The 576716-nt window shown below is 38.6% G+C and overlaps 1 protein-coding gene, 1 long non-coding RNA gene and 2 pseudogenes across 7 annotated transcripts; 1 reads left to right on the top strand and 3 right to left on the bottom strand.

Moving 5' to 3' along the window:
* Positions 1-41921: 41921 nt before the first annotated feature.
* Positions 41922-42193, bottom strand: LOC107970477 (cytochrome b-c1 complex subunit 6, mitochondrial-like; annotated as a pseudogene).
* A 13593-nt stretch (positions 42194-55786) lies between these two features.
* Positions 55787-57351, top strand: LOC470845 (RNA-binding region-containing protein 3-like; annotated as a pseudogene).
* A 51646-nt stretch (positions 57352-108997) lies between these two features.
* LOC107970476 (uncharacterized) lies at positions 108998-182380 on the bottom strand. Its single transcript, XR_001713065.4, has 4 exons — positions 182072-182380; positions 169352-169593; positions 168277-168429; positions 108998-110896 (listed from the first exon to the last, which is right to left on the bottom strand). It is a non-coding gene; the product is annotated as an uncharacterized LOC107970476 (long non-coding RNA).
* Positions 182381-219243: 36863 nt separating this feature from the next.
* Positions 219244-447460, bottom strand: MITF (melanocyte inducing transcription factor). 6 transcript variants are annotated; one of them, XM_001138876.8, is made up of 10 exons: positions 447190-447460; positions 308155-308404; positions 249509-249736; positions 248377-248460; positions 246223-246318; positions 238363-238480; positions 235703-235759; positions 231050-231125; positions 228179-228326; positions 219244-222725 (listed from the first exon to the last, which is right to left on the bottom strand). In XM_001138876.8, the coding sequence occupies exons 1-10, from the start codon at positions 447291-447293 to the stop codon at positions 222327-222329; spliced, it is 1560 nt and encodes a 519-aa protein (XP_001138876.3). In that variant the 5' UTR covers positions 447294-447460; the 3' UTR covers positions 219244-222326. The 6 variants fall into 6 exon arrangements, with proteins under 6 accessions (XP_001138876.3, XP_009444115.3, XP_009444116.3 ...); XM_009445840.5 differs by having other exon boundaries at positions 235703-235777; positions 447190-447450; XM_009445841.5 differs by having other exon boundaries at positions 235703-235777; positions 308155-308401; positions 447190-447427.
* Between the last annotated feature and the right edge of the window lie 129256 nt (positions 447461-576716).

Raw genomic sequence — 576716 nt, 5'->3', positions numbered from 1 at the left:
TCTCAGAGCCTACAGTTTCAAACAAACGACTGGGCAGAAGCCAGAATCTATATGGGCTCACGAAGACTGTAAAACATTTGGTGCCGAGTGGAAAACGACGTCTGTGAGCTCTGCCAGACGTTTTCAGCTTTCTTGCACCTGTGCCAAGTGTTTTTCAGCTCCCCCACCCCTTTCTTTCGAAGGTGGGGGCGGGGGTTGGGGAGATAAGCAAGCTTTCTGAGGGCATATGCCATAGGAATTAAAAAAAACCTCCTTAGCACCATTAGACACCTGCTTCCTACCCAGGCCCCTTTCTGAAGGCAAAATGAGGACCTCCAGCCCATCTCGGGCCTGGAATTCAGAGCACTGGAGCATCCTGGACATTCATTTCATCCTGCCAGTGTCTCACAGGATTCTAAACCCTGTGATTCTGAAGACTACTCCCTCCCCAATGCTCCTTCCCTGCAGTCTTTCTGAAATCTCTTTCCTGAGCTTCCAGTTGACTCACCCCTGCCCATCACCGATACTAAATCGCCAATTATTTCAAGGAAATAATTTGCACGTTGACACAGTTTGTAACATGCAAAAATATGTGTGGAAGAAAGTATATGTTTCTTAAAGGAAGAACACCCAAAATGTTTTCGGATGAAAGTGTGAAAATGTCTAAACATAGATGATGTGATACAGATCATGAGAAAGTCAATTTGAAATTACCCTGGAATCTTGTGATCATGTTTTCAAAAGAAGAATTCAAGGAAGGAAGGTCCTTTTCCCACCCTGCATGGTAGGGTTTAATATAAACAGTGCCACAATGGTGTATTTATTCCCATGCATTATTCTACTCAGTTCAACAACCCTATGAGGTGGGGACTCTTCCCAATTTGCAGATAAGGAAACTGCGGGTTAAGAAGATTGAGTATACACAAGTCACACTTGCAGGAAGCAGGGCTTGGACTTTATCCCTGGTCTGCTTATCTCTGAGTTTCCACATATTATTAGGCCACATCCCTCTCCAAAAGAAGCCCCTTCAACTCCTGAGGTTGCTGATGCAAGAAAAACCACACTTAGAGATTCATTCCTTTAGCTTAAAACTTGAACCTCTGTTAAAATATAAATGTCCTCTCAAGACCACATACGCAGCTTCATTGGCCACTTTGCCTTTCAAGAGTGAGAAAATTGGATCCTTTTCTGTGGACATGTTTCACGCAATAAACTTGGCCATTGCAGAGAGGAAAGGAGCAATGCTGCTGGGAGGATGGTCCTGAAGAAGTCTCTTTAGAATGCAAACTGAAACTTATCACTTCCTTGCTTGATACTCTCAACGTTCACCCACAGTTCCCATGATAAATTCCAAGCTCCTCACCATGACTTGCCAGGCCGGGAAGATCTGACCCCGTGCAAGGCCTTGGCTAGCCCAGCTAGTCTCCCAACATAAGCAGTTCTTTCCTAACTCAGCCCATTTGTTGTTGCTGCATCTGGCTAACTTCAGGCCTAAAGCTTTGTTCTCTTTCCCCACCGAAACCTCAATTTAAATTAGGGGGCCTTTGTTTTTCTCTGACTCATAGAACTTTTCTTAGCCTTCGCAGCACTTAATTGAATCTGTAACTCCATGACCAGGGCAGGAACAGTCTGTCTGTTGTGCACCACTGTATATCCCATGGTTGGCCCAGATATAATATTTTTGGAAGACTAAATGGGTTCGGAGTAGCACGGTGTACTTCTGTAATCCCTAATTGTTCAGTGAGGTATAGCATATCTGAAGGCTCAAAGAACTTGAACATTTGCTTGATTGGGCAGTAATGCAATTCAAGGAGATTCTGGTTTATGTCGGTGTATAAAAGAGACCCAGGCTTGTAAAAGGGTTTCAGTTCTTAGATTTCTGTTTTCTAAGGCCTCAGTATTAAGCATACATACATATGTGTGTTTGTACCTATATAAATATATACTAGATATTATATATGCAACATACGTGTAATATATGGAGGTAGTATATACAATTACACATATACGAGTAACTGTCAATATGATTATAATTGTATTATTGTTGTTATTATTGGAGTAGCCTCTATTGGCCTGAAAACTTGCTGTGTGTTAGACATTGGCCAAAGCAATTTATATACATTATTTAGTTCAATCTTCACAAAACCCCATAAAAAGATATTACTATACTCATTTTATCTACGAAGAAATACTGCTTAGGACCATTAAGTTATCTATCTGAGGTTTCTCAGACCCAAGACTAAAACCTAAGTTGACTCAAAATCATTTTTTCTTTAAGGACAACTGAATTTCAGTTTATTATGCCATCACTCAAAACTGAAAACAAACTCTTTCCTTTCTACCCATTTTTTTCTTCACATACACACGCGCGCACACACACACACACACACACACATACGAAGCACAGGTAAAATAATAAAAATCTATCCCATGATGAGAGGAAAAGAATCCCAGGAGAATAAAGGTCACAGGACTGTTGACACTATCCACTGGGCATCTTTCCCCATACATCCACTCACTCGGGAAGCACAGCTTTCTTAGCAGTTGAACTTTTCCTTAATGTCCTTTGGACATAAGCCTGTGACTATAATCCAAGAATTCAAGCAGAAGTTCATTGACCCCATTCAGAGATAGAACAGAGGATATTCCAATGTCCAGAGGCAATTAAAAAAAACTCTTAAGTTCTCTTCCAACTCTAAGCCACAGTCAGCCACTCTCATGTACAAGTACAGACCTGCTTAGAAGCAAAGTGTTGGGCTGGTAGATAAAGATCCTAGTGTTAAGACCCACCTCTGCCATAAAGAAACTTACTGGCTTTCAGCAAATAAGGAGGCCTTAGTAAAATGAGATCTTGAACTCTATTAGGGGTGTACCCTGTGCAGTGCTTGGACTGGTCAACAGGACAAGGTGGGAGCCAAGAGCAGCTGAGGGAGCAGGGCGCTGGGCTTCTCTTCCCCCTCAGCCTCTGCAACTCTGCTCCTGTCTGTCTTAGGTCCTGCAGTCCCACGTAGGATTCTGTGTAAAGTCACCTAACACGCATTCAACAAACACCAAAAATGTCTGTATTAAACACCATGCTCCAAGAAATGTAGAAGTGCCTAAAACTTTCACTTCTCAAAAAGAAGGGGAACAAAGGTTTAAGAAGTGAGAAGGGGAAAAAGAGACAGCACCCACAGAAGAGAGCTCCAGGTGTCCAAAATAATTCTGAGAGCCCTTCCAGTTTGACATTCTAAGTCTCAGAGTCGCTTAACCTCTTAAGTCTTCATTTCCACATCTTTAAAATGGGACTAATTATCTTGCCTCCCTCATGAGATTACTGTGATGTCAGAGGCAAAAATATAAAATGAAACTGATCAGTTATAAAGTTCTTCTTCTTATTATTATTATTACTATTATTTTGAGACAGGGCCTTGCTTTGCCACCCAGGCTGGAGTGCAGTGGCATGATCATGGCTCACTGCAGCCTCGACCTCCTGGGCTCAAGTGATTCTCCTATGTTAGCCTCCCTAGTAGCTGGGGAATGCCACCCGCCCAGCTAATTTTTTTGTATTTTTGGTAAAGACGAGGTTTCACCATTTTGCCCAAGCTGGTCTCTAACTCCTGGCTTCAAGTGCTCCTTCCCCCTTGGCCTCCCAGAGTGTTGGGATTACAGGCATGAGCTACTGTGCCCAGCACAAAGTTCTTATTATTGCTCCATAAGCAGTTCAAAATCATTTTTCCTAGTGAGACATCTAATCATTTTTCATGGCCCAAACAAGAAAAGCTTCTAAATGCCTCCGCAGTGGTATTTGCAGGACTGGAAACTCCCAGCAAATGCCTCCTTCATAGTGCCATGCCCCAGTTTCAAAACATTAGTCCCTTCTCAATTTAACGCATTTTCTTAGGTTGCAGTGACTCTTCCACTAAAAGACAGAGGTGCATTAGTGGGAGATTTATGCTAATATCTCAGCACTGGAAATTATGAGGCTTGCTATATTCTTGTTCGGTCCGAGACAAGCAGCCAGTGTAGGTCCTTTAACAGGATTTCCAGGAAGGATACTGCAGTTTAAGAAATGCTGATTTGCTGGCATTTATATATTCCAGGAAGAGGGCTGTCTTAAGTGTATCAGAGCCTAGAGCAGAAAATTATTTTAATGCCCCCTCCTTCCTCCACACATCCCCAGCATAAGAGAAAAGCAGAAAATATCCATTGGCTACAGAAATGCTGGCATTAGAGAAGAGCCTGGAACTGTTTTGAAGAGCCCTCATAAGACAATAGGACAGCCCTCCTGGGGGAAGGGGGGTGATATACATCCCCAGCAACTGCTCCTAGGATGGCCCTGCCAGCATGTGTAACGGCCAACTGGTTCATCTTGCTAACTATAACGCTCGGCATATGGGCAGGGAGTGTTTATAGATATATACATACACCATACATTTTCCCAGCAAGTACATATAGAGAACATCCAACTGTATATTTTGCAGACATACAAACACGCACATATATTGTCCATATGTTCAAACAATTTTTAAACTATATCATGAACGAATAAGGATCTCCTTACACTAAAAGTTGCCGGCGGTACCATAAGTGGACACTTGAGAAGGCATATTTTAAAGATGGACAGAACTCAGTTTGAATTTCAGTTTTACCCTTTTCAGTGGTGCAACTTCTTCTATAAAATGGGAATAATAATGGAATCTTCCTCATGGGATAACTGTGAGGACCCCATAGGATTGTGCATGTAAAGCAATTAGCATATTGTCCAGTGCGAGGTAAATTCTCAATAAATTTTAGTATTATTAATACGAGGTGACATACCAGGTTGTGACCACCAAAAGTCTTTGGAAACAAGAGAGGTCAAAATGAATGGCAGCATATTATACATTGTCCATCTAGATACTTCGACAACTGAATGTCACTCCTCTGCTTCTCACGACACCCCAGACATATGTACTTAACCTGTCGTATCTCTCTCCTTTCATTTGACTATGACCTTGAAGTCAGAGAGAGCATATTTTTATCTGTGTTTTCTACCTTCTGGACAAGAGACCAGTTCACGGTAGGTGCTCAATAAATATTGATTGAACAGATTATTATGAATGGATGGCACACCCTGTGCAGATCTTTCAGCACACAGGGAAGTGTCAGATTTGGTCAGGTAGGGGTATGTACCAGTGTAAATTGTTCCAGTAAAAGCTGATCTCTTAAACAAAAATGTGCAGTTAAAGCAAAACAACCTAAAAAAGACACATACTTTCTTTCCATATTTTCTTTCACTGAGAACAAATAGATGTATATATATTCTCTAGTTGTTTGGATTAACATCAAAGGATAGGTGGATGTCTGATCTTCAACACCCTGCATCATCTTTCTTGTATATACCAATGCCTTAATGCATCATGTAAAGTTTTCGTCCTTAGCTCTTAAAGCAAACATCTCATAGACCTTTAATAAAATTCCTGTGTGAAGAATTCTAGATACCTGTGATACTCGCACCCTTCAGACTTTGATCTATTCTCCACCCGGTTGAAGAGAAATTTTAAATTTAAGCCTTTATCAAGTATTTCCATAATATGTAACTTAGTTTCAGAAAAAAAGATCATCTTTTTATACTCTTATTTAACCAGTTTATATAATATTTGATCATTTATGTATATAACAAGTACATTAGGCATTAACATATTTGAACACCTAGTCTTATCTTTTTAGTATACAAATTAAATGATAGGTGTATTAGAGTAGTTTTCTCATTGCAAGGGATCAGAGTTTGTTTTCTGGTAGAAAAAGAGAATTATTAGTTTGAAAAGTCGTTTAAGTAGGGGTCAGATATGAAAGCTTCTATTGAATTACCATTGTATTAATAACAACTCATAGGACATCATTTTGAGGGGCATTGGAAAAGAAAGAAAATTCCAAATTTCACATTACAAAAGAATATTTTGTCACCACGTCAGGTCAAGACATTGATGAAAAGTTGATGAAGCTAAACTCTCAAATGATGATGTCATCTGATAAACGGGGTCTATCTCACCCACAGAAGCTTCTTCTGCTTTCCTTAATGCCTCTAATTACTTGTGTATAACAGAGGCTTATGGGGTTTCCTTCAAGTACATTTCTTGGGTTTCGCCTGAGCAATCAGTTCTACCAAATGGCCTCTTACAGGTATAACCCTGTGAACTACAAATAAATTGAGTTCCCCTAGTCCTCAGCACTACCTCCATGATTTGCCTGGTCCTCAATTCCACCAAAAGAAATATATTAAAGCATGAAGAAGACAGTGAACAAATGGGATTTTTACATCCCACTTGTGAATATTTTGTGTCTTGGTGAATTTAGTGAACTCAAATTCTGACCTTAAGTCTGAATCCCTAAGGCATGGAGATATCATGGGTATGCTGAATCTGAGTCTTGGAGCAAAGGCAGAAATATCTCTAGATGAAGTGTGCTCTTGAATGGCAAACAATAAAAATGTAAGCCTAATTACTATGTGCAAAGGTGTTTCGGTGGCCCCATGTAAAGCCAACCATGAGTGGTCAGGACACCTCACCTTAAACTAGCTTTCTCCTACTGAAACCCAGGACCCAACTTTTTACCATCGTCAGAGAGAAATTTTATGCTAGGAGTGTCTTGTTATAATGCAGTAGTCCTGAGAATCTTACCACATTAAGTCATTCTAAGCCATTATCACCTTATCAGGAATTCATTATTTAGTCATTTGGCAGAGTTTCTGGAGGAGATTGTAGAGCAACTGGGGTAAGAGAAGGGATACATCCAAATTCTTGGTTGATATCTATGAAGTCTCAGAAACACTTTTTTTAAAAGCACAGAAGATTTGGGGTTCTGGATCAGCTCACATATGTCCACTTCTCAAAAGTGGACATGACAAGTTGTCTGTCTAGATCTATTCCTTCTGCTTCTCTCCTAATAGAGCCCTAATGTGAATCCTATACTTCCTGTCTCTCATACAGTTCAAGTGATTCATGAGACTCAGGCATTTCTCTGGTAGGGCTTGATGAGAATAAACTAGTCAGTGGAAGGCATTTCTTTGATAACTCTGATTGGTCTGAAAGATGCCTAAACTGACCCAATCAGACTGAAAGGAAGGACATATGTATTAGACTAGGGGGAGAGGTACTCTTTCTCTATTTCATTTGGCATGAGCAAGAAAGTAAGGTGTCTTGATTGCTATTGGCAGCCAACTTATGGCCATGATTAAATCAATGCCAGACCTATATTCATATCATTAGCAGAGGAGAGATGAAAAGAACCAAAGTCCCCAATAGAGTTAAACTACTGTGTCAATCAAAAAGCAAACTTGTTTATCTCCAGACTTTCTATTAATTGCGATAACAAATTTTCTTATTACTTAAGCCAATCGAATACCAGCTTTTGTGATATAAAAGAAAAACCACCTCGTTAAGTGTTCATATTGATTTTAAGATGTATTTCAATTTGAAAACATTAAAATGTATGTGGGAAGGTGGGGGGAAGTACTTATTAGAATTTGGGAAATAAACTGTACATGAAAATATGTTAGAATTGGCTTGGTTCATGATTTTGAAATTAGATTGTCCACTTAGGATTCATGATCTATAATTAGAAGTGGTTCCAGTTCAGTGGCTACTTCCTCATAGATGGCAGCCTAAAAAAATATCTTAGACCTTGTTGACCCTAATTGAATAGATAATTGAAGGGATAGAAAGTCAACCTTTTCTAGAATATTTTTTCATTTGTAGGCATATGAATACAATAAAACTAAATTCTGTAGAAAAATAGATATGCTATTGAGAAAAGTTGAAAATTCTTCTTAGACACCATGAAGTACCTCTCACTAGCATATTTTTTTCTTATAATTAATGGTAATTTACCTAAATCTAGGGTTACTAAATATCTGCAACCACTTCCAGGATTCTTTATCTCTACGTTATGCCTTGCTTAGCTCTGCTACTCTGCATGGTTTGATGATGCACATTCTATTTTGGCTGGACTCTGAGCCTGGATTTTAGATACAACTGCTTCATAAAGCAACCAACACTTCACTCCCTATTTAACCACTTACTCTCCCTTAAAGTGTACTTAAAAATATATCAACATGTGATTAGGTTTATCATTTAGATTTTTTTCCGAAAGATGAAATAATACAGTTTCCTAGTACAAACAGTTTTTGTTCTCACCGTGCTTCATACCATCTTAATAAACACTCAGATGTAGAGGTGTGGTTTAAACCTGAAAATGAATACAAATCAATGTAATTATCCAAAATATAAAATTCTAGTCAAAAAACAAAATCTGTTCATAACCTAAGAATTATATGAGAGATTAAGCTGGACAAGATGCCTCATAAAAAGAATGTCGAGATGTCCAAAGGGAGGATGTAATTTAGGAGTTAAGAACTTGAGCAACTTTCCTGGGGAAGTTTTTTGGTTTTGTTTGCTTGTTGCTAATCAGCCATTCAGATTCCTATCCATTCTACATTCCCCAGATGCAGAAATGTGGAACTTGGTAACATGTTCTGGTATATCTATATTATTTCCCCGCAACTTAAATGCATTAAGTTGTTTCTTATAATGAAAAGTAACAAAATATCACCTCAAGGAGAAAACTTTATGAGTATTAGTGTTGCTAATACTGTTTTATTCTCTTAAAGAAAAAAATTAAATAGAGATATGATTTTTACCTGGCAGATATGATTAACAAGACTGTAAAAACACAAAAAAGTACTTATTTTTGTCATTTTGGCTCGTGATCATTGTAAGCAACTAATGGTTCAGGGAAAAATGTTTTTAAAATTTTTGCAAAAATTATCTAGTTTGAGCATATATAAATTCTCCTACTTATGAGAAGCACATGCAAAAGTCGTGAGAGGGCAGATGAGGTAAAGATCAAGGATAATATAATGCCTAGACAGGGGATTTAAAACATATACCATATATTTGCTTTTTTAGTTGAAGTAGATTTTGGTTGTTACTGCTGTGAAAATTTTGAACAAATTTTATATCATTATTTGAAATATCCAAAGGCTATTTTTAATGGATTTTGAAAAGCCACAGCAAATAGTAGTCATTCAATAAATGTTTTTAAATTAAACTCAATTGATTAATGCAGCACATCCCACGGATCCTGTGACAAACAGAACAGAGACTGTTTTAAAGGTAAAATAGTCTGCTGAAAAATAAATGGTTTGAGGAAACAGTTACCTGTATTACAATCTATTAAACTCTCAATGCGTTAATATGATAGGGTAATAATATCTCTATCAGTATAAATCTAAACTGCTTATATTTATCCAAGAAGAAAAATGTAGTGGGCTTTTAGTGGTCAAGTATGCAAGCAATAATTTACATCTCCTCCCAATCCCTGAACAGCACTGGATCACCCTGTGTGGATGGTTTCAGCATCCTCAGTAGGAAAGAACTAACATGAGAACGCTATGAAGCAAACGATTAAGAGTAGAAAATTCTTCAACAATATAAGTTCTAATAAAGAAAAAATAACAGGTGTAAAGCTGACATTTGATATGAAGTGATCTTTATTAAACACGAACAGTTAAATAACTATTATGCAACATGTATCTCTCTAATATCATTCTCTTCTTTTTTAAAATTAAGAACTCAGATTTTGTTCAGCATAGGAAGTGTGCCCTGTTAAAATCCTGAATTTCCCAAGCTGTCTTTTGGTTGTGATTGACCATGAGAAATAGTTCTGTTCAATGAGCATCTAGAGAAAATATGGTTGTCGCTATAAGGGACAGATGCTGAAGTCATGTGCCTTTTGCCCTTAGCCCTTCCCCTTTTGTTGCATTTAAGCCCCTCTTTTGTAAGTGTTCTTACCTGCAGCTAAAAGCAACCCCTAACCCAAACACAGGTCTGACATCTTCCAAGCAATTTATTGTTACTAAGCAGAATAGCTCTTCAAATAATATGAAATAAAACCAACACTTATAAGAACACTAGTGTAATGAACTTTTTACCCCTTTAAATAACGCCAGAAAGCTGGCAGTAGCAGTTTCTTAATGGCATGGAATTTCCAAGGACTTAAAATTGAAGCTTTGTTTTCTCTTTCTCATGGATGCAGGTGGGACCATAAACTCTTTCTAGCATGATGCAGAGAGTACCCCATGGCCAACATGAGACTGTCACCTTAAAAAGAAAAAAAAAAAAAAAGACCACTAATGAAACAAAATAACAATTTGGGGGGAAAATCTGTTCCAACAACTAACTAGCCTTTAAAAATATTTTACCTGGCCTGTGGTTACCAATTGAATAAAGGCAAAAGATGTAAGAAATGAAACTTAATTGAATGAAGCTCAATAGAAAGTTCTCTGTAATAGGAAATGTAGTTCTAGTGGATCAGATCAACTATCTAGATTAAATCATTGTTGTTTAGCAGATTCTCCCCAGATAGCAACTCTCTTTCAGGTTACTTTCCAGAGACAAAATGACTGAATCACTGCTTGCTTTTCAAATCACTTATCAGCACCAGCCAAATCACTCCACTATAGCCTTAAAATATAGAAACCTGCAACTTGAGGCTTTTTCAGCTGAATTCTATACCTCTCCTAGTCTAATACGCCAGGTGTCTTCCTGAAATATGTGGCAGGGGTGGGAGATTCATTCATTTTTGAGTATCCAGTGATTCTTGTTTTGATTTTCTGGGATAATGAGTATGCACTTTGAAAAGAGTAGAGAAGGTTTAAAGGACACGAGAATAAATTCCAAAACACACGAAGTGAAATGGAAGAGTATAAACATCTTTTAGGTTTTCATTAATGAAGATAACTCATATTTGAGTAAAAACTGGGAGTCAAGCTCCCCCCTCAAAGACTGTGCCTTTTAAGTTACATCAATGTCCATTTTTTTGATGCATTTTCAAAATTATTTCAGCCAAAACTATACTCAGATTTTCTATTTTTTGCAGTGCTCATTTTGAAAATGTATTTTTATTTATAGCATTATACATAAAACCTATAAATTCTCTGAACAGTATGGGTTTGATATGTCTGAAGATTTTTTTAAACTTATATTCACAATATCTTCCAGGAGAAATATATGGCAATGAAGTTAAGCTTCAGCTAACCTTCTAGACATAACTCTTAGGTGCTCCCAGATTTACTAGTGATCAGTTCTCTATACTTATGAAAAACATAGGTTAGCCTGTCTCTGGCACTTTGATAGACAAATTCCACTTTTAAAATTTTGATGTTCATAAAGTGTCCTGAGAGAAGAGAGCTCTTAATTTGTGAGAAATAGAGTCTAGGGGAAAAAGTAAAATTAAAAAAAATGTTGTGTATGTGTTTTTTTAAGAGTGTTTTCTGGACAGCAGGAAAGCAGACAGTTATTTCTGGAAGTCTTTCATTGCATAAAAATATCACAGAGCCAAATTCTGCCCTCTGATGATTTTTCTTAAAGTTACTTGAGCCCATATGTTTCTAGAAGCTGAATTTGCTTCATTGCATTTCAAGGTCTAATCACGCAGTTATTACACAGGCAGAATCTCCATGAAATTGAATTTTGTTTGTTTAAGAACAGTGTATTTGAATATTTCCTACAACAAAATGTGGTCAAAGACTGTGGAGAATTTGGGTTAGTGGAAAATAAATTGCAGATCACCAAAACATCTCTGCACTCGCGAATTTTTCTTATTTGATTTTCCCTTCTATTTGGAAAATGCCAAGACTTCTGAGAATACAGAAAATAATATCTAGAGAATCTTTATTCATATCTAGCTCTTAAAAAATTAACAATGTCCTTCACAATTTCCTTTTTAAAATTTTTCACCTCTATTTAGCCAGTGAATAAAATACGAATTTCTATTCAAAGCATCATAAAATACAAAAAAAAAAAAAGGAAAATCTAGACTGCAAGTGATTCTGTTTAAAATTGTTATTCTTGAAAGTCTGGTTGCCAATTTAATACCATATGGCCATTAATTGTGCGGTATAAAGTAAAAATATTATGTGATTTTCTGTATAATTAATGAATTTTAAATTCAAGAATTTAAAAGGACAAAAAAATTATTCTGCCAGATTCCAGACATTCAGGAACCTCTATATTATATCACAAATCTTTTAAAATTTTTGAACATTTGTCACTTTTCCTGTAAAGCTATATTCATCTTCATGACAAAAGTACCTGTTTCATTTTTCAGATAATAAGTGAAAAAAAAACCTTTCCTACATCTGCACAAAATATGTCTATCCTCATTAGATCCATTTTCTCAATTAAATTCAAGTTTCTCTGTCCAAAAGGCATAAATCTGGGTATTGATTTAACTATAAAATCATAAAACTCCCGGTAGTCTTCTAAAACCATTTTACTTGGATGAGCATATGAGCTTTTAAAATATCAAGTTATTCCAGTATTTAATACACATAACTGCTTCCAGAGGGCTAAAGGCAATAAGGCACAGCTGCCCATTCCATTTGAAGAACTACAACTAGACTGCTAGCCAGTGTCCCCCTCCTTTCTGGGGTATTTTTTCTAAAGCGTTTGCTTCTATTTTATTCAGCATGAGTTTGATACCTTCTGAACATGAACCATATCACCAGCAGCCAAAATCAATAAGCTATCTAATCAAGGGCCTATAAACTAACAACAGACCCTCGGTGCTCTGTTCCTATAAAATGTAGTTCATTCTAAGTCCTTCCTTCCAAACCAGTCTAACTCTAAATTTATTATCCTCTTCTGACAAGGTTAGAGCATTGTCTACCTAGAGTTCTAGAAAGACTGTTTTGGGGAGCAAATCAATTACCTCTTGAGAAGGAAAAAAAAAAAAGAAAAAAGAAAAGACCTCTCTAAACTCTCCCTGAAATCTTTTTATTTAGCTTCAATTTTCTTTTGAAAGCAAGGAACCTTCGCCATGAAGATTTCATGCAGCAACTAGCTACTTCCTTTCAAATAAAAATCGTGTGTAAATATTTCATAGACATGTCTCTAGTGTGAATTGCACAATATGAAAAGGAGATGTTAAGGAAATATCACCCTAAATCATACCAAATAAGAAATACAAACATTTTCCTAGATCCATAAAGTTTTGAAGTGTAAGCCACAAATTCTCCTTGCATAAAACATCATATGCTTTTTTGATATCCTGAAAGCTGTGGCTGAATAGCCTTCACTCAATGACTTCATAGTGTATTTGATACTTATGTTTATTTTAAGCTTTTTCAAATGATATTTTCCATCTTAAAACTGAGAAGCATTTTTGCTTTGAAAGATTATTCATAGGTAGCAATATAAGCAAAACCAAAGTTTATCCAAAATATCTTTTTTTCTCCCAGATCTGTGACATTAAACACATGTGTGCAAAACCACTTTCCATGATAGAAACTTTCTTTTTATATTTTAGTTGTTTTGTGATTCTTTCTCCCCAGCTAGATACAGAACTCTTTCTGGACAGGGACCATGATGTCTTCCCCTTGTTTCTATTATGAGAGCAGCTTTAGCATAGTCAGTGCAATTCAACACACAGCTATTGAATTGGGTGGAAACTAACAAACACAGAAAACAGCAGGAGAATTTGAATGAAGTGTCAGCAAACATATTGGTGTGGGTTCCACATGTAACACATTGTTTCTTAGCAAAAAATAACCAATAACCCCCTTTAGAATAGTACAAGAAATTACAATGATTAGAAACATAATAAGCAAGGTATATGCTAATAAATTGATGGACAAGCAGAAAAGATGCTATCTATTGAGAACACTCCACGTACGCCTAATGTTGACAAGTGGGGCCATAAATAAGTATTGATATGGAAACATTAGTGCTGATGTTGGCTACCAATTCTATGTCTAACAGCATTCTTATCTGTGCTCATTGATCTCAATGGTTTGTGTTCTTTTAGGCTTTTCTGATAGTCCCATATTTCAAAGAGCTAATCTTTTCTGCTGCTTCGTTGACTGGCTTTGCATCCATTCTTAACATTAGTACCAATGCATACTTTCAATGAAAATTTCCCATGATCCAGTTTATAGGCACATGACTCTTCCTGGTGGCATAAGCTCCATGTGCTGATTTTCCTTAAAAGGCGCCACTACTGACCTGTGCTCTATAGGTTATGAGTTGTTTTGCCAATAGAGGTCATAGATGGCTTTCATCTGTCACCCCTTCCTCCCTTAATATCCTTGGAACCAACTACACAGTCATTCAAGACAACAGCTAGAAGAAGGCAGGTATCTGTGGCCAGGAAATATTGAAGTTCACTAGCCTGCGTGATGATTGAACCTGTGCCCTTGACTTGTGAACCCAGCTATCTAATGCTCCAAACAAGATACTCAAAGATGGAATAGGAAAACTGGAGGAGAACCACTCTTTGTCCTTAATTCAGAATATGCGAGTCTTTCATGGAGACGTCTTTGGCCATGGAAACAATGCTTTACTTTTCACTCCCTAAAAACTGCTTCTGTGAAGATGCTATTTTTCCCTGTGAGGTCAGCTCTCCAAGATTCAAAACCATCGCCTTTTCCATATTCACATGTAGTCCAAAATCAATACTTTAGCCACCCTCATTACAAGCTGTTCAAGCAATCCTTCAAATTCAGTGATAAGGACAGCATCGGCACCACCTGCGATGACCACAGGCTTCTTCTACTATGAAGTCTATCGCTGTAGTCATCTCCAGCGTGGCCCATTACCATGAAAGATTTAGCAGCTAGGGTGTCATAATGCAATTGGTGCTGACGTTCATCAGGGTCTGTGATGCCTGTTTGTTCCCCTAACGCTCTTTGTGCTAACAAGAAAGCTGATGCATCTAGTTGACCAGATTTCCAGGAGATAAAGATCTCCCAGTAGAAGAAAATCAGGAGTTCTTAGGAGGTAGCTGAAAGGAGTACTCTGGCCATATTTTTCTCAGCTCAGCCTCAGTCACCACGTTCCCTTCTAGTGATAAAAATCACTAGATCTGTATTGCTCAAAATACAATGTGTCCAAAGGCTGTGAAAATATATATTATGTTACATTTAGAGAAATGCTGCATCTGAAGCATGATCTTTATTTTCATGTACGTGTATTATTTCACAAGAAGATCATCTATTAGAAGATGTTAGAATTCTGCTCACTATTTAAATGCAAAAATCACTCACTATATATTCTGTACCCATTACTAGGTAGAAAATAACAAGCCATTTGTGTTTCTACCAATCTACTTATTTTTATTAGCCAACTATAGTTTAATATGCAAGGATATAGAACTTCACTCTCCAATATGATAGTCACTAGCCACATGTGACTATGAGAACTTAAAATATAACTAGCCCAAATTGAGATGTGCTTTAAGTGTACAGTACACATTGGATTTTAAAGACTAAGTTAAAAAAAAAGTTATACTGATTACATGTGGAAAGAATAATATTTTGGATATATGAGTTAAATAAAATGTAGTATTAAAATTAATTTTACACTTTTTAAAGCATTTTATTGTAACTACTATAAAATTTTAGATTGCTTGTGTAGCTTACATTTGAGGCTTACCTTATATTTCTATTGGACAGCACTGATATAGAAAATAAGGTGAACTAAAGAGAATAATGCCTATAAAATATAATAATGTCTAGCCCCACCTATCTCCAATATTCTCTTTCCTTGGAGGGCAAGGAAAGGAAAATCTGTTGACACTTATTGTACAAACCATGGACATCAATGATTCAAATTCACTAAATTTTTGTCCTGGGTGAGTATTCAATGTTAATATTCTAAAAGAAAATTGTCACAGGCAATTTTAAGTTGGAAGGTATGGACTCAGCATTGGTATTCAAAACCAAATAGGCCTGTGGGGTTATAAACAGGAATTTAAATTTAATTCTGCTCTTCTTTAAATCACCCTCTACCTCTACGGGAGCAGCCAGACACTCTTGGGCAGCCTGAAGGTCAGTGGCTTCTAGGAGGGCAATAATTATTAAAGAATGCCATGGAGGATACGGGTGCTGTAAATGGTTTATAAACTATTGTGCTATCTTGTTCTTTTTGGAAGAAGTCATACTATCTTCAAGAACACCTCTTCTAGAGATCTACATTTAACATAGGATATGAGAAAGCAAAATTGCCCAGGGGTAACTGCTATTCTTCTAGCTATTGGAAGCAATTCTTCAACCTAGAGAAGGCAAGCCACCATCATAGCAATACTTACCACAAAGCCTCATCCTTTTAGAATTCCACTACATACATTTTCACTGTAAAACTCTAATAATCAGGACATTTTTTCACATATGCTTTAAAATGGTTTCAGAGAGGTTAAGTGACCTGCCTAATATCATACTGCAGAGCTGGAATTCAACCCCAGGTTTGGCTGACTCTGAGGCCCATGATCTTAAACAACTGAACACAAAACAATGGCTCCATCAAAATTATTGCCCCCGAAATTTCTAGAAGCTTCATAAAGAAGCCATATTAGCTATAAGGAAAATTGGAGCTCCTTTAATTCAGTCTACATATCTTACAGATGAGGAAAGTGAGGCTCAGAGGAATTAAATGTCCTGTCTAAATTTCCCATAATTAATTAGTGCAAAATCTGGAACCATCACAACTCCCAGTCTTTCCAATTCATGGTACCTCCTGGATAAAATATCCAGAGAGCTGGATGGCACATTTTCCGATGGCAATAGCTTTGGGAATATGATGCATTGAATTTTGGAGACATATCCATGACACCACGTCCTATAAGAATGGTAAATTTGATGAGCAAGAACTTTAAAAGAATAGACAGAGAAGCATCTTCCATATCCTTTACTTAAGAGAAACTTCTGATCCTTGGTAGAAAAGCCATGACAGAGTGTTCAGGAATGAGCTTTTCGTAGCATTTCTGGACAACAACTTCCTCTATGTCTTAGGTCATTGGGAGTACTATGACAAAATACCATAAAATGGGTAGCTTGTAAACAACAGAAATTTGCTTCTTTTGGTTCTGGAGGCTGAAATGTCCAAGATCAAAGCATCAGCATATTCGGTTCTGGGGTGTGCTGCTCATCTGGTTCATAGATGTGCCTTCTCTCTGTGTCTTTGTATTGTGGAAGAACCAAGAAAACTCTCTGGGGCCTCTTCTATAAGGATACAAATTTCACTCATGGGGCTCTGCCCTCATGATCTAAGCACCTCCAAAAGGCCTCATCTCTAATACCAACAGATTAGGTTTTCAACATGAATCTGGGGAGGACACAGACATTCAGACCACAACACTATATTAGCCTGTGTTATCTGATAAGTCTGCATCAAGTCTTGTTCTTTCCATATCATCTAGAAAATGATTATATAATTGACACAAATTACATCCTAATTAAGAGATTTGTTTTTCTGGACACGTGGTGGATTGTTCATAGTAAATTCTCAAACCCTTACTCCACATGTCCAGAGAATTCATTTTCTTAGGGCTCTCCAGTTAACTTGACCATTTAGTAGAACATCTCTTGAAAACATATCTTATATATGTCTTGAAAATCTATCTATACATATCTTGAAACATATCTTGAAACTGCAGATACTAATGCACTGTTTCTTCAAAATATTATGCCGCCAAATTCAATAATGCAAAGAAGCAGTTTGTAAGTTTTCTTTTTTAAAGCCCCAAAGTCTTTTCCGGAGGAAATTTTATGTGAAACTCAAATAACAACAGCAAGAACAATAACATTAAAATGTACACGGAGTTTGCTTTGTGCCAAGCACTCTTCCAAGAACTTCATATGTGATAACTCACTTAATTCTTTGTGGTAGGTTCTATTATTATCCTCTGGATTTTATAGATGAGGAAGTATAGCCACAGAGAGGTTAAAAAACTTGTCCAAGCTCACAGAGTGAGTGAGCCCAGATGGTCTGGCTACGGAGCTCACGGACAGAACACTATGCATACTACCTTGATTTGGAAGCCTTATTTGTTGCACAGGTGGGAGGTCAGGAGCTACCTGGTAAAATTTTGCTGGTCTTCAAATGATCTAACCAGAAAAAGTGCAGGCACAAGGTTTACAGAATTCATGCAATAAGTACTATTCACCTCAATAAATCCCTTGAAGTTACAGAAAGAGAGAAAACAGATCTTTTTTTGAAATTTTATATTGTTCTCTGATAGGCCCTCTTTGGATGATAGCCATTATTAATTAAACAATGCCTGTCATTGTGCTAGGGGTTCTATACATATTATGTCATAGAGAGATAAGTATTATTACCATGAGTAGATGAGGAAACTGTGGTTCAGAAAAATTAGGCAATTGTCTCCAAATGACACAGCTAGTTAGAGGCAGAACTAAAATATGAGCTTTCATCTGCCTGCATCAGAATCTCAGATTCTTTCTACTTGTTTCCCCCTCAGATGACAAGCAGATGAATTGGTAATAATAAAAACTAGGCTTTTTATGAACCCAAATCCATCAGCACAATCACTGCAAGGCCAATGGACCAGTGTCTCCAATTAATCAACTCTTATGGATAAGTTAAAGGGATTACTTTGCCAGTTACCACAAGAAATTTGCCCTTAAAAATAGGGTTCATGGGTTTATGGGGCACATGGCTAAACTATACAAGGCAATTACCTTGGGAACTTTCATATCTGTGCTTTGAACCATTGAATCCATTCACAAGTAAACCTAGTGTTTGGTAGCTAGTGCAAATGCTTGAGGCAATTTTTTTTCTAACTTTCTCCAGAATAACTGTAACTTCAATTTGGGAACTTCAGTAAAATTAAGAGGCCGTTGTTTTACTAAGTCACTGCTCTTTCTTCTTTTTACTCATTTCCAATCCCTCCCCGCATCGTCAGCTCCAACACAGTGTTCATGCCACTGCCTGGCTAATATTCCTAAAATGTGCTTTTTGTTATGACTCTCTTTCTTTTGCCCAAGGTCTTTAAAATGTCTCCTCACTGCCTATGAGAGTAAGTTAAAACCCCAACCTGGCATTTTAAAATCCTACAAAGTAAGTATTTCATGTAATTTATATGACAATAATAACATGAATGAGGAGAGGGGGAAGGGAACTATACTGGAAGAAAATTTCTATATACTAATGAAAGTAAGCTAATATTAATCTAAACTAGATTGTTTAAAATTAAGATGCATACTGTAATACCCAGAGCAACCAAAGATAACTCTCTCTCTCTCTCTCTCTCTATATATATATATTCTATATAGATGGATAGATAATATATATATAGTTCTGATTTATATGTCAGAAAATAAAGAAATGTAAATGGTAGACTTAAAATATATATTTAACACAAAAGAGGGCAGTAGTGGTGGCACAAAGAACACAAAAAAGACATACGATATATAGAAAACAAATAGCAAAATAAAAATAAATCATACTATACCAATCATTGCGTTGAATGTGAATAGATTAAGCATCCAGTCAAAAGATAGAGGTTGTCAGACTAGATCATGAAAAAAAAGGATTCGATTATATACTTCCTATAAAAGATACCCTTTAGATTCAAAGATAAAATAAGATTAAAAGTAAAAAGATAGAAATAGGGACACCATGCAAACAGTAAACAAAAAACAAGTTGGGTAACTATACCAATGTTAGACAAAATAGACTTTAAGATTAAAAAATATTTCTAGAGACAAAGAGGAAGAACATTTTATAATGATAAACTAATCAATTCAACAGGAAAATATAGAACAGTTATAAACATATGTGCATCTAACAACAGAGCCTCAAAATACATTAAACAAACCCTGACAGAAATAAAAGGAGAAAGAGACAATTCAAAAATAATAGTTGGTCACTTCATATTACACTCTCAGAAACTGATAGAACAATTAGACATAAAATCAGCAAGGATATAGAAGACTTGGACACTATTACCAACCAACTTGATCTATCATACATCTAGAGAGCATTCCACCCAACAACAGCAGAATACATATTTACTTCAAGTGCACATGGAACATTCTCCAGGACAGATAAACTAGGCTATACTACAAATCATAACACATTTAAAATAATTGAAATCATATAAAGTATGTTCTTCAATCAAATGGAATTAAATTGGAAATCGGTAACAGAAAAAAAATTGTAAAGTCCACAAACATTTGGAAATTAAACAACATATTTCTTAATAACCCAAGGGTTAAAGAAGAAATCACAAGGGAAATAAGAAAGTATTTTGAGCAGAATGAAAATGAAAATACATATACCAAAATTTGTGGGTTTCACCTAAACCAACACTTGGAGAGAAATTTATAGTTTTAAATGCCTATATTTAAAAAGACGAAAGATCTCAAAGCAATTACTAATCTTACATCTTAAGATCCTTGAAAAAGAAGAAGAAATTAAGCCCAAGGCAGTCAAAAGAAAGGAAACAATAAAGATTAGAGTGGTAAACCATTGAATTAGAAAACAGAAAAATAAATAAATAAAATCAATGAAACCAAAACATTGTTTTTTGGAATCACTGACAAAATTGAAAAAGCAAAATTCAGTCAGGAAGAAAAGAAGGATGACACATATCACAAAAATTAAAGATGAAAGAGCAGAATTACCACTGAATCTTTAGAAATTAAAATAATTATAAAGTACTAAGAACAACATTATGTCAACAAATTGGATAACTTAGATGACATAAATTCTTAAAAAAATGAATTACTCAAACTGACTCAAGAAAAAATAGAAAATTTGAATAACAAATAAAGAAAATAATTTAATTGCCAGAAAGAAGAGCCTGGATCAAGATGGTTCACTGGTGAATTCTATAAACCACTTAAAGGAGCAATAATATCAATACTCTACAAATTCCCCTGAAAATAAAGGAGGAAGAAAAACTTCTGAAATCATTTTATGAGGGCATTCTATGAAGGCTGATAGTAAAGTCCAACAAATACATCATCAAAAAAGCAAAAACCACAGACCAATATCCCTCATGAATATAGATACAAAAATCCTCAACAAAATGTTAGCAAACCAAATTCAACATATAAAAAGAATTAACACAACCAAGTGGAATTTATGCTAGGAATGGTAAGATAGTTTAAGAGCTAAAACTCAATTAATATAAAACACCATATTAACAGAGAAAGAGCAAAAACCACATGATCATCTCAATAGATACTGAAAACGCATTCAAAAAATTCTAACATCCATACATGATAGAAGCTCTCAACAAGCTTGGAATAGGCAGGAATTTCCTTAATGTGATAAAGCGCATCTATGTAAAATCTGCAGTGAACATCATACTTCCTCATAAAAGACTGAAGGAAGTCCCCTAAGATTGGGAACAGGATAAGAATGCTCTCTCACCACCTCTTTTCAACAATGTATTGGAAGTTTAAGCCAGTGCAATTAGATAGGAAGAAGAAATGAAAGGCATACAAAAGAAAGACATCTAGGCTGGAAAAAAAGAGGTGAAATTGTCTTTATTTGAAGATAACATGATACCATGTGTAGAAATCCACAAACAAAGCCAAAGCTTAGAACTGAGAAGTACAGCAAGGTCACAGGATACAAGATCAACATACAAAACTAAATTGTATTTCTACATATGAATACAAAATCCAAAAATAAAATTGAGAATATGTTTCACAATAGCATCAAAAAGAATAAGATATTTAGGAATAAAATTTAAAATTATAGACTTCTATACTGAAAATTATAAAACTTTGCTGAGAAGATCTAAACTAATGGAGAGATATTCTATATCTATGGATTGGAAGAGTCAGAATTAAGACAGTAATTATGCTCCAATTTATCTATGGATTCAATGCAGTACTTTTCAAATTTTCATCAGGCTTTTCCTTGTTGCGGTTTCAGAAATTGACAAGCTGATCATTAAATCTATATGGAAAGGGAAAGACCCAGACTGATAAAGGAGTTTGAGAAAAGAACCAAGTTAGAGGACTTTCACTTACTCATATCAAAATTTACTACCAAGCTACAGTCATCAAGACAACATAATACTGGCATAAGGACAGACATATGGATCAAAGGAACAGAGTTGAGTCCAAAAATATATCCTTCTATGAATGGTCGATTGTCAATTGATATTCAACAAACCTACCTCAGAAATTCACTGGAGAAACAATTCGAGTTTTAACAAATTGTACTGGTACAATAAGCTATTGCCTGCAAAAAACTGCAAAGAAGGAAGGGAGGGAGGGAGGGAGGGAGGGAGGAAGGGAAGGAAGGAAATCCTTACCTCACAACACATGCAAGTATTATCTCAATATGATTATAGACTTAAATGTAGGAGCTAAAACAATATAACTTATAGAAGAAAACAGAAAATCTTCAAGACCTTGTATTAGGCAAGGTTTTTTTTTGATATAACATGAAAAGCATGATTCATAAAACAAAAAAAATTAATAAATTGGATCACATCAAAATTCAAAATGTTTGTACTTCAGTAGACATCATTAAGAAAACAAAAATAAAAGCAACAAATTGGGATAAAATATTTGCAAAATATGTATCTAACAAAGAATTTATATCCAGAAATTACAAAGAAATCTTACACCTCAATAAGACAATCTAATCAAAAAATAAGACATACAGATGGCTAAGACGCACTTGTAAAGCTCTTTAACATCGTTAGTTATTAGAAAAATGCAAATAGAAACCACAAGGAGACAGTTTCACACTCACTAGAATGGCTATAATTTAAAAAGTCAGGGCCAGGCACGGTGGCTCACACTGTAATTCCAGCACTTTGGGAGGCCGAGGCAGGAAGATCACAAGGTCAAGAGTTTGAGACCATCCTGGCCAACATGGTGAAACCCCGCCTCCACTAAAAATACAAAAATTATCTGGGTGTGGTGGTGCATGCCTGTAGTCCCAGCTACTTGGGAGGCTGAGGGAAGAGAATCGCTTGAACCCAAGAGGTGGAGGTTGCATGAGCCGAAAACTCACCACTACACTCCAGCCTGGGTGACAGAGCGAGACTCCATCTGAAAAAAAAAAAAATCAGACAATAATAAATACTAGCAAAGATTAGAGAAATTGGTACTCTCGTACACTGCTGATATCAATGTATGAATGGTACAATCATTTTGGAAAATAGTTTAGAAGTTTCTCAAAATGCTAAATATAGTTAGCACATAACTCCAGCAATCCTGCTCTTAGGAATATACTGAAGAGAGATGAAAACAGGTGTCCACACACAGGAAGGGGAACATCACACACTGGGGCCTGTTGTGGGGTGGGGGGATGGGGGAGGGATAGCATTAGGAGATATACCTAATGTTAAATGACGAGTTAATGGATGCATCACACCAACATGGCACATGTATACATATGTAACAAACCTGCACATTGTGCACATGTACCCTAAAAGTTAAAGTATAATAAAAAAAAATCACTAAGTAAAAGGAAAAGATAAAAACCTTACATGTATGAAAATATATTCTGGGTATCAAAAAAGGTTGTAGAAAGAAAATCATTTTAAGTAAACAATAATAATATATGATAAATTTTTGTCCTAATGTAAAATGACTGGTCAATTTTTTAAAAAGTATAGGAAAAAACCAGAAAATATAAACATGTCATGAAAAGTCTGAGTAAGTCACAAAAGGTTTGGAAAGGACAAATATATAGAGGAAATTTTTACAAGTTGCCTACAATTAAAAGGAAATTATTTTTGTCTTTCTAAATATTGAGCTTTGATATTAAAAATACACTAATACAAAAGTATAAATTTGGTCCCCTATATTAGAATAGCAAGGTTTTCCTAAAGTATTAATCTACTCAGTAAAATTTGCAAGAGGTTTTGATTTAATTCTAAAGTCTGTTTTTTTAAAAATAAACTTTTCAACCATCTCCTAAACTGTGGATTTACAGTTACAAGCAATGTTTTTCTTGATTCTATACTCTTGGCTTCTCTTGATGTGTCTAAATTTCTCTATGTAAGCAGGAAATTTCCCATGCTTTTACTAAAAGCCATGTATTTCCCTACTTAAGGTACTACTTTTCTTGTTTGCATTAAAAAAAAAAAGTGTCCACCCAAAGACTTGAACATGAATGTTCTTAGCAGTATTATCCATAATAGCTAAAACTTGGAAACATCCTAAATGTTCATCAACTGGTGAATGAATACTCAAAATGTGGTATAACCATACAACAGAATACTATTCAACAATAAAAAGGAATGAACTATAGACACATGTTAGAGCACTGATGAACCTCAAAAACATTATGCTCAGTGAAAGAAGTCTAACACAAAATACCATATATTGTATGATTCCATTTATATAAAATTCCCAGAAAAGGCAAATATATAAATACAGAAAATAGATTAGTGGTTGCTGGAGGTGGGAGCAGGGACAAGGGAGAGGGATTAACAGCAAATGCACATGAGGAATCATGCCAGGATGATAAAAATGTTCTAAAACTAGTTTGTAGTGATGGTTGCACAACTTGGTAAATTTACTTTAAAAATTTGGAATTGTATACGTCAAAAGGGTAAATTATCTGATATGCTAAATATGCTGAATGAAGTTATTATAAAAAACATCCAAAGCTCAACCTAACATTTAAACTGAAAGTTCTATAAAATACACACTGATTTTATCTTACCCAAGACACAAAAACTGTGAGGGTACAAGAGTGGGGGCTCTGGAGTCAGACAGATCTGACTTCAAATCCGACTCTTCCACTGATCGGTGATGTGACTGAAGCAAGTGATTTTGCCTCTCTGAGATTTATAATATTCATCTGTAAAATTGGGTCAATAAATGGCATTTCCTTGCAAGATCGTTATGAGAATTAAAGGAGGCAGGGTTCATAATGCATTCAGCAAATGCTAGGCGTAGAGTAAATCCTTACTCACTGGTAGCTAAAATCATTAGCTACATTTTCAAATTATGTCTAGGCTTTTGCAAAATAAATTCTGCTTCAGCCATTTTTGTTAAATGATTACCCCTAGACATTCTTAATCTGGCAATTGTATTGTCACTCTCTTCACCTAAAGGTCTCTACCTCTCCTGCCACCAAAACTACTTATTTTTCAAGCTCCTTCCAAGCATTTCATTCCACTAGGGACCTTTCTCTCCTAAACTCTTGCAAATTACTATATCCATATCACTCATGTGAATCATAAGCACACTCATACTATTGCCATTTACCTTCTCCTCAGCGTATATTTTGATTCATGTGCTACCAAACTCCCCCTTGCCTGAGGGCTCTAAGGTATGGAATCATGCTACGCTTGCCTAGTCAGCTCAGGTGTAACTTTTAAATCCTTCTTCACCATTGTTCCTCGTAGCCAGAGTGGCAGGTGATTTGACAATTACTCTCCCTGAATCTAGATAAAATCTTTATGGTTATATATTTGCATCAAGCAATGCTCAGAGATTGTGGAATAAATAAAAGTGTTTAGGAATAAGTAAAAGTCCTTTAAAATACATATTAAGGTATTTGTAAAATATATATTGTTAACATCCTTCTTTAGCTGCTGACAAAGAAGCCCATGACTATATCTTTTTACCCTGCTTTCGAAAGGGTTAAGAATCCAAGACTAGTAGATATTGACTCAGAAAAATAGGCAAGAAAATAAGTTTAGGTGTGTTAAATATCTAACTTGTAAAGAAATTCTGACCCCTCTGTTAAACTCTATTGAACTCTCTCAAAATACTGCAAACATTAAGTAGCAAATTAGTGAATGAAGCCATGGACTACAGTTGATACAATTAATCTTTCTTATTAGCAACAACTTAGAATTTCTGTTTCTTAAAGTAGAAGGATGCTTTGTAAGAATATTTCCCCTTCTTTCACTTTCCATAATTCTTCCAAAGGAAAAAAAAATCAGACATTTTCCAGAAGTTTAGACATCAAAATTTCAACCAAAAGACCTGTCTTTATCACAGGAAGTAACTGTTCTTGCTAAGGTTTTCATTCTTCAAACGATTTCTAAATTGCCCCCTTCTTTTTTTAAAATACATTTACAACAGATAACGACCTACATCCTTCCATTATTTGTCACTTTTGATAAGATCTTCACTTTTCTCATTTATTCTTTGGTCTTGTCTCTATCAATTATGAGTTATTGAAAATTTTGATAAAACTTCATGGTTATCCTAGTTGGAGACTTGGAGCAGCAGTTTCCTGACCTTGCCTGAACACTGACTGTGTGTGTGACTGACCCTGGATAAGAGAGACTTTCAAATATACACTGGGCTCAAAATACTCGACTGCACCGTCATGTTGAAAAAATAACTGAGACCACAAGTATGAAAATACTTCAGTGATTTGGGATCAAAATTCAAATTCATTATTATGTTCATTGTATTTCTTCTTCAGCTCTGAATGGGTGGGTGCACCAGAAACAAACCCTCATCTGACCCCTGAAGTTCAAAGATACCACCTGGTTAGTCGATTTCATCTTTTCTTTTATTCATTAAGTAGGGGAATGGACTTAGTAAATTAAACTTGGGTCTTTCTGTTTGGAAGGAGGCAGGGATTCAGGGCAGAGGGTTCGTTTTGAGTCTTGGCTCCAATACATAAAGCTTTGAGCAAATTGCTTGAACTCTGCAGTCAGTGTCCTCATCTGCAAAATGGGAGCAAGGATCAAAGGTTATGAAACCCTTGAGTGCTGCTTAGATGTAAATGCTTATTAAATATTTAGCAACTCTATTTCAAAAGGATGCATGTTCAATATTTGAGGAGCTCTAACACCTATTAGCCCTATTATTTGTTCCATTGTGTATTTCTCAATAAGCTCTCTCTTCTGCCCTCCACCCTTAGCAGAAACTGGATTTTCAAAACAAATCAGTTTTGCAAGAACAAATAAAGAGAGAGACTGATTTGCCAACATACCAAAACTAAAAGGAGATTGTTAAAAATGGCTTGTATGTTATTACAGCAGAATCTGAAAGAAAGGGGTAGAAAGAAAGCTTCATTACTGCCCAAGCCAATTTGACTTCTGCAAACCTAATTAAACATGCCTTGAGTATATAAAATATATCATCCTCAGATAACACCATACTGTTAAATTCTTCATCTTATTAAGAGCTTGCATTAATGCTTCTTCAACATAAATTTTATACCCAGACAGGTACTGTTTGAGAAGGCTCACAATAGGAATGACCTAAATTAGGGTGACAGTGGCAAAAGATGGATCACCAGTGACTGTCTCAACAAGAAGAGGAATGAGGATTCCATCTTCCATTATGGCCCAATTCTAATGTGATAACATTATCTCCTGAAAGAGCTTCCTTCCTCAGGCCTTAGGCTACCCTGGAACTTTGCATTGAGCTGAGGGATTTCATAATCCAGAGAAATAAACCCCAACCCCCAGAGTCATGATGTCAATACCCAAAGGCCCCTAGGGACCCTTGAAACCATACTTTACAAATGAGGAAAATGAGGCCCAAATAGGTGACATGACCGAGGTTACAGATATAGGTACCTATTATAGCATTTTGAGAGAAAAGAAAGCTAATATATGTAAGCCAATATAGGTGTATGATATCCACCAGAACTATTTGACCACTAAACATACAAATAAACAAATTTTTAAAAAAAACATGAAATGTTATCAAGTGATCTGATTGGTCCATACCTCTCATATTTTCCTTTGCTGTCCTAAAACATTATTCTGTTTCATGTCATGAACCCCTACCCTTTAGATATTGCCTCCCCAATGCATTTTTCTCTCCAGCCTATATTTAAGTTTTCCCTGGGGATGCCCCTCTCCATAGGATCAAAGGTAAAGCCAAAGTCAACAAAAGTAGCATGGCCTACCATAAGATTCCACCATAAGTGACTACTAAAATCTTTACCAGGTTAACTTTCTTAAAACAGGTTCAGCTTATATAACTACCCTAAACTTTCATGGTTTCCTCCATTGCTAACTAAATCAAAGTCAAACTTCTTTAAGGAGACTGATGTTCAAGGCCATTCGCTCAAGTACCCAGAGTCATCTTTTATTATTTTCCTATGCTCTAGCCCAGGTAATCTTAATTTGACTGTACAACTGGAATCACTGGAGAAGCTTTAACAGCTGATGAGTGCTCAGACCCAACCCCAGATCAATTCAAGTATAGTCTCTTGTTAGTGGGAGGGGTACATGAGAGGCAATGTAATACAGTGCTTAAGAGCACAGCCTCTGGGACCAGACAGCCTGGCCTTACGACTTGGCTATGCCACTTACTTGTTGTATGGTCATAGGCAAGTGACCTGTCCTCTGCCTCAGTTTACTCTCTATGAGATGAGGAAGATAATAGACCACTTTTGTAAGAATATTCTGAGAATTAAGTAAACTAACACATGCAAAGTACATAGAATTATGTCTAGCACATAGAAATCCCTATATAGTATTGCTATTATTATAATACTTGAAGATATGGGACAGTGATTTGTTTATGAGGATTAATACATTTTTCTGATTTAAATGTAATTAAATACTGCTTTAAATAGCCCCTAACACTATGCTGGAAAAAAAAAAGTCAGTTTCAAGGAGTATTTTGGTATTACAGAAGCTCCAGCATTTAATACTGAGAACAAACATCCTGAAAAAAAATAGCAGGATAAATGAAACTTCAAGACATTATGCTAAGTGAAATAAGTCAGACACGAAAGGACAAATATTGTCTAATTCCACTTATATGAGGTACCTAGAGTAGTCAAATTCAAAAAGTAGAATAAGTATTCAGGAATGGGGAGTTTTGGGGGAAAGGAGAGTTATTGTTCAATGAGTTCAGTGGGTACAGCGTTTCAGTTTGAGACGATGAAAAAGCTCTGGAGAGGAACGTTGGTGATGGCTGCACAACAGTGTGAATGCATTGAATGCCACAGAACTGTACGATTAAAACGGTATGCTTTATATTATGATATTTTACCATAGTAAAAAGAATGTTGAGAGTTTTTTTAAAATCTCAAAAATATAGAATATATTTAATATAGTTTAGGTGTAGTTAAATGTAGTTTTCCCTGATTACAAGATTACTTTCGGTTTATTAAAATCCCACTTGTATTCTTTCATCTCTTTCGTGTTCCCCAGGTGAAGGCCACATTTCAATAATTTTTTTTTAAATTTATGACCTCACTTTTAATAGGTACAATGGGAAATTGACCCAACCACAAAAACATTCCTCAGTGGTATCCGTTGCAGTGAACTGGAGCTATAGAGAATGCTCTGTGACTTGCAGGGTTCCCCCAAACAGAAAATCCTGAGCATTAATAGGGAAAATTTCACTGACATTGTAAAGTTTCTGTAGAGTTGACATTTGATTGATGCTGTGACAGCTTTTTCAAACCTTATATACTGTCAGTGCAACCATATTAGAGACCGCTCTTGACTTTGTAAAGTCATTTAAAAAACTTAGGCGGGGCTGGGGTGAGGATTAAAAAAACACTTCATTGACATCCCAAGGGCTCTTATATTGACAGAATAACGCCCCTCACCTTGGGATCATTTCCTTGGGAGAAAAAAAATATATGTGTATAACATATATACCTTCTAGGGACAATGTGTTGGCTCTGCAATTCCTTCAGATTCATTAAAGGGCCAATGGAATGACGACTGCATACATTTACGCATCGCGTGAGACACTTCTACTGAAATTCAATTGTGACTGTGAATGCTTCAGACCAGACACAATTTTAACATTTTCTGCTAGTGGAGTGGGAAGACCAAATAGCTATTTCAAATTCACATTTCCCTTTTCCAATTGATTGTGGCACTCCCCCTGGAACGCCCCCATATTACAACAGCTCTAACTTTCCAATTCATTTTCACTGGAAAAGTCTAAACATGAAGCAATACCTTCTACTCTACCAGTCACTGTGGTTCCCCTAAGGGAATTTTTGTGTTGAAGCAAGTCACAGAGTAGCAGACTGATAGCTTTTTGTCTTCCAAAGCTCATTGACTAAGAAAATAATACACATAAAGGCAGTCTATTCCAACAATATCTCAAGGGGAAAATAGTCTATTGCCACCCACTTTTAGTGATGGTGACAGAGAGGGTTAGATAATAAAGCACCTTGGGGTCTGCAGAAAATAACATGCCAATACTATATGTTTTGATGGAAAAAGTAAAAGAAAAATTATAAAAACCATACTTGTTTAGGACATATAGAAGAAGGTACCCACTGTCACTTTTGATTAGAAGAGTGCTTTAAAAAGATCCATTCGTAGTAGGCATTTCACTCAACTTGTACATTGGTTTACTAAATGAAAATTCAAAAATGCAAGGGGCATTGAAATGGCATTTTGTTATTCAGAAAATGCCACCTATTCATACTTTTAGGGACTGTCAATGCTCAAAGCCATATACTTGATATGGTGACTTGAAATCCTCCCAATTGTTTGATGATTTTTTTTCATGGTATTGCAAATCAAGTGTTCAATTTCAATAGAGTAATATTTTAAAATTTTAAGGATAAACATATTTCTGCAACAGGTGCCAGAACTGTATCTTATTTTATAAATATTTTTACTCTAACCTGCATAAAAGCAGCATAATTAGGAAAAAGGATCAAGGAACATGGAATTATATTTCTGTTTAGAATTTTATAAACACAGCTATGCTTTCCTTTTAGTGCTGTGATCTGCAGCTGTAAAACATCCTTAACACTATTTTTTAATAATATGATTTTACTTAAAATTGCTTCCTTCCTCTATATATGTGTTTCTATAAAAAACAAACTTATGTTTAAAAATTTTAGACTCATTTTAGAAAGATTGAGAAACAATTCACTTATGTACTCAAAGTCAAAAATTCTAGAGCTTCGTGTTTAAAATGACAATAAAAGCAGAAAGCAAATAAAACTGAATGATTATGCAAAAAAAAGAAAAACAACCCATTTACATGATGAGACGATGGCATTATAAGCAATTTTTTCTTACATTTATCTTATTTGAATATTGTATTTTGAAGTAAAGAAATACTAATATGTATCACTGTTTTATCATTTACCAAGTGTTTTAACATTTCTTTATTTTCCCAAGACACCATAAAGATGCGTAGTGCAAAGACTATTGGTTCTGTTTTGTGGTTGAGGATGATGTTCTTAGAGACTGAGGCAAAGAAAGGAGGAAAACATAGCCTTATAGCATCTCAACTTGAAGGATGACAAATACATGTAAATCAACAGAAATCCAGTTGGGATTTTAACTCATAATAATAGAGCTCTTTATGCTGGCAGTAGCAAAGAATCATTTCTAGCATCCAGCTTTGTTCAGCATTCCCAGAACCAGCCTCATGGAGCAGAACCCAAAAGTACTTCCACCAGCTGAACACCCCCACACCATCCTCAGAAGTCTGAGCTCCAGCACCAAGGAGTCTCTTCCCAGATTCCTGGTGTGATAACCCCAACTTCTTCCCTTTTTTCTTCGAGTCTTAGGCATGATAGCTGCTTCCTGTAGTCATTAGTTTTTCATTACCTCAGTTTTCTCCTTTTGCTTTTTGAGACTTTTCATACCTGTTTAACCAGTTCCCTCCATTAAATTCTCTCTGTTGAAATAAAGTGGGTCTGTTTTCCTGGCTGGATGCTAATAGAAACATGTAAACAATACATATTTTAAAACATTTATTTGTGTGTATATCTATATATCTACATATAGATATATATATTTCTGTTAATCTGATAACCCAGAATGTCACATTTTTTAGTATAGCCCCACTCAAAAAATTGAACATTTATTCACACGACTCTGTGTTCCTGGATATTTGTTATTTGTAGCCTTTAAGGGGATGGCAGCTAGCCAATTGTTTTCCCTCCATATTTCCCAGGGTCCATTGTTAAATGGGCACATGGCTTATCTTCATATGTACGTTTTACAAAATGAGGCATCCTCATCACTGAAGCTAAAACAATGGTATTACATGTAGTTTATTGTCACTCATGTAATCTCACAGTTACCTCTAATAATACTCTGCATGTGATTACATCCAGAGTACAAAGTAAATAGCTATATTTTTTTCTAGAACAATGGAATGAATCCTGCTAATCTATTTCAAATTTAAACATATGGCATTTGGGGCCAAATTCAGAAACAAAGCCAACTATGGTTCAACTCCTCCAAGCTTCAGCTTGGTCTTTATTTTGCAGTATTTTAACTAACATCATATTTCTAAAGATTTCAAGGGGTACGTGATACTTGGATAAGAACTAGCTCTAGCAAAATAATATTCTGATGAGTTAAGTGTAAATGAATCAGAAACATACGAACTGTATTTCCCTTGAAACACACAGGGATTTAAAAGTTAATGGAAAAAGTGCTGGCAACTCACATTTAGAGCTTTTATTGAAACCAGGATGTTTGAATAAACATTAGACATTCAACTAACTGAAACTGAAAAAGGGTTCACCAATCCTTAATTATAACAGTGCTTTAAATGATGAGGAAACATGTCACATTCAAGTTTCAGACAGAAAGCTTTACTTGGCAGACATACTTTTGGTTCGAAAAACCTCTACAGTCATATTATGGCAACCAACTGAGATATTAAAACAGACAGTGAAGTTTTAAACTCAGTCTGGCAAGCACCACGAGACAATAACTACCAATTGGAAATTTAAAAAAGAAAAAAAGGAGTGGTGAGAGGGTAATGATTAAGTTTTGAAAGAAAGAGCTGGACACGTAATTTAGAGAGTATGCCTTCTTAAATGGACTAATAATGAGCTAATCACATAAGAGCTGAAAAGTAGTGTATGTTTGGGTTTCTGCTTTCTGATCAGGGGTTGTAACTTGGGGCCACAAACCAAGATAACTTGTAAGTAGGAAATGGACAGATCTGTGATGGAATTTTGATTTCTCTGATGCCTAATGTTGAATTAAGCCAACAGTGGTACAAGTGGAACTTGTATGATAAGACAGCTTGGGACAACATAATGCAAATTCCCCATGGCCTAAAAATCACCTCTGGCAGCTTGTCCAGAGCCCCGCTTGAAATAAATCAGAAGCAAAGTTAACTGTAGGATAGTTGTCAAATCTTAGCATGCATCAGCCAAACCTTAGCTTGCATCAGAATCGTCTGGAAAGCTTATTAAAACATGGCTTTCTGCCTGCCCCACCTGCTACCCCCTGCCAAGTTTCTGCTTCAGTAGGTCTGGGGTGGGTCCTGATAATTTGCATCTTTAATGAGCTCCCAGCTGAAGCTGATGCTGCTGGTCTGGGCCATCAACTAAGAATCACAGGCTCAAACACATGATTAGGGACTGTTCTAAGCCACTACTAACTGTAGAAGCAGGTTTGCGTCTTTACATTAGCAAACTAGAAAAGGGCTTCAGGGTTACTAGCTCTGCTTTGTCCCCTAACAGACCAGAGAAGCTTAAGGAATTGTCTGGTATATAAAGAGACTAACAGCTTTACATCAAAATCAACATAAATGGTTTGTAAACTAAACACCTATTGGAAATAGCTATAAGAAAGATTTTAAAAATAAATAAACTGGGAGTCACTCTTTTCACCACATTTGACCTTCTGCTGAGAAACAATTTTCAGAACTTCTAACTAGCCTGATAGATCAAGCTCCAAAATAGGTGTCTTTAGAATAATTTTGATGGAACTTGTTCTTTGTGAGCGACGCAATGTGCTGCACAACTTAGCCAACCAGCATTATTCCTCGCCTTCCATAATAGATGCATTCACATCCCTCTGGCTCCTGGTATTTCACCAAATCTCAGATGGCATAATCTCAGAAATCCATTCCAAACCATCATGCTTTCTGCAGGAATCATGCTATCATTTGGATATTTGTTCCCCCAATCCTCAAGTTGAAATTTGATCCCCAGTGTTGGAGGTGGGGCTTAGTAGGAGGTGTTTGGGTCAGGGAAATGAATCCCTCATGAATGGCTTGGTGCTGCCCTCAAGGTAGTGAGTGAGTTCTTGCTCTAGTAGGTCCCATGAAAGCTGGTTGTTAAGAAGAGGTTAGTACCTATCCCTTCTCTGTCTCTTGATTCCTCTCTGGCCATGTGATCTGTGCACACACCAGCTCCCCTTCACCTTCTGCCATGAGTGGAAGCAGCCTGAGGCCTTCACAAGATGCTGGCACCATGCTTCTTGCACAGTCTGCAGAATGGTGAGCCAAATAAACCTCTTTTCTTTATAAATTACTCAGTCTCAGGTATTCCTTTATAGCAACACAAACAGACTAAGACAAATTACTTGTACAAGCTATTGCACAAGATTTTTAATTCTGTAATTGAATATCTGCAAGAATAAGAAACAAATTACCTTTCATGACAAAACGTACTTTCATTCTGAGGGTAATAATTCATGTATAGTTTCTTGTGTGAACTTGTTTTTATTCCTCTAAGGTAAATACCTACTAGGGAATAGCTAGGTTATATAAGTGTGTATTTAACTTTACTGGAAACCACTGAACTATTTTCCAGAATGGCTATGTAATTTGGCATTCCCATCAGTAATGTTTGAAAATTCCAGTTGCTCCACATTCTCACCAGTGCTTGGTATAATCAGGGTATTTAATTATAGCCTTTCCAAAAAATGTATATTGGCATCTGATCTTGGGTTTAATTTGCATTTCCTTAATGGATAATGATATTGAGCATCTTTTCATGTGCTCATCTGCCTTCTGTGTATCCTCATTGGTAAATTATCCAAATTCTGCCCATTTTCAAATTTCTCACTATTGAGTTTTGAGGGTTTTTTTATAAATTCAGGCTATAAGTCCTTTGTTGGAAATGTAATTTTTAAATATTTTTATCCCAGGCTGCAGCTTTTCATTTTCTTAACAATGTGTTTTGCAGAGCATAAGATTTTAATTTTGATGATGTCCAACATATAATTATTTTCTTTTAGGGATTGATTATATTTTGATGGCATGTCTAAGAATTCTTCACTTAACCACAGATCACAAAGTTTTCCTCCATGTTTTCGTCTAAAAGTTTTATAATTTTATGCTTAGATGAAAGATCCATTTTGAGTTAATGTTTATATAAGGTATGAGATTAGGTCAAGGTTTATTTTCTTGCATATGGATTTTCCATTGTTCCAAGACTATTTGTTGAAAAGACTATCCTTTCTCCAAAGAATTGCTTCATCTTTTTAAAAAACTCAGTTGGTATACTCATGTGGGTCTATTTCTGGACTATATTCCAGTCATCTACGTGTGATCCCTTGACAATAACACACAGTCTTGACTATTGCAGCTATACAGTAAGTCCAAAAATTGAGTAGATTGATTCTTCTGGATTTATTCTTTTTTCAAAATTGATTTTGACCATTGTAAATCTCTTGTCTTTTCATAAAAATTTTAGAACCAGATATTCTATTCTTACAAAAAAATTATTCTTGAATTTCAAATGAAATTTTATTAAATCTATAGATCAATTAGGAAATCATTGATATCTTCCCTATGTATAGATCTTCCAATTCATGAACACCAGATGTAGCTCCATTTATTTAGTTCATTTTGTATTTCTTTCATCAGTGTTTTATAATTTTCAGCAAGTAGCTTTTAAGGATGTTTTGTCAGATTTGTAACCAAGTATTCCATTTTGCAGCAGCTATCATAAATAGTAATTTTTTTAATTTTGGTTTCCTATTTTTCAATGATATTGTTTAGAAATACTACCAATTTTTGTGTTGATTATGGATCCTGTCTTTGATAGACTCACTCATTTCTGAGAATATCTTAAATATTCCTTGGGATTTTCTACATTAACAATTATATCATCTGTGAATAGGTGACGGTTTTATTTCTTCTTTTCCAATATGAGTGCCTGTTATTTCTTTTTCTAGCTTGGTTGTACTGGCTTTTCCTAGCTTGGTTTGCAGTGTGATGTTGAATAAGAGTAAGGAAAGTGTACATCTTTGCTTTGTCCCCTGTCTTAAAGGGAGAACATTTCTCTATAAGACAGCCTGTTAAGTAGGTTGTTAGCTGTAGGTTTTTTAAAAAATAGATTTTATCAGATTGAAGAAATTTTCTTACATTTCTAGTTTGCTGGGAGATTTTATTATTAATGGTTTTGAAATTTGTGGAATCATTTTTCTGCATCAATTGATATATTCATGTGGATTTTCTTATTTAGGCTATTAATCTAGTGGATTACATTGATTGACTTTTAACTATTGAACCAGCCTTGCAGTACCAGAATAAATCCCACTTGGTCATCGTGTATTAATTTTTATAAACTGCTGGATATGATTAGCTAATATTTTCTGAGGATTTGTGTATCTATGTTCATGACAGATATTTGCCTATAGTTTTCTATTTTTGTACTGTCTTTGGTTTTAATATTGGGGTATTCTGGTGTCATAAAACATGTTGGGAGGTATTTTCTCCTCTTCTCAAGATTGGGTATAATTAGGATTATTTCTCCTCTAAATGTTTAGTGGAATTATCCAGTGAAATTATTTGGGTCTGAAGAGTTCTTTTTCAGAAAGTTTTTAGCTATGAATTCAATATCTTTAATAGTAGAAGACTATTGAAATTACCCACTTTGTACTGGGTGAGCTTTGGCAGTTTATAGTTTTTGGGGAAAAGGTAAATTATTTTGCTGAATTGGTATGCTTTGAGTTGTTTGTAGTATTCCTTCATTATCCTTTTAATGTCTGTAGTGATGTTCTCTCTTTTACTCCTGGTGTTAAGAATTTGTGTCTTTTCTCTTTGTCAGTTTTCTTAGAGGATTGTCAATTTTATTGATATTTCAAAGAATCCACTTTCAGTTTCACTTGATATTTTTATTTTTTAATTTTATTTCTATTTTTTAAATTTCATTGATTTCTCCTATCTTTATTATTTCTTCATTCCTGCTTATTTTGGTTAACATTTCTCTTTTTTTCTAGTTTCTTAAGGTGGAAAGTAAGATTACTTCTTTGAGATCTTTCTTCTTTTCTAATATAAGCAGCTAATGCTATAAATTTTAATTTAAGTACTGTTTTAGCTACAACCCACAAATTTTGTTATGTTTTGTTTTTATTTTTGTTTAGTTCAAAATATATTCCAAATTCCCTGAGATTTCCTCTTCAGCCCATGGATTATTTAGAAGTGTGTTGCTTAATTTCCAAGCGTTTGGAGTTTTTTCTGTTATCTTTCTCTTATTGGTTTCTGGTTTTATACATTGTATTCAGAGAGCATTTTTAATGATTTCAACTATTTTAAATGTGCTAAGATTTGTTTTATGTCCCAGGATATGATCTGTCCTGAAGATGCTCTACATACTTTGAAAAGGCTATTATTCCGTTGGTTTTTGATGGAAGGTTTTAAAAACATCAATTTGATTCCAGTTGGTTGATAGTGTTGTTCAGTTCTGCAGCCTTACTGATTTGCTGTCTGCTAGGTTTTTCAATTACTTTAAGAGGAAGTTTAAAATCTCCAACTACAATTGTGGACTTGTCTGTTTCCTTTCATTTCTGTCAGTTTTTGCTTCAGGAATTTTGAAATTCTGTTGTTAGGTGAATTCAGCATGTGAGGGCATCTGGAGGATAATAAGCGCATTGGGTTTTCTGTGACCTGAGATTTTCTATGGCTGCAGCAGTCCTGGGTAAGAATGAAGAAGAAGGAAGCAAAGCAGGAGGTAAGGGGAGAAAGATGGGTAACAGATTCTAAACATACTTGTGTGGCCCTAAGAATTAGTTGGTGGGCAACGGGGAGCAAAAAGAGACATTTAAGCAGACAGTAACTGTATTAGTCTGTTTTCATACTGCTGATAAAGACATACCCGAGACTGGGCAATTTAAAAAGAAAGAGGTTAATTGGACTTACAATTCCACATAGCTGGGAGGCCTCACAATCATGGCAGAGGCAAGGAGGAGCAAGTCACATCTTACATGGATGGCAGCAGGCAAAGAGAGAGCTTGTGCATGGAAACTCCCATTTTAAAAACCATTTAGATCTTGTGAGACCCATTCATTATCACAGGAACAGCATGGGAAAGACCTGCACCCATGATTCAATCATCTCCCACTGGGTCCCTCCCACAACATATGGGAATTATGGGAGCTACAAGATGAGATTTGGGTGGGGACACAGAGCCAAACCATATCAGTAACATAATCAGATTTTTATTTCTTAAGTATATTTCGGAGGACATTGTAGATAAAGTTCAGGATTCCACAGGGGGAGATATGAACTTGAAATACATGCATACATAATTCTAATGAATGGACTTGGGAATCTGATGACAGCAGCATTGGAAGGGGTGAATTTTATAAATTTAGATCAGAAAAGCATTCAGAAAGAAATAGACCTTGTATATACACACCAGCACTGGGACCTACTATAGTTTTTCTCTGTATGGGTAAAGAGGGGAGAGAGAATTATTTTATATATAGCAGTTCAGCATACTCATTATAAAGTTAGCATTAAAAGTTTAATGGAAAGGCCAATTTGCCCATTTGCTGCCTGTCCCTGTGAATGGCCTTATTAATAAATAATGCATATTGTTTAATGAAAAAAGTCAAGGTAAAAATATAAAACATTTAAATGGGATGTCTTTACAAAAGGTCATTGCCCTTTCCAAATATTTTTTGATGAGTTCTTCTACCAAGGAAAGTTGTTTTTAAATGCATAGTTAGCATACAATGCATACTCCGGCAACTTAAGAATATCTAAGTGTACTTTGATAGGAATCCAAAGTTGTCTTCAAAAATGTTTACCAAAAGTCAAAATGATGGTCTGCCACTTATGTACTTATAAAGGTCTACAAATAATAATAAACAATAACTTCTCACAAAATAAGAAATTTATCATATGCTGTCCTGGCAGGACAGCAGAAAACAGTTGCTACATCAAAGGAATGTTGAGAGGAGTTGAAAAGAAATTATTTACAAAGATGTGGTCAGGGTTCAGGGAAATCAACAAAGAATGGTGAAACACACCAATGCTAGCAACTGCAGGGAGCTCACTCTTTGACTTGAAGGACTACAAGGAAGGAGTGATTTCCAAAGTAACTGTGAAAAACACCCTCTACTCTCACCCAGCAAACTGCTGGAGTGTTACTTCATTCTCCTTCCACCCTCTTACTCTCTGCTGGAAACCCCCATTGGCCAAACCCAATAGGATGCAATGGATTGACCCACAAAGGTGAACCTCCTGGAGCCAGGAACAGGGTAGAGAAGAATAGAGAGTAGATTGGCAGGGTGAGGGATGGCCAGACAACTGAAAGCATTGAGAATGGGTACACGAAAAACAAAATTCTTATTGGGCATTTCATAATTGAAATAATTCCACCTCCACTGGCCATTATACACACGCACACACACATTCACACATATACCCTGGTTCTTCTTATGGAGAAAATAGTTATAAGTCTCGTGTATTTTTTTTTTTTTTTTACTAAAATTCAAGCCTTTGATTCTCCTAGTGCCAGTTGAAAGACTGATGTTGTACGTTAGAATTCCAAGCCCAGATGTTTCATCACATGGATAAATTATGTTATTTTCTAACAAATATAGTTACAAGAACTATACTTGCATTTGACCATTATATTAACTGACTGGGCTTGGAGTTGGGAAAGCAGATGGTCAAGTAACAAGTCTAAAATTCTCATGCATCCCTGAAAGTAGTTAAATGTCTCAATGATTTAAAGTGCTTGAGGCTTTAAGTGGTTCATTCAGGAGGCAAACTGAGATCATTCTGTGTCCTTGTCTTTTTTTATCATCACTTGATCACAATCCCTCTAATGAGATGAAGGGCTTCTTCTATGTGAAATAGGGACTCAAGTATGCTTAAAGCAATTGAATTATGTTTCTTTTGTACAGGTGCTTCACCGATTTGCCACCTTTTATATCCCTCAGGATTTGGCTGGGGCAGGAGCTCACTGGTCTTATCCACTACTGAAACCTTAAGAATGAGCATAGTGCTTCCCACACAACAGATACCAAGAAGATATTTTTTTGACTGACAAAATTAATAAATTTTATTTGTTATTTTTTGTCAGATTTTTTTCCATAGGTTATTGGGGGACTGGTGGTGTTTGGTTACATGAGTAAGTTCTTTGGTGGTGATTTGTGAGATTTTCGTGCACCCATCACCCGAGCAGTATACACTGCACCCAATTTGTAGTCTTTTATCACTCACCCCTTTCCCACCCTTTCCCCCTAAGTCCCCAAAGTCCATTGTGTCATTCTTATGCCTTTGCATCCTCATAGCCTAGCTCCCACTTATGAGTGAGAACATATGATGTTTGGTTTTCCATTCCTGAGTTACTTCACTTAGAATGATAGTCTCCAATCTCATCCAGGTCATTGCAAATGCCATTCATTCATTCCTTTTTATGGCTGAGTAGTATTCCATCATATACATATATATATACCACAGTTTCTTTATCCACTCGTTGATTGATGGCCACTTGGGTTGGTTCCATGTTTTCGCAATTGTGAATTGTGCTGCTATAAATACGCATATGCAAGTATCTTTTTCGTATAACGACTTCTTTTCCTCTGGGTAGATACCCAGCAGTGGGATAGCTGAATCAAATGGTAGTTCTACTTTTAGTTTTTTAGGGAACCTCCACGCTGTTTTCCATAGTGGTTATACTGGTTTACATTCCCACCAGCAGTGTAGAAGTGTTCCCTATTCACTGCATTCACACCAACATCTATTATTTTTTCATTTTTTTATTAGGGCCATTCTTGCAGGAGTAAGGTGGTATCACTTTGTGGTTTTGATTTGCATTTCCCTGATCATTAGTGATGCTGAGAAATTTTTGTATGTTTACTTTTTTAATAGATTAACAAATGAACTAGACAGGCAACATAGCACTAGGAAGGACATCTTACTCTAATGCAGAACTTATCCTGTGTCCTGGCTCTATCCTTTGAGCTGTGTATTGTCTTCAGGGAGGTCACTTAACATCTCTGAGTTTCAGTGTCTTCAGCTATGAAATAAGAAGAAAAAAACAGAAAACAATCCTACACAAGGTTGCCAAAGGATCATGGGAAATAATATGTTTGAAACTGGGAAATGTAAGACATTTAAAAACAAACACTATTTTTACTACCGAAGTTGGTTACTGTGATGGTTAAGTTTGTGTGTCAACTTGACTGAACTAATAAGGGATGAATGGTGGCAGGTAAATATTATTTCTGGGGGTATTCATGAGAGTGTTTCCAGAAGAGATTAGCATTTGAATCAGTGGAATGAGTAAAGATCACTCTCATCAACATGGGTGGGTATCATCCAATCTGTTGAGGGCCCAAATAGAACACAAAGCTGGGGAAAAGGCAACTTTGCTGTCTTTCTTAGAGCTGGGACATCCATCTTCTTCTGCCCTTGGGCATTGGTACTCCTGGTTCTCAGACCCTCAGGCTCAAACTGGGACTTACACCATTGACTTCTTTGGGCCTGCAGCTTGCAGACGGCAGGTCATGGGACTTCTCAGCCTCATGATTGTGTGAGCCAATTTTCATAATAAATATTTATATGTACATATATCTTATTAGTTCTTTTTCTCTGGAGAATCCTAATACAGATTTTTGTGTCAAGAAGTGGGCATGTTGCTGTAACAAATGCCTAGAAATGTGGAAGCAGCTTTGGAATTGGGTAATGCGTAGAGGCTGGAAGAGTTTCAAGGTTCATGCTAGAAAAAAAATAAAAACAAAAACAAAAAAAAAACCCTACATTGCCATGAATGTCCCACGAAGGGCAATTCTGATGAAGTCCCAGAGAGAAAGGAGGAAAGTTTGCTGTAGAGGAAACCTCAATCTTCTTAGAGAATTCCAAAGTGGTCACGAACAGAACGTTGGTAGAAATATGGACAGTAAAGGCTATTCTGATGAAGACTCAGATGGAAATGAGGAAGAGGAACATGTTATTGGGCAATGGAAGAAAGGCAATTCTCATTATAAACTGGAAGAGAACTTGGTTGAATTGTGTTCATGTTCTAGTGTTTTGTGGAAGGTAGAATTTGCGAGCAAAGAAATTGGATATTTGGCTGAGGAAACTTTGTTTTTGTAGATCACAGAACTTCATTAAGATAGAATCACTGCTAATTACATAGAAGCTACTTGTCTAAGCCAAAATCCACGAGGTTAATATAAACTTACAGTTACACAAATTAGAAGCAAATGGCATATTCAAAACCATAAGGAAAGATCCTTATGCCAAGGTGATGAAGGCTGAAGTAAATATGTCTGCACATTTATTTCAAGCTGTTAAAGAGTTTGTGGGTCACTCAGTGGTCCCTTGCATGCAAAAAGTCCAAAGCTCCTCCATGGCATTCTCTTCTTTGTGACTGGAAGGATATACACTCATCACAGAGCTCTAGCCACTCCTGGCCTTTACACATTTCTCCAGCTGCTTGCATTGCTCTCTTTGTGTTGTTAGGGGATCCAGTAATTCCTCCTCTTGCTCTTCCTCCTCCATGAGATCTTCGGACCTGGTCAGCATCTTTCACTCATCTTCCAGCCCCATGTCTGGCTATGGTTCTGAATTCAGCACACTCAAGCAGCAACAGCGGCACCTAATCCACCTCAGAATCCAGAAGGACTTATCAGCTAAGGAAAGTTTTAAGCAGTGTTGAAAGTGCAGTTGGCTTCTCTTGACTGCTTCTTGCAAAGTGTGAGAAGAGAGAAATGACTTACAAAATAATTATTAATGAAAAGGGAAGCAGAACTTAAAGATTTAGACAATTCTCAGCCTATTCATGTTAGAAAAAAAATGAGAAAGCCTGTATGGAAGAGAACATGAAGGGTGTGACCAAATTTGATCAGGAAATTAGCATGGATCAGCTATCTCAATGGAGCCAGGTGCTATTCATCAGGACAATAGGGAGATTAGTCAGCCATCTAAATAGAAGTCCAGATAAGATGTATTGCACACTCTATTGTCCAATACAATGGAAGAATGACCCCAAAGACATTTTGGAGAACATCAAGGCTATACTTAAAATCACAGGCCAAGAATTCAAACACCCAGGGGGCCGAGCAATTTCAAATGAGGGGCCACTACTGTTCAGCACATCACGTCATGGGCTTCCTTACCCCAAACTCCATAACCGTACTCCTCAATCACTCCAGGTATGAGTCCCATGTGCTGCACCCAGCAAAGCTGTAGAGGCATGGCTGCCTCCACCTAGATTTTAAATTATGCCACAGGACCCAGACAGAGGGCTGCCTGTGGGGAAAAGCCATTGCAAGGAGCCCCAACAAGGACAATGGCCAGCAAAGCCATGGGGTAGGGCTACCCAGAGTCATGGGTATGGGGCTGCAACCACAGTGGGTCCTGAAGACAGGACCACTGTCCCAGTGGGTCTGGATAAGCCAAAGAAAATTATTCTCAAGACTTAAGGTTTGGTTGGGTGTGGTAGCTCATACCTATAATCCCAGCACCTTAGGAGGCCAAGGTGGGAGGATAACTTGAGGCCAGGAGTTCAAGACCAGCCTGGACAATATAGCAAGACCCCATCTCTACAAAAAGTTTAAAAGTTAGCTGGGTGTGGTGTCATGTGTCTGTAGTCCTAGCTACTCAGATTTTATTTTTCATACTAAGTCTCTAATATCCAGTATAGATTTGATACTTATAGCACATCTGGAATAGCACATTTCAAGTGTGGTTAGTGATTACTGTATTGAAGAGTGTAGTTCTGTAATGAAGATATATCAAAATGTATTAATTTACACAATTTCAAATAAGGCAGGAGGGTCACTTGAGCCTAGGAATTTGAGGTTACAGTGAGCTATGATTGCACCACTTCACTCCTGCCTGGGTGACAGTGTGAGACTCTGTCTCTAAAAAGCTTTTTTACTTAAAAAGACTCAAGGTTTAATGTTGTTTGCTCTCCCACCATTATATTTTGGAAGCACATTATATGTTTGATTTCACGGATTCACAGCCAAAGAGCAACATGATTCAGAATGAATCATACCTTGAGTCTCACTCATACCTAATTTAGATGATATTTATATAGGACTTTGGACTTTAAACATTTAAGTTGATGCTAGAATGAGATAAGACTTTGGGGGCTATTGATATAAACTGAATGTATCTTGTGTGTGAGAAAGACATGATTTGGGGAGAACAAAAGCAGAATGCAATGGACTAAATGTTTATGTCCCCCCATGATTTCATATATTAAAATTCTAGCCACCTAGGTGATAGTATTAAAATGTAGGGCCTTTGATAAGTGATTAGGACATAAGAGCAAAGCCCTCATGAATGGGATTACAAAAAAGCCTCTAGAGACATCTCTCACCCCTTCTGCCACGTGAGGTTACAGGGAAAAAACAGCCACCTAGGAAGTGGGTCTCTGAATCTGCCAGTCCCTTGATCTTGGACTTCCCAGCCTCCAGAACTATGAGAAACCAATTTCTGTTGTTTATACGTTATCCAGTTTTATGATATCTTTGTTATAGCAGCTGGCACAGACTAAGCCAGTTACCACACAAACAAACAAAAAATGGGGATTTTATTTAATACAGATTTTAAAGTGCCAATGAAAATGTTATTTCTTCTATAAAGAACACAAAAAACTTTTTGTGACAAACTACAATCAGCATGCTTTTACATTTGAATCTCATTCCCAAAACAAATTTCTTGTATCTATTAAAATTAATAGTGCACATCTTTTATTCAGCAATTCCTCTTCTGGGACTCTATATTTCTTAGAAATAAATATTTATAAGGATAGCAATGCTTATAACGACAATAGCAACTTGGAACAACATGAATGTATATTAGCAAGCTATATATTTAAAAACTGTGATATATCTGCAGTACAGAACTACACTGCCCAATACAGTAGTCACTAGTCACATGTGAAATGTGGCTATCCAAGATGTGCTAGAAGTGTAAAATCTATACTGGATATTAGAGACTTATGGTAAAAAATAAGTGTGCAAAAAATTTCAATAATGTTTTATATTAAGTACATGCTGAAATGATAATGTTCTAGTTAACTAAAACATAAAATGTTAAAATTAATTATTCTTATTTTAAAAACTGTGGCCATTAGAAAACTTACAATTACACTTCTGGTTTGCATTGTATTTCCATTGGACAGTGTAAGTGTAGACTGGGAACTGGCAAATGTTTTCTGTAAAGAGCCAGAAAGGAAATATTTTAGGTTTTGCAATATTCCTGTTGCAACTACTCGAGTGAGTTGAGACAATATGTAAAAAAAATGAGCATGATTGTGTCCCAATAAGACTTTTTGTATGGACACTGTGATTTCAATTTCATCTAATTTTCACATCAAGAAATACTATTCTTCTAATTTTCCCCCAATCATTCAAAAATGTAAACACCATTCTTAGCTCATAAACCATATAAAAATAGGCAATAGGACAAATTTGGCCCATAAGTCATAGTTTGCTAACCTCTTCTATAAACTCTCGAGGAGTTATTTTAAAATAAATTAGACCTATCTGTACTATACATACTTTCTCTAAACAATATATTGCAAAGTAGTATGTAGAGCATGATTTTACATTTGTAAAAAAGGCAAAATTATTATATTTATATGTTTACCTAATTCTATATGACCAAAGGACTATAGAAGGATACACACCAAACTGTTTAACTTGTTACCATTGGACGTAAGATGGGAGACAAAAAAGAAAAATCTGTAGCTTTTGGTTTTGTGTCTATGGGTTTCCTGGATCACAGCAATTCTTTATGACTCATAATATTGTGATAAAATGAAAGGTACATAAATTTCAAAAAAAGTTTTATCATATACACATAAAGACTCTTATTGAAATGTTGATATTATTGTTTATTTCCTTTGAATATGTTTTCTGTTGATCATAACTATAAAAACTAAGGAGAAAAACTTAGATCAAAACAAAACTTCAATGACATAAAATGTCTTAAGTTAAAGATACTGTTGCCCTTCAAATTCTACACTTTGCATTAGTAAGTATAGTTAAACCTTATCTGACCTCTTGATAAAATACAGTATTCTCCTAAGCTATTTTTATTTCAGAAAATACTTAATACATGTCTCTACTTTCAGTTTATACCAGCTATCTATTACTGCATGGCAAATTACTCCCCCAAAATTTAAAGGTCTGAAGCAAAAAGTAAACATTTACTATCTCACACAGTTTCTGTACGTCAAGCATTCAAGAACCGTTCAGCTGTTGGTTCTGGCTCACAGTCTCTCAAGAGGCACAGACAAGCTGTCAGCCAGGGCTGCAATCATTTGAAGGCTTGACTGGGGCCAGAGGATTCATTTCCAAGTAGTTCACTCAGATGGCTATTGGCAAAGGCCTCAGTTCCTTGACACATGGACCCCTCCATAGATCCACTCAATGTACTCATGTCATAGCAGCTGGCTTCCCCCAGGATGAGGGTACAAAAGAGAGGAAGGTAGAAGAAAGCTATAATGCCTTTCATAGTCTAGACTTGGGAGTCACACAACCACAATAACTTTTTGGTGAACAGCTCAGTTCTATTCAGCGTGGGAGGGGACTACACAACGGTGTGAATACCAGGAAGCAACAATCATTGGGCACCATCTTGGAAGCTGGCTACTACACACCTTCCCCAGACATATTCACCAAAATAGCTATGGGCATGGCCTTAAATCTAACAATTAACCATGTTTTACAAATAAAAATCTGATTAAAATATTCCAGTTTTGTGTGGAGATGTATTGCAGGGAAAAACCTTTACATTATATTGAAAGTATATTTAAACTACAACTTAACTATAACAACCGACAAATCAGTGCAAAAAAAAACACTTAGAGAACACAGGGTATTTTATAAAAGCAAATTATCTAGCTGCATAAGCCACATGCTCAAGTGATTAAACACAAGAAGCAAGGCATTAGATGGAGAAAAATGGTATAGTAAAAATGAACTGCTTCAGCTTATTAGTGTCTTGACAAAGTGTATACATAAAATAGAAAGTACAGAATTTCATTTGGTAAAATATCAGGTTATTACATAACATATAGATTATATTTTTGGAAAAGGAATTTTATGTATGGAAAAAAGACTAGAAGGACATGCACTGATATTAACCGTGGGTGTCTCTGGATATTAGATTGAACAGGATTGCTTTCCTTTGGCTTATGTGTTTTTATCTTTTATGTCCACAGAAAATATGCATCAATCACTTTAATGAGAAAAAGACTTATGCAAAAATGCCCATTGTCTGTTTTTTTCCGGCTTGCATTAAGGTATTTCTGCTCTCTAAGTTCCCTTTTGAAGAATTTTGGGATTCATAAGTCATTCTTACAAACCCAAAAAGGGTAAATTACCCATTCTAATGTTTATTCCTGAGGCTATAAGAAGCTAATTGTGAATAGGTGAAATAATAGATAAATTTCATTTACATTAACTTACTTTTATGCTCAGTAAGGTCAAAGGTACATATTTTGTTCCTTTCTGGTCCAAAAAATATAGATTGCTATTTTCAAAGTACATCAACAGTGGTAATAGCTATTCCCATTAGTCAGTCATATAATCTTATGAAATATTGACATGATAAAACAATGCAACTGAGAAAAAACCAATAAGACCATAGGTTTTATTGACAAATAAATGCACAGGTTTAAATTGTCTCTCACCACCTTTATACCTGATTGACATGTTATCAGAAAAATAAAGATTTAAGCTGGCCAAGATCAATGATTTCAAAATGATTCTTTAGTGCAGATAAAAATACAAATTCAATTCAATTCTAATTCATATTTGGGTTCATGCCACTTTGACAGTTACATTTTATGGCAAAATGTACTTTAATTTTATTCAAACCATTTTCCAGCTTTTCTTAGAGATTCACTTTTTAATTTATGATACTTCCTTGCCCAATTCAAGCTTCATTCACTTTTAGATACTTTGGAAAGATAAATAAGTGACACACACTGCCATTCATGAGTAATGTACCGCCTGTATCCTAAGAAAATAAAATAGGTGGCCAAAGAGATATATTTGTTTTAGAAATAAATATGTATCATATGTATAAGTAATAAAATAACAATGAATTAGAAATATGTCATAAAAATGCTTTTCTATTTTACTGAGATTAAATTATATACTGTAATATATACATTTAAAGAATGAAATACCTTAGTTGTGTCTTAAGCTAAATATAACTATGCTTGTATGTAAAGCATGCAAGTTAAGTCATATGTTTACACTTTATTTGTTTGCTACTTTCAGTATATATCCATTGGGAAATATTTTATTTGGCTGGCAAATATTGTATCATTGCAACTGTAGTCAACAAAAACACTTGAAATGCAGGGATACCTCCATGTAGTACTTAACACTTTTTCATAGGTCATACTGAGTACTTTTTATTAAAAAAAAAAAAGTTAAAAAAATCATTTATTGAATACTTTCTATGTATCAGGAACACTACTGGGCACAAACTTCTTCACATACATCATTTCATTTAATTTTTTTTTTTTTTTTTGAGATGGAATCTCGTCCTGTCACCCAGGCTGGAGTGCAGTGGCACAATCTTGGCTCACTGCAACCTCCGTCTCCCAGATTCAAAAAGTTCTCTTGCCTCAGCCTCCCAAGTAGCTGGGATTACAGGCACCTGCCACCATGCCCAGCAAATTTTTTTTTTTTTTTTTTTTTTTTTTTGTATTTTCAGTAGAGACGGGGTTTCACCATGTTGGCCAGACAGGTCTCGAACTCCTGGCCTCATGATCTGCCTGCCTTGGCCTCCCAAAGTGCTGGGATTACAGGCATAAGCCACCGCACCTGGCCCATTTTGTTTAATTTTACAACCACCTAGCAAGGTAGAAAATATTGTCTTCACTTTACAGATGAGGAAACTCACATCAGTCTGAACCCAAAGCCTGGATTCTTACCTGCTATACCTCAGAAAATTAATTAACATGTGGATCATATATTTATGACTGAGTAAGGAAAAAACAACTGTTTTTCCTCTCTTTACTCACACTCCTTCAGTACACATCAATTCTTTGACAGACACCAACTGCCCAAAGTTTAACTCAACTGTGCCCTACAACTTAGGTTAATTTTGAGACTATCTATGTGGAGACAGTGTCAGACCCCACAGGTTAAGAGCTCATTCCCACAAGACTACCCACACTTCAGATACCAGTCACAAGCCCCAGACTGTGACCTGTGCTTCTAACTCACCAGCTATAAATTGAAGGACTCCCATAACCTCCCTTTGGGCTCAATCATTTGTCAGAATAGCTCACTGAACTCCAGGAAACATGTTACTTACATTTATGATCTATTATAAAAGGATGCAACTCAGAAACAGCCAAACAGAAGAGATGCTTAGGGCAAGACATGGGGGACGGGGGCAGAGTGTCCATGCCTTCTCCAGCAGGTCATCCTGCATGTGTTCAGCAGCTCGGAAGCTCTCTGAACCCTGTCCTTTTGCGTTTTTATGAAGGCTTCCTTATGCGGGCCTGATTGATTAAATCATCAGCCATTGGTAATCAACTCAACCTTCAGTCACGAAGTGGGGCTGAAAGTTACAACTCTCTAATCACATGACTGGTTCCCCTAGAAACCAGCCCCCACCCTGCAGCTATCTAGGGGCCACCAGCCATTAGTCATCTCATCAGCATGTAAAAAGACATATCACTTCAGAGATTCCAGAGGTTGTAGAAGCTGCGTGCTAGAAAATGGGGGTTGGAAGGATATATTTCTTATAATATAATATTATAATCACAATATCACAGTGCCCTACATACTTGTTTCTCTCATTTATTCACAGGTGAGACCATTAACAGACACTATTCACCTGGTAGCAAACACTCATGTCTAAGTCAGCGATGGGAATGTACATTTGCCTTTATAAGATCTGCCTTACAAAGCTCATCTTTAAAGAAACTTCAAACATTGCACATTGATTGTCAACTGAAGAATGACAAGGTTCATAAATTGTTTTTTCTTTTTTCTTTTTTTTTTTTTTTAGGGTCTCATTGTGTTGCCCAGGCTGATCTCGAACTCCTGAGCTCAAGGGATCCACCTGCCTTGGCCTCCGAAAGTGCTGGGATTATAGGCATGAGCCACCGCACCCAACCCAAGGTTCCTAAATTTAGAAAGGAGAGTTTTATTTCTCATAAAGGTTGCAGCCTGCAAGATGGCCATTCTGACAGGCTGGAAAATGTAGCTTCCTGCCAGAAGCCAAAAACAGGCACCTTGAGGTTGGGAAGAATAAGACAAGGATATATGTTGATAGGGGTTACCAACTACACATATCCCACAGATTACAGGAGGAGCTGTGAACATTTGTGAAGTGGAGGCATGGGCATGTGTAGTAGGCTAACATGTACACAGCATGTATCTCATGTTCACTTTGGGGTGGAGACTTAACATTTAAATGTATTACAGTTAGGCCCTATACAGCCAAATGTGAAGCAGAGGACAAAAAGGCCCTCTGTGCATAGCCTTCAAAGACTGTCCAGAACCATCTCATGGTCAACGGTCTTTTATCAGGAAGAAATGCTGGTTGGCTGCTGTATTGAAGTCACAAAAAGGAGGGGCAGCATCAGGCAGTTGGTTGATATCAGTGGAGGACCCAGTCTTTCAAAAGGACTGGTTTTGTTTAACCCTTAGGGAAGAAAGCCTAATGGTGTTTAGTGAGGGAGGGGATATAATGAGGTGTGTCTGACTTCCTACCCTGCCATGGCTAAGAACTCAGTTTTTAAGGTTTCTCTAGGGTCCCCTTGGCCAAGAGGGGGTCCTTTCAGTCATTTGGGAAGCTTGGAATTTTATTTTTATTTCTCAATATCATCTCCTATTTATTCTCTAGATCTGATTATAGGTAGGCTACTTGTAAGCATGATCGAGAATTGCAAATCCTGACCATGCATAGTGTCTCACGCCTGTAATCCCAACACTTTGGGAGGCTGAGGTGGGTAGATCAATTGGGATCAGGAGTTCTAGACCAGCAATTTAGTGAGACCCTACCTCTACTTAAAAAATCAAAAAAACTAGCTGGGTGTGGTGGGGTATGCCTATAGTCCCAGTTCCTCAGGAGGCCGAGGTGAGAGAATCATTTGAGTTTAGGAGGTTGAGGCTGCAATGAGCCATGATCATGCCACTGGGCTCCAGCACCAAAGTGAAACCCTCTATTTTTTTTAATTGCAAATTCTATTGCCTTGCATTAACTAAACCCTGTTCTTCCTGTTCATCATTGGAGTAAGATAAATAAGAGAAGGAAATAATGGACACGAAGGCAACTTCCCAGTATTCACCCTGCCCCAGACAACTGGCTGAGCCAATCATGTTCATTTCATAGTCTAGTAAATAAGAATTTTCATCTTACAATGAGATAGCAGGGAAAACCTCATGGGGTTGGGGATTGCTTTTAAGCAAATTTCCTACTCCTAAGAGAGAACCACAGAAGTCTCTTTCTTCTAGACATAATTTTGACTGTATAGGAAACTTGCAACTTTCAAAAGCATCCTGCTTTTAGACTAAAATAATGCTATCCTGAGAATGCTCTATGAATTCAAAGAGTCTGAGTTCCTCAATGATATCGCTGAGCCACTCAGAATACCAGACTTAAAGCTCATCTGACTTCTGGGCTCTGTTAAGTGAGATGATATATCTTCTATTTTTAAAACTGGCTTAAGTTAAGTTTCTGTTACTTGCAGTCAAAATGTACCCTATTTTATACCAGTGGTAACCAAACAATGGTTATATACTTATTTGGGCATTCAATATTATTCTTAACTGACCAGAGTTTCATTTAATATAATTGAATAATAAACTATCCCAAAACCTAGTGGCATAAAACAACCAGTTATTGTACTCATAGATTCTGTAGGTCAGGAACTTGGACAGAGCACAGAGAGAATAGCATGTCTATGCTCCATGATACCTGAGGCCTGAGATGGAGGCCTAAAAATCTTTGAAGTCTTTAGAGTCCTTGAAGATTGAGGTCTTGATCATCTAAAAGTTCATTCACTAGCATGGTTTTGTTAGCTATTGGCTGAGAACCTAGTTGAAGGTGTTGGCTAGAACATGTTCACCTGGCTTCTCCATGTGGCCTGGGCTTCCTCAAAACATGATAACTGAGTTCGGTTCCACAGGTGTGCATCCCAAGAGGGAGTGAGGGCCAAGCAGAAGCCACATCACCTTTGATGTGCTAACTTCAGAAGTCACCCAGTGCCACCTCCATTGCATTCTATAGCTCAGGACAGTTACCAAGTTACATCCAGTTTCAAGCAGAGGGAACAAAGAAATGTCATTATCACGTTGTAAGAATAGCATACAGCATGGGATGTATATTTGTATGGCCAACTTTGGAAATGCCATCTGCCACAGTTTGCTTCTGGCCACAATAATTCACAACCCTAGCACATGCAAAATATACCATTCCTCTCTTGAAACCCTCAAGTCTTATTGCAGTATCAGCTCAAAGTCCATGATCTTGTCGCCACAATCACCTCAGGTCCATGTACAGACGTGGCTCCTCAGATGCAATTCTTTGACTTACAGCTGCTCAACTACATTCGTCTCCATCTTAAGACTGTTAATCAATGAGACAATTTATCTATTCCAGAAACATTCAACATTCAATGGTGGGACAGCTGTAGACTCCCTGCTAAGAACAGCCCTATTCATAAAGAGGGGGCATGGGAGACTGTCATCACTGTTTCACCACAGTTCTAAAATTCAAACACGTGTATATTGCCATTCCATTGATTAGAGGGGCTCTTACCACATACACACAAAGGGTTACTTCCTTGTGACATAATGGATGTGTTAATTTGCTCGAGTATAGTAACCATTTCACTATGTATAAAGTATATCAAAACATCATGTTGTACAGCTTAAATATATAATATTAAATAAATAATGTTTTAAAGTAAAATAAAATAAAGTCTAACCGTTTTCAAAGTGGCAGAACAAAGGCCCCATCTCTTGATGGAACAGTGTCCATATCATATTTTAAAAAGAGAATGTGGGATGGAATATATAGCTATAGCTATACATTCATTCATTATGGAAAATACAATCTGCTGCAACTAGCTCAGAGATATGTTTAATTAGGGTTAGTTTCATATCTATAGACCATAATCTATAAGCAGTCCCAGGATCATTGAATAAAATGCACTTGCTGGATAAAAGATCTAAGTCTGACTACCAGCTGGGTCATCAAGAATAAGATTCAATCCCTTTGTAGGCCTCATTACTCTTATTTATGAAAGATATATTTAAAATAGGCCATCCCTAACGTTGTTTCCATGTCAAACATATACTATCACACATTTATTTTAAAAGATACTCGAATGTTTTCCACCAATTGCTGTTTATCTGATGTTTACTTAATTTTGCTTAAACATCAGTATCCTCATCTGGGAAATGAGTGCAATCATAAAAATGTTTATCTTTTAAGGTTGTTATGGAAATGAAATGATATATGTCAAAAAGCTTAAAGTAAAACCTGGAACACAGTAAGTACTTAATAAATGTTTTCCGTTATTTAACAGAAAATTGCGTCACATTTGACAACCACACTAGTTTGACCACTTGGAAAGCTTATCAGTTACAAAAGAAGTTACTTTTATCAAAATGTTAAATCAGAAGATAGAGACACAGGCCAGATACATATAATCCCAGTATCCAATAAATGTGAAAGGAAATTGCTCTTTTCTGTTATTTTTAATAGAAAATATTTATTGGTGCCAGACCGGGTGTTAAAGATTTATATGCATTTGATGCTCACATAAACCTTATAAGGCAGTTTTTAAATTGAAAATTGCTATATTTACCTACTCCGTGAAATATTACTTTCTACACTGCTACAAATTCTCTACATTTTTCATACTTTTCACTTTCCTGCACTACCAGATATACCAGGCAAAAATGTTTAAGAGAGATACCGAGGGTTATTAATAGACATCATTAGTAATAAACCACAATGTTAATTTCATGCCCCAAATGCTTCTTATCTTGCTCCTAATTGAAAAGAATTCCTTGTTTGGGCCTCTCAGGTTCATGTCAGCCCCAAAACATAGCCAAGGATTGGTTCCCTTTATTAAAGAGTCAGACAATCGAAAGATGAGTAGGAAAGGGCAACCTTTCAAATAAGAATTTCTAAAATAAGAGGAAAAAATTTCTGAAAGAGGATAGATAGGGAAATCTCCCATAATCATATGATGTCTTTATTCCAATCATGAGAGTCCGTATTTCAATCATTGTCTTTTGAATTATCAGGCTACCTTTTAAAATATGAAATGGTTTAAAATATTAAACTGGATTCCTGACCTGGGACTTTTTGGAGCTAATATTTGTTGGGAATCTCCAAGCAGGGTCTGAAGTATATATTTAACCTCAAAACTCATTTTTATTTTTCTTGCTGGACTAGTATTTATTGGAACATTCAGGGACTGTCAAGGTGAACTTATCAGTAATATACACATTCTTGGCAGCTATTCAGATGGAGAAATGGTAGTTTTGGTTCGGGAGAGGAATAAGGGGAATTGAGGCACTTCTTGTGTAGACAGTCTTAGATGGAGTGACTTACTGCAGCACTCCAAATGTCAGGATCAGCCGGAAGGCAAGAATGCCTAGAAACTGGGAACAGGAAGAGGGATGCTCCCCCAGACACATTTAAATCACTTTACACTATTTCCTTTGATCCTACATACTTCTGCGGGCTATTCCATTCACTCAACATATAAACTGTAAAATGATGCCTGACCCAGGAACGTTATCCATTCTGGTCCTTACTAATCCTTGTACTCCAGAGTATGAACTATCATCTATAAAATGTGGGGCATGGTTGGGCACAGTGTCTCATGCAGTAATCCCAGCACTTTGGGAGGCCAAGGCAGGCGGACTACTTTAGGTCAGGAGTTAGCGACCAGCCTGGCCAACATGGTGAAACTTCATCTCTACTAAATATACAAAAATCAGCTAAGCATGCCAGCACGTACCTCTCTACTTGAGAGGCTGAGGCACAAGAATAGCTTTAAACTGGGAGGCAGAGGTTGAAGTGAGCCGAGATTGCACCACTGTGCTCCAGCCTGGGTGACAGAGCAAGACTTTGTCTCAAAAAAATAGAACAAAATGTGGGGCATGGACTAATTTAGTTATGGCAAATAGGAGTCATTCCACTTGCAGATGCTGATCAATCCTAGTAGCTTCCATTTATATTTGTTAATAAAAATAAATTTTTCGAAGACATGAGATCCTATATCTCATTGGTAGTAGGATAGGAAATGGAGCCATTATCAACTTCCCTGGTCTGCCTAGAGTTTAGGTGTGGAGAATGAAAACATGCGGCCCCTTGTCTGCCATCCAGCACCAGGGACTCATTAAGTTCTGATAATTTATGATCCTGACCCTGATAAACACCCATGGGCTGCTGTTTGCTGGGGATTGTACCACTGTCTTCCCTAGAAGGAAGAATGTAGTAAGAGGATCCTGAAAGTTGAAAATAATAATAGTGATGATAAAGTATGGATATAAACATTTTATTCTTTCCTTTAGAATAAAAATAAATGACATCTTATATCATTATTTGGGAAGCTTTGCTTTAGATACCAATTTCTCTGAAACATAGAAGCCCACACTCTTAAGTGGTAGAGCCTTTGTCATAATTTAAAACATTCATTCACATAAGTATAATATATGCTACCCATCTTGGACAGTTCAAAATGTTCCACTTAATTTTATTTGATTAAAAGCCTAATTTTGGCCAGGCACAGTGGCTAACTCCTATAATCCCGGTACTTTGGAAGGCCAAGACAGGCAGATCAGGTGAAGTCAGGAGTTCGACCAGCCTGGCCAACATGGTGAAACCCCGTCTCTACTAAAAATAGAAAAATTACCCAGCATAGTGGCACATGCTTGTAATCCCAGCTACTTGGGAGGCTGAGGTGGGAGGATCGCTTGAACCCAGGAGGCAGAGGTTGCAGTGTGTAGAGACTGTGCCACTGCACTCCAGCCTAGGCAACAGAGAAAGATTCCATCTCAAAAAAAACAAAAAACAAAAACAAAAACAAAACCTAACTTTTTAGCCTTGCCCAGCTTTTCACAATTAATCTTGATATATAAAACAGTGAGTCCCACATGTCTCTGGGCCAATTTTTGCTTGAAAATGCCAGCTCTCTATCAGCCATTTGCAATATCAAGGGGATGCACAAGCTCCTCCTCACTTTCCCTGCCTCGGCCGACCGAACCCTTCTGGTGAGGCACCTGCCAGCTGAGCTGACCGCTGAGGAGAAAGAGGACTTGCTGAAGTACTTCAAGGCACAGTTGGTGCATGACCTGTCAGATAAGGGGCAGCTGAAACATACAGCTTTTGCCACATTCCCTAAAAAGCAGCTATAAAGGCATTGACAAGACTCCATCAGCTGAAACTTTTAGGTCATACTTTAGTCTTTGAATTTGCAAAAGAGCAGGATCAAGTTCACCCCCCATGTCCCACTTCAGTCTCTGAAAAAAAAAAAAAAAAAAGGTCTGATGACCCTGTTGAAGACGATAAAGAAAAGAAAGAATTTGGTTATTTAACAGTAGAAAATGGAATTACACCAAACCATGGGCTCACTTTTCTTAATTCATGCCTCAAGTATATGTACCCACCACCTTCCAGCACAATCCTAGCAAACAGAGTAAATGCTTTGGCAAGCATGCCTAAGTTCTATGTACAGGTCCTTCATCTTATGAATAAAATGAATTTGCCCACAGCTTTTAGATCAATTACTGCACGGCCTCCCATCTCTGAAGACCATATGCCATTGCATCCACCTCTTCCACCCACATCTCCTCAGCCACCTGAGGAACCTCCTTGGCCAGAAGACGATGAGGAATTATCTAGTGAAGAATTAGAAGATGACAGCAGTGATGATGAGGACCAACAGAGAATGAACAAACTAATGGAACTAGCAAATCTTCAGCCCCAAAGACCCAAAGCAATAAGGCAGCGCCATGTGAGAAAAAAGAGAAAAATAAAGGATATGCTGAACATACTTTCGTGTCCTTCACAAAACAGTTTACATCTAGTGCTGTTACCTTCGGATGTATTTGACCAACCACAATCTGTAGGTAATAAAAGAATTGAATTCCATATATCTACCGACATGCCAGCTGCATTTAAGAAAGATTTAGAGAAGAAAGAAAATTGTGAGAAAAAAATAATGATCTACCTGTTACTGAAGCTGATGCATCCAGTATAGGATTTGGAAAAATCTTTCCCAAACCTAATTTGAACATCACAGAAGAGATTAAAAAAGACTCTGATGAAATGCCATCGGAATGTATTTCTAGAAGGGAATTGGAAAAGGACAGAATTTCTAGAGAAGAAATGGAAACACTTTCAGTTTTCAGAAGTTATGAACCTGGTGAACCAAACTGTAGAATTTATGTAAAGAATTTAGCTAAACATGTTCAAGAAAAGGACCTTAAATATATTTTTGGAAGATATGTTGACTTTTCATCAGAAACACAGTAGATCATGTTTGATATATGTTTGATGAAAGAAGGTCGTATGAAAGGACAAGCTTCCATTGGACTTCCTAATGAAAAAGCAGCAGCAAAAGCCTTAAAGGAAGCTAATGGATATGTGCTTTTTGGAAAACCCATGGTGGTTCAATTTGCTCGATCTGCTAGACAAAAACCAGATCCTAAGGAAGGAAAAAGAAAATGTTAAAAATTAATAAAGGTTTCTTTTGAATCCTGTGTCTTTCAAGGGCTTTCCAACTTGGACAGGAAGAAATTGACCACCTGGACTATGGAACTGTGCGTAACAGCTTTGAAAGTATATTTAAAAATTAAATACATATGCCTTTAAATCAGTGTATTGGAACTATATTATATGTATTTTAATGACCTTCCTCAAATATAATAAATTATTTTCTTTTTCTTTCTTTCTTTCTTTTTTTTTTTTTTTTTGAGATGGAGTCTCGCTCTGTTGCCCAGGCTGGAGTGCACTGGCACGATCTTGACTCACTGCAAGCTCCGCCTCCCGGGTTCACGCCATTCTCCTGCCTCAGCCTCCCAAGTAGCTGGGACTACAGGCGCCCGCCACCACACCCAGCTAATTTTTTTCTGTATTTTTAGTAGAGACGGGATTTCACTGTGTTAGCCAGAATGGTCTTGATCTCCTGACCTTGTGATCCGCCCGCCTCAGCCTCCCAAAGTGCTGGGATTACAGGCGTGAGCCACGGTACTCGGCCACAGGTACAGTATTTTAAGTCTAATAATAAAAGAATGCTTACATGTCAGGTAAAAATGTTATCAACTAACATTATAACACTTGGAAATTTTTTGTATATGCGATTCCCTAGTACCTAATTACTGGACGAGCTTTTTAAAAATACGCATTTCTCCCGCAAATGATAAAAAGCCTGTGATTAGTCACACCTGTAACTTGTAAGTTTATTCATTAGTTCATTCAGTAGTTATTTATAGAATACCTACTCTGAGCCAAGTACTCCCATAGAACATTGAAGAGAAACATAGTCATTAACTTCACTCATTCATCTAATAAGTTCTGTGAGGTAGGCTCTGTGCTGTGTGCTAGAGATATGGTAGGGGATAAGACAAAGTACAACCCAGGAGACAGACAATCAAATAATCACAGTGACCGATTCAAGAGGCGAGAGAATGTTCAGGAAACCAAGGCCAGGAGAGATTGTGACTTCCCCAGGGTACCCAGTTAGTCAGCGAGGAAGCTGGACCTAGAATCTGTCTTCCGGGCATCCTCCCAATCTGTTCAGAGGCAACAACATTGAAAACGGCTCTCACTCCCTGCATTCCTGCTATGCTACTTCCTGTGCTGGGTGCTCATTTATCCTCACACATGCTGACTCCATTTCATTCTGATACCTTAAAATGATTCTGGAAAGGGAATCCTCAGAGGCCTTCCAAAAGCCTGAAGGCTTTACCTTCCTGCACTCTCCCTGCCCCCAACACATCTGCACATCTCTGAGAGGGGATCTGCTCCTCCCTACAAACTTGAAGGCACCTTAAAGGCTTTCTACTCCCTGGCTCAGTTCCCTGCCCAGGTGACATGTGAGCAGTGACAAAGCCATGTAAACTATTCCCAGAACACTGGTTTCCAAGCATGGCTGAACGCCATAATCACCTGGTCAGGGGTTGGGGAGTGAGGGAGTGTGCTTTAAAACTAGCTTACCCGGCTGGGCATGGTGGCTCATGCCTGTAATCCCAGCACTTTGGGAAGCTGAGGCAAGTGGATCGCTTGAGCTCAGGAGTTCGAGACCAGCCTGGTCAACATGGCAAAACCTTGTCTTTACAAAAATACAAAAATTAGCTAGGCGTGGTGGCAGGCATCTGTAATCCTTGCTACTCTGGAGACTGAGGCACAAGAATCAATTGCCTGAGCTCGGGAGGCAGAGGTTGCAGTGAGCCAAGATCACACCACTGTACTCCAGCCTAGGCAACAGAGCGAGACTTCATCTCAAAAAACACAAAACAAAACAAACTAGCTTACCAGCAAGGCATGATCTAATATAGAGGTTACCAAAGTATGTCCCCAGTCCAGCAGCATCAGTAGAATCTTCGAACTTGGTAGAAATGCAGAGTCTTGGGCCCCTTCCCCAGCCCCACTGAATGAGAAGTCTGTGGGTAGCCCCATCATCTGTGCTCTAACAAGCCCTCTGAATGGTTCTGAGGCTGTAACTATTTAACTAGGAGTTATCAGGTAAGGGCTAGGGACTATTTTTAAGTATTTCAGGTAATTTAGAAGTCCAGAGAGTTGGGAACCACAAGGAGAGCATTCCTCACTGCAAAAAACACACTTTGGAATGCCCTAGGACGGTGAGGTGAATGCTATACAAAAGAAAATATTGGAGAAGACATTCGACAACAGTAAGGTTGGAAAAATTTGGCAGACAATTTAAAAATTGAAAAGCATTGCTATTAATTACAGTACATGCAAAAGTTATGCTATAGGATAAAAAACTTATTTTGCAAAACAATCCTATTTTGAGACCTAGAAAACTAATCTTTCAAAAGTTATCTATTCTAGAAACAATTTAAGGAATACATGCCTGAAATAGAGAAAAATCTTCTGTTTCACAGCTTTTCATCTTGAATAAAAAACATGGTTTTTTTCACTATTTGTTTTCTTATTGACAGTTAATGTTAGTTTAAATTATTACTGTTTTAAACGTTCATAATGTTATTTTACATTTGTTAATAAGCATATCTATATTCTTTATGTTCTTTAATAATTGAAAATTGGGCTGAGTGCAATGGCATAGGCCTATAATCCTAACAATTTGGGAGGGCGAGCAGGTGGATTGCTGGAGCCCAGGAGTTTGAGACCAGCCTGGGCAACATGGTAAAACCCCAAACCCCGTCTCCACACACACAAAGAAAATATATAATAATTAGCTGGGCTTAGTGGACACGCCTGTAGTCCCAGCTACTCAGGAGGCTGAGGTAGGAGGATTGCTTGAGCCCAGGAGGTAAAGGCTGCAGTGAGCCAGGCTCACACCACTACACTCCGGCCTGGGTGACAGAGAGAAATTTTGTCTTACAAAAAAGGAAAATTAATAGGAAAGAGATAAAATTATAAAGACCATCACATTCCTGATTATAGACTGCATAGTATTAGTGAAAATAAAATCCTCAATGACTAATACTTTTTACCTCTTATTATTAATTCCAAAGTAAATGTCCCACACAAACACTATAATAGGATAATTTTTGGCACCAAATCGATACTTGTTATTATATCCCAGGTCTGTCGAGACCCTGGTCAATGGTGGTGTCCCTCTGAGTCTCTTACGAGATTCATACCAAGTGCCTGGACTGTGCCAAGTAACACCCCGCTTCAAACACAACAACATTGTGCAGGTGGGATCCTTAGAATCCACACTTTCAAATGGGAGAATGCAAGCTTAAAGTAGTTAAGCTACGCAGCTGACTCGGCTGACTCCAGGCAGTCGGCCACCAGTCTTTGTCCCTGCCCTGTCACTGTCCTGTCTACTTCACGCCTAAGGCAGCACAAGCACCAGAAACACAGTGGACGCTCAGGAAATTCAGCACTATTTTGTTTGTTTGCTGTGTTTATTGGCTTTTGCTTGGGCCGGCTTAAGACTTTCAAAGCCCCAAGTTACTGAAAACCTTACATAATTCAAATTTTAAAACCATGCTCAACTATAAAGGAAGCTGAAGAAAGTCCAAGAAAGTCTTTATTTTTCTCATGATGACTCTTCTGATGCTTTGTTAAAAGATCAAATGTAAAAATTCTTTAAAGTAAATGTGTATTTTTTTTTTGCCTTGCTTGGTGCACTACAAACATACACATGATACAGTACAGTATGGGCCCATTTCAACTGATGGAGAGTTCTTTCTAGACATCCTCCTACTCAGGGCTTATGCTAGGTATGACTGAGAGGAGGAGATGAAAGGCTGCATTCTACAGCAGGGGTCCCCAACCCCCGGGCCATGGACCAGTACTGATCTGTGGCCTGTTACGAACAGGGCTGCACAGCAGGAGGTGAGCTGGCAAGTGGAGCTTCATCTGTGTTTACAGCTGCTCCCCATGGCTCACATCACCACCTGAGCTCCGCCTCCTGTCGGATCAGCAGTGGCGTTAGATTCTTATAGGAGCGCGAACCCTATTGTGAACTGCATATGCAAGGAATCTAGATTGCGTGCTCCTTGTGAGAATCTAATGCCTGATGATCTGTCACTGTCTCCCATGACCCCCAGATAGGGCTTACCATTTAGTTGCAGGAAAACAAGCTCAGAGTACCCTCTGATTCTACATAATGGTGAGTTGCATAATTATTTCATTATGTATTACGATGTAATAATAGAAATGAATTGCACAATAAATGTAATGCGCTTGAATCATCCCGAAACCATCCCCCCACACCTCCAGTCCGTGGAAAAATTGTCTTTCATAAAACTAGTCCCTGGTGCCAGAAAGGTTGGGGATCACTGCTCTATATGATCATTGCTTCAGTGCATCCCTGACTCAGCAGACACTTGAGAGAGCTTCAAGAGAAGACTAGGTGCTAGAGGATACTCTCCTGCGTTTTTAATATTTCACTGCCAATTCAGGTTTAGTCGCCTCAGTCAAAAACAATCTTGGAGTGTCACCTCCAAGGACATTTGCTTGAGCATGGAGGCATGGCTGACTTCAGTTCTCACATGAGTGCAAGAGCTCCTCCTGCTGGCAGAGGTGAGAGCAACACTCCAGAGTACATGCGTGAAGCAGGCAGCTTCTGTCATCATGGCGTGCCATCATGGTATGGCGAGAAGAAACCAAACTTTGACATGAATTGAATGTAAAAACCTGCATCCAATCAAATGCATGGGCTTGACTGTCCTGAAAAAAATCAAATTCTTCATCCTAGATTAGCTCTCGCTAATTTGGGGTTCTCTCAGAGCATTGGCTGACCGACTCGCCTTCTAAAATGCTAATCACCAAATGCCATACATCCCTGGGTTCCATTCTGAACTCCTCACCTTATTCCAAAGCCCCCATATGAAGTGTCTCTCGTGACAAGTGTGGGGAAAATGTGGTGAAGAGTTAAAAGTGAATCTCTTACCTCTTTGAACTGTTTTCTTCGTACTTCATGTACACAGATACACTTTTGATGTGTTAACTAGAAAATCTGACTAAAAAAGAACAAAGCAGCTGTCACTGGAAGGAAGACACTGACAAAAAAAACCACACAGCCCTTTATTGAAGAACTGTCAAGCCCATCCTACAGTTCTGGGGTTGTCTGTGGTATTTATCAAAGACCTAGATCTGATGCAGGAAATTAAAAATAATAATAATAATAAATCTATCCACTGGGCATTTATTAAAGGAATCTAAAATTATATTACATTTAAAATAACCAAAATGGATATTTTAACAATTCAAATACAAGGTTGTTTGTATTAGTTACATATATATGCATATTTGTATATTCGTGTGCATGCTTTCTTACCACAAAAATGCACATGTATATATAGAGAATAAAGATATATACATAGATAATGTGTTTACACACAAATTAAAAACATTTTTTCTCACTATGAGGAGTCTTTTAATGTATTTAAACATTTTTCTTGATATAACCTTTATTTTAATATTACATATAAAATTGAAGCTTTTAAATATTTCTGAAATTTGCTTAAATGGTCTGTCCAGGAAAGTGGATTCCTGCATTTCATGTTGCTCAATGGACTCACAATATTTTCCTGAATGTCATTCCCAGCTTTGAGGTAATGTACATGTTTTTCTTTCCTCTATGCCATTATATATTTATTATAAAATTTTCTGTTCTATGTGCTATTTCAGCCCAGTCCTAATTACTGTATTACATGGAATTCAATTACCGTTTTCTAAGTAAATATACTGTATGTAATAAGAGTAGCGGTCAGGGGGCAGTGGCTCACGCCTGTAATCCCAGCACTTTGGGAGACCAAGGCAGGTGGATCACCTGAGGTCAGGAGTTCGAGAGCAGCCTGGCTAGCATGGTGAAACCCTGTCTCTACTAAAAATACAAAAATTAGCCAGGTGTGGTGGCGGGCGCCTGTAATCCCAGCTACTCAGGAGGCTGAGGTAGGAGAATTGCTTGAACCCAAGAGGTGGACGTTGCAGTGAGCCGACATCACGCCATGGCACTCCAGCTTGGGCAACAAGAGCGAAACTCCGTCTCAAAAAAAATAATAATAAATAAATAAGAGTAGTTTTCTTACAAAACCCCAATGACATGAACACGAGGAGAAAAGAAATCTAGGAAAGAGTGCACAGAAAAGCAGAACAGATAAAGTTGCTAAGTGTAGCTGGAAATGGTCCATATATTCAAACAAATCTATCTCCTCATATTTTCTGGTCACATTGCCAGATTATAGGATAGGCTTCAGACTTGAGGCTTCACATCTTAGCTATATCACTTAAGAGTTGTATGTCTTTGGGCAGGTTACTTAACTTCTGAGCCTCAGTTTCTTCACCTGTAAAATAGGGGTAACAGCTACCTCACAAAGGTTGTTTAACTGAGACATATTTACCACAGCAGGGTCCCCACAACATTAGTTTGAAAGGAAGCAAGTAGATGTTGGATGCTAAAAAAGGGCTCGGGGTGCCATGGTTAAATCAGTTTGAGAGGTGGGACATTGAACAATGCAGAACAGATTTCTGTTTTACAGAACAGAATGCAGGGCTTCTCAGAGCCTTTCCCATGCTCCTTTTAATCAAAATATAATTCAGTATTCAGATTTCCACAGAATTATTTGACCTGAAATCCTTTTATGATGAGTGTTTCTGGGGATTAACGTTTCTCAGAACACATTTTGGGTGCAAAATAAAAGGTTGGGGGAAAAAAGATTCTAACAGACATCTCAGGTCAACATAAACTTTTTAATGGTACATTTGAACTTGCTGGCATAAAGACAATGTAACAACAATGGAGAAACTATCTGGTAATTCAGGTCACTACTGCCTCAGTTGCAAAGTGCTTCTCATGGTCTAAATTGGCAACCAAGTGTATTTATCCGTGCATATTAAGAAAAAGATTATCTGGCCAGGCACGGTGGCTCACACCTGTAATCCCAGCACTTTGGGAGGCTGAGGCAGCCGGATCACAAGGTCAGGAGATCAAGACCATCCTGGCTAACACGGTAAAAACCCCGTCTCTACTAAAAATAAAAAAAAAAAATTAGCCGGGCGTGGTGGTGGGGCACCTGTAATCCCAGCTACTTGCGAGGCTGAGGCAGGAGAGTGGTGTGAACCCGGGAGGTGGAGGTTGCAGTGAGCCGAGATGGCGCCACTGCACTCCAGCCTGGGCAACAGAGCGAGACTCCGTCTCAAAAATAAATAAATAAATAAAATAAAATTTAAAAAATTATCCAGAGGACAAATTTATTAGGTAAATAAATAGCTAGAAATATTTTTCATAGAAAGAATTTGTTAATGGTTTAAATTAGATTTCCTTATAAGTGCTTTAAATGTATTTATGTATCTAAACAATTATCAAGTTGCACTGTGGACCAAGCAGGTATCTAAATTGAGATCAGGACAAGCCCTGGGTAAGATATTGGTGGCCAATGATGTGGGTTTTATGGTCTTTCTCACCAGACCAACGCAAAGGAAGATTATCAGGGGGTTATACTGAGGCCCATGATCCCTTGTTTGTTTTCAACTCTTAAAAGACAAAATACTGCATGGAACAAGGGCTCTATAAATATCTCTGTATAATTTAACTTTTCAATCAATTGAAGGCAAGAAGAATTGATGATTCATTTCTCTCCTTTTTAAATTCTCTCTTTCTCTGAAAATTACAACATTTTCAAAGGATCTGATAAATAATATCAAGTTCATTGGCATTTCAAACAGACAAGACATTTATCTATTTTAAACTATGATGAATGTCATATTTCCATTCAAATTTGGGAAGATCACATTTTCAGCTACCAACCAACTATGGAAAAATCTTTCAGACAACAATAACCTCTTAATTGAAGATTTCTCTTAAAATTTTTAATAGAATAATGTGGGTGTTATCCTTCTGAAAAACAAAATTACTTTTAATGAAGCAGTTCAAAATCAGGGCAGAGAAAGAGCAAAGAGTTTCCTTGAGGTTCTGGTGACAGTTTACATAAAAAGATGTTTTATTTTCTCTTCCCAGGGTGTACACCATCATTTTATCTTATTATTCCTGACATTCAGTTCATCATATTAGCATCTTTGTGGGAAACAAGAAAGCAATTAAGGTTTTTGCTCTTTATTCTTTGGGAGACAGAGATTTTGCGTTTCTTCAAAACTCTTAATGATGAGGCAGACCTGGTCAAACACCAAATGCACGAGTTTTAAAATGCAATAAAGATAGAGCTTTAATAATTTTCAATTACAGTTATTCTGCAATAATGTTAGTGAATCTCATCTAAAAAGTAAATTATTCATTGAATAGGAAATAAGAAAGCTTGGGATTGTATGAATCTCCCATTTAAAGTTTCACTAAGATTCTCCTTGATAAGGTCCTTTTAAAAGATTACATATTTTATACTTTGTTTCTATCCCTTTTCTTCATTCATGATGCTGTTTCTACTTTTTAATATACTTTTCTAACAAAACACGGTAGTTATAGAGTGGCCATTCAGACGGGTCTATTCAGAATAAGTATTCATTCACTTGCAGCCAGAAATACTGATAATATGATTTTTTTTATTTAGTTTTAAGAATACATTTTCATTTTAAGCAAATGAAACTTAGAACCAAATAAAAAAAAAACTGTCACTGGCTTTCATTAGAAAATTGGTAGGAAAAAGTCTCTCGTGTTGCCTTTGCATTGCGGAATCTTGCCTTTCATGTAAATAAATAGATCATTTACTGGAAAGTACACAGAATACAGCAAAACTAAAGAATCCCAGAAAAATATTTTAAATCAAAATAAAATATGACAAAATGAAAAAGGGCAATGCAGACTATTTTCTTTAAAAAAAAAAAGAAAGAAAGCATCGCCCTTCTCCTAAAACTTGAAAACAAGTCATTAACTTAGTCATTTTCTATATCCCCTTTGCAATAATTTCCAATATTTGTGCTCAGATAAATGCTAGATTCTTTATATCTCCCTGCTCTCTTTTCTCTTGCCATGAATTTAGTTACTTTCGTTAAATCTTCCAACCTTAAAATTGAAGAGGGTTTCACAAATTTAACCTAGTGATTAGATTTGTGCAAAACTTTTGCAATGAAACTTTTGACTGGAAGACTTTACATGTAGAATTCTGGTACATAGTCCAAACTTACACAAGACTTACGGGATGTGTTCCTGAGTTCAATAACAGATAAATTGGAAGCTCTCATCCAATAAATATCACCAACTTAACTCACAAATCCAAACTGACATGGTTGAGATGTCAACACTGGGCAACTTAGCACCCTGAGGGGTCAAATTCAGTGATTTCTTTTGAATATTATTTTAGAGTCAATGTGTCTTTTTGTTTGTTTTTTCAAATGTTGTTTAAGAAAGCATTTGTTTATTCATTTCAATGAGAAACTAGGTTGGGACAAGAATAAGGGAATAAATTCCTATATCTGTAGACTCATAGAATAGAGGGGAGAAGAAAATTCTTACAAATGCCTTCATCTACTGATGTCCCTCATTCCACTTTACAAAGTACTTTGAGTTTATTACAATGACAAAGATTTTAATGACAAAACAAAAGAAAGAGAATCCACGTTGGCCCTTAATCAGTATCTCTGACTCTCTAAACAAGATGTGGATGCTTGTATCCTAATTAGCTTAATTTAAACTAGATATGTAAGTATGTCTAAGACATGAATATTGGGGAAATGATCTTTTCCATGAAAATACTCATGAAACATCTTTGAAGAGGTAACTTTTGTTTTAGAATCCTTTTTGAAAATCTCTTTACTGAGAAAATTAAAGTAGCCCTAATATAGTGAACACACATAGTCCTTAAGATCTAAGAGGCATGGGTTCAAATTCTGACTCAGCCAATTACTAGAAAGCTTTAACTTAACCTCTCTAGTCTTCTGCTTTTTTTCTTTCTTTTTTTTTTTTTTTTTTTTTTGGAAAATAGAGATAATAATAATAGCTACCTCATGGATTATTGAGATGGCCAAAGGAAATAAACATCAAAATTTTCAGACCAGGCACTTAATGAATATGTGCTGATGAATAGTGAATTATTCTAATGAATAATCTGAAGTAATAAGGCATATTCTGCAATCTTATCAAAGTTTACGTAAGTCAAGATAAATTGTGGTCTGATGTAAGATTTGGTCCCTTTCAAATCCAGCATCATATACTTGATTCTACAATTTCCCCAAGTGACTATAAAATGCTCAGCAAAAGAAAATGAAAATAAAGTACTTCCTGCCATGCTAAAAGAATGTCCCAAAGGAAGCTATATCTTAAATAAAGCTTGAATTTGTTTAGAAATCTCACTTAAATAATTGATATCTTCATATATAGTAATGCTTTGAATCCTATATTATAATTGAACCATCATGGGATATTTTTCTCACATAGATTCACTGTGTATCATCTCTACTTGGCCTTTGTTGAAGATGTTTTCTTTAAAATCTTTCCCCAATGTCTTCATTTCTCAAAAATTCCACTTTTCCATCATTTCATTTTTTGGTCAAGAGATCATGAGAATGGACTAAACAGAGGCACGAAGGTGCAGTAAAATATAAGCACTGTTGTGTAAAACTAAATGATTTCTACCCTACTTTAGCATAAATGAGTCTCCTGACAAATACTGTAAATAGAAAACTTACTAAAAATGCCTTTGAGTGGTGTGTTTTATTGCCTGTTTGCATAAACAACTTATGTGTGTCTACTTCACTTTCAATGTTGATTTATATTTTACTCTATCGACAAAGAGATTTCGTTGAGGAAGAAACTTATCAAATATTTTCTACCGGAAGTCAAAAGAAACATCTGGCAAGAGTACAAGATCTAGACCCTTGTACACACGGGGTAACCTACTCATTGCAATGCTCCACAAAACACAGAGTAAGATTTGGTTTTAAACATTCTCATTATAAACACACATAAGGAAACTGGCACACACCAGAGATTTAGGCTCATGTGAATCAGAGGCTACTCAAGGTCAAACTTCCTTCTGACCTGCTCCTCTGGAGGGCACAAAACTGAGATGAATGAATCGGCGCCTCCAATTTGACCCACTTGTCAATTCCGACCTCGTCAGGGAACCCTATTGCATTAGTCAGCTCAGGCTCCTATAACAAAATACCACAGATTGGATGGCTTAAACAACAGATATTGATATCTCACAGTTCTGGAGGCTGGAAGTCCAAGATCAAGGTGCCATTTGCTTTGGTTCCTAATGAGGGCCCTCTTCCTGCTTGCAGACAGCTGCCTTCTCACTGTGTACTCACATGGCTGAGAGAGAGACAGTCCTGGTCTCATCCTCTTCTTAAAATGACAGGAATCCCATCATGGGGGTCCCACCCCCAAGACCTCATCTAAACATAATTATTTCGCAAAGGTCCCACCTCCAAATGCCATCAACTGAGGGTTAGGGCTTCACTACATGAGTTTGGGGCGGCGGTCAAGGGGACATAAAAATACAGCCCATAATACTTGTTTCAACATGTCAGTGTACCAAATATGACTTCCAAAACTCATAGCAGGAGATAAACTTGTACACATCCCTTTACATTTATGAGTGTGCTGGACTAAGTCCCTTAAGGCAAGCTCTGCCTTCACTATTTAAATCAGTGGTCAAATAAAATATAAATAATAGTGTCTTTAGACAAATACGTAGTGAGATTTAATTATCTAAAATTTTTAAAGCCATCTAATTTTGCCTTTGTAAATAGACTGCTTGTATATAATTATTTGTAACATTGGTTTATGTGCAGTTACATGAATATGACCCAGCCCATTATTTACTCTGGCTTTTAAAAACTATGTGCATGATCAAAATATGAATGGCCTAATAACATGGAAAAATTGATTTGGGGAAAGTAAGAGAGAAAGAGATTTATATCATAGCATTACAACACAAATTAATGCTTTCATGTCTTTTAAATTTCTATTTTATCATTAATTATGGTGTGATAAAACTTCATAATTAAAATAACTATACCATATGCTGTTATATGTGTCCATTTTATTCTGAAAGGAGATATATATATGTCCTTTCATATGTTTTATTCTCAGCCATCTGTGAAAACTAATCCTGTGGCAAACATGGATCAGCAGTTCTTCAATTTGATGTTATAAAGCGTTAAAATACTTGGGATCCTAGATCCAGACATGTTCAACTGCTATTATATCTTGTTCATAGAAAGCACTCAATACTCCAAAATATGTTCCTGTGAGTTTTGGCATCTATTGTGAGAATGGAGTTTTAGTGACCTCATTCGAAGCACTCTGGGTTCTCAAGAGATAAAAAGAAAACCAAGTCTGCTATATCAGCAAGTGTCTTTGTATTTAAAATCCATCTTTTGAAAGAGTATGTAATTGGATTTTTGAAAACGAATTTAAATATCAGACTTCTAAGTGGCAAGTTTATTCATTCATATTTACTGTGATTATTTAAATATTTCAATTTATTTTGCATTTATTAATTGATTTTTACCATGCTTTCTCAACAATGTAAAGAAAAATTCTAGATGTACCCAAGAGCACTTGCATCCTATACATCCATGGCATTAGGGTGAACTATTGTTCTTCTATCCTATTTTCTACCCTCTGCCATATTAGTCTTTTCTCCCATATCAATATCCTTTCAGGTTAACTCATATAATTTCCAATTTCCTGACTCACAATTGCTTCTTCTGTCCCACTCTTTCTTTCCTTCCAAGGTTTCTATTTTTCTCTTTCCCTGAAGCCCCTCCTTTAGTGACTATTTTAGCAGGGTTTTATGAGAGAAGCATGCTCTCTGGCTTCACCCCTTACTGCTGCATAGTAGATTTGTAGGGTACATAATTGTACATTGATAGTTCTTTCTCCCAGCATTGTGCAGATATTCCATTGTCTTCTGACACCTGTTATTATTAATGAGAATTCTACTCTTGGAGGAATTACTGCTCCTTGATATGTAATCTGTCTTTTTTCTCTAGCTGTCTTTAACGTTTTCACTTTGGTGTTCTACAGTTTATTTGTGGTATTGCTAGTTGTTTATTTATTTTTGCTTACCCTGCTTCGGAGTCAATGTAATTCTTCAATCTGAAGATTCGTATCTTTCATTAATAGTTCACATTATCAACTATAATGTAGCTTTTCTCTCATTCATTCTATTCTTTCCTTCAGGAAAAATCTAGCAAATTATTTGGACCTTCTCATTCTACCTTTCAAGACTTTTAATGTCCCTTTCTTATTTTCCAATTCTCTATGACTCTGGGCAGCAATAGATATTATTTGTTTAGATCTGTCTTTCTTTCTCGTTCTCTGTCTCTCCCTTTCCCCTCTCTCCTCTATATAGCTAATCTGCTATTTGACCTATCCATTGAGGTTTATATTACATTTCTTTGTTTCTGGAACTCCTGATTTTGGAACCAAAATTGCCAGTTCTTTTATTTATACTCTCTTTCCTCATTTATGAAGCCTTCAGGAAATTTAAACCTACTTATGTAATATCCTCTTTATAAGCTCAAGTTCATTTCAGTATCAGTCCTCTTATTTGTAAACTTAGTTGATTCTCCCTAGTAGTGAATCACTTCCTCATGTGCTTTGTAATTTTTATATTGTGGACACATCATCATCTGAGGTTATTTTTTCATATGGGAGTCCTATGCATTATGAATTATGGAAACAATTCTGTTTTACAGTTTTTTATTTGGTCTGATAGGTGATCTGTCCTGTGTCTTAAGTTTCCACGTTAGTGTTAAGAATTCAGTCTTTTGTCTTTAAAAACTATGCATACGTCTGCTATCCTGATCATTATTCTGGATGATTCCTAGTATTTATAAATCACTTGAGTATTTATTTTTATTTCCTTTGAACCCAACAACGAATTGGTTTTAAAAAGTGTTTTATTTGTTTCTTTCTTATCTAGTCTATCATGTGTTCTTATGCAGGGTCAGAAAGCACCTTCACTAACTGTTGTATTGCAAGACCTAGACATCCCAACACCATGTCATTATGTAAAGGTTTAAAAACAATATAACACACTAGTCTTAGGGAAGAATCATCATTTACCAATGGATTTGGACATCATTTTTCAATGGACCAAGAGACATGCCTTTATTGATAACTTGACCTTCCCATCATTTGGCTAATAATTGACCTAATGAGGAACAGAGGCCCCCAGGCAAGCCAGGCGCATCGTGAGTAAATGGCTTTAGACAGAGGGTCTTAAATTTGATCAGAGAAACATTTCTCCCTGGTTACTAATTTCTTGTGTCCTGGGAGAAGTGTCTTGCCACACTTAAGATCATCCTAAGGACTGTCTTCTCAACTTTTCAAGTAGGTGGCATACGTTCAGGTGTCTACTCACTTCACAATAATTTACCCTTTCTCTGGAAACTGCTTTTTACCACCGCCCTCATCTCCACAACAATGGGTCACCCATAGCCATATTTTCACTAACCTGAGCTGGGCCAATCTCATTTTCCCTTCAGGGTATTTAGAATTGAGACAGATAGAATTCGAGTTGTGGCTGGACCCACAGTATCTAAACCTGAGAGGTATAAGGTGACTGGATTCCACACCATGGAGAGAGATAAGGATATACCAGCTCTGAAAGAGAAATAGGGATGAAAGAGAATTCTGACATTGGACCAGTTTCTGGTTCTAGTTTTCTCCTGAGGACCAGCTGCATTATTTCTACACTGATTTCCACACTACACCCCTACATCCTTATAATAATCACCCCTCTTCACTTGAGTTAGATCGAATTGGCTGCCATGTCTTGCAACCAGAAAAATCCTAAGACATTAACCCTGGGGATACAAATAGAGTCTGTGGCAGATAGCAGGGGAAATACTCTGAGCTCTAGGACAGCCAGCATTTGTCCAGCACTGACAATGTGCCAAATAATAGCTGGTGCTGAAAAATCAAATACGAAAAAGACAGCTCCAGCCCTGGAGTATCTTACAGAGTAAGAGTAGAGAGAAAGACACACGAACATATGATGCAATACAAAATAATTCACCACCTCAAAGAAAGTTTTCTATGTATCTCCACTTCCACACCACTAGCCAGACTAGGTTGGGTGCCTCTCCTACAGCACCCTGTGGTTATCACGATCACTAATGTATCAAACACTGTATAAGTTATCTATTCACTGGCCCACCTATTTTGTAAACTGTGAGCTCTTTGGAAACAGAAATGGTGCTTTTCACCATAGTATCCCAAATAAATTGCAAAGTTTCTATGAAATAGCAGTTGCACAATAAATATTTGCTAAACAAATGACTACCTGTAAAAACAAATGAAGGTACCTCTACACAAATAGGACAGAAGAAATAATAAGTAATTAATTTTATCTGGAAAGTCCTTAGAGGATCTTTTAAGGAGGCAGTATAATGTACAAGATAAGAGCACTGATTTTGGAGCCAGAGATGCCTGAAATCACAGAGTGGATCCCATGCGTATTAGCCACACAATCTTTTCTTCATCTGAAACGTGGAGATGCTCTTGATCAATATCTCACAGAGCTATTGTGAATATGATGTGCAGGAGAGTATCCCAAAGGACACACATACTCATACGAGGTAGAGTCTGGCTTTCAGGGAAAGAAAATAGGATGAAACTGCAGAACCTCAGAGGCCAAGCTCTTCTCCTGCATGTTCTCTCTACACCATTTTTAAGTTGGCTGGTGGGATTAAGAGTGCAGCTTTAAGCACCTCTGTATGTGCTATTTGCCAACTTTAGCATGCAGAACTCAAGGAATTGTAGCTGGGGGAATTGTAGCCGGGATGGAAGTGGGCTCCACACAATTGGGGGCTTAGGGGAAATGACTGAGAGAAGAGGAGAGCTCTGGGAATGGTAGGAGTCCAGTCTAGGAGAGTGACTAAAGGGTCAATCAATTACCGGGACAAGTTATTTTGGTGACACAGGTAGACTTGTGTTTATGTGAGTGGGCAGTAAAGGAACATCTGATTTCAATAGCAGATGTCTCAATAAGTGACTCTGACAAATCTCTGGTTGATAGAAGGGTGGTTCCAGAGGATTCAGTTTAGAGCTGCTACAGGGGTATGAGAATAAGATCATACCCTAAGAGAAAGGGAGGCTGCAAAACTCTTGTTCACGCATCATCAATGGGGCCAACATCACTCCAAGGGGACAAAAATTGTTCCTTAAGGGTTTAAAATCTTAGATACTATAATGATTTTTAGCCATCCAATTGGCCACAGAACATAAGCAGATACATCTGTGGTATATTATTCAGTTCAGGCTGCCATAACAAACATCCATAGCCAGGATGGTTTAAACAGCAAAAAATTGCTTTTCATTGGTCTGGAAACTGAAAAGTTCAAGATCAAAATGCCAGCAAGGTTGGTTTCATTCTGGAGCATCTTCTTCTCTTGGCTTGTAGGCAGCCATCGTCTCACTGTGTGCTCACAGGACTTCTTTGTGTGCATGCGGGGAGGGAGTGAGCAAGCTCTCCGGTGTCGCTTCTTACAAAAGCACTAATCTCATCATAAAAGCCCCACCCTCAAGACCTCATCTAACTCCAGTTATATCCCAAAGGCCCCATCTCCAACTATCATTACATTGGAGTTTCAGTATATGAATTTGGGTGGTGGAGGGGAACACAAACATTCAGCCTGTGCGATGTGGCTTTAAAATATAATAGGTGAGAAGTAGCAATTAGGGAAAAACAAGTCTAAATCAGCTCCTTAGGTGAGTTATGATAAAAAAAAAAAAAAAGGAACCGCAAGAGTTGAGAAACACTAACATGGATAAGCTATGCCGGGCTTGCTGACGGCTGACCTTATTTGTAGCACTTATATTGCCTGCGTAAACCTAGCCTTCTGCAATTCATCCCTTTCCCCATGTTCTTATACCTGCAATTCCAGGGGCGGCCAGCAGGGTGCCTTGTTGCTATTAGAGCCATGTGGTTTGAGCAGCTGGCCTTCACATTAACAGAGAGATGATTTTTAAATTTCATTACAGCTCTTAAAAAAAAATGAGAAAGAGCTTTTCAAGAAACCAGTCTAACACAATCAGCATTGGTTAAATATTCATGTTTAAAGAACAAGAGGAAAACACATCTAAATCCAAAATGGTACCTGTGACTGACTTTAGATTATTATTAATTACTGTGTAAATTAACTTGAAGATTAAATATAATTGTTTCTAATTATATTTTTAAAGTCTTTAAATTATATACCATAGAGTGAAACTGTGATTGAATGAAACTGATGATCCAGGAAGATGTACCAGGTGTATCCTTCCCATCTCACCTAACACATTGCAGGATGTCTTCAATTTAAGAAGCAAGAATCCAAATACATGGTAGGTAAAATTCTCCATGTATCTGGGTCCCTTCATTGCAATTTGTAAGACAGAATCACCTTTCAGAGGTTGGTACGTAGAATCCTCTTTCCCCCTCATTCTCTATATCCTATTAATTCATATGACAAATCTATTTTCCTTTTATGATCTCTTTTATAGACTACCAAAAGAAATTTGAGAAGGATTAAAATGTCAATTCACACACAAATAATTCAAATTAAAAAAAAAAAACTAAGGAAGAAATTCGGAAAGTAGAACTGAGAACAAGAGGGTTGGGTAAAGAACAGCTCCCTGCTCTCTACTAAATTAAGTCCAAACACCTTTCCCCAGCTCTTGAGGTCATTCCTGTTATAATCCCAACTTTCCTTTCTAGGGTTATTGGCAACCATTGCCCTGCATGAAATTTTCATTTCAGCCAAACCGAGACCACTCCCAATTTATGACACATAAGCTAGTTTTCCTACTTCGTATATTTTCTCAAACCTTCCCTCCCTTTTATATTTTCTTACCTTGTTCCATATCCTACAGCCTCATTTCTACATGCCCAATCCTGGTAACTAATTCAAGGCCTAATTCAAATGCTATCTTCTCTGTTAGGACTCTCTTTGGGCTCTGCCATCAAATGAGCTTTCCCTCCGTTTCTTTTGAATCCAAATAACATTTAATTTGGGTGTGTCTTTTATCACTTTAGTCTCCATTTTACCCGGTCCCCCTCTACGTAGTTTAAATTTCTTGATGGCATATTTATGCCTTATTCAACATTCTATTTCCACATAGCTCTCAAGACAATGCATTACATACACTGTGTGTCCAATACTTGCAGAAGCTGCTCTGTCCCCAGCTCCAGCAATGTGAGTTGTGGATGTCACTCAGATTGGAAGTAGTATTTGCAATTCAACGTGAGCTGTTCAGAAAATAGCTCTTATTAGGCAGGGGCTTTTATGAATCATTAACAGGCAGCAGCAGTACTGGGGATTAATTTTAATAATATTTCTGTTATAAAATTAAAGGCTATCTTAACCAACACATGTATATCCCAGACAAGTGCACCTGTTGATGATCGCAATGACCATAGCTGAATTTTAAGAGTCGCCCCTTAGTTTAAAAGCTTTGTAAAGCCTTGCCTCCCCATGTGTGGTCCAGAGACCGTCAGCATGGGTCCACCTGGGAGCTTGTTACAAATGCAAAATCTGGCTAGGCGCTGTGGCTCACACTTGTAATTCCAACACTTTGGGAGGCTGAGGTGGGAGGATAGGTTGAGGCCAGGAGTTCGAGACCAGCCTGGGTAATATACCAAGACTCTATCTCTAGAAAAAAAAAAATAGCCAGGCATGGTGGCATGTGCCTGTGGTCCCAGTTACTCAGGAGGCTGGGGTGGGAGGATTGCTTGAGCCCATGAGTTTGAAACTACAATGTGCTATGATCATGCCACTGCACTCCAGCCTGGGAAACAGAGCTAGACCCTGTCTCTTAAAAAAAAAAAAAAAAAAAAAAAAAGCAGATTCTCAGGCTGCCCTCCAGACCTATGGGATTAGGCCTGCATTTTAACAAATACACACAAAATTTAGAAGCTCTGGTTTAAATGTTTAAATGGAAATTTATTAAAATTTTAGTGTCCATTTATTTGGACATATATTTAGGTCCAAATATATTATGCCCATATATTTTATTCAGTGGATATATCAGAAGAGCGTGTTCAGTATATTTAGTAGAATTTAAAGTCAAGAAGTTAATTGCACATAATATGAAAACAAGAATTAAAAGGAATTAAAATACCATCTCAAATCACTGTTTCTTGCATTTTGCCCTCAGACTTCCAGAAAGCAGCCAAGAGAAAGTGTTAAGGAGTAGGGAGCACCAACTATATTGTTGTTCCTGAAATTTCTCTTTCCATGAAGGAAATGAAAAACACTAAATATCAACATGACAGAGTTGGAATGAAGAGGAGGTTTCCCAGGTGGGGCTCATGAAATCCAAATTGTTTGATTCGAGTCTTCAAGGAGAAACAGCTTCTCTCTCACCTCTAAGGAGAGACCCAAAAGACCCCTGAGAAGAGTAGAAATATAGTCTCCCTGCCACGCTGACACCCTTAATTATGGCTTTTGAGCTTTTGATGTTCTGACACATAAATAGCTAAAAATTTGCTTTTTCATTTTGTGCACTTGCAAGTTGGAAATGTCATCAAGTTTCATCAAGATTGAAATGGGGTCCAATTTGCTAAAAATGCCTCATGCATAAGGAAGTTTTGTGCTCTCTTCCACATGGGAGTCAGCCTGCACAATACATTATGCACCTCGTGCTGGAAAGATCTCGACATGCCACTCAAATACTGAAACGGAGGGAGCAGTCACGCTTCAGGGTCTTTGCACTTTCAGAGGGAGGGGCCCCTAGCCCTCAAATATTCAATTCCCAAATAAAACTGTTCTATGTACTCACTGTAAAAGTACTGATATATAAACTCCAGCTCCAGCTTCTCCCCGCTCATTATTTCTGAATCACAGACGGTTATTGTGTGGTGGTATGCCCCCAACACAAAGAAAGGCAGACTAATGGTGAAAAATAATTGCTATTTTACGTCTCTTTTGCTTTTAGCAAAGTATAAAACCAACAACTTTTTCTTCAACAATAGGAAAGCAAAGTGAATTAGTCAATGGAAAGATTACTTTCCTATAATTTCAGCCTATCTTTTAAAATTGGGGTTACGTTTCCCTTGATTCTGTCTGGAGACTATGAAAGGAGAAAAAAAAAATCTCTCCCTGAGTAAGGTTCTATATCTGATGGCAATCCTTGAGAAAGGGTGCTTGGGTTAGGCATATTTCTGTTTCCTTTCCCAATGTTGATTTTTTTTTACTGCTTTCCCCCCAAATTCACACATAATTACTACTTTAAATAGAATAGTTGAGGCTACTGAGAACCTACATTAGAAGGAGTCTTTCTGTTCAGAAGTTCACATTGAAGGGAACAGAATCCTAAAATTTGTCAGATTACTTCCCATGGGAGATCCATATGTGAAAAACGAAGGCCTGGAGGTAATTGAGCTTCTAAATTTCCAACATACCCACACATAGGGATACACACCCCAGGCCTTGACACCCAGTTTATATGGACTGCCACAAAAGCAAGTTTCTTTGGAATCTCTTGAGGTGTTCTAAAAACTTATAACAGTTTTGCATTTTCATTTGAAAGATGTTTTAAAATAGTTTTAAGCTCCTGGCACTCTGTAAAGATCCGACATGGTTTGGGGTACACCTTGACCCAGCTCCTTTTCCCTTGGGGGTGTTCGCATCCTCCTCTCCGTGTTCAGAATTAAGGGTTCCAGTGATCATAATAGTTTTAAACTTTACATATTACCTAGGGCTTTTACTTCTATCAGCATCATCAAATGGCAAACATTAATTGAATATCTACTGCTTGTCAGGCACCCTGAGAATCCCTTGCATGCATGATTTCACTCACTGGTTAAAATACTCCTAGAGGCAGGAACTGGTAGCTCCATGTTACAGATATGGAAATTGAGACTTGGAGAAGTTAAATAACTAGCGCACAGTATCGCAGTGTAGCAAAAAAAAAATGAGGTTTTGCTGATTGCTACACTAAACTGCCTATTCGTATTTGCTTTTAACAAATATAAAAGTCCTGTGAAGACTTTATTGGACTCTCACATTCAGAAGAGGAAACCAAGACTTCCAGCTTAACATCATAGAATTAATAAAAAGCAGAAAAATCAATCCAGGATCTTCTGACTCGAACACCATTGGGTTTTCCGTTCTACCACAGAAGCTTAGGTCATTTCCAATTCTACATTTCTAGAAATCTATGATAGGAAAAAAAAAAAAAAGCTTAAATGAATCAATAGAACATGCTGAAACTTGGAGACTTTATTTTCATGCAAATAGTCTCAGGATGAAGGGCAAGACATAAAGATTCAATGACCTTAATTGTAAAAGAATTAGAAATTCCATTAGTAACTATCACAATTTAATAACGCTCATTTTTTGCAAGAATGTGTGATAGTTACAGGAAATTATAGCAACCTCTTAATTTCTAAGATGATTGTTTCAAGTGCATTTTCCTAGTTAAAGATTAGATGCCTTTTTTAGCCTCCAATAACAAAAGAGTTGAGTAAGAATTTTCGCCAATAAGAAGTTTTCTACCTTCAGAGCTGTCTAAATTAGGAGTGGGCTATCTTGTGCAGTAGTAAGTTTCCTGCTCCCAGGAGAATTCAAGTCGAAACTAGATGACAACTTGTCAAGGATGTAACCAAAGAGATTCACAATCTTTTAGGGTGACAGACTTTTTGAGAATCTAATAAAAGCCATTGACATTTTCACCATAAAAATGTACAGATGTGCAAATTTTGCATACACTGGGATAAGAAGTTTGCTCTGCCATTTCTATACGGCAGGAAACCATTTGACTTGGGATTAACCTCATACATCTAGATGCAGGTAACTTATGTAAACTGGGAAACATTGCCATAGCCTTTGTTTCTTCTCTCTCCCTCAATCTGGTCTCCACATTCACATGGAAATACTGATTGCAATCTGGCATATTTTGTTTGGCCTACATGATGGTTTGCTTTGTTTTTTAATTTGTTAAATCAAGAGATTTCATATAAAAATCCAGATTTGGGGGTTTTGTTGAAAAACCTGAGATACTCAGGTAACCGTGGGCCTGCATTCCAGCACGGTACCAATTTGTTGAAGCTTAGTGGAAGCCACTCCTTTAGGTGGGGCATTCCAGTTTGCCAGAGTCCACATCACTCAAGTGCCAACCTTGGCCTGCTTTACTTATTTATATGACCTATTTCACTGTGCATTTGAGTTTGCAATCCCTGAAGTAGAAAAATGGTTTTTAGTAGAAAGTTTTCCAAATTGGCTATCAAAGGGGCTGGTCTGCTTCCCTTTAATCACACCATTTTCAACAGAGAGGCACTGTACATAAGAGAGGGAAAGGGGAATAAGGCTGGGCCAAAGCAAAGAGCAGAGCAGAGCAATCAAAGCCCAAGGAACAACCAAATACATCCATTAACTTTCGCTCTCTATGTCCATTCTCTCCTGATGACTACAGAGACCCAGTTTGCATGCATTTAGAGACCAGGGTCAAGATGCAATCCTTTGAACCAGGAGCTGACTCTCTAAGCTCATTGACTGTGAGCTTGAACTTGGAGCTGTTCGTACAAGATCAGTGATGAATTCTCCCTCCTTTACCCAGTTTACCTTACAGAATAGACATGATATCACCCCTGCCACCCAGCTCACTGGTGAAAGAGGAATGAAAAATCTGGGAAAGAAGTGGCCTGAACTGGAGACTAGAGATACTCCTCCAATGGTCTTTCCATTCAACTACGAAGTGGGATTCTCAGAAAGATCCCAGACGTCCCTAGAAAAATTACTACAGATGGTCTTCAAATTTGATAAGAATCATACTTCAGTATGTTATATGTTCACAGTTAAAACAGTTTTTTGATGCCAAATTGAAGTATTTTTACATCAGCTGATGAACAGATATTCCTCACAGTTTCATGATGGCTTTGTTATATTTCATCTGGGTAGCAGCTTATGGGAATTTGTTTGAAAGTTATATTATTATTGCTAAGAATAGAGAAGAGGAGAAAAAGATGAAATTGCTGATTTTAGTAAAAACAAAATGTGTAGAGCTTATCAACTTAATTCAGATAAGACTAAGATGGAATCTCTAAACATCCTGAAAATGGCAAGCATGTTTCCTCAGTTGAATGCTCACTGGACTTTAGCTATATGTTAACTATGAAGGAAAAGACCTAAGTCAAGAACACAAAGGAAATGTTGAAAATATATTAAAGACAGAAACTAGTGGATATAACTAGGGAACTGATCATTTGTTTCCAATATTGGAACACTACCAAACCTTCATAACTTGTATTACAAAACCTCATAACTTATAATCATTGTTCAACCTTCTACATTTTGTCTATGTTTTCAAAAAGCCATTATCTGTGAAGTCAGGAAATTATAATTTTAGTTTTGTTATTAATTGATTTTTCAGCTTTATTTAAGCCACTTAACCTTTTTGGTCTGTTTCCTTACGAGTCAAATGAGGAATTCTATAATTCCAGGGATACTGGAGGGACAAAATGCAACCACGGATATAAATATGCTTGCAAGAGGTAAAAGGCTCTCCAGATGTAAGGTATTTTAAATACATTAGCATGTAGTGTAAATAACGCTTATTGTCTCATGTAAAACCATAATTCACAAGAAGGAAGGTACTTTTTTCTCAAAAACACTAAAAAATTAAAAGACATATTTATTTTCTCACTCTTTAATCTATACAATTAATGCACTTGGGATGGCCTCATCCAGCGTCAAAATAAACCTATATGTAAACAACGAGGTAAATTATCAAATAATAATTATGCCTCTTATAATGCAATTCTTCTAAGTTTTTTTTCATAAAAAATGTCCCCAATATTTTCCCAGGCAAAGTAATCAATATAAAATTTAGAAAATAAGTAATTATAAGTACCTAAATATGTGTTTACTTCTTCCATCCTGTCATTTGTTATTATAATATGTATGGTTTTAAATATTGGACCCATCTTATTTATAACAACACTGGATAGCACTACTCATTTATCTATTGAAGAAAGGCAATTTGGAGGAGGGGGTAGCTACAGTGATAGCAATTTGTCATTAACAGCAGTTGTAATTATATAGCCTCATCTACACATTACTGCACCATCTTGTGCATTTTCCCTAAGACTAAATATCTTCTAAACCATAATAATCCACCAGATCAAAAATTCAGCTGCTTATGAAAGTGAGAAAATAGTGATTTACATGTTACACTTTAAAAGCTTCATCAAAGCTGTAATAATTTTGTTGGATAAACAATGTGATTCTCAAGATTAATAAGAATTTCTAAATATGAACAATATGTACCCTGAGGAGAATATTATCTAACAAGGAACTGATAAATTATGTTGGGCAAATAATCTGCATACTAAAATATGTGTAATGGAGACAGGAAATTAAATATTGAAATGTGTAAATAATACACAGTTTGGTATGTTGATTTTTTCCCCCCTTAGTTGGGCTAGATCCCAGCTTCAAAATAATAGATGTCCCAATGCATGTCCTTGTCACTCACACAAGAGAACAGAGTAAATTAACATATCGTTCAGATTCACGTTCACTTTAGGCAGGAAACTGGAAGTTCTTCGATGAGTTCCATTTGGAAAAGATTCTTGGGAAAGAATTAGGGAAAAATTTCTATGAGTTTTTTTCTAGACTTCAGAAAACTACATTTGGTGCTTTTTTTTTTTTTTCCCACTTTTTCAAGTGGATAACTGCCTTTGAAAACTGGATAAAAATGCTGCTGGTTTGAAAGACTATGATGGGCCGGGTATGGTGGCTCATGCCTGCAATCCCAGCACTTTGGGAGGCCAAGGTAAACAGATTGCTTGAGCTCAAGAGTTCGAGACCAGCCTGAGCAACACAGTGAAACCTCATCTCTACAAAAAAATACAAAAATTAGCCGGATGTTATGGCTCGTATCTGTAGTTCTAGTTACTCAGAGGGCTGAGGTGGCAGGATTGCTTGAGCCTGGGAGGTTGAGGCTGCAGTGAGCTGTGATGGTGCCACTGCACTCCAGCCTGAGTGATAGAGCAACACCCTGTCTCAAATTAAAAAAAAAAGAGTATGACAATATGCACCCCCAATGAAAATACTGCCAAAACTAAATTAATCAGAGTGTTGATATAGGACCTAGACTCTGTAGCTGAGCCTTGGCTGAACATTTCCTCGGAAGGCCATTTCACCAGCCGTTTCTGGTAGGCCATTCAGGAAGGCTTCACCAAAGCCATATGTGAAGTTGGCAAAACTCATGTGGCACTATGTTCTTCTTCAGGACAGTTACTTCTGAGAGGAGATAAGCTGACAGGTCTTCACAGGTCTGCACGGGGAACATGCAAGTACAGAGAGAGGGACGGTGTGGGGTAGCAAAAACTCCCCAGAATACTGGGTTATGAAAAAGTAATAAATGTTAACCAGGCAAAGAGCAGGTAACTGCAGAGGGGACCACGTGAGCAAGAACTTGGAAGAATGAGACGTATTTGCCAAAACTTAAGTAGGAGATGGAGAATGTTTAGAAACAAGACTGCAAGAGTAATCAAGGCCAAACTGAAGGCAACAAAGAACAAGCTTGAAGAAAATATTAATAATTTTGGCAAAACATATAATTGACAAACAATTGATATCCAGAATATATAAAGAATAATTATAAATCAATAAAAAGACCATCCAGTTGAAAAACTGATAAAAATTTTAGACAAATTTCCAGAACACAAACCCTAAATGACCATAGAAACATTTTAGAAGATATTTAGCTGTGGTAGGAATGGGGAAAATGGAAGTCAAAACACAATGAAGTGTCATTTAAAACCCATCAGATACACAAATCTGACAATACCGAGTGCAATCAAAATGTAGAACAAGCAGAACTTTTATACACTGTTAATGGGAGAGTAAATTGGTATAATCACTCAAGAGAACTATGTGGCAATGGTCAATAAAAGTTTAAAACGCCAATACCTTTGATCCAACAATTCACCTTTTTGTAATAGACCTTAGAAATAAATATAATATTTGTGTGTAAATATACATGTGCAAGAATCTTAATAGAAGTAGTGTCAATATTTGAAATATATATAAAAACTTAAATGTCTGACAAAAGGAAATAGCACAAAAGTGTGATCTATTCATACAGTGAAACATTAAATTGCATTAAAAATAAACTAGAGCCTCACATATCAAAGGTGAATCTCTTAAATTTAAAATTAAGTGACATAGAGAAAAAACTAGTTGCAGAAAGATATAAACCTTATCATGCCAGTCATATATATAAAGTCTGAAAACATGCGGTGTAATAATCTATATTGCTTCAAGACACACATAGATATAGTAAAATGTAAAGAAAAGCAAGGTAAATGAAAACAATAATCGCCACACTTTAAGAGAAGGGTTTTTTACTACAGGGGCACAAAACCCCTGGGAGTTTCTCCTTATTCTGATAATATTTTATTTCTTAAGCAGGGTGATAGGGACATAGGAATACATTGTACTATCCTTTGTACCTTTTTGTACACTTTATACTTCAAAGTAAAATTTTAGAAATGAAAAAGAGGCCGGGCGTGGTGGCTCACACCTGTAATCCCAGCACTTCGGGAGGCCGAGGCGGGTGGATCACAATCAGGAGTTTAAGACCAACCTGGCCAAGATGGTGAAACCCCGTTTCTAGTAAAAAATACATAAATTAGCCAGGCGTAGTGGCAGGCACCTATACTCCCAACTACTCGGGAGGCTGAAGCAGGAGAATTGCTTGAACCAGGGAGGTGGAAGTTGCAGTGAGCCGAGACTGTGCTACTGCACTCCAGCCTGGGAGAGAGAGCGAGACTCCGTCTCAAAAAAAAAAAAAGAAAAAAGAAAAAGAGAGCTCACTCAGGTGGCAGTAGGGAGAATGGAACAGGATGGGAGGGAAGGGAGAGAGGCAAGATGTGTGAGACCGCTTTCAATTTGCAGGGATTCCTGCCATTGATGAAATGACACACAAACCCTACATTTCCCAAGAAGGTTTGGACAAGATGCTGACTTTATCTGGACTCTAGTCTCAAAAAACCTGCACTCTAGAGGCAAAATTGCCCTGCAATAATTTCTCTATCCCCCAAAAATCCACAAGTGGGTAAATTTGGCAAAAGCAGCACAAACTTAAAGCTGGAGAACACAAATGACTTAATTCTAATTCAAAAGTAATATCAAGTTCCCCAAGGAGGGGAGAAAAAGCTAATTTAACCTTTCAACCCCTTGCTCCCTATTTATTATGTGGTGAGAATAATATGAAGAATGTTGTGAGGATTAATACATTCATTTCTCAAGCTTTGTAGATAAAAATGCGCTCCATAAGTGCTTTATTTTAAGAACTATGAAATGGTTTGTTTATTCCAGTATCCCATTCAGCCATTTCTCAAACCTTATCTCCCGGTTCTGGGTTTTGAGATGAATATAGGGTCTTTTAAATGATTGCGAGTAACCTTTGAGGATTATGCATTTTAAGCACTGGTTCACAATGAATATGTGACCAGATATATGTCACATAGGAGAAAGTCAAAAATATAATCCCTAAGAGGTTAATGATACAAATTGTATTTGGAGTTTCAATTTGCCGTAATAATTCTGAGCCCTTTCGAATAAGTGACTTCAGTCTTGGCACCCAATATCTGCCAATACAATTCATCCTGATTTGGGGCCTGTTAGGAATAAACTAGGGTTTGGGCTGAAGGCAACAAATCAAGTTATAAAATTTAATGGAAATATATAGACTAGATGCTTTATAAAGATAGCAAAAGAAGTTTATTCAAGTAGTTTTCCTAATAGCAGGTAATGGTTTATACCAGTTCATCCACAATTTTGTGCCTAGCCTCCTTTGGAGAAAGAACCAATACTTGGAATAAGACTGTCCTGCTTTCAAAGAATAGTAGGCCTCATGGCGAAGAAACAGAATCATGAGTGCCATCTAGGGCCCACATCTCTCCTGACCTTGGCTTTGTTTTTTCTCTGTTTGAACAACAATTCTGACTGTTTTGTGTAAACTCCAAATTCATTCATTCATCCCACAATCATCTACCAGAGGTATGGCTTTTCACAGTTCTCTTTTACCAGCTGTGTTAAAACAAGTGTTTGGGGTGGCACCCAATATTCATTCACATATGGGTCAGCATTTCCCAGATTGTGTTATGAGAGGTTTATATGTGATCTGCAAGGGGAGAAAAACAACTTTTATGATTCTTTAGCCATATGATCGTGTCTTCTTCCAGGAAGATCACAGGTCGTATTTGTATTTTCAATTCAGAAAATGTCACAAGCTAGTTTTACATGGTTCAATCCAGTGTTTCTCAAACTCACCAGGCCATAGACATCTCTCAACATCTCATAGTTCTTTACGGTTACACAGAACAGGGTTTGATCAACACTGTTCTAGACATACATTCTGTGACCTTGTTAACAGAATGAGGAGCTACATGGACAATAACAACATGTTGCTGTTAATTAACTAATTAATTCTGTAGGCAGCTTCTAAGATGACCCCCCAGTGGTCCTCATCTCTTGGTATTTATGGCCTTGTGTAGTCTCCTTCCTTTGAGTATAAATAGGACCTGTAACCTACTTGTGAACAAAAGGTCACAGAATGTCACTTTCAGGATTAGTCATAGATGTGACTTTTGTCTTGTTAGCAGACTCTCTCTCTTTGAGAGAAGGGCTCACTCTGTGGCCTAGGCTGGAGCGCAGTGGTGCAATCATAGCTCACTGCAGCTTCAACTTCCTGGGCTCAAGCAATCCTCTCTTCTCAGTCTCCTGAGTAGCTGGAACTATAGGTATGCGCCACCGCACCAAGCTAATTTTTGTAATTTTTGTAGAGACAAGGTCCCACTATGTTGCCCAGGCTGGTCTCAAACTCCTGGCCTCAAGCTATCCTTCCACCTTGGCCTCCCAAAGTGCTGGGATTACTGGCATGAGCCACTGCACCAGCCAAGACTGTCTAACTTGCTAGCTTAGATGAAGCAAGTGACCAAGTAGAAGAGGCCCACCTGGCAAGGAACTGGTGGCAGCCTCTGTCCAGCAGCCAGCAGGAAACTGAGGCTCTCAGTTCAATGACCCACAAGGAACTAAATCCTGCCAATAACCATGTGAGGTTAGAGGAAGAGCCTTCCCCAGTAAAACCTTCAAATGAGACCTTATCCTTGCCCAATACCTTGAATGTTGACTTGTGAGAGACCCTGAGGCAGAAAGCTCAGCTCAGTCATGCTGGACTCATGACCACAGAAACTGTGGAAAAATAAACATGTGTTAGATTCAGACTCTAAGTTTGTGGTAATGTGGCAATAATCTTATATGTGTCAGTGATATGCATTGAGATGCAACCATACGTCAAATTAGTTATTTTCTTGGACCCCACAGAACTTCTAGTGAAGTGGGGTAGATAAGCACTGACATATTATAGTTAACATGAATATTATAGTTAACACTTATATAGCATTTATTTGTGGCACATAAATAGCCTAAGTTCTTTCTATATATTTTCTTATTTAACCCTCAAAACAACTCCTAAGAACCATTACTGTCTATATTTTATAGGTGAGGAAACTGAGGCCAACAGAAATTGAGTGCTCAGGTTCCCCTTCCTGGCAATTGGCAGAGCTGGGTGTTGAGCCTACTTTTTAAACATAATGCTAAAATCATGCTAACAAATGTGAAACATATACCACGACGAGTCCTACAAAGAAAAGTATGTGATTCCACAATAGTCTCTCATAAAGGATTTGAGATGGAGCAGGGACCTCTCTTAGGAGCCTGTCAGGCACCTCCCTCTCCCATCAAGCATGGAAATAAAGGAAAATCTTGAGTTTATTTAAAGGAAATTCCAGGCACCTAGCTAGCCCTGAGAAGCAAATGAGCAACTTAATAAGCAAGAAGGTAATAGTAGCTTAAAAACACAGCCATGGAAGTTAGAGTCAAAAGATGGTTTGTTCCCTAAGGGAACTAAAGATAACCTCTTAACATATGTCCTCCTGTGGTTTTTCAGAAACCTGGACCTCCACCAAATGGATCTACTGGCACATAGACCTAAGATAAGGGAAAACTGAGGACTGAACCCTGACCTCCATTCTTTGCTCTAAATTTCTTCCTGAGGGGCCTGGAGGTGATGACGCTTACTAGCCAAAGCTAACATTGTTTTATGCTGACCCCAAAATTTTAGACAAAGTTTCACATCCTTAAGCAATTGCAAATTAGAAAATCTTTGAATCTACCTGTGACTCGGGTGGGATCCTGCTTTGAGATGCCCTGCCTTTTTAGGTGAAATCAATGTACAGCCTCTATGTATTGATTTATGACTTTGCCTGTAACCTCTCCCTCCCCACCTTTAAAAACCCTTACCTGTAACCTGTCAAGAAGTTCAAGAGTTCAGCATCAGCTGCCTGATTCTCCTTGGTTGGCACCCTGCAATAAATGCCTCACTCTTTCTCTCGCTGCCATCTCAATGTCAGTGTTTGGCTTTGCTGCACAGGATAGGTGGACCCACCTTCAGTTCGTAACATTTAGCCAACCAGGGAGTAAGGGCCACTTAAGCTGAAATATGAAATTTAAGTAAAACTTTATTAAAGAGAGACAGGCATTCCAGGCTGTGAGAATAGCAAACACAAAGGCCCTGTGGCAGGAAGGGACAATTTAAATCAGACAGGATGAAAAAAGGCCATTCAGGGTGGGACTGAGACATTGGGGAGAGGTGAGAGAGCTCAGAAGAGCCAGACAGTGCAGAGAATTTTAGAGCATATTAAGTAATTTTGTCTTTATCTTAAGAGCAATGGAGTGGAACGTCATCAAAGGTATTTAGTGGGGATGGGGAAGTGGGAGGCTCACGTAATCATATTTGCATTTTGAGAACATTACTCTGAACTGGAGTAGAATACACTGGAAGGAGTCAATAATAGATGTCTGAGGCTATTAGATGAGTTCAGAACAGATGTCATGAGGCTATTAGATGAGATCCTGGTGGTGGCCTATACAGTGGAGCCGATAGGGATGGAGAGCAGCGGGCATGATCAAGAGATATTTTGGAGATGAAAACAGTGATTGGGCAAGGGAAGGTGAGAGGAGAGATCAAGGAGGATTCAAAGGTTTCAGCCATGCACAATCTGAATTTTATATAATTTGCACCAATTTCAGGCTGATGGTTCCCGATTTCCAAAGTCAAAGGCAGAGGCTCAGGAATGTTGGCCCCCAGAGTCAGGTTTTTGGTTCCCCATATATCACAAAATAAAACATTGAAAATTTACTACAGAAGGTTAGGGGTTGCAAAACGTCCCTCAAAGGCACCTAAGGGCTTTGACTGAGGACTTCAATCACCCATTTAAGAATCAAAAAGCTTTGGTTTTAGAAAACAGATTTTTTTAAATGAATGGGCCAATATGGTTTTGCTCCAGGCGTCATTTCAAACACTTTCTTCAGAAGTATTTCTGAGTCTCAGTTTGCATCTCTAAACTAAAGAACCAAAGAGATCTGCCCACTCCACCGTGCCACATGGGATACATGGAATTTCACAATCTTGACTCCTTCTTTGCATAGCTATTCAGGGATCTCTGTGCACCATACCCAAACCCCACCCTTGTATCCAGCTAGAAGGACATTACTAAATGTCACCCAAAGAGGAGACCTGTGTGCACCATGTAAATAAGAAATTATCTTAAAGACAGTTTCTTTAATTCAGAAGATGGTTGTGGCAGAGGTCTGACACAGAGCAAGTCATTTAGTCATCTACAAACAACCAAGTTGCCTTTTCTTGAGGCAGAAAGATCTACAATCCAAGCCATTGACAATCTAAGATAGTATCATCCTCAAGAGTCTTAACAGCTGGTCCAGATCATTTCTGCAGCTCTTGTTTAGTTTTTGGTAGCCTCAATTTTCTTATCTACAAAATGGGCACAGTTGCCCATAAACCTGCTGTGGGAATTAAGTGAAGTTATCCATGAAAGATGTTTGACTCACTGCCTGACATAGAGTGTGCTCTCTGTCAGTGCGCATTATTCTGATTATGCCCTGTCCCATGCTATTCAGAGAAGAAGGCAAGAACATTGAAGGCAGAGAAAAGACAGCCCTTTAGCTATGGAAGCTCACACTGTTGTGGAAGAGACATGAAACAAGCAAGGGTTTGAAATATGAGGATCAGCAAAGATACCCAGCCGTGCCTCAGATCACTCCACTCTCTTTCTCATCCCATGGTTCTCACTGTTACCATCCCAGGAGAGCCCCCTGAGGATCTCTGGCACTGATTTGCAGAAGAAAATTTGAAGAATATTTATCTGGTGGAAAAAACAAACAAACAAACAAAAAAAACACTAGACAACACATCCGGAGACCCTCCCTCAGAACTTTATCAAGCGAATCACTAAACCTGTCTGTCTCAGGTACCTCTTCCACAAATAAAAGGAGTAATGGTCACATCTATACACAAAAGTACATTTGCATTTACGACAGGATAAGATGAGATACCAAGTGAACAGGTAATTAAAAAATTAAGCATCCAGTGTCTATTAAGCTCTGACTGTGTGCTGAGCAATGTAATGAGTGTTGAACAGAATACAGAACGAGTTTATGCAGGGCCCCAGCTTGGGAACAAAGAAGAAAGGTTCTTCTTTGGGTGGGAGGAAAGAATAGCAGTTTTAAATTAAACAGTACAAAGCAGGAAATAATAAAATGATAGATGATGTAGGAGAGATGATCATGTCATATGATTCTAGAATGATGAGAAAACAATGAGACGAAAGCTTTATAAAAAAAAAATAGCATGAGTTTGATCAAGAAAGATGATGAAATGGAATGTAGAAGTTATTCCAGGTGAAAAATGATGCAACTGATGACCCAAAGGTGGGAATGAGTAAGGCATGTTTGGAGGAAACAGAAGTGTCCATCATGTATATTCTCATATACCCATAAATACATATATATCTACTATGTGCCCACAAAACTTAAAAATAAAAAAAAAAAACTAAAACTATATACAGCTTCAGGAGCATAATCTTTGAAAACCTCATCTAATTCCACTCTCATTTCGTGACTTAATTTCAAAGCAAGTATCACTTTGCATACAGGCAAATTGAGACCAGAGAGGTTCATTTCCAAATCAAAGTTAACCAGCACAGTGGAAACCCAGGCCTAGAGCCTAGATCTTCGCTTCCTTATTCCTAGATGCCTCTTGGATATTAGTGGTTTCAGGTTCAATGAGGAGAAATTAAAAAATAAAACAAAACAAAAAAAAACCCTTAATTTCCTTTACTTCGTGTATGAACTGAAAGAAGGCAGACAGGGGTTCCAAAATGTAGGCACATGGAGTTCAACTGAGTATTTGAGATTATAATATTATTCCTTCTGAGAACCCTGCCTGTCCACTATCATTAGAGATCTTTGAGTGCATACCTCTTGACTTTTAGAAGAATACAGTTTAGAGAAATGAAGGCTCCTCCAGCATCTATTGTGTGCCTGTCCTATGAGTCTCTAGTTTCTGGAGACATCACCAAATATTTGCCTGTCACTCCCAGCTTATGATGTTGCCAGACTTGCTTATTAGGCTGTCCATATACGTCAGCATTCTTGGATATTGGAAGTGGTTACTTTCAAGATGCCTCATCAACAGATTTGGAAGGGAATTGCTCAAGGTGACTACAAGCAGGATTTTATAAAATCAGTGAACAACAGGAAGTCAGTCCCTACTGATAAAGTTTTACTTCGAATTATCAATGTGCCATAAAGTTGACAAAAATTATTTTGGCTACAGCAGTCAGATGTGCCCAGATAGTCCCCAGTCTTGGGACAGAGCCTGAAAACCACACAAATCCCACCAACCTGAAGCCCTTGTAAGCTTGTTTCAGTGGAAATCTCTATGGTTGAGCCAAGAGAGATCCGGGAAATACAAATGCATTAGTGTGAAAGGCGGCTGCGACCTATGCCTGAGGGCTTCACATACACAATCATTTAGGATCCTCATCTCCCAAGTGCCTTGAAATGGTTGGAAATTATGCAGACTGTGCCATGTTGCAGCCTAATCAAAAATAGACTTGTGCATTTTTCCCCCTTGGGTCACGTGTTAGGTCACCCAACACAAAGTACAATACGCTAAGCCATCCAAAGTGTCGATTCACCCCATTTGTATGTGGTCTATGATGGATGGATGAGCAGAGATTAAATAAGACCCCTTTCTCAGAGGCTAACATAAGTTACAGTCCCACTTACATGTCAAGCCTAAGTATAATATTAACATATACATTGATCCTGCATTTTTAGAAGGAGGAGGAAGAAAGGATTTCTAATAATATGCTACTGCATACAAAATTTATCTAAGTAAATAATTATTTTTAAGCCTAAGATTCAGGCAGCTTTAGTATTCCACATTATGCTAATGTTTGACAATTACTAAGTGTGGGTATCAGCCAATGGTTTTTTTTTTTTTTAAGTTTAATTTAAAGCAATTTGACATGGAAAGGTTATTACTTTAGTTGCCAATAAAAGCTGTACTTTTAACATAAGTGTACAGTAGGCCCTAGGGTATGTGACTATTATCTTTTCTGCAATTATGTGGTGTTCTACATAAATGTTTAAAAAAAACTTGGAAATATCAAAAGTACTAACTTAGATACAATATGAAAGTTGAATAAAGAGAGAACGAAAACCCGATTATTTTAGACACAACATGGGTTGAGGTTTCCTCCTAGAGGTTATACTGGGAACAACACCAGCTGGCTTTGAATAAATTAATTCAAACTATATCTTAAAAACACACACTTAGCAACCAGAATATCGATTTTATGAACATTCTGTCTTGAGATACAGTTGTTCAATTTCACAAGCTAAATGCCATTAACAGTAAGAGCAAGTCTCTGAACCAATTAACCTATTTTCTGGAGTTGCTGTGCTACCAAAATAAAAAGAACATTTCTCAGATGGTATTTGCCACCCTAAGATTTCATATGTCCCAGAGAAAAAATAATAATTTATTACCAGTAATTGGGTAATCTAAACTTTTTCTCTTTCCTTGATCTATTAGGAAGATTGGACTTTAACAAAACAAAATACTATTTTGTTCTTAAAAAGAAAGAAAGCAGCCCTATCCCAGCTAACCTCCCTTTACCTTTTTACATCTGTCTTTGAGGTGTTCATATTTAACGAATGGGGGAAAGTCAAGGAAAAAAGGGTAGGAAAGAATTTAATCAATAGCTACTGCCAATTTTTCATTATTATGGGATACTCCCTTCCTATAATAGGAAATCACTCAAGAAAAGTAAGGCCAGCAAAATGGGGACATTTACCCAGCCATCTGCTTAATAGGGGCATTTAATCCATCAAAGGAGAGAGATGCAGGGCTGGGAAAAGCAGACTCCCACACTCTACCTGTAAAGATTGACCCATGGGAGTCAAAGTTGCTCCTGGACAAATACTTTTTTTAAACTTTGCGAAAATTATCATCATTATTATTAACAAGAATAACTATATTTTTTGAAAACATCCAAAAATGGCCCCTACCGAAACACTTTGAAAGCATCACCTTATTCTTCCTCAAAATAACCCAAAGAGGTAGGTGCCGTTCTGACACGCATTTTCCCAATGGAGAAACACAAGCTATCACTTGTGATAGTGGTGATTGGTCCTGCTGGGAGTCCAACACTCATCACCCTCAGCCCCACCCCCACCCCCCGTCCATCTGCCTAAAAAATGCACGATGTATCACAGTGAAGCAGTTAGCAGAACAGGCTTTCTGAGTTTGAATCCTAAATTCATTACGTCCAAGCTGAATAACCTTGGCTAATTTACTTCTCTGTTTGACTCAGTTTTCCTGTGCATTAATTGGGGATAATAATTGCACTTACCTCATAAAACTACTGTGAAGATTGCATGTGTTGATGCATATTAAGCACAGAGAACCTGTACTCATAGTGTACATTCATTAATAAATGTTAATTAGTATATTATGATTGCTTTTCAGTATATATGTATTAGCTTACTTTAGTAAAACTCTTCTATTCTTGTCTGGGCATTTAGAGAGATCCTCAAATAAACCTATCTTCTTGGGAAAAGTCAGAATATAGCAAATTATAGCAAGCAATATAACAAGCAGTTTGTTTTTTCAAGCGTCCTCTTTTATTGCCCCATTTTAGTGCAGAGGAAACATATTTTTAAATTTAGCAACTTCTATTTTGACTCTCAGTGACCCTGAGCAGACCCTGGTCTGCTCATCATTTTGCTGAGGCATAAACCTGGAATGAAACAGAAATTTTCTGAGTGAAAATACACAATGTGCCTAGTCACTCGCCCAGTACCCATCTCACAGTTCATTGTTATCAACATAACTCTGATCTGAGATCTTGAGGGATAACATATTTTCTTATCATCTCTACCTTATTGTATAGAGAAAATCATAACCAATAGAGAGGCTTGCAAGTTTCTGAATGCAAGGAACTACTATAATACCTTTGACTTGTTTAATCTCTATCCCTTGAATTATCTCTTTTGATAATTCCCAACAAAACTATTATAGAAATATTATCACAGTTTCAAAAAAGAGGAAACTGAGGCTCAGTTACTGAACGACGATAGCTCATCCATATCAAATACACATCTCAGCTACTGTCTCACCTTCTCTACAAAAGATCCCAAATTTAACAGAGAAGGGCTTAGCCAATTTATACATGGGCTTTCTCTCATTCTTCTCTTATCCATATGCCTTGCCTTTTATCCCTAGTTACTTTCTCACTTCCGTTGAGATGCACCATGGTGCACGTTGGATGCACCATGGTGAACATCTGTTATTTCTGCCTTCCTCCTCTTCCTTGTAATAACATGGTTTTCCCTTGAAATTATCCCTTAATCCATTCTCTGTCCACATGACTTAGTTAGTACGACTAACCTAGTCCCTGCTCCATGGTTGGGCATAGGCACAGGTTTAATCAATCAGAACACATATATCCTAACCCAAGAGACCAACTCAGGGATTGGCATGCAACCTAAGCTTATTGTTGAATGTCTGTTGGAAGCATTAGAAAAGAAAAACTATCGTTATCCTAAGGTTGCATGAACTCTATACTGTAACCCTAGAGCATTTGGAGACCCTAAGTGAAGAAAACCTACCTGGGAATAAAGCCATCACAGAGGAAGGCAGAACCAAAGAATGGAAAGAAGGCAAATGCTTGTATCATTAGTTAGGCCCCTGGATTCAGCCACACCTTAAGCAATGCTCTCCCCTATACATTTTAGTTATGCCAGCCAATAAAGCATCATTTTAATTTACTAAAAAATGGCTAGGTTTCTGATATTTGCCCCTGTCTTTAATAACTCATCCATACATCCCTTAAACAAGCATAAATTAGTATGCTTATTTATTTATATTTATTTATAAATAAGCACACTGCCTTCTTTTAGAGCTGTGACTGCTTCAGTGTGTGTCTGCTATAGACAGTGAAGTTCTGGAGAACTGAAGTGCCCATGATTCTCTTCTGATCATTCTTGGCACATTTCTCCAAATGCAGTTTTGATGATAAATAACAAGGATAATGCCTTCCCCAGCCCACTCCATTTCTTAAATGGGAAAGCCTTCCTTCTCTTCTCTCATGTTTTCTACTGAGTCAGAAAATAACTCCAGTGTCATCTCTGCTAATGAGAACATGCGTGGCTATACCACTTGGATCTCAGAGGAAGGATATTCCTTCCTCCCTGTGGAAGGAATCCACAAAATTACTGAGTCAATAGATCTGTTTCATTTCAAAGGTTGAATCTATTTTTGGACGAATGTGCATACAGAGAAAAAGGTCTCAGGCTGAGACCCCTAAGTCGGCAAGAATATGTACCTAAAGTGCATGGCACTGGCTACTCCTCCAAAAATATACATTTGTATCTCTCAGGAAACTTTTTAAGTTAATTTTCCATCAAATTAAATAAGCTAATTTTTATTTGCAGATAGAATTCTGGAATGAGACTTGGTCAAAATAGAAGACAATTTATGGCCCAAAGCTACAAAGTCAGGGTCAAATAAGGAAAGTATCCTTTAACCATTGGCCACTATGAATATTTCAGAAAAACAACATGGCGGAGATCCAGGGCAAGAGAACTTCAATATAGTGAATCCTCAGTGTCCTCCTGGAGAAAGCAAAGGCCAGTTAAAGATTGCTTGAAGCTCAGAGATGGCATCTTTCAGGTTCAGAAAGGGGTTATATGGTGCTTCAACTTTTCAAACAGCTGCGGGCTGTATTTGGGGCTCAGCCAGGAGCTCTGCAACCTTGGGCAAGTAGCTTTACTTTCTCTATACCTCAGTTTTTCCCCTCAGCTAAATAAAACTAATAATGCCTCCTGGGATTGTCATGGGGATTAAATGAATAAGCCCATACATGTGTAAATTACTGAGGACACTACATTGCAAGGGAAAAATGCTCAATGCATGTTAACTCTGCTGTTGGAACTAATCATAATCAGTATGAGAACTCATTACATGCAAAGACTTCTCCAGCAAGGACATTTGAAAGAATTCAAGAACCCTGTAGCCCCAGATTTAGGGGGCTGAATTTACAGAATTTAAAGAAGCCAGTTCTAGAAGAGACAGAAAAATCTTACCAGGCCTGGGAGGACTTGTAACCAAAATCTGCTTCAAGTTGGAAGTCTGAGGCTCTTGTTTTAGCATCCAACCCAGACAGAACTCAGCATGGTGAAAGAAACCAGGGCAGGCTGCCCAATAAGCTTTACCAGACAACCCAGTGGATTTTATCCTAGCTCAACCATGCCAGAGTAAAATTATGGGCAGGAAAAGCTCAGATCTCTATCTTTGCATGTATTTTATTTTACTTTCATTACTACGTAATAGATCCTTTTGAAAATACCCAAATTCGTCTTGGTTAAAATGAGGGAAAATTATTTTCACACTTGAGGCAGAAGATAAAGAGATTGATACACCCACAGAGGATAACCATGAGTCCACAAAATAGAGCTATCAGGTATAACCCCCTGGTGATGTGAGAAGAGAGAAGGCAAGCCATGGCCCCTGAGCCAGGCTCAGGAGAGATTTTTGTCAGCATCAAAGATAAAACTTGCTTCCTTCACTGGTTTTCTTAGTAATAACAGACTGACCTTTTGTTGAAATGACTTGCCACATCCAATAAGAATTTTTTAAAAGGTGTTTGGAAATAATACAGCGACCGTGATAAATACTTACTTGAAAAGTGATGCTTTTAAGAAACCCATAGCCAACTATTAGATATTCTTAAACAGCCTAGACCTCTTAGTATTGTTTTATTCCTTAAAATTGAAACAGAAGCCCTAGAGCCATAGGCTATGATTAAGGCTTCATTTGTTGATCAGCTTATGACTTCTTTAAAAGAGTATCTCACTGCAAGAGAACTTGTTCTATTGCTCTGTGTCTCACACTAGTCCTTCCTGTATTTGGGAGGAACTAGATTGTGAAATTGATAGTAACTGCAATGTAGAGTTTGTAAGAAGCTGACACTATATAATTATTTGTGTTTAAACTGAATCTACTAACAATAACCATATTATACTTATTAAAATATTAACAAAATCCAGAAGAAACATAAAATGTATTCATAAAATTTGGGTAAGTTAGGAGTTTGGGAGGAAGAGTGACTTCCTTCAATATATCAAGAAGAGGTCCCCAAAAGTGAATTTAATGTGAACTTGGTAATGGAAGACTTACTCAAATTAAGAAACCTACCCAAATCAAAGTAGTCCCACTGAGCACCCCCAGGTGGAGGGAATTTAGCAAATGAAGGGTGTCTTAAAACTTACAAATGTTCGAGCCTTACTGGACTGGCTTCCCTACATTTGTCTCAATGTCCTGAGTGGCAATAAAATATCCCAGCTAGTAATCAAGTCATGAAGGTGATAATGAAAAAGGGGGAACCCAAAAAGAATTCTCGCATGTTTATTCAGTGAGTCAGCCCTTACCAACAAGAAGGATATTAAGCAGATAACTATTAACTGTTTCTTGCCGTCAAAATATTTTTTTCAGGATTGGGAAGGTTGGTAAAAACTTAGTCATTGACCCTATATATAGTTAAGGTCAAACCAGTATACAGTTGGAAAAGGTGCCCACTCTACGGTTTGATGTGAGAGGCTTCTGAAGCCATGCCACTTCCTAATATGACCTCTTGACCGCTTTATCCAGAAACCGTAACTAACCCTCTCCCCTCTGCCCTCACTGATTCCTCCCCAGAACTCACCCACACCCACCCAGTCTTGAGGTAAGACATCTTGTTTCCAAGCACATGCTATTCTAATGTACACTTTGTGTCCGGGAGGGATAAGCTTGCAGTCCATTACTTTGTCAATGTAATTAGTTGTTTTACCATACTATAGTCCCATTCCCATCTGTAAATTGGGGATACTAGTGGCACTTACCTCACAAAATTGCTTGCAAATTAAACAAAATAATTCATATAGTGTGCCTGGAACACAGTAGGTGCTGAATAGATATTGTCTCTTTTTGTAGTTGCTGCTGTTGTCTGCAAGTAATAAAATGTCAGTCTCATGGTTATGACTCTAGAATTTGAAAATATAGAATTAATGGGGAGGGAAAGCTGTCATGGAGGTAACGCAGGGAAGTGCCTGGCTGAGCAACTCAACACAAGGGTCGGAACCATGGGAAGTGTGGACAGGCACAAAGGCAAGGGGCCTGTACCCCTTTCCCATTACTCCACTTCTAAACAAATTGTCTTCTCCAACCCCAGTATATCCTCTGAGAAATGAGGAAGAAAAATCATCTCTTCAAATTTTATTAAATGGTTCACAGGCCACTTTTCTTTCCCTTCTAAGTAGAAGCAGGCTGCATGATTTAGACGCTCCTAATGAAAGATTTTCTTAGCTCTGTTAATTAGTGTCAATTGCTATGGTGGTTTCTGTTTCAAATCCATTCTTGTTCGCCACTTTACCCTTACATGATTCTAGAAAAGGCTGCAGCAGGCTAGAGGTAACCCCTAATAAACAGTCTCCAGGCAAAATGATTTGGATGAGTTCCTGAGGGCACTCCCACTGAGGTTTGTTTACGAATCTCATGCTGAAGAACAACAGACAAAAAAAGTGAGAAACAGGCGTGTGATGGGCATCCTGATGTGAAAGTGTCAAGGTGGAAGAGTGAGATGGGGAATCAAAATTCATTTAAAGTGTTTGTGCTGGTATATTTCATAGTAAATCTCAAGGTCTCTGGTTGGGATTCCAATTAGCATGAATGATGAAAATAGCTAATGCTAGGAATAATAGCTATGTAAGTGCTACTCATCTCCACTCATTCATTCATTCACTCATTCCACCCTTATTTACGGAGCTCCTACTTGGAATGCAGCTTACAGTTTCACTAGAAAGACAGACAACAAAATGAATCATGCAAAAATATATACACAGAGGGAGATACTGTGTGAAGGTTAAGTAAGGATGAGATGACAGATCATAATAAGAGGTCAGAATTCAATGCAGGGAAGGAAGTCAAGGAAGGAAGGCTATGTTCTAAAATGATATGCAGAACTGAGACCAGAGGATCTGCAGGAGTTCACCAAACAAAGCTTCAGGAAAGAAAGGAAGGCAGCAAAAAGAGCATGAATCCCTACTGCCTTGAAGAAGAACTCCCCCTTGATGCCCTCAACGCCCAGAGGCATTCAAAGAAATCCAGCAATTGTTGGAGAACAACTCATAATTTAAGGTCCTGATGCTGTCTTTGAACACAGGTCATGGCCAAGATTTGGTGACTTATACAGATGGGATGAGGTGGAACCACTTCCACCCTTCCCTGAGTTGCTAGAAGTCGGGGATAGAGGTGACATAGAAATCTGTGCATGAGAATGATTTTCCAGAGTTCCTGGCTTGAACAAGAAGAGAGATGACCCAAAGCAGTTGCTATAAAGACAGGGAGCTGACATGTAAACTTTAAATTTCAGAGTAATGATATCCCCCGTAAGTATTTACGTTATAGTCACATGCGGCCTCAGAATGAAAACCAAATGGCAAGCAATACAATCCTTTCAAGACGGCCAATTCTGGCAAATGATCACAATCCTGAGCTCTTAAATAAAAGTGAGTGCTTTTGCTTCTGATAACCAAGCCCTGTGCCCCTGAGGAGTCCTACGGATCAACAAAAGTCCTTGGGGTCTGAGGTTCACCAATAGCCAAGGAAATGACAACGAAGATTACTTCTGCTCCCTTTCCTGGGGGCCACTTTAAAAATCAAGAATTAGTAGCAAAACACAGAGACCTTACAGCCAGGCTGTCTGGATTTGAATCCTAGCTCCATCATTTACCAGCCAATGTGATCTTGGGCAAATTATTTAACCTCTTGCCTTAGTTTCTACATCTGAGAAATGGGGATAGCAACCCCATCTATCTCATAGGGCTGTTAGGAAGATTAAATGAGTTACTTTAAAACCAGTACAGGGTAGATGCTATAGCAGCATTTGCCATTGGGAGAGTAATTGTTAATCCTCCCTACATTTCATGGAGAGTCCTGTTTTACAGATAAGGCTCAGAGAAAACAAGAAGGCTACCCAAGAATGCACAGCTCAGTGAAGAGCAGAGCTGGGGTTCAAACATCTGTTCATACCACTCCGCATTTTTTCCACTGACTACATTGTGTTCCCTCTAAGTATTGGCAAGTAAGTGCATATGAAAGCAAGAAAAGGAGCAGAAACCAAGGTGGTTTGAGGGTTCATTTTCCTAAGGAAAAAAGGCTGGGAATTTACCAGCAATAATTTCTCTCTAAACCACCTTCCCCAACAACATGTAGCCTAACTCCTGTTTATCCTTCCATTCTCAGATTAAATGTCATTTCTGCAGAGACACTCCCACACACTGCCCCGAACCCCTGGCCTAGGTTAGCTCCTTCTGGGAGATGCTTTTAAAGACATTGGACTTTTATTAACTAATATTAATCACAATTATATCGACATTATTTGTTATATGGATTATTTGTTTAGACTCTCTCTCCCATTGTGTTACCAGACAGAAGCAGCACTGTTCTTATTTGAGCCAGAGTGGGTCTCCTAATACCCACCGCCCTTGTTCACTCCATGATCTCCAAACAAGCCCACTACATAAGTTCTAAGGGAGGCTCTTAGGCCAACACCAGGACAGAGTTGACTGATATCTTCAACATCAACTGATTTGTTCCTGTGTTGGAATAACAGTCAAAGCAGGGCCTCCCATTACCAAGTCATAGCACTACACCTGCACAACAGCTCTGATGTGAACCCATCCCTCTTTGTGTCAATCTATAAAGCATTTGAGTGTCACACTAATCATTTTGGCTACACTCCTTACCCTAAACTCATCTTTCTCCTCATGACTTGGGTATTTCTAGAGTCAATAATTTGTGGTGTCACACTTTTAATTTTGGGTGCCACATTCCTGCATTTTCTCCATGAGGATTAATTTCAGGAAAAGCACCTGTGAATATCTATTGATTGTTCATTGTACTTTGTAGAAAAGTGCAACAATATTTATCAAACTCAAGAGAAGCTCTTGGCCGGTGAAACATGTGCCAGAAGGTTCCTTTAAGTGACTTCATTCATTCACTCGCTCTGCAAATATATACTGAGCCCATAGTATGTCACTATACACCAGTTCTGAAAATGTCTACATAATTCATTTGTTCTGTCAGTCACTGCAACGTATATTCACTGAGTGCCTGCCATGCACAAGGTGGGCTACAAATAATGGGGAGTGAGTGAAGAGCCTGTCTTCATGGAGCTTACAGTCTTGTTAGGATGAAAGATTGTCAGTAAGCAAATTAATTAGGAAATTATAAGTGGTGATAAAAACTATGAAGAGGCAGGGCGCGGTGGCTCACGCCTGTAATCCCTCCACTTTGGGAGGCCTACGTGGGCAGATCACGAGGTCAGGAGATGGAGACCATCCTGGCTGACATGGTGAAACCCTGTCTCTACTAAAAATACAAAAAATTAGCCGGGCATGGTGGCGGGAGCCTGTAGTCCCAGCTACTTGGAAGGCTGAGGCAGGAGAATGGAGTGAAGCCTGGAGGCGGAGCTTGCAGTGAGCAGAGATCGCGCCACTGCACTCCAGCCTGGGCGACAGAGCGAGACTCCATCTCAAAAACAAAAACAAAAACAAAACAACAACAAAGAAAGCTAGGAAGAAATTAGAGTGCTGAGATAGATGGTGACAGTATCAACGAACAAAACTGGCTAAGATATATGGGGATACCTATCAATATAGCAATTAAAAGTCTGTCGTTCAAAGAAACAACTTTTGTAGGCATTACAAAATACCCACCTCCCTGGGCTGCAAATGGAGTGAACTATAGGCCCTGGGTTGTCCTTATACTTGAACACTTAGTAGAAAGCACAGGAACCACATCTTCAAAGGTTAGCAGCTGGATCTTTTTTCACACTTCTGAGGATCATTTTTGCAATATCGTTATATTGATTTTACCACATTTGTCAATCTATTCAAGTAAGTTATACAGATGATGATTTATAGGACATAAACACAATGGAAGGAAAATAATTATTTGGTAAAAAAAAAAAAAACAGTCAGGGATTGGAGAATTATGTAGAGTAAATTAATGTCATTTAGAATGCTGTAGCCAGTAAGAGTTTTATAGACAAAATAGGGTTTTTGAGGGAGGAGGGGGACAGGGGGACAATGGCATTTACATAAGCCAATAGAAACAGAGCATGCACTGAAGGTAGGCAGAAGAGTACATACAAAGGCAGAGGAGTGATCTGTCTCATCACCATTTCTATCTATACATGTATTTGTTCATTCCCCATTACTGTTTCAATCATTGCTGTTTCCCATACCTTAACTCATTTAGTCCTTAAAACAATCAATAGGTAACAATCCATTATACTGCCACTTGCCTTAGGTTGGGTTGCTGAGGAATAGAGGCTAAAGCAGAAATTCAAGTGCATGTGATTTATCTGGGCAAGGAGGGACCAGACTAGGGTAAGAAGAGGGAAACAGCTAAGCCATAAAATTTTAGGAGGCACCTGTTTTCTTCCTCCTAGAAGGGTTGTACAACTCGTTTGGCCTGACAGTGAGTGCCTCCTGATATTGTGTGCTCTAGGCACTTCGCTGTCCTCACCTCACCTAGTCTGGATCCTGGACTTAATTCTTTAGAACAAACCTGTAATGAAAAAAGTGAAGCCAGATAGAGAAGGTGAAAAAGCCAATAAAGAATCCCAGGCAAAGTCTAGCCATGGTCTAAACCATGGCAAGAGAGGCATTCTGGAGCATAAATTGCATGACAGAATAGTGCAAAGGAGCTGGGCTTTTGTGCCACCCATATCAGCAAGCCATTTGCTGCCCCTGAGGAGAGCACAGCTATAAGCTGTTAGCTGCAGCACTCACAGCAGCTGGGGGCTGGGTGCACTGACGGTTAAAGAGGCTCCAGATGTGGCACTAAGTGTGTGTGTCACATCATTTGGAAAAAGAAGAATCTAGTACAGATGCCTCTCGACTTACAGTGGGGTTACGTCTTGATAAACCCCCCATAAGTTGAAAGTACCGTAAGTCAAAAATGCATTTAATATGCCTAACCTACCAAACATCATAGCCTATCCTAATCCACCTTAAGTGTGCTCAGAACACTTACATTAGCACATATTTGGGCAAAATCATCTAACGCAAAGCCTATTTTATAGAAAAGTGCTGAATATCTCATTTAGTTTATTGACTACTGTACTGCAAGGAAAAAACAGAACAGTTGTATGGGTACTTGAAGCACAGCTTCTACTGAATGCATATCACTTTCACACCATCGTGAAGTCAAAAAAATCATAAGTCACACCATCATAAGTCGGGGTCCATCCATACTTATAGAGGCAGCAAGTGTTTAGTTCCTGGGTCTCTGGGGAAGCCTCGATTTGTAGCATTTCCCAATTTTCCTAAGGTAAATACTCCCACCATGGCTGATTTCAGGCTATCAAGATGATCAATGGACCTAGAGTTAAGAAGAGATACCCACAAGTTTTGGGTGATTCCAGCACACCACTCATGGAAGTTAAGCAACTTAGCCAGAGACTCATAGAGAAACCAGAATTTGATCTCAGCCAGTCTTACCCCACACATTTAGGCATATCCACAGTAGCATATAGAGCATGAATCTGCAAACGTTTTCTGTAAATGGCCAGAGAGTAAATATTTTCTGCTTTGCGGTCTCTGTTGCAACTACTCAATTCTGCTCTTCAGTGCAAAAGCAGCCATAGATAGTACATAAAAGAAGAGCACGGCTGTGTTCCAACTGAACTATATTTACAAAAACAGGCAGTGGGTCAGATTTAGTCCATGGATTGTATTTTGCCAACATCTGTTATAGATGTGATTTAATTATTTTTAAATAAATAACATCTGCTATTTGCTTACTGAGCTGAGCCAGCACTAAAGTGAGGCAAGAGAGTTGCCCAGGACATAAAATTTAAAGAGACACTTCCATGACCCTGAACGTGCCCAACAACTTAAGTTTTGTGCCATGGGTGCCTGTATTGCTTTACTCTGGGCCTGGCCCTGTTACGGAGTCATCTGAACCAGATTTGCAGGGATATTGATCAGGGTTCAGTTGCTTAAAAGTAAAGGACTTGGGCAGAAAGGGATTTAACACACAGAAATAAGAGCCTGCAAAACTGTAGGAAGGGCCAAAGAAGCAGGTAAATCGAGGTAACCACACCGAAAAATTGGCGGGCCAGGGGAGTCTCCACATCTGCTTGCTCAAGAATGTGGGGAATCTGAAGGCTGCCTACAGAACAGCTAATTTCAAAGACACAGTGATAAAAGCATGATCTGGAATCAGGGCCACCACATTGCCACTCCACACCCAGAGACTTAGTGAACCACACTTAGAATATTACCTTTCAAACAGCACCTGCATGCACCTATGTGAACCTAATTTTTTTTGCAGAACGCTAGCTGCAAGAGAGTCTGAGAATTACAGATTTTTGCTATCTAACTGGTGACATTGGAAGAAAAGCAAATTTGTGCTAAGCGACAATTTACCACATCTACCATAATGGGTATCCTAAGAGTAACTGTCCAATGGGCACGAGATTCTCCTGTGTCAAGTTCAATTCCAACCAGAAGTTCCTTCTAATAAAGGGAACACCACTCCTCCCCACCCCCATCTTCTAAATCTTCCCCCCACACACATGTGATGGGATAGGTGATAAGATGAGAAGTTTACCATTGAGGGCTAAAGGTTAAGTGTGTGAAATGCACGGAAGTATTGCAGCAGGGATAAATGGGGTCAAGGAATGCCAAGAGTGGTTGCAGCCAGTAGAAGAAGAAGGAATGAAATCAGGAGCCCTATAGGACAGTAGAAGACTGGCAGTTGCTAAGGAGTGAATGCAAAGGGAAAGCTGAGAATTTCTTCCGCGGGTCATTTGTCTCTAGGGAACCAATGCCTTGTGACCAGCGTATCTATTACTAATGGAGGACAAATGTGGCATCATTCCCTGAGGTCGGAGATGTGTGCAATTAACTAATACTAAGCATGTTACAAATACACAGTGCTCTACAGACTGTAATTCATAATCATTTCCATGGGAAAACAAAATTTACGAGTCAATAGAAATTGAGTTATTTCCTTTTGAAAATGTTTTATATTCTGATATAGGATCTATATAAACACATGTTACATATATGTAATTACGAACTATCATAATAAAACAGACACTCAAAAATCTATCACCAAACTTAGTAGCTATTAATATACAGCTGAAACTGCCTGTGTATGTTCCCCTGATACCTCTGACTCTTTCCTCCTCTTTATTCCCAAGGAAACATTATCCCAAGGTTTATGATTTTTATTTCCTTGCTTCAAAAAACATATAGTGTTATCACATATGTATGCAATCTAAAATAATTTCAAATTTGCACATCTCAATTTATTTTTATAATAGAAATTAATAGTCTTGTTAACAAATATCTTTCAAACCTATTTGTTGGAATTAGAAAATGAATATAAATCTTGGGCATTTCCAAGAAGAATAGAAAAAAGAAAAGGAGATATCGTCCATGAAAGCTTAATTCACCTTATAATTTGAGCAAGTTTTCATTTAAAAAAATAGTTTAATCATAAAATCCTTTTAGAAGTGCTAGCCTACTAAAACAGTGGCTAATTTTAACTGTTTTTCACAATGGCAAGCCAGTCACAGAGTTAATGAAATTAAGCTTCCTTCATTTCTCTCAAATTCCCCCCACAAAGAAGAGCTGTAATGTACAAAATGCAGCATAAATACATGGCTGATTTTCAGGACTCAAGCCACCACTGATTTGTCAGACTGCCTCTTAACAACATATTTGTATTTTGTAAAATGTATAATTTTTTTCAGCCCCTGAACAAATATATTTACATAACTGTGTCTAACGAGAAATTACATTTAACTTCTCAGAAATGACAATAACTAAAACCTGAACTGCCAATTCCACTTCATTAGTGTGGTAGAAACGCATTCCAAATGTTAATAAAAATTCCAACATGCTGATAAATTAGAGCTTCTAAGGAGCATGTGACACCTTGGTTAATATATTCAACCTCAATTATATTTCTCTTCAGCACCCTGTTATCTGGAACCTTTGCTGGCAATCAGAGGTGCTGTTTTTCAGCGGCCAATTTTCTAGATAATGTAGCTTATCAACACTGTGGGTAAACTTGCCAATGGAATCAGGCTGCACTGAACCACACACACGCTAATTGCATCCCTTTTTTATGCATATTTACAGACTGTCACTTCAAAGAAATCAGTGGCCCATTGAGGCACCCAGTTAGCTGGAAGAATTGCCTCTTGCAAATGAAAATTAGCAAACAAGCTAGTGATAAATATGAAATGAACAAAGTGTAAAAATACTGTTTTGTTCCAAAACTTCCTTGTCATCCCAATTTATACTCCCAAATAGAAGGAGTTTTGAACATAGGATTTACCTTTTGTTTCAAATAAAGACAGAAAGAATTCTTCCTTAAACCCACTAACTAGGTAAAAGCCTATTAGCTTTTCCTTCTTCTCCCACGCCACCCTCACCCTAAATTTCTATTCACATAAACAGGTTATTAAATCCCGTATTAGATTTGCTTTGGAGTTTGAATAGACAAATGACATGTTAACACTTCAGAAACAATTAACCCTGGGAACTTAATTAAGTTCTTCTGACTTAAAGGAAGCACATTTCAAAATAATGTTTCTAAACTCTCCGAATTTGCTCAAGAATAGCAGTGCTTTCCTTCTCTTAAGTATTCATAAGTTCTACTTAACAGCAGAAAGCTTTGCCTGGCTATATATGGGTAAAGGTTATGGTGTTATGAGCCTACTGTAATAGGACTACCTCAGAGTGAATATTAAAAAAAAAAAAAAAACAGGTACCGAAAAATAACAATTATAGAAAACATTTTCCAAAAGCCCAAAACTCTAGGCTTATATGAAAGAAAAGATGATTTTATAGCTACATCCAGGAGCTCGACATAATCCACTATACTGCGCTATGAGTTTGTCTGAAATCCTTTTCCTTGCTTTTCAGAATAACATTTGGAAATCTTTTATCACTACAACAATGTTTTAAAGCACTAGTAGGTTTTGAAAGGCATGTCATTTTAATATAAGCAGGTCATTTTAATATAATAGAAAATAAACCACAAACCAATTGAACTATAACTTCTTTTAAAGATCTTGTGCCAAGCTGAGCAATTTAGAGTGGCAAAACTCAACAAATAAGTGGCACTTAAAGTCTTAGCTTACAGCTAAGGTCCAGTGAAACTTTATTTGGTTTGGAGTATGAAGCATCAGTCCTGCTATGTGTCACAATTTTCAACAGACTCCTAAATTCCCCATCACTAACATTAGATATACAATGTCATTTGAGAGATTTTGTTTTATTTTGTTTTGTTTTAACAGAGCATGAGTAACAACATAAATATTGATATGAAGACTGGGAAAACATTGCTATTTTAAGAAACAGACTACACCTACATGCCGACTGCTCAGTTGTTATATGAGAAAAGCAGGATTCTTTAGTAAATTAGTGCTCATCTGTGTACACTAATTTAGATAATTGTTTTACATCACTTTCCAAATTGCAACGTAATTCCATGTTTATATGTCTGCTTCCTTGCCCAGACTGGAAACTCCTTGAAGACAGGAATCAAATTTTCTGGAAAGGTGAATAGGTCATAAATCTCAAGAACTCACTGAGGAGTTCCTGGTGTGGAGGGGTGAAAAGATGCTCAAACAGCCATCACGTACCAGGAGAGGAACAAAGAGCTACGGGGTACAAAGAAGGGACCAGTTTTATTGCACCCAGGGGTATTGGGAGATGAATCACACCATAGACGACACTGGAACCAGACCTTAAAAGATAAGTAAGATTTCATCCCGACAGGGAAAGGCATTTCAGGCTGATCAGACCACACAAGCAAAACAGAAGGCGTGAGAGTAAATGGACCATTCCTGGAAGAGAGGTGTTCAATGATGCTAAAGCCTAGGCTGGGATTGGAGGTGGGGGACATGCACACTATGTACAAACCAGAGAGGAGGCTATCTAAATTCTACATGTGATTATGTCACCTTTACCTTTTGTACATGGGGATGTAGTGTGAGCACTTCCAGAATCTAAAAGTGTTCACGAAGACTGATTTTTAAATGTCCTGATTAAGGACAAATTTATAACAATTTTAATTTTTGAATTAGTGCTATCAAATTATATAAATTTGTGCTTTAGCACTATCAAATTATATAAATACATATTCACACTTGCATAGGGTTTGTCTCTAATACAGTACAACTGATTTCACAAGACACACACAAAAATCTATCACATTACTCTATATGGGTGCATTAAGAAATATGTCTCAATCACTCTTGAATCAAAGTAAGTATTAATAAATTTCCCTATCTCCTAAAGGGGCTCATTGAAATTTGGCTCAAGCTTTAATCCTAAAACTGTTCACAGGAAAAGACAACACAATTGTAAATAATATGGCTCTAGTATCTTATCTAAAAATTTATTTATTGAAAATGGTTTTTATATTTAACATTCAAAAACAACAGCTTTTGTGAATAGGCAAAACAAAACATAAGAATTACGTAATTCCAAAGCTAGTCATTGTTTTTGGAGAAAATTCTTTCAATTGATTAATATCATCATTCACTATTTTTTAGCTGTTGTATAATACAGACATTGCTTCTACAAAATAAAAAGAAAAATAATAATAGTAATAGTAATAATAATAATATGGTAGTAGCTAATGATTTTAGCATGATCACTACCTGCTAGGAAGGAAGCCAGAGACTTTACTTACAAGGTCACATCTAAAATTCCTATAAATTCCTAAAAGTACATATTTCTAGCCCTATTTTTAATAAAAGAAGACACAGATAATATCTTTTGAGTAAGAATACAGGCTAGTTGATGGCAGAGCCGGGATTCCAATCTGGGTCACACCCTTCCAAGTCTATGGCTGTAACCACTTATAATATGCTGCTCTTTCTAAATAATGTTAGACTGTTTCTCTTTTAAAAAATGAGTTTGGCTGAATTCTGTTTGGAAAATAAAGATCAAGAAGGAAAGAGAGGAACAAAGAGAGAGGGAAAGGGGAAAGAGAGAAAGAAAGGGAAGAGGAAAAGAGACGGTGAAGAGGAAAAAGAGGGAAGAAAAAAAGAGGGGGAAAAATCAACTAAACCAATAACCTTAGTTTTCTGGGTGTTCCTGTAACACTCTCTACTTCTCATTCTACACACTTCATACTCTTTTCCCTGGTCTAGCTCTGCGATAGATTGTAAGCTCCATGGGGGCAGGAACTATGTCTGTCTTGATCACAGCTGTACTTCTCTAGGGCCAGTAGAGAACCAGCACATAGTGGGCATTCCATAAATAAAATACAACAATATATTTTCTTTTTCTCCACGGCTTGAATATTTCACTTTTCATGTTGTCCTGTTCTATACATGGGCTCAAAAGAAATGTGCCAACACCTAAGACTATAAGGATAGAATAATTTTTTTTATACTGTACCTGCACATCTGCAATCACAGATTATTTATGTCTATGTAGCACTGTCTTGCCGTTGCCATTAGTATGGGCCTCCTAAGTAAGGCCACTGGAGTCCCATGGTTCTGTCCTTATTTACCCATCTCTGACTGGATGCTAGGCAAATCTAAAACAAAGAGTAGGGTTCTTCTGCCTTCTAACTTTGTAAAATATAATTCTCTGTGAGACAATTTGAGGATAATGCTAGAACCAGAAATTTCACCAGCCTCAGCATTCCACAGAGGTCAAAGCTCACTTTAATCTTTTCTTTTAACCAAACATTTACAATGAGCCCAATTAAGAATGGCTTTCAATAGGACTATTGCCCTACTTCATACTGGTAATCAAGAAATGATAAGTTTCAATCTGTAAACATTTGCTCCATGTTCAAATTTGAAAAACTGCATATTTATTTCATAAATAAATTTACCTAAGTAGTTTAAATGTGTATCACGTATTTGGCCTTTCAATGCTAACTTTGTCATTTGTTTTGCTTGAGCTTCATCAAACACCTGTTTTGTACTGACACCCTTATAAAAAATTTTTTTCTGTTTTTTTTTTTTTTCCTTTGCTGTTCTATTTTCCCCCCTTTTCTCTTCTTTCCCAAGTCCTTTGCTTTGGGGGCTAAAACAGCAATTTTTATCTTTATTCTAAAATCCCCTCTTCTCTCCGTGGTCGGGAGGAGATTTTTTTTTCTTTGTGTTAAAATTATTCACAACTCACAGAATGAAGGGTGAGCACAAAATAAACTCCAGCTCACGGGGCGGGGGAAAAAAAGTGTTGTTTGAAGAGTAGGGCTTTGGAAAGTTCACTGAGCTCAGGACAAAATAAACAGAACTGGAACTAACTTGAGAGCAAGAATATTCTGAGCGAGAAGCCAAGCGGGTAGCCAGAGCAAAACAGAACGTCCTGAACGTCCATTCTGTTTTCATTTCAGGAATTAAGAATACCTTAGACTTCACTAATTGTTTTGATCTGAGTAGTCAATTTGAAGTTTCAGTAAACCCAGAAAAAACCTGGAACAACTTTGATGAGACGTAAAAATGCAAACAGTTTACTTAATATTTAAAAGAAAAAACGAGGAGCGGGTGGGAGGGAGGTAGGAAGAGAGAAAGGAGAAAGAAAGAGGAGAGAGTACCTTTGAAAGTTTTTAAAAATCAGTAAAATGTAATTTGTCCTGAATATTTTTGACACGAGTCACCCTTAATTGCCATTTCTGCAAGGTGTCTCAATTACGAGAGTACAACGTGGCGGTCTAAATGCCTACACATTTGTCTGAAGAAGGAAAAAAAAAGCCACAACATTGTCTATTCAGTGTCAAAAAGCCTTTTCTTTAACTACAGAGGGCTTGGACAGAACTCAGGAAATACTTCAGCTGGAAAAGAAATGTTAAAAGCTACCCTTCAAGCTATTGGAAAACCTATTATCAAATGTTAAAACCTTTAAAAAAAAAATCCATGAGTGTCCCCAGCATGATGACATATCTTTGTTTAGCAAAGGTTGATCATCATTGATAACCAAAGACAAAATAACAATGGATGCAATCTAACTGCTAATTAGGAATCGCGAGGCTTAAATTAAGAAACTCAGGGAGAACAGGTATCTGATTACGTATGTTCTCTCAATGCCGGCACCACATTTACTTACAGAAAATGCAGTAGATGTTTCTCTTTATCACATCTCTAAGTCATAATGTCAGCATTTTAGACTCTGCTAGCTGTCACTGTGTGTAAGAACCTAAAAAGAAAAAAAGAAAAAAAAAAAACCAGCATAACTTTCCTTCAGAAGAAAACACTGTGGAAAAATATACATAGTGTATATGCATATGCAGACAACCTTTCACTATTTCTTTCGGTTCATAGAACATAATGAGAATTAATTAGCACATTCCTAAATCATTAGCCCCAATTTCCTCTCTAATGTGTGCATCTACGCATAACTGAAGATTTTGTAAAGAAAGGAGACAGAAACCAGAAAGCTGGGGTCAGAGGCAGATGCACAGATGCACGTATAAATGGATGCACTGTGATTGTACCTCTTTGTGATGCATAATTACAAATGATTTTAATTCAACCCCTTCACTATGAGCTATCCCTTTTTTTCCCCTGTTCTAAATACGATACCTATAAGACCCCCAAATTCATTTCTTACAGATTTTAAAGATTTAAAAATTTCTCCAAAATGCCACATGTCAGTCAAAAAAGAAAATGATTGGCTTTTAAAATTATAATTTAAAGCACATTGACTAGAGGGTATGTTTTCATTAAAATTTAACCCCTTTTTAAGCTCAGACGTCTGGGGCTTTTAGGAACATACTGAAAATTTGGGTTTTTACCTCCATATCCTTCTTCCAAACAAGAGCTACAAAATAAAAAGCTCTGAATGGCAATAGACAGTTTCCCATGTTAATATAAGACGATGTCTTTCAATATACACCTCAATACAGTATTGCTCATACTCATTTGAGATACACAGAAATACATAGAAAAATCAAGAGCCTATCACTGCCATCTGTAAATGTTTAAAAATTAAATCTAACAAGTAAGCTTTAAGTAATAAATATATGGAAACCTTATTTTTCTTAATGGGATCAATTTATGTCCCCTAAGGGGATTTTTTTTTTTTTTTAGCAACCTTTTTCTACTATGAATAATCATTCTTACATCATGGTAATATTCCATTAAAACATAAATTATTTTAAAAGAGTAAGATATTTGGCAAAGCAGCCCCTAAACATAACAATACCATACAACAAAATGATAGATTGTTCAAAACAGTTTATTTTATTTTTTCTTTATGCCAGCTTAAAACAAATTACTTCTTGGTGGTTACACAAATCTATACAGGTGATAAAATGGAAAAGAACTATACAAAACAATAGAGTGCATCTAAAAACTAATGAAATCCCCATATGATCTGTGGTCTAATGAATAGTATTTTGTCAAAGTCTATTTCCCACTTTTGATATGTACTATGGTTATATAAAACGTTAACTTTGGAGGAAGCTGGGTGAAGGGCATACTATAACTCTCTTATTTTTACAACCTCTTATAAGCCTACAATTACTTCAAAATAAAATATTTTTTAAGAATTACTTCTGTATGATTTTTATAAGTCTGAATTCCCAGACATTGTGTTGGATTTTCGCACTCCAAGGAATGGAATAGATTCTCACTAAAATTCAGATCTATAACTTATAGAGAGATTTCTGAAAGGTTCAAAAATACATCCTTCAATTGACTCAGATCAGAAGGAAGTCTGATATAAGCATTATCTTCAAAGTCCTTATCAAGACCATATTTCTAATCTTCTTATAATTTATTTGCCCTAATCTCGGTACCTTCCCGCAGCTCCAGGCAGAAATGCCTCTACATCTCACAGCAGTAAAGTTTAGTTGTTAAGAGCCTATATTCAAATTGCTGCTCTGACATTACCTACATGACCTTGGTCAAGTTGCTCCCTCTCAGAGCTCAGTTTGCTCATCTGTGAAATGGGGATAATTATAGTATCCCCTGCATAGGGTTGTCATGAGGACTGAGTGAGGTCATGAGTGTAAAGCCCTAAACACAATGCCGGGCGTCTGGCAAGCACTATGTGAGTATCCAGAACCACACAGGGCTTCCGGTAAATGCTTGTCCCTCTTCTTGTTAACTGTGTGATCTAACCTCTCTACAAGCTTCAGTTCCCTTGCCTGTAAAAGAGAATCATTGATGCAGTGTCTCTACTACAGTAAGTGTCCAGCACTGGACTGTTTCATGAGTGTTGCTCTTTTCACATTACAAATATTTGCTACAGCTCTCTGTTTTGCTGCACTATGAGATCTTAAAAGGTAGAAGTCAGGTATTATTCCATCTTTCTGTCTCTTGGCCAGTGTAGGCACAAAGTAGATGCTCCATAAGCATTTGTGAAATTGTCATTTTTAAAAAGCTACTGATTGAAAAGTGAAATATTAAAATAAGCCATTTGAACCACATCACAAAGGATTATAGGAATGAAAATGACATTACACTTTGACGCTTTTGTTGCCCCAAATTTTTCTTTTTAGAGGATGGTACTTTTAGGTTTTCAGATACTGAATTTGTAAAACTAACCCTCCAAGGGAGTGAGCTCTGGGTTCCTAACCATAGTAGGCATCCCCCCAAAATCTTGAAAACCTAAGGACTAGAGCAACTAAGTGGGTGCAAGTTATGCCCATGAGACACCACAAATCAATGGGATGCCTCACCTGTCTTAATTAACATATTCCAATGTGCTTTGGGTTAAATAAATACTCTTGAACATTTAACAAATGCTCACAGTAATAACTTCGACTGCTACAGTTCTCTATCACACCATTTATTCCTGTGTTCTTTCTTCAGCATTATAAAGGGGCCTCTCCATAATCCTGAAGTCATTTAGAAGACTGGGATATTGTATTCAGGACATAGTTGGTTTTCTGTCAGAAGTACTTACTGACTGTGACTCGAGAAATCCTCATACAGATAAATCTAACACCACAATAATCCAATATTTTTTCTCCAAAACAAAGCCATTAGCATTTTATTAGAAGAAATATTTCATCTCTCTCTCTCTCTTTAAACATGCCACAGATGTAGCACTCTGTGTGGGTTGTTAGAAAGTCAAAGAATATAATTTCTTGATTAATTGCCATACACAGGATCCAAGTTATGTACAATTTTGGTAGTTAACCCCACCACCTCCCATAAGCGGTTACTGCTAAACCTTCCAAATAAGCACATTTATGATAAATCACTTGGAGCTGTTTAAGTGGATCAGGTCTTAAGCTATTCCTTGGGATAGATCATGTCATTTTCAATGTGCACGAACTACAGGAGAGAAATTCCACTGTAAACCTCTGCTGCGGTATCTTCGTTTCCCTTGCAGGCTTCAGGGAGTCTCAGTCAATATTTCTTATCTTATTTTTAAATATCTTGTGGTCTCAGAAATGGTTGGTGATTCAGAAATTACATCAGGAGTCTAAAGATAGACTACGGGCTTATGACTTCAATAAATGCAGCGGTTCTATAACAGGAAAAGAAAATGCCTGTTGGTTTTAAGACTATTGGGAATCAAAAGAGTTATTCTTAGTTTGGCCAGTTAGAGTCTATCTCTCCAAAAGCAAGTTACCTTCTCTTCTCAACCATCCATCTACTTAACTGGGTGCATGAATATAAATCACAAGGCCTCCTAGATATTTATATACTGCTGAATTCAGAGATATGGATACCTTTTTATAGACTCTACCTCCACCACTACAAATTGTTTTGTGAAAGAGTTTCCATGTTGGTTATTTTAAAAATGGAATAACTGATTTGATTTGGAAATGACAGTGGCAAAAGCAGGGGAAAAAATCAGGTCTCCCATGTACATGGTAGATGCTCCTTTATGTCACCCTACCTCAATGAGTTATTCACCCCACATTACTATAAGGCAACCTCTGGCATGAAAATTCTTTGCAGGTGACATTGGAGGAGTTATGCTCCTCCTTTTCCCGTACAGGCACAGCTGCAGCTCATCTTATTTCAAACAGGATTAGTCCACCAATGCATAAATGACAAGAAACTGGCTCCTCTTGCCTTCTTGACCAATTCAGACTCTCAGACATCTTCCTCATTTCCCTGAAAGTTTATCTTCTTTTACAATGGAAATGTGTTTCCCTAAAAGTGAATGTATTTGGGTTTTATCCAGACAACCCTCCTTTCTTTAGTTCCAAGTGGGGGCGAGGTGGAGGGGTATATAAGAATTCTGGTACAAATGACAGTCAATGAATCATGAATTTCTAGTAAGAAAAAAAACAGTACCTATTGTTACCCTTTTCTTGAATCTCCCACCCATCTAATTATGGGTTAATATATTTTCACTTAAAATTTTAAAATTAAATTTTTTGAATACACTTTTAGATTCATATTACTTAAATGTCCCATAGTAAACATGAACCACTTTTGCAGTTAAAAGTGTTCTTTTAAAATAAATCTGATAAAATTCTATCTATCTTTTTCTTCTTTTAAAATGGAAAATACCATAAGGAAATCTCTCCGATATCTGTGCCAAGTTTTGTTTGCCTTGGTTTTTTTGTTTGTTTGTTTGTTCAGTTCTGGTTTTGCTTTTTAAGTTTCCCTGACCCTTCTAGATGGTCTTATTATTAGATTAGAATTCTTTCAATAATTGACTACTAAAAAGTGTTTTCCTGAATATATAGACTGAGAATGAAGGGGAAAAACATGAAGAAAAATGTCCTCTAAGTTTTCCTACACATATCCTATAATTTTCCAGTTGGCTTAGCCACTGAACATATTTAAATAACCAACCAACATATTTATTTAACATTCGGCAGATGGACATGATAGGAACATCATGATTTTCAGATGTACTTTTATAACTGCAAGGTTTTCTTCGTGCCAGGATCACAACAGGTTCTTAAGGTAAAGCCGCCCCTACCTGCTGTTTCTTCAATGTTGGAGCAACTCTCAACCTAAACATGTCCACTCAGATTAATTTAAATCCCTGACATTAAAGTGGAAATCAAATCATTCTCTTCAATCTATTTTTTACCAGCAGCATAAAAGAGACTATTTTACATGTTAATAGTAATCTGATGTGGTTGTATAAATCTGATATAAATATGATACTCTGTTTGGAAATGATGCTAATTTAGTTTAAAATGGAGATTACATTTCAACTTGTAAAAGAGCAGGATGGAATATTAGCATTCATGGCTGTTATATAATTTCCCTTTACACTACACAAGTGTTACTCAAAATCTTTTCTGAGCCTCTTTGTCCAAAGATTTCCCATTCTTCCTATAAGAAAAAGGACTTCTCTATTTAACTATAAGTTAAACAGGTGGTACAGACCCTTGAAAAAAGATTAACAACAACATTATAAATGCATTTCTGAAGAAACATTTGAAGTTACAATGTAATAAACTGAACAGAATGTCATAAGAATGTCAAACTGGGCACTGTAAAAATAAATGTTATTCCCAAGGAAAATAAAAAGTCTGCATATTTATGTAACATTCAGCAGATGGACGTGATATTAATATAGGGTTTTCAGTTGTACTTTTATAGCTACTAGATTTTCTTGCCTAACTTGGCAACCCGAGGCACCATTTGAGTTTTGGATTTGGACAATACTGCAACAGATGTCCAGACCAATAAAATAAATTCCTTAAGGGCTATGCTTAATTTGTGTAATTGATCAATTTTGGTTACATAGGCCTCAGCTCACCAGCATGTAACTGCCTTCCACAAAAGCTTTGCAGTTGGGATTTCGTTCCATATGTTACAAGAGTTTATGGACTCTCTTTGATAATGCTGCAGATAGAAATGGGCCTGCGGTGACACCTGTTGGCAACCAGCGGTGAAAAATAACAAGGGATGGAGTGGGCAGTTCTGGGGCAGGGTTTCTGCACCTTGGCGCTATTAACATTTGGGGCCAATTCTGTATTGTGTGTGTTGTGGGGGTGGCTGTGCTGTGCATTGTAGGAGGTTTAGCAGGATCCCTGGCTTCTACCCACGAGATGCAAATAGCATCCTCCCCCAGATGTGACAACCAAAAATGTCTCTAGACGGTACCATATGTCCCACAGAGGACAACGCCCCCCAGGGAGAACTCTTGCAGTAGAGTGGATACTTCTGAAAGAGGCACACATTGGAATGGCTTCAGATTTCTCACATTTTTTTTTCTGAAAAAAACAAAACACAAAGCACTTTTCTTTCTTTCTTGCCTTGAAGTCTCTCAATCTAATAATAGTTTTATGGACAACTCATGAAAACTTTGGCCCAACAGACTGTATCTGTAATAGGTGTGCTAGAGCCCCACCCTCGTCACTGCACGCAGGCGGGTGGTAATTAAGACATGGATTTCGAAGCCAAACTCTAAATGTTCATCACTCACCTATTAAACTTGCCAGAGTTGCTATGTTAATTATCTCCCCGTATCCTTGATTTAGCATAATACGGCCTGCAGTCTGTGACAGAAATTAAAGGAAAGACCAGTGACCTCTTTTGTGATTGTGCTAATAACTACATGATAATAAATTAGTTTTCAATTTTCAGAAGACTTTACATAGCAAAAAAAAAAAAATGGAACAAGTGTATGATACACAAACTTGATAAAAGATGGCTGATCAGCACCAACTTTGAGTCTTCTTCTTTAAATTAGTTTCCAACCAATGTAAACAGCACATCTGAAATCAAACTGCAGTATTATTTTTCTGGCTCAGTAAATTACATTGCATTAAAGATAATAATAATGAGAAGATTATGTCAGTCTGCATTTTACGTTGGATATTTTAGCAAACAAATCCTATTTATATAACTTTTTCAGGGGTAGAGAAAACTTTGACATACACACTGTACACACGCCATGCATACACACACCACACACAAAAGATTTTTCCAGTAAGACATATTGACTTGAAGAATTCCTACTAATATCAGAATAAAAACATGTGAAGTAAAATGACTCATCCAATAGCAAAGACGCGCCATGACTTCTTGGCATGTTTTGTGCCTTCCTTACATCTGCTCCTGCCTCTAACAGCTTTCTTCCCTTGGCTGGCAAAACCCAAATAAGAATGTACAGGAAGCATGGCCCCACTCTGATGTACAATAATATTTAGCTAATTAGAAGAGTCCTCCAGCTCATTATGCTAGGCAGTAGGAAGGAAGAAACTACATGAAAGCATGACACTTGCTAAGCCCTAGGATGGTGTCAAAGCTGAACTGGCATAACTTTCTCCCATTTCTTTATAGACTTGGTCGGATTGCAATATCATTCCTTGAAAATCAGTTTTGACTTTGAGAGAGAAGGATCCCTTGAACACTGCACCATCTTCTGGCCAAACGCTTAACTACAAGTGCTTAATTAAAGTGTAAAGTCCCAGATTTCTGAGAATGACTGCCAAATTAGTACGTACTTGGTATATTTCATTATTCCTATTTTAAGACAGCACAATAGACAGAAACACAGGGCATTTTCCTTCTGATTAAATGACAAGGCACTGGAACTCTGTTTTAATACAGCTTTGTGCTTCATTCACAGTCTCAAATAATTTTTTATCCCACAGATATTTGTGGAAAGCCATGTATAGATCTGGCACTTAGAACTGGACCCACAGAAGGGTAAGACATGGTTCCAGCCCTCTGAGAGCTTACAACCTAGTCATATAATTATGAAATGTAAAGTGGATGTATTCTGAATAGCCCAGACAAGAAGTGCAATAGGAATTAGGAGGTGAGATCTGAGGACTGACCTTGTAGGAAAAGATTTATTGTAGACAGTGGGCCTTAAATTATGATGAAGAATGATGATGCTGATGCTAATGATACTTAAGATATGCCAGGCACTGTGCTAAGCCCTTTACAAATATTGCCTTAATTAAACAGCTGAATTTTGCTGATGGGTAACTCAGCAAGGGAGTGTAAAAGGTTAAGACTCAAGCTCCAGTTACCTGGACGCCATAACTCATGCTCTGAACCACTCTCCTGTACTGTCTCCTGTGATAAGGACTTGATTCACAGAAAGGGGTTTCTGGGGGAAGGAAACAAAGTCAGCAAAGATGGAGACAGGGATATGCAGTGGCAGCTCTAGAATTTCTCTGTAGGAGGGACTTCAGATGAAAATCTGTTTGCGGGGGAAGGGCTGCTCAAAGATGTAATTCTTTGCAGCTATGTTTGCAGAGGAGGCACACGGATCCTACCTAAAAGAAGAGAAGCTGATGGGGATCTCAAGAAGGGCTAGCCTCCCAGAACACCTAGGGCTGCTGCCACTGGGAATATGTGCTGCATCTTCAAGCAAGAGCAAGGAATCCAATGGGGTTGGAGAGCTAAGCGGTTCAGAAGGCATCACAGGAAATGGGATTTGAAAAGCAGGCTGGAAAAAGACCAAAATATTCACAAAGTTGCAGGTGGGTCTAAAGATATATTTGGTGTAGAATAATGAACCTATTCAAATATTATACAAAAGTTAATCTGTTCTCAATATGCAGGGTTGAGGGAACAGGTACGAAGCAGTGAGATAAAAGGCTCTAGCATTAATCAAGATATCTGTCAAGAGAAAGAAAAGAAAGGGACCAATGTGAGAAGCATTTCAGAGAAAGTCAATGCGGCGGGGGTGGGGGGGTAGCTGGTGACAGAAGGAAGAGGGTCCCTGCAGACAAAGCAGGAGACAAAGAACTTCCCAAGTGCTTCAGTTTTGTAATGAAGGGCAGAAGGGACACCAGGTGATGAAGTCAAATTTTCAAAAATAAAGGAAGATGTAAATTTTTGGAATACTGTATTTCTGAAGATATGGGCAACCCAAAATAGAATGTCCAATATGCAACTGATGCCAATACTAACAGCTCACTTTGGACTGAGCTCACGGCTGCAGGTACAGATGTGGAAGTCATTTACACCAAACTCAGAGATGAACACATGAGGACGATTGACTTTCAGAGGAGGCAAGAAATGGCAGAGCGAAACAGACAGCCAGGCCTGAACGTTTTGGGACATTCACCTTTGGAAAGGAGTGATGTGAGAAGCCAGAGAATGGGCAGAGAGGAGACATTAGAGGGAGGATAAAAGTCACAATGACGGAAGAGCAGTGCAATATCAAAGAGATTATGGTTATTGGTGACTGCTACAGAAAGATCATGAAGAGCATCTCAAAATGTTTGTGTCTGACAAATATGTACTGAGCATCCACTCTGTGCCTGCTACTGTTCTGGGGCCTGAGGATAGAACAGTGAGCAAACCAGAGTCTGTCCTCAATGAGCTTACATTTTAAGGAGGAGAGGATAGAAAATGAGCAAATTAATATGTTAAATCAAACCACAAGAAATTGCCAGTATTTGTCCGGTTTTGACCTACAAAATGTGCATTCTCATGTGGTTCTACTTAATATAATGTCAGGTGGTGGCAGATGTTGTGAAGAAAATAAAACAGGGCAAGGAGAAAGAGCATGCCATGGGGAGAGGGGCCTTCTTAGACAGTGGGGTCAGGAGAGGCCCCTTAACATGCCGATATTATTATTTGTATGGGCATGAATGAAGTGGGGAAACGGGCCATGCGGGTGTCTCAGCACCATGGGCAGAGGAAACAGTGGCACACAGACCGTGGGGTTGCAATGTGCTTAGAGAGAAGAAAAAAACAACGGACTTGGCTGCTGGATGATCACTGTGGAGGGTTTGCCTGTAAAATGGTGAAGACTACGGCCAGGGATCAAAAATACTACAGAGAACGAAGGGGAGTCTGGGGGTTCCAAAGACATAAGTGTAAGCAGCTGGTTTGTTTACACATAGAATCATTTGCTCATTCAACAAAATGAATGAGTCAAAGGAAAAAAGAACTTGGGAGATGGCAGAATCAAGTGAAGCTGTTGCAAGTGACAAGAGACCTGTGCATATCTACAGCAAAAGAAAACCCTGAGAGGGTAACCAGAGATGCTGAAGGCATAAGGCACACTTGAGGAGACACAAGGGGAATGAATGTAGCCGTGGGTAGATGCGGAGGGAGCTAGCATCTGATACAATCATAACCTAACCCAGGCGTTGCAAACTCAAATTTTAGGCAGGTAAAGTAAACTTGGGAGGTGGGCTGCCCTGGTGACATTTAACAGGGCATGGTGGGGATTGAGGCAAACTGGAGACATCATGCCTTGTGGAAAGTGGGTAGTCAAGCCTCAGCTCAGGCTTTGGCCATGCAGAAACGAGAACCCAGAATTGCCAGATGCTCTGATATTTCAAGACAAGCAGAAAAGATGGGTTTTTATATGCAGTCTCTCGATGCGTATGTTGTTACAAATCTTAAAGATTTTTTAAACATTATGCAGGCCAAACAAAACACATCTGTAGTCCAGATGGGGCCCACAGGTTGCCAATTTAGGACCTCTGGCTTAGAACAAAGATGTTAGCATGGTCCCTAGACTTGGTCATGGCTCTGAGCTCCTGACTCACAGTTGCATTCGCCTGCTAGGCAGTCCCAACTGGAGGTCCTGTCGGTATCTCAACCACAACACACGCAAACCCAAATACATTTTTCTCCCCCAAATCCCTCTTCCTGCCTTGTCTATTACTCATGAATGGCAGCACCACTGCCAAAGCTACCACCTTTGGAATGGCCTTCCCTCTCCTCCTGCAGTCAGGATATACATCCTTTTATGCATGGATGTCTGCATCTTGGCATACATCCTTTTTCCTCCATTTTCATTGGCATCATCTCCAGTTTAAGCTCTCACGACTTCCAATCTAAAATATCCAGATAATTTTCCACTCCCACTCACTCCCTCTTCCTCTCATCTTTTCTCCACTACTTAAGTACAGACTTCCACTGACCTACATCCATGACCCTCTACAGTATGGCCTGTCTAACCCATTATTCCCTTTCATATGTACATATTCTAAGCTTTGCTAATATGGACTGCTCAGATTCCCAAACTCAGTCCAAGTTTTTCTATGTCTAGATCAGGGTACTGAAGCACTATTGACATGTTGGGCCAGATCATTCTTTGCTGTGGGGACTGTCCTGTGCATTGTAGGATGTTTAACAGCATCCCTGGCCTCTGCCCACCAGATGCCAGTAGCATCTCCCCCCAAGTTGTGACAGCAAATAGGAGGTGATGGAAATAATAAGCCATCATAATATTTTCTCCAGGATAACCTTCAAATTAATTTGAAGCCTAAGTATCTATCAATAGATAGCAGAAAAGTTCGCTCAGAAATGGTGGAATGGCAGAGGAAAATAAAAATTGGTTCCTGACTAAAAGTTATTGTATATGAATTATAGTGCCTATGACCATAGTCAGTGCATCTTTTGACTTTTTCATATTTATTAGAGGAAATAGCACTTCCCCTGGGAGGTTTTGCCTCCCAGACTCTCCTGCTGGTCAAGTTCCCCTTCTCCAAGCTCTCACAGCACAGACTTTATAATAATTCCTTGTTTAACTGTTGGTTTCCCTCTAGGCTAAACACTCCATAAGGGAATGTATTTTGTCCTTGTCACAGCCATGTCCCTAGCAAATAGCACATTGCCTGGCATGAAGTGGGCACTCAATATTCCAGCAATAAGTAAGTCTTGCACTAACAGAGTGATTCTCCTGCATCTAATTCTCAACAAATCCCAATTTTCTTCTTCCTTTAAGACATAGCTCAAGATCAACAATCTCCCTGAAGAGTCCCTCACTAATATCAACTGACAAAGGTCTTTCTTTTTTCATACATTCTACAGCACTTCATAGATTTTTGTTATCCATGATTCCCGTATATCAGATCTTCATCACCAATAACACTCAAGATCTTCAAGACAGTCTGTCTTCTTCAACTTTTTATTATTACCCTTAACAGTGAACATTTAGTACATGATTCTAAATATTTGTAGGACAAATGAATAAATGCTGGTGTCATTCACTAAAACAGCTAGAAAGTCCCCCATAGCCAATTTAACTTGCCAACTTGGGGGGTTAATTTTATGTGTCAAGTTGACTGGGCTAAGGGATGCTCAGATAGCTGGTAAAATATTATTTCTGGTGTGTCTGTGAGTGTGTTTCCAGACGAGATTAGCATTTGAATCAGACTGTCCTCACCAATGTGGACAGACTCATCCAATCCACTGAGGGCCTGAATAGAACAAAAGGATAAATTTGCTCTCTCTTTTCAAGCCACTATATTTATCTTCTCCCACTCTCAAACACCAGTGCTCCTGATTTTCGGGTGTCTGAACTCAGATTGGGACTTACATGATTAGTTCCCCCTGGTTCTCTGTCTTTGGGGATTGGGCTAGAACTACACCATCAGCTTTCCTGGGCCTTCATCTTGCAGATGGCAGATCATGGGAATTCTCAACTCCCATAATTGTGTAAGCCAATCTCTCATATCAATCTCCTTCTATATATCTATATATCCCATTGGTTCTTTTTCTCTGAATAACCCTGGCTACTACAGGAACTAAATTTTGAATTTATGATCTCTATCTAAAATGCTTACCTAATGTTCTCGTCCTCTGATTTAAAATTAAATTTCTATTGATTTAGGTTGAATTATTATTTATTTTACAATAAACATGTCACTTTACAAATAATACATATAAAGCTCTTCTAGCCAGCACATACTTCTATCATCCTACAAGTCTGGGGTCTGGTAGAACGAGCTCCTTGTTAGAAAAAATAGAGACCAGATATAGCCCAGGCTCTGGAACTAACTTCTTATGAACTTAAACAGGTCAACTAGCCTCCCTGATTTCCTCAACCTATAAAACGGATATATTAATACCTTCCCGCTGACAAGAGTAGTGATAGTTCCTATAGGCTTAGGGCTTGGGATCCTACAAACTAGATACAAATCTGAATTCCACTTCATGGTAGCTATGTGCCCTTAGTCAATTATTTAATCTCTCTGACTTGATTTGTTAAACTGTAAAATTAGAATAGAACCTATCTATTTTGAGATTTATATGATGGTATATACAGTCACTGGTAAGTAGCAAGTGATCAATTGCAGGCCTCCTATTATAGAGGAACAAACAAGACAATGTAATTCTAAAAGAACTTTGGACAAGAATGGTTGCTGGGGCTGACCCATTTTATAACTGCAATTATGAGCAAGTTAAATGAGAATGGTATCAATTGCCCGATATCCATTTAAACAAAATTCTTACTTCTCCTCAGTACTGTGGCTACAAAGCCAGCACAGGGTTTTTATGGACTGAGACTAGAACTGGGTCCAGGACATACATTATACTTCAAAGTGTATAAACCTGAAATTTTCCCCATAGCTTCATGAAACAAACCCCTTTGAATTTTTAGGAGACCTTTTTGTTAGATCTGGTGATTCTGTCTGGAATACCCAAATCTGTTCTGAATCAGCTGGAACTTTTACCGCATCCAAACTAAGACAAACTTTTAACTGCAGGTTCAAAGTAAAGTCAAGCAGAAATGCAGCTTTATGCTAAGGAGGTCAGTGCCCATTCTAATTCATGATGGCAGGATCCTTTTGCATTCAGCAAACTGCATTGTGAGAACTGTTTACCTCTGTCTCTCTTGCAACCCCTGTGCAATGCAAGCCTCAACTGCCTACATTTATGTATGTGTATCTGGTTCTTCCTCATCAACTTTCTTGAGGCTGAATGAAGTTCAGTTAAATTCACAGTTTAGATGGCGTTCTTCTCAAAAGGAAAAAAATGAAGAGATATTTTGACTAATTCAGATCCCAAAACCTTTTTTGTTAATAGGTATATTTAATTCACTCAACAAATACTTGTTTTCAACTGAAATATCAAATAGATATCTCAAGTTTCCCTTTCTCTTTGGCTCTGAGGACCTGGATTTTGTTTGACCTGGAACAGGATTTTCCACTCAAATTTCCCATCAATAAAGCTGAGAAAATGACAGTGTTTGCCCACTGCATGGGGGAATTGTAAAAATTAATTGAAATCTTGGATGAAATGTGTTAGCAACACCAACATTCTGCATTACTTCCTGACCCGTATATGAATGAGTGTTAGTTTAAAAAGACAAATTCTCCAATTTATAGCATGATTGTAGAGTGGAATTTTACACACACACACACACACACACACACTCATCCATATACATATGTATATGCATATGTATAGCTTGGCATTTATACGAATGTGTGATTTCAGCAGCAAATCAGCCAAAGGAAAAATTAGCTACAGTTTTTTCCAAGGGAAATAATTTTCTGTTCATGTTCTGTTATTTTCAAAAGATTCTAATGCTGTTATTTCAAAACTAAATGTCCTCAAACAAGGCAAAGACAATTCTTCATTGAATTATGCTTGCAGATGCCAAATTTTCAGTGTTGTGTTAGTCCCATGAGAATAATCCAAAATTTAAAAAATGTATATAGAAACATTCTTTTAAAATGAATTAAAAATACTGTACCCTTTTAAGATCTGGTAACTTTCAAAAGAAGATAAACATTCAAAAGTAGAGAGGGAAGGGGGTAAGATAGAAAAGAAGGGCATATTTAAAGAATATCATTTTTAACCCCCTTTCCCCAATAACAAAATTATCCACGAAACTTATTTTGCATTCTGACTTGACTAAAATTGGGCAAGGTCATGTTGTGACAAAGTAATAGAAAGGAAGTGCTCTGAATGTAATTTAGTAGGAGTATTAAGAAACTATTTCTTTTTCTCTTTCACAGTCTCTTTGGCTAACTATCACATCCATACATTCCTGCCTGCCTTCTTTGGGACACAAATAGATTAGATACTTCCTACAGATAAATGTTTTCTCTGGTTGCAGCTATTTTCATAGCTGATTAGTTGACTAAATGCCGTCATATTTTTAAACTAGTTCATTTATATAGATTAGGCTTTTTTTCAATATAGCACTACTTAACTTTGGCATCAAAATATGGCCTCCTGTCATAGGAAAAATATATGCAACTGATAAGGACTGAACACTGCCTAATACAGTGGGAAGAGTATCTGGATTAGGGCTGTTTATCTTGTAGCATGAGTGAGAATCTTTTGTTAATTTAAATACCACTGTATTTTAACATGTAATAAGAAGTGTTAGATGTGAAATATAAACATTTTAATAGATACACTATGAGTTTTAATATTATTTAACTTTACTTTGTTAAATCACTTTCCACCTCGATAGTGTATTTCCAAGAAAAGCTTTACTGAAGAGAGGGAAAGAGAGAGAGAGAGAGAGAAAAACAATATGTAAAACATTAAATGGGTCATGAAAATTGGAAAAGGGGACAGGTTGTTTCTAAATAACTATGTACAAAAAGAAAACAAAACTAGAAAACCTGAAAGGTAGCCGAACGGTTGATGAACAGATACAGTTCTTAAGAAGCTCGTAAGTCTTTCCTTCTGTTGTTGAAATCCTCTTACTCATCCTCTTCATTTATTTATGAAAAGACTTTTTGTCTGTTTTGTTTACCAGCAGATCCTTGATATAGACACATAGTGACTGATACATAGTATGTGCCCAGTAAATCTTTGTTGAATAAAGGAGCAAAGGAAGGCCAGATGGACAATCACATGGTGATGGCTATCAAATTTGAGATTAGTAAAAATCAAAAGGAATTCCAAGAAGCCCTTCATCTCTAACTTTGAGGTATGACAAGAAGGAGAAGAATGGGAAAGAAAGACAGGTGTCAAGATTAATCTATAAATGGGGCTCTGGCTCAGTCTGCAGTGATCCTGGAAAGAACAGAAATTGCCCAAAGGATCATTGAAATATTGCTCTCTTCTTTCAGAGAGTGAGACATCACTTTTAGCAAGAAAGGAGTGGAGTTGAAGGAGTGGGAAGAAGTAAGGGGCTTCATAAATATCTCTGAGTAAATGAAAGGCTATTTATGAGGTAGGTATTGGCTAGGCACTAAGATCGCACACTACAGTTGTCCTCAAAGAGCTCAAAGTCCAAAGAGGAAGGAATAAATAGGATGGTTCAGATCCTGAAAGAAAAGGAAGGAGAAATAGGTAACAAGGTGACAATAATTGAAAGGGAAATTAATCTCTCCTTTTTCCAACATACAACAACACATTATTTAGAATTTATGCAAAATTCCACATGCCTTAGAAAAGACACAATGGGTCACATAAGATAAGTTCAACGGAAAGCCTCTGAAATACATGTCGATAAATTTGAGAACTTTTATATAAGGAGAGAATAATAAATTCTTCTGGAAGGATGAAAGCTCAGGGGAAATATCATTGGAGGTTTAAAAATGTACAAAGTAAATGGGATGAACATGCACTTGTTCAAAAAAGTTCACGAATTGTGAAATAAGGGACAGCTCTCATAGCCTTAGAGTGGTACATTTATGATAAACTTTTAAAAATACTACAACCAAATATAGTACAGATTAAAAATATAAGTAGATTGGGATGTGTATAGACAAATTCATGGATCAGAGACAACTCTAGTAGCTTGAAGTCAAATCTGGCCTGTGGCCATGGTTTTTTAAAATTCTTTATTATGGAAACTTCAAACATATACAAATTTAAATATGTATATATTCCTCCATCATCCAGCTTCGATAATTATCAACCTATTGGCCAGCCTTGTTTGTTTCATTTATATCCTCTTCTTCACCCCAACCCTTGGATCATTTTGAAGCAAATCTCAAATATTGCATCAGTCATCTGTTAAGATTGCAGTTAATATTTCTAAAATATAAGGACATTTAAAAAAACAACTACAGTTTCAAGATCAAGATCACACCAAAATTTAATAATAATTCCTTGACATCATCAAATAGCATTTCAAATTTCTGTAATTGATATGCATGGTGTTTTTAAAAATTAGAAATTTTATGCTACATTTGAAAATCAAGATATTTCAGCCAGAAGTCTAAATTTCTGACTTCTCCTGAAAAATTAAAAAGATCTGGCAAGTCTAGGTACACATTTCTAAATAGCAACATTGAGCAGCGATGAAGCAGCTACTTCCCTGTTGAGATTAGTCCCGAACTTTTTCTAGCTGACCACAGTCCTCATCACTCCATGTTGTCCTGCCCACTGCCCGCTCCACCAGTCAACATTGCCTGCCTGGCTCTTGGACAGAACAGAGTTTGCAATGCTGAATCTAAGCTAAGAGGAATTTTGGATGATAGAAACTCATCCTTTAACTTTGGGGGTTAATGTTATACATGGTGACCATGGTCAAGTTTAGCCTGCTAGACTTGAGTAAGTCACAGATAGAAAAGAATGTCACAACCCTAAAGACAAATGGTCAGATTTGAAGGTCAAACCAAGGACCGAACAAGAGAGGATGCAAAGTCAACAGACACAGGATCCAAGAGGACGAATGGAGGTGTTATGAGGTACAGATTTCTTTGATTAGTTCAGGAATTATTTGGAGAACCAAATTATGTGCTGGGCTCTCTTCCTTGCTGTGCATTCCAAGATCCAGAGATGGGTATTACTGCTTTTAAAGGAGTTATGCCAAGTTCAACACTACATAAAGCCTTCCCTCCCTCCCCATTCACTTGTCAGTTTTGAAGTGGGAGAATGCGAGTACAGCAGGTTAAATTAAAAGTGTAGTCACTGGGGCAAGATATTAATGCTCTTAAAATTAAAACTAAAATTAAAATCTAAAGCAAGATTTCTTACACTCACCTATATCTATATGTTGACTACTTTGCAGATATGCTGGAATGCTTCATACTCAATGTAAGAAAATTAAATGGTAAGTGTTTGCCAACCAGTTGTTATTCAAAAGAGCTTAATTTTAAGACTGCAGGAAGAGAAAGTGTACAATTTGCTTGTTATGCACACAGTAAATTTTAAAAAAAGGCAATGAGTGTGAAATATTAAATATTTACTTCTCAGAGTATTCTTGTGCATTCCAGTATTAATGGATAATAATAATTACTGTACCTTATCCAAGACATACATAGACTGAGAAATTAAATTCCCAACATGTGGGTATATCCACCTGTCGATGCACATGCATAATTCCCAGCAGTGTTAATAGTTCCACAGGAAATGCACCAGTGAAAAAAAGAAAGACCCCCAGATATGTAGTATAATGGGAAACCTGGAAGGGTCTGTTTCCCTGGGAATTAACTGAACTAATTCCATTAAAATTCCTCAAAATATGTATGCATCCAGGACAGAAAAACTGAGTGCATAAAATATTTCATAGACAATATCTTACAAAATTGGCACGTGTCAGTCTCCTTGTGTGTTGAAAACCTCAGAATGGCTTGGGACTCTATGTGGGAGCTCAGTCAAGGAAATGAGTCACCCATCTGAGACCTCACCACTAGTGGCTCTCATCTTTAACAGGGGAATGCCTTGCCTTTCTGATCTCTTTTCTATGTGTTAGTTCAAATGCCCCATTGACAAGTCTTCATGATCACAGTGATATGCACACAAGCCCCTAGGGCAAACACAGCTCAGAGCCATGCCTACATGTAATGCATGGAAAAGGCTACAGGCTCCCTATCAGTGAGCAGTGGTTAATGTAATTCAAGAGTCAAGAAGCTGCAGCTCTAGTGCAACTTCTGCTATTTAACCACTACAATGACTTTGATCTAGACTTCAGCATTTCTCCTTGTAAAGAAGAAAAGTAATAATCCCTATCCACCTATTTCCCAGGATATGAATGCTCCAAAAGGATGATAAGCATATGTGAAGGGAACTGCAAATTCCAAAGCACTATGCAACTGCAAGGACCATGAGTGACAGCACTGTATGCTCTGCTTTTCAGAGCACTGATAGGCTTATTACGCATTTTTTGTCTTTTGACTTTTTTCTTTAATATACAAGAAACACAAGTCAAGATGTATAAAGTAGAACAAGAGAAGCAGAAAGAAAAGGGGACATCATTCACGTTCTTGCCACCCTGAAATAATACCCATTAACGTTGGAATACATATATATCAATCTAAGCCAGTGCTTCTCAAATGAGGGCAATTTTGTCCCTACATTCTCCCAGCCTCTAACTCCTAGGTGACATTTGGCAATTTCTGGAGGCATTTTTGGTTGTTCACAGGTGCTACACATCCTACAATGCACAGAACACCCCCTCACAATGAAGAATTATTCAGCCCAACATGTCAATCATGCCAAGACTGAGAAACCTTGATTTAAACATACATGCAAATATGCATATGTTACATAACATTAATGCCAGAATTCCACTTACCACCACCAAATGTTAGGTGGAATGGCATTCCCCAAATCTCACATTTGACCAATTTTTGCTACTATTTTAGTAGCATACATGCAGTGTACAAATAAAATTTAATGCTGAAATTATAAAGTGCTTCTTCACATATATCTAGTGGACAATGTGTTACTCTCCCATTTTTTTTCTATGATTGCAGGAAGCTGCTGAGGTAACAGGGGAGAGAAGAGATGAGGTGGCTTTTGCTCAAGGAGATAGGGAGTGCTCCTCCGTCATTTACTCCTGCAAAATATATTTTTTGACACTGCAGTGGGTCACACTGATATTAGACTGGCCACATAGAGTATGTGAGAGACTGTGATTATTCTGGGGACATTGTCAAAGTGGGAATATTCTTGTGGGTAATACTTTATTTTTGCTTTTTTTGTGAATAAGTAGTTATAGAGTTAAGAAAATAAATAGGTTATATATTTTAAATTCTCTCTCTTTTTTATTATTTATTTATTTATTTTTGAGACAGGTTCTCGCTGTATTGCCCAGGCTGGCATGCAGTGGTGCAATCACAGCTCACTGCAGCCTCAAACTCTAGGGCTCAAATGATCCTCTCACCTCAGCCTCTTGAGTAGCTGGGACTATAGGCACATGCCACCATGCCTGGTTACTTTTTAATTTTTTTCTAAAGACACAGTCTCTCCACGTTGCCCAGCCTGGTCTTGAACTCCTGGGTTCAAGTGATTTTCCTGCCTTAGCCTTCCAAAGTGCTGGGATTAAATGCATGAGCCACTGCACCAGCCTGAATTCTCTTTAATAAAATTAAATATTACTTTTTACAAAGCTAAGAAATTAAATGTCAGAACTCCACCAACATAAATTTATTAAGTTAATAGAAATGGAAAGAGATCTAATGATAGACACTCTACAATTTTTTAACCTAAATAACATTGTACAAAAAGATGCTAGTTATATAAAATCATAACCAAAATCAGATCTACCACCTTATTTTCACATAGCAATAAATAGATCCCATCTTCGTGTGTCCATAAATATAACGCTAAACAACCCTTTTAACAGCACAGAAATATTTCATTGTATGGATGTTTATAATTTATTTATCAATCCCCTATTCTATTAGGTTGATGCAAAAAGTAATTGTGGTTTTTGCCATTAGAAGTAATGGCAAAAACCACACTTACTTTTTGTACCAACCTAATAAATATTTATATATGATTTTCAATCTTTCATTAAACAATGCTACTCTGAACATCTTCCCTGTTAAATCCTTATGTACATCTTGAAGTATGTTGTTTAATTGGTAGAAATAAAATTAGAAGTCAAAGTGTAGGATTCATATTATCAAGTTGTCCTCCAAAAGATTTTCTTGAAAAGCCAAATTCAAGTTCACCTTTATACTTCCCATTTTACCTTCTCTAACAATCTGCAGTATTCTTATTTTTTTTATTTTTATTTTTTTTTTTTGAGATGGAGTATCACTCTGTGGCCCAGGCTGGAGGGCAGTGGTGCAATCTCGGCTCACTCCAACCTCCATCTCCTGGGTTCAAGCAATCTCCTGCCTCTGCCTCCAAAGTAGCTGGGATTACAGGTGTGTGCCACCATGCCTGGCTAATTTTTGTATTTTTAGTAGAGATGGGGTTTTGTCATGTTGGCCAGGCTGGTCTTGAACTCCTGACCTCAAGTGATCTGCTGGCCTCAGCCTCCCAAAGTGTTGCGATTACAGGTGTGAGCCATTGCACCCAGCCAGTCTGCCTCTATTCTTGAAAACAGCACCCACTGCTGTGCCTGGTGAGCATGACTTCTTCCAGGCACATGGATTAGTCTATGCCTCCGCCTCTCCAAACTGCCAAAATTAAAGTGACTTCTGGGTTTCGAGTCAACCAACTGATCATTGATCACTGAATTATCATTCAGGTAAAAGTTGACCAAGAGAGATCCATAGCAAATCTGATTCAACCATGAGGGGAATCCTAATTAGCAGTGTCATTCCTTTAAACTAACCTTTAACTTCTTCTAATTGCCTATGTGTCAATTCAATTAACATATGTAATTAATTTTTAAAATGTTGGTCCCAAGCACCACATACAGGTCTCTTCTTTCTGATAGGTTCTCAGCAAACACTCACAAAGACATCATTTGAAATTTCAAGCCTGTCTTTTCTTGTCCCTATAGCCTTCGGTTTTCTTCTGAGAGCTGCTCTGCTGTACTGGAAGACATTGGAAGTGGCTGGCCAACCCAATGCCAAGGTCCTGGGTGGGGTTGTGAGATGGAGGAATTCATAAATAACTATATTGCGTTTTTTAGAAATTCATTGCAGCAGACTGTGTTTGTACCTGAGCAAATGTGCCATTTACACAGAACGCAAAATATTTTTAATCGAGTAGAAAGAATTTTCTAAATGTGACAAGGCCTCTGTGTTTCAGTAATATAGATCACAATGCCACAGTGGGGCAGTTCTTCTCTCTGGCCACTAGCATGCCACTTTCTGCTCTGAGAGGGAATTGGCTAGGTGGGGCCTTTAGCTTGTAATACCTCCTTCCAATTGTGAATTTATTCTTTCCCTCCTTCCTGGCAATTTTTTACTTTTCCAGCTTGGCACATAGAATCTTGCAAGTCTCCCTGGAAGGTGACTCATATTTAAATGTGAATGGGGCAGCTGGCTTCTGTTATCTTAAAGGGTTACATTATGTCATTGCACATTTTCAGCTGGGGTAAAAACAAACTGTGCTCTTTCCACACATCAATTCCAGTAATATATATTTCTATGAGATCACAGGGACTTATAAAGTGACTGAAATTTTTCCAGCTTTAAAAATTAAGACCAACATACTGTTTCTTAATAATTCAGCAACAGCAACAAAAAAATCCCTCATTTCCTGTCATGTTGTTTGAGAATTATTTCTAAAAGAATTATAATGATAATGATGATGATGATAATGATGATGATGGTGATCATGATGCTAGTGACAACAATAATGATGATAATAAACATTAATGTGCTTTGGCCATTTACCACACACCAGACACGGTACCAAGATCTCTACCTGTAGTCTTCACCTCAACCTAAAGAAAGAGATATTCTTAAGACTTAAAGGGTATAAGGTCAAAGGTTCATAAATGGCAATGGCAAGGTTTGAAAGCAGCCAGTTTTAACTCCAAAGCCTGTATCATTAATCATTGTGATATGCATTTATGTACATATCCACATATCTTGCCAGTAAGTAATTTTCTAAGATTTTAGTAAGCAAATGAATTGTTCCTCATGACATATTTCCTCTGGGTAGCCTTTCCTGGCCACCCAGGAAAAGGCTGGTGAGAATGCTAGGTGAGATGTACTGAAGTTTCCTAAGCATCATATGCACAGACTTCTATTAAGACAGGCAGCAAACTCCATGGTGACTACTTGTCCCGACAATGTACTAAGAGCTCCTTGAGGACACAAATTTAATCACCTCTAACAGTACCCACTACCTGGTAGGTATGCAGTAAATGTTTGATCAAAGAATAAATATATGAACAAATGAGTTATGTCTCTTTGATCCTTTATCTTAGAAAATACAGAGCAAAATGAAATTCTCAGTGCTATAGTCCTCTTCTATTTTCACACCATCCTACACCATGCAATTTGCCTCATTGGAAAATTATCCCAAATCCTGCCGCCTTCCAAAGAATGGTTGACACCTGAGTCAGACTGCCTGAGTAGGAATCCTGGCTCTGTCACTCTCCTGTTGTAGATGTAGGGTTTAACCGTCTTCTCTCAAATTTCTTAGCTGTGAAGTGAGTTCTATAAGAGCAACCAATTCACACTACAGGGCTGTGAACTGGATTAAATAATATAATGCAGACATAGTGATTAGAATAGTGTCTGACACATAAGAAGAAGTTAGTAAAGGTAAGTATTGTAATAACATTAATAGTTGTAGGTATAGTAGCAATAGTAGTAGTAATAGTATTTTCTTGAAAATTTAGCATGAGCAATCAGGGAGAGAAAGTTAGGATACAGTTTTACCTTCTTCAAGTTTATATTGCTATTTGGTGTTGTCCCTATAAAGGATGAAATTTCCTCATCAAAAATAGAGTCAAGTTTTCTTTAGGTGCCTAATAATGATCATTTTAAAAAGTTACTTAAAAATGATTCTTATGTGCCAAGGATTGTAATAAAAATTTATGTGTAATAAGTAATTTAATCTTTATAAAAACCTCTCAAGATAAGTCCTATTAACCTCAGCTACAGATGAGGAAATCAAGTTTCAGAGAGGTTAAGTCATCTGCCCAGAATCACATAACACAGCTGTTAAGTTATGGCACCAGGATATGAACCTTAATTTGTTTATTTACCTAATAGTTTGCCCTTTCCACTAGATTGAAAGCATCATGAGGCAAGAGAGCACATCTGTTCTGCTCATCATTGTATTCACAGCCAGTAGCACAGTGCATATTTAGTAATAGGGAATTGTGGAATGTGTAAAAAAAAATGAATGAATAAATCCAGAGTCTAAACTCTTAACCAAAATGTGTCTTTTAATTACCTGAGTGGTATATTTGCTATTCAAATCATTGCTATGATTTGAATATGTCCCTCAAAATCCATGTGTTGAAAACTTAATCCCCAATACAACAGTGTGGGGAGGTGGTGCCTAATGGAAAGAGTTTAGGTCATGAGGGCTCCACTCCCCATAAATAGATTAATGCCACTATAAAAAATGGTTTGCAAGAGCAGATCAACTCTCTTCTGCTCTTCATCCATGTGGGGACTCAACATTCACGCTCTCTTGCCCTTCCGCTTTCTGCCATGCAAAGACACAGTAAGAAGGTCTAAACAAGAAGCAGGCAGCTTGATCTTGGACTTCCAAGCTCCAGAACTGTTCTTTGTAAGCTAACCAGTCTCAGGTGTTTTTCTATAGTATCACAAATGGAAAAAGACACACACATCTGGCACAATTTGAAGATACTTGAGAAATTATATGGCTCATGCCTATAATCCCGGCACTTTGGGAGGCCAAGGTGGGCAGATCACGAGATTAGGAGTTCGAGACCAGCCAGACAACATGGTGAAACCCCGTCTCTACTAAAAATACAAAAATTAGCTGGGCATGGAGGTGTGTGCCTGTAGTCCCAGCTACTCGGGAGGCTGAGGCAGAAGAATCGCTTGAACCCAGGAGGCAGAGGTTGCAGTGAGCCGAGAACACACTGTTATACTCCAGCCTGGGAGCCTGGGTGATAGAGCGAGACTCTGTCTCAAAAAAAAAAGAAGAGAGAAAGAGAGAGAAATTATATAATAATAATAATACCTACTATTTACTGAGCATCTACTATATTTTTTTGTTCCTGTGCAATAGTTTTATCCTTAATTCATTCATTCGTTAGCCCAAAAAATACTTACTGAGTGCCTACTATGCACCATACTTTATCACTTTTGTAAGGGGTCCAAAAGAGGCATCAACTAAAAAATGACAGTAACTGCTATTACTGTTAACATTCTTTATCTTTCTGTGAGCAGTAAGCAGAACAATGGTACATCGAAATCCCTGGAACCTGTGAATATGTGACCTCATCTGCCAAAAGGGAATTCGCAGGTGTAACAAAGGTTAAGGATGTTGAGCTCATAGATTAACCTGGATTACCTGGGTGGGCCCAGCCTAGTCACATGAGTCCTTAACAAGGCCTTTCCCTGATGATGTCAGAGGGAGAGAAAGATGTGACTATGGAAGGGAGCCAGAGGGATGAACAGGGCTGACTTTGAGGATAAAGGAAGGGGCCACCAGACAAAGAATGTGGGCCACTTCTAGAAGCAGGAAAAAGCAAAGAAATAAATTATCCCCTGGACCTCCAGAAAGGAATTTAGCCCTGCCAACACCATGATTTTGCTCAGTGAGCCCCAGAACTGTACAATAATAAATATGTATTGTTGAAACTGCAGGGTTTACAGTAGTTTGTTGCAAAAGCAATAGAAAAGTAGTGCAATGTGAAACAACAAAAGAAACAGGATTCCCAGGCTTCCAAGTAATAAAAATACTGATTTTCAAAAGTATTTCAAGGTAAGTATTAATTTTTATGCCTAAAAATTGGAAAGTACAAGAATAAAATGAATAATGTAAAATAAATATTAATTTTGGATACATTTGGTACCAGCTGCAAAAATACCCATTACATGTACCACATTGCAAATCTTCCAAAATCAATATGCAGCATTCATGGATTAAAATGATTTCCCTCAAAAGTTGGGGTAGATGGTTGTTTCTTATAGCCAATCAGCAGGACTCCAAAGTGCTCACCGGCAAGATCTGCATCAATCACTTTTCCCTTTTTAACTAAATATTTTCATTGGTCACCTTCACTTATACATTTGTTCTTTCAAAAAAAATATGTTGCTCACTCAGATCATTTCATCCACTGGGATGATAAAGAAAAAAAGGCATGGAGTTGTGCCAAAGAAGAAAATAAATTAATTTTCATGCAGTGGAGGATACTGTTAAAATGAAACATCTTGCCCAAGAAATGGATGCTAATACAACACAACAGAATACTAACAGTGTCCTTTCATAATATTTTCCTAAAGATTACTTGCATTTTAAAAATTGCCTTTTATATGGCCCCCAAGTGATGCTTAAAAAGATAAATCACCTCTGAACAGAGTTATTTTCTCCTTGCGTTTCTCGTTAGCTGACATGTGCTTTTGTGAAGTTATCTGTAGTTAAGGAAACTTACCAAAAGAAGAGATCATTTACAGTTAAAAGGAATAATTTGTATGATTTAAAGAAGAGCTAATAAAGCTCCAGATTTTCCCAAGGTAACACATGTGCATTAAAAGCCCACATTTGTGCTCAACAATTGGGAAAAAATTACTTGGTTTAATATTTCACAAACAATATATTCATTTTATGTGCATTTAATATATGCAATTTAAAACCCGAGCTTCTAAATATTCACTAGTCGCTTCACTTTGGAGTGAGAAATGAATGCATCATGTTTTTGGACCTTGGGGTAAAGGAGTGGGGGCGGAAGAAGCAAATATATTTTTAAGAAAATATATATCAACTTTCCCTCCCCTTAAAGAAAAAGGGGGTTGGATGAAAAAATATATATATTAATGGTGGCAGGGCATTGGACTATTGGTGAGCAGGTGTGTGCTACTGAATGAGCCTCTAGTGAATTGGAAGCTTTTAAAAGAGATTGATTCTCTTGCTTAACTAATTATTTCAAACATGCTTTTAAAGGTATTAATTACTTATGGAAAAGATCCTCCATTTGCTTCTAAATTGTTTCTATGGGTGATTCTTTGCCTGCAAAAATGTCTGGGGTAAAAGTCAACATTCTGTCACCATACTTTTAAGTAAAATATTTAAAACATACTAAATAAATAATATTAAATAAAATACTTTAATTATATTATAATTAATAATATATATTAATTATAATATATATTATAATTAATAATATATATTAATTATAATATATATTATAATTGATAATACAATTAAAGTATTTTACTTTATGTAATACTTTAATATAATTAAAGTATTTTACTTTATGTAATATTTTAATATAATTAAAGTATTTTATTTAAAGTTTAATTAAAATTATATAAAACATTTAAAATATATAAAATATTTACAATTATTTCTTTTTTATGTGAAGTATAGATTTTATATGTAAACAGTTACATTTTATTTATGTAATATATATTGTAAGTATATCAATGCTACATTAAATATTGCTTAAAAGAACTTCCAGTTTTTGTTTTATTTGTGCATGTGTGTGTTACACAGTAATAGGAAAATTTCTACTCCTTAGTCTGTCTTGCACATTGTGTAAATTATAACCAGACACCAATCCGTATCTTCACTGCCTTTGATACCTGTTCTCAGTGCTACAAAGTTGATTTAATGATTTTTCAGTTTGATCTGTTGAAGGCATTTGAACTTACATCAAAAATGAATATCTGGTTGGCTTAAAATATGTTTAAGTACACAGCAGCTAACATTACCTAGGTACATACCACTATAATCATCGGAATGTTAAGCACATTGCATAGTGTCTTGGGACTTATTTCTCAAACTTTAGCAGCCTAAAACATCCAGATTCACCTGAAAAAAAAATCTGCATCCCCTTTACCCCCTAAGCGCAATATATTCTCACTGTGTACTAGGAAGAATTTCCAGTGACAAGAGGCCATTTTGCCAATTTGCTATCCAGAGCTCAGACTAATGAGTCACAGACAGCAGAACAAAAAACTTAATACACTTGGCATTAATTAGTGGGCTAAGGATTGGTCATTCTAAATGCTCATTGGTAATGCCATAAAGTAACAAAAAACACGTTTAAAAAAAAAGCCCACAGGCACCTTGGTGTTTCAATAACTACTTTATTTTAACCCAGCATCTGCCAAAATTCGTAGGAATATCTTCCCTATGCCAAGATTTATATATATTTTGCTGCATAAACATTTTGAAACAAAAAAAAGAATACCTAAAAAAGAGTAATTGGATCAATTTTGTTCACTTTAACATTTGTTAGATTTTTTTTAATAATACTACAGCTATTCACCATCACCAATCTAGAATTTTTAAAGCTTCATTGCTAATGTAAAATATATAGATAAGTGGAACACAGAAAGGAAAAAAATCTACATCAAAAATGCATCTTTAGTTGGCCCCAAACACATTTTAATACATTGAATGAGTATCTAATTGTTAAAACCAACACAAAAGACTGAAGTCTTTCTGCCAATGTTCCCAACAGAATAATGTAGTCTATCAGTTTATAAACACAAAGCAGAAATTAAAATTAAAAACTGCCCCAGGTCAGAAATGATATCACTTTATAATTAGAGAAAAAACTACTGGTACCCAGTGGAGATTAAGGAGATGGTTTCTGAAAATGTACATAAGAGCGACAAAAATAAACAACTACCACAGTCTGGTGGCACAATTCTGTTCCCTTGTGATAGAAACACAAAAAGGAGTCTCTAACAAGCTCCAAAAATATGTGTACGTGTATTTTAAGTAAAATTTAGCTTTCTGGCCAACTACATTTTTTTTCTGCTGGAAATAATGAACTAACGTAAAAATGATATAAGAATGTGTGTAAAAAGGACATTTAAGTGAAACAGGTTGAAGAACTCCATAAATTTACTGAAGATTAAATTAAAGACGGATGCGTGAGATGCAGTGATAAAACTATTTGGGGTGGTTCCTTCTCAAGGATGCTTTGGGTTTTATCAAAAGCCAGGCTTGCATAACCAATCAGTGGCAGGACCAGCCCTGGCTCTGAAATGGGAATCTCAAACAGCCCCTTGTAATACATATATGATCAAAATGCATTACTTTTGATATGCCTTGTTCTTGACCTAAATACAATAGAAATTCTTCCTTGGGGTGCATGATATACATGAAAAAGTACAACTTCTCTTTAAAACACCATTAGAATATTTTATTGTGTGTGGACATACACTCTTGTTACTCCTAAATGCTATTCTATTGAGTACAGTTTATATTCACTGGCAAAGCGAAATCTCTGGGGAAGCCAGAGAGGGAATGCAATTTCTAGTAATAACAGCTCACAACAGTGAATACTCTCCACTTATCCCCACAATTTCCAGCTATTTTGGACTCCTTTCTGAATTAACCTTTCATATCAAAAGGAGCAATTCTGCACACTAGAGACTCCGGCACAATTTCATGCATAATTTATTCACTCAGTTCAACATTAAACGCACAGTCCTTGACTTTGTCAAGGTGGATTCTGCTGGCAGACTTCACAAGCAGCAAAACAGGAGAAATGAGATCTACAACTCAACCTCTTCACCTATTCTGTCTGGTGAGAGATGGTTGATGGGGCGAGTGGAAAGAGAAAAATAAGGCAAGATTCTAGTATAGTGTGTTGTCATCTGTAGAATCTCTAGCAAGCATATAGTATTCTCACATCAGTAGTCTCTCAAAGGTTTTTTTAAAAAGTAAAAACAACAACAACAACAACAAAACATGCTTGAATTCTGTTTCACCAGCAAAAGTCTGGTGCAATTTGTTGCCTTCCTGACAATTCCACCATTCGTGGAAAAACAATACTTTTATCCTGGATTGCTTAGTAGGCACTGTTGGAAGAAATTGCTCAAAGCTGTTATTCAAACAGACCCACACATTAGCTTGAGGTCACATTAGAAGGGCTCATTTTGGAAATTTAAATAACACAGGCTTTCTAGTGAGATCCCAAATTCCAGAATTGTGCTCCCAGGTTGGCCTTCAAAAACATAGATACTCATTTTCTCTTCCTAAACTGCTCATTTGAACTCTCAAATGAGGGATATGTGCAACCATTTGTAAAAATGGAACCCTGATACACCATGACACTGATCGTCATCCTTTTCAGTGTCGAATGAAGTTCAGAGTAGACGGAGATCCATCTTCCCTCCTTCAAAAAAGCAACCTCATTCAAAGCCATTGATCATGCACCAGAGTCCAAATAATGTCTGGGTCAAAACCTGTAGATTGCTGTATTTCTCAGCCTCATGGATTGCAAACAATTTTTGTTCATCCTATAACTGCAAGATTTTTTTCCTGTTAATGATTGCTATATTAGCTTCCTATTATAAGTACAGGCATCCCTCTGTATCTATGGGGGATTGGTTCCAGGACCCCCACAGATATCAAAATCTGCATATAACTTCTGCACATCCTCTTTTATACTTTAAATCATCTCTAGATTACTAATAACACCTAATACAATGTAAATACTATGGAAATTGTTGTTATAGTGTATTTTTTAATTTGCATTTTTAATATGTTGTATTGTTATTTTTTATTGGTATTTTTTTCAAATTTTTTAAATCTGTGGTTGCTCAAATCCACAGATTCAAAGGGCTGACTGTACTTAATATATAATATATGTCACCAATGTCACTAAGGGCTTTACAAGCATTATTAAATTTACTTCATCTAATATCACCATGTTGTAGATGAAGAAACTGAGACCTGGAGATCCTAATTACTATGCAGAACACCTCTTACAGGCCTCAATTTCCCTTGAAAGGCAAATTGTGAAACTAAAGCAATAATTAAATTTTAACGTAGAAGCAGACACTATGTGATTTCCCTAAATACGTTAGACAAAGTGATTTGATTCCTATCACACTTGCCCTTTAAAAATATTACTTCCCAGCAACCACATCCCACTTTCCAAACCTGTGGATAATACGAGGCCTAGGAGCATACAATAAAATGTCTTTGGAAATTCCGCAAATGCGGGAACTTTTTACACAGGACACTTTGGCAAAGGTCTTTAAATCTAAACTTTACTAGCCAGCAGCCCCCAAAGCCTAGTTAGAAGAAGCCCCATGCAAATAAATTGGAGCCTTACCAAAACTGAGCCTTACTTTTATAATTTGCTTTCAAATTTACTGCAAGAACATGAAAATTAAATGCCCCTGGTAACGTCAAAGGAGCTCGCTGAGAGTTTAGCAGTCCTCCTCAGTTACCATTCAGCAGCCTTTTTATTGTCTTGAGACGATATCTGGATTTAGACCAAATCATTGAAATCTATGAAAACTCAGAGGTGCAGCAGGTTTTCCATTTATGACCTTTTCAGTCCCAGAGACTTTGATTTGCATCCTGATTATGGCATACAAAAATGAAGTTGAGAAGTCTCATTTTCCCCTGGATTCCATTTACTCACCTCCCTTAGCCACCATGATTGGCAGGTGGTGGGAAGAGCATGAGGCTCACTGGACACATTGGATTCAAGATGCAATGGCCAAGTGCCCCTCCCACCTGGCATCCTAGACATTCCCACTTCTCATCTCTCTTACTGCAGCATTCCAAAGGGTGGTGGAAGCCTGCAGCATTGACTCATGATTTTAGATTCCCGGAGCAGGATCCCACGCCTCCAGAGTGACAACCAAGTCACAAAGCTTCTAGAATTCTATTTATCAGAAGCTGAACAGTATCTCACTGTGCTGTTTTCTACAAAGGATAGAATGATGACCAGTCTTTACTTCCTGATACAAACTTAGAAAAACATTAGCTCCTTTGTTTCCCAGACTGGTGACCTTGGGCACATGTCTTAACCTTTGTGCACCGTAGTTGCCACATTAGAGAACAGGTTGAATATCTACTTCAGAAAATTGTTGTGGGAATTTAGCCTCATATGATTTTAAATTGCTTAACCCACTGTCTGGCACAGAAGAGTTTAGTATTCACAGGTGACATATATCTGCTTTCTGTGTATGATATCAATTTTAGTTTTAATCTTCACAACACATCTTTCAGGTGGTTATTATAATATTTATCATATAGATGTGGACTCAAAACTCAGAAGTTAAGTTACATGTGCAAATGTTGCTCAGCTGGTAAGTAGGGAGCTGGAATTTGAACAGGTGTCTCTGACTTTAAAGCCCAAAAAGTTGAAATCACCATATCATGTTGCCATACTAATAAATAAATGGTTACTAAAAGGAGCTTTGCAAGAACTGACAATATACTGAGGAGGAACTTGTGAAGGGCCATCAACTTCACTTGCAACTAAAATAAATTTAATTCCATGCTGTTTATTCCTCTAGCATTCTTCAAGCACTCCATAAAAGCATTGTCCAAATGTATCCTCCCTGAAGTAGAATGGCACTCCACCAAGATTCCTGTTCCTTGCTGGTGCACCCAGTTGCTGCAGGGACCACTGCTAAGAGCTTGTACCTGTGATCTTTGCAGAAGACTTGTCCTTGGCTGATGGGAACCACCTCCCCTGAGACAGAGACTTCCAATAGGCATATTAGGGTTCACTAGATAAACAAAAACCAATAGAAAGAGTGTGTGTGTGTGTGTGTGTGTGTGTGTGTGTGTGTGTGTGTGTGTGTGAAGAGATGTGTTTTAAGGAATTGGCAAGACTAAATCTTCAGTGTGGCCATCTGGCTGGAGACCCAGGAGAGCTCATGGTACAGACAAAGTTCAAAGGCAGTCTGTAGAAGAATTCCCTCTTGCTTGGAGAGGCCAGTATTTTTGTTCTAGTCAAGTCTTCAACTGACTGGGTGAGGCTCACTCCCAACATGGAGGGCAGTTTGCTTACTTAAAGTCTACCAATTTAAATTTCGGCTTCACCCAAAAACACCCACTAAGTTGGCACATAAAATTAGCTATTATAGTAGCTTCCTCCCAGTCCCTCCCCATTTGGATGGCTTTTGGACGATTTTAAATTGCTTAAACTACTTGATGGCCAATAACTAATGGAGACAAGATTCAAAGGGCTGGGGCAGGTCAAGTACTCAGTGGTGCAGTTTAGTCTCAAGATTTCTCCCATTTTTATTGATCAGACTGAGGCTAGGCTTCACTTTTTTTCCTTTCCTGTTCTGTTTCTTTCTCTCTCTGTCTGTTCACAGAGGTTTGTCATAATGAGCTGTTGCTCAAAAATCACATATAACATAACCACAGCCCTGTCTCAGGCTCTATTTCCAAGAAAACTGACCAGGATACTCCCTGTTAGCTCCGGACTGGCTCCTAAACCACTTCACACTGGTTCAGTTTTATTCAACTCCTCAGCCACAAACCTCTATTTGTGTTTGCCTCACCCAAGATGATCTCCTATTATGAATTATGCTATTCTGACTCCAGTTTCAACTCTGTTTGAAAAATTGTTTCTATTCATTCAGTCTCTTCTGATTCATAGAGGCTTCATCTGACTGTGGGGCTCCCAGAGTCCATCTAAAAACAAATACTTTAAGGAAATTTCACTTACTTCAAAATTTCCATCACAATTTTACAGCATTTACTGAAACTGTATTTACAATGAATAACAGTTACCTCAACCTTCATTCTGATGCTGTATTTGAGGTCCAGGATGCAAAATGCCTTTCTGTATAAATTATGTTAAGATACTAGTCTTAGTACATTTAGTGTTGCTATAACCAAATACCTGAGACTGGGTAGTTTATAAAGAAAAGATGTTTATGTGGCTCATGATTCTGGTGGCTGGAAAGTTCAAAATTGGGTAGCTGCATCTGGTGAGGGCTTCAGATTACTTCAACTCCTGGCAGAAAGTGGAAAGGGAGGGGGCATGTGCAAAGATATCACATGGTGAGAGAAAACAAGAGAGAGACAAAGGAAGCCAGATTATTTTAACAACTCATTCTTGTGGGAAATAATCTTTCCTGAGAGAATGAGAACTCACCAACAACAAAGGGCATTCTTCTATTCATGAAAGATGCACTCCTGTGATCCAAATGCCTGTCATTATACCCTATCACACAACACTGCCACATTGGGGATCAAATTTCAACATGAGTTGTGGTTGGGACAAACCATATCCAAACCATGGCAATACTCAAGAAGTTTCCTGACCCCTCTTGAATGGAGTTAACAAAAAACCATCACAAATAAGAAACTCACCACATGCCAAATGCCACTCCAGTGATTTAGACTTGCTAAGCCATATTCTCTGACTTGTTTTTCTCAAGTGTAATAATCCCCAGTATGGAAGTGCCAGGTTAATATAATCGAACACCTTAGTATGGCATTCAAATCTTTCCAGATGTTGAGCTCAACAACTTTATTAGCTTTATCTGACAATTCCTCTCTCCATGTAAGATTTAAAAATAGTTTTCATGTCACCTTAGGTCAATTGAGAGTGTCTACATGAAGCATTACATGGAGAAGCAATCTAAGGGTGTATTCCAGCTCAACTGGAAAGAGTGCTGTAATCAACTAGTAATGTCTGCCACAGGTGCAAGAATGATGAGTGAAATAGCATTGGAGTCTTCTTCCCAAGTGACAGAAACAGAACTCAAGTTAGCTTAAGAGATGGAAAAGAAAGGCTAAGGGATAATGGCTCACATAACTGGGAAGCCCAAGGTGAAGCCAACAGAGATAATATCACCAGATTTGTCTGTGTGTATTTCTCCTCCTTTTTCTCTCTCCATCTCTTGGCCCAGCCCTCAGTCTGTTGGGCTCATCCTCTTCTACTGTAGATAAGCACTGGAGATAAAAGTAGTCGGGGCGGAGGAGGAGATTGAGTTATGAACCAATCATCCTCAACTTATACCATCCCAGTTTAGGGCCCTGAGAGGGATTTCTTAACATCTTTCTGTATATTTCATTCTAGAGAAGGACCCTGCTTGACCCTTCTTTGATCATATGACTACCACTCAGGCTAATTGTTGAAGCCAGAGGGGAAGGACAGCGTGAATGGCAGTCCAGATAGAATTGGGTAAAGCCATAATCAAAAGGAAATGGTTTGCTGTTCCCTTAAGGAGGGGTGAAAAAAAAAAAACAAATCAATAGATGCTCACTACAGGTAGCATGAATATCATAGACTCCCATTCCTGTACCATACCTTATGTTCCAGGCATTGAAAATATTAAACATACCACATCCTCCTGTACTAATCTCAACCTCTATTAAATGTCCTCCTCTATTCCTCTCTACCTTTTGACATTCTATTAATCATCATCCTATGCTATTTACAATCCTATCCTCCAACACTAAATAAAGAAATCATATTTCCTTCTTTTACTCTTGCATAGTAATTAGTTGATTCCTCCATTCAGCACAAAGTAATTTGACTTTCCATTATGGTCATTGTATCATTTAAGAATATTCCTCACAGCAATTTTTTTAATATAGAGCAAGCAGAAAGAGCTTATGTTCCTGAAAAGTTAAAGAGTAATCCTGGTTCCTGGTGCTCAGAAAACATCATCAAAATGCAATTCACCCTATCTTTGCTCTTGATTTGACTCATCCTGGCTTTCTTCTATGGGTTGAATTCATTATGAGACAGGTTCTCCCACAGTGGCAGTCACATGGCTATAGCAGACCTATTTCCTCTCAGCTTTTTGTCCAGTAGAAGAATAAGAGCATATTTTCTGCAAAGCTAGAACAAAAGTCCTGGGTCCAACTTTCATTGGTCAGAATTGGGTTATATGCCCACTTTTTTAAACAATCACTGTGGCTGAGTTAGGAGGACATACTTATGATTGAGCTAATGAGAACAAAAGCCTTCATCTGAGAGTGATATCAATCCCTTCAAACCATGTGAGCAGACAGTGGGGGAGAGCTTGTTCACCAGGAGAAAATACAGGCTGTTGGACACATGAGATAGATGTTGGGTAGCCAAGAAATTATAAATGTCCACTGTAGTCAGCCCTCATCTCTAACCCAGGTGTTTCCATACTAGAATCTACAATACTCCAGGGACCTCAAAGAGACTTTGCCTTAGAATAGAGGCATATAAAGAAGCTGCAAGTGTGGGACTATTGGCCTCTCTCCCTTATTCCAAACCAAGTATCTCACCTTTTAGTGTTTTATATATTTGGCTTATTTACAAGCTTTTCTCTAAAAAAATCATCATTTAGCTTAAAAAAATTAAAACCATTTTATCTGACTGTAAGCCCATTGAAGACAATCATCTATACTTACCTTTGGACTTACATGTTATTTTAACTTTCTTCAGGTACTATTTTATATATATATTGTTTTCCCAATATCCTCCCACTTTCTAACTATAATTCTGTATTTTAATCTTTGTTATACTTTATTTATTTGGTCAGTTACATTACCTATGATATAGGATTTCTAAATAGATCATACTGAATTATTCTTTTTGAAAGATATAAACAAATCACAAGACACATTTGTACACAATGAGTGTGACTCAGAAACAATTAGTTTGAAAATGACTAGACCCTACTTTCCTTCCTTTCCCGCTATCATCAGTTGAAAGGTTATCACCAGCCTGCCTCCTAAATTTTTTGGAATGCAGAATCAGCAGAATAGATAAATGAGGAAATTCAAGAGAAACTGCGGAGGGTTTGGCTAAAAGGCTGTGATGGTCTAGTCAGTAGGGACTAACAGGTCACTTTTGGTACTCCCGGAGTTGCATAACATTTGCTGAATTGCTAAATAACATTGGCAGAATTCTAAAATGGCCACCCTGGATTCCTAGCTGCTGGTTATTCAATTAAACATCAATCTACATACTGACAAGAAGGGACTTTGCCGGTGTACTAAAGTTACTGATCAGTTGACCTGAAGGTAGGAAGATTATCTGGGTACACCTAATATAATCACATGAGCCTTATAAAAGTAGAGTGTTTTCTCTAGTCAACAGTAGAAGAAATAGATTTGCAGTGTGAAAAGCACTCAGTGTGCTGTTACTGACTTCAAGAAGGGGCTGGGGGACACATGAAACAGGATGTGGACAGCCCTAAGGAATAGGGCTGAGGCAGTCCTCCACCAACAGTCAGCAAGAAAACAGGGACCTTCAACCTACAACACCACAGCCTGGATTCTGCCAATAACCTGGATGGGCCCGAAGTGAATCCCCCCCTTCACATAACTTCCAGGTAAAATCCCAGGCAGGTAAACATCCTAATTTGGGCTTTATGAGATCCTAAACGGAGAATCCAGCCAAGCCCCCTCAGACTTCTGATCTATATATCTGTGAGGTCATTGATATTGTTTTAAGCCACTAAGTTTACAGTAATTTGTTACACAGCAGTAAAAAATTAATAGAACAATTCTAACCTAAGATTTCCTCTTAATAGTATAGGGTACAACACCATAGAACAAAAGGGTTTTGTTTGTTTCCTTTTTTTGAGATGGAGTCTTGCTCTGTCACCCAGGCTGCAGTGCAGTAGCACAATCTTGGCTCACTGCAACCTCCGCCTCCCAGATTCAAGCAATTCACCTGCCTCAGCCTCCCGAGTAGCTGGGATTACAGGTGCCCGCTACCATGCCCAGCTAATTTTTGTATTTTTAGTAGAGATGGGGTTTCACCATGTTGGCCAGGCTGGTCTCGAACTCCTGACCTCAAGTGATCAGCCCACCATGGCCTCCCAAAGTGCTGGGATTATAAGCGTGAGCCACCACGCCTGGCAGAACAAAAGTTTTGATGGCATTTCTCTGCACTCCAGGGGTGCCCTAAGTTCAAAGCACCCAAAGATCAAACTGCTGGAGGGTATATATACTGCATGGTTTCCAGGCTTAAACATTTTCTTTTTTGGCTCTTATCAATGGCAGTATCTATATACAAGTTCAAAAATCACAAAGAAATCAATTCAGCCAAACCCATTCTTCGATGAATATATTCATCAAATTATTTTACTAAATATAGCCTTTTAAAAATCTATAGACAGTCAAACTTCATACACATACATAGAGAATAGCAATATCGTGCAACTTTGTAATGTATATTCCAGGAAATGTGTTGGAAATATAGGTGATTATTTTATTTTGTTAATATAAACTTTTATTTGATGTCTTATGTGATGCTCAAACAGACGGCCCAGCTTTGGTTCCATCTCTCCTTCCCCTTCGCCATTTATTCTCAGGCAATTTCATCTAATTCCATGGTATCCAGTACAAAAGTTAATAACTTTCAAATTTCTATCTCTAGCTCCATTTTTTCTCCCTAAATATAGATCCATCTTATCACCTGTCCATTTAATCTTACTGGGATAGCTCATAGGAGTCTTCCAGAGGACATATCCCAAACTGACACTGTTCAGATTTTGCGTGCCCAATTCTCTCCTGTCCTTCCCCATCCTCTGACATCCTCCTTTTTCCATATTTTCTAGCTAAAGACATCGTCATTCATCCAATCTCCCAAGCTAAAAAGCTAGATGACAACTTGAACTTCACCCTTTCCTTCAGCCCCCATGTAGTCCCCAAATCCATTGAGTCTACTGTTTCCACCTCTCTCCAAGCAGTCTCCTCTTCCTCATTCATATCTGACCTGCCCTAGTTCATCCTCTCTCACCTGGCCTGTTACAATAGTCTCATAACTGCCTGACTTCTGGTCTCTGACCTCCATGCATGACATCCCTGCTAAGCATTTTATCTGGCTGGCTGTTACTTGCAAAATAGTCCCAAGTTCTAGCTATGTCTCATACGGTTTTTCAAGACTAATCCCAGCATATTTCGCCAGTCTCTCTCCCTTCTCAGGTCCCACTGGCCAGCATACTCTGATGCTTCATCACCTTTACTGCCACCAAGAAACACCCCATGGTTCTTGGTGATGTTATGGCAGCCCTTCTGCCCACATACACCATGAACAAATCCCTCCTCACATTATTCTTCCCCAGCTGAAATGCCACATTCTCTCTTAGTTTGGATTCTCATGAAAGCCCAGCCTGAATCAGGGGCTCAAGTGCAGGTGGTTTACTTGGGAAATGATTATAGGAAGTAGGAGAGGGAGGTAGGAAGACTGAGAAAGGGAAGAAGGAAAAGTAAGTAAAGCTGCATTATCAAGGTCATTGCTATAGACAATGTTAGGGCCTTTGAAAACCACGCAGAATTTTTCTCAGGATTGTCTACTTAAAGCCAATTGGCTTCCATCCCCTCACGTCAGATGTTACCCCCAGGAGTATTAAGTAACTGGACACTTTATACTTCCAGATCTTGATGCCTCAGAGAAAGCCCTCCACAGACAAGCTGAGAGGCACAGCTCACACTCTCAGTGTGTCAGAATTGTCCCCCACCTGGGCAACGAAATCAGAAGTGGACTGAGGAGCTATTATGAAAGGCCCCCAAAGCATCTGCTACATCATTGCGAAGTTTTCCTTTATTTGTCCAAAGAAAAGAGCTCTCCCAAGGTCCTCTGAGCTTAGCCCTGTTGCAGCACTTCCTATAGTTGATTGTAGTTGTTGGCTTAGTGCTCTCTTCCCCGCACCGGGCTCTGAACTCTTGAGGAACACACCCTGCTGCAGAGCAGCTGGCCCCTACCACAGTTCCTCAGATGTTTGTTAAATGAATCAATCCATAAAACTTATCCTAAGCCATTCCATGGTACTAACCATCAAACTCCACATATTTTGAACACAGATAAAAGGATATCAACTCATTAATAGAAAGCGTAAGATCTGCAGCCCTAGCTGTCAAATATATGACCAAATACTTTTCACTCAAATCAAAATGCTACAGTAAAGTTGTTTTCTTCCCAGCCTTTGTAATTTAAGAAATACTAAGTAAAGGAGACAGATAAAGCAAAATCCTCTAGGCTGAAGGAGTTTAAAATTCACGGTTCAATACATCTTTACTATATTTTTATCAAATCTTTGTTGCTATAAACTCAATCAATAAAAAGTTACCTTTAAAATAATTTAAGCAAGTGGCTATTTTTTTTCTATTCCAGACTTATTCAAATTAATTTAAAAGATTTTTTTTTTTCCTGTACCCTTCTCCTCCTGTTTGCTTGATGTACTCTGACATAAATTCAATACAAATATGGGTGGCTGTTCAGAGGGCAGCCTAGAAATGTTAATTGGCTGATCAAAATAACAGCCTCATCCTAATTCTAGGCAGCTCTCATCCCTAAAAGAATCATGTTCCCAAATTCCTATAAATTTAAAAATAGAATTCCAGTGCCTTTGATTGAGTGTGCCAGTTTGCATTATTTTTCCATTTTATAAAACTTATGGTTAGGGAAAAATGTGCATTGCACACAAAAATGTGTAGAACACAACTCATAAGTAATCTTTACCGTTAACTTGAAATTATTACATAGCTGTTGCTTTTTGATAATTTTAGGTGTTCCATTCAACAACTCTTTGTTGCATGCTTACCGTGAGCCTGGTACTGTGCTGATGGCTGTATTTATTCTTAAGCATGAAGAACCACTCTGCCATTACAAACTCTGTCGGTCTACAGTGTTTTAATGTCTCATCATCGAACTCTCTTGGAAGACCAAGTTGGTTTCATTTAGAAAAGCTAACCAAATCCCACTAATTAGGCATACACCTAAAATAAGGATTTTTTTCCTGCAAAAATGTTTGCCATCTGTTAAAACTGATAGTCACTACAATTTTAAGCAATGCCTATACTTAGCTTTACATTTCAGTTCTTACCTAGTCTTTTCTTTGCCCAGAAGTATTTCACCCTCTCCTGTGTGTTATACATAACATAAAATTTACTGTTTTAACAATTGTAAGTGTACAATTCAGCGGCACTAAGTGCATTCACAATGCTGTGCAACCATCGCTCTATTTCCAGAAATTTTTCACCAACCCAAATGGAAACTTTGTACCCATTAAATAACTCTCCATACCCCCTATCTCCCCCAAACCCTGGTAATCTCTATCCTATTTTCCATGTCTATGAATTTACCTATTATAGGTACCTCATATAAGTGGAATCATACCATATTTGTCCTTTGTCTGGCTTATTTCATTTAGTGTAATGTTTTTAAGGTTCATTTATGTTGTAGCATGTATCAGAATTTTATTCCTTTTTATGGCAAAATAATATTGTATTGCATGTATATACTGCATTTTGTTTATGAATTCTTCTGTTGATGGACACAGGTTGTTTCCACCTTTTGGCTATTGTGGATAATGTTGCCATCAACCTTTTTACAAGAACTGTTTGAGTCCTTGTTTTTAATTCCTTTGGGTATGTACCTAGGAGTGGAATTGCTGGACCACATAGTAAATCTATGTTCAATTTGGAGAAATTGCTGAACTGTTCTTCACAGCACCTGTACAATTTTACACCTCACCAGCAATGCACAAGAGTTCCAATTTCTCTGTATCTTTGCCAACAATTGTTATTTTCTTTTTTAAAAAATAATAGCCAACATAATGAGTGTGAAGTGGTATCTTATTTTGGTGTTGATTTGCATTTTCCTAATGACTAACAATGTTGAGTTGAGCATCTTTTCATATGTGTACTGGCCATCTGTATATATCCTATGGACAAATGTCTATTCACGTCCTTTGCCCATTTTTGAATTGGATTATTTATTTTCATTGTTTTTGCATTGGGTTTTGGTGTTAGACAAACACATGCTTAAAATTTACTTCCACCACTTACAGACCTATGGAGTTCATTTAAAATTCCCGAGCCTCAGTTTCCTTATTTGAAAAATGAGGCCATTAATAACCACGTCAGGATATTGATGTCAGACATAAGTGAGATAATGATGTAGAATCACCTAATAGCATGTGTGGCATATGGTCAGGACTCAACAGCTGTAGTTATATTTTGAAAATATTAGCTATTTGTTCTTAGCTATCTGGTTATATTTGTAGAAAGTGAAGCAAGATGATCACCCATCAGAACTGGTTGCTTAATCTAGTCTCTTAAGGTGGCCAGCAATGTCCTTCCATCTTAAAGAAAATTGACAAAGAAGAAAAGTAAAGTTAGACGCTAGTTCCCAGTCTCTCAATCACTTAAGCAACAAAAAAGAAAATCTGAATAGGGCAATAAATAATGTGTGAAATTTTTTAAAATTTTATAAACATTTGATTTGATAACACTAAACACTCATAGCTATTTTTATTATTTATTTAACTTTTCTTATTCACATCTGGACAAATTTATTGGCAAAAATATTAAACCAAGCTTTACATTGTCATGCCAATTTCTCTCTTACTAGCACTCATACAAGATAAATATTCCATACAGTAAGAATCAAAATTAAATTCATTTAAAAATATCATTGAAATCAACTTCTTTTCTTTACAATGGAGGAAGCTGGAATAAATATGAATTCAAGAAAACGATTCTAGAAGTGAGAATCTCTCAAGTAATGGACAGAGAAATGATTTCTAATGCAAACAATACTCAAATAGTAAAAAGCAAGGATTTCAACCAATTCTTCCTATTGGAAGTTAAAATTATACCCCAAAGGACCTAATTCAATAAGCAGCTATTTTCACCAATAAATTAAGGGCTTTTTTTTTTTTGACAGAGTCTTACTCTGTCACGCAGATTGGAATGCACTGGTGTGATCTCGGCTCACTGCAACCTCCATCTCCCGGGTTCAAGTGATTCTTGTGCCTCAGCCTCCCAAGCAGTTGGGACTACAGGCACATGCCACCAAGCCTTGCTAATTTTTTGTATTTTTAGTACAGACGGGATTTCACCATGTTGGCCAGGCTGGCCTCAAACTCCTGGCCTCAACTGATCTGCCCACCTCAGCCTCCCAAACTGGGAGCATTACAGGCATGAGCCACCATGCCCAGCCAAATTAAGGGATAATTAATAGAAAGATAATGCTACTTTCTGGCTAAATGGGAGGTTTAGAAGCACTATTCTAGCTCTCAACAGAGAGAAGAGAACTTTGAAGGGACATTAAACTAAGAAAAGGTTCCACATTGGTCTCATCCATTGTTCAAATATTAGGCATAATGGTATGTTTAAAAGACTTTAAAATTTGATATGACATCTAGTCAAAGAGGAGAGAATTTACTCTTATTATTATGTATGTGTCTGGCTGAAAAGAAGGACGGGTTAAGTGTATTATTCTGATAAAAACCAATGCATTGGGCAATGAAATTATTTATTTTCAAGTCTAGTCTATGACTTGATACTTCCTATCACATGCTGTGATGCAGAAGAAGACACAGGATTAATTTTAAAATACATGCGCCTGCAATATGGTATAATGGTTTAGCTCATGGATACAGGAGTCATATGGTCCAAATACCAGATCTCCTAGTCACCTGGAACAAGTGTCTTAATCTCTCTAAGCCCAGACTGCTCACTTGTCAAATGGGCTTAACAGCTGTACCTGCTTGAGTTCAGTGGGCAATGTATGAAAGCACTTAGACCAGTAGCTGGCAATGACAAATATGTTTTACCTCTTACTACTATCATTATCATCAGTGAGAAAACTCCACTGCGTGGATGACATTTTTACCACTGGAAAAACATGAGACACATCTCATTTTGAGTATGCCCAAAGAATGAGAATGAAAATATTTGGAGAGGCTTCATCCCCTAGACTAAGAAATAATTCTGTCACAGTTTTTGCTGTGGTTAGCACAAAGAGAATAGACCACACAGCCCAAAGGAATGTCTTCCACCAAAATCTTCCATTAAATATTTCATTTTACCTCTTAATTTCTCAAATTTAGGGATTTTTTTTCAACTAATGCATAACCAGGCATTTCCTGGGCCTGGATGTGACACAACTCTGTGGCATAGACAGGAATTTGCCACCTACCCACAAATCTTTTCAAAGGACAAGAGTCTCACAGCCACAAATTCTCCCCATTAGTTCACCCCTCTGGCTGCAATTGTGTGAATGGTCTTGGGAATGTATCTCCTGCCTAAAGTAAAGACCTGAAAGCAAACACAACATATTCAAAGAAGCACAAGGCACATCATTCCCACAAAGAGAGAGTAAGCCCTCAACTGCTATTCCTCATCAAATAACAACTTGAGGTGTTTTTTAGCTGTCTAAAATGTAAGAAAGAAAGACAAGAAAGAAAAAGAGAAAGAAAGAAAGAGAAAGAGAGAAAGAAAGAAAGAAAGAAAGAAAGAAAGAAAGAAAGAAAGAAAGAAAGAAAGAAAGAAAGGAAGGAAGGAAGAGACGGAAGGAAGGAAGGGAAGGAAGGAAGGGAGGAAGCAAGGAAAGAAGGAAGGCAGGCAGGCAGGCAGGCAAGAAGGAAGGACTCGACGAGGTAAAGTATTAAGTGGCTTTTAACTGAAAATGCAAAGCCATTCACATTTGCCCTAATACTGCTGAAGTGTGTGTTGCAAAGGCCTTTTAAATACTGTCTATTTCAATATTACCCCCAAATGAAAACGGCTTTGAGATGTCTTCTGTATTCTTTGCTGGGGCCCGAAAAGAAATCACCGCATTACCTTGCATTTGCTCTTAGAGTCATTAGCCTTAGACAGCACCATCATTTAAGAAATTTATCATCAGTGCTGTCCTTCGCACAATATATTAGTGCAATACATTATAGGAGCACCTTACTCTGATGATGTATGGCTTCTAAGATGGCAACATCTGGGGATGAATGGGTCTAAGAATAGATTTGGTGTAAGAGAATAAATGCATAGATCCACCTTGGTAGTGTTATTCTAAAATAAACCAGTATTTGTTGCTATCAACCTACTCCAACCCTCATAACAATCTTTACAACTTGCTCGATTTAGTAAAATGATTCTTCATGACATTAAATTGACTTTTGATGACAAAGAGGGAAGGTTTCTAAAATTAGTGGGTTGGTATATTGAGAGATAACCTAGCACAAGCTTGATGACAAATTTCAGTCATGGCTTTCAAGAAAACTCTAATTTAGTCCACCTCTTGCTCACTTAAATTTTTCAGTAGATTCTCCAAAGGAGAGAAAGGAGATTAACATCTGATATCTTCAAGGGTATTAGAACAAAAATTGAGTCACAATTAATTAGTCTATACCAAATTCTCACTTTCTACATGGCTGATGATACATTTTTCCTAAAGCTCAATTCTCCCATTTCCATTCTTCAAAGTCCACAATGCTTCCCTCTCCATTACTTTGTCTAAATAGGACACAAATATTTTAGCTAACTACTGAAATAAATCATTATGAACATTCAACCTCAAAGAAAATTATAGCAAATGAAAATGCCTCAATGTTCTGAATCATGAATAGGAGTGTGATCTGCAGGGTCGCAGACTTCTTTGTTAAAATGGTTTTAAAGAACTCATTTTACAAACTCCCAGGAGAGTCTGGGAATCGGCCCTACTTTCTCATTTTAAGCACTGGGCCTCCAGGAGTCAGCGCTAAAACGATGTCCCAATTCAATTTGTTGCCTTATTCCACCATCCGGGGATGCTTCTTTAACTGGGTTTAATCAATATTCATTATGCTAAGAGAAAAAGAAAAGACTGATAGGATAAAATGTCATGCTTGCACCATCACACAATTATGTCCAATTAATATATTTCCACCAAGTAGGTTGACATTGCTAACCAGTTCAGAATCTTAGTGTGGTAAACTCAGAGGACCCTTGCTCCTTTTACTGCATGATCATCAACATGAATCTCTAAAGAGACTTGGAGCTTCCATCAGCATCTCTCGGGCTACCATAAGATTATCATATTATGTGATCTTAACAATTTTCCTCCCACAGGATGTTGTGGACAGAGAAAAAAATCCTAGTCTAGACCACTTGTCTGTGGTGATCAGGGACTTGATATGTCTTCAATATTTCTGCAGTCTGTCATCTAAAGCAGTACCCTCAGATATTTAGGAAAGCTTTACTAACCAGCAGGAAATCTTGATTTCAGTGGGAAAGAAACATAGAGGAAGAAAGAGAGACAAGTGAGAAAGACTGAAACAGAGGAAAAAGTAGAAAGAAGGAAGGAATGGAAAAAAATGAATAAAATAAATTAATTCCTGACCTTCAAACTGTCTTATATTCAATCAGCTAACAACTACACTAAATCAGGAACACTAGTTCCTGAAATCAGAAATCCTGTTCTCAGAAGTTAAAACAGAATATATTCAATGTCTGGAGAGCAGCAGTAAATATCATCTTCCAATGACATTATTTCATTTCATAAAATAACTTAGCACCTTAGCAAAATAAAATATCTAAGTAAGAAACACCTCATTGTGTCATTAAACGATTTTCCAAAATTATTTTCTCTTTTTTTACTTTTATAAATTACTAAAATTTCATTGTTTGTCATTTCCATTACCCTGAACAACATGGGTTTGAAAGGCATGGGTCCAATTATATGCTGATTTTCTTCCAAGACCAACCCCTCCTCTTCCTCCTCCTCCTCAGCCTACTCAATATGAAGATGATGAGAATGAAGACCATATGATGATTCACTTCCACTTAACAAATAGCAAATATATTTTCCTTACAATTTTTTTAATAACATTTTCTTTTCTCTAGCTTACTTTATTGTACGAATACAGTATATAATACATATAACATACAAAATACGTATTAACAGACTGCATGTTCTCAGTCAGGGTTCTGGCCAGCAGAAGGCTATTGTAGTTAAGTTTGTAGTGAGTCAAAAGTTATACTCAGATTGTGAACTGCGTGGGAGTTGGTGCCCCAAACTCCCATGTTGTTCAAGGGTCTTCATCTTTCTGTTTGCTATTTTCTGACTTCTTTCTGGGAATAGGAATTATGGTTTAAGGTGGTTGTTAGCTACTTAAACATAAAACAGGCTAGGCACGGTGGCTCACGCCTGTAATCCCAGCACTTTGGGAGGCCGAGGCGGGTGGATCACCTGAGGTCAGGAGTTCAAGACCAGCCTGGTCAGCATGGTGAAACCCCTTCTCTACTAAATACAAAACTTATCCGGGTGTGGTGGTGGGAACTTGTAATCCCAGCTACTCAAGAGGCTGAGGCAGAAGAATCGTTTGAACCTGGCAGGCAGAGGTTGCAGTGAGCTGAGATTGTGCCTCTGCACTCCAGCCTAGGTGAGAAGAATGAAACTCCATCTCAAAAAAATAAATAAATAAAAACAAAAAAAAACATAAAACAACTGGAGACTCAGCATTAACATAAAACTATGGTATTTATTCCAAAATATCTTTTTCTCTAAATTCTTTTAAGTGACAATATGCCTCGGACTTTACCACATCCGCCAACTGGCAAACATTCTGGAGTTCACAGATTTTATCATAAAATAACATGCCCTTTGTAACTATGTAGATCTTAGCCCATGGTGTTATCTACAGGAAGCTCAAGGCCTCTTCCAGCCCCATCTTCTCCCCTTTCACCAAGAATGGGGCAAGCTCATGACCTCAACAGTCTTAGGTCATCTTCCACCTCTTCTCACAATTGACTAAACAGCCCCAAGGAATTAAACATTCTTGAGTTTTCTGCCTCTCTCACTCCTTTTCCTCTGCATCTTTTGTTTTGCTATCAATGTTAAGATCCAAGATCTGCACAAGGTAGAAGCAAACAGATTATTCAGTTTAGATTCTCATCTCTGGAAAACAAAGCAAAAAGCCTTTCTTGGAACCAGCCTAAATGACGGTCTTCTGCGATGAGGTTTGTAGTCAAAGCCCCTGTCAACAAAGGAAAATTCGAATGCTTTCCTTTGCCTCTTCCATGTATGTATCTTTCAAGGACCTAGTGAAGAACCACGGATTACGGGGAAGCAAAATTCAGCTGGGAGGCAGCAGAGCATGGTGGCTGGGAGGGGTCTCCTGGCACCAGAGGCTTTGCTGCTTACTGGCTCCATGTCTTTGGGCAAACAGCTTGTTTTCTCAAATCCTACATTTCATTTGGTGATATATGATGAGTTGTTGACAAATATCAGCTAATTTTATTATTATTTTTGAGGTAATGCTGGTCTAATATCATCTACTAGTTTCTATTCCAATCAGAAATTATATGTCTGCCTAATGTTTAATTTGTGACAACTAGAAGAAGTGGATTTGTAAAAACAGAGAAATCGTGAAAAATAATAGGAAACTATTAAGCTTTTATCATCGTATATCAGTGAAAAGCATGCAATGGTTCCATTTCCACTATATGTCTAGACTTGTACCGCTCATTGTAGGAATATAAAAGAAATGTGAGACATTGTTCTTTGGGTCAAAGAACTGCCAATCTAACTGAGGAAATGAGACAGACAGAATAATGAGAGTGCAATCCCAGGCAGAATTGCGTAGACCTGCTAGTGATTGAGGTACATGTGAAATTAGGGATAGACCAGTCTGAGTACAATGATTAGGAAAAAAATAGGAAGGAAGAGCTGCACCAAGCCTGAATAAGGTCAGCTGGAGACAGGCAGAAGGAAAAACTGTGGGCATTCTGGGAGGAATGCTCAATATGAACAGAAGGACAGAGACAGAAATGGACATGGTGTAGGTTGTAAGACTCAATAACAGGTTGGCAAACTATGGCTTGCAGTCCAAATTTGGCCCAGGCCTATTTTTGTAAATAAAGTTTTATTGGAATACATACACATGACAAAAGAAATGGACATGGCAAGAGCTCGAAATAGAGATCATACCTTGCTTCAAACAACAAGCAAATGCAGCTAAATTTCTGATAGTGGACAAATGGGAGCCACCGATAATTACTGAGTCAAGGAGAAGTAGGAGGAGAAGTTACAGCAGAGTTAAGATTCACATTTTTACTTACTATGAACACTGCCTCCCAGATGTTAATTTTGAACAGTGGCATGAGTAATAGCTACACAGTAAGAAATTCATGACTACAGGAAATAAAGGAAACATATTATAAAGAATATAAAGAAATAAAGAAACTTTTTTTTTTTTTGAGACAGAGTCTTGCTCTGTCACCCAGGCTGGAGTGCACTGGTGCAATCTCAGCTCACTGCAAGCTCCACCTCCCGGATTCACGCCATTCTCCTGCCTCAGCCTCCCGAGTAGCTGAGACTAAAGGCGTCTGCCACCACGCCCAGCTAATTTTTTTTTTGTATTTTTACTAGAGACGGGGTTTCGCTTTGTTAGCCAGGATGGTCTCGATCTCCTGACCTCGTAATCCACCTGCCTCGGCCTCCCAAAGTGCTGGGATTACAGACGTGAGCCACCGTGCCCAGCCTAAAGAAACATATAAGATTCCTAGTCTTTGAGACTGGAAATTATTTGCACTTTTCACTAAAATGAATTTTAAGAAGCCAACATCAAAGCAGAGATTATGAGATGAGTTGAGATTTTGCAATTCGGATCATAGCGATGTTTTAGTGTCTAGTGGAACACTGTATTAATAGGAAAATTGGACCCAATTCTTCTAACCATTGTCTTAATTCAAGGCAATTACATGAAATACCAACCCAACTTTTTCTTCACAAGAAATGTATCCACTCAATCTTTCCTTCATCCCCAGAATAAAATGATAACAAAAACAATTTTTACATGGCAGAGCCATTCCACTTGAAAATGGTGTCAGCTAATATTTTGTTTCAAAATGAGAAAGTCAAACCAAATGAAACTTGAATCTTTTAGAAGGGCTTAGGCCCTTTAGCTGTGCACCAAACTTGATGAGAATCAGTGAATTATTTAATGGTATTCTTGAGAAACAACCCAAGAAGACATGGTGAAATGGTAAGATGCTAAGTCCAAAGGGACTTTATTTCATCTAGTCAATTAGAATTGTCTTTGGAATTTATGATACAAGTCAGAGTGCTACATAGATTTTGCAATACGAAATAAAATTAGTTCCATAAATGTTCCCAACTGAAAGAGCAAAAGAACCAAAAAAACATGAGGACTCATAAATAATTGGATGTCTGTCTTCCCTACTGGCAGTATCACAATACAATTTCTTTTTTGTTGTTGTTGTTATTATACTTTAAGTTTTAGGGTACATGTGCACAATGTGCAGGTTTGTTACATATGTATACATGTGCCATGTTGGTGTGCTGCACCCATTAACTCCTCATTTAGCATTAGGTATATCTCCTAATGCTATCCCTCCCCCCTCTCCCCACCCGGCAACAATTTCTTAATGAAATCGAATTAGGTACATTTGGGGGGCCAGTTGGAATATCACGTTGTCATTTGAATCCCCTGAATTACTGTGCAGAATCGGTTTGTAGAAATCCCTGTATATTCTAGCCCCAACTCAAGGACAACAGATTATTGGAGGAACAAAATCTTTAAATTGGTAAAAAACAAAAGGCCCTTCTCGTTAAGATGTTGCCTTCCAGCAAGCACTACTAATACTCAGCAGGTGATGTGAAACTCTGTCACCTACCGCCTCCATTCTGGTGCCTAAACAGGTTTAGATCTCAAAGTCTTTCTTCCCCTTGATAAGAACTACTTCTTAAAAATGTTGATGAAGATTTCATAGGTTTCTTTGAAAATAATTATTAAAAAAGAAATGGCCCTCAGGTTTTATCTATGCATAGCAATAAGTCTCAGCTGCAAGCTAGTTTTTTTAAGTCAAGATTTTTGCTTCCAAAAAAACAGATTTGTACAAATGCACTTAAAAACCTTATTAACTGGAGCAGGCTACAGTCCAATTACTCTGGTGGCTTGAAAACAATCCCAAAATAATAAAATATATAATGATGACGGTTTTTTTTCCCTGTTAATATCACCACAATCTGAGAAAATCTTTGAGCCGTTCCACTGAAAATGATTTGGATCCTTAAAGACAATTAATTACAGAAGACCAAAGAGAGGTTTTGAAAAGTGAAAAAACTAAATATAATCAGGCCTAGTAGAAATACATTTGGCATTATTTAAACAAGCTATGTTTTTCTTGACTGCTCTTTTAGCATTTTGCCACTTCCTCATTTTGCCACAGATGTTTTATTTTATAAATGGATGAACTTCATCATTTTCATTGACTAAAATGTCTAAAAATAGGTAAACAGTTATAAAAACAGCAAAAGGTTAACAAGGCTGAAAAAGAGGCCATATGCTGGCTTCTTTCTTGAAAAGTAAACATATCAAACTGAAATAAAAGAAAATCTAATATGAAAAAATATATTTTAACTGAAAATGAGAACTCATTACACTAATTATGACAGGAAATGTGTTTTGGTGGCCTGTTACTGAAAAAGGTTTTCTCACGTCTCACATCCTCCCTTCTCTTCCCACCTCCCCACCCTGAATGTACACACACACAGGGAATGTTTTCCATGAACAGCCAATGTGGTGAAAAGAGGAAATGCTCTAAAGTCACTTTCCATGGAAAATAAAATTCCAACATTTAACTCTGTTCTTGAAGCTATGGCCTCATAATCTCCAGAGGGCCTCTGCTAGAATACAAACATTTCATTTGATTCACCATTACCAACACTTTCAGAACTTGGTTCTGCCATTTTCTCACTTTCTGGCACTAAGAAACTTGCTTAAACATTCTAAATCTCATTCCTTCATTGGTAAATAACAAGGTATGTTTATATAAGGATGCATGTTTCCTATGGTTGTTGGGAAGATGACGTGGAATGATGTCCATAAAGGGCTTACTTTGCATCATGCCTGAATTGTAAAAGGTGCTCAATCAACAGTAGCTGCTACTGCTATTATCATTATTATTATTAATTATTATTGTTACTATTCTCATTAGCTAATGGGAAAGGAATGAGATCCAAGTAGGCTCAATCAGATGATTAGAAGGCGAAGAGAAATGTGTGGATGAAAGCTGTGGAGTATGAGGAGTTTGCAGGCTCTGCCATCCCAAGCTGCACAGGGATGGGAAGACTCTGCAATAAACACCACCAACTCTTTGACAAGTTTGCCTGCAGCCAGGCCTGGTTCTGTTGACTCATCTGCCACTACCACAGATGCCACAGTCTCCATATTGGTGGGCAGACTAATAGAAGAAAATCAGTGCAAATCCAGAGCATTTGCATAATTTCAGTTCCTTTGGTCATTTCCTAGGAGAGGTCAAAAATTGTACTCTTTCGTCTAGGGTGCCTGAAGACCCATGTTCCTGCTGAATTTTTGCTTTCTGCATTAATCTCTTAGCTCTTGATTGTGGAAAAATAAAGAATTGAGGAGACAGAGAAGGCTAAAGGAAAGAATAAAAGGGAATAAACATGACTTTTAGATCCATATTTAGTACTCTTTTCTGCAAAATTGACGTGGGGATTTGGCTAATCACATAATTGCAACTGGTGCTCGGCCCAGTCCCTCATATGCTGCAGGAACACCATCATTTGTCTGGTTGTGATGCACAAGTGCATTTTTAACTCTATCTTTAAGGCCTTTGGATTGTTTCTGCCTATGAAAAGAGAGCCAAGCAAGAATTTCCTGAGCTTCTGGATTCTGGACTTGAAGAAGCATTTCTTCACAGAGAGGATTCAGGGAACTCACATTCCACCAAATTTTAATAGTTGTTACTCGAGTTGCCAATAAGTGTGACAAAGGCTGTCAAACAAAGCCAAACAGGGTTCCTTACTGCAAGACTTCTCAGGCCCTTGAATGTGTTAATATGGAATATTAATTCCTAAGAACAGCACTTCTGTTTGTCACCACCAGGTCAGCCCTACAAGAGCTCCTGAAGGAAGCACAAACATGGAAAGGAACAACCGGTACTAGCCACTGCAAAAACATGCCAAATTGTAAAGACCATCGATGCTAGGAAGAAACTGCATCAACTGACGAGCAGAATAACCAGCTAACATCATAATGACAGGATCAAATTCACACATAACAATATTAACCGTAACTGTAAATGGGCTAAATGCTCCAATTAAAAGACACAGACTGGCAAATTGGATAAAGAGTCAAGACCCATCAGTGCGCTGTATTCAGGAGACCCATCTCAAGTGCAGAGACACACATAGGCTCAAAATAAAGGGATGGAGGAAGATCTACCAAGCAAATGTAAAACAAAAAAAGGCAGGGTTTGCAATCCTAGTCTCTGATAAAACAGACTTTAAACCAACAAAGATCAAAAGAGACAAAGAAGGCCATTACATAATGGTAAAGGGAACAATTCAACATGAAGAGCTAACTATACTAAATATATATGCACCCAATACAGGAGCACCCAGATTCATAAAGCAAGTCCTTAGAGATCTAGAAAGAGACTCAGACTCCCACACAATAATAACGGGAGATTTTAACACCCCACTGTCAACATTAGACAGACCAACGAGACAGAAAGTTAACAAGGATATCCAGGAATTGAACTCAGCTCTGCACCAAGCAGACCTAATAGACATCTACAGAACTCTCCACCCCAAATCAACAGAATATACATTCTTCTCAGCACCACATTGCACTTATTCCAAAATTGACCACGTAGTTGGAAGTAAAGCACTCCTCAGCAAATGTAAAAGAACAGAAATTATAACAAACTATCTCTCAGACCACAGTGCAATCAAACTAGAACTCAGGATTAAGAAACTCACTCAAAACCACTCAACTACATGGAAACTGAACAACCTGCTCCTGAATGACTACTGAGTCCATAACGAAATGAAGGCAGAAATAAAGATGTTCTTTGACACCAATGAGAACAAAGACACAACATACCACAATCTCTGGGGCATATTCAAAGCAGTGTGTAGAGGGAAATTTATAGCACTAAATGCCCACAAGAGAAAGCAGGAAAGATCTAAAATTGACGCCCTAATATCACAATTAAAACAACTAGAGAGGCAAGAGCAAACACATTCAAAAGCTAGCAGAAGGCAAGAAATAACTAAGACCAGAGCAGAACTAAAGGAGAGAGAGACACAAAAAAACCCTTCAAAAAATCAATGAATCCAGGAGCTGGTTTTTTGAAAAGATCAACAAAATTGATAGACTGCTAGCAAGACTAATAAAGAAGAAAAGAGAGAAGAATCAAATAGACACAATAAAAAATGATAAAGGGGATATCACCACCGATCCCACAGAAATACAAACTACCATCAGAGAATACTATAAAAACCTCTACGCAAATAAACTCGAAAATCTAGAAGAAATGGATAAATTCCTCAGCACATACACCCTCCCAAGAATAAACCAGGAAGAAGCTGAATCTCTGAATAGACCAATAACAGGCTCTGAAATTGAGGCAATAATTAATAGTTTACCAACAAAAAAAGTCCAGAACCAGATGGATTCACAGCCGAATTCTATCAGAGGTACAAGAAGGAGCTGGTACCATTCCTTCTGAAACTATTCCAATTGATAGAAAAAGAGGGAATCCTCCCTCACTCATTTTATGAGGCCAGCATCATTCTGATACCAAAGCCTGGCAGAGACACAACAAAAAAAGAGAATTTTAGACCAATATCCCTGATGAACATCGATGCAAAAATCCTCAATAAAATACTGGCAAACCAAATCCAGCAGCACATCAAAAAGCTTATCCACCATGATCACGTGGGCTTCATCCCTGGGATGCAAGGCTGGTTCAACATATGCAAATCAATAAACATAATCCAGCATATAAACAGAACCAAAGACAAAAATCACATGATTACCTCAATAGATGAAGAAAAGGCCTTTCACAAAATTCAACAACACTTCATGCTAAAACCTATCAATAAATTAGGTATTGATGGGATGTTTCTCAAAATAATAAGAGCTATTTATGACAAACCCACAGCCAATATCATACTGAATGGGCAAAAACTGGAAGCATTCCCTTTGAAAACTGGCACAAGACAGGGATGCCCTCTCTCACCACTCCTATTCAACATAGTGTTGGAAGTTCTGGCCAGGGCAATCAGGAAGGAGAAGGAAATAAAGGGTAGTCAATTAGGAAAAGAGGAAGTCAAATTGTCCCTGTTTGCAGATGACACGATTGTATATCTAGAAAACCCCATCGTCTCAGCCCAAAATCTCCTTAAGCTGATAGGCAACTTCAGCAAAGTCTCAGGATACAAAATCAATGTGCAAAAATCACAAGCGTTCTTATACACCAATAACAGACAGAGAGCCAAATCATGAGTGAACTCCCATTCACAATTGCTCCAAAGAGAATAAAATACCTAGGAATCCAACTTACAAGGGACGTGAAAGACCTCTTCAAGGAGAACTACAAACCACTGCTCAAGGAAATAAAAGAAGATACAAACAAATGGAAGAACATTCCATGCTCATGGGTAGGAAGAATCAATATCGTGAAAGTGGCCATACTGCCCAAGGTAATTAGAGATTCAATGCCATCCCCATCAAGCTACAGATGACTTTCTTCACAGAATTGGAAAAAACTACTTTAAAGTTCATATAGAACCAAAAAAGAGCCCACATCGCCAAGTCAATCCTAAGCCAAAAGAACAAAGCTGAAGGCATCACGCTACCTGACTTCAAACTATGCTACAAGGCTACAGTAACCAAAACAGCATGGTACTGGTACCAAAACAGATATATAGACCAATGGAACAGAACAGAGCCCTCAAAAATAATGCCGCATATCTACAACCATCTGATCTTTGACAAACCTGACAAAAACAAGAAATGGGGAAAGAATTCCCTATTTAATAAATGGTGCTGGGAACACTGGCTAGCCATATGTAGAAAGCTGAAAGTGGATCTCTTCCTTACACCTTATACAAAAATTAATTCAAGATGGATTAAAGACTTACATGTTAGACCTAAAACCATAAAAACCCTAGAAGAAATTCTAAGCAGTACCATTCAGGACATAGGCATGGGCAAGGACTTCATGTCTAAAACACCAAAAGCAATGGCAACAAAAGCCAAAATTGACAAATGGGATCTAATTAAACTAAAGAGCTTCTGCACAGCAAAAGAAACTACCATCAGAGTGAACAGGCAACCTACAGAATGGGAGAAAATTTTTGCAATCTACTCATCTGACAAAGGGCTAATATCCAGAATCTACAATGAACTCAAACAAAGTTACACGAAAAAAACAAACAACCCCATCACAAAGTGGGTGAAGGATGTGAAGAGATCCTTCTCAAAAGGATCTCAATGTCTTCTCAAAAGAAGACATTTATGCAGCCAACAGACACATGAAAAAATGATCATCATCACTGGCCATCAGAGAAATGCAAATCAAAACCACAATGAGATTCCATCTCACACCAGTTAGAATGGCAATCATTAAAAAGTCAGGAAACAACAGGTGCTGGAGAGGATGTGGAGAAATAGGAACACTTTTACACTGCTGGTGGGACTGTAAACTAGTTCATCCATTGTGGAAGACAGTGTGGCGATTCCTCAGGGATCTAGAACTAGAAATACCATTTGACCCAGCCATCCCATTACTGGGTATATACCCAAAGGATTATAAATCATGCTGCTATAAAGGCACAAGCACATGTCTGTTTATTGCGGCACTATTCACAACAGCAAAGACTTGCAACCAACCCAAATGTCCATCAATGACAGACTGGATTAAGAAAATGTGGCACATATACACCATGGAATACTATGCAGCCATAAAAATTGATGAGTTCATGTCCTTTGTAGGGACACGGATGAAGCTGGAAACCATCATTCTCAGCAAACTATCACAAGGACAAAAAAGCAAACACCACATGTTCTCACTCATAGGTGGGAATTGAACAATGAGAACACTTGGACACAGGAAGGGGAACATCACACACCGGGGCCTGTCGTGGGGTGGGGGAAGCGGGGAGGGATAGCATTAGGAGATATACCTAATGTAAATGACGAGTTAATGGGTGCAGCACACCAACATTGCACATGTATACATATGTAACAAACCTGCACATTGTGCACATGTACCCTAGAACTTAAAGTATAATAAAAAAAGAAAGAAAGACACCTCAAGTAAGACCTGATGACAGGAAATGTCAACAATGCAAATTTCTAAACATTGCAGATACTAAGTAATGTCTCAATTACCAAAGACAAGATGTATAGGTTGATTTTCCCTGTACACTGGGTAAATAAACCACTTGTTAACATTTAAAAAAAAAAAAGAACAGCACTTCTGGCCATCCAGTACTTTTTTTTAAATCGCAGACATTTCCCAAAATGCTGAGGGAAGTCCCAAGATGGTTTTTTTTGTTTGTTTGTTGGTTTGGTTTTTTTTGAGACGGAGTCTCGCTCTGTCGCCCAGGCTGCAGTGCAGTGGCATGATCTTGGCTCACTGCAAGCTCCGCTTCCAGGGTTCACACCATTCTCCTGCCTCAGCCTCCCTAGTAGCTGGGACTACAGGCGCCTGCCACCATGCCCGGCTAATTTTTTTGTATTTTTAGTAGAGACAGGGTTTCACCGTGTTGGCCAGGATGGTCTCGATCTCCTGACCTCGTGATCCGCCCGCCTCGGCCTCCCAAAGTGCTGGGATTACAGGCGTGAGCCATAGCACCTGGCCCCAAGATGGTTTTACATCTAAATTTGCTCTTTTTGTCTTAACTTATGTTGATTGGTAACCTAAGTTCGTAAGATCTATCTAAGGGAGGAATTTTAAAATCCCATGATCATCCTTAGTAATGCTGGTATTACTCTGTGTTCAGGACACAGAGCTCTGAATCTTTAACTAACACCACAAGTCTTGAGATATATACAAAGATGGACAACTCATGCAATATCATACACATGAATTCTATGAAAAACATTTTTCTTAAACTCCAGCATAGACACATGAGGATTAAAGCCAGAAGTTACTTTGAGAGTTGGAGGAAAGACAGGGTGGTTGGTTCTGTCCCTAAAGACATTCTCCATAAGTGGCCCCTTTTCAAACTCCATGGAGTAGATAGGCACAGGCAGGTGCCTCTTTTATATGTTCATGCTCACCCATAACCTACAGAACTGATCCGATGCATATGGATTTGGCTGAAATGTATGAACTTGGCTAAAGGTAATGGTTTTGTTTTGACTGCAGGCAAATACATTGAAGAAAAGAATAAACGTATGTCTTGAGGAATCAGGGACTATGCTCCCCAGAAGCAGGCAACCTTTCTGAAATCTCCTCGTAGTGAACAGCGTTGATTTTGCCTGAAATCCCCTCTTCCTCCTTCGGTCAGTTGCCAAGTTTTATTTATCTTTTAGACGCCTCCATGTCTTGGGGGTAGGTGAAGGAAAGAGTACAGACATTCTTACTCCATTGGAAGGCAGATTATGTTAGCCAAACGCTACCCTGTAGGTCGTTGAATAATCTTTGCCTCTAACAAGAGGAACCAAGCAAGAATTTCCTGAGCTTCTGGTTTCTGGACTTGAGGAAGCATTTTTTTCACAGAGTTTTCCAGAGAGCCCTTGGATCTAGCCACACCTCTGAAATTTATCCCTCCAAAGTTTCAACTTATAGGCGCAGTAGTGTCTTTTCTGCTTCAGCTAGTTTGAGCTGGGTTTCTAAAGCTGCAATAAGAAAGTGGTTGGATAATCCACGCCTATTCTTAAAAATTCATGCAAAATTTGCATTCTCCTTCATAATACATCCATGTGTGTTTTAAAAAGAAAAATATGTTAAATTATTTACCTTTGAGTAAAGTTGACTTTCCAGGAGGATGTGCCATGTTTATACAGTGTCTTCTCTCACCCCTCGCTCACTGCTGAGGACCCCAGTTTCGAGTTGCATAGTTGTGGAATAAGAATGTAACAGTGCCTTTCTGAGACTTTCAGTCTTACTACCCTGAAAGAAAGAGAAGGAGAAGCGGAATGAAAGAAGATGAAGAAGAATTACATCCTAGGGAGGCTCATGTACTGGCCTCCTTTGCCTGGAGCTCCATTGACTACAATTCATAAAGCAACATGACTGACTATAACTGAGCACTTACTATGTGCCAAATGCTTTATATGTATGATTTTACTCCTCATAACAACCTTTGAGGAGGCTACTCTTATTGCTTCTAGTTTATATTTTTTTTAAAAAAAGAAACTCATTCAGGCTTTAAAAAACTAGGCAAGACTACAAACCTAAAAATAACAAAGCCAGAGTCAAAACCTAGACAAATTAGGAACTTAAAATCATCATTATCACCATCATCATCATCATCATCATCACATTTACTATATGTCAGAAACTGTTCAAGTGTTTTACCTAAATAAAGGAACAGGTAGTTAATTTTATCCTTTTCTCAAAAATGGGAAAACCAAAATTAACTGACTTGCTTAAAATGACACAGCAAGTATGTTTCAAAACTAGATGATCTTGCTCCAGAGTCTACAAACTTGATAGTAGATTATTGATCACAGTTATCTTCTTTACTCAGCCTTTTAGGGCAGATAAAAAGGAAGAACGGTGCTTCCTTGTATGGTAGAAGAGGCCCCAAGACCCTTATACCATCCTATCTATGTACGAGAACTTCCCATTGACAACCAAAGGTAAGAAACAGAAAACTTTGCCATAGCAAAGCCTCACCATTCTCTACATCACACTCAAAGTTGCACCTTCTACAGTTTGGCCCAATTCATGTCTTCTGATTTCACTGGGTCATGTCAAAGACCCTTCTTGGTAGTAGAATAAAAAGGGGCAAGTAAGTACACCAGTTTTCTATGGCTGATGTAACAAATTACCACAAATTTAGTGCCTTAAAAAAACAAAAATGTATTACCTTACACATCTAGAGGTCAGACATTACAGTGGGTCAGCAGGGCTGTGTTCCTTCTGGAGGCTCTAGTGGAAAATTTGTTTCCTTGCCTTCTCTAGCTTCTAGAGGCTTCCCACATTCTTGGTTTTCGCCCCTTCCTTCATCTGTAAAGTCCACAGTGTAGTATCTTCAAGTCTTCCTTTGACTCTGACCCTCATGGCTTCCTCTTTCCCTCTTAAGCACCCTTGTGATGACATTGAGCCCACCTGGATAATCAACAAAAAAAAATGCTTCACATCTCAAGATTCTTAATCACATCTACAAAGTCCCCTTTCCCTTGTAAAGGTAACAAAGTCAGAGGTTCCAAGGATAGGATGCAGACATTTTTGAGGAGCCATTTTTTGACTCCCATAGCAGGTAAAAGAGATTTTACCTTCCCCAGAGACCAACAGACACTGCTGCTTGAAAATAACTTCAAGCTTCATGATTTCAGGTTGGAGTCACATCTCTTTCCTCCAGCTCTGGATCATGGATTGGAACCAGCAGGCTCTCCTGCTCAGTCCAGGAGGGAGCTAGAGAAAGGGGTTGAGACCATTCACACCATCCCTTTCTCTTCTGGCCTAAAGGTCATATCACCTTTAACTCACAGCATTGCCATTTCTGGTTGTCAGATGCACTCATCTCTGGGAATTTATTTCATCTGAAACTTCCAGAGTAAGTTTCCACAGTTCTCTCTTTAATACTTGTGTTTTCAAACACAGTATGAGCAGTGATTATTTCCTTCTTTAGGTCTGAGATCACTGTGCTTTCCATACTTCATAATAGCAAGTGATTTATTTGTTTTAGAGCCTGTGTTCTTGGATTCCCTCCCAGGCTATGTTTGAATGGCATTATAGGATTTTGCCAATCTTTGTTTTCTTTGCTACAGTATCAGAGAAATGGAACTGAAATACCCACAGTTTTCAGACACTTCTTAACCAATTGACTTCACTTCCATAGTAAAAAAAAAAAAAAAGTAAACTCTTCATTTCAGTCTCACATACAATTATGGAGTCTCTTCACTCTCTTAAATCTTCAACTAAATGAAAGCACTCAGGGGTCAAAGTTGGCTTTGTTAAATTTACAGACAAATTATACACATTCTGAATGACTAATAGAAAAAACAAACTCTCCTTACCCACATATTAGGGCTGAGAAGAGGGGCCCTAAATTTAAGAACATCATTTGTCCTAACAATAGGTATTTTCAAAGCTTTGACCAAATCTTTGGAATTGAAAGGAGACCTGGAATGGAGTTTTAAGGGAGAACTAAGGAAAATTGCATTACTCTGCATAACAAACTGGAAGACTTTTTGTTTTTGTTTTTTTTATTTTCTTAGAGGTAGCCATAGACAATATATAAATAAAGTCATGGTGTTCCAGTAAACTTTACAAAAAACAGATGATAGCATGTACCTCAGAAATATGTAAAACTATTATGTATCTACAGTAATTAAAAATAAAAGGGTATAAAAAGGTGAAGAACCCTTGAGTAATACCCCAAAGTATAAAAACCAGGGCAGTATACGGCTGATATAGTTTGGCTCTCACCTTGAATTGTAATCCCTACAATCCCCATGAGTCAAGGTTGGAACCAGGTGAAGGTAACTGAATCCTGCTGTCAAGGTTGGAACCAGGCAACAGCATAACCCGCATGCTGTTCTCACGATAGTCAGTGAGTCTCACGAGATCTTACGGTTTTATAAGCGTCTGGCATTTCCCCTGTTTGCACTCACTCCGTCCTAAAGCCCTGTGAAGAAGGTGCCTGCTGCTCCTTTGCCTTCTGCCATGTTTGTAAGTTTCCTGAGGCCTCCCCAACAATGTGGAACTGTGAGTCAATTAAGCCTCTTTCCTTTATAAATTACCCAGTCTAGGAAAGCAGTAAAGAATTACCCAGTTCTTTATAGCAGCAAAAGAACTAACTAATACAATGGCACATACACCACTCTGGAGCCAATTACTCCAAAGACATTACATATGCTGAAATTACAAATAGGTTATTAACAGGAAGTTGGGGTTTTAACAGGAACCCTAAGACACAAGAATGACATCAGTGAAAATAGCATCCATCTTCCCCTTGGTGCTATGGCAAAGGTTTGGCAATAAACAGGAAAACAAAAAAAGGCAGAGATTGCAATCCTAGTCTCTGATAAAACAGACTTTAAACCAACAAAGATCAAAAGAGACAAAGAAGGCCATTACATAATGGTAAAGGGAACAATTCAACATGAAGAGCTAACTATCCTAAATATATATGCACCCAATACAGGAGCACCCAGATTCATAAAGCAAGTCCTTAGAGATCTAGAAAGAGACTTAGACTCCCACACAATAATAACAGGAGACTTTAACACCCCACTGTCAACATTAGACAGACCAACGAGACAGAAAGTTAACAAGGATATCCAGGAATTGAACTCAGCTCTGCACCAAGCAGACCTAATAGACATCTACAGAACTCTCCACCCCAAATCAACAGAATATACATTCTTCTCAGCACCACATTGCACTTATTCCAAAATTGACCACGTAGTTGGAAGTAAAGCACTCCTCAGCAAATGTAAAAGAATAGAAATTATAACAAACTGTCTCTCAGACCACAGTGCAATCAAACTAGAACTCAGGATTAAGAAACTCACTCAAAACCACTCAACTACATGGAAACTGAACAACCTGCTCCTGAATGACTACTGGTCCATAACGAAATGAAGGCAGAAATAAAGATGTTCTTTGACACCAATGAGAACAAAGACACAACATACCAGAATCTCTGGGACACATTCAAAGCAGTGTGTAGAGGGAAATTTATAGCACTAAATGCCCACAAGAGAAAGCAGGAAAGATCTAAAATTGACACCCTAACATCACAATTAAAACAACTAGAGAAGCAAGAGCAAACACATTCAAAAGCTAGCAGAAGGCAAGAAATAACTAAGACCAGAGCAGAACTGAAGGGAATAGAGACACAAAATACCCTTCAAAAAAATCAATGAATCCAGGAGCTGGTTTTTTGAAAAGATCAACAAAATTGATAGACTGCTAGCAAGACTAATAAAGAAGAAAAGAGAGAAGAATCAAATAGACGCAATAAAAAATGATAAAGGGGATATCACCACCGATCCCACAGAAATACAAACTACCATAAAATACTATAAACACCTCTACGCAAATAAACTAGAAAATCTAGGAGAAATGGATAAATTCCTCAACACATACACCCTCCCAAGAATAAATCAGGAAGAAGCTGAATATCTGAATAGACCAATAACAGGCTCTGAAATTGAGGCAATAATTAATAGCTTACCAACCAAAAAAAGTCCAGGACCAGATGGATTCACAGCCGAATTCTGCCAGAGGTACAAGGAGGAGCTGGTACCATTCCTTCTGAAACTATTCCAATCGATAGAAAAAGACGGAATCCTCCCTCACTCATTTTATGAGGCCAGGATCATCCTGATACCAAAGCCTGGCAGAGACACAACAAGAAAAGAGAATCTTAGACCAATATCCCTGACGAACATGGATGCAAAAATCCTCAATAAAATACTGGCAAACCAAATCCAGCAGCACATCAAAAAGCTTATCCACCATGATCAAGTGGGCTTCATCCCTGGGATGCAAGGCTGGTTCAACATATGCAAATCAATAAACATAATCCAGCATATAAACAGAACCAAAGACAAAAACCATATGATTACCTCAACAGATGAAGAAAAGGCCTTTCACAAAATTCAACAACGCTTCATGCAAAAAACTCTCAATAAATTAGGTATTGATGGGACGTATCTCAAAATAATAAGAGCTATTTATAACAAACCCACAGCCAATATCATACTGAATGGGCAAAAACTGGAAGCATACCCTTTCAAAACTGGCACAAGACAGGGATGCCCTCTCTCACCACTCCTATTCAACATAGTGTTGGAAGTTCTGGCCAGGGCAATCAGGCAGGAGAAAGAAATAAAGGGTATATTCAAGTAGGAAAACAGGAAGTCAAATTGTCCCTGTTTGCAGATGACACGATTGTATATCTAGAAAACCCCATCGTCTCAGCCCAAAATCTCCTTAAGCTGATAGGCAACTTCAGCAAAGTCTCAGGATACAAAATCAATGTGCAAAAATCACAAGCATTCTTGTACACCAATAACAGAGAGCCAAATCATGAGTGAACTCCCATTCACAATTGCTTCAAAGAGAATAAAATACCTAGGAATCCAACTTACAAGGGATGCGAAGGACCTCTTCAAGGAGAACTACAAACCACTGCTCAATGAAAGAAAAGAGGATACAAACAAATGGAAGAACATTCCATGCTCATGGGTAGGAAGAATCAATATCGTGAAAGTGGCCATACTGCCCAAGGTAATTTAGAGATTCAATGCCATCCCCATCAAGCTACCAATGACTTTCTTCGCAGAATTGGAAAAAACTACTTTAAAGTTCATATGGAACCAAAAAAGAGCCCACATCGCCAAGTCAATCCTAAGCCAAAAGAACAAAGCTGGAGGCATCACGCTACCTGACTTCAGACTATACTACAAGGCTACAGTAACCAAAACAGCATGGTAATGGTACCAAAACAGATATATAGACCAATGGAACAGAACAGAGCCCTCAGAAATAATGCCGCATATCTACAACCATCTGATCTTTGACAAACCTGACAAAAACAAGAAATGGGGAAAGGATTCCCCATTTAACAAATGGTGCTGGGAAAACTGGCTAGCCATATGTAGAAAGCTGAAACTGGATCTCTTCCTTATACCTTATACAAAAATTAATTCAAGATGGATTAAAGACTTACATGTTAGACCTAAAACCATAAAAACCCTAGAAGAAAACCTAAGCAATACCATTCAGGACATAGGCATGGGCAAGGACTTCATGTCTAAAACACCAAAAGCAATGGCAACAAAAGCCAAAATTGACAAATGGGATCTAATTAAACTAAAGAGCTTCTGCACAGCAAAAAAAAAACTACCATCAGAGTGAACATGCAACCTACAGAATGGGAGAAAATTTTTGCAGTCTACTCATCTGACAAAGGGCTAATATCCAGAATCTACAATGAACTCAAACAAAGTTACACGTAAAAAACAAACAGCCCCATCAAAAAGTGAAGGATATGAACAGACACTTCTCAAAAGAAGACATTTATGCAGCCAACAGACACATGAAAAAATGCTCATCATCACTGGCCATCAGAGAAATGCAAATCAAAACCACAGTGAGATTCAATCTCACACCAGTTAGAATGGCGATCATTAAAAAGTCGGGAAACAACAGGTGCTGGAGAGGATGTGGAGAAATAGGAACACTTTTACACTGTTGGTGGGACTGTAAACTAGTTCAACCATTGTGGAAGTCAGAGTGGCGATTCCTCAGGGATCTTAAACTAGAAATACCATTTGATCCAGCAATCCCATTACTGGGTATATACCCAAAGGATTATAAATCATGCTGCTATAAAGACACATGCACACATATGTTTATTGTGGCACTATTCACAATAGCAAAGACTTGGAACCAACCCAAACGTCCAACAATGATAGACTGGATTAAGAAAATGTGGCACATATACACCATGGAATACTATGCAGCCATAAAAAATGATGAGTTCATGTCCTTTGTAGGGACATGGATGAAGCTGGAAACCATCATTCTCAGCAAGCTATCGCAAGGACAAAAAACCAAACACCGCATGTTCTCACTCATAGGTAGGAATTGAACAATGAGAGCACATGGACACAGGAAAGGGAACATCACACACCGGGGCCTGTTATGGGGTGGGGGGAGGGGGGAGGGATAGCATTAACATGTTAAATGACGAGTTAATGGGTGCAGCACACCAACATGGCACATGTATACATATGTAACTAACCTGCACGTTGTGCACATGTACCCTAAAACTTAAAGTATAATTTTAAAAAAAAGGAAAAAATAAAAAAATAAACAGGAAAGGTCTTAGGGTTGATCCAAGGAGCATTGCTCCTGATAAGCTGTGGTTTTATTCCCTTTTGAGAAGTAGCATAGGAGTGGTAGAAATCACATGGACTTGGTTAACCACTAAGACCTGGGTACAAATCCTACTTCCACCTCTCATTAGCTGTAGGTCCTTGGACTACTTACTTCATCTCTGAGTCCTTGTATCCAGCTTCGCCAAACTTTATAAGGCTCAGGAAAAATACAAAAAGACAGAACGCCATGAGGGAAGGGCGGGTCCTTAATACACGTTCCCTTCCTCTTTCTTATGCTGTGGTTATTGGTTTCCCTTGGATGACTATTTAAAATAAGAGTCTGAAACACTCCACAAATGTGTGAGAGCACAGCTGCTCATCTAGCATTTGAGGTTTTTATTACGCAAACTGATAAGACATATTCTGTAATTGGTGCATGTTCTTTTTTTGCCTAATGACACTAATCTGTTTTATCTTAGTCATTTAACTGAGTTTCATGATTAGCACAGGCAAGGTTTTAGGGATTTAAATCATTTGTTTGATGTTTTTGCTTTTAGGCATGTTTGATTATTTATTAAAATCGATAAAATCAGCTGTGTCAATTAGTTATTAAAACTATAATTCTTTTATTGGCTAATACCAGGAGGGCTGAGGCAAAAGAAAAACTAAAACATTACATGAATTCTTGATTATGAAGCAAGTTTCTATAGGGGTGGCCTACATACTTTGCATTAACTGAAGCCTGTTTAGAACAAGTCTGTTCTATCTTTAGTCAATAAGGAAAGGACCAAGTGGGTAAGCATATGTGCAACTCATGTTCTAATTTATGCTTTAAAATAAAAACAAGTTTGAAAGAAGCAATGTGTTCTGGTCTTCAGAAAAGAAATACCAAGTACGTGCTAAGGGAGAGTGGTGAATAGTATCCAAAGACGACTTCCCTCCATTCCTTCCCACCCTGTACCTGCATGTCATTCCAACCATCAAGAGGTAAATGCTCTGCCCCTTTTTCTGAATCTGGTCCTGCCTGTGACCTGCTTTGGCTGGTGGAATATGGTGGGGGTGACACTCTGCCAGTTCTGGTCAAGGTCTTCAAGAGGCCTTTAAGAGCTTCCACTTTGAATGTAGAAAGCCAGATGCCACGCTCTAAAAAAGCTTGGGCCAGAATACTAAATGATGAAACACCACATGGAGAAAGAAGGACACATGGTGAAGTTCAGAGATGCAATGTGGGACAAGTAAGTAGCATCTTCTTGTAGCTCCCAGCCCAGCCCACCCCATATGGAACAGAAGAACTGCCCAGATAAGCTCTACTAGCATTCCTAATGTAAGTACTGTGAATAATAATAAATTATTATCTTTTTAAGCCACTAAGTTTTGGGGTGCTCTGTTATTCATCAATATATAACTTAAACAAGGGCAGGAGGGATAAGAGAATAACCATAAACTTTCAGGTAACTTTTAAAATAAAATATTTCATTGAAGGAGTGAATTTCTATTGGCCCAGGATTATCTCTTCCCTTCAATGAAATTTCAACAGAAAAATCTCCTCTTACTGAAACATTGTAGCAAAGAGAGAGAACGCACTCAGATGAGAAAACATTGGTCTAGCATTCAGAGTTCTGGCTCCAGCCCGGGCTCTGCCACTCAGTGAAACAATGCTGGACAAAGCAGTTCCCCCTTTGGGCTTCCATTTTGTCATCAGTAAAATGAAAAAAAGTGGCTAAGTGGGTCATTTGGCCTAGGATTTAAAGCCTTAGGTGTAGATGCTGAAACATGAACTCTATGTATTGTTTTACATGTAATCAGAGAAAGATACTCAAGGATGGATAATAGATAACGTTCTCCACAAAACTTTAAATTTATGTCTCATTATCTGAACTCACTGCCCGTGTAATGTGGTGTTAGTATTTGTTTTTAAAAACTATAACTTGTGACCAATGCAGTTATGTTGCATTGTATTTTGTATGCTGACTAAATTTTAATTTGAAATTTTCAAACTTTAAAAAATGTTGTAAATGTTGTAAGCTGGTTTAGGTATTTCTTTGTTTCTAACATTTTGGAAGTCTTAGAAGATAGGACTGATCTGTACCTCTTTTAAGTTGTAAGAAATCCTAGGTGTTAGCTATGTTGTCTCTAGGATCCCTTTTAGCTCTACAAGTTGACTGTCACCCAGGTTTTCTTTCATTATTGCACCTACAGAATAATAAAGTACATATTGAATATAATTTGTAATTTTTCTGATGTCTTTTTATGGTACCAAGATATCCTTCTGAACTAATAGGCTTTATCAGAAATAAAAGTTTGTCCCAAGAAATCAAAATTTTTTACAGAATTTTTTATAAAAAAACATTTACAGAATGTTTTATACATCTTGTGGTGTTAACAAAATGTTTGCCCACTCTATGTGAGCAACTTACTAACTTACTAACTTTACTAACTTTATGTGAGCTAACTTACTAGCCATAGGCAGCTCTTAGACAGGTGTCTTGTGTCTGTGTGTGTGCATGAACACCTGTGCACAATAAACAGATAAGTTACCAAAATCATAATAGTATTTTAACCCCAGTTATATGAAAAATTCAGCCTCTCCTCCTCTCCTGCAAAAAGACAAAAGAAACAGAAAGAAAAAAGAAGCTTTTAACTTTGTAAAAAATTAAGTACCCAAGAGAAGAAAGAAAAAAGATAGTAAATATATAAAATATATGCAAATTAAAGCAGTATAATACCATTATCACCTGTCAAACTGGCAAATTAAAAAAATTAATTCCCAATGAAGCCAAAATAAAGACATTTTCATTCTAAAAGACTAGAAGAATTTGTCACCAGATACTTACTAAAAACATATTAAAAAGTATTCTTTAAGCCGAATGAAGATTATCCCAGATGAAAGAACAGAGATACAAAAAGAGGAAAGAGCAAAAAAAAATATGGTAAATATGTGATGTGTCAAAATGAATACTGAATGTACAAAACAATAATACTAATGTCTTACTGGCTTTTGTAATATATAAAATTAAAATGCACAATGTCATATTAATCAGTAGAGAATAAATAGCATTAAAGTGGCTATCACTAATGTTCATAATAAAGTTAAAAGTCCTAATATAAGACTTTGATATGTCAAAGATAGATTTAATAACCATGTAAATACCAAAATAATATAAGTAAAACTTTCAAACTCCTAGAGCAAAGCATGAGATAATAAAAACTCTTCAATAAAATTTATCCAAAAACATAAAAGAGAAAAGAAAAATAAGAGAGGATAGGCTAGATAGATAGGAGACACTCTGTAATATATCAATAATTACATTAACTATAAATGTACTAAATGCTCCATTTAAATGACAAAGACCATCCAACTGGATTTAAAAACAAAACAAAACAAACCACTATACACTGTTTAAAAGGCATTAAGTATAATGGTTGAAGGCAAAATATTTTTAAAAAGAGGAAAAATATATGCCATATAAACTAACAAAATGGAAACTGTGAAATAAAACAAAATATATTTTCAGTCAAAAGTACTACTGGAGTAAACAGAGGCAAATAAATAACAAATATTTACTTATCAGGAAAATGCAGGAATTCTAAATTTGTATGCACCTAACAACATAACCTCAAAATACATGAATCAAAAATTAACAGAATTATAACAAGTAGTAGGTAAATCCACAATCATAGTAGGATATTTTAACATCTATTTCTCTGCTACTATCAGGCCAACTGAACAAAATCAGTATAGATGTAAAAGATCTGAAGAATACAACTAGCAAACCCAATTCAAAGCAAGTACATAGAATACTGTCCCAAACTAGATAAGGCACATTCTTCACAGGCACATGTAAAATGTAACCACAATTGATAACAGGCCATGAAGTAACTCCTAATAAATTTCAAGAGGCTGGAACCATATAGAGTATGTTCTCTGACCTCTAGCAACTAAATTAGTAATCAAAAACAAAAAAAAAGTAGAAAATCCATATACAGTACTTGGAGTTCAAGAAATCTGTTTTAGTGGCCTCTACTTCCAGCTATGACAGAGTTGATAGTTGATAATAATCCTCTTCAAAAATAACTATAAAACTGGATATAAGAATAATGATGATGACTAAATGTAATTCTGCCACTGTTGGTGAGAGAATTATAAGCAACTTGGTGGTTGGCTTTTCTTTGTGTTTTTATATATTCTCTGAGTTTTCTAAATTTCCTATTAGTCACTTTTCGTAAATTCAACGAGAATTACCTTTTCACTCAGTGACAATAAGAAGTTATTACAAATAAGCTGTCATTAATTTTTTTAATTAGTTATGTCTTCAATCAGTAGTTGTTATTCTTATATGGGGGCCTTCAACGCTGTTTGATGTTATTAAAAATCTACTAATTCTTTGACCCAGCAGTTCCATTTCTACAAATGTATTTCTACAAAACACATTCACACATCTGTCCAAAGGTGGATATGCAAGAATATATACTGTATACAGACGTATATTCTGACCTTTTATTTACAGAACACTAACTTAAATGTCCACTTACAAGGGAGTGGTTAAATAAACTGTGATACATCCATATAAAGAAGACTCATGCAGGCAACGACCGAGAGTAAAGTAGGTCTCTATACTCTGATATACTGTATGTCTTTGGTTAACTCTCTTTGTTTACAAGCAACAGAAGTTAATTCTGGCTTATGCAAGCAAAACAAAATGAATTGGAGCAATATGAGTTGATCCACAGAATGGACAGGAGCCTGGAGAGCAGAACAGGAATCGGCTACCCTAGACCACTGGGCATCAGGTATTGCTCCACCATCTTGTCTGGATTCTGGTAATGCCTTTCAAATATTGTTCTGATCCTGAGTAACTCTGGATCTGCTTGAGATTCAGTCTAAAGAGAAATAAGCTGGGATGCATACCTAACCATTGACTACTTGAGGACAGGGGACCTGATTTACAATCCCACAAGGAATATGCAAAATTAGAAAGTCGTGATTCCCCCAAAATAAAATCAGAGTGCTATTTAAGGGGGAAAGAACACTATACAGTAGAAAATGCATCCTCTACATACTGTTAAAAGAATAATGCAAAACCAAAAAGCGTACACATAGTAAACCACCATTTATGTTTTTTAGAAATGGGAGAGAATACATATTACATGTATACATGTAGAACATATTCTTAAAAAAAAAAAAAAAACACTAGAAACAACCTTAACATTGTATCTCCCATTAGGCCCTAAGTTCCATGAGGGCAAGAAGTGTGTCTGTCCCATTCATTTCTGTATTTCCAATGACTAACAGTATGTCTTACACACAGGAGGCACATAATAAATAGTGGCAGAGTGAATAAAGGATGTAATTCTACAAAGGAGAAGAGGGATACTAGAGACTTACTTTTCGTTTTTTAATTTTTTTCAAGTGCCTGAAGTTTTTATGCAATTAAAAAGGGTTAAGGATAATTCATAAAGGCAACACATTTTTAGGGGGCTCAACAATTCTTTACTCTAAGAAGTTTGGGGATTGTTGTTATCAATGACCCACATCACCCCTCTTCCCTAAACCGCCTCATTGTGTATGTGCCCATACAGAGAGCCAAGCAGAAAAGGGCTCATTGTCCAGTGGAACAAACCAGCTCCGGCAGGAGAAGCTCCCCGTCCCTGCAGTGCACACATGGCAACATAGCTTCTCCAGGGCCTCAGGAAATAATGACTTATGGAAAGATAAATAGTCAAGGGTTATTTGGTCATCACGCTGGGGCTCCAGCTCTTTAGAGGTTTGCACTGATAGCAAAAACACTGTTGAGTGTCTAAATAATTTGAATGATATTAATACAAGACCCCAGAAAGAGGAAAACAACAATAGCTTGATGACAGCAAGCTGACAATAGGAAGCATTTTGTGGGCTGAGATGACTGTAAAAGCAAACAATGGTGATATTGTCCTTCTGGTGTTATTGTGTAATGCTGTAATTTATGGATGAAGTGGAATTTCAAACAAAATAAACAGACTTGAATTTGTTAACTAATACAGTAAGCATAGAACATTCTGTTATGTGAAAAGAGAAATGTTTTATACACTCCTGCTATTTGCTAAACAGAAATATGTTTATATTTGGCATAACGTCTTGCTTTTGGTTTTGCTAGCTTTTTGAGAATATCCTTTTTCATTTAATCTTGAACACAGATACAAAATGTGGGTGAAAGAGGAATATTGTCAATATATATCATTGTGCCATTATATTATAGTTCTATAAGTTAAAATTACAACAATAATAACTTTATCTCTATCACAAGTGAAACGGTACAGGTTCCCTTGTCCCCCTCTCAGGGCGTGTGATGGGAGTGTGGCTCGTTTCTTCAGCGCCCGGCTGCTCAGACCTCTAGAGGAGCATACAGACAGGCAGGCTGTGGGGCTCCGATCCCACGACAGTGTCTAGGGCTGACTGTTTACAGCTCCTGAAGCCCCAGCGGGCGTGTGTTACTGGGTGCTCTCTTAGTTTGCCGTCTATAGGCAGCTTGTGTTAGCTCAATTGGACCCTCTACCTTATCGCAAGGACAGAGGGCTTTCTGTATCCCCGGGTTTCTTGCCTTGGTGTACCGGAAAAATTGGTCACACGTGGCTTGGAGAATGAGTGCAAAGTTGTATTGAGTGGAAGTAGCTCTCCGGTGATGGGGGAGCGAGAAGGGAGGTGGTTTTCCCCTGGAGTAGGGCAGCTCGGCGGCCCCAGCTCTCCTCCCACTGCCCCAGCCAAACTCCACCTTGTCCCGCTGGTCAATGGCCTGCCGGTGCCTGTCTGTGTGCTCTTCCCCCAGCGGGCTCTCGATGACCAGCCACCTGTGTCTTCTTCCCCGGATGTGTTCCTCAGACGTCTAGCGACTTCAGTGTGTCTGCCCGCTAGGGCCTGCGGGGGGCGGTTTTTATAGGCCCAGGTTGGGGGCGTGGCCGGCAAGGGTAGGCTTGGAAAATACAACATTTGGGCGGGAAAGCAGGAGCGCCTGTCCTCACCTAGATCCATGGTGGTAGAGCCGAGCCAGGAACCCGCCTTCCTCTACCCCTCACTTCCCTTCCCCACTTCCGTATCATTTAAAGGGACCACGCTCTTCCGTTCCCGGTACTCCCGTATCACAAGTGGGCTATGATATCATGTGGAACTATTTGGTTGCAGTTACACTTATAAAAGAAAAGCTACTTCTCCGTAAACTATAAAAAGCAGGTTTTTATCTCAGAAAGGATTGTTAATAATAAATGACCACTATTTATGGAGCTCTTGGATTCACAAGAAGTGAGTCACCAATGACAAATTACGTATCTTACGTCTCAGTGCTGAGAATGGTGTCTGGCACTTAGTAGGTACTTAGTAGATATTTGTTGAATAAGTAAATACTTCCTCTACAAGCCGGGTATTGCTTTAAGTCATGGTTACATCTGTCAAAGACAAAACTAAGTTCGAGACAAAATGAACAAAGGCTGTTTATTCATAAATTGATGGCAAGGGAACCCATCTGCTGTCAGTTTCGTTTCAGCAGGGTTCCCGGGTGTTAGAGAGGAGAGTGATTTTTATAGAATAAAAAAGGATAGACTGAGACAGCCTCTGACTGCTGAGGGTTCTATTAAGGTGAGATTTCTGGAAGCCAGGGTGACTTTCTAATTGATCTTCAGGTACATTTGACTGCCCTTTGTTGGCTGGGAGGGAGCAAACAAGCAGTCTGGGGACATTCTGGAAATGAATGCTAGGAACAGAAGGTTTTCCGTGGCCAGCCATTTCCTGGAACATGTAGTGCTCAACGGGGTGCCTTTTTTACAGTCAAACTGTCAGGATGGTCCTTTATGAGAAGCTGACTGCTTGGGCCAGTTTCTAACATCTGGGTTCTCTCCCCGACTTCAATCTCTTTCTCACTCTTGCTCTCTCTCTCTCTCTCTCAAAAACAAAAACAAAAACAAAAACAAAACAACAAACAAAAAAACCTGTCACCTAATTGGCAAAAACCTCCTAGAAAAATAAAAATAAGTCAGTTTTAAATTGAAAAACATTATTACCACTCAAAAATCCTAAATGCAGTAAAAATAGGAGTGATATAACCTCATATGTTCACGAGAATTCATCTGATGCAAGTAAACCTGCATTTTTATATTCAAGTCTTATTTAATCATGGCTGTGGTCTTAGGACAAAGATAAGTTCAATATTTTACTGAAGTTTGAGTGATAGCAGTGAAGCATTGTCCTAAAGATTCAGGAACACGCTTTTTATAGATGTTATTGGAGTGCAAAATAGCCACCTTAAAAAAAAAAAAAAAAAAGCTTACAAGGATTCACAACCTTTCTAGTGGCTTTGTCTTTATTTATTCATTTATAAAGCAGCTATCTAGGGGGAGAGTATTAGTGGCCATGGGAAATTTTAAGTAGAAATTAAATAGACCTTTGGCTTCATGCCCAGAAAAATATGTCAGTCCTGTGCAGAAAACCAGGCAAAAGATAAAAAAGATTCCATTATATCTATAATACAATCTTCTTATGGCTTTAGTACAAGTTTCTTTTCTGCTAACAGAAGTCCCTGCAGAAGGTTTAAACAATCTCAACAATTTCATTATGTGAGCGTAGCTAAATCCAATAATGTAAAAGGGCCTAGAGAGCCTTCCCATATGCTCGGTTCCATACCCTTTCCTTCTAGGGGAAGTCAAAGAACTTGGCTCTCAGGAAGCTGATTCTACTCCAATTGCCCGCAGCACAAATCTTGCATTGTTGACATCAAGGAAGCTCTCCTGAGGACACACAAAGAAGAGAAGGAGCCATTAGAATTTCTCATGACCCTGCTTTGAGCCAAATCCAGCTTCACTTAAATGAATGAAAATGCTTGTTATATGGCCCAAGAAGCTACTTTGTCCATTTGAAAATTAATTAGACCGTAGCTAGATGAACAACCCTAAGATGCTTTCACAATGTTCTTAGATGCATGACCCTGGCTGAGTTCCCAATTTTAACAAGTTTATCCTAAAGCAAAAACATGGCCTTTTGGCTAAGCTAGTGCTACAATTATAATGCTTTCCTGAGTGGTGGCAGCTAAAGCATAACCTCGCCAGAAAAGAGTTAGTTAGGAAGAGAGTAGTTAAAACTTTTGCATGCAAGCTAACAGAAGATATTTTAAAGGCATTTTTTTTGTTGTTTTGAGGAGCCAATTTAGTTATTCATTTCACAGCTGGGCTTGGAGAAAATGTTAAAAACTTATATATGTCATGATTCACTCTAGATTAAAACTCCTTGAGGGCACAGATTATGTTGTTCCTTGTAGTATTTTAAGTATAGTGGTACCAAAAGTTGGTAGATTGACTAGAAGCATAAAACACAGATTCAGATGTAAATTCTTTTTCCAAGGTGTCACCCTGAGGATGTTCACGGCTGGTCATTGATAAGAGAGAATCTTCAGGTGTATAATATTCTGAGCCACTCCATCACAAAGAGACTAATAACTACTTTAAAAAGTAATCTATACATATACCTAAGGTAAATGATGAGTTAATGGGTGCAGCACACCAACATGGCACATGTATACATATGTAACAAATCTGCAAGTTGTGCACATGTACCCTAGAACTTAAAGTATAATAAAAAATAAATAAAAAGTAATCGATACATTGCCCCATTTAAGAATGTCCTTAATAAATATTAGGGGTGATTGTATAACTGATGCTTAACTATCTATAATGTGGAATTGAGAGAGAGAAAATCAGAGTTGGATACACTGCATGAGAAATAAAATTCCACCCAAATTACCAAAAATAGAGAAATTATGGAAAGGGTGCCCAACTCACAACTTCTTTATTGATTAAAGAGAAAAAAGTCTCGCAAGGTGGCTCTATCCCTATCATAGCTGATCAGGACAAGGACAGACATCTCATTCCTGAGGAGCTGATTCATTGATAAATGACAACCAATTGCGTTCTCTCTGTGTCCCATTTGGGATCTCTCTAAATCTTTTCTGCACATGCTGTCTCTTTCTGGGGCAGCCAATTGAGGATCTTTGCATATAAATAAACACACGTGCCAGTTGACCTCTGTAGAGAAGCAGAATAATATATATATATGGTTCAGGTGTTGAGTCGGGGACAGAGACAAGAGGCCATGTCGGCTTTAGTCTTTTAATACAAAGGAAGATTATAAAAGTCTGAGAAAGAACGATGAAGCAGGCCACCTTGTATTCTTAAGAATTTGCTCCTCTTGCTCACCTGCCTCTGTACAATTTCTATGTTTTTGATATTTTGGGTGGAATTTTATTTTCAATGCAGTATATCCAACTCTGATTTTTTTTTCTGCCCTCAACCCCATATTACAGATATTTAAGCATCAGTTATATCGCCATCCATAATATTTATTAAGGACCTTCCTAAATGTAGCAACCTACAGGTTACTTTTTAAAGTAGTTATCAGTCTCTCTGTGAGTGGAATGGCTCAGAATATCTCTCTGTTTAAATGCATAGACATCTGCAGATAAATGGTACTTTTGAATTTTTCCTAATGTAGCTCATAATTTTAGCAGAGTTTTGACTGGCCTCCCTAATTCCAGATTATTTCTATTTCCTTGTATGACCTTAACTGGGGACTGATCAGCATCCTTTTTTATGTCCCCCCAAGGAATGTCTTCTGGGTCTGGGCTCTCAAAAATCTCACGTGGTTAGAAATCTTTGGGTGGTGCAGTACCACAACTCTGAGAAAAGAGACATTAAATACCTCCTCTTATGCTGTATATTGATAAGGACTTGTGTTGATCTATATACATCTGGGTCAAAACAGAATACTTTGAATTTAGTTAAAGAAGTCATATCGTTTCCTTTTGTGGAGGCACATGACATCTCCAGAATGAAATCTTTCCCCAAATGACATGACAGCATTAGCCACATTTTTTTTTTTTCTTGAGATGGAGTTTTGCTCTTGTTGCCCAGGCTGAAGTGCAATGGCATGATCTCAGCTCACTGCAACCTCTGCCTCCCAGGTTCAAGCAATTCTCCTGCCTCAGCCTCCCTAGTAGCTGGGATTACAGGCATGTGCCACCATGCCTGGCTAATTTTGTTTTTTGTTTTTTTTTTTTTTTTAGTAGAGACAAGGTTTCTCCATGTTGGTCAGGCTGGTCTCAAACTCCCTACCTCAGGTAATTCACCCACCTCAGCCTCCCAAAGTGCTGGGATTATAGGCGTGAGCCACCACGCCCGGCCAGCATTAGCCACTTTTAGTTTATCTGAAACCCGCTGGAGGTCGCCCCTGCTTGCAAGGAGAAAGGGTTCTGGGCCCATAACTTGGTTTCCTTAAGGCATGCTTAAATGCTTGGCTTCTCCAGATTTGCTGAGATGCCCCTTTATCGTTTCGATGAACTCCCCCTTACTTGGGCTCACTCATGTTGAATTCTGTCCCCAGGATTTTGAAGTGCTTTCACCATCTGCCCAAACAACTAAAACTTTCACAGAACGTTTAACAAGTATCCAAAACAGTAGATGGTTCAGTTCCTATCTTCTGTATTTCCTCTTCCACTTGGAGGAGAACTGACAGGGATCATCTTCAAAAAGTGGGATTGACTAACGAAAGTTTAAGGAAGGACTAAGGAAGCACTACAGAGGCTCCCAGGCTGGCTAACAGGTTCTATGTGAACCATGACGGATTAAACAGAAAGCCTTATATGACAAATATGCAAACACAACTTATCACACTCAAATTAAAGTGGTAAATATAAAAATATAAATATAACAATAATAGACACATTTTCTGTGGTGCTTTACAGTTTTCAAAGCACTTTAAAATACCTTATCGTGGTTCGTTCTCACAACAGACTAGGTGGGAGGGAGGCAATTTATGCCCAGATTGCAGGTGGAGAAACTGATCTTCCAAGAGGCGAAGAGACCTTGCTGGAAGAACAAAGCTGAATCGTGGGTAAGGGCACACGTGGTACAGTCAGAGACTGGGGTTGGAATTTTGGTTCCCACTTTTTATTAGCTGAATGGATTGGGACAAATTATTTAATCTGTCTATGCCTTGATTTATTTATCTGGAAAACTGAACAAAATGCTGAGCACTGCTGTGAGAGCTACAAATGCATGATTCTCCCAACAACCCTATATAAAGTAGGATCCCCATTTGACAGATAAAGAAACCGAGGCAAGCAAAGATTCAGGAACTTGCTTAAGATTACACAGAGTAAGTGGCAGAGGCAGGCTGCAAGCCCGGGCAATGTACTACCATTGTACAGCCTCCGTACCTCTTTCATTGATTGGTGAGAGGAGTAAATAACACCACGAATTGACTATAAGTCTAGCATAGTGAGAGTTCAATATGCACTAATAATCCATTCCTATTTGTAAAGAGCCCCTCTTACTTACTGGCTGTCTTTCACTATAGAATGGAAGCTCCACAAGGGCAAAGGTAATGGATTTGTTCACCATTATGTAATCAAGTTCCCTGGGTTTCAGAGTATACACTGGGAAAAAGTACCTATTTGTAACTGTTACACCTTGAGTTCTTGTTGTTTCATGAATGTTCCAGGAAGAAGCTCAGCCCTGGAATAGCAAAAATGGGTTGGATCCAGAGATGCCTGAGTTAGACATGAACTTTAGTGAACTCCCCTCATTGCCATACTAAAAACCCTGCCCAGGGAGGAGCTTATTGGCCATTTTCTATACACGTGATGTATGTGGAAGCATGATCAGTGACTGCACACACACTGTGGTGACGCCAGCTCTACATACAATGACTCAGCTAACTAGCCCAAGAAAAGCCCTGTTTTTACCTTTGTTTGGAGAGCTACTGCTTTGGGAACTATGCCCAGTGCCCTCCTTACCTGTTGTAAGTAATAGTAATAATATCTGTTTAATAAATCCTTCTTGGTTGTGGTCATCTGACTATCACCCACCAAGCAATGGAACCCACCCATGAGTAACAATATGAGCCCTAGAACATAGAATGGTACAAAATAGGGGCTTGGAAAATTAATAGTTGAGGGAATGAATGAATGAGTAAATGCGACTTATATTTTGAAGTCTTTTTGGAAGTTGAGGAAGGAGGGGGCCAGAACAGAAGCATGAGTTATTATCCCTAAGCTTATTCTCCAAAACAGATACACTTCAACAATTTTAAAGAAATACCATTAATGTAAAAATTAAGGCTCTGATGAAAAGCATCTTTGGAATCAGAGTGAAATATACAATTGAAGCTTCAGAGGTCAGACCTTAAGACACATAGAAAGGTGGTAGAGGGCTGTTTTGTGTACGTGTGCACTTGCTCACACACCAATGTTGCAAACCCTGCCTCCTTCCTCCCCCATCCTCCTCCAGTCTTGCATGCACCCCACCACAGCCTCTGTACCTCAGAGGAGAGAATTTGGCTGCACCCCTGGGCACAATAAACCAGTTTGAGGGCTGAATGGATCTTAAACCTCCTGAGTCCTATCTCAGTTTTCTATCACCCCTTATGACCTTAAATGCCCCCCAAAGAATTTCATAAATAGACTAGGATCCAAATTAAAGAACTAGATTGAACTTAGGCAGAAAAGTGAGAGTGTCCTTTAAATGCCAATAGGCATTGCCTTTGGCATAACAAAGGAGTTAAAACATAATTAAGATCTGAAGACTGATTACAGGAATGTGTATGATTATTTTTATTATTTTTCTTCTTTCTATCTTTGTGATAGGATGTGATCAACCTCTGCCATGCTCCGTTGCTTAGTAGCAGACAGTCAGAGTTTTAATTATATACTAAAATAAGCTAAAGAACAGAAAACTGCTTTATGTCTAATACGTATATATCAAGAAAGGCATGTGACAGCATCTAAATTGCTTTAGTGCCTGATAAAGAGTGTCTCCGGTAGGGTTGTCATCAAAAGATCACGAATGGAGTAGGAAAGTATTATTAATAAAGCTGCTACTCTCTTTATATGTCCTCCATTGTTTGTGATTCCTTGTTAGAAGCTAGAAATGAATTTTTATCTACCACTAATTTCATCAGGTTTTTTTTTTGAGTCTGGGAGAAAAAAAAAACTTTTGTCAATTCCACTGCCAACCCTAGTTCTCCAAATAGAATTCTTTTCACTCCTCCAGATCTGCAATTCCCAAAATATTATATCTCGCAATAAAAAATTAAAGAAATAGTTCATTCATTCTTTTAACATTCAACAGAGCAATGTTCCAGCAGCAAACCCCAGAGGAGTTTCTGCCCTCATAGAGATTAGATTTTAAGGGGAGGGAAAGATAATGAACAAGTAAAACAATGAAAAGATAATCACAGACTACAACCAGGGTTATAAAGAAAATGAAATATACTTCATAGGATTAGGTTTAGCTGCAAGTGACAGAAGATTCAAAATCATTTGGCTTTAACCAAGCCTGTGTTGTGATTCAGCCTATATATAAGGGCAGCTACAATTTTTTAACACTGGCATCAATTCGGATTGACCAGTGCCCTATTTTGTTTGGTTGGAACAGGTTTATATGCTGGAGCAGTTGCTATATAAGTTGAATGTTAATTGTGGCTTAGAAAGTTTATTTCTCCCTTTCTCACATTAAAGAAGGTCAGAGATAGGTTCTTCAAGTATGCATAAGGCAGCTTCATGAATTCATCAAAGATCCAGATTTGCTCATCATTCTCAACGTATGCTTTCTACCGCGTAGACCAAAGATGGTTGCTTGGCCTTCAGCCATTACATCTGCATAGAGGACAAAGGTGAGAAGAGGGCCATATCTCCTCCCTGTAAGGGTAATTAGTGTTTTGTCCCAACAGTAAGAATGTAGTTTGTGGCTGAAGGGAAAGCTGGAATAGGAAGACATCATTCTGGTTGGCCATAGGCTCACCTAGAAATTAGGTAGCAATTCGATTGCTAAGGAAAAAGGGAGAGCAGGCAGGTAGTTGAGATCACCAAACAGAGTGATGTGATAGGGAGTAACTGATACAGAGGGGCCTGCTCTAAATAGGGGAGTCAGAGGCCTTCTTAGGAGCTAACAACTGAGCTGAGACCTACAGGATGCCACTGAGCCAGCCATATAAAAGTGGGAGGAAAAGACTTCAGGCAGAAAGAATGTCTCATCTCAAAATAGACTGGACTTTTGCTCATGGAATGATTTTAACCTCACTTCATAATAATACTATGCAGCTGTTAAATTTCCCTGGGCTGGGATTATAACCTGTTTTCCTCCTAATTTTTAGTTCTCCAAACTCTGAGGCATGTTACATTATAGGGATTTTTGAGTTATTGAAAAAATCAACTGATGCCTGTCTGTAATTTGGCAGCTGGTAGGAAGATGGTTGAGAACATATTTAGTAGTAAAATATTAATATTATTTGATATATTACTTAGGGTTGTGTCTATGTGGGGGCATTGGACAGAGGTAGCCAAGCCAAATAAAGTGTGCATGTACTATGTCTTTGAAACCACCATGAGTGGTGTAAACAACATGTTAGGTTCAGACAAAACTACTTACAAATTAGGATATTAAATCACAACTCACATTACAATAACGTGATTTGGTTTGATGTTCACTGGAATAGAGCTGATCATATGGAACTAATGTAATGTTTTGTGTGAATGTCGCATTAGTTATGCATTTGTTACGTGATTTTCGTGGGTGCCAGAATGTAATTCATTGGAATAAACAGAAGAGACTAGTGGCATTAAAGCCTAAGGCTAGAAAGGGGAATTTATTTTCATTAAACTTTCCCATACCATAATTAAGGTGACATTATATCCAGTGCATTTTCTAAATGAATATCTTATACTGACATCAAACAAAAGAAGAAATTGGCAATACTATTTATTACTGGAGATCTCATGTGAACAAAGATCACTATAAAGTAAGTGGTTTTTGTCTAAATATATTATGTGGTGGCAACATGCTCTATTCCAGAATATAGAGATGGTGTGCATGGATACATGTGTATGTGTTTCAAAGCTTTCTCTTTTGTCTGTTGACCAACTCGCAGAAGGAGGAAATTGCCACAGGAATCATTATGTGTTTGAATGAAGAACTCTAAGAGCGTATTTCTTCCAAACTGACCAGATTTCCCGCACATTGGCATGTGTCTAGCTGTGAACCTAAGACCAAGTCTATGAAACAAAGAAATCATGTCTGTTCTAAAGCTGTTTGAATGTGAGCTCCGTTTTCAAGGGCAAAGACTACATCCTTTTCATTTCTGTAACCCCAACTTCGAACACAATGTTTGTCCTATAGTAGGTGCTCAGTAAGGTTTAAATGAATGAATGGCAACTCCCATTTGTAACAATTTCCATTTACCTAATAGCTCTCTTAGTCCCTTTCAATGCATTTAACAAGGATCTAATATATAATATAATTTCAAGAGAACAGAAATTAGAACTGATAATGAAACCAATGCCATATAGTATTTATTCTATTGTATGCACCCACCTCTCTCTGGAAACCTCTATCAGTATGAAACATTAAGTATATGTGACCCTGAATCACACAGTACACATTCAGGTGTGCTTTTTTTTGCTTTATTTTTCTAGAATTAGAACCTACCACCTCTTATTAAGGAGATGGAAGGTTAATCTTTGTCATTTGGGCTTCTCTTTCCTTTTCCATGAATTTTTATGTTTCAGGGGGAGCTTGTTGAAAAGAACATTGAGGGAGCAAGGCATTTGGTCCACAGTGCCATTCTCTTTTATCCTTGGTGAAAAGCCCATAGGAATCTTTCTCAACTCCCTCTGCAAGGTCTTTTCACGATTGGCTGTTTCCTTCTTTAATTCCAGGTCTTTCTAAGTGGGTGGTTAGGCTGCTAAGGCCTCATCCTACCTAAATACAGTCATTTTTTTCTTCAAGGTATTGCTACTTCTCCAGGGACTACATCTCCACGGACCTAGGAACAGCCTCAGGTCCTTTCTGCTCTCAGGTCCCATAAAACTATTTGGGATTTTTACTATCTCCCTAAAGCTTTGACCTAAGTCATAGTGCACAGAGCTCATCTCTCTGCTACCCACCGATATTTCTGTTCTCATTACTCTCTCTCTCGGACTTTTTCTTCTCCCCTAACTGGGAACTCGTTCTGAAGTTTCTTGAGGGAATCTTTGTAACCAAATATTTGTGCTTCAGTGTTTTTTCTACTTTTCTAGGAGGAGCTGCCTCTGTTTCCTACTGTCTGAAGGTACATTCCTTCTCTAAGTCCATAAAACAGAATAATGTGAGCTTCACAAAGTTGAGGATAGACCAAGGAGGAAGTTATAATATGGAGGGAAATTCTGGTTAGTATTATACAAATATTATTCTACCTAATGGCTCTTCTGTAGGCAGGTAGAGCTAGTGCAAACGAAAAGGATGTGAGGTGGGGCTTGTGGAGTGGGCAGTGACAGGGAATGCCATCTGGGCTGTGTGAAGAGCAGCAAAGATTACCAGAGGGATGATTAGAGTTCAGATTTTGGGGTTGAGAGTTTATCAAATTTATACAGAGCTTGAGGAAGATTAGGGACCAGTAATCACGAAAACTTGGAGAATAAGTGCTATAGATAAAATGGAGATAGCTATATAGGAAGAAAGTTTTTAAAAAGAAGGGGAAAAGACTGGGCGCAGTGGCTCACGCCTGTAATCCCAGCACTTTGGGAGGCCCAGGGGGGGGAGATCACCTGAGGTCGGGAGTTCGAGGCCAGCCTGACCAACATGGAGAAACCCCGTCTCTACTAAAAACACAAAAATTAGCCAGGCATGGTGGCGCATGCCTGTAATCCCAGCTACTCAGGAGGTTTAGGTGGGAGAATCGCTTGAACCCGGGACACGGAGGTTGCAGTGAGCCGAGATCATGCCATTGCACTCCAGCCTGGGTAACAGGAGCAAAAACTTCGTCTCTAAAAAAATAAATTAATTAATTTAATTAAATTAAATAAAAAGAAGGGAAAAAAATCTGAAATCTTTGACACTTCTCCTATCCAGAGTGGAGTTTACCTCCCCTCCCCTTGAATCAGAAAGGGCTCATGATTGCTTGGAGCAGCAAAGTATGGTAGAATGCTCCCTGACTTCCGAGGCCAGGTCATCAAGGGCCTTGCAGCTTCTGTCTGGCTTTTTGGAACACTCGCTCTGGGGTTGCTCCCATTGAGGAACCAGCCACCATGGAGAAAGAAACCCAAGCCACATGGAAAGGCTACGTGTAGGCGCTGTGGTCAACAGTTCCAGCTGAGCCAAGTCTTTGAGTCATTCCAATCAAGGCATCAGACTTGTGAGTTGAAGGAGCCTCCAAATGATTCTAGCTCCGAGTCGTTAAGTTACCACTCTCTGTTGGAGTCTTCTCAGCTGAGTCCCCAGACACCATGGAGTAGAGATGAGACAAGCAATTCCCCCTGAGCCCTGTTCACTTCTTGACCCACAAAATCTGTGGACATAAGAAAATGCCTTTTGTTTTATGCTGCTGTTTTGGGCTGCTTTCTTATATATCAAAGGATATGTGAAACTGTCAGGAAGCAAATAAGAAAAATACTGGAAAATTTGTAGGTTGGAGCTACCCATAGCTGGATTAGAAAGACAGTCCAAAATCAGCCTCTGTGGCACAAGAAGAGGTAACATTTATTGAATGTTAGCCTGAAACAGGCACAGGTCCTTTGACATGTATTAATGCATTTATCCTTGTAACTGTCTGCAACAAGGGATATGATTTAGTGCCTTTTTATAGATGAGGAAAAGGGAAGTTAAATACCTTGCTCAAGGTTATAAGGTGTGAATGGAGAGCATAGAATTAAAACTCAGTCTGTCTCCAGCATCCGTGTTCTTGACCGCAACATTATAGCACCTACTGTGATTCAGAACTTGTGTAGACCTTGCAGAAAAATCCGCAGACTTATGAATGTTCCATTAACATATTTGATAAAAGAAAAACGACTATTAGCCTTTCCCCTTATGAAACTCTATTTTAAAGCTTCATCTTTTTATCACTGAAAAATGAAGTTTGGTATCTTATACCTTTTTAAACACTGTGATCAAATGCCGTTTGGACTTTACAACCTCTAACCAAGATACGATGGCTAATAACAGAGTTATTTTTGACAGAGATAAGACAACTATTGTTTGAAAAAAACATTATGGTACAAACACAACTGAAGATGGCAACAGTCATCAAGTGTTGCCAAGTGTGGAAATAGTGTTTTCTATATTTTTTCTCATTAATTTTCACTCCAACCCTCTGAGATGGGCATTTTTCCTTCCATTTTCTAGATAAGGAAACTGAGATTCAAAAACCTGAAATTATTTGTCTAAGGTTACATGGTAAGTGATCTATCCTTCTAATTCAAAACCTTGTGTTCTATCTGTGCTTGGTGTCTTAAACAACAAAGGCAGGCAAACAACTCTTATTAACTATCCAAAGTTCTCACAAGAGTTTCTTCTCTGTAGGATAACTCATAGGCTCTATGTAGAATTACATATATTTTTAAGACGTTGCATTAACCAGGTTAAGGATTTCATAAGCCAAGAATCTTTCATAAAAATCTGAATAAACAATGTTGGGATCTCAATCTTTAAAATTATAAAAGAAAGGTAATTTTAATGATAAAAATGATAAAGTATATTCATGCAGAATAAAGGGCACTTCTTTAAACTAAGCACTTTTAGGTTTATGGAAGGCTCAAACAGTTGTCCTGATTTTTCTCACTTAACCATAAATACCTGTAGATGAATGTCATGCTTTGCACAAGCGCTATTTTGTGGAATGGTATTTGGAAACCGATTGTTTAGCTGACTTTGATAAATGCTTTTAGTTTTGTTTTTGCACATGTGCATGCACTCATGCGTACATGAGTGCTTGTGCATGGGTGGGCAAGCAAGTGTGTTGCCAGAATAGAAAAAGACGTCAATATTACTAGCTGATTTATATTTTAACTGGTGGCTCATAGCACACCATTATTGAACACAACTCAACGAAATAACTAAACTAGGTTAGTCTAGCATTTTCAGTTAAATGCAAAGGCCTAATCATTAAATGCAACCAACATCCTTATTGAAATTCTAGTACAATCTCATGGCAAAAAAAAAGAAAAACCAACAAACACAAACGTAACTAGTGTTTATGAAATAGAATATCATTGTCTTATCGTAACAATATTTCATCTTCAGACAACGTTTACTTGGTTTTTGACAAATGAAGAAACAATCTATTAGTCAAGAGTTGTCCTTGGGGAAACATGAATGAAAACACTACTCTGTTTCTGGTCTCATTACAATTGTGATAAAGTTGAACATTTCTTTCCCCTCTCCTTCCTAACTTAAATTTTGCTGTATCCCCAACATTCACACCCAGAGCTCAGGAACAAACTTAACCCCAGCAGCCCCCGCCCAAAGTCTGATATCCCTTCCAACTTGCCCTCTTCATCTCTAAAGTTTGTTTCCAACCCAGCTTCCTGCTTTGGCTCTACTCTGCAGCATCCCATTCCAGGTAGAAGTTTGTGGAGCAATCTTCTCCCTACCTTAAAACAGCTATTCTCCAGCCTAAAGCAGTGTATCTTGTTTCTCTCTGCTTTCTTTTCTCCAATTTTTTAATTAGAAAAATTTCACAAAACATAATGTTTATCATCTTAAAATGTACAATTCAGTGGGTTTTAGTATATTCACAGCAATGTGAAACCATAGCCACTGTCTAATTCCAGAACATTTTCATCACCTTCAAAGAAACTTGGACCCATTAAACAGGTACTCCTCAATCCCCCTCCCCACATCCCTTCTCCCTCCCTACCTTCTTCAGCCAATTAATAGCTTGTCTTCTCAGAACCATGAATCCCAGTGTAGTAAATGCACATCTAGCTTCTGTAACTTGATGTTTTCACATTTGTCTTATAGGCATATGTTGGACATGCCTTGTCCTGGGCAACCTGGTAGTATGTTTGAGTCACCTTGCCTTGGCTCCCCGCCTCCCCCATCACCCCTCCCCACCCTTTGGGAGGAGTCCTCCTCCCATGAGTTTACTTTTCAATGTAAACCAGCCAATCCAGACTTTACACTTCTAGCCACCTATCTTGTTGGGCTCTTACATTTCTGGCCACTATCCACCTGCCCCAACCATTCCAAGGACAGTATTAGAAAATTAGGGACAACCTCTATACCCCAGAGCCCACGGAAATGATTCAAACTGGCCAATTCTAGGTCTGCTTCTTTGCTTTTCCCATTCCCTCCCATAAAAACCACAATAGAGGCTCTTGTCTGTAATTCCCTACTCTGTCTTGTGACCTACCCTGGTGCTTCCCCATGTGGCCCCTATGGCATGGAGTGGCACCCACCTGAATCTATCTTTTCAATGGCAATTGTCTCCTGATCTGTTGGTCTTATCATACCTCAAAATCGCAAATACACTATACTCTAAAACACTCTGTTGCCATCTCTCTTGCTGGCCTCACTGAACACAAAGTCAGGAAACAAGGTACTAGCGTATGCTCTGCCACAGAGCAGCTGTGTGATCTTAGAGATGTCTGTTAATCTCTCAGGTCCATTTGTTTATCTGTCAAGTGATGAGCACTTCTTAACATTTTATAACACATATCCCACTTTTGGAAACAGAAGAATCTTACGCCTCTATTCCCCTCCTCTGCATATTTGTCTTCACACTCAAGAAGTGGTACCTCCACACTTCCCCAATAAAAAGATCTTTCCTTTCTACATTATTAAATAGCTACTTTTGCTTTTTGAAGTAAAAAAGTTATACTATTTACTATACTTTTTTAAAACTCTGCACCCTGTCTTGTAAATCATTGGAATAGGTGCTTCTAATTTCTCTCCAAATTCTGAAATTCTATTCAGAACATATTCAAAAATATTACTTGAACTGTTACACATGAGCATTCATTTACTCATCCATTCAAATATTTATTGGTTAAATACTGGGTACACAAAAAAGAAAGGCATAGGAATAACTGGTATTGAAGTGTTCTGGATCCAGATTGAGAAGTAACTATGTTCTCTTTTATTTGTAGGTTTAATGTAGGAATGCTCCCAAGGATAGATTACATTTTAACATGGCACACATTTTTTCCTTTGTTTGTTTTTGGAGGTGACAGAGAAGCTACCTACTTATGGTCCTGAAATTGGGCCAAATAATGCACTTTAGTAGCATCTTATTGGGTAAGAAAATTTGTGAACCAGATATATCCTCCTAAACGCATGCCTTTTTCACCAAGTAGATTGGAGCTGGAAAATAGGTTTCACATTCAGAAACAACTGTGATCAATCAGCTGTGGCTGCCAAGAACACATCTTTATGACTTGTGAAGCCATGTTCAGGCTCAGAGAGATACTGTAGCCACTGATTAGTAATGCCAGCCATGAAAGTGGTTTCAGGAAGTGGTGATGTGAGAACCAAGGGTGGTGTTTTTGTCACCCTTGAGCTAGATTTTCAACAGCAGAGAAAGTTTGCTCACGCTCCTTACTGCTCAGAAACACTAGTAGAGACTGGGTATGAGAAAAAGTGGAAAGCTATGGTGATGTTAGACATTGCTAGGGCAGGATCCTTCTCGCACATTAAATTTGTTGGGAGATGTCAACTTTCGGGGGGCAGGAGAGATCTGAACTTAGCAAGTTAACACATAACTCATAGCCAACCGCCCCCCAAAAAAGTTAAGAAAAGTATCATTATAACTATCCTTTTCTACAGTGAATCATAGCATTTGTGCTAGTTTTATTTCTTGTATAATTTTCAATTTTGAACAATATGTATATGTATAACACTCCATAGTCAGCAGTTTCTCATCTCAAACTAGATATGATTAAAGAAAAAGTTCATCTGACAATGAAAGAAATAAATATTCAATACTATTATCCAGTCTTTTATACTAATCCCAATAAACAGATAAAATCTGCCTGCAGGTTTCACTAACCAAAGTAAGATATACATCCCATGTTTTTTGCTTCCCACTGTTACAAAAGAACAACTACATCTCATTAGCTTTGTTTAGGAAACATACAAAATCCTTAGATACCTTTTAAATTCAAATTCAGCTATTCTTATTCAAGCTACAAAGGGAATTTAATTTGTTTTTGCTTAAGCAGAGAAAACCTCATTAATTTAGATTATCTGAGTAGTAAGGCTAGTAGGGAATAGTGAAAATTCTGAATTAATATCATTCAAGAAAAGGATGAAGAGGAGCAGCAGGAAAAAGAGAAGGAAGAGGAGGAGAAAAAAACTCCTTTCTTCTAACTGCAGCGTATAATATATGTGTCCACATAGCTAAGCTGTTATTACAAAAGATCCTATACACACACACACACACACACACAGGGGAGCTTGTTAAGTATTAACTCACATGATCACAAGGTTTCACAATAGGCCGTCTGCAGGCTGAGGAGCAAGGAGAGCCAGTTCGAGTTCCAAAACTGAAGAACTTGGAGCCCAATGTTTGAGGGCAGGAAGCACCCCACATGGGAGAAAGATGTAGGCTGGGAGGCTAGGCCAGTCTCTCTTTCACACTTTTCCGCCTGCTTATATTCTAGCTGCACTGGCAGCTGATTAGATTGTGCCCTCCAGATTAAGGGTGGGTTTGCCTTTCCCAGCCCACTGACTCAAATGTGAATCTCCTTTGGCAACACCCTCACAGACACACCCAGGATCAATGCTTTGCATCCTTTAATCTAATCAAGTTGACACTCAGTATTAACCATTTCAAGTCCACCCTTTGTTAACTTGAACCCAGACACGTCTCCTAAGATCGTACGTAATCTTCAAATAAAGACAATAATGAGGTCATAATTACCCCTAACATAATACAACTATCCTTCATACAACAGCAAATGCACCAATACCCTACTCAAATATTGTTACATAAAGTTAACAATACTTAAATGCTTATATAAAGTCAATAAATCTTATGTCACATGATAAAGGAGAAAGGAAATAAAATGAAGGTATTTTCTTAGTGCGAGTGTATACTTGCCCAAACACGTTTTTAGCAAAAGGAGGAGGAAATACTCATGACAATTATCGTCCTCGTTTCTAGAGATGGTCACGTAGTGGTAGCTGGTATTAATGATCACCTTCTTCTAATACACATTCTGTATTCCCTTTGCCTTCAGCAAGCATCTCAGTAGGTCGTGATTTTTTTCCTGGTGGAGTGACCCAAACCTTCATTCCTGAAGGGTCTGGGTCATTTGTAGTCCTGCCTGGATTGGGCTGTTGTAGTTTCCCATTGGCCTTAATCAGAGGACATGGTAATACTAAGAGATGCCCAGTGGATCTCCTGTATTCCGTTCATACTCTTCCTTACCTCCATTGTGGGGTAGTAGACTGATTTCATCTTGATAGCCTGGGTCAATCACCCCAGCCAACACTATAGCTCCCTTCTTAGCCTGTTGACTTAAAGGTAGGGAGGGCTCAAAGTGTTCAGGTGGCAACCTTAATTTCCAGTTTAATACAAATGTTGTTTTGTCTGCTGGTGGCAGCATTCCTCCCTCTGGAACTAAGACCTCTAGGCCGGCAGAATATAATGTCGCGGAAACAGGAAGGAAAAATTTTGCTAGTGGATCACTAGGGGTGATGGTGAGTGGTGCCATTTCCACTTCCACCCCTTGATTCCTGGACCCGTGAATTCTGGCTATGGGAGAAACAGTGCTATACATTGGGCGCTGATTCATAGCATACACAGCCTTCTGGAGAACTTTGCCGCAGCCTTGCAAAGTATTGTCACCTCGTTGACACTGTAATTGTTACTTCAAAAGGCCATTTCATTGATCTATCAATCCAGCTGCTTCAGGATGATGGTAAGGCCAGTGAATTCCATGAGTATGAGCCCACTGCCACACTCCTTTAGCTGTAAAGTGAGTGCCTTGGTCAGAGGCAATGCTGTATGGAATACCATGATGGTGGATAAGGCATTCCATGAGCACATGGATGGTAGTCTTGGCAGAAGCACTGCGTGTAGGATACACCAACCCATATCTGGAGTAAGTGTCTATTCCAGTGAGGACAAACCTCTGCCCTTTCAATGATGGAAGAGGTCCAATATAATCAATCTGCCACCAGGTACCTGGTTGATCACCGCAAGTAATGGTGCCATATCCATGGCTCAGGGTTGGTCTGTGCTGCTGGCAAATTGGGCACTCAGCAGTGGCCATAATCAGGTCAGCCTTGGTGAGTGGAAGCCCATGTTGCTGAGCCCATGTGTAACCTCCATCCCTGCCACCATGGCCTCTTTGTTCATGGGCCCATTGGGCGGTGACAGGGGTGGCTGGGGAAAGAGGCTAGTGGTGTCCACAGAATCCTATCCACCTGATTATTAAAATTCTCCTCTGCTGATATCACCTGTTGGTGAGCACTCAAATGGGATACAAATATCTTCCCAGTTTTTAACCACTCAGAAAGGTCCATCCACATACCTCCTCCCCAAATTTCTTTGTCAGCAATTTTCTAATCATTCTTCTTCCAAGTCCTTGACCATCCAGCCAAACCATTGGCTACAGCCCATGAATCAATATATAATAGCACATCTGGCCATTTCACCTTCCATGCAAAATGCACAACCAGGTGAACTGCTCAAAGTTCTGCCCACTGGGAAGATTTCCCTTCACCACTGTGCTACAGGGATATCCTAGAAAGGGGCTGTAGTGCTACAGCTGTCCACTTTCGGGTGGTTCCTGCATATAGTGCAGAACCACCTGTGAACCAGGCTCTAGTCTTCTCTTCCTCTGTCAACTGATCATGGAGAACTCACCATGAGGTCATTGGTGCAGGCTGGGAAAGAGAAGGCAGGGTGGCAGGAGTGGAGACCATGGGCATTTGAACCCCTTCCCCATGTAACTTACTTGTGCCTTCAGGACCTGCTCAAACCCAATTATATATCTACCACTTCCATTTGATGATGGAATGCTGCTGTGCATGGCCCACTTTATGGTTAGATAGATCAGAAAGCACCCAGATCATGATAAGCAGTTCAGGTTGCATGGTGACTTGATGATCCATAGTCAAACATTCAGTTTCCACAAAAGCCCAGTAACAGGCCAAGAGCTGTCTCTCAAAAGGAGAGTAGTTATCTGCAGAAGATGGGAGGGCCTTGCTCCAAAATCCTGGAGGCATCCACTATGATATACCTAGGGGGCCTGCGAAAGGCTCCAAAGAGCACCCTGTCTGCCACTGACACCTCAGGCACCATTGTTTCTGCTGTGTCATGTGTCCCAAGTGGCAGAGCAGCTTACACAGCAGCCTGAACCTGTTGCAGAGCCTTCTTCTATTCTGGACCCCACTCAAAACTGGCAGTCTTTCGGGTCACTCGATAAATGGGCAAGAGTAACAAACCCAAATGAGGAATGTGTTACCTCCAAAATCCAAATAGGCCCACTAGGTATTGTGCCTCTTTCTTGGCTGTAGGAGGGGCCAAATGCAGCAACTTATCCTTCACCTTAGAAGGGATATCTCAACAGCCCCCATACCACTAGTCCCCTGGAAATTTTGCTGAGGTAGAAGGTCCCTGAATTTTAGTTGGATTTACTTCCCATCCTCTGGCACACAAATGTCTCACCAATAAGTCCAGTGTGTTTGCTACTTCTTGCTCACTGGATCCAATCAGCATAATGTCATCAATGTAATGGACCAGTGTGATATCTTGCAGAAGTGAAAAGCGATCAAGTTCTCTCCGAATAAGATTATGACACAAAGGAGAAGAGTAGAGATACCCCTAAGGTAGGACAGTAAAGGTATATTGCTGGACTTACCAGCTGAAGGCAGACTGCTTCTGGTGGGCCTTATGGACAGGAATGGAGAAAAAGGCATTTTCCAAGTCAATGGCTCCATACCAGGTACCATGAGTTGTGTTAATTCACTCAAGCAATGAAGCCACATCTAGTACAGCAGTTCCAACTGGAGTCATCACTTGGTTAAGGTTATGACAATCCACTGTCATTCTCCAAGATCCAGCTGTCTTCTGCAGAGGCCAAATGGGATAGTTGAACAGGGATGTGGTGGGAATCACCACCCCTGCATCTTTCAAGTCCTTGATGGTGGCACTAATCCCTGCAATCCCTCCAGGGTACAATATTGTTACTCATTTACTATCTTTTGAGGTAGAGCCAGCTCTGATGGCTTCCATTTGGTCTTTCCCACCATAATAACCCTCACCCTATCAGTCAGGGAGCCAATGTGGGGGTTCTGCCAGCTGCTAAGTATGTCTATGCCAACTCTGCATTCTGGCACTGGGGAAATGACCACAGGAAGAGTCCGGGGACCCACTGGACCCACTGGACCCACTGTAAGTTGGACCTGAGCTAAAATATCATTAATTACCTGACCTCCATAAACCCTACTTTAACTGGAGGACCACAGTGATGTTTTGGGTCCTTTGGAATCCAAGAGCCAGTGTCCAGCAGTCCCCTAAATGTCTGATCATTTCCCTTTCCCCAGTGCACAGTTAACCTGGAAAAAGGCCAGAGGTCTCCATGGGGAAGTATGGGAGAAATATTCACTGCATAAATTGTTGGTAATGTAGTGGGGTCCTTCCTCAAGGGGACCTGGCCTCCCCTTCATTCAAGGGGTTCTGGGTCTGTAAACTGGCTCAAGTCTGGGAATTGACTGAGGGGCCATGAGTCTGTTTTCATAATTCAAATTAGTCTTTTGTGCATTTGACCTAGAAGTTTTCTGCTTGTATAAATTAAGTAGGAATGCAGTAGGCTTACTATCAATTTCACTTGTAGGAACACTGTGATTAATTAGCCAATGCCAGAGCTCTACAGGAGTCAGACTATTCTGATTGCTGCTTTGCCTCTGCTGTCCATTATGGTAGCTATACCCACCTTGCCTTTGACAGTTGAGTGCCACCACTTGGCCTCTGCCACCTCAGTATACAATTATCCCCATTGTATTTAAATTTTGTAGTTGAGTGACTGTGGTTCCCACTGTTGGATCTGACATACAGAGAAGAGCAATTACAAGGCTCTTCAAAGATGCAGGTGCTGCCCTCACAAATCTATTTCACAAGGCATTGGTCAAGGGTATATCTTCTGGACCCTCCCAGCTGGGATGAGTAGGTCTAAAGCAACTAATCCACTCCACCATCCCAATCTCCCTAAGCCTTTGGATCCCTTCATCTACATTAAACCAAGGGAGATCAGGCATTTCCCGTTCACTCACAGCTAATTTCATATTTCAGCTAACCAAGCAAATAAATGATTAGAACATTTTTAACTCCCCAAGCTGCAATATTAAATGCAGAGTCCCTACTTAGTGGGCCCAAATCAATAAATTCAGCCTGATCCAGCTCTATGTTCCTTCCACCATTATCCCACACTGTTAATATCCATTCCCATGCCTGTTCTCCAGATTTCTGTTTATATAAATTAGAAAACTCAAGCAGGTATTTTCAAGTGTAGCACACCTCCTCATGGGTCACACTCTCAACCTCACCTCTAGGGGCCCACCAGGACTTTAGTCTAGTTACAGATCTAGAAGCAAACAGGGGTGTTGGGGGTGGCTCTTGAGGAGAATCAACATTATCTTGCCTGGCAACTGCCTCAGGGGTGGCCATTGCTCTTGCTTCACGCAGCACAGGGTTTATCTCCTCAGACAAAGTTAGAAAGGTTCCTGGCAGCATGGTTTGGGGAGGGAATGTTGCCACTACTGGGGATGGGGAAGCTGTTTCTTCTGGCCAAAAGGGTTCATCAGAGTTTACAAACTCAGTGTCCCTAGCGTCATCAGGGTCCTCCCACACATCCCCATTCCAAGTTGCAGGGTCCCATTCTTTTCCAATCAATGCTCTCACTTCAACAGCAGACACCTGGTAAAGCTGTACATGCACCTTTTTTTGTTGGTCAACCACTTATATGATAAGAGCTTGTGTCTGTTTTTCTACAATTTCAGCTGTTTCTCTACGGAAGATAAGACTTTCACTCAGGGCAATCTTAGCAGATTTGAGGCTCAGTATCTGCTTCTGAAGCCGGGACATAGAATCCCTGAGTTCATCATTTTCTTTCATCACTTTGCTCACTGAATGTAGGAGCAACCAACCAGCTTCATTATGTTCCTTGGTTCTCTATATATGGTCAAAGTTATTATGTATAGAGTCACTAAACTCTTTGCCTCTCACTAGCGATGAATCAGGAATGTCAAATGCATTTATTTTGCATAATGCTCTAAATGGTTAATGCCAAGGACTATCAGTGGTGTTCTCCATACTATTAGAGGTAGAGTCCTTAGCATTTTGGGGTCTAATCATATTAAGCAGCCAACTCCAGAAACCCCAAAACTGACTAAAGAACTCCATCCTTAATATTCTGTTCCTTTACAATCACTCCTGGTACCAAAATCTGTATTAATCAGGGTTATCTAGAGACAGAACTAAAGGAAAATATATATATATATGAACTAATGGAATATATATATATTCACTCACACAATCACGAGGTCCCATAATAGGCCATCTGCAGGCTGAGGAGCAAGGAGAGCCAGTCTGAGTTCCAAAACTGAAGAACTTGGTGTTCGATGTTCAAGGACAGGAAGCATCCAGCACAGGAGAAAGATGTAGGCTGGGAGTCTAGGCTGGTCTCTCTTTTTCACATTTTTCTGCCTGCTTATATTCTAGCCGTGCTGGCAGCTGATTAGATTGTGCCCACCAGATTAACGGTGGGTCTGCCTTCCCCAGCCCACTGACTCAATTGTTAATCTCCTTTGGAAACACCCTCATAGACACACTCAAGATCCATACTTCGTATCCTTCAATCCAATAAAGTTGATACTCAGTATTAACCATCACACAGGTCTTAAATAAGACAACCATTTCTTTTTTTTTCTACACAGCATTCCGGAGATGCAAGATGAAGCAGCTCCACCATATCCAACATAGGACCTTTATCTCTGGTCCAAGGAAGCTATTTCAGCTCTCACTCTTTCCTAGACAGTAGGAAGAAATGGAGGACTGCTCACATCCCATTATGCAGCATTTAATGATAGGGTCACACCTACTTATAACAGAGGCTGGGAACTATGGAACCCAGCAATACGGCTATGTGCTGACCTACAATTCAGGGCATTCTATTGCTAAAATGAAGAAGAGAAAACAGTTATCAGGGGACATTAGACTGCCACAGTCCAGGGGTTGAGAAAAGATAGCCTGCAGGCCAAATCTGGCCTGCCACCTGTTTTTGAACAGTCTGTGAGTTAAGAGTGGCTTTTACAGATAAGCATTTACAATCAGTTTGAGGCTAGGGGACAGGAACTTTGAACCGCAATTAATCAAAATGTTATTTTTCTCCCAAAAGAATTCCATTTTTCTTCATAGTAGAGTTGTATTACAAGAATGATATTCAATTATTATTAAACTTAGCATTTCATCAATGAAAAACTTATAGAAATTTGTTTTCTCTCTTGTTACATAAGCACCAATACTATATATTTAATTTTGCCTTTTGGCTCGAAAAGCCTAAAGTATTTATTTCCTGGCCCTTTACAGAAAAGTTTGCTGACTCTGTCATCATCTGAGTTGGACTAACCTAACAGAATTTCTACGAAGTGTTGAAAGAATGGCTTACAAGTGGCTTAACAAAATGAAATCTCATGACCCTAACGAGTCCAACCTGTGTTTCTAATTATAGAAAAACTTATTTAACTACGTCACAGATCCAGCAACTTCTAATTAGCTGAAGTCCAGTGGAAAAAACAGGCAACTAGGTGAGGAAAAGATTTCTTCATAGCCAAAATCAAAGCACTAAAGCTTATGCATTGCAGCACAGGCAGCAGAATGCCCAGATATTTACACGAGGCACATTTACCTTATACAAGACACAATTCTGTTAACTATTAAAGACTTAACTGGATTAGCAATTCTCTCAAGCCCACAGCAGAGCTGGAGCAGTAAATCTGAAGGGGTTTGGGGGGAAAGAAGATGGAGTGAAAGTGCTGCTCTCTAGGGCCTCTTCATATAGGGACCAAAACCTTCATTACATCTCTGAAGCCTCCAAGAACACCATTGCGTTAGAGCTCAAAGTAATAATAATCTTAAAGGTGGGTGGAGGAGCCAAGATGGCCGAATAGGAACAGCTCCGGTTTACAGCTCCCAGCGTGAGCAACACAGAAGACAGGTGATTTCTGCATTTCCATCTGAGGTACCGGGTTCATCTCACTAGGGAGTGCCAGACAGTGGGCGCAGGCCAGTGGGTGCGCGCACCGTGCGCGAGCCGAAGCAGGGCGAGGCATTGCCTCACCTGGGAAGCGCAAGGGGTCAGGGAGTTCCCTTTCCGAGTCAAAGAAAGGGGTGACGGACGCACCTGGAAAATCGGGTCACTCCCACCCGAATATTGCGCTTTTCAGACCGGCTTAAAAAACGGCGCACCACGAGACTATATCCCACACCTGGCTCGGAGGGTCCTACGCCCACGGAGTCTCGCTGATTGCTAGCACAGCAGTCTGAGATCAAACTGCAAGGCGGCAGCGAGGCTGGGGGAGGGGCGCCCGCCATTGCCCAGGCTTGCTTAGGTAAACAAAGCAGCCGGGAAGCTCGAACTGGGTGGAGCCCACCACAGCTCAAGGAGGCCTGCCTGCCTCTGTAGGCTCCACCTCTGGGGGCAGGGCACAGACAAACAAAAAGACAGCAGTAACCTCTGCAGACTTAAATGTCCCTGTCTGACAGCTTTGAAGAGAGCAGTGGTTCTCCCAGCACGCAGCTGGAGATCTGAGAACGGGCAGACTGCCTCCTCAAGTGGGTCCCTGACCCCTGACCCCCGAGCAGCCTAACTGGGAGGCACCCCCCAGCAGGGGCACACTGACACCTCACAGGGCAGGGTATTCCAACAGACCTGCAGCTGAGGGTCCTGTCTGTTAGAAGGAAAACTAACAAACAGAAAGGACATCCGCACTGAAAACCCATCTGTACATCACCATCAACAAAGACCAAAAGTAGATAAAACCACAAAGATGGGGAAAAAACAGAACAGAAAAACAGGAAACTCTAAAATGCAGAGCGCCTCTTCTCCTCCAAAGGAACGCAGTTCCTCACCAGCAACGGAACAAAGCTGGATGGAGAATGATTTTGACGAGCTGAGAGAAGAAGGCTTCAGACGATCAAATTACTCTGAGCTACGGGAGGACATTCAAACCAAAGGCAAAGAAGTTGAAAACTTTGAAAAAAATTTAGAAGAATGTATAACTAGAATAACCAATACAGAGAAGTGCTTAAAGGAGCTGATGGAGCTGAAAACCAAGGCTCGAGAACTACGTGAATAATGCAGAAGCCTCAGGAGCCGATGCGATCAACTGGAAGAAAGGGTATCAGCAATGGAAGATGAAATGAATGAAATGAAGCGAGAATGGAAGTCTAGAGAAAAAAGAATAAAAAGAAACGAGCAAAGCCTCCAAGAAATATGGGACTATGTGAAAAGACCAAATCTACGTCTGACTGGTGTACCTGAAAGTGATGCGGAGAATGAAACCAAGTTGGAAAACACTCTGCAGGATATTATCCAGGAGAACTTCCCCAATCTAGCAAGGCAGGCCAACGTTCAGATTCAGGAAATACAGAGAACTCCACAAAGATACTCCTCGAGAAGAGCAACTCCAAGACACATAATTGTCAGATTCACCAAAGTTGAAATGAAGGAAAAAATGTTAAGGGCAGCCAGACAGAAAGGTCGGGTTACCCTCAAAGGGAAGCCCATCAGACTAACAGCTGATCTCTCGGCAGAAACCCTACAAGCCAGAAGAGAGTGGGGGCCAATATTCAACATTCTTAAAGAAAAGAATTTTCAACCCAGAATTTCATATCCAGCCAAACTAAGCTTCATAAGTGAAGGAGAAATAAAATACTTTACAGACAAGCAAATGCTGACCGATTTTGTCACCACCAGGCCTGCCCTAAAAGAGCTCCTGAAGGAAGCGCTAAACATGGAAAGGAACAACCGGTACCAGCCGCTGCAAAATCATGCCAAAATGTAAAGACCATCAAGACTAGGAAGAAACTGCATCAACTAACGAGCAAAATAACCAGCTAACATCACAATGACAGGATCAAATTCACACATAACAATATTTAACTTTAAATGTAAATGGACTAAATTCTCCAATTAAAAGACACAGACTGGCAAGTTGGATAAAGAGTCAAGACCCATCAGTGTGCTGTATTCAGGAAAGCCATCTCATGTGCAGAGACACACATAGGCTCAAAATAAAAGGATGGAGGAAGATCTACCAAGCAAATGGAAAACAAAAAAAGGCAGGGGTTGCAATCCTAGTCTCTGATAAAACAGACTTTAAACCAACAAAGATCAAAAGAGACAAAGAAGGCCATTACATAATGGTAAAGGGATCAATTCAACAAGAGGAGCTAACTATCCTAAATATATATGCACCCAATACAGGAGCACCCAGATTCATAAAGCAAGTCCTGAGTGACCTACAAAGAGACTTAGACTCACACACATTAATAATGGGAGACTTTAACACCCCACTGTCAACATTAGACAGATCAACGAGACAGAAAGTCAACAAGGATACCCAGGAATTGAACTCAGCTCTGCACCAAGTGGACCTAATAGACATCTACAGAACTCTCCACCCCAAATCAACAGAATATACATTTTTTTCAGCACCACACCACACCTATTCCAAAATTGACCACATAGTTGGAAGTAAAGCTCTCCTCAGCAAATGTAAAAGAACAGAAATTATAACAAACTATCTCTCAGACCACAGTGCAATCAAACTAGAACTCAGGATTAAGAATCTCACTCAAAGCCGCTCAACTACATGGAAACTGAACAACCTGCTCCTGAATGACTACTGGGTACATAACGAAATGAAGGCAGAAATAAAGATGTTCTTTGAAACCAACGAGAACAAAGACACAACATACCAGAATTTCTGGGACGCATTCAAAGCAGTGTGTAGAGGGAAATTTATAGCACTAAATGCCCACAAGAGAAAGCAGGAAAGATCCAAAATTGACACCCTAACATCACAATTAAAAGAACTAGAAAAGCAAGAGCAAACACATTCAAAAGCTAGCAGAAGGCAAGAACTAACTAAAATCAGAGCAGAACTGAAGGAAATAGAGACACAAAAAACCCTTCAAAAAATCAATGAATCCAGGAGCTGGTTTTTTGAAAGGATCAACAAAATTGATAGACCGCTAGCAAGACTAATAAAGAAAAAAAGAGAGAAGAATCAAATAGACACAATAAAAAATGATAAAGGGGATATCACCACCGATCCCACAGAAATACAAACTACCATCAGAGAATACTACAAACAACTCTACGCAAATAAACTAGAAAATCTAGAAGAAATGGATACATTCCTCGACACATACACTCTCCCAAGACTAAACCAGGAAGAAGTTGAATCTCTGAATAGACCAATAACAGGAGCTGAAATTGTGGCAATAATCAATAGTTTACCAACCAAAAAGAGTCCAGGACCAGATGGATTCACAGCCGAATTCTACCAGAGGTACAAGGAGGAACTGGTACCATTCCTTCTGAAACTATTCCAATCAATAGAAAAAGAGGGAATCCTCCCTAACTCATTTTATGAGGCCAGCATCATTCTGATACCAAAGCCGGGCAGAGACACAACCAAAAAAGAGAATTTTAGACCAATATCCTTGATGAACATTGATGCAAAAATCCTCAATAAAATACTGGCAAACCGAATCCAGCAGCACATCAAAAAGCTTATCCACCATGATCAAGTGGGCTTCATCCCTGGGATGCAAGGCTGGTTCAATATACGCAAATCAATAAATGTAATCCAGCATATAAACAGAGCCAAAGACAAAAACCACATGATTATCTCAATAGATGCAGAAAAAGCCTTTGACAAAATTCAACAACCCTTCATGCTAAAAACTCTCAATAAATTAGGTATTGACGGGACGTATTTCAAAATAATAAGAGCTATCTATGAAAAACCCACAGCCAATATCATACTGAATGGGCAAAAACTGGAAGCATTCCCTTTGAAAACTGGCACAAGACAGGGATGCCCTCTCTCACCACTCCTATTCAACATAGTGTTGGAAGTTCTGGCCAGGGCAATCAGGCAGGAGAAGGAAATAAAGGGTATTCAATTAGGAAAAGAGGAAGTCAAATTGTCCCTGTTTGCAGACGACATGATTGTATATCTAGAAAACCCCATCGTCTCAGCCCAAAATCTCCTTAAGCTGATAAGCAACTTCAGCAAAGTCTCAGGATACAAAATCAATGTACAAAAATCACAAGCATTCCTATACACCAACAACAGACAAACAGAGAGCCAAATCATGAGTGAACTCCCATTCACAATTGCTTCAAAGAGAATAAAATACCTAGGAATCCAACTTACAAGGGATGTGAAGCACCTCTTCAAGGAGAACTACAAACCACTGCTCAAGGAAATAAAAGAGGATACAAACAAATGGAAGAACATTCCATGCTCATGGGTAGGAAGAATCAATATCGTGAAAATGGCCATACTGCCCAAGGTAATTTACAGATTCAATGCCATCCCCATCAAGCTACCAATGACTTTCTTCACAGAATTGGAAAAAACTACTTTAAAGTTCATATGGAACCAAAAGAGAGCCCGCATCGCCAAGTCAATCCTAAGCCAAAAGAACAAAGCTGGAGGCATCACACTACCTGACTTCAAACTATACTACAAGGCTACAGTAACCAAAACAGCATGGTACTGGTACCAAAACAGAAATATAGATCAATGGAACAGAACAGAGCCCTCAGAAATAATGCCGCTTACCTACAACTATCTGATCTTTGACAAACCTGAGAAAAACAAGCAATGGGGAAAGGATTCCCTATTTAATAAATGGTGCTGGGAAAACTGGCTAGCCATATGTAGAAAGCTGAAACTGGATCCCTTCCTTACACCTTATACAAAAATCAATTCAAGATGGATTAAAGATTTAAACATTAGACCTAAAACCATAAAAACCCTAGAAGAAAACCTAGGCATTACCATTCAGGACATAGGCGTGGGCAAGGACTTCATGTCCAAAACACCAAAAGCAATGGCAACAAAAGCCAAAATTGACAAATGGGATCTAATTAAACTAAAGAGCTTCTGCACAGCAAAAGAAACTACCATCAGAGTGAATAGGCAACCTACAACATGGGAGAAAATTTTCGCAACCTACTCATCTGACAAAGGGCTAATATCCAGAATCTACAGTGAACTCAAACAAATTTACAAGAAAAAAACAAACAACCCCATCAAAAAGTGGGCGAAGGACATGAACAGACACTTCTCAAAAGAAGACATTTTTGCAGCCAAAAAACACATGAAAAAATGCTCATCATCACTGGCCATCAGAGAAATGCAAATCAAAACCACTATGAGATATCATCTCACACCAGTTAGAATGGCAATCATTAAAAAGTCAGGAAACAACAGGTGCTGGAGAGGATGTCGAGAGATAGGAACACTTTTACACTGTTGGTGGGACTGTAAACTAGTTCAACCATTGTGGAAGTCAGTGTGGCGATTCCTCAGGGATCTAGAACTAGAAATACCATTTGACCCAGCCATCCCATTACTGGGTATATACCCAAATGACTATAAATCATGCTGCTATAAAGACACATGCACACGTATGTTTATTGCGGCATTATTCACAATAGCAAAGACTTGGAACCAACCTAAATGTCCAACAATGATAGACTGGATTAAGAAAATGTGGCACATATACACCATGGAATACTATGCAGCCATAAAAAATGATGAGTTCATATCCTTTGTAGGGACATGGATGAAATTGGAAACCATCATTCTCAGTAAACTATCGCAAGAACAAAAAACCAAACACCGCATATTCTCACTCATAGGTGGGAATTGAACAATGAGATCACATGGACACAGGAAGGGGAATATCACACTCGGGGGACTGCGGTGGGGAGGGGGTAGGGGGGAGGGATAGCATTGGGAGATATACCTAATGCTAGATGACGAGTTAGTGGGTGCAGCGCACCAGCATGGCACATGTATACATATGTAACTAACCTGCACAATGTGCACATGTACCCTAAAACTTAAAGTATAATTAAAAAAAAATAATAATAAAAATAAAATTAAAAAAAAAATAAAAATAAATAATCTTAAAGATGACCCTGAGCCATCAAGCACAGGTAAAATTATATTCTTTACAGTCTGTTTCAAGAGGTAGAGAATCATACACTTGAGAAAGCCTATCATCAAAAATAGTGAAAATAAAATTTCGGCCATTTAAAGCGCTAAGTTCAGCTATCCATAAGTTAATTCATGTGGAAGTTTTATTCTCCCAAGAACTCATGTAAATAAGATGTGATAACATGCTGCTTATAAACAAATCCTTCCACAGTCCTAGCAAACAGATTCTCTTAACCTAGTACTTTCATTTATTTTATTTTTTTAAAATAAGACTGTATTCTTATTGACAATATTGTGGCAAAACTTGCCAACCCTTGTCTACTGATCACAAATATGAATACTTTCTATGAAAGGGACAAGAAACCAGCTCAAACTGATAGAATAAGGAGATAGAGAAGGAGAAGGAGAAGGAGCAGGAGATGGAGATGGAGAAGGAGAAGGAGAAGGAGAAAAGGCAAACCAAGGCTATGAAGGAAATAAACAAGATGGTAGGTTAAGGAAAGGCAAATAGAGTCTCCTTTCTATTATGTAAGGTGGTTAGTGCCCTCTTCTCTGAGAAGGTGAAATTTCATCTGAAACCTGAAAGATAAGGAGCTGATTGTTGGAAAAGCAGGTGGACACAGTCAGAAAGGACAACTTGGATGAGGGCTTCTCAGTTTTTAGGGTTGCCTCCTTCCCCTCCAAAAAGGCTAAGTCAATCCCAGCCCTATGGGTAAAAAGATGATTAGGAATAGCCTGTCAGTGTATTCCATGCCGCTGGAAATAATGACTGGTCCAGGATTAAACATACTGGCCAATTTGGGCCAATGAGACTCTGGGAGGAGAGAAATGCTCTTTCCAGGCTGGTTGATAAACTGCAAGGTTGTGTTTGGGGCCATTAGCCATTTTGCCACCTCATAGGGAGAGTTTGCCTAAAAATGAAGCCAACACAGAGGAGAGCAGGTCTAAGAAGAGGGAGCAATGCATGCATGAAGTGGTCATTTGAGCACCTGAAGTCACCATTCTGAGTTTCACCCCTGGAGTTTTGTTATGAAAACCAGTAAACTCCCCTCTCTCCTCCCTGCCTTTTTTTTTTTTTTTTTTTTTTTTTTCCAAATGGAGTTTCGTTTCTGCAATGGGCAACTGAAAACATCATGATAACAAAGTTGGCTTTAGAAATGACAGAAGTAAGAGTCCATTTGTATTTAGAGGAGTGAGTGCTTGGTGAGCCCTCTGAATACTGAATATTGTAGGTAATTTTAACATAATGGCATTTGTGTATCTAAACATAGAAAAAGTACAGTAAAAGTACTGTATAAAAGATTTTAAAAATAGGATACCTGTACAGGGCTCGTGAATGGGGCTTACAGGACTAGAAGGTAGTCTGGGTGGGTCAATGAGTGAGTGGTAAATGAATGTGAAGGCCCAGGACATTACTGTACTACTGTAGACTTTATAAATACCGTACACTTAGGTTACATTACATTTACACAAAATTTCTTTTTTCAGTAATAAATTAACCTTGGCTTACTATAATTTTTTACTTTATAAACTTTTTGATGCTTTTAACTTTTTGACTGTTTTGTAATAACACAGTGTGAAACACACATTGTACAGATGTACACAAATATTTTCTTGGCTGGGTGCAGAGGCTCACACCTGAATTCTCTTCACTTTGGGAGGCCGAGGTGGGTGTATTACTTGAGGTCAGAAGTGTGAGACCAGCTGGGCCAGCAAGGCGCAACCCTGTCTCCACCAAAAAATACAAAAATTCGCCAGGCTTGGTGGCACACACCTGTAGTCCCAGCTACTCAGGAGGCTGAGGCAGGAGAATCGCTTGAACCCGGGAGGCGGAGGTTGCAGTGAGCCAAGATCGCACCACTGTACTCCAGCGTGGGGGATAGAGTGAGACTCTGTCTCAAAGAGAATAAAAATAAAAGTAAATAAAATAATTTTTCTTTTTTATATCCTTATTCTATAAGTTTTTTACTATTTTTCATTTTAAAACAATTTTTAACTTTTTTGTTAAAAACAAGGACAAAAACAGAGACATTAGCTTAGGCCTTCACAAGGTCAGGATCATCAATATCACTGTCTTCCACCTCCACATCTTGTTCCTCTGGAAGGTTTTCATGGGCAGGAACATGCATGGAGCTGTCATCTCCTCTGATGACAATGCCTTCTTCTGGAATACTTCCTGAAGGACCAGCCATTTTAACAAGTAGGAGTACTCTCTACAATAATGATAAATAGAAAATACATAAATCCATAATATAGTCATTTATTATCAAGTATTATGTTACTGTTCATAATTGTATGTGCTATAATTCTCTATGACTGACAGTGCAGTAGGCTTGTTTATACCAACATCACCACAAACATGTGAGTAATGCATTGAGCTCATGGCATGACAGCTGCAATGTCACTAGGTGATAGAAAGTTTTCAGCTCCATTGTAATCTTATGGGACCACCATCACATATGCAATCCATCATTGACCAAAACATCATTATGTGGCACATGACTGTATTTTATTGCAAAACTTGGGTCTTAGGATCTCTGTCTGGCAGAGGATTGAGTAGGGGGTGAGAGCCGGAGAGCTGGTTATGAGAAATGAGCCATGAATAATGAGGAAGAGGGAGATGCAGCTGTAGGGATTTAGTATCTTCCTTCCCTCCCTTTCTATCACCCTGGGGTTAAGGGTGAAGGAAGAAAAAAGTCCCAAATCTGTGCATCTGAAAAGGCAAAAGATTGGCAAGGGTAGAGTTTGTCCAGTCCTCTTGAAGTCTAAGCAATGAGTATCTGTTGTTTTGCTTACAGAGATTCCTCTTCCCACTTTGGGAACAGTATCCTTTGGAGTCTGGGTGAGTCCCACCTCCTTGTCTCTTGGTCTACAAGGTTTAGGTGCTGCTGAATGAATCTAGCAGAGTGGACACGTGACCCAGACCTGGCCCACTGGTGTGTTCCATTTTTGGGTTATGGTGATCATAACCAAGTAGGGCTGATCAGAACTACTACAGGGACTTCACCATAGCAACTGGGAAAGAGGTGCTGGCTTTCTACTGGACTTTGAAACTGCCAGAGGGGACCTCATGGAGAAGACCTGCCTCCAAGAGGAGGTTGGCACCAAGAAAATTAGAGACAAGCAGATTGAATGCTTGTTTGAGCCCTTGAACCCAGGCATATGTGAAGTTATATTTGCCATTTGGACTTTATGGTAATATGAGCCAATAAATTCGTTCATTCCACTGGAGTGAAATTCCTCTGCTCACCGTTTATTCCTAGGCGAAGAGTGAGGGCTGAAAAGTATTTTTAAAAGACATTGAATGAAAGAAATCTGTGATCTCATCTGTAAGGAGTGGAAAAGGTGTGTTAATGTATTTTCCCTTGGGCTTCATAATACAGTGTTTAAATTCTAAAACAATCTTAGTAAGTCCTATAATATACTACAGGCATGTAAGAATTAATATAGCTCTTGTGGGTTGGCCTATAACCAATTAACAACCGAACTTTGGAGATACAACCTGATCCATCTGTCAGAACTTACCTTCATTGAAAAAGAGTCATTGACAAGACTACATCAATTCTGAATACCATGCAATTCTTCCTAATGTCCTTCCAGCAAAAACCAGTGAGCTGAACCTAAAGTTATAAAACAAATATTTCCTAAACATTAGGTTGTCCATATTTAAAGATGTGGGAGACATTCAACGTAAAGAACTTTTTATAGTACCACTCATAGAAAAGGTACATTGAACATGTGTGTAACCAGAGTGAATATTTTCTTTGAAAATGAAAACATGTTACTTTTTAAATTCAGGAATAACTGTTTCTTAATGCCAATATTTTCCTTAATCAGAATTTTATATTTTCAATGGAGATGAAAACCTAAGCTAATTTGTTTCTTCAGAGTAATACTTTTTTAATGACAATGACTTTTACCTATGGAATCATAAACAAACGTAAGCATACTTGCCTTAGGAAAACAAAAAAATATATTTATTGAGTTTAAAAAATTTCTGTAAAATCTCCAGAATTTCCCAAACTGTGTTCTTTGGAACAATTAGCAGGTGTCTTACACACGCGCGCGCACACACACACACACAATCCTGTGGCCAAATAAGACTGGGAAATGTTACGAACTCTCAATCCCATTAGCATAATTTAGAATGTGAGAAGTCTTGCAGTAGAAATACCGGTTCACATTTGTTTAGCTCAGCATTTCCCAAAGCTAACTTCCTCAAAATTAACTACAGTATAGCATTTCCCGACCCCAGCCCACCTCCAAACTCCCATTCCTCAAAGCAACTTGTGCAACAGCTTGTGGAACTAGTTCCATAAAGTGAAGTTTGGGAAACACTAGTTTCGTGGTTTCTATTTACATAGATTTTGCTGTCTGAATAATATGTAAGGAATTTTGAGTGACAATTACACCCATTTGGATATATCTTCAACTGACTCCATAATTAGAAATTTAAAATGCAAATTTTTCAAAAGCAAACTGTCTTTACCATTTAGATGTGTTGCTGAAATTTATTTGGTTTTGTGTATACGCATATTACTTTCCAGTGTATCTGGTATAGGTAATAGGCTCAAAAGACCTACAAATACTGAACACAAATACAATTAACCTTGTCTACATTTTATGTATATACAGGACCTTGACAATTTTAATATGGCAGATTTACTCTACACTTTTTTGAGGGGAGGAGGATATATGCCTCTTGGGAAAACCCGGATAATAAAAGCTTCTCCACTTACACTCTGTTCAGACGTGTATTATGGATTCATGTTATTATGGGTGCAGACATAAAGCCACTGCTATTGAGCCTCAGATGTGGCAGCAAAGAATTAAGAGATCATCACCACCTCTCTCTAAATATAATGAAAATCTAACTCTACAACGCTCCTCTTAAAGGAGATTTCCTCATGCTACTTGGCTATGCATTAAGTCTTGGCATACACAAAAAAATAAAAACAGGGTAATTCTAACAGTTCATTTATGTTGGCTGGATTATGAAGATTAACTTCTCAGATGGTTTTCCAAAGAAGTCATCAAATGTAAGTACAATTGAAAATAAAATCCTGAGAAACATTTCAATATTGATAGGAAACTGAAGACAGGATATAGTCAAGACACCACTCTTAGCTGTATAATATCAGTGTATACTGCAAAGGATTAAACAGTTTAATTTTCTAAAGAATATAATAAAGATTTCAGCTTCACTAAGGCATATTTTATGAAAATAATATAATTATTCTCATGGCAGAAGCATACATGCAGAATGTACAGGTTTAAAACAATTTAAATTTTAGGTCATTTGTGCTGAAGATACTTTAATGTGATACATTGAGTTTATTACTAATTCTCTAAAATATTCCTACCCTAGGTCTTACAAACAGCAAGGTTCCTTTCTCCTAAATAGCCTGTGGCTTCTGTCCCCTGGCCAGTTTACACATGTCTTCAATCTATGTTGTAATTCAGTGCTTTGCCAAATGTGGTGTGCATGTCACTGCTAATACATATGATGATTTTAGTTGGTCCAGAAAGTATTTTCCATTTTAGTAATGAAGGTGATTATTATAAGAAAAGCTATCATTTACTAAGCATTTACTATGTGCTGTCAAGCACAAATTCTAGTATTATTAACTCGAATGGTCTTCACAAGACCACTATGTGGTAGCTACTTTTGAGGCACAAGGAGGCCAAATAACGTGCGCAAAATCATAGAGCTAGACATGGGCAGAGATAAGATTCAAACCCAGGAAGATTAACTGAGAGGTCATGTGTGGTGATTGAACGGATATAATTTATTTGAAAGTGAATTGGCTTAATAAAATTTTAAGAAATGTAACTCTGTGGATATCAACTGAAGTCATACACACTGTAGGCAAATGTCTAATCTTCAGGTAACACCACTATAACACGTTAATTGTGTGTGTGTGTGTGTGTGTGTAAGTGGGGGAAGCAAAAGATGAAGGATCCTTATGGGCTGTGAAATGACTATTTACTGGTAAATATCAGGACAGAAATGTGGGTGAAGGTATTGCTGCAGATCCCCCGGAGATGAAAAGCCCCAATTTTCAACTTACTTGCTTTTGATTTTGCCCAGAATATTCTCTCTTGTTCCAAAAGGAAATCTTCCTACTTTTACATGTTTTTAAGGGATCCTACAGTTATACTTCTAGGGAAAATATAAATAATTCAAATAGGTCTAAAAAAGAAAGGCTTTGATTATTGTATATTACAATTTAAGAAGAAAATTAAACGTAGGAAAAAGCTGACAGTCAGATCAGAAGCATTACAGGAAGTTTCTTGCTCATTTTCTCCAGAGGTTAAACCAGAATATATTTTTTAAAAGGGCAGAAGTTTAAGGTCTAGCTAGGGAATAAAGACATGTTTTGTCTGACACTTCCCAATTCAAATCCAACATTTATCAAATGATTCTTAAGTAGTGTATTAAAAAAAAAAGGCAACCAGGAGCTGGCAGCCTGGGTATATTAAGCTTTCATTATTGTAAATTTGTATTTTAAAAACCCAATATCTTTTCTGTAAATATGCAAGGGTTTCTCTGACAATTTCTCTTTTTTAAAGCCACCTCTCAATGAAACATTTTAAATAAAACTCCTATATCTAAAATGAAGTCTTGGCATTTGGGAGTTTAAAATCTCCCCAAATTCAGAGGGGGATAAAAAAGCTGCATAATTATAGCTCATCTGAGTGTAAGTCAAAAAGTAATCAAAAATGTTTAAAACCAAAAAGTAACATCTTAGAGTGGCATTTTAAACAAAAAAAGTACTTACTGGCATTTTCTAAATTTTCATGCAATTTGTTATTCATTAAATCAGAAGAAAATGTGCACTACCATTTTTTGATAAGGCAGATAACATTCAAAATTGGCATTAACACAATAGGCCACCACTATGTGAAAAACCAAATGCTTTAATGAGGCTATCAAGAACAAGTCGATTATTTCATTGGATACATTAATATCGATCCATAATATACAGTGCTATGGACCATACAGAAATTATTGCTGCATCCAACAGCAGGTGACTATTATTAACATTACAGTACCAAGCATCTGCAAGAGACAGTCATTTGTCATTTTTTATCAAGAAATAGGGCTGTTTTATACTGTTATTGACATCATCTTTTTCCCAGTGCATTTTTCAAAAATATTAATAAGTTCATTCCTTTGTGCTTTTAACTACCTATGTATTGTATTTGTTCTTATTGCTTTATTGTCTAAAAACAACCAGAAAGAATTTTGTCATCCTATGTATGACCAGGTTGCTTGTATGCTTTTTGGCAAAGTCAGAAGGTTTGGTATTTCCATTGCCCTACTCAGAGGCAGATGGACAATTTTGGCATTTTGGTCACTCCATGTAGAGGCCCAACCCCAAGTTACAATTCTGCACCCGGGAATCGGGGGAGTGGTGTGGATCATTTTCTTGTTACAAACAACAAGCCCAAACCACTGCCTCTTGGCTTAACTAGCCCCTAAAATGAATCCACACTCTATTTGGCAAAAAAGAAATAAATAAAACCACCCCCAAGATTGCAGCATTCTCCTGGGCTTGCTCACCTGCCACCTGCAGAAATTGTCTCTTAAGGAGAAGGGGAGGGGGAGGCAGGCAATGGCAAGGTTAGGAGTTGTGACAGTCAGGGCAGTGGTACAAGATGCCATACTTTCTTTCAACAAAGCTTTCTATATGGTTGCTTAACCATGGTCCTGTTCCCGTGGCTGTAGGTTAGTCAACCTTGCTTTATTTTTAAAAACCCTCAAAATCAGCTAAGGAAAACTAACATCATAGCATCATGATCTTCAACTTTTGCATCCAGCGCCCTCCCCCCCATATAAATATGAAGAGAAAAACAGACAATGCTATGATTGTATCAATGAACACTATGGTACAATTAGCTGTTCATGCAGATTTGCATCACTATTCTAGGAAAAGAGCTATACAGTTAAGGGGGTTGAAAGAATGGGAACTAATTTTCCCTACCCCCTTAAGAAATAAAGCTATAAAACTGATAGCATCACCAATGTTTCCAAGGATTCTCATTGCCCAGCGTGCATGGGAACTATGCAGTTGATTATTTTCACCTAAACCGTCCATTCACACATCTGACGATCACTCCTCTCTGAACCCTCCATCACCCATCACCAATTCACATTTGACATTTAAACACTTTTTAAAAACCCTCCTGAATAAGGTTTCCTGATGAAAGAAGTTGGCACTCTGTCACTAAAATATATTTAATATTAAAAATATCTGAAGGAAAATTGGAAGCTCTTATATTGTCTACATAGGCACCATGCTACATGTTCGTCTTGACTATAGATACCATCATGAAACTTTCCCCTACATTACAGTTCAGTCAGTGCTAGTCCAAAAAAGACTACTGCTATATTTAAGGCACTTCATTCTGAATGGATATGCTTTATGCCACTTGCTATTCAGTTGTAGGCTGCTACTGAGAAATTCCATTCAACAGCCTGGCTCATAACACTATATGGCATCTGTATAAAACATCTAGGCTTGATACATGTAACACTACTGTTATTGCATAGGACTACACAAGTAGATAATGCACTGAAACTAACTTTACAACATTGCTTCTTGTTAAAACATTGTTACCAAGTAACAGTAACTTCCCAATACAGTATTTCTTTCTTAAAAATAAATTCAACAAGTTTGCTGAAATAAACCCCAATTTAAATGACCATAATGGGCGTATTAATGCTATGGTTATCAATCTCCAAGAATATTGCTATTTTCATGTCCTAAAAATAAATATGTAAGTTTATTCTTTCTAGAAAGCCTGGTTTTAACCTATTAATACTACACCTTAAATGTGTCCAAAAACAGTTCTGAGTGAGACTGTAATTTACAAAATATTCGCAAAGCTGTCTTTTAAACGCAAGACCTTGCGTAAAAGTTTTCTTTCATGGGTGTACAAAGAATGCGGAAAACCACCAGTGAGTTGTAAAAATATGGAAAACTTGCCATTTTAAGATGCATATTCTTACAAATTAATACAAACATATTGAAAAGAACAATGATAATAAAGAACCTGTACAAATCAAATGAACAGTAAAACATAATTTAAAAATAAAAATAGTAAAGCCAATTAGAAATATGCCCAGTTCGGTTTTCTTATCAAAAGCAAAAATAAAATAAAAAAAAGTAAAACATACTTTCAGTGCTCCTCAATATTTTACTTTGAGAGGACATTAATTTCCATTTCAAAATAAAATATCTTATGAAAAACTGAATCACACTCATTGATGAAGAAAACTGTAACAGCACAGAATAAAAGAGAGCAAGATTAGACTTTATATTTCAGAGCCTTGGTCTAACTCCCTTCAGTTTCGGTTGGTATCAGTTATGTTTTCTAACCAGAGGATCCTCATGAAAAGGCTGCATTTTTTTTTCTTTTACAGAATACGTATTTCTTTAAATAGTTTGCAGTATAAAGACTAAACAAAGCTAGAGGGGTACTGTATCTTTAAGGCAGTACCAATGAATCAATACATTTATAAAATGGAAAAGGGTTAGTATGGATTTCTTTTCCTCTTTCTTTTTTTTTTTTCTTTTTGGTTGCTTTACATTCTTTCAATTAAACTTTACATTTGATTTCCAAGGAAGTCACAGGCATAAAAATCTCAAATCAAGTTTCCCCTGAATAAAAATGGACAGACATTTCTCTGACGCAAAATCCTCTTGCTCAGAAAGCTAAAGTCTGTGGTGAATTCAGTTCACAGATACTGCACACTTATTTGTACAATACTTTGGAGGCATTTGTAGTTGTAAAATAGAATATACAAGTCTGTTTCACAAAATTCTAAAAATAAAATATATCCTGGGCTATTGATAAAGCATGAAAAAAAATTTCATATTAAAGGAAAATTATCAAGAAAACCCCTTCAGGTAAGTTATTAAATCTAAGAATCAAGAAAGGAAGCAGTTTGTGCGAATGCAGTGCAGGGAGGATTCGCTAACAAGTGTGCTCCGTCTCTTCCATGCTCATACTGCTCCTCCGGCTGCTTGTTTTGGAAGCTCCGGGGGACACTGAGGAAAGGAGTGGATCAGTGACACCGACGGGAGAAAGGGTGTCGTCCATCAGGATGTCTTCCAGTTTGGATCCCATTTTTGTGGGGACACTATAGGCTTGGTTGGCCTCAGTCCCAGTTCCGAGGTTGTTGTTGAAGGTGATGGTGCCATCCGTGAGATCGAGAGTTGTTGTACAAGTTAGCTCTGCATGATGCTGAAGGAGGTTCTTGGAGTTCTCAAGAACGGGTTCTTGCTTGATGATCCGACTCACCAAATCTGGAGAGCAGAGACCCGTGGATGGAATAAGGGAAAGTCCATGAGCTCGAGCCTGCATTTCAAGTTCCTATAATAAGAGTAAAGATAAAACACTGAAATAGGCAGAGCACAGAGGACTTTTAAGCCCGTGAAACCACTCTATATGATACTATAATGGTAGATGCACGTCATTAGACATTTGGCCAAACCCACAAAATGTACAATACCAGAGGGAATGTAAAGTATAGACTTTGGAGGATAATGAAATGTCACTGCGGGTTCATTGATTCTAATAAATGTGCCACTCTGGTAGGGAATGTTGATAATGGGGAAGGCTGTGCACGCTTGGGGGAATGAGGTGTATGGGAAATATCTGCAGCTTCATTTCAATTTTACTGTGAACCAAAAACTGTCCTGAAAAATAAAGTCTATTTTTAAAAATCAGATACTTGGAAAACAATAAATCCTCAAAATAAAAGTTTTTTGTTCTTTTAAATTAATGAGCTCTGTATGTTCTAAAGTATAGGAGAAGTACCACTGGTAGTATGTGAAATAAATTTTTAGGTGTTTTATAGATTTGATTATGTATGAAAAATAGAGAGAGATGGTCTCTCACAGATATTAATGTTCACACTGAGGATAAGTTAAAAAATACAAAAATAAAGTTTTAAATGCGAGCTGATAAAAGAAAAATATTATTTGGGAGGCCAAGGGGGGGGCAGATCACCTGAGGTCAGGAGTTCGAGATCAGCCTGGTCAACATGGTTGAAACCCCGTCTCTACTAAAAATACAAAAATTAGCCAGGTGTGGTGGCGCATGCCTGTAATCCCAGCTACTTGGGAGGCTGAGGCAGGAGAATCATTTGAACCTGGGAGGTGGAGGTTGCAGTGAGCCGAGATTGCGCCATTGCACTCCAGCCTGGGCAAGAAGAGTGAAAGGCCATCTCAAAAAAAAAAAAAAAAAAAAGAAAAAAGAAACATATTCAGTAAAGAGTTACATAGTTTCATGGTCCTTCAGCTTTCATGGTCCTTCAGCTTTGCACTGAGGTCCCCATGGGTGCTGCAATGAACTCACAGAGCACTGGAGATAGCCTAACATTTCAAGGGCAATGGCAATTCTACCTGAGAACTACTAAACTCAAGATAGTTCTCTTCTAGCATCAGACTTTTCAACCACATGATATCATTGCAAAGTTGGGCTTTTGGCAGTTGCTGTGATTGAAGGAAAACAAGTGTCACATGAACATCATTGTGGCCTGGGAAACAAGGGCGATGGGGTGATGGTGTTCAATCTGATTCCAAGACTTTAGAAGTTGTGCAGTGCCCAGCAGACACACACATCCAGTTAGTAAGTAATATGATTATTTAATAACAAAATAAAAATGCTATTTCCTTTCAATTTATATGTTTTATTTTTTCAAATGGCTACCAAGTTGTTAGAACCTAAATACTTAATAAGTTGTTCAGACCTAACAAAAAGAGTAGGTATTTCTTTTGGTCTAGGGGGATAGTAAAAAGATTGCTAAAACACTAAGAGTGCCATGAAGTAAAAAATTTGGGTAGTGATAGCAAAAGCTGTGAAAGTTCTATGCCAGTAACTAAAGTTTTAGAAGCATCATTTAGCCCATCTCACCATGGCAAAGGGGAAGTATTTTTTTAACTCAACAAGTACGTTCTCATCTATAAGATGAACAATTTTTTTCCTTTCCTTCCTCACATACATTCCTATTATTGGCTAAATTGTGTCCTGGAAAACATTTGAATGTTGAAGTCCTAACCTTAGTACCTTGGAATGTGACTGTATTTGGAGATAGGGCCTTTAAAGAGGCAATTAATTTAAAATGAGATTTTACTAGTGGGCCTAAACCCAATAGGACTGGTGTCATTGTAAGAAGAGGAGATTGGGACAGACACACACAGGAAAAAAGACCATGTGAACACACAGGGAGAAGACAGGCATCTACAAGCCAAGGAGAGAGGCCTCAGAAGGGACCAACCCTGCTGACAACTTGATCTTGGACAACAACTAGCCTCCAGAATTGTGAGAAAATAACTCTTGTTTACCACCCAGTCAGTGGCATTTCACTACAGCAGCACTAGCTGGGTAATACACTTCCTAAATACCATTGATTCCCCCTGTATCTCATTGCAAAATGCCTTCCAAGCAAACTCTTTCCCTTTTTCCTTTCTGAGTATATCCCTGGGCAGTCCTAAAATGAACCATACAGACTTTAATTGATTCCTGATAAGCATTCTGCTTCTCCATTCCAATGCTATCCCTTCCACGATTGTGAAACAATAATATATAGCAAGAGAATATAAATTTGAAGCAAGTCACCTTTCCTTATCAGAGAGGGGAAGGACTCTCCACATGACATGACCTCTCAACCTCTGCCCACAAGCTGAGAAACATATGTGCCTGCAAAGCCACGTTTCAGTCTAAATTCAAGGTTTTTGGGTCTGCAAAATCCTTCTTTGGATACAATATGAGTAAAAGCCAGGAGCTTGAGATGTCACACAAGTACCTTCAAGTTCCTTTACATAATCTCCAGAAACACAAGTTTCTTCAGGCATCATTTGAAAGCCCTGGGCTATTTAATAAAATAGCAGTTCCACTGACATGAAGGATTCATGCTCTTTCTTCTGTGAAAACTTTTGCGTGCATCACTTAGAGTGAAAATGAAAGAAAGCCCTTAGGCCCATACTGAAAACATGGACTCTTGCAAATCTACACCAACATGCTAATAAGAACAGTACCTCCACACATGCAGATTGTCTTTTCAGAAAAAGAATAATAAAGTTGGATTACGAGAGGCAAACATCTCACTCTAATCCTTTGTTGTCTAATTAAAAATATTTATCAGCAATTAAAGCATTACTCAGATTTCTAAATAAGGTGATAAATCTCATCTAGAGAACTCTGGCTTAATTGCATCGCAGAGCTTTCCTAATTAATAATGTTTTCTGTGATATGCAAAAGTTCTAAAGGCTGCCTCACACCGTCATTGGAAGAAAACCAAGATATCGTCACTATGGAATTTCCAATGCACATATTTCACAATATTCGTATTTCATATGAATATACATGTTTGGAACCCTAAAATAAAACCTAGCTTCTCTTTCAAAATAGTTATTACATTTTAATACTTGTAGAAGGAAACGACACATTAGTACAAGCTGCTTTTTTTTGTTTGTTTTTTGAGACAGAGTCTTGCTCTATAGCCTAGGCTGGAGTGCAATAGCACAATCTCAGCTCACGGCAACCTCTGCCTCCCGGGTTCTCCTGCCTCAGCCTCCTGAGTAGCTGGGATTATAGGCATCCACCACCATGCCCAGCTAATTTTTCTTTTCTTTTTTTTTTTTTGTATTTTTGGTAAAGACAGGGTTTCACCATGTTGGCCAGACTGGTCTCGAACTCCTGACCTCGTGATCCACCCACCTTGGCCTCTCAAAGTGCTGGGATTAGAGGCGTGAACCACCGCACCCGGCCACAAGCTGGTTTTATTTTTATTTTTATTTTTTGTTTTTTTTTGAGATGGAGTCTCACTCTGTCGCCTAGGCTGGAATGCAGTGGCGCGATCTTGGCTCACTGCAACCTCCGCCTCCCAGGTTCAAGTGATTCTCTGCCTCAGCCTCACGAGTAGCTGGGATTACAGGCACCCGCCACCATGCCCAGCTAATTTTTCTATTTTTAGTAGAGATGGGGCTTCAACATCTTGGCCAGGCTGGTCTTGAACTCCTGATCTTGTGATCCACCCGCCTTGGCCCCCCAAAGTGCTGGGATTACAGGCGTGAGCCACGCGCCCGGCCCACAAGCTGCTTTTATAAATAGGTAGACTATGTTCGAGAGATTAAATACCTATAGCTACTTATTGAAGAGACAGAACATAAAACCAACAACAAAAGCCAAAGTAGAGGAGGGGAGGGGAAAGGAGGGCTTTCAAATTACACACAACCTCTACTTCACTACCCAGAGTCTAAAATGCACCCCAACAGGGAAGTGGCTTCCCACCTCCCCGCCCCACAGCTGAGGAATCACTGCAGTGAATGAGAGATGTGGCATTTCAAAATATAAGCATTCAGAAGACTGGAGACCATTATTATAAGTGAATTGCTCTGTTTGAAAAGTTCAACGTCCGGGAGGAGCACTACTAGGTGAAACACAATGGTCGCTAGGGTGTCATACTTCTCATTGCTGTTTCGTAAAATAACTCCATGAATAGTTGCACTGGAAAAGTTGAAAGACAACCCTTGCTTTATGGCAAAATCTAGTAAAAGGTGGGTCAGCCTACTCAAGAAGAAGATATGGTGTCACTGACTCTTACAGATAGGTTGTGTTCAAAGTCAGCAAATTAAAATTACCCTCACAAACCCCTTTTGGTCCATAACAGGGAGTCCGTTTTTGAGGATCATTTCAGAGGAAGTAGTGCCCTTTCACTCAACAAGAGAGGCCAAGCCCCTGAGAGAAGTTCCAGGAGTTGATACCAAAGAGGAATTCCCCATCTCCGGCTTACACTGGTGCATATACCTACTGAATAGGATGACGCACAAATTGCACATATTAATAAAATTAGTATGTCTTCTTCTAAGGGTGTATAGTTTAAGTTAAAGATATATATGTTATAATTCCACTATTTATAACTATCTCCAGGAATTATGTCCTTAATATAAGATCCTCTGGGTGCTCCCAAGTTCCCTGTAAACACAGACTTTGACCATCAACTGCTTCCCGGACCCTGCAAATACTAAGGCATCTTCCTGTTTAACGTGTATAGTCAGTACTTATTTTTTTTATGTTCTACAAAGTCACTGTGAACACTGAATTGGTGAACACTGAAGCACTGTTCCCAGGGGAATTACAAGTTAGGTTCCTGTGAGACCCTAGTCGCAACACTTAATCTGGTTTTATGTATGTTTCTGTTGAAGGTCACCTTATGTAATATATGTTGTTGACTCATGAATATTAAACTCACAGCCAATAGCACTGTAACTCATGCCTGAACGAAGCTTATCCAACACCTGTATTTTCTCTGTAAGCACATCACGGCCTTCTTGCCCTCAGGAACTCTAGACAGTGCTTTAGCATTATGCTTGGGGGTCATTTTAAACAGTGAAATCACCAACAGAAACCACAAAAATGTAGAAAGTACTGAACAGACCACGAAAGGAGCACTTGTTTAGAGGATGAGAGCTGAAACAAGAAAGCAGACAGTCAACCTCGGGCAGGGTCATTCAACCTCACCTGGAAATGCGTGCCATGGGCAGCTCAAACTTGCCACTCTGCACTTGTCCAGGAATGACTGTGGGCACGCAGCTCAAACTTGCCACTCTGCACATGTCCAAGAATGACTGTGGAAGTGCCACAGATACTGACTTTGGGGTTACAAGTAGGCAAATTCACACACACAGAATCCACAAATAATAAGGATTGACTGTGTTAGGATCACATAAGTCAACTCCCCTATGGCTCATTATATCCGTCTTTCTACTGTCCTGAAGTCGGTAAAAAGCAGTAAACTTTACACAACTCAGGCTGCGTACCTGTATTCTGAGCAACAAATGCCGGTTGGCGTGCTCCAGTTTCTTCTGTCGGTTTTCAAGTTCTTTTGCGCGTTGCTGTTCTCGTTGCAACTTTCGGATATAGTCCACGGATGCTTTTAAGATGGTTCCCTTGTTCCAGCGCATGTCTCTGCGATGAAAATGGAGGAAAACAGACATTTTTAGGATTTGAGGCTCAATGAAAATTCAATATTCAAAGCACTCCATTTCTTTTTGAACTTTTTAAATTTTTTTTTTATTTCAGTAGTTTTGGGGGAACAGGTGGTGCTTGGTTACATGGATAAGTTCTTTAGTGGTGATTTCTGCGATTTTGGTACAGCCACCACCCAAGCCGTGTACACTGTACCCAACGTGTAGTCTTTTATCCTCCCTCCCTTCCCCGCAAGTCCCCAAAGTCCATTGTATCATTTTAAAAAGCATTCAATTTTAAAAATAAAATAATCATACATTAATTATAGCTGCCATTCACGAGTGTTTGCCACGTGCCTAGTGTTGCCCACCCAGTTTGTACACATTGTCTTACTTAACCCAGACAAGCACCTTGTAAGAGAGAGACTTTGTGCACATGTTGAAACAGAGACAATTCAACTTGTCCTAGGCCACACAGTACTATACGGCAGAGTCAGGACTTAAAGTTAGGTCTGTTGATTACAAAGTCAGTTTCCTTAAACACTATGTTAAAGAGTTATAGGTTTCTAAAACTATAAAAGTTAACTCAGTGAGAATAAACGATGGTAAAACAGATCTGTGAGATCTCACTAATAAATTGTTTATGGCATAAACCCAGCATCCTTCTTTTTTTTTTTTTTAATCAAGGATTATCATGGGCAGGCTATCTAGCCTCTCTTTGTCCATTTCCTCATCTACAAGTATCAGGTGGAACCGGTGAATGGAGGGTCATTAAACAAGTCACCAAGTAATTGATCCTCATCTGGGTTACATTAAGAACAACACAGAAGTTCTCCCATAAGAGGGACAGTTCCAGCCCCCAGAGAATTCCCTGGAGTTGATCCCTGGGGTCTGAACACCAAAGATGGCAACCCAGGGGAATGTCCTGAGATACCCACAGTGAGCGCAGAGACTTAATATTCAGAGCTAAGATCAAAGTAAGAGAAGTAACTTTAGCAGCCAGAGAGAAATGTAGTTAAAATAAATGATGCTTCACGTAGGCCAGCAAGAAGAGAAATCAGAACTGGGATATTTGAGGGGTCACTCAGTTTAAAAGAAGTGATTGTTTCAACCAATTATCTTGGGTTTTGCTTCCTTGTGAGATCCAATCAATCAATTATGCTTCTGAGTTTAAGAAAGGGTTTTCAAACTTTTTTTTGTTTGGTAATAAGAGGGACTCTTTTTTTCACAGAATAGTGAATATAGATCTCCATTATATAAAATCGACAAATGCAGACTTGCTCTGGTGGGAGAAAAGGTACCGGGCTGAGACCCCAGTCTGTAAGACTGTGTCTCTATAGCAGCCCCAAGGCACATTCTAGAAACCTGGTGTGGGAAAACCACCATATAGATTATAGTCTGTTTTGTCTTAAAACAATGCCTACAATTAAAGATCATTATCAGTTCAGATTATAAACCCGCAAGTATTCTAATACAACGGGGAAAGAAGATATGCAAATAGAGGCTTTCACTGCAGCCCCATAATTTCATAATATGTTGCTAAAGAGATTCACATGCTACAGTTTAAAAGAATATGCTAAAAAGTGAAAGCTGATAAAGAAGAGGAAAATGGGAATTCAATTTCAACTATCATGCAAGACTGACTATAGGAAATGAAGGTCACAGCCCTTTAGTAGGATAAATTTGTGCTGCAGAACTGAGAATCTGAAATGTTTCGGGTTTGAAAATGCCTTTCCTTGAAACCTGGGAAAGCAAAACATTGAAGATGGAATTGTTCTTGTACATTCATCAAAACCACCTCACAATAGGTAATGGTTTTATTTTATTTTGTTACAAATTCTCTAACAGTAACGTGAACAGCAAATTTAATAAGCCTTGCATGAATAATACTTGATTTCATCTTTACATTTTATTAGGTAGCTAAAAGGTCATATTCAAAGGCTAATTTCACAGAATGCCTGTGGGGGCCATTAAAATGTATACATTTTCTAGCCCCTTGCTTCAAATGGGCCAATTTCTAATGGATAAAAACTGTGTGTTTGTTGTCCTATCTGCTGACGTTGCAGGTAACTATAGGCTGGTAGGAAAGACTTGAGAAAATCATCTTTACAGCTGTTATCTCTGAAGGGCACAGGGTGGGTAAAGAGAGACCAAAAGCTGAAATCTAAATTAGCTGACCTGTACTTAATAAGAGGATTAAAACACTACTTTTTTTCCCCTACAATGGTAAAACATACAAAGAGTAGGCAAGTTTTCATAAAAATAATTGACCCTTTTTGTCTGTTGAGTATCATTAAACTTTAAGTCTCTAATGTCTGTTCATCAGTGCCTATTTAGAGATACTGTACAAGTCAAAGAGCAAACAGTCAACAAATCTAGCTTTAACAACTATTGAAAGTTCTGTTCTGCATGAACCATTAAAGGAAATTTTTTTAAAGCTCAGTATTTGTTTGCAAAGAATTCTTAGGTTTCAGAAAGCCACCTCCTCACAACCAAAACATCTAGTGTCCAACAATCCTTTTGCACAATTCAATGCTTTTGTCTTGAAATTTTAGCTTGATGAGACTAACCAAAAGAAAGGTGTAAGAAGAATTTAGGAATAGAACCAAAGGGAGAGGGGAGACTTATTTACTTTAGTTTTTACAACTGCATTTTTTACAACGTATGAAAAAACATTCAGGTATGAAAAATATATGATGCAGATTAACACGCGATTGTACTCACGGATCATTTGACTTGGGAATCAAAGTACCTAGTTCTTTAATGCGGTCATTTATGTTAAATCTTCTTCTTCGTTCAACTTCAAGAAAAGAGCACAGGAAAGGCTATTAGTAACAGTGCCATGTATGCATTTAGCATATCTCATTAAAGGCATGTGCATATTAACTTCTCCAGGTCATGACAATGGAAACCTGAACCTACTTTTTCCCTATTTTTACTATGTTCTTGGTATTGCAGTTAAAAATGAGCTACATTTCTTTATCATTTCCAAAGCCCTTAGATACAGACGATTTCTCATTTGCTCTTATAACAACCCTGAAATCAGTTACTAACCTTAGTTACAAATAATGAAATTGCCTTGGAGATACTGTTATTAGGGACTTGGCGAGGACATCCAACAATACCTGGTGAAAGCCCAAATTCTAACCTAAACCCTTAGAGCAGAAGTCAGCAAACTTTCTGAAAAGAGCCAGGAAGTTAGTACTTCTGGCTTTGTGGGATAAGTAGCAAAATTGAGGATATTATGCAGATATTTACTTAAGCGGAGGGAAAACAAATTTCCACACATTTTTTACTGACAAAATTCAAAATATACGAGTACAATTTTTTGCAAGGCAAATCTAATGAAAAGCATTAGAATTTGCTTGTCATGCTGAAATTTGCATTGTATATAATTTTCATGTCACAATTTTTTTTTAAGCATTTATTTATTTATTGAGACGGAGTCTTGCTCTGTCACCCAGGCTGGAGTGCAGTGGTAGGATCTCAGCTCACTGCAACCTCCATCTCCTGGGTCATGAGATTCTTGTGCTTCAGCCTCCCAAGTAGCTGGGACTACAGGCACGTGCCACCACACCTGACTAATTTTTGTACTTTTAGTAGAGAGAGTGGTTTCACTGTGTTGGCCAGGTTGGTCTCGAGCTCCTGACCTCAAGTGATCTATCCGCCTCAGCCTCCCAAAGTGCTGGGATTACAGGTGTGAGCCACTGCGCCCAGCCTTTTTTAACCATTTAAAAATGTAAAAAACATTCTTAACTCATGGGCCACACAAAAAACCCACGCCCTAGCCTAGTGCTACCCAACAGAAATATAATATAATTTACATATAAGTTTAAATTTTCTAGTAGTACTATTTAAAAAGTAAAAAGAAAGACATGAAATTAACATTTTCTTAAATCCATTATATCCAAAATATTATTATTTTAACAGGCAATCAATGTAAACATTTACAAATTAAGTACTTAACATTCTTTTCTTCACTCTAAGTTTTTGGAATCCAGGGCGCACTTTACACTTTCAGTTTTACGTCACAATTTGGACCAGCCATATTTCAAGTCTGAGTAGGCACCGGTGGTGAATGGCTACTGTACTAGATAGCACAGCCCTAGAACTGAAGTCTAGCATTTTTAGCTATACCATGAATCTTCACAGCATTCCTATTTTATAAATCTCAGTGTAAGGTCAACTATCATCTTCTTAGGGGAGGATGACATAATAAGGCATATGACATGATAAATGTCTCTAATTAATGTAGTCAAACAAATAAATTCCAAATAATTTAAAGTCTAACAAAATGGATTAAAGTTGTTAATAGTTACTCTAAATACCAGAATATATGCTTCTTTTTGTTCCACTAATAGTCTGTACACCTAGATAAATAATGTGATTCCCTGCTTTCCCAACATAAATTGCAGTTTGTTTTGGCTGAGGGATTATTCCAATGATGAAATCCGTTTTATATAATACGAAGTCCTACCATTAGGCTTGTATAAAATAGAAACCCTAAGTGATGGTCAATGGTTTTGAAGAAGGAATTGTGGGGTCCTTGATCCACTAGCTAACCTTCCCCAAAACTCTGAAGTATGATACTTTCTTCTTTTTTTTTTCCAAGCACATAATAATCATAAAATTACTCTAGCCCCTCTGGCTCCTTGCTATTCCTCAAGCAAGCCAGACACGCCCCATTGGAGGACTTCATATGGCTGTTCCACCTGCCTGGAATACCGTACCTCCAGATATGTGAACGGCACTGCACTCACCTCCCTCAGGTAGACTCAGATTTACCTAAGAGACTTTCTGGTCACCCTCTTTGAAACTGATTCACTACCTCCCATGTCCATGCTGACACTATACTCCCTTGCCTGCCCTTTGACTCCACGTGGAACTTTCTGCCATCCCATATTCATGTATCCCATTGATCTATTTGTTATGTTTATTCACTGTTGCATTCCAAGTAACCTTGTGCATCTGGCACATAGTACGCTCTCAACAAATATGTGTTAAATAAGAAACAAAACATTTAAAGTGGGATCATACTAAAAAGGACTCTGCATCTTTTTTTCATTCACCAGCATATAGCCGACACCTTTCACTGTCAATATTTAGGTGTACTACATTTTATTTTTAGTTCAGTGACTTCCCTTTCCAATCATTTATTAGAAAGAAGATATAAGCTAGTAAAAAATTTCAAAAAATACAAAGGTGTATTAAAGAAAAAGTAAAAGCCAAGTCTTTATACTATCCAACATCTATATGCCTGGGCAAATTGTCACTGATAAGGGTGATGTCTAGATTGTCTCCCAAGCACATATACATTCATATAAACACATACACAAGCACGTCTCTCCCCAGTGTGCTATTTTTACACAATGGGATATTATACATATTATTCTGCCCCTTGCTCATCTTACTCAGCAATACATGGTAGATGACCCCTAACTCAAAGGCAAGCTTCCCAGGATGGGAAACTCATTTTCTGGTTCACATTGTAGAAAAGTGCCTCACACAAAACAGGGGCGCTCTCGCTCTCTTTCTTTCTCTGTCTCTGTCTCTCTGTCTCTCTCTCTCTCTCTCTCTCTCTATACATATATATATATATACACATACATATATACATATACATACATATATATACACATACATATATACATATACATACATATATATATATATATACACACATACACACATACATACAGTAATGGCTGATTGAGTGAATAAATGAATGTATCCTTTTGTACATTTTGGCAAGTATTCTTACAAAATAAATTCCTAGAAGAGGAACAGCTTGACTAAGTGGCAATCTAACCTTGAGTATTAATTCCCAATGGTTGGCTGAGACTTTTAGATTGCTTCATAGCCTTCAGAGTTTGAGCTGATAATGTTTGCACTTTACTGACAACCTTGACCTTGAGAGTTCAGGTGCCTAATTACAGATATCTATTGTTTTTGACAAGATCCAACTCAGTTTTCCACATCTCACTTAAGTAGTTTTGGATAATGCCTAATTATCTTGTTTCTAAGGTGTTTTAAAAGAAGAAATATCTTAGGGTAAAATTACTTAGAAGCTGGAGGAGGCCTTGGAGATAACAGTTTATCTCTTGGTTAAAAGATAAGGAGAGCTTCTTACACTTGACATGAGAACTGGGGAGGGGTGTAGCTTTTAAAGTAAAAACCAGCACCCTCAGGACCCAGAAGTTGTGCCTCTCAGTTCGGTTTCTAACCTAGAGAAACAAACTTTCTTGTACACAAAGAGACACATATAAAAATGTTAACTGTGGCATTGCTTATGATAGGAAAAAACTAGAAACAACATAAACTCACAGCAGTTGGGAAGTTACTAAATATCATACAGTCACACTGTAAAATACTATGCAATTTGTTTTCAAAAAGTAGATAGATCTAGATTTCTAACAGCAAAAGGTCTTCAAAACATGCTGCTTAGTAGAAAAAAATCAACATAAAATGGACAATATGATACCGTTTGTGTTAAAACATATAGAAATCCATACGATTTATTTTCTGTGTGCATGTGTCTATATTCTTAACACACAGAAAAAGGTCAGGAAGAGCAATGCCAAATTGAAACCAACATGCATATTCCTGGGGACTAAAGGAGAACTCTGGCCTTATTCTATCATTTTTATAAGGAGAAAGTGTTTATATATGACTCACATTCTTAAAAATCAATTTAAGAAACAGAGGACATGAGGCCATGAGATGAGAAATTCACACACAATTTCCTACCTCCAAGCCCAATCCCTTTTTAAAAAAATCTGTGCAACTTGTCTTACTTGTTTATATTAAACCAAAATTAAAGTATTCGTAGGAGACAACTTGAAGATTTGATCAAGAGTAAATTAAACACGTAAAAAATATTTTAAATGCTTTAGGACTATTTTTTTTAAGTCACGAATAACGTCAGAAATTTAGGAGGCTGCCTCATCCATTTACTCCCCTTCAGATCTGTTTCTTTCTTTATTTTTCTTTCAAATCTCATTGGAGAAGGTGCTTCCCTAATCCCCTTTTGTTAATAAGTTCCAGTGTGAGCAACACTTATAATTGGGTAGTTGGGGATCAATTCTCCCTCTTACCAAAAAAGAGAGAGAGAGAGAGAGAGAAAACCACTACTAGAAACAAGAAAAATAAAAACTCTTCAGAAACTGAAAATAAGTATATATACAAAATTCAATTTGATCTGAGATAAAATATGGGGAAAATATATACCTTGGTTTCTGTCAAATACAATTTTCTTCCATAAGAGATAATTTTAACAGCTGTAGGAATCAATTCTCCTCTACAGAATTTCTGGAAACATTTTTGATATATGGGGAACATTAATATCAAATGTCATGAACATAAATAAAACCAACTTACTCAGGTTGTGATTGTCCTTTTTCTGCCTCTCTTTGGCCAGTGCTCTTGCTTCAGACTCTGTGGGAAAAATACACGCTGTGCACGTGAATGAAGTCATTAGAAGTTGGAACTGTTTGAAGTTGCACAAAACGTAAACTACAAAATATCTCATTTCCCAAACATACGGAAGCTTATTTGACTTGACTCTAAGTAAAAATATGTTTTTTAAAAAATGATATCTTTTTAAAAAGCTTGCATGTTTTCAAAAGCAATATATATCATATATACAATATGTAAAAACTGGGCTTCCACAAAATGGTAAAAAAAACCCTGGTAAAAATTATATATAGCACACTGTAAACATATATAGATACTAGCAAGAAAGAAATCGACAATTAGAAAACTATGTCAATTTGCTGTTGATACTCTATTATCAGGGGTCTGATATATTTTCTTTTCAGGCCTTAGAAGCTTTCAATCCTTTTTTGATGCCTGTGTAACATGCTGATATAAAAACTGAGTAGTGGCCCAGCATGGTTGCTTGCACCTGTAATTCCAGCACTTTGGGAAGTGGAAGTGGAAAGATCACTTGAGCCCAGGAGTTCAAGATCAGCCTTGGTCTTTACAAAAAATAAAAAAAAATAAGTCCAGCATGGTGGTGCATGCTTGCAGTCCCAGCTACGGGAGGCTGAGGTGGGAGGATCACTTGAGCCCAGGAGGTCGAGGTTGCAGTGAGCCGTGATCACACCACTGCACACCAGCTCAGGAGACACAGAGAGACCCTGTCTCAAAAAAAAAAAAAAAAAAAAAAAAGCTGCCAAATTGGATCTCTGTCTCTTCTGACTAGTTCACTACTTCATAGAATGAACTCATTTTTTCAGAAGTTGGTGCCAGATTCTGTTAAAAACTGCTGTAATGAAATCATCTAATAACTTAGGAACCACTATTTACTAGCTTGAGTCTATAAAAACAAAATAGGAATAGAGGCATTTGGTGGCAACTGCAATTGGAAAGCTCTATTTGCGTAGCAACTCTTGTGAGATCTCTGGGATAAGAGATTACTTTTTGCCTTACAGATAACAAAACAAAACAAAACAGAATTAAAAACAAAACAAAACATGTTACTTGACCAATCTGGGGATCCAGAAAGCTCTGTTATTTCCTTTTCAGAAGTGATAGCTTAAGCATTACACTACCATAATTTAGAATTTTATCTCAAAATAGAAATCTTTTTAGCATAACTTATAGCCACTGAAGCATATATATATACACACCATATATATTTATTATATGGGTGTTATATATGTATATATGCATATCTATATGCATACATCCATGTATATATGCATATATATGCATATCTATGTGTGTGTGTGTGTATCTGTGTGTATATATATATATATATAAAACTCAGAAGTTGAATTCTTTCAGTTGTGATGGTCAGTTCAAATCATTTTCTAGTTTTTTTTTCCTCACACAGAAGCATGACTTACATACCCTCCACTTCAATGATTCTTAAGTTGTTGTTGTTGCTTTGTTTTGTTTTGCTTTGTTTTGAGACAGGACTCATTCCTCTTGCCCAGGCTGGAGTGCAGTGGTGTGATCACAGCTCATTGCAGCCTGGGACTCCTGAGCTCAAGCGATCTGCCTGCCTCAGCTTCCCAAACTGCTGAGATTACAGGCGTGAGCTACTGTGCCTGCCCGATGATTCTTGCTTTTGTTGTTGTTGTTGTCTTGCAGTAATTTTCCTTTTTGGTAGGGTAGCTACTTGTGTTTTGGTTTTGGATGGTTTTTACTTATTAATTACTCTTTTCACTCAAATCCATGGTTTTTAAAAAACATCTTTCTCCTGCTTATTTTCTAAAAAAAATTTTTTTAAGACATCCTTGACTGGAACAGGAATTCTCTGTACCAAATCCATATTCCATATTCTCAGTCTGTTCATCCAATCCTGCAGGATGCAAGGATCAAATAATAAAAAGAGGGGTGTGGTAAGGGCCATAAAATTCACCATGGTAGAATGCCAGTTCTAATATAGTTTCCACCATGTTTTAATGACCAAATAAATGCCTTCCCTAAAGCATTAAGCAAAGTAGAGAAATAAGTAATTTCACACTTGCCTCAAGAACAAATAATATCCATTGCTCCATTTTATAATTGTTTCCCCTCTGTGTAATAAATCTTTTGCACACAATACAGCAAAAGACAACAGGAGGCATCTGAAGATGTGAGAAATATATTCTTATGCTATCCCAATTGTGGGCCTGAATGTGTGTCAAAGGAAAATTCAGATCTGGGTTCTCAAATGCAAATGCCTCTAAGGGCTTGTAAGAAACATACATATCAGGTAGGGTGGAGACAGTTACAGCTGAAAGAGTTGCCTACTATCCCCAACACAAAGGGGACCTTCACCACAGACACAGTGATTGGTGACACGCAGTAATGGTGGCCCCGATTCCCAGTATCTCAGGAGATTTTCAAGGATCTCCTTGAAAAAAACAGAATTTTCAAGTATAAATCCTCCGTCTTAAAATATTGCATAATGTTTTAACCACTGCAGAGACCTATAAAAGTTACGTCCGTGAGTTGGATATAGTTTGCACATCACTATATCAATAACTTTGTCTTATCAGGAAATGGACAGAAATATGCAGTAAGAGGCACATTTACTAGGTGTTTACCTGTGAGCTCCCTTTTTATGTTGGGAAGGTTGGCTGGACAGGAGTTGCTGATGGTGAGGCCTGGTGGGGGCAGACCTTGGTTTCCATAAAGATCAATCAAGTTTCCTGAGACAGGCAACTAGAGAGAGACAAACAGTAACAGAAATTAACTGTTGAATGATTCCCATGTTTTTTCAGATAAAACCTATATCCTACTCTAGGATTTATTTAAGAAAAATTATTTGATACAAAAAATCATTTTTAAAATAGGAAAATATGAGATGTTTACTTTTTCATTCACTCACAGGCATTAAAAGAGAGGTACAGGATCTCCTCAACCAGTTCCCTTTGAGGCAGGAAAGCACAGTCTCACACCCATAAAATGATTACTCTAACTAGCCAATCAGTTTATTTTGAGCATGGAGACAATGAATAATGTGGTGAATGCATTATCTAGTACAACTAGTAGCATACAGTGGGTGTTCAGGAAATGTTGGCTATTATTGTAAAACAGGATTGTATATAAAATGACCTTTTCACCAAATAGGACTTTCCATTAAAGTTAATTTTGTTCCTTCCTTCTCGTATCCACCTCTTCTTCTCTCTTTTTCTTTTGCAAGGAAAAGCAATGAAAGTTTTTTTTTTAATTGGAAATGATTTCCTTATTGCTAGAGAGAAAAAGCGTTTCCTTGAAATTGAAATTTTCCACAAAGCCACAAGAGGGAGCCCACAGACTTTAAAAGAGAGCAAAAATTTACACTTTCAAAAGAATAATAATTAAAAAAAAAAAAAAGTAAAAGAAATATTTAGCCTTCCCCAAGCTAGCATCAGAGTTTTTCCTCCAGTTCTGAATGGGCTGTTTTAAAGCAGCGAGTCCTCCTTTGGTTGTGTATGTGCATTTCTTGGTAACTAGCTAGTTGCAGCAGTTTATAGGACTGTTTTTTTAGAAAAGGCCCAAGTTGATCTCCCTTCCCATGCCCTGAAATACAGTTTGAAATAGTAACTATGGAGAAATCGTTGACTGACCTCACTTCTTCCACTGCAGACACATACCATTACTAGATTGATTCAAACAATTTCTATAACCATGATTACTGGGTAAGACTTAAAGTTGTTTAGCCCTCCCATTTCTTGATTACACATGGAATTGTATTCTACATCTGAGAAAAGTACATTCAGAAAGCATTTAGGTGTGATTGAAGTGTTTAGTGACTGAGAAGTATCTAGTAAAAACTGTATTCAACAGAGTACCTTGCATCCTCTCCAATGACCACTAACATACAGATGAAAATATACCACAAAATACAAGTCGAATGTGCTTCCCCTCATTGATAACCATTGCATCTATTTCTGTGATGGCCTCTAAACATATACTCTATGAATTAAACCCCTAGCTAAAGAGATTTGGGTGGGAGGCAATGGACATGGAATAAGATACTTCTTGATGGGTGAATCAGACACTGGCTCGAACAGAATTGGGGTGGGCAGGGAGGACAGACAGACCAGCAGAATACAACTCCCTCTTTTGCTCCTTTTTGAAAGCAGCGTTTATAGTATATGCATAAAACCTAATACACATACCCCCATACACATGCACAAAAATAGACATCGTGGTCATTTAAAATGCCCTTGTATCGTATTTCAAGGCCCTCTAACTAAGGAATTGATAAAAAGTGACTTTGATTATTAGCTGTCATTTCACTAAGTGGTTTTATTTTAAATAGGTTACCTTCTCAGGGTCAACCTTGCTCTGTGTGTGTGTTTAGTTTTATTCTTGTCCAATTTAACGCAAAATGAAAGGCACTCACGTGTTTCAAAACAGCCCAGTAAAGTACCAGAAAGACTAAACTTATACAGCTGCCATGATGTCTGGTAACTCCTTGGATTCCAAAGCTTTATTCCCCTATCTTTTGAGAATTTTGGATTTTGGGAAAACTTTGAGGTTTTAACAAACCAAGAATGTGACTTGAAAATCCAAAGCAATAAGCTAAAAGAAAAATTATTCCACTTGCTCCAGAAAGGTAAATCACACATAAGGTTTTCATATGCAAATTGTATGCAAAACTCACTGTGTTATTATGATGATTTGTTAGGGATAAATAATAGCAACTGATACACATCTCCAAGTCATTGATAGACCTATGTTGAACAGATATCTAATTCTAAGCTTCTTCTGGACAAGAACATATTTTCTAACTATATTCTAAAGAAGAGATATGTACATGACTGAGAGAGAGAATGCTTTCTGCCATAGACAGCGAGATGGACAGGGTGGGGGAGACAAAGAGCAACGTGGGGGATACCTAGTGAGAAATGGATTGAGATGCATGAAAAACTACAGAAAGTACTGCTGTGATTAGTATGGATCGACGACAGTGCACACCAATAAGGGAAATGAATTAAAATCCCTATAGCAAGATGCCTCATTGGGCACTCTACTGAGATCAGACATCATTACTTCCAGTTGAAAAAGCGTATAGCCCTCTATCTACTTCTCTGAAAGATTTCCAGCTTCGGCTGCTTTTCCCATACTTGCTGATTAGGAGTGGGAAGCAGAAAGCATGGCAGAATATTTTGCTGGAGGTCATCTCATTTTTTGGGTGCCTACTTTGGGCCAAGCACAGAATTAAAATGGCACTTTGTGTATGGCATCTTACTGCTTTTTACAGAAAGAAAAGCCAAGATTTTTGCCATTGCCGAAGGAGGTTTTTGGTTGGAGGCTCATGTCCCATGTTAACAGCAGAACTGGGGGTGGGGAGAGTATCAACATGCTGATATTAACCAGTTAGAAACTACAAACTTTCAATTCATCTCCAATTAGACCTGAGGAAATAAAAACCCTGCTGCTTACTAGCCGAATGTGGATACTCCAATTTACCGATTAATGGTGCAGAACTTTATAGCCTGTGCTTAGGAGTCAGAGACCCGGATTAAAATCCTGCCTCTTTAGGAACTTGCTATGTGATATTAAGCAAGTTCTCTGAGGCTTAGTGTCTCCAGTTGAAAAGTGACAACATTCTTCTCACAGGGGTCTTATAAGATTTTATAAGATTTAATAGAGATAAAGTAGGTGAAACAGTGCCTGCTACTTCAGTGATCAATAAGTGGTAACTGCTATGATTAACAATACAGTATTATAATTTTCTAGGGAGTACTGGATTCCCACTTTACAGTTTTGACAGGTGAGCTAATTTTCACTTGATCAACAAAACCACTTGCTATGTTAATTACTAAGTACCTTGTCAACGATTAGACAATTTTTTACCAGACTGCAATGCAAATCTAGGAACAGATATCAGGGAATCTGCAAGGCTGAGGTGACCAGTCATTATTCCAAGTCAGGCATTCTACACTAGAGCTGATTTTGTTTCCCCGGATCAATATCTGGAGGTATTTTCAGTTGATGCACCTGCAGGGGATTTGCTGCTGGCATCCAGTGGGTGAAGGCCAGGGATGCTGTTAAGCATCCTAAAATGCACAGGACAGTCTCCCACCACAAAGACTTATCCATCCCAAATGTCAACAGTTCCACATTTGAGAAACTGTGTCCTAAATGGTGGTGTATGTTCTTTCTATCAACCGTTGTTATTTGCTGAAGCTACTAAAAGGAAGGTTGATGGAAATAATTTAAAATGTGTCTCCTAGCCATGCATTTTAAAGAAAGGATTCTGTAGTTGGTTCTTCTGCATTAGAGAACTTTCCCGATAAATATAGTTAACATTATAATTAGGTCAAAATAACACCTTTAGAGCTAAGAAAGAGGAAGAGACTTCTTCTATTAACATGTATATTTCACATCTTTGTGGGATTTTTATCCAGTCCATTTACCTAAATGACAAGATTTCACTTCCAGAGCACAAACTGCACCATGGACAGATGAAAGCCACAGTCCAATCCGGACAAACAAATTGAAGGAAGATGCGCCTGGGTCTATGCCCCCATACTGGTCTGAATTGAGTTCTTCAATGTTGTGCTCCACCAAAATGAATATTTTTCCAAGTAAATGATAATTGTAAAATGTTATTATTTTTTCTCTCTGGATGGTCCCCTTTTCTGAATATCAATTGAGCACTGTTAACACAAGTTAAACTGGGACTTTTATTCTTTGTTTGTGATAGTACAAGAGGGCCCTTGTGCTCTCAGAATAGTTATTTCTAGACTTCAATTCCCTTAGGACAGTTTCCTCTCTAAGTGTTCCTTCCACTTTATTTTTTCCTAAGTAGTTAACTTGAAATAAAGCATTTCAAATAATCAAATAAAAGAAAAAAATGCCTAACACGAAGAACATTAAACTTTACTGTGGGAAAAAAATTAAAATGTTAATAGGTTGCAGTAGCTTTGTTACTTAATTTTGACAACTAAAACCCAAGTTCATCAAGAATAAGGGCTAGTAACTTACTTTTAGTGAGAGCTTATCAGGGCCCAACTGTTCTAAATGCTTTTTGTGGGCTATCTCTTATAATTCTCCCATTAATTCTATTGCAGTAGATGTTATTATGATCCCCATTTTACAGACAAGGAAACACAAGCAGAGAGGTTGAATCACTCAGTCAAGAATATGTATTCAGATGTCTGGTTCAGAGTCTGTGCTCCTAATGTTGAAGTTACATTGTCTTTCCCTTAATGGCAAAATGCTGAAATAGATTTGTTGAAAGAAGACTCTAATGGAGCCCCATTTAGCCTTTCCAGTATGGGGATACAGAAGAGAAGTGGATGCCGGGATAAAGTCAGTGACTTCTAAGGGTGGCTGCAGGGGACTCCTCTCCTGTCTGGGAGTTAATTCAACTCTGCCCAGAGGATCTTTCTTATCTGGAAATTCACTTGAGATGGCCTCTCTGCTCCTGAATTGTCCTTCTCCCCTCAAGGGCTAAAAGAGTCTCCCCCTTCTAGACTGGTAACCCCCGTGAGAACAGGAAGCACACCTTAGTCACCTTCGCATCCACAGCACCTTGCCTGGTGCTGGCCACCTATTAGGCATATCCATAAATGCTAAATTAATCTTTAATATAGTTTAGGAACAACCAGATAATGAAGGAACAAGGCCTCAACGCTAATGTAGATGGAATGAAGAGGTATGAGGATTCATTCTACTTTTTTATTTTTAAATGTGTTTTTTAAAAACAGGGTCTTGCTCTGTTGCCCAGGCTAAAGGACAGTGGCATGATCATGATTCATTGCATCCTTGAACTCTTGGTCTCAAGTGATCCTCCCATCTCAGCCTCCTGAGTAGCTAGGACTACAGGTATGTACTACTACCCCACCCAGCTAATTATTTACATTTTTACAGAGACGGATTCTCTCTATGTTGCCTAGGCTGATCTCCAACTCCTGGTCTCAAGTGATCCTCCTGCCTCAGCCTCCCAAAGTACTAGGATTACAGGCGTGAACCATGGGCCCAGCCAGGTATTCATTCTAAAGGACAGAAGCATATATGGGGTCATGACAACTGTCTTCAGAAGGGGTGGTATGTGGAAAAGTTCTCCATGAAGCAAACTGGGACCCATGCTGCAATTTACAGAGTTATTTACTGTGAGGGATATTGTGAGATAGATATGTCTCACAGATAGCTAACATAGAGCTTGATACATTATAGGGGCTCAGTGAAGATCAGCTGAATAAACAAATACTATCAATATTATTTGATATTATAATTAATAAGTTATACTTAATAATTTAGATAACATTATTGAATACAACTTATGTTTCCAATGCTAAATACTACAGATGCTTTACCAAGTGAGTTGACCACATAATATAGGTATATATAACAGCCCCATTTTACAGATGGGGAAACGTAGGGTTTCAGGAAGCTAAATAACATGCAAGGTCACAGAGGAAATGGAAGATTCAGGGTTTGACCCCAGATCTGGTCAGAAACCTCCAAATTCTAACCATTGTGCTTTGCTATTTCCCTAGTGAGCTAGTACAGATCCTTTTATGGAGGCTTCCAAGAAGCTGGATGCCTTGATTTTTTTGTGGAGAATACTAACGAGATGCAAGAGAAGGTCAGGCCAGGTGTAGTGGCACACACCTATAATCCCAGCTACTTGAGGGAGGAAGATCACTTGAGCCCAGGAGCTCAAGATCAGCCTGGGCAACAAAATGAAACCCTGTAACAAAAAAAAAAAAAAGAAAAGAAAAGAGGAGGCTAATGCATTGAGTACTAGGTTAGACCGAATGATATCAAAGGTCTTTGCCATTACAAAAAAAGTCAATGATTTTACAGAATCATGTCAATTCTACAGTTCACTTGAGTGTGCCCAGGGACCCATTTGACACCACTAGCAAAATGACCACTCTCACAGCAAAGTTCTTTTGAGATGACTGGGCCATTGCTAATTAATGCTGCTAGAGCAGTGAAATGTAAATATACCCATGTCTTTGGGTATATTTATAAATTCCCCAGGGCATGCTCCCCCAAGTGTTTTACTCATGTTTGTCCTAGGATTCTGAGTGCTAGATAAGTGTAGTTGGCCTCATGGGATGCAACAACTTGTAAGCAGGAAGGCTCCACAGAAGCCAACCAAGGATTCCAAGAGGTTCGGAGAGTATGGCATGGAAACTTTTATCACAATGGTAGAACACCTGGTTCTTCCAAAATCAGGGGGTGGGTTTAAATGGGCAGAAAGTAGACAAACTCTAAATATCATAAAAGAAGCTTGAGGTTTCAAGGGAAGTCCTCACCCCACATGAGTTCAAGGAAGTGAACTTGAAGAATTGGATCAAGATGGATTTTAAAAAAAAAGAAAAGAAAATGCTAACTATAAGACTCAATTTTCTGAGGATTCTGGTGTACCTAAGTAAGTGTTATTTTGTCCGTTGGCCAAGGGAATTTACTACTGGAAGATAGTCATACCTTTAAAAAATTTCATTATGGTAAAAAACACATAGGATAAAATTTGCCGTCTTAACCAATTTTAAGTGTATGGTTCAGTAGTGTTATGTATGTTCACAATGTTATCAAACAGATCTCCAGAATTTTTCATCTTGCAAATCCGAAGCTCCATACCCATTAAACAACTCCCCTTTTCCCTTTCCTCTCAATAAATATTGGTCTTTAAAACACTAGCTATTAAGAATATGATAGTCTCATAGCATTGCTCTCAGAGGAAACGGAAAAGGATTGGAGAAGGCATTCAAAGACCTACCAAGCAGGCCTGGCTCTGATACACCCAAGCTATGTAATCTTGCGTAAGACTGTCTAACCTAGTTACAGTTTAAAACTGAGGGCAATGATACCATCCGAACTTGACTCACAGAATAACTGCAAGGACTAAATAAGATCTGCAATAAGACTTTGGTAAAACAGTAACATAAGACTAAAATGTAAGGAATGAAGGAAAATAAACAATATAGGCAAGCCTCTAAATTACAGAGAAAAACAAGTAACATACAATAGCAAATAGGACCACTTGTTTATGAACTGAAGTTGGAATAAATTTTGCTGTTGGAGAAGGGTAACCCCAATGTCCCTCTATCACCTAAGAATATGAAAAAACCTTCTTGAAAAACTGCACCAACTTTTTCAGGCCAACTAGAGCACCACTGTGAATAGTGCAGTTCACAATGGTTCCCTTGGCTGCAGTGTACTGGGTTGGGCATTAGATGTCAAGGGAATTGGAAGGGCTAATGCCCTGTCAAAACTGCCCGTGGACTCCAGGGAATGTAGAGTTTTATCATGGGATTATTCATAAACTCATAAAAACTTCTTAATTTCTGATGTTAAAGTCACTTATTTGTGATCCTGAGATAATTCTCCATTTTACTATTAATACATTTAATCAGTGAACCAGTTACAAAGATACAATAAAAGTTTAAGAAAAAAGAACAGAACCCTGGAAACACCTCAAGATTTTCTACTTAAAAAAAGGTTATCAATACCGTATTTGCCATTTGCAAAGCAGGATCCATCAAGCCCAAGATTTCCTCATTATAACTTGATTCTAGGCTAATGATGTCATCGATTACATCATCCATCTGTAGGAAAAAGGGTAAGAGAAGAGAGACAAAAATAAATAAACTATGCAACACAACCTAAAAAGAGACTCATGGTCTTTTTTTACCCAAAGCAATAATGGTCTTTAGTTAGATTCTAAGAAGTAACTGTCCTCTTTCCACTAAAATAGTATTGAAGTATAAAATAGTATTGAAGACCATTAACACGAATAGGTGATGAGAATAATACTTGCAGCCAGCACTTAATGAGTGATTATGAGTTGCCAAGCATTGGGTTCAAGGATTTTCATAGGCTAAGATTTTGCCCTAACGAAAACCGTGTCATGGCAGGTACTATTATTATAGCAATTTTCCAGGTGAAATAAATGAGAAGCAGCTTGCCCAAAGTCACACACTGAAGAAAGACTGGAGCCACAATTTAACCCATGCTTTCACAACTATGCTAAACTGCCTGCCCTAAACAGGAGAGATGTACCACAGCACTTCATCTTGAATGACAGCTGTCATTCTACTTCCTTTTTTCCCTAAAGACGATGGCCCCTACCCTTTTCTTGCAGAAGGAAAACACCGTCTGTAGTGTTCCACAGGGAAGTGTGGACACTGTGGCTCCCAGGCCACTGGCTATCCCTGCACCCATCTTACAGTGACTTGTAAAATAAGTTTCTCCTTGTACAGCTACCAGTGTGCTTGGTACTCCCCAAGGAGTACACCAGGATGAGGTTATCATTACAGTCGTGGAGCTGACATTCCCACTAGATCAATTTTATTTCTAAAGTACCAAAACATCAGTTATGATAATAAACAACAGTGATTACATGTGCATTGCAGCAGTTGCAAAGACAAGCCTGTGAAAACATTTCTTCGTAAACACCTTATGTATTTGAGCTAGTTGGTGTGTCTGTGCTTGGGTCTTAACAGGACTTCATAGTTACACAATGAAATCACAGAACTAACAGGGATGCTCTTCTGTCTCTTGCCACTTCCATTAAAGAGGAGAGAATCCAAAATTCATAGGTTTGGGGTGGAATCCCAGTTCTCCTGCTTTCTAGATTAGGGCAAAGCCTCCAATCTTTTAAAGCCTCAGTTTCTCAATCTATAAAATGGGGGTTCATAATATTTACTGTCTTATGGATTCTTGTATGATTTCAGGACAAACTGTACAGAGCATTCAAAGTACAAGGAACATAGTAAACACTCAAAAAAGGAGTCTTATTAAGTGACCCCTAAAAAGAATAATTGGCCAGTTTTGAATAACTACTATCCACTGTTTGTTAGGTTCCATTTCTATTGACACCACTTTTATTTGTTTTGTTTGTCTTTAAGAGATGATTTTCTAATTGAGTCGGTAAATATGCAAGTAGGCTAGGAAACTTATGAACAACATTTCCTTGCCACTTTTAATTTTGTTCTTAGAAAAATAAAATTAGTGGGCTTGATGTAATAGCATTTTTAAAATATTTTTTTTTCTCTTATGACAAAAATAATGCAAGTTGATGACAGGAAACATAGAAAGGCAACAAATTTTGTTGCTTATCATTCTCTCCTATATCTATATACATGCATAGATATATAAATAGATATAGCATAATTTATATATCCATTAAATAGGATGTAATAGAAGAAACTTTAGTTACTTGGGAAAGCATCCATTATATGTTATTAAATTAATATAGTTTCAAAATGTATGTTCCATGAGATTCCATTTAGGAAACAATATCTAGATTATACACACACATCTTGGTTTTACTAATACAAAAATTGCTAACCTACAAATTTGTATAACATATATTGATTATGTTAAAGTACATATTTCATATCTTATTAAAATTTATGTACTTTAAGAAGTTTTTAATCTTTGCAGCAACTTAGGGGAAAAACACATTTTAGTTTATTCTCCCTTGTCATTATTTAATCATGAGATACTATGAGGAAAATGGCAATGTTCCTAGCTTTCTCTATATAAAAAAAAAAACCAATGGGGGAAAAAAAACGCTTAAGTTTTCAGGAAGGTGTGATCCACCACAAATATAGATTCTCATTACAAAGTGTTCATCCTCAGGCTGCCAAGTCATTCAGTACCTGCATACAGGACGCTCGTGAATGTGTGTTCATGCCTGGGCACTCGCTCTCTGCCCTGTTTTGCTCTTCAAACTTATAAAATCCCTGCAAAAACACAAGCAAAAACAGCCTATAACTTGGATTTGCAAATGACTTTTTAATGACCTGTTCACACAAAGCTGATGGCACAGCAACAAGATGAACCAAGCTTTCAAACAAAGTGGAATCTGACCAAAAGATGAAATAATGAAGGAAGAACTTGTGTCAAATCATCTTGCTAGATGACAAATTTGGGTAGAGAAAAATAAAGCAGTTGGTTTGGGCATAGGGGCAAAGACTTTAGTCCCTCTAGAAATTAAAATCAATCCAACTTTAGAAAAGTTGCCTCCGAATTTGCATAAACACTTCATAGTCCATAGTACGGTAAATCCCATTGAGATGAAGCTCATCATCTCATAATTTGGAAATAATGAGCATTAAATCACAGCTCTCAGGTATTTGTATGCTCCAAATTTTGATGCACCAATTAGCTTGAAGGTAGTTTGAGTCTTGTCTCCAATCCAGCCTTTACCAAAGCAGATTTAAAGGGCAGTGGCAATTTTATTATGAAACAGAATGTATCCAGCAATTAAACCTTTGCGTTTCCGTTAAAGTCTCATGTGCTATATGATTCAAATCCATCCATGCATATTCCATTCTTTCTTCCCCCAACTCAGGGAGAAACAAAAATAATATTCCAGACATTCACAACAAGCGGAACTTCTAAACCGCATGTCCCACACCTCTTCTATTTTTGCTTTTCCTTTTCCACCTCCCCTTCTCCTCTCTCTGCGTTCTCACTGCTTCATAAACTGAAAGGCATGGAAGAGAAGAGAGCACTCAGCTAAGGAAGAAGAAGCAAGTGGCGAAAGTGTCCTCGCCTCCACATTTCACTTGGAGAGGGCCAGGTCTCCCGTCATGTGCTCTACACCCAATAACCCCGCGACGGAGACAACAGGCTGGAATGCCACAGCCACGATGGTGAATCGGGGACAAAGGCTGGTAAATGTGGCCACAAGGACAAACTAGAGTCCACAGTTAAGTGTGGGAATCATATTCAACAGACAAGTTATTTAGCATAAGAAAACAGGAGAGGAGAGGAGACATGAATTACCTCTTTTTCACAGTTGGAGTTAAGCGTAAGCATAGCCATGGGGCTGTTGGGTGCGCTGCTCCCCGGCACCGGTGGCATGACATGATCGCCAGGCTGGTTTGGACATGGCAAGCTCAGGACTTGGTTGGCATGTTTATTTGCTAAAGTGGTAGAAAGGTACTGCTTTACCTGCTGCCGTTGGGCTTGCTGTATGTGGTACTTGGTGGGGTTTTCGAGGTGGGTCTGCACCTGAACATAGCCATGGAGGGAAAAGAAGACAGCGCTGTTATTTGTGAGTTTCAGACGGCTCTTCCTTCAGGCACAAACATGAAACTGACCAGGCCACCAACAGAATAAATTATTAAGCCTTTGTTATGTACCAGGCACTGTGCTAACGGATTTTGATATTACTGAAGTTTAAAGTCTAACTAGTAGGATTTGGGGTAATACTTTGCCCTATTTTATTTCCCTGCTAATTAACTATACATCTCTTTCAAACCTTGTATCCTTCTTCTCATATCTAATAATTAAAAGTTTGAAATTATCTTAGGGCAAAAATTTCCCCAACACACATGAAAGGGTTTATTAAGATCAAACAACAATGTAGAAGTGGCATAATTGTTTGTTTCACTTTCCTTGGCGAACAGAACAGCTCTCTTTTTAAAACACACACACATACACACACACACACACACACACACACACACACACCTCCTTAAGAACCAACTGTGTAAAATGGCTGTAGAAAATAAATATAAATCTTCCAATGATTAAATCAACTAGTTGTGGATTAATTCTCCCACTTTTCATTTGGACATGATTATTCAACGTTGTAATTAAGAAAAAACTCAACATAAAAAGCAATTCTACATTAAGTAGTTTCTTTCAAATGCATAACACTTACACGTATGTGTTTTAAAAGACATGACTATTAACAAGCCAACAGGATGTTTTTTCTCCTTTCCTACAGACATTAATTCAGAATGAGAAATACTTTTCCCCAAAAAACAACATTATTCAATTTTAAGTCACTTTTTTCTTGATAAAGACAATTTAATCTTATGAGCAATGAACAGCAGCTGATGAAGATAGTTTAGCCACACACTAGGCAAAAAAAAAAAAAAAAAAAGAATCCTACTAATATTTACTTTGTTCAAAACTACATTGAATTACTTCTTATGGCATCAAATAATAAACAGCATTAAAAGAGCAGATTTATACTTATTGAAAACAGTATGTCTATTACAATAACAAAAAGTGGATTAAATCAATTTATTGCATTATATTTCAAAGACTGAATATGAGTCAGAATAAATCTCACCTGATAGTGATTATATTCTAGCATTTCCAGCATAACAACGTTTTAGGTGGCACCAATCCAGTGAGAGACGGTAGACTATCCCTCCCTCTACTTTCTATAATTCCAATTTGAAGATGGACTGGCAAAGAGAAGGTACTATAAACAAGGTATCCCGAGACACCACCGGAAACTTTATCACAGAAGCCCTGCTTATAATAACCTAAGCTAATTAGTTATGCATGTAAAAAAAAACGTTCACATAAGGGCCTTTTTTTTGGAAGCCCTATGAGTTTGGTCTTAAATGTTGATATCAATTTTTCCCCCTGGCTTGACGTCATGCTTTTTTTCATAAATATAAAAGAACCTTTTTAAGTGACGAGCTATCAAAGTCAAACTCACTGTCAGATCAAGGCCAATTCACTATTCATCTTTAGTTCCAGTAGTATTAATAGACAATGGTATTTCTCTTTCAGCAATAGGTTAATAGCAGGATGCCCCTTTGGAGGAGACATCATCTAAAAGCTACTATTACATGAGACTTTTCCAATGGCCGAATAACTGCCACTTCCGACTGCAGGATGACTATCTTTTAGTATAGAAGAGAAGAGACTCTGTGCTGAATGTTCAAGTTCAACAGCCTCTTCTTGCATCCTGGTCTTAATATGCACCTTATTCTTAGCTACATAGATGTGTAACCTGCCTATTGACCTCACATCAGGAAGACCGGGCACTATCCTAAATAGAACATAGCACACACAGAAGTGGATATATATTTATGTGGATAATAAGAAATAAATATCTCCCCTATTTAACTCTCAAATGAAAAAAGCATGAGCATTTTTGCTGAGAATTTTAAAATATTATTCTTAAGATTACAGAAGAATGAGTTATCATATACAACACTGATATATTTACATATTTATTCCTTTATTCATTCATTACTGACTGTTAAGTGTTAAACACTGTACAAAGCATAGAATATACATTGTGAACAAACAGATATAGTTTCCAGCTTTATGAAACTTATATTCTGGGGTGAGGCAAAAAAAAGAAAAGAGGAAAGCAAATATATACTTATAAATTATGATAAATGCTTAATATCTACTGCTGACAAATGTTATGTTAAGCTAAAAATTTGAAGTTCAATAATGTTGTCTAAATGCCCAGGATAATGCAGTCCGTTAGGTTGACAATCTCATATTGTTTCAAATGACTGATTTAATATGTACACAGAGGTTCACAGAGATGTTTTTTTATAAAGGGTCCAGACATGATAATGATGAGGACAGTAGACATTACTAAAATAAACATAAAATGAGGGCAATGAGTAGAATGTGCTTATTTCACTATTACACTTAAAAAGAAAAGAGATTCATGTTTAAAAATAAATGTTAATTCACTGGCAGATCCTAATTCTTTAATGAATCAGAATATTATGCTTTAGAAAAGAAAGAAGCAATTTGCTTTCTATGTGGTACTGTCAGTGAGGTCTTTATTACATCCAGGTTTGGGTAAGCAGAATGGGATATATTTGGCTCTTTTACTGTTAATAACTTTTTATTTTTCAAGTAAGTTGAAAGCAGATGGCCTATAAACACTATGCAGTAGACAGAACATCTCCAGCTGTTTCTAACCCAAATACCTCAAACAGGCAACATAAATGAGGAACATGAGCTACGAGGAAGGTAATAAGGAGTAGTGAGGTCTGTGGCAAACCAGAGGACACACATCTATCTAGCAGGAACAGCAGATAAAAACTGCAGCTGATTGTGGCCATGCGGGAATATGAGTCCAGCCTAGCTCAAAATCTCCAAATTTTTCAAGGGTAGCTGGCAATCCAAACTTCTTTTTTAAGTAAAATCCTCCAGGTTTAAAGATCCGATGCTCAACTGTTTTGTGTTTCACAGAGTACAAGCCTCGGCCCACAAACCACTAGAAAATAATCTCTATTTTACACTGTCTATAAGGATAATCTTCATATTTACATTCCCTTGGAGATAGCCTAGGTTATGGGAAGAAGTTTCTCTTCTGAGAAATTAGTCCAAATCCAGGCATTTCCTGGTGCTTCTTTGAAAGACAATGTGCCTGACAACACAGTCAGCGGAGTTCTTAACTTGAAACCTGGGTTCAGATTCTATCTTTGCAACTTAACAACCCATGTACCTTCTGCAATTCATTAACTTCTCCAGGCCCTCATCTCCTAGCGTATTGAATGGGAATGACAGTAGAGCTTGCCTCATATGTGTGTTTTCTGCATTAAATGAGATCATGTTTCTAACAGCCTTAGCACAATATCTAAAACAGCAATTCTCAAACATTTTTGTCTTAGGATCCTTTTACACTTTTTAAATTTATTGTGTTTACATGGATTATATCTATCAATATTTAGCATATTAGAAATTAAAATTGAGAATTTTTGAAAAAACACGATTATACATTAGTAGATATCTCACAGGATGTCAGAACAATGACATCTCAACACGACATGTAGCCTTCGGAAAACTCTATTGTTTACTGGTGAAATGAGAGTGAAAAAGGAAAACAATATCTTAGTGTTATTCTGAAATAGTCCAGATCTGGCAGAACTCCTGCAAGGGTCTTAGATACAACCAGGGCCCTCCGATCACACTTTGAGAACCCCTGATCTAGAATGTGGTTGGCACTCTAGCAACATCACTGCACCAGCAATGTCACTCCCCACTGTGGACAGGTGGTGTGTGACATAGCCTCTATATGTTTACTTCCCTCCCCGAGAAGATGCTGGAGAAAGATACTAACCCTGCCCAAACTCCCTCATAGCATTATTATGAGGCTCTATAGCCCTCTGACAATTTAAAAAGCCATATAAATATAATTTTCTGTCTTCAGCCATCCTAATTCATAGCTTTTTAGTCAATAACTTTGCTTTCATTAATTTTTAAATAGCCAATCAAAGAAGTATGCAAATGAGAACATATATGTAGCATTAAAGAGGACAGAAACATCTTTATGATTTCCTGACAATGTTTGCATGTTTTTGACTTTCCAGACGACTAACCACACTAAGGAATTCAGATAGCAAAAGTTGAGTACTGCTGAACACCTGAAGTACAGACAGCAAAATAAAGCTAGAATACTTTATCATAAAATATTATTTATTGATATAACTTATATTTCATATAAATTATGCTAGCTATCTGAGTTAAAGGGCAAACACCCAAAGGCTTTGTAACTTTTATTCATTGTTAGCACTCCTATCATTTCACCTGTTTCCTTTCTTCATTCAGATCTTGAATGGATAGCAAGAGAATCGGAATGGATCACCTCCTAACTGTCACACTTCAGCTTTACCACTTCCTGGGTAAAACTGACAGGTTATTTTCCATCAGTTTCATTCTAAAGAGATCCTGGAGCACACCACATGTCAGTTTAAGATGGTAGCTATAGATACTACCATCTTAGCTGACAACAGAATTTACTGGGGAAGAAATATCCCTATCTAGATATCCACTATTCTTCTATTCTCTCTACTATTTGTAAACCAGAATTCAAGTAGAAGTGAGTGTAGATTCTCTTAATCCTTTTAGTTTATTTATTTATTATATTTTTAGAGATAAGGGTCTTGCTATGTTGCCCAGGCTGGAGTGCAGTGGCTATTCACAAGTGCAATCATGGCACACTACAGCCTTGAACTCCTGGGCTCAAGTGATCTTCCCACTTCAGCCTCCTGAGTAGCTACGACATGCTTCTACACTCAAATGGCTTTATATATATATATATTTTAATAATTCAACAAAATGTTCAGATTTATCACTTATGTTTAGAGAGATAATTTGTTCTTTTGCTCAGCAAGTTTAAAGAAAACTAAAGGGATTACCCTTTAATCAATTGTTACCTATCACCACACCACTATTCTTTTCATACTGTTTTAAAAATGGCAATCCATAGAGAATATCAGTTATGCAATCATATTTCCTGAAAAAAGTGGTAAAACAGAGAAAGCTAGCTTTCTTAAATAACTAGGATAGTCTTGCAAAAGGTCACATCTGATTAAGTGTTGAGGTTCTTTTCAGTCCCACAATTACATTACCACAAAAGAAAACAAAAGCCCAGAACATATATCCTTGGACACATAATATTGTTTACTGTACAATCTGTACAAAGCTGTCCTTAACAAAAAGTAAAAACAACAAGGGTATGAATCCTGGCCTAAGGGAGAAGAATCAAAATCAGATGCAAATACAAAGCAAACCAAAGAGTCTTAAATAAAGAAAGGTTCGAAATGGCTATGGTTGACAAACCCAGTGCTTTTTCTCTACAACAGGAGTCTGTCTACCCATCAGCCCAACTCGGTCTGCTGCCTGTATGGTCTATAAAGTAAGAATGGATTTTACATTTTTAAATAGTTGAAAAAAAATGAAAAGAAGAATATTTCATGACACATGAAAATTAAATAAAATTCAGATTTCAATGTGGATAAATAAAGTTTTATCAGAACACAGCCACACCCATTAGTTGACATGTTGTCCAGGGCGGCTCCCTTGCTGCAATAGCAGATTTGAAGAGTAGCAACAGAGTCTGCAGGGCCCCCAAGGCCTAAAATTATCTACATTGTGGCTTTTTATAGAAAATGCTGACCCCTGCTCTCCAGGAAAGTTTCACCAAACTAGAATTGAACTTTCCTACTCAATAGAAGTTTTAGCAGGATTTGAAGGAAAGAATGGGGTGATTTTAATAAAGAGAAATAGTATATGTATACGTAATTTTACAGTTGTTTTTCCAACTACTGTCTTAACTGGACAAGCATCTTTGTAAGAATACAGGATATGCTTAATTACCCCCCACCCCTTTTAAAGCTAAAGAAAACAGAAACTAAGAGGAAACCTAAACAACTTGCCAGGGTTAGAAACCATAGCCATGTCTCCATTATTCTGTCCGCAGAGGCGAACTAGAGAAGCACCCTCTTCTGTGGGTCAGTTCTGATCTAGGACTTTAACTGAATAAGAAGGGAAGATAAAACTGTGTAAATCCAGAGGTGTATTCCAGGTGCATATTCCAGGTGCATATCCCAGGTGTGCACAAATAAATATATATACATTTATATCACATATTTATGGGTCTGTATACTTTCATACTACTTCCTGTCTTATTACATTGCAGGCTTCTGAATTCAGAGAATTGAGCTGTAAATATGTATAAAAGAAAAGGATAACAAATGTACTTTTCTGAAAATTTGATGTTAAAACAGAATAGACTAGACTAGCCCTACCAAAAATTCCCAGCAAGTCTTTTATCCTTAGCTAATGACCTATAAAACAGTATGCTTATTATAAACCACAAGACGGGCATACTTTGGTTTGAGGACAAACAATATTTAGTAGCCTCAGAAAAAAGGTGTTATCATAAGAAAATCCCTAATATATACATTATTTTTTTCTCCCTCAGGCTAAAATAAGCCAGAGACCATGATAATAAAAAGAACATGTGGTTTTATCTCAGCCGAATAGAAGCGAAAACCATTTCTCTTAAATGAGGGTCTTATAAGACATTATGAGTGGATATGTTACATTAAATAGCACGATGTTTTAAAATATAAAGAACGGAATTAGTGCTCATTCTCTCAAACTTGTCTACCATGTACCAGATGCCATGCATTTTACATGCACTCCTAGCTTATGTCAATTCAAAGTAAAAGTAAGAAAGATATGTGGAATAATCACATAAAATAAAATAAAAGTAAAAAAGATATGGGGATAATCACATAAAATATTCTTGAAAGTCTCGACACAGTTTTCTTTTGCTTTTAAACTGTATCATAACTTTCTGATTGAATACGAAACAACTATTGAAGATATTTGATTTTGATTGTTTTAACTTCTTACTTTGAGTTGTTCCCATCTGAGAGAGTATACTCAATTGTCCTCTTGACATTCACAGAAAATTAAATACCGGACTGGGAGCAAATGTTAATGTGTATACAAATCACTGGAGGATCTTGTTAAATGCAGAGTGTGATGCCACAAGTCTGAGCTAGAGCCCAAGATTTCAGCATTTCTAACAAGTTGCCAGGGGATGCTGACCCAGCCGGTCCAGGGAACACGCTACATCCCGAGCAGCAAGGCTTTCATATGTTCTCACCTGGACTGCTGCCTTCATCAAAAGTTATATGTTCACCATTCAATCAACAAATATTGCTTGAGCACCAACTAGATGCCAGGCAACTGTGCAAATCTTACACAGTGTGTTTAGGTAAGGGCCTCACAGAGTATGACATTGACGCCCAGACCTGAAGTTGGTGAGATGAGCCAGGCAGATTGGCAGGAACGGCATTCCAGCCAAGCATACAGCCCTCAGGTGTGAACAAGCCTTGGTTGCTCAAAGAACAGCAAGGAGGCTCTTAATACATGTTATTTACTTGGCTTTCGATTTACCACACTTGCCTGGTTTTTCTCTCACCTTCTTCATTTCTTCTCACTCTCCTTAGCTAGCTTTCTCCTCTTCTCCCCCCTAAATGTCAGAGTGCCTCAAGGATCAGAGCTTGATTTCATCTATCTACACTCCCAGCCCTGGTGGTCAAACCCAGTCACATGGATTTAAGCACCCCAGAACAGAGGTCTCTGAGAACCAGACTCATCTCCACTGGCCTACGAGACGGCACCTTTTGGAGGACTGCAGACTCTCAAGCTCAGCATGTTCATCCACTCTTCCAAATTGGCTCCTCCCACGGTCTTCTGCATCTTCATAGTTGGCAACTCCATTTTTTTCTATTAGGTTGAAACATAGAAAATTGCCATTTTTGTTGGGGGAGGGGGTAGGTCAAAAAATGGTCTCCCTCTGGCTTAACCTAGTTGTTCATTCCACAAATCATGGTTATCTTTGACTCCTTTCTTTCATACCCTGTATCCAACCCATCAAGAAGTATTGTTTCCATCTTCAGAAAATATCCAGAATATGATGGATTTTCATGCTCCACTGTTACCATCAGATCCAAGCCACCATCTCTTCAAACTTAGATGATGGAAAGCTTCCTGACTCTTCTACCTGCTTCTGTCTTGGCACTCTGATGGTGTATTTTCAATACAATGAATAGGGAGATCTTGTGATATTGTCAGATCAAGTCATTTCTCTATAGAAACTAAACCAAAACAAACAAAAAGAAAAACCCCACCTCTGTAATGGTTCCCTACTTATCTCTGAGAAAAAAAAAACAAAAACAAAGTATTTGCAATGGCCTAGAAGTCCCCACATCAATGCTATTCACAGTGCTTATTAGAAAGGCACATTCCAGGGCCCCAAACCAGAGCTAATGAATCAGAATCTCTGGGTATGGTGTTCAGAAATCCACACTAGCTTGTTAGTCCTCCAGGTAGATTCTACACACCCCTGTCCACTGTGCCCACTTCTCCCACTCCACCCCACCCCAGGAGCATTACCTCATTGACCTTGTCTCCTATAACTATCCTAAGGACATACTCACATATCCAGCCCACACGCTACCAGTGCTCCTGATCCTCCCTCCTCTGCTCTGCTTTGTCCAGAACACAGCTTGGCACACTGTGGGCACTCAGCAAGTATTTGGTACGTCAGTGAAGCAGTGTGGAACCACTGTGGCTGGCATGCATGGATAAGGGGCAGAACCAAAGAACAAGGGGCCACACTGTGTAGGCAGGGGTTGTAGGCTAGGATTCTGACCACCTCTGGAAACGTCCTGAGGAAATGAAGTGTGACAGTCCCTCAGTCTTCCTAAGTTAGAAAGCTCTAGAGGAACTAAGTCTTCAGGCCAGGCAGTTGATTCACAGCCTGCCACCCTACTTCACATGATAAAGCTTCCTTATCTATCAGGGGCTGCCCAAAGATTGCCAATTCTTACAGCTCTCATCTAGCAGTACAAGCCATTGGGGCCTGTGGGTCTCAAATGACCGGTCGGAAGCCAGAGATTTGCTTTCACCTCTAGCCGTAGACCCCTAGATAAGTCACAGTTATTCCAAGGTCCCCAAGCTGGCAGTCCATGGACACAAACCACAGGCAAGTCTGTTCACCTAGACAGAATTTAGTGTTCTATGAATTGGTCACCAATGATGAAAAATTGGGAGTTTTCAACCCAAAATCTGGTTTCTGGTTTCTCAAACCAGAGTTTGGATTTCTCTTTTCTGGTTGAGAAATCAGAAGATCTAGAGATACCAAACTGCACTCCTACTGGGCCAGCAACTTATCAGAGTTGAAAAGCAACAGAGTTGAGAAGTAGCTTCTCCCTTTCAATGAGCACTTACTTTTCATTCTGCAACTCTCATCACTCTTTATTCTGACACTGACAACTGGACTACTTTATTCATTAACCGGTCTGATTCCTGAAGACTTTTAAATCCGCAAATCCTACCTTACCCATTCACACTTCATATCCCTGAACAAGGTTCCAAATCTGATAGAAAGATGGTGGCGCAAGTGTGTTCAGAAAGCTACATGAAATGAACAATCTCATATGAGAAAATAAAATAAATAGGTAGAACTGTAAAAGATAAAATAAAATAAATGGATATAAACTTTAAAAAGATACATACATGTTGCCCATGCAGCAATGGCTCTTTTCAAGAACTTTTCTAAGGAGATGATCAGATACAGGACAAAGATTTAGGTACACAGACATCTATTAGAGCATTATCTCTAACAGAAGTAGGTGGACTACTGCCTAGGGCATGCCGCCCATTTTTGTCAATAAGGTTTTATTGGAAAACATCCATGCTTTCATTTATGTATAGTCTATGGCTGCTTTCAAACTATAACAGTACAAGAGCATAGTTGAGTAATGGACCTGACAGCCCCAAAAGTCTAAAACACTCTGCTTTTTTATAGATACAGTTTTTCGGCCATTAATTTCTAATAAAAAAATTGAAAACAAATATCTCATAGGCCATGGATTCAATTAATTATAAGGGAGCCATATAGTTCAGGCTTTCAGCCTCAGCACTATTGACACTGGAGCCAGATACTGCTTTGTTGTGGGGGTGATGTGTGAACTGCCTGCTGTCTCCCAGCATCCCTAACCTATACCCATTAGATGCTAAGTAACACAGCATGTCCCACTCCAGTTATGACAACCAAAACTGGCTCCAAACATTGCTAAATGCCTCCTGGGGACAAAACAGCCCTCAGTTGAGAACCACTACATATAAATGGATCCTATGCAGTCATTACAATCCACATTTTATCTAACAATTTTTTGTTTATTTCTTGTCTAGTACACTACATTGAATTTCATATATCAAATTTATTTTTTTTTTTACTTTAAGTTCTGGGATACATGTGCAGAACGTGCAGGTTTGTTACATAGGTATGCATGTGCCATGGTGGTTTGCTGCACCTGTCAACCCGTCATCTAGGTTTTAAGCCCCACATGCATTAGGTATTTGTCCTAATGCTCTCCCTCCCCTTGTCCCCCACCCCTCAACAGGCCCCGGTGTGTGATGTTCCCCTCCCTGTGTCCATGTGTTCTCATTATTCAACTCCCACGTATGAATGAGAACATGTGGTGTTTGGTTTTCTCTTACTGTGTTAATCTAACAATATTTAATGAGAGGGAAAGTTCATTAATGTAAATGGGAACATAAAGCAGGTTAAAAACACTATACATGCTGCTATCCAAAATTGATTTTTAAATGCTATTTATATATATGCAAAGCCAAAAAAAAAATACTAATGACAAATTATTCGGTCAAGTCTCAACAATGACTATTCCCGAGTGATAAATTCTCAGTGATTGTTATTTTATTATTTTCTATAATGTACATGACACTGATTTTATAATTTAAACAAGCTAGACATTCCATGAGAATGAAAGCCTACAGATCTGGACAAATAAAAATATATTCAGGCCGAATTCCTCTACTGAAAATTTTGCAAGCAACAAATAAACCCATGAAGTGGTTACGCAATGGTGAAATTCACCTTGTTTCAACTTTTTCTTGAACTGTTTGATCAGATGGAGAGGACTTTGTTTTTTCTGAAATTTTTGGTCTAACGTTCAAGCTTGTACAGTTTGCATTTGTATAATATTTGACACATTTTTATGGTTTTTCTAAAGGGCCACAATTACGTGGTTCAATAGTGCCTTTATAATGGCCCATTGTCAGGACCGTCCAGATCCCCCCCACCATGGGAGCTGCGAGTGCAGCATTCCACATGCTAGAACTTTTCCACGTGCCCCAGTTTAGCCCTGCCTCAGAATCGCAGACGTCTTTTTGTTGTAGCATTTCCCCCCTCAAATGCCCCCATTGTTTGCAGTTTATCGGGTATTAGAGATGATTACAGCACAGGCAGAACAACTCCTTCTCATAAGTACTGACACTCTTAAGAAACTGGCAGTGGTCAAGTTTGTCAGAGATGAAAACATTGCCTTGGGCCTAAGCAAAAGGTCAGAAAGCCCCTAGGCAGAGATGAGAGCTGCTGAATGCTACTGGTTTGAAGGTCAAGCCCACATGAGCTAAAAACTGTCAAAAAGCAGCCATCTCCTAATAACACAACTTCAGGAACTATATCATGAGACTGAGGGTCCTTCTGGTTTTTGAGAAACTGCATTGGCTTGGGAAATTCTTAAAACTTGCCTTATAGATTATGTTATGATGAAGTTCCAGATTGGAATTAACCTCACCAACAACAGCAGCAGCTCGGCAGCGCTTTCCGACTGGGGCATGCACTGTGCTGAGAACTTTGCATGCAGGTTTAATGTAACCATCCCCACTTAACAAACCATTCATTCATTCAACCAGGATTTACTCAGCACTCATCTAGGTGCTGAAGACTGAGCAGCAACTAAAGCACAGGCCCTGATTGCATGAAAATCATATTTAAGGTGGGGAAGTAGAGACAAACACTGAGTAATGAACCAACAAAGGAATAAGAATCTCATACAATGAGAAGTGCAATGCAGACAGTAAAAGAGAAAAAAAAGGCCATTGCAACAAAGCTATTCTAGAAGCAACAAGTTGGGTGGAACCTCAATGATGAGAAGCCAGCTATGGTGAGGTACAGAAGAGATCAGATACTGAGGTAGGAAGCAGCCCAGCATATTGGATGAATAAGGACAAGATCAACAACCACAGAGCCAGCACTTTTGGAGTATTGACAAGGTCAGTGAGAGCCCTGAAAAGGATGTCTGGGCCAGATGTTGTAGGGCTTTGCAGGCCATTGAAAGGAATTTGATTTTTATTCTCTACTACTTGTAAGAAGCCATTGAGATGTTTTAATAAAGAGAATCAACATGATCTGATGAACACTTTGAAAATGCCCTTGGCTTCTTCTTGGCTTGCACTAAGTCTAATTTAAAAACAGCACAAACATTAAGAGACTTTCTTATATAATGCTCTGAAATGCCTCACGCCACCATGAAGAAGTTGTTATAAGTGGTGCACACAGCTATAAAATACTCCACGTATGCCTGCTTGGGACACACAGCTAAGAATATGACCCACTGTCAGAGTAAAATGGAGAGATGCAGTTTAGTATTGTTAAACATCTGAATGGAATTTCAAATAGATCTGAGTTCAAATCCTGGGCAAGTTGCTTAAATGTTTTGGACCTCAGTTTTCTGTTTACAAAATGGGCTCATGGATCCTACCTACCTAATAGTTGCTGGAGATGCGGATAAGCTTAAGTGATGAGATGCATGAAAAGTACTTGGCACATAGTAAATGCTCAGTAAATAAATAACGTTCTCTATGATTGTTAGCCTTGGAATTTTTACTTTCACATCCAAGTGGATTAGTGTTAAATCATATAGCTCACAATCTCAAAAAAAATATAAAGCCACCAAGAAGGAGAGGAGAGGACTTTAAAAGATGAAGGAAATATTCAGCCTCTTTCCTGTATCCTTTTATCTTTTTCTCTTTAGCTAACTCAAATATCATAGATGGATTGTGAGAGTAAGAGAAAAAGGGGAAAAACATGAACGTTAGAGCTGGGACACTTGCAGGCCACAGTCTCATACAGAAGGCTTTCGTGACATCTTTCCTCTCATACTTCCAAATGAGCTGGCTCAGTCAGTGGTTCTCTTTAACTGGGTTTTAGGGAAATTGTAAATTCCTGAAAATTGTAAGCAAACTTTGACTGTACATTTTTCTGGGGAGAGGTTGAACGAACTACGAGACAGATTTAAAGATGAAATTATGTCTAGGATTTGCAAGTTAGAGGGAGGTATCCGTGAAACAGGATGAGCCGAGTCAATAACTCTCAAAGCTGGGTGATGGGTTACGCGAAGGGTTCATTCTATCATTCACTCTGCTTTCGTATAAATTGAGACAACCTGTACATATTCACACAGTGCACACATATTTATGTATTTGATATTTTATTTTTATTTATTTATGTCCTCTTTCTCCATAAAAGGAAAAGTGTTATGGTAGCATGTTTACTAAGCAAGCACTTAGCACACCTATCAGCCTATTGCAAGTATCAAATATCTGCTTTTTAGCTTGCTATTCTGGACCTTCACCAGCAATTTTCTTCTAAGAGATCTGACTTGGTGTTGCATGAATTGATTATGGATTCAGGAGGATTCCTGTGATTCTTCTGTGGCATTGCCGGCACGAGAACTCAGAGAAATATCTTGTTAACAAGCAAAATAAGCTGGATTTGCCCATGGAGTGCTCTCATTGATCTAATCAGGAATGTGTGTTTTAGCCACAAATGAAACATTTTTTAAAAAACTTGTGCAGGGGATACAGAACTGAATTCATATTGACCTTTTCAGATCAAAAAAATCACAACTACCTCTTTCAAACAAATTGGCCAATGATCTACATGGATGTCATCTAAAACATGTAATCAACTGAAACTTAAGCTTACATAGGTATTTAGGTAGAGCTTTATTTTTCCTCACTATAAAAAGTACTTTGCCAAAAAAAAAAAAAAAAACCAAAAACCTATGATTTATCATACTCTACAAAGCAGATTCTCAGAGATTTAAAATTTTTTGAAAATCTATAAAAATCTGTAAAGGGAGGACACACCTATACCAGGCCAATATATGTGGTTTGGATAGTCCCATTTGGATTTGTGTGATAAAAATAATGGATAATGCATATAAAGAGGAAGAGGATAGACTACTTCTTTGGAGAATATAGGTAGGAATTTTAAAGGAGGTAGGAAAATGGGAAGATACAGAGACTCCTCATAATTAGGAGAAGAATTAAAAAGTGAAAATAGGCTAGGTGTGGTGACTCATGCCTGTAATCCCAGCACTTTGGGAGGCCAAGGCAGGCCGATCACTTCAGGCCAACATGGTGAAACCCCATCTCTACTAAAAATACAAAAATTAGCCTGGTGTGGTGGTGTGTGCCTGCAGTCCCAGCTACTCAGGAGGCTGAGGCAGGAGAATTGATTGAACCCGGGAGGCAGAGGTTGCAGTGAGCCAAGATCGCACCAATGCATTCCAGCCTAGGTGACAGAGCAAGACTCCATCTCCAAAAGAAAGAAAATAAAGCAATTACTGAGTGCTATGTTACAGGTAGTTTTTCTGAAAGTTTTCAATGGATTCACTTATTTAATCCTCATTACAATCCTAGGAAGTAGCAGATGTTATTATCCCCATTTTCAGGATGAGGAAATTGAGGCTTACTCCTAATCACTTTATGAAACACTACCAAACTATGAGTTATTTACAGGATTCATATTTTCAACGGAATTATTTCTGGTTTTGAAACTGTTCAGAGGGCCTATGTAATCACTATTTCTTCTCAGCATTTGTTTTTGTGCTTTATTATAAATAAGGCTTCTCCTGAGAATTTGGTCCTCAGCTGGGTGGACACTGTTGTTAAACCAAAACGCTACCCAATTCCAAAGTGAACAGAATCAGCCCCTCAAGCCAGCAACGGGTCAACAAGGACAGGACCTAACAACGGAGAAAGTCAATATGCACATTTGTTCTGGGAAAACTGCCTTAGGACTTTGACTAATTTAAGGGTTGAGGGTTTGTTTCTTTCTTTCTTTCTTTGTGAGAAGGATGAGATGAGGGGGCTGGTCAGTCAGCAAACAAACAATCTTCCAGACTCAATGGCAATTTTTGTTAACCAAAGGCATCTCAGTATCATGAGATTTGTAAAGGAAAGGTTAAAATACTGTATGATATAGTAATGTCTTTTATAAGAAAGAAAATAGGCCACTGTATCACTGAAGTACCAGTTGTTACGTACTCAGTTGTGAAGCAGTAACAAAAACGGGAAGAAGAGAAATGTCAAGACTACCCTTTTGTTAAAAACCCACTATATTATGTGGCTTGGATAAAAACAAAAACTAAAAAGCAATGGTGGCCGGGTGTAGTGGCTCACTCCTGTAATCCCAGCACTTTGGGAGGCCAAGGCAGGTGGATCACAACGTCAAGAGATCGAGACCATCCTGGCCAACATGGTGAAACCCTATCTTTACTAAAAATATAAAAATTAGCTGGGTGTGGTGGCATATGCTTGTAGTCCCAGCTACTTGGGAGGCTGAGGCAGGAGAATCACCTGAACCCAGGAGGCAGAGGTTGCAGTGAGCCGGGATTGTGCCACTGCACTCCAGCCTGGCGACAGAGTGAGACTCCATCTGAAAAAAAATGCAATGGCATAGTCAATCCTCAAATCTCTATATATTGTGTGGTAGACAGAAAAGAAAGCGAGACCTCAACATGAAAGAAAATACTTCATTTCTATCATCAAGGGGCTTACAACCGAAGGGTTAGGTGGGGGAAATTTCGGGAGAGTAACCCACACAGAAATTTACATTAAGGTGCTCCTGCCTATTAAGATGGGAGCTCTCAACTGTACAGGCAGTTTTGCCCTTCAAGGAATTTTAGGCAATGTCTGGAGATACTTTTGGTTGTCATAACTATGTGAGGAGGGGGTGCTACTACTGGCATCCAGTATGCGAGAGTCCAGGGGTGATGCTAAACATCCTACGATGCACAAGACAGCCTTTCAAAACAAAGACTCTTTCGTCCCAGTGTTAATAATGCCACAGTGTAGAAATCCTATCCTAGAAGAGGCTGTGCCAATTTCCTTCCCGACTCCTTTCAGTGGCAGATTTCAGAAGAGGCACAGAAACTAGTCAAGCCCCAGGAATGGCACAGGTATCTCATGAACTATTGACATGCTTCCTTCTTATATCTGATATTCACAGTTATCAAGAGTTATTTCACATCTTGTCTTGACATGCAAAGGAGATGTTTCTAGCTAATTGGAGGGTGCAGGAAACATCATCTTCACTGTAAATAGCCTAATTCAATACTCAAGAATTCATACTGATTTGAGTTCTGGACAGTCAGATGGACAGGAAAAGCTATGCTATAAATCAAGAATGATCAATTCAACACAATAATGATAAACTATGCCCTAAAACTATATAGAATGAAGCTGAACAATTCTAATGTTTCAAAAAGCACACTAGGAATCTGCTTTTGGTGTTTCTGAGTCATTCCGAACATCAACTATGAGTGCATTATTGATATCTGAGAGTGTCACTTAAAAGTCTCTTATGTCTGATAAAATAGTAAATAAAGGAACGTTTCTATACTTGCAAACAAAACCAGAAGTTGGCTAATGCTTAGCTTACAATAAGCTTACGGAGTTTCACATATAGCCTCCTTACTCTCCCAAATTCTCCACGATAAAACAGCAAATCAGCCGGGTGCAGTGGCTCATGCCTGTAATCCCAGCACTTTGGGAGGCCGAGGCAGATGGATTGCCTGAGGTTAGGTGTCCGAGACCAGTGTCTGGCCAACATGGTGAAACCCTGTCTCTACTAAAACTACAAAAAAATTATCTGGGCATGGTGGCGTGTGCCTGCAATCCCAGCTACTCGGGAGGCTGAGGCAGGGGAATTGCTTGAACCAGGGAGGTGGAGGTTGCAGTGAGCCGAGATCGAGCCACTACACTCCGGCCTGGGCAACAGAGTGAGACTCTTGTCTTGTAGGGACCAGCCCCACAGGGTCGGTGGGTCTCTCCCCATGTGCAGTGACGAGAGAGTGTAGAAATAAAGACACAAGACAAAGAGATAAAAGAAAAGACAGCTGGGCCTGGGGAACCACTACCACAAATGTGCGGAGACCGGTAGCGGCCCCGAATGTCTGGCTGCACTGTTATTTATTGGATACAAAGCAAAAGGGGCAGGGTAAAGAGTGTGAGTCATCTCCAATGATAGGTAAGGTCACATGTCCACTGGACAGGGAGCCCTTCCCTGCCTGGCAGCTGAGGCAGAGAGGGAGAGGAGACAGAGAGAAAGACAGCTTACGCCATTATTTCTGCATATCAGAGACTATTATTACTTTCACTAATTTACTACTGCTATCTAGAAGGCAGAGCCAGGTGTACAGGATGGAACATGAAGGCGGACTAGGAGTGTGACCACCGAAGCACAGCATCACAGGGAGATGGTTAGGCCTCCGGAAAACCACGGGCAAGCCTGACTGATGTCAGGCCCTCCACAAGAGGTGGAGGAGCAGAGTCTTCTCTAAACTCCCCCGGGGAAATGGAGACTCCCTTTCCCTGTCTGCTAAGTAGTGGGTGTTGTTCCTTGACACTTTCCGCTACCGCTAGACCACGGGTCCGCCTGGCAACGGGCATCTTCCCAGATGCTGGCATCACCGCTAGACCAAGGAGCCCTCTGGTGGCCCTGTCTGGGCATAACAGAAGGCTCGCACTCTTGTCTTCTGGTCACACCTCACTAAGTCCCCTCAGCTCCTATCTCTGTATGGCCTGGTTTTTCCTAGGTTATGATTACAGAGAGAGGATTATTATAATATTGGAATAAAAAGTAATTGCTACAAACTAATGATTAATGATATTCATATATAATCATATCTAAGATCTATATCTGGTATAACTATTCTTGTTTTATATTTTATTATACTGGAACAGCTGGTGTCCTCGGTCTCTTGCCGTGGCGCCTGGGTGGCTTGCTGCCCACACTGTCTGAAAACAACAACAGCAGCAGCAACAATAACAACAAAAAACAGCAACAAAAAAAAACCCCAGCAAATAATTTTTCATCTGTTCATTTCCTACATTTTGAAAAAAGAAGTTATTTCTTTCCAATATATTTTTTAAACTTTCCAAAGTCATTTGTTCATAATTTTATAAATAACCCCAGACTTTTATTTTCTAATTGCTCTTAAAGTATTATAGAAGTGTGCCAAATGCTCTCAGAGATGGGGCAAGAGGCACATTGTGCTATTCTTTTGTATTTATTAGAAATTTTCCATAATAAAGAGTTAGAAGGAAAGGAAAAAGTGTAGTTTTTAGATATATACACACACATGCACATACATGCACAAATGTTGTCTTGGGTGTTTACAAAAAAATAATTTAATCCTAATGGCTTCAATGGCAAATTCTTTGCAGTTTTAAAGATTCTAGATCGTTTTATTTTATTATTTGCCTCCCTACAAAACTATCTACAAACCACTTAGAAAAACAAAACAAAACAAAAGCTACAGTAGTAGAAATAGCATTAAATTAAACAAGATTGTTCCTACAAAGTTCTTGTCTCAAATGATACCCATGACAAATAAGTGCAGACCCAAATGATCTTAAATGGACTTAAATGGGCTCTTACTTTTAGCAAAATGGCAAGTGGTTTCAATCGCCAAACTGAAGCTTCCTTGTATTATGTATATTATTTAATTAACACTTTGGAAGATGCACTGTGGTGGCTGAATTTAAGTGTTTTCTTCTCCCCCTTTTGGTATTGAAATATGGGATGATGCAGTTATACCTTTACCACTGAATATGCTTAGAAAGTCAACCTTGGATATAAAAGAGAACGAGCGAGAAGAGACAGAGAAAGATTTCTTGAAATAATAGAAATGACTATGGAAAAACATAACAAAAGGCTAAATAATGCAAAATTTTTTATTCTTTTTCCGTAATATAGAACATGATTATTTACTTAACAACAAGCCATGCCATTTTCCATATTCAAAATAGTTATTGGAGAGTATGAGAATAAGTTGTAACAATTCTCACCCTCTCCCTTCAGAGAAAAGAAAATAAGAGAGGAAGGTTAACTTTTATTGACCAACTCTTATATACAAAGCATAATGCTCAAGCCTTTTCATACATTAATATTTCTCGATGCTCACAATGAATGTAAGTGCTACCACTAGTCTCACTTCACAGATGAGGAAACTGAGGGCAGAGGGTTACATAACTAGCTTGATGTGACTTGCCTGCTTTCATATAACCAGAGATCTGAACCCTGGTGTGCTGGACTCCAAACCAACCAAATACGCAGGATGCATCGTGGCTTCATTTCTCAGAGGTAATCAATGCACTGCTATGAGTGATATGGCAAACATACTTATTTTAAAAGTCCCAAAATTGTTGTCACAAAAAGGAACATACGAGAGAAAAAACACAAAGGAAATTTTATTGAATTCATCTTGTCATCCTTAATACCAGGAAAAAACACCAATTTTATTACTTTCCTTATTAAAAATATAATGTAGGCCAGGCGTGGTAACTCACACCTGTAATCCTAGCACTGTGGGAGGCTGAGGCAGGCAGATCACTTGAGGTCAGAAGTTCCAGACTAGCCTGGCCAACATGGTGAAAACAAAAAATTTAGCCAGGCGTGGTGGTGAACTCCTGTAATCCCAGCTACTCAGGAGGCTGAGGCACACGAATCACTGGAACCTGGGAGGTGGAGGTTGTAGTGAGCAGAGACCATGTCACTGCACTCCAGCCTGGGTGACAGAGTGAGACTGTGTCTCAACAAAAACAAAAACAAAACCCCAAAACCCATAATGTACTTGACTGGAGAAAATTTAGAGAAAAGGATGAGCAAAAGGAAGGAACAACATATAACAATCCCATGCTGAGAAAAAAACTCTGACAACATTATGGTATTTGTCTTTCTATTGATCAAAGTGGAATGTTAATGTGGTCCCCAACCATGCTAGCAGAGCTGGAGCAAAAGTTGTCTTACTCAAAAACAAAAACAAAAACAAAAAACAGTCTCTATCTTTTCTAAAGGAGGATTTATACATATCCCTAAGACATAAAATGTACCAACCAACCTGCCCACCAAGATCCTGAAAGATTATGTCTGGTTTAACCTCTGAGAGTACAGTTCAGATCTGGATTATTAATTTAAATTACATTTTACGATGCTTGACTCTTTACATGTTGTAGGATCCCAATTCCAGGGAACACTTGCAGCTACAAATAGCCCTTTGCTAGATTGCAAGGGATAGAAATGGAATCATCAGTGGGAAGAATATAAGGAATGTTATATGAGAGATTTAATGCTGAAAAACCCTATGCTTTTCCCCAAGCCTTCTGATTTTGCTACACTAATTCCTCTTCAGCACCATACCATGAATGAACCACCCTCATCTAAGAGCAGAATCATAAGCCAGGCTGACTTTAAGGGCTAAAGATGTCAAAAAAAAAAAAAAAAAAAAAGAAGGCAACTGTATCAAGTCAAATATCATCATATTTTCATATTTCAAAGTCAGGGATGGTAACCAATACCTAAGAATTTCCCAGTTCCAAGTCCTCAAACCATGCATACTAACCTTCATGCCAGTAACGTAAATATTCACAAAAGAGACTTTTCGGTCATTATTCCCAGAACCAGTCTATTGTGATTTTTCAGATACACCCACACACATCCATTTCCAGACTATAATACCACCTGCTCGATTTAAGCCTCTAAATGGCAGGTCAGATGTCCTTCTTGTTTTTCTTGTTTTTATACCCTGTTACTTAATATGCTGCCCATAATGCACTGGACATATAATATGGACACTTAGTGTCCAACATGTACTAGACATGCACTAAACATATGTCAAATGAATAAGCAACAATACCAGAATCTTACAGGAGACAGAAGGTATTCTAAATATTAAAAATGGTAGACTGGCAGATTTACCAAGGGGCTAACTAATACACCATGATGTGTTTATTTTATGATAATATCACTTAATTCTACAAGAATCCACTTGTAAATACCGTAACTGACTCACAACATCCAAGGTAAGGAAAATATTCTGATATATGTAATCGTGATGAAATCGAAACTTTTTACTTTAAAAAATATTGAGGCCAGTGTTAACAGTCATATGACAGTCGTAAGTTTATTATGATGTGCATCATATTACCTTGTTTAGATACAGGATATTTATTATTAGGTCATTTATTTGTTTTCCTAGTATTAAATTAAAAAGCAGTACTTTTTAGTAAATATTTGCTTAACAAACATAGCTTGCCTACATAAAATGTTTAAAAATTTTTAAACAATCCCAAATTTAACTCACTCAATTCCGAACCTGTAAAATTTCACATCAAAAGGAGGACCGTGTTTGTGTTTAAGTCAATTAAGGAAAGGTATAAATCAAGTATACTAATTTTATTATTAAAGACTCAAGGGTTGATAAGATTTCCTTCTGGGTTCTGGAGCCCCAAATACAACATTCAGATGCCAAAGCTTTAGATGTGAACATATTCATAAAATTATGTTTCAAAATAATGAAAATTTATCAGTAATCTCTGACATTAGAAGAATGGCAAAATAAGTCCATTTATTTGAATTATTATGTGATTATTTAAAATGATATATGTGTATATAGCAACATAAAAAAGACACTGAAAATAAAATGCAGATGTAAAAGTATAAAATCTATGATTGCACAAATGTAAAAACATATGAATAGGAAAAAGACTGGGATAATTTTATTTTAAAATAGTTTTGTATCAGAACAATGGAATATGATGATGTTTTCATGTTTTCTGCCTTTCAAACTTTCTAGCATAATTATTGTAATAACAATTTGGCAATTGCTTTGGCTGCAGAATCATCCTCCTACTCTAGAAATGAGAAAATGCAGGTGTTGCTTTGCCAGCCTCCCTTGCAGCTAGGGAATGAACATGTGACTGAGGATCCACCAATCAGGTGTTCTGCACTGGACTCAGGTGTTAGAGATAAAGGATAAGGAAAAGGAACAGGGACCACAGGGAGTGGGCAAGGCTGTGGGAAGACTGAATTATTGGTGCAATAGAAACAGAGAAGCAGGCTTCCATTGCTCTCCAGACCAATTCTGCAGTGTGTCTGAGGTACTGCTCCTGGTTCCAAGCCTGGTCTTCTTACTGCCTAGCAACTCAGCAGGTAACCCAATATCCTGTCAATAAATTCATTTTCTTTCAAAATTAACAAAAGTTGCTTATTGTTGCTAGCTATTAAAAACTCTGACATAGGGTTATGGTTTTATTAATCCTGTAAATACAGGCATTAGGTTATAAATATATATATTTTAAATAGATACATATTTAAGTATATATAAATATTTGTACATACAAATATATATATGAAGTGGCAATATCATTCATTAATTTTCATGTATTAGGATTTCTTTATACAAACAAGAATTGTGTGGTATGATTCATTTTTATTATGCTTATGATATATATTCTTGTGTTTAAAGGAAATCTATTATAGACTCTGGTTTAGAAAATAATTTTATAATATAGAAAATCTCAAATGAATGGATTCTCTTAGATTTCTTCCCATTGGAAATCACTGCAATGAGATTCTAACATTTTTCTCTAGGCTATATCTTACAATCAAATGTAATATGTGGAGACAGGTAGTATTTCTACTGAGCTTTAGAGAAAAGTGTGATTGATTTATTATGCTTAATACCTATCTCTGAATCTATGTAGTATTGCACAGTGATTGACCTACAGAACACAAGGGTTCCTTGTGACATAAAGGAATACACTTCTCGTAAGGTGTTTACATTTCATTAGAACCTATGAAGAACCTACTAAACTACGTTTTATATCTCCCTCTTGTGCTTAGTGGAATACATTACTCATAGCAGACATTTAATAAATATCTATTCAAATGCTGACTTTATATGAACTGTCCTGAATTGCTTATTATTTTTAAAGGTGGAGCCCTCCACTTCCTCTGGAATATATCTGTAGAGTATAATGGCCTTAACTGCTAAAGGAAAAAAGTCAGACAAAATGAGGTCATGGGTTGCAAAGGAAGAAGTCAGGCTCAGGATTCCTCTTCTTAATCTCCTATTTTAACAACCAGGCAACTAACACAGCCCATCCCCCTGAAGAACTACCCAGCCCTTGGCAATCACCCTTTCTCGAGTACTTACTCATCCAACACCGCACAATGATGACATCAGCCCAGTGCTCCAGGGGGGACAGGTAGGTGTCACCACTGCCAACTCACAAGTAGATGAAGTATCCCAAGCCAGAAGAAGCAATAATTTGTGCAAGGACAGACAATAACTGCACGATGAAGTGGCAGCTTCATCTCCTGGGGAGTTTTCCCAGCGTGACCCAATTGAAATATCCTCTTCTGAAATATAAAACCGTTCCTCAAAAACAAAGTTGTTCAGGCTGGGTGTGGTGGCTTATGCCTGTAATCCCAGCACTTTGGGAGGCCGAGGGAGGCGGATCACCTGAGGTCAAGAGTTCGAGACCAGCCTGGCCAACATGGTGAAACCCTGTCTCTACTAAAAATACAAAAATTAGCCAGTTGTGGTGGCATGCGCCTGTAATTCCAGCTACTCAAAAGGCTGAGGCAGGAGAATCTCTTGAACCCGGGAGGCAGAGGTTGCAGTGAGCCAAGATCGCACCATTGTACTCCAGCCTGGGTGACAAAGTGAGACTCCATCTCAAAAAACAAACAAACAAAAAAGTTCCATTCTAATAGCATGATTTAATGGGTACATGAACTATGTGTGTGTGACTGTTTGCCTGTCTAGCAAAGACGCAGTAGAGGAAGGCAACCACAGCAGAAATAAATGGAAAAGCCCATGAAAACAACTTCTACTGATAATAAGCATTTTGTTAATTCACATTTCAAAAAGGAAGAAAATTCCCCTTCTCATTTGAAGTGCCATAATCCATTGTGTCACAGTTAATAAAAAGCACTATATCAAATCTAGACTGCATTTCTGAAAGCCTGTTACAGCTTTATATCATCTTGAATATGGGAAGGTTGAGTAGGCATCACCACCAAAACAATTCAAGGGCCTTCGTTTTATCATGCTATTAATACGTTCGTTAGGATGATGTAAAATCACTGGCTTAGTTTACACATCCATGCAACCAGGGAACTACCTGGCTCTCCCTTCCTGTCCGATAAGCTGTGCTATTATTTATATCTGAAAAGAGTAGACTGCACCAGCATAAATGAGATGCAGTCAATCACTATGTGTGATGATCAGGCACAAGGGCTGAAATCTGAGTCACCTTCATGCAAACTCAACTGTGCACCATTGTCACTGCTCCATTACCTCAGGTTTCTTTGGAGTCTTAGAAAAACCTTAGACTACTAAAAAGGCAAATGAGATCTCTCAAGGAAGAATTCATCTCCTAAAGAAAAATAGTGGTACAAAACATGAAATGCAATACATGACATGCTTCCTTCATATCTTTAGGTGGAAGTGTCATTCAGACATCAGTAATACTACTAACATTGTACATTAAAAATGAGAAAACAAGCTCATCAAAAAATCCCAAAAGAATAAAGACAAATATAAACAAATACAAAAAGCCCCCACTCCCTACTCTCTCTTATCTCTACTCTTTAATCAATTTTAGAGTTTACATGCATTCTCTGCTTTATTTATAGGCTAATTCAAATATAATTAAATAAAATATAATTATATATCTATATACATCCACTCAAAACAAACATCTGGTTACATGATACATATTTTTCTGCAGCTTGCTTTTTAAATAATAATAATATATCCTAGACAACTTTCCATGTCAACACACCTAGATCTATCTTTCTTTTCAAAAGCAGCCACCAAGTGTTCCATTTTATTACTAAAAATTTTTAATCATTCCCAGATTCAAAGGCATTTCTATTGTTCTCAATTTTCACTATGGTAAGTAATGCAGAATTGAATATTCTTGCATTATGAACATATTGGACCTTTATATAGGCTTTCTGGAGTGTGGGGTCTTTGAGGTAGAGGATAGTTGGCCAAAGAGACTGCCTGTTTTCCATGTTGAGAGATGCAGCCCAAATTCCTTGCAAAAAGCAATTCTGTTTATATTCTAACCAACAGAGAATCCAAGTGCCCATTCACCCACACTTTCCCCAACACTGACTCTAGCAGGTTTGTGAAGCTTTCTAACAATTTCTGTGTGTGGCTTATAGAATGATGATCATACTTTCTTTGGTAAATTGCATGAGGCTTGGCTTCAAAGAAATCATAGGCAAAGTTCCTGTCCTAAAAGATTATGATAGTATGAGGGAAAATACCAACAGAGATGACTAGAACATGTGCAAGCAAATACAGTGATGGCAAGTTTCTGATGAACACCTTGGTTGAGATGCACCTCATTACTTTTATTTCCCTGAAAGTAGTCCTTACCTTTTTTGTTAACTTTAAAAATTTGTGGTAAATGATAGAATAGTCATTGTTCTGTCTCCCAGAATGAAAAAAAACCTAAAATATTACCATGTTTGCTTTGGATTAAATATTGAAGACAACAATAAGCCCCATAAGTTCCCTGCTCTCCCTCCCCAGAGGCAACTATTACCCAGAATTTGATGTGTAGTCATCCAATACATGTGTTTATGCTTTTGCAAGATAGCACCTATAACTTTGCGTGATTTTCTTCAAAAATTACATACTTGTTGACCATATATGTGCTTGAACAAACTTGCTTTTATCACTCAATATTTAGTTTCTGAGATCTATCCATGATAAAACACACCCATCTAATTCATTTATTTTCTCTCCTTTATGATGTGCCATGTAATCTACTCCCTTATTGATGGGCATTTAGGTTGACTGCAGTTTGTTGCAATCACAGATAATACTGCAGTGAACATCCCCATGTATGTCTCCTTTATGGCTTCTGCAGGGTGTAAGCCCTGAGGTGGAATCATTAAATGGTAGGTTGCACACACTGGAAACTTTATTAAATATTGCCAAACTGTTCTTCAAGGTATTTGTACCATCTTTGCTCCCACTAGCAATGTATGAAGGTTCTGATTTCCTTTTCTCTCCAAACATACCATTATCAGGCTCTCTAAATTTTGCCAACCTGATTGTAAAATACTATTTGTATCTGTGTATTACTTTAATGTGCAATTCCTTAGGTACAGATTGAATTTTTGTGAACTGCCTATGCATATTCTTTGCCTTCTTTCCCACCCCATCGTTTTCTTATTGATGTTCAGGAGTTCTTTATATATTCTAGGTACTAATCCTACGCTTGTTATTTATGTTATCAATATGGTTCTCCTATTTATTACTTTTTATCAACTTTGTCTTTCTAATTAACACCATCTCCTGGAAGTGTGGTTAAAAACCTAACAGGAATTGCGCACAGTGGTGCATGCCTGTTGTCCTGGCTACTGGGGAGGCAGAGGCAGGAGGATTGCTTGAGCCCAAGAGTCTGAGGCACAGTGAGCTATGATCATGTCACTTCACTCCTGCCTGGACAACATAGCAAGAGCCCATTTATATTGGTCCGTTTTCATGCTGCTGATAAAGACATACCTGAGATTGGGAAGAAAAAGAGGTTTAATTGGACTTACAGTTCCACACGGCCGGTGAGGCCTCAGAATCATGGTGGGAGGTGAAAGGCACTTCTTACATGGTGGCAGCAAGAGAAAATGAGGAAGAAGCAAAAGCAGAAACCCCTGATAAACCCATCAGATCTCATGAGATTTATTCACTATCATGAGAATAGCACGGGAAAGACTGGCCCCCCATGATTCATTTACCTCCCCCTGGGTCCCTGCCACAACATGTGGGAATTCTGGGAGATACAATTCAAGTTGAGATTTGGGTAGGAACAGAGCCAAACCATATCATTCCACCCCTGGCCCCTCCAAATCTCATGTCCTCACATTTCAAAACCAATCATGCCTTCCCAACAGGATCTCAAAGTCTTAACTCATTTCAGCATTAACCCAAAAATCCACAGAAGGGACAAGGCAAGTCCCTTCTGCCTATGAGCCTGGAAAATCAAAAGCAATCTAGTTACTTCCTAGCTACAATGGGGGTATAGGTACTGGGTAAATACAGCTCTTCCAAATGGGATAAACTGGCCAAAACAAAGCGGTTACAGGGCCCATGCAAGTGTGAAATCCAGCGGAGCAGTCAAGTCAAATTTTAAAGCTCCAAAATGATTTCCTTTGACTCCAAGTCTTACGTCCAGGTCATGCTGATGCAAAAGGTGGGTTCCTATGGTCTTGGGCAGCTCTGCCCCTGTGACTTTGCAGGGTAGAGCCTCCCTCCTGACTGTTTTCATGGGCTGGCATTGAGTGTCTGAGGCTTTTCCAAGATCACACTTCACGCTGTTGGTGGATCTACCATTCTGGGGTCTGGAGGATAGTGGCCCTCTTCTCACAGCTCCACTAGGCAGTGTCCCACTAGGGACTCTATGTGGGGGCTCCAACCCCACATTTCTCTTCTGCACTGCCCTAGCAGAGGTTCTCCATGAGGGCCCCACCCCTATAGCAAACTTTTGCCTGAGCATCCAGGCATTTCCATACATCTTCTGAAATCTAGGCAAAGGTTCCCAAACCTCAATTCCTGACTTCTCTGCACATGCAGGCTCAACACCACATGGAAGTTGCCAAGGTTTGGGGCCTCCATCCTCTGAAGCCACAGCCCGAGCTCTATGTTGGCCCCTTTCAGCCACAGTTGGAGAGGCTGGGACACAGGGCACCAAGTCACTAGACTGCACACAGCACAGGGATTGTGCTGAGAATGGCACGTGGAACCACTTTTTCCTCCTGGGCCTCCAGGCCTGTTATGGGAAGGGCTGCCATGAAGGTCTCTGACATGGCCTGGAGACATTTTCCCCATGATATTGGGAATTAACATTAGGCTCCTTGCTACTTATGCAAATTTCTGAAGCCAGCTTGAATTTCTCCTCAAAAAATGGGTTTTTCTTTTCTACTGCATCATCAGGCTGCAAATTTTCTGAACTTTTATGCTCTGTTTTCCTTTTAAAATGGAATGGTTTTAACAGCATCCAAAGTTAACTTTTGAATACTTTGCTGCTTAGAAATTTCTTCCGCCAGATACCCTAAATCATCTCTGTCAAGTTTCAAAGTTCCACAAATCTCTAGGGCAGGGCAAAATGCTGCCAGTCTATTTGCTAAAACATAACAAGAGTTACCTTTGTTCCAGTTCCCAACAAGTTCCTCATCTCCATCTGAGACCACCTCAGCCTGGACCTTATTGTTCATATCACTATCAGCATTTTAGTCAAAGCCATTCAACAAGTCTCTTGGAGGTTCCAAACTTTCCCACATTTTTCTTTCTCCTTCCTAGCCCTCCAAACTGTTCCAACCTCTGCCTGTTACACAATTCCAAAGTCGCTTCCACATTTTTGGGTATCGTTTCAGCAACACCCCACTCTGCTGGTACCAATTTACTGTATTAGTCCATTTTCACACTGCTGATAAAGACTTACCTGAGACTGGGAGGAAAAAGAGGTTTAATTGGATTTACAGTTCCACATGGCTGGGGAGGCCTCAGAATCATGGTAGGAGGTGAAAGGCACGTACATGGTGGTGGCAAGAGAAAATGAGGAGGAAGCAAAAACAGAAACCCCTGATAAACCCATCAGATCTTGTGAGACTTATCCATTCACTATCATGAGAAAGACCAGCCCTCATGATTCAATTACCAACCCCCCCGGGTCCTTCCCACAACATGTGGGAATTCTGGGAGACACAATTCAAGTTGAGATTTGGTTGGGGACACAGCCAAGCCGTATCACCATGTCTTTAAAAAAGAAACAAACAAAAAAACCTAATAGAACTTAGCAGCTGGTAAAGGAAATCACTATATCCTATAACTATAAGCATCAAAGATATTTTCTAAGGACTTATTTCACATAAATAAAACAAACATAAATAATCTCAACTTAAAAGCAAAACTGATAGGTGCAAAGGAACTAACTTTAATACAAATCTTAAAAGACTGTGTTAGCTCATGTAGGGACAAATACTCTCAGATTGTCACTTATTCCTTTCTTCTAACAAGAACAAAAATCCTAAGTGGAAGAATTACCAGATAAAAGGATATAAAAACCACTGAAGATTCTGATGCATTTTGCCAAATTTTCTTATAGGAAAGTTGTACCTAATTTCATTATTACCAGTAGTGCTCATTCATCCCACATCTTCATCAAAGGTTGAATGGCAGTGTGGTAAACAAACCACAAATATCAATGTGGTAAAGAAACAAAAAAAACTTACTATTATTTCCATATGATATTTAAAGAATAATGATTTCATTAAGTTTGTTGAAGTAAAACTATTTTTTGAATTGCCAAATTTAAAAAACTTCTACTCAGTACTTTTTAAAAAATGGGGCTGGTGTAGAAAAAGAAAATATTAGTTTGAAAACTCATGCCAAATAAAGGAGCGATAAATGATGTAGAAGAGTTTTTTTTTATTGTTTTTGCTTTGTCTTTTTATTTCAATAGACAAAGCAGAAAATGGAAATTATTCTTCACTTTTCAACTGCATTGCAGACCAGGAGAGACATTCCTACACCCAAGGGGAGCACAGCTCCTTCTGGAATGTTTTCTCACTATGTAAAGTGGTACAAAACTGAGTCACACCCCTAGAGTTAATTGGGTGGCCCAACCACTTTGAGAACATTTCTGTATCCTTCTGCCTCATGTATCCATCTAGATTCTATAGCAAGATCAAAAGGCAAAAGGGCAGGGCAAATACCATAAGGTTTCCTGCAAAAGAGTTTTAGGGAAAAATAAAACAAAACAAACAACAACAAAAAAAGCTGGATATTTTGGTTTACTTCCCTCATTCTTGAAATGAAACTCTTAAAATAATAAATAAATAATTTCCTCTTCCTTTCAAAAAACCATTTGTAACACTTACTGATTTTAAGCCTCTTCTGAGTCAACTTTAAGAAACTCTCTTTGAGCCCAGCAGAATATGATTTTCTTGTGTTCACAGAGAAAACTGCTTATTCTCAAGAGCAATTACTGTGTTTTGGAGCTTAGCCCTCATACACTTAAAATGTCCATGAAGAGGTGACTGGTCTGAGGAAAGCCTCAGACTACTGAAAAAGAGAGCCAATGATCTAAGCTTAGGTAAAGCAGATGGTCTACCCAGACTTAACAGTGCTCAAAATTACCAGGGATAGACAGGTCAGGCCTCCTGCCTGAAATCAAGGGTGATTTCAAATACAAATTTTGGCACCATAATACAGGCCATTAGACCAGGATCTGAGGAGAATACTACCTCCTGCTTATGAAGTGATTTCATCTACGTGATCTCAAAGTTGTCCATCATGAGTCTCTCTCCAGTAGAATATAACTTTCATGAAAAAAGAGCTGTTTGTTCATTTGCTTGTTTTGCTGCAATATCCCTGGCACCTATAACAATGCCTGGTACATAGATACCCAATAGATTCATGCTGAATTACACAATGAATAACTGGTTCATTTATTTATTCAACCAGTTTGACACACAGAGCCCCATCTCTAAAACCCACATGACTTTTTCTTCCAGTGATTCAGAAGAAATCATAGACAGGAAAGTTTTGCACATAGAAAGTAGGAGTTCCAGAGCTCAATGGACGACTTAAGTTATATTTCAAGTTTGAATCCCTTTCATTCTTTAGTACCAAAGGTACTATAGCATAGCGATTAGGAACACAAGATTATGGAGGGAAAGGGGAGAGGATCAAACACTAGCTCTATTACTTCTGGTTGTGTAGCTTTGGGTAAGTTGTTAAACCTTTCTTCAGGCAAAACAAGGATTTATGGTGCCTACCTCACATGGACAATGTAAGTACCACATAGGGCAATTTACATAAAGTATTTAGCAGAGTGACCAGCATATATTAAGTAGCCAATTTTAAAAAGCTGCTATTTTTGTTGTGGATGTGTGGTCAAAGAAGCAGAAAGGGAGTGCGTTGACAGCTCCTATTTTCATTCACATCCAACCGTCTATAGGTTGCTAGTCTCCATTCTAGATGCTCTCCATCTGGGCATATTACACAATAAACAAACAAAAACCCAATCATAGTCCTGGACAGATCCTACAATCCACTTCAGAATCTACCAGGGTTTAATTGGCCTTGTGACATGTACTGTGAAGTCACTTCCCAAGTGATAAATAACTACAGGATTAAAGACCATGTAAAATAAGACTTAAAAAATGTTAAAGATTATACAAGTACACTTGCATATAACTCATCCCTCTGCTATTTGGGAAAATTCTGAAATGCTTCAGATAAATCACCTTCAGAGAAAGATAACTAGTAGAATGACAAATCATGGCACTTATTAACCAAAGCAACAAAGCAAAGTTTCAGTTTTACCTCCAATGATTGACATCATATACACAACTATTTACTCATTATATAATATTTTACTACAAAAAACAACAAAAAACAATTTGGAGGTCAGACAATACTTGACTCCAAGACTTACTTGCTACACTAATCAAGAGAGTTTGGTATTGGTGTCAAGGAAGAAAAATAGACCAGGACAGAGATTCTAGAAATAGACCCACACATATAATCAACTGATTTCTGACAAACATACAAAGGCAATGAAAGGGAAAAAGGATAGTTTTTTCAACAAATGATGTTGGAACAATTGGTCATCCATATTTACAAAAAACCCTTCAATTCATGTTTTATAACTTATATAAAAATTAACTCAAAATGAATCATAAAACTTAAAACTATAACATTCTAAAAGAAAACATAGGTAAAATCCTTATGACCTTGGGTTAGGCAAAGAGTTCTTAAATATGACATTAGAAGTATGATTAATTTACAAAACCAATGAACTTGGTTTTATCAAAATTTAAAACTTATGCTTTTCAAAAGACACTATTAATAGAATGGAAAGACATATCACAAACTGGGAGAAAATATTTGCAAAGCATATGATAGATCCAGAACAAATAAAGAACTCTCAAAACACAGACAAACAGCTCAGTTAAGAAACAGGCAAATGATTTGCACACACTTCACCAAAAGAAAATACGGAGATGGCAAATAAGCCCATGAGAAGATGCTCTACATCACCAGTCATTAGGGAAATGCAAAATTAAAAAAAAAACACACACAATGAGATAGTATTACACACCCATCAGTACACAAAGCTAACAAAAAATTTTAAAGTCTGACCATACCAAGTGTTGGAGAGGATGTAAGGAAATAGAACTCTCATACATTGCTGGTGAGAATATAAATGACAAGACTACTTAGGAAAGCAAGTTTGGCACTTTCTCTAAAAGTTAAATATATGTCTACTATATGATTCAGCTGTTTCACTCCCAAATATTTACCCAGGAGAAATGAAAGAATGAATCCACACGAAGACCTGTACATAAATATTCATAGGAACTTTGTAATATTCTAAGGCTGAAAAAAAAAAAGCAAATGCTCATCAAGAGGGGAATGGATAAAAAAAACTGTGGTCTATCTATATAAAAGAATACAGTTAGCAATATAAAGGAATGAGATATTGATACGTGCCACAAAATGGCTGAATTGCAAATTAATTATGCTGAGTAAAAGAAGCCAGGCCTCTCTCCCAAGAAACTACAAAAGGTATGAATCCATATTTTTTAAACTCTGGAAATTACAAAGTCATCTATAGTGACACAAATCAAATCAGTGGTTGCCTGGGGACAAGGGGAGTAGGGCCAAGCTGGGAAGGAAGAAGGGGTTACAAAGAGGTACAAGGATATGTTAATTTTCTTGATTGTAGGGATCATTTCACAGAGGTATAATGTGTCTAAATTTATCAAATTATATACTTGGAACATGTGTACTTTACTATATGCTAATTATGCCTCAATAAAACTGTTTTAAAAATAACAAGAAATAGCTATTATTGAAACTGTACTGTGAATGGGCTGTGCTAACATCTCCAACAATATGCATCATCTCACACTCCTACCAGCCTGTGAGCTAGGTACTCTTTATTCCCATTTTACAAAGGAGCAAAGAGAGAAAAATCTCACTTGTAGACTAAATTTTTCTTTTCTCTCTATGAACTCTGCATCCTACTGACTACTTAATATATACCTGGGACTGTCTTAAGAGCCAGGAGCCTGCAAGATGTAGAAGCCATGTGGTCCTACACATTACTTATGGTTTATAAGGGTGAAAATAACTAATGGGAATACAAAGGATACATTGATACAGACTATACATGGAATACAAGCCAAATTCTACGGAAGGAGTGAGTAGAGATTGGAGGAGAGAGAGGTAGAGGGACCAGGAGGGAAAACCTTGGGGCACCTCACATGGAAAGCAGTGTTTCAGTGGGTCTTATTGGGTGGGCAGGATTTGGCCAAGAATGGATAGAGACAGAAGGACAGACCAGTAGAAGACACATGGAAGAAATTATGTAGCATTTCTGTCACTATTTTTCATGCTAGTCAGCACCTGGTATGGGCAAATTCACAGAATCTAAATATGATCAAACATTTCAGTTCTTCTCTCAGTCTTCAGTACGGTTAAATGGTAAGGCTGTTAAAATGTAGTGAAGCATCAATTTTTAAACTACCATTTATGTTTTGTCTCTTTTGTTCACTAGTGTATCCCCAGTGCCTAGTACCCGGCTTGGATAGTAAGTACTAAATAAGTATTTGTGAAATAAATGAATGGAAATCCCAGAGAGTGCAAAGGGAGGCAATAATTAATAAAAAAATTATGGGTGATACTGGTTCAAGCTAATCATGACAATACCTTGTTTCTAGACGTGTTTATTCAGAATTTGTGGTAAAAATTATAGTAATAATACCAGCCACTGACATGTGTTGAGTGCTTACCATTTTTGATGCATGAGCATTATCTCATATAATCCTCCGACAACCCTATATTAGTATTAATGTTATTGCCTTTTTGCCAACGGGAAAAACAAAGGCTCTTAGAGGTTAAGTAATTTTGCTTCCAAGTCGCACATCCAGTGCATGGGAGCAGCAGAGTCAGAACCCAGGCAATCTGATCCCAGCACCTTCTACTCACTTGCTGCCCAAACACCCACCATGCTGACGCAGAGTCAGAAGCTACGATTTCTAGAAGTGAGTTGGGTTTGTGAATTTTAGCTCCAGTAGATACTGGAAAAGACTAGTGAGTCTGAATTGGTTGGCAATTTAACAACACTCCTCTTGCTGATTTTTTTTTTAAAAAGGCCAAATTAAGAAAAAAGCCCCCAGTGACAAGGCTGTTGCTTGGCATAAGTAAAGAAATTAGCTGCCCTTAGAGAAGATGACCCTAGCTGCCTCATGACCTAAGATATTTGTATGGTAATTAAAATGGATCTAGGCTCAATGCCCCCCCTGTCCACACTCTCTTACCTACACCACAGCAAGAACATCCATCTGCAAGATAGTTAGTCAGGCTCAGAAGAAGGTCTCAGGTCACAGAACAGAGGACAACCAGTAGGCCGACTGACAAATCATACCCATGACTTGAGCTCATTGATCTAATGTTCTAAACTAGGCTATGCTTATCATCTGAAATAAACAGGGAGTTTTTATAAAAATACAGATTACAAGGCCATTCCTATACTCTAGGACTAGACCTAGCTATTCTTATGTTTAAAACCTCACCAGAGCAGTCCAAAGATTAGCTAATTTGAAAATCACTATTCTCAATTACAAACTCAATCCACATCATAGAGAAAAATTGTTCTTATGATACACATTGCATTTTCATCTCTATGGTTTCATAATAATTAAAAATAAAACCCATAGATTGTGGTCTTTTTAATTCCCAAACTCCTTGAAGACTCAGAGACCATAGCTTACAACCTCTACAAACAACATTGAAATAATAAAACACGATAGAAAGTAGCATTATTGCATTCTTCTAATTACTGTATATTTTTATAAAACAAAAATAATACAAAGTAATTTAAAATTCAAAACCAAACCTATTTGGTTTTTTTTTCTGCGTTTTACCTTAAAAAAAAAAAGGCAGACATTAAAATGTTTCAGAGGTACTTCCCTAAATATCATGGGCTAACAATAACCAAGGCAAAGGCAAGTTAATAACCAAGTCAAAGACAAAGAATTGAATGTGTTACCATCTCAGTGTCCCAGAGGTTATGGGTGTAACTAAAGACTGCACAGTAATTAAAAGTAGTATTTTTTGTCTGAAGATCAAACCAGCATTCTAATTTTTTAAAAAAGGAAAAAGAGCCTCAGGCTGGTTTTCAAAGGGTTCTATTCTATACCAGAATAACCTATGAGCTATCTATTTATCCCTTCATGTGGAGGAACATATAAATTATCCATGCAAACCCACTGGACAGCTAGATCACTCAAACATAAGAACCAAAGGGTGAAGAATGAGTCATGAATTAAACTGCAATTTTATTTAGGAAGTATTTATGGAGTTTGTCATATGTCCCTGTAATATTTTAGGTGCTGGGGACCCAGCAGTAAACCAAATAGATATGTTTTCAGGAAGTTCAAAGCAAGCTTCAAGTATACATATATTTAGTATGGGGTTAGCTGTCATGGCCTTATTAATTTATGTAAATGGGAAAATAAATAAGGATGCAAAAGAGATGATAAGGATTATTCATTACTGGAAAAACAAAAGAAAAACTAAACAAAGGATAATTACATAACATGAATGCAATTCTTCCTAATAGATACTATGACTCACATATAAAAAGTCTCAAGTCAACTCATGGTCACCTCTCCATTTTTATTTTCACCAAACATTGGGGACACAATCTAAAATTAAGGTTCCATCTCCACTGCCAGTTGGAGTGTGGCCACAGCTCAGTCGCCAATGCAAAGCAAACAGTTATAAAGCAAATCACATTACTACTGCCCATTGCCCCCAACTTTGCCTGACTAAGCCAGCTCCCTCTACTATCCCCATGTAGGCCCAGAATAGTGGACACCTTCCAATTGCAAGGGTGACACGTGCTGGGAGAAATGGGTCCCTTAATTGCCTACACTACATGGACTCTTGATGACATAGGGAAGGGAGGCCATGCTCAGCACACGCTATGTCGTCAAGGCTCAAAGTACTGCCCAAGTCTTTCTGTGATCTCTGAATTAGACAGGGAGGGTTATTTTACATGCTTGCTTTCAGAATTCACCATATTAATTAATGTCATCATCTGGTTGCAATCTATGCAGAACTGTGGAGATACTCAGAGGGGAGGACCAACTATTCTCGGTCTGATATGTGATTAGACCATGGGCCATTGGGAGAAAAATAAGCAATAGGAAACTTCCATGGGCTCAGACTCTATTCACTCTAAGTGCACTCTAACAAAATCTTAAAGAAAATTGAAGTGTGGGGATTGGGGGAGGGATAGGAGATGAACAGAAGGATAGAGTCAGGGTGACAGGGCTAAAAACTTGAGTTAAGTTTAAAGGATTATGCTTAAACCCATGAAAATTATCTAAATCTTGGCAAAATGGAAATAGTAAAAATTGTTATAAAAGGTCATTTTTAAAGCTAAAACACTTGCATTATTAACAACACACTATATTTAGGGAAAGGGCTCTAAATGAAGCTAAATACAACTAATTTTAACACTGATAGTAGCAAAGTTAACTTAAAATTTATCTTTTTTTTTTTTTTGAAAAATCACACTGGTTCGTTATCCCTGATTATTTGGTTAAAGGGCCATTCTTTTTATCTAGCTGGTCTAGGAGTGCACTGCTTGAAATTGCAACCAAAAACCAAGTCATGGAAATATAAAAGGTTATACTGTAGCAATCTTCCTCCAAACGGCTCAATTCACTTAACACATACCTCATTCCATCCTCATAGGTTTTTTTTGTTTTGTTTTGTTTTTTAATTGAAAACATCGTTTCTGGGAAAATGAACATAGGACAGCTTCCGGTGCTTATCGTGTGTTAAACCTATTTTTCCTTTCTGGCTATTACTTTTCCAGGTAAATTCTTCTGATTTTAATAGTTAACAAATGCAAGAATTTCATAAAGTACGTAATATCTCTAAAATAGACATGGTATAATCACTACTCTATCCCTCTACCTCATTTTTCCTGATTGAGCATTGCTCCTCATCCTTTATTTGCCTTAAACATGTTACTTTTGTTCTTGAACAAATAATTTTGTCAAATATTCCCAAAGTATTCAAAGCAGAACTTCTTCTTAATATGTTTACCCATGCTGCTTTCTCCTTAACGAAAAAAGGGCTGGCTGCAGGCTTCTGCCTCCCCCTTTTTACCCTGTTCTATCAGGTTTTGTCAACTCTAGCTCAAAAAGAAGGTCACTGGTTTGCCAAGTGTCAGCCAGTGTCACCTCATGAGTCAATCAGGATGAGCACAAAGAACAAAGACGTGGGAGGTGTTTGGTTAAACAGGGCCAAGAAGGAGGAGAAGGAATTCAGGTAACTGTACCACACATGTTATGCAAAACTAATTAAGGATGTGCTTTCCAAGCAAAAGGAAGAGAGTTGGTTGGTTCAGAAACAGGAAAATGTAGGCAAGAACCACAGGGAAATATCACGATTTTTTAATTCCATGGAGGACGGTTATTATTGATGCAAAAATAAACCGGCTGCAACAGGGTGGCTGAGGTGTGTGTTAGCTGGGAGCAGAGGGGAGGGTCACCCACTCTCTGTGATTAGAAGTGTGACCAAGAAGGCCACTGTTTTCTGCCTCCACTCCCAATAGGGCCCACCATTACCTTCCCTGAAAATCTATTATTTCCCCACCCCTCCCACTCGGCAGAAATCAAGTCCTCCTAATATGCAAAGACTTCTTTGAATATTAAGAGGTACTGAGCAAGTCAGTTATTCTTAGCAAAGCTTTCTCTATTCATCAAATCTGAGGACAGAATGGTGCATAAGTGGAGAGGGGTCAAAATGGCTTTTATAGAGAGAGGTCTCTAAAACACTTGCTGTATCATGTGCCCCGGCAGACCCCAATGAGAGACATCACTCAGAGGTAACTCAAGCCTAAAGCCCTTGAAATCATTTCTCTCAGAAGTTGCCTATGCTTTTTTCTTTTTGCCTGCAATTGGTTTAACCCAGAAATTCATGTCTCCTGAAGTTATAGCTTATGCAGTCCTTAGAAGACATTCTCCCCAGCAGAATTTTTTCCAGTGGGTTTTAGGAGAAACCTTCATGTTCTTCTGCCAAGGCAGGCATAAGTTATATCTGAGCTGGAGGTTTTCTGAAGAGCTTAGATGACTCCACACTCAGAAGAGGGAATGATAACCCCCTGAGATGAGAATCCTTCTCAGGGCCATGTACCCATGTTGGTTCAGAAAGGTCTAACAGGTTTACGCTGTCTCTGCAAAGAGCAGACTACACTCCTTAAAACCCAGGTGTGGCTCCCCTAGCCTATACCTTTCCATGGCTTCCCATGCCTTTCCATGGCTTCCCATCGCTCTTAAAATAAAGACAATAATCCTTTAGATGGTCTTAAGGATTAAGTCCTGGGAGCTTAAACCCTAGGCCCCTGGCCCCTGCCCACCTTTTAGCCTTGTATTGCACAATTCTCATCACTGCTCTTCACACATAACCGCTCTGGACCTCACTTCTTATTTCCTGGAGCTTCTAGCTCTCTGACACTGCAGGGTCTCAGCATCTGCTTTTCTCCACCTGCTGAAATTTTCTCTCACCACAGCTTTCACAAAGCTCACACCTATGCTTCCTTCAGCTCCAAGATCACTTAGTTGGAGAACTCTTCCCGGCCCAAACACTTCCCCCGTTCTCTGCTACATATTCCTACAAAACTTTCTTTCTTTCCTTTACAGCAATTACTGTAGACTTTAGTGTTCATACATCTTTTTGGGTGGTGGTAGGGAGATTGTTTGACTAAGTACCCACCTCTCTACTTAACAGTAAGCCCCAGGAGAACAAGGATCTTACGTGTTTTCACTCACCATTAGATCCCTAATACAAAGATGTTCAATAACTACTTGTTGGGTAAATGAATGAATAAATGCTTGTTTCCATTTCCTCTTCCCATTCATTCAACAAATTACCAGCTCCAGCCATTCCCCTCCACTCTCCCAAACCTGTTCTTTCCAAGGTCACAGTGATCACACAAAAGACCAACCCAATAGACACTTTTCAATCCTAGACATGCATGCCATAACCTTCCATTTCAAAACCTTTACCATCCTGGTTCTCCAAGCTTTGTTCCTGTTTTTTTTTTTACATTGCTTCATAAGTTCTCCCCCTCTGTCCTACTGGCTGCTTCATAGGTTCTCCCTCTCTGTCCTACTGGCATGTTCCAGAGTACTTCTCAAGGATCACATCTTCTCTCACAGCCCTCTCTCTGGTGTGTACAATACTCTTCTTTAACTACAATACTTACTCTATTACTGAGTCCCAAACTTGCAGCTCTAGTTTAGACTTGGCTCTAGAAGCAGACTGACTTCACTATCTTGATCACAAGACCCCATGCCTATCTCTCCAGCCTCAGTCCTTACCATGATCCCCTTTGCTGTTGCTCCTCCAGCAAGACCAACCTTCTCTTTGTTTCTTGCCTGCTCTCTCCTGACACAGGGCCTTTGCATATGCAGTGCTTGCTGCCTGAAATACTCATCCCACATCCCTTTTAAACTAAAGTTCACTCACTCTTCAGATCACAAGACAGGTGAACAGGGGAAAGACTTCTTGGACTCTTTACATCACATCTTCCCATTGGCAGCTCTCAAAACTCTGTGCCCCTCTCCTGTCTGGTACCTGTTGAGGCTGAAACTGTGCATGCATTTCTGTGATTACTTAATTAACATGTGTCTTCCCTGTTAGCAGTGAGTTCCACAAGGGCACATGAAAATCTGTTTTTCACTGTATCCTAAAACGAAGAACATGCCTTATATATTGTTGGCACTCAATAAATATATTTGTTTTGTATATCAACTCCCATTCAACATCTTTGTAAGAATCAGTACAGAATAATAATGACTAGCACAAGCTGTGACTCAAGTAGACTTGACTTTGTGATTTTATTAATTAATTCATTCATTTGTAGGTTAATTCAATAAATGTTAATTTATGAGGGCTTACTATATGTTAGACACAATGCAAAATGCCCAGGATACAGAAGTGAGCAAAAGAGATATGATCCCAACTCTGGAAGATTTGAATCCCAGGTCTACTTACTAGCTATACACACAGATCAGCAGTCAGCAAACTTTCTCTATAAATGTCCAGAGGATAATTATTTTCAGCTTTGTGGGCACAAGGTCTCTGTTGTACTACTTAAATCTGTCATTGTAGTGTGAAAGGAACCAAAGACCCTATGAAAATAAATGAGCATGACTGTATTCTAATAAAACTTTACCAAAAAAGATGGTAGCAGGATTTGGCCCATGGACATTGTTTGTCAACTCCCAATATAGACCAATTTCTTAAGCTCTACTATGTTCAGTTTTTCTTCTCTGTAAAGCATTATAGTATTATGCCTTCTTCCTTCTGTCTGGCAAGGTTCCATATACTTTACTCCTTAATTTTCTTTAACCAGTGCTTTCTTCTTACGTCTTCTGGAGCCAACACTTTCATCACTCATTCCCCAAATCATTTTGATCGCCTCCCCACCTCCAACTGCATTCCTCCAAAACCAATGCCACCATCTTCACCAGCTCCCATAGAAGTCCACCTTAACCACCTTCTTCTTTCCTAAAAGGAAAATGAAGACACGCTGTTGATGGCTACCCAATCCTGACTGCATCAGACCCAAGCTCCTGGCCCCTGCTCATCCATCCAGCTTCAGTTCCCAATACCCTCCTAGTCCTATCTTCTGCTACCTTGCATTTCACTGCTTCACACCAAAATCCAGAGTATGTATTGTTGCTTCATTTCTCTCCTTGTGCCATGCCCCCTCATCCTAGTCTTTTGGGTATAACCCTACTTGTTATTCAAGTTTCCACTCAACACAAACCACTACAGGGATACGTCCCTCACCTTCTGAGGCTGAACTGCAATGTTTGAAGGGTTCAACAGTACTAGCTGATACTGATTAAGCCCTTTCCTACTTGTCCTTCAAGAATCCAATCAAAGCCAACCAGCTCAGGGGCTGTGCTAGGTACTTACATACATGAATTCATTTAATTACAGCTCTGAGGTTGGTTCAGGTGTTTATGCTCTAATTCCATTTCTACAGTCCTGGAAAACATCACGTTCTGCAAAAATCACACCTATGAATAGCAGGGCATATTAAGAAAAAAGAAGATTGGGGGCAGATCCCTCAAAACCTATGCACCTTTATAACCGGAGCATGAATAACAACAATCAGTAAACCCTAATTCAGCACCAGCTGGTTAAATTTCTACTGGATTCTGCAGCTAGCATCCCAGACAGCCTTAAACGCTGGGGCTCCTGCTTCCTCTCTCAAAAGGTAGACCACGGATAACAAGTATAGATGCTTCTAATGTTGATCCTTTTTTAAAAAATTAAAATCTGATCCCAGAGACAGCCTTCTTTATGAATGTCCTGTGTTAGCACAGACAGTAGTGTCTCTGCAGCTGCTACCTCTGTATTCTCAACTTCTCCAGAGAGCAGAGCCCTGTGGAAAGCCAAGTAATGCTTTATCTAGGGCTAAGGCTTTCTCTTTAAATATGATAAAACTTGTCTTTGACTACTTCAAGCATTAATATGCTGTGGGAAATGAGCCAAAAGGATTTTCATGTTATACTGACATGACTATCTTATTTGCCAACGACATGGGAGGTTTTCATGTTAAAGAAACACAGTGCAACAGATGTGGAAACTAAGGTTTAGACTAAGTCACTTGCCCAAGTTTATCTAAGGACAGAGCTAGGATTCAAGGGAAGGCAGGAAGGAGAAAGAGAGGGGGAGGAAGGGAGTGAGGGAGGGAGGGAGGTAAATAGGGGAAGGGGGGTGTTAGCATCTATAGAGGTATTCTCCAAGGATGGAAAAAGAGGAAAAGTTGAAAGATCAGTGAAAATGGAAAGCCTTTAAGAGAAAAATTGTCAAAACACACACACACACACACACACACACCCAAACACTCCACACATTCTCTCTTAAGGAATGAATTAAAATTAGTATTAATATATAAACTGAAGGAAAGTGAGCAAAATATTTATAGAAGTGAGTCACATTGTAAATCCCCCTTCACCTGTCCTATACCCACTGACTGAACATAAAAAAGCATCCATAGCCTTTATTTGTTTTCTGCTTCATAAGGGAAAGAAAATAAGAGCTACAGAACATCCTGTGACCAAAAATTGTGTCAGAGATAAATTTTAATATTAGGGATTTAGCATACTTGAGAACTAAATATTTAATATAGACTTTAGGACATTTGTGTAAATAAACTCATGGCAGTTTAGTTGACAACCTCACCATCTATTCTGAATAAGTCTGTGCTCAATCTCTACTCAAAAGACCTTCAGAAAAGTCTCAGGAATGCAGTAAGTGATAACCAGGATTAACATTGTTATTATAATTGGCAAAACACACTTAGACAAAATAATAGCGTATCTAAAAAAGCGGCTTTTCTCAACTCACCTGTTGCCACCCTCGAGGAGAAACTGGTGACTTAAACTATAGTGGAACTGTAAGTATTATATACACTGATGTTCTTTATCATTACAACTGTTTTATGTATCTAACACTTAAAATAAACCTAATGTTTCTTTCAAGGGCTTTTAAAGTCCTTTGTCACCTTCATCTTATCACAAATGAAACTTCAGTGGTCTGTAGGTGGGCGATTCTCCAGGAAAAAGGGGATAATTCATTGAAAGTCCAGGCTAGGAGGGAAGTCTGAGATGCCTCAGATGGGGAGACCTACACCCAGAAAGACAACTTCCCCTGGGTCATACTAGGGGTCCATGCAGAGGCATGTTTGATTTCATGGTTGCAGTATCAATTGTGAAGTAGTGAACTTTGCAAGACTGGTTGGAGAGAATGGCCTCTGGTCTTATCTGAAGATAGTCTATATAACGGAAGTAAGATAAATGGTTTAATAGCAAAAATAAAGGTCAGCAAGTAGTTAGAACTGACTACAGAACAGTCAAGGTGACATGTTTCTAAAAGGTAAAAAATACAAACAAATGAACAAACAATAAAAAAATTAAACTTGTACCATAAATTACAGAGATTAGGGGTGGAGGAGTTAGGATAGCACAGTAGTCTTTTTTTTTTTTTTTTTTTCACTCTTGTTGCCCAGGCTGGGGTGCAATGGCATGATCTTGGCTCACTGCAACCTCTGCCTCCTGGGTTCAAGGGATTCTCCTTTCTCAGCCTCCCAAGTAGCAGGGATTACAGGTGCTCGCCACCAAGCCTGGCTAATTTTCATACTTTTAGTAGAGACGGGTTTTCAGCATGTTGATCAGGCTGGTCTCGAACTCCTGACCTCAGGTGATCCACCCACCTCGGCCTCCCAAAGCACTGGGGTTACAGGCGTGAGCCACTGTGCCCAGCCAGCACAGTGCAGTCCAATAACATTAAATGGACATATCATGTAAGGAAGAAGTCGAGTAATTCCAAAGCAAATGAATCAAAACACTTAGAGACTAGATAAAAATGATGATGCAAATTGATTAGCAATGAAAACACTCTGAACACAGATTACTTGTTTTCATCAGTTGACTGGTTCTGCAATGTAGGCCCTGTGGCTTAGGGGCAAAAGGCTGTGATTAAATGTATTTTGAACCTTCAAGTTTCCCCAAAATAATAAGGCTTTCAAAAGTGAACAGTTAATAAAATCATATATGGTCACTCCTATTTAACCTGAATTCTAGAACCAAAACTGTTGGCTTCTCAGCTTATAAGTGAAAGTTTAATTTCAGAATCAGGAAACATTTTGACAGCCTGATGTCTATTAATTTTTCTTGAAACTTTAACCCCAATTTTTACCACTTTCCACAGAATTTTCTATAAGTAAGGATTTAACAGCTGCCTAATTTGGCTGTCAATCAATAAAAACAACATATAAGTCTTTTATGTAGTGGGTGTAATTTGGGGGAAAGTTAAAAACTTTGGCCAAGCATCTCACTACTCCTTATCCCCCAAAAATTACTGTTAGAGGAATCTACATAGCCAGGCAGTTTTTAAGAATTAAAATTCCTTGCTGCTGCAATGTAATTCAACAGTAATTGATTAAAAGAATCTTTACACATCCCATGCATCTCTAGAGAAATTAATTCTAGATCATAGGTAGAATCAACTTTCCTAATCTTCTACCAAAGCATTAACCTTCTAGTCACTTCTCAAGAACCCATTATGTGGCTCAATTACTGTGGACTGTGTGTCTCTGGTTGAAATGCTGATGACAGTGATCAGCATTAAAAAGTATTGTGCCTGGCACCGTGCTAAGTGCTTTGCAAGCATCATGTCACTTACTCCTCAGAGCAACCTTATGAGCTAGGGACCTTTATTATCTCTGTTATGCAAACAAGGGAATTCAGGTTGAGAAAACATATGGATATCGCCCGATCTAACTCCAGAGCCCATGCCTTTCAACACTGCAACCAGATAGCAGGTGTAGGCATAATCAAATGCCTCTGGGCAGGAGTTCTTTGAATGAATTTTAATTGAAAAATGCAAACCCTAACAGAAAAGAAAAGTAGGTCTAGGAAACAAGGTTCACGATCCAGTGCAGAAGTCCTCAGGGGATATCTTAGGGTGATTTCTCCTTTTCTTCTCTTACTAGGTGGACTATAACTATGAAAGGGAGGTAAGAAGGTGAGAAGGCAATCAGTATCATCTGGTGGAAGAAAAGTGCACTTCATGGCTATATATGAGCCAGATCTCACCTAAGGCTGTACTTGGTCATCGTGCTGGACATGCATGTTAAGGACTCCAGCATCAGAAAGAGTTGATCTTTCCCATGGAGCTTCCTAAAATGACCGTTTGTTTTATTTCAACAGAAAGGGCAGGATGGCCACATGCACTGGATATACTGCCTTCGGGCAGAAAACCAATACAAAAAAAGAAAGGAGAAAGGAAGAAAAACACTTTCTCTTGATGTCAATGCCCCAGTGTAAAAGACAAAGCCAAGACTACAGCCACGTCAGTAGAAAGACCTTTGATGTCAGAGACAGACCATGAAGGGCCTACTGCTGGGGGAATTACAGATGTCAGGGGTCTGCAGACTCTGAAAGGGCCATTTTGTGCTACCATTTATCTAAATCCAATTTTGTAAAAAGAGTAGCTTCTAAAAGTAGAATTTAAATAACTCTTGATAGCTAAAACACAGTTCCTAAAGAAAAGTGGCTTTTTTCTTTAGAGGAGCAACCAAAGCAGGGCACAGACCATTTTTATGGCAGTAAAAATACTGTCTATGATACTATCGTGGTGGATACATGTCATTACACATTTTCCCAAATTCATGGAATGCACAAAACCAAGAGTGAACACTAACATAAAGTTTGGACTTCGGGTGATAATGATATGTCAATCTAGGTTCCCTGACTGCAGCAAATGTACCACTCTGGGGTTAGAAGCTGTGAATACGCATGGGCAGGGATAAATGGCTATCTCCTTATCTTCCGGTCAATTTAGCTGTGAACCTAAAGCTGCTCTAAAAAATAAAGTCTAAAAAACAAAAAATAATATTTTTAAGTAGCTTTCAATCATTTTTAAAAGTCAAATATTTCAAGGCCCTATTTGATTACGAGTTGTGCTTTGGTTTTTGTTGATCAGGAAAATGCCTAAAAATAAGAAAAAAAAAAAGAAACATAGAGCTCTGATATCAATTTGTACTTTATCATAGCAGCATCTACATTTATTAGTAAAAGAGATGAATGGTACATATGTGACATACATATTTAATTTACAAATATTTGTGGACAAATGGATTCACTGACCGTCAGAGTTCCTGGAAAGGCCCAGTGCTAAAGCAAGTCATTTTAGAGTTTCTTATTGTTTTCTTATCCTCAATTCACCTCCTCAAGACTTGACAGAATTAACCTATTTTTATAAACTTTTCATAAATATATGCACATAATAGAATGTACCACATGTACAAAATACCCTAAATAGCTATTAGGTGTTTTGCATCTTCCACTGAGCAACTCAAGGCAACATTTCCTTTGCCTGTCTTACTCCTCCCCTTTCTTCTTAAAGTGCTTGCCCAGTGTACCACTGTTGGAGATTTGCCATAAGTCTTTACATGTTAAAGGATCTCAGAGGCTCTACAGTAAAGAAATTTAATTGACTTTATTTGCATCTGCATTTTCTAATTTTTCTTACATTTCTTACAAATTAACCTCCAGGTTTCTACAGCAGTGATTCTCAAACATGAGCATACTTTAGAATCTTTCAGAAGGCTGGTTAAAACACAGATTAATGAGCTCCACCCACAGAGTTTCTGGTTCAGTAGGCCTGGGATAGGCACAGGGAATCTGTATTTCTAACGAGGTCCCAGGGGATGCAGTGGCTACAGGTTCCAGAGCACACTTTGAGAACCCCTGAGTTACACGATGCTTTCCACCATTTGAGGTTAAGTTCTAAACATCTTAGCTTCATGTCAAACTGATGAACAGAGATTTTATATCAAAATTAAATGTCTTGTCAGAATGTTCAATTTGTCTTCCCTCTCTATGAGACATTGGGAGTCCCAGGTGTCAATAAAAATGGTCACAATTGCCCATATTCATAACATTGTATTATGAGTTCTATCAAGATTCTTCTAATTCATTAGTTGAAAAATTATTTAGGTATATGATTTTAAAACAAACCTGGAAAGCTACTGGAAAACTGAAATCAACTTTGCAATGGCCTGAAAGTTTATTAACTTATGTTAATGGAAGATAATAAGAAAATATTGAGATTAATACAGACTCAGAAAATAGATCTAACTTCAAACTAAGGAAATCACGAAATCTGACAACGTGATGATTTTTCTTTCTGGAGGTCATAGCATGGTTAACATTTTTGCTCCCTTGGCTTTCTTGCTTTTTGTAATTGCACAAGAATGTGACTTTATAGGCTCTTAGTATTATATGAAGAACACATTAAATCTCTCTAACACAGTTTACTAATTCCAATATAATTGACTCATTGTTTGCATTAGGAATGAAAAGGTGACTAACAAAATATAAATTATCACTTAGGTATTATTTCTGGTTTAATAAGTGGTTGAAAATTACTATCAAAACAGAAAACTTGGGTATCTAATGAATTAGTAAAGAACTGTTTCATTGCATTATGAGTTGTGCTATAATTTCCTAAAAATATATCGCAAGTTAACTAAGAAAGAAAATTGCCTTAGAAACATCAGCACAAATAAAAATCATATATAAAGCCCCACCAAAAAAACCTAGTTTTCAATATCCTTCATGTTAATCAATCTATGTAATGTATGGTAAAGAACAATGTACGATTAACTAATCTCCTTGTCCCCTAATGTCTGTTTCACACCAAGAACGTTGATTAAATACTCATATATTCGCAAGATTTTAGACATCTTTAACACACCGGACAGGTGCTATGTAAGTGTGATATGTGTAGGTTTGAAAAGAACCTGGATTGAGAGTATGAGTAAGATGTGTGGCTAACAAGTTGAGGGCTGTCACCATGCTCAAGTCTGAATGGAAGGCTATTGGCAGAGATGAGTCAAAATGCCATGTTACCAAGGGTGACTCGTTGCTGCTTTCTCCTATAAGAGGCTGTTTTTGACAGGAAATATCAACCATACATAAGATATGTCAGCTAACATGGGCTCCAAATAATGAGCAAGAAAATAATGACTAATTTTTTTGTGTTTTCTTTGTGGCGGGCAGTAGGAAAACAGTAATACTTTGTAGGTACAATAGTGGCATATGAGGATGGCAACTTAGAGAAGATAATAATTTTTATATTCGTGTGATTAGTAATTGTAAATCATTATGTGATTTATTATTACCAACAGTAGAGCAGAATCCTTTCTTGAGCACTTTCCATCTACTTGGCTAATGCCTTAGTTCTGTGCTGTCCAATGCAAAGGCCACGTGCGGCTGCTGAGCACTGGAAATGTGGCTTGTTCAGACTCATTCAGACTGAACTTTTCATATAATTTAATTTAAATCTAAAGACATATTCAATTTATTTATTGGAAATCTTTTGAATATGTTTGAAACAAGTTAGGTATATGAATCTAACTTTTTCAATTATACATTTTATAAAATCTAAACACAGGTCAAATAAATTTTCTGATGAAAATTTAGTGTCCAAATTGGGGATGTGCTGGAGGTATAAAATATACATGCAATTTTAAAGGCAGCACAAAGACTTAGGAAAAAATGTGAAAATATCTTGTTGATAATTTTTATACTGATTACATGTTGAAGTGATATTTTAGATATTTTGGGTTAAATAAAATACATTAAAATTAGTTTCACTTTTTTTTTTTTTTACTATTTTTAGTGAGAGTACTAGAAACTTTGAATTTATGTACTTGGTTCATATTCTATCAGACAGCACTGCTTTCGTGAATTATCTCATTTAACTCTCGCAAAAACTCCCCAGGGCGAGTATTATTACCTCCATTTTATAGATGAGGACACTGAGACCCAGAGGGAACAGGAAATGTGCCCAAGTTCACAGAGTTATGAATCAGAGACAGCCTAATCATAGATTTTCAACAGGGACCCTGATTAAGGTCTCATCTCAAAGCATAATGAGGTCCATCAGTTAGCATTAATGGGAATCTGGCATTCAAACTATAATGCACTACAGTGCTTGGATACTAAGGGTAAGAGGCTGAAGTCATGAGGTTCTGTGCTTCTCATAAATTCATTCTTTTAAGATTAGCCTGGCTGCCATAAATATCACCAAATATTTAACAATGCAAAAAAAAAAAAAAAGGCTATTACTACAGCCTGTCTTACCAGACGAAGGATTCAAATTAAATTCCATCAAATCACACCGAGCCAATACACTTTGACAAGCACCTCACATCCCAAATCTCTAAGAGCCTGGATTTTTTCGTTTTTTGTTTTAAATTTGTTCCCCTTTTCTCTTCACCAAGACAGAAAAGAAAGCCCAGTAAAATGCTGAATGGGGCAAAAGAAAACGCAACAAAGTTAATAGGGGGGCCATAGATGGCCCTTCAGAATTTGTAAAAACACAAAAACAAGAGGGCGCATTTCCATCGCTGCACAATATTGCTTTTGTTTAAGAGCCAAGTACCAGTCTTGAAACGTGTGGGTAATAAATCAGCAGGCATTATTTTAAATCAACCGGTTTTATAAAATAAGCCAAGAGTTGAAAGAGGCAGGACTAATTACCAACATTCCTTGATGAATTACTTAGCGGCGTGTGCTAAGTCAATGTACGTCTACGGCTTGATCCCCAATTTTATCCCGTACTTATTTCCCAGGAGGTAAAAAGAACATGTGGCTAATTAAGGCACCGATCTCCACAGCCAGAAGTACTCAAGGTAAGATTTCTTTCAAAAGAAAAAAAAAAAAAAAGAAAAAAGAAAAGGTTCTTTGCCTGGTACTTATTAATCTAATTTTTACTACTTCACTAGAAAAACAGAGCTAATCTTGTCACCTTTAGGCAGTCTGAACTACCATGCAGTGTTCAGAAAAAATGTTACATATTTGTAATTTAGCCAATAAGAATTTCTTAAGCCTTTCCTAACTGGCAGGAATGTCTCTGGTTTGTCACTTCCAATTAAGGCTCAACAAAATTTCCAGCCCCTAAATTTTAATTATACAAAACCCAGGCCCAACAGGGGAGATTACAACAGAGTTATGCATGGTAGTAAGGTAATAGAAGTCTGAATTTTGCTTTTCATTTTGGGCCTCTTAACTACTTTTAAAAATTACTTCCCAACCGGGTGATTGAAATCCTTTTGCTCACTTTGAATTTTCAGAATCCCTACACCTTGTTATCTTTCTTCTAGGAAAGACCACTAGAGTTACATCATGTGTCTAAGTCTAGTAAACTGGTGAGTTTACACCTGACAGAAGAACTGTGCTCCTCAAAAAGTTGTGGGTGACTCAAATAAAATGCATCAGGACATCACTTTACATAAAGAATGCATGCATATGCTCTCCTAGTAAAAATCATAATAATAATGATAAAGCCTTTGACCACCACCGCTTCCAATCCCAATACTCATTCCAGAGACAGCTGGTAGAAACAATGGTATAGAGGCACCTATACCCTTTTCTAGGACATTCCCTATTTTTAAAAAGAGTAATTAAAACAATTTCTTTTTTAGGACCATTCTCTCCTTTAACAGCCCCTTGCTTTACCTGATTCATATGCTCCAATTCAGATTCATTTCCTTTTCATAAAGTTATAAATTACTAAACAGAAAACATCTAAATTTATAAATAAGATCTGAATAACTGCTATATTATCTGGAGCTAAATGTTTTTTTAAGTTCAAGCTGATCCTCAAAGAAGTCAATAAAAGGAGACACATTCAGGGCAAGAGCCAATATTCTAGTACTGATTGCAGTTATAACCTTGAGTGAAGCCACTGTACTGATTTACATATTTTTAACACAGATCACACCCACCGATTTTAGTAGAGCAAAGTTAAAATTAGATTTTGCTTACACATGTTCACAATCTCTGTTCAAAAGCGTGCTTACTGAAGAGTCTTTCAAATTAAGTGGTCTTTCAAAGCTAAGTCCTTTCTTTAATTGTTGGGATTAAATAGGTAATATTTGTGAAGGAGACTCATGACTTTTTCAATATAGTAATAGAAGATTTATTACCACTGACATTTACTTAAAAGCAAATAGAAAAACCACCAGAAATGAAGTTCCAGTTGTTAAGTGCTAAAATATGGCAAGAGCTCTAATATTGCAAGGTGCATGGGAAAGGAAAAACCAAAAATGCAAACATAATTTCAGAAGAAAATTGATATCAAAAGTGTGTGAGTCTACTGAATTATTTCAAAAATCATCTAAAACAATGCAAATATATTAGTAAATACTCAGAACTATAAAGCATATGAATTGTAATAGCATGGACCATCAAGATCTTTAGAATATAAGTGACTTGAGTTATGATTTTTGGATGTTGTTACAGAAACTTTCACTGTAGTGCTTTTTAACCCATAATGATGACTATCAATAAAGCATAAATTACCATGGGGGTCAATGTGGCCAGGAAGTCTTTTTAGATAATAAAAATACATCCAGTTCTTTCATCTGGCATATTGTGGAGACTCATGAGGATATTTTAACTATTCAATAGGGAAGCCCCTTACTAATTCAAATGTTTAAGTTCATGTATCTTTCTGTTAAGCCTGTGAGACTCCTCTGTAGTTTCTCTTTGACCTCCCATTTTGCTCTAATATATTCTGTTACTGGTGATTCTTTAGAAATGTTTAGAGCATGTCCTTACAGTAGGATGTGTGCTTATAAGCAAATAAGGTAGTGTGTGGAGTCTATGTAACCAGGGATCAGTGATAATCTCTCTAAGCCTCAGTTTCCCTATCTGGAAAATAAGGCTTATCCTACTTGTTTCCTAAGGTTACTAAAATAATAAATGAGCTAAAAGACCTGAAGTGTTCATCCCACCATCCAATCCACCCTATAATTAATATCCACGTTGTCAAGGAGGCACCATTGCCTTTCCTCCTCCAAGGTGCTTCAGGTAGTGTCACATTCACATCAGTAATTCCTGTAAAAGTTTAAGCTATGGATTGAAGCTCTGTAGTAAACATTTGCTACAAGCCCCAAGCTACCGTGTCATTTGAGAGGCTGAACATCGCTATCTCTCCCTCCTAATGTTTCTCAGGTTATTCCCTCCAGGAGAGGTATTACCACTAATGGCCCATGGAGTTCAACTATATGAGTTCAAATCCTGACTGCACCACCTACTTGGGTGACTTTCTGATGACCTAGTTGACCCCTCTGTGACAGTTCCTGCATCTGTCAAATGGGGATGCTAATAATAACTACCTCACAGAGCAATGGTGGCATTAAATGAGTCAATACAGGTAAAGTTCAATGCTGGCACATGCTGATCATGATTGTTCTCATAACAGTTCTCCTGGGGAGACACAGACCAGACAGAATACAGGCATCACATCTATAGGAGCCTCCACAAATGGTCCCTAAACAAAACACAAAGAATTGGGAAAGATGCTGGTTCCTCTGCAGGAATGTTTCTCAATCTTTTATTCATTAGTATCCCAATAAAAAGCCTTTTTAGACATTTTTCCCCTAATTGCTTCTCCTTCAACCCCATCACCATAAAATTTTAAAAGATACATATACTGTTTATCGGTTTATGTACTGGGGCTTTGGAGGTTTAGAAACCATTGTAACATCTAAGACTTTTTTGCCCTCCAACAATCCATTTTTGTCCTACTTGTGGGGAGTGACTTCGCCCCTGTTGAGGATGCACGCTCTACTGGTCTCATGACATTAGAAAAGAAATTACCATTCAGAGTCAGATGACACTAGGCCCACTCCAATTTTTAGCCCTCACTTCCAGGCCCCAGACCTTAATATTTTCCTTATGATACTGCCTTCACCTCCAGCAGTATGGAATTATGAGAACTGTGTAAATGAAAGGAGACTGCACCTATTAGTGTAGCCTCCTCTAACAGGAGAAAACGAGGAGGAGCCAAACAGGTGTCTCTTCTCTTTGAAACCCACAGGATGAATTCAGTGACTGCAAAGGGGCTCATGGAGAAGATGGCAAAGATTCTCCTACTTAAAGAGAGAGCGCCATGCTGCATATCTGTCAGCATTTCATTACTAGCTACTAGTGAAGTGTCCACCAGGTACATCAAGCCCTATCCACAACCTGATGAAATCAAACCGAGATTCTGCTGTACAAAACCCAGATTGTGCTGTACCCCTCAGTTACATGAAAATGCCCTTGTGGTCATAAAGGGAGAAATCATTTCCATTTTGTGCCAATATTGCCCAATGAACATGTAATTAGAGCTGAAGTTCCAATGTTTCCAGAAACTGGGATTAATTCATAGGCTTAGTTGTGTAAAGGCTGAATATTTTGTTTCAGATAGTTGGTCTCATGGGTCTGCTCTTTTAAGTAGATAAAACCTAAAAATTTAAGCGAAGATTACTTTCTTCAGCCAGCATTTCATTACTAGCTACTAGTCACTAAAAGCAGTGCAGACAGAAAAACCAAGTCCAACATTAATCCAAAAGCACTTACTGTGATTCTTGCACTTATTGCAATTCTTGCACTACTGAGCCTGTGTTAAGTTTGACTTTACCAAGTAAGACAACTCTATGGAGCACTTTCTTGTGTCAGCCCTGAGATCGCTAAATCCTCACCCCCAAGTGTTCATAAAGCAGCCTGGGAAGCAAAGGGGCTGCCACTCAGTGCCGTGCAAGCTGGTACATACTTATACACTGAACCAATTAAACTGCTCTCAAGACACAGGGTGAGAAGTCCTCACTGCACATAGGGAAGAGTGGACCTTGAAGTGGGATTCTTAAAGATAGAGACAACCCAGAAGGAAAATAAATTATATACTTTTTTGTTCCATTTGCAAATATGAACAAAGAAAAATAAAGGGTTTATGTCTACCTGATAAAAACTGACTAACATATTTCTTCAGACCTCGCTCCTACAAAAGGCAACTGATGGTAGGGTTATTAAACAGAAAATAACAGGAAGGCTGCACCCTAAACTGTTAACAGTCGTTCCTTCCAGGGAACATGATGGAAGGGAGGCGGTGGTAGGCAGGGTGAGATTCATATTGAACTATTCTGCTGCATTGTTTAAATCTGTTAAAAGTTAACAAGTATTATCTGCAATTTAAAAAGTCAATAACGTGAGTTTTAAAGAGAGAGAAAATTACCTTATGTGTGACACTGAATGATTCAGATTCTGCAGGGAAATGAGGTTTCTGGGAGGATGAAGAGCTGTCTGTTGACCTGAAATCTGAGTCCCTTTCTCCCCCTGAATGAGGATGTAGCCTTGCAGACACCAACATTGATTCAAAAACAAAAGGACACCAATGTTTATAAATGATCCCTGAAATCAAGGCTGACAGGTTGTTTGTGTAAGTCAAACTACAAGGGTCATAAGTATATGCTGGTCCATGTGTGAATGGACTATGCTATAAGAAGAAATCTCAGACATAGCAGGTCTTCACCTTATGAGAATAACACCTCTAGCAACAGATCCCCTAACTGAGGGGACCAAGGCAAGCTGATCTGAGACACACTACATCTGTTCTGGCTTCTTGCAGCCACCATGATGCTATTTAGGGTCTGTATTCCTGGCTAAATAAACCAGAAACAAAATCTAAGGGTAGGTTGTGGGAGAAGTCCCTTTTGCCAATCTGTAGCCCACCAATCCACCTGTAACTCCACACACATTTTCATGTTCTGTGTTATACCTAAAAAATAAATCACACCTTGAAAATTCTACTCCATGCAGATTTCATAATTTACAGAGAAAGACTAGTTCAGTCATTAACCCTTCCCCTCACTAGTGAAATATGGAATGTCAGTTTTTGAAAGAGGGTAACAAGGAGCAGGGCTTCCAGCCCACCTCGCTAGAATCTCAATCCAAATGAGAGGCAACTTTGACGAGATAACCACCAAATAAATGCCCACGTAAATTTAGTTTACAATGTAGAGGGTCCCAGAAAAAGTGCTTCTGTATTTGACAAACAGCAAGCATCATCACTAATTACAGAGCAATTTGCGCAACTCTTGAGATGATTTGGAGAAAAGGGAACATTTAAAAATAAATTCCTTCAAAGTAGTTAAGAAATGCCCCAAAGTAATAAAAAAAACTTTTCCTTTTAAAATTCATGCAACTTTTCCCTTAAGCAGAACAGAAAAATTCAATGGACAATCCGTTCCAGAGAAGACACTTCGACTTTGCCTTTAAAATTTTAAATTTCAAGGTGAAAGGAAGGGAGGGAGAGACAGAGGTAGTGGGGAATCCTTGGCAACTCCCTTCAGATTTCTGAACAGAGAAACATTTTCAAACTGTAAACTAATGTTTTCAAGCTTTCAACCGTCAAAGCCCATCTTGGGAAGGTAGTAGGGGAAGAAATCCTGATGAACTTCTCAGTCCAGGTGAGAGCGACCAGTGCTTTTATAATTCATCAAAGTCAGAGAGACAAAACTATGAAAACAGATGCTTGGTGACTATATAAATGATTAACTTGGTGGTTTGTACCGTGATGCTTTAGCTATAAGGCTGAACTCACCTACAGTCCTGTCCCGTTACTCTGTTTTTGTTTGAAAAAAGCTACATCAAATTTCAAACTTCAGGTTTGCATGACTTGCATGTCAGCAAAACCCACTTGTGGAAGAAACTGATTCCATTAATGGTTCTTGATGACTTTTTTTTGTTGTTGTTAATTCACAACTCAAAATACAGGGTGTGTTCACCATTACAAAAAAATGCATTATGCACTCCAGGTGTTGGTTAATTTATGGTAAAAGAGCATCCTTAAATTACAATACCCAATTGGGTAAGGTTGTTCTTAAAAAACTTGGAGAATATCTTTACTATGTAAATATATAGCAATAAGACTCATGATTCCATGCCCCCAAAAATGAAAATCAATATGAAGGAAAATTCATATATTATTAAATCAATATAGAAACCAGAGGCTAATCTTACAAAGATTCATGAACTTACTCACGGCACAATGACTATACGTTGAGAAATGAGTGGTGCAGATTTTCGATCTCTAACCCAAAATCTGACTAGTCCTAAGTTTACCAGATGTCAATAATTTTTAAACATGCTTTATAAAGCTTCATATTTTAAATTTTACTCTGCCAAAAAAAGGGATTAACCTGAAAACACTGCTTTAGCTTTTTGAAATCAGTCATTCATCCAGATAGCAGAATGTTGGTAACTTAACTTTGTGTGTGTATGAAAACTAAACTATGACCTTTCTTCCCTCTGGTTCTTACAAACAACTTGGGAGACGGAGAGATTTAACCAGATTCCCTAGTGCATGCAAGTGTGACTAATTGTATACATCTACCTCCACTGAGAAGCAGGCATGTTCTGTTTTAGCAAGTTAAACCTTTAAAAATTAAGTGAATTTACTCAGGCCATACTATGAGAAAATATTTATTCAATATAATCTGTATCATAATGCACTCAATTAGTATACTTGGTATTACCATTCTTTGAAAATATATATTCATGGAGAAATAAATGGTCCAAGATTAAGCATATTAACTGTTTTGCTATTAACCACTTACTTCACAAAATTATGCTTATGATTTAAAAACTATAAAAAAGAAAAAATAACCACCTTTCTCTCACTTATCTTTCTATAATGTTTCATAATACTTTTATACACAAAATTTTGAAAATAAGCCAACTATATTTATGAAGTCCTAAGTCTTTAAGTATCTGAAGCAATCACTTATATGATATTCTCTTTAAAAATGTTATCTGATTTTCTTAAAATATTGTCTTAATAAAATCGTGTATTCTTATTTGTTTCTTCATTTAAGAATACTAAAATTTGTCTAAATAGCTATCAAACCTAACCATATAGCTATGGCAATAATTCTTTATTTTTATTTATATGACATAGTTTACTAGTTTATATAACTGAAATATAAAAAAGCAGAAGTTAAATAGACATGAACTATATTCAGAATGAAAGAGAAATTTACCTAATACTTATTTTTAGTTAGAGTATGTCGTCCAGTTGTAACAATTTATTTGTGCTTTAACTTTGGACATTTTTCTGGCATACATAAGTTAGGGGTTGTAGCTCAATCCAGTGTCACCAGGACACAGCAACATATAAAAATATTGGTATGTTATTCAAACAACTTAATGTAGATTTTAATTTTAATCATTTTCAAAAATAATATATTTACAGTGACAAAAACATTTAGAAATTATGCTCATTTTTAAGATAATCTGGAAATGATGTTTCAACACGTTTTCATTTGGGTAATTTCCTCTCTATCAGTTGTAGCTGCCTTAACAGGAATATTGATTTTAATAAAAATTCTTTAACATTACCTTCAGTTGGATACAACCCACTAGTAGCCCAAATCCATGGCAACTCTTCTAAAATTTGCCCTACAGATTATAAAGGTAAACTATTATGATGAATAAAATAGACATATTTCTCCACATCTTGTTACTATTTAATTCATACAATTTTAAATAACCTAAGGTATACACAATAATTATCACCCCTGCAGGCATGAGACAACAACTTAAATCTTAAATAATTCTTAAATCTATAAAAACTTAGTGATCATATCAATTTTCACCCAAGCAGAACAGAAAGATTCAACGCATCATCTACTCCAGAGAGAAAACCTTGAGTTAACTGACGGGTAAAAAAAGAAAAAGTAAAAAATCCATTAACTGTGGCAATATCCAGAATTTCAAACAATCACATTAGAGTAAAACTTTATGCTAAACTATTTGTATCTTTTTTCCCTAACCCAGTTTCAGTTGGTTTCTTCATCCGAGTTCCATTATTGCATCACTATATTTTAAGTCTTCGCAAATAAAAAATAATTGACTCTTGATTTGTTTTTTAAAGAATCTCTTTCCTACTTCCTGGTAAGGTTCACAGATTGATTCCTGATTATAACACATCATCTCTCTATTTACTTTAATAGTAAACTTTAAATAATGGGAGACATTTTTTCCGTGCACATGGATGAATGCAAAAACCAATAATGAATCACCGGTCTGTAAGGTTCACATTGTTTAATGAACAGTAACACTTGAGACTTTTCAGAATTAGGTGAGCAGGTACTAAAATAAAAAAACTAAAAATAAGGAAGTTCCTCTACTTTCCTTTTAACTTTCCTTGAATCAGTCATATTTAAGAACTAAAATGTTTATTCTTAAACAAGGAGTATCTCCCTATGTGATGTGGAAGACACATGTGTGAGATGGAATTCTATTCTTAGACTTGTTACAATTTTCCTTAGTAATTAGGAAGCTATATGTCCCTAATCGAATGATGCTAACAAGCTCCTGCAGTTTCTACTCTAGCAAGAAATCAAAGAGACCCAAAGCAGACAACTCACTTCAGTAAAAGGATTATGTAGTCTGGTTATCAAAGCACAGAAAGCTCTTCTTCAATCTTATATGTGAAGAGCTCTCTAAAACAGTCAGATTTTACAACCAATATTACATACTAAATAAAAAGAAAAGTAAAGAGTGGCTATGGAAGGTATTTAAGAAAAAAATATTTAAGATACACGAATTATCAGAAGAGGCCCACCTCAGATAACTCTGGTTTTGAAACTTTCCCAAAGAAAGATGTCATCACAACAAACATGTATTCCTACTTGCAATTTCTCATGGAACATTGACTCCCACCATTTACTGATTGTTACTATTACAGTTACAATGAGTTTGCATCCTTCTTTTAAAATATAAAGCCATGTAAGAATTAAGGGAGTTGGAGTTTTCAAATATAATTCTGAAGGGTCAGTCTAACAAAATACATATTCAGATAAACAAAACACCTAGCAAATGGAAAATGGAAGAGAGTTTGGTCCAACCAACAAGAGCAACACTCACGTACCTTAAGGACTTCCATCGGCACCTGCGTGGCAGAGGGAAGGGTGGTGGGCACACTGACGTTTATGGCTGGTGTCTGACTCACGGGCACTCTCTGTTGCATGAACTGGGCCGCCTGCAGCTTCTGCTGCTGCTCCCTGCGCTCCTGCTCCTGCATCTGCTCACGCATGAGTTGCTGGCGTAGCAAGATGCGTGATGTCATACTGGAGGAGCTTATCGGAGGCTTGGAGGCCCCAGGATGCTCCGCGGAACTGCTGTGGGAAAACCAAAATGCATACAACATTTAGTTTCCTAATGAGACCCTTCGTTTGCACTTTGGGGGTATCCTAAATTGCACCAAACTATAAAATGAGTCTGCGCAAATATAATCAAGTCACAGAATGGTACTCCACATAATTGAAAATCAAGAGGTGACAGGATTTAAGTCATTAGTAGTTGAATTAAAATAAGTCAGCTTGATTGCATCAAGGCATTTTTATCAGGCGGCTTAATTTTTTTAATTTTTTTTTTTTTTACATTTTATGCTGCACACTACTCATCACCACCAAATATAGCGCCGCCATATGCACTGCCAAGAAGCAAAGCATCTTAATGGCACCCAAATTTCCACATTTAAAAATAAATTGCTTGATTTGCTTTTTTGTATAACTGAATCTAACCAAATAACTACTCCTACATGTTATCTAAGTTCTTTGAAGATGCCTAAAATGTTTACTAACAAAAATTGATTAAAGAAAAGGTGAGCTTTGCCAAGAGGAAATTTTTCTAAGATAAAATAAGTAAAAATAATTAATGAAGGAAGCATTTGGGCCAGAATGTTAACACTGAACTCGACCTCGCTCTTTGGGTAAGGGGGCAGAAGACGAGCTGGTCTGACAAGCCAATACTTCTCTGTCTGGTTTTCTTTGTGCTGTCTTTTCTTCTGATTCACCTTGGCATGCCCTCTACTATGTTACAATGTGTTCTCTGTGCATTCCCCATGAGGACTACTTCTAATGGTTTTGGTACTCACTCTACCCAAAATAGTTTAAAATTCTGAAACCCTACTCACAAATTAAATAGAAAAAACTTCCTAATTTTCCTAAATATGGTTTCTGATAACTTATCTTGCCAGCTCTGTGACATCAAGTTATTAAATCTCTCTCTGTCTTAGTATCCGGAAAAGAAGGATAACAATAGTTTTTTACCCACTTACCATTTATAAAGGTGGGAGCTGTTCTTTTAAAATTTCGATTGCATCATGTATATTTTAAAGCCCTACTTCCTAGGGATTTTGGGGGATTAAATAAAACAAGGCACATAAATCCCCTAGTACAATGAGTACCATGTAGTACTGGCTCAACAAATGTTTGCTGTCACTATTATTATAGGTAGAAAATGTTTCATTGTTTATTTCTCTCTCTATATATATTTTTTAACGTCTGTGTTTAGGTCAACGGTTCAAAACCTTAGCACCTGGAACAGAAGAAAAGGAACATTTGAGAAAATATTCACTCTTGAGAAAGTCATGCTTCGAGGTAAGTATTTGTACTTTGAACTTCCTTCCTTGAATATAAACTCTGGTATTATCTTTTACCTTCTAATAAAAGGCAAAATGAAGCCTTAAATATCATTGACCATCCTCATGAGCTCCTTAAAGACAGGAACCTTCAGGCTCTGAAGGTAACAAAACATGCTAGGGGATGAAGAAGTATTGGTTTTACCCTCACGCTGTCCCAGAAAAACTACACAATAACAATTTAACAGTTCGCTTATTTTCACAACAGGAAATTGGCTCAGTATATTGTCAGAGAATCAAAATGTAACATGATGCAACCATTAAAACTAGTGTAAAAATATAGTTACTGATGTGAATAAAACTACACAATATAAAGAACTTAGAAAAGCCAGATACAAAATAGTATTTAAGGTAAGATCCAAGGTTTGTTTTTTTTTTTTTAATAAACAAACTGTCCATGACAAGAAAAAGCATAAGAATAATGTTACTCTACACCATTGCTGGTATATATTAAAACAGCTTAACAACACTACCAAAAAGCTAAAAATTGTTCATACAATTTGATTCAGAAATGTTGTGATGGACAATTTTCCTAAGTAAATAACTTAAATGTGCAAAAACTGATATTACAAAGCTCTTTACAAATTGCAAAACATATGAATAATAAAAAATTTGTCCCATAATATGAGAATGGTTAAATACATTATCATACATGAATTCAATAAAATACTACCTATTTTTTTAAATTGTGCAACTACAGAACAAAGTGGGAAATGTATGTAACAAGAGGGAATTTAAAAGTAGGATTCAAAAGTATATTTACATTCTAATTTAAAATAAGTGTAGTATATGCATGTATACAAGTATGCAAAATGATTAGTAGGGAATGTCCAAAGATCATGATAGTTGCCAGGGTGAGAATAGAACTACAGGTAAATTTATCTTTCTATCATTTTACTCCCCTCAACTATAAAGAAGTCATAGTATTTTTTCAATGGCAGAATATATGCCTCTAGACACTAATTTAAGACCACGAAAAAAGGACTTGAGTGATCAAAATCACCATTTGGCTAGAAGAAAGGGGACAGAATCCAACATAGACAAACACTTTGACAATACGATGGGAAAGTGGTGACTGTATCCAGTACATTGGCAAACTTGGAAGTGCTCAGCATTCCAGAAAACCCAAACCCTCTTTCCTTCATGTTTTCCTACATTTTCTACAGACACATACAAATCGAACAGCATTAATACCTTGCTTATTATTTAATATCATGCACTCATCCACATATTAAGGGCACTTGGCCATTATTCTAACTCACTTAAAATAATCTACTCACTTGACACAGCTCTACTAAAAGAGCATTAAAAAATGTATTTTCCCATTTTAGAGTATGTGTTCAAAGCTCAAATGTACCTTCCTAAGCCAAGAAAAGAAGGAGAGCTGTGATGAGGGGCATGGCGGGTGGCGGGGGGAAGCGCGGGGGGAACAGTTATTTTAAAATAAATAAATAAATAAGCGGCCTTACTATTCAAAGCCTGTCAGGTTAAAACATTCCCAGAGAGACTGATCCTTTTGATAAAAACAGAAGCAAACCTTTGTGCTGTAGCAAATGCAGCTGTGGAATAATCGCACTAATTAGCTGCTCAAGACGAGTCATTGGCTGTGATACTGGGGGAAGAAATCCTTTCAATTAACAGTAAAGCATTCTTAAGACATCTTAAATTAAAATTTCTAGTTATCAACTGCACTAAGTCTTCATACGTGAAAGTCGACAACAATATCATTCAAAGCATTTTCTGAAATATCCTGTCTGAAAAACAAATACGTATGTATGAAGTAGACCAGTATAAGTAAAAAGAAACCCCACTAAAAAATAGAGCAAATATATTTTTATAGTTATATAAATATAGCACAGCTCAGTTAATTGACAGTGTTTTAATAAATCTTCCTGCAAAAAAACCCAAAAGTGCAAAGGAAGCATTAGAGTCGCCTCATGGCACACACTCCCTGCGGGATATTTCCACATTGTGAAAGATGACTCCCAGATTCTCAGCTTTGCTCTCAATCTTCTAAACATCCCTTTCTCTTAGAAGTAACTGAATCTGCAATTATCACCTTCTAGACAAAAATGAGGATATCTGCATGTCACAATGTTAGCAGGACAAATGAGCATAATGTCTTAAGCTCCAAATCGAGGTTTATGTGAGAACATTACAAGTGGCAACAATGCTTATTTTTTAAAACGAGGACGTGATGCTGAAGCTACTAATGATACACAAGGAGAGATGTCCAAATGTATTAAATTTTAAAAGCTAACTGAACTCATCCCAGGCCATGAAGCTGAATCTTCGCTAGATAATCCTAATTCCATGAGTCTGATTCCTTTTAATCAGATTATGTAAAGGTCATTTATTCAACAAATAGTTATTGCCAGGTGCTGGGAATACCTGGTTTCTAATCTCATAGAGTTTAAAGCCACAGTCACATAATTCTTCTGAGACGCCTTAAAATTAAGTCAGTTACCTAGACTACGGAACTCTGATCAAGTCCCACATGGGAAGGTGGGCATCTCACCATCGGAAAGCTCCCTTTGAAAGCCGATGGGCAGAGAGACAAATGCCTTTACTGGCATGTATCGGCATCACTGAAGCCAGGCACACAACTCCCCTGAGAACTGGGAATTTGTCAGCAATGGCTCGAGGAGGAGGGCCACCGATTGGACTCAAGGGCTAGCTCAGTCACTGCCGAGCTGCATGAGCTTTAATGAGCCACTTGACCTCTCTGGGCTTTTCCAAAACCCAGCATTTTAATGTGCTGCAGGAATTGGGTCAGTTAATGTTCACTAAATTAAAGTGTTCAGCACAGTGGCTGGAGGTATACAGACACCAGATGGCCACCAAATGTGACCTGAGTTCCTACCTCTATGGCAGAATTTACATTCTTAACCTTCAAAGCCTCCCTCTTCTCTGTGATGGTATAGGTATTTTGGACATGGGCTCTGAACCATCTGACGTATTCCTAAATCCCAATACTTTATTCTACTATCTTTGTCAGCCACCTAACAATATCAGAAATTCCATTAAATTCAATGCTCCAGCACCCAAACATCTGTCTGCCCACCCCTCACCTTTGACATGATGCCAGTGTTCTTTTACCATCTCATAGGGACTGGTCTTTGGTCTCAATATCACAGTCCTCTAAGACAGTACTCTGGTCATCAGTAGAACTAGAGATGCTAAAGCAATGTTATACTTTTCCTTGCGTTTCCTTTAGTCCACTCCTCAGGCAGAGTTCAGCTGGGCTGTGCGGTAACTTGTGACTGTGGCCCAGTTAGTCTATCTCTGTGCTTTGCAATACATCTGCCTCTCAGCACTGTGGTGAGGATTAAAATTTTTAATAGATAGAAAAACTTAGCACAATGACTGAAACATGGTCCAATAAACTGGAATACAGTTCAAAAATTAGTGGTAAAAATAATAATATTAAACCATGAGCATGCTTCTTCTTTTGGATACAAGGAATCTACTTTTTATATGCCTATGTGCAAGTTTGGACCACAGAAGATATGTCTTGTAAAGTTTAGCCAATATCCATTTAAATGAGAGAACTCAAAAAACTTTTTCAGGGATAGAGAGAGAAGATAATTTATTCTGCAAATCTCTCATGAGCCATAAAGTAGGAATTGTAGCATTTTTATTCAGTAAAAAATAATCTTCATCATAGTCATTTGGTTGATAGAGCTCAAAGCCTAGTATTTGTTTGCACTGATGTACAATTTATTTATGTCCAGGAGGCACAGTGGTTGACATTCACATACACAGTGAAGACACAGGAAGGTTCAATAGTGTTAACCTCCTGGGCAAAGGAGAAACCTATGTCATGTATGGGTTAAGCTACAGGGGTTTCAAAATGCAAAAGGCTAGCTGAGAAAAACAAAATTCGCTGAGAACTTCATCTCAAATAAAAATGTCCAGCCTCATTCCTGGAAATTCTGATTTGTTTAGGTAAGGCCCAGGAATCAATATGTCCACAAAAATTCTGCAGCCGATTCTGACACTTGACTGATTCTGATGTTTGGAAACTAATAGTAAAATACCCAGGATCACTTGTCTGCATAGTAGGAGAGCTGGAACATGAACCCATATCTCTAATTCTTAGACCAGAATACTTTCTTCCATGTCTGAGAAAATTTGCATTCCATTTCTCACCTCCAATCAGCCTTCCCAGAGGTCTGAAGAGTCCTTCTGATACTGAATGCAACATGTTGGATGGGACACAAGGAGAAAGACTACTTTACTCCTGCCAAATAGGCTATGAGACCAAACAAAAACATCTATCCAGAAACTTCCAACGGCCCTTTATGGGTACAGCACAACTGCTTTATCATAAATGAAAGGAACTGATAGGTTGAATCTACAAGAACTGCCCCCAACCAGTCCGTTCCACCAGCAAAAAGAAATTCTTCACAATCTATTGAAAGTGCCACCAACTGCACAAATCAGAGTTGGTAAATGGCCATATTTCTTTTAAATGGTAGTCTGGGTGTCTAACATTTCAGAGTGAATGGCACTTCTGTTATCTCAAACTTTCCATTCCTTCCAAAGTGATTCAGGATGAGTTTTTCACCGTGCATGGTGGAAAAAAATACTAATAAGAAACTATATCATCCCTCGTACTTAAAATAGCTGGGAGTGTAACCCATGTAAATGTGAAAGTACCAGATATCATAGTTTGGCTTCACACTGAGATCTTCTGGACTTCTGTCAACACCTAACTTGGGTTTTAGGCATCAAGAAAAAGAATGGAGATCTGCCAAGATTCCACCTTTTTGGGGGTAACATGAGCAGCTCAGATAATAAATACTCCAGGTCTCTGGCATAGCTAAAATACAAAGGCTTACAAAACATAGCCTCATGCCCCATGTAAATGCTTTCCAAAAGCTAGGTGCTGCTAGACATGCAGGATATCATGGTGTCTCAACTGGACAATGCTCTTATCTCCAGAGCTTTGTACATTTCACAGTACATAGGGAGAAAAGCATTCTAAAAATTAAGAACCACCAATCATACACAACTTAAAATCTGAAGTCTTTTCTTTCTAATGCTGAGACCTCAATTCGCTGCTAAAAATGGAAGATGTTTCATATCCATTCAGGATTCTCCACATTTTTTTTAAGCTGGACCTTCAACAGGTACCAGGAAAGACTAATCTCAATGACTGATTAGATAAAAATCAAGGAGAACCTTAAAAAGTTTCCCAATATATCAGTATTCTCCAAAAATCCATACCAAAAATGACAACCTGGGTGCAGGAAGAAAAAATTAAAACATTTCTTCATATATATTTTATATTATCACTTTCATTTTTTATTTTTGTACATGTTATATAATAGTATAGTGGCACATGTACATAACTTATAAATCAAATGAAAATGTGTTGAGAAGGTTTTCTTGAAAGAAATTAACTAGGAAGAAGGATCAAAAATGTTTAGAGACCTCTGTAACATATGAACAATGCTCTTCCAGGCAATTTTCATCGGCAGATTTTTTTTAAGTTGGTTATTTTTTTTTTACCAAAGTGTTTCTCACTTATGTATACTCCAACTAAGAGGAATATCAAGTTCTTACTAAAAGATATTTTAAACTAAGTATATGAATTTTGCCATTTCCTCATTTTATGACCACGACTGATCTCCATTTTCCACAGATGCCACTATGGGTTGGCACAATCTTAACACTCAATTCCTTTCAAGGAAATCGCCTCTGAGAGCCAAACCATTGAAAGGTTATAAAGCAGATAAAGTTGAAGTGCCCCACACTCAAGTTTTCTGTTTTTCATATCAAGCTTCCTTTCACTAGACTGTACTCTAGAATTCTTGCTTACTCTGTCCAACTATGGAATCCCATTCACATCTAACTGCCATGTTTTAAAGGGCTTTGAGAAATTCATCCCTTAAAGTAATTAATACGGCACGGCAAGATGCTCCACTGAGAGTATTTTAAAAGAAAAAGCAATTTTTAAAAATCTAACACAATGACAAACTAATGACAGAATTCAGACATGAGTGTGAAAGGAACTGGAAGAAACTTTTTAAAGGTAGAAAGCCCTTCTGTTTGTACTCAAATAATTGTTCCAATCACAGGGCATGCTCTGGCTGTTTTTCTAGACATTATAACAGATCAGAGAAAATTCAAAAGCCTTAGACCACCATCACTTAACAATTACTGCATGTCTAGCACACGTCAACCAAGATGCAAAGTTTCCAACATTGTGTTGAAATCAAGACAAAAGTACAAACTGTAATCTAAGGAGCAGTGAATGGGTACACCTGTCATGGTTTAACAGGCAACCTTACACATAGAAGTAATGATTTATGGTGGCCACATGGCATTTATAGCTGCCCAGCATCCTGTCCCACTTGTTTGGTAAAGTACCTGATTTAACCTTGAATAACCAGCCTCCTTCACTTTCAGTTCATGAGGTTATGGTGTTGCCACTACCTCCAGACATGGAAGTACGACCCTGGCCAATCAGGAAATCCATCCTTCTGGTCACAAAGACTAACTCAGGAATGTGCTTGTGCCCCAAGACAATCAAGTAAGAGTTATCCCTATTCCTTCAACTGAAACTATTAGGTTAAAATGAGTCTCTTTAAACTAAGGTTTGAAAAGCTGGTAGGATGTAAATCTGGAACTTCCTGGATCTATCCGAGAAGAAAGCCAAACTGGAGGAAACAGTAAAGAAAGAACAGAGGACTAATGAGAAGGAATAACAAAGAAAGAGGGAGCCAGTGTTTATATGACATTGAGCACCTGTATCAAATCATTCCTGAAGTCACGTTAGCCCTGGACTAACCCTGGACAAGGACTTCACAAGGGCCAATCAAACTCCATTTTTTCTTAAGCCAGTTTGATGTACCCTGGGATACTACAGCTGGTTTTGTAACATTTAAAAAATATCAGTAATACTGGGGAAAAAGTCAAAGTATCAGCCTAAGACCTACAATTCATAAAACCTAGCACCCATCTATTTTCCTATTTTCTCTTTGTTTTGGCTAGGCACACTCCCACCCACAACATTTCCCAGGTTTCCAGAGCTAGACTGGCTACATGCTAAGTTTCGCCAATTAGATTTAAGTAGATAACAGAAGTGCCAATCACTCTGAAATGTTAGACACCCAGACTTCCATTTAAAAATATATATATCCAGGTGGGTGGATCACGAGATCAAGAGACGGAGACCATCCTGGCCAACATGGTGAAACCCCGTCTCTACTAACAATACAAAATTTAGCTAGGCATGGTGGTACACGCCTGTAGTCCCAGCTACTTAAGAGGCTGAGGCAGGAGAATCACTTGAACCCAGGAGGTGGAGGTTGCAGTGAGCTGATATCCCACCACTGCACTCCAGCCTGGCGACAGAGCGAGATTCCGCCTCAAAAAAAAAAAAAAATATATATATATATAAAATACACATATATATACACACACATATATATACACACACATATATATACACACATACATATATACACACATATATGTGTGTGTATATATATACATGTATATATGTATGTGTATATATATATAAACACACACATATGTGTGTGTGTGTGTGTGTGTATCCATTTACCAACTCTGATTTGTGCAGTTGGTGGCACTTTCAAAACATTCTTAAGAATTCCTTTTTGTGATGAAACAGACTGGCTTTTTTTTGCCTGTTTTTTTTATTAATTCAAATACAACTGACTACGGCAACTGTACTATAGCATAATATAAATTAAAGATCAAATATATACATCTCCATGGTGGTTCTAGGTGAAGAAAAATAGGAAAGAACAAAGATCTTCAAGAGTCTTCTAAGACAACCCCAAGAACACCACCGAAACTGTTTTCTGGAGTTCTATGTAAGACTCCATTTCAACATAACTTAAAGTTTACATCTTAGGAGACTGTGGGATCCTCAGCTGGAGAAGGACATGGGGTGAGAGGTATTGTGAAGTGAGTCCTACGAGCAGGAGGAGCTTCATACGACCGATCTCATAGTACCTCCTGAGGGGGAGGCAGTTCCTATAGATTCAGCCTATCGGTTCCTTTTGTTTATGACAAAGCAGTTGTGCTGTACCCACAAAAAGCCATGGGCAGTTTATGAATAGATGTTTTGGGGTGGTTTCATAGCCCATTTGGCAGGAGTGAGTAGTCCTTCCCATTTGATTCCATCCAAAACACTGAATTCAGTATCAGAAGGGCTTTTCAGACCTCTGGCCAGGCTGACTAGAGGTGGGGAATAGAATGTGAATTTTGTCAGACATGGAGGAAAGTGTCCTGGCATAAGAATGAGAGATGTATGTGGACTCATGTCGCAGCTCGCCTACTAAACAAACAGGTGATCTTGAATGTTTTAGTATTCATTTCCAAACATGGCTGAGTATCAGAATCAGCTGCAGAAAATCTCCTTCAAATGATCCCCTTCTCTAAACCTTCTGCCACCATGTCTCCTGTAATCTGGCTGCACTGGCTGGAGCTTCAGAAGCCATCCTGAACCATGAGAATGAGGGCCAGACTCAGGGATGAAACTGGTATGTGCTTGGTCCTTCATGACCTGGTCCAATCTGCTCCAGGAGGGCAGAGATATTTACATGTTTTATTCACATATTGTCTCCCCAGCACATAGTAGAACAAAATAAATATTTGTTCAGTGAGTAAAGTTGGTGTCTGTCTCCCAACAAATATTCTACCTCATAGAATCTAATAATACTAGTACCTTAGAGTTGGTGCACCCTTATTCAAACCATTTGCTTGAATCATCCAGAGACGGAGAACTCTGGGCTCTAGGGATCTACGACAGTTCCTTAATTCTAAGAGGAACTTTCCCTCCACATGTTAAGATTTCCCAAGTCAGAAGAGATCATATAATCAATGAATATATTTTAGTAAAGTTTCTTTCTCCCCCAAATAGCTGTCTTTTTTTTTTTTTTTTGAGATGGAGTCTTGCCTCTGTCTCCCAGGCTGGAGTGCAGTGGTGCGATCTCGGCTTACTGCAACCTCCACCTCCCAGGTTCAAGCAATTCTCCTTTCTCAGCCTCCATAGTAGCTGGGATTATAGGCCCGGGACACCATGCCTGGCTAATTTTTGTATTTTTAGTAGAGACGGGATTTCATCATGTTGGCCAGGCTGGTCTCGAACTCCTGACCTCATGATCCACCTGCCTTGTCCTCCCAAAGTGCTGGGATTACAGGCGTGAGCCACCGCGCCCAGCCAATAGCTGTCTTATAATCAATGGTGAATTGGACTCAGGGAAATACACCTGGTAGACGAAAACCGTGGCATCAGGACCAATCACGGCCCCTCAAGAGCTCAAATGAGTTACAGTTTGGTAATTCAGAAATCTAGGGATAGGAGAAACCCACTAGATAAAAAAGCAGAGGAAGAAATATTGATTCATTTAGTATCTTAAGTGAAAATCCACAGACCACAACAGATAATAGCATTAAGCCCTGGAGCCAGGATCCCTGGGTCAAATTCCTAGCCCTGTCATTTCTTAGCTGTATCACTTGGGCATGGTTTTTCACCTATCCAAGCCTCAGTTTTCTCAGCTGCAAAATGGGGGTGGAAAGACATATCTTCTTCATAGAGCAGTTGTGAAAATTAAATGTGTTAATACAAGTACAATACTTAGCATAGTTCCCACAAACCATGTGGACATGAGTAAAAGTTAGGCAATGAATTCGTCTAGTCTGTGTTTTAATTCCTGAAATGGTATCTGCTGAACATCTTAATATCTAAAAACGAGTCAAAGCTGACAAGTTACTTTCTAGGGAGCCAAAATTCTAGAATGCTGCCTTCTGCTATCATGTTCCTTTTCTTTCCTAGAGGAAAATACAAAACAATTAATTCACAGTGTGTGCTCTCCTAAAAGAACACGCACAGAAAAGTTAATGGGCAATAACTCAGTGAACAAGTTTTGTCAAACATGTTTGTGAAGAATTTCATTCTGAGAGTGTATAAGGGAAGCATGCTCTTATGACAAGTATTTTAGTTAACTAAAAGAATGAAATTCAAAATTAAGAATTAATTTGGCTGTAAATTCAGGTTTGACATTACTACCATTCTTACGTAGAATCAGAATAGCAAGTTTCATTTGTTCACGCCATCCATTATTAATATTAAAAAATTAGTAAGTTATAGAGTATATTTTTGTAGAGAATGAATCACAAAGAGTAGACATCATCTCCCCAGCTAGTATCTCATTAATAAGGCAAAAATTTATAACATTTCTAGCATAGTGACATTTTAAACACATAATTATATATACTTTGTTCATAAAATGCTCTAACATTTTATAGAGGTGAGTAGTTAAGCTGTTATGACGACATAAAGAATGAAAAAAATCTAAAGTATCTATTAAAACAAACTGCAGCAGAAATAGAAGCTCAAGAAATTAGAAATCATTTTTAAAACTACCTTTTATAAGACCTTTTAAAGATGTATCTACTGAAAATGATGAACTTTAACCCACACTTAAATTTATGGTAATTATATTTATATTTTTTAAGAATCAAATTCTAAAAATAGATCTGCTGCATCTAGTATTTTTCCATTATTCTTGCTGTCTTTAAACACACCTTCACAAGCTGCTGAACATAATGCCTTTCTGACTTAATCAGAACCTCTCCCATGACCCAGGAACGTTCAGTAAATAATGATTAAGCTCCAGAGGTAGCTTTTGCATAAGTTGATTTGCTTGAATGCCTATTCACTTGGGGACACAGCTTTTAGCATTGTTTTCAAATCTTATCACCTAACAGTGAAAGTAAATGTTAAAGGATGTGGGGGGAACTATACTCTGTTTAGTTTTTCTCCATTTTAATATTTCTTTGAAATTGCCATTTTTTAAACTTGTTCTACATTTATATGCCAGGCAGACAATTCTGATGTTTGGATGTCTGTTTCCCCTTCCAAGAGAAAAAAATCAATATACAAGAATGCAAAGAAGATGTTCATTAATGCAACTCTTACCATTCCACAGTCAGGAAAAAAAAAAAAAAAAAAGGTGGGGGGAGAAACCAAAAATTCACAGTGTTTACAATGGGAGAGTTTGGACAAATGTTACTACTGTATTAAGCACACTGTTTTCCTGAAGAAAATCCTGTTTTATTCATAACAAAGCTGGGCTGCAGTCTATCTTGCAATCATAAATCAAGCTCTGCTCTAACTCAGATTTTTCAAGCAGTCGGGGTATTTTTGTCATTATTAACTTAAGACCAGTATTCAATTTTAAAGGAGAGGGCAAGGATATTGGGTTAGCATTTCTATCTACCACCCCCACCCCCACCCCCAAATTAGTTGTTATCCTTGTCATAGCCACCTACCAGAGGTTACAGCTGAAGCTGATTAAAGCCAGTGAGAAGTAACAGCTTCAGTATTTTTAACTCCCAATAAACCCTTCTCTTCCTTTATCCTCCCCCTTAAAGAGAAAAAAAACTGCTCCTCTTAAGTGGTCCCGGGATTATTTCCAGAATAAAACTTCACTTACAGATACAAGCTTTCAAAGGAGCATGGCATGAACATCTGAACTCTAAGCGCCTCCATCTTTTTTCCTTTAAGGTGTTCTGCAAGCCCTTGGCGAAGAGTGAAAGTCAAAGTTAGTTCTGGCACTGGCTGTGTCACTAGGGGTGGCTCCTGATAAGGCCCTGGAAACTCCAATCCAAACACAGCTCTGTGCTAGAACGGTGCCTGGTTTCTGTCTGCAACAGCAGACCTGTTTAATCCAGTACCTACTGTACCTGCAGGACAAAAACGCTGCCTCACACCACAAAGAGGGCTACTCAAGGACCCAGGCACGGCCAGGGAGGCAGCCCAGCAGCCAGGCAAGCACCTCGGGAAGCTTATTTAGCCTTACCCAGCTCCGGTACTGGCTGAGGCTTGCAGAGACTGCACATTATTAGAGAACTTAAAAGGAGAGGTAATTTCACATACCAGTGAATTGTCAACACTTACTGGAGTCACAGAATCTAGGAGGGAGGACTGTGGAACTGCTTGTGTCCCCTCTCAGTTTGGGAGCTCTCGGGCATCAACTCATCACACAACTCTAGGTGTTTTGCCTCTGTGCACAGGCATTTTTGGAGCTTGATAATTGAATATGCCCTCCTTGCTGACAGGCTAGAGATCCAAAACAGCATTCCTTACCCTCAGACCCCAAGAATATTAGGAGGGTTGTCCTTGCCCAGTTCTGGTGGAAGTAAAACACAAACTGCTCCTAATTATGGCCACCATCTTTCAGGACACACAAATCGTTAGGCCATAAACTGTGTATTCTTAAGACTGTCATCCAATCTAATTCTGAACACATTGGTATACAAGAAGAAAAATCAGCAATACATGTTCTCAAAAAACACTTTAAAATGCAGACATGACAACATCAATATTATCAAATATTCATGCAGCTCCTACAGGACTCAGCACACCAAAGATGCCCTACAGAGTTATGAAAATATTGTATGTATGTTTCTCCCTACACACAATTCAAAGGTCATAACAAAGACATCTGACACTGACTAGCTGCATACACTGGGCAAGTTACTTCACCTCTCTGTGCCCACATTTATCTCCAAAGTAAATGGTTGGAAAGTAATGCAACCTCTTTCAGCCATAATCAAACTCAAATTACGTGATATAATGAAATTATCTTTTTTTTAACTTCCCTCTAATGCTAGGAAATATCTAGCCAGGAGTCTCGGCCAAACTATTTCTGGTTCTGTTTATTCTCTGCTCATTTTATTCATTCTTTCTTTCTTTTGTTCAATAAATATTTATGGAACACCAACTGTGTCCCAGGCATTGTGTAAATGCGTGGAGTTTACAGTCTAATGGGAAACACATATTAAATAATCACATAAATATGTAATGAAAAATGTCATAACTGCTGCAGAGAGGTGAAAAAGTTAAAATTTAAGGGTCAGAAAAGGCTTTCCTTAGGCAGGGACTTCTGGTCTGAGATCTGAGCTGGGGAGAGGAGGAGTATAGAAAAAATGCTTTCCAGGCAGCAGTAACAACATATGTAAGAACTATGAGGTGGGAAGTTGGCAGGCAGACTCACTATCACTGAAGGACATAGTATGAAGGAAAAACATGGTGCCCGTGAGACCTACACAGTGACCAGGACCAGACCATGAAGGATCTGGTAGGCCAGGGAAAGGTCACTGATTCTGTTTCAAGATGAACAAGAAACCACAGAGAGATGGCAAGCAGGGGAACGATGAGCTCAGATTTGAGTTTTTAGAAAGGTCTCTCTGGTTGCTATGTTGACAGACAACTAGAAAACTGGCAGAGTTAGCTACTGCAATAGTCCTGGTAGGAGGTGATGGTAGCTCATGGGAAGGGCAGATGTGCAAAGTGGAGAAAAGTGGGCAGATTGCTCGTAAAACTAAGGACCAATAAATACGATTAGAGGAGAAAGTTCATCAACAGCAGTCAATGAGCACTTTCTACATGCCAGGTACTGTACCAGGTATTGGGGTAAACAGATGACTAAGATGTTACACTATTTATCTTACTAACCTATCCCACCTCTCTTTTCCTGCCTCTAGCACAGTTTGGCATGAAAATCAAGAACATAGATTCTGACGTTTATTTGTCCAGGTTCAAATCTCACCACTTACTAATTCTATGACTTTGTACAAATTTACTAAATTTTCTGGGCCCCAGTTCTTTCACCTGAGAAAGGAGAAATAAGTGACTACCCATAGGTTATTGTTAGAACTGAAAGAGATGACAAGTAATGTGTTCAGCATTGTCTCTGATGCATAATAAATGCTCAATTTTTAAAAAAGCTCTTACAATTACAATCATGGTTAGTGCTACCTGTCCTGTATTAATATTGACCAATCTAGAGAACTAAGAGAAATGAGACAGAGTGAAAAAAACAAATGAAAAATCAAGAAAGTGGAAGAGCAAGAAATAAAGAAAGGATAGGGAATAACCATATCAGAAACTTTAAGGGATTATTTTCTAAAAAATCAAGCCAGGGACAGTGGCAGATGCCTGTAATCCTAGCTACTTGGGAGGCTGAAGTGGGAGGTTTGCTTAAGACCAGGAGTTCAAGACCAGCCCAGGCAATGGAGACCCCATCTCTTAAAAATAAATTTTAATGAAATAAAATAAATAAAATTTCAAGCCAGATTTCCTCTCTCACCTTAGGCACTATTTAAAGCTGAGTAAACCTACAAGGCACTCGGGTACATTTTAGAACTGAAACTCTGATTTATTACATGCTCACACACAGGGAAAATCTGTACCCTCCATGAGTTCTCAAATGTTGATCACGAAACCAATGGTATCAATTCCAGCCATTCCCGAAGGGGACATAATGTGATGCCAAATATTCCCCTGGCAGGTTCAGCCAGTAACATCACCTGACTTTTTATGTTGGACAATCCACCGCCTCAAGAAATATTTCTATTGACAATTTACACCAGTACTTTAGAAAGATCTACCTTACAGTACAGTTCTAAGGGAACCTTCTTGGATACAGCAATGAAACGTCCACTAGCAAATGGACCAAAGCTTGGCTTAAATATGAACACAGGCCACCATATACAAAATTCATGAGATGTTACGTGCATTTCCCAGCACTAAAATACTGCTCCTCAAGTCATCACCCAAATTAACAAACACATGTCTTCTGGATATCAAGAACCATGTCCATTTGGTTTAATGCTGTATCCCTAGAACTCAGCAGAATAAACAGTCCATGGCTTGATGAATATCTTTAAAATGAATCAATGTAATATGTAAGCAACTGTCTTGGGCACATCTGTACTATTCAGATGTGCTTCTTGAGTTTGTATACATATATGTATATGCATATGAACACACACACATACACAGAGGGAAAGAGAGAAAGAGAGAGATACCCAAATCCTAAGTTTAAACACAGACTAAGAATTTGTAGTGTGGGCCGGGCGCGGTGGCTCACGCCTGTAATCCCAGCACTTTGGGAGGCCGAGGCGGGCGGATCACGAGGTCAGGAGATCGAGACCATCCTGGCTAACACGGTGAAACCCCGTCTCTACTAAAAATACAAAAAATTAGCCGGGCGTGATAGCGGGCGCCTGTAGTCCCAGCTACTCGGGAGGCTGAGGCAGGAGAATGGCGTGAACCCGGGAGGCGGAGCTTGCAGTGAGCCGAGATCGCGCCACTGCACTCCAGCCTGGGCGACAGAGCGAGACTCCGTCTCAAAAAAAAAAAAAAAAAAAAAAAAAAAAAAGAATTTGTAGTGTGGTTGGGGAGGAAAAAATAATATCAAAAAAACTAAGCACAAAATGCAGCATAAAAACATCACCAGTACTCCAGTGCTTCTGAAATAATAAGTACTACTCTTTGCCCTAAATTGCAGCAAATCAACTACAGTCATCAGAATTCTTACTGACCCTTTAAAAGCTGAACCTTAACTAAAACGGGATTTAAAGTAATCAACCATCCAAGTGACAGCCAACTTTTTCCTTGGAAGCTAAACTGGGTTTCAGAATCTTTTTGGAAGGAAAAATTCAATCACTGCTTTGAACAGGTTAGAAAAGAGATAAGGGATTTTACTTGTTATCCTGTCCAAGACTTAGCTGAAGAAAAGTAATGCTACTGTTTTATCATAGCTCAAAATTCTTCTTATTTTATTTAGGCATTAAATGTTTTATTGCCCAGCCCGAGCACACCATATTTTCTTATATTTTTTCTTCTGATAGTCATTTTTCTTTCCAGTAAACTCATACTTCTACTCAATAGCCCCACAACAGTTAACACTTGAGAGCTTACTATGTGCCGGGTCCTATGTTGGCCCAAGAACTACACACAATTTAAGAAGCATCTACTTGATCTTGGAATGTTTCATTATGATCCCAGCCAATGGTTCCCAAACCTGTCTTCCTATCAGAAGCACTTGAGGAGCCTTCTCCTTACCCCACCTCCTTAAAATAAATACAAGAGATTTAAGAAGTATAAAGTTCAAGGATCTTTCCCCAAACAAATGAGTGAGTGAGATTCTACAGGGGTACGGTTTAGAATTCTGTGTTTTTAAAAAATGATTCTCATAGGGGTCTAAAGTGAAGTCAAGTCTAGAAACCACTAATATATAATATAACATTATAATATATATAGCTATATATAATATTATCTATGTAAATGGTCTCTTAAGAGTGGCAGGAAAATACTCAAGAATGGAAGCTCCTTTTATTTATTGAATAAAGAAGTTACTCATACATTTTAATTCTTTAAAATATCCATGTGGAATGTTCAATGAAAGCCTTATTGTGGGATAATTAAAGAGTTTCATCAAAGTAATAATGAAACTCACAAAGTACTCTCAAGAGTAACACACACATCTCTTTTGTCCAGATGGCCTCACACTCACGTTCTGGGAAAAGTCACATGCCACCGAAAGGCCCTTCAATCCAAACATTTATTAGTTTTCCTAGCATGTGTGTGAGAGGCATTGTTCTCAGCGCCATGGGGAAGACAAGGATGAAGATGCAAGAGGCTCTGCTTTCCAGGGGTTCACTCCAGAGAAACCCAAGACTCACACTCACATGCCAATGGGAAGAGGGTGCAGGGAGGACAGAATGCTAGAGCCCTCTTCTCTCTCCTCTGCAACTCCTTCCCTGGCCTGGCGCCTCCTGACCTGGCAGATGAAGTTTTGCAGGTCTTATATTTCTTCCTCAGAGAGGTCTTCCCAGACCATCCTTCCTAAAGAAGAAACATCTCCTTTTGTTTTGTGCTCTTGAAGCAAGCTTCTTTCTTTTATAGCACTTAATTCAACTTGTAATCCTTTTATTTATCTATTTGTCCTGTGTTCTTAAGGGCAGGTTCCTTGTACTTACCTTTTTCTCAGTGCCTGGCACATAGTAAGTATTTAAATATTTGCTGGATAGATGGATAGAAGGAAAGAAGAATGGATGAATGACTGACAAAAATGAAAAAAGGTCAGATAAGGAAGGATCTATGAAGTATAATTTGAGGGTAGCATTTAATTAATTATGAAGAAAGTCAATAGTCATAAATGGGATATACAACTATGTACTCTTTATTTGCAAGCTTTTAGTGGCTGAGCACAACTCACTTTCATGGAGAAAGTATTGGGGTACAAATTTGCAAGGAACTGGTCCAGCGGCTCTAATTTGAAACCATCACAGCATGACTGAAGAAAATTTGTAATGACTACCTACTTGCAGAAATAACTGTGCAGTAGCACTCACTCACGTTTATCTCTTTCATCCTGTTTCTATTTTTTTCTCCTACCAAGAACAGATCTGCCTGTAACAGTGATATTACAGCATCCTCTCAAAGACAGCTCATTGTCCCCGGAAACCAAGGAAGCCCTTCAAGGTTGAAAAGGGAAATAAAGAAGAGACTAAGATGACCCCACATAAACCTGATTGGGATGCAGCCCAACATTATTAAAGAATGGTTAAGATATTTATACAAACATCCAGAAGGATAAATTAAATGTTTTTAAAAACTGTTTCAAAGAATCTGTCCAGAGGATAAAAATATAGTCTACAAAGAGGCATCTCAAATTCTGTCTAAAGTGAATTTTTAAGCAATTAACAAACAAAAATATATAAAATATTAGCTTGACTCTTTAATATAATAATCAATACCACGGATTAATCCCTTACCTTAAACTCTTTGATATTCTCTCAGTGTTCATTTCAAAATAAATACTTGTTCCTGCATTAAAGGTTATGTAGAGGCTTTTCTTTGTTATCTATAAATGGCAACCAGTATTTGCAATAAGAAAACTACAATCTAGAATATAAACAGAGTAGGTGAGACAACACAAAGTTGGAGAGAACACACTGATGAGATTATGCTGCTTTGATAATATTTTTAAATGAGAAATTTAGTAAAAATGCAATTTACTATCTTATCAAGGTAAGTAAACAGGAAAAGATAAGGCCGTCACCAGTGTGGGGGACAAAGTTATTCACAAGATGACTTTACAATAAATAAAATCTCCACATCAGCACCTGAAAATCATGGTGTTTTTATCTCAATTTATGGGTTAACTCTTTACTCATTTAAAAAGAAAAATGTGGACATATATTTTACTGTTAGTAACTTTTTTTAAGTTATGAAATATTGAAGGACAATAAGAATATGAATGTCTCTGCCTATCTTTTAGGGGTGTTGTGGATTGAAACAGGAGAGTGCATCACCATCATCTTCATCTATAACATCAGTTTCTTTCTTCTTCCAAGCAGGAGTCAAGGTATTATAATATTTTAAAGCAACATGCAATTCAGCTGTAGAAGTGGCCTCCATGGACCACCTTGGCTAAGCTCACAGCCGCTGAGATGAACCCACCCTTCCCTTGATTCCGTCTCATTAGGAGATCCCAGGACATCAGCAGTTCCATGGACCATCTAAATCCATTCTGGTCCAAAGAGGAGCCAGAAGAAGGGACTGAGATAAAGAAGACAGGGATATTCTGCCATCTAGATTTTATAGTCTATTCATATAAATTAAATGTTTGTATTCCAAAGAGTGAGCAGAAGGTAGAGAGACACTGTTTCTTGCAGACAACGATGCCATTGTGGAAGGTGGTATGGAAGTCACTGGTGTGCAAAAACTCCAATATGTATAAGATGTGGTAAGGATCCAGGGCAGTGGTTTCAACCTGTGGGCAGCAAACTTCTGAGAGGTCTGCTATTTAATAAATGTGTCACTCCTATGGATATAAACATGGCACCATTTTTCCAACTGGAGACAGGATAGTGTGGTGATTCAATGCAGACACACACACCACCCTTCGTATCCTAGTTTTACTCTGGGTAAGGCATTCGACTTATGAGTCTCAAGATCTGCATCTATAAGATGGGAATATTAATACTACCTATTTCATAGAATAATACTATGATTGAATGAGATAAAGTATGAAAAGTACTTAACATGGTACAAGAAAAATAGCACTCAATCAAGGTGACACAAGGAGCGAGGACTCTATTTCAAAACATTGTTAGGTAATGAAAAGTCAGCCCTTAGAGCCTCAAAGAACTTTAAATTCTAGGGCAAATAAAAGTTATTATTTGGAGACAATGCTTAAGGTAGTTTTGAATTTTGATATCTTAAGAGGTAGTCCAGATTCAAAATACATGTAAGTTCAGGAAAGGTATAGATAAATTTGTGAATAATATATTCATAGTGCATAACTAAAGACTAAATATTGATGGTATCTGTAACTTCTGATAGTAGACAACAAACTATGTCTTTTCAGTGGCTGTCTTAGCTACAAACCAAATTCTAGTCCAGGAAACCTTCTGCTCTGATTCAGTGTGTCAATCATAATTTTTATTTATATTTTTTCTATGTAAACATACCCAGGAGTCACACAGGAAGTCATGTATTTAAATAAGTAAAACTATAAAAAATCAAACCTCTTTATGCTAAATAAATCACCTTATGTTAAATTTTTGCTAACAGTCAAATTTCTCAAACTTTTAAAGCATCTCAAAACTTACTCTCATACTAATGACATCCTGTTACAGTTATGCTGAGCAAACAGGATTTAAAATGAGAAAAATAATATTTGCACAAAAATCCTTCCTGTCTGTTGATTAATCATAATAAACTCTAATCAATCATAATAAACTCAATGCACATTAGCTTTCTGCATCTAATTGACACTCTAGGGAGTCTTACCTATAATCAAAGTATATATTAATGTTGATAGTAAAATATTCAAATAACCAATATTTTAAATTAATAGTCTGTAATTCCAATGAATATTACCATGAAATAATATAAAAGACAAATTAAATCCTTACTTAAAATACTGTCGTGTTCTTAAAAAAATAATGCCTAAAAAAGCTACTAAATTCTCCCCTTAACATTTACTACATATTAATTACCTGCCAGATATAACAGGTAAGGCTGGTAATACAGATATAGAGAATAATATACACCATAATTTAAGCTTATCTTGCTCCTAATATCAAACAACATTGGTTCATTTTTAAAAGATGTTAACAAAATCATGAATAAAAGAAGGAAGAGTCAAAATTATTAAAATCCATTCATCCACTAAACAAATATTTATTGAGCACCTCCTATGTCCCAGGCACTGTTCAATAGGCTTAAGATGCATAACTGATATATCATGATTATTAAGAGAAAAATGTTCTGGGGTAATGCTGAATGCTCAAATTATTTATTAATTTAAACAGACAATGTGAAAATTGAATGCATTTGCAACCTTTAAACACCATCTACAATGATATTCCCATTAACAAAGATGTTTAGTTTCTATACTTGATCTAGATCACTGCATTTTCATTTATTAGCGTGTTGGGAAAGAAACATGAAAATTTGAAAAAAAAAAAAAAAACCATGAGATCACGTCTCTGCCTTATGTGAAAAAAGAGGAGGGAGGAGAGAAGAGACATGGAGAATTCTTTATCATATTGCCACACTGATAACTGTATCTCATATTTGCATATCATACCCCATGTTTATTATTAAACAAATCTTTTTTATTTAAAGAAAAAACTGGGGGGGCAGGGATTGAGATACGAGTATCCCGTGCAAAATCAAGAGGTTAATGTGCCACAGGTCTGGAGTTTGAAACTCCAGAGCCCACACTTTCCTCTCTATGGTTCTCTGTTCCAAGTTTTTGTAATCTACCCAGTGAGCACAAAAGCCAACTAATTCTAAAATTAGAACCTTGCATGGAGTTGCCTCTTTACTTGTCTGTACCCCAACTAGATTCTGAATTCCATAAAGGCATGAACCATGTCTGTTTAGGTCACTACTTCATTCTTTCACCACATACAATTTCAGACACAGAGAAGGCACTCAATAACTATTCACCAGTAGGTTAAATGATTAATTAATTGACCATAATGGCTTCTCTTGGCCACCTCTAATGATGATCTGACTTAAAAAAAACAAAAACAAAACAGAACAAAAAACACACACAAAAAAACAGAGAATGAAGCAGACTTCCCTGAATATTATACCAAGCATGAATTCAATTAATGGCATTTACTAGAAAGAAACAATGTTTGTCCTCAAATAATTTAATCTAGTTAGAAAAGAGACTAAGAAAATATGAGATTACAAGGAAGAAAAAAAAAGTAACCCAACATATCAACACAATTTATACTTCTTAATAGAAGAAGAAAGTTCTCAAAAAAGGAAATGATTTTTCAAAAAGGCTTTCTAGGGGAAACAAGGTCTTTGGAAATTTGGGGGAAAATGATAGGCTTCCTTTGAGAAACATGGTAAATCTTGAGCAAAGGTTCCCAAAGTGTGGGATACAAGATGATCTCAAATCGAGATGTACAGACTTCACATTAACTAAGCATGGAATCACACAGTGAGAAGGGCCCTTTCAAATTTCTTCCATCTAAGGAAAGTCTCTGTTTGATGCTAATATGTCTTCAATCTCTCAACACTTGCCCTTTGTTCACAATACAGCTCAGACCTCAGACACCCGCCAGTCCAGACAATATACCTAGCAAGAATCTAACAATTTTCTTTCAATTTCATTATATTCATTTTAATACCTATTTCCATTCGTGGCTTCCATGTATGATAACATTTCCTTTAAAACATGTAATATTTAAAGTTCCATGTGGTTTTTGCAAGCAAAAGTAATGAAGTTAGCATGAGAATAGCTAAAATTTAGGAAACACTGATTGAGAGATATAAAGAATGTGCTAGAAACTTTCAGTGGAAACGAGATTAAACACAGCCCCGATATAGTGGCCCACTCTATTGTGGTGAGAGGCTAATAGCTACAAAGAATTTCAGTCTGATAAAGAAAACCATGTAGGGTTCTGAAATCACAGTAAGTGAGCCCAGCCCTAATCTCTCACTAACTGTGGGAAATGAGCATGACTCTCAGATATGATTCCATACAGAAAAAGTGGGAAGCTGGCCAAGTAGGACTGAGAATATCACCATGGAAGTTACACGCTGCGTTTGTTGATACTGCCTGTAAATAAGACCTCTAGCCCAGGGGAAAACAAAACAAAACAAAAAAAATCAAGGCTGTCAGAACAAAATGTCAGGCATGCTAGAGGTTGATGCTTCGATATATAAAGACCTCTCCTCTAATGCTGTGAAGGTCACTCTGTCCTGTGTTATCTCCTGGAACATAAATTTAGCTTACAGTCCATTTTTGTTTTGGTTGTTATCTAATTTCATAATGAAGTACCAAAAGAGATTCCTAGTACAATTTCCCCCCCAGTATTAGCTATATAGTACTTCATACACTAGATGGAGCCAGCTTTATAATGCTTTGGGATTCGTGAGCAGGTTTTGTGTTGTACTTGAAAAAAAAAAAAATCATTACACAAAGTTACGGAAGAGCTGTGTGCTAACTAAATATACTTTAAATGTTTTAAACTTTCATTTCAGAGGTCAAAAGGCCCTATCATTTTAGCATTTTCTATAACTCTTAAGCTTAAATTAATATCAAAGTATCAATAATACTATAAAATGTGTATTTCAAATATATAAATCTTGTAACTCATTGGTATTTAACTTCTTTATTAACATGTATTTATTATTATAGATTTTTAAACTGACAATTTCAAAAAGATATGTGCTTTTTTTTCTTTTAGTTTTTTTTTTTTTTTTGCTTATGGGAAATGGAAGCAATTTTTAAATGCAATGCAATGAGCATGATCATCTCACTTGGACTTATAAAGACTGCCTCTGGATTAGGAGGGGTTTAGGGCAAAGAGAGTCACACGTATGCAGAATGTAGACCATGAGAGCAGAAAAGTAGTCCCTGGGGGGCGGGGGGTAAAACTGATAACGTGCTTACAACATGAGGGCGCTGGTCTCCAGGACCAGTAAAAGTCAACTACCAAAAGACAAAAGAAAAATACCACTGTTCACAGTCACCAACCTAGGGCTGGGATGGGGCGGCAGGGAAGTACTAAGAGGAAGGTAACTTCTATGATTCTCTCCAGTCAGTCATGGTAGCTCACTGCCTTTTCACTGAATTTTAATACTTTAGAGGAGTAATTCTCAACAAGGGACAATTTTGTCCCCACGGGACATTTGACAGGTCTAGAGACATTTTTGGTTTTTGCAAACAGAGAAGCAAGTGCTACTGGCATCTAGTGAGTAGAGGCCAGGGATGCTGTTAAACATCCCACAATGCACAGTATGGCCTTCACAAGAAAGAATATCTGGCTGCAAAGGTCAATATTGCCCAGATTGGAAAACTCTATTGTACAATAAGCACCTCTTTCATACAGAAGACAAAATACAGTCAGCCCCTCTGTATCCATAAGCTCCACATCCACACATTCTGCCAACCATGGATCAATAGTATTAAAAAGCAAACAAATAAAAACAATGCAACAATAAAAAATAACACAAATAAAAACTCAATATAGTATAACAACTACTTACATGGCATTTATGTTGTACCAGGTATTAGAACTAATCTGCAGGTGATTTAAAGTATATGTAAGGATGTACATAAGATATATGAAAATACTACACCATTTTAAATCAGACACTTGAGCACCCATGGATTTTGGTATCCAAGGGAGTCCTGAAACGAATCCCCCAAGGATACCAAGGACAACTGTAGCTCCACCTCACTGTAAACATTAAATTATTAACAAAAAGTTTTAAGTGTATGGGACACAATACATGATTTACTTCAGTCTATCACATATGCCACAATATTAGGGTCAATGGGTCCAGGGATTAATGATTAAGAGGGAAGTGATCAGCTGGGCTCGGTGGCTCACGCCTGTAATCCCAGCACTTTGGGAGGCTGAGGCGGGAGGATCACGAGGTCAGGAGTTCGAGACCAGCCTGACCAATATGGTGAAACTCTGTCTCTACTAAAAATACAAAAATTAGCTGGGCGTGGTGGCGTGCACCTGTAATCCTAGCTACTGGCAGGAGAGTCACTTGAACATGGGAGGCGAAGGTTGCAGTGAGCTGAGATCACACCACTGCACTCCAGCCTGGGCGACAGAGTGAGACTTTGTCAAAAAAAAAAAAAAAAGACGAAAGAGATCAATAAACTGAGGAATAATATTAACACAATGCATCACTACACATCAGTAAACATGAGTGATATGCCTTTACATGGATAAAATCAAGACAGATGTGGAATGAACAAAGATGTCACATAGAATCTTGCCTTATGACCCCATTTATTTAAAGTTCAAAGTATAGTTTAGTGATGTAGTCAACGATTCTAAAACTGTAATGAAAAGCAAAGGAGTGATTAGAACAAAAAGGATGATGGTTAACTAGGTAGGGAGTAAAGAGGAGAATGCCTCAAAGATGAGGCTTCCAGAGGGTTCTATTTTTTAAGATGGATGGTGGGCACATGGTTATTCGTTTTATTGGTCTTTACTAAATGGACAGGTATTGCTTTCTATATGTACGATATATTTAATAATAATAATATTGAATATTGTTAGTAATGAAAAAGTTAAAAAATAAGCCATATAGGGAAGTAAAGAAATGGATACGGCAAGTATAAACTACTCTTTAAAGACATTAAGAAGGATAATAGTGAATTTTGGCATAATTGGCTAAGGTACCACCAGGGTCAGAGGTATCTCTTACTCTTCCTTCCCCTTAACCCTCTACTGAACAGACGCTTATCACATCTTATCTATCAACCACCATCTCTGTTCTCACAGATATTCTGACATGGTGAAACTCTGGCCTGGACTACTAGGTTGTTCTGACAACTTCCCCCAAAATATTATACACCTACTACTAGATAACACTTCCTAAAGCATGATTTTGCTGTTTTCAGGCAACTATGGTCACAAAATTAATGGTTCATCACTATACAATGAATTAATTTTTTAAAAATGTTTTATTTAGACTAGCAATCAAGCACCAACTTATCCTTCTGGACTTATCTATTGTAATGATTCAAACAAATATAAACAACTTATTCTCTAACTCTAGCTGTACACTCTTGCTTGGGGTGTTCTCTTGCCTGGAGTACTACTCTTCATGCACTCACCATCCCTATCAAAAAAACACTACGTATTCTTCAGTAAAATGAAAGGGAGATGTATTACCAAATGTTGGTGAAGAACAGAGCAAATGGCACACTCAGATGCTGCTCCTGAGGGTGTAAATTCATAGAAAGACTTTTGGAAAATGGTTTGCAGTATCTACCAAAAGCTGAACATGTGCATGCCTCATAACCTAGTAATTCCATTTCTTAACCCAAACCAGATAAATTTATATGTGTGTTCACCAAAAAGCATATAGCAATAATGTTCATTGCAACACTGCTCATAATAGTGCAGAACTCTAGGCAAACCAAATTCCCATCAACAGTGGAATGGATAAATGGTGATGTAATCATACAATGGAATATCCTATGAGAATGAACTACTGCTACATACAAACAAGGGATAAATCTCACATACATAATGTTAAGCGAAAGAACCCAGATATGAGAGTACATGCTGTATGATTTCATCTGTATGAAGTTAAATAAAACCCAGACATGATTAATCCATGGTGTTAGAAGTCAGGATAGTGATTATACTTAGAAGAGGGGTTGACTAGGAGGAGGCACAAGGGTGCTAGTGATGCTCTATCTTAGAGATTGGGTGCTAGCTATCTGGTGAAAATTCCTCAGGCAGTGCATGTAAGATGTGTATACTTTTCTGTGGGAATATTAAATTTCAGTTAAAAGTTTACTAAAAATACTTTAAAAATCTACTTATTCTTTAAGACTGTTCCTTGACAAACCTTCCTCACTTTCTTAACAATCTTCCTTGATCCCATCTAGATGCCTCTTTCTCCTCTAATGTCCCATAATATAATTATAATCTTAAAATCACCCTAAAATTGTTTGTATATGTTTGCCGAAAGAGATGGTTACATTACTGAGTGCATGGATCAGTATTTCCTTTAGGATTTCCCATAAAGCACTGCATTATAGCAGCTCACCAATAAATATTTGTGAGGTTTAAATTAAATTTATGGAATTTAAATTACATATATCGGCCTTTTCAAAGCAACATTTCTTTGTGAGCATGTGAGCATATTGGGTAAATGTTTTCATCTCCTTTTTTATTCTTTTACTTTTATTTAGATACACTAAAATTCACCTTCCGTTCGAGTTTTGAGATGCACAGAGCCATGTCACCACCAGCACAATCAAGATACAGAACAGTTCCATCACCTCAAAATACTCTCTTGTGCTACTCCTTTGTAGTCAAAACAGCCCCCATCTCCAATCCCAGAAACCACCTATCAGTTTTCTGTTTCTATGTTTTGCCTTTTCCAGGATGTCATATAAATGGAATCATATAGCATTTAGGCTTTTGAGTCTGTTTTTTGTCCCTTAGCAAGTGCATTTGACCTTCATCCACATTGCTACAGGTATCGGTAGCTTGTTCCTTTCTATCGCTAATTAGTATTCTACTGTATGGATAAACCACAGCTTGTTTATCCTTTCACTAGTATAAGGACATTCAGACTGTTTCCGGTTTGGGGTAATTATGAATAAAAGGTGCTATCCATTTTTAAGATATACCAAAAAAAGAAAATTTGCAAATGACTGAGCCAAGGTCACAATTACCAATAATAAAAAGAAATGGTACATACTTAAAAGAAACCTATAGGAAAAGTATAAGTCAGTATTCCTATGTCAATAAAATCCAGCTCATAATATATTTTCTGTAGAGAGATTTTAAACTAACTTTTCTATATTTGGTACACATTAATGAGCCAGAGTTCAGAAGTATCCAACCAAAGCACCTTTCCAAAGGTTCCTTCTTGCCAATGTGACCCTGGTGACCAGACGATTATAAATAACTTTTATGTCTTGATCTATGTGTAACTATTCATCATTGCTGTGTAAGTCAGCAATGATGCCCGACCAGCCTCTGCCTTTCATCTGACCTACTGTACTCATTTGCAATGCACAGAGTGGGTTGCAAGTGATGGGCCCAGCACTTAGGGGCTCCATGAGCATGCAAAGAAACAGGCTACTTAGATGATTATGCAGAGGGGGTAACTACAGCTGCACTTATTTCTGTTGATTTAGACACAAAACAACATATGTCCAAATCCTCAGGGGCAGACTATCACAAAATTTCCATTAGCTGGCATTCTGGGTGCCTGTCTGGGGAGCCTGAGCCACTGTCTATCCAGGGTCAAGGCCACAGGGAATGGAAATGCCCAAGAAAAACATTTTAAGGAGGTAGCTGCCTTGCACCTGGCACCATAGTTAATGACAGCACATCGGTTCTAAGTCTTTAAGACTCAAAAGCAGCATGCAAACAATCTTTCCTTTGCAGGTTTTTGTTTCTCTGCAATAGTCACTAGGAAAATCATGAGAACCTCATTGTTTGGCCCCTTTCAAAAGATTCTTAAGTAATAATAATAATAGCAGCTAATTATGGAAGGTATGCTATGTATTCCCATGCTAAGCATTTTATATGCATTACCTTATTTTAATCTTCAATAACAACCTTCTACCTTTAATATTATTTTAGTATCCCTTTTACCAATAAGGAGAATGAGACTTTAAGAGACTGTATCACTTGCCAAACAGTTTGCAAAGAAGGAATTCAACCCAAGGCACAGTTGGAATCTAGATCCTATGTTCTTAAGCCACAGGCTATATCACCTCATTGTCTAACTAGTAACTACATTCATTCATCCAAACACTCCAAAAATATTATCCTATTATATCCATCTAGGGAAATAAACATAAATATGATATGCTCCTTTCCTCTGGGAGCTTATTACTTATGGGAGGGTGGGGGATCCTATAAACAATAAACACCTTGATCTTTTTGGTCAAATACTTTTCTGAGATTCATATGAAAACTACAGACTTCAGAGAAAATTCACACAGGCATAGACACAAAAAACTCGATTGACTGCTCAGACCACAGGTTAGGAATCCCTGGAATACTTAACTAGCTGACCACAAACTGCATGGAGTTTTGATTCAGATAAGAACAAAATATTATGAGAATTCGAAGGAGAGACCCCAGAGTAAAGACGTCCTGAAGATTGAGAGGTATATAAGTCAGGCAAAGAAACAGGGATGATGGACCTTCAATGGTGAGGCACATGCTAGGAAAAAGAGCTAAAGAGGAAACAGGAGGAAAGCAGGCAGAGGCAACAGGCCCCTGAAATGGTCCAAGCAAGAGTTTCCTACTTCTAGAAAGGATGTGGTGAGGATGAGGTATCAGAGCCCAGGCTCTGGGGTCAGACAGTACTAGCCTCAATTCCAAGGTCTTCCCATTTCTCATTAGCTATTCACCCAGGGGGAAATTACTCAAGCCTTCTAAGCTTCAGTATCGTCATCTGCAAAATGAGCATAGGAACAGTCTCAACTTCACAGGCTGTTGTGGAATAATGCATAGATTAATGCCTGGCATGTACTTCGCACAGAACCTGAAGTACAAGCAGTGAATACACTGCAGCCACTATAATAAACAACATTATCATCACCGCCACCACCATCTTGGTCACCAGAGCCTGATACCAACATGGCATCACAAAGGGAACTCCTCTAAAACAGCACCGTAACTGAAATCCTTAATTTACATCCAGGCCATCCTGCTTCGTTCATAGACACAAGAGGTACTGTAGAAGAATCTTTGCCCAAATAATTTCCAGTGCAAAAAGCTATCTCTCAAATTCCTTCCTTTGTATACTCACAGCATATAATTTATTCTCATTAATCACACAATAATGTGAGAAGTACATTCTAGAGAAGGGGGGAAAATTATAGAAGTCTTTGGGATGTCTGTGGTGGGTTTGTTTTTGAACATCATCAGTGTCTGCTCTTTCCTTACATAAGGATAGAGATCACGAGCGAAGCAGATGTTACATGATTGTCATTGCCATCATGTTCACAACAAGCATCTGAAAACATAAATTTTTGCAAAGCCCTTTTGCACTCAGTTAGTCTTTGTCACCACTCTGAGCATGATATTACCGTGCAGAAAGAGAAAAATGGTACAAAACATTCTACTCGATTCTTCTTCATTGTGTTTTCAGTAATCATTTATTTTAAATTCTTCCTGTGGTCTAACAGCTAACATGAAAGTATCATACTGGAATCCATCCATGAGTGCTCGAGGAAATGTGTGGAGAATATTGTGTTTTGATTCCTCAGCCATGGTAATAGACAGAACATTCACAAAACCCTTGCTCTTTAAAATATTCCATGGCCAGCCAATATTTGTCAGAGTGATATTGCCATAGAGTCAGCTCTGGAAAAATAAAGTCATGAGAAAACACAAGCATTTTCATCTTCCCCAGAACGCTGGCCAGGATATCTGCTTATCTCTGCCATCTATGCTGACACCATCTACAAAAATCACAATGTTCCCCTCACTTGAAAAGCACACAAATGAAAGGAAAGCATAGGATTCCAACAATTCTCTCTGAACCCAACAGACTGCTGTTATAAATTCGCAAAGCTTTCTTCCAGCTTTAAATTTGTTCTTCTGCAAGAGCATCGTAACAACTGAGCTCATTCTATCTACATGGAAAATAAGCAGAAGAAAACCTAATTGTTCATGAACAAGAATTTTTTCATGAAATAGAAAAGAAGGAGTTGAAGCTGATGGGAAATAATGTGGCCAGCACATCATTAAATGTAGAAAGAGCTCTTAGGCTATGAAGCATGTGGGATTGGGAACATGGTAGTTAGGAAATACCCATGTGTTATCTGAATCAAAACAAGAATTCCTGTTATGAAGGGGTTCCCCAGTGGCTTTTAGAAAATCTGATATAAAGTCTCAAGAAACTGAAACATGGCAAAGTCTTGGAGGAGTCCACAAAAAAGCCAGAGAAGTGTGAGTTACAGAGTAGACCTTTCTCTCCATCTGAAACCTGTTCCATGTGAAAGAAATGATTTTTCACCAGAAAAGATCATCAGTCACTAATGCCACTAACAGAATCCATTCAGCTATTTAGTGAATGATTTTTTTTTCATACTTCTGTTTCTGTAACTGCTAGTTATCCTTCTCTGTACGTAACACATTCTAGGAGTTAAAAATACAACCCCTGGAGTCAAACTACCTGGTTCTGCCACTTACTAGCTCTGACCTCATTTCCCCATCTGTAAGTAAAGATAATAACTAAATGAGTTATGCAAATAAGACATTACCACTAGGTCTGGCCTTCGCGCCACTTTTCAGCCTTTTCAATCTCCTCTAGTTCTAGTGTGTCCTTCTTAGGAAGGAAACAGGCAGAATGTATGATGTCTTTCCAGCATGACGCCAACACTGTCTTCCAAAAGAGCTTGAAAATGCATCCCTTGATTTTATTCACTCTTTACCAAATATGTACTGAGCTCTTACTGTGAGCTCATGGGTACTATATTAGAAGTTGGGATACGCTAAGGGAAAAAAACGGATATAACAACTAAGACACAATCCTTGCACTTAGTCTGGTTCCCACTGTCCCACTGTCCTTATAGAGGGTGACCAATATTTAGCTGAATTTAGAGGACTGTCTCCCAATCAGTTACACTAATGCCCTCAAGAGGAAACAGTCAAAGAATCCCAGGTCCCTTTCCTGGGTCATAATAATCCCCAGTTTGATGTGTAGATGTGTCTTGCTAAGTGCAGAAAATATGGAATTATCATTAAAGAGAAATTCCTTGGACACATTTCAGGACTAGGCATCTTCCTTGTCATTAATCTCTGGGACTGTATTAAACAATCAGCTAAGATCCTGCTTTTGAGATGCATTATATTCCTTTTTTTTTTTTTTTTTTTTGAGAAAGAGTCTCACTCTGTTGCCCAGGCTGGAGTGAAGTGGCACACTCTTGGCTCACTGCAAACTCTGCCTCCCGGGTTCAAGTGAGTCTCATGTCTCAGCCTCCTGAGCAGCTGGGATTACAGGCACACACCAACATGCCTGGCTAATTTTTGTATTTTTAGTAGAGACAAGGTTTCACCATGTTGAGACCAGGCTGGTCTCAAACTCCTGACCTCAGGTGATCTACCTGCCTTGGCCTCCCAAAGTGCTGGGATTATAGGCATGAGCCACTGCGGCTGGCCAAGATGCTTTATATTCTTTTAAAACCATTGTTGTGTCTATCTGTTAACTGCACAAATATTTACCAAATGCTTACCAAGAGCCAAGGACTAGACTTGGCACTGGGTAGAAACTAGTAAGGCATGGTCCTTCTTCTACATAGAATCTTAGCATTTTAGAGATGAGTTCCCAGACATGGTCCAGAAGGTCACAGTTCACACCATTAGGCAAGGCAGTATTTGAAATAAAAGCCATGTCTAATACTAAATCCAGTATGTTCTCTCCTTCAGGATTTTACTCTCATTGCTGCACCTTGGTTTGCTATGCTCTTCCCCAGACAGCTGCACAGCTCACTCCTCATTCCTCAATTAATTTAGATCTCTGTTCAAAAAAAAAAACCCTAGGCAGCAAGGTCTAACCTATCATCCTCAAATTAAAGAGAAAGCCCTTTGGTGTTATTTTTCTTTATAGCACTTACCAACTCCCAGTAGAATGTAAACTCCAGTAGGGCACATATCTTTGCCTCTTTTATTTACTGCTCTATCCCCAGCACCAGAACAGTCCTTGCCACAAAGTAGGTGCTCAATAAACATTTGGTGAATGAATTAACCTAGTGTTCTTTTTACCTACACATGCACACACAGAGCCATGACACTCCTGCCGAGGAAGCTCGCGACCCTAAGAGGGACATTAAAGAAAAGCCAATTCAGTGCCTGCCAAAGAGTAGAACATGCTTTGACAGCAGGATCAGCTTGGGTGGTGGACCAACAATGGGTTGCAGACCAAGAAAATCAAGGAAAACAGGACAAGTAGCATTCAGCCTCAGTGTCATGGAGGCAATGGGGGAGGTAAGGAAAAGATGTGGTGAACTAGACACAAACACATCTAAAGGCTAACTGGGTCTAGTTGTGTCTTCATATTTCTCAAGGAGATACGGAAATCCCGAATTGTATGTGAAAATTACTTAACTCTTCAGTTCTTAATGCAAAATCATAGAGAGTCAACCAACTTTAGGTACAAAACAATATATGTGCTGAATGTCTCATGTTTTCTCAGAGTTTCTGTGAGGAAATAGCAAAAAAGAAAAAAGAAAAAAGAAAAGAAAACAAAAAATTGCAGAGCTCTGAATGGTACTAGAATCAAGTAGACTCAAAAATAGGTCAGAAAAATAGCTGAAATCACTTTAAATTTACTAGGCCAAAAATAAAAATAAAATGATCTGGGAGAAAGAAGTCATTCTCCTAATTTTAATATTTATATATTTAATACATCTCGCTTCTTTCTAAAAGGACTTAAAGCAATTTATGAAAAAGTACACAACATCCCAAGATGAACCAATGATGGAAAATTAATATAAGTGGATGAAGAAAATAGAATGAAGGAAAGATAATTCAAGAAAAAAATAAAATGAGTTCAGGAATAAGATTAGTACACAAATGCAAATAAAAGCCTGCACGTTTTCTAGAGGTGGGTCACAAATTGCTTTCTAAGCCAGAGGGTTTACAGTTAAACATCTACAGGGCCCAGGTAGGTAAAATTAAAAAAAGAAAAACTGAAGAGTGCCTGTTCTATTTTAAGGAAAATGGCAATACTTTACTGAATCCCATGGTTGCCATAGTGACATGAGAGATCAATGTTACCAGATCTGATTTTTCAGTAAATGCTAGTAATTCAAACACACTTGTGTGAAATTGTCTCAGCACTGGAATGCTGGAAAATAGTTTTTCTTTTTGTTTGAAAAAAAAAAAAAAAGCTGTTTAAGTTCCTCGTAGATTCTGGATATTAGCCCTTTGTCAGATACACAGATTGCAAAAATTTTCTCCCATTCCATAAGTTGCCTGTTCACTGTTATGGTAGTTTCTTTTGCTGTGCAGAAGCTCTTTAGTTTAATTTGATCCCATTTGTAAATTTCAGCTTTTGTTAGCCATTGCTTTTGGTGTTTTAGCCATGAAGTCTTTGCCGATGCCTATGTCCTGAATGGTATTGCCTAAGTTTTCTTCTAGGGTTTTTATGGTTTTAGGTCTTATGTTTAAGTCTTTAATCCATCTTGAGTTAATTTTTGTATAAGGTATAAGGAAGGGGTCCAGTTTCAGTTTTCTACATATGGCTAGCCAGTTCTCCCAAAACCATTTATTAAATAGGGAATCCTTTCTCCATTGCTTGTTTTTGTCAGGTTTGTCAAAGATCAGATGGTTGTAGATGTCTGGCATTATTTCTAAGGCCTCTATTTTGTTCCATTGGTCTATATATCTGTTTTGGTACCAGTACCATGCTGTTTTGGTTACTATAGTTCTACTACAAGGACACATGCACATGTATGTTTATTGCAGCACTGTCCACAATAACAAAGACTTGGAACCAACCCAAACGTCCATCAATAATAGACTGGATAAAGAAAATGTAGCACATACAGACCATGGAATACTATGTAGCCATAAAATAGGATGAGTTGCTGTCCTTTGCAGGGACATGGATGAAGCTGGAAACCATAATTCTCAGCAAACTAACACAGGAAAGGAAAACCAAACACCACATGTTCTCACTCTTAAGCGGAAGTTGAACAATGAGAACACATGGACACAGGGAGGGGAACATCACACACCGGGGTCTATCATGGGGCGGGGGACTAGGAGAGGGAAAGCATTAGGAGAAATACCTAATGTAGATGATGGGTTGATGGGTGCAGCAAACCACCATGGCATGTGTATACCTATGTAACAAACCTGCACGTTCTGCACATGTATCCCAGAACTTAAAGTACAACAAACAAACAAAAACGGTATGGGTCAAAGAAAATATGTCTGTGGCCATAAAGAGGAAGAAAACATGATCAGTTACATGACTAACTATATACATAAAATAAAAACCCAAAGTTGTGTAGAAGTACAGTCATTTGTGGTATTGAAACCAGAGAGACACTTCACCCAAGAGTCTTCATAAAAAGGACATTGTAACACCCACAAGACAGACACCCCATAAAATAAAGATTTGTAAGGCTCTATCTTGTAACGAGATTCAATGGGGGCAGAGGCATAATATTAAGTATAATCCAGTAAAACTAATTGCTGGGGGTGGAGGGAGGATGCACAAATTTTCAGGGACATCAAAATCTCAGAATAGAGATTTCTGCTGGCCTAGATTATTTCTGGTAGAGACTATACAGATTTCCCTGAACTATTTTATAACCAATGACCCCTTTTGATAAATGTAAATTTCTCACGCCTTCTTTCAATATTGACACCTTGGAAAATGATTTCTCAAACAACATACCCTTCTTCCCTCATTGTTGTTGGGTATCCAGAGAAACAAATGAACATCTGTCCTTCACACTGTAATCCATAGATATTGGTTTTTCATAGCAGCATTTCATAAGTATTGAGTACTTATGGAGTACTCATTGAGTACTCAAGGTTATAGTCCCTGGCAAGGACCTGGAGCGAGGTATTCTACAGGGTTTTCAGTTCAAGGCCATTTGCTTTACTGGACAGCCCATCTGGCAGTGGAACTGAAAGTTGTAAATGCCAAAGCCCTTGGCACACCTCCAGACTCCAGCCAGGGAAGGATATGTAGGTAGGACCGAAAGTCTCCACAAGAAAAATAACTTTCTGTGTCTGTTCCAGGTCACAAACAAACAAACAAACAAACAAAATAAAGTTTACACCACACAGCAGTGCTCTGTGGAACCCCTGGGGTGGTGATGGGGAGGTTGGGTTCCACACTGGGCTCTTGACATACCTAGAGCTAGTGCAGCTTTTTTTCATCCATCTCAGACAGTCAGTTCTGTCATCACGTTGATTTTGGAAATGCAAATTTGTTACACAGTAAACAACTTGAGCATAAGAATTTTGGTTTGCTTGTGCGTGATTCTGTCTTCAAGAAACAGTAGGTGAACACCCTGAAAACTGCACCCAGCTGCACCAAGCACACACTTCAAACATCTACCAGCTACCTCAGTTTACTAAGAGTGTTATGCATCACACTCATTCACTTCTGATGCTATAATTTTTGATCCAGTTTCAGATAAGCTTCCTTCTACCACTTCATAATAACTCACCAGCTGCAACTCTTCTGAGGCCACTTCTACAAGCAAAATCCAGGTGTTATTCAAGGCAAAGTAACAAGTTTGTTGTTGTATTAATGTATCGCTTAAATTAAAGGGTATAAATCTGTCTACTGTGTTTATTAGCTTCCTATCTTTTCTTTTTTAAGATGTCACTGATGAAATTTTTTAGCATTGTGCTCCTAGCCCCATTTTTCCTATACATCGTGTGTTGTCTACTGCATGATTTTGGAGTAGCCTGATGATTTTTTAGAAACACATATGTTGTGTTATAGCAGAACTGACTATACTTGGATTTTACATAAAATCTTATTTGAAAAAATGAATTTTGCTAGAATGTAAGTTCCACTCAAAGCTACTATGCTGCCCAACTATAGAGGACACCACTCACTTCATATTTGACATGTATCATGTTTACTATTAATTCATCAATGGGAGATTTAACAAAGAGTTACGTAAAGCTTAACATATGTCATGAAAGTATACTGTTTCGAAGAATGTATTTGCCCACTGTGGAAAACTAAAGGCAAACAAAAATATATAAAAAACAAATTATTCATCATCTTCACAGGTAAACATTTTGATATTTTTCCTTTCAGTCTTTTTTCTTCGTACATATAACACCACTATTCCTGCCCTGTGCACAATTTCACTTGACCTACTTATTTTAGCTTGGCTTTAAAATTGACCTGCCACTTCTAAATTAAATATGATTTCTTTTCAGAGACGAAAAGAAGTACTGCCAAATTGACTCAATCATTTAACATTAATTAATTAACATTAATTTAAGATAGTGCATGCTTTCTGCTGAGCACTGTGCTCTGTGACATACAAATTAGAATATTCCATAGTCTGTGCTTAACCACTAAGAGGACTGATTAAAGTTTCCAAATTTGGCACAGCTGCAACCTTTCTTACCCTTAAGATGAATTACTATTTTCATTCCAGTTCTAAGATTTGTTAAAAATATAAATTGTATAAATAGCACACTCAGAAAAGAAAATGGACTTGTATTATTAGTTTCCTGCAAATTACAGCTTCAAGAATTGCATCCTGCACTTTTTATCTATCACCTTTTCAAATATTATACCACAAAAATTAACTATACAAAACAAAGATGTGTTTGAACATTTTAAGCAATAAACATACACATTAAAGTGTCATGAAGATTGCCTACTATTTTTCCCTCTTCTTTCTTCCAATCATTATTTTAAGATCTGATTATTTTGTATGTGTGAATATGGATTTAAGGGTTTAATAAATTACATTGAAGATATATGTACTTAAGCCCAGTCTTGAATGTATTCTCATCTACAAAAGGTGAAATATGTCTGTCATTCCATAAGCTTAATTAAGTTTCTGAACTGGCAACACACAACTAGGAGTAAAAAGCAGTTTAGAGGCCTGGTGTGGTGGCTCACACCCGTAATTCCAGCACTTTGGGAGGCCAAGGTGGGTGGGTCCCTTGAGGCCAGGAGTTCAAGACCAGCTTGGCCAACATGGTGAACCCCCATCTCTACTAAAAATGCAAAACTTAGCCGGGCATGGTGGCATGTACCTGTAATCCCAGTCACTCGGAAGGGTGAGGCACGAGAATTGCTTGAACCTAGAAGGCAGAGAGGTTGCAGTGAGCTGAGATCACAGCACTGCACTCCAGCCTAAGTGACAGAGTGAGATTCTGTTTCAAAAAAAAAAAAAAAGAGAAAAAAACAGTTTTGTGCTTCATCCTGAATCACCTTTCGATGACATGTTGAGAAATACTGACAAATGATGACAACAGGACAAAATCCAAAGAGGCTGGATAATTCACATATCTAATAATCTGCTCTGAAATCATTGATAATTAATTTTCCTGTCGATCTCTTTTTTTAAAAAAAGCTCTTTGGTAAGTCATTATGGAGGTTAAAGAATGGCAGAAGAGGTGCCAGTCTCCACCACATTTTATTCTTCCCTTTCCGAGGTGCCAATCTCCATCACATTTTATTCTTCCCTTTCTCTCATTGAAAGAAGCAATTGTCTTCTTATTCTAACAATGTCTGGATGGTAGCTGAGCCTTCCATCAAGACTCCTGTCCCTTTCAAAGACCTCTGTATATATGTGACACGATGGATTAAGTGTTCCAGCTCACCCCGGGCAATTAATTTTCTCAAACCTCACAGTGGTTCACCTTATTGTGCCCATAGAAGTGTTCGTGGCACAGCCTTTTGAGAAGGCGTGAAAGCAAACCCCATCACATTTCTACCAAAGAAGATCTCACAGCAGAGGACAGATGACCACCCTTGCAAGGAGGACCAGAAGTAAGGTCTAGGAGTGTGGTCTGGACTGACCCTTAGCAACAGAGATATCTCTTTATAGTATCATCTCAGATTCTATTCCATAATATACCCTTGCTTACATCAGCATTTAAAAGCTCCTAAATTACTGATCAGCTGAAATGGGATACTTTTCTACCCTTACCCAAAATATTCAAGAATTACTGATGTCCCAGAAAGAGAGGCCACCTTAACCTCCCACTTCACACAGCCCTTGGCACAGGGTTTCAGACTTGGGGAGGAGGGGTGTGGGGGGAGGGGGATGGGGTGCAAGTATTTATATGTGAGAGCCACAGCACTAAGAACATAAATGCTTTCATTTTTAAAGGTCCTAATGTGAATGTTTTCGTTTTTCAAAAAATCAACTGAAATTCCCTTACTTTTTTTTTTTTTTAAATATCAGTTTCTTTCATGGGTACTGAACATTAATGAATGGAAAGTCGGTTCCCTTCTGAGCCCCCACATAGATATAACTACCATTCAGAATAGCTGTGGGCCACTGACATGCCCCAGCCCCTCACGGTGGCCTCCATGAGCTGAAACGAAGTGGGTAGGACAGCTCAACCAGCCGATGGCTGGGAGGATGCAACTAGACTCTTCCTTTGAAAGAGCACCCCAAAACTCCGTTATTCATTAGAGTATCCTAAAATAGACAAGAAGATAAAATCCTCAACTATGCTAGGCACCAGAAGAAAAAAAAAGTAATCACAAAATGAAAACTGCCTTTAAAAAGTAATTAAGGTTAAACTTAAAAAAAAAAAAAAAGAAATCACATGATTTTGTTCCTCATACTATAGTTAATGAAAAGGGGCATTTAACTTCCAGTGGGAAAAGCAGTGTTTTTATCGTTTCATCAGCGATTACTACAAAGCTCATTTGTAACGGCTTGGAGAATCTTCACTTTTTTTTTCAAGAACCAAAGTTCTCTGGAGTTAGAACCCAGCCACTTATTCTAATGTCTAACATTCTCCCAAGTCCCTTTAAAAGAAAAAAAAAATGAACTTCACATTGACTGATACATGACATTGTTTCCGTACAAAAATGAAAAAAATGAAAAACTGTGCAGGTTGAAACCATTATTACATGTCATAAAGCAGCAGTAATGGCCACTCAGCAAAATCTAAACCATTTTTAAGGTCATAAACAAGCACATAAAGTGTGCTACCTAATTTATTGGAAACCTCCTCTTGAAAAGAAAGGGTCATGAAGGGCTGCAGCTCAATCATACTGCTCTCCACACTTCAGCCACAGAACTTACACATGACCTTTGCAATTCCCCTTGCAAATTCTTTCAGCACTTGGGCATTCGACTTTTAAAATTAGGGGGAGGTAAGGCAAAGCTACAAAAATGAGCAGCAGGAACACTAGAATATGCTGAAATGCGACCAATGTCTCTTACAGAAGAAATGCAGGCAATATTGATTTACAGAATCTAATGCAGAGAGCAACTAGTCAGATCTCCATTACCACTTTATATTTTAAAACCAGAAAAGCAAAATCAGACTTACCCTGGGAAGCCATCCTATAGGCTGACTCAGAAAAATAGCCTGTTGACAAGCCAAAAAACAGTTACAAACCAATGCTCCAGAAACTCACAGGGTTTAATCCTCCCATCCACCTACTAACCCCTGCTACTACATATGCGTCTGGCTTTTATTAAAGAACTTCTGCAAATGTACAGTGGATGAGTAATCATTCAGACTTCGTAAAACACGCCAAATCCGTCACTAATAACAGTTGTTTCATTTACTCATCACATTTTTGTGTGCCTCTATTTTTTTTTTTTAGCAAAATTAGTGCTTTTGCTGATGTAAATTCCCTGCCACCTGGGCATGCATATAGTGTCCAAAAGGCAGGAGGCTGCCTATTCTGTGTATAACTTTTTCTGAGTCTTTATCAGTTGTAATGTTGAACTAATGTGAAACGCATAGCCTACTTGACAAACCATATTTTAAAATTAATATTACCACTATTTTCCTAAGTACAAGAACATTTCTATTCAATTCTACTCTATCTTCTTTCATTTAAAAAGGCAATTGTTTTTTATAATAATAATTAGAAATGCTAAAGAATATTAAGCATAAATTCATTCCTCACTATCTCCCCATCTAATCCATTCTGTAAGATATAATCACTGCTGGCAATTTGAATGCACCCTTCCAGAATGTTCTATGTACATATTATGCAAGTGTGTATACACAAATACACACATGCATACACACTTCAAAAAACCCTTGGGGACTGATGAGTCTTGAACATCAGAGTTTTCCAGATTTTATAGAGATAATAGAGATCACATACAGTATAGTATCTCCAGTGAGATCAGGGCAACAGTTTGTAATCAAGTACATTAATATTTCTGCCGGGAAACATATGAATATTCAATTAAGTGGAATAATAAAGACTCTAAATAGCCTTGTGTCACTTCAGGTCAGGAAATTCTGCCAATGAGGTATCAGACAAAAAAATCCTTCGACATTCAGAGAATTTTGGATTTCAGATTTGAAGATAAGATATTTCAGACCTATTGTTTTTCTCCCAGTTAGATCAAGTTTTGGAAACTTTAACTATTTTTATTACAAATGTTCATGATTGGAAATTTTTTAAATACACATGAACAGAATTTAAGTCACCTATAAAATCCCACTAGACAGATAATTCAGCTTTTATTCAGTCATATATTGAGTGCCTCTTGAGAGTACAGGCTCAGTACTCTGTGGGCACATTAAAAAATTAAAGCAAACACAACTCCTGTTTTCAAACAAGATAGAAAGTAATACCTGCCTTAAAAAATCAAAAGGTATTGCGCTACTGAAGCTCAAAGGCAGTGTCAAGTGGACACATATTATCTTTTAGGCTGCCCAGCACCTTTTAAGATACTTCCTGTGCTTGAAAAATTCCCCTTCTAATGAATGTAGAGGGAGACAGAGACAGCTTTGACTTTAGAAGCCAAAGGTTCACTTTCCCAGACTCTCTTGTAGCTAGCATGGAGACATATGCCTTCAGGTTCTCAATCAGATATATATGGGACAAATAGTGTGAAGCTGTATGTACACTGGCAAGGAAAGATGCAGCTACATCTGGAAGCCCTAAGGGTCAGGGGCTTGGCTGTGTGGTCTAGTGGTCCACATTGGGGATGTCAATGGTGCAGGCTGCAGTATCTGTGCCCAGTGAGGGCAACATCAATATTTCCATTGGATCAGTTCTACAACACGCTGGGGGAATCAGTCCTGGCCAGTCAGCCTCTGGTTTGTTTCTCTGGCCTCCAGGGACCCAGAGCTCCTAAAAATCCTTTAATATACACATGAATATATCTTTTTCTGCTTAAACTAGGGAGGGTTCAGTTTTCTGTTGATACAACCAAAAAATCTGACTGCTACAAGGAAGAAATTTCATTTAACAAAGCAAGGCAGCACAATGTACTGAAAAGCTGAAAAGAGCAGTTTCAAAATTTGACTGTTATCCCACCCTGCCCTAACTGGCTCTGGACCCACAGACAAGCTTATTGAATTATTTGCTCATCATATCTATAAAATAATAAGATCCACTTTGTAAAATTGTCATGAGAAAGAAATGTGTTCTTTCATTGTATTCACTCTCTTGTTCATTCGAGTATTTATTGAGCTCCTACAATATGCTACACACCCTACTCAACGCCAGGTACTAGGGTTGCTGGATTTAGCATTTAAACCTACCAGACATCTGGTTAAATGTGAGTTTCAGGAAAACCATAAATAATTTTTCAGTATAAACATGTCTTACATTTGGCATATACTTATACTAGGATATTATTTGCTCAATAATGTTGCAGGATACAAAAATCAACATTAAAAAATCAGTAGTATTTCTATATGCTAATAGTGATCTACCTGAAAAATAAATCAAGAAGATAATTCCATTTACAACAGCTACCAAAAAATAAGCTATATAGGAATAAATATAACCATCAGGGTAAAAGATCTCTACAATGAAAACTATAAAACAAGGAAGAAAGAAATTGAAGAAGACACAAATAAATGAAAAGATATTCCATGTCCATGAACTGAAAGAATTAATATTGCTAAAATGGTCATTCTATCCAAACCAATCTATAGCTTTATTATAATTCCTATCAAAATACCAATGACATTCTTCATAGAACTAGAAAAAAAATCCTAAAATTCATATGAGATCACAAAAAAACCCAGAATAGCTAAAGCAATTCTGAGCAAAAATAAGAAAGAAGCATCACACTACCTGACTTCAAAATATACTACAAAATTATAGTAATCAAAACAGCATGGTACTGGCATAAAAACACACACAAAGACCAATGAAACAGAATAGAGAACCCAGAAATAAATTAGCACACCTACAGCCAAATGACTTTTTACAAATGTGCCAAAAACACTCAATAGGAAAAGGACAGTCTCCTTAATACATGGTGCTGAGAAAATCAGATATTCATATGCGGAAGAATGAGACTAGACCCCTACCTCTCACTATATACAAAAATCAACTCAAAATGAAATAAAGACTCAAAATGAAATCAACTCAAAATGTAAAGCCTAAAGCTATGACTCTACTAGAAGAAAACACAGGCAAAATGCTTCACAACACTGGGCTTGGCAAGGATTTTTTAAATAAGACCTCAAAAATACAGGCAACAAAAGCAAAAATAGACAAATGGGATTACATCAAACTAAAAAGTTTTTGCAAAGCAAAAGACAATTAACAGAGTGAAGAGACAACCTACTGAATGGGAGAAAACATCTGCAAACTAAACATCTGACAAGGAGTTAATATCCAGAATACCTAAGGAACTTAACAGCAACCAACCAACCAAATAACTCAATTAAAAAATAGAAGCTGGGTGCATACCTGCAATCCCAGCACTTTGGGAAGCTGAGGCAGGTAGATTGCTTAAGCCCAGGTGTTTGAGACCAGTCTCGGCAACGTGGCAACACCCGGTCTCTACAAAAACTACAAAAATCAGCCAGGCGTGGTGGCATGCTCCTATAGTCCCAGCTACTTGGGAGATTGAAATGGGATGATGGCTTGAGGCAAGAGGTCAAGACTGCAGTAAGCCATGATCGTACCATCACACTCCAGCCTAGGTGACAGAGTGAGACTTTGCCAAAAAAAAAAAAAAAAAAGGCAAAAGAGCAAGCTTAATAGACACTTTTCAAAAGAAAATATACACATGGCAACAGATATGAAAAAAGTACTCAACAACACTAATCATCAGGAAAATGCAAATCAAAGCCGCAGTGAGATACTACCTCACTCCAGTTAGAATGGCTACTATCAAAAAAAAAAAAAAAAAGAAAAGAAAAGAAAACAAGTATTAGTGAGGATGTGGAGAAAAAGGAACACTTACACACTGTTAGAGAGATTGTAAATTAGTACAGCCATTTTGGAAAACAGTAGGAAGGTTCCTCACAAAATTAAAAATATAACTACCATATAATCCAGCAACCCTTCTATTGGATATATATCTAAAGGAAATGAAATCAGTATGCCAGAGAGATATCTGCACTCCCATGTTTATTGCAGCACTATTTACAATAGCCAAGATATGTGATCAACCTAAGTGTCCAACAACAGATGAATGGATAAAGAAAATGTAGTATATATACAGAATGGAATATTACTCAGCCATAAAAAAGAATGAACTCCTGTCATTTGCAGCAACATGGATGAAACTGGAGGCTATCATGTTAAGGGAAATAAGCCATACACAGAAAGACAAATATCATATGATGTCACTCAAATGTGAAATCTAAGGGGAAAAACAAGCTGACATCATAAAAGTAGGAAATAGAACAGTAGTTACCAGAAACTGGGAAGAGGATGGGTGAAGAAAGGATAGGGACAGGTTAGTGAACAGATACAAAGTTACAATTAGATAGGAGGAATAACTTCTGGTGTTCTATTGTACAGTACAGTGACTGTAGTTAAAAGTAAGGTATTGTATTTTACAAAACAGCTAGAAAAGAGGTTTTTGAATGTTTTCACCACAAAGAAAACACATATGCATGAGATGACAGATATATTAACTATGCTGATTTGATCATTATGCAACATACACACGTTTCAAAACATCAAATTATACCCATAAATATGTACAATTATAATGTGTCAATTTTAAAAATAAATTAGTAAAATGAAGGTAATATTTGTTTTGAGTCACAATTCAAGTTTCACTGAGTATCCATATTTAATCTGGCAATGCTACTGGGTGCACAGTAGTGCATGAAAGAGGCATGGCTACTGCTCTCACAGACCTTCAGTAATAGAGGCTGAAGGAATGCAGGTGGACAGGCAATAAATAGGCGAACAATTACATACAGTATAAATAGGGAAGCAACCATATACAGTGTAAACAGGGAAGCAACCACATACAGTATACATAGAAAAACAATCACATATAGTGTAAACAGAGAAAAAAGCACATACAGTGTAAACAGAGAAACAACCACATACAGTGTAAACAGGGAAACAACCACATACAGTGTAAACAGAAAAACAACCACATACAGTGTGAACAAGGAAGGAACCACATACAGTGTACATAGAAAAACAATCACATACAGTGTACATAGAAAAACAATCACATACAGTGTAAATAGAAAAACTACCACATACAGTGTAAACAGAAAAACAACCACATACAGTGTGAACAGGGAAGGAAACACATACAGTGTGAACAGGGAAGGAACCACATACAGTGTACATAGAAAAACAATCACATACAGTGTACATAGAAAAACAATCACATATAATGTAAATAGAAAAACAACCACATACAGTGTAAACAGGGAAACCACCACATACGGTGTAAACAGGGAAACAACCACACACAGTGTAAATAGAAAAACAACCACATACAGTGTAAACAGGGAAACAACCACATACAGTGTAAATAGAAAAACAACCACATACAATGTGAACAGGGAAACAACCACATACAGTGTAAACAGGGAAACAACCACATACAATGTAAACAGGGAAACAACCACATACAATGTAAACAGAAAAACATATATAATGTAAATAGAAAAATAACCACATACAGTGTAAACAGGGAAATAACCACATGCAGTGTAAACAGAAAAACAATCACATATAATGTAAATAGAAAAATAACCACATACAGTGTAAACAGAGAAACAACCACATGCAGTGTAAACAGAAAAACAATCACATATAATGTAAATAGAAAAACAACCACATACAATGTGAACAGGAAAGCAACCACATACAGTGTAAACAGGGAAACAACCACATACAGTGTAAACAGGGAAACAACCACATATGGCATAAATAGAAAAACAATCACATACAGTGTGAACAGAGAAACAATCACATACAGTGCAAACAGAGAAACAACTACATACAGTCTAACCAGGTGTATAACCACATACAGTGTAACTAGGCAAAGAGTATAACTAGGCAAACAATCACATACAGTATAAATAGGCAAACAACTACATACAGTGTACATAAGGAAACAATCACATACAGTGTAACCAGACAAACTACATACAGTGTAACTAGGCAAAAAAACACATATAGTGTAAATAGGGAAATAACCACATTCAGTATAAATAGGAAAACAACTATATATGGTGTAACTAGGCAAAAAAACACATACACTGTAACTAGACAAACAACCACACACAGTGTGACTAGGCAAACAACAATATACAGTGTAAACGGGGAAACAATTGCGTACAATGTCATAGGAAAACAGCAAGCTACGAAGGTGATCCACTGGGCAATAAGATGAAAATACAAAGGGAAAGCATGAAGATAGGATGGTAAGGAAAGGCCTATCTAGAAAGTTAACCCTGAAAAAAACATCACATTGAAGGGAGTAAGTCACCTCATATAAATGTAGAAGATCTTGCCCAAGGTCTAGCACATAGTAGATGTTTGGCATCTACTTTCTTTGGCAGGGCCAGAACCTGCATAACCCTGAGAAAAAATGCCTCCTTCGCTTCATATCCTCAGAAAGAGGCCTCTTTGGCCTCACCCAGTCCTTTCCCTTGAGATAGAGAAAGATGTTAAGTGGGGGTATAAATTGACCACCAATGGCTTCCTCCTTCTGATGGTCTGGCAGCCATCATCTGTCTACAACCTCTTGAGAGATGCCGAGACAGAACTGCCCAGCCCAGCACTCCAGAATGCCTGACCCAAAGAAACCATGAGAGTGAACAAAATGACATGTATTGTATTCACTCACTAAGTTTGACCATGACTTGTTATGCAGCAGTAGTAACCAAATGTTGGAAAGACCAGAGAGCAGCCAAAATGCTGAGCATTGTGGATGGAAGTGTAAATTGGGGCACCGGCTCCGGGAGACTGGCTGGCTGTACCTAGGGAAGCTGAGCATGCGTACACCCTGTGTACCACCCCAGCTCCCACTCCCTCGGGCACCGTTCCACCACTGGTTCTTGCGGACTCCCACAACAAACTCTCCCTTCTCTGCTCACCAGAGCCTTCCACCAATTAGGCACACAACCCCCAGATTAATCTTTCTAAAGCTCACCTTTCACTGTGTCATTCTGCTCTTCAAATAATCTCCCATGTATATACTTAATAAGTATTTGCTGATTGATTAACTGTAAGATTCAAATCTGGGGAATTTTACTTACCTGGCACTGAGGGGTAAAAGAAACAAAGCAAACAACCCAAGCATTCAGAAATTTACAAGGCAGCTCCTTGAAATGCCCTCCACAAAAATGAAACTCTTGCCGGAATTCAAGATTGTTGTGAAATCCATATATAGAAATATGTCTTGAGGACCCAGATAAGTTACCTACTGCTATCTAGTCAAACAAAAAAATTGCAAAAGATATGGTATTACTATGATAATGACAACCAACATCACAGCACACAGCAAAGAACGGATTTTAAACCTGAAAGGTCTTCCTTTGCATGGCAAGGGGAGAAAAAGTTTATCCCCACCATGGAAGAGGAAAGAAAAAGGAACAGAAAAAGAGGACAAGAACGTCAACCCTTAACCCTGTCGAGGATTTTCTGCTAGTGCCCTACTCCATGTCGATTGTCCAGACCATATCATTAGTGATGATAATAATGGGGGGGAAGCATAATTGTTAACGGCTGCCATTTACTCCGTGCCCATCATGTGCCAGACATTACACTGAGCCTTAAGATACTTACATCTTCAACAGCATTATTCCAACCAATATTTAAGTATGGTACTATGCTAACTGCTTGACACACATCATCTCATTTCAGCCTCAGAGCAACCCTGCAAGGCTGTGTATCGTTATCCCTATTTTGCAAGAAGAGGAAACTGAGGGGTAGAGAAGTCAGCTAACTTGCCTAAGGTCTTATCCACAAACACTTTGAGGGTCTAGGGTAAAGCAAGATGAAACAGACAGCAAAAATCAATAAGAAAAAGATGAAAATGGCTAATGGGAATATTTGTAATCTGAAAACAAAATACAGGGATACATTAAAAGCTAATTTATGGCAACGTAAGACATGAGATTCATGAAACCATAACCGATGGGATGCAGTATACATGGAGCAACCAGCCAAATTTAAGCTCCATGTTGGGCACACTGAAAGGGAGAGACAGATATCATATCTGTTCATTCATTTATTGAACCCCTTTTTCATTTACTGAGCACCCATTATACACCAGACAGGTTCAAAGTGTGGGGGATACAGCAGTGAGAAGAGACAAACATCCCCACTTTGATGAAGCATCGGGATGGGGAGGGAAATACTAATGATAAACCTGATAAACCAAATAACTAAGCACAGAAAATGTTAAAGGTAGCAAGTGCCAGGGCTAAAAATAAGCCAGAACAAGAAGCAAACAAAGGGCCAGGATTTGGGGGCCAGGAGAGGAATGCAATTTTAAACATGGTAGTCAGGGTAGGCCCAGAGGATGACATCTGAGCAAAGTCTTGAAGGAGGTGAGGCAATGAGCTCTGTGCGTGGTAGCAGGCCGAGCTTTCCAGGAAGTACACACCCAGGTGAGCTCCTGTGCAGCACACTGGGCAAGAGTGAGGAGGCCAGCCCAAATGCAGCAGGGAAGCACAAAGGGGAAAGCCAGATTGAGTAACGGGGGCCAAACTGCAGAAGGCTCTTGTGGCCTCTGTACACCAATGATTCTTTGACTTTGAGGGTCATGAACCACTGATAGAACCTGATGAAAGCAAGGGAACCTCACCCCAGAAAAGAGCATCTGCACAAAACACTGCCCTAATTTCAGAGGCTTAACACCTTCCTGATCCATCCTAGACTCGCAGAGCTGAAACATCGCCCAGAAGATCACATCACGGTCCCTCCTGCTGAACCAAAGAAACACACAGATGGAACTCTCTTTTTAATGATATCCCTAGAGGAAACAGTGATACGTGGCAGTGAATTCTAAGGTTCCTCCACTGTCTGAGGCTCCTCTCAACCCACTGTCATCACCAAACTGGGAATGCCATCCTCAGGCATCACTGGCCCTAAGGGAGGTCACCTACATTTGTTACCTGGGACTTACTTCCATCAGCTCAAAACCACACCAATAGTGATGTTAACATCCATAGGGAGAAAGAATGTATGCATTAGTAGTCCAAGTGGAACCAAATGACAGGTGGAAACAATCTATCACCTGACAGTTGGGGTGTGTGTGTGTGTGTGTGTGTGTGTGCATCCACACCTTTGTATATACACAAATATATTTGTATATTTGAGTTCTTTTCATATTAGCTAAAATAAATCAAGAATTGTTTTTTTACTGCTGAATTTTATGTGTTTGGAATAGTGTCAGGCACAAAGTAGTTCCTCAATAAACGATGGCTGAACAAATGAATAAATCCAAAGAATTACTTTTTCTGAATCAATCTAGAAAAAAGTGGATCAAAAGTCACAGTTAAACAGAATATTTGTAGTGGAAAGTTAAGTGGATATGGCTTAAAGGTTAGGGGACATGAATTTTAAAATCTCAATGCAATACAAGCCACAGTACTCCATGTCAAAATTCATGCCTATAGAATAACAGAAGTTATATCACTTTCTGTCATCATGATGCAGGTTCCTCATCAATGCTTCTAAACCGTCTGTGGCATTAGTTTGTTTGTCTTTTTAACTCCAAATCCATCACAGGCTGATACTTTTATAGACTATATAAAAGTGAATTCTTAGACAAATGAGATGAAAAACAAAACAAACACAAATATGCAAGCCCAAATTTGTATTATTAGCTTCAACAGACCTAAAGTTACTCTTTCCGATTGCTCTAAAATTTCAGAACGCTCTATTTCTATTCTTAGCATATTGTAGGACAGCACCACACAGTTCATGAAGCAGTCCAGTCCATGGGTCACACTTTGAGTGGCATGAATCTTAGTAAAACACACACACACACACACACACACACTCACACGAGATTCCAGTATTCAATTCAGATGCCAATGTTGTTGTTCTCTAGCTGATAATGAAAAAAAATAAAGCTCTGCTTCCTATTAAATTTGTCAGACACTTATATAAACCATCAAGGAATAAAATTAGCAAGTTCATGATGCTCATGTCAGACTCAAGGAATATGTTCATACATGATTATGCCTTACTTCAAATCATCCCAAGATTTAAACACAGAAATTAGGGTCAGATTATCACTCATTTTATAACAGGTTGTACATTTAGTGGAATAATTATAATGAGACTCATTTTATATATCAAAATACCATGGTGATTTTATATTTATCTATTTATATAATATAATCTGTATATTTACTTTCTATATTTATATATACATATACACAGACTTACAGAAACATTTTATTGTGTAAACTAGTATGGTGAATTTTTTAAAAGCTATTAAAATGTTGTATACTTAGGTAACAAGTGGTTTCCTTTATTCTAGGTGAGTTAACATTATCTACTTGAGAATCATCCTATACAAGCTAAATAAAAAATTGATTAGATATCACCTATAAATAAAACTGACCTATTACTCTTCTAAGATGAAAACAAGTTGCCCTTTTTTATTATTACTAAAATAGCTCCAGATTAATGAAGGATGCTCACTAATCTTCTTAAATTATTCTTCATCTTAAAATACAACCTTTGAAACTATGTACACATAATCCTGAAATCTCTGGTCAAAGCTCCTTAAGTTGGGGTGAGTTAATAATTTTCCTCAAAGTTCATCCAAATGTGCATTCCAGAGAAAAGCATGCTTGAGGCTAAACATGATGTCAATACTGACTGATTTACTTATTAGCTGGCACCCATGCCAGTAATCATACCTTGGGCCAATTGTATAGAAAGGTAAAGATATACTTGATCACATTTATGACAAGAATTTTATAGAGGCAGAAGTCAACTGTTACCTTGAAGCTGCACAGAGCTTCCATCACATCACCTGGCAGAAGGAATAACTATTTATTGAATTATGGAATGCAACTGTTGATTCCTCATTTATTGTAGGCTGTGGAGGTCACTGCTGCCCAAGCTTACTTTTGTGAGACACAGGAAGTCATCGGGGTGCCTGGGCCACTGATTTGGAGCCTTGGTCTTCTGTATATCTTGTGCATTGCCAGTTTACTGATTTGACAGTAAAGTGATGTGAAGGTCAAAAAAAAAAAAAAAAAGGGAAAATAAATTGGGAATTATATTCCAAAGGTCATGTCCACTGATTCAATGGAAGTATTTAAAACATGTTTAAAACATGACTGAGCCAAGGGACTCTGTGCCAAGTACCTTCCTACTGATTGCTCTCTCTGGGAGGTTTATATTTCCCTCCCCATTGATATCAGGCTTGACGTGTTGTAGGCAAACAAATGTGAGTACAAGTGACATATGCCACTTCCCAGCAGAAGTTCTAAGAGCCACTCTGTGGTTCCTCTATTTCCTTTTTTCTCCTATTCAAGACAAATATGTCCCAAATGGATAGTGCTCATTAAGCCTTTGTTTCAGAAGGAATTGGACAAAGATCAGAGCTACTGTCAATCTGTGAGTTTTGTAAGTCATAAAATTTTGAAGTCCTTTGTTAATGCAGCAAAACTTAGCCTCTGCTGACTGATACAGTGGCTTTGTCTCACTGCGCATCCACATCTTTAGGAGAAAAGCCTGCACCACAGTGTCTGTTGAAGACTTGAGGGTAAAGCTGAATTTTCTCAAGTCCTCACTAAAGAACTCAACTGGCAGTGGTGGTACTGGAGAAAGATGATCCTGTCCCCCTCAGATAGGATGGGTTACACCGGTGAGAGGCTGTCAAAGAGCAATGTTAGCATTCAGAGGATGGCATGAGAAGAAGAGGATGTAGGCTAATACAACAGCAAAAACTGAGAAGAAAACTCAGGAATGAATAATGTCTGCTCATTTATTCAGTTCCTGTCCCCAGTACCTAGAATACAACAGGCAGGTAATAATTGTGGCAGAGAGGAAGGGAAAGGAAAGATAAAGAATCAAACATTACTCCAAAGATAAAGCATGTGCAGGCCCTGAGAAAATGAAAAACACGGTGTACAAGCAACCAGATACAAATAGTAAAATAAGCTTGGCTGATACTTTGCTATAATGTATAAAACTTTAATTTAAAAAGTAATGGCAGCTTCCATTATTTGAGTACTTATGTGTCAAGCACTGTGCACAGTATCCATCATTTTATTCCATTATTTCCCAAACCCTGCACAACTGGTATTAGTAAGCCCATTGCCAATGAGGAGACAGGCTCATGAACATAAAGAACTAGACCAAGACTGAACCATTAATGAGTTGTCTAACTCCAAGCCTGTGTCTTCAACCTCACATTTTGCTGTCTTCCAATGTCCAAAAGTTTTAAAAAGTAATTATAATGAATGTTCATAGCCTCATTGTAAATGCCCCAAATTAGAAAAGGCTCCAAATATCCATCAACAGTAGAATGGATAACTAAATCCTAGTAGGATTAGATAATGAAATACTATATGGAAATGAAAATGAATGAACTATATAACTACTTACAGCAATGAGGAAGAATCAATTTCCCAAACATAATCATGAACAAAAGATGCCAGGCCCAAGTAAGTACCTACTATATGACCATATGGCTTGTTCCATTTCTATAAAGGACAAGACAGGCAAAATTAATCTATGCAGTTGGTAGTTAAGATACTGGTTAACCTTGGGAGGGGTAGTGAATAAAAGGCACAGGAAGGAAGCATCTAGGGTGCAGGTAATGTTCAATTAGTTTACCTGAGGGCTGGTTAACGAGAGTCCAGTTTGTCAATAAATCATCATGGTGTACACTTATAATATGTACATTCTCCTCTCTATATATTCCACTTCAATATATGTAGTGTAAAATTTTAAAAAGATGCACCCGCACAAGACATTTACTGATCTATTCTTTTAATGTGGACTAAAATATCATTTAATTTTAAAGTATATATCATATTTTTCCAAGTTCTGTAAATCTTAATATATAAATATAAAGAAATAAATCATTAGAGATTAAAAAGTAAAGTTTGGAGGGAAACAACCAGCTAGGAATCAGATCTGTTTTGCTATATTTTTGTGTTTTCTAACTAGGTGCACACTCTTGAGAGCAACACACTTAACCTCACTCTTGGTCAGTTTCTCCATCTCAAAAATAAAGGGATCAGACCAGATAATCCTCAAGGCACCTCATTCTGGTTTTTCTTTTACTTCTGCATCATACGCTGGCCCATATCATACTGCTGCAGGATTCACACAGAAAAGGGGAAGAAAAGAACAACTGCTATGGCCCTATCACAAGATATGAGGGTGGAAGGAAACAACGCTTGACATGCACACTTAATCAATTTAGGATTATCAGTGTAGATATTATCACTTTGCAGACAATCCCCAGGAACTGAACTCATCCACTAGGTCCCCTCAGCAGCCTTGTTGTGAGAACCTGAAGTTCCCACACAAAGCAGAATGGTCAATTTGTCAGACAATGAATTTTTTTCACTCTAGTATCATCAGAACCACTATTCTCTTCCTCCAGTACAGATAATGGCAAACTTCCAGATTTTCCTAAAATTGGTTTATTCAACCAGAAGAGTGCAGGGAAATATATAATAGCATATACATTCTGATTTCACGCTCCTTTGAACAAATCCATTAGATTCTCTTTCAACCACTTGTTTTTTGCAACACAAGCACAGAACCCCATAATACTATTGATGGGACCCTATATTAACCCAGGGTCCAATTAGGAGAGATGGTTTGTCATTTCATCTATTAAACTTTCTCTTTTCAAACTACTGTCTGAAAATAGAAACTTTAATAGAAGAAATTACTAACTATAACAAGACTTAGCTAGCAAGAAGTAAAGAGAACCTGAAAGAACTTTAAAGAATATAGGAATGGCAGAGACAAGGAATGGCCATTAATTCTAAGACAGAGATACAAGGCCCAAGGGAGAGCCTTTATCCCCAGGGCTAAGAGCCAGATCCCTGGAGGCAGGGAAGTTGCTGTGGTGCTTCAGTGGTGGAGCTTACTGGAATCCATCCTCTAGGGTTTCAGGGAAGCTGTTCACAGGGAGGTGTCCCACCAGAGGCACCCTGCTACAAAACAGCCCAAGGAGAGGTGCCAAAGGAAGCCGCTGGCTACCAGGTGCGGCTGTGGCCACTATGCACTGCATGGGCCAGGCACTAGTGAAGCCAGAGGACAGGAGGAACATGGTGCTGGAGAAGCCACAAGTGCTGTGGGAAACAAGCCCTGGAGATGTCTCCAGTGCTGCAAGAGCCAGGTCCTGGAGAAGCCATGGATGCTGCAGCAGCCACGTGAGAACGCACGCCAGATTTAAGAAGGAAAACCCCTTCTTCCTGTGACATCTCTCCAGCACCCTCTCCTGCCAAACCTTAACATCATACCATTTAAAGAGTTCAGGTCCATTTTCACAGAGCAGACAATAAAGAGTGAATTTGGACCTGAGAGGCAATAAATTGATAATCATCATAGAACCTAGAGGAAGCAATTGCAATAAGTTCTAAGAATCCAACACCCCATATGCATGCTATTGATATTGACATGTTCTTGTGAGTACTACCCTGGATACAGATGATGAAACTGATTTAGAGGGAAAACAGTTCTCTTCTCAAGATACAATAAAGTCTGGAAACAGCCAGAATAATAGAACTCCTTTTGGAGTCAAGTGCAGGGCTCTTGTTTCCTGGGGTACATTCAAATTGTCTTATTTTCCCTATATTCTGAGTTCATACCAAATCACTTTTTAGTTGGTCTTAATCTGAAACAGCCATTGACAATATCAGTCTTCTGACAAATGCTGACAGACTTTGAATATCAAATCTCTCACTGAGCTACAAATAATGTTGCTCATATTTTGACCTTTGCCTGGCCATTTATATGAATGTGGTAACTGTTTTATAATAGGATAACTTCAAGCCTGTATGTATTTGGAATGTGTGAGTCGTGGCCTTTAGTCTAAGCTCTGGTCATTCTGCTAACCAAAACACAGGCTACAGGGCATATTTTGAACCACAAAAGAAATCATAGGCTACCACTCAGTATGCTTAGGAGAGCAGGATTACTAATCTGGTAGTATCACAAAGAATTCTTACAGAAAAGATCCAAAATAAAGGAAACAAGCAAACATTTGTCTGTAACTTACTTTGGTGCAGATCACAAAAGTTTTAGAGAATGTCGGATCTGAGGAAAGATTCTGATACTAAAATAAATAAAATAACTATAATCCATAATACATATTTACCAAAAAAGGGGGAAAAACCATAAAAGACTGTTGTCTTCATATGTTGAAGCCCTAACCTTAATATGATGTTTGGTGGTGGGGCCTTTGGGAGGTAATTGAGTTTAGATGAGGTCATGAGAATGGGGCCCCCAGGATGGCATTAGTGCCCTTATTAGAAGAGACACCAGAGAGCTTCTTTGGCTCTCTGGGGATACAGTGAGAAAGCAGCCATCTGCCAGACAGGAAGAGACCTCCTTATCAGGAATCAAATCTGCCAGCACCTTGATCTGAACTTCCTAGCCTTCAGAACCATGAAAAATAAATATGTTGTGTAAGCTACCAGTCTATGGTATTTCATGATAGCAGCCTGAGCTGCTAAGACAAAGACTAAGGATCAAAATCCAACTATATGCTGCATACAAGCAACAAGCCTTAAGTCTAAAGACACAGAAAAGCTAATTTAAAAAAAGGATGAGGCCGAGTGCAGCGGTTCATGTCCATAATCCCAGCACTTTGGGAGGCAGAGGCGGGCAGATCACCTGAGGTCAGGAGTTCGAGACCAGCCTGGCCAACATGGCAAAACCCCATCTTTACTAAAAATACCAAAATTAGCCAGGCGTGGTGGCATGCACCTGTAATCCCAGCTACTCAGAAGGCTGAAGCAGGAAAATTGCTTGCAGTGAGCCGAGATTGCACCACTGTACTCACCCTGGGTGACAGAGTGAGACTCTTTCAAGAAAAAAAAAAAAAAAAAACACCAAGTAAATAAACCTTGGAAACACCAAACTAAAGTACTCAATAAGACAGGGTTGAGTAATGAATTTCAGTTGGGGCAAAAAGACTTTAGGAAAAAAATAAAATTAAAAATGAGGAAATGACTTGGGGAAAGCAAGCATTTGGTGTTTGTATGTGGGTGGGTGAATTCAAAATCTGGGAAATAACTTAGTCACCATTCCATAGTGCAGTTCAAGGAGGGAAACACAGAAATTGCTGTTATTCTCTATCTCATACTCAGCTGGTTTATTTTCCTGGTAATTAAGTTTTTCATTTCTTGTTTCTGTTCGGGTTGGTTAGGTTTGGTCTTTTTCTCTCGACAGGAATGCAAGCTCTGTCACTTTTGAAATATGCCCTTTAGTCTGTGTTTTGGTGTAACTTTTTACACTTCATTTCCCCAGTGCCTATGACAGTGCCAGGAATGGAATAAATACTCCAGAAATATTCAATGGGTGAATTAACAAAATCCAAGAAAGAAACTTTTTATCTGATTACATATCTAATAGCAAGGGTGACACAGCAAGCACATTCTAAACCAGGGGCCAGCAAGCTTTGTAGGTAAAGGGCCAGATAGCAAATATTGCAGGGTTGGTGGGCCAGGTATGATGTCTACCACATGTTCTTTCTCTGTTTGTTTTTTCAACATTAAATGGCTGGGGGGAAAAACATTCAATGTAAAAATCATTCTTAATTGTAGGGGCATCCATGAAGAGGCTGACAGGCCAGGTGTGGTTTATAGTTTGTAGACCTTTGTTGTAAAATATCATCTATAAACTCAGAAGATAAGAGCAAAATATTTTTGAGAGAGAGAGACTATCAAGAAAATCCAGTTTGGGCTGGGCATGGTGGCTCATGCCTGTAATCCCACCACTTTGAGAGGCCAAGGTGGGTGGAACACTTGAGCCCAGGCGTTCTAGACCAGCCTGGCCAACATGGCGAAACCCCATCTCTACTAAAAATACAAAAATTAGCCAGGCAGAGTGGCATGCGCCTGTAATCCCAGCTACTCGGGAGGCTGAGGCACAAGAACCCCTGAGGCAGAGGTTGCAGTGAGCCGAGATCACGCCGCTGCACTCCAGTCTGGGCAACAGAGTAAGTGAGACTCAGTCTCAAAAAGCATAATAAAATAAAATTTTAAAATTAAAAAGAAAATCCCGTTTGAACTTTTGCTTTTTTTTTTTTTAGTTTTTTTTTTTTCCTTTTCTAAATGAAGACTTTAGGATCCTAATATTAGCCTTGATGGTTATCTATTTATGAGTTTTTTTAAAATCTAGGTCTAATTTGATCCTATTGAAGGAAAAAATTAACTCAAGGACCTGGAACAATAAAATGCAAAGTGAGCAAGTTGCAATGCTGCAACAGAGAAGCCAACTTGAATCGAAGTGTACGGTTTCTGCCATCTCTCATTGTTTCCCATACATCCTACCAATTAGATTTTAAGTTTCAGCAACCTCATTAGTTTTTCAGGCTTTATGACTCAAGCTTAGGGGGTTGGGGGTGGAGGGCAGCAACCCACAAAACAAAGACTTCAATGTCTCTAAAAGCTGAGAAAATTCCAGCATTGTCAGGGCAGATACTATTTATAACCCATTTAATGTGTATGCTCCCAAATGCATTTTCTACGCACAGCATCTGACCTACACTTCTGAATTCCTGGCTTTAGCAATGGAAGTGAAGCAGCTAAAAGTCTGACGATCAAAGGGAAAGAAATGAACTCCTTGCTATTATTATTTTATAACATCCAGCATCATGAGACAAACAGAATCAAAGGGTTCCTGTTTTTGACTCACCTTTGTCAAGAAAGTGCCTCATTGCTATAAGTTTGGGGCTCAAATTGCTGGAAAATGTGGGTTTGGAAAATATCCTACAACTAGGCTGAAATTTTTTTAAAAAGTTGTGGAAAATCTCATTTAACTTTTTTCCAGAACACACACACAGACACACACACACACACACACATGAGTAAATGCTGAGACATTTTATTGAATGTGTATATATGTGGCCTATAATAACACACATTCTATTTCTATGTTGACACTTGTATTGCACCAGAGCAGGGATCTACAGGAAGATATCTTGTCACGATGTTGCCCAAAGTGCAGAGTGTTGGGCAGGCCAGCATCGCAGCAAAACTTTCTATAATGATTGATTACAACAGACTGCAAGCCCTGCACATCACCTCCATTCCATTCATGGATCCCAACCAAATTAATTTTCTCCTGTGCCAATTCTATCACTTCCCCTAGGTTTACAAAGAAGTTTTACCAGGCCATCAGAATCCAAAAAGAACTGAACATTTTTGTCCTGGCAGAAACTTAGAGTTTAAAAATAAAACAATGAGAATAAATTTTAAGCTCTGTAAAGCTCTTAGTTTCTAGAAATTTCTTTTACAACTGAAAAAAATAATCCTACTCTTGTTTTCATTGCTACATTTAAACTGTAAGTTACTAAGAAGCTAACTTAGAAATTCCAAGGTTTAGATTCCATATCTGATCTACTCCAGAATAAAGAGTCACATCAAAGTGTAACTTGGACACAGTTCCATGAACATCCCTGGTAAAGTTTCTCTCAAAAGCAGCACTGTCTAATAGAAATATAAAATGAGCCACACATGTATATTTCAATTTTCTAGTAGCCACATTAAAAAGAAAAACAAAATGAAGCAGGTGAAATCAATTTTACTACCTTATTTACCCAAAACATAATTCAAAACGAATCTATATTAAAAATTGTTAACAAGATATTTTACTTTCCTTTTTCATACGAAATCTATGAGGTCTGGTGTGCATTTCACACATACAGTACGTCTCAATTTGGGCTAGCCACATTTCAAGGGTTCAATAGCTACCACATTGGACATCAATGCTCTAACTCTAGCTTTTAAGTTTTTGTTTGTTTGTTTGTTTTTTGAGACAGAGTCTCACTTGTCACCCAGGCTGAAATGCAATGGTGCAACTTTGGCTAACTGCAACCTCCACCTCCCGGGTTCAGGCGATTCCCCTGCCTTAGCCTCCCAGGTAGCTGGGAATGCAGGCATGCACCATCACTCCTAGCTTTTTTTGGTACTTTTTTTTAGTAGAGACGAGGTTTCACCATGTTGGCCAGGCTGGTCTCGAACTCCTGATCTCAAGTGATCCACCTGTCTCAGCCTCCCAAAGTGCTGGGATTACAGGTTACAGGCATGAGCCATGGCACCCGGTCTCATGGTTTTTTTGTAGTTTTTGTTTGTTTGTTTGTTTGTTTGAGTTCACTCTTCCAACCCAGAAAGTTCTAGCTGCAATGGCACGGCTATTATCAGGAGAAGAAGATATTCTGAGAAGTGTTTCAACTTCCTGGACAAGTTCACACTCGGTCTCTGCTCTCTGGCACAGCCACACTTCGGGCCATCTGTTCTAATGGAACAATGCCTGCCTGAAAGAAGTTACTAGCTTCCAGAACCAGACATGCAACCACGGCAAGAAGATTCTTCTAGCTTAAGCACTTCCAAATTCTGAACTTCTGAACTTCATTTTTCCCAGGTGCTGCATCTGGACATTTAGCAGGGCTTAAATTAGTTACCATTTTTTGAGATCCTGTCTTTGGAAAGAGGGGCAAAAAAGCAAAGCTGAATCATTTTTAGGATGGGCCTTTGAGGAAGAAGGTTATAGAAAACACAAGCTAACACTGGAGGAATCACTGTGCCCTTTAGATGGCATTTTTAAAAACAAATCATGACTTAAAAAGCCCCTTTAGTGTGAGGCTTTATTCCCATTCTACCTTCAACTCAACAACTATAGTTGTTTTTGTTCATGCACATTTTTCTTCTTGAAGGTGAATCTTATTAAAGTTTTAACTTATTAATCAGATAGAATTGAGGAACACTGAAGCATAAGATTACTGCTTTTCATTTTAAACACTTCAGTCCTCTTTGATTGTTTCCATACACGTGTATTAGTAACAAAAATTTTAATTAATTTATTTAAAGAAGAAAATTAACCTGTTAATGCCCATGGGACTCTAGCATTGCTTTCCTTGTGAGTAAACACTTTACTTCTCCAATTTAAAAATATATCTTTGAACATAAATCCTCTCAATATTTTATGAAAGTGTTCATTAAAATATTCATAAAAGTTTTCTTTAAATCCAGTATTTTCCATTAAAAATTTTAAATATCTAGTGAGTATATATTCATCAGAAGCCCAAACTGTACTTAATTCATGTTTTCATTCAACAAATATTTATTTAGTGCTTATATTATAAATGCTACATAGGTGCTAGAGAAATGGAGATAAACATGGTTTCTTCCTAATAGGGCTTAAATTGAAGACTGGAAAGGTGGGCATGTGAGTAATAACAGTGAGGATATGAGCATTAATACTGGAGAATTGTAGAAAGCATACAGTAGTGGAACTTACGTGGTTACACTGGGATACTGAAGCTAAGATTTGACTGATGTAGAGCGGTCCACTAGAAAAACTGAGGGATAGGGACGGAGTTAAAGAGGAAAGGGGAAATCAATGCCTCCTCAAGAGAATGAACAGGACACCTAAGAGGAAACAGAAGAAGGATAAAAAGTCTAGTATAGTTGGATAACAGAAAGAAAGAAAAAAGGATGGTGGGAGGAGCAACAGGGGAAAAGGGGAAGCAGGCTTCCTAGGTCCCCTTAAGTTGCATGAACTTTGTCCTACTAATGAGACGCTATTTAAGGGTTTTAAGAGTTGATCCACTCAAAGGGGAACAGATTAGACTTAAGAGTATAGACTGGCCCAGGAAAAAGTCCCTGCATTACAATATTCAAACTTCATACTGCATTAAATATTCATACTTCATACCTAAGTATGAAGTTTATCGCTGATAAAACCATCAGCAAAGTTTTATCCTAACAATATCTAATGCATATGTGTTTACAAAAGGAAGGTGTTCTGGACTCCTAAGTATAACTTTACATTCTGAGGTGGTCCCAGAGTAAGACACAATGCAGGATATTACAATCACATTCCTGAAGATAACCCCAAAAGGCTCGATATTGATCAAACATGAACCAAGCCCCTAGAGCCAAAAGTTTTAATTCCATTACCAACTTGTACATTATTGTTACTACATTTATTTTTAAGACAAGTATCAAACATATAGAAAAATACAAAGAAGAATATAACATACCCATACATGCACCATTCAGATTCTAAAATGTTGTCTGGAATATTTGATTCATTTTTTTCAGAAATAAAATATGATGGATCCAATTTAAGACTATTTTGAATTCTTGCCTGCTCTCCCTCCCATCTCTTTTCTCAGAAAATAATTGTTTTCCTAAACTTCATGTTTCTTTCCAAACCGAGTTTTTCATGCACACACACACACACACACACACACACCACACACACATCCATCCAGAGTATACGGTAATGTTCTACATATTTTAAAATTTTACGTGAGTAGTACCATTGTACACATCATACTGCAACTTGCATGTTTAATTCAACAATTTCTCAAATACATACACTAGTACTAATGAGAAGCTATCTCACGGTTTTAAGATTTGATCCACTCAAATGTTAACAGATTAGACTTACAGCACAGACTGACTCTGGAAAAAGGCCTGCTTTTGAGGGGGTGAGACAGGTTTGGAAAATTATGAACCATTTCAGGTATATCAAAATATCAAATAGAATAAAAAAAATAATAAACACACCTATGTTTGCACCACACAGCTTAAAAAGCAAAACATTAAAGATATAATCAGGTTCACTTTTAAAGGCATTTTAAATACAGTCTTCAGGAGCTTTGTATCCCTAAATTTATATGAGTATTTTCAGAAAAAGCATCAACTCTTCTGGCTACCACACCCAGAAGTCATCAATGAATTTTTCTGTAACTTCTGTGACTGTTCTGCAAGCAGTGAAAAGGAAGAGTGTCTAAGCTCTCCTTGATCCTATCACATTTGTGACAATTAACTGCCACAAGACTTGCAGCACTTTCACTTTGTAACATAACAAAAGCATTTTTTTCTATGTAACATCCTCACTTATAGTGAAAATACAGACAGCTGAATACCACCACCACCATCACCATTATCAACATCATCATCAATGCATGAGCCTTAATATGTGTAAGGAACTATACTAAGCATTTTACTTGCACTATCACAAATAATGCTCATAAACCCCTATGAATTAGGTACTACCATGCCCATTTTACAATAAAGCAGCTAAGTCAGAGAGATGTTAACTAATTGCCAAAGATCAAAACTTAGCAAATGCTGGGAACCAAATCTGAAGTCCACATGTCTGATTCTCAAACCCCTGGTCTTACATAAAAATTGTTAGAGTAAATTACACTTCAGCCATGAAAAGCAGCTGGTACCAGATTATTTCTCCCACTACAATCAACTAGAAAATCAGACAAAAATATATGAAACAAGAGTTTTCAGTTATTAAACAACAGTTCATGACTGTGGTTCCCAAAGGAAGAAAAACAAATGAGATGAGCAGTGTGATCACCTATGCTTTCTGTCTAGAAATACTTTCCAGATGGTGGAGCAGAGAGAAGGAACCTGAGCAGCAGAGAGGAGTCTCAATGACATGGAAAGAAACGGTTTACATTTGGGGAGAATGAGATGGTTGGAATATGCAGGCCACAGTACAACAAAGGAAGAGACCTAGAAGCCTTTCTAGGGGTGTCCTTGAGTCTTTGGCTGAATAGTAATGTGTATATGCAGAGGGTGAGATGTCACTGTGCTGGGCAAACAGCAACTACTAGAGAAAGAATGACTACCAGGAAGAGAGCATCTGTAATAAAGTTATAAACTGAACAACTTTCAGAGCTCATCAAGGGCTGGGAAACATTCAAGTTCCAACCTGCAGAAGTGGAGAGACTTCTTTAAACACCAGGAGTGTTCTGTAGAGACCCCAGAAAGACCACACTTGGGTATAGGGCTAAACTAAGCCTACAATAAGACGACTTTAGATCCACTCTCAGAAAATTTAAAGACAGCCCTTGAAAGAATCAAGCTGATCCCAAGGAAATGATCCGGTTTCCAGAACAAAATTCAACACTCCTTACAAAATGATAAAATCCAGAGACACACAGCATAACATTCACAATGACTAGCATTCAATAAAATACAGTTGACCCTTGAACAATGTAGGGGTTAGGGATGCCAACTCCCCTACCCCACACACACAGTCAAAAATCCACATATAACTTTTGACTGTCTCCAAAACTTACTCAACAGAGAATAGCCTTCTGTTGATCAGAAGGCTTACCAATAATATAAATAGTCAATTAACACATATTTTGTGTGTTACATTTATTGTGCACTGTATTCTTACAATAAAGTAAGCTGGAGAAAAGAAAATGTTATTAAGAAAATCACAAGAAAGAAAAGATATTTACTAATCATTAAGTGAAAGTGGATCATCAAAAAGGTCTTCATCCTCATCATCTTCATGTTGAGTAGGCTGAGGGGGAGAAGGAAGAGGGAGTTTGGTCTTGCAGACTCCAAAGTGGCAGAGGCAGAAGAAACATCACGTACAGGTGGACCCAAGCAGTTCAAACCTGTGTTGTCCAGAGTCAACCTTATTACTAGACAATGTGGGCAGGAAACGGTTAACTTGGTAGGCCTGGGTTGCTAGAACTCTGCACATTCCAAAGAAAGGCCTATCTTCAGGACTGGACCTTGTTAACTCCTAGGAGATAACCTCTGAACCCTTGGAATATTCTGCTTTGTTCAGTGTTTTTGTATGTCTGAGGTCTTGGGTCATACTGTATTTATGGTAAACATTTGTTTTTGTATGCCTGAGGCCCTGGGCCCCACTGTATTTATGGTTAGCATCTGTTTTTATAAACCTGAGGCCCTGAGCCATGCTGTACCAGTTTACCAGAAAAGTTTATCCTTACAGTGCGATTTAGGGCAAACACCTGTTTTTGCCCAGGGAGAAAAGAAGAGCTGAAGTCTTAAGTAGTTGAGGTCAGTTACACAGACACTATATGATCTCCAGTAAAATCCCTGAACATCAAAGTGCCAGTGAGCTTTCCTGGCTGGTAATACTTAGCCTTTGTTGCCGGGAGAATCAAGCAAATCTCCATGTGACTCCACTGGGAGGGGACACCTGGAAGCTTGCACCTTCTTTTTACATGCCACAGTAGATTAATAACTGGCATGCCTCTTTGGTATACAAAGATACCAAAATTTCAGACTACACACACACACACACACACACACACACACACACACACACACAAATGGCAGTAAAGCTGGCAAGTTAAAAAAGTTAGAATGGGGCCGGGCACACTGGTTCATCCCAACAATTTGGGAGGCTGAGGTAGGAGGATTGCTTGAGCCCAGGAGTTTGAGACCAGTCTGGGCAACATAGGGAGACTCCGTTTCTACAAAACATTAAAAAATTCGCCAGGCATAGTGGTGGGCATCTGTAGTTCGAGCTACTTGAGAGGATGAGGCAGGAGGATCGCTTGAGCCTGGGAAATTAAGGCAGCAGTGAGCCGTGATTACACCACTGCACGCCGTCCTAGGTGACAGAGTGAGATCAAAATAACAAAAATATATAGAATGGGAGAAGACTTATTAAATGAATGAATGAATGAGTCAATACTTAAGTTGTTCCTTATAAACTATACCACAAGGTTGGGTCATCAGACACTGTGAACTCATTACATTTGGGAAGATGGCCAAAAGTATATGGAGAATTGATTATTTAACCTGTTTCCTATTTGACCTGAGAATACCGCACTGGCAGAGAGTTGCACTTTTTTTTTTATAAACAGGAAATAGGTTGAAAAGGAAATCAAGAAGCTGCCCAGTGACACAGTGACCTGACCAATAGCATATAATGTTTTCCCTAGTTCCCATGAGCCAGCCATACCACCATTTACCTCATGGACTGAAGGGCATATGAAACAATGATGAACCATATTGTTGATAGGCATCTAATATCTTCCAGGGACATCTAAACACCTAGTGGCCCTCCATTTAGTTCGCATAGATTTTAAGGGGTCTCCAGAAAGTAATGGATTCGCAATCTTTCATTGCCTAGTTAAGTCCATTTCACAATTTTATCTAAGATCCTTAAGTATTCTCACTTTTTGTTCATAACACCAAGTTTTTAAAAGGCACTCTTTAAAAATTACTGACTTTCAACTAGATTTAATTCAATAAATGCTAATCAATTTGTCAGTTGTTAAAAAGAATGGTATTGTATACTCACTGAAAATGAACTTTACACCTTTTAAAGAAATCTCAAATATACAAAAGCTGTGTAACTCCAGAAAAGCTAATGATTCAAGAGACTTGTGTTCCAATGTCAGATCTACAAGTAGCAGTGATCTTCCTTTTCCACTATAGCAATATGAAACAGTTTGGAATGCAAGGAAAGTTGGCCTAGGTCTTTCCAGCAGTAAACTCTACCAAAAATCCTTAAACTTTTGCCTATCACATAAGCTGAATTTGTAAGTGACTCTGAGAAAGGGAATGATATTAATGCCCAAAGGTACTGAGAATTGCAACAGTGCTTCCCAGAGGGAGACTTATTCCACTTGGTGTAAATGCATAATGGAAGCAAAAGAGTGGAAAGCTTTTGTGCACATTCAACCTACTGACAGATCCAATCTTTCTTTGATTTTACTTTATCTTCCCTTAGCTACCTGGCTGTGTCAATGAAAAGTTATCTTGAAGAGTAACATTAAGGAATGAGAAAATCTTCTGAGTCAGGTTTAATGTCAGTGTCCAAAAGTAAGCCTGTTCACTGCCAGGCCAATTTTCCTCAGTCCTGAATGCTTGACACCCTTTCTATTCCAATTGTATAATTGGAATAGTACATTGTAAGTGGCTCATAGTAAGTACACTTATAATAGTATATTTAAGGGTACATTTGGGCATTAATATCATTACCTTTCTCAGAGCCACTTACACATTCGGTTTATGTGAGAGGCAAAAGTAAAAGGATCTTTAATCGATTTTACTGCTGGAAAGACCTACACCAACTTTCCTTTCCAATTGTAAGCCTTTCCCATTGCCCAATCCACTATGTAGGAGACAATAAAATGATTTTAGGATATGCCAAGTGAGGACAAGAAGGCCAACCAACCAAATCGTTTACATGCATGCCCTAATTCTTGTTCTTCACTGAATGCAAAGAAAGAAAATCAGTAACTTTATCACGAATTCATAACACAAAGAACTATGTCACCCACATTGTGAGCAGAACCTCATGAAGAAATTGAACTCTATCTAAAAATATATATTTGAAAAACTGAGACAATTGAGGCAGCAAATAATTAGAAATTCTGAGAAAGAAAGAATAACCATTGGGAGAATAATAAAGCTGTGAAAATTAAAAGTTGACAGAAGTAAAGAAGTATTCCATTTAGAATTCAATGAACACTTAAAAACTTTGCCCCTCAGGCATATTTTATTATGACTCAGTTTCTCTTCTCTCCTAGCTCTGTCTCTGAAAGCAAACAACTCAAATCTCACATTGTCTAAATGTCTGAGGGGATACGAGATGATCTCCTTACTGGTGTGCCATTTTACCTTTTCAAGGCATTTCTACAACTATAATCTATTTTTTTTTCATTACCCCAGCCCTATGAGACTGTACCATTTCCATTTTAGACAAACCTGGGAGAGTTAAGCACCTTGGGGAAGGTCATTGAGCTATTTTGGGACAGAGCTAAGACTATAACTTACTGTCTTCATTCTTTCCACAACATCACACTCTTTTGCTTATTCTCCTTACCCCATTTCTATTTTTAGTACTGCCCCACTGGTTACTGAAAAGTTTCTACTAATCTAATGTTCTACTCAAAGCATCTGGGGTTGCATAAGGACAGAAACCCACTGAAGGAAGTACAAGGAAGGAGGAATGATAAGGAAACAGCAAGAAATTTCAGTTGCCCAAGGACAGAATTAAATACAGGTGAGGCCCTGAGGACTGGAACTGGAACCAGGTCAGGGACAAAGCTCTCCTCTCCGTCTGTCTCATGGGCCATCGAGTTGCAGCCCTGTGGAATGTGCATGCACCTTGCCTCACACACCTACTCTAGGATTCTCTCTGTGTACACAGTCTTCCTCAAATCACACAAAGACCAAGGTGGTAATCAAGCTCTCCCATCCCTTCCTTGTCATTCTATGCTTCCCAGATGATAATGACATTTGCATCATTACTCAAAGTCTCTCCAGAATGAGTTAGCTGTGTGTTTGCCAGCTGAAGATCTGGCAGGCTTTGACTGAATGTTCACCACTGGCTTGATTAGCTGTGGCAAAGGAAGGGAACGAGGCAGCAGGCTGGAAACCATTCTGGGAAACAGATAATTCATACACTGGGGTATTAAATCAATACCCTGTAGAGCAGCAAACTGCTAGTATTGGCAGGCATCCTCACTGCATTTAACCAGACTTTATGGATGAGAATACTGAGGGCTTTGTGGTACAGTGATTGGTCCAGGGGACAGAGATGCACTGTGGCAGTCATGCCTACAGTCCATACACCTGGGTTCTCAGAAGCCATATATTTTGCTCGGAAACCTATCATCAAACTTGTCCAATCCATAGCTAATGCCATAGCCCTTCTCTCATATCAAGCTATGTACCTTGATACATAAATAGCAAATCTATCATTAGCCATAACATGTAAATACTCGTAAAGTATTTCAGAGAGTCTCAACCCTAGCTGCCCAATAGAATTACCTTAGGAGCTTTTAAAACAAATACCAGTGCCCACCTTAGACCACCATCAGAATCTCTGAGAGAAGCTTCCCAATGCTGGTATTTCAGTATTTGAAAAGCCTCCAGGGTCATTCTAATGTGTTGTCAGAGTTGAGAACCACTGCTTTAGAACCTTAAAATTAATGTGCAGAATATATCTACAGAACTTCTTCAACATCTCTATTTTAATTTGAAGTTAAAATAAGGGAAGACCTGAAATCATTTAACATTATATTTTAGATCTCAAAGTTTTATCCAAATTTTAGGTAGTGACAATTAGAGCTACGATTTAGTGATCATCTATCATGCATTTTACAAATATTAGGTAAAATATAAGCTCCATGAAGGCCAAAGAATTGATTTTGTTCTCTGTCATTTCCAATGTTAAGCACCAGTCCCATGTACACTGCAGATGCTTCGTAAATATCTGTCAAATGAACAACTGCATGAATGGCCTCATTTATCCCTCACAGTGGCCTCTGAAGGTAGGCATTATTATTTCCTTGTCACTGATAAGGATTTTTAAGCTAAGACTAGTAGACTTAAAGCAATATATGTGTTCCACCTATCACACAGATAATGTTGAAATTACATGTCTTTTCAGGGAGTTAATCAAAACTGATCTTTTGATAAAAGATCAAAACTAGTATGTTAAAAAAGTTATTTTAAATCCTACTTCTATTACTTAATTTCAAAAGCTGAGCACACCGCCATCAAATAAATCTCTGGACTGCCCAAGCTCACACTGGACAGCAATCCAAGAACCCAGTTTATAGCAAACACAGTTTGAACTTCAACAACCTATCCAATTCAGTGTGAAAGATTTAAGAAATGAATGGAAAAAAATTTAACCACATTTAAGATAAAATATGACACAATGCTTTGTAAAGACATGAATTGGCAATCAGTAATCAAAACCACCTGCATCATCCCTGAACACTGGCCTCAGTCATTCTCAGTATCAAATGCTGCAACAAGATATCAAAATCTGTACTAAGCTTTTGAAAAATAACATCCAGTTTTTCTGGCCAGTCAGTATGAGGCTCAGGACAGAGGACCAAGGGTAGATGAGCGTGCTTAAAATGAATACTCAGCTTAGGGCACATACAAGAAAACTGAAAAAGAAAGAGCCAGTAGGTGAAAATGAGAATTTCTAACAACATCCTTCCTCACCTCAACTCAAGCAAAAGAGACTGCTAATGAAAACAGAATCTCTAAGTATAAACTAGAATTGAAATTTCATAATTTGTCACGATTCAAGAGAGAAGCAAAAGAAGAGAGACCCATAAGAGAGTCTCCGCTTCTTGTTTAACTGAGAATATTTTTGGAAGAATGTTCATGGTATTATCTTTAGAAATTTAGAATGCCATAATGCTAAAAGCCATGTAGATCAATAAAGGCAGAATGAATGACACAAGAATCCAAAGCCCACAAAAGAAGCAAACAACAACATCTCATTACTTGGCTAACATTTACATTTAAATACCATTGTCAGCCTGATGCTATGTTATACGCAATAGCAAGTCTTCTGCCAAAAAAAAAAAAAAAATGTACTTAGTTCATTGATGTCTATACACACTCATGTGACCCTGTAGGTTTTTGTTTTTAATTCATAACCTTTATTACATCATACTTTAATATGAGCAACAGCCTTATAAAAGAATTATGTGATCTACCAGTTGGGCCCAAAGTCTAAGATGCAGGCTGGTCATAGATAAAGCATCTGGGAATCCACACCTTAACCCCTTCAAGGCACCAGGGTATTATTTAGAAGATTATTGTTCTGGCATCCTAAATGATATCTTGGACCTGCTGTCCAAAAGGCTAATTGAGAAGAGATCAGGGTAAGAAATCAGTGACACAGCAATACTGGTTGAGATCATGCTACAGTTCAACTCTTGCCTAACAACTTAAAACTCTGTACTCTCCCCCACATTCACCCCATTCCTTATCCTATTTTCTGAGCAATGCTTCCATTTTTATTTATAAAACAGGCTGACCAGACACAACAAAACTGTAATATTATTATAGGAGAGCAGAAAATAATTTTAAATACCCTTCCTTCACCATAAGAGTCTGTTTCCAAACTCTTAAGTTTGGAAGAGTCCTGTTGAGTTTGCTCCAAAATATCTCTTAAATTTATCCATATGCTCCACCCCACTGTTACTACTCTAAAGTCATCATAGTCTCCCACTTGGATTAATGCAAAGCCACTGAACCACTCTCCCCAAACTTACTTTTGTCCCCAGCCCCACTTCACCCTACCCATCCCTGTTCAATCTCTTCTCCACGTTACAGCCCAGATGATCTTTTCCCAAAGCACATCTGATCATGTGATTCACCCATCTAAAAATCCCTCCCCCTCACCTCCTCCACTAAAATCTATAATGGCTTCCCATGGCAGTTAGGGTAAAGATCTAAACCCTTCCCAGGGAGGTCAAGGTCCTGCATGGTGTGAACCCTACCTAGCTTCCTAGCCTCTTCCCTCACCAGGCTCTGCTCTGATGTCCATGAGTGAGTCTCCCTGGTCTTCTGGCAATTCCTTGGTCACACCGTACTCCCTTCTCCCCTACTCCACTCCTACTCTTCTTCCAGAGCTCAGCAAACACTTTACCTCCCTAGGGAGGCCTTCCCTAACCCATGACCAGATCAACTCCTCTTACTATATGCGCTTTATCATTTTTTTATAGCTATAAATTGGTATTTATTATCTGATTATTGGATTTGTCTATGTCTCCCCCGTTACCTGCAAGCCCCATGACAGAGAATATGTATGCTTTAATTACAGTGACCATTCATCTCAACTTTCCTGAGATAGTTCCAGTTTATACCTGCTGCCCTAGAGTACTTAAAAGTGCCCCCCTTGACTCTCAAAGGCATATAACTGAACTAAAATTTGTATGGTTATTCTGGTTTCAGTTCATCATTGAATCCCCTGTAAATACTTTTACAATTATATCAAGTAGTCATTAAAATTGATTGAATTACTAATGAGTACAAATCTTGTAACAGAACACTCTAATTTTATATATTTATATTTTTTTATATTATATATTATACTATCTATATTTTTATATTTTATATCTGTATATATAAATACATATTATGTCTCATTCTTATGCCATTTTCTGAGCAATGCTCCCATTTTTATTTATAAAACAGGCTGACCTGTTAAGTCTATATATTATTTACATATTATATTTATATATTTACATATGTATATCAGGCAAAAAGCCAAGATCAACCAAGTAGCTTCTACCAAACTGCTAAACAAACAGAGTCATCAAATATACAACCAACTCTTAACAGTCTCTGGCATTTGCAATCACGAAGCTTAGTTACCAACTATGCTACACTTTAGATCAAGTCTAGAGAAGGTGCCATTGTGTCCATGTTACTCCAAAATGGGTCATTGGAAAATTAACTGCTTTGATGAGGTCAATGCCTCAAAGGCTGTTTAAAGAACATTTTGACCCAAATAAAGGTATCAAAGTGTTTATCCACCACAGAAGTTCAACAAAAAGTATTTTGCCTTAATAACTTCACTTAGTAAAAACAAAGTGATATTCGTATACATGTTGTTGTAGACAAGCAAGACTCATCAAATTCAACCATAGTTGTAGAAGAAATGAAATTACATTTCCATTCATTAATTGGGTTCAACCAACATAAAAGGTCTTTGTTCCACAATTGCCTTTGAGAAGGGAAATGTAAAATTAAGCACAGTTCACGAATCTGCTTTGGGCATTAGCCAATATTTGATCATTAATTCCATCAAAGCAGTAATAGCTTAGGCGAACTATTTTGTAACTATAGTTCTGAATTCCCCACTAATCAGATTAAAGAAGTTAAGAGATCCTTAGGTTGCCAAGACCAGAAAATAACATCCAAGCATTCCTGGGGTTGGGGGCAGACTATCTCATTCTTAACCTGGCTCCAGAAAGCTATAATGTACCACAGGAATTGTAAATAAAAGAGAAGTCAGGCAATAAGACCACCAACCAACATGATAGGTGAAATCATGTAACTTAAGAGAGAATATGGCCTAGGTCAGCCAGAATACCTGCTTGGTTTAGTTGTTTTCCTATGGGGTGAAAATTCTGAACAATCTACGCAGCCAAGATAAGAATCTTCAACAGGGAACTAGACAGGAATGAATGTGTAAAACCATCTTCAAAAGGAAGCTGTGCATCAGAATTTCCTTGCATTACTCATTTTACTGGCTCGTATTTTTTTCCTGTCTTTAATTACACATGGAAATAAACTAACAATAACTGTGGTTTTCATTACAAGTCCATAGGCCCACAGAGTCTCAAGTGAAACAGCTCAATCTTTATCAGAATCCTGTTATTTATTTTAAAAGCCTCAGAAAGAATGGAGGCAAGAATTAAACCCCTTAGTGGATAGCACTGTCCTCGCCGGGCATCTGACACTTTTGTCTTTCATCTTCAGCAAGAATTATTATCCTCATAAATTGCTGCAAACCCAACCTAAAAATTAAGTGGAACTGTTACATATGAGTTCTTAGCCTGAGTTCTTAGCACTGGAGTTCAAGGACCCACCTCTAAAGGTCCATAAATCTTATGATTATATGCATAAATTTGTAGTGGTCTAACTACATTTTTCTGGGGAAAGGACCTTTATCTTCAAATTATACATTGGTTCTTGACCCCCAAAGTTAAAAAAACCTTTCTCATTATCAAATGAATTCCTCATTTGAAAACCAACTCTTCAGTTAAAAATTAGTAAAATGGGCCGGGTGCAGTGGCTCACACCTGTAATCCCAGCACTTTGGGAGGCCAAGGCAGGTGATCACTTGAGGTCAGGAGTTCAAGACCAGCCTGGCCAACATGGTAAAACCCTGTCTCTACCAAAAAAATACAAAAATTAGCCAGGCATAGTGGTGGGTACCTGTAATCCCAGCTACTCAGGAGGCTGAGGCAGGAGAATCACTTGAACCCGGGAGGCAGAAGTTGCGGTGAGCCGAGATCATGCCATTGCACTCCAGCCTGGGTGACAGAGTGAGATTCTGTCTCAAAAAAAAAAAAAAAAAAAAAAAAATTGGCTCTGCTAACAGATACCGTGGACCCCAAATCCGCTTTGCAAAGTAGATTTTCACATAATTAGTCTATATTAAATGGACTAAGTCATAACAGCTCTATATCCATTCTTCTAAAAATGCATTTTTGGCCATGCATGGTGGCTCATACCTGTAATCCCAGTACTTTGGAAGAACAAGGCAGGAGGATCACCTAAGGCTAGGAGTTTGAGACCAGTCTGGAAAACATAGCAAGATCTTGTCTCCACAAAAAAATTTAAAAAATTAGCCAGACATGGTGGCATATGCCTGTAGTCCTAGCTATTTGGTAGGCTGAGGCAGGAGGATTGCTTGAGGCCAGGGGTTGGAGGTTACAGTAAGCTATGATCATGCCACTGCACTCCAGCCTAGGTGACAGAGAACGACCTCGTCATTTAAAAAAAAAAAGATGCATTTTTTCACTCACCAAATATTTATCGAGTGTCTGTTGCATACCATGCACATATTAAATATTAGAGGATTGTGAACAAAACTAACATTCTTCCTGCCCTTGTAATATATAGCGGAAAAGATAACAACAAATAAGCAAATACACAGATGATTAAAATACATGATAACAAATGTTCTTAATCACTGCAAAAAAACCCAAGAAACCAGCAGGTAGCTGTCATTTAGCATAACATGAGATGGTCAGGGAAGGCCTCATTCTTTTTTGCTCCACCCAAGGAAGAAATCCTTAAAAATTATTAGAGGGGGATTCTGAGGTGTGGAATACCTTTAAAACATCAAAGTTACCATTAAAATTGTAGATAAAATTATAAATGGTCATCAAAATATTTGTTATTTTTAAATTCTAGTTTCCTTCCAACCGAGAAGAAAGGATTACAAATGGAGAGGAGGTTAAGAAACACGTGGCAATAGATCAATTATCTTCCTAACTTAAATTGGTTAGCTAAGAAGACAAAGGGAAATTGCAAGATCAGAAAAAAAGTTACAAGGCAAAATTATGTCATATTGTAGACTTGGTTCTTGTTAGTTTAAATAGAATGAACATGAAGTCAGCAAATGATTCCTATAACATGTCTCCACAATACACCCAGAAAATGACAAGCTTTATTCAAAAACTAGATTCAGAACCATTAGCAATACACGTGTGTGAAGGAGCTGTGCCCTCTATCTATACCTTAATGTGGTTTTATGGCTCTGATAAGCAGGACAAAATTATTGTATAGCCTTTCAAATTCAAGGGACAGGATTCAGCATGATTAAGTCTAGAGACGTCATCATGCTGACCTTCCACAAGACAGCCAACTCCCAGATCTTCCTTCACTCAGAGCTCCCTCACTGAAGATGGTCTCTGCCCCTCCAGGACTCTGAGACCCTGCAGAGACCCTCGAAAGCAGAACAAAAAGAAATTGAAATGATACATGTTAGAGTCAAATAAAAACACTTGCTCTCATATCACAAAAGCAAACCACATCTTGAAACTACCAATTCTTAACTGCACTTTCGTACATAAACTTTCCAAAATTCAAGTAAAAAAAATAAACATCCTAATATCAAGTGTATATTTTAAGAGATTTATTCATAAAAATGTAGTAAATGTTGGGCATGGAAGAATGATAGAGAGAAAAGGTTAAGTGTTAAAGAATGTGGAAAAAGAGGGAAAAGCCAGAATAAAAGAGGGAGCCTCAACCCTGAAAGGGTGCAAAGGGTTCAAAGAGATTAACTGTTGAGGAAAAGGTGGAGAAGGGAGAGGAGAGAAGAGAGGGATTAAAGGGGAAAGGGGGTAGGGGAGACGAAGGGGAGGGAAACGGGAGAGAAGAGATGGGAGGGGAACAAAGGGGAGGGAAGAAGAGAAGAGAAATCTAACAAAACTTGATCAAGAAACAAAATCTTACATTGTCTGTCGTAACAACTGTTCACGTATTTTTAGTACTTCAGAAAGATCATAGAGTTGGCTGTCCCATGACTCAAAGAATTAAACTATTTAGACATTTCATATACAATTAAACTGTTCAAACATTTCAGACTACAAAGGAGTGACCAAGGAAACTGTGTTTTGTGGTGTTGAACTGCAAGTTCTTCCATAAGCACAGCACAGGATACATTTGCTTCATGGATTCTTCTATTTAGACAAGAACAGAAAAGAAGAAAAAAAAAATTAACAGCCTAGCTAATTTGCAGTGACTATACACTTCTAAAAAAGGGACTTCCCAACATCAAGGAAACTGTTTACCTCTTCCTCACTACGGGAAAATTTGTGGTTAATTAAAAAAAAAAAAAACATGAGTTATTAGATCAATGGAGTTCATAAGAATAATAACAGCAGCAGCAATTCTTGTTTTTTCCTAGGAGGAAATTACAAACTGTTGAGAAGCAAGGCCTTAGATGTATCGTTTTGAGATGTATATGTGTGTGCACACACATGTGCTTGTTTTCTGTCATTAAAGAAATTTCTACAATAATAGACACCTTTTTAAAAAAATTAGATTTACTTTTATTCAATTCAATCTTTTTTTAATAGGTCAAGGCTTTATTTTTCTTTAGGGAAATTAGGTACTTTATGACACTAACCACAAAACCCAGCAAACTATTTCATACCAAAATAATTATTAAAAGTAAACCACAGGGCTCAGGAAATGTCCAAGAAAGAGTTCCTTCTCCAAGCATTAACCTCCAAAAGTCCTCAGAGACACAGAAAAATACAGCCCCTGTTTCTGAAAGGATTTTTACTTGCAATGAAATGATAAAACTGCCATTAAACATAGGGTTTATGAAAAGACAGACAACAGAGTTTCTTAGGGGTTATATACCCAAGAAGACGGCAGTGTACAAATGTATTTTGAATAGTCAATGAATAAATGAACAAATATCAGTGTGAGGCCTCCAAACACACAGCTTCATAAACTGGACTTTTGTATACTGAAGCATATTTTTCATTTCTTATGTTTCATGTCAGAAATGTTATCTTTCATTTCTCAGTAAGGTTTGGCTGGCAAAACAGAAGCTGCATAAGAATATGGACTGTGGGCTGGGAGCGGTGGCTCACCCCTGTAATCCCAGCACTTTGGGAGGCTGAGGCGGGCAGATCGCCTGAAGTCGGGAGTTCGAGACCAGCCTGACCAACATGGAGAAACCCCGTCCTTACTAAAAATACAAAATTAGCTAGGCATGGTGGCACATGCCTGTAATCCCAGCTACTACGGAGGCTGAGGCAGGAGAATCACTGGAACCTAGGAGGCGGAGGTTGCGGTGAGCCGAGATCACACCATTGCACTCCACCCTGGGCAATAAGAGCCAAACTTCCTCTAAAAAAAAAAAAAAAAAAAAGAATATGGACTGTGGACTAGCACAGAGTAGGTGCTCACTAAGTGTTTGGGAAGTTAATGATCAATAATGATTCAATACACAAATGAACAGTGAAAAATGAATGGATGGCGGTTCCCTCACACATCACCTCAGTTTCCCTGTACTTGGCCTGTCACCCACCCCATGACACCATATTTGAGTCTCAAGCCATCAGAATATCATCTGAAAAGTTAAAGGGACTTGCCAAAAACTAACTTTATTTCACTCCCCGGATTTTCATGAAGGAATGGAATAGTTTCAGGGAGAACATCTAAACGCGCGAATCAGAAAAGAATTCGAATTCTGCTCCTTGATCTGGCAGGTCCATGACTCTAGGCCAGACTTTCTCAGCCTTGGCACGATGGACATTTGGGGCTGGATCATTGTTGCAGAGGCTGTCCTATGCATTCCAGAATGTTCGGGAGCACACCTGGCCTATACCCAGGAGATGCCAGTAACACCCTGCGCTGCCAGTTGGGACCACCAAAAACAGCTCTCCAGACATTGCCCAATAGACATTGGCAATGTCTTCTGGGAGCTAAAATCATCCTCAGGTGAGAGCCACTGCTCTAGGGAAATCTCTTGGTTGCTTAAACCTTGTTTTCTCATATGAAAATGTGTACAATACCACTTTCCTCAAGTAATGGTTGTAGTAATTAAATTACAAAAATAACAATAATGACAATACTAACAATAATAAGACCCATGTTTATTGAGGGCCTATTACATGCCAGGCACAGAATAGAGACAAATCACTTGATTCCCTCCAATCCTCACTACAATCATATAGATTGCAGTTCTCTTACTCCCATAAGCACCCAAATAGCAGTTGTCATAGCCAAAATTCAAATTGAAGTCATCTGACTCCAAGGCCCTGAGCTCTCCACCATACTCTATAACCCATTTTCCAATGCAGTTTGTCACCCAGTAGGCCCTCAACAAATACTTGTCTCCTTCAAACATTTTTCTTAATTTTCTTTTCCCAGAATAATCAAAGTTTGGTATGCCTTCCTACTGCATGGAATCTAAAATGGTCCCTTAAAGTCCTCATGTAAAATATATCACAGTTGCCTCTTCAAACCTTATAATTAATGACTTCCTGCTGCCTGGTATATGCAGCAATGCTTCACAACCCTTGATATCTCTTGGCATCAGTGCTGTCTATATTCAACTGTTAAGTTCCTAGAAATCAGAGACCACAAATAAAGTATCCATTACACATTTCTAGGTGATGATGGTGACCCTGGATATAAGAAAACTATACTGTTATTGATTTGACATTGTCACAGTTTACAATGAAAAATTCATATTCAGAATTTCAGAAGGATTTAAGACCGCTGAACTTCAATCCAAGTTGAGTAATTTTATTTTTTTCAGTACTAAATTACATCTAATGAATGGGAGGAGAGGGAATCTATAATTATTTAAGCTTCTTAATTCCAGGCCTTTAGTCCTGATATTTTAGCCACTCGAAACAATGGAATACAAAATGAGCTTGGCTAATGTCAGCCGAGCTTTTTCTACAGGATTTCAAAGATCTTACAAGATTAGTGTGCAAATGAACAACCTTCACGGTAACAGCATATAAGGAATAGCATTTAAAGGTAAAAAAAAAAAAAAAAGTTACACAAGGAAAACAACAAACCATAAAGAGGAATTGTTATTACCCCAATTTCCTTTTCTGACTTTTATTCCTATAATGAGAGGTTTCTATAATTTATACATAAGAATATTTACTTGAGGTCTCCTTTGGTAGAATAAATCCTAATTTGTAGGCCATAACTGCCTTTTTCTGGTTCAGTCACTTTCTCTAAGCATGCTGTTTCCCAGTTATAAAGTAGTATTTCAAATTCTATTTTATATTTCCCCTGTGCTACAGAGGGCCCATTCAAAATTTAGAGCTAATAAAAATGACAAGAACAATATCCAATTTTTTTTAAATGAAAAGGGGGAAGGAACTAATTAAGGCCACTAAGAGTCACCACAAAAGAATAAAAGAGACACAATGACCACTTCACAACACTAGGATGGCTATAATTTTTTTTTAACTGAAAATAACAAGTGTTGGCAAAGATGTGGAAAAACTGGCACCCTGACACATTGCTGGTGGGAATGTAAAGTGGTTTGGCTGCTGTAAGAACAGCATGGCAGCTCCTTAAAAGATTAAACATACCATGTGATGATCTATGGTATGTTTAATCATGTGACCCAGCCATTCAGCTCTTAGGTAAATACTCAAGAGAACTGAAAACATATGTTCACACAAAAACTTGTACAAGAAAGTTCATAGCAGGCAAAAGTGGAAGCAATTCAAATGTCCATCAGCTGAAAAATGAATAAACAAAATGTGGTATATCCCTACACTGGAATATTACTTGTCCATAAAAAGGAATGACCATAAAAACGTCATTCCTTTCAAGGCTGAATCTTGAAAATATGCTAAGTGAAAGAAGCTAGACATGAAAGGCCACATAATGTATAATCCCATTTATATGAAATGTCCAGTAGGCAAATCCATAAAGACAAAGTAGATTAATGGTTGCCATGGGATAGGAGCAGGGGAGTTGGGACTAACTACTAATAGGTACGAGCCTTCTTATTGGGGTGATGGAAATGTTTTGGAATTAGATAATGGTGACAGCTACACAACATAGTGAATATATTAAAAACTACTGAAGTGTACATGTTAAAATGATAAATTTCATTTATGTGAATTACAACTCAATTTAAAATTATGCTAAAAGAAAAATGTAGAGACTGAAAAACACTAAATTTATAGATGTCTATTTAGTTCCTCACCCCTTATAACCACACAACACCTGATAGTGGTCCCAGTATAGGTTTCTTTGTGAAAACCCCCTGCTCTCTTCAGTGACATGAACAACAAAAATGAGAAACCAATGCTGGAAACTTTAAACAATGAGAACCAGTTTACCCTAAGAGCATACTAAGGAGATTACATCAGAGTAGAGAACTACAAAAACAAACAAACAAACAAAAAACAGTAGATTTTTGACCAAAGAAATAAGACAGTGGAAGAAACTGTTTTAAAGGGAGGGGGCATTTGTCCTAGGAAAGGAAGACAAAACAAAGGCTAAACTGCTACTGTGTCTTTGCCCGTTTTGGGTGTATAACTTTGTCCACGTAAACAGATAGACGTGGCATCCTACAGGTAAAAAGAATATTGTAAATCAGACTTAAAAACAACAACAACAAAAAAGAGCCAATGTGACAATGCTTATATCAGAGAAATAAAAAGTGTAGCAAAGGAAATACATGCCCAATTTTCTGTCAGGTCACTTCCCAGTTATTTCCTCTTTCCAACACTCCACAACTATTTCCTGCTCAGCTTCTTCCTCACTCCCTGCATTTCTTCATTTAACCATTCGTCCTCCTGCACAGACACACCATTTTTCCTCACTGGTGTCCCAAATCATTAGCAAATCTGCCTTCTCACTATGCATTCTCCCAAGGATGAACCTCACATCCTACAACCTCCTCTATCTCCTCAATTGTTGCCCAGATATTTTATATTATCATCAGATTATCATCATAATCATTCATTCATTTATTCACTCACTCCCTCAACAAATGAGTGTGTTGGAGAACTAAAGAAACATACCATGGTAATCCAAGTCTGACGCTCTCTCTGCTGTATCAGAACCTAGGGCATCAGAGTCTAGGATGAGACACAGAATTCATCAAATGATCACACAAATAAATGTAAAAGGACAAGCAAATTAAGTAATTAAGTACAAGGCAAAATGAAGGTGATGTATCAGGACCTATGAGTGTATTAACAAGGGGATGAGTAGGAGAGTGAAAGGGTGGAAGGAGAGGTAGAAAGAGGTCAGACTATTCCAAGAAGAAAAAGCAGCATATGCAAAGGCCCTGTGCAGGGAAGGAGTATAATGCATTTTCAGGAATAAATGAAGTCCACTTTTGCTAAAGCACTATGGGGAGGCAATGTGGGAGACCAGGGAGGTTGGCAAAGGCCAATCCATTTGGGTCTTTATAAAAACACAGGGGGAAGGGTTAGAGGGCTGTCGCAATAATCCACAGAGAGATGATAGTAGCTGAGCTATGAAAATAGCAGCAAAAATACTGAGATGTGGACACACAGTCTAATCATGAAAATGACAATAACAACCACAATCATAATAATAGTAGCAGCTATCACTTGCTGAATGCTTATTAGGTGCCAGGAACCATGCTATGCGCTTTAAATATATTGTGTTTTCCTCACAACAACTCTGAATGATAAATAGTATGACCCCCATTTTGCATGTGACAAAACCAAGACTCCAAGAGGACTAAGTGACTTAAGTTACTTGGCCAAGACTGTGCAACTGACATAAACATACAGCAGGAATTCAATAAAGTCGATCTGCCTGGCTTCCACTAACACAACATGGTTTCCTCACTATAAAAATAACAATAACATCAGCTACTATAAAGCCAGGAACTGTGCTAGGCACATTTCTATCAACTGGGCTTTTAATCCTCCCAACTGCATGATGTAGGTAGCATTATCCCCACTTTACACATGGGGAGACTGAGGCAGAACCAGATCAGTTACAGGCCTAAGGTGGGTACACATATCCCAGCTCAGAGTCACAGTACTGGGATTCAGATCCACTGAAGCCAACAAAAAGTTCTGGATGGTTTTTCCTCTTCAATTTGGATGCTGATTAATTAAAAATGAAAACTATGAGTCACCACTTTATCTGTGATCAGTTTAAAGCCCTCCATAAAAATCTAAAATGTACGTTGCTTCTGCAACCAACATTTATATTTTTATTGTAATCTCTGACCCACAGCACTCAGGGGTCCCAGATTTGTATCACTACCTGTTACCATGGCACTGACTGCAAAAAGATAAAGATAACCTTGGTTATAGATTAAAAATGTTGGGTATTTCCGCCAACATGGGTGGAAGAAATGACTTTGACAATCAAGTCATCTTGGGGAATCGTATTATTCTTCACAAAATGTACAGTGAAAGTGTCAGCATTTTAAAATCAAGACTGAAAATAGATGTTGCTTTCAACCAAAGAGGACAATATTAAACTATGAGAATTCAAGAAAACAGAAAAGAGTGAAATGGGCTCCCTAAATTCTTAATTACTCCACCATCACACCTATCCCCCTTCAAAATATAAGGCAAAAATAATATCGTATTATTTATTTATTTTTTTAGTCCACCAAAATAGAAAATCTTTCCTGTCTGGCCAAAAGAATCCATTTCTTTTCTGTAGTCCATTCATTCCCAGAAAATATTTAATAAATGATCTTTAGTATAACAGTAGATGCTATAATAAGTCTTCATTTATATGATTTGTAGAAATTTCCATCGAGACAAAAAATAAAATACCTCTCTGAATATGTACAATCTGAGAACACAGGTTAAAAAACTCAAACAAACAAACTCCTTGAGCACAAAGATTGGTATTTTAGATTTCCTGTATCACTCTGACCTTCAGCACCTGGGATAGGTGTAATACAATTTTCCATTCACATGTGGCATTAAATTGGCTTGAAGGGAGTGAATTAGAGGTATACCCTCTGGACTAAATTATAATACAAATCCCTGCATACTCCCATTAAAAATAATTTATAAACTTAGAATAGTAGATGTTCTCCTTGCTAATGTATTTAGCATATGTTAGAGTCAGAAAACCTGCAATAAAAGTCTCCTATAAAATGGGTACAGTTTCTGCAACCTTTATCACACAAACATGGTCTTGGTGCTTCTGCTTTAACCACTTAACCCCTACACATCACTTGTTGGTGGGATTTGCTCAAGTATTTTGAAATGTTTAGTTTGTTGTCAAGGCAATAGATATGGCCTAACAAATCACTCTGTCCCAGGTTATGTTTCATGACTATCTTAGAAAGACGGTGTTTGTAAGCTTCACAAACTGCTGTGCATCCAAGCAGCTTTAAATGTTTTACTACCTGCAAAAGTATTTAGGAAATTCCTCATAGGCACTAAAAGAAAAAAAAATCCTTTCAGATGAGATTCCCTTTTCTAAATAAGAAAGAATGCTTTGCCATATTTCTAAAATGAATACAAACTAAACACAATCTTCAAAAATAGCAACAGAGGCCAGGCGCAGTGGCTCATGCCTGTAATCCCAGCACTTTAGGAGGCCGAGGCAGGCAGATCACCTGAGGTCAGGAATTCAAGACCAGCCTGGCCAACATGAAGAAACCCTGTCTTTACTAAAAATACAAAAATTAGCTGGTGTGGTGGCACATGCCTGTAATCCCTACTACTCGGGAGTCTGAGACAGGAGAATCATTTGAACCCAGGAGACGGAGGCTGCAGTGAGTCAAGATTGTGCCACTGCTCTCCAGCCTGGGCGACTGAGCGCAACTCCGTCTCAAAAAACAAAAACAAAAATAGCAACAAAAGATTAAAATTTTGCTTCATAACAGTGGATTTGATTTATGATGTAAAAGACCCCTATATAAAATGTTGTGGTATACATATGAACAAAAATAAATCACAGATAATCTAAAAATGTGTATTATATACTTATATTTTTTAAATACATGCCTTTGAAATTAGATTGATTTAATATATTAGCTTTGTATGAGAAATATTTTGAAAATATTTGCATGTTGTAATTAGATTTATTTTTTACCTTTTATTTTCTGAAACACGGTTTCACTCTGTCACCCAGGCAGGAGTGCAATGGTGCAAAGAGGGCTCACTGCAGCCTCAACCTCCCAGGCTCAAGCAATCCTCCCACCTCAGCCTCCCAAGTAGCTGGGACCACAGGTACACACCACCATGCTCAGCCAATTTTTAAAATTTTTGTAGAGATGAGGTCTTGTCACGTTGTCCAGGCTGGTCTCAAACTCCTGGGCTCAGGAGATCCTCCCACCTCGGCCTCCCAAAGTGCTAAGATTATAGGAATAAGCAGCTATGCCCAGCCTAGATTTATTTTTAAATAATGTAAGACAGTTCATTGTTTTTTAAAAACCAAATGCAATATTTATATCAAGAGTTTCACGTAATTTTCTATATGTTTTTTAAAAATTAGAAGTGTTCTATATCAGGCTCTCTTAAAAAGAGGCAAATATTAATTTTAATGCATGTTTCATGGCATCTATTAAAATATACTAGTTTGCAAATGAAAACATAATACATCGCTTGGGAGAAAATTAAAATTTTAAAAGAAAATCTATTTACAACAGCATCAAAACATTTAAATAACTAAGAATAAATCTATCAAAAGATGACCTAACCATTCCACTCCCAGGTATTTAACCAAAAGAAAATACATCATCCACTGAAGACATGTACAGGGATATTCAGGGCAGCTTTGTTCGTCATATCCTCACCTAGGAAAGAACCCAAATGCCCACCATAATGAGTAGAAAGATTGAATAAATTATTCATACATCAAAAAGTACAAACTACTGTTACATGTCCCAGTACGAATGTATTTCAGCTATACTGTTAGACTAAAAAAGCTAGTCACAAAAGAACAAATACTATTTGATTCCATTTCCTTGGAGTTCAAGAATAGACAAAACTAAGTCAGAGTGATTGAGGTCAGACTAATGGATTCTTTTGGGAAGTGCTTACTGGCTAAGATGGAGAAAAGGGAATCTTCTACAGTGCTGGAAATGTCCTAATTCTTGACCTGGGCAGTAGCTACATGGGTGTGTATCTATGTATAAATAAATAAACAAATAACAAATGCAAAGCAGCCTGGATGACACTGCTATTTTTTTAATGCATGTGAATTTTAACGTGTTGCCATTACCCTGATGACCAAGCTATCACGATTAAAATGCCAACCAAGGACATGAGAATTGGTTCTCCAGCATCTTACCTTGCCATTAAGGCACAAGAAGGGAGATGCACAAAGTTTATAGCCCAGTCCATAGGATCATCAGGTCATCTTTACAGTCATCTATTTGGAAAAGGAACCAAATCAAACAACACAAAGCCATCTGACTTTTTGTAAAAACAAAAAACAATGCTTTAATAAGGGGTCACATTTCTGATGAAGGGCCTGATGCCCAGCTTTGCTCACATATATAACACCACACCCTATTTTGTTAAGCAAACCAACCACAATAGCCACCTGCAAATGTGAAGAAACTTAAATAATTATATATATAGCTCACCTTTTCACAGAAAAAGATTATAGAATATGTAGAAACAGCAGTTTCCCTCAGTGATCTTCCCAAGGGGGCTATTTTGCTCAAGGCCAGAAGTTGGGGGAGACTCTGTAGAAAAGATACTAGGAGAGGAAAGAGGTCATTGGCTACCTGGATGCCACTGCCTCCTATACACTTCATATAGCTGGGGTGACATGGGTGGGACAATGTGCGCCTCGTGAACTGCTCAAATCCCAGTCGAAGAAAATGATGTCAGACGCAAATGGCATTCCTGCCTCATCTGAGTAGGTGTTGCCCCACCACAGCCAGAAAATATTCAAACTGTCTGATTGAGATAGCACAACTTATAAATGAGGACACTGTTGTCTATGTGCCATTATGGATACCAAAATGGCATAAACTGAAGATCATTCCAATGCTGGCTTGTACACAGGAACTAACTGAAGCTCACTATTTGGGGCCCAATACCGAGATTCACTTCTAATGCATGTGACATTACATTCATGTTGCCAAGTGTTGGTGAATACATAAAGAAAAGTAGTGTTCTTCCACATAACTGGGTTTTTAAATATATACCTTATATACACTATAGGAGTGGTTCTCAACAGGAGCAATTTTTCCACCCAAGGAACATCTGGCAGTGACTAGAGACATTTTTGGTCATCATAACTTGAGCATTGGGAGAGGGTGCATGCTATGAGCATCTAATGGGTAGAAGCCAGGGATGCTACGTGTTCCACAACACACAGCACAGCTCCTCACACCAAAGAGCTATATGACCTAAAATGACTAAAATGCCGAGCTTGAGAAATCCTTCACTATACAGCATAGATAGCTATAATGCAAAAATTCAAAGAGGTAAATCAGCAAATTAGAAAATCTGGCTGGGTGCAGTGGCTTACGCCTGTAATCCCAACATTTTGGGGGGCCGAAGCAGGCAGACTACTTGAGCCTAGTAGTTCAAGACCAGCCTGGGCAACATGGCGAAACCCCATCTCTACAAAAAATACAAAAAAATTAGCCAGGTGTGGTGGCAAGCGCCTATAGTTCCAGCTACTCAGGAGGCTGAAGTGGGAAGATCACTTCGGCCCAGGAAATCGAGGTTGCAGTGAACGGTGATTGCACCACTGCACTTCAGCATGGGTGGCAGAGGGAGACCCTGTTTAAAAAAAAAAAAAAAAAAAAAAAAAAAAGCTAAAGACTTTAGCTCATAAAACAAGAAAAAATTTAAAGTAATAAATCAAAGCAAATGAAACATTTAGAAACCCTTTAATTTTCCTCTTCAAATATTATACAGGGTAAAGCTTTAAAAATATGTATATGTAATTAAAATATGCAATGCTATCTTTTTAGTGGAGGAGAGGAAATTTTTAGTGGGGCAGAGGAATCAATCAATAAGGAATTTTATGAATAAATTGTGATAAAACTATACTATTAAAAAAATTGGCCATTAAAAATAGCGATTTTGAGCTAAATGTACTGATTTGGAGAGATGCCAATAAAATAATGCCAGGGAAGTCAAGTTACAAGATTCTGTACACAGAACGAGTCCACTTTTGTAAAAATTAGAAAAACAAATTTCTCTAGATACATATCTTATTTGCATGGGTTGGGGAAGGATTGTTGATATAAACCAAACTCTTAATATTGATTTCTTTAGAAGAGTAGGATTAGGGATGGTGAGTAGGGAAATTAACCACATTTTATCTATACACTATCGTTATTCTTTTGGAATTTTTAAAAAAATCATATAATGAAAGCTTGAGCTTAAGAAGGGAGGGAAGGAAAAAGCAAGGAGATGAGAGAGGAAAGAAAAAAAGGGCATCACTGTAACAGCACATAGGAAAACTTGAGTCTGTTGTTCCTATTTTTACCAGTGAGTGCTGCTGTTGACCAATTTAATGGATAAAAGCAGTGAAATAAAATTGAAGAAAGCAACTCCAAACATCTGGCCCTTTGCTCACTATCAGACCCTTTCAGCTAGCAACACAGTTTAGTTCAGTTGGCTTTGTTTTGTTTCGTTTCTCTGATCCACTACTCATCTTTGAAAATTCTTCATCAGATAGTGATGGAATCAACTAGTCATATCTCTTTTCAAAAACAGAGGCACCAACTGTGCTAGATGACAGCTTCACTTCTGGCAAGTACAGATAAGGATTCAGCACATCCGTCTCTAATTCAAGGAGCAACTCTCAGGGCACAGCAACTTAATTATCCAAGTCTCATTCCCAGAAACTTCCCCGAATACCTCTGCTCCACCAGTCTTGGAAACTAAGGCCTCCTCTACTGTTGTTCACTATTATGCAAAGCATGAAACTGCATTTTCCAAGTTCTACTGCACCAATGAAATAGACCCAGCATGAAACATATAGGCAGTTCTAATAATGCCTCTTGCATACACACTTAAATGCACACACAGGGATGTCATGCAGTGCATAGCTTTGAAAAACGCACAACTGTTGCATTCCAGTATTTTGCCTCTACTTGCCATTAGATGCCACCAGCCCTATCTTGAAAAATAACAGAATAATAAGATTTAAAAGAGAAAAAACTGTGCCCGTTTGAACTTTCAAATACCCAAGGTTTTTATATTTTGCATAAGTAGCCATTCTTCTTAACTTGCCATGAAGAGGTCTTGAGTCTCTTGGGTCTCTAGATTCCTTTCTATTGACAGGCATTTTCTTACAACTTGCACATAAAGAATTGCAAAACATGGTTGTTTTTGCTTGCAAAATAATGATTTATTACCATACTATTAATCCAGTACTAGTAAAATGAACTCAGGAACATGTATTTGTCTTTTCTATGTTATGACACTCAAACCACCACCACCACCACCACCCTGTTAAGAAGAAAACAACTTGGAGAGCTCTTCAGCGATCGTGGAGTTTTCTTTCATCCCAGACTTGAATCACAGTCGCGGAGGCCGGATTTCACAATCCCCCTCAGGGACTGCAAGCGCTGGCGCCAATCACAGCATTTCCCTGATTAGCAAACTGGCTTTAGACCCTTCAAAAACTTTCACATTTGAAATTTAACACATCTATATTTAGAACATGACTTGCAGGACAACATTTGCTGTACGCAAAACGGCAAAAGAAAAAAGGGCATTGGGACTATATTTGTTCATATAGAAATACAGAGATGATAACTCTAGGACCTCAAACAGAAGCAGAAACCTAGAAATTAGTGTCTCTAAAAAGAAGTTAGTGTGGGGGCTCGCAGAGCATCCACCATCTACAGTCTATTATTATTGGATGCATTTGGAATTAAGAAGTTTAATATCTTAAACCTACAAATACTGTGGCCAGGAAGTTAGTATATCTGCACGAGGACTCGGGTCTTGTATAAGAAATTCGAGAGTGAGAGAAATGAATCTGAATTTCATGCCTAGGTCTGAAAGGGGGGTGCTACTCCTCAGCTACAGCCATTTGTTGATTGGACAGACTAGGGACTTGGAATTTCCAGATTCTCCAGTTTTCCAAGAGAAGCCAGATATAGGGGTTTTGATGTGAAAGTTCCTAATTTTTAAAAAATATTGACCACTATTTCACATTTGTCAAAAACTGATTGTCCATGGGCCACATTCAGCCTGTGGCCTTGGGGTTTGCAACTTCAAGTAAGATGTTGAAATACTCAATGAAGTAGTAAAATTAGTGCCAGGTGATAAATGTGAAATTTTTTAAATTGTGGTAAAAAACAAATAAACAAACATGTTACATAAAATTTACCATTTTAACCATTTCTAAATATACAGTTCATTGATGTTAATTACATTCACATTGTTGTGCAAGAGATCTCCAGAACTTTTTTGTCTTGCAAAACTGAAGCTCTATACCCATTAAATACCAACTCCCTTTTTCCCACTACCCCCTCCCCCTAGCAACCACCATTGTACTTTCTGTCTCTATGAGTTTGACTCCTCTACATGCCTCATGTAAGTGGATTCATAAAGTATTTACCTTCTTGTCACTGGCTTACTTAACTTACTATAAGTGGATTCATACAGTATTTACCTTCTTGTCACTGGCTTACTTAACTTACTATAATGTCCTAAAGATTCATCTATGTTGTAGCATGGCATATGACAGGATTTCCTCCCTTTTTAAGGCTGAATAATACTCCATTGTATGTATGCAGCACATTTTGTTTATCCATTCATCTGCTGATGGACATTTGGGTTGCTTCCACTCTTGGCTATTGTGACTAGCACTGCTATGAACATGGATGTGCAATTATCTATAGGACCCTGCTTTCAATTCTTTTGGACATATATATATATATATGCACACAAAACTGGGATTACTGGATCACATGAGAAGTTTGTTTGTTTGTTTTTCTGAGACACAGTCTCACTCTGTTGCCCAGGCTGCAGTGCAGTGGCACGATCTCCATTCATTGCAGCCTCTGCCTCCTGGGTTCAAGCAATTCGCACGCCTCAGCCTCCCAAGTATGTGGGACTACAGGTGTGTGCCACCACGCCTAGCTAAATTTTTTATTTTTAGTAGAGATGGGGTTTTGCCATGCTGCCCAGGGTTGTCTCGAACTCCTGGCCTCAAGTAATCCACCTGAGTTGGCCTCTCAAAGTGCTGGGATTACTATTTTTAATTTTTTATGAACCTCTATGCTCCTTTCCGTAGCAGCTGTATCATTTTACAATCCCACCAACAGTGCACAAGAGTTCCACTTTCTTTACATTCTCAACAACACTCATTATATTTCTTTAATAGTAGCCATCCTAATGAGTATGAGGTGATACTTCTCTGTGGTTCCGATTTGCATTTCTTAGATGATGAGTGACATTGAGCACTTTTTCACGTGCTTGTTGGTCATCTGTATACCACTCCTGGAGAAATGTCTCTTAAAGTCCTTTGCCAATTATTTAATCAGGTTATTTTATTTTTTGTGATTGAGTTGTGGGAGTTCTTTATGCATTCTGGATATTAACCAATTATTAGATAGATGATTTGCAAATACTTTTTACCATTCTGTAGTTTGTCTCTGCAGTCTGATGATTGTGTCATTTGATGCACAAAAGATTTTAAGTTTAATGGAGTAGCATTCATCTGTTTTCTTTTTTTTTCTAGCACCTAGAAGACTGTCCTATGTCAATTTTTTCTTTTGTTGCCTGTGCTTTTGGTGTTACATACAATAAATCATTGCTAAGTTCAATATCATTATGTGTTTTCCATACATCTTCTTCTAGAAGTTTTATAGTTTTGGGTCTTACATTTAGGTCTTGAATCCATCTTGAGTTAATATTTGTACTTTGTGTAAGATAAGGGTCCAACTTCATTCCATTGCATCTATCTAGTTTTCCCAACCCCATTTGATGAAGAGACTGTCCTTACTTCATTGAATCATCTTGGCACCCTTGTCAAAGATCATTTGACCATATATGCAAGGGTTCACTTCTGAGCTCTCTATTCTATTACATTGGTCTATTTGTGTGTCTTTATGTCAATACCACACTGTTGTGATTATTGTAGTTTTGTAATGTGTTTTGAAACCAGAAAGTGTGAGTCCTTCAAATTTGTTCTTCTTTCTCAAAATTGCATTGGCTATTCAGGTAAATGCAAATTTTTGGTGAAAGACTTCTGGGTCAAGTTTTTCCAAGGTCCAAGGTGTTAAGGGTTCTCTTTCAATCTTCTACCACTAGTAGTATACAGAAGCACTAACTGCAGAAGAATTTACAGACATAATGCAACTTTCCAGAAATTTTAAACTTAGCATTAGGTATATAGCATACTCAAAGTATCGTGGCTTCTCTGAGAGAGAAAATAGTGGTTATCGCAAGGACAAAAAAACAAACACCGCATGTTCTCACTCATAGGTGGGAATTGAACAATGAGAACACATGGACACAGGAAGGGGAACATCACACACCAGGGACTGTTGTGGGGTGGGGGGAGGAGGGAGGGATAGCATCAGGAGATATACCTAATGCTAAATGACGAGTTAATGGGTGCAGCACACCAACATGGCACATGTATACATATGTAACAAACCTGCATATTGTGCACATGTACCCTAAAACTTAAAGTATAATAATTAAAAAAAAAAAAAGAAAATAGTGGTTAAGAAGACAGGTCCCAGAATTAAAGAGATCTGGGCTCAAGTTTTGGCTCCACCACTGCCTGTCTATGCAGCCTTGTGAACCTTATTTAACCTCAGTTTTCTCATCTTCAAAACAGAGATAATGACAGCATCTCCTTCACAGGGTTGCTGTGATGAATAAACAGAACAATGCAAATAAAGCACTTAGCACAGCGCTTACCCAGCACACAGTCAGCACTCAGTAACTTCTGGCTACCACCACCATTCTTGTTATTTATGCCTTTCAATAATAACTATTTTATTTTTATCAGTGGTGTAATTTTTGTAGGATAAAATGTAATGTTGGACACTTAGGAGATCCATGTGAAAACAGGTATCTTTTATGTATTAAAACATGAGGCTCAATGTCAGAAATAAGGAGCAGTCATACTGAGATCAAGAAGAGAAAAAAAGTGAGGGTAATTTATACTGCCCTAATGAAACCTCACACTGACTCATCCAAAAGGCATTTGGAATAGAAAACCACAGGCCAGATACAGATTCAACTTAATGCTTTACAAATTCAAAAACCAAACACCAAGACTTTTCAAAAAGTGGAAAGAAAGAGAATCCTTCAATTTGGTCTAGTCTAGCCTATACTACTAAGAAACAGAGAGGAACTTGGAATGAAACCCTTTACAAGTTAAACCTTGATCTAGTCGTTTATTCATTAAAAAGCCAGTTTCACACATAACTGCTAACATGAGAATACAAGAAAACTATCAGGTCAATTGTGTCATGAGTCGCAACTATTTAAATCTGCATCCATTCTCACTTTGGAAACTACCCTGATTTTCCTCTAGGTTTCATACTTCCTTTGGTGAAGTTCAGTCCCCCTTAGAATTCAGGAATGGAACATGGTGCTGGTGTCTATACTAACAAGCCTAAAACCCATTCCTTCATCACATGCACTGGCTCATGAATGGAACATGACTTAAGTGTGGCCAATAAGAACGGTTTGAGCTTCTCCTTTGCTATCGTGGAAGAGCTCCCAGAAATCAATCTCTCTCTCTCTCACCACATGCGGGAGAGAATAAGCAGCCCCAGCAGTATTTGGCAGACATCTTATCATCACGAAGTGGAACCAGCAACACTCTAAAAGTGACATAACACCATGAAGGCAGAGTGGATTGGATGAGAAACCAGGTACATGATGATAATTCCAGGCCTATGGTCAATCCAACCATGACACTCAAAGCAAGTCCAAAAGGATGTGGACTCTTCACCTAAACGAACGAATAAATCTCCTTTGTTGCTGTAGTTGGACTTTCGGTCATTTCCAACCGAATGGATTTTTACCTAATATGCTCCTCCAACCCTAATTTTAAAGAAATTGTTTTTTAATGACAGTATTTCCACGGATGTATGCCCCAGATAACTGGGCTTCAAAAGGATACGCCCATACAAGCAAACACATCTCATTTTCCACAGTCTTATATAAAATCCATAACAATGTTACTCGAGGATTGTCACCAGTCATCTCAGTGCAACCCATAAGAACTTGAAGATATGTCTCCTGAGAGCAGTAAACACTTTTTAGATACATTTCCTTTCCTCTCCTGAGTAAGCTAAGGGTATTTAATCTGTCCTAAAAGGATATACATTCATTTTTCGATGTTAACTAAATTGAAGGAACTCTAGATATTTGATATGACATTATGAAGACCTTGAACTTCAAAAGCGTCTTACCTCTACAGAGCCCAAAGGACTTCATACTCATTTACTGTCAACAATCCCGTAAAACAGACAGAAGCAGGGATTCATGCCCTAGAGGCAACAAGAGGAAGCCACTGACAAAGGTCACCAGGCACCAGGCAGTTGCAGAATGAGAAAACCATCAGGTAAATTGTGGCATGAGTGCCAACTATTTAAATCTGCATCCATTCTCATTTACTTTGGAAACTACCCTGATTTCCCTCTAGGAGTCAAACCTCCTTTGGCAAAGCTCACTCCACCTTAGAATCTAAGAGTGGAACGTGCTACTTAAAGCATACGCAGGAAGCACTCAAGAAGTGTTAGGTGCTGCACTGCTTTTGTTGTTCTCCAAACAGATGTTAGAATGTACAATTTCCAATTTATTTGATCACTGAACCTTCCTTTTCCCCCATTAAGCCCTGTATGGCATTATTATCCAGGTGACCTTTGAACTCTAGTTCTTGAACTATGTTTCATATCCCTCTTCCTCCTTCATCCACGGTACAAATCACCCTGGATGTGTCTACCTGCCCATCTCTTTTTCTCTAGCCCAACCTTTCTACCTTTCACCTCCCACGATTCCTTTTTTTCTCCCTTGGCCATTCATTAGATGGACATGGTCTCAGGCAAAAGGCCATGCTCAATTTCCCAAGGATGAACTTTCTCAGGTTGTATTTCCCTCTCACTCAAAACCTCAACTCATAAAAATAAGGAAAGACAATCTTCAGGTCATGGAGCCTAAATTACTAAGCAAAAACCAGTTCTGATGTGATTTAAGGAAAAAGCAAAGCAAAAAAGGCAGTAACAACGTGCATTTCTGTCAGAGTGTGGTACTATGGTTAAATGCATGAATTAGGGCACCCAAGCAATCAGCATTCAAGCCCCACTTGGATTGCTTACCGGTCATGTGACCTGGAGATGAGTATCTGTAAAACTGACATGAAAGATGGTACTGAGCTCATGGGATTGTTCTGATTTAAATGAGATATTGCACAGAAGGTACTGAGCAGAGTGCCTGGCACATGGGAAGCATCAATAAATGCTCACTACTGCTATTAAATTACTGCTGCTGCTGCTGCTGCTTGCTGTTATTTCAGGACACCACTGCCGCAGCATGCCGTGACTCACTGCTCCACTCAGCTTGCCTGCCTCAGCCCTCATGAAGAATGTTCAAGTGCCCGCAGGAGAACCTGAATTATGCTCAGTGCCACACAGATCAGCCCAGCTCTGCAGCCCAAAGTTCTCCACTAATACAAAGCTTTCATGGAAGACACAGCAGAAAGACAATCATCTTGTGCTATTAAAAAGAAAAAAATCCAACTGCAGCACTTTGACAAAGATAACAAGGAAAATAAACAAAAGGCAAGCAGCTGGCTGCAGGGGCCCACAGTCCAGGCCAGTCTCTCCAGACTGGGACACAGGACCCTTGAGATTTCCCTGGGGATCTTCAATGAAACACAAACCTTGGATCTGACCTTCAGAAGAAATCACCACAATAGTTTCTTAACTTTATGACACTTAGATCATCATTTTCCTATTTTAAGAAGTCCTTTATAAAGAAGAATCTGCCTCTAAAATCATTGCCTGGCTTAATATATCTTCAGGGAGTCTCTATCCAAGTCACCTGGAAAAGTTCCAATCTCTAATAATCCAACTAGTTATCTACCACGGATTAGAGTGGAGACTAGCTGGCTAGTTCAGCTTCCTCAAAAAAGTAATTTCTCTAATATGGGGGAGGGGGAAGGAGGGAGGGAATTTACCTTTCAGGAATATCTTTAGTTAAAAACTTTGTGTTTTTAAAAATCCATTAAAGCTTCTAGCTTTGTAACTGTTTTCTATACTAAGAGATCTCAAAATCTTTGACACTAAAACTCAGGGAGTCATTACTACCTATTCTGAGATCACAGAGAATCCTCAAAATGTCTTCTCAAAGAATTTTCATTCCTCCCTTCTCTTACCCCAAAAAGTAGCCTCTATAAATGTTAGAAACGTTTGCATTAAATTCTGGGATTTATAGTAAGGAGGAGTATTAAGTTGCTTCTGAAAAGCATTGATTACAACACCCACTAGCAAAGAAAGCCAGAGTTATCCTGAAAAGAGAACAAACAGTATGTTGTTCCTTCCTGGAGATTTGCTATGGAAAATAGTGGGTATTTAAATAACAACCACAACAACAACAAAACAAAAAGCAACTCTCCCCCAATGGCTCCTTTTATACAGACCACAAAGGAAAAGATGGAATTGTGATATTGATAACATTAACAAAAGCCTTTCATCGCAAATAAAAAACACAAGCCATTAAAATACCCCTTAAAATAGTTGTCTCTAATATATTTGAAAGGGGAGAAGAAACAGAGACAGGAAAGAGGAAGGGAAAAAAAAAGACAAAATTAAATTGAATCTTTATCCCTATGCTGACACATTTCAGACCATGGTTATCAAACTATAGTGGGACAAAAATCACAAAGAAGCTGAGCGACATGCAGATTCCTGAAAACCTCAAATCAGTAGAGACAGCTGGAGTCCAAAGACCCAGGAATTCCTATTTTTAACACATCCCCAGGTGACCCTGACACAGGTAACTCTTAAACTACACTTTGTGAAACACCACTTTTAGAAATACACATACACGAACAAAAAAAAAAAACATATTCTGGATAATTTAAAACATCCTTTATCAGAACCTTGCAAATAAGTATAATAAGGTATACCATTAGTCTTTGGGCAGATCATTCGATTAGAGTAAGTAGGTCCTTAGTCATTATCTGTGGTGCAGAAAGCAACATAACCCAACTTGGCATTTAATAAAAGAGAAATAATCTCCTTTATTAAATATATAAATTATATATATATATCCTACATATCATATATAAATATCTCCTTTGAATACGTGCACACACACACACACACACACAAACACTTGACAAAGTATTCTGTATTCAAATAAAGCCCCTTACCTTTCTTTTCTATTTGTTCAACAAAAACTATCAGTCAAGAATAACTAGGAATATTAGAAGAGTCTATCACATTGTTAGAAATCTAATACTGTACAGATGGGCAAGAGAGACAAGGAGCATCCAAGCAAAAGGTAATTTCAGTTATCTCAACTTCCCCACAATCTGTCAGAGGATACCTAGGTCTCTACTTCCAAACCAGTATTGTTCTCACACCTGGAAAAGAACCTGTCTGTTCACATGCATTAAATGAACTGGAATATCATTCCAATGGAGAATCAGAATTTCCACCTCCTGGAAAGGATGGAATAAGGTCAAAAGGTGTTTATCAAGGGAACTGGTCTGTTCCTCTCACCCTACAGTACATTATACTGAAAGCAGTAAAAATTAGATGAGAATAATTTTCCTTATCACTAGTAGGAAATTATCTGGTGATGTTTAGGACTCTATTCTCATCTCTGTTAAGGAAATGTGTTAATTTTTATGTTCTCTGAGGCATGTGCAAAACAAAAACACTCACCTAGAACATAATCCCCTCAGTATTTGCCATTTGTAACTCCAATTAAGAGATTAAATATTCCTAGATTTACTGAAGTAGATAGTAATAAAGGATATTCAAAATTTATGAAAGGTCTGATGGTTACTTTGAAAGAACTAAAAATCCTGAGAAATAAGTATAGGTAGAGAATATTTAATCAGGGAATGCTCTAGAAGCAAGAAATGGCCTACAATAAAACAAGCTTCAAATAGAGAATACTGCCATGTGCAAACATTGCCCTAAAAACACACCCTCTGTAATGCTGCTTGGGTTTAGAAATCAGACAAGACTGGGTTCGAGTCACAGCTTATCACTTAATTAGCTTTGTGACTTTGAGTAACTCACACAACCACACTTAATCTCAGTGTTCTCATCAATTAAATGGAAGAATAACAGCAACTAATAGACTTGTTGTGAAGATGAAATTAGATAATGCATGCAGAGTCGCTAGCACATAATAAGCATTCAATAAATGTTAGCTACTATTATTCTATTATAAGGGTCAGGTGTATGGGTATAGGGCTAATTTGGCCTTGGCATCCACTGATTGATAGAGATGATAAACAAAAATTAAGAGCTTATGAAGCCACAGGTCAGGGGGCCAAACAAGTAATTCAAAATGGCTCATGCCTTATTTAAAAAGTCAGCTGTACAACCACCTCTCTAAATTGTTATAGCAGACTGAGATTCTTACAGGGCAGGGCCTCTGTGTACAGCCACTCAGGCTGTGCACTGCACAATGCCAGGGGCTGCCATTCCTAGGCCATGATCTGAACATGCTCTCTGCAGTTGTACAATGTTGCAAACCTGTCTGGAGTCTATCAACTACCTTCTGGAGATGTTGAACCCTAAATCTTTAGTATAATGAACTGTGTTAGTGTCTGTTCCAAAGGAACTTAGGAACTCATCAATGAGACAGGCAATCTATTCTGGATTCTTCAGGAACAGAGCTCAGTAAAGGGGTAGAAAGTACATTTAGAAAAAAGCATGCCAAGCCTTCAACAACATATGCTGTCCCTAACTGTGTTGGAATCACTCAAATTCAGAAAGCCTGAACAGCAGGGAGCTCAGACTAATACCTGCCAAGACCTGTTGCTGTGGCTAGAAGGTACAGGGACTGCTTGGGAACAGAGATCTTGTAAAACATGGAGCTTTCACCCTTTTCTTATTTGCATAAGCAGAAGTTCCAACCTTTGGGGGTGTCAAAATCTAATGAGAATTTGATCAGAGTTAATGGCCCTTTATTGGAAAAATACAGTATACTCCCACATTTTGTACACATTTTCAAAAATCTAAGCAGGGATGACTTCATAGGCATGAGATCTATGCAGGTGCACAGGGCCCTGGGCTTGGTTTAACGCTCGCTGGTGTCGTCTTTACAATCTTAACAAGGGGCTCCACATGTTCATTTTGCACTGGGACCTGCAAATTTTGCAGCCAGTTCTGAGTCTAAGGAGAACAAAAAGCGCCATGATAAAGTACATTTTAGTTGCATGTATTCAGGCTAATAAACATTTGGAAGTCTTATGTAACACACTTTATTTGAGGGGCTCTTTTCTGAAAAGATACACGATTATGGACCCAACATTAACAACCTGGTCACGTATTTGAAAAGAACATGCTCACCCAAAGCAGAAAAGATCTGTCTTATCACTTAATAGTATTATTTTTTAATGAACTGGACACCAAATAGCTACAAATGAATTATGCTTCCAAAGGAAGCCACTGTATTAACAACCAGGTTTCTCCAGAATCACAGTTACTACTAAAAAAAAAAAAAAAAAAAAAAAAACAACTCACTATTATGTGGTTTTCTAAAAACTTCAAAGTAACATGAATGCTAAACAGGAGAATTTGCTATGTCCCTCATTTACCTTTGATAAACAGTGTCACCAATATCTAGACATCTTGATTTCAGTGGTAGGTTGTCTCCAAAGATGGTCACCAATGGACAAGGCCTCCCATCATTCATGCTTTGTGCAGTCCCTTCCCACAGTGAATCTGGGCTGGAGCAACTTGCATTAACTAACAGAAAGTGGCAAGAGTGATGTGCTAGCAACTCTGGACCTAGCCTTAAGGAGACTAGTAGCTTCTATTTATTCCCTCTTGAAACAATCTATAAGGAGTTCTGAGCTAACATGTAATTAGTCTGGTTACCCTGCTAGAAAGCCCACATGGAGAGGCCACAGGAGGTCCTGAAACCAATGGAGAAAGAGAAAGTTATAGCCATCTTAGAGCCCAAGGCAGGCTTCAAGATGTCTCCAAATCCAGCCATCATCTAATGGCAATTCCATGAGAGACCCCAAGCTAGACCAGGAAAACTGCTCCCCAGTCAATGATCAGAACTATGAGAGATAAAACAGTTATCTCTTTAAGCCACTCAATTTACCCAGTAATAGATAACTGAAATAAGGTCTAAACATTCCATCAAGAAAACAAAGAACCCACAGGGTGAATCTAGCTCACAGATGACTGCTCATTGGCATGCATCTTCTTTGTAATTTTATATTAGGTAACATTTAAAAATTGAGAGATTTCACAAAGAAATTTAGATTTCTGGCATCTAAGAAATCAAAACACCAGCCACACCGGACCTATAGTCACAAATGGTAACAACCAGTGGTAGAATAGTAGTTATCCCTCTAGACAGAACTCACTGTCTTGTCCAGCCTAACATCGTTTCCACGTGGCCCATTTTCCTTCAGTTGCATTGCCCTGTCTCTATTAGATCATATTTCAACCCCTATAGTACTTACCAGACTGCATGGCACACAGCTGACCCTCAATACCTCTTTGTTGAGCAACTACACAGAGCATCAGCTTCTCTTATCAGCCCCATATTGCCAAATATCCCTTCTTCCCAATCCTATTGTTATGCCCCTATTCTCAGATTATTGCAAGAGCCTCCCAAAGGTGTCCTAGCTTCCATGTTCTTTTTCCAATCCATTCTAGTCCACAGCTACTAGGACAACCCACTTAACACAGACTTCAGCATATCATGGATTTCCCTTTAAAAGACTTCAGTTGATTTGCCGGTTGTGAATTATACTAAATGTTACTACTGGGTGACACTGGATAAAAGATACATGGATATCTCAGTACTTCTCACAACTGTGTGTTAATCTATAATTATATCAAAATGAAAATTTTAATTTTAATTTTAATTATATATTTTTTGACCCCCAATTTCACTTCTATCGACATTAAGTTTCCGTGAATTTTTAAGTCTTCAGTTGCTCCCCATCACATACAGAACAAAGTTCAAGCTCGCTCAGCCAGAATTTCAAGGGTCTCCTCATTTTGACCCTTATCAAAAACAGTAAATCCTGAAAACTTCTAAGGTACTTTGCACACTACATGTGTGTGATAAGCCTGGGGCCATCCTCCATTATCCTGTAAATCTTCTGCATTCTCCAACATGGAGTTCACAATATCTCCCAGCAGAAATTAATCTTTCCCTGTTCCACACTCCATCATATTTAACTTGCACCTTCAGTGTGTCATAGCCACCCTTGTTTCAGAGGCATTTTTGTGTATGTTTGTAGTAAGGATATAAAGACTGTCTCCTGCTCTTATCCCAATTTCACCCAATTTCACAGAACAAACCAGTTCAGAGAAGTTAAAGAAAATCACACAGCATCGGGGTACGCCTTGAGATGTCTCTTTCCAAAAATCTCTGCACCTTCTGCTATGCCTCAGAATGACTGTTAGCTAAAACAGTCACTAACAGAATTCTGCAAACATTAGGTGGTGAGACTATCTTGAATTAAACTGCAGCAAAGGACAAATATTTGCACTTCATGATACCCCGAATAATGTTACCTTCAAAAAGAGTGAATAAACATTTCCCTTCTGTAGTTTTAAACACAGAATAATTATATTCTTCACAGATCAAAAGTCATCATAAAGGGTATGACATTTTCCATCATACATTCCCTGCTTTTACTTGCACATCAGCTGGCGAACACCAAATGGAATTTTCCGCACTTGCTCGAAACCCAGAGAGGTCCACTGAGAATTTAGTAATAAGGAAGATTTGGAACAAATCTGAGAGAAAAAAAAAAATGGTTTTTGCAAGTTGAGAATTTTAATCAGGGAAAAATGTATTTAACATATTTTAAAGACTACTCAGAGCTATATGTGTTAGAAGGTATCTAAGAAAAATATAGTCAAACTTTAAGCACACTTCATACTGTATATGTTAATAAGAAATCATAGCTTGTTCTCCCTTCTTGATTTACACTCTTCTTAAAGCAGTTGTGATGCCCGGAGGAGCAGCAGCCATCTTGCAACCATGAGGTGACAAATATTAGAAAAAAGTCAAGACAAATCACTGAGATGCTGGTTCTGACATCACGGAGCCACTAAACAACGGCAGTGATTACAGAGCCCTGGGCTTCTTGTATGGAGATAAATAAATCCCTATTTGTTTACACAACTGTTAATTGGCAATTTAATTTCATGCTTGAAAATGCAAACCTGACTGAAACACAGGTTCTACCCCAAGAACCAGACTCGTTCTAAAACAGTCAAATGACTATACTCATCTATTATACCCCATAAACATCCATCTACTATACCACATATAGGAGGAAGAATTAATATTCATCCTCCCCAATCTGTTTTGTCTACCAAGAGCCTCATCTCCATGAACAGCACCATTGTTCTAACCACCTGCCCATGTGAGAAATCTAAAAGACATCCTTCCCTCCTTGCTCTCTCTTACCACTTAAGTCCAACGAATCACCCACCCTACGATTCTCCTTCCCTGATATCTCTCAGCTCCACCTCCTCTCCATCTCCACAGGCAAGTCCAGAGTGACCCCAGCTCTTGCCTACACTGCTCCTTATTGGTTTTCTTTGTCACCATCTCCTACAATACATTCTCTGTGGCACCGCCAGAGTGATCTTTCAGTAACACGAATAGAATGCCCTCCCTCCTACTTAAAACCTTTCCATGCCTCTCTATTGGCCTTCTAATAAAGCCCACCCTTCTTACCATGGCTTAAAAAGTACTTCATTCTATGGCCCCAGTGATACTGAACTTGAATTTATCTTCCCTTCCAGGTTCCCGCCTTCCAACCATGGCATACTGTTATCAGAGATATGCACATGCCTAGCGGAAGTTCCCCCATATATTTTTGATGGGATAACTTGACTTGTCCTTCTAGATCATATAATCTAGGAATTTCATCAGCACTTCCATATTTTGACTTGAAAGGATCTGACATCCAGGCCTTGATGCGACCATTAGCACTTCTCTGCACACCTGACTTCTCAGTGCAAGCTCCCACCCTTCATTAAAACACAGAGGACTTCAGGACCAATGCTATTCAAAGCCCTGCTTTTCTCAAACATCATTTGTACTCTGTATTATAATCACTGTTTTTTCTTCCCTAGTCACTTGAAACAAAAAAGGAAGTTGAACTTAAAGATATATTGCAAAACAACACACAGGTTTAAATATGGATATTGTAGCAACAATGACCCAAATGACTAAAGTGGAAAATGTTACCATCACTGGAATCAGGACTTATTCATTTCCAGTGATGCCACAAACAAGATATAACATTGAAATTTAGACCATGTCAAAACTTTACTCCATGAACATAATCTCAGTTAAGATAGGAAATAGACTTGACTTAAACACAGTTTATATGATGACTTTTTAATTTTTTTTTATTTTGGAAATTTTAGTTCCTGATGTTTCCTATGAGTCATTTTCCATGAATATAAAACTGTCCACCCAACACTGACCCTGACTAACTCTGATCTTTTGTGATCTGCAAAATTGCAAATGCATGATTATAAGACTTTTACTGGATATTTTTCAATTTGCTGCAACAGCTCCATTTATAGAAATACAACAACAGTAACATTACTCTCAACATTATTTTCTACATATTAATCCTTTTTACTTCCACAGAGTGTTTGTGGAATTCACTTCGAATATAAGTTCTATATAAGCCAGAGGCATATTCATAGTAGGACTAAAAATAATGGAAATAATCATAGTAATGGTAGCAGCAATTACAAGAAAAGTCTTTGCTATGAGTATTATTTTCCATGTTCCAAATCCTATGCTGAGCACTTTACATATGCATTATCTCACCGATTTCTCATAAAAATTGACATTATAACTAGAATCATCCGCATATTACAAAAAGAGAAAACTGAAGCTCAACATACTTGGTACATTATGAAGTCTGGTTCAAGAACTTGCAGACTAACTGTCTGCAAGACCCAGACTTCTTAATCACAACAAACGTATATATAGCACTTACCATGAACCACAAGTTGTTATCAACACTTGACACATACTAACTCAGTTAATCTTCATAATAACCCTATGTAGCAGGTATTATTACTATCTCCATTGTGCATATGAGGAAACTCAAACATGCAAATGTCAAGTAACTAGCCCAAGATGGCCCCACCCCTGAGTGCAAGTCCAGGATTCAGAAGCCAGGCCCTCCAGAGTCTGTGCCCTTAACTATTATCCTATGTAGTGTACTATCCCCTATCTATAAGGCATTTATAATGTGCTGGGCATTGTGACACACTTTCCATATATTATCTCATGAAATCCTCACAATAATTCTGAAGGTAGCTGGTATTTTTAACTCCACTTTACAATTCTGAGGCTTACAGAAGTTAATTCAGTGGCCCAGGGTCACACAGTTAACAAGTGCCACACTGGTGAATATAAAGTAGCAACTTCTAAGTTTCACTCTCCCACTTCCCTAGTTATTTTCCTAAGGCATGAATGTCTGGGAAATAGCATGCATCAGATTTTCCACCTCTTTAAAACTCTTCAGTTCATATAATTTAGGGTGTGACTATTCATAGATACCTTTGAGCTAATCTTCTGGGAGCCAATGTAACCGCAATGCACACTGCAAAACAATGCACGCTTTCTCTGTAAATTAAAAATGCCAACCGAGCTTGGGAAAAGCCCATCTTTTGATATGAACAATTAGGGCAGTTTAGTTTTAGAAATAAAGAAAGTCCACTGTTCCTGCTTTTCTTTTTTACACACAGTAGGTAACTCTGCTCTTTCTTCTACAAAGAGTCCCAGTCAGTTTTCTACGCCTACCATCTTAAAAGTTCCATTACACAAGCCAAAACAAATCCCTCCAAAAAAGCATTATGAATCCTATTAATGAAAAGTGATATTTTCTCTATTCATTTTTAATAAAAAGAATGGGGGATCCAAATGGCATTAAAGCTCATTTCTGGAAACAGAATTAAGAAATAAAAATGCAAATATTGTAAAATAAATTGACAAATCACAGCCCCTCATGTCAAGCCTATACCAATTAAAGAATGCTGATTTGTGTGTATCATTGGGTTTTGGTTTTTGCAGAGACAACCCTTAATAAAATTCCAGAAGGCCACAGACTTGGTGATGTTAGAGACAAGAATCACATCTTCTGCATCCTCAATAATACACAAAACCAATAACAGTTGTTACCCTAAGCTGAGACAGGCAGAGACATTTCACATAAATAGGTGAGAGAAAACCAGTCTTCTTTTCAGTCATTTACCCTTTCACTTATGGAGTCATACACTGCCTATCTGTGTTACAGCCTGGCTTAACCTCTGAGAATAAAATGGAGAACAAAACAGCTGTGCTCCTTGGCCCTTTGGAGTAGGGAAACAAACACTGAACATACGGATGAATATAGAATAATTATGTAAAAAGCATGAAGGATAAGATTAGGAAATCATAAAAGAAAAGCATGGTAACCTAATTCAGATGAGGGGCAAGGAGGTGGGTGGGGAAGCAACCTTTAAGTGGAGACTAAAGGATGAGTAGAAAGAAAACAGAAGAATGGCAGGAAAATGTTCAAGATGGCAGGAAGAATGTGTGTGAAGGCCTGAGGTGTAAAATAACTGAAAGGAAGCAATGCAATGTGAAAGTCAAGGGCTCTTGGTTCCTGTTTCCAGCATCACCTTCTGAACCTCAGTTTCCCCTCCAGCTCTAACAGTGCTCATTGGTATGGTCATTTGCCCCCTAAGCATTACCACAGGACAGCTGAGGTGCTAACATGCTAGCCTTCTCCTTCTGAGAGCCACGGTGCTGGTAACCATGGTAACTTTCCTCAGCAGCAAGGCCTCTAGCACCCCACACCCCAACATACACAGGGAGCCTCAATTGAAGGGGAAAGTCTGGGAAAGTGGAAGCCCTCCTACCTCTTGGAAAGTTGCTTCCAGAATCTTTGACCTGGAAACTTAGAATACTCCTAGGCTGCCCAAGAAGCCAGTTAACAGAACACAAGGAATACATTGCGTCAGTGGATAAAATGACTAGGGCTCCACCTGACTCCCAACAGAGTTCATACTGGAGGCCTGAAGACAAGGTAAGACTAAAGCAATACTTCTCCACAGAGGAAATACACAAACTGACTAGCCATCCTGCTACCTGGGGTACCAGTCTAGAAGGAGCACTATAACATCACAGGAAGTAGAAGAAATATTCTGGTGGAAAGGAGAAGACTAAGATGTCCAAAGGACATTCTTGAATAATAAAAGACGGTCCCTAAACCATCTTCTAATAAGAGTTACTTACCAGACCTTGGTGTGCCAAACATCATGATGCAACTTTGGGGCAGAGCCAAATTGCTCAGGGCTGTAGAAGAAAGCCTGCCAGGCCTCTGGCACCTCCTAGCATGTGTGGCACTAGGTCTAACTGGTTGTTGAAAACATTAAACATTTTTAAAGAATATTGGTGTGAAGACATACCCGAATATTAGTCTGCCTGTGCTCCCATGGGCCTGCACCTAGTCATGGCTTCTGGCCCTCTTTTCTGCCATTAACACCACTTTGTAGGGTACTGTCTTAACCAGGACTGTCTCCTCCATTAACAACATTTTATGAGGTACTGTCTTATCCAGGAATCTCTCCTCCTACTCAATTCCTTAAGAAGCTGTGTCTTATTTATCACTGTATCCCAATTGATAGCTCAGTGCAATACTCTACAAATCAATTCTATTTTCTATAACAAAAAATAGTATTAAGGCTAGTGATAAAGCTTATAATCTGTGTTTACCCTTACCATTTAGTCTTCAAGCAACCTTTAACATCAATATATAGAAGTATTAATGCTTCATAGTTTTCAATTTGAGATGTTTATGGAAAATTTTTTAAGTAAATAAAGCACAGAAAGATAATTTACAAATCTGTGGTCCAGCTATGCATACTCAAGGAGAAATGTAATCAGCCAAACACATGAAATACTCACAGGAAGGCAACTAATCCAGGGTAACAGTATCAAAACCTGGAAGGTCATGAAAAACTATCCAACCCACAAGCGTCGTTTTATAAGAAGGAATAAAATTGAAGCTAAGGATGCTGAATTTATTTGCCCCTACCTAGTGACAAAACCATGGTTTACATGATCTCCAAATTCACAGACCCCTGTTTTCCCCCACCACACTGGGCTGCTACCTGAATTAATCAGATCATGCTACTCCTTTAGCTAGAAATCTGCAACGGCTCCCAATTTTTAATGAGTAAAAAGCAAAGTCTTTACAAACCCTTACAGTGTCTGCCTCTGCCCCAATCCCATTCCTTCACTGACCCCACCTCCTGCCATTCCTGGAACTCCCCACTTTGCTCAGCCTGGTCCAGCCGCTGTGGCCATGATGCTGTTGCTGAAGTAGACTCACTCCTGTCCAGATACTATGTACTTACTCTTCCTTCTGTCTGCTGTGCTTTGCCCCCAAATACTGGCATGACTCCCTCATCTTCTTTGGGTCTTTTCTCAAATGTCATTTTCTCAGTGAGGCAGTCCTTGTTCACTCAGTTTTAAATTACAAGTCACCCCAAACCCAGCCATGCTTTATCGTTCTCTATAACACTTACCAGCATTTAGCATATTATGCATTTTACTCATTCACATATTTATTTCTACATCTGCTTGCCCATGTAAGTTCCATGAATACAAAGATTTTCAACAGTTTGGTGCCCTGCTGTATTCCTCATACCTAGACAACTTCCTGAAACATAGTAAAACCTCAATAAATATTAGCTCAATAAGTGGGTGTATGGATTGATGGATAGAGTTCAAGAGTGGCCCAAATCCAGAGAATTCAAGAGCTGTGAAATGTTTGCTAGCATCTGGCAGCCCATAGGAAGCAGTTGGTGGCATGGGTGTCATCTACTATCACTATGTACCCACTTTTAACTGACACTCACTGATACTCCACATGAAAGTCAGTAAACTAAGGAATGAAGTGACATAAAGACTTGTCAAAGCAATCCCTTTTAAGGCTGCATGACTCTCTGGGTTAAAGAGTGAACTAGCAAGTAAATAATTTTTATCAGAAACAAGATGCTGTCACATGCACAGAAGTGGAAATCACTTCTAAATTGCTTCCCTGTGCCCCTCAGCTTAAGACAGAAAAGGATGCTTTGCTTAGATTGGACATCCCAAAAAAGAGACTAGACTTCAAAAACTTTCTGGCATGAACCAACATTGGCCATTAGGCCTGAATGGCTGGCACAGCTGAGCCTCCATGCATCATTCTAAATATAAAACATGAAGTTTCAATTATAACTTAATGACAGATATATAAAGGAAGATATTAAGAGTGCCCAAAAATAAGGCAGTAGGAACCAAGGGTAGATATTAAAACTACATAATATTTGGCCTGGCCATCAAGGAAAAAAAATTAATAACATTCAACCAGACCCAAACTAACATAAGCAGCTTATGCTCTTTCATGTTTAAGAACCCAATAAAGGTTTGCATCCAGGCTACTCTTACCCCACCAGTGCCTGAAATAGCAAAAACATCCACAAAGAACAACTTGTCCAAACTTAAAAGACATACATCAATCCTAATTGAAGAAAATTAAAAACCAACGATCTCCAGATGCATCACCAATTTCCAGTCTAATTTAGAGCTTTATAGCCCAACACACACATAAATGGAAACATAGAAAAGTTTTCCATTCCCAATCTTAGCAATCCCTCTCATGCATCAAGCATGCATCGCGATGGCAGGCTACCCAGTCCAATTCTCTAAACACATCTGTTAATCAACATGAACCCCATGTCACATTTTAATTCATTTGCTAGAGAATTTGGGATGATTCAAGTTCTGAATGCTGGTGCCATTTTTAAATGGCATTAATTTCACATGGAAGTACTTCAAAAAAACAAAAAAGGAAAACTACTAGAACTGTTGAAAAATATTTTAGCATTTACTGCAATGGTAACGCTTACTTTCCAGTATTCTCAATTTCCTTAGCTAAATTTAAGAGGGCTATAGGTATTCTCTTAAATCTATGATGGCTGAAGCAGCTATGTGTGTGTTGCATCCTATCTGTAGAATCCTCCCCGTTCACTAATGACACACTGCTGGAGAATCACTTGGGACCATTCAAAACCATTAAGGCTATTAACTCTGACTTGGGCCAAGTCTAATAAACAAGTGTCATCCAACAGGAAATGAGTTAAGCTGGCTTGTAAAGTCATTTAAGCAAATACTCAAAGTCAAAGTGCCTGACAAGATGCTTCTCATGGAATTCTTTTGCTGTTGATTTTGCCCAATTTAAATCAGAGCTCACTGGAAGTGTTCATTTCAGGAAAAAAAAAAAATCCCATGTTTAAACGGAGTAACTTTCAGTTGGTTTAAGTGACCACCTAAAAGAATTCCTAAATGTTGCCCAAGTCTCTCTGGCTGTCTCATACATAGCAACAGCAGGTGCACAATAAATAGTTAGGAAACCAACATGGAATGAATCCAGGTCCACCTACATAAAATCAAGTTTCTGATCTGGAAATTCTAGATCATAAACAGTCACACATGAGAGAAGCGGTTGCTGTCAGTTACGGTGGTGCTGTATATATTTTTGTTATGTCTAAGTAACACGTGCATTTCAAAATGTGGTCACCTTCAGGTACTTGTTAATGCTAAGCCCACACCTAGAACATTTCATTTCTCAAATGAAATCATTCTTATCTTTGAATAGTTCTCTCACATATTACCTTCAAAGAAACCTGTCCTAATAAAAGCCATTCCTACTCTACTTGGCCTCCAGATTTAACCACTTCCTACATTCAACCATCCTGGGACCTAGCTTTACTAGACTTCAATTTTGACCTTATTTATCTTGCCTTTTGTCATAATTGCTTCTTGCTTTCGTGCTCCATTAAACACTAAGGTTTTTGAGAGCAGGAACTCAAAACACTTTAAATTCCTCTCTCTTCATATGCAGTTGCTTTTGCACAGTCAATACACAGTAAATGCTGATTGAATTGAAAGGATCTCACTCTTAGAATGCAATTCTCTCAGAGTCTCCAACTAGTCTAGTAGCTTAAAGACCAATCCTACTTAAAAATTAACTTGAATTGTAAGTACAACGAAATCACTCCAAGTTATTAACCTAACCATTGAAGTGTTTATTTTCCTACTTGGAAAACCAGGTCAACCATAGGGACCAACCTACCCTGGATAGGTGACTCTAAAAGTAATGAGGTAATTTCCTTCAAAAATGACAAAGCTTTCAGGATTCTCTGGAATGCATACCCATTAATGTGTCACCATTAATCATTCCCTTTAGGTAAAAGCAACACTAGAACATTTCAGAATTTTCAAGCAACATCATACTATATACTCAGGTATCAACATAATCTCAATTTGATGGTCCCATGGCTTACACAGGGAGAATGAATTAGGAGGTAGATTTACCAGAGATACTAAGAAATCTTTTTTCAAATTTATGAAACTATTTCTATACTTATGCCCCAAGGATGTTGTTCACTGCATTTTTATAAGCATCCACAAATATCTATCTGAGTGAAAAAATGAATGAGAGGGCAAAGGAGTATGTTTTACTACCAAACTAGCATTGCTAGATTTAGCAAATACAGAATGCCCAGTTGAATTGAATTTCAGATGAATAAAGAATATTTTTTAGTCTCGCTATCCCATGAAATATCTAGAACAAAGTTATAGTAAACAATTATTCTGTATCAGAAATCCAAATTTAACTGGCCATTCTGGATTTTATCTGGCAACTCTGCCCCAAATTCAGAAATTGCATTATTGAGTCTCCAATTTAAAGAAAGAAAAGGCACTGGCACATGCCTGTGGTCCCAGCTACTCAGGAGTCTGAGGCAGGAGGATCAGTTGAGCCCAGGAGTTCTGGGCTGTAGTGCACTTTGCTGATCTGGTGAGTGCAATGAGTTCGGCATCAATATGGTGACCTCCTAGGGGACCACCAAGTTGCATAAAGAAGGGTAAACCAGCCCAGGTTAGAAATGGAACAGGTCAAAACTCCCGTGCTGGTTAGTACTAGGATTGCACCTGTGAATAGCCACTGTACTCCAGCCTGGGCATCACAGCAAGACCCCGTATCAAAAAGAAAAAAAAAAAGAAATCACATAGCAACGACTACACTTTGTGAAGCCCTAACTTTCAGAAAGAACAAAATAAGTAGTCAAAAAATAATAATTTTTAGAAAGCTCAATATAATGATGGCAGGAAAAATAGTTGAGTAAGATATGAGTGCTAACTAGGTGCCAGATTACCAAGATGAAAACCCTATGTGTGCATAATCTTATTTAATTCTTGCCACATCCTTATGAGGTAGGGACCATAATTATTATTATCATCATCATTATTGTTATTATTACTGTTATTATTATTTTACAGATAAGAAATCCAAGATACAAAGAGAACAAGTTGCTCAATGTCATACAGTAGTACAACAAAGACTCAAACCTTGGCAAATTTAACAAAGGACTTACATGCTTACCCACTACCTCATTTTACAGGTGAAGAGAGAATCTTAGTGATTTGCCCAAACTCACACAGCCACCAATCAGTGCAGCTGAGATTCAAACCTAGAACAGTCCTACTCCAGAGTTTTAGCCTCAACAAGCTATTGCCTCTCCAAATCATGCAAAATGGGACACATGCCCTCCCCACCTACATCAGCTGCAATTACCATCCTAATAAATTTGAATGCTTCATCTTTAAAACACTGTGCTTGAACTTACAATGGCTTCCTAGGAATTTGTATCAAACCCATTCAGCTGAATTTTGACTCCACATTATTATAAATGATTCTGGGTTGGATAGGGAATGTGAGGAAGATTTCTATTAGGGGGAGGAATTTGTTGTTACTGCCATTTCTGTACCAAAACATCACTTTAAAATAAGTCACTTATCTAGTGTCTACCAGTCTTGCTGCCTCAAGGCAAATTCTTGCTTCTGCACACGAATTCCAAACACCGGTAATAACCTGGAACACAGATAGAATGGCTAATCTGAAGCAGCCACCAAAGCCAAATTATGTATGGAAGACTTTTCTTCTTGGATCAGGAACTCAACAGCCCGGATTCTTCCATGTAAAATATCATGTTCAGAAAACATGAGAAGATATCTAGAACTTTTCCTGGAGCAGATTTACTTATGGGAATCCTCATATGCCTTATTCTAGATGCTTGTCAATCTATGGAGTGAAGACAGGTGTCTTTTATTAGGGGAGGAAGGTGTGTATGTGAGCATGTGTCTGTGTGTGTACATGCAAGCATGCTCCATATAAGGCACAGACCTTGAGGTTTATCTTCTTATCTAACTTTATCCTCCAAAATTTCCTATAGAAAGCAGAGAACATGTTGTCAGACTATAAATTAACTTCAGGAAAGGAGGGGAATCTGTGGAGAGCATGGACCCTAAGAATTTTGCTCATGCACCTTATAAAGACTACTTAGTAATCAATCATTTTCCTTTTGCTTGATTGTGGGCAGAGACCATGTCTACTTTACACATGATTGTATTTTCCAGGTGCTTGGTACAGAACAGGCATCCACCTACATGATAAAGAAATGAACAAGCAGCCACTTTATTGTCAGCAGTAAGCAGTTTACATATAGCCTTACTTTTGTCCTCACTGTCCTTGAAATCTTTAACAAGGTTTTTACCCTCTTGCAATCACAACCTATCTTCAGGGCTGAACGATGCATGTGTATCATCGTTCCTCACAAAGACAGTTCAGCTGGAACCATCCTAACTGGCCTCTGTGACACCAGCCCTGGCCACCCTCCAACCCATTCTTCATTTGGCAGCCAGAGCACTATTCCTCTGTATGAAGCTGGCCACACTCCCTGGTGCTCCAGCCACACTCCGTGCTTAGACTGTCTCAGTGCCACACTATGCTGCACCTCCATGCCTCGGTCTACCTGGAATGCTTTCCTCTCATCTGTTTGACAATCATTTTTTATTTTTATTTTTTGTTGTTTTGTTTTGTTTGAGATGGAGTCTTGCTCTGTTACCCAGGCTGGAGTGCAGTGGTGCAATCTCGGCTGACTGCAACCTCCACCTCCCGGGTTCCAGCAACTCTCCTGCCTCAGCCTCCCAAGTAGCTGGGATTACAGGTGCACACCACCACACCTAGCTAATTTTTTGTATTTTTAGTAGAGATGCAGTTTTATCATGTTGGTCAGGCTGGTCTCGAACTCCTGACCTCAAGTGACCCACCCACCTCAGTCTCCCAAAGTGCCAGGATTACATGCCCCTCCATCTTTCGTCTTTAAAGGAATAATTACAGACATAGCATCATACTTATGTCACTTTGAGTTACAAGAAGGCAGAGCCCATGAATTATAGGCTGGCCATTTATCAATAGCATAGTGCTGGCATACAGGAGGTGCTCCATAACTGTGCCCCAGATGGAGACATGTGCTTTGGAGAGTAAAAGTGAAAAACTCTGCTAATCTAATTATATCTTCATATCTTACTCCACTGGAAGAATACTGTCTAGACCCATTCATTAAGTTCTATCTATTAATATATCTGCTAAATCTACCAGAAAAATTATTGAATGGAGGGATAATGGTGCATGCTGTTGTCGCTATTGTTTAAATGAACATCTGCTGACCAAGAAACATCACAGAATATTGCCTATTTGTAATTGGGCTTCAGGGACCAAAACCAAAAGGAGAAGGTACAGTAAGTTTTAACTCTTGTATCTACGGTGAGTCATGGGAGCCTGATGCACTAAATTCAGAAAGGCCCAAGGCTCCTCCTGGGTTCACAGGAAAGAGTGAAGTGACAGTTGGCAATATCTACCGTACTGCAGCAGAAGGAGGGAGCAACACAATCCCACATACTTATCCCTGATCCCATCTTTAGCCTTCATTGTATATAGCGGGAGACAGATCCACAGGGTCATATGAGTAGGTAGCAGCACAGATAGGTCTGCAACCAGGCCTCCCAAAATGTGCATTCACTCATTCATTGATTCAACGTTTTTTTAATACAAGGTCCAGCATGATGGTATTTACTGGGATAAGACAAAATTATAAAGAGGCTAGGTGCGGTGGCTCACGCCTGTAATCCCAACACTTTGGGAGGCCGAAGTAGGCGGATCACTAGAGGTCAGGAGTTCAAGACCAGCCTGGCCAACATGGTGAAACCCCATCTCTACTAAAAAAAAAAAAAAATTAGCTGGGCATGGTGGTGCACACCTGTAATCCCAGCTACTCAGGAGACTGAGGCAGGAGAATCACTTGAACCCAGGAGGCAGAGGTTGCAGTGAGCTGAGATCGTGCTGCTGGGTGAAAGAGACTCCATCTCAAAAAAAAAAGAAAGAAAAGAAAAGAAAGATAAAATGATAAACAAAACCATTCATGGTCACCAAGCTAGTGAAATATACAATTCATTTAATGCATACTCCAGTTAAATTACAATCTCATGATATCTGCAATTCTTACCTTGTTCAACTATTAAACTTCCATTTTCTTATATTTAGTGACATTTTCTACACAAACATAAAACCTCTTTTTAAAAAGATAACTCATAGCCCAAACAATTCAACAAATTCATAACTATTTTTCCTTTCCGCTCTTTATTCTATTTATCCAACTTTTAAAACTCACATTTAACCAAAAGCTCCACAATGACATTTGAAATATTTTCCAGATAGCTATACCATTCCAAAATCTCAATTAAAAGAACTTATCATTGCAATGTTAGAAGGCAATGTTGGCTAAGTGTATATGGATCTTATAATACAAATTTTCCCGAGACTGAATAATCATAACTTATCCTCAGCAATGCAAATCAGTGCTTAAAAGGTCTTATGGTAAGGAAATCATATTTGTATTCCTAATCGAAACCTTAACTACTAACAGTTAAACTAAATCCACTCTCTTATGAAAGATAACAGCAAAGAATCAGTCACCAGCTTACAGCAAATATTCCAGCACATATGAGCTTGGTCTGCAATTCTTCAGTTTAATCTTATTTTTCTTTTTAAAAATGAGGGAAATTAATTTGTGGGAAAATTAACCAGGAAAAGAGATTCCTCTGAAATCTTAAACAATTTTGTCAAAGAAAAATTTTTCACAGAAAGTAAATGACCCAAGATGGAAATATCTATAATTTTCACTAAAGAGTTTCTATTTTGACTCTGGAATAAACATATGACTTTTCAAATTCATGTTGGTTTGCAAAATTCCAAACACCAAGTAAGCACTCATTTCCATAAAGTAAAAAGACACATTCTGGTCTTATTCTAAACAGGCTACCAGAAAACAAAACTAATACTGTGAACAAACAAATCTTCGCTAAAACTCGTTGAAATAATCCAAATGGTTTCCATTCCAGGGAAAATAGTAAGTCAGCAGTTTGCATATGGCTACCTTTTCTAAATACACAAAATAAGCAAAAATGCCACCAGAGGAAAGTGGGAATGCTGAACCCTTTCTATTTCTGTTTCCACGGGACTGCAGTTCAATCAATACTGCCCAGCAGCATCCAGCCATCCTGTGTGCACACTTCCAGATGGCTTCCAGCGTCCAGCACAGGAGCCCAGAGAACTCCCAGGAAAAGGTTCATGGAACCATCACTCAAACCACAATCCAAGTGATAAGAAAGCCTGAGCCCCAGACTCCCACTGTTAAAACAAGGAGAGGCAAGCCAGAAAAATTAATGTGTAGAGGGCTGGAGCAATCAAAATTGTCACAAATAACACAGATCCTAAACAAGAAAATGATGAGGACAGAGCTAAGCATTCCTTAAAGGAGCAAAGGCTCTGAACAAACAAATAAATTAATCACAACCTTTCACATAATACCAGTAACGGCCTTGAGTCGGAGAAAAACTGTTGAGTAAAAATATTCTATATAAGGAAACTTACTTAAGGGAAGTATTCAAAACCTTTCACCCAGGGTAGAAGACAGTCCAAAGTGCAAAATCAGGAGTGAGACTCCTCTGTCTGGGGTTATTAAAGGGCACATCAGAAAAGCATCCTAAGCGCTACATTATTTTTGAAGTATAACAGAAAAAGGAAAAGGAAAATTGCTGTTTAAACTGCAAGACAAAGAATTCATTTTCAAATCCCTATGTTCCTACAGTACTTGAAAAGACAATAATTAGTCAAGAAAATAGCAAAATGAGGAAGTGGTATTCTTTTACAATTTCTGTTAATCCCCACCAGCTGTAATTTAAGAAATTCAGTGACATCAGCATTTATGTTTGAGCCAGCAGAATGACAGAAGGACAACTGCAGAATCATCTGAGAAGAGGAAAAGAAATTTGGGGACCACTGGAAAATGCATTTGGAAATGTGGAAAATTAATGCACTTTGCAGTGAATCACTTCTACAGCTTCAAATACCAACACTGCCAAAAATAACATAAAAAGTGGAAAAGGAAGCATAAGCACTCCAAACCTAATCAAATGATCCAGTGGAACTTCTGAAAAAATGTTCACTGAAACAAGTGAACTGAACATTTCTGAAAACAAACAGAAAGCAATCTAGCCATTTATGAACAAGAACCAAAGATTTCATATGATATAAAGATTGACATCCCTTAAAAAACATGCTATATAAGAACCTGTAAACTGAGGTACTTTGGTTATCATCTGTATTACCTTCTTGAAAACAGGCACAGAGTCAATTTCCTGGTTTCCTTTTCACAGAGAGAGAAAATAGCTCGTGGGAAAACCACTGAAGTATTTTCAAGGTGTCCCATTGACTTCAGAGATGGAGCGGAATAGGTCTGAATTCCCAAGATTAATGCCAACCATTAGCTTTTACTTAGGTCAGAAGCAAAAGGAGAGGACAATCACACCAAACTCGACTGACCAAACAAGCTACAGAAGAGAGCTGAAAACACTCACCAGGGCTGCCTTGGCCCTTTGGCGGAACATTGAGTCCACTGAACCGTCTCAGAAAGGAGATTATTACAAAGATGCGATTGCAGACGTTCTGCCACACGCTTACGTGCACCTTCTCTCAACACTAGGAAGGCTAAATTAGAGATAGAGTGATAATTAACAGGATCCTTGGCAGCAGGAGCTGGCTTCTTTAGCAAACCAGTAATTGCTGCCTACTTAAAATGACAGGGAATTCAGCCAGGAAGGAGGGAGGTGCTAGATGGTAATCATAAAAGGTAAAATAGACTTTACATCAACAGGTTACTTGGCTCCAAAACTACCTCTTTATCTATAGATTCAGTTAATAACATTAAATAAATTCAACACCTTACATATGAAGACTAGAGATCAATAATCCTCACAAGGAAAGGACGCAAGGACATCTGATGAAAATCTATGTCCTCCTTCCCACAAATCTTCCAACCCCCAAAATGTCATCAATTACTACTTAAACCATGAAAATAATTATCAACTTCATAAGATATCATATTGGAAAAGAAGATACTTCCCATAAGTGATATATTTTGACTTGGAATTCTTTTGAAAATACCCAGATGAGAAATTTTTAACAGCAGCCATAAACACTGTTTATGCCCCCTGTTCTGACATCAAAGCCTTTTCCTTTGTTGGTAACCTCTCCAGAAAAGAAAAGGTATTTAACTCAGAGGTTGTTTACCAGGACGACTGAGGATTGCTGGCAAGGTAAAGAGCAGAGTTAGCACAGGGTGTCCTGGTTTAAACCTCCAACCCCAGGAAATAAGACAGCCCATCAACCTATTAAACTGATTATTAAACATTCATCTAGACACTATTCCCAGAAGACCAGTACCCACTACACATTCCCCAGCAAGAAGCAAACCAATGTACCTCTAACATCTTTAGATGCTCAGACTCATGGAGAGATGAGGATTCAATCTTCTGCTGTAGGGAGATGACTGTCGAGATAAACCAGGGCAGGAGGCCCATGGTTTCACAATGACTAATGCTGACCAAAACTCTTCATAAAATCAGCTCCATAGGTAAAGACCTAGTTTGTTTGCTCAGGAAAGCCCTGACTCTCTGATAAAGGTGCAAAGAATTCCCTGATTGTCCTCCAAGAAGAGATCATTACAAGCCTAAAGGCTTTCAATCAGGCTTATGATGCAGCCCAGGAGTCCCTGTCGATAATATCTCAATGGAAATCTTAAACATTTCTTGTGGTAATTAAAGACACATGCAAGGTAATGAATCAGGGTTAGAATCACTGGGAACTTGGATGTTTACACTTTTCTTGGTATGGATGAGAATCAAGTCCTTTTTTTCTTATTATTGTTTTTCTTTCTCCTCTCTCATTAATTAAAAGTAAGAATGCTTTTACATTCATTCTGTGAATCTCTAACTCATCACTGATAGAACCCACTAAATATATGGCTCACCATTAAAGCCATTAACTAGGATTTTTTATAACTTCTTCTCTGCTAGATCATTATATCCTTTTATTGAAAATATTTAACTCAATACTTTGCACTGACTAATGCTCTTAACACCCACAAGTCAAGGCAGAAGTTATGCTCATTACACAACATTATGATGTTTCAAGACCTCTGGCATGCCAAAGATAAACAGTCCAGAATGGAACAGACTGGCTATAAATTTATGAAGACACACAAAAATAGCAATCAACAAGTCAGGTTAGTAGAAAAAAGAGAGAGGGAAAAAGAGATGAGTGAAAAACATCCAGATGTTATGAGCTACATGTTCATGTTCAGTAGTAGAACACAAGGATGGCTATGTAGACAAGACAACTTGATGTCATCAAGTAGCAACATTTGAAGATTATTAATAAGAAATGAGGAAAATCTACCACTTACTTATATACCACACCCTTGTGAATGATTAAGTATCCACCATCCCATCTTTTCCTACCTTTCTTGGAGGCTTCACAGCCTACCTCCTTTCCTTCTTCAGAAGCAGCTTTAGAAACAAAGGACTATGCACACAGGCATGCTGTGAGCACCTTTAATAGATATAACTATTTGTTTTGGATTCGAATGTTCAACCACACCCTGAGTCTTCTGCCTTTACTTCATAAGAAACCTAGTCTCCTTTCCATTCAAAAATCAACATAAGTTGTCACTCCTGATCACTCCTGCCTCTCCCTCCAAACCTCCGAACACCAAAATACATGGAAACCACTGCAGCATGGTGAATAAGAGAGTGAGCTTTGAAGTCAGACAGTCCTCAGTTTGAATCACGGTTCAACCTTATTTGAGTAACTTAAGATAGACAAGTGACAGAAAACAGACAAGCACAAGTTTCTTCATTTATAAAATGGGATCCTATCTACCTCGTATTAGAATTATATTATATAAAACACTTAAATACTGTACGTGGTAGATAGTAAGTGCCTTACTATGTTTATAATTCACCTAGATGTAAATTATTAATTCCCGATGTTTCTGTTTCTTCACTTTTCTAACACAGAAAGAATTTTTTTTAATTACATAGGTACCTTCCTTAACTCCAGTATAATATGTAAGAATACTATAGAAATATATAAAAGATAGGCTAAAGCACTAACACAAGGCATATCTGTAAAGAGGGCTTTAAAAATGCTAGATGCTACTGTTATTATTATTGTTCTTTGTGCTCCGTTGTCACTAAATTGTGTGATCTATCTGCTATGTAACTTGAAAGTACAGAACCTACTGAAACCAATTCTTTTTCTCCTTCTTTCTAAAGGAATTCCAAGCAATCCCAACAAGTACTCAGTTTATGTTTACAATAATGACCATTCTGATAACTATAATATGCTAATTTCCAATGCTTGCAAAAGTCAAAATCATCACCTTTATCCTCTAGGCCCTGAGTAAGCTGAGCCTGGTTACCTCAAAAACTGCCTACACCAGAATTTCTAAGCCATCCTGAAGTAGAGACTACCAGCGCTTATTTCCTGGTCTCCACAGGAAGAAATGAAGAAACCCACCAGAACTAGCAAATGGCACCAAAGGCAACCTCTAGGTGCCCTCACTGCTCATCAGTATAAGACACTCCCAGCAGTGCCATGACACTTTACAAATGCCATGGCAACTCCCAAAAGTTATCACCCTTTTTCTAGAGATTTCTGAGTAACCTGTACCTTGATTTGCATGTAATTCCAAGTGGGTATAAATACTGCCAGTCTACAGTCCATACGCTGCTACTCTCGGTGCATGTCTATGGGTTAGCCCTGCTCTGCAAGGAGCAGATACTCTGTTGTACACTGTTGCTTCACTAGACCTGCATTCTTCCACCACCAGCTCGTTCTTGAACTCTTTCCTGAGCAATGCCAAGAACCCTCCCAGGCTAGGCCCCAATCTGGGGGCTCACCTGCCCTCTGTCAATCCTACTGCTTTTTGCTGGATTTTTCAGCAATGGTCCATAATCTCTCTGTGGTCTTTTCCTGGGTCCCCAACCTCACACTCCACCTTATTAAAGAGTGATTAAAAATCTATCAAAATTCTACCATATCTGAACAGTGAATCCTCAGTCAACTTTAAAGATCTGGAAGTGATGGGCCATTTTTATTGGCAAACAAACTGATAAAAATGAGAGATCAGGGCTGGGCGCAGTGGCTCACGCCTGTAATCCCAGCACTTTGTGATGCCAAGGCAGGTGGATCACGAGGTCAGGAGATCGAGACCACCCTGGCTAACACAGTGAAACCCCGTCTCTACTAAAAATACAAAAAAATTAGCCAGGTGTGGTGGCGGGTGCCTGTAGTCCCAGCTACTTGGGAGGCTGAGGCAGGAGAATGGCACGAACCCAGGAGGTGGAGCTTGCAGTGAGCCGAGATCGTGCCACTGCACTCCAGCCTGGACGACAGAGCGAGACTTTGTCTCAAAAAAAAAAAAAAAAAAGAGAGACATCAGGTACCTGGAAAAGCGTTATTAACGTCGCTCCCTCTGTAATCCACAACATCTGAGCAGATAGTGTTTTAAAATGTTTTCCCCAGTGGGTAAGCTTTTTAGTCCAGAGGAAGAACTGCTAGAGAAACACAGATGCAAGAAAACAGTTTTTAATATAGTCAACCCTCATTATTCATGGATTCTCCACTTTCAAATTCACCTACTCACTAAAACTGATTTGTAAACCCAAAATCAATATTCTCAGAGTTTTTACAGTCAATCACGCGCACAGAACAGCAAGAAATTTGAGTCCCCCAACATGCACGTTACCAATTGAGGTTAAATAAGGTAATGGTCTGCCTTCTCATTTCAGCTCTCACATCATATTGTAAAAAAGTGTCCTTTTCACAGTCTATGTAGTGCCACATTTTTTGCACTTTTGTGTGTTTTTGTTGGTGACTCCTCTATTCAGTATGGCACCAAAGTTTAGTGCAAAAGTGCTGTCTAGTGTTCCTAAGTCAGTCAGGTTATAGTGCTGCTGGCCACAAGTTCAATGTTAATGAATCAATAATATATATTAAATAATGTGTCTTTACACAGAAACACACATAAAACAAAGTTATGTATTGATAGATTGATTAAATGTTGCGACCAGAGGCTCTAAGGAACTTATCCTGTATTTCCCTAGTAGTAATCATTCAGTATTTGCTAATTCGGTATTTGTAGCAGCTTTATAAAACAAAAATAATGAGAATTGACTGTATTTTTAGCAGTCTGTATCTTTAGCACCAATAGCAGTAACAATCATCACCCCTACTAACTTTGTATTGAGAATGTACATATGCCAGTCATTTTACATATTATCTTCTATAATCCTCACAGTTATCCCAAGAAGGACATGCCATTAGCCCCATTTTATAGGTAAAGATATTAAGGCTCAGAAACACATGGCAAGGGCTCATAGCTAACAAAAGAAAAGGTAAGATAATTTCTTACACATTTTCCTGAAAGGGTTTAGCAAAGTTTCCAAAATTTACTGACCCCTTCTAGCACACCAGAAACACTTCAGCCATCTAGGTCATTCTTTATTCAACAAACATCACTGGACACACTCTGTATCCTGGAACCTTGAGATGTCCAGTGAACTAACAAATTCCCTGTTCCCATGGGAACTAACCAATAATAAAATAAGTATTACCGGATTGGGCTATTGATACATAAGAAGCTTTTGATTTATTAAAAGATACATTATTTTAAAAATAAAGCCTTTTAAAAAAGTGATAGCTAAAGGCCATCTGCAGTGAACACCAGTTAAAATATATTTCCAGGCTGGGCACAGAGGCTCACATCTGTAATCACAGTGCTTTGGGACTCTGAGGCAGGAGGATTGCTTGAGGCCAAGAATTCAAGACCAGCATGGGCAACAAAGCAAGATCCCAACCTTAGAAAAAGAAAATTTAATTAGCCAGGCATGGTGGTGTACACCTGTAGTCCCAGCTACCTGAGAGGCTGAGGCAGGGGAATTGCTTGAGCCCAGGAGTTTGAGGCTATAGGAAGTTATGATTGCATCCCTGCACTCTAATCTGGGAGATGGAGTGAGACCCTGTCTTAAAAAAAAGTAAATAAAATGAAATATATTTCTGAGTGGTGGGAAAGTGTGTGTGTGTGTGTGTGCATATAACATATGATATATTTATATATATATATTCATATATATATACTTTCTGAGTGGTGGAAGAGAGTATTATATATATAGACACACACACACACACACACACACACACACACACGCCCTAGGGTAACTCCAGGTTCTTTTCCTATCCCAGAAAGACCTCCCCTGGCCTTTGATGGTCTGATCTGGGATCCACACCATCACTCAACAGCTACCCATTTTCCACAGGCAACAGTGGTTCAAGTTTGACCCTTCCTGCTCCCCATTATCCTCAGCTCAACAAATATTTATTAAGCATCCTTTTATACTACAAGGCAATGAAAATTTGCCCGAAGATCCTACACATAATTCTCAAACCATAACTCCTGGAAAACAAGAGTAAAAGTCGGATCTCTTAACGTCCACCCATTTAGATACTCAAGAAATATATCTATTCTGAAAATGTCCCAAACTGTTTTTTTTCATCTCTGATAGCTGGCTCTTCCCCAAGTTCAGGGTGTCCTAACTCTCAACACCAGCCTACACAGCAGATTTGTCCTGTACTCTCACTAAAATGCAGAGTTCAGAAGCTCATCCCACCATTCCACTTCTGACCAAACCTCCTCAACTGTCTTCTCTCCTGTGCTTACAGCTTCTCTGAACACATAAGCACTCACTCTAAAGCACCTACTTCTATGTCAGTTTCTTCAGTGTGTTTGTCTTTTTGTTTCCATCACAGAAAGAGGAGAATTTCATTTTTCCTCTTTTCTTATAAAACTCTGAATGGGAACTGTTTAACCAAGAGTCAAGTTTTGGTTAGTAAGAATACTGGAGAAAGTCTGAAAATATTTTGAAAAACACTGCCTTGAGGATCCTACATATGTTTGTATGAATATATATATATGGATTCTGATAGAATATGCATTCCTTTAATTGGTACTCAAACTTGGTAATTTCATTCCTATGCACACAACAGCTGATAGTTGGGGGAAGTGGTCTGGAAGACTCCTGGGCTGCAACCCAGTGCTAATATAGGTTTAAAAACTTGCCACACAATCTACAGAATGGGAGAAAATTTTTGCAATCTATCCATCTAACAAAGGTCTAATATCCAGATTCTACAAGGAACTTATACAAATTTACAGGAAAAAAAACAACCCCACCAAAAAGTGGGCAAAGGATATCAACAGACACTTCTCAAAAGAAGACATTTATGCGGCCAACAAACATATTTTAAAAAGATCATCATCACTGGTCATTAGAGAAATTCAAATCAAAACCACAATGAGATACCATCTCACACCAGTCAGAGTAGCAATCATTAAAAAGTCTGGAAACAAGAGATGCTGGTGAGGCTGTGGAGAAACAGGGATGCTTTACACTGTTGGTAGGCGTACAAGTTAGTTCAACCATTGTGGATGACAGTGTGGCAATTCCTCAAGGATCTAGAACCAGAAATACCATTTGACCCAGCAATCCCATTACTGGGTATATACCCAAAGGATTATAAATCATTCTACTATAAAGACACACGTACATGTATGTTTATTGCAGCACTATTTACAATAGCGAAGACTTGGAACCAACCCAAATGCCCATCAATGATAGATTGGATAAAGAAAATGTAGCACATATACACCATGGAATACAATGCAGCCATTAAAAAAAATGAGTTCATGTCCTTTGCAGGGACATGGATAAAGCTGGAAACCATCATTCCCAGCAAACTATCACAGGAACAGAAAACCAAACACTGCATGTTCTCACTCATAAGTGGGAGTTGAACAATGAGAACACATGGACATAGGGAGGGGAACATCACACACCAGGGCCTGTCGGGGGTTGTGGGGCAAGGGGAGGGAGAGCATTAGGACAAATACCTAATGCATGTAGGGCTTAAAACCTAGATGATGGGTTGATAGGTGCAGCAAACCACCATGGCACATGTATACTTATGTAACAAACCTGCACATTCTGCACATGTATCCTAGAACTTAAAGTTAAAAAAAAAAAACTTGCCACATATACCCCAAGCATTTGAGAATTCACTATGTGGTTAGAGTTTTTTCAGCGATAGAGAACCAAACTGTTGCTTATTTACTCAACAGTGATAAGGCAATGAGAGAGTCAATACCACCTGCACAGAGAAATGTTTCTGTGATTAACCATTTCTTCCATTCTTATGCAAACTTCTAAGTTCTAGTAGCAATGACACCAGTAGTAGCACAAAACAGCAGTAGGCAGAGAGCAATAATCATAGTACAGGAGGAGGAGCAGCAGTAAGGTGAGCAGCAGCAGCTGGTATCTACTGCACCCTTACTACAGGTAGCATCTCATCACCTTATTGAATATTCGCAACTATTCAATGAGGTAGGCACCCAGTTGTCCAAGTTAGTCAATGACTAAACTGTAACTGATGAAGGTATCCACATACATGTGTAATATAATCGAAATCTCTCCCCTGAGAAAGATGGATACTATTTGGACTAACCCCCCTTTCTGCTTTTTTTTCCCCTTTATGCTTGCTAGTGACCAGTTAAGCCACAGTTTTCAGGAGAGAAATTGTGCGACAATCAAGAAAAGCAAACTATCATATTCGTGTCGGGGAAAGAAAAAAACATTGAAAACTTATATCCTAGTCTCTAAAGTGGCTATATACTGCTATTACCAAAAAAAAAAAAAAAGAAAAAAAAGAAAAAAAAAACCCAGAAGGGTAAAAGATATAAAGATTTTGAGGCTCAAGAATATAGGGCCTTATGGCTTATATTGGATAAAGATAACTATATAAACAGGCTGCCAAGTCAAGTGGGAAAAGATAAGGTAGGAAGTCACTATGGCCAAGGCTGAAACATGACAGTTAGGAATTCGAGATTTCTGTGTTGAGACAGCAGTGCTACACAGCCTTGGTATTGTGTAACCCCAATTAGTGTATCTCATTATTTATTCCTCCACTTAGCTATAGTCTATAATTATGATGAAAGGAAACATGTTGATAAAGACAAAAATTGTTCTGGCAACAAAAGTAACACCATGCTTGTAAATAGCATGTGCCATCCTTAAATATCTTCCTGTTAGGCATCCCACCTTTCACCACTATTTGACCTGTATCAACTCCCAAAAATCCTAATGCTGATTACCTAACTTAAAGACTATTTACCCTCCCTTACCCTCCTCCTCCCCACTGTTCTATGGATCCTCTCCCCCCAACCCCCACACTGATTGCCTTTGAGTCGTTTTTTCTTTATTAAGGTGTCTAAAACTAGAAATTCAAGTCAAAAACCTTGTTGATGCTGTGAATACAGAGGTAATCAGAACGAGGGAACTAAAAGCCAGGCTTTGGGCTGAGCACTCTACCCATGTATTTCTTTTAATCTGTACAATTACCCTATCACTTAGATCATATTATTATGCACTGTCCTCTTTTAGCCTCTGTATTAGTCCATTCTCACACTGCTACAAAAAAAAATACCTGAGACTGGGTAATTTATTTAAAAAAAAAAAAGAGAGTTGTAATTCGTTCACTGTTCTGCAGGCTGTACAGGAAGCATGATGCTGACATCTGTTCAGCTTCTGGGTTGGCCTCAGGAAAGTTACAATCATGGCAGAAGGCAAAGTGGGAGTGAGCCATCTCACATGGTGGAAGCAGGAGCAAGAGAGAGTGACAGGGGGCCAGGCACAGTGGCTCACACCTGTAATCCCAATACTTTGGCCGGCCAAGGGGGACAGATTTCGAGACCAGCCTGGCCAACATGGCGTGTTGGTATGCACCTGTAATCCCAGCTACTCGGTAGTCTGAGGCAGGAGAATCACTTGAACCCAGGAGGTGGAGGTTGCAGTAAGCCTAGATCATGCCACTGCACTCCAGCCTGGGTGACAAAGTGAGACTCTGTCTCAAAAAAAAAAAAAAAAGGAGAGAGAGAGACTAACAGGGGTGGTGCCGCACTCATGAGAACTCACTCACTATCACAAGAACAGCACTAAGGGGGTGTTGCTAAACCATTCATGAGAAACCACTTCCATGATCCAATCACCTCCCATCAGGCCTCACCTGCAACATTGGGGATTACAATTTGACATGAGATTTGGTGGGGACACAGATTCAAACCATATCATTCTACCCCTGGTCCCCCAAATCACATATCCTTCTTCCTTCTTTCACATTGTAAAATACAATTTTCATTTTACATTTTACAATTTTACATTTCACATTGTAAAATACAATCATGGCTTCCCAACAGTCCCCAAATTCTTAACTTATTCCAGCATTAACTCAAAAGTCCAAAGTCTCATCTGAGATAAGGCTAGTCCCTTCTGCCTATGAGCCTATAAATTAAAAAACAAGTTAGTTACTTCCAAGATACAATGGGGGTATAGGAATTGGGTAAATTTTCCTGTTCAAAAAGGAAGAAATTGGCCAAAAGAAAGGGGCTATAGGCTCCATGCAAGTCCAAAAGCCAGCAGGGCAGTCATTAAGTCTTAAAGCTCCAAAATAATCTCCTTTGACTCTATGTCTCACATCCAGGGCTCACTAGTGCAAGAAGTGCAATCCCAAGGCCTTGGGCAGTTCCACCCCTGTGGCTTTGCAGGGTTCAGCCCCTGCAGCTGCTCTCAAGGGCTGGCATTGACTGCCTGTGGCTTTTCCAGGCTGAGAGTGCAAGTTGCCAGTAGATCTACCATTCTGGGGTCTGGAGGATGGTGGTGCTCTTCTCACAGCTCCACTAAGTAATGCCCCAGTGGGGACTCTGTGTAGGGGCTCCAACCCCACATTTCCCCTTTGCATTGCCCTAGTAGAGTTTCTTTATGAGGGCTCTGCCCCTGCAGCAGGCTTCTGCCTGGACATCCAAGTTTTTCCATACATCCTCTGAAATCTAGTTGGAGGCTCCCAAGCCCCAGCTCTTGCACTCTGTGCACTTACAGGCTTAACACCACATGGAAGCCACCAAGGCTTACAGCTTGCACCCTCTGAAGCAGTGGCCTGAGTGTAACCTGGGCCTCTATGAGCCATAGCTGGATCTAGAGCAACTAGGATGTGGAGAGCAGTGTCCCAAGGCTATGCAGAGCAGCAGAGCCCTGTGCCTGGCCCAGGAAACGACTCAGTCCCCCTAGGCTTCTGGGCCCATGATGGGAGGGTCTGCTGCAAAGTTCTCTGAAATGCTTTTGAGGCCTTCTCCCCGTTGTGTTGGATGTTAGCACTTGGCCCCTTTTTACTTAAGCAAATTTCTGTAGCCTGCTTGAATTACTCCCCAGAAAATGGGAAGGCTTCAGGGGAGGCCTCAGGAAACCTGCAATCATGGCAGAAGGCAAAAGGGGAGTGAGGCATCTCACGTGGTGGGAGCAGCAGCAAGAGAGAATGACAGGGGAGGTCCTACACACTTTTAAATGACCAGATCTCATGAGGACTCACTCACTATTATGAGAACAGGACCAAGGGGATTGTGCTTTTCTTTTCTACTACATGGCTGGGCTGCAAATTTTCCAAACTTTTATACTCTGCTTCCCCTTTAAATATAAGTTCAACTTTAGGTAATTTCTTTGCTCACACATGTAAACATAGGTTGTTAGGAGCAGCCAGGCTACATCTTGAATACTTTGCTGCTTAGAAATTTCTTCTGCCACTTACCCTAAATCATCACTCTCAAGTTAAAAGTTCCACAGATCCCTATGGCAGGGACACAATGCAGCCAACCTCTTTGCTAACACATAACAAAAGTGACCTTTATTCCAGTTCCCAGTGAGTTCCTCATTTCCATCTGAGACCTCCTCAGCCTGGACTTCGCTGTCCATATCATTACCAGCATTTTGTTCACAACCATTTAATCAGTCTCTAGGAAATTCCAAACTTTCCATCATCTTCCTATCTTCTTCTGAGTCCCCCAAATTCTTCCAACCTCTGCCTGTTACCCAATTCCAAAGTTGCTTCCACATTTTCAGGTATCTTTATAGCAATGCCCCATTTCTTGGCACCCATTTTCTGTATTAGTCCACATTGCTATAAAGAAATACTGGAGGCTGGGTAACTTATAAAGAAAAGAGGTTTAATTCACTCATGGTTCCATGGGCTGATTAAATCACGGTGCTTCACGGTTCCACAGAAAGCATGATGCTGGCATCTGCTCAGCTTCAGGGGAGGCCTCAGGAAACCTGCAATCATGGCAGAAGGCAAAAGGGGAGTGAGGCATCTCACGTGGTGGGAGCAGCAGCAAGAGAGAATGACAGGGGAGGTGCTACACACTTTTAAATGACCAGATCTCATGAGGACTCACTCACTATTATGAAAACAGGACCAAGGGGATGGTGCTAAACCATTCATGAGAAACTGCCTCCATGACCCAATCACCTCCCACCAGGCCCCACCTGGAACACTGGGGATTACAATTTGACATGAGATATGGTAGAGACACAGATCCAAACCATATCAGCCTCTGTTGAAACAGAGGCCACAAGAATAACTTGCCCAAAGACATATATATAGCCAGTAAGTGGCCAAATTGGAATTTAAGTTCAAATCTGTCTTACTCTGAAATTTAGACTTATTAGACTGGTTAGAAGTCTTAACCAGTTTACAACAAGAACAGATCAGCGCTTTTTCTCTAAAGAATGTCAACATGCCAAAAAAAAAAAAAAAAATCAAAATGCTTGGGTCTAAGTGGATGAAACACAGGGGTAGGCTGAATTTCCTGGTAAATAAGGAATCCAGAAATTTTCTTTTGGCTTGTGTTACATGACATTGGCCTTGCCCTTCCCTCTCACAGTCTGTACTTCATGATCAGAGAAGTGAACAGCTTGGTGAGATTCAGAACAAGGGGAACGATTCCGTTATGTCAGGACATCCTCATTTGTGACAAAACAGATGCTGGCTGGTCACATCCATTCCACCTCTCTGTTTTGGAAGCTCCCACACTCTACAAACTGTCTGGAATTCATTAAGACAGGAAAACAGGCTGACAGTAGTATTTCAAATTTTATTCAGCAGAAGTTTTGTGAAAAACAATTTGGTCATGTGGACATGCCCAAAACCACCATCACCCTGTTTCTCAACCAAATCTTTCAGTCAAGTGACTGCAGTATGCTTCAAGTTTCACACTTTTAGAGTGTAGATTAAAATACAACCCCTTTTTGAGATTTGGGCCAGGGCTCCTTATGGTAGTAAAGCTAGGTTAACTCTAAGTCACTCAGAGATCACATTATACAACCAAGAATCCTATCCATGGAAGGCCTGGTTAGCCCCATCTTTAGACTCTTCTGTTATTTAACCAATAAATTCATTTTCTGATTAAACACGGCAAATATGGGTATTCTGTCACCCAAGCTTATATATTATTTATATCCCATCTCTATGCAATGCTTTCTATCACAAGTTCATTGAGCAAATCACCCCCACTCCCAACACCATCACCACCACCTTAGTGCCATGATTTTTTCAAAGTGTGATTCAACCAATAGTTTCAGCATCACTTAGAAACATGTCAGAAATGCAAATTCTCAGACCCTACTCCAGACCTACCAAACAGAAACTGTGGGAGTGTGTCCCTGCAATCTGTTTCAACAAGCCCTACAGGGAATGCTGATGCACACTCGAGTTTAAGAACCACTGCCCTAATGATTTTACCACAAATCTCATGTCTCCATATTAAATACTCTTGTATTGCTATTTTAGAATGAAAAATTCCCCAGATCAGAATACATTTAGTTAAAAAAAAAAAAAAGGAGTGTCACTTGTATTGTCAGGCCAGAGATAATCATTGATAATAATTACTCACTGGTTTTTAAAAAAGGAAAAAAAAAAAAAAAAAGGAAAGCTCTATAGTTTCCTCTAGAAAGTTTGTTATCAGATCTATATTACTGTTGTGGTAGCACCCAAGAAAATCCTGGGATTCACTTTGAACAATGTGCACCCCCGTGAAACCAATCCCTGTGATAAGGACACGTAGCCAGGCCTGTATCAGATTCTCCACTCCTGGAGCCATGAAATTGACTTTTTTAGAAAGATATCAGGTATATGAACCCAAAAGTGAGAAAGAGGGGTAACACTAGGGAGAGACTCCCTAAGGACAGCAGATTGACATGTGGTATCATTGACTCCCAAAAACAAACCCCAATTAATTGTCCTTGCCATTCAGCTCCCTGCCGTTACATCACGCACTTTAGTGATTTTGATATTATGACCAAGCAAGCACCATCAAACTCTCTCATTCACTGCTGAATCAACAATTTAAAGCTTCCAAATATAATCAGTATTGTTAGAATTATCTTCCAAAATCCTATCATTTAGCATTTACTCATCTCGCATTTGCCTAGATAAAAAATATTATTAGTGTGTACCTACCCAAAGACCAGTGGAAAAATTACCACACTGAGATGATACAAGATGCAGTTCCAAAAAGTCTACACACTGGTTGTTTAATATACCATAAGCCAGTGGCCGACCTCTTACAAGTTATCCTCCAAGCATACTTCTTTGCAGCAAATGGACAAACCTTTATTTGGAATGTGACCAGGAATCATGCCAGTTGCTTATATTTTTAGGTATTGCTTCACATAAGCTATTGTAAACTCTTCCTTTAAAACTAAATAAATAGAATTTTCAAGAATGCATATTTGGGGTCACCCTCTTCCCTTGAAAGTAAATGACCTTAACTGGCCAACACTATTTTAATGTTTATTCTAGGCACTCTCTGCCAAAAGCATTATAAATTAGTTACAAAGAGTTCTTATTGGCTGAGGTGCCAGCATCCTAAATTTAGATGGTGCAACTATGCAGGCTCACCAATACAGCAGAGCAAAACTAACACTGAAATAATACCTTTCCACCTTTTGCTGAAAAAATTCAAATGCTAAAAACAAAACAAAACAATGACAAATATATACCTAGTCCTTTTGATGGAAGGGAATGTTACAATTTGACCAATGACATATCTGTGTGTTGGTTCATGAACTCAGTTTTAGGGCACCATCTCTACGAATTTAGGACACACTGCAGGCAAGAGGTACAGTGTGGCTACATCTCAGTGAGGTTCTCTAGTAGCCTTCACCAGGATTGAGCTAGGTCCTGAGTTAAACAAGGAAATCATCTTTAGGATTTCCATGAGCATTTCCTTTCACCAAATTTCAAATCTCCAGCTGTAAAAATAAAATGTATGTTTTTGAAAAACATGCTTCCTAGAATCAGTTAGTATTTAGGAATATTTTATAGTAAAGGTACCAAAGTAAATATAGCATTCCTGTCTGTCATTTCGTAATTTCATATATAACCACAGCCACCAGGCTAAGTGAAACCTCTCTGCCCCAAGTCTTCTTTCCACTGAGGCAAGTCAACCTTCCCAGAAGGAAACCTATTCTACAAATACAAGCTATGCTTTCTCCCAACAGTGGGGACAACCACTTTTCCAATGATGCCCTTAATCACATGGGAAAACTGATGAATGTGTGTGAATGATTCAGCAAGTTACCCCACTTTGGAGAAGAGGCAAGGGTGGGAAGGGTGAAGACCACAGATGCCTTCCTGAAATTGCTCAATGAGGCACAATTTCTTATATGACAGGATTCTACCAGTGCCCTCTATAGGGCATGCACTTAGACTTAAAATATTTGCTGTCACACAACCCAGTATTTTTCGTTTTGAAAGTTATCACTCTGGCCGGGCATGGTGGCTCATGCCTGTAATCCTAGCACTTTGGGAGGCCAAGGCAGGTGGATCACATGAGGTCAAGGGTTCGAGACCAGCCTAGCCAACTCATGGCGAAACCCCACCTCTACTAAAAATACAAAAAATTAGTCAAGCATGGTGGAACACATCTGTAATTCCAGCTACTTGGGAGGCTGAGGCAGGACTACTGCTTGAACCTGGGCACGGAGGTTGCAGTGAGCCAAGATCATGCCACTGCACTCCAGCCTGGGCAAAAGAGTAAGTCTCCATCTCAAAAGAAAAAGAAAGAAAGAACATTATCACTCTGTGGGTACTTGAATCAAAGAACAAGCTACTAAAATCCAAATGCTTTGAAGATTTTTTTAAAGATGTCAAATTAAATGCATGCCACTTCCTGTGGATGTCAAAGTTGGTGAACACTGGAGGTGGTATGTGGGAGGAGAGCTTCTTCTTTTTTGTTTCTGCACCAACACTGACATTTTCACAACAGAGTGGACAGGAAGCATGATCTCAGGACCAAAACACAGGACTAGGAGTCAGGAGTTCTACACTGGTTATTTGTTCGTGGTGGGCGTGTATGTTTTGTGAAATCATCTCAGGCTTTCCTTTTTAATCCTCAATTACTTAGGCCTTTCCTTAACACCAAAAAAGTAATTAAAAATCCAGCCCCAAAAACTATGGTCAGACATTAATTATGTCAGGACAACAACAGTCAGGAGAACAAGGGATGACATCAAGTAGGATGATCCTAGAGGAAAGAAAGGATAACAAAAATAACAAGACCCATCTCCTCTTTTAGTCCAGGGTTAGGTTTATAAAGACAAGCATGAATCTCTGACTCACTCAACATTAGGAAAACATTTAAGACTGAGTTATAAACACTTATAACAAAGATTAATGTCTGTGTTTCTTTTTCCACTATTCATATGTTAACTTCAGTCCTATGGGTAACCCTGAACACCTACTAAGCCTCAAGCCTAATATTAGCTGCTTTACATACATTACCTTTTATCTTCACAGAAGCCTTGCAAGATGGCAACTGTCCCATTTTACAGAAGAGAGAATTAGAGTTCAGAAAGGTTGGATAACTTGACCAAAGTCACAGAGCCAGTGAGTGGTAGTGTCTGGATTTGTGCCTTTATGTCAGATATTCAGTCTTGCCTCAAAATCACTTCTTCCAACAGGTCATTCCTGATCATACAACCTAATAAAAAGCCCCCTTCTTTCATAGGCCCATTCTACCAATAATGCTCCATTTAATTTCCATAGCAGTTAGTAAAACTCATCTTGCTCATGTATTTGGTCCATTGTTAATTGTGCACCACCTCCAAGATGTATGCACCATGCTGGCAGGAACCCATCTGCTTCTCCACTGGACTCCCTATGGCCAGCACAGAGACTGACACTCAGCACCCAGTCCTTGAGAAGTCCCCAGAAAGGTCAGCCATTAAAGATAGAAGCTTCATCACTCTGAATCCCAGGACAGGGGTCTCAGGTGAACACTCCAAAGGTCTACTTCTCTACTCTTCACAGCATGCATCCAAAGCCACAGGAGGGAAAGATGAAGCGAAGAAATAAGAAAGCCACATTGTAGAAATGGGCCAGAGAAATAAGCTTACCATTGAGAAGCCAAACCTGGTCCTCCTCCCAAGATCATTTGCAATAGAACGGGAGGTGCAGAAATTTCAACAGAGATCCCAGACCTCCCTGTGGGTCTTCTCGACCTCGTTTGTCTCTATAAAGATGCAGACTTATCCCTTGGTATAATTCCTATCCTCGGAGTACACAATGTTCACTAGACTCACAAAAACCTTCTTATAAACTGCAAATTTGCCTTTATAATATCAAAAGCTTGTGGTGGCTGCATTTAATATCTTTGACCTGTCTTCATGATTATTTTCTCCAAATAATGCATACTTGGAGTGCAGTCAAACATATTTTTATAATTTATTCCGATTAGACAAACCCTCAGCAAAGTACATTTTATACCTCACACACACAAACATACACACACAAAAAACAAATGAAACTCTCACTTATTGTCCTTGAAAGATGACAAAAAAAATAGCCAAGTATTTTTTTTTCCTATTATTTATCCTAATACTGCCAATCCTGAAACAAAGCAGTTGGAGAGGGAAATTTAGTAACTTTGATTTGTCCCAAGATACATTTTTTTACACTGAGGTCCTATTCCTGACAGTAAGCACATGTGATCTGTTCTAAAAAAAGGATATTTTCCACTTCTTGCACAACTGGAGCAGATATAAACATCAGCCTGTGCAAACTGCACTGCAGAACTCAAAGGGAATTAAACATACGTCAACTTAAGTAAAATCTGTAAATAGTAGTAATCGGGAAAAGGAAATCTCCAATAACTAACAAAACCAAGACTGAGAATCCCACTTTAATCAAGTGTTCCATCTAATCATACCACAAAACGAATCTGCATAGTACGATTTGAACATCTGCAGGTTGAGGCACCTCAATCTTGTCTATTTTGTTTTGGATGCATGATTCTATACATGTTTTAGTTATTCTTAAGAGAAGGGTAAAAACTGCTATCATAGTAAAATTCTACTAGAAAAGGAGGAATTAATTTCATTTACTAACAGTGCTAGGTGCTATGCTAAACACATTTATACATTTTTGCTTAGTTTTAAAAGTTCTACCAACCCTAAGGGGGTGGGTTCTATTGATCTCATTTTACAGCTTAAAGAAATTGAGACTCCAAGAAGTTAAGTTTCTTGAACACAGATGTAGTGGTTAAGTTGCAAAGTAGTGACCACAGACAGCACTTAAGCAGGGCTCCCTCTAAACCTGTCCACATGCATGCAGCCTCTCTGTCACCATGAGGTATCATCAGGTGCCTGGAGACCACAAGGAAGAGCTTAAAGAAAGGCTAGAAGTTTAAAAGGCAAACGGAAACCCTAAATGTCTACTTTAGGACCATGCCCTCCAAGATGTCTAACATTTTACTTAGTGTAGAGAAACACATTTGACTATTGTTTCACCTTTAAGGCCAAACTCAAACACCCCTATTTGTCCACAAAACTGCCTCCCCAGTTCCCCTTCCTCTATTAAATGCCCCCAACTGCTGATGCCCACCCTGCCACAGGGACCACACTCTGCCTTGTATAATTAGCTGGATCCATGAGTTCTCTTTCCCTCACCACACAGGGAGGGCACAGTATGATGTATCTTTGAATTTTGCACAATCAACCAGGCATAGTACAGACTAGAGGACAAGAGCATGTAGCTACAGAAGCATCAGTTTAAATCCAGGCCCCACCAACTTGGCATACCTGAGTTTCCCTCTCTGTAGAATGAGAATAATAAACTATTACATACACCCAAGGTTGAATTGACAGCATTAATATAGAGTTAATGTTCATAATAGTGCCTAGCACATAGGAAGCACTAGATAAGTCTTAACTGTTTTTAAAATTATAATTAATATCATTATTGTTTTTATTTATTATGATCACCTCATGCAGATTTCACAAAGATTAAATAGGTTTTACACATGTAAAAACACTTAGAATGGGGCTCACACATAGTACATACTCAATAAATGTGACCCATCATTATTAGTATTAATGTGCACATACTAGGACTCAATAAATATGTGTTGAACACGAATTTTTATGGATACACTAATGTCAAAATTGTTAGTTTTTTTAACTAGCATAAAAGAATTGTTATGATTAAATGAAAAATACAAAGTGTAAAATATTTATCTGAACACTTCATTAGAAGAAAAGCAAAAAGGAATTTACTAACATTCAAAGAACTGTGTTGCATAACAACACTTGCCTTAGAGAAGACAACCACAGTCAAGCAAATGCAAAACACCTTCCAAAATGCCAGGTTCACTGCTAGGTAATAAAGAAAATAGCAACAAGAACATCTGCTAACATTTACTGAGCATTTACTATGTGTCAGCACTGAGCACTCACTGTGTGTCAGGTGCCATGCTAATACTTTTCCCACAGTCAATGTAACACTTATATTCTTGAGACTACTGGAGGCAGGCCCCTATTTGCCAGATGAGGAAACTGAAATTAGACGTCACCCAGCCTGCCCAAGGTCACCCAGTTAGTTAGGGACAGACATCGATGGCAGAACAAGGCTCTTCATCTCTATGCTAGTGGTTCCCTGCCGATTAGACAGACCAAAAAAAAAAATCAAGAAAACTTTCAGAAATCAAAAAATGATTGACAGTTTTGTTTTGCCAAGAATGGATTATTATGTCATCAAAGAAAGGGCATTTTTTAATATGAAGACAGGAGAAAAACATCTCAGCATAACTCCAAGAAATGGCAGGGGCCTTACACCAAAATATATGTAGGTATGCGTGTGAGGCAACAGTCTTTGTCTTTCTCATTTCACCCAAACCTTTAAAAGTTCACACACCTTTGTGAATCAGCATTTGGGGATCACTGCTGTATCCTGTCCTGCCATGATAAAGCTAATACTCACTTTCATTCCCATTTCTAATTTGCAGAAAACGTAATAACAGCTGTCTAAATAGTACTAAAGATTTAAGAAGAAATTGGAATTAAACTAAGCCAACTGTGAAGTCTGTCCAGGAAAAGGACATTAACAACTACAAAGCCATGTGGACTGAGTAAACCAAACAAAAGGACTATGAGCCTGAAAGATGCTCCTACGTTTTAAAATGTTTTTGGGTACAAAAGACCTGTAGAGACTTCCTCTGCTCCTAGGAGCTCATTCAACAGTTTCACATTTGTTTCCCTGCCATGACTATGCCTATGTGAATTCTGGGCTCACTCTAGATATTCAGCGCTTTTCCTCTGCCACCCAACATGCAGAACTCATTCCCAGGAGAACACAAGGTTTCTAAAACCTTGTTGGAGGAAACAGTGTGCAAACAATTCATTGGAACCTTTTCCCACAGCATGTGTCTTCCTATACACAGCCTTAACCACCAATATGACCAAAATGAGATTCACATAATCTAAATCCAGCAACTTCAGATTCCTAAAGGCAAGGATGTCTGGGTTAGAAATGAAATATGTCCTTCCTCATGAAAGACTTGAATATCTGAGGTTAGCCCCAATGAACAATATATGAATTCCTCTTTGGAGAAAGCCTAGTAGGTATCTATTTTAAAGGAAACACAATACTCATTGCAAAAACAAAAAACCAAATACCATACCTTGAGTGGGTTATGGTATTAAGGAAGAAAGCAACACATACTCAAACAAATATTTATTGTGTCACGCATTGTTCTAAGCCAGTGGTTCTGAAATGAGGGTACTTTGCCTACCACGGGATGTCTGACAATGTTCAGAGATGTTTTTGGTTGCCATAATTGATAGAGGCAGGAGTACTGGCCTCTAATAGATAGAGGCCAGGGATGCTGCTGGACATCCTGCAATGCATAGGACCCTCCACAACAAGGAATTATCTGGCCCAAAATATCAATAGCACTGAGGTTGAGAAACTTTGTTCTAGGCTCTGGGGACACAATAGTGAGCAAGAAACAAACAGAAAACCCTGTTCCCTTGGAGTTTGCAGTCTAGCATGGAGAAACACGTAATAAACATAACATACTGGAAAATTATACAGTAGATTATAATATAAGCCCTATGGGGAAAAAATATATAGCTGGACAAAGAAGACAGAGAATTTGGAGGAATAGCAATTGCAAATACTGTGGTCAAAAAAGGGCCACACTATCAGTGTGATGGGAATGATGTTTAAAGAATGAACTGTAAAGAAAATAACAAGAACAACATCTGCTAATATTTCCTGAGCACTTACTACGTGCCAGGCACCATGCTAATACTTTCCCACAGTCAACGTCACACTTAATGTTCTTAAGACTCCTGGAGGCAGGCACATACTGGTTGGTGGGGGAGTGAGCACTGGGTCTGTCTGGGCAAAGGATGATCAAGGCAAGTGCAATATAAAAATGCCCAGTGGTGGAAGGGCCTGGGGTATTCCAAAAACAGTGAGGAGACCAGCCTGGCTGTAGCAGAGGGAGGTAGGAGGCAGGCAACAAGAGATAAGGTCAGAGCTGACATCTTAAGAACCTTGAATTTTACTGGGAGAAATTAGGAGCCATGGGCAGGTTCTGGGCAGAGAATGACAGGATCTGACTTGAGGTTTAACACAGAGTTGCTTGACCTCAGCACTACTAACAATTTGGGACCAGATAATCCTTTGTTGTGGGGGCTGTCCTGTGCACTGTAAGATGTTTAGCAGCATCTCTGGCCTCCACCTACTAGATATGGGTAATGATCCCTTCCACTGTAACAATCACAAATGTCTCCAGACATTGTCAAATGACCCCAGGGGGCAAAATCACCTCCAACTGAGAACCAGTTTTAACAGGAACATTGTGGCTACTATACTGAAAATTCACTAAATGTGGGTATTGCACTTTAAAAGACTACTGCAATAATCCAGGCAAGGGCTGATGGTGGCTTGGACCAAAGTGGTAGCAGAGGAGGTGGTAAGAAGCGGGCAGATTCTGGACATATTTTCAACTCTAACAACTCTGGACAATCCAGAGAAGACAGTTGATAGGCAGAACGGCTACAGCAGTCTTCACATATCAATTTCAACTTTTTCCGACAAAGACTTGTAAGAAGTGAGGTGCCCCAGCAAAAACATAAGACAAAAAGCAATGAGAGAGAAGGCCCTGAACAATGTGCAGCCCTTTTAAGTCACACAACAGATGTCGACGACAATACCTTAGACAACTGTGGAAAACAGTATAGAGAAATGTTGCCAACTCCATATATTTATTCACAGATTTTATTTAACTGGTTTATTTCAAAGAGCATGTGTGTGCTCCATATACAAGTTTTACAACAACTTTTTTAATTTAGCCTTCCTTTCCCTGCTGGTTCAGGCCCACACCTGTTTCTAGCATTAACGTGTGAAGCCATTTCTTCCCACATACCCACATTTTCCCTTACACGTGCCTGCTAGCTAGCTACTGAGGACGTTCACCCTTACAAGTCTTTTTTGCTGACTCTGAAAAAGAACAGGCCCAAATCGTCCAACATGAGTTTCACGGCACTCATTTGGGTTTTTCCAGATGGTATTTTCCTCGCTCTCTCAAACTGATTTAATGTTATGTATCAGCTACCATCAGAAATGTTCTAAACAGTCCGGTTAATTTATTTCTTTCAGGATTCCACACACACACTCATTCCCTCATTCTGGCCGTGTAAGCATTTGCTTATAGAAGCAAAAGCAGAGACTGCCCAGTAAAACACTGGTCCCTTCAGCCGAATGCAGATAAAGCCCTGATGAGCATAACCAACAATACCCTTCACACAATATTACTCAAAACCCCCAGCCCCCAACACACACAATCTATGCTCACACACAAAACAGCCATTATGAGGAAAAAACACCAACTAAAGGCTGGTTTTATAAGTCCAACTGCTTAGGCGGTTTCCTTCCAATCTGCCGTGAAGCATCTACAAAGAGGCTTCAGCAATGGCAGTCAGTAGGACCGCTGTTCCCAGATTTTCTTCCTCAACTGGGATAAAGAGTCCTGCCACAGCCCTGAAGGAAATAAACCTGGCTGCACTTTCCACTAGAAAAAGAACCAGCCCAGTGCTCGCCAGAGGCCAAGATTACACCACTTGGCTCCTCGTTCAGTTGCCCTTCTCCACTCACCCTCATTTCAAGACCCTCTCCCACTCTGCCAGCCAGGCCCATTCACCCAGGCCCCACCCACAGCGAAGGGCAAGGCAGGAAGTTACAGCCGAGTGCAGAAGCCCTGCTGGATGCTTCCAATGATAGCCTTATCCTAGCTTACAGCTTAGAGGGGTGGAAATAAACCCTTCTCAGCTATTCCAGCCTCCATTGACCATGTCCCTTTTAGGAAACATTGTAAACGAGAAGTACGAGGCGTCCAGAGTGGCTGCCGGACAGAGAGAACGGAAGACACCCAATCCATTTCGACAGACAAGTGGGAATGGAGGCAGCAAAAAGGGTGGCTCAAGGGAAGTGGGCACTAGAGGGGATGGGGCATCAGAGCAGTGGATGTCTTCACTCCTCGTCTAAAAAGTTTCTGAAGTCCCCAGCGAATTAAACACGTGTCTCTGCCAAGCGGGGTACACTCCCAGTAACCCCCAAGACCAAGGCTCATTTCCCCTCTGCAGGTAAGGCCTGGATTTGAATGGGACTCTATTTCCAGAGAGTTTAACTTGGACTAGGGGACACGCCCACCGCTGCCCTGGCCCCTCCCGCGCCCGCTAGCAGCGGTCTGGAGGTGAGAGGCGGAGCCCAGAGAAACCTCACCTGCAGGAGCCCAGGGGCTAGTTTCCCCACAGAGACCGGACTCCCAAGAGGTGACTCCAAGCGAACTAATTGCTTCCCTCCAATGTCGCATCTCAGTCCACCCAAAGCTCTCCCTCTCCGAGCCCTCAACCCGCTGGGATCTTCAGAAAGGGGGTTCACTAGAACTCTTTCTCCCCCATCCCACCGGGACAGCGTCCCGGCCCGGCGCTCCTCCTCCCCCACATCGCGCCAGGTCGCTCCCCAGCCCCCACTCAGTCTCAGCAGCTGGCATCCCCGGCCGAGGGTCCCCGCTCCTGGACGCTTCGTCCCCGGCGACCCGCCGCGCCCCCGCGAAGTGCGCTCCATCCGAGCTTCCTAAAGGCGCACTTGGGCCGGGCAGGCGCGGCCCCCAACTGCGGGGGGCAGTTCGCCCTCTGCCCCGGGGCAAGGGCACTGGGTCCTTGTCCCAGAGCTCCCGCGACCCGCTCTCCTCGCCCCAGAGTGGCAGACGCAGTGCCCCCCAGCCTCCCGCTGCGCCTCTGTCCAGCTGTCACCACTCACCTGCTCTTCAGCGGTTGACTTTTGAGTTCGTAATAGGTTTTGGGCTCTTCATGAAACTCCTCCCCGACTTCGAAATCCGGCACAATCCCCGATTCGGACTGCATGGCTCCCGCTTCCCGTCCTTCCACTGCTGGAAAGTGAGAACAGAGCCCGGGGGCGGAGGGAAGGTAGCTGGGCCTGGGTCCCCCGAGCCGTGCGCCCCGGCGCAGTGCCGAGCTCTGCCCGCTCGCCGGCTCGCGGCCGCCCGCCCCAGCGCGGGGAGTTTACACTCGCACCCGGGCGGGAGGGGCCGGCCGCCGAGCGCCGCCTGGGATCTGTAGTTCGGCCCGGGCGGGGCATTCCCAGCTCGCCTGGGGAGCCGCTCCCACGAAAACTACAGCTCCCAGAAGGCCAGGCGGGGGAGAGGCAACGTGGTGGACACCGCTAGTGCAACTCCTGTTTGGATTCATTGTCAATGTCAGCAGCTCCTCTCCCTCCTCTCTCCCCACTTGCTTCAAGGGTACAGACTTGGCTACTTAATATGAACAAGAACGGACACTGACTGCTCTTCTACCATCTCCCCGACCTCTCAGCTCAGACATCTGCGAGGGCACGCCAAGTGCTTATTTTAAAAATAAAATAGTCAAGGGTTTTGGCACAAGAAAGTTTTAGCATTCGAGCCTGTCTTAAAATAAAAGGACTTCCTATCAGCTCGCATGCTTCCCTGGGCTGCTGCGACATATCAGCTTGTCCTCGGATTGGAACAACGAGGAAGAACTTTCCCTCGCTCTGTAATGAAAACGTTATTGGAGAAATTGTTCTTGTGCGTTCCTTTTCTAGAACTAAGTCTGGACTTTTACAATAGTATTCATCAGTTGAATGGCTCTTTCCCCTTTATCCAAGTAGCCACTTCTAATCTAAAGCAGCAATTGAAAGATTCGGTTAATTTTAAAAGGCACAAAGTTACAAAATAGCGTCGTTGCTCTCTGCTTTTAATTTCTCAGTTGACTGGGAGTTCAAATGAGATTTGTCCTAGCATTTCAGGAGTGAAGATGTACAAGTGAACTGTACAAGTGTCAACCCCTTCCCGAGCTTCCCGGAACTCACTTAGGGAAGAGAATTTTAAAACTCTCCGTTGTGGCTCATTTGTACTTCTAGTCCTTCCCTCTGATTAGCTCCAGTAGGACGTGTTCCTTCTTTTCAAAAGTGTTTTGAGGCATCAGGGAGGCAGTATAGAGTTACAGTGGCATTTAAAGGTATAAGACTCAGAGTTGAAATCCCCAGTCCTTCTAAGAAGAGCTGTGCAATCCTGAGCATGTCACTTGGTTCCTAGAAGCCTCCATTTCTTCATCCATAAAAGAAGAGATTGGCAAACCAGTTTTAGAAGATGTTGCAAGGTCAAATGTAAGAGAAAGTGATTTGCAATCTATAAAAACTCTGCTCAGTGGTCATTCTTTATTAGGTCTTGAAGTTATTCCTTTCAGATTAACATCTCATTTTGGTGTTTGGCCTTTCAGAATTAATAAACTAAATGACTGTCCTAGGAGAAAATTCTAAAGAGGCTACAGTGACAACTGGGCACCTCCCAGGAGTTACCCCTTTGCATGTCTTGCCTCCCACTGAAACATTTTAATTTCACATCAGAAAAGACATCCAGTAGGATGGGTCGATGTTAGAGCTGGAGTTCTCAAGGTGATTTGGAAAAAGTGCAGAAGGCACACTATGTTGCAGTAGCAATTACCAAATTTTCAGAATAAAAATTAGTCCCCAACATATGACTTTTAGGCCCTCCCCTGAAACTATTAAACTATGTCAGAATACCTGAGAACACCCCTAAGGAAAGTGGGAGTTTTGTGCTCATAAAAGTGGGATCCTAGATTCCTTAATAGATGGACTGCTGGAAATTAGCTGTCAAAAGCAAACAAAGAAAACATGTTTCCTTCATGTTCTCTGGGAGAGAAAGAAGAAAGATCAAACATGAAGGAAACATGCAGTCTAGACTTCTAATCTCATCTGGGCTCTCAATTATCAGTGCTTGGAATATGGGAGGAGGGGTTGTCATAATAACTTATGGATGTTACAGACGTTTAAGGGGTATGGGCCAGAGACACTACACATATTGCACAATAACAAATTTTCTTGTCCAAATTTCAGTGGTATGTATCCCCATTGAGAAACACGGGAAGCTGCCTAATCTTTGGGCTCACCAGAAGTTTTTTAATCTGAGGGAAGCTACGGATCCCCTTCTCAGAAAATACAGATAGAAACAAAACTGTGCATAATTTTGGTCAGCTGACCCACTGAAGGCTATCACAGACTTTATGTTACAACTGCAGTTTATAACTTCTTTAGATCTGCAGTGAAACAGTCTACCCATCACTTATTACATCAAATAGTGACCTTCCAGACCTAAGGGACTAACCTCAAAGGAAAAAAAAATCAGGAAAACCAAGACCTCCGAATTCATCTTCAACTAAGTACACCCTCAAGAGAGGTCTCCGGGGTGCAGACCTCTGAGCTGAGGTTGTCCTGAGGTTCACACAGATAGCTGTTATTTTTTTCTCCTATACCTTTTCTTCTGGTCTCATCCTACTCCTTGTTCAGGAAAACTTATTTTCCATTACATATGGCTGGGTTATCCATTACAATGCAGTCTGCTACCCAGTGCATTCTGATTCCTTTAAGACTGGACAGGGGACCTTGAGATGACTAGAAGTCCTCCTTAGGACTTCTCTGCTAGGGCAATGGGAGAAGACTGTTTGCTTTGCTGGAAGGAAGAAAATCTGGAGCTACTTACCCGTGGGCAATTAGGGAAGTTAATTTGAAATGGAAGAGAATGCGATAAGATCAACAAAAAGAAGAAGAGACAAGCAAAGATAAAGAATAGAAAAGTATGACAACATTGTTTCACTTCCTTGTTCCACCCATACCTGAAGTCAGATATCCTTGGACTTTTTAGATATATGAACAAAAAAAAATTCCTTTTTGCTAGAACTATTTTTTGTCACTTGCAACCACAAGAGCTTCGCGTAATCACCATAAAAATATTTCACTCCTTTAAATGGATGATTTTCTGTGGATTGCTATACCATTAATCCACATAACCAAAAGCTGGCCACCTGATAGATGTCCCCTGTAATCCCTCTTCATTAATGAGTTAAGCCCTAGGGTTAGGTACCACTTTGAAAAATAGATGATAACAGTCAATAGATCCATACATTTAAACTAAAGACTGAGCCTATTAAATGTACGAAAGCAATGACTACAGATTATAATTGTTGTTATTAATATTACATGTATTTATGTAATACATTACTTTTTACATTCACTTGTCACATGCATCTCTTATTTGAGCTCACAAAAATCCTTCAGAGATGGATAGGCAAGGGTTCCCCATTTACTCTATACTAAATATGTGCAAGGTATGGGCATGGCAATGTGTTAGGTACCTGGAATACAAAAATATATTTGACTTCCTCCCTCCCCTCATGAAGCTTACAGTCCATGAGTTGAGTCAAGGCTTGTAACACAAAGAGAAACCACACATAAAGCAGCAATGCTAAGCAGCAGATACCCAGTGTATGATTTGTACTCTCATATCCTCTTAGCTCAACAGCTATTTTTGGTGCATCCACTCTGTGCCAGGCACATTGTGCCCTAGGTATGGGGAAATAGCAATGATGACACATATGTGGTCCCTGCACATAGGACATGGTCCTTGACTTTTTAGGAGTAGAAATGGGCAGGATTTAATGGATAACAAGAGCAATAGATAAATACTACAATTGTCTAAGAAAAGAGCAATCCCCTGGGGGTCGGGATATTAAGACTCCTGGAAGCGATGTGACTAAGCTACATCTTTAAAAAAAAAATCTAGGGTATATGAAAACTAAATGTAATCAAGCCCCTAGGTCTAACCACCAATTCACAGGAAAAAAAATGCGAGAGAAGACCACGTCAATAACATCACAAAAATAGAATCAGACAACCCAGAGATTTAGAAATTCTGTAAGACATTGAGAAATTCTTCAAAAAATAAATAGCATGAAATAAAGGGGAAGGAAGAACTTGTAAAGGCTTTAGAAGATTTAAGAGACATATTAGGCATGTGAATTATATATCAATAAAAAAATGAATTAGAGGCTGGGCTTGGGGGTTCATTCCTATAATCCCAGCACTTTGGGAGGCCCAGGTGGGAGAATTGCTTGATCCCAGGAGTTTGAGACAAGCCTGGGCAATACAGAGGGACCTCATATCTACTAAAAATTATAAATAAATAAATAAATAAATAAATAAACAGGAAAAAAGAGACATATCACTGAAATACCTTATGTGGACTTTATTTGGACCCTGATTAAAACAAACCAATTGTAAAAATTCATTCTGGGGAAAACTGGGAGAGTTTGAACGTGGGCTGGAATTGAATGACATTTTAAAAGTATTGTTAATTTGTATTAGGTATGATAAGTATATTATGCTTATCTCATTTTTATACTGTTTCTGTTAGAAATACATATAAAGTATGTATGGGTGAGATGATATGATGTCTTGGAGCTGCCATAAAATATCCCATCTCCTCTCCTTCTATCCCCAAAAAGGCATGGGAAAAGAAATATGAAATGTAAATGGTAACATGTTGAAGCCAGGTGACAGGTTATGGGAATTCACTGTACTATTCTATCTACTTTAGTGTAAGCTTGAAAATTTTCATGATCAAACATTTTTTAAAAAATAAAGTAAGAAAGAAAAGAGAGAGGAAACTATCATAACAATTTCTTAAATGGGTTATGATTTCTGATGAAATTAGATTAAAAGGCATGTCATTCAAAAAGAGAAAATGGACATGATGAAGATACGGAAGCAGGATTGTGTCTGATATGTTTGGAAAAAAAGAGCCAGCAGAAACTAACTAGGGTGTATTTCAGCAGAAAGGAATCTTCAAAAGTCTACTGAGTAGCTCACCAAACCTAAGGAAAGGCAGCAGACCCTAGCATATAAGCCATGCAACTGGGAACAACTCCAAAATCTATGCCATAGAACTGGTCTAGTGAAGGCACACCCACACCACTACACCTCCCACCACTATTGTATCACTAAACATTGTAGCTTGCACCTCCAGTACTGCACACAGGACACTGTTGAAATGCTGTTACCACCATCCACCACCAAAATGGATTCAGCAAAGTCCTGGCTACTTCACCTGCTTATCTTCCAATCCAATTGGTGGATCTAGGTTTTGTGCCCAAGCCTTAACTGCAAAAGATGCTAGCTATCCAAAACTCTTTCTCTATTTTAAAGACTATAAAATTAAAAAGCCTATGTTGCAGCCTCCCTGGCATGAATATTCAGTCATGTGTCCAAAAACCCAAAAATCTTCCCATTCCCCTCCCTTCTTAAACACAATTCAACTTTTGTTTCTGTTATTTGAAATACATTCTAATGAGCACAGGAGTGAACAGGAAGAGGCTATCCAGTTATCTAGAAAGAGGGTGAGATAGGTATACATGAAGAAAAATATAAATAACAGGAAAATACCAAGGAAACAGGATGATAGGGTTGGGGAGAGGTGATGATCAACAGCAGAGTTTTCTGCACCATCCTCCCAGCATATATATTCTTTCTATGTGTGCCAAGGCAGTGGATATATGCCAAGGCATGGGCCCTGCCCCCCCAAAATAATTTAAGCTACACAAAGTTTAGACATGAAGCATGTCAAATAGGAAGATAATTAATTTTTAAGACATAAATATGTTTAATGGATTTTTAGGGTCTTTTAACTTTTTGGACTATGGATTTCTCTGACACTGTTGAAAGCTGCAGACCTTCTTACCAGAAAAAAAAGTGCACAGTAAAAATTTCATCTGCAAGCTCAGAGGCACAAAGGACCACCCTGTGGTCTACTATGGCTCCTCCTGGATTCTGTGGATCAAGAACTATTAACTTCTAAATATATTATTCTTGAAAGTGCTGTATAATATACTTTTCTAGAGCCACTGCAGAGGGCAAGGGGGCAGGGGAAGAGTGCTATGTTGTGCAGATCAGGAGAGGAAGGTGTTGTGCCCCTCTCAAAGCGTCGTCCATGAGCCACGTCCATGAGAATCACCTGGGGCGTCCATTAAAATGCAGAGCTCCAAACTCAGAGCTAGAACTATTAAATCAGAATTGCCAAGGGGTGGGGATGAAGAATCTGCATTTTTAGCAAACTCCCCAGCTAGTTCTTATTCATGTAGGAATTTTAGAACCACTACTTTAAGGGATGACATCAAACCAGGCTGAATGAAATCTCAACAAAAATGAGAAGAAGACAATTTGAAAATAATCCAATGTGAAGTTTGAGGAGCTTGGATCTGAATATAAGAGGCCACATAAAGGGATTAGGAAAGGACTGGCTGCGATCTGCAAGGTGGCTTAAACAGGTTAGAAATGATATTCTGATAGGTCTCAAGAGTAACTCATTGCAATGGAGCAACTGTGAAGAGTCAACAGGGTTCAGAATCAGCAGTGAGCTTGGGGATGGCTTTACCTTGTTTAAAACAAATAAGTGCCTTGTGGCTCATGAGCCCCAACCAGGCAGATGGCAAGAGATGGTTGTCACCCCAGAGCTACTAAGGCAGGAGCGAAAGAGGGGTTGGACCCTAATGTAGACTTAGAGACTCCAAACCTAACACTGAGCAGTAACGGAAGGCTCATGCTTTTAATTCTTATTCCAAAGTGTCTGAGATCGCAGGATTGGAGCAAGAAGGAGAACACAAAATATTTCACAACATAATATAGCAAAAGATGGAAGATAAACTTCAAAGTGGGCATTTCTGCTTCTCTGTCCTCCTTTACATTGCTACCAAAGCAACGTTACTTGCTTTTATGTAAAATATTCTAAATAAACTTATTTTTATATTAGAAAAGTAATAATATTTATTCTTTAAAAATTAGAAAATGCGGATAAGTAAAAAGGAAAAAAAGCACTGGTAATCCTACTATTCAGATATTTATACCTAGTCATATGTAATTCAATATGTTCATATAATGTATAGATATATAAATAAATATTCAAAAGGAGATCACACTGAATATACAGTGTGGTCACTGACTTTTCCCTGTCTTGAATTTATTATATGTTTTTCCTTGTCTATAAATTTATTTTAATATTTTTAGAATATATAATTTTTCCACTATATATATTTACTAGAATTTATTTTTTTAATCTCTGCATTGTTGGGCCTTTATTGATTTCCAAGATTTCACTCTTATAGATAAAGAGAGTGTCGCTGTTTTCCTAGTAGCTAAGTCTTTGGTCCCATTCACATTAATTTCCTAGAAATTGAATTGCTGGGCCAAAAAGCACTCCTGTTTTTGAAACTTTTGTGAAGAGGTATCTTTCTAGAACACGTATCTCACCTTCCATTTTCCCCTGATTGAAATCTTTCAGGATTCCTATTGCTAAAGAGTAAAGGCCAAGCTATTTAACCCTGGATACCCAACTCTCCATGTCCTGGGTCCACCCACCCTTCCTTCATCCTCTCAGATCACCCCCTGAGTTTCATATTAAGCAACTGCAATAACCCCAAACTGCTTCAAGTTCTCAGAATTTGCCAGTCTGTTTTTCTCTTCCCCTTTGGCCTAACGCAATTATTTGGACTTAAAACCTCAATCGGGCCGGGCACGGTGGCTCACAGCTGTAATCCCAGCACTTGGGGAGGCTGAGGTGGGCAGATCGCCTGAACTCGGGAGTTCAAGAACACCCTGGGTAACATGGTAAAACCTGGTCTCTACTAAAATACAAAAAATTAGCTTGGCATGGTGGCACGCACCAGTAGTCCCAGCTACTTGGGAGGCTGAGGCACAAGAATCACTTGAGCCCTGGAGGCAGAGGTTGCAGTGAGCCGAGATCATGCCACTGCACTTCAGCTTGGGCTACAGAGTGAGACTCCATCTCAAAAGAGACAGAGAGAGAGAACCCAATCAGGTGTTACCTTCTTCAGGAAGCCTTGCCCAACTCTAGCAACCTTCACCAGATCCCCAAGTTGGTCTTGGGCCCCATTCCTAGATCCTTCACATACACTGTCTGTAATACACTGGATTATAATTATCTACATAACTTTTCATGCACATCCACCAGCACCATCACACACAAACCCAGTACACCGCTGCCCTTGCCCAAACTGTGAGCTCCTACAGGGCTGGGACCATGCCCATGATAGATACTCAGTAGCTGTCTATTGAATGAGTGAATGAATTAGCTGTAAGTAAAAGAAAAAATGTTTTCTAGCAAAGTCACATTGGCTCCTTTCAGTAATAACAAAGATAACGCACATGAAAATGGGATTTTGACTAGATTTTCCATAGTGTTCATATGCAGCAAATAGGCAAATATTGATTGAACAAAATAACTGCTTCATCACTAGGGCTCTATCCTAGCCTGAACTGATTTATCAGCGTAGAATTTAGCCTGTGTCCCAGTGGCATTCCTGATAAGGAGCTGAGATCTTTTCATTAAAACAACAGGCAGACATGTTAAGACTTGCTACTGGGTGATTTGGAGAAATATGCTGAAAAATAACTGAAAGAAGCATATTTAGCACTTATTAAGGTTACTGAAATAGGAAGCACAATAAGCCAAGATGCAGATACACTTCCTGCGGTGAAGTTTACAGGGATAAACCTCAAGGGATTTGACATTCCCCTCCATGTTAATGCAAAACATTGTCCGAAAGTTTTAAAAGATAAGCATTCATTTATTAGGTTACAGAGGAAAATACATTCATCTTAATTTTCCACTAGAACCCAGTAAGGAATAGGTGCTCAATGTACTGCCATTGAATTGACTTGCCAAAGTAATATGTTAAAATAGCAAGATCCAGGAGTCAAAGTTCAAGAAGTTAGAAACACAACACCTAGGGACAAGTGAAGAAAGAAAGTTACCCAGGATCTTATCTCTTAGAAAGGAATTAGAGTGGACACCAGGAGACAGTCAGAGGACTAATGAGTTAATACATGTAAGGTGCATAGAACAGTGTTTGACGCATAACCAGCATCATCCAAGATTTTTGCAAAATAAATAAATCTGTATTTTTTATTCATTTAAAACAATATCTATTTAGTACTTACATGGTACTAAACATACTGGTGCCAGTCACATACTGAGAAAAACTAGTTGACACACCCAGCTAAGGATTTTAAAAGTTTTTCTAGTTTAGGGCCAGGTGCAGTGGCTCATGCCTGTAATCCTAGAACTTTAGGAGGCCGAGGCAGGCGGCTCACCTGAGGTCAGGAGTTCGAGACCAGACTGGCCAACATGGTGAAACCCCGTCTCTGCTAAAAATACAAAAAATTAGCCGGCATGGAGGTGGGCACCTGTAATCCCAGCTACTAGGGAGGCTGAGGCAGGACAATCGCTTGAACCCGGAAGACAGAAGTTGCAGTGAGCCAAGATCACGCCATTGCACTCCAGCCTGGGCAACACAGTGAGAATCAGTCTCAAAAATAAATAAATAAATAAATAAATAAATAAAGTTTAGTTTAGGCAAAAATAGAGTTTTTAAAGATATATCAATAGTCTGGCCTCCTTTTCTGCCTCAGAAGGGCCCTGGCTCCACCATTTATTGGCTGTATGACCTTGGGCAAGATATCTAACTCACCCTACTTCTCAATTTTTTTATTTGTGAAAACAGGTTAATAGAACCACATTAGTTGTTGTGAGTACTAAATAAAGATATAAATATAATTGTCTGGAACATATAAGAACTATTGGCTATTTTATATTATTATTAGAGAAATGAATCCTTTCTTTTTCTCATGTCATTTTTCTTTTAGTTTATTATTTTGAAATGACCTTTCCTTGAAAATTATGAAATATATCACACTTAAGGAAAAGTGCATAAAACATAAATGTATTCTTTTACAAATAATGATCCTTGCCCACTTACAACTTCCTTCCTCCAAGAGATAACCACTTTTAAGCTAATCATTCCTTTTTTTGCTTTTAAGTTTTAACACTTAAATATGCCTCCCTAAGCAATATAGTTCATTTTCCCTATTTTTAGATTTTTTTCTATAAATGAAATTGCGGTAGTCAGTTTCCACAATGGCGCCGATGATCCTGGCCTACTACTGGCATTTTTCCATGTTGAATCAGGGCTGTTTTGTGCGACCAACTTCAAAGGCTAGGTCATAAAAGGTTATTGAGGTTTCTGTCTAGTTCTTTCCATGTGTTTACTCTGGGAAGGACCAGTAGAAAGCTCAAGCCGTCCTGTGAAGAGGCCCATGTGGATAGGAACTGAGCCCTCCCACCAACATCCTGCACCATCTTGCCAGCCTTGTGACTGAGTAACCATAGTAGACGATCCTCCAGCCCTAGTCAGGCCTTCAGATGTCTGCAGCCCAGATGACATTTGGCTGTAGGCTCATGAGCAACCCTGAGCCAGATTTGCTCCAAGCCACTCCCAAATATCTGACCTACAGAAACCATGAATAATAAATGATTTTTGTTGCATTAAGCCAAGAAACTTTAGAATAATTTGTTATGCAGCAATAGATAACTAACCAGGAGTTATACTGTATAAATTCTTTCGTATCTTTATTCTTTTACTCAACTTTCTTTAAAAAGATTCACCCATGAAACCGTATGTAGCTTAGTTTATTTACTTTCATTACCATATAGCATCCCATTGTATGGATGTGTTTTGGCTTAATTTTCATAATCATTTCTGTATGCAGAGGAAATTCTTAACCTGTAGGGCTGGAAAAGCAGTACTTTTTAATTTGTGGGGCAGATCTATGCAGATGTGGGAGGGAGAGAGGGATAAATGGCTTTGGATCAGCTTTGAGGCCAAATATGCCATCAGTATTTTAGTAATCTAAATATCTTGAATCACCAAAACAATAATGTTTTGGAATGATGCTTACCTCTTTCCACTGCCAACATAGTTGGCATTCTGAGTGACAGCCTCAGTAGTCCTTACATATGGTCCCAAATAGTCACCGGGCTTCACTCTCTCTCAAATAGAAATCAGAAGAGGGTTTGGGGTGGAGATATACACTCTCTTCTGGGATATATTTTCCTCTGACTGATTAAATCAAAGCGAACATACTGAATGCCACAGACTTAGAAAGACATGTTTTCTTCTCATTTAAGCTGTTCAGTAAAGCAGGAGTTCTGAGGAACAATCCACAATCAACTGGACAGCTCAGCTTTTTGCATTCTATGCCTCTTTTGGTAACACATAGATTAACTAAGAAATTGGGACTGCAAATCAGTTACCTGGTGAAAACTTATTAAGAATAAGAATTCCATTTCTAGGAAACTACACTGTAGAAATACTCTCACAAAGGTACAAAAATGTACGTACAAGAATTTCCATTGCAATATTTTTCATAATATTGAAAAACTGGATCCATGGCATGAGGACTATAGATAGATTATGATGCATCCTTACAACTGAATTCCATGCAAGTGCTTAAGAAGGAATGAGACTGAGTTCTATGAGCTGACATAGAAAGATGTCCAAAATAAATTTTACATGAAATAAAAAAGCATGTTACAAAGCAATATATGTCAATTCTATTTTCATTTAAGAAACAAACAAGCTGGGCACAGTGGTTCATACCTGTAATCCTAGCATTTTGGGAGGCTGAGGTGGGCAGATTGCTTGAGTTCAGGAGTTCGAGACCAGCCCGGGCAACATGGCAAAATCCTGTCTCTACAAAAAATACAAAAACTAGACAGGCGTGGTGGCATGTGTCTGTAGTCCCAGCTACTCTGGAGGCCGAGGTGGGAGGATCACTTGAACCCAGGAAGTCGAGGCTGCACTGAGGCTTAATCATGCTACTGCACTGCATTCCAGCCTGGATGACAGAGCAAGACCCTGTTTAAAAACAAAAACAAAAATCAAAAAACTTGTGTGTGCAATGGTGTATATGGATTAAACCATTAACAGCTACTATTGGGGCTGAGGAGGAATTATAAAGAAATTTCACTTTCAAAGTTGTGCTTTTTTGTAATGTTTGATTTTTTAATAATGCATGCGTGTGGCTTTTGAAAGCGGGGGCAGGGGAGGAACGGCAATTTTTTAATATGTCATTTAGGTCAGTAATAAAAATGGCAATGATTACAGTGAGAAAAAGTGATCAACTATAGACTTAAACCTTAGGATTCTCTTCAGTGCTTGCTATAGGATCTTCTTTTAACTACTAAATTATTTCTACCACCAGTCAAAGAGCCATAAAAACCAGACAGCATAAAAAGGCTGGACAACAGGTGTATATTTATCTCCAAACTCATCAGATTGTATGCATTAAGTATATATAGCTTTTTATGTGTCAATCATATCTCAATAGTTTTATTTTAAAAGGCTGAGCAATTAGTGCCTAGGGCACCTGTTTACTGTACCACTCTTTATTACCATCTATTTTTCAGTTTCACAAATAAAACATGTTAATTTTAGAAGTACTAGAAAATACTACAATAAACAAGAAGAAAAAATTATTTATAATTGACCCACCAGAAAGAAATGACTTTAGTATTTTTTGGACAGTTGTCCAAATTTATTCTTAATGTAACTATACATACACACACACACGTATATACACACACACACATATATATAGATACACACGCGCACACATACACGAACTGTTCTTTTCAAAGTAAGAGTCAATACTATATGCATTGTTTTGTAACCTGTTTTTCTTCAGATAATATATTTTGAACAGATTTTTATATTAAAAATATTTAATGATCATGCCTATAGAGTATTTCGTTACATCAAGAGCATATGAAGGGACTTCAGAAAGTCCACAGAAAATATGTATTATGAAAAAAATGCGTGGATTTCAAAGTTATTTTGCACCAAAATAAACTCGTACTAACTTGTCATAGCATATCTGAATGGGATCTAGTTTGAGGCACTAAGAAAGATAAGACAGTTGGAAAAGAGTTCCTATCACAGCAAGATGAATTCTGCTAAAACTGAAGCAAGAACAAACACCAAATTTATGGTAAACTTTGGGTGAAAGAATGATGAAATCACTGATGCTTTATGAAAAGTTATGGGAACAACACCCCAAAGAAATCAGCAGTTTACAAATAGATAACTCATTGTCATATGAGAAGAGACAACGCTGAAGATGAAGCCTGCAGCAGCAGACCATCCACATCAATTTTCAAGGAAAAAAATTAGTCTTGTTCATGCCCTAATTTAAGAGAACTGACGATTACCAGCAGAAGCAACAGAAAACCACAGACATCTCAATTGGTTCAGCATACACTATTCTGACTAAAAAATTAAAGTTGAGCAAGCTTTCCATTTGATTGGTGCCCAAACCATTGTACCCAGATGAGTAACACTATGATCCTGGAGACAAAGCACAATCAACGCAATGACTACCAAGAGGTGGAAGTGGTACAGTCAAAGCAAAGGCAGATTACTCAAGAGCAAAGGTCATGGCAACAGTGTTTTGGGGTGTTTGAGGCATTGTACTTGTTGACTTTCTAGAGGGCAAAAGAGCTATTGTTCTTTGAGAGTGTTTTGAGAAAGTTTTGTGAAAGCTTTAGAAGAAAAACACTCAGGAAAATTTCACCAGAGTGTCCACCATGACAGTGCTCCTGCTCATTTCTCTCATCAAACAAGGGCAATTTTGCAAGTGTTTCAAAGGGAAAATATGAGGCAGCCACCTTACAGTCCTGATTTGGCTCTTTCCTCCTTGACTTATTTTTGTTTCCTGATCTTTAAAAAAAAATCTGTAAATGGCACCCATTTTTCTTCAGTTAATAATGTAAAAAAGACTGTATTGACAGGAATAAATTCCCAAGACCCCCAGTTCTTTAGTGATGGGCTAAATGGCTGATATCATTGTTAATGAAAGTGTCTTGATCTTAATGGAGGTTGTGTTGGAAAATAAAGTTTGTATTTCTTATTTTTATATTTTAATTCCATTTTTCATTAACTTTTTGAAGTCCCCTTATATAAAATGATTATGAACCCCTCCTGGATTTATAGGTAAAGTTAGTACTTTTGCAAATATTCAAAACATTTATGAAACCTTTAATGCAAAATACATGTGGATTTTTCTAGAAAGGGAGCTCCTATCTCCTTGGATTCTTCTAGGGTTCTATAATCAAAGGAAAAAAGAGTTGAGTCACTGGATGATATGGTTGTGGAAGACACAGGATGATTTATCTAACCAATCCCTCTTGATCATCTTGCTTGTTTCCAATTTTCACCACTATAAACAGTGCTATAAGTAAATTTAGGAGTTTTCAATTCTGCTATTTAGAAAACATGAAAGGCACAAAGCACTGAGATATCATTGAGTCTCCACATGTTTAAAAATAGACAAATGTGCTGCAACTCAGAAGGCATTCCTTTAGAGGCATCAGAGAAGAGATTAGAAACCCTCAGGCACTTATACCCCACTAGCACAATTCAACGAAGCCTGTCAGACTGCCAAAGTCAAGATGTTGATAAGCAGAAGAAATGCAGAAAAATTGAGAAAATTATGAGGATATTCTCATAATTGAGAATATTGAAAGTAAGAGAGAAAGATGGGAACAGGCAGAGAAAGGAGGAAATTAGTGCAGTGAACACCAGTTTTTGATTGGTTCAGCTTTTATTTCTTCTTCCCTTCTGCTCCCAAGAGCACCTCCCTTTGCCTGTGGGGAACTGCCCAGCCCCCATCCCAGGTGGTATTGGTAAGTCTGTCCATCAATATTACCCAACTCTTTCTGGTCAGAGTAGTAAGCTGCTGACTTAAGCTAGACCAATAAACCTTGCTATCTCAGCGAACTGGACCTCCCACTAAGAAACCCTGGGAGAAAAGGCTGTTGGAGCTGAGTCATCCAAGAGCAGCACCCTACCAAATTGACCTGAGAGTTCCTGCTACAGAGACCCTCCAAGGACCCCTAGTTCCTACCCTTCCCCAGACATGATTGTTCAACTATTCCTTCTGAACTATTCCTTCTGAACTCAATATTCTTCAAATTAATTCCTTCTTCTTATGTAAGTTAATAAGAGTCAGCAACTGCAGTTTGAACAACCACCACCAAAATACGAATACAGTTAGAATTGGACCCACAGGTACAGTTAAAACATAAGGCCTACTCCCTGATTTTTCCTTGTTCTTAAAAATAAAAACACAAGCACAGACGCTAGTATTACCAAAAAATTTCACTCAGGTCTCACAACTGTTTGTCATAAAGGAGGGACCAGACACAAACATCTCCTTACTAGAATAGAGAATTCATGAGGGCAGAGACTCTGTCTTGGTTAGCAGTAAATACCTCCTCCCTAAAGCAGCAAGGAGCACACAATAGGTGTTCAATAAATGGTTGTTGTTAATGTTTTATTGTTGTTGTTATTGTTTCCTGACTTAAAAGCAAGAAGAAATATTCAAGATATACTGCCAAATTAAAAAGCAAGTTGAAAAATACTTTGTACTATATGGTCCTATTTTTGTAATTTTTGTGATTTGAAAATGAATATGACTGGAATGTGAAAATGTACAGTAATATTTATAATTTCATTACATAAAAAATTATCTGGAATTATATTGCCCATTCCATCTGTTAAGAGTACATATTGGCCGGGCACGGTGGCTCTCGCCTGTAATCCCAGCACTTTGGGAGGCCAAGGCGGGAGGATCACGAGGTCAGGAGATCGAGACTATCCTGGCTAACATGGTGAAACCCCATCTCTACTAAAAGTACAAAAAATTAGCTGGGCGTGGTGGCGGGAGCCTGTAGTCCCAGCTACTCGGGAGGCTGAGGCAGGAGAATGGCGTGAACCCAGGAGGCGGAGCTTGCAGTGAGCTGAGATCGAGTCACTGTGCTCCAGCCTGGGCGACAGAGCAAGACTGTCTCAAAAAAAAAAAAAACAAAAAACAAAAAACAAAAAAAAGAGTAGGCTGGCAGGAAAAGAGAAATGGGCAATTTTTTAATACTTCAGTGTTACTAAATTTTTTGCAGTTCAGATATATCATTTCTGCAATTAGGAAATGATTTTTTAAATTAAGGAAAAGGAAGGAGGGAAAAGAGAGAAAAAAGAATGAAAAAGGGAAGAAGTTAAAAAGAAAGAGAAAGAAAGGGAAGAGGAGACAGAAGGGCAATGCCACTCTCTGGTGGCACTCTGCCATGGATTCTTTATCACAGTGACCATCAGGCCTGTTCAGCAATATTTCCTTTCAGGCACATGGTAAAATAGAACTTCCCACACCTTTAAGGTAGGCCTGGCTATGCGTCTTGCTTTGACCAAGGAATATGAATGGCATGTGAAAATGCGAATGTGCAATGCATGTCACATCCAGGCAGAAGCCTTCAAGAGCCAACGTGCGATCCATCACATTCTCCCTCATCCACCACAATCACTGATGCTGGAAACTCCTTACAGCCTGGGCCCCTGAGTAAGGATGACATGGAACAGAGCCCCCTCCCCCATCAAACCATGATGAACATGGAGCGTACACGAGAAATAAACCTTTATTTTAAGCCACTGATTAAGAGATTTCATTTTTACATATTTAGAGATACATATCCGCTTAACTCAGCTTCCCAAATATTAATATAGCCAGGGTACATTTGTCAAAAATGATAAATTAACACTGAAACAACACTATTAATGAAACCCCAGACTTTATTCAGATTTCTCCAGTTTTTTCACTGATTTCCTTTTTCTGTTCCAGGATCTAAATCAGGGTACCATATTGCATTTATTCATCAAGTATCCTTAATCTCCAAAAGTCTATGACAGTTTCTAGGTCTTTTCTCTTTTCTTTTCTCTCTCTCTCCCTCCCTCCCTCTCCCTCTTTCTTTCTTTCTCTTTCTTTTCTTTTCTTTCTTTCTTTCTTTCTTTCTTTCTTTGTTTCTTTCTCTTTCCTTCTCTCTCTCTCCCTCCCTCCCTCTCCCTCTTTCTTTCTTTCTTCTTTCTTTTCTTTTCTTTCTTTCTTTCTTTTTTTCTTCCTTCCTCTCTCCCTCCCTTCCTCCTTCCTTCCTTCCTTCCTTCCTTCCTTCCTCTCTCTCTCTTTCTCTCTGTCTCTGCCACTCTCTTTTCTCTCTCTCTTTTTAGTAACTTTAAAAGTTTTGGACCGGGCGCGGTGGCTCATGCCTGTAATGCTAGCACTTTGGGAGGCCGAGGGGGGTGGATCATGAGATCAAGAGATTGAGACCAGCCTGGCCAATACGATGAAACCCCATCTCTACTAAAAATACAAAAATTAGCCGGGCGTGGTGGTGAGTGTCTGTAGTCCCATCTACTCGGGAGGCTGAGGCGGGAGAGTAGCTTGAATCTGGGAGGTGGAAGTTGCAGTGAGCAGAGATTGTTCCACTGCACTCCAGCCTAGGTGACAGAGTGAAACTCTATCTCAAAAAAAAAAAAAAAGTTTTGAAGAGTATGTGTCAGGTATTTTACAGAAAGTCCCTCAATTCGGGTTTGCCTGCTGTTTTCTTGGAATTAGTCTGGGATTATGGATTTGGGGAAGAATACCACAAGGCAAGGTTCCTTTCTTATCCCTATATATCAGAGGTACATAATATCCACCTGACTTATCACTCCCTGGTGATGTTAACCTTAGTTGATTGATTGAGGTGGGGTCTGCCAGATTTCTCCCCTGTATAATTACTGTTTTTCTTCTTTCCATAGTCTGTTGTTTGGAATAGAGGTCACTTAGGCCAGATCACACCCAGGAGGAGAAAAATTAAGCTATAGCACTCTGTTGATGTATGAAAAAAACAAATCAAAGTGTTTTTGTATTCTCTCACTCTCCAACAATCAACACAAAGAATTCTGTGACCTCTGGTCTGGTCACCAAGAAGTGTGTGGAGATTTTTCCCCATCAACAACCAATGAATTATTCAGTGGACACCAACTGGGTGTGCTCTAATTCAATTCAGTTCTGATACTATCACCTGGAGATAGCATCAGATCCTATAGGTGGAGAGCTCAGTCCCCAACTTCAGGTACCAATGGTAAGCCCCAGGTTGTTTTACCTGTGTTTCTGACTGACCAGTTATAAATTGGGGTTCCCACAGCCCGCTCCTTGAGTTCAATTGATTTGCTAGAGCACCTCACAGAACTCAAGGAAATACTTACTTGTGTTTATCAGTTTAAAGCATATTTTAAAGAATACAAATGAAGAGCTGCATGGTGTGAGGTATAGGGGAAGAGGTGCAGAGCTTCTTTGCCCTCTCTGGGTGCTCCATCCTCCAGGAATCTCCATGTGTTTAGCTCTCTAGAAGCTCTCTGAACACAGCCCTTCTGGTTTTTATGGAAGGTTCATTACATAGGCATGATTGATTAAAGCTTTGGCCACTGGTGATCAACTTAATCTTCTTCCCCTCTCTCCTCCCCAGAGGTTGGGGATGGGCTGAAATTTCCCACCCTCTAATCCTGCCTTGGTCTTTCTTGTGATCAACCCACATCCTGAAGCTACCCAGGGGTTGCCATCCACTAGTCAACTCGTTAGCATAGACAAAGACATTATTTTGGAAATTCTAAGGATTTTAGGAGTTGTATGCCTCCTGAACCTATGAAAATGGAGATGAAGACCAAACATACATTTCACAATATCATGGCCACTATCTTGGTTACTCTCTCTCAACTCTGAAGAAGCTAGCTGTCATGTCAGGTAAGCCGCTCTATGGAGGTGGTCATGTGGCAAGGAACTGAAGTCTCCTGCCAACAGCCACACGAGTGAGATTGGAAGTGCATTCTCCAGCCCAGGCTCACATCCTGACTGCAAACTCATGAGAGACCCTGAGCCAAAATACCCAGCTAAGCCAGTCCCAGATTCCTGACCCTCAGAAACTGTGTAAGGTAACAAATATGTGTTGTTTAAAGCTGCTACATCTTAGGTAATTTGTTATACAGCAATAGATAATGAATTCACCGGGCAATACTCTCACCTCTTTTCTTTGGCTTTTGTCTCCATATCTGGTTTATTCTTTCCTCTCTTTACATTTAATTTGTCTTGAACTTCATGCCTTTGGCCAAAATAACTACTTACATCTCCCCAGGTAACATCTCGTTGGTTCAAGGCTCCAAACCACACTGAACAGAAGTTACTCAGGTCCAAATTCTAGGGAGAGAGAAACTAATTGGTGCTGAATGGGTCATGTAACTGACTGCTCTGGTCCAATTAATGTGGGATGAAGGCAAGGTGTATACACATGGCTGTCTAGGGTCCACTCCTTGTGTGTACGGAGAGGGGTAATTCTCAGAGGAAGAGGGTTAACATGAGCCTTGCAGATACTCCACCAATACCCAGCTTTCCATGTCTGACACACTAAAGGGAGTGAAAGACAAGACATGGGCTCCATATTCAGGAACTGGTAGTGAGATAAGAAGTGTGGACAATGAGAGGACCTCTTCACTGTCTTCTGAAACAGGCCAGACCTACATTCATATGTCTGTTGATTCCATCTAAAAATGGCAGGAAGAATAATATTTTTACAAACAAGGGGTGACTTCAGGAGACAAATGTGTGAAATGCAGCATTATGTTACAAACAATAGAATTCCTGGCTATGTAATCCCAGACCCCGTGGACATCAGGGATATTTTCAGCCCAACATCCAGTTAAGTCTTTGATTTGTTTGTCGGTAAGGTGATAGCTCTTGCAAAGATTGGTTTAAAAATAAATACATCGTGGGTGAACTCCTTGAGGCAAAGCATGAACAAATGGAGTGTCAGGACGAGTTAAAACCAGGCTTGGAAGGAGTTCCTGTAGAGTTTCCAGTTGGTGAAGAAGTATAGCTCACTTTACTAGTTGGTGTCCAGCTATAGCAGGATGTTCATAGCCAGTCTTACTGAAATCCACCTCTCTGCTATGAAGCAATGGAAATGGCAAGACCTGTGTCACCCAGTGATCCTCTACAAGCAGATAAAATTTCTGACACTGCAAAGATGAGCTAAAATTAGCTTTTACAATGTAAGAGCTGCCTCTGATTTTCAATTGCTTTGATATTTTAATTGAGATGCAGTTACACGCATGCACCTCAGAGTGACTGGGAAGGTAGTAAAACAATTACATAAAATATTATCCAAAATTCAGAATCCATCACCACCACGGGTCGTGTGTAAACATTTATTTAAATGCTAACTTAAAATATCCTTGAGATTAAGGATGTAACATGAATCCCTTTCAAGTGCAAAATTATCTACATCAGTTCACAGCTAGCCTCCTGCTAATCATTCCCTGCAGATCCCGGAGAGAAGGCTGATCACATTGATAATCAAGATTTGCTGAAACAAAAGCACACGCACACAAAATCTTCTGAGTCATCAGGTTATAGCTGGAAAACATTAGACACAAGCTACAGAGTTCTATGAGTTTAAAAATACCCTTTATACTTCTAAGTCTGTTCTCTTGAATTTGACTATGGAGTTCCAGTGCTCCTCTTCTCACAGCTCTTCAGAGAGAGAATCATACTCCAGAAGCAATAATACATGTCTATGATGAAAACAACCATCTACAGAAAGGAAACACCTAGTAAATGACATAGTATTTACCCCTGAGCAGTTACATGGGTGGGCCTTGCTAGTCATGTGGCTTTTTGCTCTCTGCTTCAGTCCTTAGGGAACCACATTCCTCAGGCTCTGTTGCCCTCGGGCTTCCAGGTGATTTAATCAATAGGAGGCACTGGTACAAGACTGAAAGAAAAGTGGAGGCCAGAAGCCAGAGGACATCTCCCCCACCCTGCTTCATGCGGTAGAAGCCATTTCTACTCTGTAGCACCATTTCTACAGGACAGCCCCCCTCTTCCTGATCCCAGTTCCTGCCTGACAACCCATTAGGATTCCAGCTTCCAGCAGATGGCCCCAAATCCTGGGCTTTCGTAACCTCTCTCTCTCTGCAGTACTAGGGTCCGTACTAGGAGTCGTGGCAGTTGTCTTATCTGAACCCTAAATAATACAGGGACAAGAAATTAACATGCACACATTCAAAAGTCCACAGTAGCAAATCTATGTAATAAATGAGTAAATTGGATAATCCAGTATATGTTCGCAGACAGCAGAGGTCACAGAGACCTAAAAATTGAGCTCACCTGTGATTCATTCCAGTTTCCCAGTGTGCCTCTCTTCAATGTCATGATGTTTTGGCTTCAGCTTCTATAAGTAATAGAAAGTAAATAATAAGTAATAATAAGCCTTTTTCTGTTACTATTTTCCAGTCAAATTTCTGAAAGCACTTATTAAGTTATGTCATTCTTGGCATAAAATGCTAGTTAGTCTGTTGATTGGTTTCCCTCTCTCATGGATCCAATCCCTCATGGTCCCTTACTTAAGAAAGGACTGAACACACCAATCGTAGCTGAGATTGAGCATTAACTCTCCTGTGAGGGACCTTTAATCTATTATCTCACTTAATTCACAAAATAACCTGATAAGTGGTGTGTTATTATCATCTCCATTTTAAAGTTTGTGAACTTGAGGCTCAGAAATTAAATATTCTGTCTTTACACAGGGTTGCCTATTGCCTCATCTTCTGTGAGGATTGCACCTTCAGTGGCTCTGTCCCTATTATAAGAGCTGGGGGCAGGCGGCCCAGGGATTGACAGCTCTAGTAGACAATGAGGACAGTGGTGGATAGGCTATGGAAGGAGGGAGTCAGGAAGGTCTTGTGGAAGATAGGCTATGGAAGGAGGGAGTCAGGCTATGGAAGGTCTGTGAACCTCGGCCAGGAGGTATATTTAAACGTTCATGAGATTCTCCATTAAGAGAATAATATTATTACAAAGCATAACCATTTTAGTTCATGGCAGTTGATTCAGTTCGAGTTACTTTTTTAATAGAAAAGGCCTCACCATACTTCTATAAGGATTCAAAGTCCTTCTCTTGTTTAAAATAAACACAATATCAATACAGAGTTCCCAGTCTCCACATGAGCACTATTATTTGAGGCTCATGTATAATTCCTATCATTAAAAAAACTGAATAATCACATCGACCAAAAGTAAACACTATTACCATCTACCTCCACCTCCACATAAAATGTACAGAAAAACAATATTGTTTATTTTTACTGGATGCCCTAACTACAATCCAATGTACTGCTGTGATCTTGCTATTATGTTGAAACAAGTACATATCCAATTCTCACATAGAGTGATGAGTAAGACTGTATTCCTATACAAATACCTGCTAAGGTATTTTGTTTATGTTTTAATTGCACATGTTCAAAGTGAGGAGTTCTGGGGTTTTGAATAAGTTAGCAAAAAGAAAAGTTGATTCCACAATCCACAGTCCCCCCACCCGACATACAAATCTACCCACCCGCCCCCTCTCCATACACGTTTACACAGGTGCATGCCTCAACTTGACACTCTTATTGGAAGGCAGAAAATGCAAACCTGCACCTCTCCCCAGGAATGAGGGTCTGTTCTAGAGAGTGAAGGAAGAAATGAAGGATTTAAAATGTACAATCCAATGAGAATCCATCCAGTAGCGCAGGCCAACAGGAGGCCAAATGAAGCAGATTAAGGAGACGAAGGCCAAGCGGGATGGCTCATGCCTGTAATTCCAGCACTTTGGGAGGCCAAGGCAGGTGGATTACTTGAGGTCAGGAGTTTAAGACCAGCCTGGCCAACATGGTGAAACCCCATCTCTACTAAATACACAAAAGTTAGCCAGGCATGGTGGCAGGTGCTTGTAGTCCCAGCTACTCAGGAGGCTGAGGAAGGAGAGTCACTTGATCCCGGGAGGTGGAGGTTGCAGTGAGCCGAGATCACACCACTCCACTCCAGCTGGGGCAACAGAGTGAGACTCTGTCTCAAAAAAAAAAAAAAAAAAAAAAAAGAAGGAAGCCACTGGGCCCCCACGGGCATTAACTTGGAGCAGACCATTGCTGCAAAAGGATGGAGTCTTAGATTGGAAAACAGGAAAATGCACTTTCATACTTGATAAAAAACACAAGGGAAAACAAGTGTCTTTTCTTCCCACTATAAACAGAAAGTCTTGTCAAAGTGTCAGGGGTCAATTTGAGCATTGTTGGTTTAGAATTCAAATGCAATAATGTGTCATGTAATACCATGAGATGGAATTATGAGAATAAGTAGAAGGTACTTCTAAATCTGGGGTAATTTCAAAATTCAAATTCATTTCCTTAATTTCCAAAACTCAAGCTGTTGTGAAGAGAACACTGCTAGAAAATCTAGTTTAGCTCCAACTCTGCTCTCTTGGGCACATTGTTTGATCTCAACTTATAAAATGGATACAATAATCCTTGTTTTACAAACAGTGAACATTTCCAGTCCGTATGCACTGCTATGTCCCAGCACGCCCTCTACTAACTTCCCCAGCCACCCTTCCTCACTTCTCAGAAACCCCAGATCTGGTCCTCTCCAGCAGCTAAGGAGAAACCTGGCCCTGCCAGGAGCTGCTAAGATCTTGCTCCACTGCCAAGGCCAACGTAGGTTCTGATTAGTCGTGGTGCTCACACTAATACTGGTTGCCAAATATTTTGAACATCACCTGTACAGGGTGGTGGTAGAGATGAAATGGCATCATATAACAGGACATGGTTTAGAACCCATTACACACTCTATATGTGAAACGTACTGTCCTAGAGAGAGGTGCTTGTGGTGCAAACTTACACCCAAGAGTATTTGCTATGTTAGGTCAAGCATGGTGGCTCACACCTATAATCCTAGCACTTTGGGAGGCCAAGGCAGGTGGATCACCTGAGGTGAGGAGTTCGAGACCAGCCTGGCCAACATGCCAAAACCCTGTCTCTACTAAAAATACAAAAATTAGACAGGTGTGGTGGCAGGAGCCTCTAAATCCCAGCTACCCAGGAGGCTGAGGCAGGAGAATTGCTTGAACCCAGGGGGTGGAGGTTGCGGTGAGCTGAGATCACGCCACTTCACTCAAGCCTGGGAGACAGAGAGAAACTCCGTCCAAAAAAAAACAAAAAAAAAAGAAAGAAAGAAAGAAAAAGAAAAAGAAAGAAAAATTTTTAAAAAGAGTATTTGTTATGTTAGAAGAATAATTTGGATTTTTAATTTCTAGCCCACTGACATCTATGAATAAGGCATTTTTTTCCATTCTGCAAAGTCAAATAAGACACTATCCCCATCCCAAGGAGCCGAATCTAGTCCTCAGGCCAGTTTGCAGAGAGGAGACAGGAGCCAACCTCAAAGAGCTCCCCATGACCAAAGTGGAACAATTTTTAAGGCTTTTTGAAACAGCCAATTATTTTTTGGATATCATTTAGAACAAATAAAAAATACACACAAACATCTCTATGGGATCTATATTTGTTCTGCAAGTTGCCTCTTCACAGAACACTGTGTTGAAGATCTGCTCATGTGAACCATAAATGGTTTCACATCACTTTTTTTTGTCTTTCATAATATTTGTTAGTATGGCTGGATCATAGTTTAGTCATTGCCTTAATTAATGTCACCTAACCTATTCTCAGTTTTTGGCTGCTTTAAGATTTGCTGCGCTGAAGACCTTTGCACATTGCCTCCTTAGGTGCTTCCCCCAGGTGAGTCCTGAGCAGTGAAGTTACAGTTCATAGAAATGCCCAATTCGAGTTTTTCAGATGCTGCCAAAATGCCCTGCAGAATAAAATTACAATTCATACTTTTATTGCCCATCTGCCCATATTTTTGGCTACACTCAATATTAACAGATATTTGTTTTTACCAGCCCATTAGGAGAAAAATTGTATCTACTTCATTTTGGGGAGGTAATTTTGTTATTGTAAATATATACAAAATAATGACTATAATGTATGCATATACATACAATTTGAATATTAACAATCAAACACCTAAGTACCTACCACTCAGCTGAATATTAATATTAACTTAGGAGCATCTTGTGTGACCCTTCCCTGTTGTGCAGCAATAATTCTTTGTCCTGTATATGAATATAAGTTGGAACAATTTGAGCAACAAAATAAATAACTATAGTATTGGGTTATAACCTGAAGAATAAATGTTTATGCACCCATGCTGATGTAAGTAAATGATAGAATAAATAAATAAGTGGGAGAGAAGGGCACATCTTCCCATTTGAAGAATTTCTAGCAATACGTATAGAAACTCCCCCCTCATAGCTAACACCTCTCTATTGGATTTTCCACTTTTGAGACCCTTTTATAATAGGATGCGTGGTATTTGAGGGTGTGTGTGGGCGTGTATGGGTTTGTGAATGTGTAAGGGTAAATAAGAGTTCTTATGTGTGAGGGAATGTACATGTGAGAGGAGCTGTGGGTACCTGAGAAGGTGTGTTAGGGTGTGTGTGTGTGTGTGTGTGTGTGTGTGTGTGTGTGCTGGAAATTGTCAACAGAATTTTTTTAAAGCAAAATTGAAGCGTACTGTTTTTCCCCTTATGATAGTCCCTATGGTAAATTGTTATTTGGTTTGTTGATTTCCTTATGAAAATTACACCCTTCAGGTGAATACTTTAAATTTTTAATATATGTTTTCTTAACTCTACATATGAACTGTAGAACAATCACCTGAGTGAAGTAGAAATTGTAGCATGATTTTCTTTCTGCTTTTGTAGCTGTGATAAAATTAATACAGTTAAGGCTAATGAAAGAAATTTCAGGAGTCACATATTTGACAAAAATAATAAGAAGAAACATATATTAGACTTTTTATATTTAATGGTTAGAATGATACAATAACTTCAAGAGCTGGGCCTCTGCCAAATCTTTTTTCTTATTTTCAGTATTTAAACAACAACAACAACAACAACAAAAAAGCACCACCACTTTTCAGACAAATACTGAATCATCCTCCCAAATGCAACATGCTATTAACTCAATTGTTTTTTATTACAATAGAGTTAGGAATATACTCCAAATGAAACTTGATTAAACAACTCCCAAGGGAGGTAAATACTTTGAATTTCCAATGCGGTGTTTGTCTTTAATTTGGTATAGATGATGGGAATGTGGTCAAGAGGTCCCTGAGAGGTTCATTAGTGATGATGGAAGGCATGCGGCCAAGGCACATAATAAATGTGCAGTCCTTGAAGTGTTAGGTTATTTGGGGAAGCCAGTTAGCATCTCGGTGATCAACGTCTTTAGCATTTGTCATTTGGGGAGCTCTTATTTTTCAGTGTCTTCCCACCATGTTTAGCTGGTCTTGACGCCACCTTTTGAAAGAGAATTCTTCTCTACAAATGAATAAAGTGATAGATTAACTATTTGAATATGATTACCCAGGTGAAAGAAAGAACTAAAGGATTCCCATTTTGTGTCATTTTTGTTTTCTTCTTTTTAATTTTAATTTTTAAAAATATAGAGTGCTTCATGGTCCAGTTTTAGTATGTGTTCTGCCAAAGTGAGCACTGAAAGATTTCTTAAGTCCTTTCTTTATTTCGCTTGCATTCAAAAGGTAAGTTTGGAAAAAGCATGTGGTGTCATTTAATAACCAATGGCAGAGTCGTTTGGACTTTGCTTTGGAAATTCTATGACAAAGATGACTCTTCTGCCAAGTACTCTGATTGATCACTAGAATGTACTTGCTGAAGACCTCTGCTGGCAATGTGATGTTGAACTAGTTGAAACATATGATCTGACACAAAAGCACAGATTAAGCCAAGTATTCATGTTCTGATATGGCCTCGTGACTCACGATGCGACCTCAAATGACTTATCTAACACAGCTTCTTTATCTGTTCAATGGGTAACAAATTCATACTTCAGGGTGTTGAAGCTTAATTAGTGTACATAAACCAAACTTGGAATCATCCTCGTGCTATTTTTTACTCAGATTTGGAAGCAGAGAAAGACACAACTCACCACATATAGAGTTAGAGGACAGAGAATCTTAAGAATATTATAAGTACCTCAAACCAAGTTTACTGTTTACAATCATTCATGTTTTGACAATTGCATCAATGGCACTAGCTTCAATGGGAATCAACGACAAAGATGTATCTAAATGAGCAATGTTTGCCCCGATGGGCACAAATAATGCTTTTCATTAATATAAGTGATTAGGCCTGTGGGGCCCTGTAGAGATGATATCAGGAATGAGTTCAAAATAGGCAGTTCTTTATGTAATGAAGCTGGGGAAAATAGGAACCAGAGCCTAAAAATATTTTATCTAGCATTGGAAGAAAATCTCTGTTTCAGGAATACCAGATAAAGTAACTGACTTCTATTGGCCGTTTCCTACAAATGTCTCTCTTTGAAGTGAAAGGGATTGCTCATTTCTTGGGTGTGCGTGTGTGTGTGTGTGTGTGTGTGTGTGTGTGTGTTTGCATCATACGCTGTTGAATCTGCTAAAGCTACAATTTCACCGTGAGCACCCAGAGGTCAAGAACTCTGTTTTTAATACTCACGGTCTAAGAATAAATACTTAGTCGGTACCTATGAATGGCTTTTGTTGTTAGTGCAGTAACTAATTGTAGCTTCTAATGTAATTACTGATTAAAACAGCTTTGGCTGAGCCATTAAAGAGAACAAAAATATGTTGGATCAGCACCTCGGAGTCCTTGACAAACACATAGGAGGACTCCTAAGGGTCTTCCTAGCTCTTGATTCCAATTCCTTCCCTTTATCTCATTGCCCAAATTCAGGCAAATAAAGTTCCTATCTTACTCTTTCTATCTAGGTCTGGCCATTCGCCATGATAAATCTGTAGGGAGGCAGATGACTGACAATGCCAGTCTGTCTGCTACTGCCTAAGGTCTGGCCCTGGCCCACTCTCCAATGTCTCAATCTTTCCTTGTGACTCTATGGTCACACCTTTGATTTTGATGCAGGGCAAGTGAGCCCCAAAATTGGGACTTAGCCTGGGAGGGTTCTTGGCTTTGCCCAGGAAAGAATTCAGGTGCAAGCCGGGTGGTGTCAGACAGCAACGTTTATTGAAGCAGCAGGGCACAGCAGCAGCAGAAGTACTGTTTCTTGCAGAGCAGGGCTAGCCCATAGGCAGCGTGCCCACAGTAGCAGCTTAGATGCAGTTCTTCAGTCATATTTACATCCACTTTTAATTATATGCAAATTAAGATATGGATTATACAGAATTTTCTAGAAATAGGGTGGTAACTTCCAGGTCATCAGGCCATTGCCATGGAAAGGGGCACCAACTTCTGGGTGTTGCCATGACAATGGTAAATTGACATGGCACAGTGATGGGTGTGTCTTATGAAAAGCTGCTTTCACCCCATCCATGTTTTAGCTAGTCCTCAGCTTGGTCCAGTGTCCAAGCCCTGCCTCTGGAGTCAAGTCCCACCCCCTACCTCAATTTCAGGTACCTGGCTCCATTGGCCTGTCTGAAGCCTTCTCAACTCTCTTGATTTCCCAAGGTGGGATTCAGCAGCCAAGAGAATGTGAGCCACAGACCTCCAACTGCAGGAATTATAATTGACTAAGACTCCTAGCTTCTATGCTGTGAAGCACATCACTGTTTTTGGGCCAAGGCCATGTTTCTCATCACCAGTGATTGAACATGGAATACTGAGGCAGGCCCATTCCCGGGGGGCACAGGACTCCTCTAATGGGTGGCATTGTCTTCAGGACTCCCTGATGGACTTGCTAAACATTCCTGAGAGCTGCACTTAGAACTTCCCTTTCTTCTTCATTAGGGGAATTAGGGGCAGATTTGCAATGAGGTCTGATGGTTTTCCCAACCTCTCCATTTTCTCTCATAGACATTTCCCCTAATCGACGTACACACATTTAATCCTGTCTTTGCATCCAGTCCTTGTTTCTCAAAGGACCCAAACTAACATAAGGAAGGTGGGCTTTCATACTAGGGATAGCAAATTGTATATAGGGATGCTAATCCTATAAGGAGCCCTCCAGAGTTGTCCCACTGTCCCAATGGTATGGCTCTTAGAGCCTTGTGTTGAGAAGGATTCCGAGGCCACAAGCATTTTGGCAAACGTGGTAACATGTCTCTTTTCTCTGCCTATGATGGACATTTGTTAATTGATCATATCTGTGTGTGAAACAGAGCCATGCTGAGTTAGCAATATCTGCCATGGGTACAAGGGGTTATGGTAGAACAGATGGCAGGCAGCTGACATTATGGTTCAAACCTGTCAGCAGAACCTAAGTGTGAAAGTGGCATACCATGATGGTTTGAGTCCTTTACCAGGATTCCTTTGTCCAAGTTTCTTTAGCAGTCCCCAGGGAATGCTTGCATGTTCCAGGAATCTGTGTGGTTGATGCATACCGTCTTCATCACTCATCCAGCTCTGAGTCTTATCAATCCCCACTCACCACTACCACTACATAGCAGGCCATTTCCTACCACTTCTAACTTTTTTTAAAAATTAAATAAGCTTTAAAAATGTTATTTTTAAAATGCATACACATGACTTTAAATGTCTAACATACTCAAGTTAGTACTTGATGGTTTATGATGAATGAGTCATTTCTTGAATGTTTTTTCACTTCTGCTCCCCAGAAGCAAGCCCCCTTAACTCTCCTAGTTACTTCTCCTAATATTGACTTTCATGTTTCTAAAATTATGCATACACTGTCATTTCCTGGTTCATTGATTTAAGAAGGTATCCCAGACTTCACTACACACTATGTAAAGATCTAGCTCACCACCATGTTCCACCATTTCCTTTTTCTTAACATGCCAGCGTAGCCATTTGTTTTACTAAATCAGTAGTCAACAATTACGTTAGTGAATGATTATGCAAATATTACTCAGCTCACTAGAATTCTGCCTCCTTTTGTGTACAAACTTCTGCAGGAGTTAATAGTTATTATAATTAGTTATTTATTATTATTTACTATTATTATTATTTTTCCTGGTTCCTAGAGCCCTCCTTGCTGGAGCCCTCTGTCCTCCTGATCCTATCTGGGCTGATCTTTCTCTTAGTTTGCTGTATGGCTGCATTCCCGGGGTTGTCTCTTTGCCAATCTTCAGGAAAACATCTATTTTCCTACATCTCATGTCTCCCTCTTTCTTGGTTTACCCTTTCATTTTGGTACTTTTCTTATACTCAATTTGCTGTTATTCTTCCTTGTATCACTTTACTCCAGTAGCTTGAGAAAGATAAAGATTTACTGAGTACTTGCCTATATGAATATGTCTTTTTTCTTTTCTTTTCTTTTCTTTTTTTTGAAACAGACTCTCGCTCTGTTGCTCAGGCTGGAGTGCAGTGGTATGATTTCGGCTCACTGCAACCTCTGCCTCCTGGGTTCAAGTGATTCTCCTGCCTCAGCCTCCCAAGTAGCTGGGATTACAGGGGCCAGCCACCACTCCTGGATAATTTTTGTATTTTTAGTAGAGATAGGATTTCACTATGTTAGCCAGGCTGGTCTCCAACTCCTGACCTCAAGTGATCCATGCATCTCGGCCTCCCAGAGTGCTGGGATTATAGGCATGAGCCACTGCGCCCAGCCTGAGTATGTCTTTATGCCATCCTTCCACTTATTTAGACTGTTATGTACTTCTAGAATGAAATCTATAACCTAGGATTAAATATTAACCTAAGATAAAAGTATTTTCCTCCCATTATTTAAAAAAGGCACTTTTCTAGATTCCAGTGTTGCTGAAATATCATTCTGTTTCCAGCTCCTTTGCAGTTGATCTGTTGTTTTTCCTCTCTGGTAGCCTTTTGGATCTTCTTTTTAATTTCTTAAATGCTGAAACTTCACCACAATATGCCTTGATATGTTCTTAGTTTGGGTACAGAGACAGAGACTGTTGTGCAGGAAGTTTATGAGGGACTGCTCTTGAGAGCAACATTTGTTAAGGGATAAAGAAAACAGGATTGGGCAGAAGGAGAAGAAGTTAAACTGCAATGCAATTGCAACAAAGACTTCAGCCAATGCCATGGTGAGTTCTGAACTGGAGCAACACTTTGGAATTGTCACACCTTAGGCAGGTGGGCTGGGCCTTTATATTGTCTTCCCCTTTTGACCAGTCATGGATTCAGTCTATCCCCCAAAACAGCATGTCCGTGGGCAAGGTAGCGCCTTTAGGTCAAGGGCAATTGCCCAAGAGAAAATCATTTGAGAAGCATCAGCTACCAATATGCCCCTGATATGAGGGAATCCTTAGTCTTGTAGGGAAATCTGGATGGCATACAAGAGTATCCCCTCTATTATGGGTCTTGTTTTAATCAATGTGCTGAGCTCTTTCTGTACTCTTTCAATCTGAACAGTTATGTCTTTCAATTTTGTTTTTTTGTGTGTGTTTATTCTTTAATAATCTCCTTTCTTCTTTCTTTCTATGAGTCATATTTTGTTCTTCCAGGATTGATCTTCTAATCTTTCTTCTTCTATTGGCCATCTCTTGATCACTTTGATTTACATCTTGAGATGTTTCTTCAACTTTATTTTCCGATGTGCTTGTTGTGGTCATCCAATGACATTGTGAGTCCCAAGATAGATATATTATTGCGGTACCAACTACATCTACTATGAGGATTAATAACTTACTTATTGTTTGTTGTCATTTTGCGGGATTTTGGGAGGAAGAATATATAAACACATGTGGCCTATCTGGCATTTTGAGCCAGGAATCATTAGTTACAGGCTGTCTTTACTTAGTCTTCTGCTGTTCCTTTTTGAATCCCTTCATTCCAAGTATAATCAGAGAGAACCTACTCAAAACACAAAATAAAAGCAGAGATCAGGCTGTAATGTTTAGCAAGACCTTATCAAAGGCTTGGATAGTGAAAATGAATTCCCACACAGAGAAATTTAACATGATATGTTAAATTTGGCTTCTCTCAGAGTTCATAGGTTCAATTCATTTCAACAGGCATCTGTTGGGTGTTTAACTAAGCCTCACTTTGGCTCATATTTCATGGAATTGCTCACATATTCTCATTTGGGAGCCTTTGGGTACATCTCTTTTGCCTGTGTCTGTAAGAAACAAACAGAAGAAAAGATCTCCTTTTACTACTAAAGTCTTAGGCTTTCCAATGAAGTCCTTATTTTTAATCTAGGACGGGCCTCTTTCAAGGTCGATTGGTGGTAGGAATTTCCATTCTCTCCGTAGCTCTAAGGGCTTCAATCGGGCCATGCATTTCTCAAGGTTGATTTCCCGAATTCTTCCATAGAACCACTGTCAGACATTAACAGTTTCACAAGGGAAAGTGCAAACAACTCAAGAGATTCCTCTTCTGGTTCATTTTGACAATTAGGACTCCCCATCCCTCCTGCCATTTTATATACTTGGTTCTCTTTCTTCAGCATGTAATGGTTTAAATAATAACAACACACACTCATACACAACACACACACCACACACACCTCCAAAACTAAGCAATAACACATAGACATCATAGGAATCAACCTTCAGAGATGAAGGCTGTCACTGAGTGAAATAGTCTATGTTCTCCCGCAGAGCAATTCAACTCTTCAAATCACAGTTCCTCTAGAAAAGGGTTTTCTATCACATTTGTATAACCAACTTTTTTCCCCAAACTAAGAGATACGTAGCCCCAAAGTAACATTAAGTATTTATCAATCTCCTTCAAACAGAAAATTGCGCCGTTTGGGAGAATAGTAATTACCAGATTTGTTTTCCTGGGTACTAAAGCTTAATGTTTATAGTCAGTGACTCTGAAGTCAGTCAGTAATGGGTTCAAATCCCAGCCCTGTCTCTTCCTAACAGTATCCTTGAATAGCTACTTAATTTTTTGGTGTTTCAGCCTTCTCATCCATAAAATGCGAATAGTTAAAAGAACACACCTCAGAGAGTTGTTGCTAAAATTATGTAAGGAAATTCATGTAAAAAAACTTCATACATTTTTTGCCTACTGAAAAAATAAATGTCCAGTAAATATTAACTACCATTATTAACTAAAAGTGTGGATGCCTTTTATGTTTCACTCTTATAACTTGTTGAATAATTTATGTATTAAGATGGGACACAAGTGATATAAACTGGGAAGTTCAGGCTGTTATATGGAGACTATCAATTTAAAAACCTCAAAAGTCTTCTTTGTCAAAGTTCTCCGACAAAAATAAATAAAATAAAAATTTTAAATAAGCCTTGGAAGTGTAGGCTTTTAGCTCCAGCTGGTAAGATGGCACCCTTATTTGGCCTGAGTTCCCTGTTTCAGTGAATTCAAGAGAGGGCCCTCCAATTCTGCAGCTTTGTTCTCTTCTCCTCCTGACAGGAAGGAGAGGCTTCAGGAACCCTTGGCCAATTTAAAGCTTGACCAATTTGAAGTTGACAATTGCCTGCCACTCTGCACTGTTCAAAAGATGAGTGATAATGAGATGCTTCCTAATTACCAGGGTTTCAGCCTTGTCAGATTACAAATCTCTTCATGAGATGTAGCTAATTGGCACTGTCAAGGAGAGAAATTTAGAAAGACCTGGATAATAAGCAGATATTGGATTCAGTTAGGATGACTATTTTCTATTGTTTCTGTTCTTAGCCCTCTTACATAATAAATCTTCCATCTCTTGAAAGGATGGAGATTGTGTCCTTTCTCCTTCAACTTCAATGGTGTGTTGGTAAGAAAAGAACTTAGTGTAATATTATCTTTACTACTCACTGGAGGGTTTCTAGAACCTAAACCTGAAATTACATAGATAACATCTCAGTAGATTTGTTTTTAAGGCTCAATACCATGTCTTGTGAAATGAACTTGGGTTTTTAAAATGAAAGACAAAGTTTCAAATCAATCCTGCTACTTATCATACATGGGAATGTGAGTGGCTTATGTCACTACTCAGAGACTCCATTTCTTCATTTGTAAAACAAAGAAATGATCAATTACTTCACAGAGACTTAGATAAGGTGTGTTAGACAAAACCATATGCATGATGACCAACCATAATAGGTAGTCAGTAATTTTTTTCCACAAATGAAAAAAGGAAGACTCTTCTTAGATAGATTTATGAAAAATACAATTTTCAGGCACTTCTTTTCCTATGCTTTGTTGCCACTACAAAGCCAAACAAGTACATTTGAAGACAAACAAAATGAAAAAGGTGCTTACTTCATGTTCCTACCACTACCATAAGACATTAAACTAAAGCTCTCTGAAACGTATTGCTCAGATGCATTTGCATATGTGAATAAGCAGGTCCAGGAGTATATGGGACACACACACACGTACATATCACACTCTGGATTAATAACCTAACCGTGCTTCAATAGAAATAATACTATGCAGGAATAATACTGTTCAGACAATAAAAAATAGATAATTCTCTTTATTCAGATATTATATGATATGATATCAAAAACAGTATTAAGTGAAAAGCAGCAAGTGCATATGTTTTCCTGGCTTTAGTATAAAAAAGAAAAGAGACACAAATACTTGTATGCACACTATCTCTGGAAGAATAAACTACAAACTGGAAACTCTGAATGCTTCTCAGGGAGCAATGGATAATTTGGGGGTTAGAGGGAAACTTCCTTTTGTAGAGTTTGAGTTTTTATTTTTATGGATGCATGCATATTTTGTTTAAAAGAGAATAAAAGAAAGAAAGAGTGCTGAGATGATTGGTAGAATATCTACATCTTTCTTCAGGAAGCTCTTCTGGAAGTGCTAAAGATCCTAGAGTTGTGGAATTTCGGAGTTGGGAAGAAATTTAAGATTACCTCTAGCAGTAACTTTAATCATAGCTACTTATCAGAATCACCTGGAGAGCTTGTTAAAGGTACAGTTTTGAGAGTCCTAGCCCAGAGCTCCCAAAATAGAATTTGGTTGTGTGTCAGAAGGCGGGCAAATAAGGAATTCACATTTAAAAGTAATATCCTTGCTGTCTGATGTGCAAACAGGTTTGGAAACCACTGGTTTAGAGCCAAAATCTCAGTGCTTACCAAATTTTTCTAAATCCTTAAAATATCTTAAGATGTCACACCAGTGCCTGGAGCACATGGTTGGAATCGGTAGGGGCAGAAGCGGCTGGGGGAAATGAAGTTTCAGTTAGTAGGCATGGCTAGAGATACACACATGAAAGGCCTGTTTTCAAATATTATACATTATGGGAGACTCCTAGAAATTTCTTTTCATAAAGGGATTCTGCTGCTGAAAAGATTTTCAAATTATTGCTCCATTTGAAGGAAAATACTTCTATGACATCTCTTGCAAGTGATGGTCCAAACCCAGTGGACAAAAAACAAATTTTTCTTTCCACCTTTATCTTCCTAAATATATGTGTGTATAAAAATATGTATATATAAGGCCACATGATACATATACACAGACATCCTGCTATAGGAAGACAGATTTCTTCATGTATATATCCTCCACCACAAAGGACAGCAAACTTTTTCCATAAAAAGCAAGAGAGTGTTTTAGTTATTTTGTTTTTTATTTTTAAATACAGATGAGATCTCCCTATGTTGCCCAGCCTGGCCTCTAACTCCTGGCCTCAAACGATCCTCCTGCTTCTGCTTCTGGAAGTGCTGGGATTACAAGCATGAGCCACTACACATGTCCTAGAGAGGATTTTGAAGCTTTGTAGACTGTACAGTCTGTCTCACCTTCCCAACTCTGACCTTATAGCATAAAAGCAGTCATAGACCATATATAAGTGAACGGACATAGCTGTATTCCAATAGAACTTTATTTATGGGTACCAAAATGTGAATTTCATATTTGTATGTGTCATGAAAAACTATCTTTTCCATTTCTTTCTTTCTTTTTTGTTTGTTTGTTTGTTTGTTTTGGGACAGAATCTCACTCTATTGCCCAGGCTAGAGTGCAATAGTGCAGTCTCTGCTCACTGCAACCTCCACCTCCCAGATTCAAGCGATTATCCTGCCTCAGCCTCCTGAGTAGCTGAGATTACAGGCGGGCACCACCATGCCCGACTAATTTTTGTATTTTTAGTAGAGACGGGGTTTCACCATGTTGGTCAGGTGGTCTCCAACTCCTGACCTCGTGATCCACCTGCCTTGGCCCCCCAAAGTGCTGGGATTACAGGTGTGAGCCACCGTGCCTGGCCTTCCATTTCCTTTCTACCATTCTTAACTTGGGCATATAAAAACAAGTGATGGACTAGAATTGGCCGCCTTGCAATAATTTCTTGATTGCTGCTCTACCATGTAGTTTAAATAACATATTTCCCACTTCTTTGACATTCTACAAAGTTATTCCTCTCTCTTAGCTACAGAGTTCTCATCTTTAAAATGAAGTTGTTATTGGGCCCATTATAACAGAAATAATTACATTGAATGATATATGTCTGATACTCTCCCTCTTCATATACTAATATATTTATATTCTGCTGTCATTATTAGTCTGGATCCTAATTGCAAGTAATAGAAAAAAATTCAAACTGGCTTCAACAATAAAATATATTTGTTGGTTTATGCAGCTGAAAAGCTCAGATATAACTGCATCCAGAGGCTTAGGGAATGCCATTGTATAGCCTATCTTCTTCTTCTTTTTTTTAACAGAGTCTCATTCTATCACACCAGGTTGGAGTGCAATGGGCCAAATGCAGCTCACTGCAGCCTCAACTTCCTGAGCTCAAGTGATCCTCCTGTCTCAGCTTCCAAAATGGCTGGGACCACAGGTGCACACCACCATGGCAAGCTACTTTTTTATTCTTTTTTTTTTTTAAAGACATGGTCTCACTGTGTCACCCAGGCTCCCAGGCTGGAGTGCAGTGGTGCAATCATGGCTCACTGCAACGTCCACCTTCTGGACTCAAGTGATCTTCCCACCTCAGCCTCCCGAGTAGCTGGGACCACAGTCATGCACTGCTGCATCTGGCTAATTTTTGTATTTTTTGTAGAGGCAGGGTTTCGCCAAGTTACCCATGCTGGTCTTGAATTCCTCTCCTCAAGTGATCCACCCACTTCAGCCTCCCAAAGTGCTGGGATTACAGGCATGAACCACCACACTGGGCCTATTGATTATATCCTTAGACAAGTTCTCTTTAGCGATGGCATCTGGCAGCTTCAAGATTACATTATGTTTAATACAAGTTGAAGAAGAAAGGAAGCATATATCTGCCAGATGCCCAAGCTAAGTCTCAGAATTATCTTTCATCGAACCTGATTGGCTTCATTCAGGGTACGTATGTATCTCTGAACCAATCATCATTGTCACATGGATGTGATACTCTGTTGACTAGGCCTTAGGCACACATTTACTCCTGGAGCAGAGGGTGGAGGGAAGGTGAAATCAACTCCACTCAAACATATAAATTGAAAAAGTCGGGGGAAAAAATGGTTTCCCAAAGCAAAATCAGGATGCTGTTAACTGATAAAGAAAGGAAAGTGAACAGCAAAACTTACAAATGTAAACTTCAAAGTTCTCACCCACAAAATCTGATATCATTAAGAGTCTGGCCTAATTTCTTTCCAACACCAGGACAATGGCATGAGAGATATTTGTATAACTGATGATTCTGTTTTTAGAGCTGATGGTTTTATTGGATGTTTTTGCAATGTTTCAAAGAACTGTCTTTTCAGTTGTTTATGTTTATCTGTCCAGAGAGAAATGATTTCAGATAATTAGATCCCTAGGGTTTGATTTCTCCCAGGAGACCTAAGGCAGATAGTGCTCTCCTTTCTCATACCACTTCTTTATTTTACATAAATTCCTTCCTTTCAATGATTCTACTAGAAGCTGTAGGTCCAACCACAGAAAGTTTAAATTTGCTCTTTCTTATCAACTATCAGGCACCGAGCTGACATTTTATAACGACCTCAAATGCTGCCTTATCCACTGTCCTTAATTAGGATATATTCCATCATCCATGATGGCCTAATCTTTTTCTTCAAAAATTTTCCTGCTGACAGTCCTGGACCAATGGCTGAGATGCCATAAACACACAAAACAATGACCCAAAAACTATAATCACTAAGCATAGCAATGTTGACTTGGGTCTTTCTTTAAAATTGCTGCCCTTTTTGGTCTAGTAAAATGTACCCTATCTTGGTTCTTTTCCCGTCATTCCGATTGGTCTGGGTCTTCCTCTCTCATGCTTTCTCTCTTCCTTTTTATCTCTCTTGGAATCATTTTCTTTCTTGTATTCCCTACTCATCCTCCCCAGACTCATCACTCTTCTCTTACTATACTTACCTTTTTATTGATTTCATTCATTCCCACATTTCAATGATCACTTGATTCATCCCCAATTATGAAAAGCTTTAATTTATTGAGTGTTTTCTGTTTATTGGCTCCTCTCAGTGGCTCTTGAGAGGCTGCTCACATTACTTAAAGTTTACAAGGAGGATTGGTGATTTACTGATGATCATACATTTAGTGATTAAGAGAGTTGAAGTTCAAGCCTAGCCTGTCTGATTTCAAAGTCTATTCCTTTTCCATTATACTTCACTATCTTTATTCATTCACTTGTTCTATTACTCAGCATGGATCTCTTGAGAATCTGCTTTGAACCAAGAATAGTGTATAAGAAATCACCAAAAACCCAGTCCCTGTCATTAAAGAGCTCACAGTCTAGTGAAGGATACATCATCCAATTTCATTACAATGTCATTGCTATGACAGAAGCACACATATCTTATGGAATTACATCTAAGGCCCAGATCTCTTGCCTGGCATCCAGATCCATGTCATCAAGGTCCTATTGAACATTTTTATTTGGATATTGTTTCTATTACCTATTACTGACTAGTGTAACACCCGAAGCTTAGTGGCTTAAAACAACAATGATTTGTTATTTTTCATCAATTTGAGGATTGACTGGGCTCAGCTGAGTGGTTCTTCTGCTGAGGTCACTCCTGTGTCTATCTTCAGATAGGTGTTTGGCTGTGGCTGGAACATGCAAGATGGACTCTTAGAGGCCAGGTGTGGTGGCTCACATCTGTAATCCCAGTGCTTTGAAAAACTGAGATGGAAGGATTGCTTGAGGCCAGGAGTTTGAAACTAGCCTGGGCAACATAGTAAGACCCTGTCTCTACAAAAAAAGACAAAAAACATGGACTCTCACAGACCTGCTCTCTCTGCCTGTGACCTCTCATCAGTCAGTGATCTATCCTGAGCTTCCTTACAGCATGTTGGCTGGTTCCAAGGGGAAAAGCCTCAATGTGCAAATGCTCATCAAGCCTCTGCTTGCACCATGTTGATGTCTCATTGGCCAAATAACTTACATGTCCAAGCCCAGAGTCAATATGGGAGGGGAATATCCCACAGCATGACTACCAGAGCCATGGATCACTGGGTGACACTAATGTAATAGTCCTCCATAGGAGGTCCTTTTATCACCTCCATATTTTAGATTGAAATCACCATGTCCTGTCAAAACAATTTCTTAATACTATTTTTATTTCTGGTATCACCATTCTTGAAACTTAGGAGTTACTGTCATCTCTGACATCTACCGTAACTACCTCTAATTAGTTCCTGATTTCTTTCAATTCCCTCAATAAAATATTTCACTCTTTTTCCTTCCTTTTTCATATATACCACAACCTATTTTGTTCCAGACAGTCTGCTAAGTTAGAGCATCCCAACTATGTGCTGGTGTTCACTACTGTGCTATAAAAGGGTTATAGGTGTGAGAAGATAATAATCCTCATTTCAGGATTTTGGGGTGAAAGCTTACAGCAGCTGGAGTCTCTGGGATGGTCACCTTTGGCCAGGAGCTGTCTTGTCCGTTTGCCCTAGTGAGCAAAAATATATCGATTTTTGTATGTGCCATAACATGAAAAATTTGGAAAATGCTATCATAACTAAATTTCTTGCCTTCTATTCATCTCTTTTACAATCACCAGGTTAATCTTCCCTAAGTATCACTTCATATCTTACCCTTCTTTCAATAGCATCAGTTGCCTATTGTACATAGTCCAAGCTGACATTTAAGTATTTCTTCCATTTGAATTGAAGTTACTTTTCAGCTTTTTGCCCACACCTCCACAAAAAACCTACCTCTACCAAACTAATCTAATTAACACCTCCTAAGAATGCCATACTATATTCTGCCTCTCTGCCTTAGAGCAAGCTTACTGTATTGGAAAACTTTCAAACCCCAACCATCATTCAAATCCATCCCCTGTGAAGGCTACCAAATTATTCTGACCCAGGGTGATGCCTCTGATTTTCCTCTGACCTCCAAGAAGGTATTCCCAAGAAGACATTATCTATAGTTTCACACTGACCAATATGGTAGTCACTAGCCTCATATGCTTATTTAAATTTAGATCATTAATTAAATAAAATTTAGTTTCTCAACCACACTAGCCACATTTCTAGTTCCCAGTAGCCACAAGTAGCTAGCAGCTGCCATACTGGATAGCAAAGAGATGGAGCATTCTCCTCATCTCAGAAAATTCTGCTGAACATCTAGATCTATGCCATGGCAGTTCATCATTGTTTCTGACTTTGGACTGGCTTTTCAACAACCAATTCTCAATTCCCTTATTTCTTAGTTGCCTCCTATGATAGAGCCTGAAAAACCCAGACTTCTTTTTCTAGACTTCTTTGAAGCTAGTCCTGTTCTTGTGACTCAGCACTGACCAATGCAACCTAAAGGTATGCTTTTGGGGAGGGTTTCTGGACAAAACCTCTTGTATATGATAAACGAGAGAAGTGTGTGTGCAAGGAGAGCTCTCTCACCAGATAGTCCCTAATCTAATGTGAGGAAGTCTTGTCTAAATCTACGCAACTGTATTGTGGCCATGAGGGAAATGCCAAGACCTTCTCAGAGACCTACTCAGAGCCCTGAAATCAACCCTAGGATTGCCTACTTCTAAACATCTTAGTATGTGGTTAATTATATTATTTTATTATTTAATCGTCTGTTAGTTAGCTTTTTGCTATTTGCAACCCTTGAACATTCCTGCTAATGAAATCACATTGTTAACACAGGGACCAGGTATTGGACTCACTGCATAGCCCCTTTCTGAGTACAGTCCCATTTCCCTGACCTTTGTGGTTACAGGGACAGGGTTTCTTTAATGATGATTTTATAATTTCACCTTGGCCTCCTGGCCACACAGTTGGTTAGATCAGGACTGGGCATCTGACTCAAGCTAGACTAATGAGCCCTAAGATTTGGAATTGAGACTCAGAAATCCCAGCACTTATTTGTCTTTTTTTCTGAACTGGGGAAATACAAACTTTGGAGCTGTGGATGGTCTTGTTAGGCCATGTGGACTGGAAAGCAGAGAAAACTGGAATATGAGGAAATAAGAATGAAGAAGAAAAGTGAGTTCAGATGGAGATGAACTCTTGGTTCTAGATAAGGCCTTGCACCATCGCATTTTTGGGGTTTTGGGATCTACCTCTATAAAAAGATTTATTAAATTTAATATTATATTTTATTACATACTCTTATATAATATTTTATATTTAATTTATAATTATTATAATAAATCCCTTTATTATAGTTCAAGTGGTGCTCCAATACTTTCAGTCCAGAAGAGTATAGTGTCAGTATGATTACCTATATTTATGCCTTACCTCTTTGACAACATTGCAAATATATTAAGCAAGAATATTTTCCATGATGTCCCTTGGACTTACCCTTAGCTCATAGAAGATGCTCAGTAAACTCGAGTGAGCTGATTTTTTTTCCTCTGGAAAATAGGTAATGAGTGGCTCCCAGGCTGAACCACAGGCTTGTGAGAATTTCTCTCCTGAAACTCTCTAATCTTAGCCTATGTGAAAAAGTGTGTCATTTTAACAACAGCAACACTTCATTCTATATTTGTACCTGAAAATTACACTAGAAAGGTGAGAAAGGGAGAAATATAGTTCTTCATTTTTATCTCCAAGATACACCCAAGACAGATCAATTTTTAAAAATTAATCTGGTAGTGTGATGTCAGTGACAATTTAAAAGGAATCTTTTGGGTCTCATTGAAAACTTTGCCTAATCTAGTCACACTTAGACTTGAGAATCATTTGCAGTATATGGTATATGCAGTGTGATGTCTGTGTGTGTGTGCATGCGTGTGTCTGTGTGTTCCCTTTGATGGCTCATAATTAAAGATGTTTGAACTAAAATAGGATATTACCGAGTTTACTTTAGCTGTTTTCATTTGCCTTTTGTTTTCCAAATCATGCCAAAATTCTAGGTCTTGAACCGATAGGAATTCTCATTTCATTCATTTATTTAACATCCATCATTGAGTACCCAGTAGACACCAAAGATCCAAACATAAAGAAGCCATAAACTCTGTTTCATTAACATTTTTATAGTGCTACAATTTAGAAAAGATCTCCTTTAACCCATTGCCCAGTCCTAAGCTGTGAGCCTTGTTGACGCCCCCATATGACAGGGGTAGCTCTAAGGCTGGAAGTGACTTGCCCACACGTGCACAATGAAGACTGGCAGAGGAAGTCCCAGAACTGAGAACTCAATTCTCTAAATCTTGGGTTTTTCCTTTTTTGTCTTGCTGGGAGGCATAACAGCATAAATTTACAAAACACTGGCTCTGTCCTCAGGGTCAGATTCCCAGGTCTGCAATGTACAAGATGTATGACAAAGGCGAATTTCATGATTTCTCTAAGCCTCTGTCCCTTTAGCTATAAAATGGGGATAAAAACAGTACCTATCACCGGGCACGGTAGCTCATACCTGTAGTCCCAGCACTTTGGGAGGCTGATGCAGTAGGGTTGCTTGAGGCCGGTGTTCAAGACCAAAACTGTTTCTAAATAAGCTACTTATGGCAAATGGGATCAGCTAATCAATAAAGACTCAAGGGCCTGTTATAGCCCCAGTATTAAGCAAAGCCCTCTGGGAGAGGCTAATCAAAGCAACACTGTGCTTAACTTTTAGAGACTTGATTCCTTCTTTGAAAGCTCCTTTTTGCTTTCCATGGGGGTTTGGAAAAATCATAATTTCTCTGCTTGATTTTTAATCTTGAAAAATAGGGAAAATAACATGTTTTTCCCATGTCACAGGTGTTGTAAAAATCAACTAGGATGATGTATTTTAGAGCCATAAGTGGGCTAGTGCCAATGTTAGCTATTGAAGGCAAGTAAAGGAGGGCATCTTCACTTTGCACAGAAATGTTTAGCTTCAGTGTATTTATACATATTTAAAATTAGGAAAGGACTAGAGGTCCGTGTGGTCTCTACAGTGGGACAGCTCCATGACTGCTCCTGCAGAGCAGGGCTACCCCATAGGCAGAGAGTAGCGGCTCAGGGTAGTTCTGCAGTCATACTTATACTTACTCTTAATTGCTTGCAGATTAAGGAGCAGTTTATGCAGAAATTTCTAGGGAAAACATAGTAACTTCTGGGTTGTTGGATTATCGCCATGGAAAGGGGTGGGAACTCCCGGGTGTTGCCATGGCAATGATAAACTGACACGGCACCCTAGTGGGTGTGTCTTATAGAAGACTGCTTCAGCCCCTTCCCTGTTTTAGCTAGTCCTCAATTTGGTCCAGTATCCAAGCCCTGCCTCCTGAGTCAAGTCTCACCTCCACTTCAGGACCTCTAGTCCTTTCCTAATTTTGAAGACACAGTTCTTTTTCTCTGTCCACTTTCTGGCAACTTTTAGCACCTAGCATAATCAATTAGCCATAACCTAACCATTCTCTCCTGCTCTAGCTAGCTGCTTTTGCCTCCCACGGGATTTTATTACACATTACCTGTGCCAATCTGACCGCCTTCTTGTTTCCTAGAGTATGAGCTCTGCAGAAACTCTCAGACAGTCTGGGTTAAAATTCCAAGTCTGTCCTGCAGTGGCTGTGTGACTAAGGCAAGTTACTTAACTCTTCTGTGCTTCAATCTCCCCATGGATGATCATAGTTATCACCTCATACGGTTGTTACAAGGATAATGAGTTAATATATGTAAAGCACTTGGAACAGGCTGGTTTGTAGCCAGTGGCTGCTTGTCGTGACTCAGCCTTCACCAACCCCAAGAGGTAAGCATTATAAAACTAATTTTATAGACTGGGATAAGGATACACTGCTACTCTGGGAATTGTGAAGACATTGATTTCATTTATATTAGTAACATATTCCCATAGGGGTTTTAAAAAAGAGACTACAGCAATATTCAGGTTTATTTATAAAGCTCAAGCAAATTATTCTCTAAGTATAATTAAGCACTTTTGAGAGTCCAATAGGAAACAATTATTCACCACTAAAAGGTAATCTTAATAATTCAAGATAATTAAAAAAACCTTCCTCTGACTTATCCTCAGGGAGAGACAGCTTTTTCAAACAGCTGAGAGATGTTCTGTAAATCTCAGGTAATGTGACTCCTGTAATTCATTATTTATTTACACACAGGCAGGCGCTGACTCAACAGGCAGGAGTTAGGCCATTACTTCATTACTGTCTCATTATTAATCTCGTTACATCCAATATCTCTATCTTGGTGACAGGTCCCCAGATTTTGTGGAACAGCTCCAATTTTAAAGATCCTATTATTGTCTCCCTCAAAGTATCAAAATATCTTTTAAGGAAGTGTCAATATGAGAAGCCCAAGTCATCTCCCAGATTGACTGGAAATGAAATTATCTCTATTTTTTAATTATATATGCATGGATTTTTTTCTTGGAAAATATCCCCACCAAGTCCCATAGATAGTAGAGGTGATAAATTTGAGAGCACAGCCATGAAAGATGTCTTGGTGTAGGGAGAAACACCCGGATTCTGGAAACTGAGGATCCTGGGAAAGATCCTCCTCCTGCAGTTTTAGCTGTGGGAATGGAGGCAAGTTGCTCAATTCCCTGGAGGCTCAATTTTCTATCTGGAAAGTGGAAGCCCTTAGGCACCTTCTATTTGCTTTTTTACTTCAAAGCAAAATGTTCAGGTTCATCTACAGTCCAGCAGCAAAAAAACAAAACCAAACAAAAAACCAAAAACTTGTGTTTTCATCTCAGACCAAGTCAGGAGTTCTTAGTTGAGACTGGGCTGATATTTATCTAGTATGCAATAGTTAATAACAGCTGCCTTTCTGATCAGACTAGGCTGAGCTATTCTGTATGCTCATGCTCACACTCTTCCGAATTTTAAATATAGTGACTGTGTCCCTCTCTTCTCCTTCACCCCATGTCCAAGTGAGAGGATTAAGATGCATGTGAGCTCCAGAGTCAGAGAGACCTGAGTCTGAATCCTGACTCTGTGGCCTTGGGTAAGTCTTGTAAGCTCTACTGCCTTAATTTCCTGCTCCGTAAAGTGGGGACAGTAGTAAGCACGACTGAGCATTCAGTAAACATCAAACTTGTTGTGGAATGCACATACCCAGTATATGTTCACTACTATCATTAGAGTGGGAACAACAACAACAAAAAGCTTCAAAGTCTTCACCTATAAAATGGAAATAAAAATACCCATCTAATAGGAGGATTAAAGGAAAACGTCACAATTGCTTAGAAAATTCACACGTCTGAAAAGAAAAATGATAACAAAGAAGAAGAAATGTAAGCAAAATTAACTATTTGTCTCATTAGTGAATAATATTTACTTAATCATATCAATGTAAATAAAGAATATTAACTTAACTAAATTAACTGTGATGGAACTATACTAATTAGGTGGGTGAAGGGGAAGGACAGATTTAAGAGCGTAAAGTCCTCATCAACCATTAAAAAATCAATAATATTGCCAATCTTAAGAAAGAGCAGCAAAAGCATATCATTTAGAAATGTGAATGCAAATGTGGGAAGAAACAGCAAAATCTGTTGTGTATGGCTGAGGAGCAGGATATGGGCCTGACAACTGCTGTTTTTTTTTTAACAAGCCTTTTAAAACCACATTAGTTGACATTATATTAGGCTGCAAGTAACAACAATAGTAACAAAGTGTACACAAATAACAAGAGCTTGAACAAGAGAAAGTTTATTCCTTGTTCAAGCAAAAGTCCATAGGAGTGGTTCAGTTCTGGGAGGGAAGATCCATTCCAGCAGTGCCCAGGGGAATAAGACTCCCCTCAGCTCCCCATTCCACCACCCTTAGGGAGGGGCCCCCATCTTCACAGTCCAAAGCCACCCTCCTCTCAGCAAGAGAGGAAAGGGAGAACAAAGGAGGCACGTCAGGTGCAGTTTAGTTATCTCTTAGGGAAGGACCCTTGAAGCAACTATACAACAGTTTACATCCCATTGGCCAGGACTTATCACATGCCCCTATTTATTTGCAAGGGAAGCTTTGATGCAGAATCTTTATTTAGGACAGCCGTATGCCTAGCTAAAAGATATCTTACTGTGGGAGAATAGAAAAATGGATATGGGGGACAGCTAAAACTTATTCCCACAAGCACTACTGACTTTTGCACTACTACTGTAACACTTCATTAAAGTAAAACCTAAACACAAATGAGATACAACACCATGTGTTTTGTGGTAGGTAAGGGCTCAGGCTTTAGGGTCAGAGGGCTGGGGTGTGAATCCTGGATTATACACTTAGCAACTCTATGATAACCTCTGGGCCTCCATTTCCTTCCCTGTAAAATGAAAATAAAAGTATGACCAAGATCCTGGGTTGATGAAAATAGTTGATGTTAAAAATTGCTTATAACGGTTTCTGATATGTGGAAAGCATTCCTAAAGTGTTTGTTGTTGTCATCGTAAATATTCTACAATTATTAAAATAAACAAGTACCATTTCTGAGGAAATCCAATCCGAGAAGGACTAAAATAATAAACAGAACAATTGAATCTCTAGGAAACATTTAGAGAATCATTCAAGGAATGGAATAGAAGATTAACACATTTTAATAAAGAGCTTGATTCATAGTATTCAAGTAACACTGCATGTATGAAACAAGAAATTAATGCACCAAAAGGACCAACCAGACAGTATTGGATATAACTAACACAACTAACGTACAGCCTCAGATTCTTTGGGCGTCACCAATCTCAGAAACACACAGTAGATGTGTGGCCACAGCCCCCACCTAACATTGCAGCAACTTCTTATGCTGTAGACACTTTTACCACCTGAGGCCAACCAGTCACACACCCATTGTGTCTGGCTCCTTCCACTGTTCTGGAAATGGTGTGGGTTCTGGCTTCCTAAGAGGTTGCCAAAGGGATGAGATTATGACATAATTAACATTGGGGATGATTTAACTCCCAGCTGGGGAAACTGACTGGTGAGTGGTCAGGAGAAAGCTGAACAACAGGAGGTGGCATAAATGTAAGTGCATTAATTTCATCTATTTGTTTTTTTAAAAAGCGAACTGGCATGTTCTAAGTTTTATATATCAAAAATAGGGATTTATATAGACTCTTCAATGCCCCAAAATTAATCAGTAGAAAAAACATTAAAAATAGAGTTAACAAAAATCGGAGGTTGTTGGGTAATAACAAGCCAGCAAGGAGTGAGTAGTTGTGTTTCAAAATTGAGAAATTGAGAACAAAAAGCATAAATATATTGTTTAAAGTTAAGTAGCTATTGCCAGAAAAAATATGCTATAAGAAATTATTTCTAGGTAGTGAGATTGAAAGAGATGTAATTTTCATATTATACTACACTATTTTTAAAAAATTCACAATGTTCAACTGTTACATTGATATAGATTCAGATACAGATAATTACTTTTTTAATTTGGGAAGAATACATATAGACTCTCACGTTGCGGGGGGGTTAATATTAGGGAAAGAGATTTTTGTCTTTGTTTTATTTCACTTAACATAATTTTGTATTGTTTGAATATTTATAATGATGACATCTTACATTGACAAATGAAGTGATTTTGGGAGAGACATTGATATAGCAATGTATACAATGCCTGCCATGCAGTGAGCACACAGTCAGTGACTTCTTTTCCTCATCTGAAGCAGTTCAGCACTGTGATTGAGGATTGAATGACATGGCGTATGTGAAGCATTTAGCACAGCACTTGGTATTGCTCAATGAAACTGGTTATTACTATCACCCTGTTGTTGCTGATCTTCATGCTTCTAGCTTTCAAATTCACTGAACCGAATCCAATCTGAAACAACTAGGTTTCACAAACCCATCTAAAAAGATTCCTTTCTTCTATCAACTTAGCATCCAAAGATTTTCCAAAGACTTTATGGCTAATCCTGGTTCCCACATTCTCTCACGATGTGCTTCTGAGCCTCTGAATTCTCATCTGAGAAATGGTGACATTATAACAAGATCAAGCCCAGAAATTATAAGAAGGTTACATAAGATATTGCGTTTAACATATGGCATATAGTATTAAATCCTCAATATGTGAAAGCAAGTGTTGCTGTCATGGTTACAAAGAGCCATGCAGCCACGTCTAGCTAACATCTTGAAATCAGGAAAGGGAAAGTGCCTTTACAAACAGTCCAAAGACGGATTCCTTAGACCCTCCTCTGTAATTGGAAGCAAAAGCTGTCACCTTGGAAATCCCTCAAGGTTGCAGTCATCACTAGGACATGCTGCCTCCCTGTGGAATTTCACAGACACAGTCATGAGACAGGCAAAGCTTCCAGCTCAGAATGTGGATGCCAAAAGCCAGAATCAGAAACATTCCCCAGGCTTTCTAATTATTTTGTTCATGTATTATCCATATTCGAGCCACAACTGTCACCTTTTCAATGAGTCGTAGTCAGGCTACCCTATTTATAACAGCAATTCACAACCTACCCATTCCCATTCCCCTTTATGTCACACTAGTTTTTCCCCTTTTCATTGCATTTATCGCCTTTTAACACACTGTATCACTTATTTATTCTTATTGTTTATTTTCTGTCTTTCTTTGTTACCTCACAGGAGCAGAAATGATTTTTTTAGTCTGCTTTGATCTCAAGTGACTATAACAGTGCCTGACGCATAGAAGGAACTCAGTATTTCTTGAATGAATGAATGAATGCTTTCTCCTATAACATGATATGAAATCGTTGGAAACCTTAAAGAGATTTTTTTATTGTGCTGAATATATGCATGGAAGACCACAGGCCATGCTGTTCTTTTCTGACACAATTCAAATACTAGAATGGGTATCATTTCAACAACCTGATCTCTGGTTCCTGTACAGAAGTCTCAAGCACCCAACCAAACATTTCCTTCTGTACTTGATCAGCAAAGAAATGCAGTGGCATATACACAACGTCAGTTTTCACTTTCCCAGGTAGAGTCTCTGTGTGTGTCTGTGCATGTGTGTGTGCATGTATGTGACCCATTCAAGATTTTGAAGATGAATAAAATGTGGAAGGAAGAACTAATTTCTTCTCTGATGATTAGAGGGTAAAAGAGGGAAGAACAAATTTGATGAATCTTCAAGTCCTTTATCTTATATTTTTAGCCCATGTGAAAACCATTTTAAACCAGGGATTTTAAAAGCCTGGTCTGAAATGGAATGGGTATATCTGAGTGAGAACTGAATCATTTTCTGGTCTAACATAGTCAATTGGAGCATGCCTGTAATGTGAGGCTCTGAAGTCAGAGCTGAGTTCAAATTCCACCTTTGAAATCTCAGACCAGTCATTTTAATTCCCCTGAGCCTCTTCATCCTCACTGAGAATTAAATGGGATAACAAATTTGTAATACAATCATTTGGTGTTCCCCAAACCCTAAAATTCAGTTTTTTGAGTCTCTTTACCTTATAGAAAATTCTGGCTCAAGTTCACCCTCCCCTGTATACATGAAACCCAGGGATCCCTCGGTATTTTTAGTGGGGGAGTTGCTTTTCTTCCAGTAGCTTCTCTGATTTCCTGTTTCTTCTGTATCTTTTTCTGCCCCATGTTGAAGGAAATGTGGAGTATTTCATTATCCATCCCTATCAAGAGTTGGTTAACACAAGACAATTGTGTGGCCCATGCCCAAAAATGGTTAGGGCCAGCAGAGGGTAATTATCTCCCAGCACAATACATCAATCAAGCCAACCTCCCTTCTATGGTTTGAACATCTGCCCCTCCAAACCTCATGTGAGAATTTGATCCCCAATGGTGGAGTTGGAGCCTGGTGGAAGGTGTCTGGGTCATGGGGGCAGATATCTCATGCATAGGCTAATGTCCTCCTTCAGGAGGGGGAAGGTGTGAGTTCTCACTCTGTTAGTTCCCGTGATTGCTGGTTATTAAAAAGAGCCTGTCACTTTCTCCCATCTCTGCTTTGCTTCGTCTCTGGCCGTGTGATGTGATCTCCGCACACCCAGCTCTCCTTTGCCTTCTGCCATAAGTGGAAGCAGACTGAGGTCCTCACCAGATGTAGACACTGGCACCATGCTTCTTGTGCAGCCTGCAGGACTGTGAGCCAAATAAAGTTCTTTTCTTTATAAATTACCCAGTCTCAGGTATTCCTTTATGGCAACACAAACAGAGTAAGACACTACCTGTACTTAAAGGCTCATTCGATATTTCCCTGTGGAAATTTGTCACTGGACATGTCACCCCTGGGGTCTTTCCCTTGCTGCATTCCCAGACCTTGCTAACTTTTTCTTTCCTATAGTCACCTATAACATCTTCCTAAACATTTGTGTTTTTAGCTCTTCAGCTCCCACCTTAACACTGCACCTACCTCTTTATCTCCAAAGGCTCATTAAGGGGCTCTGTTCTAGAAGAAACCATCTAACCCAGGACCTTTGTCCTCTGGCACGGCAAAGCAGCCACAGAGCCTATGACATCCCGTCTGTTATTTAATATGATTAAAATCTCAGACCTGGTTGGCTATTCCCTTTACTCTCTGTATGAAGAAGGAAGAGGTAGATATATTTGTCCTTCCACAGATATAACTCACACCAGCACGATTAGAAGAAAAGTTGGCTAGGCATGGTGGCTCACACCTGTAATCCCAGCACTTTGGGAGTCTGAGGGTGGTGGATTACTTGAGGACAGGAGTTCAAGACCAGCCTGGACAACATGGTGAAATCCTGTCTGTATTAAAAAATACAAAAATTAGACAGGTGTGGTGGAGCAGCCTGTAATTTTAGCTACTCAGAGTCTGAGGTACAAGAATCACTCGGACCTGGGAGGCAGAGGTTGCAGTGAGCTGAGATCACACCACTGTTCTGTAGCCTGGGAGACAGAGCAAAGCTCTGTCAAGAAGAAGAAGAAGAGGAAGAAGAAGGATGAGAAGGAGGAGGAGGAAGAGGGGGAGGGGGAGGGGGAGGAGAAGCTTTTTTTGTTACAATAGACTTGTATTAACTTTTTTTCCTTTGCACATTGTCTGGCACATAGTTCCTTCTCAATAAACTTATTATACGTTCTTCTTTGGGTAAGGTATTCACAGTCCTAAGAATAGAGGCAAAAAGCAAAACCATGTAGGGTCCTTACATAAGACAGAGTAAACAAATGGTGTCTTAGCTGGGTTTCCCCAAAGCAGAGCTTAAGATAAGGACTTGGGTGCAGATGGTTTATCTGAGACCCAGGAAGCAGAAGGAGGTAGTGGAGAGGACTAAGACAAGGAAAGGGATAAAAGCCAGTAACAAGTATAGAATAAGCCAGTTACTGCTCTAGGCAACTGGGGCTCAATCATATAAGGGAACCTCAGAAGGGCCTTTTGTATTGACTTCTGACTTGCATAGGTTGTGTTTGCCTCTGGAGTATATGAACCCCCTCCCACCCCACACTTCCATGTTTGTCCTGCTGGAAATGGAGTGATTTCTGCAGTTTTAGAGAAAGCCCTAAAACAGAGAGCAGAGCCATTCAGGCAATTGAACACCAGAGACTGTCCACCACAGCTGCCACTGAGCACAGGGTGGGCTGCAGGGAGACAGAACAGCCTAGGTTAGCATCCACACTGAGGGCAAAGGCAAAAGCGTTGAATCTTAGTAGCGACTTGGCTACCAAATATTGTTTGAGTTTGAGTAAGGACTTAAGTCCTCTGTGCCTTTAACCGTTTATTCCCTATTCTGGTAATGAGGAACAAGCAACGTTTATTATGAGCACACACTATGTGCTAAACCATCTTCTGGGAATTCCCAGGGGTTATCTCTGTCTTCATGAATACCTAGAGAAATGTTATTTTTCTCCATCTACAGACAGGAAAACTAGGATAAAAAGATATATGCCCAAGGTCACTCAGCCACCAAGGAAAAAAATAAGCCTTGAATCCATGCCTTTAAAACCTTTACTCCTCCATCACACAAGATGGGATGGGAAATAAATCATAATCCAATAATAAAGGCCAACACTCCTTGCAGAACACTGCCATGCAGAGAAAGCAAGAGTCCTTTCAAAATGGTTAAAGAGTTTTGCTGTACTCAGTAAAGTCCCTTCCTTCCTTCCTCCCTTCCTCATTAAGATGAACTGCTCAGGGCTGCAGTTCATCTTAGCTACTGCAACACCTGCAGCCAAGGAGCAGGTGGTATTTACTCTAGGCCCACACGGACCGGAAGCCTCTACACTGCAGGACACCCAGGCAGGGCCTGGCAGGCAGATGGACTGAGAATTGGGAGTCAGGGAGACTGGGAATCAGGTAACTCACTTGCGGCCTGAGGCAGCTCCACATTTATCTTGCTCAGCTACACACACACACACACACACACACACACACACACACACACACACACACACACAGAGCAGCCATCTGCCTAACCTCCCCAGCTCAATGGAGGGAGCTATGGCAGAGAGGATCTCAAATCCCCCCGTGTCTGTGAGTTGACAGGCCACGAGGAACCTTCTGTTGGACCAGACTCTGAACTAGTAGAATTCATTTCATTTGAATGTTTCTCTGTTTTTCTAACTTTCCTTTTCAAGGGGTATTTTTATGAGTCATGTGCTGGCTTTTCTTCTCCTAAGTCATCTGATTTCCATTTAGATTTTGCTCCAGCTTCAAGATGCATTTTCTTTTACAGCCCTTTGAGTTTGACTTAATTGGTCTGGTACAGGCTCTCACTGAAGTTTTATGTTTCTGCTTGTTTTTTAAGTGCCGGGTTTTTGAGATTCATTGAGTTTGGCCAGGTCCATATTTTCTTGCATCCTTTCTTCCTTTTCACTCCTCACTCCCCTACTGAGTTTTGCAATCAAACAACTTTAAATCTTCATAGCTATTTCACTTGGCTTGGGTTTTGCTAGTTGACTTTAATTGTTTAAGTATTTATTTCTCAGTATGCTTTGTTTGTTCCTCTCTTGCTTTTGTATGTTGCTGAGGAGTGATGGCCTTTCAGCCTCCTAGTAAGAGGCTCTAATAGTAAAGTGACCATATGTCCTCATTTGTCTTGGACAGCCCTAGGTTAGCCTGTGGTTCTGATGGCCAGTCCAAGTATCCTTTTGAGAATGTCCCAGTTGGGTGATACAACATGGCTGCCCTATCTAAAAGTGTGTTTGCTTCACTGTTGTTGGCAGACCAGGATTTAATATACTTGGGTCTTATGGGTCCCAAGACAGAAGACATCCTATCATATGTTGTTCTCTATGGGTTTACCTATAGTCTGGGAAAATTCTTTATGTTCTCTTTACTTTGCTGAGGTTGTACGCCAGGGAAAAGTTGTTGATTTACCTGGTGGTTAAATTTAAACTTGTGATTGGGCACCCATGTAGAACATGCCTTACGAAAGGGAGGGAATGAGAAAAGGTGGGGAGAGGTACAGCATTAGACCTACTGAATTTATTTAGAGTAACATTATGAAATTAAAGTGACAATGTCCTAGATTGTTTCAATATTTTCATTGAAAATATGGAATCCTGGGGGTTCCTCCTGCCACTCGTGTATTTGAAAGTGTTTTGGATGGTTAGCATGGATTTGAATCCCAACTTCAACCGTTACTAATTGTCCAATCATGGACAAATTGCTAAAGCTCTTCTAGCCTTCCTTTTGTCAATCGAAAATGCATTTAACAAATATTTAATCTCTCAAAATTTTGTGAGGCTTAAATAAAGGTAACATATGTGTGGAACTAGAGAGAGGTGATGGTTGCAGAACATTGTGAGAGCACTAAATGCCACCAAATTGTAGACTTTAAAATGGTTAATTTTATTTTATGTGAATTTTACCACCAAAACATAAATTTGAAAAAGATAATGTGAAATGCTCTAATATACAGGAGGTGGTCAGCAGAAGTTCATGGCCCTATCTCTGTTATTAGCAAGGGGTCAAGGGGTCTTTCTGACAGTTTTCAATGGGGCTTGATGGTCACAGGGCCAGGCTTCCTTCTAGGCTGGGTGCTGCACACTCCTGCTGCTGCTATCTGCATTGCTGAGCAAGTGAATGGTGCCCCCCGTTAGGTGGTGCCCTGACCCTTAGTTCACAAATCTGGATGGTTGCACCAGAATCCCCTGGGCGAACTCATTACAGTAACAAAAGCACAGGTTCCACTCTTGGAGAATCAAATGCAAGAAGTCTGCAGTAGACCTCCAGGTTTTTATTTTTAACAATCTCCCTGGGTATATCTTCCACATGCTCCAGTGTGAGGATCACCAAACTTAGACACTTTTATCCCTCTGTGATGTTTTCCTTTGAACCAGACTTCAGTGATCACAATGAAAGCTTCTGGCAAATTCTTTAGGATACTAATAGTCATGCCTTATATTTGTACAATGCATCAAAGTGCTTTATACTTGCCAGATCCTCACATGCATTCTCTCCAGTTTGCTAGGCAGGATTTACCATTCCCATTTTACAGATATGGAAACTGAGGTGCAGTTTTCATCCATGGTTCCATAGCTCACCAAGGGGAAACCAGAACTTGATTCCTCACCCCCTGACTTTCATCGACGGAGACCTTCCTTTCTCTGAAAATAAAATTATGCTCACTATCTGTCTAAAGCACTTTTACTTTTTTGTTACTGCTTCTTGGAGATGTAAAAATTATTATTCCATCTCTCCCTAATTTTATCCTTAAAGTATTATTTTCTTGCTCACATAGCACCATTATTCCTCTTCATTTATAGTACATTTTTTTTCACGCTTACAGAGCAGCCACAGAGGGTGGCTCTATGAGTGAATGTACATCCATAAAATGAAAGCAATATGCAGTTCTTTTTGATTGACACCTTAAAAGAAAGGAAAGGGAAAGTGTTGCCTAATACATTGAGACATGAGAAAAATAGCTCACAGAGGAGCATTTGTGTGTGTGTGTGTGTGTGTATACGTGTCACAACAAAGTTTTGAAAGTACACTTATATATTCATGGAAGAGATACAAAATAAACTGCTATCTGTGATGTGCCCTCTGGTAAGTTGAAAAACCATCCTTTTTTGCTCAGGACTGGGGGATTCCTGAGAAACAAGACTTTCAGTTTTGTTTTATTTATTTATTTATTTATTTAGAGACGGAGTCTTGCTCTGTTGCCCAGGTTGGAGTGCAGTGGCGCAATCTCAGCTTACTGCAACCTCTGCCTCCTGGGTTCAAGTGACTCTCCTGCCTCAGCCTCCTGAGTAGTTGGCACTACAGGCACCCACCACCACACCCAGCTAATTTTTGTATTTTTAGTGGAGATGGGGTGTCACCATGTTGGCCAGGCTGGTCTTGAACTCCTGACCTCAAATGATCCACTTGCCTCAGCCTCCCAAAGCATTGGGATTACAGGCGTGAGCCACCACACCTGGCCCAAGACCTTCAGTTTTAAAATTGGGAAGGTCTTAGGAAAATAGAGACGTGTTGGTCTCCTTACCTCTGTCAGTGATGAGATTGGAGGTGTGGTGGCGGAATGGGGCATGGAGCAGAACTGCAGCCTTCTCCTTTCTTCTTTAAACAACTTCTCTAGACTTCAGGGATTTATAGCAGTTGTTTTGACCATAAGCTTTGGAATCTAACTGCCCAGGTCCAGTTTAGAAGCTGGGTGATCTTTGCAAGATACTTCCCAGCTCTGGGCATCAATTGCCCATCTGCTAAAACAGGCTTGGTCAGAATAACTTCCTCCATAGAATTCAGATAAACTAATCAATTCATATACTGAGAATATTACTTGGCACATAATAGGTACTCAGAAGTGAAAGGTGTTATCTTACCTCTGTGCTATCTGAATCTTTATAAACGGCATTTATAAACTCTATCATTTAAATCACAAAGTTTTTTGTTTTTAATTTCAGGGAAATAAAACCTAAGAAAAACCCTCTGCTACCCTGGCACCATTCTTCTGTCTAGGCTGTAACTATGTCTTGTCTGTGTGTGCGATTCTCTGTGTATCATCTGCTAAATATTTTCCACAGCTGTTCCTTTTTATTCTATTATTAAATAAATATGCTTGACTTCAATCTATCTCAGTGCTCAAAAAATAAAGCAGAGCCTCTCTTTTGTCACATGCAGGGAATAAGTCTAGTCCTCTGCATTCTTCTTATTTGCTTATTTAAACAGTTTTTTGTTTTGTCTCTGTCTTTATTCAATAGGATGGGATGTTTGGCCAAACCCCGCAAATTTCACTTGATTTCACTGCCAGCTGTGGCACTTGCCTTGTCCTGCAACCCAGAGAGGTGCTTTGAGCAAGAATCAGCAATGGAAGACAATTAACTCATTCTTGCCACCGGGTCATGTTTACCCTTCCATTGTCAAGGAAAATGACCTGTTTGCTTAACCTGAGGTCCCTGGGTTAAGCATGTTAGTAAAAGATGCCTACTTGAAGATCAGAAATATGTGAGAATTGTTAGTCTTGGGTGTCTTAAAAGATTCCTGCCTTCAAGTCTCTATAAGTTTTCAATGGCACTGAGAAATTTAAACTTAGGAAAGTGTAACTATTTATTCAAGCTGACAAACATGTATTCTTTATAATAGGGCTGCAAACAAATCTTTATTTCATGGTTTTATTTCATTGGCTTTAAGACAGAATTGGTTACATACTTGTACTCTTAAAACCACAGTCCTATTGTTGTTTTCAGCCAACACAGATGTCACCTGTGCAAATTGCCCAACTTTTTCCTTACCTTTTCATTAACTTGTTTTTTTACCTGCTGTTAAGGAGAAGGCAACAGAGCCGAGTGGTTGAGAATTCAAGTTCTGGAGACAGACTGACTGAAATCGCAGCCCGACAGGGCAGTGTTAGGCAAGCTCTTTAATCTCTCTGTACTGTGGTTGCTTCATTTGTAATGATAGGAATATTTTATCTTACAGGGTCTTCAGAAGAACAAATGACATTATAAACATAAATAACTTAAAACAGTGCTTGGGCTGGGCACGGTGGCTCATGCCCATAATCCCAGCATTTTGGGAGGTGGTATTGGGAGGATCATTTGGGGCCTGGAGTTCAAGACCGGCCTGAGCAATAGTGAGATCTCATCTTTACAAAAAATTTTTAAAAATTTTAAAAACTAGGCCAGGTGCAGTGGCTTACACCTGTAACCTTAGCATTTTGGGAGGCTGAGGTGGGAGAATAACTTGAAGCAAGAGTTCCAAACCAGGCTGGGCAACCAAGTGAGAGCCCATCTCTACAGTTTTTCGGGTTTTTTTTTTGTTTTTTTGTTTTTTTCTTGAGACAGAGTCTCACTCTGTCACCCAGGCTGTAGTGCAGTGGCACAATCTCGGCTCACTGCAACCTCCACCTCCTGGGTTCAAGCAATTCTTCTGTCTCAGCCTCTCCAGTAGCTGGGACTACAGGTGCATGCCACCATGCCCAGCCAATTTTTGTATTTTTTTAAAGTAGAGATGGCATTTTACTATATTGGTCAGAGTGGTCTCGAACTCCTGACCTCAGGTGATCCACCTTACTCAGCCTCCCAAAGTGCTGGGATTACAGGCGTAAGCCACCGTGCCCGCCCTACAATTTTTTTTTTTTTTAAATTAGCTAGACATGTGGTGTGTGGCTGTAATCCCAGCTACTCAGGAGGCTGAGGAGGGAGGATTCCTTGAGTCCAGGAGTTCAAGGCTGCAGTGAGCTATGATCATGCTACTGCACTGTAGCCTGGGAGACAGAGCGAGACCCTGTCTCAAAAACAAACAAACAAACAGCAAATGGTGCTTGGCACATACTGAAGAAACAAGCACTAACTTCAACTATATGTGTATATGTCTTTATACCAGAGATGGGGATTTTGAAACTCTCTGTAACAGTGGTAGGCTAATGTGTAGCCATCTCATGTTAATTTCTGCCCTTCTCCTTTACTCTCTTTTTCTGATAACCAACTTCATTTTTTGTAAGAACTGTCTCTGGTAAGCCTGCCAACCCCAGCACCCTGGGAACAGGGGAGTTCACCAGCCAATGAAGTCATTCCCCTGGATTTTACTAACATATGATAATGATAATGACAATGAGGGTAATAACTAAAATAGTAAACCTGGCTCAGTTCTAAGCAGTTTTCATATATTAACTCATTTAACCATCATGACAACACCAGGAGGTAGATGCTATGATTATCTCCATTTTATAGATGAGGTCCAAAGAGATTCAGCAGCTTGCTCAAAATCACGCATCTGGTCAAGTAGAAATGTTAGGAGGTCTTTTTTCTTCCCACTACCCAATACTGCCTTGCCAGTTTTGTACCCCCTTCATCTGGGGTCCCTCAGCTGGTGATGGAAGCCTGGAGCTGTAAGAGGCTGTCTACTGCCTTCTTCTCCTGCCACACAGTGAAAGGGCACCTATAAGAGGCAAGAATCAGGCCAACATATGGAGGAGAGCAAAGAGAGTGAGGGGGAGAGACGCAAAGAGAGGAGGGAAAGGTGGTGGGGATAGAGAGAGAGAATATCTTGACAACATCATCTGAGTTCCTGAAATCAATCCCTAAGGTCAACTCTACCCCCGGGCTTCCCAAATTTGTGAGATAATGAATCTTCTCCTTACCCTCCTTTGAAAGACCAAAGTGGTCTGATTCTATCCCTTGCAAACAAAAGAATCCTGATTAAATTAGCTAATAAAACATGGGTTTTATTTGGTTCTGTTTTCTGTTGTGGTAAATGCATGTAAAATTTACCATTCAAAATACTGTGCAACCACCACACTACCTAGTTCCAGAACATTTTCGTCATCCCAAAAGGAAACTCTGTACCTATTAAACAATAACTTTCCATACCTACCTGCCCCTCAGCCTCTGGCAAACACTAAGCTCCTCTATTTCTCTATGGATTTGCCTATTTTTGATATTTTATATAAATAGAATCATACAATGTGTGGCCTTTGATGTCTAGCTCCTTTTATTTAGCATAGTGTTTTCAAGGTTCCTCCATGTATCAACACTTCATTCCTTTTTATGTCTGAATAATATTCTTGTATGGATATACCACATTTTGTTGATCCATTCATCACTTGATAGACATTTGGGTTATTTCCACCTGTTGACTATTGTGAATATTGCTGTGAACATTTGGATACAGTATTTGAACACGTTTTTAATTCTTTTGGGCATACATGCAGGAGTGGAATTGTTGGCTCATATGGTAATTCTATGTGTAATTTATTGAAGAACTGCCAAACTGTTTTCCACAATGGCTACATTATTTGACCAGCAATGTAGAAATATAGCTATTTTTAGATGTAAGGAAAGATAATAAAATTCCACAAAAGATCTTGTGGAAGTATTGGTTTCTTGTAAACGTTTTGGGGGTGCTTCGCAGCACACACACACATGGATTCATGATGCAATGTTTAAGCATTTCCTTCTACAGAGTTATCACCCAAGCTTTGCAGTTGGTATTAAAAGAGAAACAAATTCACCTGCAGTGCTCAAAAAGCTTGTGATAGAATAGAGGCTGCAATCAAATTGCCCCCTTGCTAAAAAAAATTGTTATACATAGGCAATTTCATATGATACAACCTAACATATAAGCAGTTATTAAAGGTAACATGATTTTAAGACTTCGATAGTGTGCTATTTTCATTTAATTTTATAGCCTAATATATATATTGAATTAAGGACCCATTTAATCAGCCAACAAATATTTTTGCAGGAAAGGTATTCCCAAACTGTGCTAGATAGGGTGCAAAGCTCTATAATACAGACCTGATGAGTTTACTCAGTCTGATATAAATCTGAAGCAGTAGCCCCAGCCCCCAGGAATATTCATTAGTGACCACAAGAAGAGAAATTTGCTGAAATTTTAAGTGTCTGTCTCTACATTATTGGATCAGAAGGTCATTTTTATTATTCTCTTTTTACTCTTTTGTATCTTCCAAGTTTTTCTAGAATGAATTTGCATTACTTTGTTAGAAAAAAAATCTTTTACAAATATGTTCACTTGGGCAAGCTATAGAAGGAGCAAAAAACCCAATTTGTGGTACACCTAAATGAACATTTTTGTATTGTTAAGATAATCTTTTATAACTAAAGGTGAGTGTTTTGAGCGATTTTTTGTTCAGCCTGAATCTAATTGCTAAGTTATTTCTTAACATTTCTCACTCACGCCTGTAATCCCAGCACTTTGGGAGGCCGAAGCAGGTGGATCACCTGAGGTCGGGAGATCGAGACCAGCCTGACCAACACGGAGAAACCGCATCTCTACTAAAAATACAAAATTAACTGGGAGTGGTGGCGCATGCCTATAATCCCAGCTATTGGGGACGCTGAGGCAGGAGAATTGCTTAAACCTGGGAGGTGGATGTTGCGGTGAGCTGAGATCACGCCATTGCACTCCAGCCTGGGCAACAAGAGTGAAACTCCATCTCAAAAAAACAAAAACAACAAAAAACAACAACAAAAAAAGTGTCTCAAAACTATGGCATTGATATATCCCAGTTTCAAACATTTGTTTTTATTATCTCCTTTTTTGTGTATTTTAATATCTTCTTACTCTGATTCACATAAAATTATTGCTTTCAAGAACGTCTTGATTCCACTTAAAGTCCTTAAAATAAATCAGACTGTGTAGACTAAGGTCTTGTTAGACACCGTTAATAAAAAGTTTGCTCTTGGAAATGTGCGTTTTATTTGGTTTTCCAGATTCCTATTGTGTCCGGAATTGGTGGGTTCTTGGTCTCACTGCCTTCAAGAATGAAGCCGCAGACCCTCGCGGTGAGTGTTACAGCTCTTAAGGTGGCGCGTCTGGGGTTTGTTCCTTCTGATGTTCGGATGTGTCCGGAGTTTCTTCCTTCTGGTGGGTTCGTGGTCTCGTTGGCTCAGGAGTGAAGCTGCAGACCTTCGCGGTGAGTGTTACAGCTCTTAAGGCGGCATGTCTGGAGCTGTTCGTTCCTCCCGGTGGGCTCGTGGTCTCGCTGGCTTCAGGAGTGAAGCTGCAGACTTTCGTGGTGAGTGTTACAGCTCATAAAAGCAGTGCGGACCCAAAGAGTGAGTAGCAGCAAGATTTATTGCAAACAGCAAAAGAACAAACCTTCCACAGTGTGGAAGGGGACCCAAGTAGGTTGCCACTGTTGGCTTGGGCAGCCTGCTTTATTCTCTTATCTGGCCCCACCGACATCCTGCTGATTGGTAGAGCCGAGTGGTCTGTTTTGACAGGGTGCTGATTGGTGCGTTTACAATCCCTGAGCTAGATACAAAGGTTCTCCTCCTCCCCATCATATTAGCTAGATACAGAGTATCCACACAAAGGTTCTCCAAGGCCCCACCAGAGCAGCTAGATACAGAGTGTCCATTGATGCATTCACACACCCTGAGCTAGACACAGGGTGCTGATTGATGTGTTTACAAACCTTGAGCTAGATACAGAGTGCCAATTGGTGTATTTACAATCCCTGAGCTAGACATAAAGGTTCTCCAAGGCCCCACCAGAGCAGCTAGATACAGAGTGTCGATTGGTGCACTCACAAACCCTGAGCTAGACACAGGGTGCTGATTGGTGTGTTTACAATCCCTGAGCTAGACATAAAGGTTTTCCAAGGCCCCACCAGAGCAGCTAGATACGGAGTGTCGATTGGTGCACTCACAAACCCTGAGCTAGCCACAGGGTGCTGATTGGTGTATTTACAATCCCTGAGCTAGACATAAAGACTCTCCACGTCCCCACCAGACTCAGGAGCCCAGCTAGCTTCACCTAGTGGATCCCGCACCGGGGCTGCAGGTGGAGCTGCCTGCCAGTCCCACGCGGTACGCTCACACTTCTCAGCCCTCAGTGGGACTGGGCACCGTGGAGCAGGGGGTGGTGCTCGTCGGGGAGGCTCGGGCCGCACAGAAGCCCGTGGAGTGGGTGGGAGGCTCAGGCATGGCGGGCTGCAGGTCCCGAGCCCTGCCCCGAGGGAAGGCAGCTAAGGCTCGGTGAGAAATCGATTGCAGCGCCGGTGGGCTGGCACTGCTGGGGGACCCAGCACACCCTCCGTAGCCGCTGGCCCGGGTGCTAAGTCCCTCATTGCCCGGGGCCAGCAGGGCTGGCCGGCTGCTCTGAGTGCGGGGCCCGCCAAGCCCACGCCCACCCGGAACTCCAGCTGGCCCGCAAGCGCCGCACGCAGCCCCGGTTCCCGCTCGCGCCTCTCTCTCCACACCTCCCTGCAAGCTGAGGGAGTGGGCTCCGGCCTTGGCCAGCCCAGAAAGGGGCTCCCATAGTGCAGCGGTAGGCTGAAGGGCTTCTCAAGTGCCACCAAAGTGGGAGCCCAGGCAGAGGAGGCACCGAGAGCGAGCTAGGGCTGTGAGGACTGCCAGCACGCTGTCACCTCTCACTATTCCTTGAGAGTAAAAAGTAATTAAAAAGCTAAAGAAGTGCTTCTGGGGTAGAATCTTGTAGTATAAATACATTTAAACATATATGCTTTCTTTATATATTTATTAAGGGGCAGCCACGTGTCAGGAACCATACACTGGTTAACTCTTGCAATCCTCATAATAATACAGTAAAGCAGGATTTAATTCTCTGTTATACATGAGAAATTGAAGTCTTCAGCAACTTCTAATGCAATTTCTTCCCTAAGATTATACAGCTGGTGCAGGGAAAGAGCAAGATTTAAAGTCAAATTAATCTTGTGTATTCCCAAACTGATGCTTTCTCCACTATATTTCTTTAATAGAATAATGAATAAAAATATATTTTAAATTATATCGTGATGTTTCAACCTCAGCATAATTGACATTTTGGGCCAGATAGTTTGTTGTTGTGGGGGCTGCCCTGTGCATTGGAGGATGCTCAGCAGCATTTCTGGCCTCCATCTGCTAGATGCCAGCAGTGTCCTCCACTTATAACCACCCAAAATGTCTCCAGATAGCGCCAAAGGCCTGTGGGGAGCAAAATAATCACTGGTTAAGAGCCATATACTAAACCATATTCACATTTTTCAGAAGTAAAAATGATCAGTTTTGAATTTTCATAAATAGGATATAAGGAATTTCCCAAATAAAGCCTGCTGGAAAAAGTCTATGGGTATGTCAACATGAAACAAATAGAACCAGATATTAGAGATTTGACAATAATTGGTCTGCTGCAGACAGAACAATGAGGTAATTTAGACTCCAGAGCGGCCACCTGCCAACTTTCTCCTTCACTCACCACCCTGCCTCTGGAATAATAGCACTAAAAGAGCTATGTCATATTTATACAAGGAAAGAAGACTTTCCTTTATAACATAAAGGATAGCACAGTCCTCCAGAAACATTAAATCAAATGAGACAAAAACCCAGAAAAGCAGCCAGCCAGTGAACAGCTTTTTAGAAGTGCCAGCTCCATGGTGGTCATTGTTCTAGACCCTGGGGATACCTCAAGGAAAAATAAACAATGGACTCCTTTATGAAGTTTGAAGTCTAATGAGGAAGACAGACATTAAGCAAAAAAATTACAAGCATGTGTAATTAAACAATTACATGTATGCACGGGCCTGCAAAGTATTCATCTTTGTTCTATTTTTTGATGCCAGGCCAAAAAGCACACTTGATCACTGTGCTTATTATTAAGCCATTATCTCTAAGTTCCAAATCCATCTCTCTCTATTCTGTCCTCGGGTTACACACAAACTGCATTTCCCAGGTGCCGTTGTCAGGGGCCTTCCTATTGGATCCAGTTAACAGGAAGCATAGAGGGAGCTTGGAAGTCAAGCAAAAGTGAGAAGGAAGCAGGAGGCCCTCAAGACGGGATTGCCTTCTGCCCACTTGGTTAAGAATCTGCACCTCCCAGGAGCAGCCTCAGGCCCCCTCAAAGAAGCCCTCACAGAGTTGTTCCCTCATTTCTGAGCTCCTAAAACCCTAATAACCTCAAACTTCCCTTTTGTTTCACCAGCTCTAGGGGTGAAAATTGGATCGTCTTAAGTGTCTACACTTTTTGCTTTTTTTTTTTTTCAGACAGAGTCTTGCTCTGTCGCCCAGGCTGGAATGCAGTGGTACAATCCTAGCTCACTGCAAACTCCGCCTCCTGGGTTCAAGAGATTCTCATGCCTCAGCCTCCCGAGTAGCTGGGATTACAGGCGCTCGCCATCATGCCAGGCTAATTTTTGTATTTTTAGTAGAGATGGGGTTTCGCCATGTTAGCCAGATTGGTCTTGAACTCCTGACCTGAGGTGATATGCCTGCCTCGGCCTCCCAAAGTGCTGGGATTACAGGCATGAGCCACCACCCCGGCCCACTTTTTGCTTTTTAAGTTCTGCAGTGTCTGTGTACTAATACCCTATACTAAATCTCCTCTATTAAAATACCTAGTGTGTTTTCTGTTTTCCCTCCTGATATATGATTTCACTCTGAGCCTAGCTCTATCCAAAAAGTAGAAGCACAGCTATTCTTTCTGTTAATGAAGGCAGGAGAAGGTATTGGGTTTGGCTTTACTATTTAAGAGGGCAACTTCAAAAGACAGAATTGGTAGAAAATGGCAACACTTGTCTGGGGACAAAGCAGCAACCAAGACAAAGTCCCTGCCCCAGTAAAGCTCATTATATAGTGGGAGGACCCAGAAAATAATCAAAGACACAAATACGTCACATGGTTGGGCAGGGCGTATTAGTGTCCTGTGGCTGCTGTAATGAATGACCACAAACTGGGTGGATTACAGCAACAGAAATGTATTCTCTCACAGTTCTGCAGGCAAGAAGTCTGAATTAAGGAGTCATCAGGGCCATGCACCCTCCTTCCTTGCCTTTTCCAGCTTCTGGTGGCTCCAGCTGTTTCTTGGTTTCTGGCCACATAACTCCAATCTCTGCTTCACCTTCACATTGCTTTCTCCTCTTCTCTCTGTGTCTCTGGTAAGGATACTTGTCATGGGACTAAGGGTCCATCTCATTAATCCAAGATGATTTAATTTTGAGATCCTTAGCTTAATCTGCAAAAACTTTTTTTTCCCACAAGAAGATTACATCTACAAGTTCCAGGGATTAAGATGCGGACATATCTTTTGGGGGACCACATTCAACCTGCTATCTACAGTAGGGAAGTAGAGTGGTGGGGGCCGGCGTAAGGTGAGCAGTTTTATATAAGGCGGTCAGGTGGAGACTGCGTGAGCACAAGGAACAGCCATGGGGATATGGGAAGAGATTTTCAGACAGAGGGAGGAGCAAGCGCTGAGGGCCTGGTCTTCTTCCACTCTCCTGCTCTCCCACTGCATCTTAAATTCAACATCTGTTTCTGCCTCATGGCTTTTTGCACTTTCCTTTTGCTGTTTCCTCTGTGTGGAACTCTTTTGCATGCGTCTTACAAAAGTGGTCCCTTCTTAGCACCCAGATCACTGTTTAAAGGTGGTGCAGGCCTATAATCCCAGCTCCTTGGGAAGGCAGGAGCATCACTTGAGGTCAGGAGTTCAAGGCTAGCCTGAGCAACATAATGAGATCCTGTCTCAAAAAACAAACAAACAAACAAAAAAACAGGAAAAGAAAAGATCTCCTCCTTCAGGAATCCATCTCTGGCCACTCTTTATGAAATATGCCCACCCCAATGTAGCAGAAACCTATCATGCCCTGCTTCCCACCCCCTAAGCCCACGTCTGACTTCAGCTGAAGCTGAAGTGGACCTTTTGTGCCCTCAACCTTGTTTTGTGCTTGCAGCATCCTGCCCCAAGCTTGCACCTCCTCCTTCTTCTTTCTGTGTCAGTGCTGCCTCCCTGACTGTGTGTGGACCTCTCATCCTGCTAGGAGTTAATGGCCCTGGGGTCTGGATGGGTTGATAAATGCCCCATGTTTCTCGAGGGGACAATCTGGCAAGTATTTGACATATTCCTTTCTCCTCTCTCAAGATTGTGAGTGCTGTGAGGGCAGGAACTCTCTTACTTCACATATCTGGTTGCCATCTGTTGAGTATTCCCATGTGCTTGGTTATTTCAGTGACTCTTTTAATAATGTGGAATTTAAAATCCACATTTCATAGATGAAGAATTGGAGTCTTAAGTAGTTCATTACTTCTCCAAAACCATATCTCAAGATCATCCCTAGTAAATGAAACTTAAAATCAGGTGTTTTGGATTTCCAAGTCAATGCCTTTTTCACTCCTTAATACTTGCTTTCCCTGAGTAATGAAACAGAATTTTCAACATTAGCCATCAAATAAAACTTGATAAATTTAGTCGGGGCTGGATTTCTCTTATGAAACCATTTTTCCTAAATAGAGAATGAGGGCCAGGCATGGTGGCTCATGACTGTAATCCCAGCACTTTGGGAGGCCAAGGCGGGCAGATCGCTTTTGAGCTCATGAGTTCAAGACTATCCTGGGCAACATGGTGAAACCCTGTCTCTACAAAAAATACAAAAATTAGCTGGGTGTAGTGGTTCACACCTGTAGTCCCAGCTACTTGGGGGGCTGAGGCAGGAGGATTGCTTGAGCCCAGGAGGTGGAGGGTGCAGTGAACTGAGATTGTGCCACTGCACTCTAGCCCGGGCAACAGAATGAGACCTTGTGTTAAAAAAATAAAAAATAAAAAAAAAAAGTGAATGGGAATGAATGTTTATCAAGCATCTACCTTAACATTATCTAAGTTCCTCACTAAGTACATAAAAGAAGATGTACTCTCTATACCCTTATATTTACCTGATTTGATTTCACACAGAAGCATTTTCTTCTGCTTTTGATAATCGAAGATTGTTGGTAAAAATCTGAACTCATCGAAGGTCACACAGCTCAGTTCCCTTCAGGAAAATCAGGCCCAGTGAGGATAATACCAATAACATCATCAGACCAATTGAAGGAGTTACACTGCAGTGGGTCACAAGGGTGCTGCTAGTCATTAAGTGATTCCCAATAAGTTCATTCACAGCAAGTCCAAATTACACTTACTGTGGCTCTTAAGTTTAGTAATAGTTTTGACCTCTGCTCTGATACCCTCATCTAAACTAATATTTACAGGTATCAGGCACACTGCCTGTGATTTTTTACCCACTTTATATTATCCTCACAACAACCCCTGTGAATTCTGTGCCATTAGTATCATCATTTAATAGCAGAATCACAGAAAGTCTGAACTTTTTGGGAGCATGGAGAGAAGTTATAGGCCACTTTAGAAATCTGATGAAAGCTTAGGGATGCCTTAGGAACAAAAATGTGTATAACCACATGATACAAACTCATACACAACCCATATACTTTCAAGGGGGTGTTCATGAACTTCCTAAGTCCACACATGATGTTATATATGAACTTGAAGTTAAAAAATCTTGAGTACAAAACTCAGGGTCACCACCATCAGTAGCTTGCATGGGGTCACCTAACTGATAAGGAGCTAGGTATGTTGGAACTCACATCTGTTTAAGTAGACTTCATCGAACACCCTATGGCATCCCAAGCGGTGACAGTCAATTGAAACCCACACACACTTAAATTAAAATAGAAAGCAAGCTCTTGTAAAGACTGCAGGATGCTAACTTTAAGGAAGATCATCACAACTGTTAGTAAAACCCCGTTAACCCTGGGGAAAGTGCATTCGCTTTCCAACTCAGGGAAGATCTGAAATCGGGAAAAGTCCAGTCCAGAATATTCACGCCAACCCATTTGGCTGGGGCTTATCCCATAGAAGGGCAGCCAGCATGGCCATCAGGTACAATTCCCGGCTTTGCCTCCCCATCTGTGGACCCATCATCACAGGAACAGTCAACTCCCTTTGCTCTTGTGCTGTGACCCATCATCACAGGAACAGTCAGCTCCCTTCACAGTTCTCTGTGGCCTGAACATCAGCCAAGTCCTGCGCTGCTGCCGACCATGTCTGCAATAGATGCAGACTAGGACACACTAAAGGCTATGGTCAGCATCAGGCTCTGGGTTAGTGCTGAGCAAAGGCAAGTCTCATGTGAAGGGAGAGTGCTGGGATGGGCACTTGACCAAGCAAATTAAGCTAATTTAGCCCTAATCTAGTAAACTGCAGAGAGGGTAGGGCTCCAGGCTCTTTAATTTGCTGATTTATTCCCATGCAGACGATTAAACGATAACGATGATCTTTTTTAATGGGGATTTTTTTAAAATCTGGAATTGGAATTTTTTCAGCACAATAGAGAAACCGTTCATTCAGTTGTTCTAATACCTTGAAATTTTACTTATAATACATTAATTTTCAAACATAATTTGAATCTGAATCCCAGATTTTACGTGAATTTGAATAACAGAGGAATTTGGAACACCTAAATTATATTTTTGACAAGAAATGAGTCCAGGGTTGCATTTTGGGAATACACCAGCAGATGGCAATGTCTGACAAAGAGTTTTGCTAGTTTCTACCTTCCTTCCCCTCATCCATCTTCCCAAAAGTTGTTTTCAAAAGCCATAGCAAATATATGCAAAAATATAGGCACTCTTCACTTCTGATAAGTGCACACTGCAGCTGACACTAATTGTTTCAGTCCTTTGGAAAAGCAAAATTAAATGATTATTTTGAATTTCTTTTCTAAAAATCCCAGTGGGTTTATTTCAATAAATCAATCATAATTATAGATTAAGGTAATAGAAATGAATTTGCATCACTAAAAATCATTAAAAAAATAATGACCGGGTGTGGTGGCTCACACTTGTAATCTAAGCACTTCGGTAGGCCAAAGCAGGCAGATCGCTTAAGGCCAATAGTTCGAGACCAGTGGGCACCATAGGGAGACCCTATCTCTTAAAAAAAAAAAATTATGGATGGAACGGTGGTGATTCATCACTTCTTTTTGCCTCATGAATTTCCAATATCATTAGATTTTGCTTTTATTCATATGTGCCAGGCACTAAATTACAATCTATTTGCCTGGTATCTTCCTTTCCTGATAACCGAGTACTGATCAACGAAAAAAATATTCAAGTGGTTAGAAGAAGAAATTTAGAGTTTACCAGTTCTGGCTAGAACCCCAGTTTTACTTATCCTGAATATAAAACTATTCCTACTTATTTTTCATACCACCTTCTGTTTATATGTCTGTCTATTTTAAATTATGTCTCATGAACTGTGCTTTTATACATAATATATACGTATATTTACATATATATTACAAAATAACACTATTTTATTTAACAAATATCTCAGGTCCTGTGCTAGGAATTGAGGATCCAGTGGAAAGGAAGCCAAGTCCTTGCCTCTATGAAGCTTGCATTCTGGCAAGGACAGGCACACAAGAAACATATATACAAATAGTACAAGTTTCAGAAGTGATCATTGTTATAAAGAAAATAAAGAAGGGGAATGAATTGCACAGGCAAATGGAGGTGGTCTGGCTGAGCCGTTTAGAGTTGTTGACTTCTGAGGTGAATCCTGAATGATAATGCGAAAGAGAAATGGCCAGATGTGGTGTAATCCCAGCACTTTGGGAGGTGAAGGCAGGCAGATTGCTTGAGCCTAGGAGTTCGAGACTAGCCTGGGCAACAGGGCAAAACCCAGACTCTACCAAAAATTAGCTGGACATGGTGGCGCATGCCTGTGGTCCCAGCTACTTGGGAGGATCACTTGACCCAGGGAGGTCAAGGGTACAGTGAGCCATGATCTAGCAATTGCACTCCAGCCTGGACGACAGAGCAAGAACTTGTTTCAAAAAAAAAAAAAAAGAATGAGAAATTGGTGATATGATCTGGGAGAAGAACATTCTAGGCTGAGGAACAGCAAATGCAAAGGCACCAAGGCAGGAAGGAACTGGGGATAATTAGGCAAGTTAAGGAGTTCTCTGTGGCCCACCCTACTGAGTGGGTGACAGTGACAGGAGATGGGGTTAGAGAGAGGGGCAGAGGCCAGATCATGTAGGGCCTAGAGGCCAAAATTGAGGAATCTGAACCAACTACGAGTGCATGGGGAGTCATTGAAGATTTAAAGAAGAGGACAGAGGAGTGACAGTGTTCAAATTACTCTTTTACAAGATTTCTTCATGGAGTATGATTATTCCCATTTTATAGTTAAAGAAACTGAGATTTAGAATAATTAAACAATTTGCCAGAGATCACTCAGCTTGGAAGGGGTGAACTAACATAGGCCAAAAGCTTCATTCATGTGTGCAACAACCATTTAGTAAAAGCCTACTTTGAGATCCACACTAGTAGCTATGAAGAATACACAGAGATGTTATCCTTACCTTTTAGTTTTAAAATCTAGTCAAAGAGATATGATAGATTCAGAAAGAGGGCACGTTTAAAAAAAAACAAAACTAGAATGTATCTGTTGATATAAATGACTAAAGAAATAACTGGATTAACTGGGATGCAACCATTAGCTCTGCCAAAGAAAACAATGTCCCATTCAGGATTTTAGAAAATGTACAGTGACAGACACGCCTCACAGTGACTCCCAATGCTCCATACCTTATATAATTTCCTCTCCTTTAGCAAATCCAGGATGTGTGACTTGTTTCTAACCAATAAATATGGCAACAGTAATGAGATGTCAACTTTGTGATAATGTTTTATTACATAAGAATCTGTCCTAGTAAAATGGGGAGAGCTTGTCCTTTGAAGAAGGATACTGTCATAATTTTTACAGCTGAATAATAATGAGTACTGCCAACAACCTTCACAGCTTGGAAGCCATTTCTTTCCCACTTGAGCCTCTGATGACACCTCAGCCCCAGCCAACCCCTCCATTGCTTAACTCCAAACCAGTTAAGCCATGCTCAGATTTTGACACACAGAAACTGAGATAATAAAGCATGGTGGGTTTTTTTGTTTGTGGGCACTGGAGTGCCGTGGTGCAATCTCCACTCACTGCAACCTCCACCCCCTGGGTTCAAGCAATTCTCCTACCTCAGCCTCCCAGGTAGCTGGGATTACAGGCATCTGCTACCACGCCCAGCTAATTTTTGTATTTTTATTAGAGATGGGGGTTTCCATGTTGGCCAGGATGGTCTCAAACTCCTGACCTCATGATCAGCCCATCTCGGCCTCCCAAAGTGCTGGGATTACAGGCATGAACCACTGCCCCCAGACAAAGCATGTTGTTTTAAGTGGCTAAATTGGTAATTTGTTATACAGCATAGAAAACTAACGCATGTAACAATTTTCAGAAAACGCCTTGGGGCTCTTGCAGTTTCACCTCACCCTCATCTGTACCTCTTGCTACTTGACTATGAACCCATGTTGCACAATCCTCAGGTAGGAAGGCCCAGAGGCCACGCGACAAATAGAAAATTCATTATATTCTGAAGAAGAAACCACTGGGAAAGATATTCCAGAAACAATTATAGAAACAAGTGAACCAAAAACTTTTTTGCCTGAGTCTGAGATTACCAGGAATTTGAATAACATGAGCCCTCCATTAACAAAGCATTGTACTACTGAAATTGTTGTTCAAAGTATCAAGTAGTGTTCCCCAAAGTATATTGGGTAGAACACAAGTCCCCAGTGTGCTGAGAAAAGAAAAGATGGGACAACTTCATAATATGCCCTTTGCTGGAAGTTGTCAATGCAGACTTGCATGTTAAAGGCCTGCACAAAATATACCCCATTATAACCCGTTTAATCAAGAATTTCCGAAATTTAACCTGGAAGCCCCTCTTCGTTTTTCAGTTATTGCCTGTATTGACAGGCAGAACCAGTGTTCCTTAGAACATATCTTGGGAAATGCTAGTGAAAGGCACAGATGAGAAGTTAAGGTCACTGGAGTGGGAGGAGTTTCATAATCTTTAGTTAGAAAGTAAACATCTCCATGAACTGGTTAAAATAAACAATTTAAAATGTACTGAAATTATTCTTTATTACTTCATCAAACGGTTAAATAATTGAACATTAGGTTACTCAGTGTTATGATAATAAGTTGGTTCCAAGTAAGGTAGATTCAGCTCTACAGAGAATGACTTCTAGGATTATTTTTGAAACACTTACATAGGATTAACTTTGTGCCAAGCATTATTCTAGGTACTTTACAAACATTAAAACCTCTAAGGTGCATACTATTATTTGCCCCATCTTACAGATTTAAAAAAACAAAATAAAAATACAACAAACAACTGAGGTACATATGTAATTTTTCCATCGTTATGTAGCTGGAAAGTGGCAGAACTAGGATTTAAACCTGTGCAGTGCAGGCATAAAATCCAGTCCTACAACTCCTTTATGAGGCATCCCCTGCTGGGCTGCTGTCTACTACAGAATCATTAAGATGATGCTGTATCAGTAGAAGTGCCAACTTCCAGTAAATGAGAAAAACTAAAGTAAAAAAAATCAGAATGAAACCTTGTACTATTCTATATTTATTTTAAAAATAAAAATACGGGCTGGGTGTGGTGGCTCACGCCTGTAATCCCAGCACTTTGAGAGGCTGAGACGGATGAATCACTTGAGGTCAGGAGTTGGAGACCAGCCTGACCAATATGGTGAAACCCCATCTCTACTAAAAATACAAAAATGAACTGGGAGTGGTGTGCCTATAATCCCAGCTACACGGAAGGCTGAGACAGGAGAACTGCTTGGACCCAGGAGGTGGAGGATGCAGTGAGCCAAGATCACACCACTGCACTCCAGCCTGGGCGACAGAGCAAGACTCCGTCTAAAATAAAAAATAATAATAATAATAAAATAAAATAAAATAAAATAAATAACGAAAATATACGTACTATATATGCTCTCACAAAATCATGCATTAACTTTTTCTATTTTTATTTGTATTTTCTAAATTTGTCTTCAATGAACATATGCAAATTTAAAAAAGGTTTTAATTTTGTATGAGAGAAAAATTTTAAAATAGTGTATGCATAATGAATACTACACTAAATATCTAATCTAGTCATCATTCAGAACTAACAATGTCAACACTTTGTCATATTTGCTTTGGATTATTTGATGAAAATAAATAATGTATGTATTACTTCTCCATTATTCAAATATTACATGTTCATTACAGAAAAAATGAATATATAGAAAATTAAGAAAAAAATTAAAAGAAAAAATCTACTTTAACCAAACCTCTCATAGGCAACTACTGTTTTCATCTTGACAAGTAACTCAACTTTTATCTATATATAATCCACATATTAAAAAATAAAAGCAAAAATTTAGTACTGTTTCATAACTTAGTTTTAAATTTTATTTTATTTTGAACATTTTTCTGCTTTGATACTAAGTAAAAAATAAAATCCTTAAAATAAAAAAATGTGATTTTTAGCATCTAGATCCATACAGTCCAATATGATAGTCACTTGCCACATGTAGCTACTAAGCACTTGAAATGTGGCTTGTCTGAATTGAGATGTGCTGTGTCATATCCTCTGGATTTCAAAGACTTGATACCAAAAAAAAAATGCACAAATCTCATTAATAATTTTTGTATTGATTACATGATGAAAGATCATTTTAATATATTTTGTATTATAATATATTGGTACTATATTAATGCATATTAATATTATGATACATTAATATATAGTATTATTTAAATTATTGAAATTAATTTCATTCTGTCTGTTTCTCTGTTTCTTGTTACTTTGTTCAATGTAGCTGCTATAACACTGAAAATTATATATGGCCCCCCTTCTATTTCTCTTGGACAGTGTCCCACTCATATACATTCATGGCACCTTCAGTTCTGATTCTTCTCTTCAGTTCCTCTTCAGCAGTAAAAAATAATGTGGAAAGAATAACCCCATTTCCTGATTCCAGGTCTGCCTAGGTCACCTCCACCCTGAGGTGCAGTATGTGCATGTGTGGCTGACCTAGAAAACTCTGGGTCTGAAACCTTCCAAAGGGTCTGGCAAACGTACAGAAAGCTTTCCGGTGTCCTGAGCTCCTCACTTGTTTTCTCCTTAGAGGCTTTAAGCTCCTTGAGGATAAGACCTTGTCCAGCTTCCTTCCAGGACCCATAAAAACATGTCATACTTTTAAGGCCCCCAATAGAGATTGGGTGAGTTCATCTTCAGAGTAAGTAAAGAGTTAAAAACACAGACTGAAAACTCCTCAAGGGGTTTTGTTATTTCATTAGCCCTCACTTGAGGCCATAGCACACCAGAATCAATCCTTCCTGCTCAATGTCTCCACCAGGGCAGACAATATTAGTGTGAGACATGGAATATCAGCTTACAATTGTGTAACATATGGGGTCTTACTGCCTATTTCTGGCTACTCCCTCTGCCCAGGAATGAAATTGAAGTGAAGGCTGTGTCAAAACCTGGGGAAGCCCAGAGCTCATGATCCCACCCTAGAGCACTATCAGGATTTATGCTTCCTGCAATTCACAGTATTTCCTTTCCACACCCAACAAACTTCCTAGGGTGCCCATGGGCAGGTGACAGCCAGCTAAACCTCCTTCCTGCAATGTGTCCTCGTTTCCCAGGAACCAGAGGCAAATACCCCTGATGTTTGCTATGAAACGGGCTCTGGGGAGCAGACGGAAAGCTCCTGAGCCTGCTAGATCTTGATTAACATCCCTGCAGCTGCCAAGCCACTTACTCACTGTCTCCCTTAGACATAATACAAATAAGCACTTCACACATGGACAGCCCTCACAATTACTGCACAGTGACTCCCAGGGTGAGATTGGTAGCAGAATTTCTGTCACTTCCCAGTGAATTAGGGGGGAAAAACTACATACAGCATGATTTTTTTTTATAAATCAGAATTTAATCCATTGAAAGCATTGTACTTTATCTTTTTTCAAAAAATACTAAGATGCCCTTACTTTTATGAAATAATTATCATAATAAGCAGCAGGTATGTGTGTTTCTAGTGTCTTTATTGACAGCCTCATGTCAGACCTCAAATATGGGTAGCATCATAAATTGTCCAAATGCACAAATGTCTAGGAATCACTAATCCAAGCTTACCCTCAGGGGCAGCTTCCATAACTTAATGCAAAAAGGTCCTATAGGTTTTCTTTTTTTTTTTTTTTTTTTTTTTTTGAGACGGAGTCTCGCTCTGTGGCCCAGGCTGGAGTGCAGTGGCGCGATCTCGGCTCACTGCAAGCTCCGCCTCCCGGGTTCACGCCATTCTCCTGCCTCAGCCTCCCGAGTAGCTGGGACTACAGGCGCCCGCTACCACGCCCGGCTAATTTTTTGTATTTTTAGTAGAGACGGGGTTTCACCGTATTAGCCAGAATGGTCTCGATCTCCTGACCTCGTGATCCGCCCGCCTCGGCCTCCCAAAGTGCTGGGATTACAGGCGTGAGCCACCGCGCCCGGCGTCCTATAGGTTTTCTATGAAAACGACATGACCTTGGATTTCCTTAACATTCCAAACTCTTGAAAATAGAAATTGCCCTTCCGTCCTCCCATCTTATTCCCACAGGCTGTCCAACAGTGCCAGGGACATGAAGGTTCTCAGCGCATACATGTGGACTTGTATAATGTAGTAATAAAAATTGCTGGTGCTTTAGAACCGTATTTGATATATTAATTTGCCTCTAATTCTAATTGAACATTGTGCTGCAGATTCCAGAAAAGAGAGATTCAGAGTGCAGAAGGAATAACAATGCCTTTTATGTGTAACTTATATCATAAGATATTCTGTACTAAAAATCCTGTATGTGTAAATAGCAAAATAAAGATACAAAGTCTAGAAATAACAAAACCCCATGAGGAGTTTTCAGTCTGTGTTTTTAACTCTTTACTTACTATAAAGAGGAACTGACCCAATCTTTATTGGGAGCCTTAAAAGTATGACATATTTTTGTGGGTCCTGGAAGGAAGCTGGACAAGGTCTCATCCTCGGGGAGCTTAAAGCCTCTAAGGAGAAAACAAATATGAGCCCGGAAATATCACTCAAATGGGATATGTTTGATGTGGAGAGATGGGCTGGATTTGAATTCAGAAAACTCCTGGACAAAGTTATCTAATTTTTTTTTAAAGGGAGATTTCAAGTGAATATCTAATTAGTTACCAGAAGAAAATAGGAGAGGAAAAAAAGACATTTTGAAGTGCGGTATGGATCTGTAAAAAAGAGGGACTAAGGATTAGCAGAGGTTTCCATTCGTATCTCGCTCTCCTGATCGGGAACTTGCTAAGAGAACACAGAGTTATATTCAGATTTTAGTTTCAAAATCCTGAGTGAATGAAGAATCCTGCCCAGATGTGGGTGGATACCTTTTTTTTTTTTTTTTTTTAGTTTTTTTTTTTTTTAATTGTTTTTGGTTTTGTTTTTTTTGTTTTTTTTAATTATACTTTTAAGTTTTAGGGTACATGTGCACATTGTGTAGGTTAGTTACATATGTATACATGTGCCATGCTGGTGCGCTGCACCCACTAACTCGTCATCTAGCATTAGGTATATCTCCCGATGCTATCCCTCCCCCCTCCCACCACCCCACAACAGTCCCCAGAGTGTGATATTCCCCTTCCTGTGTCCATGTGATCTCATTGTTCAGTTCCCACCTATGAGTGAGAATATGCGGTGTTTGGTTTTTTGTTCTTGTGATAGTTTACTGAGAATGATGATTTCCAATTTCATCCATGTCCCTACAAAGGACATGAACTCATCATTTTTTATGGCTGCATAGTATTCCATGGTGTATATGTGCCACATTTTCTTAATCCAGTCTATCATTGTTGGACATTTGGGTTGGTTCCAAGTCTTTGCTATTGTGAATAATGCCGCAATAAACATACGGGTGCATGTGTCTTTATAGCAGCATGATTTATAGTCCTTTGGGTATATACCTAGTAATGGGATGGCTGGGTCAAATGGTATTTCCAGTTCTAGATCCCTGAGGAATCGCCACACTGACTTCCACAATGGTTGAACTAGTTTACAGTCCCACCAACAGTGTAAAAGTGTTCCTATTTCTCCACATCCTCTCCAGCACCTGTTGTTTCCTGACTTTTTAATGATTGCCATTCGAACTGGTGTGAGATGATATCTCATTGTGGTTTTGATTTGCATTTCTCTGATGTCCAGTGATGATGAGCATTTTTTCATGTGTTTTTTGGCTGCATAAATGTCTTCTTTTGAGAAGTGTCTCCTTTATACAAACCTTCAGAACAAAAGGCAACTAGGGCAAGCCAGTTGGAAAGGACTGTCCCTTGTAGTAACCATTATAACCATCACTTCTTTGCACTTGAGGAAAAGAAACATGCGACCTAAAGCCAGGGAGAGCCACCAGCTTAATTCCCAAAAAAGCAGCATTGAGAAGAATTTCATTAGGCAAGATATGTTAAACAAACAAACAAATAAACATTGCCCATATACTTAGATATATAAAAGTTAGGGAGTTTTTGTGGAAGTTAATCCCATTTTCCTGCATTCATGCTCAGTAATGATGATGTTTGGGAAATAATGGAATGATATTGACATAAGGTGACTTCTTAGACCTACCTAGTACCGTCCATGAAAGACTTTGATGTCTCCTGGTTTCTATCAGAAAGCTCCTGGTGTTTATTTAATTAGTTTGCTTTTTCTTATCAGAGTGATGGGCTAATGAGAAAAGAAGAAAAAATAATGGATTCAGCTCTTTTCAAATACGGGTTCCATGAAAGCTCACATTGTTGGTCTGAACGCTGTGGGGGAGAATTTTTTTCAAAGCAGAAGAATCGACACTACATTACAAAACTTCATGTTGTTTTGTTTTCATAGAACAACTGACCTAGTAAATAAACCAGAAACAGTGAAAATGTAAACTGCTGGAGGTCGGGCGGTGGGAGGGAGTGAAGTTTGAAGAGTAGGATTTTTGCCAGCCAGTGTCTGCCAGTAGTACAGTGGTCTGGGTCTGAGTCCATGACTCTCCCACATTCTTGGCTTTGTGATGTTGGGCACGGAATTCTCTGGGCCCAATATGTAAGGGAATGAGCCAGGTGCTCTAATTCTAGAGGCTGTGTCCCTAATACTAAGCCAGACCACCTCTTTTTTCTTTTTTTAGATACAGGGTCTCATTCTGTTGCCCAGGCTGGAGTGCAATGGTGAGCACAGCTCACTGCAGCCTTGAACTCCTGGACTCAAGCCTCCTGAGTAGCTGGGACAACAGGCGTTCACCACCACAACTGGCTAATTATTTTGTTTTATTTTTTGTAGAGGCAGAGTCTTTCTAGGTTGCCGAGGCTAGTCTCAAACTCCTGGTTAAGTAATCCTCCCACCTTGGCCTCCCAGAATGCTGGGATTACAGGGTTGAGCCACCAAGCCCAGCCCAGCCCAGCACACCTCTTTTATGGAGAAGGAGTTTTTCTCTCATCCAGGCTGGAGTGCACTGGTGCAATCTCAGCTCACTACAACCTCCGCATCCCAGGTTCAAGCAATTCTCATGCCTCAGCCTCCCGAGTAGCTGGGATTTCAGGAATGTGGCACCACACCTGGCTAATTTTTGTATTTTCAGTAGAAAGGGATTTTGCTATGTTGGCCAGCCTAGTCTTGAACTCCTGGCCTCAAGGGATCCGCTAGCCTCAGCCTCCCAAACGCTGGAACTGTAGGCATGACACACTGTGCCCAGCCCGGACCACCTCTTATATATCTGGGGATTTCTCAGTAGAGGCTGAAGTCATAGTTCTGGGAGCACATAGAGACTTTGGGGTTTTTTTTGTTTGTTTTCTTGATAGCTTTTACACACCCTTACTTTTCATTGAGGGATTCAACTCTCACTATGTCTTAGCCTGGGGCAGAATTTATAGCCCGGGCCTCTGCCAATGAGCACTGGCCAGTGATTAAGGGTGGGCACGTTTTCCAAGCTGGTTGGTCCAATGAATCCTAAGAGTTTTATGGGAATGTTAGGAAAACATCTTTCTTTTCCTTGAGATTTCGAACTATTGTCACCGTCTTGCCATCACACGTAGGCGGAAAAGGAAAGTGATACACAAAAGACAATGTCACAGTGACAGACGGAAAGGAACTAGGTCCTGGTCACTTTGTTTGAACCCTGAATAAGCCTTGCCTAAAGACAGACTGGTCTTGGTCTTTTGAGTTGCATTATTCAATAACTTCCTTTTTGGCTTAAAACAGTTTGAGTTTCCCTTGATTCAAAGTAAAATGTACTCTAGCTAATAGAAAACACCATACAATTAAAAAGAAAAAAAAATCCTCATCTTTTTTCATGTGACCAGTTTTTCAATTGGTGACTAGTAGAATCTTATAAAATTGTGACATTAACATGATATTGTGTCTGGAATTGGTGGGTTCTTGATCTCACTGACTTCAAGAGTGAAGCCACGGACCCTCACGGTGAGTGTTAACAGTTCTCAAAGATGGTGTGTCTGGAGTCTGTTCCTTCTGATGTTCAGACGTGTTCCGAGTTTCTTCCTTCTGGTGGATTCACGGTCTCGCTGGCTTCAGAAGTGAAGCTGCAGACCTTCGTGGTGAGCATTACAGCTATTAAGGAGGCATGTCTGGAGTTGTTCATTCCTCCTGTCCGGAGTGTGTTCACTCCTGCCGGTAGGTTCGTGGTCTCGCTGACCTCAGGACTGAAACTGCAGACCTTCACAGTGAGTGTTACAGCTCATAAAGACAGTGCAGACCCCAAAACTAAACAGCAGCAAGATTTATTGCAAAAAGCAAAAGAACAACACTTCCACAATGTGAAAGTGAACCCAGGCAGGTTGCTGCTACTGGCTCGGGCAGCCTGCTTTTATTCCCTTATCTGACCCGCCCCGCCACCCCCCACATCCTTCTGATTGGCCCATTTTACAGAGAGCTGATTGGTCCATTTTGACAGGGTGCTGATTGGTGCGTTTACAATCCCTGAGCTAGACACAGAGTGCTGATTAGTGTATTTACAATCTCCTGCTGGACATAAAAGTTCTCCAAGTCCCCACCCTACTCCGGAGCCCAGCTGGCTTCGCCTGGTGGATCGCGCGCCAGAGCCGCGGGCAGAGCTGCCCACCAGTCCCGCGGTGCTGCGTGGCTGCACTCCTCAGCCCTTGGGCGATTCATGGCACCGGTACCGCGGAGCAGCAGGCGCCGCCTGTCGGGAAGGCTCACCCCGCGGGGAGGCGGCTGAGGCCCAATGAGAATTAGAGAGCCTCACAGGCGGGCTGGCAGTGCTGGAGGACCCGGCGCCCCCTCCACAGCTGCCGGGCCAGGTGCTAAGCCCCTCACTGCCGGGGATTGCGGCACTGGCCAGCTGCTCCGAGTGCTGGGCCCGCTGAGCCCATGCCCACCCGGAACTTGCGCTGGCCCGTGAGCGCCCTGAGCAGCCCCGGTTCCCCCCTGCGCCTCTCCCTCCACACCTCCCCGTAAGCAGAGTGAGCCAGCTCCAGCCTCAGCCAGCCCAGGGAGGGGCTCCCACAGTGCAGCGGCGGGCTGAAGGGCTCCTCAAGCCTGGCCAGAGCAGACACCGAGGCCTGGGAGGTGCTGAGAGCTAGTGAGGGCCGCCAGCACGTTGTCACCTCTCAATATTGTCAAGCGCAAACACGAAAAGATCTCTAGGAGAATAGCTCATGACAACAAAAACACAATAAAAGGACATCCGCCAAATCACAAGCCCATTATTGCCTTTATCTCGTTGCTGCTTTGAGATATGACTTTAATATTTTCTCTCTGTGGACTGAATATTTTTTTCACCGTGGCCATTCCTTGTTAACTTCATGAAGTCAATACAGTTACAATTTCCCCCTTGCAGTAGATCTTAAATAGTGCAATCTGTCCTGAGTGAGGCTATCCGTAATCCGGAGTTGTTCATTTGCTGAGTGTGGCTTGTGAGTATCCTGACCAAGACACATTTTCACAATCACAGATCTGTATAAAAATACACTTGCAGGGCTACATTGTAACTTTCATGGGCCCTAGACACTTTTGCCTTCATGAGCTCCTTCCTCCATAAAAAAAATTAAAGATTATATTTCATCACTACTCTGGTGTTAAGACAAATATAATCCAAGCTGGATTATATTGATTTTGTAATCTGATTTTAAAGGGAATTATAACGTTTTCAGGGGCTCCTAAATGTGTCCTGGGTCATAGGCACTGTGTGCACTGTGCATAAGGGCATGTCTGTCCTGTATATTTACCAAGGCAACTTAATCAAGGCAATTTAGATTTAACAGAGTCCCAAAGCCTGGGGTTTAAAACTTGTAAGTGGCCCCTCTGTGCCTTTCGCACTCTCACCATTCATCAGGAAGTTTCTCTCTTCTTGGTGTAATGACAGAACTGGATTCCACACGCCAGCTCCCACACTTTGCAGCTGTGTGAACCACACTTTTCTTAGCCCCAGTGTTTCAAGTGTAAAATGGAGGTAACACAGCTGCTGTCTTCACAGAGTTGCGAGCTTGGAAGACAGAATGCACCAAAGAGTGAATAACATGGTGTCTGGTCCATAAGAAGTGTTTAATCATAATACTAATAATGCCATGGCCTTTTGGATCATTCCACACAGAGGCAACATGGCATGGTGGCTGGGAGTGTGGGCTTTGGAATCAGATTGCCTAGGTTTGAATCTAGTCTCTGCCCCTAAGGTACAGAGTGACTTTAGGGAAATAACTTCATCGCTATCAGCGTGTTATCTCCTCTTTCAAGAGGGGACAATAATATCTCTCCAGATGGCTCCTCTAAGGTTAAGAGATAAGGTACATACAGTGCCTGGCACTTAATAAGTGGGAGATAATACTGGTATTTGTTTTATGTTTTTTATATTGTGTGAAAACCACTTGCAGTTTCCCCACTTATTTAAGTGTGTTAAAAAAAACTTTTAAAAACAATAATTGCAAACTTAAGGAAAAGTTGCTAGAACAGTACAAAAATGCCCTGAATCTCTTTCTCTTGGATTCCCTAATTGTTAAGGTGTTGCATTGACTCCATCTCCCATGCTCTCTATAAGTATTCATTATCATTTTTCTGAATCTTTTTGAGAGCAAGCTAGACATTATGTTCCATCATTCCTAAGCATTCCAGTGTCTGTTTCCAGGAAACAAGGACGTGGTCTTACAAAACCAGCATCCAGTCCTCCCAATTGGCACAACACAGATCCAATGCACAGATCCCTTTCAAATTTTGCCAGCTTTTCCTTTCTTGTCCAGGGATATGTTTTGCATTTAGTAGTTATCATGCCATTTTGAACTTCTCTAATCTGGAACAGTCCCTCTGTCTTTCCCGTGTGTACTTTACACTTTTAAAGAGGAGAGGCTTTTCATTCTGGAGAGTGACCTTCCCTCTGGGTTCACCAGATGTGCTCTTCTCTGCACATCACAAAGGGAGGTGTGTGATGTTGCTTTGTCTCCTCACTGATGATGCTAACCTTGAAAGCCTGGTCAAATTACTGTCTACTGTTTTGCCACCTTACCTTCACCAATTTTCCCTTTGTAATTGATTAGTATTTTATAGGGGAGATTTTTGATAATTACACCCAAATTCCATTTCTTATCAGATCTCCACTTACCAGCATGAACATCCATTGATGAATCCCACCTGAACCTACCATCTCTATTTCTCCATTTGTTATTTATCTATATATGTTAGTATAGAATCATGAATTCTTATTTTATTTAATGGGTAATACTTTACTATCTTATTTATTTTGATGTTCAAAATCTTCTCTAATTGGCAACTGGGGGCTGCTTCAAGCTAGCTATTACATATTGTAATGCATTATTCGTGAGCATTTCCTTACATTCTGACACAAAATGATGTTTCGCATTCATATTGCACTTTGCCTGCCCCAACCCTGGAACTAGCCATTTCTCCGAGAAGTACTTGGTGAATAGACGGTATTTAGAAACCAAGATCTGAGTGTTCAATGTGCTTGTAGCTACTGGGCTGTCATTGTTTCTTGGCTCTCGCAAAAGACAGAATTTGAAAATATTTGTATGTATTGACATACATACATAAACAGATATTTGTAAGTACTGTGTTCCTCTGCATATAGATTTTATAAAACCATGAGTTTATACTGCCATCTATGATTCCAATCCAACACTACTGGGATTTTTCTAGCCTTCTTCTTTCCACACTTGTAATTGTCTTCTCTGGCATTGAGAAACTTGGCTCTCAGTACCCCTAATATAGTACTTATAAAATTGTTCACCTGCCATGCTGAATTTAAACCAGGAAGGAAAAAAAGAAATGGAAAACAAAAAGAAAGAGAAAGAAAAGTGGAAAGGGCAGCGATTTCCATTTTATTTAAAAATAAATGTCGAGTCAGACTTCTTAATTTAAACTGAATAAATCCTAATGTTCTATGTGAAACTTGGGGGTAATTCTATCATACCCATTTTGAAGTTCTGCCTTGGAAATGTCTAAGTAAGAGAGGCATTCTTCACAAATACAAGTAATTATCTTAAGCAATGAAGTGAAAGAAAAAGCTGATTCATGTCAGCCAATGTAGGAAAGACATTTTCATCACTGTATATGCAATCAGTTTCATATTATTCAGGAATTACTTTGAGAAAATCTGATTAATTTAAACACAGATAAACCTAATATGCACAAGAGTACACTGAAGGCTCATTGAAGATGTTTTTTCAGTTAAGAGAATTTCTTTGATTTCTGAGAAGAGTCTCAACATCTTTAATTGCTATAGTTTTTGGTCTTACATACATTCACTGTAGGTGTTATAAAAATTTATTTGGGCTGGGCATGGTGACTCATGCCTGTAATCCCAGCACTTTGAGAGGCTGAGGCAGGAAGATAACTTGAGGTCAGGAGCTCAATACCACCTGACCAACATGGTGAAACCCCGTCTCTACTAAAAGTACAAAAATTAGCTGGGTATGGTGGCACGTGCCTGTAGTTCTAGCTACTTGGGAGGCTGAGGCAGGAGAATCACTTGAACACAAGAGGCTGAGGTCACAGTGAGCAGAAATCATGCCACTGCACTCCAGCAGGGGCGACAGAGTGAGACTCCATCTCAAACAAACAAACAAAAACCATTAAATATTAGCACAATGATGTAATGTTACTAAATCACTCAGAATTGGGTTGTATTGAAATGTCGACCTCAAGGTGACTTCCTTTCCATGAAGTTTCCTCTTGCCCTAGTGGAATTCAGGACTTGGTGGCACAGTTGTACAGATTGGGCATTATACATTTTCAGGGAACCATTGTGCAAAGAAACTTTCATAGTTTCTAATGTAAATGGTCCCCTCAACCTCAGGAGATGTGCAGAGCTCAACCTGTGCAGCTTCACACAATGACCTTGACACTGACCATTATTCTGTCCTCTCAATGCCTTTGATAACTGTTGCACATGTCTTGCCTGTGTGTATGTCTTGCCTGTGGTGGTCCCAGCTTGGGCCAATGCTGTGATTCAGGTGTGTCTGGTCCAAGCTTAGACACTTTGTAGGACAGGCATAACCAAAACCTATTTACCCAGCAACTGAGAAACATTCTGCCAGGAAACAGCCTTAAGTGGAGGAGAAGCAAATAACATGATTCTCAAGGGAGGGCTTGGGTCTTGCTTTGAAATGAACTATCTGTAACCTTAAGCCAGTAACTTTTTCTAACCTAACATTAAGAACATAAAAGTTTTATGATATTAAAATAATATATACTTATTAAAATATTCAGAAAACACAGACATTTTAAGAAATATGTATTCAAGCAAACCTATTACCCAGAAAGAATCACTGCTAACATTTTGACATGTAGTCATCCAGGCTATGCTATTCATGTATATGTACATTTGAGTGTCAGGGAATACATGGAGTAATTACAAATGGGATCACTTTATGTCTGTGTGTGTGTGTGTGTGCATATATATATATGTGTGTGTATATATATATATAGTTTTTAGGTCTTTTGCACCTTTTAAAATTAATACAACTTGGAGATCTTGCATAACAATGCTACATACTGTTTCATAGCCTAATATTTTCACCTAACATACTTTATCTTTCCATATTGATACAAATATTTCCATGATAATTTTTAATCGCTTTGTAGTATTTCATTACGGAGGTTAGCCTTAATTTATTTAACCAATTCCATTCAATGGACTTTAAAAATTTCAATGTTATAAATAAACAATGGTATAGACATCGTTCTGCATAAGATATAAATATGTCATTAGATTTAATTTATGAATTATATGTTTAATGTACAATATAGCACGATCATAATATACATATTATATATAATGATGTTTATCTTATAGTTATAACAGTGAAAATTTTTAAATAACTTATATGATTATATAATATAAAATATAACATTTATTTCTGCTCTCATATTGTCTTCTGTATTCAGTCCTAGAAGTAGGACTGCTGGATCAATAGCCCTACATTCTGTTATTCTAGTGGGCTTTCAGTGAATGTTTTCTGAGGATGTTAGGCCTTCAGAATAATAGGCTTTCCAAGGAGCAGAATTATCACATTGCAAACATGATCTGTGCTTCATTAACAAAGAAAGCCACGTGATAAAAAAGAAGAAAATCATTTTGGAGAAAACAGAAGAGTGATGTCTAATATCAAGCTTATAAAAATCTCTAGAAGATGGCCAGGCACGGTGGCTCATGCCTGTAATTCCAGCACTTTGGGAGGCCTAGGCAGGCGGATCACGAGGTCAGGAGATAGAGACCATCCAGGCTAATACGGTGAAACCCTGTCTCTACTAAAAATACAAAAATTAGCCGGACGTGCTGGCAGGTGCCTGTAGTCCCAGCTACTCGGGAGGCTGAGGCAGGAGAATGGCGTGAACCTGGGAGGCAGAGCTTACAGTGAGCCAAGATCACGCCACTGTACTACAGCCTGGGCAACAGAGCGAGACTCCGCCTCAAAAAATAAATAAATAAATAAAAATAAATAAAAAATAAAAAATCCTCTAGAAGATAAGCTTCTGAAAGTAGAGAAAAAAATAGCTACTGGTTTTGTTTAAATCTATACATTTTATAGAATCAGTAGTCTTCCATGTAGGTTTAACTACATATATGGAATAAAATATCAAGATTTAGCTGTGTTTTTGTTCAAAGAGCATGTTTCATTGTAATGTAAAACTCCAAACAAACCAACTGTAAAAAGATATTTTTAATACAAAAAGAAAAATTTGAAGAAAAAAACTGACTGGAAATTAGATGATATTAAAAAATCACTGTTAAATGTTTTCAAGTGTGAATAACAATATTGTGGTTACATGAAGAAAAAAGAGTTATTATCTGTTAGAAATACATGCCGAAATGATATGACACCTGGGATTTATCTTAAAATAATTCAACAGGGTGGTAGGGAGACTTAGGGGAAAAGGCATAAAAATGAAACAGAAAGAGCTGTGCATTCTTAATTGTTGAATTGGATAATGGAACATAAGTGTTCATCACACTATTCTCTCTACTATTCTGTAGGTTCAAAATTTTTCAAAATAAAAATTTGAAAAGGCTGATGTAAACCCCAGAAAGACAGGATTTCCACCTGTCTTGCTCACTCCATGCCAAGCACAATAAAGAAATATTTGTCGTTTGGAAGTGTTAGAAATATGTTATTCTGTGTTATGTTGTTTTTATCTTAGTTACTTGTTAGGCAAAAGTTTTAGGTATTGAAACCTCCTGGCAATTATAGCACAAGAGGGAGATCCTCATTGGTGAAGTATTCAAACACAGACAAGAAGATTAGTTGGGTGTTTATGTGAGATTAATGGATTAGGTAAAGATTTGGAGTAGGTTAATGTTCTCTGTCAACTCCAGGGATCTGTTTAACTTAACGTTAGGAAATGTTTCTCTATCTAGATTTATATTTATGTTTTAGCATTCTGAATAGAGCTGAATGGAAAAAATAAAAATTTTTCTCAAGTTGGGAGTCACCTTCCTTTTGCCCTGGATTTTTTTTTTCTTTAGGTTCCACTGTCTGTTTAGATCTGTGAATGCAATCATGGATAATCCCAGAAACTCAACATATTACTCCAAGTAATCAGATTTAAGTGAAAGTAAAGGTAAGCACCAAAAGAATAGGAAGCCCAATGTTGGGATAGGATTTCTCAGGTGTCATGGACAGCTTGTTTAGGATTTAAGGCAGTCAGCTGTACCATCAGCAACGGAAACAGATGGATCTCTTGCTGTTATATTGAACTTCCTTCTATGCCCATCATTCCATAGCCTCTGCTAACTCATACCTTTGCTTTCCTCATGACCCCAAATTCTTTATGGCCTTTCTCTGGACATCTTTGTGTTTCTGTTCCTAAAAGTAACTAGCAACACCATCTCTGTATCTTACTATTTCATATCATTTGAATCCTAAGGATGGGGTAGGGTAGAAAGTAAAAGAAAGAGAATGAAACTTATTAGTAACCATCATATCTGCCTACATCAAACTTTTTTTTTTTTTTTTAAGATAGGGTCTCACTCTGTTTCCCAGGCTGGAATGCAGTGGCACAATTTCGGCTCAGTGCAACCTCCATCTCCCAGGTTCAAGCGATTCTCCTGCCTCAGCATCCGGAGTAGCTGGGACTACAGGTGCGTCCCACCATGCCCAGCTAATTTTTGTATTTTTGGTAGAGACAGGGTTTCACAATGTTGGTCAGGCTGGTCTCAAACTCCTGACCTCAGGTGATCCACCTACCTTGGCCTCCCAAAGTGCTGGGATTACAGGCATGAGTTACTGCACCTGGCCTTTTTTTTTTTTTTTTAAAGAGTTGGGTCTTGCTCTGTTGCCCAGACTGGAGAGCAGTGGGATGATCATAGGTCACTGCAGCCTTGAACTCCTGGGCTGAAGCATTTCTACCTCAGCCTCCTGAGTAACTGGAATTATAGGCCTGAGCCACAGCACATGGCAATGCATAAGGCTTTCACTGTAGCTCACCCCACAGGTTGCCAGCCTGCTATTGGTTGGCTACTCTTAGATGAGCTGTCTATTCCCAATCCATGATTGGGATTATCTGGTCAACATGTAGTTTTGAATTCCTGCATAAATAATATTTAAGGGTAGGGATTCCCTAGAAGGGACAGGTAGTAGGGGAGGCATTCCATCTTGCAAGCCCATTACATGTTGGCAGTGAGAAAGGGGATAGAGAAGGGAGATGACTCAGGGGTCAGTGGCTGAGATAAGGATGTCAGACAGCAAATTATGTTTAACCAGAAGAAGCAAGTGCAGATATTTGGCCACTGAAGAGAGACATAAATTGCACTTAAAATCTAATCTTAGATTTGAATCCCAGGTCTATGTCATACTGGCTGTACAATCTTAGAGAACATTATGTGTCTCTTGGGAAAAGTTTTGTCTCTCTGAAACCACAATTTCCTAGCCTTATCAAAAGGGCATACAACTGCCTCATTTGCAGGGTAGGTGAAAGAGTCAAATGAGGTTGTCTTAGTCCATTCACATTATTATAACAAAATGCCAAGGACTGAGGAATTTATTAAGAATCAAAATTTGTTTCTCACTGTTCTAGAGGACGGAAGTACCAGATCGAGGCACTGGCATTGCTGTCTGGTGAGGGTTGCTCTCTGCTTTCAAGATGGCACCTTGATGCTGTGTCCTCAGTGGCCGAAGGCAGAAGGACAAGAGAGGCAAACTCTCTCTAAAGCTTCTTTTATAAGGGCGTTCATGAGGGCTCCACCCTTATGACTCAATCACCTCCTAAAAGGGTCCAACTCTTAATACCACCACAATGGGGATTAAGTTTCAGCATGAATTTTGAAGGGGCACTACATTCAAACCGTAGCAGACGTAATGAATGCAAAGTCCTCAGCATCACACCAGTTATGTAATAGGTGCTTAATAGATGATCTTGTTCTTATCACACCAGTCCTTCTAATGCTCTGTGGGATCCCAGCCTTCTGAAGCTGAATCAGAATCCAAAACCCAGCAACATTCCAGGGAAAATTGTGAGTGGTGGGATTCTTTCCCTTTTACTACACATGTTAAAAGGATTTAACTAATACAGAGGCTCTCCTTCTACTTAAAAATGACTCCCCACCCCCAACCCCCTGCTGACTTATCCAGAAGTGAGCTGTTATCAACAGGTAAAGAGAGATTGCAAGAAGCCAGACCCCAGGGCCTTTAGATCAACTTGGATCTCCTGAGTTCTCTGCAATCCGTTTATCTCTGTGCATGTCTCTCTCCTTTTTATTGTTCCATTCCGCAAATGCGCGCGCGCGCACACACACACACACACACACACACACACACACACACACACACCATCCTCCTACCAAGCAAGAAGGGGGAAAAAAGAGTTTTTTTAAAATAGGAGAAAAATAATGTTGCATGGGTCTGGGGAAGGGAAACCCTTGTTAAGATGAAGGCTACCCAGCAGCCTGTATCCTTTAGGCAACTAACTTAGGGGTTGCTATTTGGTAAGCATTTTCTGGATTTTTTTCTGAAAATGAGCATTTCCCCTAGGAATGCTCTGGGTGATGTTGTTAGTAAAATATAGGGCTTTAAAATCAAGCAGATCTGGACTTAAATATTGCCTCCACTGTGTGTGACCTTGGGCAAGTTACTTCCTGTTTCTGAGCCTCAGATTCCTCACCTGCAAAATAGGACTAACAAGATCTATGGAGGCTATGGAGATACTTGAATGAGAGCATACATGGACAGTTTCTAGCTCAGTACTGGCAGGGACTGAGAACTCAGTTCATATAGCTTTGGTTCTTCATTAAGCATTTTATTCACATTGCTTTTAAAGTAGTCTCTAAAAAATCCTTAAGTGACATTGGTTTGTTGAGTGGTCTCAGAACCCTCGGGTGATATTGTTATTAAAATATGTGGCTTTAGAATCAGACAGCCCTGAACTTCGGTGCTGGCTCTGCCACTTACTAGCTGGGTGGCATGGGCAAAGTCATTTAAGCTCTGTGAGCTGTAGTTTCTTTAGCCATATTGTGGGGATGATCACACTTACCTCAAAAGGTTGTTAGAAGTAAATGGCGCCCAATACAGCACCTGGCAGATGTTAAGGGCTTGTCAACCAACATAAACAGAAAGAGCCTCTCTAAAATAAAAGATATCTATTTAGGAATAGGCATTGCAATGGGAATATGCATGCCATAGTAAATGGTGTGTGTATTCAGGGAGGTAAAGGAAGACAAAGGGTTTTAAAGGAAAAATGAGGAGGATTACATAATTGTTTTCAAATGATTCTTCTTGGCTACAGAGATCAATAACAAGAGTGACATCAGTCTGATGTTGGACAGGCAGTTGCTGGGCAGATGTCTCCACAGAAGTACTTTTTTGTGCAAGGTTGTGATGGCCTTTGGCAAGGTTGCAGTTTTTGCAGAGTCTTTTATGATAGTTTTTCTTATCAGGCACAGAAGTTTGAGGACCCTCTCTTTACAGCCTTCCCTGCCTCTATTTGTCATGGCTTTTTGTTTTTTGTTTTTTTAAACACAAGCAACTCCATTTTGGTTCTGACAACTTTCTCAGGCTCAGTAAAAAGTAGTTGTGATGATGATGATGTTGATGAGGAGGAAGGTGGCAAAAATGATGCTCTGTTGATGCTTGCATAAAGAAACAACAGAATTTCATTTTTGGTTATTTCAAGCATGGACTTGAAGGCAGGGGCAATGTTTTGCTTCCATTTTTTTACTGCACATAATAGCTAGCCTATAGTAGTTGCTCAATAAATATCTGATGTATACATGGATGAAAAAATGGTTGATAAATGAGAGCTTTGATGATAGGAAAAAAGTTATTTCACATACCAACAACTTTGGCTTGGGAATCAGACAAATAAGCATTTATATCTTGACTTAGTCATTTCCTATGTAAACTTGGCTAAGTTACTTGATTTCTCTCTGTGTCGGATTTCCTATTTGTAAAATGAAAATAATAATAGAATCTACCTCAGATATTGGAGTCAAGTGAGAGAAGTGTGTAAAGAGCTTGGTTCTGTACCTGAAATGCAACTTTGTGCTCAGTAAATGTTACTGTCAGGAAAAGGAAGGCACTTCATGGAAAGTTACCATTTAACCAGAACTAACCAGAAAAGACGGGCTAATGTAACTCAGCTCGCTTGAATTCATGCCATGTTTTCCTAATGTGCCAAAATATCCTCCCTAGTTGGAAGCACGCAAGTGTTTAGAAAGCCTAGCCATCTTCTAACACTCATCAAGATGACAAAAATAAGTGTGGAGGACAATTACCGTTTGTGAAGTGCCCATAACCCCCACACAGTAATTCTGTCTCTCAATGCGCCATTGCAATTAAACATGCAAATAGCAGGTCTTTGGATTCTTATCATTTCTGGTAAGGATGAGCATTTTCAATCTGCTGCATTTGCATCCATTTAGATAATGATAATGAAAGCAACAGATCCCTTCCATTCCACTCTGCCTTTCATTCAAAGATTGCGACCCAGAGGTGCTTTTAGAGACCACATTTATAGATTAATTTCATCATTACAGAGCTGCAAGAATCCCTGGGGCAGCAAGAAGCACATATTAACTTTTGCCAGTGATGCTGCACAAACACCAGGTTAGGAAAGCAAATGGCAAATAACTCACCCAGTTGAAAATGTAAGGGAAATTTATGAAACCAGAAAGAAAGGAAAAGCCACAATGAGTAGTGCTGTTATTTAGTTACAGATTTCAAATAACAAAAAATCCTCAAGCTAATGTTACTTCCCCTCATACTCTGAACATTATTTGGAGAATGACTCAACAGGAAGGGAGAAGAAGGCACCTCACTTGTTACCACCCACATCCCTCTTGTCATTAGATAATTCCACAATGGACAAAGGAGTGAATGAACTAAGCTCCGGGCTTGCATTGCATGCCAGTTAGGTCCAAATCCTTCTGAGCACAGATATTTTGGGCTCCCCCGTCCGCTTCAGGACTAAAACAAGACTATCATGCAGACCTCATCTTTCAGGGACATTCCTGCCTACTCATTCCTTTCAAAAGCCCCCATTCCCCTTGGTTTTGTTTGTTTGTTTGTTTGGTTGGTTGGTTGTTTTTGTCCTGCAGCGGGAGAAAGGGAGATCTTAATTTTTTGAGGAGATTGAATTATGTCAGTGATTTCTATCCCCTTTAATACATTCTACATTCCTTTGGGAATATGATGAAGGCTATGGATTAGCTTCCCAGATAAATGTATGCACAAGTATACACACAGAGATTCAATCACAATTTAGCATTTATTTTAGAGGAAATTCATTGAACTTCTGCAGTTTATGTCTGGATCTTGGGTCAAAAACACCTCAATGAATTAATTTCGAAGATTGTATCTCTGTCTGCCATTCATTTCTTCACTCATTCAGCATATACGGAACCACTGGGTTCCAATCCCCATGCTAGGTACTGGGATTGCAAAGGTAAATAAAGCATTACCTCTGCTTTTGTTGCGTTCACTGCATAATAGAGGAGATGGACGTTTAAATTTATCATTTCATTAATGGTTGATAACTGCCTCAATAGAAGCATAAAAATATACCAAATATATATAAGAAAAGGCATGGCCAGGTCTGGCTCAGGAAGTCACAGAATGCAGTACAAAGGAAGTGATATTTGAGCGTGGTGTTCAAGGTGTATAAGCCCACTAAGGGGGTGGAGACCATGACAACATTTCTGGCAACGGAGACAGCAGGGACAAAAGCTTGGAGTTGTGAAAAACCCTGGTATGAGCAATACAAGGGTTTGTTGTGGTGAACACACTGAGTATATAAGGGAGAGGCATGCTGGGAGAAAAAGCAAAGTTTTGTAAGTCATGTGGACGTGAAGTTTGGACTTTATCATGCGGTTAAGGGGGAGCTGCTGAAGGATATTAAGCATGGAAGAGAAACAAAGTCAGATGTATGTTTTACAGAGATAATTCTATTCTGTGCAGGAAAAACAAACCCAAGCTTTCTTGATGTCAGTGAAACTATTATCATACCCCATTTTCCATTGCCACCATCACCAAAAATAAAAGCATGCAGTTAAACCAGTTTTCAGACTACTCAAAAAGCCTGGTGGAAAAGGAAGTATATTTTTAGAGTAATGCAGTGTCTGGTACCCAGCGGGGATGGGCATGCAATATTAACAGATGATGACGCAAGCTTCACAAATTTGAACCAAGAAAAAGCAGCAGCTACCTTGAACTAGTCATGAATAATATTTAGAATTAACCACGAGCTGATAGCACTTTGTGGATCTTACAGCCACTAATGAGAAGTATCAAAAGTAAGATATCATAAACACAATGGAATTTCAATTTGAGGTGGTGGTGGTGACAATGGGAGGGGCAGGAGTGGGGAGGGCAGATGTTGCTTAAAGCAAAAAGTGGTTATAGCCAAAATTACCCTTGGAAATTCCTCAAATTACCCATTAAGTACAGTACACACACAGCATAAATATGCAGTATTATTTATACATGCAATCTGTACACAATTGCAAGTATAAATATATACATACAAATATATAGGTAAATATCTCTAAAAGGATATATATTACCATGTAATTTTTCAGTATTTTCACTATAGCAATGTATTTTGAGTTTGCATAACTTAAACGCACGGATGATAGGGACAGCACTGTAACGTTTCCAACAGTAGAACTGGCAAATAAATGTACTTTAAAAATTTAAATTAGAAGGGTTTCAAGGTTGTCCCCACTGTAATATAACTGTGCTGCATCCTGATATTCATCTTGAGTAGCTAGCACAACCAGAATTGGGAAATGCTTTAAAAACTTAAATTACTCATAACCCACCACCTGTCTCTTGTGGCTCAGAATGTACTGAGAACTTGGTACTACTGTATGGTTAATAGTTATTATGGAGATTCACAAATTATTGTAGACCTCTACTTCCCCTCAAAATATTTTGGGTCAAAATTTGGGTAAATCTCTTGGAAAGTGCATTGTATCTGAACAACATTTGTCACATGTCTTGGAGATAGTAGCTGAAATCCATTGATAACTGCTGTTACAGACTTTCACAAAGGGTAAGACGCTGATACGATGACTGGGAAACTGTGCACAGTTAATACTGGGGTCTCAGATGGCACTAGATCAACATGGACGTTTCCATTTCACCACACTTGTGTGTCACACAGAGGTCACCTTCAGGAGCCATCGCTTCCGGAGGTCCTCCAGCTGCTGTGGCCGACAGGTGGCTGAGGTTCATCCGCTGCCTGGCGGGGGCTGGCTGACCTCCACTGGTCAGCTGCAGGGGACAACTCTGCTGCCAGGATAGTTCATTGGAGATGTCACTCCAATTTCAGGGAGGAATATCTTTTTCTAAAACTTAAGATGTTGACTTCAAGGGCCTGTTTTTATGTAAATTTGGGTTCAGCAATGACCAGAAACGGATTTTGAAAGACTGTAATTCCTACCGTTGCAAATGGCAGAGCTGGTCATGACACTAAGAGACCTGTCACCACCAGGAAGACTGATGCACAATTAAAAATACATCAACATCTTCCTCCTCAGCTCTTTCCTCCTCCTTCTTCCTTGAGCAGGCCTTTTTCTACACACACACTCTCACACCCCAGGGCGGTTAAAAGTGTGTACCTTGGGTTCAAACACACCTGGATTCCAATCTCAGCTGGATCCTGGACAAGTATTTATGATTCGCTGTAAAATGAAATGCTCAGCTATAAAATGGGGATTAAAAAAGTCCCTACGCCCTAAGATTGCTTTGGGGAGTGAATAAGAAAATATATACCCCATGCTCAGCACAGTTCCTGTCATAGGGGACACCTAATAGATACTCTTATGTATCGTTCCTATTATAATTTTTATTATAGTTATACATTGCCTCGTAGCCTGCCAATTTCAATTACAATACATGCTGTGAATATTTTATCATATCAAGAATAGTCTTCTAACTTATGAGATTGGGGCTGGTTGTGATGGCTTGTACCTATAATCCCAAGCCTTCTGGGAGGCTGAGCCAGGAGTTCAAGACCGGCCTGGGCAGCATAGTGAAACCATGCCTCTATAAAAAAAAAAAAAAATTTAGCCAAGCATGATGGTATGCACCTGTAGTCCTAGCTACTTGGGAGGCTGAGGCAGAAGGATTGCTTGAGCCCAGGTATTTGAGGCTGCAGTGAGCTGTGATCGTGCCCCAGTACTCCAGCCTGGGTGAAAAAGCAAGACTTGGCTTTAAAAAAATTAAAATAAAATAAATTTAAAAATGGTTTAAAGGAGAGCAGATGCTACTGTCCACCAGTGAGCCTTGTAGGACATAGTGAAAATACAATGCACTGACAATTTAAATGCTATAAAATGCCGAGTATTAGTAACATCTCAGGGCCTGAGTAAGGTGATGATTATGACTTTCCTTTTGTAGATGCGAAAATGGACATGACTTTGACATGGTAATAATAAAGTTGCAGCTTATGCTTGAGTCTTCACTCCCAAGTCTTGTCATTTTCTTTAAATAATTTTTTTATTTCAATAGCTTTAGAGGTACAAGTGGTTTTTGGTTACATAGATGAATTGTATAGTGGTGTCGTCAGAGATTTAAATGCACCCAACACAGCAGTGTACACTGTATCCAACAGCTTTTTATCCCTCACCCCCCTTCCACTCTTCCCCATTCTGAGTCTCCAATGTCCATTATACCCCTCTGTATGCCTTTGCATACCCATAGCATAGCTCCCACTTATAAGTGAGAACATGCAGTATTTGGTTTTCCATTCCTGAGTTACTTCACTTAGGATAATGGCCTCCAGCTCCATCCAAGTTGCTGCAAAAGACATTATTTCGCTGTTTTTGATGGCTGAGTAGTATCCATGGTGCATATACACCACATTTTCTTTATCCACTCATCAGTTCATGGGCACTTAGGTTGGCTCCATATCTTTGCGATTGTGAATTGTGCTGTGATAAACGTACGTAAGCAGGTATCTTTTTCATATAATGCCAAATCATGTAATTTCTAATGCCATACACACTGTCGAGTTTCATAGGCTCCTCTTCTTCACAAAGCAGTAAATCCTTTACTAAGTGAAAGAATTCTTGCTTCATTTTAGCAAATAATTAAGAGATTAGGGGGGTTTTGAAGAGAGAATCATTTTTTTCTGAATAAAATGAGCTTTTGATTATCAAAATGCCACATGATCTTTACGGAATGTCTAGTAAAACAGTTACACATAAAGAAGAAAATAAAAATCCCATCTCTGTAACCCAGAGAGGAACATTAACAAACATTTTGGTGATTAACCTTTCTGTAGTACAGTTATACACACCCAAGCACACACTTCTCTTGTATGGGATTCCATGGTTCTGTAATGTGTTTTTCAGTCAACGATATGTATTTACTAATATTGATATTAATAAATGATAATGAATTAAAATATAAATTATTCTATGTCATTGCATTTAATCTGTGCATAACCACAATTTATTTAATCAATTCCCTCTTGATGGATATTATGCTCTTTTTCTTTTTTTCTTTATACAAAATTTCATCACCCACTTTGACATAATCCTTTGTGTATTCATCTGATTTAATCCTTAGGGTAAACTCTTAGAAGTGCAAACAGTAAATCAAAAGATATACACTTTATACTTTATTATTATTATTTTATTATTATTATTATTATTATTATTTTGAAACAGGATCTCATTCTGTCACCCAGGCTGGAGTGCAGTCTCGGCTCACAGCAGCCTCGACCTCCATACTCAGGAGATCCTCCCACCTCAGCGTCCACAGGTGCACACCACCATGCCCAGCTAACTTTTGCATTCTTTGTAGAGACAGAATTTCATCCTCCCAGGCCTTCCAAAGTACAAGGATTAAAGGCATAAGCTACTGTGCCCAAGCCCACTTTTTACATTTTTAATTCATAACTAGGTTTTTAATATCTACATAATTGATTTTGCCAAAGACAATGTAGGGGAGCTTCCCGTTCTTCCTAGTTTGTGGTGAACAGTGGGAGTTAACGAAGCGGTGAGACGGTGAGACGTTTGATACAACTTTCCTAGGTCAACAGGGTCAGAGAGCACAGCTCCCAGAACCTTGAGGATGGGACTCACTCTTTTCGTCCCTTTCTTCTTCCACTTCATATCTCCTCAGGGAATAACAGTTTAAGGTTTGGATTAACTCAGTTGCTTGACTTTGAAATACTGTTTCTAGCACCTTCAGAGACTCAAACTGGGATCCCAGGATAGTAGAGTTCACAGATCCCATTGCAATCTAGAAAGAAACTACCCACTGACTGATGACATTTAAAACTTTAAAAACATCATTCCAGGCTGACATTGTGAGATTACTTATATATTACAACATAATCTTTGTTTCTAGAAAAAAAAATAGATAGTTATGCTATTTCCTATGACATCTAGGAGAGAAAGAAATTTTCCATGGAGCTCCCCCGAAATCCAGGTCTTCCAAGTATACAGACAAGTGTTATTCCCCCATAATAAACAGGGAAGGAGCACCACATCCTATGATCTTTAAATGCCTTAAATTTTAGAGTGAATCCACTATTACTTGAAAGTCTTTCTTGCTTTATTAACTCAGTCTCACTGTATAAAATGCAATATTTTCAATGATTCCGCTCTCTAGGGTGACACGTAGCGCATAAGTACCAGGGACACATGGGTGAAGAACATTTTTTATTTGACACGCACAATCTCATTGCATTTTAATTACATTCACCCTTTGGTGTCTAGGCATGAGTAGAATATCAATAGTATTTGAAATGATCCAAAAGCTGAAGAGCAGAAAAATTTTTATCTCCCAATTTTGTGTCTTCCTAGGAGCTGCATTCCGTGGTTTGGTATCATATCACAAACCAGTATATTTTAAAGTTGAAAAAAATAAATAATGCTTTATTTGAGATACAAATATAACTTGTTTATTGTTTATACATTTTCATTTCTGGCCCAGCCCCCTGTGGTAGGTATTATTCCTTCCTTATCACTCCCTCAGGATAAGCACAATAGCTTCTATAAAATTACAACTGATGACCACAGAAAGGGAAGAAAATTCAAATTCTGGAAGGGTTGGAAGCAATAAGAAACCTGTCCCTTCCAATTTCACCAGAGAAATGCATTTTGTCTTCCAAATACAGGTTTCCAGCACTTCTGAGATCACAGGGTGCTGCAGTAGGCTTACAGAGAGGAATGAAAACCTCCTCCTTCCCTCGCTTCCTCCCAGGTTGATATTTCAACGGAAAATGATGACACTCTGCATTTGTAGAGCACTTTACAATTTTTAAAGCACACTCACCTATCTTATCTCATTTGGTCCTTGCCTGGGGAGGAGGCCCTTAGGTAGTTATTAATAGCTCGGTTTTATCAGAGAAGAAAAATTAGGCTCAGAAATACTTGCCCAAAGTAACGTAAGAAACATAACTTGGATAATGCCTGGCATAAGCTTCAATCAATGGGAACTGCTAAGATGATGATGATGATTATTATTAATTATTACTGTCACCAATGGCCTTAGCAAAACCAAGACCTAACCCTTCACTGCCACATACTCCTAATTCTTTTTTTTAACTTTTATTTTAGATTCAGGAATATATGTGCAGGTTTGTTATATGGGTAGACTTCGTTTCACAGGGGTTTGGTGTACAGATGATTTTGTCACCATCTACTAAGACTGGTACCTGATAGTTATTTTTCCTGATCTGTTCCCTCCTCCCATCCTCCTACCTCAAGTAGGCCCCACTGTCTGTTGTTCCCCTCCCTATGTCCATTGGTTTTCATTATTTAGCTCCCACTTATAAGTGAGAACATGCAATATTTGGTTTTTCTGTTCCTGCGTTAGTTTGCTAAGAATAATGGCCTCTAGTTCCACCCATGTTCCTGCAAAAGAAATGATCTCATTCTTTTTATGGCTGCATAGTATTCCATGGTGTATATGTACTATATTTCTTTATCCAGTCTACTGTTGATGGTCCTTTAGGTTGATTCCATGTCTTTGCTATTGTGAACAGTGCTGCAATGAACACATGCGTGCACGTGTCTTTATGGTAAAACGATTTATATTTATTTGGGTAATGGGATTGCTGGGTCAAATGATAGTTCTATTTTTAAGTCTTTGAGGAATTGCCACACTGCTTTCCAGCATGGTTGAGCTAGTTTACACTCCCACCAGCAGCGTATAAATGTTCCCTTTTCTCTGCAACCTTGCAGCATTTGTTATTTTTTGACTTTTTGATAATAGCCATTCTAACTGGTGTGAGATGGTATCTCTGTGTGGTTTTGATTTACATTTCTCTAATGATTAGTGATATTGAGCTTTTTCATATGTTTGTTGGCTACATGTATGTCTTCTTTTGAAAAGTGTTTATTCATGTCCTTTGCCCAGTTTTTCATGTGGTTGTTTTCTATTGTAAATTTGTTTAAGTTCCTTATAGATGCTGATAGATGCTAGAATTAAACATTTGTCAGATGCATAGTTTGCAAATATTTTCTCCTATTCTGTAGGTTGTATGTTTATTTATTCATTTATTTATTTATTTTTTATTTTTTGAGGCAGAGTCTCTCTCTGTCACCCAGGCTGGAGTGCAGTGGCGCCATCTTGGCTCATTGCAACCTCTGCCTCCTGGGTTCAAGTGATTCTCGTTCCTCAGCCTCCTGAGTAGCTGAGATCACAGGCGTGTGCCACCATGCCGAGCTAATTTTTTTGTATTTTTAGTAGAGACGGGGTTTTACCATATTAGCCAGGCTGGTCTAAAACTCCTGGCCTCAAGTGATCTGCCTGCCTCAGCCTCCCAAACTGCTGGGATTACAGGCATGAGCCACTGCGCCTGGCTGTTTATCTGTTTATTATGTTGATAGTTTCTTGTGCTGTGTCAAAGTTCTTTAGTTTAATTAGATCCCATTTGTCAATTTTTGCTTTTGTTGCAATTGCTTTTGGTCTCTTTGTCATGAAATCTTTGCCAGTTTCTATGTCCAGAATAGTATTTCCTAGGTTATCTTCCAAGGTTTTTAGAGTTTTAGGTTCTCCATTTAAGTCTTTAATCCATTTTGAGTTGAGTTTTGTATACAGTATAAGGAAGGGGTCCCGTTTCAGTCTTCTGCATATTGCTGGACATTTATGCCCACACTATTTATTGAATAGAGAGTCCTTTTCCCCCTGGCTTGTTATTGTCAGCTTTGTTGTAGATGTGTGGCATTATTTTGGGGCTCTCTATTCTGTTCCATTGGTCTATGTGTCTGTGTTTGTACCAGTATCATGCTGTTTTGGTTATTGTAGCCCTGTAGTATAATTTGAAGTTGGGTAACATGATGCTTCCTGCTTTATTCTTGCTTAGGAATATCTTGACTATTTGGGATCTTTTTTGGTTCTATATGAATTTTTTTTTTTTTTTTAGACGGAGTCTCACTCTGTTGCCAGGCTGGAGTGCAGTGGCGCGATGTCGGCTCACTGCAACCTCCACCTCCCCGGTTCAAGCGATTCTCCCGCCTCAGCCTCTTGAGTAGCTAGGATAACAGGCACGTGAAACCACACCCAGCTAATTTTTGTATTTTTAGTAGAGATGGGGTTTCACCATGTTGGCCAGGATGGTCTTGATCTCCTGACCTCATGATCCACTCACCTCAGCCTCCCAAAGTGCTGGGATTACAGGCATGAGCCACCGCACCCGGCCAGTTCCATATGAACTTTTTAACAGCTTTTCCTATTTCTTTGAAAAATGTAATTGGTAGTTTGATAGGAATAGCATTGACTCTATAAATTGCTTTGGGCAGTATGGCCATTTTAACAATATTGATTCTCTTTATCCATGAGCATAGAATGTTTTTCCATTTGCTTCTGTAGTATCTTAATTCTTTCAACAGTGCTCTGTAATTTTCATTGTAGAGATCTCTCACTTTCTGGTTAGCAGTATCCCTAGGTATTTTATTCTTTTTGTGGCAATTGTGACTAGAATCGCATTCCTGATTTGGCTCTTGGCTTGGATGTCGTTGGGGGTTAAGAATGCTACTGATTTTTGTCTGTTTATTTTGTATCCTGAAACTTTGCTGATGTTGCTTATTAGTTCAATGAGCTTCTTTGGCAGAGACTATGGGGTTTTCTAGGTATAGAATCATGTCATCTGCAAACAGGGATAGTTTGACTTATTCTTTTCCTATCTGGATGCCTTCTATTTCTTTCTCTTGCCTGATTGTTCTGGCCAGGACTTCCAAAATTGTGTTGAATAGAATACTCTTACTTCTTTACCCGTCCAGGCTTTTAATGCTAGTGATGTTTTGTATCTCCCGGAAAGATGCTAAAAATCAATAAAACTTTCTGTTGTATTAGTTGCCCTGATTTGCAAGTATATACTATGTCTGATGTTCAAGTCTTGTTGTAAACAGGATACAATGGAATTATTTATCCCACGATAAGCCATAGTCACCATGGTAGTTAATTTTATGTGTCAACCTGATTGGGCCATTGGGTGCCCAGATATTTAGTTAAACATTATTCTGTGTGTGTTTATAAAGGTGTTTGTGAATGAGATTAACATTTGACTTGGTGGACTGAGAAGAGGAAATTGCCCAACCCAATGTGGGTGAGCCTCATCCAATCTGTTGAAGGCCTGATTAGAACAAAAGGCAGAGTAGGGAGAATCTACTCTTTCTGCCTGACTGTCTTCAAGCTGAGACATTGGTCTCCTGCCTTCAAACTTGGACTCAGATTGTAATTTACACATTTGGCTCTTCTGCTTCTCAGGCCCTTGGACTTGGACTACAACTATACCATCAGCTCTCTTGGGTCTCCAGATTGCCAACTACAGCATCCATAATTGTGTGAGCCAATTTCTTATAACCTCTTTCTACACACACACACACACACACACTCACACACACACCACATACACATCCTATTCGTTGTTTTTCTGGAGAACTTTGGCTAATACAGTTACCATCTAACTCATGCTATTTTAAAGAAAAGACTGTGAAATGTTTCTTTCAAATTAAGTAATGGTTGCAAAGATTAACACTAAAATATTTAATTGCTTCAAATGTCTTTGTTTAAAATACATACTAGGAAGCCCTAGCCAAAGTAATTTGTCAAGAGGAAGAAATTAAAGGCATCAAGATAGGAAGAGGGGAAGTCAAACTATCTCTCTTTGCAGATGATGTGATTCTATACCTAGAAAACCCCTTAGTCTCTGTCCCAAAATTTCTAGAACTGATAAACAACTTCAGTAAAGTTTCAGGATGCAAAATCAATATACAAAGCTCAGGAACATTTCCATACACCAATAACTCCAAGCTGAGAGCCAAATTCACAATAGCCACACACAAAAAAAAATTAGTTAGGAATACAGTTGACCAGGGAGGTGAAACATCTCTACAATGAAAATTATAAAACACCACTGAAAGAAATCAGAGATGACACAAACAAATGGAAAAACAGTCTATGCTCATGGACAGGAGAAATTAATATTGTTAAAATGGGCATATTGCCCAAAGCAATTTATAGTTTCCATACAATTTCCATTAAACTACCAATGTAATTTTCACAGATTTAGAAAAAGCTATTCTAAATTTATATGAAAGAGACAAAGAGAACAAAATAGTCAAAGCAATCCTAAGCAGAAAGAACAAAGCCAGAGGCATCACACTACCTGACTTCAAACTATAGGGCTACAGTAATCAAAACAGCATGTTACTGGTACAGAAACAGACACATAGACCAAGGAAACAGAATAGAGAATGCAGAAATAATGCCACACATCTACAACCAACTGATCTTTGACAAAGCTGACAATAACAAGCAATGGGAAAAGGATTCCCTATTCAATAAATGCTGCTGGCATAACTGTCTAGCCATATGCAGAAGATTGAAACTGTACCCTTCCTTTCACCATATACAAAAATCAACTCAAAATGGATTAAATACTTAAATGTAAGACCTAAAACTATTTAAACCCTAGGAGAAAAACCTAGGAAATACTATTCTGGACATATTAGGCCTTGGCAAAGATTTCATGATGAAGTCTCTAAAAGCAACTGCAAGAAAAACAAAAATAGACAAGTGAGACCTAATTAAATTAAAGAGCTCCTGCACAGCAAAACAAACTATCAATAGAGTAAACAGATAGACTACAGAATGGGAGAAAATACTCAAAAACTATGCATCCAACAAAGGTCTAATATTCAGAATCTATAAGCAACTCAAACAAATCAGCAAGTAAAAGCAAACAGCCTCATTATAAAATCGGCATAGGACATGAACGGACACTTCTCAAAAGAAGACATACACAAAACCAACAAGCATATGGAAAAATACTCAATATCATTGATCATTAGAGAAAAGCAAATCAAAACCACACAGAGATACCACCTCACACCAGTCAGAATGACTAATTACTAAAAAGTTAAAAAATAACAGGTGTTGGTGAGGTTGAGGATAAAAGGGAATATTTATACACTGCTAGTGTGAATGTAAATCAGTTCAGCCACTGTGGAAAGCAGTTTGGAGATTTGTCAAAAAACTTAGAACTGTTGTTTGACCCAGCAATCTCATTACTGGGTCAAGGATTATAATAAAAAGGAATATAAATCATTCTATGAAAAAGGCACATATGCACACTTCCAAGATGGCTGAATAGGAACAGCTCTAGTCTGCAGCTCCCAGCAAGATCTACACAGAAGATGGGTGATTTCCTCATTTCCAACTGAGCTACCTGGTTCATCTCACTGGAACTGGTTGGACACTGGGTGCAGCCAACGGAGGATGAGCCGAAGCAAGGCAGGGTGGGCGTCGCCTCACCCGGGAAGTGCAAGGGGTCGGGGGATTTCCCTTTCCTAGCCAAGGGAAGCCATGACAGACTGTACCAGGAAAAATGGTACACTCCCACCTGAATACTGTGCTTTGCCCACAGTCTTAGCAACTGGCAGACCAGGAGATTCCCTCCTGTGCTTGGCTCAGCAGGTCCCATGCCTACGGAACCTTGCTCGCTGCTAGCACAGCAGTTTGAGATTGACCTGTGAGGCTGCAGCCTGGTGGGGGGAGGGGTGTCTGCCATTGCTGAGGCTTGAGTAGGTAAAGAAAGTGGCGAAGAAGCTCAAACTGGGTGGAGCCCACTGCAGCTCAGCAAGGCCTACTGCCTCTGTAGACTCCACCTCTGTGGGCAGGGCAGAGCTGAACAAAAGGCAGCAGAAACTTCTGCATACTTAAATATCCCTGTCTGACAGCTCTGAAGAGAGCAGTGGTTCTCCCAGCATGGTGTTCAAGCTCTGAGAATGGACAGACTGACTCCTCAAATGGGTCCCTGACCCCCATATAGCCTGACTGTGAGACACCTCCCAGTAGGGGCCGACAGACACCTCATACAGGTGGGTGTCCCTCTTGGATGAAGCTTCCAGAGGAAGGATCAGGCAGCAATATTTTCTGTTCTGCAGCCTCCGCTGGTGATACCCAGGCAAACAGGGTATGGAGCTGACCTCCAGCAAACTCCAACAGACCTGCAGCTGAGGGTCCTAACTGTTAGAAGGAGAACTAACAAACAGAAAGCAATAGCATCAACATCAACAAAAAGGACATCCACACCAAACCCCATCTGTAGGTCACCAACATCAAAGACCAAAGGTAGATAAAACTACAAAGATGGGGAGAAACCAGAGCAGAAAAGCTGAAAATTCCAAAAACCAGAGTGCCTCTTCTCCTCCAAAGGATTGCAGCTCCTCAACAGGAAGGGAACAAGACTGGATGGAGAATGAGTTTGACAAGTTGACAGAAGTAGGCTTCAGAAGGTCGGTAATAACAAACTTCTCTGAGCTAAAGAAGCATGTTGTAACCCATCTCAAGGAAGCTAAAAACCTTGAAAAAAGGTTAGACGAATAGCTCACTAGAATAAACAGTGTAGAGAAGAACTTAAACGACCTGACATAGCTGAAAACCATGGCATGAGAGCTTCATGACGCATGCACAAGCTTCAATAGCCAATTCAATCAAGTGGAAGAAAAGATATCAGTGATTGAAGATCAAATTCATGAAATAAAGAGAGAAGACAAGATTAGAGAAAAAAGAGTAAAAAGAAACGAACAAAGCCTCCAAGAAATATGGGACTATGTGAAAAGACCAAATCTATGTTTGATTGGTGTACCTGAAAGTGACAGGGAGAATGGAACCAAGTTGGAAAACACTCTTCAGGATATTATCCAGGAGAGCTTCCCCAATCTAGCAAGGCAGGCCAACATCCAATTCAAGAAACACAGAGAACACCACAAAGATACACCTCAAGAAGAGCAACCCCAAGACACACAGTTGTCAGATTCACCAAGGTTGAAATGAAGGAAAAAATGTTAAGGGCAGCCAGAGAGAAAGGTCAGGTTATCCACAAAGGGAAGCCCATCAGACTAACAGCGGATCTCTTGGCAGAAACCCTACAAGCCAGAAGACAGTGGGGGCCTATATTCAACATTCTTAAAGAAGAGAATTTTCAACCCAGAATTTCATATTCAGCCAAACTAAGCTTCATAAGTGAAGGAGAAATAAAATCCTTTATAGACAAAGAAATGCTGAGAGATTTTGTCACTACCAGGCCTGCCTTACAAGAGCTCCTGAAGGAAGCACTAAACATGGAAAGGAACAACCAGTACCAGCCACTACAAAAACATGCCAAATTGTAAAGACCATCGATGCTATGAAGAAACTGCATCAATCAACGGGCAAAATAACCAGCTAACATCATAATGACAGGATCAAATTCACACATAACAATATTAACCTTAAATGTAAATTGGTTAAATGCCCCAGTTAAAAGACAAAGACTGGCAAATTGAATAAACAGTCAAGATCCATCAGTGTGCTGTATTCAGGAGACCCAGCTCATGTGCAGAGACACACACAGGCTCAAAATAAAGGGATGGAGGAAGATCTACCAAGCAAATGGAAAGTAAAAAAAAGCAGGGGTTGCACTCATAGTCTCTGATAAAACAGACTTTAAACCAACAAAGATCTAAAGACACAAAGAAGACCATTACATAATGGTAAAGGGAACAATGCAGCAAGAAGAGCTAACGATCCTAAATATATATGCATCCAATTCATAAAGCAAGTACTCAGAGACCTATAAAGAGACTTAGACTCCCACACAATAATAATGGGAGACTTTAACACCCCACTGTCAATATTAGACAGATCAATGAGACAGAAGGTTAACAAGGATATCCAGGACTTGAACTCAGCTCTGCACCAAGTGGGTCTAATAGACATCTACAGAACTCTCCACCCCAAATCAACAGAATAGACATTCTTCTCAGCAATACATCACACTTATTCTAAAATTGACCACATAATTAGAAGTAAAGCACTCCTCAGCAAATGTAAAAGAACAAAAATCACAACAAACTGTCTCTCAGACCACAGTGCAATCAAATTAGAACTTAGGATTAAGAAACTCATTAAAAACCGCACAACTACATGGAAATTAAACAACCTGCTCCTGAATGACTACTGGGTACAAACGAAATGAAGGCAGAAATAAAGATGTTCTTTGAAACCAATGAGAGCAAAGACGCAATGTACCAGAATCACTGGGATACATTTAAAGCAGTGTGTAGAGGGAAATTTATAGCACTAAATGCCCACAAGAGAAAGCAGGAAAGACCTAAAATTGACTCCCTAACACCACAATTAAAAGAACTAGAGAAGCAAGAGCAAACAAATTCAAAACCTAGCAGAAGGCAAGAAATAACTAAGATCAGAGCAGAACTGAAGGAGATAGAGACACAAAAAAAACCCTTCAAAAAATCAATGAATCCAGGAGCTGGTTTTTTGAAAAGATCAACAAAATAGATAGATTGCTAGCAAGACTAATAAAGAAAAAAAGATGAATCAAAGAGACACAAAAAAGTTGATAAAGGGGATATCACCACTGATCCCACAGAAATACAAACTACCATCAGAGAATACTATAAACACTACTACACAAATAAACTAGAACATCTAGAAGAAATGGATAAATTCCTGGACATGTACACACTCCCAAAACTAAACCAGGAAGAAGCTGAATCTCTGAATAGACCAATAACAGGTTCTGAAATTGAGGCAGTAATTAATAGCCTGCCAGCCTAAAAAGTCCAGGACCAGACAGATTCACAGCCAAATTCTACCAGAGGTATGAAGAGGAGCTGGTACCATTCCTTCTGAAACTATTCCAGTCAATAGAAAAAGAGGGAATCCTCCTCAACTCATTTTATGAGGCCAGCATTATCCTGATACCAAAGCCTGGCAGAGACACAACAAAAAAAGAGAATTTTAGACTAATATCCCTGATGAACATCGATGCAAAATCCTCAATAAAATACTGGCAAACCAAATCCAGCAGCACATCAAAAAGCTTATCTAACACAATCAAGCCAGCTTCATGCCTGGGAGGCAAGTCTGGTTCAACATATGCAAATCAATTATCTATCACATAAACAGAACCAACGACAAAAACTACATGATTATCTCAATAGATGCAGAAAAGGCCTTTGACAAAGTTCAACAGCGCTTCGTTCTAAAACTCTCAAGAAACTAGGTATTGATGGACTGTAACTCAAAATAATAAGAGCTACTTATGACAAACCCACAGTCAATATCATACTGAAACGGCAAAAACTGGAAGCATTCCCTTTGAAAACTGGAACAAGACAAGGATGCCCTCTCTCACCACTCCTATTCAACATAGTGTTGGAAGTTCTGGCCAGGGCAGTCAGGCAAGAGAATGAAATAAAGGGTGTTCAATTAGGAAAAGAGGAAGTCAAATTGTCCCTGTTTGCAGATGACATGATTCTGTATTTAGAAAGCCCCATTGTCTCAGCCCAAAATCTCCTTAAGCTGATAAAACTTCAGCAAAGTCTCAGGATACAAAATCAGTGTGCAAAAATCACAAGCATTCCTATACACCAATAAAAGACAAATAGCCAAATCATGAGTAAACTCCCATTCACAATTGCTACAAAGAGAATAAAATACCTAGGAATCCAACTTACCAGGGATGTGAAGGACCTCTTCAAGGAGAACTACAAACCACTGCAATGAAATAAAAGAGGACACAAACAAATGGAAGAACATTCCATGCTCATGGATAGGAAGAATCAATATCGTGAAAATGGCCATACTGCCCAAGGTAATTTATAGATTCAATGCTATCCCCATCAAGCTACCAATGACTTTCTTCACAGAAGTTGAAAAAACTACTTTAAAGTTCATATGGAAACAAAAAAGGGCCCACATTGTCAAGACAATCCTAAGCAAAAAGAACAAAGCTGGAGGCATCACGCTACCTGACTTCAAACTATACTACAAGGTTACAGTAACCAAAATAGCATGGTACTGGTACCAAAACAGAGATATAGACCAATGGTACAGAACAGAGGCCTCGGAAATAACACCAGACATCTATAACCATCTGATCTTTGACAAACCTAACAAAAACAAGAAATGGGGAAAGGATTCCCTATTTAATAAATGGTGCTGGGAAAACTGGCTGGCCATCTGTAGAAAGCTGAAATGGGATCCCTTCCTTACACCTTATACAAAAATTAACTCAGGATGGATTAAAGACTTAAATGTAAGACCTAAAACCATAAAAACCCTAGAATAAACCCTAAGCAATACCATTCAGGACATAGGCATGGGCAAAGACTTCATGACTAAAACACCAAAGCAATGGTAACAAAAGCCAAAATAGACAAATGGGATCTAATTAAACTAAAGAACTTCTGCACAGCGAAAGAAACTACTATCAGAGTGAACAGGCAACCTATAAAATGGGAGAAAATTTTTGCAATCTATCCATCTGACAAGGGCTAATATCCAGAATCTACAAAGAACTTAAACAAATTTACAAGAAAAAAACAAACAACCCCATCAAGAAATGGACAAAGGATATCAACAGACACTTCTCAAAAGAAGACATTTATATAGCCAACAGACACATGAAAAAGTGCTCATCATCACTGGTCATCACAGAAATGCAAATCAAAACCACAATGAGATACCATCTCACACCAGTTAGAATGGCAATCATTAAAAAGTCAGGAAACAGCAGATACTGGAGAGGGTGTGGAGAAATAGGAACACTTTTACACTGTTGGTGAGAGTATAAATTAGTTCAACCATTGTGGAAGACAGTGTGGTGATTCCTCAAGGATCTAGAACTAGAAATACCATTTGACCCAGTGATCCCATTACTGAGTATATACCCAAAGGATTATAAGTCATGCAACTATAAAGACACATGCACATGTATGTTTATTGCAGCACTATTCACAATAGCAAAGACTTGGAACCAACCCAAATGTCCATCAGTCATAGGCTGGATTAAGAAAATGTGGCACATATACACCATGGAATTCTATGCAGCTATAAAAAAGGATGAGTTCATGTCCTTTGTAGGGACATAGATGAAGCTGGAAACCATCATTCTCAGCAAACTATCACAAGGAGAGAAAACCAAACACCACATGTTCTCACTCATAGGTGGGAACTGAACAATGAGAACACATGGACACAGGGCAGGGAACGTCACACACTGGGGCCCGTCAGGGGGTAGGGCACTGGGGGAGGGATAGCATTGGGAGAAATACCAAATGTAAATGACGAGTTGATGGGTGCAGCACACCAACGTGGCACATGTATACCTATGTAACAAACCTGCATGTTGTGCACATGAACCCTACAACTTAAAAGTATAATAATAATAATAATAATAATAAAGAGAAAGACACATGCATGTGTATGTTTATTGCAGCACTATTCACAATAGTAAAGACATGGAATCAACCTAGCTGCCCATCAGTGCTGGATTGGATAAAGGAAATACGGTACATATACATCATGGAATACTATGCAACCATTCAAAAAAAAACAAAATCATGTCTTTTGTAGCAACATGGATAAAGCTGGAGGTCATTATCCTAAGCGAACTAACACAGGAACAGAAAACCAAATACCACATTCTCACTGGTAAGTGGGAACTAAACACTGAGTACACATGAACACAAATTGGGAAACAATAGACACCAGGGCCTACTTAATGGGGGCTGGAGGGTGGGAGGAGAGTGAGGGTCAAAAAACTACCTATTGGGTATTATGCTCATTACTTGGGTGACAAAATCATTTATACATCAAACCCAGGTGACATACAATTTACCCATGTAACAAACCTGTACATGTATTCCCTGAACCTAAAATAAAAGTTGAGACAATTAAAAAAATTTTCAAAAATGAAACCAGGTTCAATGAACAAAAAAAAATAAAATACATACTATATTTTCAAAGCATTTCTCACAGGTATATTTTAAAGAGTAGGTGGTTATTTTTGAAAAGTAATGCTGTAAATAGTTTTTGTTTCATTCTAGTGCACAAATATTCACAATAATTTTAGTATAATAAGTTTAATACATAGAAAGTTTTAGGTAATAGTAAGTAGAAAATATGAACATTTTTCCTCCTAATGCAGGATTGGTGTCAATTTTGTTTTATTTGTTATTATTATTTTTTGACACAGAGTTTCTCTCTTGTCACTCAGGCTGGAATGCAATGACACGATCTCGGCTCACTGCAACCTCTGCCTCCCAAGTTCGAGTCATTCTCCTGCCTCAGCCTCCTGAGTGGCTGGGATTACAGGCACCCGCCACCATGCCCAGCTAATTTAGGGTGAATTTTAAAGAGAATATTCATGAAAGTGCTTTGAAAAACCAAAATTGTACCTTTAAAACAGATGATAGGTAATAATACCTATAATAAAAGGTATTAATTACTTAGTCATAGGTAATGGTAATAATCTTTGTAATTATTACAATGACAATGATAGGTAACAGTGAAGTAGATGTGTAAAACACAGCTATGCTTTACGGTGTCATTTTATATACTTTTTGTAACAATCTTATGGAATATAAATTATTATCCTCTCTTTACAAATGAGAAAACCAAAGTTCAAAGAACTGTAATAACTTAAGCTAGTAAGTGGCAGAGCTAGGAGGCAGACTCAGCTCCAAAGTCTCTGCTCTCTTTTTTTTTCACAAATTATTATTGATTTTCAAACATTCAGTATCGCTTCTCAGCCTTTTGGCTAAGATCAAGTGATTTTCAAACATTCACAAAAGTTGAAAAAAAATAACACAATGAACACCTATTTACTCATCACAGAGATTAACAACTTTTAACATTTTTTTTTGTCATTTCCCTTCCTTTCTTCATTGCCCTCTTTTCCTCACTGTTTTCCTCTCCGTAGCTGGATTGTTTCGAAGTAAATTGCAGGCAGCGCATGCTTCACCAAGAAAACCTTCAGCTTGCATCTCCTAAGAATAAGGATATCTTCAATTTCCTTGTGTCATCTAACACCCAGTTTCTATTAAAACTGAATTTCCTGAATTCTTCCCAAAATGCTTTTTATGGCTGTTTTTCAAACACGAATCAAGGTTCATGCTTTGTGTTTGAGTGTTATATCTTCATTTCTAGGCCAGTTTCTTCCACCCGTTTTTAAAATGACATTGACCTTCTGAAGAAACCAAATGAGTTGTTTTGTTGAAGGTCTCACATTCTGTATATGAGAGATTATTTCCTTATGGCTTCATTAATCTTTACTTCGATCCCCTAAATTTTCAGTAAAGCAACCTTTGTTGTTAAATGGCAGATTCTTAACTGAAAAGCACAGGTTGTAAATAAATAAATAAATAAATAACAAAGCAATCCTCGTATTAATTTCTACTGCTAAATAACATTATTTGCTCTGATAGTAGAAAAATTACTAGGGTGTCTGTCTACAGGAAAGATAGAAGGATGAAGACATTTCACACTTGAATCCCTTTGGTGTAAAAAGCTTATGTCTAATGTTTTCAGGTTTGGCTATGATTTTATTCACATGCACGAATTCTGGGAAAGTTTAAGCACTTGCCTTTTTGGGAACTTTGCCAAAGACACTTAAAAATCTTACAGCTTCTGCCAGTTATGGCAAGTCTGTCTAGAAAATAGAGTGTTTTCTCTGCTATTTAAATGAAATTCAGCCAGATCTTGGAGTTCATCCATACTCAAAAGAGTCCCAGAAGCATCTATGAGCAGTTCTTCACTACTACTCTGCTATTTTTTTTTTTTACAAAGCTTCTATTCAAACTTTATTCCATAGGCAACATTTAATTAACTTCCATATTCTGGCCACATTATGTCTATAAATTTCATGGAATAATAAAAAAAGTTAATACCAACTCACTTTGTAAAATGTTGCAAAGGTAAATAATAACTGTGTATTCTAAATCTGACACTTGGATCGCATTACAAAGTAAGAAAGGAACGCGAAATGATAAGAAAATTAGGAACGCTGACGTTTTCTAAGATTCAAGCCATTGTCTAGTTGCTGAATATGCTGCTCATAATGCATGTGCACAAAAGAGTAAGATACATATTGATCTGTACCATTTTTTAAGATACTATTTATTTTAATTTTTGTGGGAACATAGTAGGTGTATATATTTATGGGGTACATTAGATGTTTTGATATAAGCATGCAATGCACAATAATCACATCACGAAAAATGGGGTATCCATTTCCTCAAGTGAACTTATTCTTTTGGTTAAAAACTATCCGATTATACTATTAGTTATCTAAAAATGTACAATTAATTATTATTGACTGTGATTACCCTGTTGTGCTATCAAATACCATGTATTATTCATTATTTTCTATTTTTTATACCCATTAACGATCCCCACTCCCGCCACTCCGCACTACCCTTCCAGCTGCTGGGAAAAGCCTCTACTCTCTGTCTCCTTGAGTTCAATTGTTTTGATTTTTAGATTCCACAAATAAGTGAGAGCACGCGATATTTGTCTTTCCGTGCTTGGCTTATTTCAGTTAGCATAATGACCTCCAGTTCCATCCATGCTGTTGCAAATGGCAGGATCTCATTCTTTTTTATGGCTGAATAGCACCATTGTGACAAGTACCACATTTTCTTTTTCCATTTATTTGTTGATGACACTTAAGTTACTTCCAAATTTTGGCTACTGTGAACAGTGCTGCAACAAACATGAGAGTGCAGATATCTCTTTGATCTACTAATTTGTTTTCTTTTGGGTATATACCTAGCAGTAGCATTGCTGAATCGTATAGTAGCTCTATTTTACTTCTTAGAGGAACCTCTAAACCATTCTCCATAGTGATTGTACTAATTTATATTCCCACCCAGCGTGTACAAAGGTTTCCTTTTCTGCACATCCTCACCAGTATTTGTTATTGCCTGTCTTTTGGATATAAGCCATTTTAACTGGGGTGAGATGATGTCTCACTGTAGTTTTGATTTGCATTTCTCTGATGATCAGTGATGTTGAGCACCTTTTCATATGCCTGTCTGCCATTTATGTCTTCTTTTGAGAAATGTCTATGCAGATCTTCTGTCCATTTTTAAATTGGATTATTAGATTTTTTTTCCTATAGAGTTGTTTGAGCTCTTTGTATATTCTGGTTATTAATTCCTTGCCGAATGGGTAGTTTACAAGTACTTCCTTTCATTTTGTGGGTTGTCTCTTCACTTTGTTGATTGTATCCTTTGCCATACGAAAGCTTTTTAACTTGATGTCATCCCAATTGTCCATTTTTGCTTTGGTTACCTGTGCTTGTGGGCTGTTATTCAAGAAATTTTGAGTAACCAATGTTTTAGAGAGGTTCCTCAATGTTTTCCTTTAGTAGTTTTGTAGTTTGAGGTGTTAGAGTTAAGTCTTTAATTCATTTTGATTTGATTTTTGGATATAGCAAGACATAGGAGTCCAGTTTTATTTTTCTCTGTGTGGATATGCAGTTTTCCCAGGATCATTTATCAAAGAGACTGTCTTTTTCCCAGTGTATGTTCTTGGTACCTTTGTCACAAATGAGTTCACGAGGTGTGTAGATTAGTTTCTGGGTTCTCTATTCTGTTCCATTAGTCATAATCTGTTTTTATGCCAGTACCATGCTGTTTTAGTTACTATAGCTCTGTAGTATAATTTGAAGTCAGGTAATGTGATTCCTCTAGTTTTGTTCTTTTTACTTAGAATAGCTTTGGCTATTCTGGGTATTTTGTTCCATTTAAATTTTAGGATTTTTTTTCTATTTCTGTGAAGAATGTCATTGGTATTTTGATAGGGATTGCATTGATTCTGTAGATTGCTTTGGGTAGTATGGACATTTTAACAATTGGATTCATTTAATTCATTGACATGAAATATCCTTCCGTTTTTCAGTGTCCTCTTAAATTTCTTTCATCAGTGCTTTATACTTTATATTATAGAGATCTTTCACTTCTTTGCTTAAGTTAATTCCTATGTATTTAATTTTATTTTTGGCTGTTGTGAATGGGATTACTTTTTAAATTTCTTTTTCAGATTGTTCACTGTTGGCATATATAAATGCTGCTGATTTTTGTATGTTGATTTTGTATCCTGCAACTTTACTGAATTTGTTTATCAGGTCTAATAATTTTCTTGTGGAGTCTTTAAGTTTTGTCAAATGATAATATCACCTGCAAACAAGAATAATTTGACTTCTTCCTTTCCAATTTAGATGCCCTTTACATCTTTCTCTTGTCTGATTGCTCTAGCTAGGACTTCCAGTACTATGTTGAGTAATAGTAATGACCGTGGACATCCTTGTCACATTCCAGATCTTAGAGCAAAGGGTTTCAGGTTTTTCCCTTTTCAGTATGATACTAGTTATGGGTCTGTCACATATGGCCTTTATTATTTTGAGATATGTTCCTTCTATACCCAGTTTTTTGAGGGTTTTTATCATGAAGTGATGTTGAATTTTATCAAATGCTTTTTCTGCATCAATTGAAATAATCATATAGTTTTTGTTCTTCATTCTGTTGACATGATGTATCACATTGATTGATTTGCATAGGTTGAACCATCCTTGCATCCCAGGGTTAAATCCCACTTGGTCATAATGAATGATCTTTTTAATATTAGGCTTCCTAGAATGAGTTTGGAAGGTTTTCCTTCTTCCCTATTTTTTGGAATAGTTTGAGTAGGATTGGTATTTGTTCCTGTTCAAATGTTTGGTAGAATTCAGCCGTGAAGCCATTGGCTCTTGGGCTTTTCTTTAGTGGGAAAGTTTTATTATGTCTTAAATCTCATTACTTATTATTGGTCTGTTCAGGTTTTGGATCTCCTCATGATTCAATTTTGGTAGGTTGTATGTGTCTAGAAGTTTATCCATTTCTTCTAGATTTTCCAGCTTATTGGTATATAGTTGTTCATTGTAGCCACTAATGATCCTTGGAAATTCTGTAGTATCACTTGTAATGTCTCCTTTTTCATCTCTGATTTTATTTTCTTGGATCTCCTCTCTTTATTTCTTAGTCTGACTAAAGGTTTGTCGATTTTGTTTAACTTTTTGAAAAACCAACTTTTTGTTTTATTGATTTGATGTATTGTTTTCTTTGTTGCAATTTCATTTATTTCTGCTCTGATTTTTATTATTTTTCTTCTACTAATTTTGGGTTTGGTTTGCTCTAGCTTTTCTAGTTTTTAAGATACATCTTTAGGTTGTTTATTTGAGGTTTTTCTTCTTTTTTGATGTAGGCACTTAATAGCTATAAACTTCCCTCTTAGTACTGCTTTAGCTATATCCCATAGGTTTTGGTATGTTGTATTTCCATTATCAGTTGTTTCCAGAAATTGTACAATTTCCTTCTTAATTTCTTCATTGATGCACTGGTTGTTCAGGAGCATATTGTTTAATCTTCGTGTATTTGTATAGTTTCCAAAATTCCTCTTGTTATTGCTTTCTAGTTTTCTTCCATTGTGGTCAGAGAAGATGCTTAATATTATTTCAATTTTTTTGAATGTTTTAAGGCTTATTTTGTAACCTCATATATGTTCTATCCTTGAGAATGATTCATGTGCTGAGGAAAGGAATGTGTATTCTATAGCCATTGAATAAAATGTTCTGCAATATCTATTAGATTTATTTAATCTATAGTGCAGATTAGGTTCAATGTTTCTTTGTTGATTTTCTGTCTGGGAGATCTGTCCAATGCTGAAAGTGAGATGTTGAAATCTCTACCTATTATTGTTTGGGACCCATCTCTCTCTTTAGCTCTAATCATATTTGCTTTATATAGCTGGGTGCTCCAGTGTTGGGTGCATATATACTTAAAATAGTTATATCGTCCTGCTGAATTGACCCCTTTATTATTATGTAGTGACCTCCTTTGTCTTTTCTTACAGTTTTTGTCTATCTATTTTGCCTGATAAAAGTATAGCTACTCCTGCTCATTTTTTGTTTCAACTGGCATGGAATATCTTTTTTCATCCCTTTATTTTCAGTCTATCTGTCTTTACGGGTGAAGTATGTTTCTTATGGGCAACAAATCCTTAGGTCTTGATTTTTTTATTTATTCAGCCACTCTCTGTCTTTTGATTGGAGAGTTTAGCCCGTTTGCATTAAATGTTATTATTTATGAGTAAGGACTTACTGCTGCCATTTTATTTGTTTTCTGGTTGTTTTGTGATCTCCTCTTCCTTCTTTCCTTCTTGTCTTCCTTTTAGTAAATATGATTTTCTCTGGTGATATAATTTAGTTTCTTGCTTTCTATTTTTTATGTATCCATTGTATATTTTTTGGTTTGAGGTTACCATGAGGCTTACAAATACTATTTTATAGACCATAATTTTAAGCTGATAACAACTAAATACTGTTTTCATGAACAAACAAACAAGCAAAAAGAAAACTAATGAAGACTCTACACCTTAACCTTGTTTCTCTGTTCCTAACTTTGTGTTGTTACTATTTATATCTTATTATAGTGTCTATATCTTATTATAGTGTCCATATCTTGAAAAATTGTAATTATTTTTGATTGGTTCATCATTTAGTCTTCATCTTAAGATAAGAGTAGTTTACATGCCACAGTTACAGTGTTATAATATTCTGTGTTTGTCTCTGTACTTACTATAACAGAGTTTTGTATCTTCAGCTGATTTATTGCTCATTAACATACTTTTCTTTCTCATTGAAGTTTTATTTTTAGTATTTCTTGTAGGACAGGTCTGATATTGATGAAATTCCTCAGCCTTTGTTTGTCTTGGAAAGTCTCTATTTTTCCTTCATGTTTGAAGCATATTTTTGCCAGATATTCTATTTTAGGGCACAAGTTTTTTTCCTTCAGTACTTTAAATATATAATGTCACTCTCTCCTGGCCTCTAATGTTTCCACTGAAAAGTCTGCCGCCAGACATATTGGAGCTCCATTGTATATTACTTATTTCTTTTCTCTTGCTGCTTTTTTAAATAACCCTTTCTTTATCTTTGACCTTTGGGAGTTTGATTATTAAATACCTTTAGGTAATCTTCTTTGAGTTTAATCCGCTTGGTGTTCTATAACCTTCTTGTACTTGGATATTTATATCTTTCTCCAGGTTTGGGAAGTTCTGTGTTATTAGCCCTTTGAATAAACTTTCTACTCCTATCTCTTTCTCTACCTCCTCTTTAAGGCCAATTGCTCTTAGATTTCCCTTTTTGAGGCTATTTTTTAGATCCTGTAGGCATGTTCATTGCTTTTTATTCTTTTTTTCCTTTGTACTTCTGACTATGTGTTTTCAAATAGTCTGTCTTAAAGCTCACCTATTTATTCTGCTTGATAAATTCTCCTATTAAAATACTCTGATGCATTTCTTCAGTATTCCACTTGCATTTTCAGCTCCAGAATTTCTGCTTCAGTCTCTTTATTATTTCAATTTTCTTGTTAAATTTATCTGATAGAATTCTTAATTCTTTCTCTGTGTTTTCTTGAATTTCTTTAAGTGTACTCAACACAGCTATTTTGAATTCTCTGTCTGAAAGATCACATATCTCTGTTTCTCCAGGATTAGTCCCTGGTGCCTTATTTAGTTTATTTGGTGAGGTTATGTTTTTCTGGATGGTGTTGATGCTAGTAGATGTTCTTCGGTGTCTGGGTGTCTGGGCATTGAAGAGTTAGGTGTCCATTGCAGTCTTCTCAGTCTGGTCTTTGTACCTGTTCTTCTTGGGAAGACTTCCCAGATATTTGAAAGAACTCGAGTGCTGTGATCTAAGCTGTATCTGCTTTAGGAAGTACCCCAAGCCCAGTAACACTGTGGTTCCTGCAGATTCATAGAGGTGCTGCCTTGATGGTCTTGGACAAGATCTGGAAGAATTCTCTGTATTAACAGGAAAAGACTCTTGTTCTCTTCCCTTAATTTCTCCCAATCCAATGAAGTCTCTGTTCTAAGCCACCTGGAGCTGGGGGATGGAGTGACACAAGCACCCCTGTGGCCACCACGACCACCACTAGGATTGCGTTGGGTCAGACCTGAAGCCAACAAACACTGGGTCTTGCCAAGGCCTACTATAACTACTCCCTGGCTACAGCCTATGTTTGCTGAAAAACCTGGGTCTCTACAATTAGCAGGTAGCAAGCCAACCAGGCCTTTGTCTTTCCTTTTCCTACCTGAGTTCCCCCAGGCCCTGGGCAGGTCAAGGGGTGGCATCCAGGAGCCAGGGACTAGAGTCAAAAACCTTAGAAGCCTACCTTGTGTTCTATTGTACTGTGGCTGAGCTGGCACACAAATCACAAGACACAGTCCTTTCCACTCTTCTTTCCCCTTTCCAAAGGCAGAGGAGCTTCACTCCATGGCTACCACCATCATAGGCCCATGGGAAATATTGCCAGACAACTGCCAATGTTCCCATAGGGCCCAAGCGCTCTTCAGTCAGCTTGTGGTGAATGCTGCCTTCCCTGAGACTCACCCTTCAGGGAAATGGGCTCCCCTCTGCCCCAGGGCAGGTCCAGAAATGCCATCCAAGAGCCAAGTCCTGGAATTGGGGACCCAAGAGCCCACTTCATGCTCTATCCCACTGTGGCTGAGCTGGTACCTAATGTGCACGACAAAGTCCCTTTTACTTTTCCCTCTGCTTTTCTTAAGTGGAAGGAGTCTCACCCCGTCGACACCACAGCTGGGAATGTTCTGAGTCTCATCTGAAGCCAGCAAGTTTCAGAGTCTCATCCAAGGCCCTTGGTGTAGTACCTGGATATCACTGCTGGCTATTCAAGGCCCAAGGGCTCTTAAATTAGCAGGTGATGATTCCTGCCAAAATTGGGTTCTTTCCTTCAAAGCAGCAAGTTTCCTTCTGGCCCAGGGTGTGTCCAGAAATGTCATCCAGGAGCTAGGACCTGGAAAGGGGGCCTCACAACTCTGACTGCTGTCCTATCCTGCTGTAGCTGAGCAGGTATCCAAGTTGCAGGACAAAGTCCTCTCCATTCTTTCCTCTCCTCTCCTCAAGCAGTGGGAAGAGGTCTCTTTTGGAGCCACAAGCTGTGTAGCCTAAGGTTAGGGGAAAGGAGATGCCAGCATTCCCTTAGCCATCCTGGCCTGTGTCTCAATAGTTCATCTGTCACCATCCCCTGTCAGTCCACTGTCTCTGGGCTCAGTTCAGCACTAGGACTCACCTAGGAGTTGCGGTCTTTGTGGTTTATATTGTCTTTCAAGTTTATTTAGGGCCCCAGAGCCCTTTATCTTGTAGTGGCAGTTCTCCTGATGAATTCCTGATGAAAATAAAGGGAAATCACTAAGGAATTTTAATCAGGGGAGTAAATGGTCATATACGTATTTTATATAGTTTACTCTGAAACTTGCATGGGAAGTCAATTTGTGGCATTTAAGGCCAGAGCAGACAGACCAATTAGAAATCATTTAGGCAAGAGGTACTAAAGGCTTTTTTGAAACTAGGATAGCAGAAGGAAAACAAAGAGAGGAGGAAAGGTTTATTAAACGTAGTAATTAGATCAAAACAAGCAATCAATGAATCCAATCGACAGTCCTCAAACTTCAACTTACATCAGAATCACCTGGAGGTGTTTGAAACACCTTGTTGAAACGCAGATTTCTGGACCCAACCCTAGACTTCCTGATTCTATAGGTATGAGATGGGGACCAAGAATAGACATTTCTTGCAAGTTCCCAGGTGGTACTTGTGCTGATGGTTGTTGGAACCACACTTAAGAACGAAGTATAGCAGATATCTGCTGGTTTTTTTCCTGTCTGTTCTTCCAGATACAACATCTGATTCTGGCTCCAGTGAAATCCTTTTCGTCATTGGATACAGTCACACAGGAATTATGGATCAAGTTGTCTCACCCTCCCTTTATCACAGGTAGACCATGCCGATATGCTGTCTTATTTTGGATTTTGATTCCTGAGCAAAATGAACCAGAGACTGAGAGCAGCTGAGTTGATACACTGTGTTGGCCACTTCCCACACAGATTGCCCATTTATTTCTTCCCTGATTCCTTTTCCAAGACTAAATCTTCAGTATTTCCTTCAAAATCATCCCATATATTTCCATTTTACTTGTTTTTTTGTTTAACAAGTTGTTTGTTTGCTTAGGTTAGCCAGAGTTTTTCTGTTCCTTGCAACCAAAGTCTCCAACTGAAATCTAGGGAGCAAGGGAAACTTGGCAGGGTAACTGTATTCATTTCCTATGGCTGCTATGAGAAACTAGCAGAAACGTTATGGTTTAAAATGACAGAAATGTATTCTCTCACAGTTCTGTAGATCACAAATCCAAAATCAATATCACTGGGCTAAAATCAAGTTTTCAGCAGGATCATGCTTCTTTTGGAGACTCTCAGGGAGAATCTTTTCCTTGTCTCTTCCTGCTTTTGGTGGCCACTCACATTCCTTGATTTGTGGACACATAAATCTAATCTTTGCCTTCATAGTAATGTTGTCTCCTCCTCTTTTGTGTGCATAATTTTTTTCTGCCTGCCTCTCTCGTAAGGAAATTTTGAGGGTCTAGCTGTATAAACCAGGATAACCTCCTCACTTTTTGACCCTAATTTGGTCACATCTGGGAAGTCCCTTTTTCCAAATAAGGTTAACACAAGTTCCAGGATTAGGGTGTAGATATTTTGGGGGCCATTATTTTTCAGCCTAACAGAGTTACCAAGGATTATTCTGGTGAAAGTCACCACGGAAGCAAGCATTAAAAGTCATAAACGCTGAAGAAACACTATTGAAGCAAGTACTGAAAGTCATAAACAAACTTGAGCTTGTTTGCTTTCACCTTAAATTCTTCTTTTTGCTACAAACAATGGAAGTGTGACCCATTGTCTCAGTATACCTGGGCTTTCTGAGTTTTAGCACTAGAAAGTCCTATATCCCTAAGAATCCCTCAGTTCTTGGCAAGGAAGGTTGGTTGGCTACTCTAATTTATCTCTCCATTAGTTTTAGAGCACTAGCCTAGAAAGAATTGTCAAATTTAAAAATTTTTCCTAGAGCAGAAAATACTAGCAGATATATGGGATGCAGGTCTCAGGCAAAATGAGCCTGGAGAGATATCAACAGAGCAAGTAACTGAGTAGATTGGCATTAATTGCCAATGGTCAAACTTGAAAGCAAGGTTTATTTCCCAAGAAAGACAAAGACAAAGATTTAGTGGGATGATTTTTAATAAATAGTAATCAGCTTCTTTGAAACTCCCTGGTATAAGAAGGCAAAATAAATGGGTAAATTGCTTTCGGTGCAATGGGACAAGTTTTTGGCCTTGTTTTTCTACATGTGGCTCCTCCTGTCTACTAGGACCATAATTATCCATGAGTACTTATTAGAAATGCTGGCTCTTGGGCCCACCATACAATTCATGACTCAGAATTTCTGGGATTGAGGGCCAGAAATCTAGATCTTAAAGAATTATTATAAGAATGATCTTTTAATGCACAGTAGTATGAGTAGGCCCTACAGTAACTCCCAGTAATTTCCTACCTTGTGGTGTCCACTTTTGTGTGATTCCATCCCCTTAGTGTGGGCAGGACCTGTGAGTTGCTTCCAACCAACAGAATAGTGCAAAGGGATGGGATAGCACTCTCATGAATACATTACATTATATAGGACTGTTTCAGCAGACTAGAGGAAGAGACTCTCCCTTTTGAGGGGCTTGGAGAAGTCTACGAGGCAAGGAAAGGTGGGAATTCCCTAGACTGATAATCAGCAAGAAAATCAGTATCTCAGACCTACAGGAGATGAATACTGACAACAACGTGAGGGAGGTTGGAAGAGGATCTTTCCCCAGTTGAGCCTCCAGATGAGAACACTTTCCAAGCTGACACCTGGATTGCAAGCTGCTGAGACCCTAAATCAGAGAGTGCAATGAAACTGCCTGAATTACTGACCTACAGAAACTGTAAAATAATAAATATGTATTGTTTTAATCTGCTAAATGTGTTGTCATTTGTTACTCTGCATTAGATAACTAATACAACACCTAAAACTAGAGAACTATCACACTGTGTTGGAAGGCATGGGCTCAGGAAAACAGACCTGCTTCAACTCCTAGGTCTGCCTTTTTTCAGCTTTGTAACCTTAGAAATTAACAAAATCTCTTTAAGCTTCAGTTTCCTCATGGTCATTGTGAGAGTTGAATGTGATAGCACCTGTCAAACTTGAGCACAGAGCCAGTCACCTAGTAAGAGCTCAACACATTTAATTTCCTACTTGATAAGAAGTAGTTTAAAGTCTAACATAGTCTAACAATGCAGACTATCAAATAATTGTTTATCAAAGTGGTGTTGGGAGCTCCTTCACTATGTATTTTTTAGGATTAAATAAAGAGACACAGCAGAAAGATCACTGAAGAACCATAATTTTTGATAGATCCAAACAGCTACCATCTGTATACACAAGTGAGTGATTAGTAGTTACCCACCACTATCACTTCTTAGATCAGTCTCTAGGGTAAAAATATGGTGGATGATTCCACTGATTGGAAGCTGGGAAGATTGAAATCAGTTCGAAAGACAAGTGTTTAAGCAGGCTACAAACAAGCAGTTTTGGAATGCTTGGCTGTGGTTCTTCCCAAAGGGAAGAGAACCAACTCCTGAATATTTTCAGAACCCAAAATAACTCATGCATAGGCTATTGGGCACTGCATGGCCTCAAATAATGCCTCTCAAACATGCTTCTGATGGCTTGCCTAAAAATTACCTGGGGGACTCTTGCAAACACACAGCTCTAGAGCCCACTCCCAGATATTCTGCTACAGTAGGTCTTGGGTGGGCCCAAGAATTTGCATTTCTAGCAAGATCGCTGGTGATGCTAATACCACTGGTCCAGGGACCACACTTTGAGTAGCACTGTCCTAGACTGGAGGCAAGCATAAATGAACCATGATTTTCTTGAAATATTTGGGGAATTTTATTGCATCATGCAAAAATGCAGGAGCTACACCAATGGGCAGGAGTTAAAGAAAGACAGAATTTGTCTTATTCTGACAAAAACAAAAATGTCCTAATTGTTAGATCTGACTAACAATGAAATCTACTTTTATTAAATAGTGAGTTTCTTGTTCCTAGAAACAGTCAAACAAAAGCAAAAGCATAACATTATTGCCAAAGGCTAAAGATAGTATCAAATCACAACTGCAGTGGGCATCATTAGATACCCTTCCAGTACAGTAACCGTGTTGCCTGTGTGCAATTGAGCCCACACCCAGCTCCATAATATCTCAGTTTCTTCATTTGTGAAACAGGGTAATAATTTGAAAGTTACATGAGAATTATCCATCTTAGGTTGTGTTCCTGGAGAGATAGATTCTGAAAAGATTAGAGGCAGGAAGTTTATTAGGGTGTGCTCACAGGATCAGCACTTCTAGGGAGGGAGGGCAGCAAGATTAGGCAAAAAAGAAATGGAGCTGTGATATAATTACAAGAGAACTTCAGTTCTGGAACTCTAATGGCCCTTTCAATTTGTCCCAAGTTATGATGGGTACCACAACGTTATACTGTTTTATGCACCAGTCTTTGGACACAGGCTGTCCCTGTAAGGCACTCAACCTTCAGCAAGGCAGCTTCCTCTCACCAAGGGAAATTCCTGGTGAGAGCTGACCACTAAGAGCTATCAGAATGTACCAATCCTGGAGAGGGAGTCATAAAATACAGCACACCGACTACTAACACCTGTGACATGTTTAAAACAAGGTCTAGTACACGGCTCTTGGTAGGAATGTAAATTAGTACAACTACTATGGAAAACAGTATGGAGGTTCTTCAAAAATCTAAAAACAGAACTACCATATGATCCAGCAATTCCACTACTATGTATATATCTAAAGGAAATGAAATAAGTATGTTAAAGAGATAGCTGCAGTCCCATGTTTATTGTAGCACTATTCACAATAGCCAAGATATAGAATTAACTTAAGTTGATTCATTCATTAACAAATGAATGAATAATGAAAATGTGGTATATACACAATTGAATACTATTTAGCCATAAAAATGAATGAAATTCTGTAATTCACGGCAACATGAGCTTGAAAGACATTATGTTAAGTGAAATAAACCAGACACAGAAAGATAAATACCACATGTTTTCATCCATATGTGAAAGCTAAAAAGTTGATCTCAGAAGTAGAGAGGGGACTAGTGATTACTAAAGATGGAAGGGGTAGCCAAATTTTGGTTAACAGATACAAAAATATAGCTAAATAGGAGGAATCAGTTCTAGTGTTTATAGCACTGGAAAATGATAATTATATCATTAACAACAATTTGTTGTATATTTTCAAATATCTAGAAGAGCAGATTTTGAATATTCTCAACATAAAGAAATAATAGTAAAGTTTGAGGTGATGAGTATGCTAATTACCCTATTTTAATCATCACACATTATATACATGTATCAAAATATCACATTGATGTACAATTAGTATGTGTCAATTAAAAATAACAATAAAATCAAAAAGCAAAAATAAGTACATGGTAAGTGTGGTGACTACTAGTTATTATTACTTATTTTTATTGTAATCTATAATGTATGTCAAATTTCCAAGATACTGTTTTGTCCTTAAATGAAAACTACTGCTATAGCCTTAATGGAAAAACGTATCTTTGGTTATGTGGTCATTAATTCATTTTTTCAGGGAAAAAACCCTTAAAACCATTCATTTACAAGTATACATAAAACACACATGATGGGACAGTATAAAATGCAGATGAAAGAAGAGAAATAAGGACAGTGGCATAAAGTGACAACCCTATTTAAGTTAACATGCTGAGTTTTTTCTTTGGAGTACTTAGCATCATTCAGAATTATACGTTTATTTGCATGATCACTTATTCAATGCTTCATTTTACTAGTCCAAAATTATCAGGGGATAGGAAGCATTTTATTTTTTTATTTTTTATTTTTTTTTCAGCTTCTAACTGATTTCCTTTTTTTAATTATACTTTAAGTTTTAGGGTACATGTGCACATTGTGCAGGTTAGTTACATATGTATACATGTGCCATGCTGGTGCGCTGCACCCACTAACTCGTCATCTAGCATTTTAAAGAGCATCTCAAGTCTGTAGGGTGGAATCTGACGCATACATACTCAAATCTTTATTGAATGAATGAATGCCTGAAATAAGAAGTAACAGTGAAGTTAAGAAAGGATGCCATAATGACCTGACACATTTATTAAGAGTAGACTAAAAATTTGAGGCCGTATTTCCTGGCTGCCATTGAAAAAAAACGGAACCTGATCAATTAAAAAAATCAGGATTAATAGCATTTAAAAAAGAAATTCTCAGTAGCATAACCATTCCGGATATTGAGAACAGATGAAAATCTCCTTGCCTGATCTTCATGAGGAGAGTAGATACTTCCTCATTCCAGCAACAACCACCTCAACAGCATTCATACAATTCATGCAGTCATGTTTCATCAGACTATTTTGCAGAGCTTTCCCACCGTATAAACTGTTGGCCTCATGGAGTAAGACTATTAGCAACAGCAGGTAACCTGGTGTCTGCCATTAAGGCTTGATCCAAAGAAGATTTTAGAATATTTGGAAGAGCAATTGGTTATATTCCCTGGCAACTGCCTAGGGCCATGACTCTCAGCCAGTGTATCACACCACACGCATGTGCCGAAAAAAACTTTCATAGATGTGCGGTGAAATTGTCTCCAGTACTAGAACAGGAGTGTCCAATCTTTTGGCTTCCCTGGGCCACATTGGAAGGAGAAGAATTGTCTTGGGCCACACATAAAATACACTAACGCTAACAATAGCTGATGAGCTAAAAAAAAAACGAACCACAAAAAAATCTCATAACGTTTTAAGAAAGTTTACAAATTTGTGTTGGGACACATTCAAAGCTGTCCTGGGCTGCATGTAGCCCATGGGCCACAGGTTGGACAAGCTTGATCTAGAATGTATATTTTATGCAGTTATAGCAATTGAATACTGAGCCAAATGGATCATAGGGCACTCTGTAGAGGCAAGTCCTATTTACTGCAAGACCAGATGAAAGGAGCCAGCTCGAGAGTGGATTCTGCTGTTTCTAAGTTCATGTTCTGTAGCTTCATATTGGCAGCATAAAATCAGCCTTGAAAGAATTTACACTGTGCAAATCAGCAAACACTACAAATAAGTGTTTTATGTTTTCCTCAAAGGGCCTATTTACCAGTACCACTGGTAAATGAAGGCTGGGCTGGATAAAAACTAAGTGAGAAATTTGTTTCTTGAGCATATAAGAGCACGGTTAGGGCTGATGATAGTCCCATCCGAACTGCAATATGACAGAGGGATGATAAAGTAAGAAGCGTGCTAACTGGAGACTTGTTTAGACACTGTAAGATGAGGTTGTGCTGTAGAGGTGACAGTGTTGTAACTGTCTGTGACTTGTTTCGTGCTGTTTTGAGTTTTCTAATTCCCTTTAAGTAGGCTGCCAAAATTTCTATGCCAGTGGAGTCTTGTGGCTCCACTGGACCAGAGAAAGATGAGAAAGTAAATAATGTTAAAGCAGTGAGCAATTCACTAAATGGATATGCAAGTCACAATAATAAGCCTGAGGTAGGTGGACATAAAGCTGTGTCCTTCAGTTGCTTTCATTTCCCTCGTTCCCCTCAGAGAGTGAGAATCTTGTTGTCCCGAGGTGTGATTCAATTGTATAAAATGATGTATTTCTCAAACAACATGGCCCTTCAATGCAAGCCAACTACTTCATCTGGTGTCAACCACAGAACCAGCCATCTGTTTCAAGGCTGGAAGAAAAACTGTTGGCCTTAATAATGGATATAAAGACAATGTACTTTATGATCAACTTCAGGGATTTTTCAAGGGGATTTTGACTTTACATAACTTTTCTTAACCCCTGCACGAAACACAATTCCACTTTTTAGAAAGCAGAAAGACAATACTAAATGAGATTCTAACTGCTGGATTAGAAAGCAACTGTTCCACTTCTGGGCGGATTCAGAGTCAAAGGGCTCAGGGGAAACCCAACTGGGGGTAGAGTCCTTTCAGCATCCTCTTGTGAAAGTTGAGAAACCAATAGAAGATGTGCACTGGAATGGAAGACAATCTCATCACCACACAGAGGAGAGCAGGAGGAATAATCCTCTTAGGTAATCACAACTGAAGTGCCTGCAGAGCCGGGTACCACCTGGATCATCACCAAAACACCAGGGTTTCATTATGTAACTGTCAGTGTAAATGTCAAAACACTTTCTCATAGGAGGAAGGGCAATTTCCTTTAATTTAGCTTCCTGATTGCTTTCCACATGAAGATGCCATACGCAGACATCATCCTGACAATATTCTACATTTTCTATCATATATGCATTATACTGGTCTAAATGGAACTTAAAAATATAGTTATCAAATAGGCCCAGCTACACAAGAAGATTCAGTATCAACAAAACAAAAAGTGTTGGCTATAGGGTCCAGGGAACAGCAGACACCAAGATTGTAGACAATTATTTATGTTACAATTCTTCTACCTTTCACATCTTTTCCTATCTTTTCTGCTTGGTTGAAACTATTTAACAGAGAGTAAACGGACAAAATCAAGTGCAGAAATGGCTCTTCATTTCTATCAATCACAACACTGATTTTAATGACCCCCTCAGTGTGTGGACAACTTTATATAAATTCTAGTTACAGAGATTCCTGACTGATTATCATGTTTAAGCCACCAGAGTCCTCTCGAGGGTAAATACAACCAAAAAACTTCAATTCAATTTAAAAGTCCAAATCCCCAGCTCATATCTGGTCTTTGTGGGGTGGAGTTACCCTGCCTGGCTTATGTTTGTGGATCTGACTGGGTGTATTGGAGAATATTCATTCAGTGCAAAGGAATCTCCTGGGATCAAAAAAAGACAAGATTTCCTCTCTCTTCAAAGGAGAAAAGGCAGGTTCCATTGACCATATATATCTGAAATATGATAACTCCAACAAGACTGTGAGAACATCACCATCTCTGTTGTAGTGAGATCAGGAAATCATTCTTTAATTACTGGAGGAAGAACTAGTGGTGAGTAGGTGAGGAATGGGAGAGAAATTAATTTGCCATAGACAAAATTTAGCTAATTAAAAGCATTTAGAAATAACAGCAGGAATAGCTAATTTTTTGTAGTGGCTTTACAGCTTGTTCACCACGATTCACAGTGAGGAATACATTTTACGTTGTAACTAAGGAATCCCCCTCTGCTTTAACCCTTAACAAAAAATAACCTCGAGTAACCTGATGTCACTCAATCAGGTTTCTTTCTATTGTTTTGTTTCCTTGTCCCCACCTTACAAAAACCATTGTTCTGCCACAGCCCATTGAGAGCTCTCCTTCTGCCATCTGGATTCATGAATCTCAAATAAAAGCCAACTAGATCTATAACTAAATTTGTTGTCATTTTGTCTTTTGACAGTGGCATTCTGCTTACTGTTGGCTGATCGGCCCTGCTCTGTGGGTTTCAGTAGCCAACAGACTAGCCTAGGCACATCCTTCTCATGGTGATGGAAGATGGAGTGAGTCGGAGCAGGTTCAGTCTCCCAAGCATCATGTTTGCTAATATCCCATTACACAAAAGAAACAAGTCAGAGTAGAAAATCACTACAATGTATCCATGCAGTACAGGGCATGGATACAGGGAGGCATGAGGCATGACAATTTGAGACCACTTTTGCCATTAACCAGAGCTATGATGATGATCTTGGAGCTTCTGCTAGATGCTTTGCATAAAGCAGGTTAAATCTTGACAATAACCCAATACTGTGATAATAAGGATTCTTGACTGCAAGTGACAAGAGTGCCCATACAAACAATGTCAAGCAAAAGTCTATTTAACTGGAAAGTAAACCAGTAAAGGTTACTTAACATGTCTGAGCTACAGCATGGCTGGATATACGAACCCAGATGGGATCTTTGATGTTCTATGTCTCTCCATGTCTCAATTTTGCTTCCCCTGTGTGACAGATCCATTCTGGAGACAACATTTTCCACAAAGCCCCTAAAAGCAACTCCAGGTTTAAATTATCCCCACAGCTTGAAATGAAGGTGACTGTATTAGTCTGTTTTCACACTGCTGATAAAGACATACCCAAGACTGGGGAAAAAAAAAAAGAGGCTTAATGGATTGTGGGGAGGCCTCACAATCTTGGCAGAAGGCAAGGAGGAGAAAATCATGTCTTACATGGATGGTGGTGGGCAAAGAACTTGTGCAGGGAAACTTCTCTTTTTAGAACCATCAGATCTCATGAGACTTATTCACTATTGCAAGAACAGCGTGAGAAAGACCCGTCCGCATGATTCAATTACCTCCCACTGGTTCCCTCCCACGACACATAGGAATTGTGGGAGTTACAATTCAAGATGAGATTTGGGTGGGGACACAGCCAAACTGTATCATTCCATTCCTGGCCCCTCCCAAATCTCATGTGCTCACATTTCAAAACCAGTCATGACTGCCCAACAGTTCCCCAAAGTCTTAACTCATTTCAGCATTAACTCAAAAGTCCACAGTCCAAAGTCTCAGCTGAGACAAGGCAAGTCCCTTCCACCTATGAATCTCTAAAATAAAAAACAAGTTAGTTACTTCCTAGATACAATGGGAGTAAAGGCATTGGGTAAATACAGCCATTCCAAATGGGAACAATTGGCCAAAACAAAGGGGCTACAGGGCCCATGCAAATCCAAAATCCAGTGGGGCAGTCAAATTTTAAAGCTTCAAAATGATCTACTTTGACTCCATGTCTCAAATCCAGGTCATGCTGATGCAAGAGGTGGCTTCCTATGGTCTTGGGCAACTCCACCCTTGTGGCTTTGCAGGGTACAGCCTCCCTTTCAGCTGCCTTCAAAGGCTGGCATTGAATGTCTGAGGCTTTTCCAAGCACACAGTGCGAGCTGTCAGTGGATCTACCGTTCTGGGGTCTGGAGTA

This window comes from Pan troglodytes, chromosome 2 (assembly GCF_028858775.2).
Source record: "Pan troglodytes isolate AG18354 chromosome 2, NHGRI_mPanTro3-v2.0_pri, whole genome shotgun sequence".
Lineage (NCBI taxonomy): Eukaryota > Metazoa > Chordata > Mammalia > Primates > Hominidae > Pan > Pan troglodytes.
The sequence above is the reverse complement of the archived record's forward strand: the minus strand, read 5'-3'. Positions and strand labels throughout refer to the sequence as shown.

What these genes read in the sequence shown, in the direction of transcription:
- MITF (XM_009445840.5), bottom strand. Translation starts at nt 447,293, where the DNA reads ATGCAGTCCGAATCGGGGATTGTGCCGGATTTCGAAGTCGGGGAGGAG. An exon ending in ACTCCAACTGTGAAAAAGAG is followed by an intron (nt 248,461 to 249,508) that starts GTAATTCATGTC and finishes GTGTTTTTGCAG; the next exon opens with GGATTTTATAAGTTTGAAGA. An exon ending in CACGAGCGTCCTGTATGCAG is followed by an intron (nt 246,319 to 248,376) that starts GTACTGAATGAC and finishes TTTTTCCTACAG; the next exon opens with ATGGATGATGTAATCGATGA.